The sequence below is a fragment of the Epinephelus fuscoguttatus genome, linkage group LG15 (genome assembly GCF_011397635.1).
Source record: "Epinephelus fuscoguttatus linkage group LG15, E.fuscoguttatus.final_Chr_v1".
NCBI classification, from domain to species: domain Eukaryota; kingdom Metazoa; phylum Chordata; class Actinopteri; order Perciformes; family Serranidae; genus Epinephelus; species Epinephelus fuscoguttatus.
In genome coordinates, this window is record NC_064766.1 from 8,385,638 (window position 1) to 8,962,353 (window position 576,716).

At 40.7% G+C, this 576,716-nt stretch overlaps 16 protein-coding genes across 29 annotated transcripts; 10 read left to right on the forward strand and 6 right to left on the reverse strand.

Annotated features, from left to right (window-relative positions):
- Window positions 1–358: 358 nt before the first annotated feature.
- Window positions 359–1,830, forward strand: LOC125902773 (uncharacterized). The gene is made up of 2 exons (XM_049599360.1): window positions 359–925; window positions 1,172–1,830. The coding sequence occupies exons 1-2, from the start codon at window positions 465–467 to the stop codon at window positions 1,635–1,637; spliced, it is 927 nt and encodes a 308-aa protein (XP_049455317.1). The 5' UTR covers window positions 359–464; the 3' UTR covers window positions 1,638–1,830.
- A 4,741-nt stretch (window positions 1,831–6,571) lies between these two features.
- On the forward strand, window positions 6,572–28,379 carry LOC125901850 (neuropilin and tolloid-like protein 1). The gene is made up of 10 exons (XM_049597804.1): window positions 6,572–6,903; window positions 7,192–7,257; window positions 7,575–7,709; window positions 7,804–8,052; window positions 13,323–13,364; window positions 13,608–13,735; window positions 14,862–15,090; window positions 24,080–24,193; window positions 24,283–24,427; window positions 26,293–28,379. Exons 1-10 carry the CDS (start codon window positions 6,876–6,878, stop codon window positions 26,828–26,830), a joined length of 1,674 nt encoding a protein of 557 aa, XP_049453761.1. The 5' UTR covers window positions 6,572–6,875; the 3' UTR covers window positions 26,831–28,379.
- A 1,781-nt stretch (window positions 28,380–30,160) lies between these two features.
- Window positions 30,161–33,103, forward strand: atpsckmt (fATP synthase c subunit lysine N-methyltransferase). Its single transcript, XM_049597805.1, has 4 exons — window positions 30,161–30,735; window positions 31,590–31,727; window positions 31,873–31,923; window positions 32,294–33,103. Exons 1-4 carry the CDS (start codon window positions 30,451–30,453, stop codon window positions 32,513–32,515), a joined length of 696 nt encoding a protein of 231 aa, XP_049453762.1. The 5' UTR covers window positions 30,161–30,450; the 3' UTR covers window positions 32,516–33,103.
- Window positions 33,104–33,170: 67 nt separating this feature from the next.
- On the forward strand, window positions 33,171–54,812 carry LOC125901849 (E3 ubiquitin-protein ligase MARCHF6-like). 2 transcript variants are annotated; one of them, XM_049597802.1, is made up of 26 exons: window positions 33,171–33,412; window positions 34,478–34,577; window positions 34,716–34,789; window positions 34,938–35,081; window positions 35,769–35,841; window positions 36,100–36,280; window positions 38,645–38,882; window positions 39,219–39,280; window positions 39,637–39,669; window positions 41,251–41,302; window positions 41,460–41,518; window positions 41,640–41,720; window positions 42,058–42,126; window positions 42,285–42,359; window positions 42,475–42,609; window positions 42,714–42,833; window positions 44,481–44,581; window positions 44,761–44,898; window positions 45,065–45,260; window positions 45,369–45,438; window positions 45,529–45,710; window positions 45,818–45,952; window positions 46,296–46,385; window positions 47,453–47,585; window positions 48,737–48,872; window positions 51,345–54,812. In XM_049597802.1, exons 1-26 carry the CDS (start codon window positions 33,394–33,396, stop codon window positions 51,427–51,429), a joined length of 2,781 nt encoding a protein of 926 aa, XP_049453759.1. In that variant the 5' UTR covers window positions 33,171–33,393; the 3' UTR covers window positions 51,430–54,812. The 2 variants fall into 2 exon arrangements, with proteins under 2 accessions (XP_049453759.1, XP_049453760.1); XM_049597803.1 differs by having other exon boundaries at window positions 34,481–34,577.
- Window positions 54,813–64,512: 9,700 nt separating this feature from the next.
- Window positions 64,513–82,370, forward strand: ankrd33bb (ankyrin repeat domain 33Bb). The gene is made up of 5 exons (XM_049597997.1): window positions 64,513–64,941; window positions 70,087–70,216; window positions 81,155–81,295; window positions 81,468–81,631; window positions 81,726–82,370. The coding sequence occupies exons 1-5, from the start codon at window positions 64,513–64,515 to the stop codon at window positions 82,368–82,370; spliced, it is 1,509 nt and encodes a 502-aa protein (XP_049453954.1).
- A 10,822-nt stretch (window positions 82,371–93,192) lies between these two features.
- Window positions 93,193–301,408, reverse strand: ctnnd2b (catenin (cadherin-associated protein), delta 2b). 10 transcript variants are annotated; one of them, XM_049598395.1, is made up of 25 exons: window positions 301,111–301,408; window positions 260,231–260,367; window positions 236,629–236,741; window positions 198,866–198,900; window positions 194,777–194,893; window positions 183,128–183,279; window positions 182,682–182,855; window positions 177,948–178,093; window positions 175,846–176,090; window positions 174,850–174,981; window positions 168,354–168,666; window positions 164,973–165,029; window positions 146,953–147,085; window positions 141,957–142,170; window positions 124,651–124,837; window positions 116,523–116,640; window positions 114,800–114,982; window positions 109,759–109,932; window positions 107,350–107,500; window positions 104,109–104,364; window positions 101,634–101,718; window positions 101,363–101,489; window positions 97,439–97,567; window positions 95,607–95,683; window positions 93,193–93,709 (listed from the first exon to the last, which is right to left on the reverse strand). In XM_049598395.1, the coding sequence occupies exons 2-25, from the start codon at window positions 260,360–260,362 to the stop codon at window positions 93,446–93,448; spliced, it is 3,714 nt and encodes a 1,237-aa protein (XP_049454352.1). In that variant the 5' UTR covers window positions 260,363–260,367; window positions 301,111–301,408; the 3' UTR covers window positions 93,193–93,445. The 10 variants fall into 10 exon arrangements, with proteins under 10 accessions (XP_049454352.1, XP_049454344.1, XP_049454345.1 ...); XM_049598387.1 differs by having other exon boundaries at window positions 101,634–101,727; window positions 301,111–301,407; XM_049598388.1 differs by having other exon boundaries at window positions 175,840–176,090; window positions 301,111–301,407.
- A 13,303-nt stretch (window positions 301,409–314,711) lies between these two features.
- LOC125902695 (cAMP-dependent protein kinase inhibitor alpha-like) lies at window positions 314,712–322,295 on the forward strand. The gene is made up of 3 exons (XM_049599234.1): window positions 314,712–315,162; window positions 315,692–315,882; window positions 319,339–322,295. Exons 2-3 carry the CDS (start codon window positions 315,720–315,722, stop codon window positions 319,410–319,412), a joined length of 237 nt encoding a protein of 78 aa, XP_049455191.1. The 5' UTR covers window positions 314,712–315,162; window positions 315,692–315,719; the 3' UTR covers window positions 319,413–322,295.
- Window positions 322,296–322,879: 584 nt separating this feature from the next.
- lyn (LYN proto-oncogene, Src family tyrosine kinase) lies at window positions 322,880–345,889 on the forward strand. 2 transcript variants are annotated; one of them, XM_049598397.1, is made up of 13 exons: window positions 322,880–323,059; window positions 329,236–329,384; window positions 329,797–329,839; window positions 330,541–330,643; window positions 332,811–332,909; window positions 333,196–333,299; window positions 333,414–333,563; window positions 333,672–333,824; window positions 339,996–340,178; window positions 340,420–340,496; window positions 341,049–341,202; window positions 342,520–342,651; window positions 344,382–345,889. In XM_049598397.1, the coding sequence occupies exons 2-13, from the start codon at window positions 329,241–329,243 to the stop codon at window positions 344,582–344,584; spliced, it is 1,545 nt and encodes a 514-aa protein (XP_049454354.1). In that variant the 5' UTR covers window positions 322,880–323,059; window positions 329,236–329,240; the 3' UTR covers window positions 344,585–345,889. The 2 variants fall into 2 exon arrangements, with proteins under 2 accessions (XP_049454354.1, XP_049454355.1); XM_049598398.1 differs by having other exon boundaries at window positions 329,236–329,324.
- A 186-nt stretch (window positions 345,890–346,075) lies between these two features.
- On the forward strand, window positions 346,076–358,254 carry urod (uroporphyrinogen decarboxylase). The gene is made up of 9 exons (XM_049597998.1): window positions 346,076–346,094; window positions 349,441–349,520; window positions 349,845–349,907; window positions 350,425–350,622; window positions 350,726–350,887; window positions 353,799–353,933; window positions 354,422–354,522; window positions 355,181–355,247; window positions 357,037–358,254. Exons 1-9 carry the CDS (start codon window positions 346,076–346,078, stop codon window positions 357,199–357,201), a joined length of 990 nt encoding a protein of 329 aa, XP_049453955.1. The 3' UTR covers window positions 357,202–358,254.
- Window positions 358,255–371,793: 13,539 nt separating this feature from the next.
- Window positions 371,794–446,606, reverse strand: zswim5 (zinc finger, SWIM-type containing 5). Of its 2 annotated transcripts, none has more exons than XM_049598122.1 (16): window positions 446,037–446,606; window positions 392,506–392,693; window positions 391,520–391,688; window positions 389,881–390,029; window positions 388,058–388,208; window positions 386,336–386,512; window positions 386,010–386,186; window positions 384,990–385,136; window positions 384,634–384,771; window positions 381,459–381,607; window positions 380,394–380,496; window positions 380,164–380,299; window positions 379,720–379,877; window positions 379,453–379,616; window positions 378,695–378,776; window positions 371,794–377,401 (listed from the first exon to the last, which is right to left on the reverse strand). In XM_049598122.1, the coding sequence occupies exons 1-16, from the start codon at window positions 446,563–446,565 to the stop codon at window positions 376,539–376,541; spliced, it is 3,480 nt and encodes a 1,159-aa protein (XP_049454079.1). In that variant the 5' UTR covers window positions 446,566–446,606; the 3' UTR covers window positions 371,794–376,538. The 2 variants fall into 2 exon arrangements, with proteins under 2 accessions (XP_049454079.1, XP_049454078.1); XM_049598121.1 differs by having other exon boundaries at window positions 381,459–381,610.
- A 60,603-nt stretch (window positions 446,607–507,209) lies between these two features.
- On the reverse strand, window positions 507,210–508,658 carry LOC125902053 (gastrotropin-like). Its single transcript, XM_049598150.1, has 4 exons — window positions 508,423–508,658; window positions 508,116–508,291; window positions 507,857–507,946; window positions 507,210–507,345 (listed from the first exon to the last, which is right to left on the reverse strand). Exons 1-4 carry the CDS (start codon window positions 508,619–508,621, stop codon window positions 507,295–507,297), a joined length of 516 nt encoding a protein of 171 aa, XP_049454107.1. The 5' UTR covers window positions 508,622–508,658; the 3' UTR covers window positions 507,210–507,294.
- Window positions 508,659–525,858: 17,200 nt separating this feature from the next.
- On the reverse strand, window positions 525,859–535,146 carry elovl8a (ELOVL fatty acid elongase 8a). The gene is made up of 8 exons (XM_049598001.1): window positions 535,141–535,146; window positions 533,107–533,173; window positions 532,808–532,995; window positions 531,306–531,386; window positions 531,047–531,103; window positions 530,723–530,837; window positions 530,462–530,589; window positions 525,859–526,029 (listed from the first exon to the last, which is right to left on the reverse strand). Exons 1-8 carry the CDS (start codon window positions 535,144–535,146, stop codon window positions 525,859–525,861), a joined length of 813 nt encoding a protein of 270 aa, XP_049453958.1.
- Window positions 535,147–536,570: 1,424 nt separating this feature from the next.
- selenop2 (selenoprotein P2) lies at window positions 536,571–540,471 on the reverse strand. Its single transcript, XM_049599233.1, has 5 exons — window positions 540,393–540,471; window positions 539,216–539,475; window positions 538,668–538,880; window positions 538,241–538,349; window positions 536,571–537,686 (listed from the first exon to the last, which is right to left on the reverse strand). Exons 2-5 carry the CDS (start codon window positions 539,440–539,442, stop codon window positions 537,345–537,347), a joined length of 891 nt encoding a protein of 296 aa, XP_049455190.1. The 5' UTR covers window positions 539,443–539,475; window positions 540,393–540,471; the 3' UTR covers window positions 536,571–537,344.
- A 1,760-nt stretch (window positions 540,472–542,231) lies between these two features.
- Window positions 542,232–546,221, reverse strand: si:ch73-382f3.1 (uncharacterized protein LOC100151273 homolog). The gene is made up of 4 exons (XM_049598706.1): window positions 545,686–546,221; window positions 545,225–545,384; window positions 544,854–545,029; window positions 542,232–544,666 (listed from the first exon to the last, which is right to left on the reverse strand). Exons 1-4 carry the CDS (start codon window positions 545,833–545,835, stop codon window positions 544,283–544,285), a joined length of 870 nt encoding a protein of 289 aa, XP_049454663.1. The 5' UTR covers window positions 545,836–546,221; the 3' UTR covers window positions 542,232–544,282.
- A 120-nt stretch (window positions 546,222–546,341) lies between these two features.
- Window positions 546,342–553,534, forward strand: toe1 (target of EGR1, exonuclease). Of its 2 annotated transcripts, XM_049598705.1 has the most exons (9): window positions 546,359–546,469; window positions 546,644–546,738; window positions 547,591–547,631; window positions 547,823–547,919; window positions 548,595–548,753; window positions 549,007–549,120; window positions 550,167–550,315; window positions 551,677–551,839; window positions 552,034–553,534. In XM_049598705.1, exons 2-9 carry the CDS (start codon window positions 546,694–546,696, stop codon window positions 552,787–552,789), a joined length of 1,524 nt encoding a protein of 507 aa, XP_049454662.1. In that variant the 5' UTR covers window positions 546,359–546,469; window positions 546,644–546,693; the 3' UTR covers window positions 552,790–553,534. The 2 variants fall into 2 exon arrangements, with proteins under 2 accessions (XP_049454661.1, XP_049454662.1); XM_049598704.1 differs by having other exon boundaries at window positions 546,342–546,738.
- A 3,232-nt stretch (window positions 553,535–556,766) lies between these two features.
- On the forward strand, window positions 556,767–558,927 carry tmem53 (transmembrane protein 53). Its single transcript, XM_049597941.1, has 3 exons — window positions 556,767–556,980; window positions 557,168–557,271; window positions 557,409–558,927. Exons 1-3 carry the CDS (start codon window positions 556,926–556,928, stop codon window positions 558,108–558,110), a joined length of 861 nt encoding a protein of 286 aa, XP_049453898.1. The 5' UTR covers window positions 556,767–556,925; the 3' UTR covers window positions 558,111–558,927.
- The last annotated feature ends 17,789 nt before the right edge of the window (window positions 558,928–576,716 follow it).

Sequence of the window (576,716 nt, forward strand, 5' to 3'; positions counted from 1 at the left end):
ACCCATCCACCACCCCAATCTGCCTCCTTACTGGACCTCTCGAGACCGCTTCTTTGTTTACAGCTGTCACCCATCAACATTTTACCTGGAGCTGGAGCTGGAAATGAACTATAAATGTAATACACACAATGGTCCTGGATAAGTGCTTGTTTTTCCCTTTTTCCCTGCTTTTTCTGTCCCTCTTTCTCATAGAGTTCCAAAAAAAATCAATGTGCATGTCAATGTGCTTTGGCAGGATATCAGACACATCAAATGGTAGTGCCAGACACAGAGTCAGACACAGTCACGTATGGGGGGAATCAGGTGAATAATTAATTACAGATTCTACATCATGATTGCACTGTGACTTTATTTGCGCTGTCCAGGGACAGCCTGTCAAACACACAGAGCTAGCAGTGCTGTATAGTTGGAACTTTTTTTTTAAGAGACTGTTAATAATCAAATCCCTGACTGACAAATTCAAGATGGGGAACATGCAATGCCCTGCTGAGGACGCAGCCCTCCTGGCCTCTGTTGCTCGAGACATCTGCCCTTTTCCAGACTTCCACCCCAATCCTCTTTTCGTCAACATGCTGTCCGTCAAGTATTCACTTCATGTGAGGAACCACTACACAACAGTGCAGTCCTCCCTGACACCCAAGCAGTTGGAGGACTTCACCCAGAACCTGAGGACCACTTTTGGCAGGGAGGGCAAGGTCACTCTCGGTGGGGTAGGGGTAGTGGCTCTGTCACTGGCTATGCTGTTTGACACTCTTGCCAGACAGGCCAGAGGAGAGTGGGTGCCAGACTCAGGGCCGATTCCTGGTTTATTTCTCAAAAATGTGAGAGGGTACTACCCACCACATGTCTACACAGTCAGTGAGTACCTGAGGCTCGTACCCTATATTGCAAACAACCCCACCAGGATGAAAAAGGAATCACAGAGGTAGGTTGTGTAATGTGTAATGCATATTTATGGGTGGCTGTAGCTCAGCGGTAAAGTGGGATGTCTATGTCAGTAGATCAGTGGTTCAATCCCCAACTCCTCTGGGGATGTATCCTTGGGCTAGATACTGAATTCCAAATTGCCCATTTATTCATTTTTTTACATGCACTCTATACCATCAGTTTGTAATATTGAATATATTTAAACTACATCAGGTTGTGTGATTTTATTGTCTGTTGCACCCAGGTACCTCAAGCAGTTAAAAATTGATGACCAATTGTTGGACAAAATTTTTGGAGAAAACAACACATTTCCAGAAATGGATGAAACAACAGCACTCAATGTGGTTCTGGGAAAGTTTTTTGCAGGCAGTTTGAAGCTTCACCTCCACCGCATCAGAAACACTACAGCTAAAGAGGTGTTCAGATCTGATAGGCTACCATCAGCTGATATTATCTATAATCTCAACTGTGACTCAGAAACAGCCAACAACAATTTTTTAGACAAAATGCAAAAATCTGTAATTCGTACCCGAGAAGCTTTTAAAAGCTGCAAGTCAAGAAGTGACCTGCTCTACATTGCCAGGCTAGAATTCATAGATGCCAGTTTCCTCCCCTTCCATGCAGGTGAATATAGGAGTACTGCTTCAATGATTGCCCATAGAGAAGATTTTGACCTGAAGGCCGATGCACTCAGAAAATGGGTAATGTAGATCATTGTCCTATTAAAAGAAAAATTCAAAGTATATGTTCAAAGGAAAACAAAAGGAAAACAAAATAAAAGAAAGTGATCAAAATCAAGATCAGATACATAAAGTGGAACATGAAACTGGTGGAATCCATAAAGCCAGATTAGTCGTTGGTAAAATGTGTATGGACATTATGCAGGGATAACCAGGAATGTGAACAGGCATATATTCTGATATTGATGATACTAATGAAGTGTTCTTTTGTTCTTACTTGCTTGTGAATTTAAGTTCCTCTTTTATCATGAATTTCTATTTTGTGAGTAGCAGTGTTGCAACTCCAGCTACTTACTATCTGGATGTAATCAGTGTTGTAAATTTCTGGATATGACTAGTGTAGTTGATGTATGTGATATGTGTATGCTGGTATACACTGTATGCCCTGCAGGATTTTAAATGTGTCAATAAATTTACGTTTTCAACATGACTCTGTGTTCAGAAAGTTACTAATAAATAATGAATGTCATATTTTGGCTCCAAAAATTTTTATTTTAAATAAGTTTAAACATAATCTGTTCAAATGAATTTTAACACAACCCATGTAGCTTAACAACATAGATGTGATATTTTGTTCATTAGCAGTGCTTACTCGGGTGACAGGCCAACATTACTGTAAAATGCAGATGTATTTTCCCATGGTTGAACATTTGTTTGAATTTTGAATCAAAATGTAGTCTTGTAGTATACACTAGTGATATTTAAATTACGTCAGGCGTAAGATGAGTGCCAGGTGGCCATCGACCATTTTCTTATTTACAATGTAAGAGATCCGGGCTGAGCACTGAATATGCGGGCTGAGCACTGAATATGCTCAAATGTTTGTCCGTTAACTCTACCATATTTATATCACATTATTCTTTCAGATGAGTGCATTTATATCTATGGATAATTAAGCGTGTGAATCTGTGTGTGTGAGTGTATGTATGGTTTAGATTTTTTCCCCCTTGAAATATGTGAAATGTATTTATGCATTTAATCTAAGACTGTAATTACACTGAACCAAAATTTAAACGTAACAATTTGTTTTTATTTTTAGTGTGTTTGTTTATTTGTTTGTTTGATTGTTTTCTGTGTTAGTGAGCACTTTTGAGCACATCTTCACAGAGGTAACATCCACCTGATACGTGTAGCATGTCAGGATGCTGTTTAGCACGATAACTACACAGGTGTGCCTTAAGATGGTCTTACTCACTTACTTACGCCAGGGCCGGTTGCCAGGGCCACACCGCCCGCGGAAGCACCGCGAATAGCCTCGAAGCGCCGAGAAGTGAAGGCAGTTTCCTTTCGGCGCCCATGTTAACCGACTGTGTCATCCACACTGGCCGCGCCGCGCCGGGAAGCTCTGCGGCAGGCTCTTGATTTGCAGCGATCAGTTCAGCGTCTGGTCTATTTTCTGTGCGAGCCGCAAGCGAATGTGTCAAACCAGGCAGTGAAAAACAACAGCTGGGAGCAGAATCGCTTGTCGACGGCGTGGAGAAATGCGTGTCTGATGTGAACGGAGGTTCTCCGGTGCGCACGAGAATTTCGGTGCGCTGCGCTTCTCAGGCAGTGCGGCCCTGGCGTTAGGCTTTTGTACTCCTTTCCGAACATAGGCCACTGATGGATAGTTTCCAACCTAGATAACAATGGGGTGTCTTTTATTTCATCAATGTTTCTGAATTAATTTTTATCCACTTTACAGTTTACTAGTTTTACCAGAGCCCTGTTGGTTAGCTTTACCTGCTTCTATCTCTCACATCGGGGACATAGGGATGGGTTTTGAGATGGAATGGTCAAAGCTAGCCGACTGTCATGATGACATGATCTAAACATTCTATTTCACTTCCTCTATCAGACTAGTCTCTGTGTCCCCGCCTCGTATACAGAAATTAAAATTAGATAGGGGCCAATAAGTGACCCACACCATAGTTGACAGTGTAAGCAGCCAATCAGAAAATGTGTTGTTGTTGTTGTTGTTGTTGTTGTTGTTGAACCCAGACGTTACCCCTTAAGTCACGCGTTCGGAACCATGTCGACTTTGAATGAACTTTGAGTCATTTTAAGGTATGTCCTCACCATGTTTCTTTTCCTAACCCTGACCACAGTAACTTTACTTGCCCGAACCTAACCTCCATACCTTGATAATAATTATGTAACTGTATGTTAAGAACATGATGTCATTCCTGGGGCGCTAATTTGTAGGATATTATACGAGCAGTTCTATGGGAATACATTGTGCATACATCAAAAAATACATCAAGTTTTTTAGTTTCTAGGTTTACTCCCACTGCATATGCACAGTAGTGTTTCTCCCGCTGGCCCCACCCATGAGTTCCTGCTTGGCTCATAGACTTTACATTGTGATGACGTCACAGATTTTAAATCACTCCTCTTGGCTTGAGGAAAGTTTTACACACATTAAACCACCATGGCTCAAAAATTCAGAATACAAAGTTTCATTATTGACCTTGTTTGCAGTTCAAGGTGTCCCTGTCAACAGTTTAACAGACTTTTCTTATACAATAGTAGTCCAGGGGGTAAATGCTTTTTGGGCTGTAGAGGATTTTTCGGTGCAATACCATGAGTGGCCACTGGGACATATTTGCCACTACTTTTCTTGGGGCCTGAAGAGGACCTACTTCATACCTATAAACAGCTCATTCTAAGGTTTTGAAAAGAGCAATTATTTTTATTTTCCAGTAATTCTATACTCATGAAAACATAATTAAGATTATTATTTACCATTTCTGCTAATAGACGCCCCAACGTTCAGGTTAATTTTCCCACGATGGAGCACAACCTGCGTACAGTCCAAGTAGTGATGGGTGGACCGATTCCTTTTACATCATTGGTTCCTTCAAGTTGATACATGTAAATGTATTTAAACTTGTGATACTTTTTCAAAATGTAGTGTACATTTTTTGTGGTATTCTGTTATAGTAGCCTACATGCGTTCAGCTAATACTGCCCGTCCCACAAAGCTTCTCTTCAATGCATTACCAGTCATCATGTATATGTCTACGTTATCAGTGATTAATCATTTATTTTAATGTATTGATTCAACATCCCACCTGTATGTAGGTAGGCTATGTAAGTCTGATATGACAATACATAATGATACTGACCATTTATCTGTTGCTCTGTGAGGGACAAGCAGCAGACATCCCACTTGAGAGGAATGGTTTATTCTAGGGATGCACGATAGAATTGGCATGTCATCAGTTTTCTTCTTTCGGCTGTTCCCTTTAGGGGTCGCCACAGCGAATCATTTGCCTCCATCTAACCCTATCCTCTGCATCCCTTTCCTTCACACAAACTGACTTCATGTCCTCTTTCACCCGTATGGGCTGATATTCGCTTTCAGATGAAATATTGGAAACAGCCAACATGCTGATAATATCAGTACATCATTGATTGAGTCAATATCCACTTTAAAATGTACAGCCAACATGCTTTTTCTTATTTTGCACAATGAATGAATATAACATGCAATGAAAAGTATTATATTTCATAGTTCAATGGTGTTCATTATGTCTTTAGTTTCTGATAATGACTTTAGTTGTTCTTTTATCTCAGACATGTTAGGATGTTACATACCTTGACATGTTTCGGCAGAAACTTCGCCTTCCTCAGAAATGTCACTGACAGGACGGTCACGCCACCTGCTGACACAACAAGAAACCTACAAATAGCCATAACAGATCACTACAAAAGGGAAAATCATCTTATGGACTGGGACAAGGCCAGAGTCATACACACCAAGGACAACAAATATCGGTGCTGGATCAGGGAGGCTATGAAATAAGGAAGCGGGGTCCAGGGATGATGAACAGGGACGAGGGGGCATACATGCTCTCCCACACTTGGCGCAGTGTCATGGAGAGGCGGCAGATGGACAGCAGGTGGCGTGTCACAACCACCACCAAGTGACACTTCTGAGGAAGGCAGAAGTTTCCTCCGAAACATGTCAAGGTATGTAACATTCTAACATGTCTTAGATAAAAGAACAACTAAAGTCATTGTATTTCATGTTGGGTGGCACGGTGGTGTGGTGGTTAGCACTGTCGCCTCACAGCAGGAGGGTTGCCGGTTCGATCCCGGGCGTGGGAGCCCTTCTGTGCGGAGTTTGCATGTTCTCCCTGTGTCAGCGTGGGTTCTCTCCGGGCACTCCGGCTTCCTCCCACAGTCCAAAGACATGCAGATTGGGGACTAGGTTAATTGGTGACTCTAAATTGTCCATAGGTGTGAATGTGAGTGTGAATGGTTGTTTGTCTCTATGTGTCAGCCCTGTGATAGTCTGGCGACCTGTCCAGGGTGTACCCTGCCTCTCACCCGATGTAGCTGGGATAGGCTCCAAACCCCCCCCCCCCCCCCCCATGTCTCCATCTGCTGGTCTCCATCTGCTGGTGGGCCATCACGATGTAGTATGCATGCATTTTATGATGTCAATTCCACTATAGAAGAGACTTGATCATGAAAATTACATAGGGAAATAAGTGGATACACTGATATCGGTGAAATGCATTATGTATCAGCATATTGTGTCTGTCTGGACTCAAGTCTGATACAATCGCTTCTTGTTCTCTCAGTGAGCACTCTGACATTTGACATACTGACCCAGTACAAACTGGACACTGAAAAGAGTAGTTCAAAAAGATTTGATCGTTCCTTTTTGCCCATCATGAAGTCCAAGAGGATTCAAATTCTAAATAAATAAAGTAGCCTTGAATGATTAAAAACTTTAATTGTAAAAATAGTAAACTAGTAAATGAAACTGTATTTCTAAACCATTAGATTTTATTTGTATCTTGATGCTGCTGCTGATTGTGTTCATCTCAGGAGGGGGAACACTCCTACACTAATTCACCGAATGATTACGCACACGTACACACGCGCGCGCACACATACGCAGGACAGTTTTCAGTTGCCTCGGCCCACTTTAAACGGGCGCAGCTTTGTCAATGAGCGTCTATCTTCTGAGAGGATTAATGCAGTCCAAAGGTGGAGGAAAAATATTGAAGGTTTGTGGCGGACGGGAGAGTAATCCTTTGAGCTCCTGGGGAGACAGAGAGAGAGGGATGAACATGTCGAACTCTTTGCTCTCGGATTTGGCGCATTTTGTGAGGAACCGATGGGCTGAAGGACATTTCCCAATAAACGGACATTTGGTCAAGACTATTTAATGGCAATATCTGAGACAGAGCTGCCCAGCCTCAGGGAACAGAAATGGTGCACAAACTTCTGCTGCCCATCGGTAAGTTAACAGTTGTAAACCTGTTTTGTAGCCTGTTTGTAACCTTTAATAAAAAATATTATAAGACGGTTATTAATAATCCTATAGCTCATGTGGTGTGTTCATGGTGTGCTTCTTCCTAGTATAAGTAGCTGATCTAATCATATTCTTTGTTGTTGTCGTTTTTCTTCTGTAATATCACCAGTTTATGGTTTTAAGACTTTGGTTTTTTTTCAAATAGGTTTAAGAAGATTTCTGACAAATTGAAAAAGAAAACACAATCTTTAATCTTTTTTTTTTTTCTCTCAGCTTTAGCAGCAAGCCTCATCTCACCTGAGCTGCCAGGTGCCTCAGCCACCAAAACAAAAGCTCAAGGTATCACATCACGTCCTGAGTCACTGTCACATTCTTCGCCATTAACCATTTTAAGACTAAAGTTTTTTTCTGTTATAACACATCAGTAGAGAGCAGTGCTTAAAAGTTGTTTTGGCTACTAATAATTTAGATGTGAATAAAAAAGTTGGAGTACTAGATGACTGAAATGTGGGTCAGATTAGTGCAAAAACAAGACCAAACAACAAAATAATTTATGCATTAGTTTGACCTGCAAAAAATTAGTCGGAAATAAAAAAGCTCAACACTTTGATCTACATGTCTATCTGTCTGTTCACTATCTGCCTGTGATTTTACAGTGAAGAATAACTCAGGTGTGACACCAGCTGGGCAGTGTGGGACCTGGGTGAAGGAGCCTGATGGAGGATTTTTCACCTCACCCAACTACCCTGAGAAATACCCGCCAGAGAGGGAATGTGTCTACATTATAGAAGGTGAGGCTCTCATCCTTTTCCTCTTAGCCTCTCATTCACTTTCCACCTCTCCTGCTTTTATCTCACCTGTTCTCAATCTCTCTTCATTCTCCAGCCTCCCCTCGACAGTGCATCGACTTGTTCTTCGATGAAAAGTATTCCATCGAGCCTTCCTGGGAGTGCAAGTTTGACCACATTGAGGTCCGCGATGGGCCCTTTGGTTTCTCGCCCATCATTGGTCGCTTCTGTGGGCAGGAAAGCCCAGCATATGTCCGCTCCAGTGGGAGGTACCTGTACATCAAGTTTGTTGCTGATGGTGAACTGGAGGCCATTGGTTTCTCTGCCCGGTATAACTTCACACAAGGTGAGAGATGGGTGATAAGGCATCACCCATAGGGTGGCCGTTCATGCTACAAAGGTATCTACCATGAACGCATGCTTATATATATTTAATGTGTTAATACACTGTTGTCAGGTGATGTATTGCACTGCGACAAAAGTTGAGCCAGGTTTATCTTTTTGTTGTGGACGCAGCCATGCTGTTTCAACCCTAGGCTGTATGAAGATAATGGACCTTTTACAGTTGTCATGAACAGGTAAATTAGCCATAGAGCCCCAGAACGTATTTTGGACCAGGCTGTAAACATGTGAATTTATGCTATAAAGTTGGACATTTTAACAGGGGTTCTATGATTTTGGAGCCAGCCTCAAGTGGCCATTAGAGGAACTGCAGCTTTTGGCACTTCTTTATTTTTTTTAGCCCCAGGTTGCCGTTTGGTTTCAGCACACTTGCTGAGAAGTGGAAACTCAAAATGTTAACTGCACCAGTATTACTAATTGATTAGTCTATTAATTAGTCATTTTAACTTTAAAACATTTTAAAATAAGAAACCAAAGTATATCAGTATGTGATTCCTTAACTCTTCATAGTGACAGTTTTCAATTAGCCTGTGCTACAATGGGAAACAAACAGCAGTCTGTTGTAAAAGTCAGATGTTTTGTTGACTCAGCCATCCACCCCTACCTCTTCCCCACATGGGCTTTGTCACTGTGCAATGCCACATAAACATATGACGTTTTGGGGCAGTTGAGCAAATGACAGATTTTTTTTTTTGGGAGGACAGTCTCCATACATAGTCAGTTCCTTTAGGGAGTGTGGCAAAAAAGCTAAAAATATCATAATTTATCCATGTCATTTTGCATTTCTGCTATACTAGTGTTCTTCTATCACACCAGCTGGCGTTCTGTCTGGCTGGCAGGGGCTGATGTTTAGAGTATTACTACAACTCTAAGCCTTCGACTTCTTTCCTTGGCCCTTTCTCCCGGTTCAACACCCTGCTGTGAGTTTGACTTTGTTAGTTGCCATATGCCAAAACTGGCTACCTCTTTTACACAGATTCTCCCTCTCTGTCTTTGCTCTATTTGGCTGGTTATATAGTCCAATTAAAACGCACATTTACATGCACACTGGACATTTTCCAGCGCCACTAGATCAAAACCACAAAGAAACCCAGTAATCTTTATACTGCATTAAAGGATGTTATAATATATGCTAGTTTTTAATTGTGCATATGAGGTCAAAAAGTTGCATAGTGCAACTTTAATAGTGATCCTGTGGCATGCTGCTGGGAACATACTCTCATTTCCATTTGTAGTGCAGGGACACCAGCTGCAGCTGACGAAGGATGAGGAGGGGAGCAGTTATTCAAACACACGCATATACACACAGGCATGTACACACACAAGCACTTGTTCCCTCAGTCACACACACACACACACACACACACACATACACACACAAGTTAATGAAAGCTTGTCTTCAGGGGAATACAGCTTGTCAGTGCTGAGCCGCAGTAGCAGCTTAAGGGAGTCCGAGGCAGAGGCTTCATTAGCAGCAGATTTTATAGGCCACCTACACTGACGGGGGGCAAAGATTAATCTGCATCCCTCTGTCCATCCAGCCATCCCACTATCTTTCTTTCTCTCTTTCTTGACACAATTGAGCATCTTTACATTATATTTTTATTCCACAAGGGATGTTCCACTTTTAGCCCTACAGTCCTGTGAGTCTGTCCCACACACTCTAGTTTTGTTGTTGCTGGGGGGCTGATGTTGTTTGCATGTGCATGTCAGGGCTTGGTGCTATTTTTCTGCAAATATCAGAGACAATTTTTCTTTTTTTTTCAATTTTACAGCACGGTTACTTTACCTTCCTCATGGTAATCACTTACTAAGCTTACTTATACATTTATATTTTCAGAAACTGACCTTTAAAAAGCAGGCTCCTAAAAGCATGAACTATCCCTTTAAGTAGATAATTTTCATTATTGGCAGATCAGGAGAAGCTTTTTTCTGTTTACATGAAATGTACTGAGTCTCACATGCCAAATGCTAATCTCCTGTCTAATTCCACTTATCACTGGGGGCAGGAGATAATTAATTCACCCTTGTGAGCACATGCTTACACACATTTTAAAAAACTGCAATATTTTGCACCATATGTTGGCCCAAGACTTGACCTTTAATGTTGTCTCTATTTAGGCATGTTATAGCCATGTAAGGAGGATTTAGAATTTACTTATACATTATTTCATGCAGTTGCGATTAATGTGAAAGAGCATGGGCACATTCAGTTTTCATACTCCAGAACTTGTTCTTATGTAAATATGAAAGTTAACATGTTGTGTGCTTAAGATTAAAAAAAAAAAAAAAGAATATGTGAGGGGTTTGGGGCCTCTGCAAGGCAACACTTGCCCCCCTTGGGAGTGCTACTGTTTGGCAGGGACTCTATTGTTATGACATGTTTCCTCTAGTTTATGCTGACTTTTGTAAGTGGGCAAGTAATTTCCCAGAACATAAAGGCGCCCTATGGAGCAGTTATGAAAACAAGTTACGTTTACATTCACTGCATGTGTATAAGGCAGATAAAACTTTAAAGCATGCAGCCTTATTCTTGCCACTTGAACTGTACCTCATCCTAAAGCGGCTATGGTTAGTGTTTTATAATAACAGTGGATCGCATGACTACTTGTAGTGCTGAAACTCACATAAAATTAACACCTGACTCTGTAGTTCCCTTCAGCAATGGAGCATTTTTGCTTCTGTCAGCTCATTGTTTCGGTTCTGGTACTGCAACTGTATTGATCTGAGTCAGCCGCACTGCTCTCATGACAGACATTTTTAGCCACAGCAGGCAGCTGTTTTCAGTGGCTGTTCATCAGGTGGACACAAAAGTTACGATGAATGAATGCAAATGATGCTCGTATCTGCTGGATGTGCATATAGGAAATTATTTGCAAACAAATTAGCCATATAGAGGTAATATTATATAACTTTTTTGTTTATGGCTTGTTTCTGCAGCCCCCAAGTAGCCACATTAATCTGTTGTTGCTGGTTTAAATTAACTGTCATACATAGTCCAGATGCACTAAAAACTCATCCTTTATCAGAGTGTACAGAAATTCTGGGACAAGACCGTAAATTCACCTTTTTGCTCTTACAATCAGATTGGTCAGGTTAAAACGGAAAATTAACACACACACACACACACACACACACACACACACACACACACACACACACACACACACAGCATTAATCTTTGTTCAATCAATGTTCTTGTTACCAACACACCTTTAAGCTGAATAGGAGAGGATTTACATAAACCATCCTATATGTTGCCTTCATCTCATCTTACATTTGTTTCCTCATATTGGGTATAAAACCTCTGGGATCTCTCTCTCTCTCTCTCTCTCTCTCTCTCTCTCTCTCTCACACACACACACACACACACACACACACAAACATGCAGAGGAATGAATGTGAATAATCTGGACAAGCCTGAAGCAGCAGGGTTAAGAAACATGAGAGGATTAATAAGTCATTGTTGATTTGAGCCTCCGTGCAGTCCATCACCTGCTCTCCTTACATCATAGCTACTGACCAATGTGCTTCATTACCAGTAACAGAAACATTTTAACATGAGGTAGTATGGTTGTAAAATAAATGTACCCTCCACTCCGTACTCCTTTAAAACACCTTCTTTCCTGTATCTGATTTTGAGTCAGCTGTATATGTTGTATTATGTAGTATTTTATTGAAGGCTTTCTAACACAATATAAAACTGGGAACTTTGGCAGAATTTAGAAAACAAGAAAGTAAAATTTTTATCACCAGGTTGTCACTGCTGGTGGGGCCTAATCTGTCTCAAACTAAGCCGGTACATCAGGATTTATAATCCACCTAGCAAGTAGATTCATCAGCACAAAGGTTTAGAGCACAATTTCTCCTCCCATTCTAATGTGAAGTGTGTGTTTTTCTTTTTTGATGAAGGGCAAGAGGGTTTCAGGGGAGTTTAAATGAGGGCAGCAGGAATTTGCTGGCACAAAGATTATGTAAACATTGGCCAGCTGTGCCTTTTTTTCATTTGGCAATATGTCTTTAATATTATCATTTCTGCGATTTAGTCTTTGTCCTAAATTGTTTTCTCTATTCCTAGTAAAAAAATGTTGCAATGAATGTTGCATGCACACATTTTGAATTCTTCAGATGAAGTTTGAATATGTTTAAAAATCTGGGGCACAGAAAACTGGCAGCAGATTGAATGAATGGACTGTATACTATCTACTTCTTACCCTGGTGTACTTGTACTAGAGGGTATATAGAAGGATTTGCAAGAAAAATATGTCCAGATATGTGCATTCACAACAGTAAATCAACAGTAAAATATTGTCTGGCTCTTTATCCATCTTTTCTCCACTCCACCTCCAACTTGCTGCGCTGCTGCTCAATGTTTTTTCACCTTTGGCTCTTTTGAGATGATCCTAAGTTACACAGCGCTAATGAGTTTCTCTTTTGATCAGCACTTATCGCAGGTCCTCTCAGATCTGCTCATTACACATAATGATAAACAGACCAAGGACCTACAGTGACCCAAACTGGACCCAGACCCAATTGACCGTAATAAAACATGGACCTGAGCCCGTGTAGGTACTGGATTGGTTGCCCGGACCAACCCGGTACCTACATGGGCTCAGGTCCATGTTTTATTATGGTCCATGAAGACCTCTACTCTCTACTTAAAGGGCACACTATTTTGGCACTCAAAGTTGGCACTGGATGGAAATCATGAGTTGGTGGCTGGTGAAGACTGGTTTGCAGGTGACCAGAACAGTCAAAGTCAGCAGCCAAAAGTGATGATAAATGGCTGAAACAACCAGCTCCTGTCACTTAAAGGTAGTAGTGCACAACTACTGAAATATGTCTCTATAAAAAAACGCATTGTTGCTTAAGCTCATCTTGTGATGGGATCGCACCAGCTGTGATACAGTGATCTGCGACCAAGAACTAATGTGTCCCAGGGACATATGGTGAGGGGGGTCAATGGCCCCTTCCCTAATTCCGAAAAGCTTCCTCAAATCAATTTTAAAAAGAAAACATTTAAAACTTCTGTTTATTATTTACAATTCTAAATGCAATTTGTGTTAAATATAATGTATGTGGAGTACAAGTTAAAAATTGTTTCATCGTGGTACCGAAACTTGTCCTGTAACACTTTTTGAAATTTGTCCCCATGACTGTGGAAAGACTTGTTCCAAAGATATGTTTCCAACAACATTATATTTATGCTTTTAGATCCAGAGTTCCAAGGGCTTGGGGAACTGCCAGCTCTGCCATGTGAGTATTCAGCTTATGTTTTATGTGTCGCATCATATCAGATCTACTGCTGGTGCAGTTGTGTTTCAATGTAGATACTGCAAATTGTATGTAACATGTTCATACAACTACCTACATTTATTTACATATTTGAGTCCTCCTTTTTGCTGAAGAGATAATATTGCACAGTCTACTTTAACAATTTCACAGTCACTAAGATTTTAGGGTCTGAAAACTTTAACACAAAAATATTGTTATTCACAGTTTGTGAGTTTGAGCTGAGCGGTCCAGAAGGCTTTGTGGAGTCCACCCAGATAAGTGGAGAGGGCCGGGCGCTGCTGACTGAGGCTGTAGACTGCAGGTGGTACATCAAGGCTCCACCAAGAAGTAGGGTCTGTATATGTCAAACTGTTGTTGGTCTTATGTGTTGGTGGTGGTGGTGTTACATGTGTTTATTATTTGTGGCTGTGACGGTGTGGAATGTTGAAACAGACAAGAGGGCATTAAGTATTATGTGCACTTTCACTTATTAAGTCAAAGTGCTGATAGCAGAGTGTGGAAATACTCCACTACAAGTAGGCTAAAAGCCATATGATCAGCAGATTGTATATACATGTATATAGCATAAGTGTGTTTGCATGAAATGGTGAAAAAAATTGATTTAGTGTCTCCTGCTTTGTGTACCATGGTGCCCTCTGGCGTATGCCAGTGTGTCCTGCTCTGCGTATCCCTGTGACATATGCCATTTTTTTCACCTTCTCTCAGAGCCCTCTGGCATATGCCAGTTATGTGTATGTGTGTGTATATATATGGCAAGACAAGGCACAGAGACAGACACAGGAGGACAAATATACATATATACATATATATATATATATATATATATATATATATATATATATATATATATATATATATATATATATATGTGCGTATATGAAATTTGGCTACGGCAAGTGGTGGGGATAATGTTATGGGGCAAGTAAAAAAGTAAAATGCCTATGCCCCTGTTTGAGAATATTTCCACATATAACTTTATTTTATCATGACTTCATCCAAATACAAAAGCAGCTCATCAGCCACAAGATTTTATTGGTCACATCATGTCCGTTCAGCTCAGTGATGTGTCTGTGTACGCCGCAGCAACGTCATTGAGTCCTCCAGCAAGAATGCTGTCCATCTATATATGTTATTGTATGGGCCACAAGTCTGTTTACCTGCCTCTGCCAACACTATACCTTTAGCATATATTATATACCTACATTTTTACAATCTCTTACTCAAAATGACAGATTTTTTTGAAATTACTTATTCAGTTTTACTACCTCTGAAAGTCCTCATTTTCATTTTGAGGCATTGCTAATGTTAGCTAAAATGCTCAAGTGTTAAAACATGACACCAATGATTTAAACCTGGATAATTTTGGTGTCACTGTCCATTGGCTGTTGTAAAAAAAGTGATATATTTTCTTTAAAAACCATCAGAACAAAAATGTCCTTCCCTATCTTTTACCCACAGATCTACATGCGTTTTCTGGAGTACGAGATGCACAACTCAAATGAGTGCAAGCGCAACTTTGTTGCTATCTATGACGGCAGCAGTTCGGTTGAGCACCTGAAGAATAAATTCTGCTCCACGGTGGCCAACGATGTCATGCTGGTGTCCTCCGTGGGTGTTGTGAGACTGTGGGCAGACGAGGGAAGCAGAAAGAGCAAATTTAGGATCCTCTTCACAACCTTCCATGAACGTGAGTTTTACCTGCAAGCTCTCTCTTACACGTGTGCCCCATCTATATGTGAGAGTCAAAAATTAAATAACAGCTTCTTGGTTACATCTTTACATATTAACAGGGGGTGCCTCCAACATTGAAAATGTCACTTATGACATTCTTGAAAAGGATTATTTGGAAAAGGTGTATTAGTCAAAAAAAAGAAAGACATTACCTTCACAGGGCATGTCTAGCAACATATTGGAGGGCACATTCACATCAGGGACCTGGGCCTGGCACTAGGTACACTTGACCCCAAAATCCAGTTCCTTTGGTTAGCGCAAACTAGAGGTTGACCAATAGCAGATTTTTAAAGACTGATATAATAACAGTAGTTTTGAACAGGAAAAAGGCTATAGCCAATAATTCGACCGATATCACCTTTTTCTGGAGCTGTAGCCAATGATTATTTTACACAACCCTCCTCCCTTTCTCAGCTCTTCACCGCGTGACTGGATGCTGCACAGACCTCAGCCGAAGTTCCGCCGATAACGATAGTTTGTAAAATATCCTCAGTGGCAACTAATGGGCCAAACTGGGAAATCTGTTCTCCTCTTGTGTGAACACTCTGTACCGTATCAAACCGTCGTCCTGAGTATGGTTCAAATGCATTTGGTACAGTTTGCATCAAATGTGAAACCTAACTGTACCAAAACACTGAACTGGGCTGCTATTAAATGTAAGAGGCAGTTAGTGTGTCAAATACTTATTAAACCATTTCAAAATGTATCTTTTAAATAATACTTTGATGCTTCTATAATCAATATTCGATACAAAACAATGTATCAAATGACTAATTGCAATGTGAAAAGGGTTGTTATAGTTAATTGTAGACAACAGTGTGGTTGGATGTAGTCTGGCTGTGCACAACTGGCCTAATTTTCCAGTCAGAGAAAACACAGCAGCTTCTCTCCTTCAGATGAACTGTTTATTGCAAACATAATAAGCCTGCATATGTGTGGTTTGTGATCTGCAACAGAATAACAATAATAATAATCACCAAACAGTGCCATTAAATTGGGACTTACATGGTCTCAATTACATAAAAGAAATGACATGTCAGTAAGTAACCACAAGGGGTCAGGGCAGGCACATAGATAAACATAAAAATGGCACTTGCTTTAACAAGAAGTAGGTCACGTGACCGAGCTAGAGTGTCGGAGTTTCTTCGGTCCGCTACTGAGTTAGGGAGTATGCTATACATAGCAGTCATAGCAGTATAACAGTAATACAACTTAACAGCACAGGTGATTAGATAAACACGCTGCAGCTTAGGGCTAACAATTAGTAGCATATAGACTGGATTACATCTACTCATTTCCCCAGGCGAGCACCATGAGCTGTTGACTCAGTCGAAAAGTTTTTAATTGCACAAGTTGCGTGCGCACACACGTCTCTCAGGCAGAGTAGGAGTGGCGTGCAGTGACGTCGATCATCATCTAACAGGTGATTTTACACAGCCCATTCATAATCATGAATGGGTAGAAATCCAAGTCCCTGCTGTCATTAGGAAGGGTTCTAGTTACCATCATCGTCATCTGGCATTTTGGGGAGCAGTACCAGCTTGGTGACCGGACGGGTTTAGACCATCCCTTTAATGTCAATGTCTGCCGACCGAATTGTTCCGTCATTGCTGGGATGAACGGCGGAAACCTTTCCGATAGGCCACAGAGCCCTGGGGAGCTGTGGATCGACCAGCATGACCACTTGGCTTACAGTTAGGTCAGCAGTTGAGCTCCGCCATTTCTGACGATGCTGAAGGTTGGGAAGGTACTGATGAGTGAATTGTTTCCAAAATTGGTCTGCCAGCACCTGGCTGTACCTCCATCGGCGACAGCCCAGCAGATCACTGGAGCCGTATGCAGCTTGGGGCAGAGATGCATCCCGCCGCCCCATGAGCAGAAGGTTAGGTGTTATGGGGTCGGGGTCAGCGAGGTCCGAGGAGGTATATCCCAGCGGCTTAGAGTTAAGCATGCCCTCTACTTCTGTGAGGACGGTTGACAGCAGTTCTTCTGATACTACTTGATCTCGCAGCACAACTTGAAGGGAGGCCTTAACAGATTTAATTTCCCTCTCCCATGCCCCACCAAAGTGAGGTGCAAGAGGTGGGTTGAATCTGAATGTGATGCTTTGCGCTGCCAGCTGCTGCCTCAATGATGGCTCAAGAGCTTCTCTGAGCTCTCTTTCTCCTCCCCGAAAATTGGTACCTCTGTCACACAAGAGCTCATATGGCCTGCCTCTCCTTGCTATAAACCGACATAGAGCCAGCAAAAAGGAGTCTGTATCCATGTTTGGCAATAGATCAAGGTGGACGCATCTTGTGGTGAGGCATTTAAAAATAATTCCCCACCGTTTCTTGTGTCTTCTTCCAATCTTAACTGTGTAGGGCCCAAAACAGTCAACGCCAGTGGACCAAAACGGAGATTTGTTAATGCGAAGTCTTGCAGCAGGCAAGTCAGCCATCTTAGGTGTCACTGGAGTTTTGCACCATTTGCAGCAATCAAGGCAGTGCCTCTGGTGCTTCTTGACTAACTGTTGCCCCCAGAGTATCCAGTAGTTCCTCCTGATTTCAGCAAAGATGCATTCAGGGCCAGCATGGAGTAGGCGGTCGTTGTACTCCTTCACCAAGAGCTCTGTTATACGGTGTTCAGGGCTTAGGACAATAGGGTGAAGGCTGTCTTCTGGCAGGCTCTCCGCTTTGCGTAGTCGGCCGCCGACTCGAATGAGGCCCAAGGACTGGTCATACTCAGGACTGAGTGCACTTAAGCGGCTGCATGGACGGACTGGTTTACCCTGTTGTAGTGCCTTTAACTCCTCGGGGAAGCTGTCCACCAGTATCCTCCTCAGGAGAGCAGTCTCCATCTCTATGCGGGTGGACGCTGACATTGCAGGTGCGGCCGCCCCGTGCAAGGACTGGTAGGTAGCCTGTATTAAGTCAGTCCATGTTTGGCAATTCTGTGGGTCAGGCTCATCACCACTGCTGGTGATGATGTTACCACAGAAGGTAGTTTTCCTCCGTTCATCTGATTCGTCTGTATGCACTGTAGGGCTCACTGGCCAGTGAGCTGAGGACTGGTGCAGGAATGAGGGCCCTTGACTCCAACAGGTTGGCTGGGATAGCTCGGCAAGAGTCTTCCCACGAGTGATGTCATCAGCGGGGTTCTGATCCGAGTTGACATATCTCCATGATTCGACTTTGGTCAGTTCTTGTATTTCAGCAACTCGCGTCCCAACGAATACCTTGTATTGGTGGGACTCGGATTGTATCCAGCACAGCACAGTTGTCGAGTCTCACCACATGACCACAGACTGGATAGGCAAGGTTAACTGTCTGCAGTACCTTGGCAAGCTGGGCACCCGTAAGCGCAGCACATAGTTCCAAGCGGGGCATTGACAGCTGCCGCTTCGGGGCAACACGTGACCTGGCCATTATGAACGACACATGTATGTGTCCCTCAGGGGTTTGAACTCTCAGGTAGGCTACGGATCCGTAAGCCCTCTCAGACACGTCACAAAAAATGTGAACATCCATCACAGAAGCCTCATTGTCTGTGTCGGCTGGTACATAACACCTGGGCATGGTGATGTCTTGCAGCTTAGGAAGCTCATCTTCCCAAGCCTGCCATACTGGAAGAAGGTCATCAGTAAAAGGTTCATCCCAGTGTCTTTCTTTGGTCCACAAGGCCTGGACCAGGACTTTTGCAAGGGTGGTGAAGGGAATAATGTACCCGAGTGGATCGTACTGGGAGGCAAGCACTCTGTACTCATTCCTCATGGTTGGCTGGTCAGGTGATACAGGCCGATTTTTATAGCCTAATGTGTCCAGACCAAGGGTGGACTCTTGAGGGTCGGCCCTTTCAGCGGTTAACCACAGCTCACAGGTGGTTGACTGAGCTTCCACCGGGAGGTGAGAAATTACCTGTGGTAAATTCGAGGCCCACTGCCTAATCTCGAATCCGCCCTTTGCTAGGAGAGCTCTCATTCGGTCAATGAGATCCTTTGCTTGCTGGGGTGAGCGGAAGGATATGAGGCGGTTGTCAACATAGAAGGAGGTGAGAACTGTCTCCACAAGATCCTCATGGGTGCTTTGGTGGTCCCTGATGTGACACTGGACGGCATAGATGGCACAACAGGGGCTATATACTGTACCAAAGGGTAGTACTCGCCACTCATAAATATCAGGTTGTCTGTTTCGGTCCATGTCATGCCAGAGGAAGCGGAGAAGTGGGCGATCTTCCGGCAGAAGTCTGATCTGGTGAAACATACCACGTATGTCTCCACTGATTGCGATGGCATGCTCCCGAAATCTAAACAGGACCCCCATTAGTGATGGACCAAGAGAGGGCCCTGGTAGCAGATTATCATTCAGGGCAGTCTGCTGATGACGAAAGAAACAGTTGAACACCACCCTTGCCTTTCCATTGTGGTACACAACGTGGTGGGGTATGTACCAGGATTCAGTAGACCTGCTTGCTTCATCACTGGTGATCTTCTCCACATATCCTGATTCCTCCAATTTGCGTAGTTCCTGATTATAGACACTGGCAAGCTCAGGGTTGCTAGTTAGTCGGCATTCAGTAGCTCGGAGGAGAGGTATCACTGCAGCAGGAGTTGCATGAAGTGGAGCTGGAGGTTTCTTCCGGAGGAGCGGCGTAGCATATCTTGATACTCCGTTTACTGTGACACGGGTGCTCCTCCAGCATGGAAATAGCTGCTTGATCTTGTTTAGATTGCGTCACCTCCTTTTCATTGCGGTAGGGTAATGTATCAAGCTGCCACAGTCTTTCAACATCCTGGTGTAAGTCAGAGTTGGATGTACTAAATGACAAGTGAAGGCAGGAACTCTCACTGGAGGGATGCTGCAGAAAGTTGGCGGGTCCTTGTACTGCCCAGCCTAGTCGTGTACGTACTGCAACTGGCCCCCCTGTAGGTCCATAGACTACTGGTTGGGTAGGAGTTATTAGGTGAGGATGGTCGCATCCGATCAGTAGTGTTGGCTGCACTTCAGTGAAGGTGTGTAGGGGAACTCCTCTCAGATGGCTGTATTTCTTCACTAATGTGTTTCCTGTACAAGACTGTTCAGCTAAGTGGAGTTCTGCTGCAGTGAATGCTTGACTGATGGGGTGGTAAGTTCATGGCTGTGTGTTGGCAGACACCTCGAAAGACACCACCATTCCCTGAAGCTTCACTACGTCCTGCCTGATGGTCTTGAGGTTAAGCAGCTCCCTTTCTCCCCGCAAACCAAGGTGCTGGGCAGCAGTAGCCAGTATTATGGTTCGCTGCGACCCGTCATCCAAAACAGCATGAGTGTTTAGTGTTCTTTTTCCATGGCAGAGCTGGACTGGTACAACTTTCAGCATAACACGCCCTGAGTGACTGGCATGATCCAGATACACCGCAGTACTAGGTGTACTGACGGTAAGGATGCTTGGATTTGCAATGTATGTCACATCATGGAGCACTACCAGGTGTTGTTCATTGCAGGTAGAGCAGAGCCTCTTTAGAGTACAGTTCTCTGGGGTATGGCCACGCCCACATTTGCGACACTTCCCTTTATCATTAATCCAGGAAGCCTTCTCTTCAGTGGTGAGCTTTGTGAACTCAGGGCAGGCATTAAGGTAGTGATCCTGCGTAGTTGAGCAGTATGGGCAGTAAGGCTTGAAGCGTTCCCTCCTCTTGCTTGTGGACTGTTTTCTCTCATCACAGCACGAGGAGACTCTGTCTGGTTGGACTCTGCTGCACGTTGGGAGACCTGGATTGCTTGAGCCTTTCAATCTAGCCATTCTGCAAGGTCTGGCAGTGTGTAAGTCTGATCGCTCCCACTGTGGATAATGCCTCTTGTCAGACAATATTCGGCAAAACTATCCCTATAACCGCTAGGGAGCTTGCTGAGGAGAGTGTCTACATGGGATCCACATCTCAGTTCAAACTGGGCAGGACCATCCATGTGGCTCAACATCCCCACCAGAGTGTTAACTGCAGATGAGAACTCTTGTAAGGCATGGGCATCACCTTGTTTCACTGGAGATGAGTCTAAGATGGCTTTCAGCTCCCCTTGGACCAGCTGTCTTGGCTGACCATACCGTTGCTGCAAAGCATGCATTGCACTGGTGTACAGTGTGAGGTCATTCACGTACCTCTTTGCCACCTGATACGCACTGGGCAACTTAAGGTGATCAAGCAGTATTTGGTATTTATAGTCTTCAGTTAGGTGCCTGTGTGGACCAAGTAAACTATCTAGTCCCCTCTGCAACATAATGAAGTCACTCTCCCTACCAGAACTGAATAGGGGCATTTTGGGTTTTGGAATGCCGTATGAGGCTGCAATAGCCATTTGCATCATGTTGAGTGTTGCAGGATTGTTGGAAATGAAACTCTGTCCAGGGACCAACGGTTGTGGGTACATTGAAGTAGTAAGCTGTGAATAGTACGCTTCCATTTGAGGCCCAGGCTGGGGTAATGGTGTTTGAGCCACGGGGAGCTGTCCAGTATGTGGTGCTGGATAAGCTGCTCCATACGATGTTGGTGGCTGTGAAGTAGCAACAGACAGAGAATCTAGTCTGGGCCCAAACTGGCTGAAGGGAGCAGGTGCGAAAGCTGGTTGTTGCCGTGTTTGTGCCGCCGCCTGGTGAGCATGCTGACTGAAAGTCAACTGTTGTGGCATTGAACGAACCGACTGTGCTGTGACTTGCATAGGTTGAGGTGCAGGCTGAACCACAGGCAGAGGCGCATGCTGGACCGGTGGAGCAGGCTGGACAGGCTGGAGTGCAGGCAGGACCAGCTGAGGTGCTGGCTGGACCACAGGTGCATAGTGGACTGGCGGAGGCGCGGGCTGGACAGGCTGGAGAGCAGGTGGGACCAGCTGAGGCGCCAGCTGGACCACAGGTGCATAGTGGACTGGAGGAGGCGCGGGCTGGATGGGCTGGAGAGCAGGCGGAACCAGGTGAGGTGCTGGCTGGACCACAGGAGCAAGATGGACTGGCAGAGATGCAGGCTGGACAAGCTGGACTGCAGTGCTAGTGGTTGCTCTATGCAGCCTGGTAGGCTGTGCCAAGGGTGACAGTTCAGGATAGAGCTGTGGTCCCAGCAGGGAGGCTGATCTAGCAGGCTGAGCTATGTGCTGCTGATAATACTCTCTATCAGTAGATTTCCAGTCTATCAGGATCTCCGGAAGAGAAGACCTTTGGGGCATTTAAACGCCGCTGTCTGGGATATAAGGGAGACTTGAATAACGTGGAGGATATGGTAGGTCATAGAAATGCTGCTGGGGATAGGACATACGTTTGGCACTGTCCGTGGCGGTCTGCAGTTCTTTCATCTGCCGTGTTACTTCTTTAATATAGGCCTCCATGCGTTCTATTCGCTCCTCTTCCATACCTGGAGATGTAGCCTGAAAGGGTGTAGAATAGTACTGCTGTTCTCCCTCACTTTGCGGTATGGTCTCTGTTCCTGCTGTACCCCACTCATCAGCTGCAATGATTGGCGAATGCTGTTTGAATGGATGGCTAATTATAAAGTCCTCCAGATACCTCGGGACACGATGAATACGGCTTGGGCAGGGACTTGCTGTAGGCTGTTCATCATTGAAGTCTCTAGAAGTAGCCATAGCGCAGTTGAACACAATCTGGCTCGAAGGACCACTTGTAGACAACAGTGTGGTTGGATGTAGTCTGGCTGTGCACAACTGGCCTAATTTTCCAGTCAGAGAAAATGCAGCAGCTTCTCTCCTTCAGATGAACTGTTTATTGCAAACATAACAAGCCTGCATATGTGTGGTTTGTGATCTGCAACAGAATAACAATAATAATAATCACCAAACAGTGCCATTAAATTGGGACTTACATGGTCTCAATTACATAAAAGAAATAACATGTCAGTAAATAACCACAAAGGGTCAGGGCAGGCACATAGATAAACATAAACATGGCACTTGCCTTAACAGGAAGTAGGTCACGTGACTGAGCTAGAGTGTCGGAGTTTCTTCGGTCCGCTACTGAGTTAGGGAGTACGCTATACATAGCAGTCATAGCAGTAAAACAGTAATACAACTTAACAGCACAGGTGATTAGATAAACACGCTGCAGCTTAGGGCTAACAATTAGTAGCATATAGACTGGATTACATCTACTCATTTCCCCAGACGAGCACCTCTTCAGGTAAGCTAATAGCATGCTAATTATCGTTAGCATCTACCCTGCGGTACATCAACACCCTAGCGCCATGAACTTTCACATCTATGATAACTTACATTGTCACCAACGCACACTGCTGCAACAAAGGAACAATCATTGCAGAACTGAGAAGCCGAGTGAGGGTGATGAGCTGTTGACTCAGTCGAAAAGTTTTTAATTGCACAAGTTGCGTGCACACACACGTCTCTCAGGCAGAGTAGGAGTGGCGTGCAGTGACATCGATCATCATCTAGCAGGAGATTTTACACATTAATTGTTTTGGTTTTACAGCCTCCAAACTCCACCCTCATCAGCCAAAGCTTGAGCAGAAATGCTTTAATGAACCCATTGTATGTTACCTGACCAGCATTAAATGGCGGACAGACAAAGTTACCAACTAGCTGGTGAATCTAATGGAATGTTCAGTTGCCAATGTGCCATTATTTATTATTTCTCTCAGGAGATGGTGGAGACCAAAGCAGAGTTAAAAAAATAGCAACATTGGACCCACATTCGTTAAGTGGTCAGAAACCACCATGATTCCAAATAGATGTGGCTCAGTTCAGAAAATAAATAAATAAATAAATAAAAATAATAAAGAATAAAAACCAAAACGCTATGATTCTTACTTTGGCGCCCTCTGGCGGTGATATTAACAATGACAGTTTGGTAAAACAGGAATGTTGAATTCTGCACATGTGATATGTTATATCACAGAATATAATCTCAGAACTGACTATAATTCAGTCTACTGTGTACAGCTGCTATTTGCTTTTTTTTTTTTTTTTTTTTTTTAGCTCCATGTGAAGGAGAAACTTTCTTTTGCCATAGCAACATGTGCATCAACCATACCCTGGTCTGCAACGGTATCCAGAACTGTGTTTACCCATGGGATGAGAATCACTGCAAAGGTACCCTGACACAAATGCTGAGAAACCAGCCATATGTTGGCTGTGGCTTGACATAAGGTCATTCTTCTACATGTTGTCTCCCTAACTAGAGAAGAGGAAAGCCAGTATCCTGGACACACTGGATAACACAAACCTCACTATCATTGGAGTGACCTGCGGCCTGGTTGTCATCCTGCTCATCATCTCTGTCATCATCCAGATCAAACAGCCACGCAAGAAATACATCATCCGCAGGTGAAATTTCATTCTTACACAACATGTGCTCCAACCCATATGACCACATAGGCCATGTTTCTACCATCTACTATGACACACAGAGGCGTTTAGGGTTTAGGTTAGCCCCAACCGGTGAACATAATGGATCGTATATGACTGTTAGCTGTAACAGTTTTAAACACATGGTTAATGTTGTGAAACAGTCGCAGTTGCACCAAAACTATGCGGTTATGTTCAGCAGTAGCCAGGCAGTTTGTGCCAGAGTGCGCTCTGGCACTTGGAGTGTGTGTTTCCAAACGCACCCTTGGTTTCACACAGGACACAAACAGCATTCTCCTGGATGAAAGTCCCTTGTTTGTTTGACCCATCCACCTCTCCTCCACCTCGACCTGAGCGTACTTTGTTGCTCTTTATACCACTTTGCCTGGCTTCCTCTTTTGCTCCTGTCATAATTACTGTGGCCACCAGAGGTTGCCACCAACAATAAACGTAAATATGGGTCGTTATTGCTGCTTGTGCTAATGAGCTTTGTTGTCGTATTTTGGAGGGCAGTCTCTTTCGACACCGTATGGCCACAGTCACACGTGAGTGAAAATACCAGCAGCAAATATTTGTTTCACATTTACTTTCATTCAGTGTGAGTGAGGTTAAACAAAAAAAAAACAAAAAACATTTGCTTCTGGTGGTAAAGCAATTTTTGCATCTTGTGGAGTTCAACTTTGGTGAACCAATAGCAAAGAAGTATGTCTGAGGAAGACATTGATTGTTGTCATGTTTAACCAGCCGATATTGTATGATATTGGCCATGAAAAAACCAAACCACCACACATGAGAGGTGCTGCCTCACGGCAGTGAGTCAGAAGGCAGGCATAGCATATAGAAAAAATGGAAAACGTACCGTAACATTATATCTAGCGGTATTTACTAACAAGCTCGCTAACACTAACTGGCAAGCTAGCTTTCTCACAACCGGCACTGCCCACATTCAGCACAAACGCGACCTCCCTGTCATACATCCTTGTGTCAGCATGGTGGACACGGAGCCTCCAAGCATTCCTATGAGACAGCGCTGAGCAGGTTTTTTCATGCAGCAAAGCGAGACGGTCATTGGATAAATGCGACAAAATCGTCACTTCCAGGGAGGCTCAGCTTCCCTGGGACCTAATGGAGCGGTGGGCGGGAGAGGACGCTCGGTGTATGCATGATGATTGGAGGAATTGTCTAAAAGGCTGAACCCCTTTGTGATTGACAGCGCTTGGCATTTTGAGCTCAGTCCTATGTGGATATTTGTGAGTGGAGTTTTCTGTCAGAGTGCCGTCCGGAGTTCCTTATTTCCATAAGTGATATAGCTTATTTTCACTGTTTGTAAAGTACAGTTCAGGTGTTTAAACCTATCTGAAAATCTTTGAGGTGTGTTTTGCTGTGGTTTGATGGCATGAGTGTGGTTGAAAAACGGCTTCAATTAAATGTTCCTTTTATAGGTTACTGCCTCGCTACAATATGATAAATTTTATGATGTAAATTTAAAGTGAGCTTCCCCTGTTTGTAAGACCAGCAGCCGCCACTGGTGTAGGTCATGTCAATGTTACAATGTTGTTTTCAAATTGTTTTACTGCCCCCAAGTGGCAAAAAACATATAAAACAAAATGCAGCTTTAAAAATTTATCAAAAACTTAACCTACTCAACCTACTGGTGTCAGTGTAACCACTTTAATTTGGCTAAGATACAACATGTTGCTACTTAGCTAACGGGCCAATTCCTTTACTTAATAATGTACAAATGAGCCAACTCAGTATCATTGTGAAGATGTCTATTTAAAAATATCAGTGAATGTCACAGAACAAAAAATATTTGTTCTCTTCTTTCCTCTACTTATCCACAGAGATGACTTTGACCCTGCCCTCCTCCACCCTGGTTTTGAGCCTCCTCACTATGAGCTCTGCACTCTCCGCCGCGCCCCCTCAGGTGACCTGACTGATGCCGCCCTGGCTGAGGACTTTGAGAAGTTCCACAAGCTCCAGCGTTCCTCCTCCAAATGCATTCGCGACCACCACTGTGGCTCTTACCAGGGGAGCGTGCATGGCAGTGTCCACGGTAGCCGCAGCAATCTGAGCATGAGGGACGCTACCATCGCGGCTGATGGAGGGGCTCTTGTGCCGCCCCTGCCGCCGGTCATGGTGAGCCAGCAGTCACCGCGCCTTTCCCACCACACCACACCAGCAGGTCGAAGGAGCATCCTGGTGATGAAGCATAGCTACTCTCAGGACGGGGCAGAGGGGTACAGGGCGGAGGAGGAGGATGATTTGATGAGAGATGATGGTCCCACCACCAGCCAGCACCACATGCACCACCATCAGATCCACCATGGCACGCCAGGGCTGGACCATGCTGTCCACCGTACACTGTCTAATGACTTCTGATATATGGCGACATGGAAATAAAGAAAAGAGACCAACACTTAAGTTATTTATATGATCAGGTTAATAAATCCTTGACAATTAAACTCCTTTTTAGATAAGATTTCAGTTTCACTAATAGGAATTAAAGGTCCAGTGTGCAGGATTTAGGGGGATATATATTTACAGAAGTATGTTTTCTTTAGTGTATAAACAGCTGAACACCTTAGAATTAGCCTGTTACATCTAGGAGCAGGTCCTCATCCACGAATACCACCATGTTGCACCGCCATGTTCCGACAGTATCTGAGAATGAACAAACCAAACACTGGCTCCTCTGCGATGAGATTTTTTTTTTTTTTGACATGAAAGTCATTTATTTATTTATTTTCAACCAGTTTAAATCTCCAGGTTTATTTGTTTAGGAGAGGAAGAGATCTCTGCAAACAATTTGGCATCTCTCAAAAGTCTGAATCTTAAGTTATCAGAGAAAAAAGTGAGCACACATTAGCAGGTGTTAATACCAGTTTTAATCACAAGGTCCATTTGTTTCGGAGAGGAAAAGAACTCTGAGTAATTTGGCTACCGGTAAAAAGCTCCTGAACAATAAACACTAAAGGAATTGGGGAATGGGAGAAGTTTCAGCTGGTTGCAACCGCCCATCCTCACCACTAGATGTCACTAAATGTCCTTAAATCTTACACACTGCTTCGTTAATGCTGACTTTTACAGCTCCTCTCAGCGTTTCTTGGTCTCATACTCCAAATTCAATTGGATTTTTACATTGTATGCATCACGAATAGTGTGGACTCGAGCTTGTGAAACACACACTAGTAATTATAATAAAAATACCTGTCTGCCAAAGAATTTATAGGAGCAACTGTTGTACATCTTGCGTAGTTGATTGCTGTGGTAGTGCTACTGTGCATGGGAGTTGCAGGGAAATAAACTGTCAGGATTTGAGAGCAATGGATCAACAAAGGATTTATATCCACAGATAGTGAGATAATTTAATTCCCACTTATTCTAATGCATCAGATTTTATCCATTTTTGTTCCTTATTTGGCTTTTCCAACTCGGGTGTAGAATGTATTTATGACTGCAACCTATTTGTGATTATTTTATGAATGAACTATGTGTTGTAGTGTTTCCTATATGTTTGGACATTATTGCACCACCAAAGGGTTAAGCTGTTCCTTTTCCTCCAACATGCAAGATGTTTTGTGTTAAACACATGTCCAGAATCTGACAGGACAAGACATTAACACAGATAATATCAAGGACAGCATATGAAAACATACAAGTCAAACCAGTGAATTCAGCACACAAACATGTTTCATTCAAGTACTCGCGAACTCCTTTTGGATAGTCCACCTACAAATAGTTTACAGGGTATTTGTAACATTTCATGAGCTTCTTAGTTGTGTTTCAACAATTCAGCTGTTTTGCTTTTTTGTAGTGTTCACCAGATTATCTATAGAGTGTATAACAATTCATGAAAATGCCTTCTTATCATCAGAATAATTCAGTTGAACTTGAATTTTTCAGTAAACCCATAGGCTGAGTGAATATTTCAAGTTCAGTTAAATTATTCTGAGAATATGTAGACATGTAAACATCTACAGACAAAGTGAAACAGTTGAATTATTGAATCTCAGCTAATGAACTGTTTAAACGTTTCACATACTCCATAAACTATCGATAGGCGGACTATCCAAATAAAGTGTTACCAAATACTGTTCTGCAATTACAGTGGGGTGAAAAACGTACATGTTCTGTTGCTGTGTAAATAGATAGGCCTTTATATTCTTTAGATATAATTTGTTTTTGCTTGTTTGGGAGTATTTATTGATGTTTATTCATGTGCATCAGTTTTTCAATTTGATTAGTCCTGTTTATTTTCTGTATGATGTGTTTCTGTTGATCATTTGGCTATTTATTTCTTTCATTAAACATCGTCTGTTTTTCCTTTACTCTGCATGGCACCATGGCTCTGACATTTGATGTGTGTTTTTATTTGTACCTCATTTTAAAGTTATTTGCATTCATGGCACTAAGGGGCTGTTCTTTACTTGTCAGAGCAGGAGGGTGGCTAGGGTGTGACTTCTCCATTTTATTTTTTATTTTGACCCTCCCTGAACCTACAAATAATTTTCCTTGAACCTCTCTGAGTGACTGGCAGAAAATGCATGACCCTTCCTCCAACATAACTTAGTTATTAGATTTTCAAACATACCCTTTGATGTTTGAAAGTTACAAGTTAGAAGTTGAAGACAAATGGCATCAAAAAAGCCTCGGTTTTTCACTCTCATCATGCAGGCTGGTTAGTTAGAGCAGACAGTTTAGTTTTAAAAAGTAGTTTTGATGAAATATCAGTATTTTAAAGGGATAGTGCACCCAAAAATGAAAATTCAGCCATTATCTACTCACCCGTATGCCGAGGGAGGCTCAGGTGAAGTTTTAGAGTCCTCACATCACTTGCTGAGATCCAAGGGGAGAGGAGGTAGCAACACAACTCCACCTGATGGAGGCTTACGGCGTCCCCAGATTCTTGTGCGCGAGACCAGCGAAAGCACGTGAACACACATGAACGCGGTGCCCATGTCTCACTGTCTTGCGCAAGCGCGCACACATGATCGCGGTACACAGAGAGGCAGTTAGAGCTGCAGGCTACAATGAGGCTAAAAACAGAGTTCAAATGACGTTTTTCCAAACAACTTTTTATGTCAGGGCTTCAGGACACTTGGATCACTACAGACGAGCAGTATGGAGATATTTTGTGGTTTCAATTATGTGTTTTTGGATTGTGTTTTGAATCTGGGGCGCCGTCAGCCTGCATTAGGTGAAGTTGTTTTGCTAACCCCTCTCCCCTTGGATCGAAAGGACTCTAAAACTTCACCTGAGCCTCCCTCAGCATATGGGTGAGTAGATGGCTGAATTTTAATTTTTGGGTGCACTATCCCCTTTTAAGCTTAGATTGGGTTATGTTTTTTTTTTTTTCTGAAGCAAGTGTTTGTTATACATGATGTATCCAAGGGCTGTCAGAAATTTGAAAATCCAATGATAATTTCTTTTCTCGTGGTTTCTGGCCATGATAAAAGGTGTAACTTTGGTGATTAAAAATTGGCAGTAAAATACATACAAAATACAACCATTTAGATTTGTAAGTCCCCACCCCCCCTTAGCCAAAAACAAAAAACACACGCGCCCCTCACCAGTGCTTAGACAGTTATTTCACAGGCCTCCCTCTTTTGCACCACCTCTTCCCCCTTATATGTAACGAACGGTCCCTAAACCGGAAACCAAGGCAGGGCGGAACCTTCGTTCGCTTATCTTTGTCGTCACTCCGGGCTTGTCACAGCGCTGCACAGGTCATGTCAATGCATGAATGGTGGAGTAACAGGACCTTTACTTTCTTAGAATTTTTTTTGGTTTCTATTCGTTTGTTTTGCGCCTTTGACTCAGCACAATGAGCAGGTGCGGTTTAAATAACATCTGGTTTAATTCATGACATTTACTTCAGGTAGCTAGCTTGTTAAGCTAACCTAACGTTATAGCATAGTCTCAGCTGTCATTCATGCACTTCAAGTTCAGCTGAAGTTAGCTAAAGTTACCCATTGTAACGCGTCCGATAAGCTGGTATCATGTCACAGGAGGAGCTTTATCTCGACTCAGCACCGGCAGGAGAGTTAAAGAGCGATGTAACGGAGAAAAAGAGCCGAAGTCGACTCGGTCTCGTCGTCACGGGGGTGCTGGGAGGGTCGCTGGTCGCCCTGTACGCAGTGGCTGCACCGTTTGTCGCTCCTGCCCTGAGAAAAGTCTGTCTCCCGTTTGTCCCAGCGACCACAGCTCAGGTGGAGAATGTCCTCAGGGTGCTGCGAGCCAGATCAGGGACCCTGGTTGACATTGGGAGTGGAGATGGAAGGATAGTAAGTCCTGTGTCGTACTCTGTAGGTATAGAGGCATGAAAATAATTAACCCTAACAACAAGATGGGCAGAGCCACTGCCACAGAACTAAACTATAATGTTGGTGACATGCTCATTGTACCGACTAGTCTCAGTTTGCCTGTGGAGTGTCACATATCCACTGCATCTGCAATGTATCACACACTATTCTACTCAACAGTATGCATTTCTAAAATGGTAATCTGAGGTTTACATCCTTTTGGAGTAAAGATTGATTAAGTTCTCAAATGATTTCAACCAAAGGGGTAGATTTTAGGTGGGACGCAGGGGACCCAACTTCCTGAAAGTAGCAGAGGATGTCTGATAAAATTAATGGCATTTAAATCCTTAATTGATGCAGAAAATGCATTGATTGGTGCATAGACTCTCTCTAAAATGCAGAAAATTTAGTGTTTGACATGTAAACTTTTTTGATGGAGGACCCCGAAACCTTGTTTCATATGCGTCCCCCTCATGTTGAAATCTATGCTCTCGATGTCAACAGAGGGGCCTTGTTTCAAATCTGCAATCTAAGCAGTATCCTCGAGCAAGACCCTGAATTCCTATCAGCTCCTGCTCCAGTGTTTCAGTCTGAACCTCTGATCTCCTTTGGAAACAATGAAGCTATAATACTTGCTGTTACTAGAGTTAAGGTTGCAGAAGCATGTCTTTACATTATACAATAGACTGCTGGTTAATGTCACTTTAGTTGAACCTTGAACTAATGAACCTGTGTTTAGAATGTGACGACATCTTTTTCATCTCACCAATTGCTGCTACAGTTGCTACATTGTTGCTGATACATTGGATTTCACTCTGTTCTCCTTCCTCTTGCAGGTGATAGCTGCAGCCAAGCATGGCTTTCAGGCATCAGGCTTTGAGCTGAACCCCTGGCTGGTGTGGTATTCTCGCTATAAGGCCTTGAGAGAGGGAGTCCACCGCTCCACCTCCTTCCACATCTCCGACTTGTGGAAGGTCAGTGATGCATTGATTTTACAGTAGCAGTTAATATATTTTTCGTATTAAGATATAAGGCATCACTTTGTGAGGGAATGGAAACATAAAACATAGAGGGTGTCTTTTCACTATGTCATTCCCAATATTTCTGATTCTTTTGCAGGTCAGTTTTGCACAATATTCAAATGTCGTCATTTTTGGAGTCCCTCAAATGGTGAGTTCTCTTGTTTGTCCATCAGTAATTTTATCAACATTGTAATTATTGCATTTTCCGAGTTCATCTATGCTGTGTTTGCTAATGTCAGTCATTGAAACAGTAAAGCATATAGTCAGTGGGCTGGCACTCTGGTTGGGTAGCTCCTTAAGTAACTGAGCGTCAAATCATACAGTGGATGTGTGAAATAATCCATTCTTGGTGAGAAATTGCACCATCCAGCTCACTGTAGACAGCTATTAAATATAATCTAACATAATCTGCCATTCAGCCCTGTTGTATCACAGCATTGCTATTTAATTTTTCCAAGTAAGTTTCAGAATTCCACTATTCCCATTGTTAAATTGATTGTTGCTGTCTGTATCTGCAGATGGAACAGCTGGAGCTGAAGCTGGCAAACGAGTTACCGAGTACAGCCAAGGTGGTGGCCTGCCGCTTTCCCTTTCCCACTTGGGTCCCTGAACATATCGCCGGGGAGGGCATAGACACTGTGTGGGTGTACGATGCCAAGACATTTAAAACACACATACAACATGGAATGACAAAGAGGACGACACCAGAGCATGAAGACACACCAGAGTCACACACATAAATGCCAACTCTCAGATGTTGCTTTTAAGTTGTCATCATGCTTTGCAACCCTGGGACAGTCCTTTATTTATGTTTTTTTTAATCCATAAAATTTCTACTCTGAAGTGGACCTGAAATGGCTGGAAAAGACTGATGTTCATTTTTTTCATGTGCTAGTAGGGAAAATAACCTGATTGGCACTGACTTGATGAGTGGCTACACTTATGTTAAAGTCATAGGATTATCAGCCTCCATGTCTGCATTCCTGCACACTCATGCTTAAAGCATGACAATTATCAAATAGGCATTTCATGTTTGATACATTTGTGATGCTCAAAACCAGACCAGGGGTTAAAGAGAGCTTAAATGGTAATGACTTTAGAAAGTAGGAAGAAGTGCACCTTCCATGAATTGTTGCATAAATTATTCCTAGAAAGTTGCAGTACATGTTGAATTGTTTATCCTTTACAAACAGGCAAAGCATTTGATAAATGACTTGCAAATGTGGCAAGCCTGTCTCACAGAAGACTGTCCACCACGTTGTTTTGTATACTATCTGCAGAAAACTACTGCACTGTGTGCTATTTTTAGACTTGTGTATTTATAAATAAACTCATCGTGTAATTGTCCAACTGGTTGATTGCGCTTTGCTGCCATCTAGTGGTGAAACACAACCACACGTTGTTACTTGGAGCACGTCCTGACCGCTAGCTGATGCACTATGAAGTGAAAAGGCTTTAGTGTTTTCGAAACGCACGATCACGTCAAAGATGATCGCTGCTTGAGTTTAACACTAAATTGAAATGTTTGCATGTAGATAGCCAGCGGTCTTTATTTGTAAACTGACTGACTAGCCTGCCTGACTGTTGTGGAGCAGGGCTGCCTTAGTAGCCAGTCAAGATGGACACCGCTGAGGAAGGTAGCTAATGTTAAAACTTGATATCCCCATTTGTTAGCGTTAACTGGTACAAACAGATACTAACTATGTCTGGGTCACATTCCGACTTACTCATAGCCACTGTCCGCAGTAATGACCTATTCTTCATGTTGTTAGGCTTTTGTCAAAGGTTTACCAGAATTAAAAGGAACCGCTAGCCAATTAGCATTAGCTAGTGAGCTAACTAGCATTAGCTCATGCCCGTTAGCTATCAGCTGTTGTAATTAAAGTCAGCGTAGGGTTTCTGTTGCCTGCTTCCATAAACACCAAATCTACTACAAGTGGGATGTGGTGGTTGAAGATGAGCATTTTACATTAAAGTCTAACTTAGCTAATTATCTAATTAGTTTCACGCTAACTGTTGACGTTTAATAAGTTTTACGCAACCGTTATCATAATATTACGTGCAGTATGACAACTAACTTGGCTAACATTACGTCGACAGACCGGCGGTCCTGCAAATGGACGTTATGCTTAAAAAGAAATATCATTCATTTGTTAATTTGTCATATTCTTGGACTAGTGTAACGTTGGACAGCAGTTTTTTTCCAAGCGTTATTAAAGCTACGGTATATACAATGGTCATTTGCTTGAGAAAGTAATAAAGCTTAACGTTACTCGTTCATATTTTGAATTTAGCCAATTGTTTACATATATCATTAACTCTAGGTGTCCCAGCTGACAGTATGCTCTTGCATCCCGGGCTAATTATAGCTATTTTATTTTGGTCATCCAGTGACACAGGTAATCCAAGGATTACAGTTTGTATATATATGACATGTCCTTTTCTATTCACTGTAGACACATACTCATGCTATCCCAAATGTTTTTTAAATTCTGAAAGTACTGAAAGTACATATGTTTTTCTTTAATTTTTCAACATTCAGCACTATATGAAAGGTGTGTCATGAGTTTGGATCAAGGTCGGTTACTGATCTTTTGATGGCATGGATGGAAATGCATCATGCCATATTAATAAAATGAAATATTCCAGGAGTGGGATCTCATGGTAGGCCAAGTTATGTTACTGTGTGCCTTTTTGTACAGCAGACATCTGTCGGGTATGTCGGTCTGAGGGCACCCAGGACAAGCCGCTCTACCACCCCTGTGTCTGCACGGGCAGCATCAAGTTTATCCACCAGGAATGGTATGTTCAATGACTCAGGTTGTTAGAAATTAAAATGTATTTGGTTATTTTCACTTGCAGAATTAATGGAAAATAGTGATGTAAAGTTACCATACCCTTAAAAGAATAAACTCACAGTGTGTCCTTTTGTTTCCACAGCTTGCTGCAGTGGTTGAAACACAGCAGAAAAGAATACTGTGAATTATGCAAACACAGGTTTGCATTTACACCAAGTAAGTTGTCAGTAAATTGGATCAGTACACTAAAAATGCATTTATTTGTTGCTAGCTTCTCAAAGTGCCTCATTTTGTCTGCCTTTTTTCCTCCTTTCCACTATCCTGATTCTCTCCTTGTTACATCCCTCTTGTTTCTTTTCTCCAGTCTACTCTCCAGACATGCCATCCCGCTTGCCTGTCCAGGACATCTTTGCAGGGCTTGTCACCAGTATTGGAACAGCCATCAGATACTGGTTCCACTACACACTGGTGGCCTTTGCTTGGCTAGGCGTGGTGCCTCTCACAGCATGTAAGTTACACCATTTCATTGTTGAAACAAAATGAAAGGAGATTTTATCAGCAGTCATATATTGTTTCAGCATATTGTATACCTCTCCTAACATTCAACAAAGCATAGGGTAACATCCAGGAACTTGTCTTGCTGCTCTGTCGCTATGATCTCTCACCACTTCCTGCCTGCTTTAGCTCTGGCTGATTGACATAAAACACATCACTTAAAAGTGCGCCAGGGAGGGAAAGTCACTCACAGACACCACAACTCTGGTATCAACAAAACACAGAGAGCTTCCCTTGGCGGCAGTAGACTTAATCAGCATTATGTGACCTCATTTGGCAGGGGCTTGAATGTAATGGATGTTCATTTATATGTAAAAGTCCCACACTCCAGCTTTAAGCAGTTTAAATTTTAGAAGAACTTAAACTGGATATAACGAACAAAATCATATATAACCATTTAACCCACGCTGCAGTAACAAGTGAACTCAACTGTTTCAAGCCACAAATGACTGCTTTTATTTAGGGAATGGAATGCAGCTAAAGTAAAGTAATGCAATACAGCTCAAAGAGGATTTAGGAATTTGCAGTATACTTTTTGGTTTTAGTTTCACGCCAGCTGTCGCTTTAGAAAATCATTCTCAGATTGTTTTTTTTTTTTTTTTCTTTGTGTGTGTTTATATTTTTGTCTGCTGTCATGCAGGTCGCATCTACAAGTGTTTATTTACCGGCTCTGTGAGCTCTCTCCTTACTCTGCCATTAGATATGCTTTCAACGTAAGTATGAATGACTCTCTGGTCTGTTTTTGCCCCATGTCTCTCACACTGTCATGCTCCTATGTATTGTACATCTGTAAGTTCTCCATATTTTATACCCTGGAGTCTGGTTGGTGACCAAAGTTCAGTTATTCTTCATAATAGCTCTTTCCATCCATCACATCATCTTTTCTCTCCCATTCTCCAGCTCTCGTAGTAATATGCGAAATTGTCGTGCCATATCTGATAAAACCATAATGTTTCAACTCTTCCACGCAGACAAAATCTCCTTGCAGACTGCCTCCAAGGCTGTTTTGTGGTCACTTGCACACTGTGCGCCTTCATCAGCCTGGTGTGGCTTAGAGAGCAGATTGTCCATGGTGGCGCCCCGCAGTGGTTGGAGCAGAATCAACCCCCTCTAGTTCCTAACCAGCCTAATGGTCCTGCACCAGCTAATGAGGTGAGATCAGTTTATGGTGTCAACCAACATCTTTTATCTACCTGCACACAGAGCTGATGGGTGTGCCATGATAGCGGGGTTTGTTGAGCCTAAAGCCAGAGTTTTCCGTGTTGGAAAGGTGTTTATTTTATAACCTGGCTAGATCACCCTAGCAACTTACGCTGCATGGATGACCTGGTTGGGACCAGTTTGTGATGCGTGTTTGGCTTGAAATTGGCTAAAAACGCATTTCACTAACAAACTCATTTTGAAATAGCTTCACTCTATAATCAGTTGTCAAAGTCAAAGTCAGTCGAAGTGACACAGACTCTCACCTGAGGGAATATGTTATAAATGCACTTATCCAGCATGTTGAGACATAACATTATATCAGTAATGTCACCAAACCAAGCTGTGCAATTACACCAGGCGTGTCCAGAGTTTGGCACAGAGGCCAAATAATTAACACGATATTGGTTAATCAAGCAAGATCACTTTGCATTATTTCTGATCACTTTATGATGGCAGGACTGTCATACAGTTTGTTGACATACACCAGGTAGGAACTACACAGGTAGAACGATCGGTTTTCATAAACAGACCATAAACATTCAAGAGTGAGGGCTGCTGCTTTTAGGAGCACTGCAAAATTGAATACTTACTCCCTGAAAGATGAAACATTTGCATTTGTGCCATTTGTATGTGATTTTTATAACCCATGTGATGCAAGAAGCAGCTTGCCACTGGGTATTTTCACATTATCTAATCTGGTCCCTTTTCAATTTAGTTTGCACATCCCTGAATTACGTTAGCCCTTACTGTATGTGTCGTGTTTTATTTATCATGGGACCCCACAGTTTATCAGTGATGCAGAAAAATCTGAGCAAGAATATTGTTTTATTTTATTAAAAAGGTTGGTCTTGCTCTCACTGAAGTACTGAATGCATTTCTAGTGTTCCCTGGTCCATTTGCCCACACTGGCTCTGAAAGAAGCCTACTATAAAATTGCAGGTAGCATTATACATTAATGGTTTACTGTATTATTAATCAGGATGATGTTTACTTGCATATGAAATGTGGTATAATTCCTTTAGCCCATACCATAATGGTACCACTTTGAAATATGTTTTTGTGTTCGGTCCTCATTTGCTGAAGTTACAGCTAATAGAACACAGATTAGAAAATGTGTTAGTCTATTGGTATTTATCACAGATAATATTCAATCAGTAAAATTCATTTTACTTTGATTTGCTCAAAAAATGATTTGCATGTGTCCTTTATGATGAGACAGTGTCCTTATGCGTAAATGCAGTTCTTGAGTAAATACTTAAACCTGCTGCATCAAGTTAAAAGTTTTAAAGCGGTAGTAGAGCGTGCAGCTGTCACATTAGAAATAAACTGATAAATAAATATATGAACTTGTGAATTTATTAGCATTCATTTGAAGTTCTCTGCCAGCATGGCTCTCTCACCTTAATTGAAACAACAGTATTGCTTTTTTACTGTAATATTCTACAAAGGTGTATGACCTGGTGTATGATCATGTGTGACCCATTTATGGAAACGTGCACAGAGTCTGAAGAAGAAAGCCTGGGTTATCAGAGAAAATTGATAATCACCTTCGTGGTACCCGATATCTCTGACTAGGGCTTCAGGGTTTGTCGCGCAAGCTCAGGCAAAGAGAGCCTGGCTTTATTGAACTTGCTTCCCATTCCACCCCTCTGGGCAGATATTAGGTGTATTGGCTTCCTTGTATATCACACCACTAACAATGACAGGTTTGTATCTGTAAATTATAAGCCAGTGGAGTTTGTGAATACCTAAGGCATTCATTCTTAGCTTGATATGGTTTATTTAAGATTAGGCATTTTATTTACATAAAGTTAGATTTAAATACACTTTTTATATTTAGTCAAAAATAATTACTGCAAGTTTAACTTTCTCCCACACTTTGCCAGTTTTCTGTGTGGGTCACATTTGTTTTCTGCCTGCTGAGTCTGGCCAACTCTTGGTCTCAGAGGAACATTCAGGACAGTGATCTTTTCTAACAGAGAATGTGCTTGCCAAGCTAACCGTGACATTTGTCCACCAAATGAGTGCAAACAGTGCTTGCCAGATTATTTCAATCCTCTTCTGTCATTGTTAGTAATGAATAATACAGTTTAAGACTGAAATATTGTAGTTAAAAGTGACAGAACAGTTGCTAGAGCTGTTTTCCGCTTATTTTTTAAATTTAAGGAATTCAGCTCCAAGTACTGTCAAACTGTCCTTTGTAATGGCCAAATCCTGTGGGTGTGGTTTATTAACATGCAAGCCATATTATCTCATTTAACTGTGTGCAGACTGTACTGTAGGTGGGAACTTAGATATTTTATGATTCCACAGGTTCCAGGTGGTAACATTGGCGTCAACGCCCAGGCTGCTGCAGAAGCCCAGCACCCTGCAGACGCTGTCCCAGACGGGCAGGCACCTGTCAACCCACATGAAGCCGGAAACCATGGAGATGAGGCTGAACTTGACGATGAGGAGGAAGACGACGATGGGGAGGAAGATGAAGAGGAGGAGGATGACGATGAAGAGGGCAGGGAAGAGGATGCTGCTGATGCGAATAATGGAGGACAAGGTCAGTGTGAGCATATGTGATGCACTTTAAAGGTTTTTAACCTTTATACATATCATTGTTAAATGCACACAGCTCTACAGTGCAGTGGAAATTGATGCTTTGTGGTAAATAAAATTATTAATTTTTTATGGTATGTGGTTATATGGCCAGTTTTCTTAAACAAGTTTGATATAAAAATGAATTTAGCTCTTGTGAACGGATGTTTTCATTCCTCTATAAAGAAATAAATAGGCCTAAATCATGGTGAGGAAAGGCAGCCTACATGGTCATGCAGCCACAGTCACTGCACACTGTAGGTGTTGCTGACATCAGTTGTTTTCTGATTGTGTTTTGCAGAAGATTTGAACTGGAACGCCCTGGAGTGGGACCGTGCAGCAGAGGAGCTGACCTGGGAAAGGGTGGGAATCTATGTTTTGTCTGTCTGTCTCCTACTCCATGAAGTGGTGTGATGTAGTTATAACACAATGATAGCAAAGCAAAATGTACACAGGGTAGCAGTCAGTTGGCAGATGTATTTGGGATAAAAGGTTCTGTGACAGGAAATATCCGTCTTGGTATAGTGTGTTCAAGCAGCATTTGGATTCTTGGCACTTCCAGGGATGCTGTTTGTAGCCGGCCTGTCAATAAATGCCACCTTTGTTGTATTAGTAGAGGTTGTGGATGTTTTAATAGTAACAGCAGTTAGTAAAACTAGCAGTATTTTTCATTTACTGTATATGCATTATTATGACATTGGTTTTTGTTTATGTTCCAGATGCTAGGCCTGGATGGCTCCTTAGTTTTCTTGGTAAGTGCACACCCTCTCCTACTCTTACACACAGTATTCAGTGTGCCGTAAAGGGAGATTCTGGTATATTTAACCCAGCATATATCCTATAAATGTGGCCACTGTGATTCCATGGATGCTAACTTTGCGCTCACAACTCCCCTTGTAGAGACTCAGGGCAGAAAGGGTTAATGCAAAACAACATGTATTGGGGGGATGCCTCCTACACCTTCCCAAATTAACGTGTTTTTTTTCCCCATGAATCATTTTTAGGGTTTTACTTGTAATAGCTTTGTGTTATAGTTTGGAGAGTTGACTGTGTTGTCTGGCCGGCATCTGTCTTTTCTTCCAGTTGATTTTCAGGTGATACAAAATGAATTTGTGGTAACATAGTGATACAAATGGGTTCAGCCTCATCTATGGACACATCTAGATTATACTAGTATGGCAGTGAAATGATCCTTAGCTGGATCCTGAGAAGACAGTATAACTGCAGTGAAAGTAAGCCTCACTCATGTACACAAACCACCGTAAGTGGATGAGTATGCGTTTGCTACGGATATAGGTCCCTATGCAGTTAGCCATAATGGCTTTTCCAGGGTGTGAGTCTGTCCGACTCAGAGAGTTGCCACATTTACTGGGACTATCCTAGGTTGAGACACCATATACTGGAATTTCCCTTAAAAGTAGCACTTAACAATTGATCTTTTGTATGTCAATTTCTCAGTCTGTGTTAAATTAAATTTAGGAAGAAAACTTTTTTCTCGCATGCCCCAATGCAGTGGTGTAGCAGAGGGTACACACAGGTATCCGGGGTATACCCATCTCTTTTTCTGGCTGTTTATAGTATACCCACCCATCAGCCAAAAAGTAATTGAAATATATAGGAGTGTATATTCCTTCTCTCCTCGGTAACCTACCCTTCTACCTAGGAGTTGTACAACCACCTCATCAACTAACACTACACCTCTGCCTTCATGGTGAATGAATAATCCAAAGTTGGACAATATTCGTATTAAGTTTCAATCATTGGGGTCTGCGCTTAACAATAACAAAACTATATCAAACATCCGTTTCCAAACTCTCACTCAAGTATATTGCAGTAAGATCCAAGTCTCTCATTTATTAGTTCCTCAAGGTTTGGCAGGATGTTTTTTTGGGGGGGATTGTTGCAGCCTTAAATGTAGATTTTAGGACCGCTTTTCAAAAGATAATGCAATGCATGTTGTGATGTTTTTAGGTGTTTTTTTTGTTGTTGTTGTTTTTTTTACAATGAAATTACGGGAGCAAGTAAAACTTGCAAACAGTTGTTTTTCTGTCGTTAAACTTGGACCCCTACTACTTCAGTTCATCAACAGTGCTCATTTTTTTAGTCTTTCCTCACTGTGAAGACATGCAAGAAAAACATGTTTCCTTCTTAAATTCAGCTCAACAGGGGGGAGTAAATGATATACAGTGATCATTTTGAGGGTGAAGTATTCCTCTAACAACCTCAGTGGAATTATATGTTGATATAAGGTGTGTAACTTTCTTCATTGTTTTACAGATAGAAATTGTTTAACATTGACAGAGGCCCTTGTTGTGTGTTTGTGTATTCTCTAGGAGCATGTGTTCTGGGTGGTGTCTCTCAACACACTCTTCATCCTGGTCTTTGGTGAGTTAAACTTGCAATGGAGCGATGGTGTACAGCACATACATTGTTCTCTGAGAATCAGTCAAGTCTTTGGACTGTTGTTACAGGGGGATATTCCCTTATTTTAGTCACTCTACTAAACTCTGAATTCTAACCTAGCCTTTGTGTTTCCATCCAGCTTTTTGCCCGTATCACATCGGACATTTCTCAGTAGTTGGACTGGGCTTTGAAGACTATGTAAGTGCACAGCAATGCATGAGGAGGGGCATTTGTGCAGTTTAAATTCCTTACTAGTGTCTGGGTTTGTCATGCAGTGATGGAATTTGTTTTATGATGGTGACATTATATCTGGTTACAGATCAAAGCTTCACACTTTGATGGCCTTGTCACCACCATACTTGGGTACATCCTTTTGGCTGGAGCTCTCATAGTCTGCCATGTATCCTTTGTACACAACAATCTGTTTTGGGTTTGAAATGACCTTCAGTATGTCTCATACTCCTAGTTGCTTGTCATGGCTGTGTACAACATTAGTTGTATCAGGTGATTAATGTGCACGTTGGGGGGGGGGGGGCATATTTATTCTAAAAAATTGTAACATATACATCCTACATCAAGGCCACCACATGTAGTTCCTCACCTATACATTTCATATCTCAGCGAAAAGTTTGATTGAAATGTGGTCATGAGTGAAACTACATTTTGATGCTTAAAATACTGACTGGATGTTATTTATTTCACATTTTGGTGTTTGTCCTTAACTGTTCCTCCTTCAGGCATTGGCTTCATTTGTTAAGTTCCAGCGGTCCAGACGCCTCTTGGGTGTCTGCTACATTGTTGTGAAGGTAAATTAGAGATGCAAGATTGGAATGTTTTCAAAAGTCTGTTTTGTTTTTATCAAACTAGGAAAGCTTTCAAGTGAAACTGTAATTAGGTAAATTATGATTACAGGAACAAATGATGAAAATAGGAACTAAATTGCATTTGTATTTACATATCGCAGGTGTCCCTGCTTGTTGTCATGGAGATAGGCTTGTTTCCGCTGATTTGTGGTTGGTGGCTCGACATTTGCTCTCTGGTATGACAATCGTTCAGAATAAACTCAATTAAATGCAATCATGATGATGAACACATTTTGTTTTTGTCATTGGTGTTAAACACACATGATAAAACACGTCCTCTGTTCATTGCAGGAGATGTTTGATGCTACTCTGAAAGACAGGGAACAGAGTTTTGATTCAGCCCCCGGTACCACCATGTTCCTCCACTGGCTGGTTGGCATGGTCTACGTCTTCTACTTTGCCTCCTTCATCCTTCTGCTCAGAGAGGCAAGTGGAGCAGCCGGTCACTGTCATGTATTGCAGTTTATGTAAAAATTCAAGTCATCAAAAGCTTTTAAAACTGTAAGCTTTTACACGTTTTGTGGTTGCAGGTGCTCCGGCCAGGCGTACTGTGGTTCCTGAGGAACCTGAACGATCCAGACTTCAACCCAGTCCAGGAGATGATCCACCTGCCCATTTACAGACACCTGCGGAGGTTTATACTCTCTGTGGTCAGTCAAGTGTTTTTCTCTGTTCTCTCCCACACGTAGTCTTCAGTGGCATAAAAACACCCAGATGTCTGTTTACACTAATGCTAAATACCTAGAAATATGCTGTTGTCAAGTCAAGTACATCGTGTAGTATTTCAGAGAAAAGAATTTCCATTTCAGAGAAAAGAATTTCCATAAAACATAGTTTAATTTCAAGGCATTGAAGGGAAACGAAGACAGGTGAATTCAGAAGGTGTTAAGGATAGGAGTTTAGTAATTCAGTTTGTCCGTGAGGGAGAGAAATACAGAAGGGATAAGTTAGTGAGGAGGCAAAGGTGTGGCCGCCTAGAAGGTGCTTGTGATTGGGAAATGCAAGTAGATTTAGGGGGAAAGCTTGTTGTTCCTCAGGAAATAGTCTGTACCAGGCAGAGGCCTGACTTAGTGTTGTGGTCAGTGAGTCAACAGATAGTTTATTTCATCGAGCTGACAGTTCCTTGGGAAGACTCAGTGGAAGAAGCATATGAAAGAAAAAAGCTTAGATATGCAGACTTAGGAGCAGAAGCTGAGCAGCGAGGATGGAAGACTAGGATTTGTCCAGTGGAAGTGGGGTGTAGGGGATTCATAGCAAGATCAACTGTCTCACTCCTGGGAACTCGGAGTGGGACAGAGTTTGAGGAAGACAGTGAGGGAAATGTCAGATGAAGCAATTAAATGTAGCCAGTTTATCTATTACAGAAGAAATAATGTCAGCTGGGGGCCAGCAAGGTAAACTACTAAGCAGGGCACATAACTCCTTGAGATCAGGTGGAGAGATCCACTTCCTGTCAGGAGAAATCCAGGAAGAGGAAGTATTTAAGTGGGAGTGGCCTATTGGAATCCATTTTGTTTGAGGCCATGCGGCAAGGTGAGTGTGCTGATCCTGTAAGTCCAGTTAGCTCCTTTAACTTTAGCTTATATTGTAGTTATGCTATGTAGTGTGTGAAATAGAGTATGGTGAATGTGACAGGAAAGCTAGTATCAGCATTGCTTCTGCCTGGAGCTCGCATGTATGGAGCCTGGGTTTGGTTGAAGATGGCAGTGCTGTTTGGGCTGAGAAAGCCATGTGTATGTAAGGAGGAAATCCAGGAAGAGGAAGGTTATTTAAGTGTGGGAGTGGCCTATCTGAATCCATTTTGTTTGAGACCATGCTGCAAAGTGAGTGTGTTTGCTGATCCTGTGAGTTCATTTATCTCCTTTAACTTTAGCTTACATTGTAGTTATGCTATGTAGCGTGTGAAATAGAGTATGGTGAATGTGCTAGTAAAGGTAGTATCAGCATTGCTTCTGCCTGGAGCTCGCATAAACGGAGCCTGGGTTTGGTTGAAGGTGGCAGTGCTGTTCTGTTTGGGCTGAGATCACTGTCTAGCCTCCTGGAGGTGTCATTGTTGTGAGGGCTCGTCTTGGGAGGTAGACTGTACAGCCTAACCCGGCGGGGGAGTGTGATAGCCTAACAAGGCTTCCTTCCCTGGGTCTACCTCCTCTGTGGTAGTATAGGTAAGGTAAAGGAGGTTGTTCGGTTAGTGTGGGGAGCAGTGAGACCTGGCATTAGGGGAGTGTCTCTGGGACGCCAGAGATCACTGTCTAGCCTCCTGGAGGTGTCGGTGTTGTTTTGTGTGTGTGTGTTTCCAGGTGGTGTTTGGCTCCATAGTTCTGCTGATGCTCTGGCTCCCTATCAGAATCATTAAACTGCTCTTTCCAACCTTCCTGCCCTACAATGTCATGCTGTACAGGTACACACGACAACACTACTTTCAGTATGTCAAACTTTAAATTGACATTGTGCGTTCTTTCTTCAGTCATAACCAAAATAGGAAGCTGCTAGAGAAAATGAGCTGCCATTTCTCATTACATTGACAGTATATTATAAATGGAATGTAAATTGAGTTTGTTTTATGTCTTGTCTCCGCAGTGACGCCCCGGTCAGCGAGCTGTCTCTGGAGCTGCTGTTGCTTCAGGTTGTTCTGCCGGCATTGCTGGAGCAGGGTCACACTCGCCAGTGGCTCAAACGGCTTGTCCACGCCTGGACGTTCACAGCTGGATACATGCTGTAGGCCTAAGACACACACACACACACACACACACACACACAAAAGAAGGACTACTGTGTTGATATGATGTAGCTAGAATAAGCTCAAATTATAGTTTGCCCTTTTTGTGCTTTGTCATGTCACTTCTCAGTCCAAGTAATCAGACAAAATACTTACTCACCACAGTGACCTTCACTCTTACCTGCTGGGGGACCACGAAGATGATGACAATCAACCAAACAACAACCCACCTGGTCGCCATAACAACAACAGGATTCCTGGCCTGGGGGAGGGGCTTCACGCTGCCCATCAGGCCATTCTGCAGCAGGGCGGTCCTGTGGGTTTCCAGGCATATCACCGACCCATCAACTTCCCCCTCAAGGTTTGTCCCAACATTTAGTCATATATTCAGACATCCTGTCACTGTTGAAGCCTGTGCTGCAGTTAACGTTTCCTGTACAGTTGATTTTTTTTCTTCTTTTTGGTTAAGATCGTTCTGCTGGTTGTCTTTATGTGCGTGACGCTGTTACTGGCTAGCCTGATCTGCCTTACTCTGCCAGGTAAGTTCGGACTCTACCACCCTTCCTCCCCTACTCTCAGTCATTCTTTACACCTTCATTCTTACCTGTCTTCCTCATCCCCTCTCCCAGTGTGTGCTGGTCGCTGGCTGATGTCTTTCTGGATGGGCAGTGCCATGGTTCACGAGCTGTACACAGCGGCCAGCGGTCTGTATGTCTGCTGGCTGTCCATTCGAGCCGCCACCGTGATGCTGTCTTGGATGCCACAGGGGCGGACCATCATCATGCTCAAAGTCCACGAGTGGACGCTCATGGTAATGTGGATGTCTCTGAAGTCTTTAAAGCCAGTGGCAAAATTGAAGCTTGCCATGTGTTAAGTGGGTAATTGTTGTAGTTTGATGTAATGTCTTGTCAAAAACAGATTCTAAAGACCTTTGTGGTGGCTGCGCTGTTAGCCGGGGCAATTCCTCTGCTGCTGGGTCTGCTGTTTGAGCTGGTCATTGTTGCTCCACTCAGAGTCCCACTGGACCAGACACCTCTCTTCTACCCCTGGCAGGTAGGACTATAGAGTTTTTATATGTGTGAGAATGAGTGGTGAAATCATACACACCAAGTGATTGTTTACCTCTGAGAAAACATGGATTGTTGTTTACACTGATCAGAAATTATTAGACTGTTTTAGTGTGTACACATGTTGTCAAAAGGGCAGGGTATCAAACCTTAATACTGAAAGTACTTTTTATTGGACAAAAAAGTATGAATACCAGCTGGCATTCAGTGTCCTGCTCAAGGACACAAAAACAGCTTGAGACTTGACCTTGATACTGAGCAGATGTTAAACGTTTGAGACAACCCTGATTGTGTCTTGGTTGTTATTATGTTGTTTGTCTGTGTGGCAGGACTGGGCCCTGGGCGTGCTCCATGCTAAAATCATTGCTGCCATCACACTGATGGGCCCTCAGTGGTGGCTCAAAACCGTCATCGAACAGGTCAGTCTTACATCCCTCTAGCCTTATTTAATCCAGAACAAAATGGGATCACTGATATTTAAATACCAAGTAAATATTGCATTTAAATACACTGTAAAGATGTCAAAATGTGTGGAAACATTTCGTTATGATCCAAGTGGAACATATTGTCAACAAATCTGTCCATAGAAAATTAGACAAGAAAAACTTGTTCAAATTTAGTAAGGGTAATTCACTGTGAAAGACAAAAAGAATTAGGGATGTCCCAATCTAATCTCAAAGATCGGAACTGGGACCGATGAGGGCATTTTCTCTTCTCTTCAGGATCGCTTATATTGAGCTATGTAGGGTTCACTTTCATCTTTTGTTTAATGTCAGCTGTCATGCAGGTGCTTTGTCTTGCAAAGCTTTAATGCACATCAACACAGAGTGCAGTTGTCATCAACCCCTCAACTCTCCCTGTGTGTGTTTAAGAAAAGGGGCTGAACCCTGTCCGCAGCAAAACACCACACACCACAAACAACGGCAAAATGCAATATGAGACTGTTTATATACGTTATTCACCTAAATTATGTGAATTTGTTTCATCTCAGTGTGAAAGAGTCTCTTGCGTTTTCCCAGTTCATCATCCACGGCACAGGCCCTGTGAGCATAAAGATGTACAGACGACAAATATTAACACTCAGCGAAATATAGTTTGTTTAGGTAACAGCAAAGGGTGCAGCGATGCAACAAACACTGGAGAATACTCTACTTTGAGATGGTGACAAGGCCAAAGAGGTTTTTAGAGTTTGTCCTTTTATCCTTTTTTAATCCAGCTTAGATTCCAGGTATTTTTTTCCTAATGCACTGCAGAGCTATTTAGTTGGCAAGCATATAAATTGGATTTATTTAAATAACTTAAACGTACATGAATTGTATACTATGCAGTGGTATTATTCAGGAAAACAGTATCAGGAGGGACTTGGTATTGGAAGATAGTAAATATTAAAAAAAAATAGGATTGGGATCAAGGATAAAAATTGAATTGACATTTAAATAAAGTGAAACAAACCTTTAAGTATCCTCCCTCTTTCTCTCTCCTGTAGGTGTATGCTAACGGTATCCGAAACATTGACCTCCATTTCATCGTGCGAGGGCTGGCCGCCCCAGTTATCTGCGTCCTGCTGCTTTCTCTCAGTGTGCCCTACACTATCTCTAAAGGCATTACACCACTGCTGGGTGAGTTTCTGTTCATGCCCATGTGTCTGGTTTGTGCATTAATTTTTTGGTACCGTCATGTACCCTGACAAGCTTACGTTTTAAGGTAATGGAGTAAGACAGAACGGGCTTTAGCTTCCTCCATCTCTCCTGCTTTTTCCATTGTCTTCCTCGCTGCTCCAGTTTTCTCTTTCATCACCAGCTCTCTGTGATCGGGGTCAAAGATGGCCTCATGAAGAAGAAGACCTCTCAGTTTTTATTCTCCCTGCTTTAGAAATTTTCATGTTCACTGGTCATTCACATTAATCTTGAAACATTAGGTAGCCTAACAGCTTAGAATTGAATTCGATTAACTGTGTAAATAATACACAGTTGCTTTCCAGTTGGCACTGCCTTTCATTGAAAGCTATTATAAGTTCTTATTACTCAGTGAAGTGGTTGCTTAATGGCAACAAGCAGTGATTTCTGGAAAAAATAAAATAAAAGCTTCAGTACATGTATCTCATTTAACTTCCATATACTTTTAAAATAAGTGGAATAATTCAAGGGGAATTATGTGAATAATAATTATGATAATGAGTTACTGCAAAATCAGTGTGGATTAGAAATGGGAATTTTGCTTAATTTTTTAACAATATTAATAAAGCTGACAACACAACAGGTTGTGGTGTAAGGAAGCAAAGCTAAAATGAAACTTAACTTAATTTGGTCCTTGTATTGTTTTGGGTACTGACTAAATTAGAAATTGCAGCAGATAAAATTCAGGCCCAAAGGTAGCAGACTGCTCAGATGTCATCAGGCCACAGCACAGGCAAATCCTTACTAATTTGGACATGGGGCTCATTTAGGAAGTGCTTTTTATTCAAAGCCTACCCAAGGCACCAATTTTAGTTTAGACAAGGGCTTTTGATGTTGACTCAGACAACACTTGCATTTAAACAACTAGTCAATCAAGAATTCCCAGCTCTGGTGGTAATCAGGAGTTTAGCCATTGTGCAAGCCAAAGTGCAATTGATTGTTTTTGTCTCGACTTTAAGTCCATCAGTTCCCAGAGATAAGACATCACAGACATGCACACTTGTTAAAAGGAGATTCTGTTCCACTGTTTACTCTGTCTTCTCTTTCTTTCTTTTTTCCCCACCTCCTCCATCCCTCCTTCCCTGCCTTTATAGGTGTGCAGCCAGAGATGCAGACGCTGGTGGAGAGAAGGATCTATCCCTTCCTGCTGATGGTGGTCATACTGTTGGCCATCTTGTCCTTCCAGATACGACAGTTCAAACGCCTCTACGAACACATCAAAAACGACAAGTCAGTAGACCCCTCCGCCACCCCCTCCACCAAAAAAATGTGAACTAACACATGGAGGCAAAGAAGCTTAGTGTTTTATTCCGATTGTGCTGTTTTACTGATCCAGAGACATTTCAGTCAGTGGTCAGTAGGGCTGTGTGATATGGAAAAAAATGTTCAGATAATTGTTTTCATATCACAGTCAGTGTTTATATACCTTCTATCACCCAGCTGTAGAGGGCAGGCTTCATGATGATAAAGAAGGAAGACAGATTCTTGCCCAGCTTTATGCTATGCATCTAAAAGATTAATAGGGCACACTGTTTTTTAGGATTTTGAGTTACACATGGGCAACATTAAATTTAATGCAATGACGAGAATAAAGATTGAAGCACCTCATAAACAAGGCTCAGACTACAGGAGTTCTGGGCTGATTTATCCCTGATCTGCCCCTCCCAACAGTCGAAGGACAACACTGATCTGGGACTTTGATTGGAACCAGTGTTCAGCCCAGAATATCTGTAAATTTGTTCACAGATCTAGTCTTAAACCTCCCAAACTGCTTGCAGACTTTCCTAGTAGCTCTGAGTTTCTCTGTTTGTTGTTGTGTATAGATGGTCTGGCTGCGGGTGCATGTTGGTTTATGGTAGTCACTATGTATGTATCCTACTGGCTAGCTCATAGCTGCGCTCTGCACTTTGGTTATACAGTGGTCACTGCTGATAATGCCATTCCAACCCACAGTGTCATCACTGAAGTGCCTACATGAATACAGGAAAGGTTTAGAAATATTAATATTTTTCTCATGTGTGTGACAGATAAAGACATAAGCCCCTTTTCCACCAACATTTCCAGGAACTTTTATTACCAGGAATTTATTTACCTGGGTAAAAGAATTCCTGGTAATCTGTGTGATTTGCGTTTCCACCACACTTCAAAGTTCCGGATAATTTATTCAAATTAGCGTGATGACGTAGATAATTTGGCGTGTGCCCTGTATTTGGCACCGCCAGCTTGGCTGGTTACCTGCTGGTAAAGAGTTGGGGCTGTTTGTCTCAGCCAGCAGCTAAGTTTAAAAGTATTTTAAGGTAAGTGTCAAATTAAGTTAGTCTACATACAGACAGCTGTCACTTGAGCTTATTAGTAACAATTCGCTATCGCTATCAGCTGAACTAGCGTGCTGTCCTTGTGTAAGACAGAACGTTAGTGTCGGTGGATGAGAGACTGTGGACGGAGCATATTGAATATCACTGTCTACATGTTTACATGTTCATGCATGTTTAATGTCACTTACAGTAATAAGTCTAGCTGTGGTCAACTCGAGTCATTTTGAAGTTATCTTCACTTTTTTTCCACCACGGCCGCTCAGCTGTTCACTGGTTAACGTGTCGTGTCGGTGTATGTGTGGATGTGTGTGTGGAGGAGTTCATAGCCGGCACAAAAGATCCGATACCGTTAGTGCTTATCAATACTAGGGTCTTTAATAATATAGCTCCGGGGCTAATTTAGTTCCGGGTTTCGGTGCCCATCTTTAATCAAAACACAAACGAAGTGAAGCTTGTAGAAAGGAAATAAAGTTTTCAGTGGCTGCCCATGCCAGGAAGTGCGGAACGCTGCAAGTGTGAGTCCACTAATCACTGTTCTTCGGCAAACAGCCCTGCCCCTCAAGAATTCCGGGTAATGTGAAAAGTCCTACCCCCCTACTAGGTACTTTTTCCAGGGTAAATTTGGGGGTGAGGGAAAGTTTTTTTTACCCAAGTAATTTTGGTGGAAACACACAGAGGTTTTTCAAAATTCTGGGTAATTGATAAAAGTTCCTGTGGTGGAAAAGGGGCTATAGAAACTGTTGTGGAAGGTGGTTTAATGTCAATGTGATTATCAAAAGACCATTTTCATTGTCTATTTTTGCTGAAACCGCATGCATCACGCAAAAGAATTGGTGAGACACTGGCTCTCTAGATGTTCTGCAGCTGAGCAGAAGCCTGAGCAGTGCTGCTCATGTGGGCAGTGTGGCTGCTCTAATCCTTTTAACATGGGAGCCAAAAAAAAGAAGTTCTGCAATGCACATGCACTGCTCACGCAGGCAGTGTGGCCCAGGAAGACCGTAATTGCCACTGATGTTGTGTATGATCTGGAAAATGCAGGGATGCACTCTGTATGGCTTTGGTGGACAAATAGATCTGTCCATAATAAAAATGTTAAAATCTACTCTTTATAAGTTTACATTTAAGTTGTCTTAGCATCATATCTTATAAGTCACAAAATATTAGGGTATTTAACATGCTGATAATGAATGTATTTATTTGGAATATTTCTCACTGGACATTTTGGTCATTGATATTTTCATCTGCCGGACAATTACACATGATCTTGGCCAAAAGAACCCAACTGAGGAGTGATGAGTGAAATGTCAAAATAAAGTGTATTAAAGTAGAGTGAATTTATGTTAAAACTCTTTTGTAATCAACGCTGTTCTTCACGTTTCTCCTCCAGATACCTGGTTGGACAGCGACTGGTGAACTACGAACGTAAGACAGGCAGGAACACGTCCACCTCCACATACAGCACCTCCTCATAGACCTGACAGTGCTGTGGGATCAGTGGGGCTGACTCACTCTGCTATCATCAGCTCCTGTGGTGAAACCTTTTTTTGTTTCCGCCGCGCTGTCAAATGCCAACCTCTTAACTTTTGACTGCAGCTTCTTATTCAACAACATCTACCGCTGTCACAGGTTGGGGAGACAGAGACATTGAAGAGTGAGGACAAAACAGTCCCAGAACTTCTTCATGGAAAAGTTGAATTTCTCAACAAGGTTGTTAATCAACCTGCAAAAGCAGTCAGCATAATTGAAACTCAGCAGAACCACAAAGTCTTTGACTGTCTGATGTGTCCATTATTGTCTTGAATGCAGCTGACATTTTAAGTTGTAATTATATTATTTTAAAAAAGGTTTGAGTTGAAGTCAAATCAGGTGAGCATAGCTTTTACCTCAGATTGTGCTTCCCTTTGAATGTTTGTTGTGAAATATTATCTAGCTCACACTGAGTGTCTCTTAATGGGATGTTGTTGACATTTCAGAGCTGGAGAGGCGATACTTTGATTATCACGGGAACGCCTCCGCGGTTCTGTTCCAGTTGTTGATTTGTCTCAAATGACACCCTTCATCAAATCGAGGTTGTCAGTGAGAAGGAGGGACATACATGATGTAGCAATGTGATTGTATTCTGTATTTTTTTTTCTTTACAGATGTTTTTTATTAGATGTATTTTCATTGATTTTTAGTGTTACATTTCTGGGGTGAGCTGTTAGATAGTCCTCTGAGGAGTCCTTTAAAGTTAAAATGTAGAAAGAGACAGACAAAAAGAGGAAAATAATATTTTTTGACAATCTGTTCTGTGAATTTTAAAAACTGGGTTGTGTAGTAAGTTCCTGAGCAAACCACCTTCAGGAGAGGAGAGGTCATTAAGTGAGGTTACAACTATAAATATTAAAACTGGAAAAACAGCCTCAGAATGCACCCATGTTACATCCTTAGAGTGACACTGATCTTACAGAAATATTTGTTCTGGTAGAATTTAAAAAAAAAAGGTCATGCTTCTAATCAGCTCTTGAGACTTGTAGCTGTCTGCACTCTGTTAACGGTCAGGAGACAAGCGCTAAACATAACTGTAAGAACAACAAAACACTGATTTACAGTGAGGAAGAGTGATCTATACTGACAGACCTAATAGACCTTTACTGAAAACCAGAATGAACTCATCTCAGTTAGGGCATGGTTACAGTTACAGAGTACAAACTAGATAAAATGTAGGAAATTGATTGGCTGAGCAGGCTGCCACCGAAATTATCATTTAGGTTTCTCAATTTATTAAATATTAGCAATAAAGTTAAAACCAAGTCATACCTATAGTTACAAACAACTGGCAGTTTAATATAGATCTAACAGCTTTTCCACTTTGGTTACAGTGACCTCCTGTTTACATAGTTGATTGTTTATAATTGGGTGGAGCCTCAGTTGTTCCCTAGCAATTGGTTTTCAACCAAGCAACCTCCAGGGCTGACAAATGAAGCCAACGCAAAAGTGCCAAAAACTGCAGTTTATCTAACGGCCACTTGTCAGTCACTGTAGACCTCCCCATGTTAAAATGTCCAACGTTACAGCAGAAATAAATGTGTTTACAGCCTGGTGGAAATCAGATTTGGTCTCTGTAGCTAATTTCCCTCGTCATGACAACTACAGGGTGTGCATTTTTATATAACTCACCTGTTTATATTAAGGATTAAAGTTAGGCATAATTAAGGGCGTGGCCACCTTGAGTGACTGCAGGGCTTTCAGTAAGAGCCACGTCTCGCTTCACCGCAGCTCCGCCCTCTCGTCCAAATATTTTCAGTTCTGGCTCGAAACAATCCAAGATGGTCACGGCCAAAATGCCAAACTCGTGGCTTCAAAATGCAAGCCCACAAACCAATGGATGACATCATGGTGGCTGCGTCCATCATTTTTATACAGTCCACGGTTTTCACACTACTGAAGTCTTTACTAGCTAAGACATTCCTTACGTTTTAATGGTGCAACTTAATTTAGTGAATTAACAGGGTTGAAACTAACTAGTTCGTACTAACAACTTATAAAGGACTTTACATACAAACCTATTAAATGATTTGTCTGGTGCAACCCAGTCCTGCTCCTTTTCCCTCAAGGTTAGTTATATTTCATAAAAGTAATGATTTCTTAACGCTTGCACACCTCCTCTAAAACACACTACTCAGATATTTACCAGCCTGAAGAACATGACAGCTAGTTTTATTTGTAAAGTTAATGGAGTGCCCCTTTGAAGCAAGCCCAAAATAAAAAGATAGCAAGAAAACCAATTTTCTTAACAAAACAAAACGCCATCACATTGCATGGGCGCTGACCTTGCATACATTTAAAATGTAAGATATCTGTCCACAGAAACTTGACACAAATTGTCTTCAGCAGTTTAGATTCAGTGGTGTTTCTTTGCATCACTTACAGCCTTAAAAAGACTCGTGTTGCAGATCCAGTAATTTTGCCATCCAGCGTGGTTTTGTTAGAGAGTCTGTAGTTTTATGTCTGATCAGCAATCAGATCTGGTTCTGTTAGATTCTGTGAGGACAACAGCAGGAGCTGACGTACTACCGTCTGTGTTCCTCCTCTTGTCCACCAGATGCTTCGCCTCCTGTGTCTCAGCTCATTTATATTATTGAATTCCCTTCTTGTGGCACTCTGATCTGCTGTGAGTCTTTTTACCTTTCAGTACTCCAGCTGAGTTAGTAGAGTCACTCTCACATTGATCTACCTGTCTGTGTAATACTGGACCAGTTTGTTGCTCCCAGTCAGGTCAACTACTGGCGATGTCTTTAAAGCAACTAACTGAAGAGAATTTGGGGAAAGGGGGGAAATCTAATGTGCCATTAACCTGTAATTACCACTTGTGTCCACAGTGGCCACTGTGCACAGGTTACAGTCTCCCTTTAAAACAGGGCTCTGTTTGTCATACTGGTGCATGTCTCCTTGGCAGGAGCATTCCAGGTGCTCACACTGATGAGTTGCAGCTCGCTCAAAGAGATCCTTTAAAATCAACTCTCTACTTTACCTCTTCACAGCTGGTGCTCTGATTTGACTGAAGGTTGACATTGACACAGTGATTGGAAGAATCAGGGTCAGCTCAGCTCAGTACAGGGAGTCATGTTTCAGGATCCTACATGTCTTAGAGGGTTTATCTGGTGTGAGAGAGCGCCCTACACACAGTGCATTCACAAATACGATATTAAAATCACAGTATTCACAGCAGCCACTATATAAGTGCTTTAAAAGCAACAAGAGCGGATAGGAGAAGAAGAAATCTGAGGTGGCTGGTGCTGCTGGTGAGAGTTGACAGCTAACTGAAGAGCACCGTGCAAGCTCAATCTTTACTGTAAACTCAGAACAATATACAATATTTGTGTCCCTAAACTCTGAAAAATATTTCTGTGAGCCATGAACATAATGCATAGCAACAAAGGCTGCACTAATAATATGATGTAATGATATGCGGTACATTTTATTAAATGTTGGTTCTTATCTTACAATCAAAAATATGTTTAACCGATGCTAACATTCATTGCCCTCTGGCTGATTTGTTAGTGCGGGCGCTCCAGTGTGAACCTGGTGTTAGATGAAAAGATCAATACCACAACTGGGCTGTTAATACTGGACACACCGTAGTGCCAGTCTCTGTGACAAACTTGCAATCTACAGCAATATTTTCGGCTTCTGCTCTGTTTTCTGCGAGCCATGAACAAATCTGGCGAGAAAACACACTAATAATATGATATGAATGATATAAACGGTACATTTTATATAAAATGAACAAAGCGATTCTTATCTTAAAAGATAAAATATGCATCCGATGCTAACTTATTCCACATATTTGTTAGTGCTTTCGCCTCCAGTGTGAACCTGGTGTTAGATGAAAAGATCAATACCACAACAGTATCTGCGCACTAGATATAAATCTAGAGCTTGGCTAGCTTAGCTTAGCTTAGCATAAAGACTGGAAACAAGCAAACCGCTGGCCTTGCTCTGTTCAAATGTAACAAAATCTACACACCACCTCTAAAGCTCACTAATTAACATTTTAGATCTCCTCTGTTTTATATGTACAAAAATGAATTGTAAAAACGTCAGTGTCTGGTTTCACAATGGGTTACATACTGGAACTGTTAAATGGACAGGGGCAGTGACGCCCTGGAATCTTTGCTGGTTGCCTGGCAACCTCAAGTCTCTAGGAAGTATAATCATCTAACTCTTGACAAGGTAGTGAGTGTATTTCCCAAAATGTCGAACTATTCCTTTAAGGTTCCAAATGTTTTAGTGTCTAGAACCACTTATACTCCCAAAAGCACTTTTGCATGGGGATGTGAAGTCAGTGTCTAGGTGTTGTACTCTCAGCGTCTCACTTGTTTGACAGCAGTGTCTCCTCTGCTCCCCTACCCCGGAGAAAATGCCTGAATGTTACATCTTTTGTTTCAAATCAAATTTTGGATTTTTTAGTTAGAAATCTTAGACCCACTTCAGAACAAACCCATTACAATCAAAGAATTTGAAAGGCTAAATGGTGTTTCAGCCTCTCATATTTTCAGTGACGGTAGCGAGCCCCAGCCATTTTTAAAGCTGTTTTTTGCTGCCAACTAAAACTGAATCCAGTTCTCTGATGGGTTCTTGCTCCTGAACTCCTGAGAGAAATATTTGAGATGTTTTAGATTTTTTTAAGTTCCTTTTTTGAGGGGACAGTACTGGTTAAGTAGTAATTAACTTTTTTTTCATGCAAATGTTTAAATGTGTTGCACTTTATACCACAATTTGCAATCATTTCAGAATCCACTGTAACACAGTCAACACTTTTTATTTCCCTCCCACTAAGACTGAACGATGTCAGTATTTCACTGTGGTTACTCTGCACAATGGGTTTTACTTACAAGGTGAATTTAAGTTTTTCTTTTTTTTTCTTTTTTTTTTGACACTGCATCGTGTGAGAAATGTTTCATTAGGAGTTTGATAAACATAAACTGCTTTTGTATTGATATGGATTGTGACTCACATTAACTTTAGTGCTGACAGCTGTAGTGCTGCTGTGTGGAATGCTCACATTATATATGTATGATGCTATAAAGTGACCTTTAAGTATCTTCTTGAACTGAGCTGGACACTTCAAATTTTGGTCTTGAATTTCAATTTCTAGAAGCAAATGATTTCTATTTTTATATGTGCAAAACGGCAGTGGCATGTACTGTAATACAAAGGTATATACACTAAGGTCTATTAATTGTTGGTTCAGTAATATGAAACAATAATAAATAGTTGAAATGATTTCTCAGAGTGTACAGTTTCTTCTTCACACTACAGCTACTGTGCTGTATGATCCACAAACCTAAAAGGAATGCAAGGTAAATCTTACAAGTAACAGGAAATGAAAAAATTAATTCCAATACCAAATTACGTCGTTTTTTTTTTCTGACTTTGCTTTCGCTCTCTTTGTGAATTACTGGATATTTATCCCTCCACAGGATTCTAAAAATAATAACAATAAATGAATCTGAGAAGGAAAATGACTAATTGACATATGCAGCCTAGTTTTGTGTGATCATAAGCCCAAAACTGTGGAATAGTTTAATACCAATCCCTAAATGCCTTGTTTTTGTGTGTGAGTTGATTTCCTCTTTTACACAGGTTGAGTACACCAAGGACTCCATAGGTTGAACACTCTCTGAGGAAAAAACACAGTACCTGCCAGCTTGTAACAACCAGGGTTTCTGCAGATCCCTAAAAAGTCCTAAAATGCACTAAATACCTAAAAAGGAAAAAAAAAAAAATATATATATATATATAAATTTCCCCTTATTGGTATGGTGTTTGTAAATCAATCTTTTAAGGTCTTCATAATGCAAAGACTTGGGAAGTAGAATATTGTGAGCCAGTATCTTCTGATGGGCATTGTAAAATCTCAAAATAATTGGTAATATGTTTTTTCTTAGATAATAATCTACACGAATGTCTTTTACGAGTATGTCACAAATCAGGACAGTAGACATCCTGTCACATCCAATCAAATGACAAAATAACAAGCTTTTTTCAGGTCAAACTTTTGTGTTCATTGTTTCCCTTATGTTCCACTCTAAAAAGCTTAACATTTTATTTAGCATTTGAAGTAATTCATGTAACTTTTAAATTTGGCCGAAAAAGTCATGTTTTATGTTACAATAAACTATTAGAGCAAAGTTGTCCCTAACTTTAAGTAATAGTTCATGTTTTTTTCCTTCAGTTTTGGTTGTTGTAAGATTGGTCCTAAATTTCATTGCGACGGGTATTTAAAAGTCTTAAAACGTTCTTGAAGATGACAGTGCAAGTTTGTATGTTTTAATGTGTGCCCCTGAATTATGAAAATAAAAAATGTGTTAAAAAAAAAGGAACCAATATATTCACAAAATAGAGTTCTATAAAGGCTCTAATCCAGTGTTTTTTTGCTCTTACATAGCAGAACAACTCTCTAATATGTTTCAATAATGCTTTTAATTCAAACAAATGTAACAAATTAAGTTGCTTTATGTCAGTTATTTTACAGTATGTTGATGCTGAAGCTTGTTTAACCTCTTGCCTCAGTGTTACAGATCAAGTAATCTTTCGACTCACAACCTTTAGAAAGTCGCTTTTCTGATAATGTCTTACTATTAAGACACTATTAAGACACTCAGAGGGAAAAACACAGAAACTGGGTATTTTAAACCTTCCCTCAACAAAGAACAAAGAATTTTATAACTCTGATTTGAATGTGTTACAAAAGTCAAATCCCTCAGTCTCAAGTTAAGGACTAAATTTTTATGAATGGTGTGTTTAAGAGGTCAAGAGGAGCTTTGCTTGTGCTGGGATCCCATCACCAGCCACAAAACAAACAAAGATGTTTTGTCTTTACGAATCAGTTGTTATTCCTATATGCTTGTTTGTTTTTACCTCACAGTTGCATGTTATTTAAAGAAACAAGATTGGGCTTGAATATGAAATGTATAATTTTATCTAGAAAACCTCCACATGACAAGAATATTTTAACTATTATAACTTTTAACTTTTAACTCTCCAAGTGGCGTAAAATCCATCTCCCCACCAACGGGAGAGTCGGTGAAACTGTGACATTAACTCAGACAGCTGACTGTGTTAAAAGTAAGACAGTAATGTAGTAGACTGTCAGCTGTGACCTTATTTCACACCTTTAATCTGTTGCTCATCATCAGTGGGATGAGTCCAGGAGCAGGAAGGATGGGATAGTCTTCCTCTCACTTCCTGTAACTGTGTGTGATTATGGTTTACCATCCAACTGGAAGATTTCTATCCATCACAAGAGCATCAGAACATATTAGAAAGCATTCATGCAAATTCAACACTGATATAAAACAGTGTTTTAGCTTGTTTCTGTTGCTAAAATCGGTCAAATCTGTATGCAATATAAAACCATAAATGTTATTAAGCATAAACAAACGAGTTTAAATCATAACATTTGTCCACTTTTGTGTCAGGACCGGCTGAAGACTGACTCCTTGTTTTCAGATGGATTAGTGAATTGCGATCTTACTGCCACTAGATGGCGCATAAGGGTGTCCACAGACGAGGACAGCAGATCTAAGTTATGCAGAATGAAATATAGACCAAATCACAATGTTTATTTACAATAATTTCCGGGTGGAAAATCCTCATTTCAGATAGATGAAAATCTAAAGGCGATAAGCAGCCTCAATTAGTTAGTTTTTAACTACCTTTAAAAAGCCCACCAATAAAAAAAAAAACAATACCAGTTTAATGCCTGTGGATATTCTCATTTATCCAGGTCAGTTATCTCAAGGCAATTGAATCGAATGCAACTGGACTTCGTTTTGTCTTAGAAGACGTTTTACCTCTTATCCAAGAGGCTTCATCAGTTCATGCTTGTCTGACTAGGCTGGAACTAGTCTGACAAACTGGTGTGGAAGCACCCAGGTATTTAACCTCTGGGGAGGTCCTGATAACACCTAGTTTGTGTTCCAGTGGGTGGTGAGAATCGAACACTAAGTATTGGTCTGTGTGAGTGGGTTTCCTGTATACCCCAATGTGGAGGCCTCTGTCCTCTGTAATGTGCAAGTCACAATCCAAGAATGGCAAACTGTTCTCCTTAACATCTTCCCTTGTGAACTTGATGTTTCTGTCCACTGAATTGATGTGTTCAGTGAAAGCTTGCACCTCTTGAGTTTTGATTTTAACCCATGTGTCGTCCACATATCTGAACCAGTGGCTCGGTGTTGTTCCCTTAAAGGAGTTCAAGGCTCTGAGCAGTGAGGAATGTCCAGACTGCAGTGAGGAATGTCCAGACTTGTACATTGGTGAAACAAAACAACCACTAAACAAACGCATGGCCCAACACAGAAGGGCTAACTCGTCAGGGCAAGATTCAGCTGTCTCCGCTGCTTACTGCTATACTGAGGTATTGAGGGATTGTATAGCTCCTTGTAATTATAAACAATCAGGATGAGCTGTTCGTCATCCCACTGCGCCATTTTGTTTACGCAATTTACCTCAGCAACAACAAAACATGAATGAAGTTGACGTGATAGCAAAGCCCTCCTCTTGCTTGATTCCATGGATTTGATTGGCTGCCTGGGCCAAGTACGACGATGACGAAATGGTGTTACTAGCGCCTGACACCCAAAAGTTGAGATTATTTCAACTTTCAGCATCTACAAACGTGCGTCTTAAAAGACGCCAGAAAGATGCTCGTCATAAAAAATGCTTTAAAACCAGTCCGACGCGCCTTATCATAGGGACCTTATTGTATGTCTTAAGTAAAGTGACGTACATATGAATATATTTATAATAAGGTATGCTTCATAATAATGTTTCGTTGTTGGTACAATGTAAAGTGGGATGCATTATCATGTATTTCAAAAACTATCTATGCTGCTTCAGAAGTGATTAATGTCTATCATACACTAGAATACTTTGAAGGCTTTTAAAAGACTAAAATCTGACACCCTCTCACATCTGATTTTTTTTACAGTCTATGATGGGGGTTGTGATAAGAAGGTACTTTTACATTATCTGGTTCATGGTGTTCACCCACCACTTATGAAGAATGTTATTGGTTCACCTACACCCATGTGTGTTAATCGCGAGTTCGCCATGTCCCAGAAGCTCTTAGCTTTTGTAGTCTAATAAACAACTCTTACATACCACAATCATTTTAACACAAACAAAATGGCCATCATAAGGTACTTTTTCCAATGCCAGTCTGAACCTGCTATCGTTCTCTGGGGAACTGAGAGTGCTTTGTTGTACAGGGTTAGCTTGCTGAACAAGAGTGTGTCACTGAGCAGCAGTTCTCATGCGTTCTTCGGCTCATTGGGTGTGTGCTCATGAACAGCTCGTTCTTTCGGCTCAGGGGGTGCACACTCAACATGAACGGAGCTGAACAAGAGTCTAGAGCAGCAGCTCTCTGGGGTTAACCCGGCTTTAAAGCAAATCTGACATCACTTTAAAGGGGTGAGTTCGCTTTAACAGAAGTGCTTGTCATATGGTCATAGAGCCTCTAAGCCCTCCCACTGCATTTGAGAATTTCTTTAACCCTTAACATCTCTTTTTTCAATCTTCACACAACTATTCCCATCTTGTTTGAGGTTCAAGAAAGAGTGCACTATGAACAGCTTTAAGGTGAGACTGTCTGCAAGTGTGCACTGTTATTCTACCCTGGAAATCCAGAGTTCCCGTGGGAACACAATTTGAATTTGCTCAGCGAGTCACTCTGGCAATCAGTAATGATGCTCATTACCCATACCGTTGGAGCCGAGCTTCACCAATCACATCGGTGTATCTGATATAGGCAGGTCAGAGGCGAGCTAAACAGATGATGACAGCACTGCGACGACGAAGTCCGGAATCAGTCAGTAAACATTACAAGATGGCTACGGATTAACACCAGTTGTTTGAAACGGCTTTGGCCGCTACAATGAACGAGTTAGACTTGGCTTTTTCTCTAAAAGAGGAACAGAAGACGGCGCTCGAATTTTTCCTTTGCAAGAAGGACGTTTTTGCTGTTTTGCCGACCGGATATGGCAAGAGTCTAATCTATCAGTTAGCTCCACTGGTAGCGTTCTGGATACGTCACCCCTGATTGGTCGTAGTGTTATCCAATTGTGTGCAGTCATATTTACAAATGCATGCTTGGTGCCGCCCCTCGAGTTGGGCCATTTGCATTACTCATAGCCAGACCCTAACCCTTTCTAGATTTGGGTCTGGATTTCCGGGCTACTGTTATTCCCCTTTTGTCACTAAACACAGGCCATGAATTTATCAAAAATATCACCAATTTTATATCCATGTGTCAAATTAATTTATCCTTCATCTGACATCCACCATCAGCAGTTTATAACAGCCGCATTCTGATTTGAGATGCGTGGTATTACTGGAAAGCACAGCTCTAGGAAACAGGCCATGGGGTTATTTCTGCTGAATCCAATTACCTTTTCTGCTAATGCAGTCTTAACAGTTGTGGAAGCCAAGTGCAGATTAGGAGCGTATGCAGCTGAAACAAGATTTCTACTGTCAAGCTGAGTCTGATTTTTCCAACATGTGCTTCATTTTTCACAAGCACAATGAGATCAACCTTTTCATGGCGATCAAATCATGGGCTAAGTGCCTGTGATTTGTCCCTCCTTAAAGAGCTCTGAAGAGATTAGAGCTAAAACCAGACTTCAGGCAAAGAACTAGTGTGAAATGTACACTCTCTGACACAGATGACTACTTTGCACAAGGCATTTCAGACCCGGGTCAAAGAGAACTTGTAAATAATTATTTTACCTCCTTATAAATATGAGTGAAGGGTAGTTCATTACTCAGAATAATGTAATGTGTGTCAGGAAAGGCAGGATTTATCCGCGAGAGATTAGTGATTCCTTGTCTAAAAACACGTTGGCTCAGAGAGGACTGTGTCCTCATGTGAAAAACCTTACCTGCCCTAGGCAGTTGGCACAAAGCACTTGGAATCCCAAACTGTCTGACACAGATACTGAAGTCAGATGAGCGGTTCATTGCCATGTGAACTAGACTGATATACGAGCTAAACCAGTCACTAGAATCCAAAATTCTTTACCATTACTGAATGATAGATTGTATCAATGCAAACTTGTCATGTTTGTGTTCACAATTTATTTCTGCTGCCCCCAAGTGGCCACAAAATCAGTTATTGCAGAGTTAAAATTTTATATAAGAATTGGACTAATTGAAGTTGAGCAACTTCATAATTGTTCAGAATATTGGAGTCTTGATATTTTTATCTGAATTTGTAAACTTTAAAACTAAAACATGAAATATAAGTATTGATATTCCATCAGTTGAAAGTAATTGATGTATTAAAGATGGGGATCCAAACCAAATGAATTCAGATTCTTAGAGTAAAGTGTTTAAATTTTACAAATCAGTGGTATTAATGTCAAGTTAAAAGTAACGGGTACATTTCATAATTGAGTCGTCATTTGTCTTTTGCTCAATTCAAATTACTGTAGGTTGCCTCCATAGGTATGCAGCATTCTTTCTGTTTCATTCTGTTTAATTTACAGTCTGTTATGCTATTCTGTTAAGCACTTTCTGTAGAGTTCTTTACATTGACTTAACTGATTCCGAAATAAATTTATTAATCAAAAGGGACTCCAAGTCATGTTGGGGATTTGAAGGAATGCCAATGCTCTCAACAAAACATATACCTTAGACACTATAGGTGACATTAAGGCCTGAACTGTCTGGGTTTAAAGGTGATCCTAGTCCTTCCACCGAACCCTGTACACAAATTAAGTCATGTGGTTGTTAAATCCAATTTAAGCTGGCAGTGTTAAATGCAGCAGAAGAGAGGGGTGGGGTCGGCCTGACCTGTTGAACTGATGACACTCTATAATGAGAATATCTTGATTGGAACAAAGGCAGCAAATGAATGTTGCTGTAAACGTTGGATGTTTAGGTATTTGTTGCATTTATTTTGCATATTGTCTGTGTTTAGTGCTTTAGTCTTGTGAAAAGAACTCACTGGTTCACTTGCTTACTTTCTTCAGCTGTCCCTGTGTAAAACATCTACAGATATGTAGAGAGAAGATTTTCAAAAGTTAAGACATTCCCTCTGTGCTTGTACCATTCAATTTTACACTTTATTGTATTCCAACAGAAAACATTCAAACTGTCTTGACACAGGGGAGGGGAACACAACGGAACAGCTAACGCTAGAGAGAGAGCGACTAAAGGGATTATCATGCGTCAGTTCAAGAGAATATCTCTCCTCCCTTTGCCGGCCAGCATCAAAGGGAGCTCAATGTTTCTCCACAGGGAAACACGATTAGTTGCTGTCGGTGGTGGATGTTACAGTTTCCAACCAAGATGACTGCCTGTTCTACTTTCCAGAGGACAACTTCAGCATCAAGACTTCAAGAATTCAAACTACCTGTCTGGGTTCTGATGCCGTGATTAAAAGATTTGACGGACAAGGCTTTTGGTGCAATCATGGAGAGTCACATGGAAACGGGCAATGGCTTTTTAACAATTCGTAACTGATGGAAACTCATGGGCTTACCAAACTCTGTTTATTTGGAAATGCAACCTTGACAGACTCATTAAAGAGCAAAACTTGTGACTCTTCATTTTTATTGACTCTCTTTGGTCACCTCACCAATCCAGAGAATCTACCTCAGATCATGCATATGATCACACCTTTCTTGATGACATTGTCTTGTGGAGTTCGAGGGAATCCTCAACTCTATGATATCCTGAGAAGATTAATTTGATGATGACGAAGGATTGGGAGCATGTGTGATGATCTCAGGCCTCCTCTGTGAACTCTGGTGCCCCTTATCTCTTGGGAAGCCTGACTGAGACAGAAACAGATAGAGGTCAATAGCCTATATTGGATCTTCTATATGATAGCATGAGACAACATACTGCAGCAAGCCAGTGGACATCTAGGTTCTCCTAGAGTTGTCCTGGCACCCCACAAGAATTTAAAAAAAAGTGTGTGGGGGCAGGGGAGGGTTTAAATGGTGTTAATAACTGAAGAACAAGGTGACAGTTCAAAGGTTCGGGAGAATGGAGTTACTGGAGGCATGGGACTGGGTGAGATACCATATAGGACTAGTACAGTGGCTATGGACACACCTGTCATGTCCATCACAAGTTTTGACAAAGATGGGGATGAGTGTGAGGAGTTGGGAGAGGACAATAATGAGGAGATTGAAGTTGATTATAGGCACAACTATTGGGAGGACGAAGACGAAGTCTATCAGGAGTTCGAGGAGTTGGACTTCGACTCCCTGCCGGATCACCCGGACACACACAGCATTGCCTCGGACGATTCTTTCTATCCCCCAGACAATTCTGTTTTGCCTGACTTGTACCGCCCGCCGAGCCCCGACAGCCCTGAGCCCATTTCCTTCTTTAAAGCCTGCTGCAACAACAATGCCATCATTGTCAAGATTATGATCAGACAAGGAGTGACTGAAGAGGAAGTGAAAGAGACGGATCGAAACAGAAGAGTAGGTGTCTAGGCTCAACGTTTTTTAATGAAATCTTCTGGCTTTGTTTCACTGGTAACACAAGGGTTATCATACTATAGATGGAAATACATCATGTCCCATGAGTATCAATCTTCAAGGACTGTACCAGTATTTATATAAGTTTTAGCTATCTAAATCATATAAACTCTGCAGAGTGTGAGGTTTTTAAATGTGTTTTACAATTTACAGGCAGCCATTGGTTTCCATTGATTTTTCCAATATCAGGTAAAGTGCAGATTGATTTTAATTGTCTGCACTGTGTCACTTTGAAACAGTAATATAAGTTTGATCAAAGTTTATGCAGACTTATGTTTACCATGATAAATTACACAACTCAAGCAAGTTTTGAGTCAGCCAGTTGATGGTCATACTGTATTGAAATGGATGGATATCAATGGCTGCTTCAAAGCTTCAAAGGTAGTAAAATTACATTTAGATCATAGATCTTGAGAAGGGTATCATCAGGTGCATCAGATCCAGGGTCTGAAATTAACTTTTTTCAATACCTGCTCCTGTGGCAAACGTTTTTTCTTTTTGTCTGCCACTCAGAAATTTTATCCACCACTTTTGAAATTTATCCAGTAAATGAAGAAATGACATTTGAATCACTTAGACATGATTTAATGTAAAGAATTATGTCACTCAATGTTCAACAGAATTACACAAAAAAAATGTATACGAAAACACACAGTGTCCAACTACACTATAGCTTTCTGGGGAGCCCCATTTTTCAAGGGTCAAAGGGTGCTGTGCACATGCACAGACATTCTTGATTGCTACCAAATCATTTTAAACCATACAGAGAATATTCAGCCTGGCCCATTGAAGAAACTTCTCCATTGCAAAGTCTTTTTAACTGATTGTTGTTGGTTAGGATTCAGTTAACTTCAACTGAGAATCATAACAAATATGGTTATGTGACCTACAGCATTGATTCCATATAGCAATTATGAGCTACTTTTAAATATGTAGCTCTGTGCAATCATACACTAACCTAACTAAATGTGTGTTTTTTCATATCTGCCAAAGTGGCGGGTTGCATGACGGTGTCAGTTACTTGTACTCACTTCATATGCAACATTTTGTTCCTTAGAACTTCATCAGGTAAAATAATTACTACCTGATGAAGGTCAACTGAACCAACCAGTGCACAGGGTTTTTTTTCTCACACTAAAAATACATTCAAACATATGTCACACAAGGCCATGGTCTGCAAAATATTCAGCAGTAATGCAACATACTTATGATCTGAAGAAAACAGGTTAAAATGTGTGAAACCACTGGTATGGTCCTTTGAACTTTGGTTATATATTGTGATAACATCAGTAGTAGCAGCATCCCACCTTCCATAGAGTTCATGTAAAGCTATTTGACTGATGCGTATGTGCAGGCTCAGCATCAGTGTAACAGCATGGCCTGCAGTGTTGTTCATGATGTAAGCCACCCACTGCCTCTTAAAAAAGGTGAGATTATGACACTTTACTTTAAAGCCTGGTTCAAAAACAGTTCTGTAGAGGGAAATACTAACACCTGCGGTTCACTGTAGGGAGCTGCTGCGGCACCTAGGAATATCGTATCATTTAAAATCATAATGACAGTATATAAGGCAGCTCTTGCTGTTTCACAGCATGCATATGATCTGTTATAAGTACATGTGCCTGCAATGTTGATTGGCCACTCAGCACCATTTTAGCCTTTTAAATGTTCGCCTTTGTAAGCTGTTAAGGTCCACAGTTTACAAGTATCACTCAGAACACTTGAGATTTGGTGGCTGTGAGCTTAGTAAACAAAAATTGTAGTCTTAAAAAAAACGTCAGTTTATGGCACATATACTTCTATGATTCATCACTTTAAAGTCAGTAACTAAGAGGTGTTGTGGTATGTAACACAAAGATGCAGTGAAGGATAAAAAGCCTGCTCACCCTGTGTGAACTTGGCTGTTCCTCTCAGCAGCATTCACATCAGGTTTTGCGGTCAGGCCAGCTGACCCCGGTGCAGCTCCTGAACACCAGCGAGCCACTGAGGGTCAAATCCTGAAGGAGGGTTCAGAGCAGTTGGTTAAGCCTCCGATGACAGATGGGGAGCGCAAACTGCACAGTGACAGTGTCAAGAAGCAGCTTGCTGTCTGGGCTCAGCCTCTAAAAGGCTCGCTAAGACATTGACCTGAGAACTTGGTAAGAGATACTGCATGCTTACAGAGCTGGAACAAACAGAGAAGGATTGTCCTGGAGTACTGTGACAGTAATGTCTTTCAGGAAACCTTGAAGGGTGTTGACACAGCATATGCTGCAATGAAAATGAGCAAGGGCTGACATTTGCTAATGGGATAATGAACTAAACAATAACTTTATCATTAATACGCTTTCTTTTTTCCACCTGTTTCAGTAATAATACACGATTCTGTCCAATTCGACTGCCCTTTATAGTGTAATGCTGTCACTGTAGGAAACGTTTTATTGGCTCCGAGCACTGCTGAATGAATCTTCTCACTTTTTGCAGTGTGATCCAGCAAAAAAAAAAACCTTTCACGCAAAGGATTTAACTTTGACTGGGTGTCATCTTCAATATGTGTAACATTAGAACCAGGCTGGCAGCACTAACCTTATGTCTTGTAACACTGTTCACCTGCCAGCTTTAGCTCATGTTTTTTGTACAAATGCACATCATGTCATTCATGACTTTCCTTTTTTTTCAACTCTCCTGACTGCAAGAAAATTCATCTTTCTGCACCCTGACCAGTGATTTGAGTTGCTCTATGTTCACGACAGTCACATTCACAGGACATGATTGTAACACTGTCTGTGATGTTTTAAAGGTCTCCTGACATTACATGCAGCTCACATACTGTATGTAGTTAATGCCAAGTCATCTTGGTCACAGTTATTTCAATTATTAAAACACATTCTTATTTGTCACCTTCAAGACACAACTTGGAAATACTCCCCTTGAATTCATGACATTGCTATTGTCTCATGTTCCCAATTATCCCCTTGGTCTGCGTTGAAATTAAGTTCTCGTCTTATCCCATAAATATTTAATTTAACCAGCTCTGTAGCAGTACCTTTTGATGTGCTTTATTACCACCCAGAAGTGGGTCGTGGGAAAGGCATAATTTATTACTTGTCATACCTCATTTGGGAAGATTGGCACTACAGTGGGAACTACAACAAAATGCTGCTAAATTGGTGGGATGAAAGAAAAATGTGGATCATGAAACTTTTCGTATCACAACTACAGACATTTATGAGTGTTTTTCTTATGGAGTCCGGAGGCAGAAGGGATGTCTTTACTCAATCTGTCTGTTGTAATCGTCCATTTGGTTTTGCATCCATTTGATTTTGACTGTCTAATTTAACTTTGACATACTGTGCTTACCACAGGCCCCAGCTGATGTTAACATGTGATTCGCATCTAAATGATGACATCTGACCTCCAGATGTGGTGTGGCTGATCTGATCACATTATGATTGCAATGTGTTCTGCTTGCATGCACACTTGGAATTAACATTTCTCTTTTCTTATCCAGGCTGTATATCCACATACAGACTGCATGTTAATGGCAGGTGAATATGGGGTCAGAATTGAAGATGTACACCTTTTTTGTTTGAAATAGAGAGGTACGGTGAGAGGAGGGATAGGTCAGAATTTTTGAAGTGGGAATGTATGAGGTACTTATCTATAGTTAATGTATTATATACAGTAGATGGAGGTCGGTATGCCCCCCAGAAGCAGCAGGAGTGCTGACATGAAAGCTAAACAATGTACTGCTGTGGACGAACGCAGCACCAATTTGTATTTTAGCCACATGGAAGATTCCACTACAACAACAGTTTGGGTATATTGAGAGTATTTCCACGACTTAACCCTTTTAAATGCCAAAGGTACACGGTGACACAAACAAAATAGCTAATTGAGGCAGCAGTAAACCAGCAGCTCCTGTGGTCAAAAATGGTAAATCACTGTTTTTCTCTGGGAGAGAAGAGAGCGATAACTTTATTTCAGCTGTCTAACGGAGAGGTAAAAGTAAGTTTTGTTGCTGACCCCTCCACAGCAGTCCGTTGCTTAGTTTCTATGTTGGACTCCGGTCTACCTCACTTGCCTGGGGGCGTGCCAGCTAATCTGTACTGTATGTAATACACTGACTATGGATGAGTATCATACAAACCAACTTCAAATAATCCAAATTATCCCTTTCAGCACAAATAAGTGGTTTAGATAATGTGGTTAAAGTGGTGGTTTACCTATAAAGTATGTGATTGGCTGTCTGACCACTTTGGCCTTACTGGTCTTATTCTTTTCAGCAATATTAAAGTGAGGACACATCAACAATTAAGTTGGTGAGAAACTGTTGTCATAACTGTTTGGACACATTTTCCAGATTTCCACCTCCAACATGGACTAGAAAGTGTGCACCACTTCATCCAGTTCAGTTTGGGTTGTGTCCTAAGTGATGCCTGAGGACCTCAACATCGCACAGACTAACTGCTCAATACACATTTATTTTTACTGTTCTTTATCTGTACTTGCTCCAGAGACTGCATACTGCAGTGTGGCTAACTTGCTGATTTTATGTCTTTCCTCACATTCTGTTAAACCACCAGCTAGGTAGTTTCTTCATGCTTTTTTAATTACCACTAAGGTTGGTAACAGTATTAACCATCTCAAAAGCTTGAAAATGCAACCCCTGTCCACTTTGTTAATGTGTCTTTATGAGAATTTTATTTTATTTTTTTAGCCCTAATCCAAACACTAACTCTGATTTAACAGCTTTTAAATAAGAGCAAACCAGCCAGTAGCAATTTGGACAATTAGGTTCTTGGCAAGTGAGAACTACAGTTGGAAACCATGTTTAGCCTGAGTTAAGAGTCTATTACAGATTCACTATCTGTCTGTTACACATTGGAAAACAGCCTTTTACTTTGCTCGTAGGCACTACGACTGATAAGCATTATTTCTTTTTATGATAATCACTGCAGTGATTTTCTCCTGTGAGAAAATATGGCTTTATTTTATAAATAAGCTTCCCTGTAGCCCCAAGAAACCATTTTAGTGTTTTCAGGAACCAAAGAAATCGCAGATAATGAGAGAAGAAGAAACTCAAGCACTTTTGTTTTTGTGTTTCAGTCTGGTCTGATTGTGGCGTGCTACCATGGCTACGTGGACGTGGTCATTGCCCTTTCTCATTGCCCGTATGTTGATGTTAACTGGCAGGACAACGAGGGCAACACCGCTCTCATCACTGCAGCACAAGCAGGTAAACACACCTTGGGCCATTAAAGGATTGTTATTGCTAGTATTTATTAAAAAAGCCCTTCCCAGTCAGTCAGGATCCACCAACAGGTGTCTTGACTTACTAGACCTCTCTGTCAGACCGTAGGGGCGTGTACCGACTGTGCTTGATTGAGATTGGCCAAACTGTCCTGTTTTTAATTTAGTTAAAGAAATCATTTCAACATTTTGGGAAACACACATAGGCGTATTTGCTTTCTTGCTGAGAGCTGTGAAGAGATGCGAAGATTGAGAGCACTGTCAGGTCTATAAGGTAACATGAAGCTACTACCAGCAACAGGCTAATTTAGCTTAGCACAAAGACTGGAAACACAGGGAAATGGCTAGCCTTACACTGTCAGAGGCAGTGACAGTATATAAAGATGGATGACATGACAGCTCCCTAAAAGTGAAGCCAAAGCATCTAGACTGCACCCTAGCTGCATTCAAGATCATAACCCCACACCCTCTCTATATTAGCAGTGGGACATACTAAAAAAATGTCACAAGATAGGAACTGTCTAAACTAAACAATCACAGTATGTCAAATTAATTTTTTTTTTAATTTTTCTGAGTTTGGTTTTTATTAGCTATTTGATACTAAGGTCCCGTTTATACGACAACAATTTCACCTGAAAACGGTAAACTTAAGTTGCGTTTTGGCTAATCGTTTACACGACAGCGGCGTTTTGGGTGCCTGAAAATGCAGCGTCTAGGAAACAGGTCCCAGAGTGCAATTTTTTTGGAAACGGCACCGTCTCCGTTGTCATGTAAACTTGCAATATGTAGTTTCTCTGAAAACTGAGACTTTTCGCACATGCACATTATGGTTCCAGTCACTAGGCATGCACAAGAAACTCGACCATCACAATGACAATGGTGGACTCCCGAGCTCTGTTTGTGCTGCTCTGTCTATTGAATTTATCAACACTTCTCCAGCCAAGTGTTGATTTACTATAGCAACTCCACCTCGTCGTCCGTCCAGACAAATGTTTGTGCAGTTGCCCTTTTGTTTGTTTATACCTCACCGCTCTGTAGAAGGAAAAGCATGTGCACAGGCGCGTGTTGTTTAATTGCGAAGTCACATCGCCAACTTCTGGCCTGGCATGTATACTACAGCATTTTTGGTCATATTTGCGGATCCGTGTGCACGGCAAGTGTAAAAACGTTGAAATGAAAAATGAGATACGATTCTGTTTTCAGTGGATCATTGTCGTGTAAACATGGCCTAAAAAAAGGGTGTGCAATATCATGACTGACAGCTATGTGTGCTAATTGCTGTGACTGTGATCAATGGTGCTGCTTGCAGTTAGGTCAGACGGGTGTATGAGTGAGAGTGTGATACCGTGGCATCACTTCCTGATCACTACTGCACAGACTGGCTTCAAATGTCACCAACACAAGATGGCTGCCCACCAGTGCCTCTAAAATTAACATACTGCATCTTGGTTGTTTAAAAGTCAAGCGTAAAAATATCAATTCATAGTTTTATGTTATGTACCAAACTTTTTCTTGGCCAGGCTAGCTGTTTAGCCTTGATATGTATAGTTGCAGCCACATTCTGTTTGGAGCCTACACGACTCCCCCTGCAAACCATACCTATCACCTAGTCTGGGGCCGTTAGTGGTCGTTTTGGTAAGGAACCGGAACCAGGGCGAGTGAGACAGGATCCGGAATTCGATGGATGTGCTTTTCCGTCAAAATAAAAGCACCAAGCTAATAAAACTTTAATTTAAAGAATATAATTTACAAGAAAAGCCCCAAGCCATTAAGTTAATTGATTTTCTTACGCCCCTCTTCACCCCAAATCGATGGTGTGCCAGAATTTAAAGTTTTACTTTGGTGAACACTTTTACTTTGTTGAATTTGGTGAATTCTGCATCCGCTCTCTAGACCAGAACCAGAATCCAGACAAAATTCAGAGTGAATAAAAACCAGGCTCTTCACTTTATGTGAAGAACCTGGTGACGCGAGGCTACCTATCACCAGTACAAGATAAACCCACCCAGGCAACAGTTATTTAAACCCTGCTACAGTGTGACATTGTAGGCTAGTGCATAAATATGAGGCCAAAGAAGCAATAATCCAATCTACAGCTTACCTTTTAAGTAACAAGAGGACCCTTACCCTTATTCTAACCTTGACCACCTCTCTTTTAATCACTTTCTCATTATCACAAAATGAATCTCATTCAGACATACTTTGCTCATTCTAACATGATAAGTCTATTTTTATAACAGGATACTTCTATGTAGTAGAAGAAGAAAAGTACCCAGTAATGGCTTATGAAGGGTGATTGTGGCCTTCCTTGGCTTGAAATTTCAACAATGACTGGTTTACATGTTTTGATTAACTTTTATTCAAATGCTTGGGATGATAAATGGTGAAAGAATCATCCATCTAGAGAATCAATCAATTAACCAATCAATCATTTATTTGTCACATGGAAATCATACAAGGCACAACTCCAGTGAAATGTGATCCTGTCAGCTCCTTTAACCTGTGCACTGTGGTTTAGTTAGTTCATCCAACTGATTTTTTGACACCACATTCACACATGATAATTACACAAAGTGCGCTGAGCAATATGAAAGCAGCCCACAGCCATAACCTTATATATTAAAACACCCTGCCACATTGATCAGTCATGGTATATTATTAGTCAGCCATGCTATATGATTAATCAGTCATGTCATATGGTTGCTCAGGGCTACAATGTCTAAAAGAATTGACTGGATCATTATTACAACAAACCAATCATGTTATAACAAGAAAACTTTCCAAGCGATACGCTGCAGTAAATATTACAGTCATTTGTCATTATTTGTTAAATTGCTACACTGATCAGTATTCAGTGAATTTTCTCTCCAATACAGAATCAAGCCTGTAAAGGCAGGCTATGTAACTTTTGAAAGAAATAGAACAATCTTCCTCTGCCAAATGAAAATCTTTATTTGCAATAGAATTTACTCTTGCTCAAGCCAACATACTGAGAGGTTTTACTGCTACAGCTGTATTTGGCTTTTGGTTGCTAATGTTCGCTAAGGTTGACTGTATAGCTGATTCTCTAGCCCCTTTTACACTGCCAGATTTTCTGCGAATCTTGGGCCGTTTTGTCGGCAAGCTGCGAGTATTTAGACACAGAGGCGTATTGGCGAGTTGATCTGAGGTGCCCAATTTTTCCCCTCGTAGGGTAGTCATATAGGCGAAACCTTTTTGGTTTAAACCGAGGCGGCCTTCCACAACGGGAGGGGCTGTTGAAGACTTGTGGGAGGAGCTGTTGATGACGCCGCATGTGTGAGCCACTGGCAGTGGATAAACAGGAAACAGCTGATAGCAGGAATTAGCGAGCAGTTAGTAGCAAGAGGGAAATGCAAACCTGACAGACACTGTAAAGATGAGCAGCTGGGGAGACAAGAAATTGTGCACCCTCCTTGTCCTCACAAACGAAGAGGCCATTAACTGTCAGATGACAGGAACGGCAAAGAATGGGCCAACTTACGAGAGAATCGCTGAAGGACTGACCAGCCACGGCTTCCCTCCCACGTCACTGTTTACGTAGCCTCACCACCAGACAATCAGAGATCTCCGCCTTCTGATAGTCTGGGGACACTCCTTTCTAAAGTGTGTTTAACACACCGGCGAAAACGGCCGGCAACAAATCAATGCCTCTTGCATTTTTGAAAAGGACACGCCCTCCCGGAAATGTGCGCTCCCCCTTTTCTCATCTGCAAGGCAACAAACACACAGAGAGCTTGAAAATGGATGCCGAGAGATTTAACTCCGTTTTATCAAACGTGTGCTCAGTCCACAAGATTGTGGAAATGAAGGACTTACAGCGACTTGAGCCATTTTGTACCGCTACACGTGTTTCTAGTCGGACTATGTTTACGAGCACAAGAGTTCAGCGAGCCACCGAAGGACCGCCCTGCAGATTTACTATTGGTTCTGTAACGTAGGGAGTTTTTTTAAACTCTGAAATTGTATCCGCCCATCTAAACACAAAATCAGGGAGAAAGTCATCAGTCTTTAGTTAAGCAAAGCATCTAAAGACTGTGAGTCTACTGTTTACGTCACACGCTGAGCTACACTTTTTGTTACATTTGCAGCATTTTGCCACACTCCCCAATTTTGTTTTTATACTGCCAATGCTGAAAAAAAGACTGATTAGGCTTTCCTGCAATTTTGCACAACTCCTTTCTAAAAAGGGCTGTTGTTACATTATGTTTTAGCATCACAGACAAACATTTTAATTTTTATCTAAAAAAGTGAATATAAACTATGATGTTTTTTTTTACAACTTGAGTTGTTCTTGTTTTATTTTTCAGAGCTCCAGCCATCAGATCTAACACTGTGCACAACAAAATAATTGCTGAGATCTTAACCCACTTGCCAGAAAAAATGTTGGCATCGTACATTTCTGCAATCCATGGATATGTTACATTTGAATGTTATTTTGTAGTGGATACATTGAAACTCTTACTTGCTTACAGTCAGGAAAACATCATGTTTTGGCTAAAAATACACGGTTTAGGGTTTGGGGGGTCACAATCCCATCAGGAAAAGCAGCAATGTCTCTGGGAAAAAAAACCCCAAAAAACAAAAAACAAAACACTTTCCATGCCTGATAAGCTGCTAGTAACAGAGCAATGAGTCACTAAATTCAAACCAGTTTTGTTATTTGTTGTGGTTTGTTGGTCAAGGTGCCATTCACCATCCCCTCCACCTCCAGATGACAAAGAAAGCTCCTATGCTATGTCACTTTATAAACGATGATATGAAATGTATAAATCATGCAAATGTAACATGTTTATGGTTTGCGAAAACATACAACGGCAACATTTTCCTCTTGCGACTGGGATGAAGATCTTTGACCATGGCAGTTGCGCTAAAACTATGAGCAGTCAGAGGGGGGACTTACCATTAGGCAAAACTAGGTGGCTGCCTGGGGCCCCAAGTTTCTGAGGGCCCCATAAAACTCCTCATACACTTATGGTTAGAGTTTTTACTTGAGAAAAGAGGTAGTGGTGTGCTCAAGGACCCATATTGTCCAAAAACTCAAAGAAAAATGCAGGTGCTCTTGAAGAAGAGGGCTCAAAATCTTACCAAGGACGAAAAAACAAACAAAGCAGGGAAAGAAAAAGGGTAGCTTGATTACTTCATTTAAAGCCTTTATTTTATTATGGCTTTTACAAAGACACTTAAAAACACCTTTTTAAGTGTCTTTGTACAATAAGGATTGAAAATAGGGATGAATAAAAGGATCTGGAGGGCCCCATGCCTGTCTTTGCCTTGGGCCCCAAAATGACTAAATCCACCCCTGAGTCAGACACTTGTTCAGATTGTAAACTAGCCATGTTTGGCCAGATTAGCTACCGCTTTTGTCGAGGTAGAAGCAACCAGGTCCAGATCAAAGTTAAACTTTGGCTGTAAACTGTGATGGATGTTAACGCTTAACCTTTTGTGAACAGTAGTAATTTTACTGTTTGCTTTTCTTTCACTTCCCAATATATCTTTCTAAACTGTAAGCTTGTTTACAACCTGTTTGATCCTCTGAATGCTTGTGTTCCTCGACCCACTCTATTTTTAGTCATATTGTTGCGTTCCAAGATCATATCTGATAGAGCTGACGATCAGAGCCACAAAAACCAAGCAGTAACAAACAGTTTTCCTTTATTTAACAGATGAATTTGCAATGATCCTGTATTTGCCACCTGTTGACATGAACTTGGTTTAAAAGCATTTTTTAAAAGGGAAAAAGCTGCTACAGACAAGCATAAACTTAGACCAGCCTCATTCAGATCAATTTACTACTTAAGCATTGACTGGTTAAAATTTCTAGGTCTGAGCACCAACCCAGTTAAAGCTAATGGAATCATCATTGTATCTATTTGAGTGAAACATAATCATGACATGCTCACTTTGACAGGGATCCATAAAAAGATTCTGTCGAGATGGTAGGGAGCTTATTGAGTTTGACTTCCCAATCTTTCTCCTCCATTTACCTCAGTGTGGAACAGTTATATTGTTAGCATTCCTTGGTAACTGCAGGACTAAAAACCTCTGGATATGACTCTCCAGCCACAGATTACATGACCAAACATCAATAATTATAACCCCAGATACTCACACAACTTTCAGGATGTCTCCTTTCATCTCATTTCACTACTTTGAGGCATAATTTACAGTGGTAAAATTTTTATTGCAGAGAACTGAGTTTCCAAATTTGGTCCAAATTAAAGCACAGATTATATAATATTATGGTCTGGTGATTCCAGTTGCAAGGATCACTGTTATTTTCTGGCATTAGAAAGTACCATGGTAAGTAATTTCATAGTGATGCAGCCGCATGTATCAGACACAGCGCCCAGGCCTCTCATCTGCTAACGATGATGAATGGCTCTCTGTGTCCTGTGATGAATAGCTGCAGAATACTCTTCATTTTCTGCTTCATTAAAAGAAGTATCGATCCCCTTTCATGACAAAGTACTCTGCAACACCTCAGGGGAACAGGTGACCAAGACTGTGAGTCCACATGGCTGCTGCAGAGTGGCCGAATACATAAGGAGAAAAACTTTCCATAAAACCCTTGTGCTAAAACTCTGCACTGTGCTGACTTCAGGGGCCGTAGACATTCAGCGTCTTTCACGGCCTGGAAAACGCTAGGCTGGACGCTGGGTGCCACTCCTATCTTGTGTCATGTGCCAGCTTTCAATAGTTCAGTGGCAGGTTGCATCTGAGGTTGCTAAGCACCCTTAACAAGCACTGTATTATAGCCTATTTACCTGAAATCCTGAGTGGAGACCTGATCTTCTTCCAGGCACAGTTTGTGTGTGGGTTATTGTCCGTGGGACAGATGTAAAGCTCTGGCAGCCCTGCACTAAAATGATCAACCTCTCCATATTTTTCACAGACTGATATTCACAGAAGAAGGGCGAATTTCAAGAGACCAACCTTTACACATTTGTCTGGATGTAGAGTGGATTTATTCGATTAGGAACTCAGGTTGTAAAGGTTCAATCAATCAGTCAGTCAGTCAGTCAATCAATCAATCAACTTGTAACATGTAATCACAACATTACTCCGATGAAAAAAGTAACCCAGTCAGTTTCTTTAATTTGTGCATAAAAAGTGTATATATATATATACAGTACAGGCCAAAAGTTTGGACACACCTTCTCATTCAATGCGTTTTCTTTATTTTCATGACTATTTACATTGTAGATTCTCACTGAAGGCATCAAAACTATGAATGAACACATGTGGAGTTATGTACTTAACAAAAAAAGGTGAAATAACTGAAAACATATTTTATATTCTAGTTTCTTCAAAATAGCCACCCTTTGCTCTGATTACTGCTTTGCACACTCTTGGCATTCTCTCCATGAGCTTCAAGAGGTAGTCACCTGAAATGGTTTCCACTTCACAGGTGTGCCTTATCAGGGTTAATTAGTGGAATTTCTTGCTTTATCAATGGGGTTGGGCCATCATTACTTTAAGAACTGAAGGTCAGTCAGTCCGGAAAATTGCAAAAACTTTAACTGTGTCCCCAAGTGGAGTCGCAAAAACCATCAAGCGCTACAACGAAACTGGCACACATGAGGACCGACCCAGGAAAGGAAGACCAAGAGTCACCTCTGCTTCTGAGGATAAGTTCATCCGAGTCACCAGCCTCAGAAATGGCAAGTTAACAGCAGCTCAGATCAGAGACCAGATGAATGCCACACAGAGTTCTAGCAGCAGACCCATCTCTAGAACAACTGTTAAGAGGAGACTGCGCGAATCAGGCCTTCATGGTCAAATAGCTGCTAGGAAACCACTGCTAAGGAGAGGCAACAAGCAGAAGAGATGGCACTGTGAAGCATGGAGGTGTGGTGACACTGTTGGGGATTTAGTCAAAATTGAAGGCCCACTGAACCAGCATGGCTACCACAGCATCCTGCAGCGACATGCCATCCCATCCGGTTTGCGTTTAGTTGGACGATCATTTATTTTTCAACAGGACAATGACCCCAAACACACCTCCAGGCTGTGTAAGGGCTATTTGACCAAGAAGGAGAGTGATGGAGTGCTGCGGCAGATGACCTGGCCTCCACAGTCACCGGACCTGAACCCAATCGAGATGGTTTGGGGTGAGCTGGACCGCAGAGTGAAGGCAAAGGGGCCAACAAGTGCTAAACACCTCTGGGAACTCCTTCAAGACTGTTGGAAAACCATTTCAGGTGACTACCTCTTGAAGCTCATGGAGAGAATGCCAAGAGTGTACAAAGCAGTAATCAGAGCAAAGGGTGGCTATTTTGAAGAAACTAGAATATAAAACATGTTTTCAGTTATTTCACCTTTTTTGTTAAGTACATAACTCCACATGTGTTCATTCATAGTTTTGATGCCTTCAGTGAGAATCTACAATGTAAATAGTCATGAAAATAAAGAAAACGCATTGAATGAGAAGGTGTGTCCAAACTTTTGGCCTGTACTGTATATATATTTATTACACGGCTCTATTAAATGGATTTGAATACACACTCGGCAGTCATGCTTAATGACATTTTATGCGAGTTTTGTTCAGTCCACTAAGCCTGGGTGAGTTCTATTCCCCTGTCGGGAGTTATTTTCCCAGTATTCACCGGCTCATTATACATTATCCATATATATATATATATATATATATATACATATATATATATATATATATATATATATATATATATATATATATATATATATATATATATATATGTATGATTGGGCATTCAGTGTCCTCATTGGCCTGTGGGTAGAAGCTTGTTGCTGAAGAGTTAAACGGCTGCACTTTGACTTAAGATCCTATCAGCAACTGTGAAGTGACTTCAAACCCCAGAGTGGCTGACAAAATATGAGCATTGTTGACAAGCGTTGACATGACTAGATCAGATGCATGGGTGCTGGGCATCATTTAAATCCCATTTTTCCGAAAAGATATAAAAAGTTACAACATTAATCTAAGACATTTGATTGTATGCATACTTACATGAGTCTTCAATTATAATAAGCTCCTCAATAAATAAGACAATATTGTTTAAAGGCAAAAAATAAGGAGTACATCAACAAATTTACCTACAAAATTAAAGCTGTAAGCAGTGTTGGGCGGGACCTCGGATTCAGGCTGTTTTGGCCTCCAGCTAATGTAGACAGTTAAAGACAAAAGTTGTAGATGATTTTAGACCCCTCTAGCTCACAGCTGACAATTTCTCCACATTTGCTTATGTTATTTTCAGAGGCACTAGCTCACTTCCTGTTGGATTTAGGTCAGGGGTGTCAGCATGTGATGTGTCTTGATGAGACGAACAAGCCAGTTTTGGTTTAATCTTTCTACGACATTCCCATGGACCGCAGCAGCCATTTTAGTGTGTCTAGGTGGCGCTAGAGAGCCCATTTTGGCACTTTTGGGGTTAATTTTTTCATTTCATCAAATTTTTCACCAGTCCTGACATGTGTGCCAATTTTGATGAGTTTTTGAGCATGTTTAGGGGGTCTGCCTTTGGCCAAGGTCCCTAAAAAATACTGTATTAAGCCCAAGTGGCTCATTCCGTCTGGATCATTAGGCTGTAGTAATAGTATTATCTCCATTCATTCAGTGCAGATGTTGGGGACAAGTCTAATGAACGTGATGATTTACATGACGGAACCAGTCCAACTAGAAGAAACAGTTTCTGAAGAAACTGCAGTGTGAATGCTGGATGCAGAAGCTAAACTATATTGCTGGCCTAAATGTTAAAGAATAAAGGGAAGTAGTAGCAATAGTTGGAAAAGTGGCAATAGGTTTAAATCATATGAATGTCATTGGAAAGTTGAATAATACAAATAATGTGAAAAAGGATGTGAAATATTTTGAGTTTATTTTTTTTTAAGTTGATGCAGACTAATTTGCTGGCTTCAACAGTTGAATAATACCACAAATGTAAACAAATGTGGAATATCTTAGGGTATGTTGAAAAGCTCATACTATACTGCATTGATGCATGAATGTGTACAAATAACGTGAGGAAGTAGGAAGAGGTGGAAAAGTGGACATGGATTAAATGAATGTAAATGTCATTGAAAAGTTGAATAATAGTTTAATAATAACAATAATAATAATAATAATGGTAATAATACCTTTTTTTTTGAAAAGCTGACACCAAAGTAAATTACTAGCTTTAAAAGTTGAATGCCCATAATATATGGGAGATGTGAAACATTGTAAGGTTTGATCAAAGTGTCTAGCTGAAAGTATAGACAGAGGAGGATCTTGAAAAATACTTTTAAGTCTCCCAGCATTCACACCCAATTCTCTGTAAGTATAGGCCACCAAGACATTGCTGGCCTACCACTAACCTATCTTGGCGCTCCTCCCTCACTGACCAGAGCCACAACAACCGGACACTGATTCTTTAGCATGAATTAAGCAAAGCAGTGCTTTGAGCTAAATGCCAATGTCAGCATGCTAACATGCTCATACTAACGTGCTGTGGTTTAAAGCCTAGAATGTTCACCACATCACCATCAGGCACTGTTTTGCAAATTAACACAATATTTGCTCTTTGGCACTAAACACCATACATACATGTATGTACCAAATTTCATCATCATCCAATGTTGATATTTCAGTCTAGACCAAAATGGTGGTACTTTGTTTTGAAATGATGGTTGAACATTGCCATCCCTGGAGCCACCACACTGACATGCTTAAAAATTCACTCCTGAACCTGCCTTATAGTCCTGAGTCTACAGGAGGGAGAATAACTGTAATTTTTTGTATTGATTAGTGTTGAAAAAGAAATGCTGAAAAGTAGAAAAGCAAAGACAATATGAGAGATACAGTGTATCAGAGGAAGCCTTCCAAGTGCCAAACTGGAGAAACTAGCCAGCTGAACACACGTCTGTGTTTCTCTCTGGCCTGCAGGTCATGTGTACATCTCAAACTACCTGCTCAACTACTTCCCTGGGATGGACATCGAGAGGAGGAATTGTCATGGCTTCACAGCTCTGATGAAGGCTGCCATGCAGGGCCGGGCTGAGTGTGTCAGGGCTCTCATGCTGTCTGGTAAAACATACATTTAATAATTAAGATCAATGAAATCATTAAATCGTGAATGAAAACCTTTATTGTTCTTGCAATCTATTAGATGTATGAAGGTAGAAATCAGGGCAAATTACAGTACTGCTCACAGATTCTCTCTAGCACTGACCACTTCTATAATGCCTCATGTTTCCAGGAGGTGATATTCAGGCACGGGACAGCAGCCGCAGTATGACACCCAGGGAGTGGGCTCTCTTCACTGGTCGATACGAGACGGCTGATCTGATGCTTCGGCTGATGTCAAAGCCCTGTGCTGAGCAGTTTTGTGACTCCTTTTCCCTGGAGTGGCCCATGTTGGAGGTTAATAAGTTCACCATTGTTACTATTGAATGCACCACAAAATGCTTTCAACTAATGATTCTTTTAAACTAAAATGTTGGATCTTCTTGTGCAGGAGCTGGTGGCCAAGGCCCAAGAGCCAAAGTCTTGCTGGAGGCGTTTGATCAACTACCTTTCCTGCTGCCCTTATGGGCTTAACAACAACAAGGTAAACCCTGTGGATGATGGCGTTCTTGACCACATGGTACGGGTCACCACCAGCATCTGCAATCCAGTCATTGCCACAGCTTGCCGCACGGTGTGTCCAGGCAGCCCACCGTGCATTGGAAAGCGTCGTCAGGCCGTGCAGGAGATCCTAAGGAGGCAAAGGATATCTGAGCTGAAGCGTCTGGGCCCGGACAGATTGAACAACTACAAGAGATTTTTCCAGAACTCGCGGGTCCTCCTTATCCCCAAGGCAAGGGACCGGAGAGCCAGCCTGCAGCCTCAGCTGCTGAACAACGTGGCTGCAGTGGCCATTAGACGAGCAAGCCTCCTGCCTCTGAATATGCTGAGGAGAAGCAGCGTGCGGCCAGGCATGGTGGTGCCCAAAGTGAGGCTTTGCAAAGCCCCAGCTCCAAGCTTCATACCAGAAAAACTAAGACGGAGCAGAAACCGTAACCAGCTCCAGATCCCCAAGTGGGACTACAAGATGAAGAGAATAGAGAAGAGGCAAGAGGAGGAGAGGCGACGACTGTTACCTCTGATAAGGAGGAGATGAAGGGAAAGGGGAGTACTACTATATGTTCACTTTATCTCAGAAAGCAGGACAAGCCTTGACCATGCACAGTGTTGTAGTCCCAGATAAATTAACCGGAAGAATTGACTCTGTTAATATAAATATTTTTCATTGTGTTTGCTGAGATTGCCGACATTGTTGGATTTGTTGCCTTGTTTCTACTTGAGTTCACATGCTTCCTTTGTGAGGCATATTTTGGGGTGCAATTAGGAGATACAGGAGTTCCGGAAAAAAAGTCCTCATACAATACAGTAGCTATATTGGTTATTTCTGCTAGGATGCTGACAACATACACATTTCCATGTCGACAGCTTATATTTATGGTAAATTCAGTGACACGTGGCAAAAGAACAAAAGAAGATTATATGTAAGGGTTTTAGTATGCTTCAACAGAAGTGCTTGTGAAGGTTCCCAGTTCAGAATATTCCCTTCTGGACAGCAAAAAAAAGAGGCAGAAATAGGAAAGATTCAGTAAGGGTAACTGGGAGACAACAGAAGCTAAGGAGCCGAGATTACTCAAAGGAAAAGAGTTAAGAGAGAGAAAGACAAAAAACTGCAAGAGGATGAGAGGCCATGCTGACTTGGAAAGAACAAGCACAGGATACATGATTCAGGACACAAAAGTATGGAAGCTTAAAGCATTCACCTGAGAAAAACAAAAGAATTTGTCTAGTTTTTCTGAATTAATAAATCTTTTTAAGCATTATTATTAAAATTATTTATCTATTATTTATTCATGAAATATTATGACTTTTTTCTCTTAAAGGGATAGTGCACCCACACATGAAAATTCAGCCATCATCTACTCACCCATATGCCGATGGAGGATCAGTTGAAGTTTTAGAGTCCTCACAACACTTCCGGAGATCCCAGGGGAGAGGAGGTAGCAACACAACTCCACCTAATGGAGGCTTACGGCGCCCCAGATTCAAACGTCCAAAAACAATTGAAACCTAATTGAAACCACAAAATATCTCCATACTGCTTGACTGTAGTGATCCAAGTGTCCTGAATCCCCGACATAAAAAGTTGTTTGGAAAAACATCATTTGAACTCTGTTTTTAGCCTCATTCAAAAAGTTCTGCTCTTGGTTTTCTGAAATAACAAGACAATAATCTTGGAAATTCTCATCTCTGATTTAACATTATTATTTTCTCATTAATTCAGAAAAACAAGAGCAGAATTTTTTTTTTCTCCTGTTAATGCATGATGCTTTCATACAAGAGGAGGAGAAACGTGACTTGAAAATGTGGGAAGGTGACAGCCAGTCAGATGGATTTTACAGGATGGAGAGAGGAGCTCTGACATGGCCAAATGAAGATTGGTGGCTGGCTTCTGCAGCAGATTGCTACAGGGAAGGATCACTGAGCATGCAGGGGGAAGCCAAGAAGCCATTTTACACTGGTGCATAGTCCAACAGGTATTTCCAAGGAAGGGGGGAGCTTGTGAGCAGCTGAGCTGAGGAGCCAGCTCACACAGGCTTTGTAAGGGCTTTGTGGAGAAGTGGAGAGGCAGAGCCAAAAATAAACAGCTTAGTGCTAGACTATGACTTGTTGACTTCCAAAATAATCTCACGTGATAGTCCACTGCTACTGTTTGGTACGAGGGTATCTCCTTCTCTGTGAGAAATGGAGGCCCACCAGTAGCACATGTGTACTTGGATTTTGCATTGGAATGGTAGTATTTAAAAAAGTACTTTGAAGAGCTTTTACAGAATAAAATACATTAAAAATAGTGTTTTAAAACGGCAGTAAGGAAAAAGTATTAAAATGGCACTTTTCGTAGGTAAATACACTACTGTATGGCGTATTACATTTATCACTGTCTGGTGACAACCACTGGGAATTGCAACAAAATTGATTTTTTTTTTTTTTTTTTTAAATGGTAAATCATGCAACACCATGAACTCTGTACTCTTTACTTTGACCTGTTTGTCTCTGGAACTGAACTGGTCTGGACTCTGGACCACAGTGAACTGTATGTGAGTGGACTGGAGACTGCTACGGTCTTCCTCTGAGGATCTCTTTACTTTCTGCCAAAACCTGAAATTCTTAGGTAGTAAAACACAAGACAAAGTACCGAGCAACAGCTAATTTCTACCACGTTAAACCGTTACTCATTTCATCACGCATCACGTTCTAAGGCAGGAGAAACAACACCGAAGTGGGATTTATAGCATTGGTTACCTACATGGTTGACTTGAAGCTGTAACGCAAAGGAAAAGGAAAACCATGCCGAATTCATTGAGTTGAAACTGCTGATGGCCTGGGATCTGCCATAGTCTGCGCTGTAGTGATCTGAGAGTGAGGGTGCAGTATCAAGTCCCCCCCTCCCCACCCCCAGCCCACTCAGCGCCATTGGCCCGACTCAATCACGACTGGTCCATGGCCCATGTCCCATCTGCTAACATGGAGGGGGTGGGGTTTATGACCAGCACTGCAGCCAGCCACCAGGGGGCGATCAAGATGTTTTGGGTTCAGTTTTGGGGAGCCGTCATGCCAATATCTTTATATATAGTCTATGTGTCACACCATCACTGGCATACGAGGAAATACTGTGATTTATACTTGAAATGTTGATAGGGATTATTTTGTACTTTCATTTTTCATTGATTGTGTATAATTACATGTACCTTTCCTTTAATGTATCTAAAAAGTACTGATGTATTTTTGAGCATGCCCAGTTGGCACCAGACCTCAGTATCAAATCAGTGACATTGGACTCTTATGTCGCACAGTTTTGGTTGCAATGAAAATCAGATGATATTTCAAATGTCTAACAAGGAAAGAATTTCATGTTGTGTGGATGTTAACATTACAATGTTTTGTAGACTTTGGGTTTTGTTTTTTGTGGTTTGGGTTTTGTTCTTACAGCCACAGGTTGTTATTCTACGTCAAGTTGACGTCGGCATGAGATGTTTGGAAGACATTGGATTTTAGTTACATCTACATCATTTATCTATGGTCTGTATTCTATGTCAAAATGATGTTGGCATTAGACATAGTCTTGACATGGAATTTTGGTCACAACCTAAATCAAACCAAATATCAACTTCTAACAGTGTTGGTGGCCAACTGGGGGGATATTCAAAGCTCTGCCTTCAATAATGGACTTAATGGTCAATTTCATGCACCTCTTTGTCATTCAGGGAACAACTGTAGAGGGACATTTTGTATTAAATTGTAATGAAGTCTCTACACACAGAGATAATCCAGATTACTGTTGGCTGAAATAAATTTGTCTATGATGCTCAGTCATTTTCATGTTACTACAGCCATAATATTAATATATATATATATATACCCCACAAACCATCACCTTCACCTTGTTCTTCTTTGCGCCAAAGATTATGTATTTATGTCTGACTGTATGTTTGGGGTCGTTGTCAAGCTGCAGAATTAATTAATGTATTGCATAATGGATAAGAATCTGTTTGTACCTCAGTGTTGAGGACACCGTTTATACTGACCAAATCCCAAACTGCATTTGTTCTGAGCAAATTTCAGTTTTGAGCTGATGCCGCAGTTGGACATCTTCCGACTGTGGAGGAAAGTCAGCTTGATATGTCTTTCATTCCCTGCTCTCACTTTCCTTGGCTGACCATGTTGTTTTTGTCCCTCAGTCTGTTTCTTTTCTGCCATGCAAAAGAGCTTGGACAGCACATCTGGAAACACCTGTTTGCCTAAAAATGCCTGCCTGTGAGAGATGTTACTGATGCAGGATGACCACTTTGTGTCTTCTTGCTATGCTCACTCTTAACATTAGCATGTTGTATTTGTTTAAAAAACGTGTTTGCATAAGACAGTTGTTTTGTCTGTGAATGCTGCGAGTTGTAGTGAAGCCAATTTGTGTAATTGTGTTTGAAATCATCTCTATTAAAGCTATAGTGCGTAACTTCTACAGGTCCGTAAATGTCCGTTTCACCCAAGCCACTACTAGAGGAGATGACACAATGCTGATTAAGCCAATCGGCTCCTCTAACATCTCACGGTATTTTTCAATATATGTCATTTTTAGTTTGTGTGTCAACCGGCGACATTCCCGCGCTGGCGCACAGGAAATGCTTCCTCACAACAACAAGGGAGGGGGAGGAAGAGCGGAGAGGTAGAGCTCAGGTAGAAAGAGAAAGCAACATGGCGGAGAACCCAAAGAAGTGGCCGAGACACGGTTCAGAAGTGGATCCTACCACAAAGAAAAAGCCTGGACGTTCGGCTGAAGGTCTATTAGCAAAGAAGGAAAGTGCCCGACGGAGAAGGCAAACAAGGATTTGTACTGGCGTCGCTTTTCCTCAGTGGAGAGCCCTGAAGGAAGAAATTGGGCTGAGGGCAGACGCGGATGTTGCCTTGCTGCTGTTGGATAAGTAAGTGACTTGGTTCATAATTATATTATGAGTAGTATGTGTTGCTGTTACATGTACTGGACCTAGTACTTTATTATTTTCTTGGAAATGGTGCTATGAACATAATGTAATGTTAGAAGCCTGGTGTTCGCCACGTTGTGTAGCATTGTGTACACGGTGTGTGGCGAGTGTTACTCTGTGTACACGGCGTGTGGCGACTGGCGAGTGTTACTCGCTTATTAGTTGTAATAACGCATAATCCGCTGGGAGGCGATAGAAGTTACACACTATAGCTTTAAGCCATGTTTAATGTGTGTTTTAAGTCAACTAACCTTTACAGCACTTCACAGAAACCTCTGCCGCTGACTAGTGTTTAGGAGGTGTAACTGCAGAGTGACACAGACACACCACCACAGAAGTAAAAATGCTCACACCAGCATAGGTGACGTGCATAAGCTACATGCGTAGGGTCAACGCACGACCATAAATCCAATTTCAGTGATAAAAACACTGAATAAAGCCGTTTCAGGTTAAAGAATATCAGTGTTGTTCTTATGCTGCCTGTCACAAAGGGGCTGCTAACTTTCGTGGCTAACACAAAAATGAAAATAGCCCAGTGTTTGGTTTGTCCACTCTTGGCTAGAAACATGGCGGGTCAACATGGCGGACTCCATAGATGAGGACCCACTCCCTATGTAGATTTAAATGGCTCATTTTAAGGTAACGAACATACAACAATTCTTATTTTCAGATGATTATAGATGAAAGAAAACTTATGTTCCATTTCTGCCAATATAGCACCCTAAATCCTACACACTGGACCTTGAACAGCATAGGCTATATCTCACCAGAATATTTCACTTTTCACAGAAGGAATATATATTTTCTATTGACACGCTAATGCGGAAAATATATAAAAATTGTCTAAGACAAACATTTTAGCACACTATTGTATATTTCTTTTGAAGTGCTAATGATGTTCTGAAAAATACTTAATTTTACCACTTGATGATGCAGTGACAGTTTAAGAGACAGAAATAAAACAAAAAATATTCAGTTCACACCTGTTCTGTGATCTGAAATATGTGTTTTGGTAGGAAAACTGTCAGAAAAGTACAAAATGAACTGAAAGAGAGTCAGTGAAATTCTGGGGGGAGTTTTGCAGACTCACTGTTCAGACTCACAGCACTGAATCACTACAGGGATCTATTACATGAACAAAAAATTTTGGTTGTTGCCAACAGAAACATTTAGAAATATCTGTCCTGGGAAATACTGGAACAATATTTAACAACGATACTGAGTAAGTTGGTGGTGGATAATTCCACAATCCTCTTCTGCTTGGTTACACCAGAGAAATACTGTATGTTGGTAGAAAGGCAACTTGAGGTAGAATTTATAAAACCAGCCCCCAGAGTCTGCAGCACATTGTTTTTAATGACATGTGCCCTGAAAAAAAAAAACAGTTGTGGTGTTCGTTAGATAAGGAAATAAAATGCACTCCAGCCTAGCTCTCATTTCTGCAGCTGTGACTTGACTCCTTGTCCGTGCTTTGTTCTGAGCTCCAACAGTGCATATGTAATGAAAAAAGACCTGAGCTAACCCCAGCCCTCAGAGATAAAATCTGTGCCTGTGGCGTGCTGATCTATCTGCAGAGAGTCATGCAGAACAGGCCTCTGAGACTAAAATGGCCGCCACCCTGACCTGTGGTGCAGTTTCTCTAATGACCACTAGAGAGCAGCCACAACCCTTTAGATGTTAATACACTTGCACGTTAAGATCAACAGTGCACTCACAGGGATGTACAAGCATGCACATGGCCCTGGGCATTCACCTGCACACATTAATGTGCAACACACACACACACACACACACACACACACACACACACACGAGATTATCTCATAAGTGGCCTGCCTTGTTGTCTTTCTGTGGCTGCTGTATGAGAGGCTGCATCATCTAGTATTTCCATCTGTGAAGATGAGGGCTGAATCTGAAGTGTGCTGAAATGACCAGTTCATGGAGTATACAAAGCAGTTTACAATGCCCTCTGTGTTCAGACCCAAAGAGGACAGGACTGTAATATTTTTGAGCCAATTTTCCCAACATTTCTATTATCTTCATCTTTGTCTCGTGTTTTGTCTTTTTTTTACTTGGCTCAGTCTTGGTCTTTGGACACTAGTAAACCCAGTTGCCTTTTTTTTCCCTTGCCTATCTTTCCCAGCATCACTTGTTGTCTCGTAGCACACAGGTGATGTTTTTCTGCTGCAAGTCCGCTGCCAACAGGATGCACAATTCTTTCAATAACAAGCCCAGCTAATGCTTATTTTTCAGAATTTGTCTATCATAACAGCCAAGCGTCCTCATTTAAACTCGTACTTCTATGCAGGAATGTATGAACCGAATCAGACTTTTGGTGTTGTAACCATAATTTTAAGCAAAGAATGCAATGTTCAGGGGTAACATTGGTATTTTTCATCCTGGACCTTATTTTTGTTTTTGTGACTCAGTGACTAATGAGAATAACACTTTTTGAAATTGGTTCAGTATTGAGCAAGAGGGCTGCAGCTGGCAGCCATGAAACAGGCTGGAATGCGACCACTCAAGGTCTGTTCACATTGTCAGTATACATCCACTAAAAGTGTTTGCTTTTGCCACTGACAGGCTCAGATTATAATTAATTAGATTAGATTAGATTAATAGTGTCTGAAAACAGTATGGAAAGGATCCCTTTTTGTTAAAAAATAAGATCCTTTACGTTTAACCTGAAATGACCTAAAATCACCGTTGCCAAACCCACCAGATTCCTTTTAAATAAACAGTAATTTTAGTGTGTATGGAGCCGGCATACTTTCACATCTAACTGGGTGAATTAAGGGTTTATTTCAACCAAACCAGAGTTTGTGATTGTTGGAACAATCGAAAGATGAACTAAGACATTTTTTGTGAGTTTCATTTTGTTTTTGTTGACTTTGAATGAAGTGGGCTTTGTGATAATAATATTACTGCTTATTTAAATGGAGTCTGGTGGCTTTGGAGATAGTGATTTTAGGGCTGGTTAAAGGTTTACTATGTGGGGTTTTACTAGAAAAATGTATAGACTCAGACAGAAATGATCACTTATGACCCAGTAGAAGTTTCTGCAGGGACGCCGTGCTCTGCCTGTATTTGCTTTTTTACTTCTTATTTTCTGTTTGGCACGTTCATTGGAGTGTGTCACCACAGCACTCAGGTGAGGGCGGGGCTTTATAAAAGGTGGAGACCAGGTGCCAGACTTTAAGCAGCAGACATCCAAGAGACACAGCACAGAAAAAAAAGCAAAAATAGTAAAGCAAAAATGCTGAGCGAGAGTGAATCTGAGGTTGGCTTTTACTTACACTGGCAAGCGTGTTTACTAACAGTAACTGACAATCCTGCATAGTATACCTTTAAACAAAAAGGATCCTACACTTCAACAAAAAAGTCTGTCTCTGTGGGGATTCTTTCCATTATGTTGTCAGACGCCTAGAATAATTAATATGATTCTGTCAGTGGCAAAAATAAACACTTTTAGTGAACGTAGATAGTGTGCACATGCCAGAGTGGTTACACTGCAGCCTGTTTGCGGGCTGTTGGAAGATTGTTGTTCCCATTAGTCACTTACACAAAAACATGGAAAAAATCGGGTCCAGGTTAAAAAATAAATTACTCATTAAGGCTAATTTACTTTGTTTTCTGCTCCTATCTCATTTCTAGCTTTTCTTGTTTTTTGGTCTCAGTCTTGACTTGGTCTCAAGCCCATTGGTTTCTCCTTCTTACATTCGCCCAAATAAGGGTCCTTCCTTTGAACGACAGCATCACACAATAACTGACTGAAACACTGAAGCAACATGTTGACTGGGATTGATTAGTTGTCTCAAGCAAGTTTACTGAAGGAGAGGACAGTAAAGGCTGCATGGAAAGTAGGATTTCAAGCTAAAATCTGATGGGATGTTTTAGAAATACTGCAAAATAAATCCCTACATCTACACTGATAATGGAAAAACAGAACACCAGCAGTACTACTGTCCTTTAACAAACTGAAAAACACCACACAGACACTTCTTTTGGCAACAGAACAAACAACTCCCAACATCAGAGGTTCTTCGATGGTCCGTTTATATTTTTTGGAGCAGTTGCAATCTGTTTGAGGCAATAGAAAGATTCACAATTCTCTTTTTAAAACACGTTTGGTCTAGCAACAAAAAGGTTACCGACGTTATATCTCCATACAGGTCTTATAGTCAGGTTCTTCTGCCTAAGGATCACAAGGACATACATAACGTTGTCAGTTTCCAGATGCTTACAAACAAATACAGTACGTCAGTTTTTCATCCAGTGTTTTCGTGGGGACAGTTGCATTATGAGTCATTTTTCAAGCATTGGAAGATGACCTCTAGGACTTCTAAACAGTAGTGGGTAGGGAGAACCAGGGTCTGTTGTCACGTTTTTCAATTTAGCCTTCCTCACATAAAAAAAAAGAAAGAAAGAAAATCACCATTTAGTTTCTGATTTACTGACAACAAATTCTCATGCATTCATGGGCACAATTTTTGCTATTTAGCAAGAGACCAATTAATCTGAACTGGGGGTTTTCATGCATGGGGAGTGCAAGAATCCAACTTTTGATTGATCTCAGTTATGTGGCTGATAATCAATAGTTATCAATGTATAAGGGGGACAAACATTTTGTGCACAGTTAAAATACAGACATGTTGGAAATACTTCTCATGGACGTAGCACCTTTTTGGACTGCTTTAGTGACAACATGGATCCCTGGGCCCTGGTCTACTCTACTCCACATAGCAACAACATTACTACACAAAGTCGACAATTTAGTGTGTTGACCAGAAAATAAAATGTGAACAAAATTCCTACATGTAGCTGTTTTTTTTACAAGTCTTTTTCCATAATGTTGCTGCTATAAGTGACATCCACATCTGCACATAAAAAGTATATATTTATATTTATATAATATATATCCGTACTCTATTAACAGTTTTGTCTACCATGAAGTTAGAATTGCCACCCATCTCTCAGAAAAGTTTTTTTTTTTTTTGTACTTCAAACATTGATTATTTTACAACACAGAAATCAACTAATTTTGTACAACTTTGGAGGAAGCGATGCTCCGCCCGGTCACAGTCCCTCCGTGATTTTCTTCTTCTTTTTTTTCTTTTTTTTTTTTTTTTTAAAGTTTTCTTTTTATGCTTTCTCCCCAGTCCTGGTGCAGTTAGACAGGTTTCATCCCAGTAAAACACAGTTTAGAAAAACCAAAGCATTTACAAACTGGCATCGTTAGAACCGCAAGAATGTTCAGCTTCTGCTGAACTTGGACCCTTTAACACGCCCCTAAACCTTCCCCCCTGCCTTCTTCAGCTGAGGGGAAGTAACCCCTGTTTGGCACGGTTATATACACAATGAGCACAGTTCACTCACAGGAGGGGCTCATGGGAACAAAAATGGGGATTTGAGGTGTTAATGTGGAAAGATAGCCGCCAAAAAAACCAAAGCTTGCCTCAAAAAAATGAGAAGTTTTGTCACGGAAAAGGCTGCTCCTGAGTCAGCTATTCTGTGAGAACTATCTGTAGGGCAGTTAAAGGAGCACCGTGACCTATCAGAATTGACGCTTTAATACTCAATTCATATCCAATATTTCACAATAGCAACGCGCTGACATCTGGCTGTAGCTGTGATATGAATTTTGAAAGTCTGAGTACAGATACTGTGTGTGTATTATTTTGTGTGTTTAAAGGGGGGGTAGTTAGTGAAGGAAGTGAGGTTGACCCAATGGCGAAAGGCCTGACATGACACAGAAAATAGTGCAATGTACAGTACACAATGCATCTCCGTAAATGTACAGTGTACATCAAATACTATACAACCAGAATCGAGAATTAAAAAAGTAGAAACACAACAAAAGAAAAAAAAAACTGTTACAAATGACAGAGTCCAGAAGCGTTCTTTGCTCAGAGGAGGATACATCACGCTGAAGCCATAGAGAGAGAAACAAAGGTTTGTGTGACAGACGTCCTACATGTCCTACAGCTCTGCTTCTTGTGCTTCACATTACTAAAAGCCATGTTGCTATACCACATATTTACAGGTTTCTCCTGGGTATCTCTCACACGTTCCACTCGCAATCCAAAACCTTCCATCAAGTCCACTGATTCATTTTTCTCTTTCATTGCCCCTCTTCATCGCCTTATATTCCCCACTTTTTCCCATGTTTTCCTTCATGTTCTCTTTCATCATGTCCATCCCTCTTACGTTCTGTATCCAGAGGCCTTCTGGTGCAGGAGGTCTTTCTGTCTGCTGAACCTTCTCGCAGTAGTTGATCACAAACTAAACACAGAAAGAAAATGTGTCTGTCAGTTTTGTTGGTGGTGTGCATGCACATGCATGGCTGCTCCTCCGTTCGTTTCTGTTCTTCCTTCGTCCGTCCGTCCCCCCCCCCCTCAGATGTCTCAGAAAGGAGTGTAATGTCTTAGGTTTTCTCCTCATGTCTCTTTTCCTACACTCCATCCTCCCCCATCTGTCGTCCTGCTATCTATGATGCTACTCAGGAACTACAGGGGAGGATGGGGAGGGAGGGAAACTGTCCTCTCATCTTCTTTCCTCCACTTGTTAAACTAACCCCTTCACCATCCTTCCTTTCCTCCTCCTCCTCCTCTTCCTAATCCACCAGCCTCATCTCCCCTTAGACCCAGGAGTCTGGTGAGGCTGGATAGTGGCTGGTCTCATAGTTGAGCTCGCTGTAGGGCCGCGAGGCTGAGTAGAAGTCTACATAGTTGCCGGTGGACTTGAGGCCCTGCAGGTGCATGTTGAGGTCACCCTGTGGGGGGCGCCCTCCCGCATGAACCTGGTTCTCATAGAAGGCCTGGTCCTCGTAGTTGACGCTGTCGGGCGGGGGAGGGTTTTGGAAAGGAGGGTAGGGCTCTGAAGGCAGGCCTTGAGAAGAGATCTGTAAAAAGAACAAGAACATTATTGAGAGAAGGTAATGATGATTATGATCTTGCATCGTTGATGGCTAGGTCCAAAACATCATGACACGAGGCTTTGCACAAGAGTTCTACACTAAAACTAGAATTACCATCTTGCAGTTAAATGCCTCTGCCAACCAGTCAAGTTACAGTTCACATCCATGTCTGTCCAGACTCGTATGCAGCCATGACAGTTGACAATGCTTAAAATATGGGTGTTGCTGCAAAGAAGCTACAAATTATAAAACGTTGAGGCTTCAGACATGAAGATGGGCACCCAAGAACCGCTGATTTTGGTATTGTGCAAAGTGTTTAGCCACGTGGTTTAAGGCCCTGACACAGCAACCCGACTGTTGACCATTGGTGAGTGTCTGTCACCCTAGTTTTTGAGGTGCGTCCTGCATCATTAGCACAAGGTGGCCCTTGTCTGTGGCTTTTGGACTGATCCTGTATGTTGAATTGGTGCACAAGAATGTCCATGTTCTAATGTACCAGAAAAAGAAAAGATTTAATTTAGGTCTGTTACTTTTATTGTTTATATTGCTGTCTTTTATTTATGATGGTTTTATTGACTGAAAAATATATTTTGGAACTCTGTTTTTGAATTACTGACAGAGCCAGACAGCCTACTGAAAGAGGCCAAGACAGAGAAATACATTAAGTAGAAAGAGGAGAGAGACAGAGAGAGAGCAATATGCCGACTGATGATGTCATGTTATTGGAGGACATGTTCAACAGTTACAAAGTCTTCAAAAAAAAAAAAAAGAAAAGAAAGGAAGAAAGTTTTGACTTAAGTCTATTATTTTATAATAAACAGTTCAACTGAATATTTTTCACCTGTCTATTTGTTTGGCTGACAGTTTTTCTGATCACTGAGATAACGCTGATTCGACAAAGTAAAAAAAATAACAGTAGCTTTGTAAGTAGCAGCTTTTGCCCTTTTTTCATAGCTTAGCATGCTACATTTTTCTGGGGATAGCTTCAGAGCAGTGAGAATTTTGACATAAAGTACCTGGTAGCTTAGTTCACTACATTTTCCAAGTAGCTTGCCCAACACTGTCATTGAGTTAGCTATCATGCTAGTATCTTCACACAAAATGAATTAGATTGTTGTGCACTGCTGTGAGACTGCCAAGTCATATGTTTAGAAACAGCCTAGGATATTGCTGCCAAAGGGTGTGATGGGTAATATGAAAGGCATTTACTGGCAACAAAGCAGAATTGAATGCCACACCCTGAAGGCAGTTCACTGCACTATTACGATAATGCATAAATGGGACTCTATAAGTTTATAGTGACCCTCATAGTATTTTATCCCCCTTGGTGTCACTATTAAATTCCCATACTATAAAGTGACTAGTTTTGCTGTCATATTTCGTCTCCATTTATAACTTACTAAGGGGTTACTATACAGCAGTTTATCCTCTTAATCTGTCATGAAGAGGTAAGAAGAGTTTGCGATGCAAAAACACCAACACTGAGAGAGTGAGTGAGAGAGAGAGAGAGAGAGAGATGCAAAGACGTCTCCTAGTCTATCAAACGTTGAGTGTTGTGATTCTTCAAATGTTTTTTTCAGAGAACCTGGGACACCTAAAAGTCCTGAGTTGAAATGTAATAATATATTTGCCTTGGGTGTTTCCATTTCCTCCCCTTGTGAACATCTCTCTTAGTTATTTCCATGACTAATGCATTCTTTGCAAATTGCTGGCTTATTTAAATGACAGCTTGAAGTAGTAATTCATCACATAAAGGGAGTGAATACTTTGAGGTATTGGTGCTAGCAGCACTTGTCTCAATACAGAGACTGAGTGCTTTGTGATCACATTGTTAGGGGCACAACAGCGATCACATTTAACACAGAGAAGTGACTTGTCACACCTGATTATACTTCAGGTCATCAGTAGGCGACACATATGCTCCTCTGTGCAGCGTTGAAGAGCCACTGGAGAGCTGACCTGCAGAGACAGAGAGGATGAGGACTTCAGATGAAGGCTTGCTCTGAAGCATTTGTTCAGGTATTACTATGAAGGCAGAGGAGTGTGGGTAGGCTGTCAGTGTTATCAGGTGGACGTGACACATTTCTCATTAAGAGTAAGAATTAAAATGACAATGAATGATGATGATTAAGGAGAGCTTGGAACTCAATGTTTCCCACACAGCTGCTGTCAGCGTGCAAAAAATGTCTGCAAATATTAATTAATGAAACACTGAAACCTTATGGTCGTCTCATTTTAGCTTACAAACATATGCAGTGGCAAGTATCGTATGTTCATGAATCATCTCACCGACAAAAGTTCACATAAAAAGAATACATTTGACATTTTGGTAAACATGCTTCTTTGCTTTCTTGCTGACAGTTATATGAGAAGATTGAGGAGCTAAGTGGCTACGTGTATGTGACTGTGTGACTTGCTCAACCTAATGGTGTAACATGATCATCTTATCATTATCAGCTGTGTGACAAAGGTTAGGTTAGGTTAGGTTAGGTTAGGTGTAGCCTATATAACAGATCAGTGTACCCATGTGTCAGTGTTACTGTTGATTGTCCAGAAGGCCCAAAGGCTGAAACGCCATCACAGTAAAAGAAATGCATATGGTGCCAGACACTTGTTTTCTAAAATCTGTTTAGCTTACAAACACTTACAGTGGCAACTACTGTATGTTCATAAATCATCTCACTGACAAAAGCTGATATAAAAAGAATACGTTTGACATTTTGGGAAACATGCTTCTTTACTTTCTTGCTGACAGTTAGACAAGAATATCAATACCACTCTCAGGTCTGTACCCTGAATATGGAGCGACTGCCAGCAGTTGATTAACTTAGCTTAGCACAAATACTGGGAGCTAGGGCAAACAGGTAGTCCTTGCTCCATCCAAAGATAGCGAAATCTACCTATCAGCACCCCTAACATTCGCTAATAAAATGGTGCAAAAATGAGTCCTAAAAGCTGGAATGAGTCAGCATTTTTGCATTTCCAGTTCTGTTGTCTTGAAGTCAATGGATTTTTTGAGTGGGTATTTGGTAAGACACCTGTGGTGGCTGAATGAGACTACAGAGGTTGGCAAACACTGAATCTACTTAGTGGTTCGCCTTCCAAGCCTTGCTGTGTTTATACTCATGCTTTTTGCAAACTATTTGTATTCAAACTTTTCAACTTTTACATTTATCAATTCATTTTTTTTACTTTTTACTTTGGGCGATTGTGTTTATGCTTCAGTTTATGTGTGAGAATTATCTTGCTGAGTATCATAACACTAATGGAGACACTGTGCCCGGCCAAGTATTAGTCAAACACAAAATCTACCCCCAAAAAAACACAATTTGGCATTTTAACACCTTAATTTCTCTGTGTATTAAACAAATCAGGTATAAAGTGTTAAGAGGTGAGTTTAGAGGTGCTGGTAGGTGGATTTTGGTAGCTGAACAGGGCCAAGCTAGCTGTTTCCCCCTCTTTCCAGTCTTTGTGCTAAACTAAGCTAACTCTCTCCTTCCTTTTCATTTTCTGCACAGATACTCTATGTAACGCTCTGCAAAAAAATAAATAAATTAGCGCTTCCCAAAATATTGAACTATTCCTTTAATATTGTAAAACCTACACAAGCACATGTGGTTGGTATTCATTCTAACGCAACACACTGAGCTGAAAACACTCAGGCTTCATGGGAGAATGTGTCTTCGTGTTAGACACGCAGTATGGAATTCCTACCCATCATGGCGTCCTTCCGGGATGTGTGTTCGCCCTTGTTGCCATGGTAACTGGCATTGCCAGTCGACTCGTAGTCTGCCTTCCTCTCCTTCAACGCCATCATCTCCCTGGGGGAAGCAGGGGCGCTTGCTACACACAAGCACACACACACAGCACAGGGAATATCTTTAACCTTCAATCCATCATGAACACATTATCAATACACTTTTAAATTCATGAGGAGGAGACTACAGCAGGCACAACACTATTCATATCACACTGGAGTCCCTTCACGGCAGAAAGACCAGAATGATTTGTACTTTTCCAAGCATCTCAGGTTTTGTATTTACCTCAACAAAGGCACAGCACTCTGAGGCTTCACTGTGTGTATTATTTCCTCTACCCATCACCCTGAAATGAGTCAAAAACGGGGGCACTGGGTGCTGTTTGTATTGCAACTCTGTGGGTATTGTGCCATTCTTCACAAATCTAGCTTTTTGACCAGGGTGTGATTTCAAAGAGGTAAATATTGAGTCATCCCTCCTCCCTGCTTCTGCTTTACTCTTGCCTCTGTCTTCTCTATTCTTCTTTCTGTCTGGCTGCAGGCCGATCTCTCTCCAACTGTATTTACTACGTGTACACATTTTCATCTTAAACTCCCACTGGCCTATTAATCCATCTCTGTCTTGGCATTACTCACCCAAAAATCCACTTGTACCAAACTGAAAAAGTATCATATACACCAACAGTTGGGAGAAAATAAGAAATGCTGGACTGACAGGGGGAGCGGTGGGATCAGATGCAAAGATAATGAGTTAGATCTGGTTAGCCATGTTGGAGGAAACCTGGCTATTGATTCAGTGCCATATGGTTCGGTAGCATTTCCTCTAATATTCAAATCATTATCAACAGCCTTTCACATAGAAGCTGCTGGCTATGATGGAGCCCGCCAGCCTGTTTGTGTAGCTGCATCTGTCGCTTTGTCTCTCTTCTGTATAACACATTTAGCATTGATCCATACACTCATTAATGCTAATATCACAAGTCCTATTGTAATATCTGCACCTACACGGCCAATTATTCTCTGCCTGCTGCTGTGCTAAGCAACTGTTGTAGGAAACTACACATTCCTGAGGCTTTTTATAAAATAAGGTTTCTCTTGTTTGTGAAGAATTGCCACAGCAGTGAAATTAAACAAATGGCTTGACAGACCATCTGCTTGCACAATTGTAAACTGAGAAACAAAATAAAAAAAATTAGTTTCCAAACCAAAGTGTTTATGATTTTGCCATTGTCAGTTGACAGCGTCATAAATCCACTTCTGGTGATTTTTTAAAATGCAGTCCAATGAGACCCATTCAAATGCTCTAACATATAATAATTTCAAATTGGTTTGAATTATGTATTGGTCAGCAGAAACCAGAACAATATATCTCCCCAGTGGAGGCTTTTTAAAAATCATATCAGACTTTCAGTGTCATGAAATATGACAGAGACAATGCAACTTGTCTGAAAATACATTTATTGCAGAACTGACGCTATAGCCCAGTGAGACTCAACTTTCGGTCCACGGGCCAAATCTGGCCTGTGATAGGGTGCTGGGTGGCCCACCGACCATTTTGTAATTCACAGTGAGAATGAATTAATTCACACTGCAAATTAGTTTGTACTTTGAATGGAAATAAGGTGCCAGAGTGCATGAGAAAGCATCAGATGGAGGTTGTTTATCTAGGGATGTCCTGATTTAATCGCAAAGATCAGTATCGGGGCAGATAAAGGCATTTTATAACTAATGGGCCTCAGCTATATTTATGCTTTGTTTGACGTCTACTGTCACACAGGTGTTTTCACTGGCGAAGGTTTCTTACACAGCGACGCAACGAGCGCAGCTGTCGTTAACCCTCATCTGTTGTCTGCCCCCCATTCCGCTACTCCAGCCGCATAACACCACACGCCATAAGCAACAGAAAAATGCAGTTTGTGACTGTTTATTTTTGTCATTTAATAAAGTTATGAGCATTTATTCCAGCTCAGTGTGAGAGTCTCTTGCATTTTGCTGTTGTCTCTGGCAGCGTCGTGTTTCACCACGGGCGGAGGAGAGAAAGACAACAATTGAGAGCCAGAGACAACCACACTCACCACGCCACTGCAAGTGTGACAAAAAGCGCAAGCAAAAGCCAAAATTAGTAATTTATTGCAAAAGATGCAGAGATGCTTCATGGAATGCAGTTTACTCAGGTAGGCTACTTCATGACTGAAGCAACAGACACTGGAGAACACTCTCGTAAAGAAACAGAGGAATTCCCTCGAGACAGCACCAAGGCCAAAAAGACTGATGAGAGGATTTCACATTTTATACTTTGCTATTATGTGAAAAATAAATAAATTAAAAACAAAATAAAAAAAAATAACAACAACATATTCATTGGATTGATTTAATACTCTTAATGCACTTGCAGTGTGCGCTATGCAGCTATTATCTAGGAAAATATAAGTATTGGATCAGGGCTCAGTATCTGCAGATACTCAATATCAAATGACTCAATTCAGTATGGAGGGCAGCAAAAAAAAAAAAAGCTTGATCGGAACATCCCTCTGTTTATCATAAAGAAGTGCTAGGAGAGGATCCCCTGACAGAGGTTTGGACTGAGCCCTGAATATCCTGAAATCCTGGAGATGCCCCTGCATCCACCTGACCTGTGCAGGGCTACTGTGACTGGATTTGCCTCTTTGAAAAGATGAGTAAGGACAGCAAATGACAAAAGGTTAAATACAGGAAATTAATTTATTACATATACGGATACATATTATTAATATTTTGTTTATTAACGGCACCCTTGGCCTCCTGTTATTTTGCAAAACTGGCCCCCTGACAAAGCAAGTCAAGTATCTCTGCTATGGCAGCTTTCAGACATGCACCACGTTACATGATGTGATGCCAATTTTACATCCTGGCTTCATGTCTGAGTGAGTGTCAGAGTCTCTTTCTACAGTATGTGTTGTGAGGCAAACGTCACAACATATAAGTACATCCACTCTTATAGTACATCTACCATATATTTTGAATATGAGCCATCTTACTAGGTTGGACCTGGTAATTCAAGTCTGAATTGAATGTTGTCATGTTTGAATAGAAGCTAAAGCAGTGCAGAATAAAACATGCAGATAGAGAAGTTCAATGCATGTTGGGTACGCCTTATTAAGAGGAATATAATAACTACTATATTTTATCATCATGTCTAGTGCACAGAAAAAAAGTCCAAGTAAAACCTCAAATGAGTTAGTGTTAAGTTTTTAAAAAGATTCCTCTCATGTTGGAAGGGTCTATAAAAATGAGAAAGTTAATTAGTGGAGAAGAGGGGACAAGCTTCCCTTGCACTCATGACTGTTATTAATGAGGGATGATGCGGCAAAATACTGCATGAGTTTAAAAATCCATCACTGATGCAGCCTGTGAGATAATGTAAAAATGCTCTGCTTCCTGCATTGTTGCCTCTCTCCATAACAGCTCTGTTATGTCTGAGTAAAGGAACATTTGAAACATTTTGATTACATTCCACATATGAAATTGATAGCTGGCTTTGGTTTCACTTGACATTTTTATTGTCCTGCCGTCAGTGTCAGAGACTTTTAGGCCCACTAAGAAAACACTGATAACATTTTTATTCCAATTTTTTTAGTTGGGATGTTGTCCTGAACCCTGGAAAGCTCATATTAGTCAAACCCTAATTTCGACAACGCAAGGGCGGAAAACCTTTTTAGGAGGCACTGTGCAAGGATTTCACTTGACAGCAGATTCATTTGTCAGTGGCCGCCATAGTGTGAAGGTTAAAGTAGACTTGTGCTAGTTTGGAGCAGGGTTTGTTTGACTGGACTATACTGATGGAAAGATTGATAGAGGACAAAAGGGAAGACAGGAGAGTGGGGGTGGGCGGGTAGACGCACCTGATCGATTGTTGGGTGAGGTCCGTACGGGAGAGATGGACGGAGTACGAGAGGAAGAATAAGGTCGCTGTCTGTCCCTCTCTATCGTGGAGGAAGAGCCGACAAAATGGTACTGGGAATAACCATCCTGAGGAAAAGAAGAGACGAAAAAGAAATGATGAAAGGAGGATAAGAGAAGTGATGAGACAGTGTACGAATTCATGCATCTACATGCTTTGCAATGGTGTCATCAGTACTCAGTTTCCAGTGTTAAAACACATTAAGACTCTACCTTTTTGTAGAGGCTGCGGAGGTCTCTGTATTGCCACATGCTGTTCAGGACTTGAGATGCTGCTTTCACCACTTTAGGACTATGTCTGGGAATTCAGCAGAGGAAAAAACATGCAGTATAAAGCTTGACTGTCTTTCATTTTTGTTTGTGCTGATGGGAGTTATAAAAACATCAAAATGCAAGAGAATCAAGAAACAGACACAACGCAGAGGCACTAAACCAGTATATAAAGCATCGTCTCACTGCTGTCTCCAAAGAAGAGACAACCAGAGATGCAAAATGAAAAAGTCTTCTTTATCTCCTGAAATATGGCACTTAAATTGTACTGAGGCCAAATTGCATAATTGCTCGGCTGATTGATTGATTGGCCAATATTTCATTCTGCGTCCTCCAGGGTTTGACTCAGCTGACTAATGGCTACAGGTTTAATTGGCTCATATGGCCTTATCAGCGGCTAACAAATTAAACTTTATTTCTTCAAGTCATTTTGGTGAATGTTATTGTTTTGGATTCTGTGATTGCATATCATGCCCTTGCAGAAATGCAAAGTAGGAACTTTAAAAAAAAAAACTTTCTTTGAAAAACAAGATTTTAAAAGAGAAAGACGTGTTTATCTATGTATTTATACCTTCAGTCATGGACAGATTATGACACAATGGGCCCCTGGGCCTGGGCATGTAGAAGCCCCCAGAAATAAGTTTTAGCCTGTGATTACTCGCAGAGCACTGGAGAAAAATAATAATAAAAAATAAAATAATCCAATTCTTGGACATAAAAGTATGAGGCAAAACACAGTTACATTGTGTCAAAATTCCCTCTAAGACCCGCTGGGCCACCGGTGATCCAAGCTGACATTCCTGTCTTTAAGAGGCTGAGTTTTGAAGCTAGAATGGAGACACTGTTGTCACATAAAACTAGACAACCCAAGGAATCCAGTGGTACCAACCATGTCATGCCTCTCAGGAAGGTGGCTGAATAACCCTCCAAAGTAAGGCTAAGTGTTGGAAAGGGAATAATGGCATGGCCATTTCACAGAGGTCCCTTGACCTCTCACCCCAAAATATCTGAAGGAAAACGGGTTCTATGGGTACCCACGAGTCTCCCCTTTACAGACAAGCTCACTTTATGATAATTCCATGCAGTTTAGGGCACAACTTGTTCAGGTTTTTGCATGCAGTATAAGTGTGTTATTTTCACCTACTGTATATGAATATTTCTGCATACTGGGGTCCCTGAACAGTGTTGGAATTGCCTGAATTGGTTATGTCTGGAAAGCTGATGCTCTTATGGATTCTTTGAGCCAAATTTTATTCATGTGTGATGATGTTAGTAGCCATTTCATTGCAGTGAGATCATTTTTGTATGTATAAAATTAGCTATTGTGACCTCTAAGATAATCACAGCCACAAATTAAAGACCTCGGACGAGACCTCGACAGTATTCTTAAAGGTCTTTGTGTCTCAATGTGGTAGTTGTGAGGGATTTTTGACTATTTTTATCAAGTCTCAAGTGGCGAAACATGCTTCAACAAAGCACCAAAACTGTGTGACAAATGGTATCGACCCAGAAATTGCTACAACGACTAATGAGAGCCAAAACACAATGTTTAGACATATCTATGACTAGACTTGACATGCATTACTGGCCAAACTTTGCTTCAGACCTTATTGTCTATTGACTGATTTGACTGCTGACTCATAGCTCTAAAACAAGCACACAGCCTCTCTAAACCTCTACCACCTCCTCCTGCTTCACCCCTGTGTCTCTGCTGCATGATCTCTCTCTTTCTCTACCTATCTCCGCCACAGTCATGTTCCAGCCCTTTCTTATTCCACCTACTTGTCCTCTTGGCTGATGAATTTTTCTACATCCACCTCTTGGCCTACTTCACCAATCAACCTCCTTATCCTCATGCCTAAGTATCTCTTTCTTCGCGCCCCCCCCCACCCCCCCACAGAGCATCTCTGTTCTACCTGCTTGCTATGTACTTTGTTAATGAGCAAATAACCAATGTATGCTTCTTACAGAACAGCAGGCTGCCTGATTAGCATTAATATGTGTGCATCCCACAATCAACATTTGGAAATATGGAGACAATTAAACAGATTATCTCCAGTCCAGCAGCTGTCTGAGACGTGGCGACTGTGATTTGTGTGCTGATGTGTGATGTTTTTCACAACATAGAATTATGCTTAATAATATCACAGAGCTACAAATTGAAGTGGTTGCAATTTGAATAAATTCAGTTTCTGATTATGGACACACTGATGAATTGCCAACTCAGAGTCGTGTTTTGTTTTTGATTGTAACTACGAGGCAATATCACGATGCACTTGTGGTTGTTGTCTGCTGATGAACACTGCCCAATGATGGTAGCCTACTTCTACCTACAACCACATCTTTTCATCCTTCTGTACTACCTTCTTCTTTCTTTAGACCTCCTTCCACCTGACATCATCTTCCCATTCGGCTTACTTGTCTCCTTTGCTGCGGGCAATGCCGATGAGCTTCTCGATGCCGCCGGCGTCCCTCAGGGCCTTGGTGTTCTCCATGTTCTTGGTGATGACCTCATGCAGCGCGCAGCAGATAGCCGTGATGGTGTCATCCGACATGGTCTTCCCCACCAGGACGCTGCTGTTGGTGCTTCCTCCGCCTCCTCCCCCGCCACTGCTGTTGTTGTTGTTGCTGCCTCCAGGCAAACGGTGCACCAGGTCCCTCATGGCGTATTTACCTGTGGGCATGGTGGGTAAGAGTGACAGGGTGGGGGTGGGGTTGATGTGGAATAAAGGGTTTGGAAGTGGAAGGAGACTGTAAGCTTAAGAAAAATAACTCTAAAGAGAGAAGGATTAGTAATGAACATCTAAAGATTAATGTCAATTCTATCCTCACAACTTTGTTGATCTGATCTATAAAATAATACCAATACATCTGGAATGAGAAACAGCTGAAGGACTTTTCTCTGCACCTCCCCAAAATTTGATTACATTTACTCAATCATTTCTGGACAGTCCCTAAATCAACTGTGGTTTCTGCTCCTTTCCTTTTCTTACCTGAAAAACGTATGAGAGCTAAACCAGCTACAACTCACAGCTATGAAAATACAGCCTGTGGGGCTGTCATACAATAACGATGACTTGACCACGTGATCCATCACCAACTGACTACATTTCCCATGACAGCCCAGCACTGCTGTCAGGCAATGCTGTCCAGGCTGACCTCTGCCCCTCATTCTGATTGGGTCATCACCCTGTGTGATGGGGGTGGGGGCAGTGCTATGACCCACTGACAGCTCACATCCACACTACATGTTTTTTTTTTTCCCGCTGTAGAAGTCCTGCTGGTGCATGAAGCCTATATACTCCAGATTCATTTTGATTAATACGTTTATAAATCACGAAATAATACCAAATACTTAACAAGTAAAATTGCAGTAATGAACTGTGTATACAGGCAACAAGGTCCTTTTCAACTCCACATGTGTGCAGCTGAAGAAAATATGGTCTTTAGCGGTTGCACCATTACAACAGTCAGCGGAAGTTATGTTCAACTGGTTGCGAGAAAAACATATATTCAGCCTAGTCACCAGAAAAAAAATGTTGCCGTTGTACATTTCTCCAAACCACAGATACATTCCATTTGTACATTTCATACACATCATTTTAACGTACCTAAAGGGACGTTGTATATGAGCTGACTTTGTCATTGAGAGATGGAGGGGACAGTGCAAACCACTGCAGACCACAAACAATCACTTTTGTGCTTAAAGCCACAACAAGACCTTTTCTTAACTATAGCCAAGTGGTTTTTGTGCCTAAACATGTACATTTTTCGCAGCATTGTCAGAAACCTACAATTTCAATGTATCCACCTACATAATAACGTTCAAATGTAACATATCTGTGGTTTGCTGAAATGTACAATGCCAATAATTTTTCTGGTCATTGGTTTGACATATATGTAGTGTGAGCACTGCGACGGTAAAATTTACAGACAAAAGACAGGAAAAGCTGTGCTGAAAAACACTGAACACAGTAGACTGAGCTAAAACTAGACCAGCTGCTTCATGTCAATAATGTTGCTGAATATCATGGTGATGGTATTACTTCCGACAAATACACAGATGCTAATGTGCAGTCAGTTCTGCCTTTCTGCTGCTTTCAGTAAACTGCTAAAATACAACAAAATACTTGCTAAATTAAAACAAGAGAGGAAATTCTTTCCAACATTCTGATAATGAACAAATTGAACATTGAAGGAACTAAAAAAAAAAAGAGACGGTTACAGCTTTCTACTGATACTCATTAGTCTTGTCACAACAGTGGAATTTATAACTTTGATACAATACCTTTAAAAATACCAATATTCAATACCATTTTCGATACCACGGGGGCAGAGATGGCATAACATTTAAAATATTTATTAAAAGATAAATACAACAGTTCTAAAACATGAAATAACAGCTTTCTTTTCCTGGTTGCAAAGAAACAGCAGAATGACTTTTGCAAACATTAACAATAACTGAGAGTAAGAAAGCATAGCTGGTCGCTGTGTATTGATACTGCAGAGTATTAAAACCGTTTCAGAATTTCATTCAGAATAGGTATGTATCAGTAAATCTATATTGTTGACAACATTGCAATGACGATGAAAAACTACATACTGTGCAGCCCTAGTTTTAACAATAAAAAATGTAGTTCTCTCCAAGTGAGAAGTAATTAACAACTGTCTTTTTACAGTAAGTTATTATAGACATAATTGAACCATTATACTTGCAGGCAATATTCACATTACTACAGACATACAAATGCTCAAAGGAAAGCACTCTATCGTAACACTGCAGCAATAAATCAACAGTTGTCTCACAGCGGACCTGTCTGTGCAGACAGTATTGATATCTACTGCTGAAAGCTCTGAGGATGCAACGACACAATATGTTGCGTCTCTAATGCAATTTTATCATGTTAACACAACACGAGCGAGGGCATGACTATATGTCCTATCAGAATGCATGCCCCCTGGCAGTGGGATATAAGATTAACGTGACAACCTACATACACTTCACACATGAATAGCTGCATTCACATATGTAGACAGCACACACAGACACAGACAGCTCAGCTCAGAGCCTCAAGCATCAGGCAGAGTAAGAGGAAGGAGGTATGTGGTTGTTGCTATGGGGACCAGCAGAAAAGCCAAGTTTATTGCAGACATCACTTGGTCTCCAAAGAAGGATCAAGCATCAAACAATCAGTCAGAGCAACACTACTATCTGCTTCAAGGAAACTATCTTTATGTGTGCATAAATACAGACAAACACTACAAAGACATGTATCTCAATTTCGATCAAAGAGATACCCACAAGCCTACTGTCAGTCAGCCATCCCTAACAGCAATAACCCTCTACACAAGTGACATTTTAACAGCTCATTTTAAAAACATTACTGTGAAACACGTCTACTTAAACAGGTATTGAAGCAAGTGAGTAATACTACAAGTGGGCGAAGATGACTGCACTTGTTTTCAGTGCAATTATCTTCAGTTAAGGCAGAAATCATCACTTTGCTCCACTACTATAAAAAAAATCTTGAATAACGTAGGTTTGCTTTGGAAATTACGCTATGTGTTAATTACTTTTTTGTCGCCTTCATGACCTTCCGTATTGTATGTGTCCCTTTGTAAAATGTCACTCTTTGTTCACTGTGATTGAACGACTCACCAATGAGCTCCTTGTTCCTGATGTCCAGAGCCATGTTTCTCAGTGCGGTGGCCACGGCACAAACCACTCGGTCGTTGTCTATCCTCAGTAACTCCACCAGGATAGGGAGGCCCTTCTCCTTACGCACTGCAGCCCGGATATACACCGACCACTGGGCAGGACAGAGGGATGGGTGGGTTTGTAGGTGGACGGAGAGAACATTAGAGACAAAACCTTTTAAGGTCCTCTCACAGTACTTGGTGTTTCTGAGGCTTTCAGCTACATCTCGTGGCCTTCAGCAGCGAATGGAGGTGTTCAGTTGTCATGGAGATGAGTAATCATTACATATAGTTTATGTTTACTTTGTTATGTAATCTGCAAATTAGGGATGGGAATATCTAGGCACCTCACAAATAAATTAGACCCTGATTCAGAGGGCTATGATGTGATTATAAGACAATAATAATATACGACTGTATAATATTATGGAGGTAGCCACAGTGATATCACTCATTGCTTTGTGGATTCTCATTTTGAAGCTGTGAGTTTGGCATTTTGGCCGTCGCCATCTTATTCTCTTGGAGCCAGAAGTAACCATATTACGATAAAGGGTGGAGCAGTGGAGGAGCGAGGGGGAGAATTTCTTAGTTCCCAGTCCAAAGTTTTAACTGGAACACCCCCTGAAGTCGGAATTCTAACTTGAAACGTCAATGGAACCTCAACCCTGACCTCAAATTCCAGTATGACTGCTCCGCACGTCAATGGTAGTGGAAACTGTCGTAATATACAGTTTATTAACACTTCTGTCTAAAGCAGTGATACACATACACTCAATCTCATCCAACTTCTATCTGTGGACATGTTGCTACAGTGTTTGCATTCTCAAATACAGCGTAATGCTTTGTTATCAACTGAAATGGCCAACAATGGCTAACCTTTCTTGAACTGGTACTGCTAACAACATCTTACTTGTACTGGAACAAGATCCACTTGGGTGTGATGTCATTCCCGACCCCGACTTCCAAGGTAAAAAAACACAGCAATAGACTGCGGTGACGCTAGCAGAGAACCTGTCACTCGAAGTGGCCCTGCCCTTAAATATGCGTAACTTTGGGCCTTAATAAAATGGGCACAGGTGTGTTAAAAAATAAATTCACTCACACAGTTGCCATGAATGTTGAAATTAGTTATAAAAACCAAAACCATTTGCTTATACCACCTTGTAAAAATGTTTATTTCTGCTGTAATTTTAACATGGGATCCCTATAGGGATTGACTTGCTTCTTGATCTGGCCTCAAGTGGCCATTTAAGGAACTGTAGTTGTTGGCACTTCCGCATTGGCTTCACTTTTTATCCCTAAAGGTTGCTGCTTGCTTGCTGCAATTATTTTTATTTCTAAACATAATGTATTTTTTCTCACTGTGTGACTACCTGCTACTTTTAAAACATAATGTATTTGTAATGATCCACTATTAAAATAAACAGATGAATTTACAGTGTGGCTCATGTCCAGGTCCCTTTTCCCTTCAGCTTTATAGAAGCCAAATGCTTCCATACACTGACTTTTAAGACAGGAGTTGCCATTCAGATTGTGTCCATCATGGATTGTTCATGCTAGTGAACACAACGCACATGTTTACATCTGTTATGTTTCACTATCCAGTTGGTTCAACCATGAAGAGTGTACAGCCCAGTCTTACAAAAATGTTCACAGGCAGTCATAATCTTGAGAACTGGGTTTAAAATTTCTGATATTGTCCTTTCACATATCAAGAAATAATCTTTCAAGAGAGAATCACAATGCATCAATATTATATATGCCACCCCTACTATATATGCTGAGGAAGGCCATGTGATGTGGCTGAAAGCTCTGGAATCACCAAGCATGATACCTTTTTGTCAAATAGATGGTACTGTGTTTACTAGCATTTCTATCTAATGACAAAATGGAACTGTTACGTGCAGGATTATTGTTAGAAAGCATGATGCTGTTCACATGCTGTTTTGAGAAAGTACTGATTAACTAACTGATCAATGAGGTCAAAAATCAATGAGGCTAACAACAAATACACACTGTACATCTAGGCAGTCATCAGATAGTCCTCTGTATAATGCATGTTATTATCTGTAATATATTGATGAAAATATGATACTTTTCTTATGAGGATGTGCATTTTTTCTGACTTGTCTGTTGATTTCAGAGAGAAGTGCATCAAATGGAGTCATGCATGAGGGAATTTCAAAGAGCCAGTAAGTAAGATTTGCTATCTAGGTACAGCACAAAATGACCGGAATATAGGGTGGCTATTAGGGTTGTTATTTTGCCGTGAGAGATTTCTCACTTTCAGAGCACTCTGGCACCCACTGGAATTTGAAAACCCTTCTGCAGATGCCCTTTAGTATCACAGTGATATAGGCACAGTCCTCACCTTCCAGCTGCCAGCAGCTAGGTTCTGTAGAGCCCCAGCTGCTCCCTCCAGGGTGTCTGGGTTGGAGCACTCAGACAGCAGTGTGAGGTAGGGCTTGACGATGGTGGGGTGCCATAACATCTGGATGCCTTTCGGGGGCTCCGCCAAGTCTGGAAATGGGCCGACGCCATCCCACTGCGGAAGATGAGACATAATTCAGAATAGAAAAGCATTTTGAATTCCGTGTGAGGCGAGGTTTGACAGTGGTAGGGTGCCAGCATGGTTCCCTCGGGCAAAAACAGGGGAAGAGAAGGGAGGGAGAGAGAGCAAGAGAGAGGGAGGGAGATTTACTATTCATAAGCAGTGTATAAATAGGGTGGCATTCATCTATTTGTGCATTTGTTTTTTCTATCTCGTCTGTAATTGAAATCTGACATTTCCGCATTGATGATGCATTTTGAAAAATACACACACATACTGTATATCAATAATAGCTGTGGAAGCTTTGGCTCCTGAATACAGATTTCTCAGCAACACCGTAATATAATTCACACAGATTAGTGCTACTGACATTTGACTGACGTGTGTTGATGAGTAGGCACATTGTGGAAAAACAGAGTAATTTGCACCAAAAAGTAATCATTAGTTGCTGCTCTGGACGACATATTGGACTTGTTGTTATATGCACCCCCCTTTTGGAAATACACAGAGCAGTGCTTAACTAGCTAGCTACAACTGTTAAAATCTGCAAGCAGAAAAAAATGACACAACTGGCTAGAAATAAGAAGCCCGTTTTTTTCTACCATCACCTGAAATCAAGGACTCATTGTTTCAAATATAACTAAGAATCATTAGTGGTAAATCTGCCACCATTATGACTGTAAACTGTACATGTGCCATATGAAAACGAAAGGCTTGGCAGATGTAGGAACAATAACTGAGGGCTATGGGACTAAGACAGATATAGATAAAGATACAGATTTTTTTGAAATCTTATATTTTCCTCTCTTTTATGGCCTCTCATTCACACGCAAACAAAGCTTTCGCTCAAAACCATTTCCCCCTGTATACACAAATTTTTTACTTACTTTTATTTCACAGATAAGAAACCAAAATTGTAAAGCAAAATAGCATTTAAAGTCCTGTATGTGATTTATCCTGGTTTCATATGAGTAGAGGAAAAGTCTGCTAGCTGCTAGGTTAATTTATGCAGAGTAAAGCTCATGCTAACAGCTTTAGCATGTTGTATATGTGGGGAATGTGTCTTGTATCTTGTTTTGTGAGTTTTAACAGAGCTGAATTTTATAATATTACCTGTGGTAAATGGCGCTGTTGTTCCTGACCTCATATGAGTAGAACAAAACTCTGCTAGCCACTAGGCTCATTTATGCAATTTAAATTGTCATACATTTATGCTAAAAACATTAACATGTAATTGTGGGAAAAGTGTGTCTAGTATTGACAAGTGTTTTGTTGATGAACCTTGTGAGTTATAATGGAGCTGAATTTTGCACTTTTGTTTGATGTTGTCACTATTAAGCTGTGGTTTATGGCGACGTTTTTGGTGTGTTAGTTCACACTCAAACTTATACTGAGGTTTGATGACTCCTTTTCATCTTCTCTCAGTATTGTTGCACCACACCATAGATGAATGCAGGCCTCTGCTTTGCCCAGTATTATATGGTCCACCTCAGCATGCACCAATTAAAGTCCACCAGGAACAACTGTTCACTTTCTCTGCTATTTGACGAACTATTGACTAAGCCTTTAATGCCCACTACTGGCTTGCTGAGCGTATGGAGTCATTTTTGCGTTCTCATGTGGATGAAGATATTTTGTAAAACAAATGTTGTATGGACAGATTTTTTTTTAAAACAGAGAGGAAAATATTCATTTTCAAAAATATCTGTATACATCTGGACTGGGCATTAAATTAGCAAAACTGTCAGCTGACACATATGAGCCACCTTCTACATGTATACAAAGTAAGTTACTATACCAACCATACAAAAAATGTTGAGAGCTACTAAAAACTGGACCAAAAGTATTGTATGTGTAAATGTGTAGCTGGTACAGTTGAATCTTTATCTTAATCTGATTTGTGGGTGTACTGCATTGTATTAATAAAACTGGGACGTCCTGTACGCTTCCTTGTTGTCATTATATAATATCTGACCACACATTTGTTTTGTATAGAAAATGATATCATCTTCCTTCCATCTGCAATGACGTAATCTCACATGTCGTCTTTTAAAGCTCTGTTACATTGCCAACAGACTGCATTGAAAAAAAATCCTGTTGTCTTCCTTTGCCTCCCTTTTTTATCTTTGACCTCATTATTTTACTACTTCCTCTTTCCCCTCTCTCCTCTCTCATCCTTTTGTATTTTCTAGCCCCTACTGAACTTTCTTCACTCTCCCTTTGTATCGCCTCTCCATCAACATATCCTTTCCTCCTCTCATCTCCTCTCCTCATTCTCTCTTCTAATTACCCCACAGTTGATGGAGTTTTGCCCTCTCCAACAAGCTCCCCAATCGCTACTTCATGGTAATCACCCACAGCTGCACTGGAGTGGAGGCAGACAGATAGAGGGAAGAGAGGGGGTGGTTTGGGGGGTGGGGGGGGCTACGTATTATTACCATTATGGAAAGGTTATGATTTGTCCCTTTACAATCTGATCCCAGGGTTAGTTTTAAGATCCCTCATCTCTCTGCTATCTGCCTGGATACACAAAAAAATTCCTTGAGGGCTCGCTTGGCAAATGGAAGTTAAAGGCCTGCCTCATCACCAACATCTCCTTTCTCTGTCTTTTCTAGAAATGAAAGAGGGGAAAAAAAGCATGCAAGCTAATGAGCAATTCACCCGTCCCTGATCCACCGGAAGTGTTGGGTTTTTCATTCCCCACAGCTTCACTAGAAGTTGTAAAAGACGTCTCCCACTCAACGAGAATGTGATGCTGATTGCTTATTAACATGACAAGAGGTTAGAGCCTACTCCAAGGCAGCCGTTTGGTTTCTGCCAATTCTACAGCTAAAAGAGCACTAATTTTTTAACTAACCGGAGGATGACACTCTTCCTGTTGGCAACAGATGGACAGACCCAGAAAATCCAGAGTGAAATACTAAATCGACTTGGTGGTTTTGATTCTGGGCACAAGCAGTAAGTCCATCTGTAGGTAAAGCTGTGATCTCCCGATCCTGCTGTAAGAAAACCTTGTGGCTTATTTTGTTGATATTGCATAGAACAACAACAAGCATTAAATTAAGAAGACACATATTTACATCACATCAAGCTCTTCCACATGTAGCTGTGAGTCACCTTATTCCGCAGACGTGACCCTAAATAATCCAGGTGGTAGGTGAAAACCGGTGGTTGATGTGGAAAAACAACTCCGGCTCAAACATCATGAATATCAAAGAAAGCTACATTCATAAATATTCATTTGAGACTCGAGATAGTGTGTGAACCAAGGATGAACTGAGCAAATGTTCCTGAACTAGAAACAGCACAAGGCTGAATTACAAAATGAGATACTGAATCCTCAATTTGGAAAAGAAGGGAAAGAAACAAACAAGCAGTGGCACCTGCTCTGACACTAGACAGATAACAAAATGATATAAATGAAAACATATAATGGTAGGGATAGTATCCCACAAAACACACACTGGATGCTCTTTAATAAAGGCTCAAGATGACAACCTATCTGTATTACTGTTCCTATGACTTATTGTTTAGCTTTTATCATCCTGATGTGGATATTTGACAGAAAATACCAACCAATAAACAGTATTAAACAAACAAGGGTATTGCATCATGTAGTCTGTGTGTGAATGTAGATTTTTATATGGTCATTAAAATTCTATATATAGTTGTGAAGTAAGAGGGAAACTAAAAGGAACCACCAGGACACCACAAAGACGAGGCCAAGGTGCTGTGGGTGTCATATTAGATGCAAAAACTGATTACCACGTTAATCACCTGCACACAAAAAATACATGACACAGCAACTTTATGACCCATATAACTGGTTAATGTCAAGCTAACGATGTACGAGCAATAGTTTATTATATTCCACAGAGACAATGTCTATCTGCCAGCTTTGTTTCTAGCTGCCATGTTTCTGCTTGTTGATGCCTCCACTGATACAGCAGCGTTCACATATAGGGAGTCAAAGTTACTTTCTTGTCTCTCACGAGAGCTTTTGGGTCTGTCAAGCACCAAGCTAGTAATTTGTATACTCATCCTTGATTGAGCAGTTATTTTCTGCCATTGCGACTATACTCATGGACACTTAAGTGGTTCACTTCCTGAGAGATCTGTTCCCATGCATCAATTTCTCATCCAAGCCCTGGTATTATGACAGTGTTATATCATGAGAGCCAGGAAGCCTGATTTAATGTAAACTACACTGGCATCCCGTCGCTTCTGCTACTTATCAGCGACCTGATAATGTTGTAATCGTATGTAAAAAATAATCCATGAGCAAAAAGCTCGGTCTTAAGACTGTTCTGAATACTTTGTTTCCAACATTGTTTTCTACTTTGGCTACAAGCTGACATCAGTTCATGATGGATTTGTTGATATCATCTGGTCCGGGCACGCTGCTGCAAGTTTTTAAATTAGATAGCCTATATGGCTACATGTTGCTACATGCTAACATCAGGGGAAAAGTAATCTTGGTCGTTGGTGTCATTAATTTCTCCCAGATTTTGGATCATGGACTTGCTGAATCATGTCCAAATGTGTTTAGAGCTTTTTATTGGTGATTTTTATGAGGAGAAAGAGCACACAGTTATTTCCTGGCTGCAAATGCGCCGCTACATGTAGCTACATGCTAATGTCAGGGAAACTTGTAATCTTCTATGCTGATGTCGCTAATTTCTCCCCATTTTCGGATCATATTCCTGCTGGAACAACAATCTTCAGCTATGGCTGCTAACCAGTTTTATCTCACATGTGGCTCCAGCAGTATTTTACCAACTTAAGTCCAAAAAGAAAAAACAAAACAAAAAAGAAAGAACTGAAACAAATATTTATTTCTTCCAACTTCCTGTTTTCCCACCTGGTCGTGTCCCTTCTTTTTCTTCTTCTTCTTGCCCCAGCATCCAGAACTCTCTGCATCCTTCCCGCCGGTGTCACATAACAGACCGTCCAGCTCCTCCGACCCCCCCTGCTGGCTGTGAGATGTCTCTGCAGCCAGACGGTATGACAAGTTCCTCAGGATGCACACACAGTTCTCTACAGTCTGGTGGTAGGAAAAAAAGAAAGAAGGAGGGATGGGGAAGAAGTGTGGAGAGAGAAAAAGAGATAGACATGAAGGAGGGACAGATGGCAATCAGATGAACACACACTCAAAATTATTCTGTAGACACATATTCCCACAGGCGCACACACACACACACACACACACTTCTATGAACATACTGTGCAATGCTGACTGTACAATATACAATACACAGACATGGACACACACACACACACACACACACTAATCCTATTGTTGTGAGTGGCTATGCAGTCAACAGTCACAGACTTTGATCTTGTGAAGGATTTCTAAGGATTAAAAACTTCACATCTCCTTGTGAAGAGCCTCCACTCAACACACACACGCACACATGCACACACTGGCCACAAAGCGAGCCACTCTTTACACTTTAAATACACATCGGCTGTATGCATGTAGCACATATGCAAGTGCATGCACACAAACAGATACACATGGTTGCTCACATAAAAGCACAGACAGATACACACTCTCACTAGTGATGTTTCTGTGTCACTGGCCATCTGGGTTGGGTAGTGTATAGTGCACTATAAAAAATGAGCTCTGCCAGTTTGGGATTTTATACCGTATTTTTGTATATAACAAAGACACACATATGAAACAGGGGGATTCAGGCTCCTCTGCCAGTAAATTCTGAGCATCAAACACTTAATATTCTGCATTGTGGTGATTTTTATGCAACAATTTGTGTATGTCTTTCATCAACATTTGGTGTAAATGTTGTTACTTCTGTCAAAAATAAAAATCCTGTACTACTTTTATGTTTTTTTAGGGCTGCCCCATGAAAGCTGGAGATTTGAATCATCAGTTAGAGACCCCTCAATCAACTTAAATTGCTTTAAGTCAAGCTTTTTTTATCAGTTAATGTGCAGCGGGGACATTTAGTTTCCAGATTTTGCTGCAGAGAGAGGGTTCTTCACTGTTATGCTGCTCTTTGGCACAGGCAGCTGCGGACATGGAGGCAGCTGTCTGAATAGCTTTATTTATTTATATTTCTGATGGTTGTAGTTTAAAGATACAATTCATTTAAAGGTGATATTTTTCTAAATTGATTCGTTGCACTAAATGCTACAATTCTAAATACAAAACAAAACTATGTTTTTTAATCTGTGTTACAGTGAGTGGTTTCTGGCCTGCGAGCCTTGGACATTAGCATACAAACCACAGGCAAACAACTTATACAGATTAATATGCATATACAGTGTATGCATATGGCCTGCAACGACACAGACAAAACTCATTTGCATGTAACCCATGTCAGCTCATGTAAATGATAAATATTCTTTACATAATAATCATCACAAAACATGTTTACAAAGCATGAATAACCATCTATGTTTGAGTTCTTTGATAGCAATAAACACACAGAGAGACAGACACACACTCACACATACAGAACTTTGCAGCAAATCATTTTCTATCATTGTGTGTGTTTGTTTGTGTACTTTTTATTCAGGTGCTTTTCTGTGTGCAGTTGGTGATTTGTGTGTGAGACAGTCACCTTGCTGTCGATCTCACTGCTCCCCAGAGCAGTCTGGATGACGTAGAGCAGAGCGTCTGTCAGGCCCTCACACTCCCTCATCCTCCTCCGAGCCTCCTCACCTGCAGAACTCACATTCCTGTTACGCACACAAACACAGACACGTACACATACACCTCATCAATAAACAGTCCAACTACTGTAAAAACTGAGCAAGTAGCACAGCGTCAGAATATCCTACACACGTCTGCAAAGTAATACACACAACTTGAATTGTCCACACAACTTTACGTGATACTGCACATGTATTCGTGTCTGAGTGACATACAGGAGAGAGTCTGAGTGTAATGCCCTTTAAATGTCAGCCTATTAAAGATGGCTCGGAGATGCTTGTGCCCTCAGTGTCAGTGAGAAATGGCACCGAGTTTCCAAAACTCCATTAGCCGGATTTGTTTTCCCAGGTTCTTAATAACAATCTTAACCACTTTAGTCCCAAACTAATCTGTGGTTTAAAGGCAGAGGGTGTGTTGTTACACAGCTGTGGTGTCATACATTATGCATTTACTTATCTTAACTGTGTTAATGCTTAAATACCCAATTTAGCCTTAAATTGGCTTTACTGTCATTAGGATTGTAGAACACCAGTGATGTCAGTAAGCTTTCATAAATGAAAGAACAGCAAGGATTAATGTCAGACAAAAGTCCATTTAGTATGTTATTAGTGGCTTCAATGATGCTTGTATTGCTTATTTTCATGGCCAGAATCATGACTGCAAATGAATGTTAATGTTGCTCCCTGTCCATCTCTAAGGGTAAATATGGTCATTTTAAATCTGGCTCCTATTTTCCCATGGTTTTTTGCCTAAGTGACTAATGGGAACAACAAGGTTTAGTTGCAGCCTCGAAACAGGCTGCAATGTAACCACTCGGGGTATGTACACTGTCAATTTAAATCCACTAAGAGTGCTTGTTTTTGTTAATGACTCAGTTCAGGCGCAGATAAAATGTCTGTTCATTTATGGGAAGGATCCCGTCAGAGATAAACCTTTTCTGTTAAAAAGTGAAATCCCTTTTGTTTAACCAGAAACAGCCCTGAAATCCCCATCGACAAACCCACCAGACTCCATTTAAATGAACAGTATTGTCTTATTGTAAGGCACACTTCATTTAACATTTGCAAAACAAAATGAAACTCACATAATCTTGGTTTGTCTTTTCACTGTTCAAAACCCTCAGTTCACCCAGTTAGATGTGAAATTACGCTGGCTCTATCAACTTTAAGATTACTGCTTATTTAAATGGAGTCTGGTATGTTTGGCGATGGCGATACCGGGGCTGTTTCTGCTTGGACAAAAAGGTCTATCTCTGTAGGGATCCCTTCCATAATATCTTCAGACATTTGAAGTAACAATGTGAGACTGTCAGTAGCAAAAACAAGTACTTTCAGTCGACATAAATGACAGTGCTTTATTGCCCGCAGGGATTACATTGCAGCCTGTTTTGCCGCTGCTGCTGCAGCAGTCTCACTCAATATTGGACTTATTTTAAAAAGAAAACTGTCCCCATCAGTCACTCAGAAACAAAAACATTGAAATGTAGGGCTCAGGTTGAAAGATACCTAAGTTACCCTTTTCATATGTAAATAGGCAACTTTTTGCTAACCTAGCCATATCAATTTTATGAGGCCACATGTCAAGTTTATGTGTGTGATATTCAGCATGTTGTGGACATGGCATATGGCAAAAAGAGATAAACACCAAAATTAAAGCACTTAAATTGTACTTTTTAAACCACTTTATATACTTTTTTCTCTCACACATCTCCTTTATTTTAGATACCACCTGTTAATGGATTCAATTCAATTAACCTCAGTCAATTTGGCATAATTAATCCCTCTGAAGCATTCCCTTGCAAGGCAACAGGGCTGCAGATTATCTCTCATTATGATCTTTTAGTGTGAAGAATCTTAATAATGAGAGAAAAAAACCACACTGCTGGAAAAAAGGTTGTGCGTCTACTAGGGAGCTCTCAGACAGAACAGAATCCTCATTAAACCATAGTGTGCTGCTGCTGTGAGAGAAACTGCACTGACAAATATGTCACTGTTTTGGTAACGACAGGGAGAGACTGACTCTTTGGCTTTAATTCTGTAATCAAATACAGGGTTCTGCAGAATGTCCCTGCATGAGTGTTTGAATTGTTTTGGTTTGATGAAATCTGGGAAATTTTATTTCTTATATTAAAAAAGGACCAATCTAGCTGTTTTCAATTAAAACACATTTTGCAAATCAATTTTCTTTTAAGACCAATTGGTAACTCATCTATTTAACCAGTGAGTCTAGTGGCATCTAAATTCTTCACACAATAGCAAAAATGATGATTTATGTTATATAGTAACATAAGTTTTAGTATGTTCAGTGTTGGTACAAAAATGTAGTACATCATCAAGCTGCAACCTCTGAGGCTGAAAAATAAAGCCAACGTGGAAGTGCTAAACATTGCAGTTCCTCTAATGGCCTCTTGGGGCAGGTTCCAAAAGCGAGCCATTCCCCATAGACTTCCATGTGAAAATGTCTTATTTTACAGAAGGAATAAACATGTTTACAGCCTTGTAGAAAAAACAGTTTTGGTCTTTACAGTAATTTCTCTGTTCATGACAAGTGTACAGGGGGTGATTTTTTATGGAACTCACCCACTTGCATTTTATAAAGGCTTAAAGTTATACATAATTAAGGGCATAACTTTAGAAACACTGAATCGTAAAGAAAAGAACCTTTGGACCCATTTACACCATGTCAGTTCTCTTCCCATAGTGTTACTGCACAGCAATGCATTACTATGGGATATTCAATGCCTTTATATTTGGCTGACCTGGCACTGCATGTAATTTGATAACCTCTTCTCGCTTCAAAAGCCAAGATATTCTTTAACGGATGTCAAAGCTAACTAGCTAAACTGCCCTCAGCTCAGAGCAGAAACTTCAGTTGCTGGGGATACTTGTCGGACTGCCTCTATCATAGGCATTTTTCTCACTCTCTGCTGGCCTGTCTCCAAATAGTGGAGTACTGCAGCTTCTCTAAGCACTAGCTAGCCTGACAATTATCCCTCCAGATAATCTCTTTCCTTCAGCACACCTGCTAATGGATACAGCTATAGGAGATTCCTGTGCACCTGTGGGAATAAAATACAAAGCACAGACATACACCTGGGGCCTCATTCATAAAACTAAATGTTTGCAAATGTACAAATGATGGAATATACAAGTGCGAAAAATATTTTGGTTTATAAAATGTTGTGTATGCCTGTCAGTGTATAATTTCCTTTTTAGAAATCCTGAATCGAATTGGTATTATCTGCATGTGGCTCAGCCTCATATTCTGACCTCAACACACCCACATTTAACCATAAATGGTCAATGCAAAGCACCTCATGAATGCTGATGCACAGAAATTAGCCTGTTCAGCGGTTATTTGGAGTGAATCATGGCACTGATCGAGTGTCACTGCAGTATTTATATGTTCACAACAATCAGGCTGTTTGCTTCACACCTTGCCAAAATGATAACGACAACCAGTGGTATCCCCCACTCTGGGATATTATCTGAAAATGGGAGCTTGATAGTAAAACTATTTTGTCATGGTAATGGCCTGTATTACAAGAACTCATAATGAGAATATGGAGTGTAGTAATTGTGTGAGATCTGTCACTGGCTTTTTTTTTTATAGACTTCTCAGTGACTTACACACAAAAACTATAAAAACTAAAAACTATATTAACTATTATACATATCAATTTGAAATCAATTCACCACCTCACCATGAGCATTGCAAATTTTCCTCTGTCTCTAAAATGTTAGTACACATGGGTCAAAGTTAGATCACATACATTCCCTCATCAAGTTTTTTTTATTAAATAGATCCCAATTTATGTGAAGAATGTGGCACATGCACTCTAAAGCCCCTTTTAGTGTGTTTGCAATGGTCTCAAATTATAACATTTACAAATACACAACATGACATGACACTTGAAACTTAGATATCAAAGGGGCCTCTAGATCAGTTAATAAGCAGAATATATAGAACATTTTACTTTAGTAGTGCGTAATCTCAAACAAAATTTGAACTAAATTAGCACAAACTAGGTGGCTGGAGCTCACAGGCCCTTGTATTAACTGTGCTCTCTCCCTCAAACACAGCATTCAATACAGGTGTTGAGAATGGATCAGACAAATGCTACAACATCTGCTGCCTTACTATGTATGATTGAAAGAGTTGCAGAAGCCGCTTTCTTTTTGTCATTTAAGCGAGGCAGAGAGAACGATTGGTGATTCAGTGTGGATTCAGCTACTATGATCACAAGACAAGTCCCTCTAAGTAGACTGCAATACTGATGTAGCTACATGTTGGGGGTGTAAAGATTACTTTTGCGTCTTGGAGACATCTTTTACACGTCTGGGTGGTATTAATGTTTCTGATCAGCTTGTAAGTACAGTAAATAACAAACATGCTCTCCATTAGTTACTGCGGAATTTGTGTCACATCTGCAAATTCGACGCACCTAATTCATATTCAGCTTTCTAGCAGCACAAGTTTCAGCAGTTCCCGTTAGTTGGCACAACAGCATATGCACACACAGGGAGTGAAACAAGCAGTGAGTAAGCAGAGGGAGTATATGTGTGTGTTTGTGAAAGCGAGAGACAGCGAGGCAGAGACAGGGCGAGACAGAAGAAGAAAGGGATAAGGAGAGGGATAATATGATGGAGAGAGGAGAAATGGAGTAATAAAGCGAGATGGAGATGGAACGAGGGAGGGAGAGAAAATGAGAAAGCGAGGAGGATAATGGGAGATGGGGGAAGAAAGAGAGAGAGTGAGAGAGAGAGAGAGAGAGAGCGGGAGAGAGCAGGTGGCCGGCGATATACCAAACCCGCCATGAAATATTCAATCTTTAATCAGACTCCCAGCATTCCCTAACGAGGCGTGAGAAAGATGAATTAGCCCTTCGAGTTTAGGGAGCTGATCCACACAAAGCTATCTCCTGCAACACTCACACACTCCCACACACACACACACACACACACACACACACACACCGGCAGACTTGAAAAACCCGCACAGTGCCAGATGTGTGCGTTTTCACACACGTACAGCATTAGGAGTGACCCAAGCACCCAATATGTGTAGTTTATTTTCACTGACATGCAGGTGAGCAGACATATTGCAGTTGAGATTAATGGACCACACATGTCGTTAGACAGAGAGACAAACAGTGACACACACACACACACACACACACACACACACACATAAACAGGAAGCCAGATAACCTTGCAGACAGAGATGCAAATGTAGTCATGGCAGCAGTCCCATTCTGCTCTTGCTCAACTTTTGCCACATCCTCAAGAGGAAATCATTATAATACGACGTACAGACATACGTATAACACTGTTTTAGAGTTTTAAAGTTATAGTAAATTGTCACATAATTAAAGTGTACTTATTTGTTCTATTGTACAACATATATGTCTGCAGAAATATAATATGCAAGATAACTATGCAATGAGAGACAAGTAAAAAGACAATTACACACACAGTTTGTGAATGTTTCAGGCTACGTTGTCATTATTCTGTCTGCAAGATGTGTTTTTTTTTTTTCTTTTGATGCTTTTGATGGAGGGGAACCAGTAGCACATCAAAAAATGTCTGGTACACAGCTGACATGTCTCTGTGAGAAATATTTATGAGCTCAGTCTAAGCCACAGAAATTTCATCATGCATGCCTGCGTAGCTTTGAAAAGCATCACACCAATACAAGTTTAATGTGTATAAATATCTAATGATTAGCTATATCTACTTTAAAGTCTTTAAAGTCTTCTAAACTCTAAGAAACACGCAGAACTGACGGCAATCTTGACCTACATCAGTGTCACGTCAGTTACTGGTATTGTGTGAGACAAGACAACCTAAGGAATCCATCTGTACCAACCATGCCATGTTGGATTGTCAGGGAGGGGGCAAAAAAATGCTCCAAAAATAGACAAAATTTTGGGGAGGGAACAACTGCCATGGCCATTTTCAAAGGGGTCCCTTAAACTGGGAAAATGGGGTCTATGGGTGAGCTCAAGTCTCCCCTTTACATGGCTAATACCATGCAGTTTTGGCAAAAAACATGCATTTCTTGCAACATTTCTGCATACTGGGGTCCCTTAACGGTCTTAGAATTGCATAAATTGGGTATGACTGGAAAGCTGAGGTGCTTGTGGATTAAATGAGCCCAGTTGTATTCATGTGTGATGATATTAGTCCCCATAGTAGCCATTTCATTGTAGCGACACCATTTTTTAAAGTTGGCCTCACTGTGTAAGATGACCTATTGTGACCTCTAGGAATCACAGCCTTGTGAAACTTTACAATCATGAAGTAGAGACCTGAAGTCTTTAGAGGATGTAGTGTTGTCACGATACCAAAATCTTTGTTTCGGTACCAATACCAATATGAATTTCGATACTTTTCGATACTCTTCGGTACTTTTCCTAAGGAAAAGTCTTTTTGGATACAAACCTTTAGAACAATAAATAGTAGGGGTGTAACGGTACCAAAAAAATCATGGTTCGGTAAGTACCTTGGTACGGACGTCACGGTTTGGTAACTCAAATGTTCCACCAAGTTTGTGTTGTCTCGGGTTGTCTCCCTTTGCGAGGCAGACTTTCTCTTGTCTTTTTTCACGTGCGCCAGCTGCGAATGTTGATACAGGTGTTGTCATACACACCACTTGTGTAATCTGTGCTCCAATAGGAACAAGAAAGGCGTTTGCGTGCATAAATGAGTAAAATAAATGAACAAAATTAATGAATTGAATCAATTTCAAAGTACCGGTATTTTCCAAATGCAGTATAGTACCGTTTGGAATACTCTAGTACTGCGGTACTATTTTAGTACCGGTATACCGTGCAACACTAAGAGGATGTATGCCTTTTATAGGAATATTGACAATGATAGGGTTTCTCACCACTTTCAAGAATAGTAGTGCTCGTCATCCAATTGCCAAACACTGCAGTTCTTACAGAAATCTCAAAATGTCTAAAAGTTTTTGACCAAATTATATATATATATATATATATATAGAGAGAGAGAGAGAGAGAGAGAGAGAGAGAGATAGTTGTCACAATTTCAGTGTGTTTTCACTTTATGATTTCCTAAATCATAAAGCGATTTCCTAAAAATGCCTTGTTCAGCACAAATTTTAAGCACATTTTGTTTCTCAGAACAGAAATCCACAAACCAATGGGTGACGCCACGATGGCTACAGCCATTGTTTTTATACACTCTGCAGTTTACAGCTTGTCGCACTGCCCATAAGTAGCAAAGAAAATGGTTATCAGTAAGAAGTATTACATGAGGTGAAGAAACAGCACTTTTTTCCATACCCGAATTGTTTTAAGAATAGGTCAGGTATTCCCCAATGGGGGACAAACCAAATGATGAAAAACACAGCCAATAACATCTAATGCTATATTGCTAAAAGTGTAGAGGCACTGATAAAAATCTGTAATTCCAAACAAAAAATAAAAACTACAATCCAGTACCGTATTGACCACATGTAAGATCAAGACCCTGACCCTGACGTACATTTGAGTAATATATGTATGAATGAATGAATAATATAAAGTAGAAATGAATTGAAAACAAAAAAGGCGACACTTAATTTTTTTTTTATCACTATTTTTCTTTTAAAATATCCAATGGGCTTTAGGACAGAGCTAAAACAACAAACAATATGTGTCACAGTCCTACTACTTCCAGACTGCACTGTATGACTAGCATCATGTCTCAAGTGTAAAAAACGAAAAGCCACAGCAGCTCTAAAGCCAAGTGGTGAGTCATCTTAAATGCAGCTAAGTCTGACAGTTCTCTGTGTGTACAGTGGTAAAAATAACACACACTACTATCTAAAAATACCAGACTGTTGTGAACTAAGAGAGACTTTTTTTCTCTGTTTGAATGTGGTTGGTAATAGGACCCTGTGAACAGCAATACACTGCACAAAGTGAGTGAATCTGTCATTTCTCTGTGGCAATAAATACTTCATATAAAGACCACACAATAAGCAAGACAAAACATACAAAAAAATATCTCTGTGACAGTGACACTGACCGGAGGCAGCCTGTGGCATTGCGGAGGACCTGGGAGGAATGTAGGTGCAGCTTGCGGTCCTCCTGTGTATGCGGGGAGGTGTCCCAGCCTGAGTGGGGTATGATCACAGCGTTGGTCAGCACGGCAAGGGCATCCTGGATGATGGGCATCTTCAGTGCGTCACATGACGACAGGTTCCACAAAACACCTGAAGAGGACAGCAGGGAGACAGGACGTCAAAACCAATCCACAGAAGAACGAAAAAACAGTGGAGGCAGACAGGAGGAGAGACAGACAGACAACTCCAGGGTAGAAAGCACTGAAATATTTAGTAGGTTTTTAGTGAGCAGCTTGATCAAACACACACAGCAACACAGACAGTTACTGCAGTCTTGACTTACTTGCTTTACAGCAGTCTGGAAGCCTGCTTTCAAACATGTGCTCTCAAAACTAGCACAACAGCCCTTTGACATGAACGTCATTTTGACGTGCCACAGTAAGGAATATGAAGCGTCATGTTAGTTCATGCAGGACGTGGAAGTCACACGCCCCATCTGTAATCAGCTGACAGCCAGCTGATTGGATCATTGTTTCTAATCAGTCACACACCAATCACAGCCCATTCCCACACAAGGCGGTCCATTTAAATATGGCTTCCTACTCAGTGATCCCTGCTACACCAGTGCTGCTACACACTGCTGCTGGTGGCAAAGCTTTACCTCTACCACCCCAGCTTCCACCTTTCTTAGTCAGAGTCCTAACATGGCTCTAAGGTCAAAATGGTATTTAATGTCTTGCTTGGGCCCACTCTTGTAAACCCAGGGGGTTTCTTGCATTGCGTCCCCTGTTTTGGCATAGCATGCTGCTTGTCTAATCAAGGGAGCACCTCAAGAGCAGAGCCCTTCTCGCCAAACATAACTGCATTTTCATTTGTTACAAAAAATGGTTAAGTCTTTGACGAGAGTGTTCCTGACAGAACAAACGTTGGTTTGAGATGATGTAATTTCAACACTTGCTGCATCAACGTCAGCTCCTGTACACTCATACCCCTTTTCCACTAACATGGATGGGGTAGTGTTCCAGTTCCTACACCTAATTTTGAGCCATTTGGAGCATTTCCACCAAAACTAAATTGGTTCGGAAACCGAAAAGTTGGTTCCCAGCTGAGTAAAATAGTATCATATTTTAAATGCTAGAAAGAGAGGATGGAGTCTTGCAAGTAAAAGTAACACAACATAGTCATATTAGTTGGTCTGTACTGTTTTTTAAGATTAAGACAAATATCTGTAATGACAGAACAATAGCCTGTAGGTAATCAATGCAATCTGCCATCTTGCTACAACTGTACAATACCCTCCATTGATTACACATCCTTGATTTCAATGGCTCTGCTCAAATCTGGTGGAAAAGCAGACTGGTTTGCTAGATAGCACCAAGATTCCGAGTGTCCTGAACTGAACAGGTTAGAAAACCAGATCTAATTTGGTGGAAGAGATATCAGTGCTGTGTTTATCCCACATTATTATAAGGGTTGAGTTACCATTAGATGTCTCTATTTTCTGGGTGTATGGTGATGGCAGTTGACCTGACTGTCAGAACTCACAGCAATGTGTAGTCCTATAAACACAACTCACTTTTTGTCCCAAGGCTTATCTGGCCCTGATTAACAACTGTTTTTAACAGTTTTACTATTATTATCCATGGGCTACTACAGACCATCATACACTATATATTTTTTTAAATTGAATCACTGCTCATATAAATCATTCTTTGGTGATTTTGAATGAATGGTTGAAATACACATGTACAGATCTGACTGTGTCATAATGCTAAAATAATTACAAGAAAAGGCAGAAATACACACATCACAATTATGCAGACACACACACACACACACACACACACACACACACACACAACCCCCACTTAGCATCCTGCATCTTTAATTATTAACACGAGTGATGCATTTCAAATGTTGTTCTAATATTTCAAAACATAACCTTTAATTTATTGTACCGCTGTGCTGCTGTAATTAATTGAGAACAGTGGAAAAAAAACTCAGAAGAAATACCGGAGGCAGTAAATCACTTCCACAAAATTCCGCTGCACCTTTCTGCTGCTCTTAATCCTCGCCTGAATTCAACATACAGTGACCAGCCAACCAAGGAAATGGAGTGAGTTTTCTCCTGTCTGCCGATTACTGTTCACTCTTTTTGCCAGTTGCTGCAAACACACACATACTGGCCACTGAATAGACAAAAGCTGTCCCTCTCTAGAGAGATTCGCTCTCCCCCACACATACGTGCATCCGTTTGAGCCTTTCAAGAAAAGGACAGAGAGGGTAAGAGGCAAATCAGCACATTTTACTGCAATAGACTTGATTTCTTGAGTGGTTCGTACACACACACACACACACACACATACAAACACTTACACATTGCGATAACCTTGAGGATCTATGCAACACATCATAATCATTGTTGACCTTTGTCTTGCAGAGTGTCTATGTCCTAATCTATGTACTCAGATAATTATATGTGTGCATTTGAGAGTGATCCACCTCTAGTCATATCTGCACTTATCTACCCTTCTCCTTTATGGTTGTAATTATAGCTGTAATAGAGGTAAAACGTCCTATCCTTAGATCTGTGTGTCTGTGTTTGGAATAAGGCGTCCTCTCTTAAGTGCCGTGTTGTTCACCCCCGGCTGAACAGCAACTGTGTAATTACAGCTTCTGTTATCTGTCTTTGTGGGTTTGTATGAATTTGTGTGCATGTGCATGTGTTTGTGTGCATCTAAGCCCCCTCGACAAATCAGTCTTAACTCCATCAGCCATTTGGACGCGGTGTGTTTGTGCGGGGCAATGTCTGTTTGTGGTCAGAAGGAGTTTCTAAATGACTAGCTTCTGGCTTCATGGCGGTAATTAGCTGGGCCTGTCACGTTAGCAAAAGTGTCCTCTCTTCGTCTCATCTTATCTGCTGCTTAAGAGGGCAAAGAAGGCACGCTGGATTTTTGATAACCTTGACATATGATGTGACATGTAATAATTCTAGCTAACCTTGAGTTCCACATCAGCGAATGTTGCTGATAAAGACTTGTCGTACTGTTTTCTCTGTTTAGATTCTCAGGTCATGGTAATCATAGGTGCTATATTGTAGCCTACAACACAGCTTCCAGGCAGCATTCTTTATGTATTCAAATCCACACATTCAAATTCTGGTCAAAGTACATATGTTTTAATGTTAGAATGCTATTTTACAAAGCCCTTCTAAACACATTTTCCCACGTGACCTGACGTAGGTTTCTGCATGATGACGTTGCTATACGTAAAAAAAACCTAGCCCGGCTTTGATGTGCTGCTATGTGACTGAGGCAAGCCTTTTTTGATCAGTGTGTTATCAAACCAAATTAGCTATTTCTTGTAACCCCCAAACCAGCACTGGAGCTAAACAAAGTGTTGTGGGTGCCACAATAGTCCCACAATAACACAAACAAACCGATCGATTCGGGCAGCAGGAGACGAGCAACTCCAGTGTTCAGCCAGGTGAAATTATTGCGCCTGTCAAAGGAGTCTTGTGGCTTTTAAGAAAATATTCCTAAAATAGCATACACTGAAACTGATATAGATTTTTTTGGGTGATCTTTTCAGTTACTAATATCAGTGCTCTTATCTATGTCACTGCTTTTTGCTAACGGCTGAGTGGGCGTTTCCATTTAAAAAACCTAGAGCAGAATGCATGGAATCGACCTTTAAATTTTTAGGACAAAAATAAATAAATAAAAAAAAGACAATCTGACTATCTGACAAGCTGGCTACAATCACAAACACTGGTTTATTTTTAAATAACACTAAGTCTGCTTATTGGGATAGAAATAATGAATCTCATTAACATGTTCTAACTCCCAGTTCATCAAATACGGCAACAATCAGTCAATAATGAGAAATCAGCCATTCAGCCTGTCTCTTTATTATATTTTGCTTCTCTCATATTGCTTTTGTTTTTTATACTGTTTGCTTTTTTATACTGCTCTTTGCGTTGTACAGTTTACTTACACCAACCTGTGTTTGTCTTCTTACCAATACCTTCTTATTTGTGCTTTGTGTTTGTTTTTTTTTTACTGATACTTCCTGTTTGCATTATTCCTCTGCTACTGTCATGTTGGAGATTTCCCTGTTATGGTAAGAAAAAAGGATTATCTTATCTTATCTTATCTTATCTTATCTTACCTCACTTGGTCAGTGGCCCTATGTTGCAAATACGATGCTCTACTGTAGGTACCCTCCCTTGTCAGTTTTGGACATGTCAGTTTTCTTGTCAATTTCCCCTCAATAAACACAAAATAAACTTCTGTCTTCAAGGGAAATGTAGGTCTCATTACCAAAACAACTTTAGCTTTATGGAACAAGAGGGTTTTGCCATCTATGTTTGGTACAGTAACTTGACGAGTATTGTACTTGGTGACTTTGTTACGTAGTTGAAAAAAAAAAAACAGTCAGTCACTGGTCTCCTGGGTGAAAGTCTGGTGTGGGTTAGACCTATCTACGACCCTTTCCTCCATCCCTCCAAATTCCGACTCTCACACTCTTTCTACTATGTAATTGCCACGAGAGGGATTACATTAGAGTTAGTTAAAAGCAGAGGTGTAGTGGTAGCTGATGAGGTGGGTGTACTACTAAGTAGACGGGTAGGTTACAGAAGAGGAAGTGGATACACTCTCCTACATATTCCAATGGCTTTTTGTCTGATAGGTGGGTAAACTGTAGGAGCCATAGAAAGAGGTTAATATGCTGTGTATACCCTCTGCTACACCATTGGTGAAAAGCCCAGTGCATCTCATTCAGACATTATAAGGTACCTTGTGTGTCAGTAACAATAGCCAAGGGACACTGACCAGGCTGTTGTATTTGCTGCTCTGGAAATGAGAATGGGTTGCATCCTGCAAAATGGGAATACATTTACTGAATATAATGCATTTGATGTCCTGTGGAAAATTATTGAGGCACAGCATTCAAAATCCTATTGTTATGAAAGTCTTTGTCACATATTAGCTTTATCCTGTAAACGTGAATGCTAATGCTACTCTGACTTTTCTAAATGGTTTATTAATCAGAAATAATGCATTAAAAATGGATGGCTTTTGCAATCAAATAGTATAATTATCTATTTTTATCTCCTGTAACTAAGTGGCATCTAAAAACAGTTTTTTGTTGTTGTTATCAATGGTGGTCCCCATGGTAAACTTGCTCTAAACAAACTAAAATATGTATGTAATTAACCAAAACAATTCTCATATTAATAATGAAATCTCCCACTGAGGAGGATGTGCCCAGTATGCATCAGTTGCATCAATTTTAAGCAATTAATAAGCATATTATTATATGAGGAGAAATGTAACGCATGACACATGATGTCATGCTGCAGCAGCTGCAAGAAGAAGATGATTTTTTTCTCTTTTTTTTTATTATTGTGAGTAAAGTCAGCTGTTTGCCAGAATCACTTCTTGCTGTGCAGAGAATGACATCATCTCCCTGAGGTGAAAGGCAGTGGGATTTTATCTTTGATCTGAAACACACCCTCACAAACACACAAACTGGCTCACACACACAGAATAAACACTACATGTACCCTCACATTAATGCATGCTAATACACATGAGCGTGGAGGCACACACACACAGACATACACAAACACACAACAAAGCCATGAGAGTATGACAGATGAAGGAGGTTAATTGCCTCAGCCTTACATCATGAGTGGCAGCAGGAGGTTATGAATGCACTGTTCTATGGAGGGAGGGGAAATGAATATGTTGGCTATCTCTCTTTGTCTCTGAAGCCATTCCCCATCTCTCATTTGCACCGTATCTTCATTCCCCTGTCACATTTCTCTCTTCTGCAACACCGTGGCACTTCTCTTTGTTCACCACTTGATCTCTTTTTTGCCTTTTGTTCCCCAGTTCTCCTGATGTCTTTTTGAGTTCTTTTGTGGACTCCTGTCCTTGTGTGAAATACTTTGTTTATGAGACCTTTAGAGAGAGGACATTTTTACAAAATGGTTGTTTTTTTGTTGTTGTTTGTTTGTTTGCCTTTTCCAAAGGCATTAAAGTTAGGAGGGTACTGGCTGTGGGTTCGATAATAAATGTAGTCACCAGAGGGTTTTGACATCTATAACAAAACAGATGTGAGTAAGGCTGGATCTCTGAGAATACATCTCTGCTGGTCTACACATACACACACAGCTGACTGATTGACCCAACTCCTGCCAAGCGGTTAGTGAGCAACAGAGAAGAAAAAACCTGTGACCATTTTGCCTAAAATCTGTGCGTCTATAAAAGTAGCCTGTTGCTTGGTCTCTTAACAAAACTGGTGCAAGTTCACCTGTACATGCAGCCTGGAAAAGCATCTTCCAGCTTTCTGTGTGTGTGTGTGTCTGTTTGTGCCAAAATTCTCAAACCTAACAAACAATAAAACAAAAATACTATGGGTCTGAACAAGCAACCCATAGTGTAAGCACCTTATGGGGCTGCTTGTATTATAGGTTATGTATGCAGCATCTCTAAAGAGCCCACACTGATGGTTTGACCTCGAAGATAGCAGGGTGCCTTTGTCATAAGAAAGAGACAGGCATGTGTAAACTACATGCCATTTGAATGGGTTTGTAGAAGGCTTGATGACTCCCTTTTAACAACTCAATGGATGAATCAGCTGTCACCTTTTTTGACTGCTGCCATTTTCAGAAGCACAGTAGAGGGAGCCCTCAAGATCGCTAGTGTCATGCTGAGCCAGCTGCCTGGCAGCTAAAGAAAAAAATCCAAGCTCAATTTTTTATTCCTTACATGACACAAATTCCCTGGTGGATATGCCTTTAAATTCAGATTCATGCAGCCTACATGCAGGTTCATTGTATAATAAACCTGAACTAATCAAACCGAGGTTTTATTGACGAATAATTATATTCTGAAACCTACTGGTTTGTACTTTTGTACCTGGGACATGAGGAGAAAAAGAAAAATGTTATTAATTTGTGAAATATCAAAAACTTTTAACACTTTAGTAGTTTAAGGCCTGTATAGTATTCTGCAGGGGGCTCACAGTGACTTTAATGTTTTCTAAATAGGGCTATCCCTAGATAGAGCATGTCCGTCACTATAGTTAGCTGCCCCTCACCCTGCATGATGATAATGTTAAACTGTTTTATTCAGTGTTTTTACAAGTTTAAATCACTGGATCTGCTTATTTTGGAGAGGGAGAGACCTCTGTGGATAATTTGGCCCCTGACAAAAACCTCCTGAACGTCTGGATCTTAACTTAGAGAAAAAAGGTGAGCACACATCAGCAGCTGCTGGGCTAGCGGCCCATCTCAGATGAGCCAAACAGTATTGTAGAAAAAGTGATTTGTAACGGTCCCCATCCTGACCAAATATGGAGCGTGGACTGGTAGCTGGAGAGGTGCCAGTCGCCTCCTGGGCACTGTTGAGGTGCCCTTGAGCAAAGCACTGAATCCCAACTGCTCAGGGGGCCTGTCCATGGACAGCCCCCTTGCTCTGACATCTCTTCATTTAATGCATGTATAGATCCTCTTTGTGCATGTTTGTGTATTTCGGGCCTGTGTGTATAAAACAAAAGATTGAAAAAAATGTTCCCCTAAGAGATTAATAAATCATATCTTCCTCTTCTTGAATTGCTTTATTTAGTGTTTTTTACTGGCCTTAATCACCTGGTCTGTTCGTTTTGGGGAGGAAGAAACCTCTGCAGATTATTTGGCTCCCGGTAAAATCCTCCTAGTGATGAACACTTAGGAGGAATTCTAACCAGGAGAACTTTCTGATGGTTGTAATCTGTAATCCTCGCTGCTAGATGCCTCTAGGTAGTGTGGAGCATGGTGTTTTTGACAGAGTCTGCAGTTCAGTGTGCCAAGATGCCACCAAAACATAAGAAAGCATGACTACTCTAAAACCCTGTGGCATCTAGTGACATTTTACACAAGTTAACGCTTCAATTCACATGATGGGTATCAAATGATATATTGGTATTCCTTTGAGGCTACTGGTATTGAAACCAGTGATTTTTTTAATGATACCGAGCCCTAGTGTCATATTATATGTCAGCTGGATATGTCTGTCACATGGAAAAGCATTGCATATTGCAACGACTGACACTGCCACATGGCAACTGTATCATGCCTCAGAGTGTCAGCACTTTGGATATTTTTGTAAGCATCCGACAAAGAAAAGCTTTATTTGGTAGCTATCAATATTTGCACACATTAATTGTCCTCAAACTAGAAGCCTAAAAGGCTTCACTCTTTGTTTTCATAATGAGGTGAACATCGATCACTGCTAATCACTGGGTCCACACAGGCCTACAGCTTTGTGTTAATGAGCCTTGGCCAAAGTGTGGAATCATGTTTACTCAGTTTGGGTCCTTTAATGACATTGTCATTAAAATCAGGAAACAGTGTAGCTAAGCAGTATACTGTAGGTCACATCAAGGTCAACCACAGGAAAAAAAGCTGTCTCCTCTGCTACTGTACTGTTATGTGTTAACTTGTTCAGCTTATCCACACTGAGTTTCAGTCTGGTGTTTATGGATGAAAATATTATTTACCTGCAATTATTACACAGATTGAGCCTTCAAAGCTTTTACTGAGAAATGGCATGTACTGCTGTTCCCCCTTATAATCTGTATTTCCTATACTCTTTCTAATACGTCGTTCTCCACCTCTTTGCTTTGCCTAAACTGGGTAAGCATTGTGAATGGATTGCATCCAGACTGCGGAGAGTTCCCATCACAGTGTGAGTCTGACAACTTCCATATCTGCTTCTGAAGAGCTGACACCAACGTGAGCTATCCAGACCTGTCACTTACGATGAAGTGTGCTGCTGTGACTGGATGAAAAAGTTGCATTGTAATGACAAGTGGAACTACAGCTACTGATGACATGCAGATTTTAAAAGGGAATAAAGAATGTGAAGAAAGCGCAGCGCTCTGTGAGTCAGAGTGTGAACATATCACCATGTTGGCATTTCTCTATAAGTTTCTTTGAGGTTAGAAAAGTATATCAGTAATAACTCCTTTCAGAATTGTAGTGCATTTAAACTAATTAATCAATAGATCATAAATCAGTTTCTAGTTCAAGTCAGGATCAATAACGAGATCAAAACTGAGACACACAAAGATTTGCCTGCTGTAGGTGAGCTACATGCTCACTGTAAAAACAGTTTCTCCTAAAATAATTGTCTTTGACATCTTCATGTTGTTGCTTTATAAAGCAATAGTGGCGCAAATTATATTCTGAGCCTTCCAGGAAAAGCCTGCCACAGAATACTTGGATCATTTTTCCTCTAGTGGCCATAGTAATTATGATGGGAACAAAAGAGGAAGTCAGGTGATATAGTACAAAGTCAAAGTCCATGTACAGAGGAGGTTGGGGTGATGGATGGGTCAAACAAGTATAGGACTTTCACCCAGAAGATCACTGTTCATGTCCTGTGTAAACAAAGGTCAACGTTGAGTTATATTATGTTCTTAAGTTAACTTACTAAACGTACTTATGGTACCATATTTATGTTATGTACATGATTATCTTGCGTTATATGGCTCTGTGGTTACATACTAATTTTTAATTACTACATACATAAGTTACGTAACAAACATACTTATTTTAACCCAAACCACAATGTTTTCCTAAACCTAACCAAACTGTGACCACTTCACAACATTAATTAGCGCCTGTCTGTGGTACTCTCCAACGGTCACATATGTTATTAGCAAATGACCTACTCTGTATTTCGATATGAGTACATGTTGAAATCCTTGTCATCCATATGTTTACTCACACAGCATATGGCCCTTTCAATTGCAGAAATGATTTGATACAATTATTAACAAAGATATTTCAGATATACATCATTAAAAAAGTGGCAGTGGAACCAACCACTGCAAAATTTCTGTGTGCTGCTTGGTAGGCAGGTGAAGTAAGCAGAGACAAAAATGGACTAAATTGAATTTTTGGAGAAACACTGGGTCCAGGGCACTGCTGGGTCCAGCACAAGCCTGTCTGTTGCTTAAAATTGCATTTGCAACAACAGATTTTTTTCGGTTTGCTACACTACATGCATTATGATCCTTTATTTTTATGCAATCATATTCATGCATTTATTTGCTTTCCTGCACTGTTTGGCTGTATGTTGTACTCTGATTTTTTTTTTCACCTTTTAGTTTCTCCTTCTGATTGGCTTCTTCTCCTTGAATATTTATAAAGGCAAAGACATCTTTAAGTGGTCCATCAAGTGCAATCCATCATTCTTTTATAACCATGTTAGCTGCGTGGGTCTAGGGATGCTAATGTCAGTCATTTCACCACTTTGGTCCAGACTGAAATATCCCAAAATTTACTAGAAAGATTTTATATAGAAATAAGAAATATAAGAAATTTTATATAGTTCATGGTCCCCAGAGGATGAGACCTTCTGATTATGGCTATACTCTGGATTTTACTGCAGCAGCACCACCACCAGGTAGATATTTGTGATTCCTTGAGCTTGCATTTAGTATCACCTCATGGTCAGTGGAACAGTGGAAACAAAAGCAGAATTTGTAAAAATAGCTAGGTGTTACATTATTTTCCATTGAGTTCCTGTATTGGAAAAGGTAGATACATATTCACTGGAGGAGACATGCACTTGCAATGCAAATGAATACATACAAGCAAATACACACACTGCTCTGCTAAATGCTGCATCTTATCTGCAGAGGAAGAGCTAATATCTGCTCTTTTAAAGCAGCTTTAGTCCCTTCAAATAATCATTTTCAGTTCTGAACAGGGAAAATACAAAACAGAGAGAGCAAAAATTAAACCAAAAAGAGGGAGAGAGACTTAAGAGCACAGGGCAGCAACCCTGTTTGTGAGTCTTTGTGCCATCAAGCAAACTGTAGTAGAGCGAGAGAGACAGACAGAGTGAGAAACTTGTTTGTGTGTGCGTATTTGTGTGTGTAGCTGAATCTGTAGCTAGCAAGGCAGGCAGCTTGACTTCCCACTGCGATCCTGATTCAAAATGCTCACCAGAGAGAGAGGGAGAGGCAGAGAGGGTAGGCGACACAGAGAAAGAGTGAAAAAGTGGAGACAGAGAAAGGCAAAGAGGACAGGAGAGAGACAGGAAGAGAAGGGGAGACCAATTACGAAAACCCAACCACAGAGGGATAAAAGAACGAGTGAGGGATAAAAGAACGAGTGAGAGAGGCTGGGAAACAGAGAGTGAGAGAGAGAGAGAGAGAGAGAGAGAGAGAGAGAGAGAGAGAGAGTTATTTCCTCTGGGTCTTGGAGAGAGAGAGAGAGAGAGAGAGAGAGGAGAGCACGGTCTGTCTACGTCCGGTCGGTCGTTCAGCTGATTAATTTGTGACAGGAGGGATTTCTGTGCTCCGTGCCTTGAATTGCTGCTCTAATTTATATGGTAATCTTCTTTAAGACTCTACCAGCATACAAAAAACCTTTTATTTCCATCTCTGCTAAGCCTAAACCCTTTTCTATACTCAATACACACATATAAATATACATACATGTGCAAGGCACGTGTGGGTTATACTCCACACCAAACATGATTGTATGTGGGAAATGCTCGAACAGCTCTCAATTTCACTTTCCTGATGAGGTTTCCCTGTGCTTGGTTTAGGTTGTTAGTATTCATGACTGTCTCTTATTACAACGAAAAATGCTTAAAATGTTTGTCCCTCACCAGAATCTCATGTCACCCTGATTTGAAGTACTGCTGTAATTAATTAGCAGAGTGGATAAAGGCTCAAGGGCAGGCTTTGTGGGACACAGGGACAATTCGGTTTAGGAGACTTTGCAAGGACGGGACATAAGTATGGATGTAACAGCTAAGTTGGACACTTGGTGGGCTAACATTGCATTTCCACTTCATGGTATGGCACAACTTTACTCAACTCAGCTCTCTCCTCTTTGGTTTTCCATTGGCAAAAGTTTTGGATAATACTTGGCACTTATTTTGGAATCACCTCAGTCGAGGTTCCAAGTGAACTGAAACTATGCTAGAAGGTGAAGTTAAAACGCTGCAGACCACTGACTGACCAGAGAGAATTGTCACTTACATTACATGGGACATCCTGCACAATCCCACCATTCTGAAAAGCCAAGCTACCATCGTTAACGACCACATAATGTTAATGTCATTGACAAAAACTATGACGAAAAATGATAGTGACCTTTTATTCACAACTAAGCCGAGACGTCGATGAGCTAACAGAAATCTTCAATTAGAAAAACTACAACGAAATGCCTGTTTTGTTTACAGATGTGACAGATCTAAAATATTAGTGTTGAACTATCACACATTGAAAATGCAAGATATTTCACCCAATTGTGTGTCTTGTCCAGGGTTCAGTAACCTTCATTATCAAAACCTGCCTGAAGCTGCAAAACATGTTTGCCTTTTAATAAAGGTAACACAGCCTATTAAGTCTACACCAGCCTATCAACATTATAAATTTGGAGTCCATAGCTAGCCTGGATAGGGAGACTCAAAACTAGCCACTACTATTGATGTCTGACACAAATTTTAGTTTGAGTTTTTAATTCTGTGTATAGGCTACACATTTTTACAGCTGGAGAGTGCAACAATCACTTTAGGACTACACGGTGGTGAATGAAAACAAATCTGTCAAATTCTAAGCAATGTCATTGTTTGAATCAGCTGTAGTCAGGTGTGCAGATTCCCAGAAACCCAGCCATACAGGTGATAATGTCTCTAACCAACACCAAATTCATGACAACAACACAATGACTTCAATGCAATTCTTCAAAAAGGGTTTTGTCAGAAAAAATGGACAGCCTGTGGCTACAAATTAGGTGGGAGAGAACAGGACCCAACCAGAAAAGACACTTAAAGCTATACCATCTTGTTATTTTTGCCATGGTAACTTATCTAACTGCAATGTTCATGAAAAGTCTTAATGTTAACTCAGCATAAACTTTTGCTAACCTTAATTCAATGTTACTGGGCAGTCATAGCCCAGCAGCATCGCATCAATAGGAGAGTCTAGGCAAAAGATATACCACTAAGGTAGGAAATCTGGATATTACACAAGTAAAAGTGTTGAGAGTAAAATGTTGCTTAACGAATTTCAACCCTCGACGCAATCTGTCACCTTGATTCCAATTTCCAATACCAGTATTAGTTTAAGGAGAGAAAACATTTTGACAACAAATCAATCAATTCAATCAATCAGTTTTATTTATAAAGCCCAATATCACAAATAACAATTTGCCTCAGAGGGCTTTTCCCTCACAGCGGATGAGGAGAACCCCCTCCAAAAAAGTAATGACTAAAAGTTTATTAAAATGCAATGACTTTCATCCACTAAAACTGGACCTAAACATTTTAAATTTGTCATCGACTAAAACTATGAAGAAAATTATGAAGGCTAAAATGACCAATGTATGACTAAGATTAATATGCATTTTCATCAAAAGACTAAATCTAAAATAGCAGCCAAAATGAACTCTGCAACCAAAATTGTTTTATTCATTAAACCCAGATTTTAAAAAATGGCTGCTCCCAAAATTTTGCTGTAAACTGTGAAAATGTACAGTTGTCGAAGAACAGATGCTCCTCTGGTTCCCTATGAAAATGTACAGTGAGGGTCACATTGAAGATGATATCACAGCAGCTTCACACAGTGTCACTATGGCGACTAACTGAGAATCCCGCTTCCACTGAGGGGGTACTAATGGCAGTGGAAAATGAAACAGAGTAGAGCATCATGTACCAAATGTGAGTCAAGTCAAGTTGAGCCGAAACATGCAGTGGAAATGAGGCATAAGCCTGCGTTCCATCCCATCATGTGGGATGGAAGGTAATTACAGGAAAGATTCCCATGTTTACAAGTTGCAGGTGTTCACATCATTGAACCAGTCAAGACTGTTGTATGATTGCAGAGTTGGTCGTGTGAGGACGAAAAATTCAGTGAACTGGAAATGCAGCACTAAATCCATTAAATTTGGCTTTAATTATCTTAAATGATGGACTGACAAGATAATCTCTAATGATCTGTGGCTCTGCACTGAAAGCCAAAGAAGTGGATAGAAAAATAACACTCACTTGGCAGACATCTTTGTTTGGTTGTCTGTATCACACAGTCTTCATTTCACTGATTGCTTAGTTGTCGTAGAAAAGAATCGTTAATATGCACTCTCAGTACGTTATCATTTCATTTCATTTCACTTTTATGACTTTCATGACTTAACATGAGAAGCAGCTCAGCTACTGAGCTTGCATGTCAACAGACTCATCTCAATGACCTCCAAACTCCTTACACTGTATGATTTTATCTACCAACTGTCAGCACTAACTGGCCCAGAATGGAACAGACTTTGTCCAACCTGGTCTGATAAGTCCTGATGCTAAATCATATTTATAATTGGTAGATGCTTCAGGCTTCACTTTCTTAACATCAACGTCAAACACACTGGTTAAAACTGTTCTAGAAAGCAGAAATAACTAAAATCTTGCTTTATGTCATGTCTTGAAATATCATGCTCCTGACAGGCCTACAGCAGAGATGTTTCCATGAGCGTGGGTGCTGGTTAGAGAAATCCATTTTTCTCATTTGGCTCCAGGATTGGAATAACTCCCCCCCAAGGATTCTGGATGTAGATCAGTTTGAAAATTGAGTTGTATTCCTCTTATAGCTCCGTCGCCTCCCCATGCACCTCCAGAGGTAAAAGTCCTTTTACCGTGGCCATCCGTGTGAATGCCAATTAGAAAGGAATTGCCGGGATATATAAAGTAAAAGCTGTCAAAAATGCTGGTAGAAGCACCGCTGGTAATCCTTTAATCCTTTTGGTGGCAAGTTTACACCCAAGATCTCAGTGGGTTTAGAATCTCAAATTAATCAATCCTGACTTTTTTACATTGTGGATGATATTTGTGTTTACTGACAGGGAATACAAACCTGCTGTGGATACAAGTGCAGTGCAGCCCTTTACACAGAATCTCAGTTTGACAAGTCAACAGTACTTGATGAGTGCTGGGAAGCAGGCAGGTGGTAAACAATTCTCTCCTGTGTGTGTGTGTGTGTGTGTGTGTGTGTGTTCATCTCTGTATTTGTGCTCGAGTGTAACTGTGGGAGTCCTGTACAGTGTGTTTTGTGTGTTGTATAACAAGATATTCAGTACATGTTCCTCATCTGAGTGTGTGTGGTTGTACCTAACAGGCAACATAGTATCAGTCTATATGTGTGCATCTATGTGACTGCATATGAAGTGGATCATGTCTGTGCATCTGAACATTTCTATGTAAGAATGTAGGTGCACATTAGTGCTCAAGGTTTTCCTGTAATTTTAGATCATTACTTTGAGACTGTTCTCCCCAAAAATAATAACCCAATCTGTGTTTGCACAAGCAGCTCATCACAACAATACGCTGTATATCAAGAGGGACAATGTGTCTCCACTTACCCCCACTGTACAAAAATAAAGCCAAAATATTCCTGATATGGCCCCTGCCATCTTGCCCTGGTGATGTAATTTGGAGCCAGAGTTTGCACAGTAGTGATCTCCGCGGTGCCGAGTTCCCACCCAAACACCCGCCCGAACAATCACGAGCAGCACCATTGATAGTGAGCACACCGATTGGCAAACATAGCTGTCAATCATGACGTTAAAACCCCTTTTTATAGCATCAAATAACTAATAAAAACCAAACACTTGAACATACAGCAGTGTGACAAGAACTGCCTAAAATGACATAAACCATCGTACACTTTGAGTTAGCAGTCTGGCCCATGTCTCCTTGGCTAACATGGCAGGGGTGGAGTTTAAGACCTATATCAACGCCACCGAGATGTTTTGACTCCACTTTTGGGAAGTTGTCATGTAGATCATCTTTCTTATACAGTCTATGATCACGACCCATATTAACATTTATTGTTAGGCAGCGACCTCTAGTGGCCATGGTAATTATGATGGGAGCAAAGGAGGAAGTCAGGTGACATAGCATAAAGAGAAACAAAGTCTGCTAAGGAAGGAGGTAGGGGTGAATGAACTGGTCAAACAAACACATGACTTGCACACAGGAGACCTCACTTCATGTCCCATGTGAAACCAAAGCTGATGTTTGAGTTATTTTAACTTACATATTTTAGTTAACTGATGTAACACACTTAACTTATGTCAAGTACGTAAAGGAAGTTAACTTACTTATTACCTTATTACCTGCTTGGCGGAGGTCTGTGATCTCCGAGTGCTCTAGTTTTAATTCAAACCATGATTTTCTCCGAATGTTGCCTAAACCTAAACAAACTGACCATTTCACAAAGGTAACCATGTGTTTTAAAAACTGTAACTGATAATGGTCATATGTACTGTTTTTGTGTTCCTGCCACCAGGTAGGGGCGCTAATTTAGGAAATGCTCGTGTGGGACGTATTAGAGTGTAGAAACAAACGACCTAACCGGTCGTTTGGGATGGAGAATTCATTGCACTTACTAGGAATATTTTAACTGAAACAGATTTCTCACCATAAATAAAGTTCTATTTCAAACACATAACTGTAAAGTGAATGTTTCCTGTGGAATGCACTTATAAACTCAGCACAACTAAAAAAGTCTAACCAAAATAAATGTCTTCTTTTTTTGTATGATTATCATAAAATGATATAGTTCTTGCCAAAAAACGTCCAAGGAAATCATTAAGACATAACAAATATTGCACAAATTTACTGTTTCAAAGCCCCTTCCACACTGCCAGGAATGTTCAGGAAAGTTCTGGTGGGAAAATACTAAATCCTAATACTAAATAATATTCAGTTATTTTGTCATCTTAAAAGTAGTCTAATTTAAATATTTAGAATCTGAAAATACTGGAATCTGCCTAAAAGATTTCTGAAAAGATTCAAACTGTAGACTGTAGTCCTCAATGTAGCCCTGGCCATATGGGAGTGTATGTGAGTTTTCATTTATAGACTTTGCACTTGGCTTCATTCACTCTTGTTATAAAATGTAGTTTCTCAAGCAGCTGAACATTAAGCTGCCATTTCAGCATGAGAAGTAATCGCAAGAAACTTCTGCACCTGAAAAGGTGATTTCAAGGTCGTCCTTTCAGTATTATCAGCTGCATAGTAGTGTAAATGAGGTTTGGAAAAAGGTGTCTTTGTCTTAATGCATATGAAAATCTTCAGTATGTGAACACACAGTTGCACACAGACACATGAGCAAATGCAAGCCAGAAAAATTCCTGGTATTTTACCAAGGAGAAAAGGCAGTAGATTATCGAAAGAAGAACAAAGTATTTTTTAACTGTTTTTACCTGTGAGCAGCTCTCGGATCTCCACATCTGTGGTCTTCCGGAGCAGTCGCACCAGAGCTGGTATGCCTCCACAGTTCTTCAGGGCAATCTTGTTGTCATCATTGGCTTTGCCGTACACCAGGTTTCTCAGGGCTCCACAGGCGCTGCGGTGCACGTCGGTCATCCGGTGGTCCAACAAGTCCACCAGCAGCTGGATGCCACCCTGCCGCCGGATCTGAGGACAGAGGAGGGAGGGAGGGAGGGAGGAAAGCTGTGGTAAATACACAAATAACAGAATGTTTTCATGCATTTGTGCCAATTCCCCCCTTAATATAACAATAAATGTTGGTGTCTAAACAATATCACATGACATTAGGGCTTGTTCATGTCAACTTGAGAAAATAATTCCCCACTTTTGATGCTGTTGTTGGAGAAAATGTTATGTAAATATTGTTTTCTAGTTTTACAACACGTGTAAATAAACAGTGGCTACTCTGGCACTGATGCAAGATTTATTAAAATGCCAGCCACCGCACTTTCTGTCCCATCACCCCTCTAAGTGTCTGCAGCCCTCCCTGCTTTCCTCTGTCTAGACAAAGAGAAAATGTAGGGCAGACTGCCTGCTTTCTATAACAACAAGACACAGTTCAGAAAAGGAGATTGCACAGAGGAAAAGCAGTTGTGCTTGTACATTGTGTCTCTTGTGCTCCAGATAAAGATGCCTATTACAGATGATTCACTTTGGGGTGAAAATATCTAATCAGGTATTTATTGTTTAGAAACTAGATGTTATATCCTCATGTAATAGATCTCATAATGTTGAAAAAATATTGCTGCAATTACAATTATATCAAAACACAGAAACAACACAGTCTTACTCCCAACTCGTCAAATTCTCACCCTAAATGTCAAACTAGTGCTCTAGGTACCCCTCCAGTGTCAGTTTTGGACCATCAGAGACGGCATCTTGACTTCCACATGTTACATGCACTGTGTGTTTTCAAAATAAACTTATGTTTTCACAGGAGATGTAGTGTACAGTCTCTTTTCAAAAGAAAACTAAAAATGTTGGTGAAAACATGCCTTAGGTTTAGGCAACAAAAGCATGAGGTTAAGTTTAGAAAAAAAAAAGATTTTGATTAAAATAAGTGCATTAAGTGTGACACATGTCACAAGCATAGTAGCTCTACATACTAGCACACTTTGTTGTTGTGAAAATAACTTGATTGACTTTTGGTTTCAAATGGGAAATAAACCACGGTCTCCTGGATCAAAGTTCGGGGTTTGTTTGACCTCCTGCCCACCCACAGAAGGTTTTTTTCACTCTTTACTATGGTAAGTGCTTGGAGTGTCGGCTCTCATACAGCTGCTTAAACGTGCCTCAGTGCATCAGAGTCTGACGCCAAGGGCCACTGACCAAGCATTGGTATTTGACAAGTTGAGAGTGAGACCAAGTTGCCCAGACATTACAATGAGCAAAATATTGATTGCTTTACCTCACTTGACAAGGAAACAATTGAACACGTATTTATGTCAGCAAGGGCTGTAAATAATGACTATTTTAATATTGATTATTCTATTGATTAGGTATCATTGTTTTGAATGAATGAATGAAAACTTTGTAAAATGTTGGAAAGTGCTCATCACAAGGTCCAAGAGATTGTCTTCCCAATTGCTTCTTCTGTCTAGAAAACATAAAAATCCCAAAGGAAATGACTTAATAATGATATAAATTAGAGGAGAACAGAACAGAAATGTATTAAAACTATAAATCAATAACCAAAATTATTGTCAGGTAATTGTCTGTCAGTCCTGACTTAGTGACACAGAAGCAGTGATTAACAGAATAAATCAAGCAGACAATAACACATCTTTACAGTGCATTGGGTGCTAGGAGACTGAACAGGCAGCAGGCCATATGCATATCCCTCAGCATCCTGTATTTCACCATCCAGGCATCTCTCTCAAGGGCAAAAAACAATCTGGCCCGTGGGTTGAAGTTTTGGCAGCCCTGCTCTAAATACTACCATACTTCATTCTTCAACACAATTTCAACATCAGTCATCTTCCTAATCTGCCTCTCTCTCTCTCCGTCTCTCTTACTCTATCTTTAATGCCTGTTGGCTGATTGCTGTTTGAAGAACTTTGTTTGCCCTCAAATCCATCGTCTCCATGGGGATTAATAAAGTGGAATTGAGCTGAATTGAGTTGACATTGAAGAGACAGACGGCAGTGGTTTTCTCAGAGACACTGAGTGATGCCGGCTTGAAAGGACAGAAGGACAGACTGCAGGAACAGGGCTGTGCTCAGTGTTGGGTTAAGAGTGTGTAATGAGGAGTTAATGCCGCCTAATGTGGAGTTTGGTGGAGCTCAGACAGCTGAATGCGTGGGACAGAGTTTCCCCCTCAACAAAGATGTGTGTCAAAGCTTTCACTCTCAGGTGATGGCACAGAAATGACACTCCTTACATTCTACAACAAAGTGAGTTAAAATTGGCCATTTTTACAACCTGCCTGTCTAGTATTTGGTCATTCTCAGTGCATGAAGCTAATTATGTGTTGGTTTTCCACATGTGCCTTCTTGATATTGCCACAGGCTAAACTAGTCAAACTAATATAAAGGGTAACTTTGGTATTTTTCAACCTGGAGCCAATTTTGCTATGATGTTGTGTCTAAGTGACTAATGGGAACAACAATTTTTAAAATTGGTCCTGTTTTTGAACAAGAGGGCCGCAGCCGGCAGCCTTGATTGCAATGTAACCACTTGAGGCATGTTCAAACTGTAAATGTGCGTCCACTAAAAGTGCATTATTGAAAAGATCCCTGCAGAGATAGACCTTTTTTTCAAAAGAGTAAGATCATTTTTGCTTACACCACAACAGCCCTGAAATCCCCATCGCCAAACACACCAGACTCCATTTTCATTGACAGTATTGTTATCATTGTAAAACACACCAAATTGCATTGGTTCATCTTTCCACTGTTCCAACCATCACCAACTCTGGTTTGGTTAAAACAAATACACTCAGTTAGATGTGAAAATGTACTGGCTCTGCACACACTAAAATTAATACTTATTTAAACTGAACCTGGTGGGTTTGGTGATAGCAATTCTGGTGCTGTTTCTGGTTAAAACAAAAAGGATCTTGGTCAGCAGCCCTCTCACTGAATTTTGCACCAATTTCAAATAATGTTCCCAATGTGTGTACTTCATATTACACAACTTTATCGCTGATCTTCTGCCTGCCAGCAGTTTTTGGAGCTCCCTGACAAAAGCTCCAGATCAGAGGCAAATTGGCGTTGGCTCCACACTTGCTATATGGCACTTGAGTGTCAACTGTTCAATGACGCAAGCCAAGAGGCTTGCTGATGCATTGAAGACACTCCCCAGAAATCTAGCATGCTAAATATCTTGAGCTGCTAGGGACTTTGCTGGCAAGCTACAGCCAATGACAGCACATTGGCAGCACATTGACAGACAAGCTGCACTGTAGCATTTTACCAGGTGTGTTGGTGTTTGCGAGGAAGACAGAGACAATGACAGAGAGAGGCGAAGAGAAGGTGGAAGGTGGACTATTGCAGGCAATGACTGTGTAAAGTTATCAACTTTATAACTTATTCAAATTGCTGCTTTGTCACGTCTGCTATTTTTGAGTTAGCACCCCCAGGTTTTGGTTCAACCCACACTAGGGATGGGCAAATGAATAATTTGATCATCAAAAAAATGAACTATCAATTATCGATTAATTGATAAGCGAGTATTTCAAAAGAGAGAAAACAAAGGAGTGCAGTGTAGACTGTCGCCGCAAGAGAGTGCAGCTGCTCCAGTTTTGAGCTTTAACCCCCCAGGTCAAAGAGGAAGAATGGCGCGCATGCCCAGTTCACTCCTGGGTGTTTACAACCGTTACCAGCCAGGGGGTTACATTCTTCAGTTTTCAGTGAAACCTCCATCTTTCAATGGCGTAATGTTTTCAGAGGCCTCAAGGGAAGCCACCGAGGCTTTGAAGAGCGATGAGAGCCTCCGTCTCAGTCTTGTAGGCACGGCGGCTCGCCGGGCCTGTAGCATTGTAGGGGAAACACTGCGACTATCGAACAAAATTATTTGTGATTGATCAAAATCCTTAACAATCAGTCCTTGATAATTGAAAATTGATGCCGAGCCCTAACTCACACATCACATGACATACTCATCTGGGATTTCTCCTGGTGACCAACCCTAGTGTTTAACCCCCCTGTCGCTGGTCAGTCATGCAATGTGAAAACTACAACACCTTTTTTGGGTTATGTAGTGTGAACAGTATACTGATCTGATTACTTTGAAAGTCGTGCAGTGTGAACTAAGCTTTAGTCACTTTGACACAGAAACATGGGAAAACAGGGTCCAGGTTAAAAAATACTCAAGTTATATGCAGTATTTTTCATTTATGTTACATAAAATACATTTTACACATTGCAGGATTTATATTGCCAGATAAATAATGAGAAGGACCTGCCGCAACCCTCTGTCATTATATAATGGTGACCCGGCGGCATAAAGCACTGTGGAAATGTTGTTGTATTATTCTTCCATTGGTCTGTTGTGTGACCATCAAACATATTTTCAGGCGAGCAAACACACTCACCCACTCACTCTTTGTTAAGCACCCTGGTCCCCTGGAATCTTGCCTGTGGTACTCAAAGCACTGAAAAATCCCACTTGAAAAACTCAACAACAGCGCACCTCTCCAGAAACAATGTTTAGCTGAACTTTTAAAACTTCAGCAGAAAAATCAAACAATGCACTATCTGCATTCCTATCTGCTCACTAGAGGAAAGAGTGGGGATGTATGTTTTTGTGTGCGTGTGATTTGACTAAACTCATTCTTTACTGGAAGTCACCAGTAAGAGCCAAAGTATGCCCTTGTGCGTATGTGTCTGTATGTATATATAAGAAACAGTGTATGATAGGGCCAAGCAGAGTTTTAGAAATGTCTGGAAGTCCTCTCTCTTGGTATTGTTTCTCCCCAGTGATCAATACCTCAGATTTGATCTTGTTGTCTCCAAAGCAGAGGTGCTGGAGGTAGGCAGCAGCGTTGGACTGGACTGATGGGAACTGATGCTGCAACATCTGGATCACTTCCGGCAGCTCTGGATCCCTCCAGCCAAACTCCCTACAGAGACAAACACACAGAGAAAAACAATATGTTTTCATGTGTGCAGAGAAAGAGCTGTGTGTATGTGACTGTGTAGCTAAACCAGTTACTAGACAACTTGTTTCCCTACCATAATCATGATTTAAAATGCTCACCACAGAAAAAGAAAGAGAGAGACAGAAATTGAGGTTAATGAAGATGAATCAAAATAAAGAGCGAAAAAAAGACACAATCAACATTTATGCTGAGTTTGAATGAATTAAAATCACGGTTCATTTGGGGTGACAGCTCTGATCTAGACCCCATTCAACTCCTTTCTAAGTTTGACTGTGAGCAAGGTCTTATCACCCAACATCACAGTCCGACCTCAGTAATGCTCTTACCAAGGTTCTAAAACCTCATGAAAAGCCTTTCCTGGAAATGGAGTCTGTTATAGAAAGCCAAAATGAAAACTGAACTCCCAGGTTCTGCTCGAGAAGTAGAAACCTCATTCAAAGTCCCACCGACATTTGTAACTATTCTAATAACCAAATATACAGCCTTGGGAGAGAGCTTTTCTCAACAAGTGTTGTGTGACTTGTTTCATATGTGTAGATAAGGATGATGGGTTTTTGAGAAAAAGATAATATCAAAGTTTCTGTTTCTAGCGGCCTTTAACAAACCATTTCCCATAAGCCCTAAGCCTTCTCTGGCTCATTGTCATGGCTCAACAAAAGAGGCAAGTCCATGAGCGAGTTGGGAGGTCGGGTTTTTACTTTATATTCCACTATTCTGGTGTACATTGTAGTTGGTGGTATCATAGTACATAGTACTCGCTTGAGAGAGTATTTCAATAATAGTTCAAGTACAGCTCTGCCCGTGGGTACTGTTTGCATACTGCTTTAAATGTAATGACTAATTGCTCCTTAATAGATTCTGTTTTTATTCCATTGTTATTTTTGCCTGGACCGCAGTATGCAAGGTCACCCCTATAAACACTTAAGTCTTTCCGTGAGTAAGTGAGCGGATGATAAAGTTACACCATTGGTCGGAGAGAGGGATGACACGAGTGTTGGTGTTTCCCCGTTGGCCGTTGCTCTGTCAAAATAAATAGGTGCTGACAGAGCTGTTGACAACAGTCCTGCATTACTGCAACCAGTGTAGAAGCATGATAGCATGGTGGAATTAGCATGCTAACTACTAACCGCTAACATGTATTGTTGGGCTGGACGTCAACAAAGGGGCCAGTGCTGTAGGCTGTAACAGCATAAGTCCATGACTGACTGCCCCCACTTCTTGTTTCAAATTAAAAGTCATTGCTACAATTTAAATGCCCTCTAGCATTTCATACACAGTCCAGACATACACTAGGTTTTGACCTTGTCTTGTTATTGTATATATAGCTGTTTTTCCATCAAGTCACACTGTGCTACAATGCTGGCAGACTACATTGATGCATGCTGTAAGCAGTAGCTGAAACGCACAAACCAAAATGTCCATGAGTATGTAGCATTCCTCTTTGCCACTACATTTATCACTTACAAATATTTACAACATTTCTTGTATCCAGCTAGAACATTGTCAATCCCACAGCTTAATGACCTAACCAAAATTAGTTACTGCCATGCTACCTGCAGACCCCATGGCCACTGTCAAAAAAACGGCATGCTCCCATTGGTATGCAAAATATGTCGCTGCAATTACCTTTCCTGCATAAATGCCTTCTGATTAAAGGTAAGGTTCCAAAGGCAAACAAATGAATAAATGCTCTTAGAGTGTATACTTCTAATTATTTATTTATCAATTTATTTATTACCTTTCTTTATGTGTCTGAACTTATTTCTGTCCTTGTGCTGTGGCAACATCCTACTTTCCCCATGAGGATCAGTAAAGGCTTATCCTCTCTTATCTTATCTCAATTTACAATCATGAACTTTGAGACAGTCCATTCCTCTCCATTATTTTCTAGTAGGAGTTGGCACATATGATTCATGGCTTATGTGCCTGATGCTCAACATATAGGATGGCCTCTCTATACATTGCAATAGGAAGGTGTTCAACAAACAGCAGATATCTTGGGTGAACTGTAAGAGCTTCCTCCTGCTGTGATGAATCCTTTATCTAACTGCCCCAGCTGCTTTGGTTTTAGTGTGTTACCAGGGTCTTCCAGTGCTTTAGCCTAAAGGCATGCTTTAGGCATAGACACACACACACACATACATACACACAAACTAAGCTAACTAACCCGTTACATGTGTGTAAGAGTGTGTATGAAAGAAGAAACTCAGTTGATTAACGTGAGAAAGGTGTGATGTGAGAGAATGAAGTCACAGTGAGGGATCAGAGAGAGGGGCGAAGGGAGGAGAGGGAGGTGGGGCTTATCGATGTAGATTATCTGTCGCCAGCAGCAACAAAATATCCCGTTTCCTTGACAGCAACGGTTTCTAGGGACCAACTGAAACTGGGGCTAGATATTTTTTTCTTCTTGTTTGGGGCATGGTTTTATTCCCACATGTGATTTACATTATTATTTTACTAAAATTCAGTTTTACTGTGCTCTACTACTTTTGATTCATGCTGTTTCTACTTTTAAATACATACAATTTCATTAGATTTTTCTGACAGCTGTGAAAAGTTTAGGCTGCATATAGAGGCCTTGTTTGCTCTGCTCAAATGTAGAACCCATTTCTCTTTGATGTATCTTATTCTTGATGCAGCAACAGCCCCATGTCCCTGTGGAGATAATTTCAGTTCAGTCTAATCTAACATAAACACATACACACACACAAACAATCACAGGTTTGTGCAGATACAAACACACATACACACCACTGAGGGCTGTAGGACAACTCAGTATGCAGCTTAGAGCATACACAGAAGCACAATCCAGCACACTTATATGGTAGTCAAACACACACACACAAATACACACATACATACACACTCACTGACTTGCATACACACCAAGCCATCAAAGGCAGTGCAGAAGAGCCAGGATTAGAAAGCTTTTGTCTCTGAGTTTCATAATGGGCCAATGGGATAAACCCAGTGTTTGAAAAATGGGGAAATTGAAGAGAGAAGGAAAGAGAGAATTATTTCAAAGGTTATTTTTTCTCTCTCTTTGAAATCCTCCCTCTCTTAAACAATTTTCTTTTCTTTTTTCTCATGTTTTTTTTTTTTAACTCTCTTGCCTCAGCGTCCCTCTCTCTGTTTCTGCTTTGCTGTGGGCAGATTCTTACACAAACACACATGAACAGCCACAGCATTAACATATATAATGTTGTTATGCTTATACAGTAGCATGCGCCTCAATAAATATTATCAGAGATGACATAACCTTGTTTAGGTCACCCTGTGGGTTAATTAGCTGATAAGACATCTAACGTTATGGCTGAGCGAGCTGTCAGATGTGTGTGTGTGTGTGTGTGTGGGTGTGTGGGTGTGTGGGTGGGTGTGTGTGCATGGATTTTTCCTACATTGTAATTAGAGAGTGGAACACCAGCGATAACAATGCCTTTGGACATGAAGCTTCTTTAATAACTGGTAAACCAGATGGCTTAACTTATCAGAGATCCAGCTGCTTATGTAATCATCTGGTAAATTAAACGGGTTAAACCGATCAATGAGAAGGCAAACATATAATGGTATCAATTATATCTTCAATCTGTCAAGTTGCAGTTACCGTTTACATCCACATCTGTAAAATCATGGATGCTTCACACACACCTTCCCCATGGCAGCAGAGAAGGTCTATATAATCAGCAGTTTCAAAATGGACACCCAAGATCAGTGTCACTAATTTAGTATCTGACCAAATGTTTCCCCTTCTGCTCCTGAGTTATGGCGTTGAAAAATTGCAAGAAAAATGTTTTGGCAGAACATTATGATGTTACACTGAAGTTGATCTTTGATCTAATGGATATAAAATGTCATCATTTCACACATTTGTGTGCAATTCAAATGTGTGTGAAATATGAATTTCTGAGTTATAGCCTACACGTTTTGTGAGGTCACACTGACCTTGACCTTTGACCTTCAAACACAAAATTGTTATCAGTTCACTCTTGAGTCCAAGTGGATGTTTGTGTCAAATTCAAAGATATTCAAAGGGGTGGGATACCACGTTCACAAGAATGCAACAGACAAGGTCACAGTGACCTCTGACCATCAATTTCTTATCAGTTTATCCTTGACCCAGGTTAGATGTTTGTGCCAAATTTAAAAAAATTTCCTTGAGGTGTTCTTGAGATATTATGTTCACATAAATTAGACAGATGTAAGGTAATGGTGACCTTGACCTTTAACAACCAAATTCTACTCAGTTCATCCTTAAATCCGAATAGATGTTTGTGCCAAATTTTAAAGACTTCCCTCAAGATGTTCTTGGGATATCGCATTCATGAGAATAAGACTGATGAGGTCACAATGACCTTGACCTTTGACTACTAAAATCTAATCAGTTCATCGTTAAGTCCAAGTGGTCATTTGTGCCAAAATTGAAGAACTTCCCTTGAAATATCACATTCATGAAAACTGGATGGACAGACAGAAAGACAGCCTGAGAACATAATGTCCCCGGCCATGGCTATCACCAGTGCAAAGTCATAAAAAGGCTAATGGAGACTAGGTGTGAGAGATGTGCAACAAGAGATTACATCACTTTTTAGGCTAGTGCCGTACTTAAAATCTTTAATTTTATACTTCTCCATACCTAGACTTCAAACATGTTAAGGGAAGACGTTGCATTTTTTGTGGTTACTTTACAGATGGATGTTTTACATACAAAACATAGAGTGCAGTACTTTTACTCAAGCAAAATTTAGCGTGTATTTGTTAAAAAACTATTCACTGCAACGTTGTGTAGTAGCAGAGTTCAAGTAACTGTAGCTTTGGTGGTTTTGTCTTGTATTGTTGGTGGGTGCGGTCTCTATGGGTGTGTCATATAGGCTCTAAGTAGAATGTGGCTGCAGCTAGACATGTCTTGCTGGGGGTCTCTCAATCAAAATTATAACAAAAGACGAACTTTCATGACATCAAAAAAAAACAAAACCCTGGGGTCATGGGAGCTGTTGTCTTCATTATTCAACACCCACCATTGTCGATGAGACCTATCTGAATGACCCAATGAAACTTTCTGTTGCTGCTGTTACACCACCAGTCCGCTGTGATAACCAGCTAAGCTGAAGGTTTGTGTCTGGAGCTACAGCCCACTCACAATGTAGTTTCCTGGGTGGGTAGTGAGGCAGAGGGGCCGCTGGTTGTGCTAGTCATCTGGCTCATCTCATTTAGCTTGTCTCATAGCTTGTTTCATTTCTTGTCACTCAAACCGTGAGAGAAGGGCAAGGAGGGGCAGAAAATAGAAAATCAATTTGTATCAGTGCTGATATTGTGACTGGCTGCAACAAATAAATCAATATATGGAAAACATGTAACATTATAACGCCACCTTAAACATTAGTTTGGTGGCTGGCATGAACCACTTGTCATAGTAGCACACTGTAGTAAATTAGTTTACTTCTGAAATATCACATCAATCTACTAATCTACTGAATTAGTGTGTTGCAAAACAGCATTAATGAAAATAATGAGGCTGTGGCAGAAAAAGTGCTGTATTACTGTCACTGAGAATAACTCAGAAACCGTCTCTGTGACATTGTTTGATTTCTTCCTCACTCTCTGATGGATCATCTGGTGCTTCCTGTGTTTCCTCGGAAATAGAGCAACTGATAAAGGTGAAATGACATAATCGACATCAAGTTGAGTTCAACTAGCTGACCATGTCATGGTGCAGTAAACATATCTCTGGGTACTGAATAATCAGTGATATCCACTCAGCTCATTCTCTTTGTAATTGTTACAGTTTCAGCTACAAGAAAACACATTCAACAGCCGTCAGGAAGCTTCCATATGAGTCCATCAACACTGATGTCTTCTAAACTGTTTATCCATCCTTTTTCTTGAAAGGCCCATCTACTGAAATGGTGAAATGAGGTTGCAGAAGTGCTTTTCAGGTCCATTACTCATCAAAACAGCTCACAGTGATGTTACTGGCACATCAGTGGCCACAGAATAAACACTACTTGAAGGCTAAAGTGGCACTTTTGGCGGCACTCTACAATAATTTTTATAAAAACACTCTTATTTCTCATTTCGTCTTTTCTGCTACCTTTCCGTCTTTTCATTTCTGTCTCACATTTTTCTCAGAGTGCGAGGTCAAAGTGGGTGCGCGCACACACACACACACACACACACACACACACACACACACACACACACACACCAACAAGAGAACACACAGAAACCAACAAGTGGCACTTTATGCATATAATAGAGTGGACGGTTAACACTTGAATCAATGAAGGGACACAGTCTACTTCCTGCCAGCCTGCAGGCACAGAATAGATTACGCACCCACACACACTCACAAAACAAACACACAAGTATGCTTCAGACAGCCCAATCACCAGAAAATATTCCCATTAAATGTTTTTGCAAACCATATGTTTCATACATATCATGTCAATGTTTCTGAAGTGACATAATATAAAAGCTGACTTTGGCGTTATGCTACGGTGAGACGATGGCCAGCTGCGGAACACTGTTCAAGACCCACCAACAACACAGACTGTTTATTGGCGACCCTTCGCAGTGTTTACCAATGATGTTTGTGACACCGAACCTGGGTGTTTTAGCTAGACATTGCTGCATTTCCCAGCAGTGTTTGTGGCACAAGAACCTGGGTGATTTTCCCCGACCATCCCTGCTCCTCCAGCAGCTTTTGTGCCAACAAACATGCCAACACAGCCAAAACATTATATTTTCCTAACCATAACCAAGTGGTTTATGTGCCTAACCCTAACCACACCTTCACCACAGCATTGTTGAAAAACCTCAAATTTCAGTGCATCTCCAATCTCAAATAACATACAAATGTAACGTACCTGTGGTTTGTAGAAAAATACACTGGTAACTCTTTTTCTGCCAACTAGGTTGCTTCAGAACACCAGGACAAGAGAAAACACTATGCGCTCACATTTTGAGATAACAGAAGCCACGAATGGGTGAGAAATAAACACAAACATGAAAAAAGAGCGCACACACACACACACACACACCATGACAGAACAACGGCCTAGAATAGTTGCGGCTCTGGAGAGAAAGTGGCACATCACAGCGGATCTAACTCATCCTGAGGCCTCGGGCAGTGGTGCTTCAAGGGCTTACACATACACACACACACACACACACACACACACATACAGAAAGAGAGAGAGAAAGAGAAAACAAATGCACAAATTCACCACAGATCTGATGCATGACTCCAACACGCTGAGATAAACCGAACACAAAGTTGACATGTTGTGCAATATGTTGCTGTTCTGGGATAAAACAAAACTAGATTCCAAAGCAGACTAACACTCTAAAAGAATTTACCTACAGTCGCAGTGAAACTAAATTAAATGGAGAGACTGTCTGTCTTCTCTCCTGTGTGCGTTCTGCCCCAGAAAGCTGTACTATAATGGTTCATTCATTCACTAACTCTAGCCTGGAGCTGTACTACTTTTCACTCAGCATCTCTCTCTCTTTCTGTAGTTGTGTGTGTGTGTGAGTTTCTCTCCCTCCAGAGAGAAGGGAACACAGGAGGATATGGTGCTTCCAGTCCCAAACACTGTGCGACAACATCACAGCAGGATGAGCAAATACTACTGAGCCATCTGTGAACTTCAGGCTAAAGTGTTCACTCGGGCAATGTTTGCACTGTTTTAGTGTTGGAGTTACAACAACAGTATGCAACATATTTGGATAGCACTGCTGTTCTGGAAAACAGAGAAATGACTTCTGTGTGCGTAACAGTGATTTTCATGGCCCTCGGAATTAAAAAGTAGTATATTGTAAGATAATTACAGAGGATGTTTAGCTTCATAACTCTTTAAAGTGAGTCCATTTTTAGATATTTTTTATGTAGGTATATTAACCCTCCACCACATCTTTTTAATATTCAGAGGTGAGTTAAGGTTATGTCTTACGCAGCAAATAACACATTATAATAAAACTGATATTACATGACTACATTTAAAATGTGGCCCAACTTCTCTATTAATAATTCACTGACCCAAGTCATTTAATTTCATTGATTGAAAAGTAAGATAAAGCTGTATTTATATCTCTACCATAAAAAATAGAAGACAAGAACAAATCTCAAATGTGAGTCAGTCTGGAACCTCTCAGTTCATTTATGATTTCCATGGGGTGTTATGAACAGGCGTAGACCCAAATGCCTCTGTACTCAATTCAATAGACCTTTAACCAATTAAAGCAACAAAACAGTGAAGTAGTGCTTGGAAATGAACAAATGTAACCAGACGTCAGCATGCAGAGATGAACTGTGATGGGGTGGCATCAATAAGCCAGGAAATTTTGTCACAGTTCAGGAACCCCCCTTTTATTGTGTCCACATCGCAAGAACTAGAAGCAACTGTAGTTCCTTTTAACGCCATTTTGAGGACATTTTATAGCTCCTATTTCAAAGTAGGTATCTTGAGTTATGCAAGTGTGTGGTAATTGGGGTGACCTCTAGCTTGCTGGGTACAGCAAGCACCCAATGTAGGCTGAGTCCCTGGCAATGGCCCAGGTTCGAGTCCAACCTGCAGCCCTTTGTTGTGTGTCATGCTCCTTCTCTCACCCCCTTTCCAGTCACTCTAGCTGCCCTGTAATAAAGGCAAAACCTTTAAAAAATAATCGTAAAGTGTATGGTGATTGGTCGAACACAGCCACCATCAAAGTCCATTTGTAAAAAACTGTTTGCAGTATAAACAATACGTAGCACAAAAAACAGCTTGTAACATAAAAATGGAAGACAACACGAACAAACAGAATGACACTGAAGTCCTTGCTTTACTGAGCATATATAAGACTAGGGAAAATACAAAGCGATTTTGACTCATCAAAGTAGAATAGGCATAGGCTGGCTTACATCATTTCAGTGTTTCTATTGGCCATGTGACAACTAACAGAAAAGAAGTCCTTGCAGGTATGTAGTTCATGGGGAGCCTCACAGTGGGCAATTCCACTCACGGAGTCCCCAGGAATCTTTGGTCAGAAAACGCAAAATGTGTCTGCCGTGAGAGGTGATTTTACACACTCTATTCAAATATTTGAAACAGCAGGAAAGGCAAAAACTGTTTTTGACTGACTAACTGATCTTTGAAATACAAAATGCCTTAACAGCGCACCTTAATAGGTCATTGTCTCAAAACACACCCCATATCAGATGAACGGTTGTGATTGGCTAGTCAGATCTCAAGTTCCTGGAAATCTGTCCAAAGCAGAGGGGACCAGATGCATCTGCCGGAGCAAATGAAACATGAGCTCGCAGGTTCATTTGGCAGGCAAGTCCCTCCCATCCCCAGTGGAAATTATGCAATAGCATGTTGTCTTGCAGTAATTTAGTCAGCCTTTGTTATTAAGTTAGTTAGGTTGGGTACTTGGACCCCAGTATTTTTTTTTTTCCAGGCCCGCTGTTATTTTCGACGAATATAAATAATGAATATTAACCTATCTTGAGGCTGAGGTCAGTCTTTGCAAAAACATGTCAATCATAACATCATCTCTGCTGAAAATGTGATCCAATTTTAGATCACAATTTAGATCCAATTTTTTAAACACAGTTTAACTTGTTTTGAAATAAAGCAGATTACATGACATCACAAATTTTTCAAAACAATTTTTGACAGCAAGTTTAATTGCCTCACCTCAGTTGCAGATACTTTCACTGCAAGGCACCAAATGTTTTTATACTATCCCAGTTTCTTTCTTGACTTCGTCTTTCTGCCACTTTTGTGCTTTCTATAAATTAGCCAGGTTTTTGTTTGAAACTTGTGTGTGAGAAACTTATTCACTGACATATTTCCTCTCACAAAAATATGCATATATGCAAGTGCCTGTGTGTATATGTGTGTGTGTGTGTGTGTGTGCGCGCGCGCGCGTGTGTGTGCATGTGTGTGTGCATGTGTGTATCTGTGTGTGACTCTGAAATCCCCCACGAGAGCCTAACGTTTCATTTGGCGACTCAGTGGACTGGGACAAAGTACTGACAAACTGTCAATCCACTCTTTGTTCCCAACCAGCCAGGTGGGCTATCTCGCATCACCACTTGTCTAGGTGTGCGACTTTGTGTGTGTGTCTGTGCGTGTGCGATCGTGTCACCCACAGCCAAAACATTTACACCACAATAAGCGATGCAGGCAAACCGACAATTAAATCTGGTAAATGAATAAACTATCTATGAATTATGTATTCAGAGAGCAGGGCGAGGCACTGTAATGTGAGGACTGCAGGCAGATGATGCTCACTGCTATATTGGGCTGAAAGGATTTCCTGTGAGTCAGGGTTTTTGGGGAATAGAGCGATTTGAAACCAGAGAGCGAACTATGCGATTTGTGTCGGGTATATTTGTGTGTATGTGTGTGCGCGTATGTGTGTGTTGCCAACACAGAGAACTGTCAGGGGGGGAAATGGAGATGCGTCTGATGACTCATTCCCCGATAGACGTACAGAAATACAGAAAGACACAGAGACAGACAGGTAGGGTAAACCTGCAGAGTAAACTGACAGAAGAAGAAGAAAGGAGGCAGGAATAAAGGAAGTCAAAAATAAATTGATGAGGTTGCTGACTCACTGCATTCATTCTTCAGCGGGATATCTCACAACTTCAGGTGGCTGATTAACAACAAAACATTACAGTGTATTTATAGCAGACTGGAATAGAACAGAACACAAAAGAGCCCAGTGTTGTATTGGTTACTTTCACTAAACAAACTGATCTCAGACCAGCAGCAACAGACCACCAGGGATCTGTCTACAATAAGTTCAGCTGATGGATACAGTAATTAGCACAGTAGCTGATTAATGATGGACAACACTGGTTAAACTCAACAGTCCATGTAATTGTCCTTGCAATGATGTTGTAGCATGAGCTCTCTCTGTTTGTCTTTATCAGCCCTCATTTGTCTCTCTCTGTCTAGACCGACACCTGTCATCTGTTCTTCACTGAACAGCACTTACTTCACAGGCGTTTACTGCATTAGTTAAGTATGTACTGCTGTGATATAGCAATGTATGAGGTTGGTAGTATACTGCCTAATCAAACTGTTCAGTACACACACTATAATCCAACACTGTATAAAGAAGAAGCAGGGCCTCATGTAAAAGCCCCCCAAAGTTGAGGGAAAAAGTCCAGATTTAAGTAGAAAGTCATTACGTTATGAAAAAAAGATGAAGACAAAAATATGTTTGAACACAAGCAAACAGGAGTGTGCAATGTGTCATCTTCTGTGCCAAAATGAGGCATCAGAAGTGAAAAAGTATAAGTCAAAGTAAAAAACTATTCTGACATTTTAGCACATCATCTTACTATATAATGATGAAAACTCTGTCTGTGGGTGTGTCTGTGTGTCTGTTCAATGTTTTTCTCCTCACTGACTTGGTCGATCCACGTGAAATTTGGCACAGTGGTAGAGGGTCATGGGAGGATGCGAATGAAGCAATATTACATCAATTGGCCAAAGGGGGGCGCTATAGCAGCTGATTGAAATTGCAAACTTTGAATGGGCATATCTCATGCCCCGTATGTAGTAGAGACATGAAACTTTGCACAGAGATGCCTCTCCTCACGAGGAACACATTTGCCTCAAGAACCCATAACTTCCAGTTATATAGATTTTCCACCATTTTGAATTTTTTGAAAAACACTTAAAATCGATCTCTTCCTAGGAAGTTCGACCGATCTGCATGAAACTGGGTGAAAATAATCTAGGGACCAATATCTAAAGTTCCCTCTTGGCAAAAGTTGGAAAACTTACTAAAACTGAGCTTCTATAAGGCAATGAATATTGCAGAGGGCATGGCTCATCACATAAAAGTGTATAACATCTCAAGGGTTTCACCGATCACCACGCAACTTTGTAGGCATATGACCACACATAATCTGAGAGGACCCCTCCACTATTGACCTGATCAAACAAAATGGGGGCGCTAGAGAGCTAATTTCTTATCTAGGCCTAACCACCATATCAATGTTTACTAAACTTGGTAGATATGTAGAACTGGATGCCTCAAGGTGACTGGAAAAATTTAATTCTAATAGGCATCTGGGTGGCGCTGTAACAACAGAAAAATGCTTAAAAAGGGTTAAAATGCGACTGATCGCTGTGGCTCCCCCTGTGGCCCAGTGTTTTGGGGGTTTTTTTCAAATTTTTGGTATGACTAAGTCATGGTATGGTATGCTGTACATAATCACGGAAACTGTCAGTGAGGCATTCGGTCAGTCAGGCATTCTGTCTGTCCCACATTTTTCTACTCACTGATGTGGTCGGCATTGAGGATTGGTATAGGTAGAAGGTGACAAAGCTACCAATAGGTATGGACTAGTAATATAATATGTTTTAGGATTGGGTATGATCACCCCCAATATTTTTTTCAAGATGTGACCCAGTGTCCTACTACTAAATATAATAAACAGACCTGACTACATGATTCCTAAATAGCATAACCAGACATGTTTTGAAGCACTGGTTGGAGGCACAGAGGAGTCAGACTAGGCTCCCAGGAAGTGCGCTGGGTTTTGAAGCCAACTGTCGCAGTAATCAAACAGTGGTACTGCAATTTCTGGGGTCTGTATAGTGATGCCCTGCAATCCAAGAAGACTGTTTCCCATAGACTTACATTGGGAAATAGACGTGAAATAACTCATTTCACTGTCAGGATTTGATCCATTTGGTCTGATATCATTTGGAAAGTCTAGAAGAGCTGCAAAATCAAATCATTTCATCCCCATTCAAGTTAGCCAGGCACAAAACTGTAAGTTAGCCAGTCAGCTGGTGGAAATAAGACACTCGGCCAATCTTGGTCACGCTCAGCTGCTGTAAGTTCCTTGTGCACATGCTCTGTGGGCTGCACAGTGCTAAAGTAGTGCTGATCATCCCTGGATCATCCTGGTAATTTTATATGCAGCAGTTGAAACCTTTTGGGTTCATGCGCCACTGAGCAACTGTCATAGGAATGAATGGGCCCCTGCCTTCAGTGCTGTATCCAGTTTTCCCAATACATCCATGAGTTCAACACACAGTATGTAATTTTTGCTGCTAGGTGTCTCTCAATCAAATCAATGACAAAAGATAGACTTCAATGCTTCAATGACATCATGAAGCAGCGTGGGATCGTGGGCATTGTTGTCTTTATTGTTAAACTACCGTTGCCAATAAAAATCTATGCGACATGACGAGTTTATGTGTAAGTTTTATTCAGGTTACATTAATTCACATTATGTCATATCATTCTTATGAAATCACTGCAAGTAATGCAAGCTAACGTAACTTTAACTCGTTAACTTAGCATCAGGTTGATGGCTGGCATGAGCCACTTGTCACAGCAGGCCCAGCACACTGTAGCAAACTGGATTGATATTGAAATATCATATCAATCTACTAATCTAATGCATGTTGCAGCGTGTTGCAAATGGCATCCAATTAAAAGGAAACTGTTGCTATGTGGTAGAAAAATGCTGTATTACTGTTAGTGAGAATAATACTATGACAATGATTTCTTCCTCACTCTCTGACAGATCATCTTAAGTTAGAGCAGCTAGAAAAGGTAAAGGGAATATGATGCCATTGACAGGCAACAAAAAGAAATGGCCCATTACCTTGAATAATATTACAGATTTCTCTGGTTTAAACATTGCTGGAAACATTTGGGATACTATAAACACACAACTTAAGAAAATGTATAACATAGGCCTAGTTGCTTTTAGACATTGTACCTTTGATGGCATTATAAAAGGGTTGAAACCTGAACTGCATAATGCTTTGTCTCAACTCCACTGTCGGATTCTTATTGATAAATTGTTTTAGAAATAGCTCTACATTAAAACTTTATTCATGAAATATAATATTCTATAATATATAATATAGTTATAACTCTGGACTTGAGATGGCGACCCTCCGGTTCCCAACCCAACCCAACCCTGAACTACTGCATGAACTACTGTTCAGAATATGATCTTAAGGGAAAAGTATTGATTATAGCGTGCTGGCAACTGAGGTTTTTGTTATATATTCTGTTGTCAAAATATAAAGTTGCATTTTCAGAGCAACCCTCAGTTTTAATTCTTTTGTAGACTTTCTATACAGGCAGACTGCCTCAAGGCAACTGAATCTTACAGAATAAAAGGTTTGCAAACTTGTAGACCCAGAATTTCTGTTTTAAACTCTGTTGCTTTAACTCTTAACTTCTACTCTGTAAGTAGTCCAGTCTTTCATTTTCACAGGAAACTTGATTGCCCTGGAAAAGCACCAGTGAAATAGTGGTTTACATTCATAGATTGGTGTTAGATAGGTCACTGCTACAAAGTGCTGACAAATAGAAATGTTAGAGAAACATATTACTGTATGAGATCAACAAGCATTTCACATGTTCATACGCTGAAATATAAAACTGAACAATGAACTCAATCAACACAAATGAAATGAGTAACACTATGACCCACCTTGGCCTCAATGTGGGAAGGAGGTTAAGGTGAGAAAAGTAGGGAGAAAATTAGGGGAAAAATAGACTGTGTAGAGAAAATTTGAGAAATATAAAGAAAAGCGTGTGTGTGTGTTCATGTTTGTGTTACCCAGACAGTGTATGTGTGTGTGTTGGAGGATGTGTGTGTGTTGGAGGGTGTGATGGCATGGCTGACTGACTGGCCCACTGAGGCTGGAAGAGATGAACGAAAGGTCAGGAGATGTCAGGCAGAGCTGAGAAACACACACACCATGCGGAGTCCATCTCAACCCTGTGACTGAATATGGATCAGAGATTCGCGCTGTGCTTATGAGCATGAAATAAAATGAGGCACTTTTATTATCGGGTCGGATCCTGTCTAGCACAAATCTTTCTACGTGTTAGTGGGCACGTTTCCATAAATTATTGGCAGCCTGAAGGAGGAAATGTGTTGGAGTACATAAGAGGTTGTCTCCACAGTAACGTGTCTTCATTTGCCAGACTGTGCCACTGTGTGGCTTGATAAAATCAGGTAAATGATGTTTGTTTGAGGCTTTTACAGGATAAAGGTATCATTTGGGAGCCAGCTGCAGACGGTGGAAATGACCACACTTCTTCAGTTATCATCTGTTTACTATGCTGATGCAGACAGCGTTGGTGCAATAAATGATTTCATTTATTTAATTTTATTTCTATCTCCACACAAAGTCTGTAGTCATTCCATTTCATCAAAGGCATTGAGTGTTACTGTAGGTCACTTTGTCGTGGATGAGACAAGCCCAGTATTCATTTTGAAAACAATGCCAAAAACATTTACAAACGATCTTCTTTGCAAAATGACAGCAAGACTGAAACTAAATAAAAAGAAAACAGTATCAGATGACACAATGCACCTCCCTCGGGTGAAATACGTATGTTAGCCTATGTTATGTTTCTGCAAATGCTTTTAGCTAATGTAATGTATCTGCCAGTATTTATTTTTAGCATATCTCTGTCAGAAAAGACATTGTGAGATGATTGTTATATCTCTACTAATGTTGTACGTTAATGCTGTGTTTCTGTTGGTACTAATATTAGCAGGAACCACAGACTGTATAAAATAATGGATATAGCCACCGTAATGTGTCCTATGGGATTCTGTGGGTTTGTGTACTCCTATTCTAAAGCCTCAAGTTTAGCATTTTGACCGTTGCCATCTTGGATTTTTGGATCCAGAAGCATCCACATTGAGACCAGATGGTGGAGAGATAAGCCTAACGCTCACTGGAAGCTTGGTTAGCACTGTGATTATGCTAATCCTAATTTTTGCCAGGTCTTAAACCATTAAAACAATATGTACTTAATGAAAAATTGAGGAACTTTTGGTACAACCAAACACTGAAGTAGACTTAATTAGGCATCCAAAACTTTACAATTAACTTTCATAAACTGAAAGCACACTGAAATAGCGATAGCTACAGCTACACCAATACGTTACCTAGCCAAAGTTGCAAACATGGCAGCAACTTGTGAATGAACAGCATCCATCTGTCACTTGAAGCAGCCACGCCCCAAATTTAAGCCTTAATAAAATATAAATCAATTAGTTATATAAAATTCAACTCCCATACAGTTGTCATGAATTAGCTATAGATACTTTTTTTTGTACTGGACTGTAAAAATGTTTATTTCTTCTGTTAAATTGGGCATTTTCACATGGGGCTCCATGGGGATTGACTCGTGTATGGAGCCAGCCTCAAATGGCCATTTGAGGAACTACAATTTTTGGCACTTTTGTGTTGGCAGAAAAACACATTATTACACACACAGATAATAATACTGGCACAAACATAGGGGTCTTTCCTATGTTCCCAGAGTCCTATAGCCCCCTGATTTATATGCTGCATAACTGGAACCTGAAAAGGATGTTCCCTACCTCATGGGTTCGGTTAGGGGATTATAATCATGACACTGAGAGTCATGAAATTGCACTAGCAGAGGTCTCAGTCTAGATAACAGTTACTCTCTTGTATTGAGAACAACAACCAAAATATTTCAGCCCTTAATGTAAAACAGTAGATATTAGTAGACAAATCAATTAATCAATTAAAAATAAAGGGGGAAAAAAATAAAGATGAAAAAAGGAAGACTAGCATTTGTTAAACATTTTAGGGTTAAAAATTCAATGGCAGATGACAATTGTTATTTCCAAACAGGTAAAGATGAGGAAAAGGGTCTACAGTGAGGCTAGTCAGAGAGCTCCGACAATCAACTGTCATCTCCAGAATTTAGGGACAATTAGATCAAATTGATCAAATATCTGACCTGAAATCAATAGAAGGGTTAATGTGCGTTAACAGAATATTGAACTGGGGAACATACAGTAGGACCCTGGCAACATGAAACCCTGGGAACACAGGACATGGGAACATGGGACCTTGGGAACGTAAGCACCTAGAAACATCGGACCTTGGGAACTGAGGACCAAGGGAACATGGGATTTGGGGAATTTAGGACCCTGGGGCATAGATAGGTTCCTGCTGCCAGTATTGTTATCTAATGTTATGTTTCTGCCAGTGCTGTGTGTCTGCCAGTTTTGTTGGCTAATCTTATGCATCTTTCTACTATTCTTAGCAAATGTAACAGGTTATTGGATAGAAAATATGAATGATTTATGGACTAAACACAACAACACTTCCACTAAAATTAAACAAGGAGCAGAGACAAACTACCAAAATATGCATACTATTTTTTGGCCGAGACCTGAAAATCAATACCACTAAGTCTCTGATCAAAATCCGGTGCCAAAATGAACACAAGCTACATGAATACAACCGCCACAAAGCACGTTCAGAAATCACCAGACATACAGACAATGGAGACAAATGAATGACTGAATAAATCAACAGATAGATAAATGGATGGAGGGATGGGTGGATAGCCAAAGGAGAGAATGAGGAATATTTACACTCTAAAAACAGAGGCTCTGATAAGCCATATTGCTACGAATTGCAAATAAACAATCAGTAATTGGAAAATACTTACTTAAATGCGTCTTTTAACTTAGAATCTTTTAAAGATTTCAACTTCTTAGTCTTTTCAAGTCAAAGCGGATGCCATTCTGATGTTATGTATGACGTAATTAAATGCAAAGTGCTTTTGAAAGCCAGTGCTCTGATCTAGTCTCCAATTTAGAATCCATATAATGCTAAAATAAAAGTGATCCCTGTTTAATAGAGCACTAAATGAGTGACAATACAAATGGGAAATGTCATGTGGCCATTAACATTAACATCTGTGTCTGATATTGGTGTCATATAGAGAAGATGGAAAGATTCAGTGAATGAGACAAAGGTAAGATAGATAGACAGAATGTGTGAGTATAAATAAATAGTTGGATTACTTTGTCATTCTTTGCTCGGCTTGATTTTGATTCCACACAAGGAATTCAGGGTCGTACCTATCAAGGGGGGACAGGCAGAGAGAAACAAGAGAGAGGTATTTGTTTGCTGTCTGGCAACAAATTATTCAATAACTGTCATAGTAGTGATGATTAGTAAATAAAAATCAATATGTAGCCCTCCAGACTTGTCTTTCTCTCTCAACATTTGGTTATCAGGCAATGGTGGAGAAGGTGGGCAGGGTGAAGGACATGCACATAGAGCGGGTGGTGAGGAGATGGTTGATATGTTGGGTAAAGAGAGGGTCTTCGGATAAAACAAACTGGGTACAGCCTTGTTCTGTGCATATTCATACACCAAACAGGATGTCCAGGTCATGGCTGGTGCTGCATAGTAGAGCATTTTTTCCAAACATTCAGATCTAAATTGCAGAGCCAATTATCAGAGTACTTTCAGACAGCAAGCGAAAGGTTGGCCTAGCTGTTGAATATAGATGGCAAAATCCTTCATGCGTAATTTATTTTAATTTGTTTTGTGTGATTGAAAATGACTAGCTTTATCTCTGGAAAGCAGGACTTGTACCAGTAAAGCTAAATGGTGAGTAAATGACAGGCTAAGCTGCTAAGCCTGTTATGTGTTGGGTAAATTTAACCAAGATACAAAATATCTACATATACTGCATATTTTAAGCAACTACTTTTTCTCACATTAACTGAGGAGGTTGTAGATGATGATAAATGGTTGCTAAACTGAAATAGTTTTAATAAAAAAATGGAACCAAAGCTTATCTTTTAGATTACACATAGAGTATGCCTGAGTAAGGCTTGTAGGTATAGAGTAATGTGAATAATTGTGGTGTTGGTGCTTAAAGGTCCAGTGTGTAGGATTTAGTGGCAACTAGCGGTGAGATTGCAAACCTGGAACTTTACAAAGCATGTTGAAAAACTACAGTTGTGGATGTGAAAACACAAATGGCCCTATCTGGATCCAGTGTTTGGTTTGACTGTTCTAGGCTACTGTAAAAACATGGCGGACTCTGTGGAAGAGGACCCACTCTGTATGTTGATATAAACGGCCCATTCCAAGATAACGAAAACACAACAATTCTTATTTTGAGGTGATTATAAGCTAATAAATATATAGTTTGAACATTTCACACCATTTCTACCAATAGATGCCCCTAAATCCTACACGCTGGACCTTTAACAGCTACGTTGACCAACTGGCCAAAATCAGAAAAACTGGGTATGTTTGTTTAAAGAATAATGCTGGTGATAGTCTTTAATTTCTCTCATTGTTAACAAATCCCAAGAAAAGACCAAAACCAACAATGAATCAATCTTATTAAAAAGTATTTCATGTAGATTTCCTCTGTAGCCAAAACCTGATATACCTTGTTCCTATGTGCCATAGACTTCTATGAGCTCTGTAGTTTATCTCAGTGTTTCTCTAATGGGAGTAAGGGTACCCCAAATAATACTTTGAATTACTGCAGGGGGCACCTGAGATTTTTACTTAATGTTAAGTTTAAAAAAAAAACTCTCTTAAAACTCTCGCATAATTCCTTAAATAATTACACTAAAATAAGTGAAATAAAAAATAATAAATGTAAGTTTGATTGACCACATTTAACATTTAATATTCCTATTTTCAGTGCAAACATAAACTGCAACAAACACAATCACATTTGTTTGTTCACTGTGTGTTTCCACCAAGAATGATATGTGCTGGTCAGGGGTATTTGGCTGACACAATACCTCAATTGGGCTACATTGTTGAAAAAAGTTTGAGAACCACTGGTTGATCTTAATATCACATTCACCATCCTGATGCCCACTAGATCACAAAGTGTGGATTAATCCGCAACTGAAAATAGTCTGCAACAAATACACTGTGAATATGATTTCAGTATGAACAAATGAGCTTAGGGTTGAGTGCCAAAGACAAAGTAGGGAAGCCAGAAAGTATTGAGAGATCGACTAGTACATTGCTGGTTTTGGTCTCTTTGCGGGATTTGTTTACACAAATCTGAGATATTAACATGCTTTTTTTAAACAACTTTTTTAGCTGCAGTGCAGCAAGCTTTTAACCAGTTAAACATGACAACTGCAGGTTCAGAATGTTCCTGTATAATTATAATCTTGGCAGACCCTCGCTTTAACACAGTGTGGACAATAAGCTACTCAGATAGCACTGACTGTGCATGGTGTGAAGGTAAAGCAAAATGCCATGCATCACAGGTCAGTCCTTCAAATGTAGCAGTGCAAATGTGTGGATGCTGGAAGCCAGACACACCAATGATGCCAAGGCTCAGGAATTGAACAAACAGACAATGTGAGTGCAATGTGCACAGAGAAATAAACACTTGGACAATGGGTGGAGGAAAGAGCAATGGCAACAACAACCAAAGTCACCTATTCTAATGATACAGACAGATATTCTTGTGTTTCCAAATGTTACCATATAATAAGCACTTCAGCACAAAGTGACTTCCTCATTAGAAATATTACAAAAAAATATATCTCCTGCTTACACCTGAGCTGAAATGTCACAAAGAGAGACACTTCAACTTTAATTAGGCTGCTTCTATCTGTGACAGTGTGTCTGTGCAGTCATTAGTCAGAGGCTAAGAAAGAAAAATCCAAGACACAATTGGAATAGTATTTCAAACTTGATTGTAACTAGGACAAAAGAATGATTAAAAACAGCTATTATGCTGTCTCTGTATGTGTCTCTCTCTTACTCTTTTCTCATCTGTCTGTCACTGTCTCTCTGTCCCTCATTCTCACACACCCACACTCATACGCAGAGCTCTCTTAGTCTAAAAGCAGACTTCATGCACTTTCCGCACTAACTGTGTCTACCTGCTGCACAGAATGTGACTGATTGTCACTGACAGAGCGGCACTCCACTCCTAACAGCAATAGCAAACTTTTAAATCGGACCGAGAGGTGTGCGCAGGCAATTCATACGGCAGTGTGAACAAGCCCCAACACCAGGCAAACTAGAGAGGACAGTGAAAGATGTGGCGTGATGTGTGTCTCATACTAAAGCCCAGATTCAACCAGCCTTTTATTGCACTGGACCATCAAATCCTGACAGTCAATAATCTGTTGAGATGCTACAAACTGTTTGGTGTTGTCATGTTACACTTTGAAACTTTGACACTCTTTTGAAGATTGCAATTAAACTTTTTCTTATTGATGGGGATTGATGTCTCCAGGTTATTGACATTATCTATACTTAATCAATGATGTTAATAATTATGTTTAATTTGGTGAATCTGGCCCTCAGTAAGTTCAGTGAAAGTGGAAAGGGAGCGGAACAAAGGGCTTCATCAACAAGCCAGAGCTGATTCAACATGTTTTTGTTTTTTTTCTTACCTTGGGTCCTTCTGGATACTGTCCACTGATGGAGACCGGCCCAGGGCGGCCTCAGGGGGGAGGGCGGGGCCTGACTTGCTGTAAGGCGACTCGGTGGACGGGCAGAACTGCAGAGTGCGGTACGGGTTGGCGTAGTCAGCCGCCCCGCCTCCTGTGGCGAAGCTGCCTCTCTGAAAGGTGCCCGCGGCGCTCTGGCTTCCCGTTCGCTGCAAGGGGATTGGGTCGACACCAGGGGAAGGCGGGGCTAAAGCAGGAAGAGGAGCGTAGGGATAGAGCAGATAGTTCAGGACCTCTTGGTACAACTGGTTCACCACTGGGTTTGATGTAGCCGAGGAGGACAGGGGAACGGGGGACGGAGAAATTGGAACCAAACACGAGTGCCAACACAAGAGCGCACAGAGACACGATGAGAAAAAAGCAAAAACAACACCAGCACCAATGGAACAACACAGCACAGAAGAAAAAGCAGAAAGGGAGGAAGAAAAAAACAAAAAACACTCATACGTAAATAAATATGGCAAACTGCAGTGATAACTTACAGCTCAACACGTGGGGGGACTTCAGGTGAAAAGGTGAACTCACCAAATGATCTTATTTTTCATTCGAAAAATATAATCACAAAAACAGACAGAAGCAGTCAAGTCAAATAGACATGCAAAAAAGAGCAAAGCAAAATAAAAATGTCACAGTGTAAAGCTCTCAGGCACCTGTAATAGTTAATAGTGATGAAAATTAATATTATCCTCTTAAGCACAGCTGAATTACCCCGATCACCACATTAACAAATAAGCTGTGAGCTTCCTGACCTTCCACTCTCTGTGCTGACAATTGTCTTTAAAGTAATATTTCACCCACAAAAATTATTATTTATATATCAATTACTTGACTGTGTTACGTTAAATCTGCAAAGAAACTTTGTTTTTCTTGCATGCCCCCACATTGAACAAAGAATCGGAAAATGGAGAAAATTCTTGTTGAACTGAAGTCATGGGCTATCACATTTAGCAACAACAAAAGTACATCAAAACGTCCATTTACACACTACTTATGCAGGATAATCCAAGTCTCATTTATCTAGCTGTATGGTCAGTGCTTCCCAAACACATGCATTTTCGCTAAAACCTTGAATCCTGCTCGTGTATTCCATCGAGTTACAGAGGCGCCCTACTTGTCGTTGATTATCTGTTTATGCAGAAATGTTTTAAATAGTAATGTTTTAGCGAAAATGCGTGTGTGGGAATAACAGCACATGACTTGATAAATGAGACTTGGATTATGGACTGTTTCACTGGAATTGCATTACTGGGCAACAGCTTGGGTGCATTTTTACGTCCCCTTAGCTGATGTCATTCACATAAGCTGTGTCTCAATTCGGAGGCTGCAGCCATAAGACTGATGGTGCCACAGTCGCGCAACCAAAGCTGTTCCATTTCCAAGGCTCCTTCATATGTGGCTGAGAAAGTGGCCCGCTTTGTCTGAATTAGGAGGATGCAATGGATAAATCCTTTGGGGCCTAATCTATCTAAGCATTCATTGCCTGCCAGTGAGGACTTGGTTATATCAAAGAATATGGCATCCTGTTTTTCTATTAGCTAAAAGAACACAGGGTACAATCTTAATTAATGAAGCAACTTTTATTTTTTTAATTCTGGCTTTATTTTAACTAACTTGTAGTCTATTTGCTTCTCTTGTCAAGCTCAGCTGGTTGCTATGTGACAGGAACGTCACCAGGTAGGGGCGGGAACAGCTGGTGACGCAAACAGAAAATCCTCTGTCGACCATACTGTCCTATTTAACAGATTCCTTGGTTTAGCCAATGCAGTCTTCACACGGCCGAAAGTCTCCGTCCTACGAAAGCTGCAACCCCTGATTTGATTTATATACTAAAAAACATTCCAACCAGGAATACAGAGACCCATTTAGTATGTTTATGTTGTCAAGTTTAAAACATATATACTGCATGAGTTGTATTAGAGTTTGAGTTTTCTGTTGTGGAACGCGACCCCCTATGAGGTCAATTTATCAAGAATTTTCTCAGTTTTTGGACTCATTGTTTACTGTGGAAACAAGCAAGAAAAATAAAGTTTTCTTCACAAATTTAATGTAACGTGGGGTGAGCAACTGATACAGAAATCATCATTTGGGGGTTGAAATATTCCTTTAAAGCCTTTTTTTCCTTTTTTATTTTGTTTATATTCTGTTTTAAAAGTGGCAGGTGTATACGACATACTTACAGTTAATCTAATTACTTGAACTATTTGCCACACAGAGAGGTTGTGGTCCCATTTTGCCCAGTTGGCATTCCAGCCTTGTCATAAAGACATGGACATCATAACACACAGCCCAGTCAACCTCCTTTGTCAGTGTCAAACAAAGAGAGGAATTGTCTTCCTATTAAACAGCAGCTCAGAAACCATTTGGGCATGATAGTCAACATGGTTACACCGGCTCGCTCTGAGGGAGGTGAGCTGGGTCAGTCAGTCTGTGTGTGTATCTGTGTGTGTGTAACTGCATCACTGCAGGGACACTGACAAGGCCTGAGGAAATTCACCTGTGATGTGAAGTCGGGTGTAAAGTGTTGTCTGCTTGTTTCCAACTCTGTTCATTATCTTGAAAAACTATTTGACCTTGAAACAAAGTCAGGCTTCAACAACTACTTTGTGTTGCACGGAGAAAAAAAATGAAAAACAGAGTGAAGTCAATGTAAAGAAAGAGAAGGATTTGACAGTCAGAGTGCTGTTGTCGTGACTTACATTCACTGACACAATGCTGGCAATGATGATCGAGTTATTTAGATGCATCAATGTGACCTAACAGTGTGCACGGGGAGTCAGCATGACCTCAAATCTTTTAATTAATAAAGTGAATCTCTCCTTTTTGGAACAAAACCATGTTGACAAAGTGGATTTTCTTTAATTTTTCTCTCTGTGTGCACTTCTCTTCAGAGCAACATTCATGGTTTAGGAGACCAAACTGGCAGCACTGCGTCTACAACATTTTAGGACACGGTTGATTTGCTTTGATTTCAAAGCACCCAAGCTAACGCCCATGGGATTAATTGAGATTAATTTTCAGCCTTGAAACTAATTAGTTAACAGACTGTGACTGAGAGACAAATTGCCATTGAGACCCCAATTGGATTTGCCTACCTGATCTGGTAAATAGCGCTACATGATCAGATGGGACGAGGAAATCTCTTACGTACAGCAGCGCCATTAAAAAAAACTCCATCTTCTAAACTGGACCTGACTATGTCTTTTTCAGTTTTACCTGGCAGTGTGTTGTACAGTATGTCTTTGATCCATCACTTATTCAGTGTATCATGTGATGTCTTCTTCTACTCACTGAGTTTTATATTTAGAAGGTTCAGTGGGTGAATTACAGCTTGCTGCAGCTATTTATAATATCTGGACTAAGTGAGGAACATTTCTGTGTTTACAGTCTCACTTTAATCTACTCCAAGTGTTACTGCAGGACCCTTCCCCCTGCTGTTCCCTCTACCTCTCTGCCAATACTTATTAAGAGGTAATCTTTATAAAGTGTTTTTGTAAGTTAAAACTAATGACCTTATTATAGTTAGTAAGACATTTACTAATGCTTTTTAGATCAGTTATTAGCAATGACGAACAACTTTTAGACTGTCAAGTGAGAAACTGCTTCTGGCTGGTAGTTATCCCTCCCCTTCCTGTGCACCACCATGGGACCTTACACAGATAGGCAAGGTTGTTCAAAGCGAGAGACTAATATTTTTTTTCTTCCCCTTTTTTATTTTGCCATGAATTTTACATGTGATGTAAGATAATTTTGGGGAAAGTCGCAGTTTGTTGTAAACTGTTTAAATATAAGACTGAAAATCCGTAATTAAAAAGACTATACAGTACATACAAAAGTCGCATGAGAGAAATCATAACTTTCTTTTTTGCTGAAGCTACAATGCCTGTGTGTTTGATACCAAGATATACACAGGGAGTCTACAGATATCAGAAGCTTAAAGGCACTATGTGTAACAATTTCAGTTGTTCTTTGAGACAAACAAATTTTGCAGTCAAAAGTGTTTCCTAGCACATGTGTATTTACCTCCATCAGCATATCTAAGTATGTCCGTAAGCTCCGAAATTCTCATTTACATATACATTGCGACCGGTGTCTCATCATGTACACGCGCCATCTTGAAAATACAGGTACGCCTTTCGCGTTTTCACTTGTCGGTTTCCGGTTTCCGCCTGCAGGTGAAGTGACGAAAAGCAGCAGCAAGCAGGCTAGTCACAAGTGCCGGTGCATTTGAAAAAATGCAAAAAGGCAACGTGACAGGCGATTTAAAAAAACGGGGGTCAACATCTGGGTAGCCTTTCCCAGGTGGAGAGAGCTGCTGAAGGAGAATCACAGTTAACAGCGGCTAACGGCTGTTAGCCGTTAGTGCTGTTAGCGGCGCTGGTCGCTAACAGATGTTAGCGACGCAGTGTTGCGAGGAGAGGGATGAGGTGTGTGAGGTTGAGCCACAGTTGTCAAAAGACAAGACGTGATCAGTTTGTTTCGATTTACACGTGCCCCAACCGTCCTACATTGTAAACACAGCCAGCATGGTGAGGAGGGGGATTGTCAACTCGCATCGCATGTGTCTGTGTAGGAACCCGAATGAATACTCCATGAAGTATCGGATGACATGGTTTCATCAATGTTATCATAGCTTTTTGGTACACAGCAGCTACTGTTGTTGCAATAGTGAGGTGCTAGAGTGCGCTATCCGTTTGAATGCAATATACAATCTCAACACTAGATGGGAGAAACAGTACACAGTACATAGTACCCATTTAAGCTTAAAGCTCAAGATGATTTTATACTAAATTTAAGACTGATTTTTGGACAAAACATCTTTTTCTTATTTAAGCATTGCAGGTAAGTATACAGGTTAGTATATATGTGTTCCCTTGCAGAGGTAGCTTTTATGTACTAATATGGTTATCAGAGTGAGTTAGGTTAATCTACATTTTGCCAACAGGTAAGTGTAAGTAAAAAATCTGAGAAAAGTATTAGCTTCAGTAGTAGGTTTAACATCAGAAATGTGGACTCTCACACATAGGAGTTTGCCTTATATTTACAAAAAGAAATTAAAAGAAGGCTATGACACCACGGTAGCAACTAACTCTCTTTTTGCATAGCTGCAGCTCTGAACATGGCCAGACTTTTAATACTTTGTCCAATGTTGTGGAAGAATGGAGCAAAATGTGCCACAGTAACAGCCATGTTGGTGTTGGTGACGTATATCGTGCAAGACGAGAGATGTAGTTCACTGTGCAGTTTCACAGACAACTAAATGATACTATGACAAATCTGCATCAACCTGCGACTTTCTTGACTTGCAAAATTATCTTTTAAAACATACATTTATAACATATGTATATGTATTAATAACACACTACAAATGGGATCAACAAATTAAGCTCTAGCGAAAGTTAGGAAGATAATACTTTTAATGCTCAGGCTGTAAGATTCTTCTCACCCTGCCATTCACTCCTTGCACGCATCCTCACTCACTATCTCTAGGTGCCACTGTCTAGGTAGGTCTATTTAGTCATCAGCTGATTCACAATCAACCAACAGCACAGCGACGCACCTTCTCCGTCAGCCTATCATCTTACTGCTCCTCATTTTAAATATGGTTCTTTCTCTGCTGCCGTTTTCTCTTGCTGCAGTCATGCGTGCCCTCCATCTCCCCATCACCACCTAGTCTTTACAGATTCATCAGCCTCATCTGCCTCAGCAGTCAGCAGCCTCAGAGTCAGCAGCCACCACCACCTGTCTAGACTCCATGGGGGGGATTTATCTTGCTGCCACTCAGACGTCCCTCCATTACAAAAATATCTCCCTCTGGTGTCCAAGCACCAAAGACGTCTTTTAAATCTTAATCAGCACAAATCTTCTGTTAATCTGCACACTCATATTGCGTATTAAATATTATCTTTCATTCAGTCATCTCTCTGTCCTCATTGAAATGACTTGTCTCTCTTGCCACTGACTACCGTACGTATTTTTTCCAAGATAAGGTCCCATGATGGACACCAGAAGAGGAGGTACTATGCCTCTCTATCTCTTAAATAGGCACTACAGTGATTTAGTAAAGCAATTCCACAATGTTAGAAAGCTCGGAAGAGATGCATTAAAAAAGGTCAAAACTGAAGCTCCAAAAATGCTGGGTCCCACGTTTCTCACAAAGGTTGACTTACTTAAGAGCTCATCTCTTTCCTCTCTTACCACTTCTCCTCCTCTTTCCTCATTTTCTTCCATCTCCCCCTCACATTTCATCTTTTACATTTTCCTAAATACCTTAGTCTCGAAGCTCTTCCCGTGCTACTCTCACCCTCAACCTCCTTTCTACTCCCTTTGCCTTCTAGGATACAGTTTTGCAGACTCTGTATTTGTACATAGTCATTTACAACCTAAATAAATAACCCATGTCTTCATTTTCCTCAGCCTGTATATCCACATCTCCGCTTACCTTGTCCTCTAAGGTTGGGTTTGGTGTAGACTCTGTCTTCATAGATGGGGTCGATGTGGTGTTCAGGAGACTGCAAAGGTCGTAGCTCAGAGCCCAGGTGACTGTGCTGGCTGCTGTAGGAACCTCTGGAGCCTGGAAAACAGAGGGAGTATGGAGGTTAGATGTACAGTCAGTACTGTTTTTTGAGTCACTCCTTTAAATATCTGTTACAGTACATCACAAAATATCTGGAACATTACTGATCAAAAGCAGTCATAAGTTATTGTCCATTAGTTTTTAAATGAATCACTTCCTATTAAACATGGGCTCATTTCAAATTGAACTAAATGTAATCAATTGAATGTAATTAATTTTGGAAAACTGAAAACAAAGCCAAAACTTTTTATAAGGGTCGCCAGCAGAGACGATTAATCACATTCATGAATTGTTCAGAAATTCATGAGTACATTTACAGTCTAATACGTTTTAGAGAAAACCTCGAGCCAATTTAATGAAATATTTGGTAGTATGTGTTTTTTGAATCCTTGTGCTCATGCTGATGAATACAAATTAGACATAAAAGGAAAGTGGGTGCGTGTGAGCTTAACCATCACAAACTGCCTCAGATATGCCCCAAAGAAAACCTACAAATAATAATCCCACAGACCAAAATGCTGAAAAAAGAAAACTAAAAATGAAGTTGGAATTTCAATTTCAGGAATTTGAGAATAAATCCAAAAGTAATGCAATTTTAAAAAAAAAAGAAAAGGTCATTAAGGCATCAATATTAAGTGTTTCTGTGGCAGGTTTGTCCTAGTACAAGAACAAACTTAAAAAATGTTTATAAATGACCATCTATTGAAATTCAAATACAATGAATAAAATGGACTATTTACATATATTTCAAATACAGTGAAAGTGAACAATTCCCACAAATAAAAATGTGGAAAAAAAATACAGAACGTTTTCACACATCCACACACAGAGAAGTAATAATGAAATTGTCTTGACCTCTACCTGCCAGGCTACCAGGCCTTTGCAGGGTTGCGTTCGCGTACAGCTCGTGAGAAATCTTGTAGCCGTCTGCTCCGATGTGATGCAGCATACGCTTGGTGGGCGACAGAGTGGCATAGCTGCCCACCACTGAGCTGAGCTGGTGGATGGGCGACGAGGTGTGGTTTCCTCCTGGGGACGCTGCCATGGGGAGGGGTGAGGAGGAGCCAGCGGCACCCGATGCTACCATGTTGATGGGCGACGAGGTGCTGCAGAAGGAGGAAATGGAACCAGTCGGTTGGTACTTTGACACATTATAATTTTTCCCCACATGACAACTTAAAGTTCATGACCACACTGAAGTCAGAAGAATGACCATCTGGGCCTTGGCTGGTGGAGGTCTTGACTTTAGTCTGGTTTAATCAATCCTAGCTTGTTCGTTCAGTGCCGTTGCTGCACTTTTCTCCTGACTTTATTTATTCTATTTTGAGGACACTTTAATCAAATACTGCTAAAACTGTGTGCAGAACTGAAATAGTGCAAAGAGTATATAGCTGTTAACTCTCGGTTTTCCAGTCATATCTGACTTACACAATTCTGAAACTATTTAGGGACTTGGGCCTGCAAAAAGGCAATGTTCTTTTTTACCCTTGCCAAAATTTAGTGTAACTTTGGAGCATTTGGGCCCCTTTTTGACAAGATAGCGTAACATAGTTGATATGGATCAATCGATGGATGCCTTAGGTCCTTAGGTTAATTTAATGTGATCCCCCTGTGTCCTTACTGTAGCTTTAAAAGTGAGCCTGATACACAAGGTTCTTTTACTAAAAAATAGTCTGCCTCACTTCACACCATCAGCTCTGCCTGTCATGCCTGCTGCTTCTTTACATTTTTTTTTGCCAGATATTTGGCCATTTCCCCTCCGCTGCTTTCATTTTCCTGTACTCCCTGTACTCACTTTTCTTTTAGCAAGCACCTGCTTTTTTGTGAGGCATTCTGATCAGGTAGCATTATCAGTGATTTAAGTCAGTGAGTAAATTGTTGTACTTGATCCCATTTAAGGGTCAACCATAGACCTTTTCATGGACCCCCGTTGGCATTGGGCCAGGGTCATCTGTGCCCTTTGACCCCCCCCCCCCCCCCCGCCGCGCGACAGTGTGCCCTTGTAGTCAAAGCCCTTATAGTCATTGTGAAAAAGTGCAGGAACTGTAAATTTGACTTCATTTGACACCTTCTGACAGCATATATCTTATACATCAGTGTGTTCCAGCTCTTTATTGAAACTGTACAATATTAGACTTAGTGTAATATTCAAATCCCAAGACTTTAGTAGGCTGCACCTTTCCATCAAATAGATGTATTTTATACACATTCTGCCTGAAGTCAGCCTGACACATGATGCTTGGTATCTTTGGAAATACTGGGATCTCCACAAGAATTTTAAATAAAGTTCTGTGGGTTTGGACATTTGGCTACACAGCATGAGCTTGTAAAGACCGGCCCACCAGCAATCTGCGACTTCATTAGTTGTTTAACACTGTATGTTGTTTTGAATGTAAGGATAGTGCTTCAGGAGCTTCATCAGAAATGTACTGGCTGTAAGTTGTGCACTAAACCCCTCATTCAATGCATATAGTTCTTAAGACTGGTACAAAAGGTGTCTTTAACTGTCTGTCACAGTAAAACTTTAGGTAGACCGGCTGCAGAAAAGACCAGTATTGATACCAAATAACATGTGAGCCCAGTACATTCAGAGTGTGTATCGGGCCACAAAACTGTACATAGACCAAACTTGTGTTCTACATCTTTGATCGTTTAACCCTGTTTGTACTATATGCAGTCAAACATTTGCAGTACATCTGTTGCACTGCTTGTTGAAGCACTACTTACATTGGTTTCAGCATTTTATTTCATGCGGATGCAGGCTACAGACTACATGCTGGAAAGTGTGATCTCAGCACCAAATGAAGTAATTATTGAGTCATTTGGCATTGATCAACATCTGTATTGACCCTCTGCAGATATTTATTCTTTTGTGCTTTGGGACCAGTAAAAATTCTTAGGTAATGTGCTACTACCAATAAGCCCCTTACTAAATCAACTGGTCAGACTGAAGCTGAACCAACCTGTAGGACTTGGCGAGTCGGCTGGGTGACTGTTTGGGCGAGGACACCCTCTGTAGCGTGGCGTAGCTGGGCATGTCAGAGGAGGCTGATCCCAGGCGCTGCAGCTTGGTAGGGGATCCCACCGCCTGCAGAGGGGAGCTCACACGCTGTAATAGAGAAGTTGTACTTCATTAAAGAGGAATGTCACTCACTTTAAATATTCATCTACTCTTCTTGTTCATATCATTATTTTCAGAGAGATGAACAACTCCCCCCGGAGCTGGAAAACCAGCGAGCAGAGACTCTAATCTGTGATAACATCCTGATGAAGAGGCTTGGAGTTATCAGACCAAACATGAAGGGATGACTCTGAACTTTTATAACCAAATGAACACGAAATCCGGCTGCAAGCAATGGGCTGCCAAATGGAGTTCCCTCACAATTTTGAACATGCATTTTCATTTTGCACTAACTGGGGAAATACATTGAAGAAATATTCCAAAGTTTCACCGTTACAGAGCTCAAGGTACCATTTTAAACACCCCATTAGATGAGCACGGTCAGGATGTGCCAGAGTGATGATGCTGAGGATACAGTGACGGCAGATCTGTTTAAATTAATTCAAAGACATGATAAAGATGGTGTTCTTAAAATCCAACACTCTGAACCCAGAATTCATCGCAGTGCAGCAAAAGAAGCAATAAAAGAGTAAATCACCACTTTGCAGGGGCCAGAATTTAATACAGGTTTGGTGCACTGTGGCTGCACTGCTGACCGACCTTACAAGAGAAACTGCCTGCAGATCTCATAAACCCATTGTACTAATTACAAGAAAGATGCAGGATAAGCTATTTCTTCAATTGCTACCACGATAGCAGTAATGTCGCTTCGATTAAGAGTCAGCACAGTCTGGCTATCACAGCAGTAAACACTCAGGTACCATGTGTTTGTGGTGTATAAAGCACTAACCTGCCACAAATTTAACTGATACTGAAAAAAATCTTCTACAAGTCAAGACTTATGTGTGTGGGCAAGTTCACTCTTCTAAATCAGCGTACAGTTATGCCACAGTATTTGTTTAGTGGTTCAGAGGTAATAAACAGCCCACTTTCATTCCAAGGTCATCAAAAACCGCTTTGGCAAATCCCTTGTCCTGTGATACCAATGCCAAAGTCACCCTTTGGTGTCTTTATAAGACTCTCTGGGCTTTTAACTACAGTAATCTCAGTTTAAACCCATCCTTGGAAAGATTTGATGCTTAAAGAGATAGTGCACCCAAAAATGAAAATTCAGCCATTATCTACTCACCCATATGCCGATGGAAGCTCAGGTGAGGTTTTTAGAGTCCTCACATCCCTTGCATAGATCGGCGGGGGAGAGGCTAGCACACCTAATGGCTGACAGGGCCCCAGACTAACGTCCAAGAACACGTGTGCGCGCTCAGGGTGATCGGTAATGCACGGTCTCTGAAGAACAGCAGTCTCATCAGTACTGATGTCCAGATTCTCAAGTGCAGGCATCGCCAATTCCCAGTCTGAGCAGCAAAGACTTTCCTCATCCGTTGGCATTGCTTTGCATTTGAACCAACTACACCACCGGGTTTCCAGTGCTCGACTCTGGTATTCTGCGGCTGACTGAGGTTCATGAGCTGCGGCGGCTGCTTCGTCCAGTAGCCTGAATTTCGTCCGTATACTCGGGCTCAAACAAATACGGCTCAACAAAGAAATGCTTCCTCCTCAGTTTCAAAGTCTTCAGACATGTTGGGCTGTCCTTTGCTAAAAGACCGCAGTGCAAATTATCTTTTAGCTCTGTACTTACCGTTGTCTCTCCCTGCGGTGCAAGTGTCACGTGAGGTAAACACGGGTGAGCAAAGCTCACGCTTTCACAGGTCTCGCGCATGCGCGCACACGCAAGTGCGGAGCACAGAGAGGCAGTCATAGCTACAGGCTACAGTGAGGCTACAAACAGAGTTCATATGACGTTTTTTGAAACAACTTTTTATGTCGCAACTTCAGGACACTTGGATCACTACGGATGAGCATGTTGGAGATATTTTGTGGTTTCAGTTTTGTGTTCTTGGACGTTAGTCTGGGGCGCCGTAAGCCATTAAGTGTGCTAGCCGCTCCCCCCGCCGATCTCCGCAAGGGATGTGAGGACTCTAAAACTTCATCTGAGCCTCCCTCGGCATGAGGGTGAGTAGATAATGGCTGAATTTTCATTTTTGGGTGCACTATCCCTTTAAAGTAACTGACGTAGTATAGGGAGCAAGAAGGTCCACATAGGACAGGTGGGAGGGGTGGTGAATGAACAATTTTACCATGCATTACAACTAGTTTCACCCAGGAGACAGCTGTGCATCCAACATGGAAGGATTACTGAGCAGGCCTTCTGGGCACAGGCACAGGGGCCCACAGTGTAAGGGGGGGTCCCCTGGCCTTTAACTGCAAAATGTCACTCACATTAACATGTACTGATCAAAAAGAGATTCAAAATGACCACATAGAAATGCTATGGACCTGCAAAGAGACACAAAATAACTACAAAAAGGGCAAAACACATGAGGGGTGTGAGAAAGCATAGAAAGTTGAAATCTGAAAGCACAAAAGACCGTTTTTTTTCTCCTTCATTCTCTGATGAGAATGTGATGAGAAACTACAAGAAAAAAAAACAGTGTACAGATTCTGCACCTTTGCAAGATGGGGGCTATTTTGTAGTATTCTTAAATAAATATGCCATCAAAACTCTATTGAATGACCACTGCCTTTGAATTTTTGAAAGGTAAAAATGCTGTAGCTTGCTAATTTCAGAGGATGGCAGCTGTGTGGTTAGATTCACCACACCTTAAGACTGATCTCACCTGCTTCTTTCTGTTTTCTCTGTAACAGACTGTCTACTCCCTGCTGGCATTTTGTTTTCGGGGTTGTAAACAATTTTATTTATTTAATGTTACCGAAGGTCAATAATGTAAGTTCTCTGAGCTAGCTAGCATTCTGACAGTTAGCAAGCTTGTTAGCTGAGTCAAAAAAAAAAATCCTTATTTCCATGAATGCTTTCTAGCTCTGAATCTCTGCTAGAAGTAGGAGAAAATCATTGTTGAAAAGGTAAGGGGTTTATTTTGCAGGTGAAATTAGAGAAGATTCTATGGATGTTTTGATGTTTTGTTACCATGACTTTGGTTCACCACTGGACTCCACTGTACCTGAATCCAAGATGACTACAGCTGCCTTCCCCTGCAAAGAAGCAGAGTACAGACCTGACACCTTTCACACCTACAGGGGCGAGCTGGGGCGCCGAAAAGGGGAGAAAAAGGAGAAGGATTCTAGGGGCCTATGATTAAGAGGGGCCCAGATAGGCCACTAATAAAATTATAATACTGACAAAAATAAAATGACACTAAGTTATTAACTAACTTATAATCACAAATATTTTTTATTTACAATGTACTGGTAACAATAACTTTATTTGTTTTGGAAACATTAACGTCCCCCTCTCTATTTACGTAAAATGGTTCAGTCCGACTGGATCAGCTGCAGTGCGCCATAATTTGTCACAGACAGCGGGTAAGGAGGCGGAGACGGCAATATGCCTCAAAAATCAGGTAGCCAAAAACGGAAAGAAAGGAAGCTAAGAGAGGAGAAAGAAGCAAAGGGTCGACAGTATGTCACCCAGTATTTCAAAAAGCAAGGTGGGTTTGTTAGTGGTTCATGTGGTGGAAAGTTATGGAATATTAACTTTGTCCCTGGTCTATAAGCAGCTTATAGACCAGGGACAAAGTTAATATTGATGATCATTGATTCAGTGATCATTTTAGTTAGGGATGAGCAAGCAAACAACTTTTGTTTTTTTTTTTTTTGCTGAGCGAAAACTAACTAATAACGAAACTAACTAATAGCGAAAAGGTAGTTTCTTGCAACCCTAGAATTAAGATAAAAATATTCACAAACAAAAAACACTTCTGGTTGCTGATAAGTAGTGTTTAACTTTTGATTTAAGACTAAAAATTAAAACCCTTGGCGTGCACTGCAGCGCAAGCAGACAGATGCGCGACTCAGAGCAGCATATGTCACTGACACCAGACTCAGAGCACAGCGGACCGTTGGAAAATGTCACCATCAGCATATTATTTTACATCAATAAAATCTATTTTATCATTATTTTGAGTCACATTGTTGAAAGAATTTAGTTAGCAGGATAATAGGTCTCCATTCATTGCACGTCTGGCTTTCTATTTCCTTGTCGGAGATGGTGCTTCGTTCAAGGTCCCCCCAAAAAAATGTGAGAAAAAAAAAAGGCTGAATATTCAATTTTTTTTCACAGTCGAATCCCGTGCCATCAAACGAAGCTTCAAAGCTTCGAAATTTTTGGGTCAGCCCTATAACGTACACTCTACAGAGCCAGGTCCAGGATCCTCTTCAAGTTTGTCAGGGAGGAATGTGGAAGTGGAGGAAGAGATTGTTCTTTTATGTAAAATAGCATCAAAATGTATAGGACCCAGTAAAAATTCTTTTCATGGGGCCCAAAATCCCTGGCGGTGCCCCTGGGGGCGAGTGTTTGATGCTAGAGATTTTCAGTAAAGCATTCCCTCAATGTATAAAGAATGATACCAATAAAACAGTCCCATAGTACCTTGGTACCACTAGTTCTAGCAGGGTTGTAGAAGCGTTAAGCATTCCGCCAATAGTGTGCTACTGAGAGGAGAAAACATCCGTCAGACAACAACAAAAGCATCACAGTAATCTCCTCGGGGATTTGTACCTGTGCAGGCAAAGTGGCGCAAGAGTAATACATGGGTGGTCCAGCAGGTGCAGTTCCGCCCTCAGTGGGCATGTGGAAGGCGCTGCCATGGGCCTGCTGGGCAAATGAGTCTCTCTGGGACTGGGAGGGAGAGTCGGTTCCCGTTAAGTGGGCAGCAGCACGGCTGGATGTCACCTAAAGAGGGCGGAGTGTGGAGATATATGAGCGAGGGGAGGAAGAGAAGGGGACAGGCAGCACGTGTGGAGAAGGAGGAGAGGATAGATGTAAATAGGGGAAGATGGGGGAGAAGGAGAGAGGATGAGGAGAAAGATGAGAGTGGACAAATTAAGTGAGGTAGGAAACAAAGGCATGACGAAGAGGAGGAGCTGTGAGGAAGCAGCAGTTATGAAAAAAATAAACAAAAGAAGCTGAGTCTGACTAATTGTACCAAAGCTCTATGTATGTACCTGGTTGTAGCTGTGAACAGCCCCTCCAACCTGCCCACTGCGGCCCGTGATTGATTCCCCAAGTGCGAGCCCTTGGTTACTATGGTAACCAGCTGCTGCATAGGCATCCTGGTGGTTGAGCTGCAAAGCACTTTGGGACAGAAGTCCTTGTCCTGATGGGAAAAAGAAAAGGAAGAGGGAAATTAAGGAAGTATTAAAGGGCAGTGATCATTCAGCCTGTGCACTGAAGAAATACTTGTGACACACAAGCTGTATTTTTTATGTAAATTTAAGACGAGAAATTTTGGTTTGGGGCAGGAGAGATGTCAAGTGAGGTTATGTCATGGTTTGAAACAAACTTTTGATCCCTGTCAAGCCACCTTAAAACTTGGTTTCACTTCTGTCGAGCTGCTTTTATGTAACTGTTTTCGGACGACTTTTACTTCTGTAACAGTCCGTCTTTGTGTAAAGATTTATTCTGTTCGTGGCCTTGAAGGCGTTTTGTAACCCAGTTTACATCCCACATGTTATACAATATATTTCTTTTTTTATGGGAAAAGAATGAATGTGAATACAACAAATATAACTGCCTTGGTTTGCAACAGACCTTGAAATGAAGAGAAGAAAAGGGAAGGGGAGAAGAAAGAGAGGACTGAACAGATGAAATAGAATAAAATAGAATGCCTTGTCCTCTTTTATGAGACACCCATTTGCTTTTTACCTACCATGTTATTCCAGCCTCTCTACACTATTTTTCCTCTCATGCTCTGTGACCCTTAAATCTCACTGTTCCTGACCTCCATTTAAATCACACTGCTTCTCTGTCTTCCTTCCTCACCGTTTCTGTCTCTATCACTTCCTTTACCACTCTCTCCTACCCGTCCATCTCTGTCTCTCCTCCGTGTTACTCTGTATTATTCAGTACGAGGAGCAAAGAGTGACATCAAAGGGTTAGAATGAGGCTAATAATACACAAACTCACTCACCAATCTAATAATATTTGTCTGTTAAGTGTGATCCGGTTAAGGTTTGAATTTTTCTTCAGTAAAGTTTTCTTGCCAAGAGTTAGGTAAGAAGATCAATAACACTTGTATACATATGAGTCTACAGCTGATTAGCTTAGCATAAAGATTGGAAGAAGATGAGAAAAAATACCTAACCTGGCGCACTCGTAAGTTCAAAAATACACATTTAAATGGCACTGATTAACATGTTATATCTTTCCTGTTTAATCCCTATACAAAGAGAAATGTGTGAATTTACGTAAAGTTACATACTTGAACTACCGGTGGCCAATCGCAGTGCTATCTTATTTCCCAAAATATCAAACTATTCCTTTAAGCCACCCGTGTATTCTTGGTGAACTTTCAAGGTGTATTTTTCTTCCTTTGAGCAGAGCTGCTACTGATCCCTTAAGTCTTTTTTCACCTGTGAACCAGAAGAATGTGCAAGCTCATCTTTTCTTGGCTCTGGCAGATGCATCTGGTCTCTCTCCGCTTTGGAAACGTTCCCAGCTGCCCGAGACATGTCGGGCCAATTAGAACTATTTATCTACAATGGGGTGTGTTTGAGACAAAGGATGTAAAAAGGAGCACCGTTGAGACATTTCCTAAAACAACCAAGATGGTTGCAGCTGAGGTGGGACTTTGTATTGAAGCTGCTATCACATCAGTATGGAACGAACAGGATGGTATATATTCCCTAGTTCTGACGAGATTCGGCAAAAGTTCAATATACCAACTCATACCAGCTAATCTCTGCATGTTTTCTCATCATTCAGGGGTGGCTGTTTTTCCCACCTGCCCTAACTTGCTGTGATTGGCCATCTACACAAGGCAAACCTGGTCATTGGTAGCTCAGCTCTATATCACATGCTGCTAATACCCCCATTTATAATGCCCCCTGGAAACTTTAGATGAACTGGGAGGTTCCAGATTAATTCGCTTTTGTGATTTAGTCTGGTGATGTCATGCAAAGGATTTTTAGCAGCTGACAGTTATTTTTAATGTGATTATTAGATTGCTTGGGATATCAAAGTGATTATCACAATGCTTTTATAGACTAAGACTTCATCTTTGCCAAACTTTGACATGCAAATTTCCATCATACAACTGGAGGGTCAAAACAGGGAGCAACATATTAGAATGTTATTTGCCACAAACATAAGGAACCAATCCTATCAACATGCTGGGTGTCAGAGGAGAAGCCAGGTGTAGCTGTGTTTTGCTTTTACTTTCACTTCAATTTGTCAGAGCCATCAGTCAATCAGGAACACGGTTTATCGAACATTAGCAACACATTATTAGCAGTTTGATAACATAGTCAAGCAAAAGGCTTATGTTTTCTAGTTATATTGCTAACATAGAGAGCAATGAATGAATAGAGTTCAAGGTGAGCAGGTAGGCTCAAACTATAGGCAAGCAGCTAAGGTGTGGGTGGAGCTAAAGGCTGGACTAATTTGCATATTCCCAGGTCGACACATGCTAAGTTAGCCCAAGGTGTACAGTTAAATCTAAAAGCCCTGACACACCAAGACAACGGTTGGCCGTTGGTCAATGTCGAGCCATCGGTAAGTTTCTGTCACCCTAGTTTTGTGGGCGGTTTTTTCCCAAACCATTGGCACTAGTCAGCCCTTGTTGGCTTTATAGTATGTTGAAAACAATGGATCCCGTCAGTGAGAGAAATCGCTCTGACTGACAGTTCAACTCAGTGCACAAAAAGAGAAAGGGAAGTGAGGGAAGCAAACAAAGGGCTAAAGTCAAGAGGGTGTGACATCAAAACAAACTTGTCATATAAGGTAAGATTATGTGTTTAGCCATTGAGTTCTTCAGTTACTGATACTGTTCGATGCTGCACAGTAAATATCATTGTGCTTTAAACACTGGGTTGTGCTATCAATGTGCTACCTGGCTAACAATTGTCTTGAATCCATCTTGTCGTACCACAGAGGGTACGTGCTAGTTGGACATTGGCTGTAGTCTTTGCAATGTGTTCAGGTGCAACTTTCTGGCCAAGATACAGGCAAAGTGGGGCAACACAACAGTCGGCTTAGGGCCACTAGTTCTTTAACGCCACTTTAGTGTGTCTGGGCTTAAGCCATTTTAAGGCAAGAAAGGGTGTTTTTTCATGGAACAACTTTTAAATTTGTCATTTCGATGAACAGAGATCAGATCTTTTGGGTTTACTCAATGACAGGAGAGGAACTTTAAATTGCATAGAGACATAAAGCTGGTGTTCATCTCAGTTTGGGTGAGTAATGAAGAAAGAAAAAATAAACTATTCTTTTAAAGGTAAATGCATTTATCATGTATTTCCTCATTTTGAGAAACTTACCTAATGAGCGAGCTTAGTCCCTAGCTTATTACACATCTTCTACACTTTGTAATGTCATCCGTCAGCTGTAGTAAAAATTTAAGTGTGAGAATCACTGATACACTGCTGTGTAACACCTTCCAGTGGAGCTGTTTTTTTTACTACCACAACACTGCGACTTTCACATTCAGGCTTTCATCCAAAATTTACCAAAGATCAGTCAGCCAGACTCCAGCTGGCCATTTCTACAATGAGTTACCATTGAGCTAGCAGCTGGTCAGCCATCAAATCAGTCAGTTAGTCAATGGTAACTTTTCAGTGAACTCTTTTTTAATTAAAAGCCTTTGCTTCAGAGTCAATGTGTGGAAGAGGACCTATTGTATCCTCTCTGGGTGCACTCTGTCATTTTGTAATAATGTATATAGTTATTTTATGCATGACACTAACAGTTTAACAGCAGATTCACAGTAGAGGCTGACTAGGATGACACATACATACTCACAATGTGATAAAAAGCCTCATTGCTAATTTTACACGCAGCCTCAGTCATGTTTCTGAGGCATTTGCAGTCTGCTGATTTGCACATGGATCATTTCATTTGTTGCGTAAACCTGCAAACATGCATAGACTGTGACACATAACACAAACAGGCTGTATGTAGATGACAGCACGCATGCATGGAACATAATGACAAAGCATTTATAGAATGTTTTGTAGACTATAAACTGAGTTTGCCTGGATGGCCCATAAAGTTTGAAGTGAATTTAATTGAATCATTTGAGGAGGACAGGAGGACTGAGCCTCTCCCTTTTCCATCCCTCTTATTGAATTCCTGTAAAATGTTTGATGCACCCTTGATTAATTTGGTGATGATAGCAATGATGCGCCTCATCAAAGACTTTAATTACAGAAATAAAACTCATTTTTATACAAAATGTTAGTTAAAGGATGATGATGTTGTCCCCCAAGCAGCAGTTTGCTGCAGTGACACATGAATATGCTCCAGCCACTTTTACAACCGCTACATCTGTTTGCCTTTCTGTCAAACAACTCACTGCGCTGGAAAATAACTTTACTGCATTATATCAGCCTCTAAATAGACCTATAAATTCCTAATGCTCAGTATTTGTAGTCTCAAAGGAGTTCTTGAGCTGTCCTCCATCAGCAGTGGCTGTCCCTTTAATCTCCACTGATGTCACTTTTTTGCCAGCAGTCTAAGAATCAAAGCAAGAGACAAGCAGAAACTTTGCTTGTTTGCTGATGATTAAACAAGAAAGAATGAGAAACCACAGTGTGCCAGCGGTCAGTATCAACTGCATGGGAGAGATAAAGTCAGCAGCTAACGGCAAATGGAGTCACTCTGGATAAGCGCGTCGGAAAATAAAGCTCGACCAAAGTGAAAAGTCACTTGAAAGTACGGCAAGTGGCTCCTGTAGGCAGTGTAGCTGGTGATTGTGCATTATTTAAAATGTGATATTAAGCTTAGGGTGCCAAGCGAGTTTACTAGGTCAGGGCCTCTCGTGTCCAATATAGGCTTGTCTTGGGTGAGTATACAAGCATGCATGGGCGTACAAAAACACATAATGCAATGAAAGAATTTGTACTCCACGTCTGTTTCAGAGGGCTGCACACACTCTCGCACACATGCATACAAACCCAGATGTGTGCACAAAGCCAGGGGATGTTTTCCACAGTTTTTGTTTGCCACTTTGGCTGTGTTTCATGTGGGTATTGGAGCCTTTAGGGCAGCGAAGGGGCCTCATAAATTCATTATCACTCAAATGGCAAACACTGAGGGCTCCACTGAACCATATGAGGTGAGAGAGTGGGGGGATGAGTGTGTGTGAGTGTAGAAAGAGGAAGGGGTGTATTAGAAGGACAGTAATGGGGTGCCACAAGAGGGTCTCTACCTGTGAATTATAATATTCTTTCAGGCACACACACATCCCAATCACTCCTGCTCCGTGATAGCATGCATGACCACACCTCCATATATCTGCATGTATGTATCATGGACAGTCTCACATTGGTAGACCTGCTCTGGGCTCATCACTATCTTCTTCAGTCACGCACACACAAACTAAAAGTTGTTGAGTGGCTTTTCTTCCGCATCATGACCAGCGTTCTCTATTGACACATTTTAATATTTCATCAGTTGTCTATTTTTAGATACCCATTGGAGGCATGTGCAGTCTGGAACACACACACAAACACACACACACACAAGTTGCATGCACAGTCCCAAATAGCTCCGTGCAACATGGTCACATACACACAGATTAACATGCACAGTGGCAAGCATGACCAGCATGAAGCGTGAAGACACTCGGTGTACTCTGTTGCTGTGTCGCACTAATCTGCACAGCAGCTTGCGTAAAGGAGTGGATCTGCTGCTGCTGATGCTGCTGCTGCTGTGTGTGTGTGTCTTGCAGGTGTGTGTATCTTGTTATATGTGCTATAAGGCTTCTTTTCGTGCCTCTATGCATTTCGGGGGCATGTTAAGTAATGTCAATATGATTCTGTGCCAAATGGAAATTCTCAACCAAGTGCTACATTTTGCCTTTCTTTTGGACCACAGTGAGACAAAAACCAACTGACCCTTCCACTGATTTATCATCAAAATTTTCAGTGATTTCCAAACAATAGGTCCTTGATTTCAGACAGCGGTAGACAAAAGCAAGCTTCTTAACTCCAGCCAGCAACCGTCAATTTTTCCATCTGAAATGACAACAGCAACTGACAGCTGTTGTCAGCTGTGGTAAGCTAGCTAATTAAGCTAATGTTAGCTTCATGAGTTGGTCAGAAAACATTGTCTCTAGTTGACTTTTAAATGTTTCCATGCACTTGATGGTTACATACATACTATTGTGCTAAAGCTAAAGATGTGTGATGGCTCTGGCAAAAAGTCAGCATTCATGAACAGCAGCAGACATGAAAAGAAACAAGATTGTTTGTGTATGACAACAATAAAAATGTAAAATCAGACTATTATTTCTTTGCAACATTATGTTTGACTTTTGATGCTACAAGTGAAAAGCTTTCGGGATGAGGGCTAACCAAGCAGCGACCTCTGGGGCTTGAAAATGAAGTCCAAGTGAAAGTGCCAAAAACTGTAGTTCCTCTAATGGCTGCTTGAGGCTGGCTCCAAGAACGAGTCAATCCCCACAGACCCCCATGTAAAAATTTTCAAATTTACAGCAGAAATAAGCATATTTACAGCCTGGTACTATAAACTTTAAGTAGGATCCACCCCTCGCTCCCCCACAGCTCCACCCTCTCGTCCAAAAATGATCACCTTTGGTCGCCTCTGGCTTAAAATATTCAAGATGGTGACGGCGAAATTGCTGAACTTGACATTTTAAATGGGAGTCCACAAATCAATGGGTGAAATCAGGGTCCAATACTTTATACAGTCTATGGGACTAACCTAGGTGTTGGACAAATGTAATGCTATCTTGGGCAGGGGTCGCGTTAACCGGATATTCTCGGTCATTGACCATTTTTTTTTACAACAATGACCGGAAAATCTGAAGGCCGTCGGTCATTTTGACCGGTTGCAATTACCACCCCTGCCCACTTGGTGGTGGAGTGCACAGTACTGCAGAGAAAAAGTCATTCATCTGCTTCACGTAGCGTTGTTGACATAACGCCCTGGACACACCGGATGCGGAACCGAGGCACGGCGCCCAGCAGCGGAGGCAGTTTTCAGTCAGCGCCCATGTTAACCTATCTGATTGTCCACACAGGCCGCTGACCAGAGCAGAGTGCCCGCGGAGTAGAAGCAGCGCTTCAGTTCGGCGTCTGGTCTATTTTTCATGGGATCCGCGAGTGCTTCTCTCAACCTGGATTGAGCGGATCGTACCAAACAGGAAGTCGGACACAGAAAAGAGAGAATCCAGCCACTTTTCAAAATAAAATAACAACAGCATGCACTGAGGAACATGAGGAGAAAATACCGTGTTTATAATTTAAAATAACACAACAGTGCATAACTGAACACATTTTTCAATACCGTAATCACTTCATTACAATTTTAATTTTGTGTCACCGAGCCTACAGGCATAACTACATAACGCCCTGGACACACCGGACGCGTTAGTGCCGTCCAGTGTGTCCAGGGCAAAGCCTAATGGCACAGGTGTGTGGATGTCTGTTCATCTTTTCGTTCATGTCCTTATTAATGCACACTTTATAACTTGCTTGTTGGATTTATTAAAAACGAACAAATGAAAACTAAATGTCTTTACTAAATATCTTTATTATCATTTAAAAACGAAAATTAAAATGACAGGCAAAAATAGATTATGACCGGATTTTTATGACCCAGACGGTTAAAATGACCGGCGACAACAAAGTCTAGCACAACATCTGATCTTGGGTAGCAATGGCTGGGGTTGATGAAGTGTAAAACTCCCCAAATTTAATTAAGAGCAGAACGGAGCGACTAACATTAGCCAAAACTAACATGGAGGGCCCACCCCAAAACAGTGAGGAAATGCTATCCCACGCATTGGATGTGCTGTTCATGAACTTAATTTTTCTTAACATAACCTGTAATTCCACAAACTATTGACGTGCATCTTGGATTTGGCAGAAAGGTAGTGAGCCTAGTTAGCCAGACATGCTAACGTCTGCAGTTTATATTTAGTTAACTCTTGGCATTTTTTGCTTTTGGTTTTGAAATTGCAAAAAAGCCACCACCCTTCATACTCTTTAAATACAGAGTGTAACGTGGAGAAATCCAATAGAGTGGTGCAGGGATGATGTGTGTTTGTAGACCAACCTGGAAGTTAGCATCGACCTAGCCTCCCTCGACAAAAAGCTGGATTTTGGATTGTTGCAGAAAATAAGCTCTATGGCAAAAGTTTATGATACTAACACATTCGTTTTTTAGCAAAACAATCTTCACAAATGAACACCACCATGATTATGAAGCTTATATGCAACTTCCAGAAGTAAAAAGCTAATGTTAGGCTATAAACATATTACACTACAGTATCATGACTTCAACATCGCTACCAAAATGAGACTGTAAAGCCATGTTTGGTATTATAATGCTCTGTAGTCTCATTTAGCTACTTGTTAGCCAATGCCGTTTTAAGTAATCTAAAAGCTTTAAAATTCACCATTGAGGTATTTACTTATGTATTTATGTTGCAGAACAAAATGTAAAAGTCTCTTGAGCCTATCTTAACCCGTATTTAAAAAACAAAAAAAAAAAAACATGCTGACTTTGAGATAAGAACGTCAGAAATGCTAAAGTGCTGATTCATTTCGGGGATTTAGGACTCATTCCTGCAGCACTCTATGTTATACCTAGTTATGGTTGCTAAGACAAGATTGGACTGTCAGTGTTTAGGGGAGTGGTTCAGTGGAGAGTTATTTTAAAGCTAAATTTTTTGGGTTTTTGCTCTCTCTTCCTAATTTTCCTTTTATCTCTCCCTGCCTCTTGCTTTAACATTTGCCCTTTTTTCTACTCATCCGATGGTCTGTTACATAACTGTTATTTAAACATCAAACAAAATAACTGTTCCTAGTTTTGCATGCCTGTGTGTGTGTGTGTGTGTGTGTGTGTGTGTGTGTGTGTGCATAAACAGTCTATGCATGAAGGCCTGTATAGGCTACTTATGTGTTTTTTTCATGCCTGGTGATGATTCATGCCTCATGTGTGATTATATATGCATGCCTGTCTATGTGTGCACATTTATGATTTTATGTGCCTGCGCTGTATAATTGTGTGTGTGTGTGTGTGTGTGTGTGTGTGTGTGTGTGTGTGTGGTGTGTGTGTGTGTGTGGGCCTCCCCTATCTGCACTGTGAACAGCAGGCCAGCTGACACCTCAGCGAGGTTGGATTAGCATATCAAACCACTGGCACGACTCCGCATGTCTCCTGACAGCCACTTCTCTCCCATGGGGTCGCCTATACAAGAGACATGGGTATCATCCCTGGGACCAAATGAAAAAAGATGAGAGTGGAGCAGAGAGGCACGGGGAGTTGTTCAGATTCTCACTGAGAGCTGTTATAAACAACTGCTCTGTCCTCTGAAACTCTGTCAAACTCTCTTCGTCAAGTAGCCATTCTGTCTAGGCTTTTTAAAACTGCACTGATCATATGAACAATGGATCAAATGACTACAAGTAATGTGACAGGAGTCATTCATAGTGATGAACTCTCAGAAAATTGTAGCCCAACTCTGAAGTTCCCCTCAGCTGTAGAGAGTGTTTTAGCATCTTTTAGCCCTTTGTTTTGATTTTTTGGTCTGCAACTACTGGTTGGTTCAGTGTCAACACTCTCACCAGGCTTGTATCAGCAGGCAGCTGTTTAAGTAAAAACCTACCTACCCAGCAAAAAATGGCACACAAAATTGGTGTCTAGGTGATAAAGATAGTGGAGCATTTAGCTACTAAAAAGCCAAATATTTCTGTCAGAAGTCAGCAGAGACTAAAAGAGAGCACCAGACTAATATCCATAATATAGATGAACACATAAGGAAATGAATGCCACGGTTGCTCCAAGTCTGCTTGATGTGTTAATAGGCAACTTTTTGCTAGCACATGTCCTGTATGAACCTTTTAAGGCGATAATATGTCCTTGTTGTGTTTACAGCTTTTTGCGCTGCCCTCAAGTGGCTAAAAATCAGTTAGTGTAGGTTTACATTAAAGCTTTAACTTATAGCCCAGGCTTTGATTTAATTCAATTGCTGAACTCAACTAACACTAAACAGAGAAAGGTGGGCACACTTTTGTTTCGTAGCCAGCAAAGTAGCAAAAGCAAGCATAACCAATGCCAGTTTGAATTTCCTATGATAACAAAGGCATGACCCTCCCTACCCTCTGATTGGCTTGGACTTGTTGCCTTTGTTGGATGAATTGGTGAGATTTAGACAAGAGGAGTGAGATATAGGGTTAGGTAATAATTACAGGGTAAGCCAAACAGAGGTAGAGTAAGGCGGGGCATACCGCTGCTATCCTCGGAAGCGTAAATTCACATACCCAACAACAAGTTGCAGGAGGATGAGAAAAATGTGTTGTCAGTTAAAGTAGGGTCTTCATTTAACGAACGAAGTTAGCAGATGGTGAGCAATGTACCTCATACCACAATATTCGCAACTTTGGATTAATTTTTATCAAAAGCCCTTTTGATTATTTTCATCAGTTAGGGACCCATCCACCCCAACCTGCCTCCTTACTTTGTTTTCTTTACTCCTGTCATTGCATTGGTCATGTGGTCACAAGCTTCATGATTACGTGGGATATACATGACTTACTGGCTCATGATTATGTGGGTTATAAACGAATTGTGGTGCATTACTTTTGTAGATATGTGTAGTAACAGTGCATGAGAACAGCCTGGTTTATTTGTAGCCACACCTGGCTAGTAAAATGGACGCAGCGTTTAATGGGGGCTTAGCTTTTAATTGACGTTTTATGGTAATATAAATCAAGTTCAGTTTTGCTTTTGTATTGCCCACTATTGGTTCAGACTACGTAAATCCAGGTTGTGAAAGCCTCTGCATGTAGTCTTCAACACTCTGTGTCTGGTAGCAGAACCTGGGAAAAATCTTGTGGAGTACAGAAAAGGAGGATTTGTTTTTTAAAGACTATTTTGAGGGCTTTTAACCTTTAACATAGGACAGCTTGAGAATGACTACCCAGTGAGCTAGAGGTCACCCCAAGCATTTATCTGTTTGAAGATTTAAAGAGCCTTTGGTATTAACTTACGTATGGTAGTTAGTAGGGGCATAAATATTCAGCATGGGTAAACAGACAAAGAGAAATAAAATCTCATCAACAGAAAATCCAAGACAGGGTGCAATCATGCTGGACACACTTTTAGACAAGTGGTATAGATCACAACTCTTGTACATTATACTTGTATTTAAAATTATTTCATATTGTCAAGTAGCACTTCTGGAAAATGTGATGAAATCTAATGAAAGACAACCTCTTATTCAGCCTTTGGGCAGAGCATGCTAATTAGAGCAAGTACTTGAGTGAAAGAATTTATCTCACAGGCATGATTAAGTTTAAAGAAAAAAAGGTGTAATTGTCTTCTTTTTACTATTTATTCTAGGAAGGACTGAGGACACTCTTTTCAATGCTGCATTGCTCACTAGTTCTTCGGTGCAGACTGGCTTTGTGAACAGCATTGTGAATTCACACATATTCAACAGGTTAATCAGCAAAAACCTGGAGACCCCAGCTCTGCAGAATATCCATCCCCGCTAGTCTTTGATTGCATTTCAACTATTCTCTTCCAAGCTATCCTTCTCGTCTGTCCCAGTAAAGAAAACTAGCAAGAAACTTTTTTTCATTCTCCTTTAAAGAAAGCCCTCTTAATCATGACATTGGCCTTACTGTCTCCTGTAGCAGTGTCCTGCGAGTCCAAGATGCCTGATTCCTGAAGCGATCGGATGCAGGAGTCCACCAGCTCCAGGCCTGTCGTCAGCTCCTCCTCTATGTCCTTCTGTCCATCTACATGAGCACAATCAAGAAAGAAAAAAAATACTAGTTAAAGCAAAGACACAGCTTCTTCTGGTCTCTCTTTACTTCTACACTGTAGCATTAGGACCTAAACCACATTTAGTAGTTGGTCCTGCAAAAACAAATATGTGTGGGTTCCACCTGACATCCCCACCCACCACCACCACAACCCATTCCTCCTGTTCTCCATCCATTGTGTGCACTCATTCACCTATGATGGGCACCCACAGACCCATCATGTACAGAAGCCTGTACACAGCATGGAAGCTTCATTACATATTGCCTGGAACTTCAGATACCAACCAGGGATGATGGGATTCCATCCTGCCCTATGTTTGCAGTGTAACTAGAATATATGCCTTGTAAATACTACATCAACTGAACCATGTGAAGCTATTATTATGCAGATATTTTCTTTGTTTTAAAAATATGTGAACAAAAACAACAACAAAAAAAATCCAAACAATTTAAAGAACACGTAAGGCACCACCAGTGTGCTGAGTGATGGCATTTCTGTGTCAGCCTCACTTATTTTTAATATCACAACATATTGCATGCTAGCTAGCACTTGTGGTGACACTACCATAAGCACATAAATACAGAGTGAAAAACAAGCAAAACAACAACAGGTTGAAAGAGTTAAACTATATATTTCACACAGGTAATAATCTGTGCCTAAAAGGAGCTGTATGTGACATTCAGAGCATGTCTTTGATCCAGAGTCTGTGGTGCGATAGTCTGAACACAGTTCTCAACTTGGCGGTGGCTAAGCCAGCAGCTAGTAGCTAATGGTGCCAATAAACAGTGCTTACAATAGCAACAGTGCTGACAGAGCCAATTATGTTAACCTAGGTTGAAACTGGAAGGTGGGTACTATGCTTTAATGATGCCACTTACAATAGGCTATCCAACATGACTCATCCCTATTATTCAAACTGCATTTAAAACACACATTAAACATGGCTTAATAGCAGCAATATAAAATAAAAATTGGCTTCACTATAACTCTCAAATTTCACAGACAAAACACTTGTCTTGACACATTTTTCCCACAAATACAAAATGCTAACATTATTAGCACAAGCCTATGGCACTTTGCATTGTAAACATTAGCCTAGTGGCTAGCAGATTCTATTATCTCTGCTCATATGAAACCACAAACAACAGCAACATTTACCAAACGTAACCTTACAAATTCGGCTCAATTACAACTCACAGTGTTCACTGACAAATTAACTGACTTATACTAGACACCTGTTCGACACAAATACAACATGCTAACGTTATTGACACAAGCCTATGGCATTTTGCATTGCTTAAATTAGCCTAGCGTCTAGCGGACTTCTGTACTCACATAAGGCCAGGATAAATCACACACAGGACTTAAAATGCGGGTCTGTAGTCGGTTTCCACCCACTTAGCAAGCGCTGTAGTTAACTAAGGATTTTGTTTCATCCACAGTACTATGGAGATTCCCACACTCCCACACAGCTCTAAACTGGAGGCACTTCCTAATATTTTAATTCACTTTGACACAAGGTGAATATTAGCCTACTTTTGACTTATAAACTGAACCTACTGGGAGATTTTTTAAGTGAAAGGAGCCATTCAAAAGCGCAGTGGTGTCTTATTTTCCATCACTATGGCAGCAGGAAGCAGGGGGCTTGACAAAGAGCAAGTGTGCATCAAAGCTACAAAATAGCAGCACACTATTAATGCAATTTAAAAAAAATAAGGTGTTATGTACCTTAATCCCATTGCAATTAATGCATGAAGGTGACCAGTCCTAGTTTATGTTAGAGTTGGTTGAAAACCCTGTGCCTCTCATACAGACGCTAAAGGACATCCCCACTGCAGTGTCCAAGCGGTTTATTTTGATGCCTCGGGAATGAGACCAGGCTGCAACATTAGTGGTCAGGCTGTTCCAATGCACTGTTTGTACATATACCTACAAAAGGTGATGCACCACAATTTGTATATAACCCACATAATCATGAGCCAGTAATCCAAGCATAATCTATGTGATCAGGGCTATGATCACATGACCAATGCACTGACAGGAGTAGAAGCAAGTACATTGGCAGGTCAGGGTGGTGGATGCATCACACACACAGGACTTTTCCCCTGTGTTAAGAAACATGTGAAACCAAAATGTATCCTACGTAACTTTACTTACCTAAACCTTAAGATGCCCACCCATGTTTCTTTACCTAAACCTAACCTACACTACCAGCTTTTTGTTAAGTACATAACATCATTTGTGCTGTACTAACTTGATAGATATGATTCAAACTGTTGTGTGTGCATTTTTGTAGGATATCATACGAAGCGTTGAATTAGGATACGCTGCAGTGGTAACTGCCGTATGAGCACAGTGCAGAGTGGGGACAATTACCTAGCCTGCAGGACAGGGACTCAGATGTGCTAAAGTGTACGTGCTGCCGCACCCTCTAACATAAAACTGGACTCTTAAAATTGGCTCTGATCATTTGAACTATGGTAATTCGTGGCACATATTCTATGCGACTTCTTGTTTGCCTTCACCACAAACCAACGGACACAGTAAACCTATGGCTTTTCAATGCTTCCCCCCACTTTGTCTTATCATTCCACATCCCACCCATCAAAATACATTTAGACCTAAACCATGTAAGATAGAATTCATTCTCATTCAGCTGCTGATTAGCAACTAAAGAAGTGGCCTCACTCATGTCTCATCACAGAGCTGTGTGTAAGGATAAATCTCAGGTCAAGGTTAAAACCTAGCTGATAATCCAGCAACAAATCTTGGGAATGGTGGGATCTAGGTCTTTTGGGCGGCGCCTTGTACTTAGATACCAGGTCGTTTGTCTGTCAGAGCGAGGCTGATAACATGCCCAGTGTCTTCAAGTTAGAGAGGGCTGCCAAGGGGGATAAAACTTACAAATGAGTCTGAGGAGCAACATTAATCTCTTACCGAGAGAGAGATGGTAATAGTGGAGGCCTTTTGAGTGGATTTAGGAGGCTGATTTTATTGACTTCTACTGACGCAATTGCAGACTGATGATGTTGATGCTGTTGGTGAAACATTTCCAGTGCTGTCTGCGGCATTACGCTGGATTTACTCTCACCCTCACACACACAAGCCAAAACTCATTTTTAAACCTGCTTGATCCAGAAGTGATGGGTTTTTAATGATTTGTGAGTGATGACAAGATCAAGAAGCCTGATTGGAGTGAGCTGGGGTTTTCCTTTTTCGTGACAGAGTAAATTTAGTTTCTCTGAGGCCCAAGCAGCCGGCCTTCAGTGCAACAGATGGATGAAGACCACAGCAGAAACTGCAAGCCTTTGCTATGAAACATTTGGACCGCAAACCTTTAGTCACCGCTTTGTTGGCAGAGGTCGCCAACCCTGCACTCAGACAATCAATCTGCCCACAACACCCTATACATCTCAACATGACTGACAAAGAGGCAGAGAGGGAGACCTAAGTGTCATGCCTGGGCGGCGTTTTTCAACTAAAATGCTGTCAAAGAAGTTGTCAAGCCCTGAGAGGTGTCTTCATTTGACTTTCAAATCATCATACTCATTGACTCTTGTTATCTCCTTTATGGAAAACACTTCCCATCTGGCTGTTCAAACAAGTTAAACTAAATACTGAGAATTATTTACAAATGCTGTTTGACCTTTACTCAACTGTCAGACGGGGTGAGGGAATTTTTTTTGGAAGAAGCCTTTTTTATCTGCGTCTCAGTGCAGAGAATGAGTTTGATTGAGCATTTTAACTGCTGCAGCCACCATAGTTAATGTACAGGATTGCAGCAATATATTGTTTGTGCACAATGGGGGATTTTATTTATTTTATTTTTTTTTACAATGGCTACCATAACACAAAGCACAGTCAGCAATGTGCAGTGCTGGAATGCAAACAATAAAGTGTCAGCCAAAATGTACAGTTAGAGAGCATTTTAGAAGAAATATTACCTTGGTTGTTCCAGCGAAATTTCTCATCTGCTGAGCTGCAAGAGACAAACGACACAAAGCAAACAGGGTTAGAAATATGAGCAGCAATTGACATTTTACATGAACTTTTGTTCTTGTTTGTTGGTGCATTTGCAATGTAACAGCATTTTCATCAGCCTTGCATGCTACAAACCGTCTCATTTTCCCATCAAGATCCACTTTATAGTAAAATAAGAATACAATGAAAAAATACCGGTCTGAGTAGCTTTAGATCACTGCTTATATATTATACAGCTACTATATTATTTCATGACTGAAAGCGAAGATGAATCACTAACTTTTAGGAACATTACATTAACATAGTCTCCTTTGCTAGACAGAAAGTCACAAAACTCCCATTTGAATGTCTTGCAGTTTAATTTAACCTTGCTTAGGGCAATCATTATGTACTTTGTAAAGTTTTCAACAATTCATTCTTAATTTTCAGTGGATTCTCATAAATTTGACAGTAAGGGTACATCATAAATCTCAGGTACTTCAATTAACAACCATTTTTAACTGCTATGTGATAACGTCATTGCTCACCACCTGTTTCTTGCCTTCCTTATGCCTTTAGACTAATACCTGTTGTCGGCAGCTGTCTGCATGGGCAGACCCTGAGTGACTAGATCCTGTTCCCCAAGCCCTGTATGCTGCTGCTTTACTGTCTGAGATCAGCTCTTTTACTGAGACTGCCTATGACTGAAGCAATAATTAAAAATAATTTTGTTTCAAAGTTACTCAATAATTGTCAATAACTGCCATCTAAATGTGTAACATTTTGGTATTAAAGCACTCATTAACAAACCCCAACACATACTGACAACTTTTTGTAAACAGAATCAATTGCGCTACGGTGCATAATTATCTTTTGGATTGCTGCCATGTGTTGCAGTTTTCAGCTTGTGCTTTGATACATTATTTACATCGATATCAGAAGATAACTGAGACATCTGACCTGTAATGACTACTTTAAAGCTGAGATGAGCACAGTTTTACAGAGACTAGCTGTCATTTAAGGGGACATGTAACCCAGGTTAAAAAACCAACAACCATTTAGCTAATCCAAGAACGCTCCCAAGGTATTATTATGCAGGTTAGGTGAGGTCACTTCCTCTTCTCCACACTCCAATCTGCCAATCTGGCTATTCAGTGAGCTGAACTGATCTGAATAGAGCATTTCTAAACACATTATGCTCCTTTACTCCTCTGCATTTAGCAGTGACTTGTGTCTATATGGTTTGTTATTAATCAGCTTCAACTAGCATATTGGTAAGCACGCTATTGTGTTTGTATGTGTTAATTAGTCCCCGCTAGCTTAGCGGGTAGTACTTTATTGTGCATGTGTGCACATGACTCAAGGCAATTAGCGATTTAAAAGAAAAAGGTTGAACATTAAAACTGCATGTGATGTGATTAACTTGTACCTGTTCAGGTAAAAATGTTAGCCTTAACTCAAAGGTATCTTTGATTTGAACATGATCTTGAGATGATCTTTGATGGCGAGCTACCCACAACACCTGGATTCCCCTCCTTCTTCAGTGTGTGTGGTAGGATTGACTGAATGAACTGAACTTTGGTCTAAAGCTGAGGACACTTTATTTAATTTAAAGGCCTATATTTGTGTTTTGTGTTCTTTATTTCAGAAAGAAATATTACGACATCTCATTTAGAATTTACCCTTGTGTCCTGTCTGTGGTGTTCATACACTTGGCACCCAACCAAACCTACAGTCTTCTGTATATTTAGTCCATAATCGTTTTCTTTAAATCTAGCTTATCCCATTTGTTTACGCCAAATTCAAAAATACATGTTTTCCTTCTTAGTGCTATTTATACATCTAAATTGTTTTGGTGTGAGCTGCCAAGTGTTGGAGATATCAGCCATAGAGACGTCTGCCTTCTCTCAAATATAATGGTACTCGATGGCACTTGCCTTGTGGTGCTCAGAGCGCCAAAAAAATACATTTGAAAAACTCAACAGCAATGTCTCTTTCCAGAAATCATGACCCGTTTACTCATGGTCAGAGCAGTTCCATGTACTGTAGGAACTATTTTCTTTCTACCCACTACACTACACTACACTACACCCACCAACCGTATTACTGCGCAGAAGGAAGTGTGCATCTACTCATGGGGGAAAGGCTTGTGACAGCACAAGATGCAAATATTAATGGCATCATCCTTGGCTGAGCTGTAACATTAACTAGCAGTAGATGCATGCTTCTTCCACACTACGTCGGGTGCATTTCGGTAGAAAGAAAATAGTTCCTACATAATATAGGTCTGTGGATTATCTTGAGAAACTGGGTCATTATTTCTGGAAAGAGACATTGCTGTTAATGCAAATCTACACTGTGAAATAGAACTTTTAACAGCCAGTATTTATATATTTAAGAGAAAGGGAAGAGAAATGGCATCCTTCCAGCCTAACCATGAATTGTTAATTGTTAGTCTGGGTGTTTCCTCCAGATGGAGCTTCTCTGACATATGTCCAATACGGTTTACTGCCATAGATCCACATCTTATTATTCCTGGGCTGCAGGGTTTACCTCTCACCCTGTGTATAGAGGAGGAGTTTTAATTTAAATGTCTGTCAAATCATTTGACAGGCGATGCACTGCTGTAAAAACTTCCTGATTGGATTTCTAAAAAATGTAACAGCCCAGTCAGTTAGCCTCATCATGCCTCAGACTTATTTTGTCTTTTTAGTGAATGTAACACACACAGAAAATTAAAGGATCACCAGTAAATCTTTACTAATACGTTCACTATGAATCCATGTCAGCAAGATTTACTTAAAAACAGCCTCAAAGACTAATAGGCTACAGTACAAACTATAAGTAAAACCTGCTGTCTGCAGGTTAGATGGTCTGTTATTTTTTAACAGGTTAACCATCACACCACCTCAGTTCAACTGGCTAAAGCTACGAGCAGGAGAATCAATACAAGCTTACATTACCCACCCAATTACAACCCAAGCCATGTAAGTTCACCTCAGGCACAATCCAGTACAGATATCTGATTGCCAGCTCATATAGCAGATCAGTGCAGTGTGACACAATCTAAAGATCTACACACTGTATATATATATCATACACTCTTAGTTAATAGTTTGAGACACTTTACATAAAAGCCTCACAGCTAAGTTGTGTTTGGTGCTCCTCTGATGAGCACTTGATTTGAGATTTCCTAGGAAGCGATGCATCCACTTCTGAAACCTGTTAAATCCAACAGCTTTAAGTGCGTCAAGCGCCACATTTAAATGCAATTCATATCCACTATATAAATAATGATGGGGTTTTCATGCATGATTAACATGCTGCTATCTACAGGCTGAAAGAAAACCCAAGTTTTCAGTCACAAGAGTAAAGCATAGGATGAAGCAACCTTTCATAGGAATAGTGTGGAAAATTTGCTTTCTCATCAAGAGCTACATGACAAAATTGATACCACTCTAATGTCCGTATGGTAGGCTATATGAAGCTAATTAGCTTAGCCTAAAGACTGGAAGGAAAGAAACAGCCTGGCTCTGTCCAAAGTTAGGAAATACTACCAACTAGCAATTTACAATTAAAGGAGCTGTATAAGACATTCAGAACATTGATATGGCAGGAAACAGCTATTTGCTATGTAAAGATAATGTGGAGTAATGGCGTCCTGAGCAAAGAATTAAGTCACGCTCACTTTGTGTTTGTTGTCAGCCTAACCCCATAATAGTATAGTATGAAATAAATAGTAAGTAAGATATTAGGGCCGCTCAAAAGATTCCTTGAGAAAGTCACTGATGCATATGGCACAATGAGCTTATGCTGTGAATATGTGACATGAATAAGGCACCTCATAATCATACATCCATGGTTAAAATAGAATCTGTGATTTGATAGCACGTATTACAAAATGACAAAGAGAGAAAACATAGTGAGGGGCGACAAGAGAAGACAGGCAGAGAAAACAACAGAAAGTGTCCAGAGTTTGAGATTATTTCAAGATGAAACAAAATGAAATCTGTCCAGTGTATCTATTGTAAAACCAAACTAAATCAGTACTTCAGCATCTCAAGCCACAACAGGACAGACTGAACAAATACAAAAACTCAGCTGTAGCTGAATAGTGCTTTTTGCTTAGCAAGGTTCCTGACTGAGTAAAATGACACAGAAGTATCTGCCATGAGAAGAGCTGTTCGAATTCTCTTAATATTAAAGAAAGGTGCTTCAGTGCTTCCTTCATAGTCTCCTTTAGCATAGACCATCCTTTATGAAAGGAAAGGAGATAATGGTGTCCCAGAGTTACTTGCAGCAGCAGCATTTAAAGCAACGTGCCATATCCACCGTTCTTTGGGCAGTCAACTATGTTGTCAAGTTAAACATCCACAGCCTGTATAAGCAATTACATCAACATGACAGGTGTTTACTTAGTTGTGTGGTGGTTCTTAAGCTATTACATGTTGGTCTGTAGATCAAATATATCACATTTATATTTGTATTGATTATTATGTGCTCATTCTGTTGTTATATTTTATTATATTTAATATGTATCCAATGTTACTATTCACTGTTTTCTTTAATGGAGCCACTCAATGAAAATAACATATTTCATGAGTCTTAAAACCAAGAAATGAGTTCGTATTTTACTATTCACAGTTGTCTTGTCTTAAAGTCAATGGGTTTTTGAATGAGTTTTTGGTTAGATGCCTGAAATAAGGTATGTGGTTAATGCAAGCCTTAGAGACTTTTATGTTTTGTTCTATGACATAAAATACATTAGTAAATACCCCACTTGTGAACTTTAAAACTTCTATGTGTCTTAAAAAAGATGGTTGCTAACAACCTTAACAGGAAACATGTGTTCCAGATGTCAAGGTAAAACCTTGATCTCAAGAGGGGGGGGTGTGACGTGACTGTCTTGGGGGTTGTTCCAGCCAGCCTCATCAGGCAGCTGGCTGACATGGGAGGGTTGTTGCCTTTATTAGGCTCGTTCTGGGTCTTCCAGGCTATAAAAGCTGCACTCTCCCCACCTACAGCAGACGTCCACCCTGCATCACTACTTTTTGGTTTGCACCTTCAACATCTCCACAGCAGACCTGACACACATCCATGCGTGGCTTTTTTTACTGGCTTTGCTGACCTACACACTCCATTGGTAAGTTGGGGTTACATCAGATTTAGCAAGCATGGTGAAGCTTGTGAACTGGTTGTAATACAGGGAAATGTGAAATAAAGTACATTGTATATAGTCTGATTGAGTAGAGCCATTTTGTACTGTATTTAGTAAAGTTGCTCTAGGTTTTCTTTTTGTTTTCCACACACACACTGCCTTGCACCCACATGCGCATTTCATTACTGACTATACACATTCTTGTTTGATTTAACTTGTGTTTTTGTCAGTAAATTATCATTATTGTCAGCCAGCTTGTTTGTCCCACATTTTTGTCTTTTGAGCCCGGCTGAGACTGCAGAACATCATCCTGCCAAGTCGCGCTGTTGACCTGCAGAAAAACATTATCCCTGGGGCACTCTGTGGATTGTTTTGTACCTTTTTGAGCAAGTGATTCTGACACACCGTTCAACTCAGAAACCAACACCAAAGTGCAGAAGGTGAGGCTAATGCACCTAGTCTGCTACAATTGCTGCCGTGTTAAAAGCTACAGGAAGATCCAAGAGATAATAAAACATTTATTAAGAAAATTATCTCAAGTGCAACTCAGTCTTACACAATATGTGTAGTAGGGGGGTCCCTGCTCCATCTCTCTTTAAGCTAAGGAGTTTCTTGGCATGAACAGTAAAGACCCTTGGTTTAAGGGTCTTATCACCAGGTTTTTTTCAAATATTGATCAGTGAATGCCATGTAGCAATAATCTCTCTTGTCAGCATTGGCGCATGTCTCAAAATGAAAAGCATTTTGATATGAAATCCTCTATATCTGTAACCCAAAGCCTTCGCAGCTAAACCTAGCAATGAATGCTATTCAGTCCCTGCGGACACAGAACAGATGCTATTAAATCATCCCATTGATTACCTCCATTCTGTGTGTGTATGTGGTGTGTGACGGATTGCGAGGGGGAGCCAAGCGCTACATGTTAATGGGACCCTCTGTCAGCAAAGCAGACTCCTCATTCATCAGGCGTTATTATACCAAACAATACACCCCCACATGTGCACACACACACACACACACACAAGCTATAAAACAGCACACATTTGCTACGCAAAGGGGGCAAATACATCCTACAAAGCCAGGGAGCGGAGAGAGACTGAACCCGGGTGTCTTGGAGGATGGAGTTTGTTTATATCCGACACACACCTTGGATGGAGCAGAATGATGAGGATTATTGTCTGGGTTCAGACAGCCAGTACTGATGACAGAGGCTGAGTCAATGTTTTCTTAAAGGGCAGGACAGACTGGTCCTCATGCTCTTTTCCTGCATTTGGTGGTGTCAAAATGTTGCCTCGGTGCTCTTGAAAATACCTGGGCAAAAGGCAAATTTGTGTTATTTATCAATGCCCAGGATTTGATGTAGGTAAAACTAAATGTAAGCTGAGTGCTCACATAGAAACCTCGTTGGAAACTGCAAGGAAACAGGCCAAGTGGTGTTATCATCAAGTGGTTGCATCAACAGGGGCTAGAGCTGGAATATAAAACAGTCCGGAGGGTTTCAGATTTCTGTCGGAGCTGGGGGGAAATACAGGAATGTGCTCACATTATCAGTGAGATCAAAACAGACCAGAACAGACTAGACAAACCTAGATAAGACTGGAGGAAAGCAGAAGAGAAGATATAACACAATATCTTGGAGGAGAAAAGGCTAAACTAGACTACACTATAAGCAGAACAATTCTCAGTCTAACACAGTTGGATTGGATCATGACTCAGAGTCAGGGTGCAAACCCTGGGGGGAAAGAGACAACCTGGGGCCATGTTCACAAATATTCTTAGAATACTTTCAGAGTGCTTCTAACCTAGCCTAAACAAATAGTAAGGAGTCCTAGCTCAGAAGTGATTTAGGAAAGTTCTCAGAACAACTCTGAGCAAGGAAGGGACAGAAACTTTGACCTTAATGAGGGGGTGTAGCTGACCCTGTTGTCAGGCATGATGTATTCCTTTAACAGATGTGATTGGTTTTTGTAGACATACACTTTTGTGAGCCTGCAAGGTGTAGACACCCAGTCGAAATGAACTGGGATCATTTTATTTCTGACATTATATCATTATTGTGTTCAGTGGGAAATGTGTGTGTCCCTAAAGAGATCAACCACAAACATTATCACTGCACCATCTAATCATATAGCATTTCAATTACTCCCTACTTTCATGTACTCACATTGACGTAGTCTTAACAAACCATCAACATTTTGAGCTAGTTCGGTAGATATCATATGAACTTTTGTATGTGCATTTTAATGAGCTATATGCACTACTGTATGTGTATTTTCAGAAGATATATGAACTGTTACATGTGAATTTTTAAAAGATATATAAACCGTTGTATGAGAATATGTTGTCTATGTTAATATGCTGACACTGACATGCCTATACCTCAGCAGATAGAGCGGGCTTTCCATGTATAAGGAAATGTCCTTGCTGCATTGGCTACAGTTTCGATTCCAGCCTGCGGCCCTTTGCTGCATGTCATCCACTCTTTCACACCTATAACTGTCCTATCAAATAAAGTCAGATAAGTCAAAATAATAAGAATATTTTTAAAAAAAAAACATGCTGATGTTTAGCAGGTATAATACCATTATAAAATTTACCATCTTAGTTTAGCATGTTGGTATGCTAAAGTTGGCAGGGAATAGCATTAGTTATGCAATATTTGGTATAAACCAAAGTGTTGGACCAACTGAAATGTTGACCTGGTAATGGTACCAAAGTTATCAAAATCCATTGTGGGAGGGACAAGAGTGCATGTATCAAATTTCATGGCAGTCCATCCAGTAGTTGTTGAGTTGTTTCACTCAGAGCCACAAATGTCACCCTCATGGTTCCGCGAGATGAAAAGTCAGGGGATCATTAAAGTCCTTCAGTCATCCTCTGGGGAACGTGGATGTCTTTACAAAATGTCATGAAAATCTATCCAATAGTTGTTGGATTATTTTTCTCAAAACCACAAATGTCAACTTCATGGTGTGGTGCTAGATAAAAAATCAGGGGGATCACAAAAGACATTGGGATTCATCCTCTGGGGATCATGAATGTCTGTACAGCAATTCATAGAAATCCATCCAACAGTAAGATATTTCAGTCTGGACCAAAGTGGTGGACCAACTTCATGTAATTACTGACTCACCACTTGCAATCATTTGATGCTTTTTCTGTTTTATATTATTATAGGATCAGGATGAATAGCTTGCGGTTCTCTGAAATGCAGATTTGGACTGCTAGCTGAGCCGCAGCCTTCCTCTTCCTCTCTTCTTTCTCTCCCCTTCCTCTGTGCAAACACACTACTCCTCCTCCTCCTGGCAACCAGGTACATCTAATCAGACCTCAGTGTCCAAAACAGCTCATTGACCTCTTGGCCCAGGAAACACAGCGAGTTTGTGTTTTTTCCAGTTGAATCTCCATGGCGCGTCAATGGGATGTGACAGTATAATTAGTGGACCGAGAGAAAGGACTAATTGACAGCGTGATCAACTCGCCTGCTGCAGGTCACGCCATGGCATGGCACTTCATCACCGCTAATGATATAATGTTGTGTGCATGTGCATGCAGTTATAAGTGTGGCTTAGTTTGTGTGTACAGCCTATGGGTCTTGCATGCGCACACATCAACTCTGGTTTTTGCGTTTGAATGTGTAAAGCTCAAACATAAGAGTTAAATCAGTAGCTGGAGACCAGCACTAGGCTTTAGATATGATTTCTGTATCAAAAACAGCTTCAGTGCTGTCTAACACGTTATTGTACTCATTCTCTGCTGCTTTTGTATTCATAAAATCCAAACATGTTACATTATCTTGTGTAACATTATCCTAAGTAAAAGACAGTGTTGTTTACTGAAACTGGGGCTAGGGTGCATGTTCCCTAAACCCTGTTTCCTCAACCGTGTCTTTCCTCAATCCTATGCTTCCTCAATCCTATGTTCCAACAGCCATATGTTCCCTCAACTGCATATTCCCTTAGTCTGATGGAACCTCAGCCCCATGTTCCCACAACTCTATGTTCCCTCATCCCTATGTTTCATCAGCCATATGTTCCCTCAACCCTATTTTCCCACAGCCCAATGTTCCCTGGACCTCATTTTCCCCTCAACTATATGTTCCCTCAAACCGTATGTTCCCCCAATCCTTTGTTTCTTCAGCCATATCTTCCCTCAGCCCTATGTTCCCTGGACCCCATGTTCCCTCAAACATATGCTCCCTTAGACCTATGTTCTCTCAGCTCTATGTTCCCTCAGCAATGTGTTCTGTCAGCCCTTTGTTTCCTCCACCTTATGTTCCCTCAGCCCTATGTTGCCTCAACCCTGTGTTCCCTAAGCCCTCTGTTCTCCCAGATCAGTACCTCTGCCAATGAGGTAACGTTTTCAACTGTGTAATAACATGGGCAACCCTTACGGAAGGGCCGTAAAATTAAAAATTAAAAATTCATAGGTGCCAAGGGAACATATAGGGCTGACCCGTCCCTGACATTTGTCCACATAGGACCTTCATTAGTACCTTTGTCCTGTCTTTACTGTTGTGCTCCTGCCCCAGACACATCTAGCCAATCAGTGGAGTGAACATTCTCACATTCTCTTTATTGTAATGCCTTTTGGTTTGGGATTTGAAAATCCCCCTTGCAACCAAAACCACACGCTCCTGACTATTAATGCTTGGTGAACCACTTTTATTTTCATACACATATTGACAATGTTGTAAAAAATATGAATAGACTTTGCAGCAACACACAGACTTTGTTCACACACATTTCATGTACTGTTAAATGCTAAGATGGATTCAGAGTGGCTATCTGATGACTGATCCGACTGACCTACTATACTTAAAAATCTGTATATTATTATAGTGTGGAGAAATGTGGAACAACTGGACCAAGTTCAAGATAATAACCGTAAAATTAGCCTATAATTGGCTATAAAGAGATCCTATTGTTCCTCATGGTCTCATAGCAAGTGTTCTGAGGCCGACTGGTCCGCATGGGACGCAGGACACAAACTCTGCTCTCTGGTGTCAAAGTCAAAGTGCTCTGTACACTCAACTATCAACCAACCTCTTCTTTATGACCTTTATAACTGGACTGTAAAACACATAAACTACATTGGTGAATATACCTCAGGAAGCAATTACATCTCCTCCAAAACAATACAGCATTAGCAGCATATAAATGTATTCACTATATATGATTATGTTGAGGGTCCACACTCCGGTAGGGATTGAACAAGGTAAGGTAGTGGTATATTTTTCAGAAAAAACAGCAAAAGACACAAATAGTCACAAACAGCAGACCCTGCGGAAAACTATTATGGTACCCTGTAATGGCTCACCTAATGTTAATCCCCCAAAATGAGATCACCTGAAAGCTTATACTTAAAATATGAAAAGAAAGACACTCAGTTTGCGAGTCTGCCAAAGTTCCTGGAGCTCCATCAAGCAAAGGTGTCTGAAATAAAAACCTGATGCTATGTAACTAAAAATGGGGTCCATTAGACTTTATGACACCTTGGCATCTGCCATTTTTGGACTTTAATATAAATCTTTAAAAGTGGGAATATACATGTCAAGATAAGGTTACAATTTGAGCTGTAATCCAAATCAGGCAAATAGCAAGTTTGGTAAAAGCTCTCGATTGCAATACTTGAGCCCAGTTCTGACAATTTTTAGTTAAAAGCACCACTTGTTACAGCTTGTTATTTTCAGTTAGATAAAAGAACAGATGGGATGCGTGATGCTCTGTAATTTCAAATAATGATCAACTCCAGTTGTTCAGTCTGACCCGATATTTTCGGCTGCTTTGAAGAGCGCATTTTTGGCTATTTGGTGCTATTCCTAGAGAAAAACAGGTAATGTTACAAATCAAAGAGCTACTCTCTGACCACCTCATCTAACTGACTGGTCTGCTGCATTAAGGGACCGGAAAATGAAAAGAATAGGAGAGAAGAGGAAGAGAGGGAATATGATACACGGACAGAGAAAGGGAGAATAATAGAGATGCAAAGAGAGGTAGAAAATCAAAGTGGGGATAGAATACAAAGAGAGACAGAACAGAAAGAAAAGGGGAAACAGAAGAGGAGAGTGAGAATATGACACAGAGAGGGAGAGCTCAACTAAATCCAATGAAGGAGGGGGGGAGCTTAAAAGAGCGATTGCCAGAGATAGCAATGAAAATCCTGTCATTTTATCCACCCAATAAACACATTCTGAACCCAGTCCATATAATCCATCTATTTCCATGCCCTGCATATTATCTGTTATCTGTTCTGACCACAATGGCCAGCCCTCTTGTAGACAGAGCTGTTAGATAATAGAGCCACCCATAAAGGAGGGAAAAAACAAAGAAAGGAAAGCAAAGGCCTTTTTAGCTCTTGGAAACCATCGGACAATAATGCAGCTTGTGTCAACCTTAATTTGGATTCAGAAGCTAAAGCCACAGTGTGGTTGTTAATTTACTCAGAAGCATTTTACATAAAAACAACTCAAACCCATATAGGCTTTCATAATACAGATACAGATCTTATTTTATGTATTAATTTAGACATTAATCATGGGCTGACAGCGACAATCTTCACCGTTACCTTTCGCTCCTTTATTCACATCTCACGCAATTTGATTCACACTCACAACACATCATGACCACTGACGCTGCAGTTTTTTGAAAAGCTTATAGTCATCTAAATAAAGTCGAAATTAGCATTAAAATGTGTCACATCAAAGTTTTTCTTTACCACTCAAAGAGAACTAGACTTGCTTTATTCCCCAAAGCCTCATCGATATTCATTCTCTACATTTCTTTGACCATCAATCACTGCTGCTTGACTTTGCTTCACACATAATCATGAATTTTGGGAGTGCTGCCTCCTCTTTCTGCTGTCTACTCAGACAACAGTCTGATACTGAAATTCGTTCGTAATACCAAATGAGGTAGACCGTTGGGATATTGTGATGGCTTACATTTTAGTTCAAAACAGGGTAAGAAATTAACAGTCACACCTGAATAAAGAGAGTCAGTAAAAAGATGCAACAGATGCATTTGCTTCCATATGGGCCATGAGGGCTTCCTGGATGGTTTGACTAATATGAAAATGATGCAAATCATATTCTGTGATTTTCACAGTCACCTATGGAAGATTTTGGATCAACAAGCTCGGAATCAGCAAGATAAAAAATACCTTCCTGCTGCCTCTGGGAGATTGATAAGAGCAGTAAGAATGAACCACATTGTTTATTGGAGTGAGGTAAATTTTTGGTTTAGCTGATCTGGTGTAAGAGTTTAAAACTGTTTGATTTAATGTAAATAATACGGTGAACTGACATTTGTCATTGTGACAGGTTGCGTCAAAAACAGCCTGCATCAGCAACCTGTGCTGACGCATCACAGTACTAAATCCAAAATGTTTTGCGTTAGTAATAAGCAATATGATAACTTGATTAACATAACATGTTGGTCTATAAACAGACTAACTGAACCTCTAATGTCTGACTGGCTGTGTGTCGAGCTCTGCAACATGAAAACGATCAAATTCCATTTAGACATGGAGGGGGGATGTACCTGACGGGACATGGTAGAATTTGTCTCTCAAGGAAAGTACAACTGCCCTGATATGGCAACAGATTTAGATTTTAAGATGACGAAAGAGGTGTGCTAACTGGCTGCAATGACGCAGGGAACAATTTTGACCTGAAATTTGTCAGACACCCTGTTTCTGTTTACTGCTGTCGCTCTCTTTGAAAGCGCTTCTATAGACAAGGAACAGATGATTCATGAAGCTGAAATAAGGAACTATGTCCAACACCTCCTTATTTCACTCCAAACTGGCTGGAGGGAGATCAATAGGGAGCTAAAATTTCTGGAAACTGATCATCTCTAAGGGCGGCATGGTGGTGTGGTGGTTAGCACTGTTGCCTCACAGCAAGAGGGTTCCTGGTTCAATCTCGGGTGGGGGAGCCCTTCTGTGCGGAGTTTGCATGTTCTCCCCGTGTCAGCGTGGGTTTTCTCCGGGTACTCTGGCTTCCCCCCACAGTCCAAAGACATGCAGGTTGGGGATAGGTTACTTATTGACTCTAAATTGTCCGTAGGTGTGAATGGTTGTCTGTCTCTATGTGTCAGCCCTGTGATAGTCTGGCGACCTGTCAAGGGTGTACCCTGCCTCTCACCCAATAGGGTAGGCTCCATGATAGGCTCCAGCCCCCCCGCGACCCTCAAGAGGATAAGCTGTTAGTGGATGGATGGATGGATGGATGGATGTTCATCTCGAGTAACAAGCTAGGCTATATTTGGTGACCTTTACAGCATTAGGAGCATATAGATGTTTACCTTCACAGCATGTCTCCCAATATCCATTAGCCTCTGCATTACCAAACATTCAGCATTATTTTGGATTTGTGTTCACTTTGTTTCCGCATGTAGGCTACTTGGCACATTAAATTTACAATAACTCAGGTAAGCCCGGATCCTGTTTATGGGAAACATGAATATGATAGCTAAGTAGCTGATAACAGCAGGAATCCTGAGACATGGAAAACATCCGTTATATAAAGTCTGTTGCTATGGTAATATCCTCGATATTCTGTTTCTACTAGTGTAGATGACAAACATGAGCAGGATATGATCTTAGATATGACCTTAACTAGGGCAGGAGAGCTGGAGTTTTACCAGTTCTGAATATACAAAGATCCAGTTTGCTGCAGAGAGCAGTGTCTAAATATCACAACTTGTTTTTTGCCTACAATGGGAATGATAGCACTGTGCCTGTCAGAAGCTCCAGGAAAACTGCCGGATAATGCAACACAAGACAGGCAGTATCGCAAGCTGAAATGACTTCAAAGAGACCCGTAATTCACTGGCTGATCCCAGTGGGAGCAGGAACTGTATCAAATGGCTTGGCTGTAAGCCACATAAACAATAAGTCATACGGCTGATATTAGCTGGCTTCAAGTGCTCTAAAATGATAGAAACCTTTGTCAGCTTCTCCATCCAACATATATTCACTTAAGATCCTGCAGAGGATAAAACTGGTAAACCTGGAATAACTGACTGTTAGGCCACAAAGACAAGCTGTGAACTCAACATTGACACATGATTAGGTTTCAAGTTTAATGGTGAACTTGCTAGCAATCAGTTGCCTTTTTGATATCCAGCAAACATGGAGCAACATAAGCGTTCATTTAGAGCCATGTTTCCGGCCACCTGATGAGTGTGAGTCCATTTCTGACTGTCTTTTAGCTCTGTTTTTGGTCTCTACCAGCCTGTGAAGGAAACATCTGTCCCTTTGTCTGTAGGGCTGAAACAATTCCTTGAGAAACTTGAGTAACTCAATTACTAAACGCTTTGTCTAATCCATATAACTATAAACATTGCACTGTGTTAAGCACAGATGATTATTACTGTCACACAACACACTTAAGTTGTGGACAGGTAACTTGATTATATGGCACAGCATTGCAAAATAGTGCAACACAAGACAAAGTGAAAACTTTTGTACAGACAGTGTCTACTGTAAAACCAAATTAGCCTACCACTATAGCACAGCGTCAGTGCTTCAGGCCCTCAGGAGAAAGCATGCTGTCAATGCAACTAGTCCACGCAGCGAACCCGACACAAGGTAACCGGCAGTATTGAGGTAAAGTTCCATTTTTTCATTCTGTTGTTAGTTACATGTAACATACACACAGGCCCAAAATACACACACACGCACAAACAAAACCTATTCACATGCATTAAATAGAGAGATGTCAAAGCCAGAGTGCTCCACATAGACAGATGCCCTGAGCAGTTTGGTGCCTTGCTCAAGGGCACCTTGGCAGTGCCCAGAAGGCGCTACTTTGGTTCGTAGAGGGACTTGACCCGGTAACCCTCCGGTTCCCAAGCCAAGTCCCTGAGGGCTTGAGCTACTGCTGCCCATTTAACGTAAATCAATGTGATTGCTAGTTGAGATGTAGGCCCACAGTGCTGCGGCTTGTGCTGACTGACTGCAAGTTGCTACAGCTGCTTACTGAAGGTCCATCTCCTGAGATGGCATCTGCTCTCCTTCCAACAAAGTGGTCTCCAAGCGGCCAGGAGTCAGGTGCCATGCCATTATCATAATATTCTCTCTTTCTCACACACACAAGCACACACACACAAGACCTGTCTTATTTTCTCTTTTGTATATTTCCTCTTGCTCTTTAGTTAAGCAAAATTATTTTTTTTCTTTTAAAGTAATCAATAGCTGCAGTTCTGTTTAGAAGCTAAATACTCCACTATGTTCACCAGCTCTCCATGTGTGTGTGTCTGTTGTTTGATGCTGAGCAGGTAGCGTACAGTGGGTTTTATCAGAGCTCTCTCATCTAAAAACAGCTTCCTGCTGTGGCCGAGAATGGTGCTTTGAAGGTGGTGAGAATGAACCAAAGCAGTAAAGTTGTGGGCCGCACAGCTAAACAATGAGCTGAAACTATAAAGGTCCATAAAGGCCAGAGGGTCTGCAGATTCAGGTGATAATTATAGGTTCATCACTACAAGCTATCCCTTTCACATTGTCACATTGATTTCTCATTATCATAAAATTATTGATTGCAGCTGCTTGCAGCTTCAACCCACTCCATTAGCTACATGATGAAATTAGAGTAGGTTGACAGCGGCAGCTTGTAGTCAGTGCTACAGTTTGTTGGTAAAACTGGATGTAGCTGTTGATGGAGCTGCTGTAATGTTTTCTATTTAAGATACAGGACACTTACATTGCCGGCTGTAAATGCAAGCATCTCTAGAACAGGTAAAACGATGCAGTAAAAGCCTCTTACAGCACAGAAAGCCAGTAATTATACACAAGACTCACAGTCTCTTAATGTAAGAGTGCTGATTTAAGACCTGCTCAGAAACATAAATTAGTCCATGTGGAGCATGTGATATTAAAGGTGAACCTTGAACTGTATGTGGAAGCTTGACACTGTACAGGACTAGTGAGAGTTACAATACAGCCTGAAACATTTCACATTGTAGATCCTGAGAGAATACAGATAAGCACACACTACAGAGGAAGATAGACACTGAGTCCAGGGATGCTGACATTATTGAAATGGGACTCCGGCATGAATTTCCTGCTGCATTGGTGGCAGTGAGACAGCCCTTCAGCCAGCCATGGGAAAAAGCCCAGGCACATCCCAGAACAGCTATTGTGGACCTTTAATTACAGTCTGAGTCGGAAGATGGAAGACCCCAGTGCGCTCTGTAACTACGTGCTTTATCTTGCCCGGTCACCTGAGTTTTACCTAATTGCGCATTATGTTGGAACAATAGCAAACTGTTGCTGCTTTGTACAGGTAATATCTAACTCTGCTGTATCTCGTATCTCAAGAGAGAAGGGAATTCAACGGGTTGAAAATGTCAACAGCCTCAGGAGACTGAGAACATTGCTACTCGGAGAAGGGCCATGTAGTGCATAATGCATGGCTGGATGGTGTAATGAGATGGTAGGAAATTCTTCAACCCAAGGTTTACACCTCAGTGTAAGCTGGTTGGCCCTGTTGAGGGGTCCTTGAACAAGACAATGAATCCCAAGGCTGCTGTAGCTGACCCTGACCTTTGACCTCCCTGTAGAAGCACAAAGCGAAGGGGGGCTTTCACTGCAGTCGTGCTGTCATTAGATCTGACCACAAAGTGAGTTCAGCTTGCTCTTGAGGTTTTCCCCAACTGAAAATGACTGCACTGGTCCTTTGGACCAACCATTGAAAAGACCTATGCTTACACTTTCTTGACAAGGACCTCTCGTGGCCATATGAAAGTACTGTCTCTTAGAAGCAAAGGCATATGTAGCATGACATTTTAATGCAGTAGCACCACCTTAAGGAGGTGGTTTAGGTGGCTGGTTGGGTGTGCAAAGCTTTGACTATTTGCATCCCATCTCCTACCAAAGGTCTACATTGTCTCTTTTTAAGAAAGACCACAATCTTTTCATAACTTTAGCCAAGTCAAACTGCTTAACTTAACCAAACCTTAAGGGGACAGTTCATCCCACAATAAAACATATGTATTTTTTCCTCTTACCTCTGGTGCTGTCTATTGATTTAAATTGTTTTGGTATAAGTAACCTGTTCATGATTTCTGGAAAGAGACACTGCTGTTGAGGGTGTTTTTTTTTGGCACTCTGAGCACCACAAGCCAAGTGCTATCTAGTTCCATTATACTGGAAAGAATGCAGACATTTCTATAGCTGACATCTCCAACACTTGGCAACTCACACCAAAACAATCTAGACTGATGAAATAGCACTACAGGTAAGATGAAAAATTTATTGTATTTTTGATTTTTGGCTGACCCGTCCCTTTAATGACACCCTGTGGAGTTTCGGTGTAAACATAAATAGTCGTCAAAATGCTACATTTACATTCACTGTTTCTTACAAAATGTGTCCTTGAGGTCTAATTAACATGTTTAATGCACAGCCTTCATCATGAAACATTGTGTGCTTCCAGTGTTTGCTAGCTGGCAGTCTTCTTTTTCACCGCCTTTGTCGGTACCTTTCATGGCATGATATGGCCACCAGCTATTGATGGATCAGTGTGGTCTTGTTTGTGCATATGCTTCCTCATGTGTGCTACAAACAAAATGTAACACAGTTGTAAATATAACTGCTCCATAGTGTTACCAGTCAAAGACTCCGCAGGGCTCCATTAAAGATCCAGCGTGTAGGATTTAGGGGGGATATATTAGTAGTAATATTCATAACCATGTTTTCATTAGTTTAAAACAATTGTTTGTTTGTTTTTTGTAGTTTCTTAGAATAAGCTACTTATATCTACATATCCAACGGGTCCTTGGAGTCTGCCATGTTGTTTCTACAGTAGCCCAGAATGAATAACCCAAACACTGGTTTTAGAAAGGTCCATTCATGTTCTTGTGTTGGCCATCGTAGTTATGCATACTTGGCAAAAGGAGAAGTTTAAGTTGGTTGCAATCTACAACCTCACCACAATATGCAAATAAATCCTACACACTAGACCTGATATCTGTATAATAACCATGCATGAAAACATCAAAACAATGTGACAGTGTGAAAGGGGTCACCAGCAGTGAGGAAACAACAAAGAATAATTCCCTGAATCTGCAGCTTTAGTCAGTTTCAGCTCACTGTTCAACGGCCTGCACCTTTACTCTTATTTTACCATAAACAGTCATGTGGGTCCTTTTTGTACGTATCACATCCGTTTTAGAAGGCACTAAGACACACTGTCATCTTGGCTTCTTTCGAAGGAATTAATAAACCTATTTCATCACTGAGGCTCCAGGACACTGAAGGCAAAAACTTGAAAACAAGTTTTCTCCCAAGTTTGCTCAGAGTGGCAAAGAGGTCCTGGTGAGAGAGGAGGAACACATATGGGGTGAGATGTCTGTACTTGACGTTTGTGTGTGTTAGCATGAATGTCACAAGTCAGACTCCTTGTACATCATGAGCTTGTCTGTTAGAGTACATACGTCATTACCAAGGTAAGGGAGAAAAAGAAAAAATGGATTCAACTTGCACATGCAAATAAAATAATGCTGGTTCCTAGCAGTGCTGCAGCAGATTGCAATCACATAAGAAAACAACATTAAATGAATGCTGAGCTCTGTGTCTGGCTGCGACTGATAATATTTTTTAGGGAAATTCTGTGGCTTTTTAATAAAAAGCTCAGCGTGAGCTGCCAAACTGGAGCTAGGACAGTGAAGGTGAAGGGAGATATCAGTCTCGTCTGGGTCTGATGTACAGGAATTCAGCCGTGGTAGAGTAGAGCTTCATTTTCCTCCCCTCTGCCATCTAGACTGAGAGAAACACGAGAGCCTTTGAAGCGAGTGATTAAAGCGCAGCAGGACGAGGCGCAGCTCGCCATTTCTGTTACCCCGTCCACATGCTCCAAACAAATGGTTAGAGAGAGAGGCAGAGAGAGAGAAGCAGAAGTCTCCTGTGACCCACTAAATTGGTCAGATTGACTTCCTAGACTGCCAGTGTGGGAGGCAGCCATTTTGACTTGGGGCCAGAAGTTAAATGAGAAGACATGTTGCTTCTCTGTGTGAGATCAGCCTGTCTTTCCAGAACTGCCCAGAGACATACATCTCAGAGGTATCTGTATTTCTCCAAGCAGATAAATAATCCACGTGTGCAAACTCTCCAACGCTGCCGATTACAGGTATAGAAATATTTCTTGACAAGCATGATGTCAAAAATGATCAGCTGTGATACATCTCTCTTATGTTGCTGTGCAGGCGTTCAAGCTTTTCTTTGGAAAAAAAAAGAGCCTTTTGCATGACAACAAAGAGTCTAAGAGAGCAGAGCTTCAGGACTTCACAGAGTGGCATGATCAGTCAACTTTTTCAGCTGAGCACCGTAGAAACAAAAGCTGATGTGTACTGACTTCAGTAGGCCAATGCTCTGCACATCTCCTCCCCCCTTTTTCCAGTTATCAAGGGGCTGAAATATTGAGCCTGTCAAAAGCTATAAATAAGTCTTACTGTCAATAGACAAAACCTTCCTTTGGGATATCTGCTCAGAGGCCATTTATTAAAAACACAGCAGTGCTTTTCTTTCAGCAGGAATTGAGGTTTTGTCCTACAGTGGACAGAGTGGTTAAACTGACATCTGAAGACACTGTGCTGCACTTTTCATGAATCTATCTATAGCCTTTGACTTATTTGATCATGGTATTTTATTGGAAAAACCGCACTTAATTGGAGTAGATGAACAGTCCATTAAATAGTTTTGTGACTGTCTCTCAGACAGAACTCAGGCAGTAGTTTCCAGCAGCTCCAAATAAAGTCCCCTTGACGTCAGTATAGGTGTGCCACACATGTCAACAATTGGTTCTCTATTATTCACCAAATATATATAAACAGCATCACCTCTGCCACCCCAAATTGTAATGTACATTTTTATGCAGATAGCACTGTTTTATATGCCATGTGTTCTTCTCTTAATCAGGGCTCTTTCATCAAACATAAGCTTGATTTAAATTCTGGTGAAACTAGGTGTATGCTGTTCTCAAGGTCAACCAAGAGTATCCAGCCTACTGCCTATATCCAAACCTTTCAGGGTTCTCCAATTGAAATTGTTGAATGTTAGAAGTATTTGTGACTCTGGCTTGATACCAGACTCGTTTTTAAGACTCATGTTGAATACCTATCAAGTAAACTGAAGGTCAAATTGGAATTTTTGTGTAGAAATAATTGTGTTTTTCTTTTGCTAGTCAAGAGACCCTTGTGCAGTCTACAAGTAAGTCTGCACTTGATTATGGTGATACTGCGTATATGTATGCTTCTCCTTCCACCTTAAAGCCCTTATGACTCAGTGCATCACAGTGCACTAGGCTTCATAATGGGTGATACCTGACTCAGGAACGAATGTATCTTATATGAAAAGGTAGGATGGTCCTCCTGAACAAACTTATCACATTTAAGCATAGTACTTACAATGTCAGGTCTCATGACATCTTAACATTAGCTAGACCTCATGTTCATGCTTAACTTTGAAAGCATGGCTTCAAACACTATGCTATAGTATTTGAAGTATAATACAAATGGAATGAGCTCCAAATTTCTTTAAGTTACATTCTCTTATGTCATTTAAACATTTTGAAAAGTTGGGTACTTGCAATCACTTTGCTTATGTGCAAATAGACCTATGTATCATGTGTGTCTGTCTATGTTCGAATTATGTTACTTTTGTACACATTCATTCTTGAAAAAGAGATTCCCATTTCATCCAGACAACCTGTTTAAAAAAAGATGAAATAAAAGGGAAAATGATTCCAAGGTTGATGCAATGAAGCACAAACTCTATTGGGAATTTGTGTCCCGATGCTACTGCCTGGGCAAGTTCTCCTCGATACCCAATATGTGACACACCTTGGTGCCAAAGCACTGTGTTTAGCCCAACTGTTAGGGCTGTAGTAACAGTGTACTGTGTGTTTTTTTTTCTCTCTCTCCAGATCGACAAGCCAAAGCTGTGGCCATCTATTCTCTAGCTAGCTAGATGTCGAATCAATTTGCTGGCTTTGGACTTGGCCTGTTGCACACACCTACTGTACACACATACACACACTATCAGAAGCCGCGTGCCAGGTCTCCTTATCAGCATCGATCGGTCCCAGCCAAGCCACTTTACTGGATGGCAGACTTCCAGAGCTAAATTAAGGAAAACATCAGTTTGTAGCCAAAATGGCCGACGATCTGTTCCCAGTCCCTTTGTGCCACTGCAGCCGACTCCCAGGTGTGTGCTCTGCTTTGAAGCTGTTGCGATTGCGTTTGAGGAATTGAGTTAATTAAGTTTTGCTATCAACAGTTCATCTCAGAGTGTGGTGTATGATTTTCTCCTTTACTCCCGTTGTCCAAATGTGTGACTGAGGCAGTTTGAATTGGCAGGAGTCTGTTAATGAACGAATGAATGAATACTGTGCTTGCAAGGTTTGATTCAAAATTATTCACCCTGTCTGTGAGGCTGCTGGAGGACCAGTGTGTGATCACACAGTGCATGATTTGATCAAACGGAGATCAGTTCAGTCACACCAGTCAAAACATATTGTAGATTTCACAGCTTGTCTTTTTAATGAGGCTGAAGCTCCTTTGCTTTGGAGAGAATTGGACTTTTCCTGTTGCAGCTCTTTTTGCCTTAGGCTGATGAAATTTGACATACAAATATATCAGCTAGATGACATCATGTGCGTGTGTCCGCCAAAACAGTTACAAATCACACAAATGAAAACATATATCTGTTTTATGAGGTGATGCTATACTGTAGTTAGTGTTGATAAGGTTAAGGCACAAAAATAGTCTTGAGTGAGATTCCTCTGTTACCTTTCCTCTGTGTCATGCACTCTGTAACACATATTACCATAGCAACCTAAGCCGTGTGGATTTATTGTTATGTGGGGCCTTGAGGTTGTTTGCATTATTCACAGGATCTCTTGATTCTATTTAATTTAGAAGAAATGTTCCTCCTGGCAAGACATGTCTGTGAAAAGCTACATGGAATTATTATAGTAAATTGACATTTTTTTAACTGTAGATGCTTTGCACAGTACATCACATGTACACTGGGAAAATAATGATTCCAAATCAGGTCCCTAACTACAAGTTTAATCAGCACCTCTCTGACACAATGTTTAGTGCAGTGAGGCACATTAACTTCTTGAAAAACATGATTTATAGACATATAATGCCAATAGTATGGCTTGTAAAACAAATCAAAATGCCCCAACCAAATTTAAAAATGCAAAATTGTCCTTTCAAAAAAACAAAATTTACTAAATATGTCCAAAACATTACAGCAGCTTTGCACTGCCTTTCTTCCAGTCTACCCAAATATTGTATTTAAGCTTGTGTGCTTCAGATCAGGCTTCTTTCAAGTCAGCATGAATATGTATTTGTGTTTTTAAGTGCATGCTGGTGTGTCTACTACACACAGTGTATGTGTGTGTGTGTGTGTGTGTGTGTGTGTGTGTGTGTGTGTGTGTGTGTGTGTGTGTGTGTGTTTGTGGACTAAGAAGGTTTTCATCGGGGCTTAACTGTGACAGTTCTGTCTTCGTTCTGCTGGTGGATCAATAATATAGTCGCAGATGACTGTACTAACACTGGGAGCCACACACACACACACGCAAACACACATACAGCCGAGTGTGCGAGTGTGACAGACAGAGCCTGTCTGTGACTGTGGAGGATATTAGGCTTATTAAGAGTGTCTGGGTCTCCGAGTGACTCATGCTAACTCAGTGTGTGTTTGCGTGTGTTTGCAGGGTAGCAGGTTAAAAGGGCTTAACATGAGAATGCAGCCTCCCCCCTACCCCTCCCTGCCTTCCTTGCCTCCTGGCTCATCTTGTTATTCCCTCACTCCCTCCCTCTCTCAACCTCCCTTCTTGCTCAGTATCCATGTTGACTCCCTATTTCCTTCTCTGTCCTCTTTTCAACCCTGTGTCCTCCTTTCCTCTGTGTTTCTCCTCCACTGTACTGTCTCATTTTTTGATTTCAAAAAGACAGACTTTCTCCAACTTCAGTTTTGTTACAGCTTTGGATTCAAATTACTTACTGTGAAAATATGGATAAGAGGACAAGATGACATCACACTGTGGCTCAAAATAATGCCTCAATATAAGTGATAAAAGACAGGAGGAGCTAAGGGGCGCCTGCTCCAGTGCCAAAAAAGGAAAAAAACAAAAACAAAACACACACACACACATATTCATTATGTTAAAAATTCTATGTTGAATATTCTAGCAAGAAAACACACACACACACACACACACACACACACACATTAATGAATTCGAGGGAAAACTGTAATAAAAGAACTTTAAAAGACAAACTGAAAAGTAATTGAAAGGATCCTTGTATGTGGTTTGAAAAATCTGATGGACACACTAAATAAACACTAATTAGTTTATCAAGGACACTTCATCACTGTTCACCTTCTTACTACACTGTAAACAAGCTAGCAAGGCTAAAAAAAACTAGCCAACTCATGCAGTCCGCCGTCTCTCTCACGTGGCCCTTGCCTTGCAGGCTGTAGTGCTCCCTTGAGGGTCCCCCAACCTAGTTACATCTATGAAAAATAGCTATGGAAAAATGGCCACAGAAATTGGGACAAGATCACCACAGCTGTAGAGGTTGTTGTACAGTTGACTTAAATAATAACCCTGGGGGCGCCGTAGTAGCTCACCTGGAAGAGCATATGTCCCATGTAAGCTGAGTCCTCAGCAGCAGCCTGGGTGCTACTACTACTCACAGCCCCTCTGTCTTTATCTGCTCTATAACAAAGGCAAAAAAGACAAATAAATCTCTAAAATCTGCATATTTCTTCAAAAGTCGTGAAAAAACTTTAACTGCTCACAGCAGATGCCAAGTTCCATGATGACTGAAAATGAAGTCAGCAGGACGAAGAAGTCACTGACAGCTCATTACTTGGGTAAAAACAACAGAAACTGACAAACATGAAGTCAGTGTAAGGCTAAATGAATGAAGCTAAAGCTCAGATTATCAGGTTACTACTGAGATTAAACACAAATATATTTAGGAAGGGTTGATTTACAAGACAGATTGACAAGAGAGGTGATGATATGTTGTGTTTTAGTGGTGCAGATTTCCAAAATGTGTAATAAACCAAATTACTATATACAACAAACTAACAATGTTTCTCCATTTTTGCCAGTAACATTAAAAGAATAGGTGCAATAAACTCCATTACAGACAAACAGTAAAAAATAATTTTCTACTTCCACTCTTGCGAATGAAGTCACAGTGTGTGAAATTGCATTGAGTCTACTGCTAGATAAAAGCTGGCGTCATATTATTGTACATGAGTCTGAAACAAACAGCAATGCATTTTTGAACAAAACCAATACTTTTAAAAACCTGGAAACGATCAACCTGATTCATTTTCAGCTACATCCCAGCATCCTCTGTGTCCCCCCTGATTTCCCATCTGGATTCGCTCTTGTCTCCATTCACCGATCAAAAGGGAGAACAATATATAGATCAGTGACCCTTCCTCCTCTGCTCCCGTCTCTTTGCTCCACACTCACTCCCAAAGATCAATACATAGAGTTCAGTATGGATCCCAACAAATGCTTGTGTTTAAAATGTGACTCGCAGCCATCCTCCCATTTCCTCTTAGATCAATAACAAGAACACACTCATGATTCCACCACCACTGTCATCATCAAGCAGTCAGCCTTCTTTAACTTCATTAACATCCTCATCATCAAAAGCAGTACCATCATCATCATTATACTCATTGTATTATCCATATTTCTGAGCTCATAAAGCATTTAAATCCAAATGGTGAAGAAAGGGAGAAAGTTGCCGAGTGTAAATGAGAGCATTGATGTTATTCAATATCAAAGCCCTCTAATGTCAGCGAGGAATAAAGAAATCTAAAGATCACAGATTATTCATTGACACATGAGTGCACCGCTCTGATGTTACACCAGGATTTGCTTAGCCAATATCAAGATATTTCTTTTTTTTTTTTTTCCTTTTATTCAATCAAAACTTTAAGAGTCTTTTCAACTTTTCAAAATACCAGATGGTTCATCCGAGCTGTGCTCAGCATTCAGGGACATTGGCTGAGAGGTAGTGGCCTTTAACTAAAAGTCTGCGCGCGTTTTCACCCAGGCACAATGACGACAACATAACCATTCAGAGCACTGGCATTTAGAGAGGAGCATGTAATGTGATTCCAGCTGATACAGTTTATGGGATGATGCCGTTTATGATAGATGATAGAGAGAGAAAATAGAAAACACAAACAAACACATTGGTGATGCTGAGTAGAATAAAGCTTTCATCAGGTCGACAAGGAAATAACCACAAATCAGTATTTTACACCTAGTTAGTGAATGTTCTGAATTGCATAGACTGTGTTTTGAGTTCTACCTCCCTGTTATTACTCTTCCCTAAATTATTTTTTAAGCACAAGTAAAAAAGACTAATTAAGGATTGGTGCAGGCGCTGCAACTGCATGCATGTAAGGCAAAGCTGGTCCTGATGGGATCCCACATGCAAATGTGTTACCATCAACTGCTACAGTTTTGCACGTTGGACTTTTGCAAGTCTTTTGCACAAGCGTAATATACTCAATTGTTATACAGTGGTTAGCTACATTACAAATGTACTGCAAATTACAGTGAATAATGATGCAGCAGGTGCAGTAGCCTCTTACAGAAGTTGAATGAACTAATTAAGCAACATGTGGCTCAGTTCTAACCGACAACATTTGCCTGATAAATTAATTGATAATGTTCATAAATACTGTGCATGACCTGCTGCATGTTGTCCCCTCTCTCCCCCTTTAATGTTTATCTGTACTGTCTAATAAAGGCAGAATAGGCCAGAAATTATATATGATTTTACTCTGTAATAAGCCTATAGGGGGTTCCTACAGCTGAACAATGCAATGACAGAAGAAAAGGATTCATAGAATCCTACTCTCCATGTCCCAAATGATTTGAAGACATTTTAATACCAATAAAGGCCTTAATTTTAGACCGATTAATTCATTGCCTTTTAAGCCTGGTTATACCTTCCTAAAATCTCTGCAGAGATTTGGATAATGGTACAGGTCCACAGGTACCATCATTGTTCATCCCATTCCTCGTGCAATGCATTCTGGGGGCAGAGGTCTGGCTACTTTTGCATATCAGGATCATCCAGCAGAACTCTTGAAATTCTTGCAAAAGTTTTAAGCTGACTATCATCGATCAAAAATAAATACAGATTCAGCAGCTGCATGGACTCTTTCTTGCCTCAAATAAGACAGTTTCCAATCAAGCTGCCATGTTGTTCTGGTTTGAAATCCAGGAGCAGACAACAAGTGGCATGCCCATCAAGCATCCAATGCTGGGAACAAGTGTGACCCCTCGCATCCAAAAACGCCCCTGTGGACCCGTACCACGAGAGTATAATTAGCTGCATGATATATATGTAATTCAGTCAGGAACACTTCAGTCAAACAAAACTATTTCCATTTGCAGTATTATATTTGGTGGTATGGCTCTGTTCTGGGGCCTCTCTGCCTGTCCTCGGGCCTGCACAGAAAGCCCTTTCCACGCGCCTAAGTGGAAAGCATCAGGCGGAGAGAGCACACCTCTCCGCCCTTCCATGCGTGGAAAGCCTTAAGGGAGAGAGAGTACACCTCTCTGCCCTCCATGTACAAAAATGAGGAAAGCCTGAGGCACAGAGAGCAAACCTCCCTGCCCTTCCATGCACCTACATGGAAAGCCTAAAGCAGGGAAACCACTGTCCGAGAGTGATCCATAGCAGCTGCTTTCTATGCAGCTACATGTGTTGGCTACAGTACCACAATGGATGACTGGTACACATGAATGTGGACTATAATATGAATGTATCGTGTTTCTACAATTAGATATGTTTTGTCACTATTGAACTTTAAAGCTACCTACTAGATTTGAAAATCTATAGCATTTGTTCCACCAAGGTCAAATACCCTTTCTCACAATTCTAACCAAAGTGAACATTGAGTTGGATCCACTCCAAAATTTAATGGGTTCTTCCTCACCCCATGCATTACCATTCGACCAAGTTTCATGAAAATTGGACCAGTAGTTTTTCTGTAATCCTGCTGACAAACAGACAAATAAACCACCAAACAAACTGAACTGAAAGCATAACCTCCTTGGCGGAGATAATCACTTTACAGCCACACATTAAACCAAATTTTAATATCCCCACATTCTGCAATAATCTACTAAATGACAGCCTCTCTATAAAACATGGCCTGTGTATAATTACAGCAGTCACATAAACTACAATGAGAGTGACTACAATTCTCAGTCATGGCAAAGCTACTGCACAAATTCAATCACACAGTCACCAGACTGACTCTGTTTTCCCCTTCCGTCAGACTGTCTCTCTCTCTCTCCGTCTTTCTCTCTCTGATCCTCTGTTCTCACCACCTCTATGATGCTTCGAAAAAAAATCCACAATCATATCTAGACATTCAGCTCAAACGTAGCTCAAGTGACTACAGCTTTATATTACGATGAAAAAGACATTAATGCTATTGCTTCGCACAGGTAGCAGCCACAGTTTGCATCCTTTATGACTCAGCCAAATGCAGCAGAGTGCAGGCTCGTCATCCTGACTTTGAAATTCTCTTTTCTGGGTCTTGTTTGAAAACATCAGTAGCTAAACATAAAGTATGCAAAATGAATTAGTCTGTTACATAATTGACCTACTTTATAAGTAACTGTGACTGTGTCGAGATGGGATGGGTAAACTGCATAGTATGTTTCCTAATTTACAATATCACAGCTGTATTTATATGATCATTGTGATTATGCGTATGTGGCATCAGATGTTTTTTCTTGATTGTTTCTTGATGGGTCTATGGAACTTGTAGTAAAGAAATAAATAATTAAGCCTAGATGCAGACATGTGGCATTTAAAAGCCAATTTTGAGAAACGCATGCCTACAACAAACTTGAATCCCTAATGAATCAGAATGCTAAACACTGGCAGTGACAGTCACAGGTTTTTATGCTAAGAAATAGCATTCAGGACTGTGACAGGACAGATTGGACCTGCATGACAGAGGGCAGGTAGATGCAGAAACAAACAACATAGAAATGCAAAAACTGACTGAAAATGAAAGGCAGAATGATAGGGTGTCACTTTACCTGAAACCTAAGCCCTTAACCCTATCCAGTTGTCATCCCCAATGTTTAAAGTCACCCTAACCTTACCCAAACCCCAAACAATTTTCTCATAACTTGTAATCATAACTATACCTACATCCTACCCCAAACTCAGAGGGCAAAGCTACAAGATAAACACTTCAAAGGAGGACTCGAGCTCCACACGAGTCTAAATTTTAACATCACTAACAGCTCTGGCAGGAGTGAATAGCACCTGAGGAGCTGCTGAAGCTGTCTCCAACTGCCGGCATCATCTTAACTGTTCTCTGGTTCCTCTTAGCAAGGTCTTTTGATGCTGAAAAGATGCATTTTCATCACACTGCTAGCATGCCAAAGCAAACTATACATCAGTTAGAGCTTAGATTCTCTGCCGGAGCCCGAGCCTGGCCCGACCCGGCCCGCGGGCCCAAGCCGGGTCCACAAACATATCTAGACGGTGGTAGAGATAAGTGGGAGGGACAGCTTTCCGTGCCTCCAAAAAATATGCCCTATTCATTCAGTGTTTACCCAACACGCTCAATACATGGACATGCAATGACAAATTGTCATTAACTTATTACGTTATAAAAAACGATGAAACAGACGAGTGGAGTCGATGTTTAACCGGTGCAGAGAGTGCAGGAGAAATGCGCTGCCTGTGTGGACAGTCAAGCGCCTGCGAATACATTCGCAGGACGTCCACGGCACTAACGCGCTCGGTGTGTCCTTAGCGTTCATTAGCCTATAACAGCCAACTTAATGAAAAATGTCGGGTTTAAATCAAGCTCGGGCCCATAATTACAGTTAATTGGACGGGCCGGGCCGGTCCCGGACATAATGTGCATGGGCTCGGGCCGGGTCGGGCCGAATTTTTTTGGCCCGATCTAAGCTCTAACATCAGTTTACTTCTAAGTCAATACATCTTGTGTGACATGAGCGACAGATGACTCTAGGGTATAGGCGGCTGACAAGGCAACTGCAGACTGGGAGGAACAGCAGCTGAGTAAGGGAAATCAAATCAGTTTGGTAAAACATGACAGTTCAGATCAGTCTAATCTCCATCCCTTCTTCAATTAGCTGTCTTACTGACTGTTACAGTAGCTGTCATTCACCACCTTAATTTTGTAGCTTCTTTACTTTGGACAAAGTAAGTAAGTAAGGACAAATACATTGTTAACCTACGGCAGGAAGGTTTAACTGTTGACCTATAGTTCTAACAAAGTTATTCTGCAGGAACAGTTTATTTTCAAGGATGATCTCTTGTCATTTATGAGTTAAAGGAAAATATCCTACTTTTAGGTGTTGTTTTTGTAGTTTTAGTTCTGATTTCTTTTAGCTATCAAAAAATATTTGACTCACCTGCAAGACCTGGATTGTAAAATGTTTTGTCTGACTGGCCTGATATTGGCTGTTTGACTTCTAGAAATGTTCTACCCAGTACTATAATGCATTCTTCAGATTACCTCAGTGGGAAAACAGTCCTTCAAAGGACTATTAGGGACCTTTCTTTGAAAAGAGTTTTTCAATTCAATAACAACAAGTAATAGTTCTCAGTAAAGCTGCACCTCTCTGCAAACATGTCCGTTAGTCGGTGTTTGCTGAGGAGAAGCAGAGGGAGAGCCAGGGTGCTGTGAGTCTAAACTGGCAGCTGAGCGCCCCGACAGCTTCTGGGTAATGGCCCCTCGGTAGACGGGTCGCATTTTCCCGCCAGACGAGCGGCAGTGGGTCTCGCTGGGTGCTGTGGTTACAGCCAATGGTTATGCACACACACACGCTCACCACTCAGCAGCCAGACGAGCACAGAGCTGTGCATCCGATTACCGGACAAATGTTGCAAATGTGCACAGCCAGAAGAGGCAGACAAATAGCCCACCCCAGGAGGAGGCTACTTCTCGGCCAGCAGAGTGGAGAGGCCACCACGGTGCCACCGCAGCTCAGATATCTGTATCTACTCGGTGTGTGCTTGCTGTCGGAGCTCCACTTGGGTGATTAGATAAATCGACTGTAGCCAGGGAGCAGGTAAACACTAGCCAAAGTGAGGCAGTCCAACAGAGCCAACAGAGAAAGAGATACTACTCTTGTTAGCTGGGGTGTTTCCTCCCTTGTCAAATTTATTCAGTCAAAATCAAAGATGGGTTACTTTGTGTCAGAGATTGTAAACCCATAATGTAGCTGGTTAAGATCAGAATCAGCGTTAAGCTTCAGGGTCAGTTTGAAAATGCGCCAAAACTTTGCTCTAAGCAAGACACCTAGCCTGACTGGAACAAACAAAGCCAACTGAAACCACAACAGGGCTCAAAATAATCACTCTTAACTGCAATATTGGAGACCAGCCCTCATCTCAACACTAGTCCCAAGACCACCTTTAAAGGTCTCGGCCTTGTCTCGGACTCGACTGCATTTTTACTCAGTCTTGTCTCTGACTTGGATAAACAAGAGAAGAGAGTGTTTAATAAACATGGTTGAGTTGATTTCAGCTCCTGAGTGACACACATCCATATAGTATGGAAATTAAATAAGTGAATAAAAATAAATCTTAATTTGTTTTTTTGTGGGTTTCTTCTGATCATTTTCACGAGTACTTATGGTTTGTATGCTCCATATTTTACTGTCCCTGTGTCATGCTGTGTGGGACTCGCACTGGTCTGGTCTTGGTCTTGACTTGGCCTCAGCGCCTCAAAGTCTGGGTCTTGTCTCGTTCGTGATACACCCTGGTCTTAGTCATGACTTTGTCTTGTTTAAGGTGAACTTGATTACAACGTCTCTTAACTGTTCTGCCCTGGGAACCTGACCTCCTGTTTGGATCAGAAGGACCGTTGAAAACTTTGGAAGAGGTCAGATACAGATGGAGAAGACAAATAAAAAAGACAGATTTTTTTTAAGTTAAAGATGAGAGAGTGAGCTAATAAGACAAAAGCCTTCAAAAGTGAATAGCAGGGAAACTGAATGACAAAAGAAGCTGGGGATGGGTAGAGGGGGAAGGTGAAACTTCAGTGATAGCTGACAAGACTAAAAGATTGGCTAATGTCATAACAGCTCAGAAATTAGGCATTTTATCTACTTTATTTGGGTAATGTCACATAAATATGTGGTATACTTATCACACACACACACACACACACACACATTGCTCTGAACAGTACGATTAAAGATACTGACTAAAGCAACATTAAGACCATTGATTCTAACTGCTGAAGAGACTGGAGTGAGAGGGTGTGGTTGATAATTGAGGGTGAGAAATTACATGTATAACACAACTATAATCACAGTAATGTCCATTTCCTCTGCTCATTTCCACATCCTGTATTGTCTAAACAAAGAAGAAGTACCTAAGTATCACTTGCAACCTTGACATTTGAGGCGACTCTTCTCTTCTTTCAGCAGACAAAAACATTGTCTCTGTTTGACTGATAAAGCAACACACACACACACACACACACACACACACACATTTGCAGTGGATTTGTGCTTTTTGAAGTGTTAAAGCCGCAGCATATGCCGTAGCAGACACTGTGACCTGTGGTGACTGATTAAAACTGGAAACAAAGGCAGAGCTGAAGATCTCATTAGCACCTCTGAAAGTCTTTATCTTGCACAACACAACGGGAGCAGATTCCCGAACTGCCGGCCCCCTCACAGTCACACAGCTGTACTTAACACTCATTCTTTACTCAACTTTTCTTTCTGTCTGACTATCTGGGGACAAATTTTTATCTTTTCAGGTATTTTATTGCCTACTTTTTAAAAGAACCGTCAAATCATAATTTTAAATAGAAAGAAAGTCAACTGAAAGACTTCTAACTAAAAAACATAAGTTTTGGTTTTGGGGATTCCCTTCTTGTAACACAAGAAAACCTGTGTTTTCAGTAGTTGCAAGATGTCTGTATTTTCCTTCCTCAACTTACTTCTCAAGTTACATCAGGACAAGCCACACTGAACACAGTTACACAGTTCCATCCTCTATTGTTCTGCTTTTTTTTAATCTACTGCAGGCATCAGCCAAGGTGTCTGAAAACCCCACACAGCCACTGTATTGTCCCTGGACATAAAAACACTGGTTATATTATATCTACTGTGCCTCGGTCTATGAACCAGTGGTTTGTCTGGAAACAGAAACCAGAGCTGCTCCTTTAGGAAAGCCAAGAAGAAGGCTGACGGCCTGTGGAGGAGTTTATTTAAAGAAACACAAAGACATGTTTTCATTCAAGAGCAGTTTCAGATAGTAGGCTATATTAATAAAGTATTATACTATCAATAATTACAAATTTAATGTTCTGTTTAATGTAGTGATTAACGGACTTTGGAGAGAGAAGTGACTGAGTTGATCATTCTTGACCATTTGGATTAAACAGATAATATACAGAAGCAAACTAATCTCAGTTCAGGAATAAAGCTAGTTTGTGGATTTGGTGTTAATTTTTTTTTTTTTTTTTTCAAAATTTAGTTTCCAATGCTCAGTGAATACTGTTCTCTGGGAAGCAAAAGTGCCTGGAATATAGGTAATAATAATAGGTATTTGGGTATTTTCAAGTACTTGCCCTACTACTTATTATCTACTTTTTTATGTTACACAACTGACGGTGCTAGCTAGCTATGACACACAGACGCACTGAATTTACGTGAGACAGGCTGCTCTCATGCACTGTTTGTTTGTACAACTACAAAAAGTAATGCACCACATTTTTGTAAATAATCCATGTAATCATAAGCCAAAAATTTATCCCAAGTAATCGGGAAGGCTAGGATAACATGACCAATGCGCTTTGGGGAGTAAAGAAAGACCAAAAGTCTGTGTAGGAGGAAGGTTGGTGGATGGGTCATACAACACAGGACACTCCCCCAGGAGACTGGTTTTTGGAACTGTGTGTTATTTTAAGGTGTTGTCACCAAGTTTGTCTTTCTTGATTAAACTTAAACACGTCCAACCATGTTTCTTTTCTGACACCTAACCCATGTAACCAGTCTTACATTTTCATAAGATACCGTACGAACCGTTGAGTGAATAATGGTAGCTAGCAGCAGTAATGCTAACCTGGACAACACCAATAAACTAGCTTCTGCTAGGGGTGAGAAATGACCTTTACCTGCAGATACTGAACATGGTGAGCCAGACAGCTAACAAAAAACACATCTTTTTATCATCTGTGTCACCTTGCTAATGAAGAAAATACTGTACAGTGCATTTCAGCCATGCTACGTACTAGGGATGCACGATAATATCGACACATCATCGGGATCGGCTGATATTAGCCTTAAAATGAAATACTGGAATCTGCCAACATGCTGATAATATCAGTACATCATCGGTATCGGCCAATATTGGCTTTAACATGAACTATCAGAATCAGCCAACACGCTTTTTCTTAATTTGAAAATGAATAAATGCTGAAATAAATATTACATACATTGAGAAGTATTGTTTTTCATGTCACCATCTGCTGGTGAGCCATCATGATAAGAGTATGCATGTATTATATGATGTTAATTCCACCACAGATCGGTCAAATGAGTTATTACCGTCCATCCCTATTTCATACTATGCTAACCTAGCTACAGAAAAACAGGGGAAATATAAGGAACATACAAAAATAACCTTTATAACTTTCTACAGCCAAAGTGCATTATACAACAAAAAAGCAAAAGGAATAAACTCAAAGCACTGCAACAATTGAAATTTTGTTTTCCTTTCACCAAGCAGGGTGAAGGAAGGAAGTTCCCAGCTTAATTGCTGTGCAGTGCCAATACATCTCACCACAAATGTTACCAAGATAAATTCCTGTACGTGTCTTGTAGCTGTCAATAAAATGTTGCGCCTTCTGTTTGCCGGGACAAGCAGTGAAGACTAAAACTATTCAGAGCAGCAACAATGCTAATGTTTCAGAAGTAATTGAACAATAAATCCTACACGCTTTAGGCAATACAAACTTCTAACATATTGCTTTGTTTGGCAAACCATTTGTCCATTTGGTAATTACCTCCAAGTCAAACAAAGTGGACGGCCTATAAAAAGCAATGGAACACAGTGTAATCCACAAGACGCTCTGCTCCTCACTAAATAATAAACCCATCTAATCGAGTTAGCAAGATGGCAGCCTTTATTCCATCTGTGTGCAGCTGTGTGATGAAGTGGAAGACGGGTGTTTTTGGACTCCACACCTCTTCCATCTCCCATGTTGCTGCTGTTTTAAATGGGGGCTCTCAATACAGCCCTGTGACAGCGTTGAAGAGCTAAATGCATGCACCAGTTAATTAGACTGGTGAATGAATCGGTTTTTAGACCATCTTTCTGCTCTTTGTTGGTCCGCCCCTCAAATTGAAACGAGAATTACAATGCCAGCAGATGAGTAATTAGTTTGAGACGGATGGAATCCCCGCTCGCTTAACGGAATCAAAGACGGGAAAAGATGATGGACTGTGTGCGTCTATTTGTGTGTGTGTGTGTGTGTGTGTGTGTGTGTGTGTGTGTGTGTGTTAGAGAGAGTGGGACAGAGAAACAGAGACAGAGGCTTTAATCGTGTTACATTGTCCTGAGAGGCAGGCTAAGTGCGTTACCACTATTGTGTCAGCAGTGTTGTTTTCACATTGGGACTGGTATGGAATGTGTAGAATCTGCTCTTTGAGCTCAGAGCAGACACAGAGCTCGGGTCCAAACTCAATCAGCAGCAGATAATATGACAGTCTCTTCACATTGTGAACAGTTTACTTCCTCTCATCACAAGAAAAAAGAGGGGGGGCCCTGAGCAAAACAGCGGACTCCTGAGACAGCTGCACATTGTTTGTTTCTTTGTGAGAAGCAACTGCTGTTTTTAATGGACAATTAATAGTGTGTCATGTTTGCAAAGCTGAGGATTTGCTTTGTGCCATTTAGACCACAGCCAACATTCATTTAAACTACTAAAAGCAGCCAATTTGATCAACCTGGAGTGTTATACTGACGGGTTTGGTCCGATTTTGCCAGTAAAGAATGTAATTTTGCTCTCCACCGCACAAGGTCATATCTGTTTCTGGCCAATGCAACATGCAATTATTAATCAAGACACTTTAGCTCCAACATTCAACTTTAAATTGTCGTATTCTATCTTTATTTGAAACACCCTCAGAACCCCAAAACCCACACATGGGTTTGAAAGTCATGTTTTCTTTAAAAACAAAATCACCAAAATCAGACCATTTATCATCGTCAGGAACTGTGAAAAACAATTTGAAAACAGATTTTTACATTTCTGATGGTCCATGAACACATTATCTCCAGCAAACATCATGAAATGTAATCTGATCTAAGTTTAAAATACTGATATTTCAACTCAATCATCTTATTCTTTGTCACACCCTAGCCACCCCCGTACTCTGATAAATACAGCCCCTTATACTGAATATATATCTGTGTATATAAGTCCATATTAAAGCATTATCTATATGAGAAATGATTTGATCATTATTCAGTCACATGATCATTAAATCCCAATGAACTCTGTGAGAATCAAAGTGTCAGTCGGAGATCAGATTGCTTTCAAGTTCAAATCCCTCAGCCTCAAAGTGATCTCACTTTATTCCTCATGCGCCTCTGAGTCTGAGCTTAAAGGTGCTACAGTACGTATAGTCAATATGCAGTTAAGAGCTTCAGGATTGCAACTTGATCCCGTCAATAAACTTAACTCTGCCAGTGAGATTTTGACAGATCTAACTCCTTTCCAGCAGCACACATTACACATACAATCAGGGTTATAAGAGGCCTCAAGCTGTCATCTTTGAGTTTTTCTTGTACTGTTTTCTGAAGATGACTGTGGACTGAGCAGCATATTTTAAAAAGTAATTACAAATAATTGCTTCGTGTCCCCTTCACCTCCCTGTTGTTACTCTGCATGTTTATTTTAAAAAGCAAGAAGTGGAATAAAAATAATGAGAGCTGATAATGGCTAATATGTGTTCTTAAAATGAGGTCGGCTAAAATGAACATAATTACTGGAATGCTGCTGGATAAAAAACTTGATAGGTAAAAAAATGTTTGTATGAATTGTAAAACATTTAATCCCAGTGGCCGAATTAGTGGGTAGAAAGCTCCAGTAAGAAGCTCCAAAATATAAAAAAAAATGTAAAGCAATGATTTATTTTTTCATTACCTATTGATCATCTACAGTGTTGCATGGTCACAAGCCTAATTAACTAGCTAGTTAGTAGCTTATCTAAGAATATTTTTAAGCTACACTAATGAATATCTTAAAATACCAGTGGCTCAAATAACGATGGGTAATATGAGAGGGGTCGCTCTTATTTACAAACCCACAAAGAACTACAACCCAGGTCTTAGGGTCCCCTCAGCTCTACGGAGCATTTTAGCATCTTTAAGCTCATTGTTTTGGTTTAAGGACAACTGCAACTTTACTGTTTGGTTCACTCTGATTGGTCTGTCAGTCTTGTTTCAAGACGTAGGCAGTTGTTTTCATAAATAAAGCTCTGATAAACCTACTGCACACAACCTATCCAATACAAAACAGCACACAGACACAGTTAGAAAATAGCTGGTGGAACATTTAGCAGCTTAAGATTCAGGTATTTGCCTTCAAGCCCCAACACACCAAGCCAATGGTTGGCCATTAGTCAGTGTCAGGCCATTGGGGAGTGTTTGTCACCATAGTTTTGGTGGTGAATCTGTTTGTTCTAGGCTTTTTTGGGCCAATTCAGCATGTTGAATCGGTGTCAGAGACAGCAGAACCCATAGGTGAATGAAATCAGGTGTTCAGGTGCAGTGTTTTGGTCAAGACATGAGGCAACGCAACATTCGGCTTAAGTTGCCACAAGTTCTTTGATGTCATTTTGGTGTGTCTCAGCCTTTAGGAGTTGGTGAACTAAAACAGAGCTAAAAGAATAGTGAGCTTTTTAACATGTTGCCAACTTGATAAGATGATAATATGTCAACATTGTGCTAACAGATTGTACACAGGTAGCCAAAAAAAAATCAATGAATGCTGCCTTAAATTGAACACTCAGGTAATCTAACTAGTGAGATAGCTCTGTCTGAATGAACTGTGATGAAATGTATAATGAAAATACTAGTCCTTCTATCATTTTATTTTACTTGAGGGCCCTGAGGTTCTCCCACAGCTTTAGGTTTTAAAAAGCATCTTTGAGTAGCTACCTGTTATTATACATGTTGCAGCTCTGTCAAGTAACTACTGTAGAAGATGTGAGTACAAGAGAAGGAATAAGATCTGGTGCACCAGAGGAATGCAGGAAGATTCTTTCTGTGGCCTACAAAGCAAACCAGCAGAGCTTTTGAACTGTGGTTTGAATCACAAGGATGAATTTTGGACACAAATCAAGGAGTGTACCTCTAATGTGACCAGCTGTAAAGCCAGTCACCTGCAAGAGCACAGCTGAAACACACAGGTAGAGTGTACAGAAGAGGATCTGACAGGTGTGAGACAAACACACACAACACACGCACACACACACACACACACGCACACCTGATGCTAGTCATGCTTCCAGTCTCAGAGCCAAGCTTGCATCTCTCCAGCTGACTGGCAACGATCTGTCGTTCGGCTTCCAGCTCCCTGGTCAGACGTTCAAACTGCAACTCCTGGAGAGGGGAGGGGAGAGAGAGAGAGAGAATGTGTCAGCGCATTCTGTCTGTTTATTTACTGCCACATTTACAGTCATCCTGAACATTATTTTGGCCCCGATGTCTCTGACACATTTTTAATTGTTGCGAAATGGACTCTGCAGTCTGTGGTGGGAAAACAGGCCAGATCTCACTGTGTCTGCCAGTTTCACGCTGCCAGATATTCACGGAGAAGAGTTTGATATGTCGCAAAACTGTGACACCAAACTAAAGCCATCACAAATGTGACATTTGTTATTCTGTGAGGAGGAGACTCATAAAACAGAAGTTTTAGGATGAGGATTTTTGTTATTTAGATTCACATGTAAGCTTAAGTCTAATGCCTGCCTCTAACTCTCTAACTCTACACTCTAAGTGTATGGATCTGCATCCTGCTGTTACCATGTGGTGGCTGATATGAAGAGATGAGATATGGGAGGCTGTCAATCACATCGCCACAGTTGAAGAATCTATAGCTGTAGTGTAGCGCCCCCTAAAGAAACATCATCCCCATACTGCTGGATTTTAATACACTCCTTTCTTTAAAATGTTTGGCCTAAATCCGATTCTATATATATCTACATACACATAAAACTGATGAATGGAAATGCACTTAGGTGGAATTTTTTTTTCTTACCCTAAATCTCTCTTACTTATTCCCCTGTGAGTCTCACTCGGACAATCGTTCCAAGTCTGAGTCACCAAACTCTCTGAACTGTACAAACTAAATTTCTCATTTCAACTTGATTAATTCATGAGGAGATGTGCGTCCGAGAGATTTGGTCATTAGTGAAGTGCTATATTTAAAGGCTGTTTTGCTCCAGGCAGATTTCATTCACAAAAGTGCAATGTTACACTATCAGGTGTTATAAGAGAGGGCGAGCACCTGGACAGCGATCTGAAGGAAGACCCTGAAGCAGCTGTCGAAGCATGACGATTTTCCTAATGTATACTGAGTTGTAAACTAACACCCACCACCCAACAACAGGGGTGTAGTACAAAATTCTGCACCCAATGCATAAGCTGTCCATGTAGGATCATGCCCTTTCTCTTTTCCACCACACTGTCATGCACCTTTTGATTTTTTTCTACAAAGTCGGTTTGCTTTCCCTCCCTTTTCTTTTGGAACCCCTAAGCAGTCAGTCATTCAAGAGCCTCAGAGAACTTTCACCGTTTTTTTTTAAACAGGTTCAGTCTTTCGATCGATTTATTCAGCCATTTGTTAGTTAGTTAGTTATGGCACTAATTAATGAGAAATCAAAAACTGCAAACAAAACCCAACTTTTTATTTCAAGCTTTTCAAGGGTCCTCTTCCCACTGGGCTGCTGGGTAATCAGTCCCATGTTTCCCCCACTACGACGCCCCTGCTGTTTACTGTACAGGACATCAGCTACTCCACTAAACAATCATTTGTTACTGGTCAGGATTCTGTCAGGTGCTGGAGGAAGAAGGTGACAGCAGTAGAGAGTGAGGAGTCTGATGAGGAGGTTTGAGTTGATTCAAATGATGAAGCAAACCCTCAAATGTTTGATCCTAATGTACATTTAACACTGAATACTTCAAGGCATGAGTTGTATTCAGGTTTGATTTGTTTCACAGTTCATCAGTAAGTCAAAATAATTTTGCTTTAAATTCTGCTCTGGCCTCCTCTTTAAGTTTGTATTCAACACAATACCATAGTATCCCAATAAAATGCACTAAAACAAATGTATATGCAAAATAAAAAGGCAATTTATTATTTTGGCTGGGAAAAAAATATGCTTGGCTGTTGGATTTTTTCATCTGACAGTCCCCTTGGCCAGTGAGTCAAAAACTTAATTTTGGACACTGGCTGCAAAAGTTGCCACACCAAAAACACTCCTGCCAAAAACACTCCTGCCAAAAACAAAAACAAACAAAAAGTAAAGACATGTTGTAAAGGCACAGGTAAATTGATAAGCTATGATGCACATCTTGTTTATGTAGTGAAGAGTTTTGGGGTTTGGTGATTATAATTTCTCAGTAAAATAAGTGCAGAAAGGCAGACTGTCTGTAAATAAAAAAATAAATATCAGAACATTGGCAATTGCAACAAGATCTTTTAAATCATTTGCATGTGCTATTTAGGAGCAAATCTCTTCCTATGAGTGGTTCTTCCATGAGACCCATTGTTTTTATGCCTAATTTATGCTCTTCAATGGGCGATGAATAACCACCAATTAACAGATATGCAAACAAACCAACTGCTAATTATAGTATTCGTGTCTGCTGCTGTGATCATTACAGCTGATTAAACATAACTGATTTTACTAATTTGTAAAAACAAAACAAAAAAACTCCCACATACAAATTAATGCATTTGGATTGTAGATTGTTTCATCAAGTGAAGAGCACATGGTGCCTATACACTGGAGCACTGGTAGTGGAATTATGATTTAGATCTTAAATTGATATCTGGCAGTTTTCTGGTGGGGTTCCAGATAGTAAAAACGATGGGATTATAATAAATCATGTCAGAATGGGAGTCATAATGGATCAATGTTTCCCGGTCGGCATTTGGCTACAAAGGAGCGATTCTGAAAGAGATCTGAGCTCATCGAAAAGCTATAAAATTTAGACTTTAAATCTGATGGATTTTCATATATCCATTTGGTTTGATGGTCAGTTTCTAAAGTCTGAAGTGGAACTGCACACCACAATAATTCTATGTGTGAGGGCCTTTGAAGTGACACAAGCACATAGACAGTGAATGCATATGTAATCCCTTTTTACTAATCTGTTTCATGTTTTCTGTAATCTGACACCTTGAAAAAACATTAAACTGTGTGCATGACAAATAAGCCTGTTGCATATCTAACACAGAGCCCTTGTGTAGTTTCCAACCAAATTAAGCTCCATACATTCATAAAGCAATTACATGTCATTACAAGTGAATACAAAATTGGAGTGCTCTTTCTGCACAGACACGAAACAACTCAGCTTTATAATAGTTTTAACATTTGAAATGCCCTGAAAATAAAATACATTTCCCAGTAGGAGAGAACATTAATTTTATTTATAGTGATTACACGGTGTGTATTTTCAGTTTAAGAATACTGACGGAGAGCAGAGTGCTGGTCCGTGGGAGCTTAAACGCTGATGATGCCTGAGGCACCTTCAGGCTTCCCACCATAATGATGCAATTTGATTAAAATGAATCATTAATGTAATAAGTTAACAAATCAAATTGCGAATTTCACTGTAATTATGCACCGTCTCCTTGTTATTAATGGTAACTGGACATACATGCAGGCACATGCGCGTGCATACAAAACATGTCCGCTATACTATTGGCTAACATGCACGCATGCACAGAAGCATGCACAGACGTAAATGCATTTGCATGGATTCTGCAGCTTTGAAACTGATTGGAGAACACACGACTTGTTGCTGTGACACTGAATGAATATAGAGACCCACTAACAGTGTCAGGGTTATAGGAAATTTCCCACTGACTTCATGACACAGATAAGTGCTTTGTGCAACTGCTAAACGGCATACACACACACACACACACACACACGGCTGTGAAACCTCTCAAGTGTGAATACTGCGAGAGCAACATGCGATCTCTTCCTAACTTCAACATGATGATACATACATGTGTTTACACTGTACTGCAGATGAAAACAGAGCTGCTCAACAGAAATAGTGACAAAATAAATTTAAATAAATCACCTGGCTACATCGTCTGTGCTGAGTTGGCCGTATTCCCTGAGCTGATAATAAATCATTTTTGAAATGGATGAAAATAACCCCTTTCTAGCGCTTAGTGGCCTCAGATCAATCATCACGGTGTCAAAGTTTTAGCACGAAGCTAATCACGTGCAAGAAACACATGGATGATTTCAGAATCTATGATCTCATCCCTTAAAGGCTCATTTGAAGATAAAAGCTGCAGGTAATCCATTGATGCAAACACAAACCAGCCACTCGCTACAAAGCTACTAGAAAGCTGCAAGAAATTCTGTCACACAGAGTTCAGAAACTGCACTCAAACAACTCTGCATGCAAAAAAAAAACAACAAAAAAAAAACCTGCAGGCTTTTCCCTGTGTGATCTCACTTTTTGCAGTCAAATCAATCTAAACACCCTCATCAGCTGCGAAAAAAAAAGATGGGGAAAAACAACCTACTTCGAGGCAACATCTCCACAGCAGATGAAGGCAAAGATGAAACGCTTGTGTTTTCCTTTGTTTGTTTGCTTGTTTGGCGCTGCTACAGCTGAGAGCATAGAGGCTGAGTGGCTAAGCGAGCTGACTAACTAGCTGGATGGCGAGCCGTGAGAATTCAGTTGTAAGGCTTCTTGAAAACATCCAAACAAAAGCGATTGCGCCCTCCTCCACCCCCCCTCCACCTCCTGCCCCTCCGATCTCTTCTCCCTCCAATTCAGGGCTGTCAGGCAGACACCTGTTACTGCAGAGGAACAGGCAGACACCATGATGGAATTTGTTCTGAAAAATCAGGAGCCAAAAAGCCGCCAAAAAAGAATAAAAAGAGAAGGAAAGGAATGGAAGTTGTGAGAACACATACCTTCACATGGACCATACTTCACAGAGAGACATCAAATCACAAAGTATCCCGCTTTTCTTTGCTCCCCTCTGGTCAAAAAGCAACAACAACAGTCCCTCTCCCTCCTCCACACACACTCATCTGTCCTGGGTCAAACACAGCAAGTGATAGAGAGAGAGAGACAGAGAGAAAGACAGAGAGGGAGACTCTAGTGTCACTTGAGCTGACTGCAACTCAGCCCCTCTCTCTCTCTCTCTCTCTCTCTCTATGTCTATGTCTCTTTATCTCTTCTTCCTCAGGGGCCATGAAACACACACACTCACACACACACATACGCTGTTCACTGAGGCACAAAGGTCCCCATGGCAACGGAGCATTTAGAAGCCCTGTGGCATTATTTATGCAACGTTGCATCACAATGGGCCCTCCCACCGGCCGACCCTGCCAAAAAAGCCCGCCGCTCGCCACTCACTCTCTGCCTCTCTCACTCTACCTCTCTCCCTCTCTCTCTCTCTCTCTCTCTCTGACCAGACCATCTGCACTCCTCCCTCTCCTCCCGCCTCTTCCCCCCCTCCAGCCACCATCACTGAAAAGCAAAGGGAGGATATTAAGACAAGGGGGGAGCCAGGAGAGACAGAAGATGGATGGGAGGCGAGATGGAGGGAGGCACGCACACTCAAAACAGTGGACTCATACCTACACACAAACACACACATGCCCACACACACTCAGGCTATATCCTCATGCCTTCACACACACTATGATCTGCCATGGTGGAATTCAGCAGGTTGATGTAGGGAGTGTATAAGGACGAAATAAAACACATTAGCTGGACTAACTTCAGAGATAAATGCCTGATCTCCTGTCAAGACTTTTTTTGGGACTATTGGCTGCTTTTATTTGCACAGACTGAGAATGTGAGAGTATCCATCCATCCATCCATCCATTTTCATCTGTTCTACTTTAGTAAGAAACAAATTACACCATGTATGTGTTTAGGGTACAGTCACACCTAAGCGAACTTAACGTAGGCAGATATTCGCTTCCCATTCTCTTCCAGCTTGGCCAAATAAAACATTCCCTTTTAGTGACAAAGCAAATTTGCATCTTCACATCATGTGGAGTTTCACCATTGATGTATGGAAAGAACTGGCTTACAGCTTTGGAGCAGGACCCTGGTTATTCCTATGGAAGATGCTCAGTGGCACATGAAGCCAAAAAGTTCAGCTGCAGTGTATAAAATGACCTGGATGATATAGGCACTGCTTCCGCATTATTGGGCACATACAGTAGGAATACTAGAGACTTCCACCGGCCATGCTGGCTACTTCCAGTTTAGCGCTAATTTGGATGGAGATAAAATAATTTAATTGTGCAGCTCTTCTAGACTTTCCAAATGTAACTGGACCGAATGGATCGAGTTCTGATGGTAAAGTGAGTCATTTTGCGGGGTAAATCAATTTGTATTGATTTACAGACATCCATTTTACATGTATGTCTGTGGTATCATGTGGTAAAAGGTCTTTTTGTGCCCTATGGCGTTACATGATGGACTCTGCAGTTTTTATACCACTGTTTGGACCCTACAACAATTGGCTTCAAAGCTCGGTGCAAGTTCAATTTTGGTGAACTTTGACAGGCGAAGACACAGCCTCAGCGGATAGCAAAGAAGTATGTGTGGAGGAGACACTGATTGTGGAAGATTATGGAAAACAGTTGTGTCAAAATTCAACTTTTGTGAACTTTGACACAAAAAGTTGACCCACTGACCAAAATCAAGCCGTCTTAACAGCAGAGGGAATGGAGAGCCACAGAGGCTAAAAGAGACAAAATCATCATATTAGCTCTTTCACCATCAACCTGTTATAACATTCCTCTGCCAAAAATCTAAACTGTGTTTTTGTCCAGCTGATGAAGGAAGAATCTCAGTTGCAAACTATCACTTCCCCAGTCAGCTAACGTGGTGCACTATGGTGGCTGGCTAGTGCTGGCAAGTCCCTGGCTCGCTAACATGTTACCAGTTAGCTCAACAGCTACAGGGGTTCACCAACCAAGAGAACTATGAAAGGTTCCAACTAGCCCCCAAGATGGCACTGAGAACTATGCTTACTTGTTTTTAATATTCAAATTAACATCTACACAGGAGCAAGTGAATCATTAAACAAACAACCATGAGAGAAGCTTCACATAAAAAACAAGCATGCAGAGCCGTCTCTTACCCAGATGCAATCTGACTCCATATTTGAACCCATGGCTTCCCAACAGGTGCCACAGTCACTTCCTAAAGCACCAAGAAGTCCAGTGGAAAAATGTCCCCAGCCTGTTTGAAATCTTTTCTTTGTGTTTGCTTTCTTTAATCTGACGTGTCCACTTCCCACTCCCTTGATCCCACAGTCCAACTAAACCAATAACGACAGCCTGGCAAATACATGCTGCACATGCAAAGCTCCAGCCTCCAGTCATTTCTTTATTCAAATTTGGATTGGTTGAGTTTACACAGCTGTTTGGCTGCAGACTGACTGAACGCAGGTTTAATCACAGAGATAAATGGGCCATCAACTGAGTGTTTGGCTTAAACTAGACAGATCAGCTTGATCAACTCAACGTTTTAGTCTGCGAGCTTAAAAGCACAGGATGTAAATACACAGCAGCTCTGAGCATGCACATTCCCGTGTGTGTGTGTGTGTGTGTGTGTGTGTACTATAAAGTATGTTAGACTAAGACCATTTGGATTGTAGAAAGCTGATATGGGGGAGGCTTCATCAGATCTGAGAGAATAACCCTGATAATTTCATCATCATCTCAGTTTAGGCCCAAAATTTATAAATCCATAACAGAAAGCCTTTGTAATAAACTGGAGGCATGGAAAAGTTTGAAAAATGTGGATGTTTACTGATCAGAAAATGATATTAGTTGCACTGTGTGTAAGGATCCAGTATTTTAGGACTTTAACCCATACTAGGGACTAAAAATTAAGGACAGTATAAAAGAAGGAATGATCATGACAACAGTGACAGTGTGGTGGTGTCAGTTCTGTTGGAGCCAATAGGGCGGGCACTGCAAACAACTCTTTAAACCATCATATCTTTGTTGTTTTAACTTTGAAAAATCCTTCCACCAGATTAAAAAACCAAATTACGTAAAGCTTACTGACATTTTTTAAATCTAAATATACATGTTTGTTTTCCTTGTAATTGGTCTCTAAACAGATCATGACTCTTACCAGTAACTGCATCTAAGCCTCTGCTGGACATGATAAAAACATATAAAAGCTGTGTTTCATTGTAATTGAACTTATAATACTCTCAGTTTATATGTAGAGTGATGATATGACATATATATGACATTAGAAACAGGACAGGTTAAACGATTAAAGTGTTTACAATCATGCATGCCTCACAACTTCGCTATTTTCAAATGCATGGTATGTAATTTGGTATGGATTTTTAATTTATTTGCCCCCCACAGTTTGAAGCAGCCATTGATCTCCATTCTTTCCATGTAGCAATGAAATCAATTATAGGACTTTGGAAATATCCTGCTGTGTAGTCCATCACAATGATGTAATAGCATTACCTCATCAGTGTGTGGTAATGCCGTTTAAAGGAGTATTACAGCAATTAAATGGTGGACATCAGATAAATTGTGCCACTCACAAAAGATAGATTTGAACAAGCTCCAAATAGCCCCCAGATTGTAATGGCACCTTTCTGTTACAAATTTGAAGTCCAGGCAGAGATAAACCTGATGACATCACCATGGGTTATTCTGTCAGACTTAACAACACCCCTCTGGAGCAGGAGAAGTCATTATACAAATGACTGAGTATTTTTTGTATAAAATCGAGTTTCCTTTGAAATTATATTTTATCCAAGGGTCCAGACTGTCATCATTTAGTCACATTTTCTGACCATTTTTGGAGGCAATGGCAATAAATTTTAAAGGGAGCACCAGTGCAACTTGCAAATATACTCAGTCTTTTGTTGTTGTTGGTGTTGTTGTTGATTTTAAATCTTCACTGTAAATCATGTGAAACACCAGAAGGGAGTGGTGTGAGTGTGTTTTTTTTTCACAAGGGTTACATCTGCTCTACACACCCTTTGCTCTGCTCTGCCCGTGTCTGTCTCCAACTTTAGCAGCGGCTGGTTTGACCACACAGATGTGAGTGACAGGTAGCTTGACCACAGTCTTTATCTCTGTCAGCCAAGCTGGATCAAATCCTGTCCTCCTATTCTTCAGGGTGGCCAAAAGGGCAGCAGCTGACGTTTCTGCATCAAGCTAGCCATCACCTGCATCTCCGAGGTCATATCAGCCGCTGTTAAAGTAGTGCCCAGTAATCTGAACTTTATGGTAAATGCATTGAAGTGGCCCAGGATACGCATGTGACTATGTCCGCATTCCCAAAATCAGATGTTAACACAAACATCACAAACAAATATATATAACAAAACATATATATGGAACTAACATTGACTTGATCATAATAAGGAAGTATAAAATATATTTTCATGTGTCATTTACAAATAAATAAATCCAACTACCTTGTGAGGGAAAATCACTTCTTGATTTGATTTAAATTAAGGGCAATTTTGACAACGTAAGGCAAAATCATGCATTTTTACTGTATGACTTTTAAAATATTCCCTAAAATTTAAGTCCCAAATTTGTGCACCTTGAAATCTCTACATTTCTAAATACTTGAGGTGTTAACATTGTTAAGTTCAGCTATACTTCCAGAGAGCACAAGCAAAACTCAGAGCTAGGTAGTTAAGAATTTCTGACTTTTTCCTTTAAAATATCACATCACATCATGATTTCAGTGAAAAGCATATATTAGTAATACACTTAAGATTAAAAAAATATGATGTTGCGCTGCCTGTCAAAAATTGACAAGCAGCGCAACTGTTGGAAATGACTTGAATGCTAAGAAAGTAGTTTATTAAAATTACAAAAGAAATGAGTACTGCTCAACGTCAGCACGTCCATCATACTGGTAGAAAGACACACTCGCTGGTCAATAACAGATTGCTGTGCATGAGTGTGTGTGTGTGTGTGTGTGTGAGTAATCATAGCTCGATAAGCAATTAAAGGAAAAGGACAACAATTAACTACATCTTAATGAGCAGGTTCTACAATCAAGTGCTTGTCAACTGATTGCATTACCAAAGATTCAGCTCCAATCTGAGCCCATTAATGGAGACAGAGGAGAAGACAGATAGAGAGTTAGTGTGCAGCCACTAGCTTACAGGAACAGGCTGGCCCCTGAAAACCCCATTAAAGCAATTAGTAAAGTAAAATAAATGACTGTAGGACAGTGGTGGGCTGCATGGGGAGCAAAGTTGCAGTATGTGTGTGTGTGTGTGTGTGTGTGTTCTAGCTGTAACTGTCTCCCCCTCTCTCTCCAGTGTAAAGCGGTCTAATTGTGCCCCGTGGTGTCCGCCTGGCATTTAGTTGTTTCAGAGGAGGCCCTGTTCGATGAGAAAATGTCACGGTGGCTGTATAGCTAAGACCACTGCTGTCTAGAGCTATTGTTTCAGGCCGGAAAATTACTAGGTACATCCAGTTGGTAACAAAGTTGTCCCGGAGGCAGAGGGAAACAAGTCAACACGAGAAGGTGGGGTGTGATAGAACGATAGACACCAGGGGAGCAGGGAGAGAGAAGTGAAACGAGATAAAGGAGAGGAAAACTTCAGCCGACTGAAAAGCAGCACGGGGGAAGACAGATTCAAGGAGATTTAACGCTCTCCAGATACCAAAACTACTTAAATGTTCATCCCAAACCAGACAGATTTGTCTTGTTTCCCGATAACTGCGGCTGTAGATCCGAGGTTTAATTCCTCTCCTCACTACGGTCTGTGTTTCCACCCCCCCTGTGCTACAGCACTGAAACTGGTCTTAAGCACAGGGTTAGAGACATGATTTATGAGCAACTGTAAAATATTCAGTGTTTTTGTTGAGCTTATTGTGCCGCAAAATTAAAAAAAAAAATCCTGTTCACCCAGCATCAAGGTAAAATTGTTTATTCAAACTGCAGGGAGAATGAAAACCTCGAGGATGTTTAACGCTCAGGGCCGTGACACATGAAGTAAACATCTAAAGGGTAAGCGTTCTCTGGAGTTTTCTTGACATTGTTGCTTTAATCACATTGAAACACCTTGTGGCCTTGTTATTTTTGTCTCAGTTTATTGCCTGTTGCTGGGAGGATCGCCAATTGACGTTCTACTCCCCAAAAACCACATTGATATCTGTAGGTGCTTTTTGGAAAAGAGGGAAAATGAGCAGCCCAATAAAAGCTTACTGTCCTCAGTCTCACTGACTGCAATCAAGAACAAATATAAGCATAGGACATGTACAGGAGCTGAACCACTGTAACTCTCTGTACTTGTGGACTTCTAAAAATTATGAGACATGGCCCATGTGTTCCGATTCATAAGTCCAGCTCTTATCAAGTACAGCACGGTCCAAGTGACCAGAGGTTCTTGCTCCACTTGTTTTATTGTGGATGCTTTGCGAACTTACTTGATTGGTCTTGGGGGTAAACAAGAATCAATGTGTGTAGAGCTGAAAGAATTTATCGTCAACTGACAGACAATGAACAGACGACTATTTTGATCATGGATTCATCATGTGAATCATTTTGTGGGCTAAAGTGGCAAATATTTGTTTCAGTTTTTCAAATGGGAGAATTTGCTGCATTTCCAGCTCCTTAAATGTCCATGCAAAACTTTGATTAAAAAAATAATAAACATATAGAAACTGAAACAAATTCACTGTCATGTGAAACTGTGCACATAAAATACATTAGGCATAACAATAACAAGTGTATCCCTTGGTCACTGCACTTAAAAGTGTGTAAATGGATTGACCTGCATTTGTATAGCAGCTTTATAGTCATCTGATCACACAAAGCGCTTTTTACGCTACGAGTCACATTCACCCATTCACACACACTTTCATACACTGGTGGCAGAGGCTACCATACAAGGTCTGGAGCAATTTGGGATTCAGTATCTTGCTCAAGGATACTTCGACATGCAGACTGGAGGAGGCGGGGATCGAACCGCTCATCTTTTTATTGATGGATAACCCGCTCTACCTCTGAGCCACAGCCGTGTGGCTGAGCTGATGACATCAGCAAGAACTCTCTTGACCAGATCGTAAAATAGGTGTGCTGAACACTCCCATGATTTGGAGTCCTGTGTTAAACAAGCCAAACCTGAATAGAGTAATGTTATCAATTACATACTCATTAATCAAAGTAATAACATGACAAATGACTCAGCAGCAAAATTAATTAGTTTCATTACTTGTTACTAGGGCTGGACTATAAAACAGTCTCAAAACAGAATGTATGTTGATAATGATGATAAGCTTTGGATATTCTTACTTGCTACGAATAAATCTAACAGCCTAGCAGAAATAAATGTGACAACAGCCAATCAGTCTGCAGCTTTTGGCTTGCACATCAAAGTACACACCCATTTCCTACTGCAAAGCATAGTTTGAGCTAAAAAGCTCTAGAAATAAGAGAAGAAATAAAAAACGGTGAAGGGCGCAAAAAGTACAGTGAAAGTAAACTCAACTCCTCTAAAGCTGAGGAAATAGTTGACAAAATAGGTAACATGACAATGGAAGTGGTTTGGATATCTCAAAAGTGACAAAGCGAAAATATATCTCAAAACAACATGCTCTTATCTCACTGACTTTTGATTTCACACGGGATATGAACAGCGGGCTCCAGGGTGAAACTTGACCCCACCTTATACAAACTACAATAGTTGCCAGCAGCTTCAGAAATTGCCGTCGGTCGGTGTGCATCATACCACAACAAAGAATGTCTCTCAGCGCATTGGTGTCTGATGCTGACATCCACTGAAAAAGCAGCAGTATTTGACAAGTCTGGTTATGGCTGGTGGCGTCAGAAATAGCCGCCAAACGGTGCTTATCACACTGCCGCGAAAGTCTCTGTACATCAGTATCTGACGACACATTATTGACAAAGCGGTGGTATTTAACGAGTTGGGACTGAGAACAGATGGATAAAATATGTCGCCAGTTAATGCCAACTAAGATGGGAAAAACAAAAACTGTTTTCCATTCCAAAAATGGACCAGTGCGGGACTAAACTCCAGTTCCTGCTCCGAACAAACGCATCCAACAAAGAGAGGCCAAACTGGTTTCAGTCCTCAATCAAACTTCCAGTGAGATGACGAACAGGACAACCCCTGATTTGTCAAAGTAATAGAGCAATATTGAAAAAAGTATTCACATGACTGCAAGTCTTTAAAAATCTGATGATTTGACAATGTGTGCCCAACACTGGTAAAAAGTATTTTAAAGTCTATCCATAGCAGTAACTGTTCTCAAACTAAAATAATACTGTACAGTGATGACATTTGCAGAATATGACATGCTCAAACCCAATACAATATGCTACTTTGAAGGATCCACAAAAAAGGTTCACATCAAATTATTCATGCTGGAACCTTATTTGCACACATCTTTTTCAAAAACGTCAAAGAAATGAGTCTCCCACAGAAGCTACACTTTGATCACAGATGACTATTAATATGCAATTTTGTAAATGTATAAGAGATAAGCTTTTACTTTTGACAGACTTCAGAGATAAGAGAGAGGACCAAGAGTCAGGCTGCTGATTTAGCTCTGCAGAAACTTTGCATTGTTGTTCTGGGCTCCTACAGTAAGCTCCTAACTTACATGCCCTCTGCTCTGTTGCCGCGGCGTTCTGCACTGTCATGATCCACGTATATGATTGACTGTCTAATAAACTGTTTCAGTTTGTGATTGGTTGCCAAATACCATGATCAAATCCAAATCAAGCTGCGCTGTTTAAACATGTAAAGTGTGTTTTTGGTGATGGTTAATTTGTTTGATGTGAGTCATCTTGAGACCTTGTTATAAGAACTAGAGACTGAAATCTGTGAGTGTTGCCTTAATCATACAACAACTACATCTTCAGAGTTTAAATGTTCTGTATGTGTGGAAGGAGGGGCTGAAGAAAGGAGGAAAAGAGTGGAAATAAAACTGATCCTCGGTGTTCACTCATGCATGAGCTGAAATCCTGGCTCAGGCTACATTGCAGCATCTGTCTCTTTCTTCGTTTGCCTCTAATAAAATAATCAACATCTCATCAGATAAAAAGTATGGCATCTTTTCCTCTGCAGAGTCAACCGTCTGCTCAGCTCGCTGCATAATATAACTCGCAGAGCTGAACTCTTAAAGTCAAGTCTGGAGTGCTGGACTCAACTCTGCTACCCAACGGAGCCTGTACACACACACACACACACACACACACACACACACACACACACACAATCTCACTTGCCTGTCAGTCCCCAGTCAACCATTTTTCCCTTGCTGTGGCAGGTAGCAGAGAGAGAGAGAGCTGACAGTAAGACTGAGCTGCCAAATGTAAGAAACCACTGGCCCTTTCCGAGCCCTACTGCCCCTGTCACTGCTTTCCAGTTTGAGCAAGACAGCTTACAGCCCCAAATGTGACACTCTGAAAAGGGCAAAACACACACATGCATGCAAATACATATGCACTCAAATGCAATATCAAAATTGATGGTTAAAGGTGGAGTCTGCAGTTCTGGAGAAAGACTGTTGGTATTTGAGCTCAACACCCAAACAAATACACCCCCTCCCCTCTCACTCCCACCGCATTTCTTTTTATACATCCATGGCCTTTCCCCTGTCCTGTGCACAAGCATGAACGCCCCCTGTTGATAGGTTGGAATGGTGTTGTGTAGTTTAGTCTGAGCCTCTTTGTTTGTTTCCCACTTTACAGAGCTGGGGCTGTCTATGAGGATTTTTTTTTTTTTTTTTTTTTTGCAGCACACACAGAGAACTGACACGTAGTGAACCATGAGTAGATATTTTATGGAATTTAATAGAAAGCGTATTGGGTTAGAATCGTTTAGTGCATCTTTAACCTAACCACCCCTCCGTACAGTCCAATCATAGCTTTGCAAACAGTGGAAAAATGGTGGAGCAAAAACTACTCTGGACAGATGCAAAAGCAGAAAATTACACAAATTTACATAATACATGATTTCAACCTGTCCACACAATTTAACACGGGTGATAATCTGATTGAACACATACCTGTTCTCCTAAACTCTCTGTTGCTTGCACTGTCAATTTGAGCAAGCCTGGTTTTACAGTGTTGTCTTGTTGTTTTTATGTTTGGTAACCCTCTCAGAAAGACCCCTGAGATCCTGAAAGCCTTTTCTTGACCAGGTACCATGCCCTTTGAAACACAAATAAGAAGCAAAAAAATATGTGCTGTAGAAGATAATCTACATTGTTCATGGGGACTGCAGTTTGGGGCTGGACAATATTTTCATTTAATGTCAATATCATGTTATGAGATTAAATATCTTACTATATAATGACGAAAACTGTCTGTCCGTGGGTGTTCATGGGAGGATGCAAATGAAGCAATACTACATCAATTGGCCAAAGGGGGGCGCTATGGCAACCAATTGAAATTGCAAACTTTGAATGGGCATATCTCATGCCCTGTATTTCGTAGAGACATGAAACTTTGCTCAGAGATGCCTCTCCTCATGAGGAACAAATTTGCCTCAAGAACCCATAACTTCCAGTTATATAGATTTTCCGCCATTTTGAATTTTTTGAAAAACACTTAAAATCCTTCCATCCTAGGAAGTTTGACTGATCGGCATGAAACTCGGTGAACATAATCTAAGGACCAATATCTAAAGTTCCCTCTTGGCAAAAGTTGGAAAACTTACTAAAACTGAGCTTCTATAAGGCAATGACTTTAACTCTCTGCCTTTCAACGTGCTACCTCAACTACTAATGGACAGTTTTAGCCCACTAACTATCCCACTATTGGCAATGGTACTACTGTACTTTCAATAAAGCAATGGTACTATCAAATTCACAAAAACGCTGTCTGAATACATTGCTCTTCTTAATGGGTTCAGTTGACTATTTAATCTGCAATTTCCTATGACCTGTATCCCAAACACACACCATGTGAAACTGTACGTGGGCAACTGTGCACTCAATGGCTATGGACTAGTCATCTTAGATTTTGGTAACTGTAAGTAAGTGTTGTGTTTCCTTGGTTTTGAAGCCTGCATTATAATAAAGTGATGTATTTTTCAGAACCTACCACCTGTTCTAGTTGTTCTATTATTTGCCTTTACTCATGTCGTTTATTTCATAGTGATGATGTGAAGGTGATGAAGGAGACTCTGCTGACACCATCTTGCTTGTATATAGAAAGGTTTATTACAAGAAGTACAGCATCAAATCAAGCACCTAGGATGCCTGAGAGAGGGTTCGAAGCCAGTATGAACTGCTCTGAATATCAGCTCCAAATACTCTGCCTATAGGGCGGTTGTTTTTGTGAACTTTGAGACAAAATGTGACAGGTGACAGAGAGACAATTTAGATGGAATCCAACCTTACAACCTAGCTTATCTATCCTTGACCTAGGCCATAATAAAGTCTCGACCTGGGCCCCTAACTGATCATAACAAACCCTGTCATCACATAACATGGCATGTCAGATACTACACTCACTTAGTCATATACCCCCATTTTTATCAACAGTCTCATAGTGTAAATATTAGTCAACACTGCAATACTGTCACAACATCGATACTGAGGTATCTGGTCAAAAATACCGCGATATATGATTTTCTCCATATCATCCAGATCTACTGCCGTTGCTAGGTTATCTTCTTTAAAAGAAAGTCAGACCTCTGCCAAATCAAGCAGATGATGACAACTGTGTTTGGAAAATAGCCAATCAAACTGTAGCAAGGCGGCTTTAGGCATGAGCATTCTACACCCACATTGCAAATGTCAAGTGCCTCCCTTTCCAAACATACAAGGGCGCAATTTTCATTTCAACAATGGGTGGGAACACATAAAATGCGGGTTTGGGGTCCTCAACCAGAAAAAAATGAGCAACATAATTTTCTGTATTCTGGTGAATTCTCTACATCAATTTGTACCTTTTCTGCATTGATTCATGGTGTAAATGTCTTTAATGTTGTCAGTATAAAGGTCCTCTGCTAGTTTCATGTTTTTATGGAGGGGACAAATGCACAGATTCTTAAGTCCCCACTGAAATCCACCGCAATGCAAGTGTATGGGAAAACCTACAGTGGCCTTCACTCGAGTGTTAGAGCCAATGTTTGGTTTGTCCAATCTGTAGAAACATGATGATGCAACATGGCAAGCTTAATTGCAGGTGATTATACACTAATGAAAACATAATTATATATTATATGCCATTTGCGCCAGTACATCCCCTTTAAGTCCTGCACACTGCTCCTTTAAGTGGTGGAATAATGATAAATAACAGAATTTTTTCTTTCATGCGAATTACATTATTTTCTTAATGGCTCAGCACCTCTAAAACCACACTTCTCTCGACTGCCAGCAGGTGGGGCTTGGCCTTTTTGCCATTTCTGTGAGAATAAAGCTTGATAGGGCAGCAACAGTAGATAAAAGAGGCGGTTCTTAGCAAATGGTCTATTCAGTATGAACACATATACACACAAATAAACAAACATATTCATAGCCACATTGCATCGGTGAATAAGACACACTGTCCAATTCCTCCTATGGTGCTCTGTCTTCCTCCAGCTGGAAGACGAAACATGAGCACACATAATTCCTCAAAAAAAAACCTCCTCCCTCCCCAACCCTTAAATGTTCTACTTTTTCTTTTTTTTTCCTCCACATGCCCTCTTGCATAAGCAGTAAAACAAAATAAATATTTGATCCACTTTGAAACCACTTCTTATGAATATCTAACTGTGTTGTGAACTTTGAAGAGAACTATATTTGGTAATTTAATGAGGTAGCCGATGCTAAACAAATCTTAATTAATCCTTAATAAACAAATGAAGAGAGCAGCGGTGAGAGGGGGAGGAAAGGCTGATAGCATCCATTATTATCATCACATCATTGCTGTAAGAAAACACTATAAAAGAAGTTAATGAATCATCCAAGAGTGGGTACAATTACCATAAGGCCGATTGTTTTTAAAAAGCTATTAATATCATATCATATCATATCATATCATATCATATCATATCATATCACATCATATCACATATCAGAACTCCAATCATAAATGGAATGAGTGTGTGTGCTTTGATACTAGTGTGTTAAAAATTGAGTGTGCACAGCCACCAAATATGTGACTAAAATGTGATCAGTTAAAGGAATGACAGGTAACACTTCAACGGTATTTGTATAGTGATGTGTTGGGAGGTGCGGAGAAGGACTGAGACGAGTTTAATTAGGCTTACAGGGAAAATAAAGGAATTTCAGTTACCTCAGGATAAACTGTTTGGAGTCATACGAGTTGTAGGTCAGACCAGAGAAAAGCTGTTTCCTGCTGCACTGTCAATTAGACTGCACACTGTGATTCACGTTAATAATCAGGCCACAGAAACACCACGTTCAGATTTGATAGCCAATGGAAAGGTTCCTTGATAGATTTTTCCTCTTTGTGTTTTTTGTCCCCCGTTAGTTATCCTATGCTGCACATTTTTCCTGATTTTTATCCTTGAAGGCATTGTCATGTTTTCTTCTCTTGTGAGGCAGCAAATGCTCTTTTCTGTCCAACGTTACTTATGTTACCCCATTGTTGTTGTTAGTGAGAACACAGCGGGAGGTCATGTTGCAAACATGATGAAAATGAAGGCTGAAGCAGTAACATAATGTGCTTCCCAGTTCTGGAATAAACAGAACAAGCACACATGGTTGGTCTCTTTAATGAGGACCACGATAAGCTTTTACCTTCATTGTGTTTGAAAACTGTAATTGTATTTCAGGTTTGGCTGACTGCAATCTGGTAGTTGTGAGCAGTGAAAATCACACTGGGGGATATTTGCCAAGAGGTACACAATTTTGCAACACCCCCACTCCTCAGTTTTTCTGGGTATTTAATGATCCCAGCTGCACCTCATCTGATTTGTATGAGCCAATACCAGTATTTAAATTTTTAAAAAAAAAAACCTCCTTTGACTGGGTTTATTGATTAGATATTGGTTCAAAAACCACATCGCATAATCAGACTGATCTGCAGATCAACGTCAGACATTTCTAAACAGAGGTTCTGTACCCAAGTAAGACTGGGCCTGCATAAAGCATTTATAGCCAAAGGCCACTATGTGGAACACTTTGGGAACTACAGGCTCCTACATTGCTAGTCTTTTGTCTCATGTATTTTGTGGTGCTGAATGGAGAACGATATTTAAATTACATTCAGAAGGATAAGTCTTGAGTTAATATATGTTTGTCTTATTGCCATCAAATCCCCAGAAAAGACCAAAACCAACAATCTGTTAGTCTTTCTCTAAACTCCACTAGCATAGATAAAGACAAATGGATGGCAAATAAGAGTTAAGAGTCTACAGCCATGCTAGCAGCTCTGTGAGGCTGCACTTGCTTTAAGCTAAATGCTAGTGTCAGCACAGGGATGCACTGGATCAGCAGACCTTCTAGTTTTTCTTTTGTTTTTTTGGCCCTTCGTAATCAGTCTCCTCTCAGAATTTTAGTTTTTGTGGGTCCATGAACGCAGCGCAGGTGGAACTATTTTTCCAGTAGCAGTTTTTTTAGTTTGATTCACGGGGTGGAGAAGTAAGGAACGCTCAAGACTTCCTTTAAGTCAGTTTTTGGTCAGATAGATCAGGGCTGATCAGATCAGCAGCTGCTGCAAAGGTGAGCAAAAGCAAACTTTCTGTTGCTGCTGTTACACATGTTAGATCTCGCACTGGAACCTGGGGTGCATGGTTTTTCATTGGAACACAGTTGCTTTCCAGGGTATGCTCTGCATTGTTTTTTAGTTGTTTTTTTGTGTAATGCAGCTTTTGCAGAACAGTTTTTGGGCTGTGCCAAACATTTGGTAGAAGGCACATGTCAGAGATCGTGACATCATGTCTTTATGTGCTGGTGAGTATTTACGACAATGTATGTGACTTCAACTTAAAATATACTACTAAAATTATCTGAATAATGAATGTTACCTTTGCTGTCTTTTTATTCCTGCTTTTCACAGACCTTAAATTTCAGACACAGTTTACTCGTCTGCAGTGGTTCATCAGTGATTTTACATGGGCTGCTGTGGCTATTTGTATACGTTTGTATTCCCTTCTCTTGTATGTATGCCTCTAAATGAGAACACCATACATACTGCAAAAGTCAAAACATGCACTATTAAGCTATGCTGTCTTTCTTTTATTTTGCCGGCACAAAACTTTGGTATGGTCCCTTAGTAAATATGATTGAGTGCAACTGGAATATTTAGCATCAAAAAGGGTGGAAGCACCAGAAAATTATTATGTTTATTTAAATTAATATTTTAAAACCAAATGAAGAAATGAAGAATTTTGTTTTGAACTGCTGTAGGTCCTGCACATTCAACATCTTGATATTTCAAAACCGACTGGATTGTCAAATGTTACCAGGCTGCAAGCAGAAAGACAGCTAATCAATACCCTGTGCCACTTTCACTTTATCTGTCATTCAACGAGACAATATGTCAGATTTTCCAAATAGGCACATCTCACATTGGAATGAAACTCTTTCAGAGCTGCCACTTCACACTGTGCTGCCCCAATAGCAGATGTGTTGACAGCAGAGATGATGAACGATACGAGGACAAAAGCTGACAGATGTGATAAATACAACGTCGAATGGCTAATCAATCTCATGTGGGTAGAAGGAAACGGAGGAAAAACAGCAGCGGGGATCTCCTGGTGTGAGTCAGCAGAGGCAAAAGAGTCTGATTGGCAGCATGTGCATGAGTGTGTGTGTGTCTGCAGACCGCATGTGTGCACGTCTGTGTATCCAAGTGTGTGTGAGGCCTTTCTCTGTCTCTCATGCCTGACCTTGTCTTTATGAACCAAAATGAACAGGGGGCTGTGTGTATAAGTGTGTGTGCACTGCCTGAAAAACACATCCCTGCTTCCTGGATACAAACACTGGCAAAAGCCCAAACACTGAAAAATTATACCCTGCAAAAACAAGTATAGAAGGAAGTGACAAACGAGTGGCTTAAAAAATAATAATAACTTCACCGTGGCGCAGAAGCATGAAATATAACGACTCCAGGAAGAAGGGCGGTTGAAGAGAGAGCAACCAACTACCCATTCGTCTTCACTTTCTTCAAGCAGCTGACACTCCTTCCATTTCTGTCTTCTCCTCTCCAGCCTTTTTTCTTTTCACACATTCTCATCAGAAGGCCATTATCATGCCCTAGATCATCTGTGTGTGAGCACATGACCTGTGTGTGTGTGTCTGTGTAAATATATGTCCTAGTCATGTGACCTACTTAGACTAGGAGTGGACCTCGAGAACATTGTAGTAACTCACAGTGAGGTTTCAGTCTAAAACATGAAGAATCCATTATTTTTCTACTCTCAGTGTTTTCACCAGCTATCTTTAGCATCTGCATTTCAGAGTACATTTCATAGTACTCAAGGACACACACAGTGTCCACAGTATCAAGTACCCACTCGAACTGTGCACCCACACACACTGCATGTAAAGATACACTGCCACATTCACTCTTTTTAGACCAGACAGAGTCAACATTCATAGCACTGCTATCTTCTGTCATTAAAACAGTATCAAGTGTGCATAATGTTGTACAAATATCAAAGACGCCCCTACATGGTGGGCGGGAAGGGTCGTGATTGCGTCAAACAGACACACTTTCACCCTGGAGACCGATGTTCACGTCCCAAAGTCAATGTTGACTTCTTTTAATAACAATGTAGCCTACTATGCTAATGTGTTTAGCATCCTACGCTAGTGATGTATGTGTCAACTCATGCACAGTATGTCATGTGACGTAAGTAACATTACATTTGGCAAAAGCACTTATTTAATGCCAAACTATGACGGTTTTTTTCCAAACCCAACCAGGTAGTTTTTAGCGGTCTGCAACCATTTCAGGATATTAAGAACGTGGTTAAAGTTGTAGCTGTACAGTAATATATATTGTTTTGGTGCTAGTTGTGTAAGTGAGTGAACCGAGATCTGGTAAACTCACTTTTTTTTACTCCAGATCTCCAGATGTTTTTTCTTGTAGTCTTCAGATCCAACAGACACTGAGTGACATCACTTCAGGCAATTTATCAGAATTCACCATGGATGTATAAATGGAACTGGATACAGCATTGGAGACAGTGTCCCGTTCATTCCTATGAAAGCTGCTCTGTGGCCCATGAAGTTAAAACAGGTTGAATTCCAGGGTATTGTGGGTGCAGTGTGGGTTACAAGACTTACGAAATGTTATCAATGACATTCTGACAGTAAAACAAGTCACTGGGGCTATGCTCAAAAAAAATATCCACTGATTTACAGATGCCTCCTTCACAATGTAAGTCTACAGGAAAAAGTCTTTTTGGGCACAAAGGCATCACATGACAGAAGTTGTAAATTCATGTTTGACCACAATGTAAAACTCAAAGCTGGGCACTTTTCCTGGGGGCTTGGATTTCATGCAGCTCCCTTTAGAGCAACAAAGGCCTTCACTGAACTCTATTACATGTGCAGTAGTACTCCCCAAAACATATAAACACACTTTGATGTGTAAAATCTGTGCACTTCCCCCTCAAGTTTTAATACAGAACAAGATCTCACACCAGCATCACGTTTAATCTGTTCTGTATTTACTGTGTGTTGATTGGTACTTATCCTATGGGAGACTAAGCTGATTGGGTGTTGTTTGAAATACACTGATAGTGTAACTCTGGGTGTGGCCATGGCGTCCAAACAGTACATCTGCTCAACATTTTGGTCCAGATTTAAATATCTGGACAACTTCTGGCTGGATTACCATTAAATTTGCATAAATGGTCCTCAGAGGCTAAACCCTAATGACTCTGGTGATCCCCTTACTTTTCTATCTAGCACCACCAGCAGCAGGTCAAAATTTCACTTTTCATTTCATGACAGGAATCCTCTAAGATGAATGATGAATCTCATCAGAAAAGTCATCTCTCCAGTTTTCATCCAAATAAATAAACAATTTTGTTTCCTTTTATGAGATGTGGCATTAAGCTGCTAGCATTGCTTTAGACTTTAAATCTTGCTAAGTCTTGGATTTGAGTATACAAGATTTAATCATCTGCAAAACTAGTGAGTCCAATACTAAACATAATGCAGCACTGATGACATTGTGACTGTGAAATGTAAGCATACAATTTGTTGTGCCGATCATCCCCAAGGTTTTGTCAACGACTCAGTGGGATGTGGAGAATCTGCCACTCTCCAGTGAAATATAATAAAAATGCCGTATTATAAATGTCAAAACATAGCCTGTAAGAGGACAGAGCTCCTTATGAACATTAGCAACAATCTAAAAGTCAGTAAAAGTCTAAGCAGTAAAGTAATCAAAGACACTAACAGACAAAAATGAAAGAGAAGTTTTAACAGATGGACACATCAAGAAACATTCTGGCAGAGTCATGAATATTCTAACCTTTATAAATATGTAATAGGCACAAAAGACAAAATCTACCTCTAAAGCTTCATGTTAGCGTTACTGAAGAAGAAAAATCAAGGCGTGGGCTTTGTCTTGTCCCTTTACTGCTTCGTCATGCACAGTATCTCCAACAAAGCTGCTCCGACTTTGATGAAATGTAGCGAAATGATGCATCCCACCACATTAGAGCAGTTTCAAAATTACACTGAGCGGCTGTAGCCTGAGGCTTTCAGCTAACAGATCAAAATGTGGTGACATATTTGTGACACATTAGCTCAGATGGGCATTCCATCATTCGTGTTTACTGTTTACTGTCGCCCTGTCTCACCCTGAAAGGAATGGAGGAATTACCCCCACTACTTTCTGGTATTCATATTTCATTAATCGTGACATGTTGCATGCACACACACACGCACAGTTCTAACCTGTTCTTTGACGGAGGCAAGGATGGCGGAGGTGGTTTCAGACTCGGATCCGTCTCCATTGGAGGCGTTGAGGACGGGGCTCAACATGGTGGCAGCGCTGGCAGTGTCAGACGCCACCTCAGGCACTGGCATACCTCCTGGAAAACAAGAGAACATGCAACTCTTTTACTATTATTAAAGACACTGTGACATGCCAGCACTTGGGCTGAGTAGCTGTCACACCTACACTCTTGTACTCAGGGACAACCACATACAGATATGGACTTATAGACAGAGGTGAGGAGAGACACACATTCAATATTGACATAGTGGGGTAATAGCTAAAAGATACCCTGATAAACCAGACAGCTATTAAACTTCTAATAAAATCTGGATACCAGCCAGCCAGCATTGTCAATGTGCAATGCATTACAATGGCTATAGTGCATTTTGATTGCATGTTAGTGAGTCCACTGCAAAATTTTAAACAGTATTGATTCATGAGTGACTTATTCATGTTCAGGGTCATGTGGAGCTGGAGCTCATCCCAGCATGCATTTGGCAAAGGGCAGTGACAGATCCTGGACAGGTGCACTGGTACATCTTTGGAACAGAATCTAGGCCAGTGAGAAGAAAGTGTGCAGACTCCACAGAGGTAATGGTAACAGGTCTACTGGGTAGTCTGGCAATAAAAGCAATAGCAGAAGTAGAACTAGCAGAGAATATAGTTGTAGTAACAGACATATATTTATGACAAAAGGTGCTACCAGTGTTGTAGTACTCGAGATCAGTCTTGGTCTCAAGACCAGCCACAAGACCACTATTTGAAGGTCTGGGCATTTTTATTCAGCCTTTCCTCTCTCCTCTGCCTTTCTTGTATCTCTTTGACTGTCAAATTTCACAGAAATGCTGAAAAAAGAGTTTTGAGTATGGTTAAGGTTCCTTGGGGCGTCTGTAGCGTAGTGGATAGTGCTGGCGCTCCATGCACAAAGGCAATGCTTTGCTGCAGCGGTCGCAGGTTCGATTCCAGCTTGCAACCCTTTGCTGCATGTCATCCCCACACTCTCTCTCCCCATTTCACACTGTCCTGGCAATTAAAGGCAAAAAAGCCCAAAAAATAATCTTAAAAAAATTATAAGGGATCCCCTGCATGCCCCCCAAAGTCAACACCTTCGTTATTCTATCTCCCTACTCTAATCTCCCATGGGCTGCTACTGAAAAAAACATAGCACGACTATATACCTTCATTTTTTTAGGGCTACTAACTTCCTCCAACAGCTAGTCACTGTAGTTTTTAGGAAATATTACTCAAACAGGAGTTAACACTGCATTTGTTGGGAACTATCTTCATGTGAATTAATCCACATTTGGTAAGTTAATGAGTATTCCAGCCACAGGATGATGGCTATTCAGATAAACTACAGTTTGTGTGTGTTCATGGTAATGAAGGAACATGTAACCCAGCGCAAAAGTGTGGCTCACTGATGTGTTTTTAATATTTCTGGACAACATTGGAGCTCTACGACACAGAGGAAGAAGATAAACCGAGCTTTGAAAACACACACAGTATTGTCAGTATGACATTCATTATTTTGTTTTGATTTTTTCCAGGGGATCTGTTGAAGGTATAAAGCAAAAGAAAAAGAACATCACCAGCCTTATCCATTAAGGACAGATGTCTAATGGCAATTTTGCATTAAAATGATCATTTGTATATCAATTCCTCACCCGTGCGACATTTAATTTGTAAATGAAACTTTTCATTTTCTTGTATGCCTCCACAATGAACAAAGAATCCAAAACTGAGTTATATAGTTACTTTTTTATTTCATTTTGTATTGTTTTCAATTCAATTCCTCATTTCAGTTTAGTTTTTATTGTTTTTTGGATTCCAATACCAGTGAATATTTAATAATAATAATATTTTGATGAATTGGAGCAAAAGGAGGACACATTTAACAACACCAAACATCTGTTTACAAACTCTCACACAACTCATGCAGTATAATCCGAGCCTCGTTTATCCAGTCATATGCTCAGTTCTTCCCAAACACATGCACTTTCCCTAAAACCTTCTTTTTAAAACACTTATGCGTACGTTTGAACTCTGCTCAGTGGGCTGTGTTTTAGTTTTGCTGTTGTTAAACAGTCCCACTTTACTTTAATTCATCAAGACTTTTTCATTTTTGGATTCTTTGTTCGCCATGGAAGCATGCAAGAAGATCTAGGTTTTCTTCATGAGTTCAAGGTAACATGGGGTGAGTAATATATGTACAAATGATCATTTTTTGGGTAAAGTACTCCTTTAAAATAAGACCATAAGCTCAGTAGCCAGTTAAGACTTCATATGCAAATATTTCATTTAACTATATAACCTCCACAAACCAATATTCTTTTTACCATATGTGGGCTACAGGTGATTTTCACATCACAGAGCTAAATATGACATATTTTTAAGCATGTTACTGCAAACAGTAACCCTGAGAGCACTTAGGTACTAGTTGTAGTGTTAGTATAGTCAAGTCAGTTGCAGTAGTAGCAACAGTAGTAAGAGTAACACTTGCGGCAGTGGCCATACTATTTTATGGCATTAGTGAACCACTTTATTTCAAAAAGCCAAAAGCTAGTGTCAGAAACAAAGTGTCAGAGTCCTAGCATCAGAGTGACTGCCATACACAGGCAACCACGCACACTTGCATGCTTGATGCCATGTGTCATCCTGAATTTGACCAAGCGTTGGAGGACACGGGCTTCACATGTGCCATGTAATCCTGATGCAGCACAGAGCTGGTGTAACAGCTGCATCAGCCAGCTTTACACACTGATGAAAGGCTTGTCATGAAGAATCGGCCACACACACACACACACACACACACACACACACACACATACACACACACACACACACACAAAGGGTGGCTGTCGGCATGAGGCAGCACCAGCCTAGTAGTGAGGTATAAAAAAAAATATAGAAAGTGGAGCCTGTGAGCAGAGTGGAGGGATAAGTGCGGAAAGGAGAGGGTTGATGGAGAGGTGAAAGGAAAAGAGGAATGGAAAGAGAGTGAGAATAACAGAGGGGAGAAGAGGAGGTGAGGTGAGGAGAAAAAGAGAGAGGAGTAGGAGGGTGAGGACAAGCGAAGAGGAAAAAAACTATTCTTGCATGCTGCTAGGCAACAATCTCTGGTCACTGAAGGCTGCTAATATGGCTGACCTGGCTTTACTTGTCTTCCATTTTGGAGAGTGGTCCTCTTCTTCTCTACCTATCCACCCCTCATCACTGTTTCTGAACTTAAATATTTCATTATCACCCACCTTCCTACATACACTACATCCCTTTCTCCTCATGCTTCTCCCCATTGCATCCTCCCCCTCCTTGTTGCCTCTAAACTTTCTCTCCCCCTCCTTCCCTCTATCTCCCTGCCCACTTCTCTTCACTTGACCTATTTCAGTGTCTTCCTCATCGTTTCAGCACATTTCTGCTTTATTAGGCAGCATGCAGCAGAGGGTGACAGGAGGATGGCCCGAAAGGTTGCCAGTTGGATTTGAACCTGCAACGCTGCAGTGCACCTGAGCCCGCCCTACTCTGAGTGTGCACTGTCCCTCATAAATACTCGACTGCTTATCTGGCCTCTGGACCCCAAGACATGCTTCACAGTCTTCATGCCATCCCCCTTTTCTCTCCTCTTTTTATGGATTTTTTACTCTCAGGCTGTGCGGTCACAACTGCATCGCATTATGCTGGCACGTGTCTTCCATCCTCTCTCTTATATCTACCTCCCTGCCTACTCACCTCCTTCCTCTGTGCCTTCAACTTGTCCTCCCTTTCCCTCTTCGCTTTTCCATAGTCACATCACACACAATGTCATCACTCTCATTATCACCTCAACTCATCCTAATCTGTCTCCATCCCTCTCTTGCTCTATAGGCTAATCCCAAATCCCTCTCTTACATTCTTTTTCTTTTTACTCTCAGAGCTAATGTGACTGACCTCTGTTAGCATGTTCCTGGCTGGCTAGAATATTAGTCGGTAGCTATTCAAAATGTGGGGGCAACAGCAACATATCCATTTACAAAGCCTCTTTAAGAACTGACATTTTAGTTTTAGATTCCCAGTATATGGGGCTGAGCAATGACATATGTCATATTATGACACAACATGACACAACACGTCATGCTGAAATGATAATGTTTGCGTAGCTACTTTTCATTTTGTGTATTTTGTCCTCAGTTCAGACTGCCTTATTTTAGGATTTTCAATATAAGACAAGCAATCAGTATGTCACTCGAACAGCTCAGCCACAAATACCTCCACAGATAGAAAAAACAAGTTCTAGCACTTTAACATTACTAGTAAATACATAGACACAGCAATAGAGGGTGTGCTAGCGCTTCATTACAATCCACTACCCTTTAGGTACTCTAGCATGGGCTCCAAATTCTGAAACATATTTGAATCTTATTCTTATTAGAGAACCTTAACTTTTCAAAGTACTGTGCATTCATCAACTCTTTTATCCACATATCATACTGTATGTTGGTGCACAGTCGGACTTCCACGTCTGCAGAATACTTTTCCTTACCACAACCACACCAATCCTGAGTTTCATACTTGTTTGCCAAAGGTAACCCACTCATGGCACCTAGGACAGCAACTAGTGGGTTAGGTTTCCAGTTCTTCTTAATGGCTTCAGAGAAACCTTCAGTTTCCGACATGTCCAAGGAAAATGTGTTCATGTCCCGTCTGCCTCTTTACACCGGTTACAGAGAGGAGAATCATCAGGGAAAATCTTGTGCAATCTGTCTTCGGAATAGTATTGCTGATGCACTATTTTACATTGTATCAGATTGTATTTAGAGTTAACTGGACATGTATGCACACTTTCAAGACTCTCCTCCCAAATCTTATTGTTTATCTCTTTGCCCAACTCAGACTGCTTTCTTTCTTTTATTCTAGAAGGTAGTTTTCTGTAGCAGGAACCCAACCTCACATTGAGATTAGACCTCGGTAGTAGGAGTCCTTGAAAAACTCGGAGCATTCAATCACAGGCCGTTCTCACTACAACACGTTGGAGGCATTTTAAAATGCATCCATTCCAGTCCAGAGCATGTCTTTAAAATATACTATTTTTGTATGTGAAAAACGGTGGCTTAGTGTGAATGAATACTGGAACAGAGCCCCCTAAAAACTCTGCCTCAGTCAGTCGGTTGACTGATTGATTCACCACTTTGGTCCTGACTTAAGTATCTCAACAACTGTTGGATTCATTGCCTTGAAATTTTGTACAGACATTCATGGTTCTCAGTGGATGAATACTAATGACTTTGGTATCCCTTTATTTCTCCTCTAGTGCCATCAACAGATTGACTGTTATGGTCTTAATAATAAATTAGGTCAATAACTATTGACCGGATTGCTGTGAAAGCTGATAGGGATTTACATCCAACATGCATAGGCCCAAGAGGATGACATTTTATTTTATACATTCAGCTTTGGCTGTACTTTGTGTTTAGCACTAATTAGCACATTATAGCAAACTAAACAAAATGGTGAACATGGTACAAATTATACCTGCTAATCAGCAGTGACCATGTTAACATGCTGATATTAGCATTTAGCTTAAGTATAGCCTTACAGAGCTGGCATGGCTTTTGACTCCTGTTTGTATGTGATTTCTGTTTTTCCCATCCAGTAGGCTATATATGACCATGTCAGTTGTCAATACATTGTTGCACCAGTATTACAAATTCCTCCACATGATGTTGAATGTAGTTCTGATTCTGTACTGTATATGAATGTTTTATTCCGTGGGAGGATCCGTAAGCATGAAACACTTCACATGACAGCACATTCAAGCTTGAACTTGATCAGAGAACCGGATCAGAGAGCGGAGGAGAATGCCCGGTGGCCCAATTTGCCTATAGAACAAAACAAGTGAGAAGCTCCGGTTTTGACTGTGCAGACAGGGCAGGCAGCCAAATATAGGTCAGCTCAACAGACCGTGTCCAAGCCCTCATCACACAACTGACCAGTACAAAGCTGCTTTCCCCAATAACAGCCATCAGAACTAGGTTATAGAGGCCCACAGCCCAGCTAGAGACAAGACTTTGAATATGGATTAGGCCTAAAGGCTTTATTTCACTGAAGTATAATCTTGGATTTTTAGGTCTATATTTCAGCGCCGTAATGCAGGGGTATTTAGCCCCGCATTTCAAAGCGGTAATCTCTGATATTGCTGTAACATTGTAAATGCAGCTCACCATGCTATGATTGACATGGCTGACATGGGGAGTATTGAGCTTAATCTTTTGACCCTTTAAGCTCATCAGTCAGGTCTGAGACAGGCGTGTTTTGGTGAAGATGGGATTCATAATAGATCAGCAGCAAATCAGCTAAATGTCCATGTGGAAGTGCTATTTTCCTGTGCTCAAAAGTGCGTGTGTTGTTTATTTGCATGCACAACTGTGTTCTTGTACATGTGTGTGTACATGGAGCACCAGAGCAAACTTGTGTGTGTGTAGATTTGTGCGTGTGTCCCTTCTGGGATGTGATTGTTTGTTATGTGTTTGACGGGCAGTCCCCTGTTGCCTCATTAAAACTTGCTGCAGTGCTTTGTTTGGGCTTCACCAGTCATCTGTCCCTTTGTCTAGACCCTGTGCCCACAACTCGGCTTTCAAATTAACAACACTTTAACACTTACGTTAACAATGTAATTAGCGCTGTCTGTGTCTCATTGTGTATTTATTAAGAGTACAGCGGAGGTATGTCGTTAATTTTTTGTGTTACCCTTATGAGTTCTGTGATGCGCACATGATTTTCTTTCAACCTTGTTTTCTAAAGCAGCACAGTGAATTAGAAAAACTAAATTAAACATGGGGTAGCGGGGATTGAAGTTTGCATGTAAGTCTTCTGATCTGTGTTCTACATTCAGTGCTGAATACAACACAAGCGCAACTTTCACTGCAAAGAACTTGACCAAGCGTGTAATGGTACCTTTTATGATGATCATTAAATTGAGCAAATTTTGATGTCTGTTTTTTTTTTCAAACAGCAACTCGCTTACAAAGTATATTTATTACTAATTTGCTTTCCAAATACATTTAGGGAGAAAATAGGCAGCCTGAATTAAGCTCACTGGGAATGTCTGTATTAATCCACTAAATGTGACATCCTTAAAGCAACAAGTCCATCAACCCAGTTTTTCTCAACCCAGGGTCCTTGGGGGAGTTCCCCAGAAAAATGGGGAATAGTTTATTTTCACGGTTTCATTTAATTGAACCCAATGTGAGTAAGAGTCACAGTGACTATTCTGATCATTGGATTCACTTCCTCCATTATTATCTCCTAAATTGTAGTTGATAGAAATCTGGTCCTAATTATATCTTCAGATGGAGGTCCTTGAAGCAAAATCTTATCTTATCAGGAATCCGTGAACTAACATGTAGAGGTGCTTTTGACAAAAAGTCTCCTCAGTCAAAGTCTCATGTTTGTTTTCATGTATACATACTTAACACAACGTTACACACTTAACATGACATTACATATCTAGCTTAAAGTGATGTGGCAATGTGACGTTAAGTATGTAATGTGAGGTTACCTACATATGTAACTCAACTCAACATTGACTTTTGGTTTCGCACAGGACACAAACAGTGGTCACCTGGGACAAAGTCCTGTGGTTTTTTTTACCATCTCCCTATGCAGACTTTGTTGCTCTTCACACTACATCACCTGACTTCCTCCTTTGCTAGAGGTCAACGCTTGCACCTACTGTAATGAGTTGCAATAAGCTGCTTGTGCAAATAACCTATAGTGTGGGACAGTTTCCCTTATGGCCTTAGTATTTTTATATTGCCATATAGTGATGAACCCACAGATGCTGGCTCCACACTCTGCAATTCCCCTCCGATCTACAAATTATTTAGTGTCTCTCAGCTCCTTGTTTTGGTTTTACAGTCTGCAAACTTACTGTTTTGCTTTACTCTCACCACTCTTGTTTTCTTTTTCAGCAGGAAGCTGGTTTTAGCTCTGCCCAGCACCACACAGTAGACAAAGACAATGACCAGCTGGTGAACATATTGCTATGCATTGTGGTATACTTTAAGTCCACTGTATGGGGTTTAAAAATCCTCACTATACATTTGGACGGCACTGCAAAATGGCAAACACACTGGACCTTATAGTGAGTAGCGAGTGACTTCACACAGCCCATGTACCGTTAAGGGTGATTACTTCAATTTGTCCACCCTAGCAGATGTTACAAAGCAAATAGGAGAGTGAGGGAGATGTCAATCAAATGCAGTCTGTACAGCTCAACACAGTTCTGAGAAGAGGTCTAATCAGCCAAGTGAAATCACCTGTCTGTGTGTGTGTGTGTGTGTGTGTGTGTGTGTGTGTGTGTGTGTGTGGCCTTTAAACCGAATGACTTTTCACTATAGAACTGTCACCGGCAGACAATGGCAGATGGCCTTCTGAGCATCATTGAGGGTTAATCACCCATCAGCCAGATCTATCCATAGTAAAAGTCCAGATGCTAATGGACATTTATATTCAGCACACACACTAATTCACACACAAACACATGCCTACTGTACTGCTGTGATACAGTGTGCATCCCTCTGAGTGCCACTTAAGGATAGCAGCTCTGATGACAAACCATTAAGAGGCGATTGGTCACAATAAAAATCTATCATTTATTAAACAATGTATTATCAAAAGCATTAAAATACAAAGCCAGTTACACCCCAAGGAAAACTATTGCCAAACCACTTCAGAGAGCTGCTGCTGCGTTGTTATTTTGGATGCCTGGCTCACTGAATATGGATCACAATCCAATTGAGTCTGAATGATTGTGTTCTCATTTCAAATGGCTATATCTATTTTGGGCTTAAATGCTAATGATGCTCACTGATGTTTGTTGGTGTGATAGAAAGCACTGCTGATTATATAATCAAAATACCTTTAGTGTAAAGTTCCAAGGACAACTAATAACTTCAATAACAACCCACTTTGATTTCTTTTCTTTTCTTTCCAGCACAGTCAGGCTTCACACACACGTGGTTTATTACCCAGAAGTGAGAACGAGTATTATTCAACCAACATAGTGTAAATATGGTGGAAGTGTGTGAAGAACGTGAACTAGAATGTGACTAATAAAAGAAGCTGTAAATAGTAGTCTGACAGCAGCGTCATGGCAGAACTCAGGTGTTGAGGGATGACAGGAGCTTGATGATGGTGTTTAAGGTTTAACAAGCCTTCAGGCTCTTGACAAAACAAACATTGCAGCTAATGTGGCTGATTAGACCTGTGACAACCATGTGATAAGCACACAGCAACACAGAACTGAGCTATATTTAAAGCTGAGGGTAGGGTAAAATCTGAGAAAAAAAAATGATGATTCACTCAGCCCCCCCACCCCCACCCCCTTCACCTGCTCTTTCCATCTCTGTTTATCGGACCACAAATGAGACAAGAATAAGCTAGCTAGCCACCCCATGGTCTCTCCGCCATACTGACTGAATTGGCTCCTGCCACAGCCTAAATTTCCTAATGCCTAAAAACAGAGCTAAGAGGTGCAGCAGCCTAGAGTTCTCTCAGTCCACTTGAATTACAATATGCTCAAAGTTTATTTATAGCATTTTTGCCTAATGAAGCCAAAACTAAACTGCCTATCCCAGCTTTAATCTAAAAAATGCATACAGTTTAACCTAGCGGAATATCTCTCAAAAAAACTACAAGTGAACAGGTGAGAGAGAAAGCTCTGTCATCAACATGGCTCACCCTGCATCCCAGTTGTAGACACCTGGCAGCAAACCAGGACAGTTCCCTCCCCAGTTTGAGTGTCTCAAAGGAAGCCACAGGGCCCCAACATAGACTAGCCTTGTTTCAGACCACTGAATCACCTCCCATACCTCTCAACCCAAATGAGGATGTCATTTTCTCATACACCTAGGCAGCTACCAAGCCACAAGTGTGTAAAATAGAGACAAAAAATGGCTACAGAAAATGGTGACAAATGTGGATAAGATTAAAGGAATAAAAATGATCATGTGTATATAAGTAACTCACCCTGTGTTACCTTGAATTCGAGACCCGTTTTTTCTTGCATGCCTCCAATGTGAATGAGGAATCCAAAAATGGAGATAATTCTTGCTGAATTCAAAAAGAACAACAACAGCAGTAATATATGAAAATACCTGTTTACAAACTTTCACACAACTCACACAGCATGATTTATTTATCTCATTGATCCAGTTGTATGTTCAGTACTTCCCAAACGTGTGCATTTTGCTAAAACCTTACTATTTAAAACACTTCTGCATAAGTAGTCTCACAGACTGACAAGTAGCACAAACGCACAAGCAGTTTAAATGCACATGCATGCCACTCATATACGAAAGTGTACAATTTTGTGAAAATGCATGTGTTTGGGAATTACTGAGCATAGTACAAGATGAAGGAGACTTGGATTATACTCCATGAGTTATGTGACAGTTTGTAAACCAATGTTTTGATTTAGTTTTGCTGTTGTTAAATGAGTCCCCCTTTTGCTCCTTTCATCAAGTATTTCTTCATTTTTTTGGATTTTTCATTCACTGTTGAGGCATGCGAGAAATAAAATGTTTTCTTCACAAATTCAAGATAACAGGGTGAGTAACTGATTTACAAATGGCCATTTTGTGGGTGAAGTATTCCTTTAACAGATGTACGGGCTGTTGTCAGATGACTTACAGAAATAACTCTTTAACTCTAACTGTTTTTTTTGTTTGTTTGTGGCCACTGTTTGTAATGGCTCCAAGCAACGGCCACCACAGTCTGATTATTAAGCTAGATATAGAGAAGATATCAAAGCAGAGTTTTGTTCAGTCCAAAACTTTGGTACTGTGCCCTGTGGGGCATTAGAAGCTTTGCAGTCTCTACAGGGTACAGCAGGGCTTTCGGTTTTTACTGCTTGTCTTTTCACCTTGTGCTCGATGTTAACTATTTTTTTCAATTTACAGAATGTATTCTGGTGTGAATTCCCATGTAGTGATACTAACAACACTGATTACAAGGAAACTGTTAGCAGAGGGAGGAAGAAGGATTAGTAGTGAATCAGAGGGATTTGGTGGACCTATTTAAAAGCAAGAGATGCATACACAAGTAGTGGCATGATTAAAAAAGTGAGAGTGTTAGAGTTGCATATTCAGGGCACTGGGATATATGGAAGAAGTGAATTTCACATTATTTCTGGCTGCTGTCTATCAAGTAAGTAGAAAAAGAGTCACACCAAAGAGAAAACAATAGAAGTCTCACAGAAGTACCATCTTGCTCTGAGCAAGTCACGTTGGACCAAAGCTGCAAATGTAGAATCAGATCAGCTGTGATTTCAGTGGCTTTCATCTGACTTCTCTGGAACTAACCAATGACGCACACACACAGTCGAAACATCCAGTCAGTGTATACATAGCAAGTCTTTTTATAGCAAACCGCTTTTAAGGTTTTTTTTCAAACATGTCCTCAGATCTTTTTAACACAACATGGAAAAGAACAGATAGTAGAATAAAATTTTTCATCCAGTGCAAAACGAGATCTACTTTCCTACCTAAAATGGAGCCATAACAAATGCCTGCTCTCTCAAACTCTACCTGCTGCAGCACAGGGGTTAGTGATAGGCTGACCAGTTCTTTTCACAGTACCAATTCTTTTGACTTAATGCATGTAAATGTATCAAATCTTTCTTGTTTTTATACTTTTTGCGATGGTGTCAGTCTGTCTGTTATAGTACATGCACATTGAACAGTTAGTGCTGCCTGCCTCACAATATGTATCTCAATGCATTACTTGTCATCATGTATAAGTTTACATTAATAAAGATGAAATATTCATTCATTCATACATGCATATAGGCTATGTAAGCTCAATATGTTACAGAAAGAGGTAGCAGACATACCACTTCAAGAGAACTGTTAATTTGGTCTTGCTCAGTGAGTGTAGCTGCCAAGCCGTCTGGACTCAAGTCTAATTCAACTGTTTCTCATTCACTCAACGTAACAGGCAGAATGAGCAGTACCCTACGATAACATCAAGTGGATGAGTGGAAAAAGTCGGGGATTCATGAGCACTCAGACATTCGACAGGCTGATCCAGTGCATACTGGACACTACAAAGAGCTGTTCAAAAAGATCTGTTGGTTCATTTTTGCCCATCGCTAACAGGGGTATAAAACTCATCACAATGCTATGATAGCATATATACAGACAGTTACTGCAAACCTGATGAAGCCTTGGGCGAAATGCATTGTTTGTAACATTTCAAATGAAGACTAAACTAAAAGGATAAGCCATTCAGTCCTCTTGTATGCGGTGTATCTGTTTATTTACTCAATCTGATTTCCTGCCATCACCTGCAGCAAGTTATAAGGACTGACAGCGCTGTGTGTGGGGCATGTGCTCTTGAATGAGACATTTACTGTATTTGGAAATAAAGCCACTTAATGGAAACCAGTGAAATTACAATTTAGAGGTAAATTTGTACATGGCACTCATCCTACATGACACAAATGTAACCCCCAATTTCCACATACTCTGTCTGCGCAGCACAGCGCAGCACAACGCAGCGCAGTGCATAGCAGATATGTTCCCATTCTAGTGAACAGCTTCACTTCCACAGCGAGCACCACCCAGCGTCCCTGGAACGTCCCAGAAGTGCCACGGCACTCCGCTTCATTGGAGATACGTGCCAGGTCTATTTTTCAGTGACTTCGCATCCATTGCACATCAAGCCACGAAGCTCAGATCGCACCAAACCAGAAACAAAATGCACACTGCATCCGGTAAATTTCAAAATACAACACAATGCGCGGACTACGGATTGTAAACTCTCAATTTTTTAAAAAATCACGTTACATCCTGTCGCACAAGTTGTCAGTCAGTGTAAGAGTCCAAGGAAAGGTAGACGAGGAGAAACTCATAGTTGAACTGGAAAACCATAGTATATTGTATGACACAACACATCCTTTCTACAAGGATACAAACCGAAAGGAGAAGACCTGGTTTGGAATTGCAGTCCGAGTTTTGGGAGTGAATGGTGCTTTTTATTGCGTGATTTCGCAGTTTCCACGTGTGAGCTTGTAGCTCCACGGTGCGACGCTACAGAAACCCATCCTGTAAGCGAGGGTAGGGGCCGTCGGTCGCTCCAGATCCACGGTGCTGCATAGCGTGCCACAGACGGAGTATATGGAAATTGGGGGTAAGAAACAGCTGCTGTACAAGCAGCAATAATGCTACACTAGACTACACAATGTTAGCTCTTGCAGGTGAGAAATCAGCTGTGCGTCTAAAACCACAAAAAAGCTTACAAGTATAGAAGCTCCTCTGGCACAAATTATATAACAAAAACTGAACATTTAAAACCAATAACTTTTATAATTCATGCAGTTTTTGGTAACAAAACATCCTATGATGATCTCCAATAAGCTCTCTACCATCTGCATACACGCCCATCTCATGATGATGTCGCTCAGTCACCCGACTATTTACTTCAGCACCAAAACTCAGTTCAAACAAACTTTACATAATGCAAGGCACAGTTCATCCCAAAATTAAAAATAATATATATATATACATATATAACAAACATTTTATCCTTCTACTTGTAGTGCTTCTGATCAATCTAGATTGTACTGCTATCTCTTCTAGCATCGCTGAGTTATCTTAGCGGAGTAGGGCGCCAAGGTCTGTGGATTGCTTCAGTAACCAGGTCATGATTTTTAGAAAGAGACTTTGCTACTGAGTTTTTCCAAATGTGTTTTTTCCTTTGGCACTTTCAGCAGAACAAGCCAAGAGCCATCTAGTTCCATTAAAGTTGAGAGACGGCAGACATCTCTACAGCTGATATCTCCATCACTCACACCAAAACAATCTAGACTGCTAAAAAGCACCACAGGTAAGAGGGGATTGTTTTGATCACTATATCATGACATTACACGGCTAATTAATCGCAGCTTAAATTCCAACTACAGTACTATCCCACAATTCCATAAAGACTAAGTCAGTTTTGCTGCCTTATTTTGCTGATCAGTATTACATAATGATGCAACACACAGTACAAGCAGGCACACAGCATATGTACAGATATAGAAAAATACACACTTATGTCCACACAGATACCCCTCACTTGTCACTCTTTAGCCTCTCTGTCAATATGCTTAAGTATCAGTTTACACACACATGCCATATGTTGCTCTGCCGTAGCGACTGTGTCATTACAGCCAACCAAGCTTCACCTCGGCACATTGACTCAGTCTGTTGGGGACTGACTCAAACGAAATCGGAAAAACCTTGTCACAACAGTGCTAGCCTTAATCCGTGATCTGTGTGCAGGAGTGTAAAATGTTTTTTAATAGTGTCCATGTTTCTTTCATGTCTCCTTGGTGATAGTTAAAGTTGAATTAGCACAATCACAATGACAGCTATAGTGCTTAGTTGAATTGTATTATTACATACTTACAGATAGACTGTAATTCTGTAAATGGTTTTTCCATCATTTCAATGCTGTACGGTCGGCTTTTAAAGTAATCAGTGATGTCTCCAGGTACAACTATTTACCGTACGACTGGTATCTTCTCCCTGCACCAGCACTGCAGTTTATATCATGTGAAGTTGGGTCTGACTTAGCAGGAAAGCTGCTGGAAGGCAGTAGTGTTCATCACGTGCCAATGCAGTAAGAGGTTTGTCCAGACTCATATGTAGCCATGACAGTTGCTAATGCTTCAAATATGGATGTTGCTACAAAGATGCTACGTGTCCTAAATGATATATGATTCGCACAACTTCAACACAACAGCACAAACGACCTAAACAATCACCACAATATGAAGATGCATTAGTGTCACCAAATCAGTATCTGGCCAAATGTCTCACCTTCTGTTCCTGAGTTACAGACAGAACAATGGCCAGAAAAGAGTTTTTGCATAACATTATGATGTCACAGTGAACTTGACCTTTGACCCTCTAGATATAGAATGTTGGCCTTTGACCACCAAAATCGAATCAGTTCATTCATGAGGCAAAGTGGACGTTTGTGCCAAATTTGCAGAACTTTCTTTAAGGCATTCTTGAGATATTACATTCACAAGAATGGGATGGACAGATGGACAGGTGGACAATTAGAAAACAATACCTCCAGCCATTGTTGTCGCTGGTGCAGAGGCATAAAAATCAATAAATGCAGACTGAAGAAAAACAAAGCAACAACAAAGAATTTCATCTTAAACCAACTTACTTTGACCATATAAAACGCAAATGCAGACCTTGGAACAGTTCTGAAGCTTTGCGTATGTATGGGCAACATGAAAAAATAGACACCAAGAAATGAATTACTAAATACTCATACGGTACAAGATAAGTCAGATGGGAGAAGACAGTGTGTCTGTATTTGTCGTCTTGTTTTATTTTCTGTGCTTCTGGTGAGGAGATGTTTTTATCAGCCCACCTGAATACTTTTATTTGTTTCCTCATTCAGTATACAAAGAAATAAAGCTGAATAAAGTCAATTCCCTCTCTTGCTTTTCCTCCACATTTCTCTTAATCTCTGTCACACACACACACACACACACACACACACACACACAGCAAGCCTCTCCCTGTGTTGTTATACTTGTGAGGACATACTGTTGGTGAGAAGGCTTTCCACACTCGGAAATGAAATTCATGAGGCTTTTTTAATCTTTCATTTGGTGGAATTCAAGTCATCATTCAGCTGAAAAGTCTGCATATTTAGAGTGTAAGACATGAAACTGGCCAAAAATTATGATCACACAGGCCTCATCTTTTACTCATGATCTTGTCAAGTGAAGAAATCCAGAGGAAATCATTTTCAAACTGCTGCCATATCAATGCAAATCTCCATCGCAGGTTTATCCTCAGGATGTGTGTTGATCCCAGGTCGGAGAGAGCGGGGGCATATTGATGAATCTGGGTGTAATATTTCACTAAAGTTCTTTCAAGGTCGTTCTTTTAGTGTGGGAAACTTGTAAGAAGTTATTTTGTTATTTGTGTCAGATCAAAAAAAAAAAAAAAAAAAAGGGGAGACCTGGATGTTTAATGAACAATCATCTACCATATATTAGTGGCATTAGAGTTAATGACTGAGAGAACCTCCTGCAGTTTATCTAATCATCACTCTCTGACTGCTCTCTGTTCATTTAGCTGATTAACAAATCTCATTACAGAATACTTCAGCATAATACACATCAGCAAGAGCTGACTGACATAAATTAAATGAGCATGCAAGAACAATCAGTAACTGGTAATGGATATATAAGCTTTTTGGCCAAAAGTATGTGGACAATGCATTTGTGTTTTGGAATGGAGCTGTTTTTTATGGTAAGGTTTAGGCCCCTTACTTCAAACTAAGGGAATCATACTGCTGCAGCTAACAACAGTGTTTCAGATTAGACCAGTGGTTTTCAAGCAGGGGTCCAGAGACCCAAGGGGTCCTTGAGGGAGTTTCAGGGGTCCCCGGAAAAATGGGGAATGGTTCAAGTCACTATTTAATTCACTATAGAAGTGAGCACAATGGGATTAAGAGTTGTAAGAGTGACTGTTCTGATCATAGGTTTCATCTCCTCCCCTGTTTTCTCCTCAACTGTAGCTGACAACTATAAAATGTTGATCTTAATCATATCTAACAACCCAAATATTTTCAGATGGAGGTCCCTGAAGCCTAATCTTATCCAATTGGGGTCTGTGACCTAATGTCTATCACTTGACACGATAAGAGTTGGGAACCTCTGGATTAGACAATAGCGTGCTTCCAACTTTGCAGCACCAGTTTGGGGTAGCAGCGCTCCTGTTATAACATGACGATGCCCCCATGCACTAGAGCATCAACAATTAATTGATTGTCAATATGGCTGGGTATCAAGTGAAACAAAGCAGCACAAAGTAGTATCCAAACCTCTTCAGTCAAATGATACCTGCATTTAATTCTTTTTTTACCCAGATCCAGAAAAAAGAAAACGACTATATGTATGGTTTTACTTGCAGAGTGTCACTGCCAGGGTCTTTCAGTTAAATGCAACATGTGTTCAGCCAAAGCATTCTCACTCCAACTCATCACATATTGCCGTTTGGTCATTGGGCTTTCATGTCAACATATAACACAATAGGTATCATAGGTGCGTCTGATGTTGTACGTCTGTTACATGCATTGTGTCTTTTTGATATACACTTCAATTTTCACAGGAAATGTACAGTTTCTGCTCATTAGATGCATATGCTAGATGCATGTCGGTAAAACAGCAAATTTACCCTTATTTCACTGTGCAATAAATGCACATGGAAAAAAAACATCATGGTTTAGCTCTACATTCATACAGGAAGTGGACACCGGCCTCCGGTGATGTTGGACCGATCCACTACCCCTCCAATCTGCCCTCTAGGGACACTCCAGCTCCTTAAATTACGTTGTTGTCTGGTGGCGTTTTAAACTGCCTGTTTTTTGTCCGTGTCTGACTGGAAATCAATGACCAAGAGGCAGTATTTGATGACTTCAGAGTGAGAAAGGGTTGGTTTGGCCCACTACTGCAGCAGCTACAACCCAATAGCTGTTGGAAAAGTGGTTTAAAAATATTTTAAAAAATTTTAGGCAGCTGAATGGTTTTATTCAAATGATGAGTACTGAATGAAGTATAAAAAAGAAATCAAATAAAGTACTGTATTCATATCTGTATCACTTCAAGGACACCAGTGTTGGTTCTGGTATTGTAATTTTTCTAATGAAACCCACTCCCAGTTGTCTAGTATTAAATTAATCAGCAACTAATTTGATTATCAATTCATGGATTTAAGTAAAATCTTTTTTAAAAAAGTCAAAATTCTCTCATTCCAGCTTCTTAAATGTGAATATTTTCTAGTTTCTTTACTCCTCTGTGACAGCAAACTTAATATCTCTGGGTTGTGGACAAAACAGGACATTTGATGAAGTCATCCTGGGCTTTGGGAAACACTCCAAAACTTTTTTCACCATTTTCTGATATTTATCATCCAAACAACTAATCCATCAACAATGAAACTAATCGTTAGTTGCAGCCCAGAATGTAGCTGTATTCCAGCTTGGTCACACCTTTTTTTCTCCAATCAATTTGGGATGATTCATTTTGTCTCATCAAGCAGATCCTCTGATCACACCAATTCCATTGGAATCAATTGAAATTGAATTCTCACTATTTTAAATCCTGATGTGATGAAGTTTGTAGGAGGTAGGAGCTTACACAACTTTTAGAGCTTTAGATTTGAAGTTAAAGAATCTTGTCAAAGTTCATGGACTGTTATCAAAAATGATACTGGCCCTGCTGTGCAGTAACCCTAACCCCTAGTTTAAGAAACAAGTCATGGACAGTGTCCAGAGAGCTGCACTGTGATTGGCCGAGAGTGTTGAGTTTCCATGGGAGACCCCTGCTGGCTAGTTGATAGGACAACAACAGGGAAGAACCTCAGGATAACCTCAGGCCAGGGAGCGAGATATGGAGAGAGACCTTCACACAGGCAACACAACTGACCTCCACATATTGCAGGCCACTGCTAATGTGCTCTTATTGATGAGCACACACACATACACACTGAGTGGGAGGCACAGATACAGAGAGGTCACCATGTTTCCCACTGTGTTCGATAAAATGATGAAATCACATTCAGAAACACTCACACACACGCTGCTATCCACCTTTCACTGGAACAAAGTCTTCAACAGCAAAGTGAATCACTTTGCATACACTGAGCAGACTTCTGATTTGTGCTCATAAGGATCTGCTTCTCCTGACTCAAACATCATGTAGTCAGTCGTCTCCAATTTAAAATGAAAGAAAGCTCTTCTAGCTTTCTTATATAAATTATGCCACTCTAACGAACAGGGAAATGTGGGCAATTCAGAGCTTAAGACATTAAATTTTTTATGTAGTATAATGGCACTCACTGAAATGGCACTGCTTTCAATGTACTGCAGCTCAGGGTTTTAGCTTGAAAGAATAATATCAGTTAAATAAGAATAAAGAATGACATTAACTCAGGCGCTGATGTTGATTTTTCTTACCTTTGAAAATACAGATGGGGGAACCTGAGTGGAAAAAAAAAAAAAAACCTGAAAGGCTCCACCTCTTTGAGCACAACCTCCCAGCGGGCAGCAGGCGAAAGTTAAAAGAGGAGGAAAACAAACTGTTCACTCAAGGAGTAGATCCTCATCTTCATTACAAAGTAGCCCTTGTTTAACGCTACATCCCTGTCTCCAAACAACAAGCCGGAGCAGCTAAAAATATGATCAACATCATGAATTATACATATTTTCCACAGATCCTCTGGGTGAGCTACACTCGCGAGCGGCTTCACCACATGCTATAATTACAGAGGTTACAACGGTGGTGATAAACACAGTGCAAAGACAAATTAAAACTCGCACTGCCCTCCTCCACCCACAGAGGAATTCAAACTGCTCAATGACAGAAGACTGTGCATCGTGACAAAGCTGTTTGTGAACAGGAGGATTCAGGAATGAAAGTTACAAGCTGAGACACTTCAAAGTTAACTGCTTTGTACAAACTGTGGCGTTTTGTCGGAAAAAAGCTGCCAGAGTGTCTTTTAGAACTAAACTCCTGAGGGTTTACATGCTCATCAGTGAAGTAAATAAGTGGGGCAGAGTTGTATTTGTAGAGGGGGTCTACTTATTGTAAAAGCACCGGTTCACTTCCAGAGTTTCAAGGACAATATACTCAAGATACATCCCCACAGTAAAACCCACACTGATGCACTAAACTCCCTCAATAATGGCTGAGACGTGCGCTTTAGCCACACAGCATGCTACACTGCTGTTCAAACTGTCTTTGAAGACAGAAACGATTGGTATCTCCATGTATGATAAAACTGTTGCATACATGTCCTCCCTGAAGCAAAAAACCACTACATTTCTCCGCTCCACTTTTATTTCCCACACCTTTGATACATCAGGCTAGATAATCTAGCCAGCTAAATCGTTTTAAAGTCGATTTATGTTGCATGGTAACCCCCTGAACTCTTGCACAACTGTTAACATAATGATCTATCTATTAGCTGCTGCTGCTAATGACCTTGTGTTAGATCCTCTTTACAACCTTCACAAAAAAGACACTATGAATCGAACTTATGATGTTATTCAGTTCCAGTAAGCCAATGGCCACAGATAGAACAAGACAAAAGGCTGTAGCTTACTCCAGGCACAAGGTGACACACAGCACGATGCAGCTGCATTGTTAGTTTCAGACCAGCACAGTTGTCATGTTCAAGGCCAGAGCTCACGTTGTGTAAGAGAAAATGTATATGCGTCCATCTGTGTCCATGGGCGTGTAGGTCTGAAAAGGAGGTGCGGTCAGGTGCATTGTTAGCAACTGCTAACAACCAACCAGCAGAAACCTGGTCTAGAGTCAGAGTATTTTCCTGCTATTTAAAGGAAACATTATTGAGTAAGTATGATGTGCCTGCATATGGTAGGCAGGTTTACAACATGTGTACATTCTGTTTGTTATACACGCACAGATGTGTGGATGGGTTACGGGTGGGTGAAATCATTTATGAGGAAAATGTAAACTACATTTACGAAAATGTAAACATGGCAGCGAACAGAGCAGAGCTGCTGTCCAACCCCCCACTGATCATTTCAGAAACTGAAAGTCTAGTTTTGTTTCTTCTGTCAAGTTTATAACTACAGTTTTTTAATTTTGCTGCTTATATGTCCCACAATATTTGCTGCTGTGACATTACTGCTCTCTCCTCATTTCTCATAGCAAGAAACCACCAGATTCTCCAATTTAAATGAATACATTTAATAAATGAATAATTAAGGAAAGAAAAACAACCCACTTTTTTGCCCCTTGCACCTTACTTTGCAAGCAGATTATGCACTATTTAACTAGCAAAAATGGATTTGGACATGCCCTTAATGCACTTGCACCATGTGCTTCATCCCATGCAATATTGATAATTTGAATAAGGCCCTAAGACTTTACAGTTATGCTAGAAGCTCTGTTACACTGTACTTAGGCATAGCTATGCTATATGCTAATGTCAGTATGCTAATATACTTAAAATGACAATGTTAATATGCTAATGTTTTGCAAGTAATGTTTACCCTGTTAGCATGCTTAACTTTAATTTGCAATTAGCAATAAACACAACGTACAGCTGAGGCTAATGACAATGTCAGTAGTTCTGCAAATAGTTCATCATAAACCAATGATTATGAATCAAAGGTGGGACTAAATATCAGAACTTTGACCCAGTGAAAAGTCAGTGGAACATGAATGTCTGCAATTTCATGGAAATTATGTAAAAAGTTGTTGAGATATTTCAGTGTGGACCAAAGTGGTGGATCGACGGATTTAATGACTGACATTCCCATCCCCTGCCAGTTTGTTTGTTTGGTTTTTTGTTTTCATAGCCACAGAAAACTTTAGTTGTTAACAATTTTAACCTATCTGACTTTGGTGGTTTCATATATAGGCGACATCAAGAGCATGTGGAGATGAAAATTTGCATTCTCACAACAACAATTAGTAAATGCTACAAATCTGTGTAAAGGATTGGTGTTAAAGACCAAAAGACTTCAGTTACTGCTACAATTAGCTGTCCTCTCTGTTCTAACTGTATAGAAGCACACTATGTTGTTCTTTATGAGCCCCACTACTCACTCAAATTCAGTGAGCTCATTAGCATGTGAAAAGTGATATATTGCTTGATGTTTCACTTCCATAAAGTTTCACAAACATCTGCATTTCAATCTCTGAGCATCTGGTTAATTGTACATGCAAAGCATTAGTAAAATGGAGCCAAAATATAAAAAGCTTCCTTAAATACGATCGATTGATCATTGATTATATTTCTTGCTTCTTTCGCCAGTACACAATATCAGTAAGTTTTAGACCTTTTTTTCAAATATATGTATATATTTTTGTTTCATTTGTTTCTTTATTATAATTCTACAAATTATCTATATAACACATATTACTATTTTATTATCTTGACATGGCAAATAATTATTTTAAAATATTGACATAATAATTATTTTCATTTGAAAAACAAAACTTCTTGTATTGAGATCGCAAAACAAATAAAATATTATTTTCTGTATCTCCCGCAGCCTTCCATACATTATCAAAACTTGGAATATAGAAAACAGGAACTTTTAAATGTGGACTGCATCTTGTGTATGAAATACCTTTTGGTAGTTGCTCTCAAAATGCATTTTTATTGTGGTGATTGTGACTTCATCTCTACAGCTACACCTAAAAGTCCACTGATATCTGTACTGTGTTTGCACAATGATAACACATATTAGAATTACATTGAGGGAGGGAAATGTTGACCATAGAGTGAAGCACAAAGGCTTTCCATTGCTATTCTCAGCACTGCGAGCATCACCATCACCACCCCAGAGCACTACTAGCACACTGGCTAGCTACTGTAGCGCCATGCATAATACATCAGCCAAGCTTTGAAGGGCTTTTCTCAGAAGAAATGACATCACTGAAGAAATCGCTTATGGAAGGAGGCATCAAAGAGGTGTGACTGCCCTGGGCTTCGACTCCCAAGCATGAGAACAGCAGCATCAAACAGCTGAGCTCACTGTGGTTTGGACAGCATGATGCAAGTCAGGACACTGCGAGAATAAATGAAATGTCAAGAAGCAAAGAGCTGTCCAAAAGCACTCAGCATTTTTTAAACTGCAGAAGTGGTACTTTTTAAATCTTGGAAAAACAAATACGAGAGATGGATCTCGTATATTTCATTGTGAAGGTAAAAGTGGTAGTTTAGGCTATTTCTTCATCCAGCATCACAAATCAAAGTCTTCCTCCAACCAAATGCTTGGCAGCATTGACATGTGCAATTCTTAATCTATTTTACATCAAAAACAACATGCTCTAATGGATGATGTCTACACATGAGTATTCCCCAAATTTTCATCTATCTAAACATAATCAAAGATGCCCTTTTTTACCTAGTATTTCCAGTGAGAACCAAATTTGGATTTCCAGCCTCTTTTGATTCTTACTCACAGGCCAAAGCTTCATCTAAACACAACACCACATATCTGGAATGATTCTTAAAGCTGCACACCCACTTTGACTCTGCTCCTTTTTGGCTTCTTTTTATCATTATCTCCAGCAGAACAGGACGTGCCGTTGCACTCCCAGCAGCACTGATACATTTATAGCAGTTTGTACAAAAACAGTGCTGAGCTGCAGATGGGATTGAATCGTCACAAAGTGACAACAAAAAGCCAGGACCAGCACTTCCCCCCGAGCATCTGTTTAGCTCTGTGAGTTAAAAAAGAAAACTGATGGCCAGAGACTTATTTAGCTTCTCACTACGGAAGGAACTTGTATACGCTCACGAATACGGACTGGCCTGTCCGATGCCATTGCCCTGACATATGTGCATTGTGAAAAAAAGGGGGGCGCAATTCCTCTTTAGCGAATAAAAAAATGATGCCAACTCTGCCCTGAAGTGTATGTGGTGTGGCCGCTTTCTCTATCTTTCTCTTTCTCTCTTGCAGTGCTATAAATAGTGGAGAGTGCTGCTGTCTCTCATATTTCATGTGTCACTGGCTCCCACAGTCACTGGTGAAGAATGTTCACTGCGTACATAAGGCCTCTTCTTGCCTCCTTTTGCGCGTGTATCCACTTTCTTACTCTCCTTACTGCTGTCTAATATTCTCTCCTCTCCATGCTTTAACCTAAGTGGCCAGGCCTATGCCACATATTTCAAGTGGCGGGGGACGAGATCCTCGTGTGGGGGAATATAAGTAGAAAAGAAGAGTCACGCATGTTCAGCCACATCAAGTATTTTTAAAGGACAAACAATACAATACTTACAGTGACCCTATATGTCCTTTTTAAATTCAATATAATAAATAACTTGCGCAACATGGGAGTAAAAACAAATGCACCCTCCATGCTGAAGCTCACAGGCTAAAACCCTAGCTAGAGCTGCTTTTATGAGGCAGACAACTGGATGTGAGTTCAGAAGGTTGACATATGACATTATTTGAAGCATTTGTTGCATCAAATAATAATAAGTCATTCTGTGTGCTCTGTCAGACTTTTAAAATGGGGGCTTTTAGAAGAAAGGGATAAGGGGAAAGGAGAGACAGACAAGGGAGAAACATGGGGAGAGTAAAAGAAAGGTGGAACTGAGACAAAATTTGAAGAAAAAGACATGAGAGGAAAGGAGAGAAACTGATCCAGAGGCAGCCCTGGAGTCAAGTGATGGAGAAATGTGCAAATTCTGAGAAGGCAGAAAAACGGTTAAGGTCTAAGTTTGAGCTGTGCCAAATGAATTCCGGCTTTGGTAAAGGCTTTAAAAACGCAACATTAAATAGAAAAAAACAACAACAACACAAGGTTAAAGAGTTGCATATATCAGTAAAAAAAAAGAAACATAACTATTGTATGATAAGTTGGAACACAAAACGTTGATGGATCACATCTTAATAATGAACAACTGTTGCATGGATTACCCCAAAATCTTGTACATACTTTCATGGTGCCCAGAGGCACTTGCATTTTGGGATTTAAAATCCATAGCCAACTTAATTAGGGACACTCAAGACTAGCCATCGCTATTGAGGTTCAGTAAAAGTATGACACACATTTTAGTTCACGAAAAGTTCAAACTTTTTTTAAAATTTGGTGTATGGGCCACCCATTTTTGCAGTTGGAGAATGTATGATTCACTTAAGGTCTACAACAATGATAAATAAAAATGTGAATGTTGAAAAAAACAAAACTTTATCCAGTTGCATAAAATGTTTGTCAAAGCCACAGGGAGCCACTGGAGAGGGCCACAGGTTGCTTACTCCCTCATTGAAGTGAAATGTCTCAACAACTAAAGGATGGATTGTCATCAAATGTGGTATTGTTGTTGCATGCTGTTGTGACTTATTGGTCCAATACGGATAGACACGGTGGCAAATAAAACATTAAAATGTGTTCTTAACATGCATCCTTTATTGCTTGCCCCTTCTGTGTTGCTGTAGTTGTGGACTGTAGACTGTATACTCTGTAGCTGTGTTAGTAATTGTGTAATAGTTATCTCATTTTTCTGTGCAAATGAATTGTTTTAGTCTCTATTTTACAATTTTGCAGTAAGAACCAATGGACCAGAACCAGACAGTTGTCATGAACAGGGAAATTAGCTATAGGGACCAAAACTGTAGACCGTTTACTGTTTATTTCTACTGTAAAGTGGAGCAATTTAACATGCCGGCCTATGGGGATTGACTGGCTTTACTATAACAAGGCAGGTCAAAGAACTGCAGTTTTTGACACCTCATTTTTCAGCCCTGGAGATTACCACTTGGGATGTGACCCATCACCAACATGTTAACTGCCCTCCTGTGGTATAGCATACTAATACCCACAAAATATTATCTAGTTTTTTAAAAAAGGACATAAAAAAACACCGATATTGGCTCCATGTACTTAAAACCATGCTAAGTGCGAATGAGTAAATATTAGCATGCTGATACTACGCTAAGATGGTTGACACGTCATCATTACACATTAGCATTGTCATTCTGAGCACGTCAGCGCTCACCTCAAAGCACTGCTCTGCCAACGTAAGTAAACACTTAAATGGCTGTAAATGCAACATGACTGCTGGTATAATCATGAGTTGTTTGATCATGAGTTGCAATCAAATGTAATGAATATTAATGTAAGAGGCAGGAAAAGTCACACATATCCAGGCCTAAAACACTGCAGATACATACATCCAGCTTATCACTGTCTGATCAATGTCTTCCATTAATTAAGCTGAGTGCGAGTTAAATGAGGATAATGTTCTTTCACTGCAACAAATCAATGAGATTCATTAACTTAGCCTGAAGGCTAAGATAAGTAAGAACACACTGATATTTTACTATAGCTGCTCAGTGCAAATAAGGAATTCCCAGCTCTAACTTGAGCACATGGAGTGCAGTATGTTAGCCAGCTGAGTGAAAATCTCTGAGGGATTTGACCCTTAGCCAATAAACTGGAAAGTCTCTTCATCTCTCAGTCAGACACAATGCTTAGTCATCAGTGAGACGCTAAGCTCAACCTGACAAATCCTTATTAGTCAAAGTTTAAAGGTCTGAGAGAAAATATTTCCTTTGAGCTATGTTCAGAAGCTCATTCTGGGTTCCAGGCCTGTCTTTAAGGAGTGTGAGACATTTTCAATCAGCAGCTGCCAAATGCTGGAGCTGTTTTTGCCTGACTGGGTCTGGTGATAAAACACCCGAAAAAAAAGTTCAACTTAGTCGGCAGAGAGTGTCCGATAGCTGATTCACACCAGTTATAAAAAGTACAAGCATCTTTGATTTCATTTTATTTTCATCCAGTTCTATTTCCCAAGCGTAAATGTCCTGTTTTCCTTCTGACATCAAAGCTGATTAAAATACCTCAATCTTTTCTATGTCCCAGATGAACTGATGGAAAAAAAACTTCAAGTTCAATCTGTATTCTAATAAGTTTCCTAATGCGCAAGGATTAAATACGTCACATGGTGTGACCGTAAATGTAAAGATGACAAAACACCACTGATATGAAAAGATGAATTAGGGATTTTTAGAAAAGCAGTCATATGCTCATTCACTAATAAGTGAGTTTCAGGTGGGTTTCTATTGATTGCATCAGTGTGTGTAGCCCCAGCCTGAGGCAGATCAATGACCGCACTCCTTTCAACTAATCCTAAATCCAGAGCGGGGCACAAACAGCATGGGCGTGGCCCTGTGAGCCAGGGTAATTTCACACGCGGTGACTGGAAACGGCATCCTCATTATTTGCTCTGCGTATTTTGGATCTTAATATCTCATAACAAGACCTTTCCAGCTAATTAGTCCTGTTAATGTTTTTGCATATGACTAATTTTCAGGGGGGGAAAAAACAAACAAAAACAAAACAAAAACCACATGTAGTTTTCTCTTTATGAAAGGGTTGTTCATTGTGAGCAGGGAAAGCATTGGCAGGTCATTTATTGCTGGGGCAGTTTGGTAGATCAACAAATCTGATGACTCATATCTTCTTCAAGCACAAAAGGTCCCAATGTTTGCACACACATGACCTCATCCTGGCTGTTGTGGTGACAAAATGTGAATAAAAGCTGAGTCTGCTGTTAAGGGTTAATGGACACACACAAGTAAAGATAACACATTTCATTTTCTAGACGTGTGGAACAATAAAGCGCAGTGACCCTTTACTGGCAAAAGGGACCACCTTTTTGTCTAGACATGAGTCTACAGCCATGCTAGCAGCTCTGTGACTTCAGCACAGCAGTGCTTTGAGCTAAATGCTGACATCATCATGCTAACATACTCATATGCTGATATGCTGAAGTTTAATGTTAGCCATGTTCACCATATTAGTTTTAGCTTTACAGCATGCTAAACATTTGCAGATTAGTAATAAACACAATGTACATCAGAGGCTAATGAGAATGCCATTAGTTTTGCAGGCATTTAGTCATAAACCAAAGTACTGGAGAAATGCAAAATTTGACCTGATGGTGGCGCTAGATGAAAAGTTGAAAGATCGCAAAAGTTATTACAATCTATTCTAAAAGGGGACATACATTTCTGCAGCAAATTTCATGACAATCCATCCTATGGCCTTTGAGATATTTTGCCCCAAACCATAAAAGTAATTAGGAGCCATCACCTAAATACCATGAATGTCTGTAAAAGAAATTGTGCCAGTCCGTGAGGAAGATGTTGAGATATTTCACTGGAACTGGAAATTTGACCCTCTGATGTTGCTAGATATAGAATTTAGGGGATGACCAAAGTCATTTAGGATTCACTAACTATTTTCAGTGTATAGCAGCTAAAGCCTTTTAGGTGACATCACATGCTAATTTGTATATCAGTCTTGTCAGTGTCTGAATTGGACAAGAAAAGGTGCCAGTGCCCTTATTCAGGACTTGCATCAGGTGTCTTGGATATATTTATATTTATACGCATATCTTGGTAACATATTCCACTTTAAATGTATGCTTGTTTGCATTTCTTTACATATGTTACAGACAATGCACATTTCCACAGTTGCACATAAATTGGTTAATAAAAACTTTATGAAACGTTGGTGTCTGACACCGGAAGTCACTGCCCAAGTGCCAGATTTTGACGACTTTGGGGTGAGAGTGGGTTGTTAATACCATAGGAGCTATCTGGGGCAGGCTCTGTAGCAAAAGGCTTGATTCTCACATAATCTTGTCATTCTCGCATGATTGCATGAATCCAGCTGATTTGCCAGGTAACATGACTTGGGCAGATGTAGAGGAGGAGAGTGAAGTTGTAAATACATACAATACTTGTAATACTTGAAATTACTGTTCCCAGGAACCTTAAAGCTGACATTTGAAAAGAATTTTAGCTTTACTGTTTTGAGTCTTTTGTTTTTAACTCGTGCTGTCTCAGGTGAGGCAGTTGTTTCTTGTTTTTATTTGTATGGAAGTTTCAGATAAAAGAAGAAAATAATCAAATGGGATGAAGTATTGACCTGTTGTTTTAAACCATTTATTAACTAATATCTAATATTTATGTCTTTGACTTTCTCTATTTATCTGTATTATTGCTGTCATTGTGCTGCTGCAACAACTGCCTTTCCCTGCAGTGGATAAATAAAGGTTTATCTTATCTTATCTTAAACTTTGCATATTTTGAGGCCAAATAAAACTTTAACCAGTCATCATAGGAGTCCCATGAACAAAAAAAATGAAGATCTGTGACTGAAAAAAAGTTGCTAATGTAATCTTGGCAATCTTGGATTCCTCCTTTGTGCACCATGAATATCTTTAGCAAATATCATGACAATCTATCAAATGGTTATCGTCTCATTTTGACATTCTTACCTTTCATTGGTAAAAGTGACAATCTGATGTCTGGACATGTCTTAAAATTCTACCACAACTATGTCAGAGCTAGGTTAGCGCTAAACCAACCTCACTATTCCAAAGTACAATGACAAAGAATGGACATAGTCAACTAGGAGTGCTGCTTTGCTGCCTGAAATCTTTGGTTTGCACCCATCTGAATGGGACACCAAAGTGCTGAGCAAACCTTTAAGATAAAGAGGAGATTAGTTGCCGTCAGGGCGCTGGCTGGATGTGAGTACAGTGAATGAAGAGGCATTAAAGCCAGACAAAGCTGGGCTGCACTGGCCTTACGCCACTTCCTCTGCTGCACGCGTACACACACACATACACACGCACAGACTCACTCATACAAAAACCTGCAAGCAAGCAAATGCTTGCACAGGGTTAGAAATTAATGAGAGCTCAGGGCACCAAAATGCCCTTTAAAGTTTAAAAAATGCTTACGAAATAAAAACTGTCGCAGAAAAAGAAAAGATAGCATCCCAACCCATTTTTTGGTTGTGCTATTTTTTTTATTTTTTTTAATTTTCACCATCTTCATATTTAATTGGTTGAGCGGTCATTTCCTCCCATGTAATGTCCACTTCAGGTTATCTTTGGGGTTAGAAAAATGGAAGTGTTTCTGGTCAGAACACAATCAAGGACACAGCCTGGAGCAAAAGATTACACTGACACCATGCAGTCTGCAACAGACCCCACACAAACCACCATGTCAGCAAAAGCGAAGCAACCAACAGGGTTGAAAACTAAACAATGGCGCCCAGGAGGGTGTGGTGGTTGGGGACAAAGAAGAAAATAACATTTTCACAAACTTCCAACACTGGTAAAAGTTAAAAGAAATCTTAGACATGCAATTTTAGCATTTAATTGGCAATATAAAGTGCAGACACTAAAAAGACCAAAGCTTGAAACAAAAATCACAAGGGGGCAAAACATGCCCTCAGCAAAACCATTCATTTCACACCCAGATGAAAATTCTCTTTCTGCCACCATCTGTGAAAAATCTGTATGAATTCATCGTCTGCCAAAGAACACAGGCAGTAAAATAAAGCAGAGTGAGAACTGTTCTCATCAAGGTGGTAAGTGATGAATGGGTGTTTGACCAACACAATCTGTCATTTTTTTAACTTCACAGCTCCAAAAAGCTCTGCGGGACATAATGGCTTTCTCTCAGCAGTATTATGGATAAGAAGCTCATTTGTAATTATGTAAGGCCCACTTACACGTAAGAGTTCATAAACGCTAAAGGCATGTGAGAACAAAGAGCGGCCATCAGGCTGCAGCCAGTCCTCCAACGCCCACCCAGTCCAACACACACACACACACACACACACACAGCACACACATGCAAAAAGACAAGGGCATGCAAAGTCACATTTATATTTGAGCATACAAGATAAAAGGACAACCAGCTTTTTCAGTGAAATAGATTGAGTGAGCAGGTAAATAGGTCTGAAAGCTCTGCCACCTAATGTGTTTGTCCTGTTCCGTCCAATGAAATCATGATGGGCAAATAAAGAGCAGAACATGAGCATATGAGAGTTTATATACCCTAAAACAAATGAGGCATTTGTTGGGGAGAATAGAAGGTAGTTCTAATATTTGGCATGTTCATTCTGCATTCATTTAAGTGCTTTGAGAGCTCGCCTTGATGGCCGATGTGAACACTTGTTAAACCATCATGTCTTTTCTACACATGTGAAATAAAGAATATATGATGTACAGGTGTAGAGGACTTGCTAGGCCCTTTTTCAGAGGTGTACTGAGTAACCAAAGTAATGCAATGAGTCATATAGGAAATTACTTTTGCTATACTGTGATAGTTACTTTTTGTTTATGTGATGAGTTATTTTTCAATTAGTATAGTTTTAGTACTGGAACTTGGGTATCATATGGACAGTAGTATGAGAAAATGGAACAATTTGCAGCCCTTCCTAGTTTTCTTACTTTGATTAGTTTTCTACAAATCTACAAATGTTTTAAACTGGCAATAAAGCTAGAAAAAAAACATGTAAGCGCAGGAGTGTTGCACTCAAATTCATCGAGTGAAGTATGCTAAAAGAAGACATTTATGCACAGCAAAAAGATGAATGTTATATTCTACCTAAGCTTTTTACTAAAAGGATATATATTCAGATGTAACTCCTTTGTGATCGGTCACATTTTGATTAGTAACTGCAATTTAATTAGCCTGAGTGTCAGACTGAAGCTCCCAGAACCTTCAGTCTGACATGGCCTGCATTGAAGGCGATTTACAAGGGGGAGGAATTTGATTTTTCCCTAACCAATCAGTAGAGATCAACCACTCACCCAGAATCTGACGTCATTAGTATCCATGCCTCGGGGGTGCCGAAAACAAGCGAGCATTGCCCGTTTAAAATGTCTCCGTCGTCGTGCACGCCCAGCTGCATCGCCGTTAAAACCAGTTTAGCAGCTTCCTTAATTTGGTCCTCCATTAACGCGAGTAGTGGCGAAATACGTTGGCATCGTTAATGTGGTCTGTAGGATCTGTAGTGGTCGCCATTGTTGCTATCCTCACCAGTTACCCACCGGCGTATAGCTTGACATCAGCGTGGCACTGATTGGCTAATCGCTAGACCCCCGGCGTTCATTGGTCCGTCCATCGTTTGGACGAGATAAATCGCAAATTCACTGAAGTATGCCAGACCAGTAATGCAAGCCTACTCAGTTGAGTGGACGGGGTCTATGGTCTGGAACCAGGCTACAATTTAATGACATTTTTCTGTTACTGTAAAATTACTTTAATGTAGTAACTGCACTACACATAACTAATTAGTCACTTGCCAACACTTGCCGCTAGCGACATATGTTGAGGTTAGCACAACAAGCTGATTAGTGTACAAGTCAGTCATACTATGTCAGGTGCAAATGGTAAATAGTGAACAGACTTGCAGTTGTATAGTGCCTTTCTAGTCTTAAGAGTGGTCTGTCACACACTCACCCTTTTACACAGTGGTGGCTGAGGCTACTGTACAAGCTCACACACCGATGATGACACAGCCATCGGGAGCAATTTAGGGATCGGTATCTTGCCCAAGGATACTTTCACACACAGACAGGAGGAGCTGGGGATCAAACTGCTGATCTTCCGTTTAGTGGATGACCCTCTCTACTTTCTGAGCCACAGCTGCCCAAAATTCAATGCTGGAGCTGGAAGCTACAACAGCAACAGAGAGACAGCTGTGTATAAGACAAGGATGGCATCTACCGCTGTAATCAGCGTGAATGGAAACATATCCAACATGCCCTCGCACCTTTGACAGCATCACCAAAATGTGCTGATCACCAGAAGGATAAAAGTTGGGTGCTCTGAATGTTTAGCCAAAGCATCTTGTGTATATAGGTATTTTCAGTTTCATAGAACAAGTGATGCTTTACAGTTTAGATAAGTGTTTAGTGTTCATATGCTGTAATAAGTGTATGAAATAGTGAGTTTCCAAAATAACTAGTGGGCAAAATATTAGCTCAGTCTCCAGTAACAGGAATGCGTCCATCTTTTACACTTGCACTTTTTTCTGCTGTATCGAACTTGCACCCAACAGTGACTCCGACACCGTGCTGCACATGCTGCAAATGTAAATGTGTTTTCAATATTTGTCACACATGTTGCAGAAACAAGATTTGTCCACACACAAACATACAGTAACAAAACAGACGGGGAGACCTTTCCTGCCCCCCACCCGACTAACCACCCACTCACCCACCCACCCACTCTCTCCCTTACTACAAGCTAATTGGGAGTCGCCCCTCGCTGACCTCCTCTCATGCACAGAAAGAGTCATCGCCATGACAGCAGAGTCTTGCTCATTATCCCCAACAAGGGTCGGCCTTGTTAGAGCCCAAACTGCCACACCGCACCTGGCTGACATCACAGCAAACCCGAGTCCCTGTTGCCACGGCAACCACAACTTGGCAACCGCAACTTGGCAACGTCCCACTCCACGGGGGATTGATTGGGTGAGCAATGCAGTGAGAGGTGGATTAGGAGGAGTATTATTGTCTCCCTCGGTGCAGAGGGACACGCGGGGTCTGAGCTTTGCCAGACACTGAGAGGACGGTGGACTCAATGAAACAATGATGACAGCCCTGGCCCGAACTTGGTTTAACACAGAGATGAAAGATGCCTCTCATGTATCCATTGCTCATTAATTTGCTAATGTGCTGCAGTGATTAAAAAAAAATACTGTGGTGCACTTCTGGCTGAGCTGACTGAGCCTTATTCCATGTATTTTTTGATTAGTAAACTGAGCTAAATGGCACAATTCAACTGAGAAGAGTGGGACAGACATGGTTGCATTTTCACTCAAGTGTCTGTTTAATACACAACCAAATAGGTGCTGTAGTAAATATAGGTCCAGAACGATTTTGCAAGGACACTTTTCCGGCTGTAAAGTGCACACTCAACCATGGAGTGAAATGAACAAAACTCAAGTGACAAAATGATGTGTCCGCCAAACAACCATTACCCTCTCTATAGCTCCCGCTCTGCTCCTCTCTCCTCTTCGGGCAGCAGAGAAGAGGGAAAACCACTCAGTGCCTTAGACAGGGAAGCAAAGTGCAGCTGTTATTTGTCATCATCCATTAGTGAACCAGCCGGACCCACAAGTGGAAGCTGCAGAGATGGGAAATGGTTGGTGGTCACTCTATCACACGATTTTTGCACCTGATCAGGGCTATATGTAATTTTAATATACTGTGTATACAATGTGGGTCAACACTGGCACTGTTAGACCTCCACATCTGACTTAATTCATATACACTCAGGATTTAATTCCTCACCTGGTTAGTCAAGCAACCTGGTCACTCTCTGTGTTGTAAATGCAGGAAGTAGTGTGCTCTTTAAGGGTCGAGTCTGGATGGTAACTTCAGATGTGCAAAAACTCCTGCAAGTTCCATGTTCCATGTTTCAAGTGATCATTTTAACCCAAACCATTATCTTTCCCTAACCAAGTGCTTTTTGTGCCTAAACCTAATCAGACCTTAACCACAGTGTTGTCACGTCATACAACAGTGAGACAAGAATCTTTTGAAGTGACTCGCGTAAGCTTTGCAAATCTAGGGTTACCATCTACTGTGGCCATGACCCTCTTTAAGTAATGAGGGTGTGTGGAGGTTGGATTGGTGGACAGGTGTGTCATACACCTGAGTTTGATGCAGGAGAATGCAGTTTGCATCCTATTATAGACCCACACTTAACATTTGCCTTAACCCTAACTGTAGCCACAATCCTAACTTGAACCATGCCTAACCTTAACCAAACTTTAACCATGATTTATTTACCATAACCAGCATCTTTCCCTAACTTTAACCATACTATAGTTGCCATACGCAAAAAAAGTGAAACTTTTAAAATAGCTGTCATTGAATGTAATCCAGGGTTTTGTGGAATCATCCATTATTCACATTCATGTCTGGCAGCAGGGGTGGTTATGAGGTCAGCACACTGTAGTGGTTCTGCTACTTCATGACTTCATAAATGCACTGAAAAATCTGCAAAGCCGTCATATACTTGATGCCTCACCCAAAAGATGCACAGCCACCACACAGTACATAAAGACAGATCATTCTTTGATATGGAGTTTCACAGAGATGACACTAGTTAATTACAACAAAGCATAAAATGCCAGGTAAAAATATAGTTGCACACAAATATTCTGAGCAAACTGCATTAACTTTCAGTAAGTACATCTCTATTTTGTGGACATTCTGACAAAAACCCCAAGTCTTTTCAATAAAAAATAATGGGACAGTTCTTTCATTCATTATTCATTTCATGAATTAATGAGGCACTGACCTGTATAAACCTGCCACCCAGTTGAACCCTGAAAAAGATAAGCAGGTATGATTTGTGTAGTATACACAGAGGAAACTATGTGATCTCCTTAAACCACCGCCTCGTAAATATTTCCAGTGGGAATCTCTCTCATCATGCAGAGCTTTCTGTCGAATGAATTCAGTCAAACTTTTGAACCTTCAGCTGTTTTTGCTTGTTATATTTTTACTCCATCTATTGACAAACTCATAGCAATAGTCATTATATGTCTTAGCTCTGATATGCTTTTAGTTGATGTGTCAGTGGTATTGTACATGATCTGTTGTTTGTATGAACCACAAGCTCCAGACTTTAACTGTTGAGTCACTGGTTTCAGCTCCACACTGGCTTATGCTCAGACGTTTCCTCATCTTTGGGATGTATTTAGTTTCACACATATTCCACAAATGTGGGAGCAAGCTAAATGTAAGTTATAGATTTTTAAAAGCTACGCTATTGGACTGGCAAAACAGTAGATTATCATTAGCAAATATATAAATTTGCAATTGTGATTGATGAGGAAATGTAATTAAAAACTGGAGTGGAAATAAACCAAACCTTAAGGAACTTCCACATTAACACTCAAAATATCAGCATTTTGAATACCACACATAACCACACACCATAAAGCTATACAGTCGGATCTAACAGTGGAGCAATAATATAAGAGGACAGAGAGATCGACTATATCTTAAGGCCAATCAGAGTTGTACAAAGTTGATGCGGTTATACGGCATCATTAATCACTATGGTGGTAGCAGTAAATGTGCAGTGACCTTGCTCTCAACCCCACTTACACGAGACTGCACTGAAATGACTGAAGAGAAAGGCCTTAAACTATATGTTAAAACTGAAGACAGTGTAGATAACTGAATTAAGAGAGCAATAATAACACCACTAGATTCCATACTGGTTGAAAATGTGTTTTTTTTTCTGGTTTGTCATTTTTGTTCATTGCTTTTTGTTTTCAAAATAACTTAATTAATTTAACATTAGTCTGTGATCCTAATAAAGGCTGTCAGCTACAACATATTGGTCTATTTGTGTTGCTAAATTACTGCCTTTTGTCTTACTACTCAATTTAATTTAATTCTTTTACTAATACCATTATTTTAGTTTTTTCTTTTAGTATTTTACTGCTATCTTTAGCTATGCTTAGTTTTTTTTAAATAATAGTTATAATGTGTTTAACAGTGCTAGATGATGTGATTTTATTTTTATTATGCCTTGCAAGTAAATGTGGGCAATGATGTTGGCAACTCATCCTGCTTTTTGCATCTCCCACTGTGTTTCTGCTCTGAACGGTTCAAGGAATAAAGAGGTTGTTGACCAGGCAACCTATCTTCCCCATCTACTCACTGAAGGAGGGGGGGCGCCAGCTGCGATATGAATCAGATGCAGCTATGATTGGAATACAATGACCTGGCAACACACGGTCTCTCTTTCTCTCTCTCTTGCCATGTGTCTCTCTTTCTGAACAAGGTTATCAGCCGAGATTATCAGGTTAGGACAATAGATGGCTGATTCGCATAGTGAATGGTTTTGGCACAAAGCATATCTCTGTTTGTGATTGCCAATTCTTCTCACATAGAACTGTGGTTGTTTTAAAAGTAAAACAAGGGCAAATTGTGACAGATATCATCTCTGGTATTTTACTATTATTAATTGTAGCAGTAGTAGAGCAACTTTGAGCCATTGAAATTATCATGTTACATATGATTTTTTTTTTTTCACAAATGTGTTAAGTATTTACAAAATTCGAATTATTAGCAGCACCACTCATACTACCATCTCCACCAAGAACCCCCCAGTTAAATACTGCTGCTTCTTCTATATAATCTTACATAAAATCTACAGGGGGTTGATGAAATAACATAACCACTCATGAAAAACAACTTTAACTTTGAAGTTACTAAAGCATGCTAATGCTGCTATAAAAGTGGGTCATATGATGTCTCATACTAATTAAGTATTTGTCAACCCCCCTATATGCTTTATACAGTATCTGTAGTGTCCCCAGTGACTAGTCTCAACTGGTGGAGGCTGTTCTTCTTTCTCACAGCAGTTCTTGATTTTTAACACTGTACTCCTTGAGGTATTGCATAATTTAGCAGTTTTTGGACTGATGCGCCTGCAGTTTAAGCACAGATGATCTAACAGCTTCCGATTTTGTGTCAGTTGTCACATTACACCCTGAATGCTCACACGTTAAAGTGCTGATTGCTACGCCTTTTTATCAATGACAAATACTGCCAACTGGCATGAAACCTAATTAGGATTCACCTTTGAGGCAGTTGTTGTAATTAGGTTACGACAAGGCTAGAGGACAGCTTGGGTCTATTTATTATAGTTTGGCCACCATTTCTATTGGTAATAATAGCACTGTACACACTAAGCTAATTGATGAGATTTGGGAATATGGTATCACTGAAAAGTCCTTCATCATGTCTGATGAAGGGCAGGAGCCCGAAACGTAACATGTGAATACATTTTCAAGGAGCAGCTTCTGGTGTGCGGACTTTATCTTTTATTTCATCACTGAAAAGAATCTCAACGGACAAGAAAGAAAAGCAGAAAGATCCTGGCTCAGCTTTGGCCTACTCTTGCTGCCATAGCTCTGCATGCGTACAGTTTTTCATGCACAATAATGAATTAATACCAACATTCCAGGTAATTGTACAAATTTCTGACCACTCATGTTTCTTGTCCCAGGGTTTCCAAGTCTCATCAAATAATTTGACAGTGAGATGTTATCGTAGCCATAACCTTAGAAATGATGGCTAAACCTACGAATTCAAATACTAATGCACCTGAGAAATCCTTAAAAGACTATTGTCATTGTTTTCATCACCTTGTCCATCCCATCTTTCTCATAGCCATGTAAGCTGATTTAAAAGACTTTACCAAATCAATTGCATCAGTCTAGACCGAGAAAGCAACAGAAACAACATATCTTGACTACAGATGTTGTGAAGGCGCAGTAATTCACGTCTCGGATTTGTCTCAGCGAGAGGTTATTAAGAGTTTGTCCACATCTCATGTATCATCTTCTTAATATAAAAACTTAATGAAGCCTGTTGAGGCTGCAGCAGCCGAGGCGAGTCTTTGGAAAAGGATGATAACACGCTCTTAACACCTCTCTGAACCGTGGCGGAGTGCATCACTTTTCACAATTTTCACCCGGGACGTTACTATAGGGTCACTCCACCATCCACCATGAATCTTCGGCAATTAGGCAGAGAAATGAAGAGAAGGTTGGGAGAGAGGTGGGGGGTACTTTGTTATACCCCAGGGTAGCAGGTGAATGGACTCTGAAGATTTCTGTAATGCTGCTTAGCGTGTTTCAGAAATGTGTGCGGCAACATTTGGGAAGAGAAGCTCTTTGATCAGTTAAATGTTGTGTGACGAGAACACTGGCTGGCAGTTTCACCTGTGTGTGTTGATGTAAGTGTTTAGAGCTCCGCTTTGAGATGTTGCTAATCTAGCTTGTAGCAGTCAGTTAAGTCAAGCTGTTAGTGTGCACTCTGGCAGACCAAATGAATACTGGAAACAAGTAGATGAAATTGTGATTATGTTTGTGCCACAGGAAAAGAGCTTGTTTAAAAATACTGCTATTGAGATCTTTTTTGGATTACGAGGCCAGATAGTCAGAAATCAGTGGTTCCCAACATGAAGGTCGGGATCCCAGAAGGGGGTCACAGGATTAATTTAAGCTCTTATGACGTGTATATTTGGACTTTTTTTCTTATCTTTACTTTTTGTTATTGTAAATAACAGGATAGTTTTATGTCTTTAGGTCTTAAATTAATGAAGCTGGGAAGAGAGGTCAAGAGGTCGTGGGTATACATTATTTAGTTTTAAAGCTTTCAAAGTTTCAAAGTTTGCTATTTTGGTAAATTTGTTTTCATGCTGTGAGTTAGATGAGAAGTATGAAACCACTTACTGGTCCTTTAAATATGAAGCTGTCATCATGTTGATGTTGCCATGCAACCATTTATAAGTTAGTGTACCCAACCCATGGCCGTATAAAGAGATACAGTGTTGGGGGCAGGGCCCCGTTCATACCTATGAAAGTTGCTCAGTGGTGAAAGAAGGCAAAGAGGTTTGACTTTCTGATCATAAAATTAACTTGATTTTCTGCATCATTGGGCCCATAGCAGAAGCACACTACTATACAGGAAGCACACTCTGCAGGCTAAGTGGCTAACTCCCAGTTTACCCCTCCATCAGCTCAAATGGGGCTAAAATGATTTAATCATGTCGCTTTCGAAGACTTTTCGAAATGCTATCAAACTGAATGGATCAAGTCCCCATAGTGAAACAAGGTATTTCTCGGGGTTGCAATGCTAAAAAAAATTATCCACTGATCAACAGAGTTTCCTTTTAATATAAGTTCATTTGACAGACAAGGAAATGTAATTCCATTGTTTGACCACTATTTCAAATGGCTTCAGAACCTGGTCTGTTAATGGGGGCTGGTCTTGATGAAGAAATAATCCTTCACAAACCCCCCTTGTTGAACCTCAATTTGTCATTGTTACACTTTGGTGTTTGCAAAGATTAAACAAGTTATGAAGTGTTGAATTTGTTAGTTGTGGATGACACTAAGTCTTTATGTTAAGCTAAGCTAGCTGGCTGCCTGCTGTAGCTTCATCTTTAGCATACAAATATGGGAATGGAATCAATCTTCTTCTGAGGAAAGTGAAGAGTCAGTGCAAATACTAGAACCACAGTCTTAAAACACAACAGCTAAAAAATAAGAAGAACAAATTGCTACCCTTTGATCAAGTGATCCATTTGTTTTGATTGGTTCTAGTGTTATGTATGAGCTGTGACTCTCCATTGGTCTGGTGGGCGGTTGCATATTTCACCCACAGGATACAGAGATTAAAAGGCAGGGGAACTTGCATCAGTTCTCTACCAGTTGCCTCAATGAATATGAACACATCATCATGATTACTAAGCTCATTTTTACGCTGCCATATCCACTGATCTTTGTCATGTTTTTCCTCTCAAACCTGATGGAAAACATCTGCTACAACATGCTGTACGTGCCTAAATACAATGGTCAATGTGAAACAAGCAGCCTGTTGATAACCCATTTAATGAGATATCTCACTGCCAGACAATCTGCTCTCGGAAGCCTCTCTCTGGCTTCCCCCAACCCCCCAATGTCCATCACATTAAACTTCTTATTAAGGCTGGGTAGCTCCTCCATCTTGGGAGTGATCTGTGATCTACAACACGATAGCCCCTAAGAGAGAACACAGGAATTAACTTTTAAATGAGGCATCATAAACTGCCACGCAACCCACAGTGACTGGAGATCCTGTTAGGCTATATGAGGGCTAATTCAGTAGGCACGAGCAGGCCCCAATTTCTGCCAGGTCACAGAGCAGAAATCCACACACAATTAACATGAGCAAACATCATGATGCTCTCTGCTGAAACACAGTATAATCTTGGCAATGTGATGAATGAGATGAATTACTCTACAGTGGGGAGGAGAAACAGCCTGGAGCTGATCAGAAACACACTGTGATGTTTTTAGTGATCAACATGGAGCGATTCAAGCAGGCAGGCCGGAGCTGGAGCACACAGGCAGCAAGGTGCTCTTCATCCAGTTCACATGCCTGCTGATGATGATGGCTGAGGGAAACAAATATTCTGATCGTCCCAGCATCGCCCTGCAAAGGCAACACAAAGGCGGTGCAGCCGGTCACGATGAGCCGCTGTCACCTGTGATAATCGTGCGAATATCGCTCACATTTAGGTCAATCTGAAAGTAATACGGTTATCGCATCAGCCAACCCCCCTCCTCATCATCCGACCCCCACACACCCTCCTATGGATGGATGGATAGATGGCGAGTCTAGCTGAAATGGGGGGGTTTCCATTTTCAGTCCACGACCAATGCAAGCGCACCACAGCCCTTTAGCGCATCATAATAAAAAGCACAATCCATACCACGCCTCGGAATAAACTGACACATAATAGCAAAAAAACATCTGGCACACACTTCGAACATAATACAGCAGCCAGCCATATTCCCAGCAGGCTGACACATTCTAGCATTTTTCAAGCATTTGCACAGATGGGAGGTGTGAGACGAGCGGAATGAGGAAACTGGAATGACATTGCGCCTGCTTACTGTAAAATAAATTCCCTCGGGGGATGGAGAGCCTCCTTTTTCCCTCTTGACTCCCCTCCTTTCCGACGTGCGAATTTCCCGAAATTCAGACCATGCAAAACAGGTAGTCAGTCATTCCGCCCTCCTAAGTATTTGGTCCAGCGCGGTGGGCGAGAGGAGAAGGCAAGAGGCAGCATCCGAGAGGAGAGCGCCAGCTGTGGGGAGGAAATGAGGAAGGAAGGAAGGAGCGGCCGGGCCGGAGCGCTGCGCACAGGAGAGGAGGCAGGAAGAGAAGCAGAGGTGCTCTCTCTCTCTCTCTCTCTCTCTCTCTCTCTCTCTCTCTCTCTCCCCCCTCTAGTTCTCAATACAAGATCCCCCCATCCCTGCCAGACAGACTGACAGACGACTTGGGTACCAGTGTCAGCAGCGACACCCACCGGGGATGAGAGGAACTACTGTATGGGGGGTGATTAATGCCGCAAGAGTGTCAGCAGCTGGAAAAGGAAAGCACCGATAAATGCTGGTGCAGGTGCGTCAATAAACATTTAAAACCAACTAAATTCATAATTACTTATCCCCTGTTTCAAAAAGTAATCATGTCATTGTGATTTTTACGTTTATTTTCAACATTTTGTTATTATTTAACAGATGAAAAAGGTCTTTAAGGGTACCGTAAAACCTCAATTAATAACCTGGGCTATTATTTGCTTAAATCCCTGAAATCAACAGGCCTGTTCTTTCACACGAAGCTTTATCAGCAAAGATTGTGAGTAAAATCAAATTGTTTATCTAAACCAGTATAAATATACTCATTCAAAAATTAGTCTTCAGATAATATATAAATTATGAATCATTCATTTGATCTAGCTCTGACAGACAGCGCATCAGAGAGATATAAAGTCACACTTGAGGACACCATTTTATCCTGTTAAAACAATACTCACCACTTGGATTAATTTTTATGAAAAACCCTTTTGATTCTTTCGATCTGAGGACCCTAACGGACTAAAGGAAAATGAATGACTTACAGGGTAATCGAGGAATGGACACATAATTTGAGGTAGCCAACAACCTGGTTTAATACATCTGAAGAACTTCTATTAAAAAAAAATGTAACTGCTTGGCAACCAGACCAGGCATCTAATTGAGACAGGCGTTGATTTGTCAAAATGTGTAGCCATACCGGGCTAGTAAAAGTGACTAGACATTAAATTGGGACAGAGCTTTTAATGTAAGTTTTACGGTATATTAATGCAGCCATAAGACGTTTTTTAACTGGTAACAAAACAATCTTAAATACTTATTCCTCTATATGAGAAACATGTAGGACTGCCTCTAAATTGCGTTTGAAGCCTAAAGGACACAACCCTACAAACTGTGCCCACCAACGGTACAAGACAAACCCACCAATGTGAGGCACATTGTTATAAATAAATGAGGCCAAACGTAGCAATAATCCTCTTTATTAATTTACTTGATTAATCATTCCTGAAGATGTGACTCACCTTGTAAGTTATGAGACGTAAGCCGTACTCTAACCTTAACCCCCTATCTTTTAACCAAACACTTGATAGCTAGCTAAATGCTATCTTAGATTTTTCTTCGGGGCTTCTGCTTCTGGACCAACGAGCAAAGTGGTGAGTTATGTAGCTGGCGGGTGGGTCATGTAACTGTTCCAGCTGCAACTACCCCCTATGCTATATGACCTAAGCAAATGAGACCACCACCAAGAAGAATGACTATGGGTTTATCTGTCTGAGATCCCGTGTCCTCATATGAGGACATTGCATTTTGGGTTTACTTGACCTTATATTTCATTCTGCTGAACTCATGCCTGTTGTCCTCATTCATGGATACTTGTTTGTGCCATCTAGTGGTAGTGAAACCACAAGACACTAATCCATGTTAAAAAAAGATGTCAGCCATCTCTGCCCAGTCAGTCTGCAGCCGACCCCGAAACAAAGTGGACAAGGTACAAAACCTGATCAGATTTAATGGTTGAAACTTATTTATTTATGATTAATAACATTTGTAGTTTGATATGCCAACAAATTTTACCAATTGTATCAACAGTTACAAGCTAGGATGCTCGTACTCATTTGAAGACATTGGAAACCTTTCATTGTGACACTGGGACTTAGTTGTGTTTAGTTTAGTTTTTTTATACATATCAGGTCCTACTAATCCCAAATAGCTAGGAGAAATTAAAAATGCATACCACACAAAAGTTCAGATCTCAGGAGGATATAGTTATGCCTGTCCAATCCCTGTGAAATTAGCCCAAACGGTTTATGGGGTGTAGAGTGGAAGAGCCTGTATTTACATTTTCTGAGGCAAAGTTTCCCAGTGGGTAGATCTTTAACCAGTTAAAAAGAAGAAGGAGAAGATTTTTCTTTGAAGTTTTTTATTTTTGGCGTTGTATTCTGTGGTCGTGGCTGATACTGGAGCAGGATCAGCAAGAATTTGAAAAAGAAAAAAAGAATGGACAGAAGAACAAACAGTCAGCTCAAAGATACAGTGATAGAGCACGGGTGAAAACACGAGTCAACCATGGTCAGTCATTCAACAGATGGAGAGAATTATAGGATTTGAGAGGATTCAAAACCGATCCTGAATTGGCCCTTTTCCTCCCTAAACAGCAATGTGATATGTTTATTTTATTATGAAATACATTGTGTTTTTCTTTCACTTGTTGTCAAAGCAAACGCACACACTAGCAAGATCAAGATCTTTATGACAGGAGGCAGTGGTGCTTATAGGAAATGCAGTCTTCATTCCGGAAACACTATTGGTTTTGTCCCCGGGGGTCACCAAAATCAGCACCAAATGAAAGTGCTGTAACAATGCTCCCTTAGCCTTCAAGTCTCTGCCTGGGCAGGCCAGTGTACCTGCACTGCATCGCGCCAACAAAGGGGCTACAATAAGCTTGTCCACTTGGGTGTTTTATTTCCATAACTGCCAATCAAAGCTGATTGAGCTGGAGCTGATAAATACCCGTGGCCACTGCACAGTCATTTGACCTGGGAATGAATGCCGATTGTAGCAGTTCCCATTAAATGAAAAAGCCAGATGTGAGCGGGTATTAGTGGGTTTTTTATGCAGTGGGAAAGGGGCTTATGTTACATAGAGCTGTGGTTTTACTGCTTTGTATAAATACACAATAAATAATCATTATCATTATTGAATTATTGCTGCCATTTTGAGACACTTTCTATTATTAGTCTACATAAACAAAAGAAACAAAACAACACCATGGTTGGGTATTTGTAAGGTTGAGGTTAGGTATCCTAACATGCTAATGTGTTTTTTGCCAAAATTAAACATGTTGACTTCACTATTGAAGGGTTGGCTCACCTAAACAAAAACAGTTAAATGTTCGTGATGTAAACTGGCATGTACTGTGTTAAAATTATGTGCCAGCACTGCAGAAACGAAGCCAGTGGAAAGTCAGTTAGGATCCTTTGTCTTGGTAAACACACAAATTCCTTGGTTCAACGATGTCACAAAGTGTACAGTGGTTACTGGTATGAGGAGCAAGGAAGTCCATGTTTAGGAAGTCAGTTAAGTTGATGGGTCAAAACAAATACAAGACTTTCACCCTGTAGACAGCTGTTCATGGCCAGTGTGAAATTGGAAGTTGATGCTGACTTTTGTTTTTACTTCACCAACTTGCATTCTTTCGTCATTATGTTATGTGACATTCTTACTTAGTTCTCTACGTAACAAATGTAGTTATTCAGCCTGTTCTCTCTCCCAACTTCTCAAATCCTGCTGCTTTGTCAGTGATTTTGGTGTCAGATACTGACGCACAAAGGCACCTTTTGCGATATGCACCAGCCGGCAGCTATTCTGACAACGCCAACAACAACCGAACTTGCCAAATGGCGATGCTTTGTCAATGGATGTCAACGCCAGACACCAATTCACAGAGACACTGTTCACAGTGGTATGATACACTCTGAGCGGGAGCTAATTCTAATGCCACAAGCAAACAAAGAGTGAGAAAGTCCATATTGGGCGGGTGGGTCAAACAAACACTGGACTTTCACCCAAGAGCCTACTGTTCCTTTCCTGTGAGAACCAAAAGTCAACGTAGTGTGCCAGTATGTCTAGCATGCTACACTAGTGATGTAGGTCACATGATGTTTGTCATGTGACATTACGTTAGTCAGAACCATTCTTGGCAAGGCTAAACAGTGATGTTTTTTTCTAACCCTAACCAGAGACTTTTTCTGCCTAATCTTGAGGGAATAAAAATAAAAACAAAGTGTTTTACCTACAAACAGAACCGTACATTTCCTGTGGAAATGGAAATCAGTGCAATCAGCATCAGTTGAGACGTAGGAGGCTACTTAGTGTGTCATATTTTAACACTGAGAGCCATTGACAAAGTGGCGGTATTTGATGAGATAGGATGCAAATAGGTTGAGTTATTTAGGTTTTTTTTTTTTTTTTTTTTGCTAAACCTAGCCAAGCAGTTTAGGTGCCTTAACCCAACTGTTCCAACATCATGTAATTTTTTAACACATTATGTGCCATCACCACATAATGTGGTGTTAAGAAGACGTGGTCATTTCACGCATTTCTGTGAGATCACATTGTTGTGATGCCCGCAGATTGAAAGCCTCAGAAATGCTATTTCTGGAGTGTGCTTTTATTAGAGGAAACAATATTTTAGAGAGCCTCTTTTAACCAGTGTGCTTCAAACCAAAGGTTAATGTGCTAACATGGGCTACGACAATCTGGCTGGATACCTTTTGGTTGACTGGTACTCTTGCCACTGTAACAGTGTTTGTCAGTTTTGTAGCTTTGCAAATGTCAACTTTTACCAGTAAACCGTTCCTCTTTTAACAGTTTCAACAAGAAGGTTCATTGTTTTTCTTAAATAACTATATCATAAAATCTGTTTTTTCTGCCGCCTTAACATATTCCACCCCATTCTGTGTCCCATCAGCTTTAAAACCAAACCCTCCCCCTTGGTTAAATAAGCAAGAATAGAATATACAATATGAACAGACAGACATGCCAAATCAGGACAAAGCCTTTACTAGAGGGAGTTACAACACAAATGGAGACTGGGAAAAGTTTGTAACCCAGTTGAACTGAGCTCTGTATATCCTCTGACTCTTTTCTATCTCTGGCTTTATCTATATTTGTCTCCCTCTCTTTCTGCCTCTCCCTTTCTTTCACTTCCTCTTTGTCTAACATTTCTTTGTTCAGTCAACTGTAAGCTATTTCCAAATGCCACAGTCAGTGGCATCAATGGCAAACTAAATCTTGCACACATTGTTCTCGCATGCAGTGTTTGCTTCATTGCACAAGAAATGACTTTGGATGCTCAGATTATCTACACACATTGCAGCCCAAATGTCATACTTTAACAGTGGAAGAATCAGTGCTTTGTTGATGCAAAACCTTGAAATATGACAATAAGCATTTTCATGGGCATATGATGCAACAATGCACATTCCTGTAAATCTATATTAATTTATTCGTTGTATCATCCCCAGTATGCTCTCCTCACAGTTTCATGCAGTATACTTCATTTGAGCTATTCTTATCTGTAGCCTATCCTCTGCTGCTCTAATGACCTGACATCTCCACAGGGATCATTAAAGTTTCATCTGACCTAATCTAAAAATTGAAGTCCCCTTAAGCAAGGCACTTGTCTGCTCCACTGAAGCTGCTCAGTGTCCATCAGTAGGGAATGTGGCTATACTGAGAAGCTGCTCGCAGGTGTCAGTATGTGTGCGTGCGTGTGTGTGAAGCATAATGCTGCAGGGAGGAACACATGCTCATTTAAACCTATGTTAACACAAAAGAATATGTGAGCCTGTGGTATTAGACTCAAAGTGGTGTTGAGACAGTGTGCTGATTATGCAGCAGTGGTAATCTGCACAATGCTATGTCTGGCTTTTGGAAATTGGCAACGAAAACAAACAAAGCACCCACCTACCACAGTGGTACACGGTGATGTCATGCGAGAGAGACAGGGAGAAAAAGAGAGGCAGTGAAGTCAAGATCTACAGCCTATCAGTCTGAGCCTGAGTGACTCACTTTGTCCTTCATTTGTCTACCCATCATTTATTCATCTAACCATTAACATCCATACAGTGTTACCTAAGGAGGTGAGAAGCAAGGTTGTAAAGATGTGTGAACATTTTCACCCAATCTGTAATTTTATAAACTTATACTCAGTCATTATAAAATTTGGAATTGCCTGCCACAAAAGCTTGACTGGGTCTAGTGAGATGTTTGAGAGGATTAATCTATATGTTGGAGTGGTCTTCATTGCTTTTAGTTTGTAGAAATTCCAGTTTGATGTTATTTTGTATGAAGGGTTTGTTTTTTTATATGGAGAACAAAACACTGTTCAACAGAATAACCAGACTGACAACTGAAAGGGCAGAAAGAGACAAAAATCCCTGAGTCACAGTTCAACAGGAATAGAAGAATCACCGATCACTGGCAAAAGAAACTGGAAGTTCAGCATCTGTGCAGATTAAAATAGAGACATGTTCCTGTTTCAGTGTCAAATGTACAATAATCAGCCCAGTTGCCAAAATAAAATGTTGGCCTTGCATGTTCCTGCAAACACCGGATATGTTACATTTTTTATGTTTCATATAAATGACATAGTTCACATTACATGTGTATGAGCTGAGTTTCTCAACAGGTGGAGGAGGGGATGGTGGTCGGTGTGACGCCAGATGGCTGTCAAGCAGCAGACCACTGTTCAAGACCAACCGCATGTATTTTTAAATGACAGGTCAGGACATTTCAATTCCTGTTCAAACTGTTCTCATAAACTGTTTGTATGTTTTCCTACAAAAAGTAATGCACCCAAATTCATACATATCCCATGTAATCATGAGCCAGTAATTCATGAATAGCCCTTGCATTTTGGAAGGCTGCGATCATGTGACCAATGTGCTGATGGGAGTAAACACAGAAGAGGTCCTGAGCTGTCTGTAAGGAGGTAGGTTGGGGCGGTGGATGGGTCACATAACATAGGACTTTCCCTTGGAGGCGGCTGTTTGGAACCGTGTGAACTTTGAGTGAATTTTAGGTCATTTTATGGTACGTCCTCACCATGTTTCTGTTCCTAAACTTAACCTCCATAACTTAACATTAATTACATGAATTTACATCAGGGACTTGACATCATTCCTGGGGTGCTAATTTGTTCTGAACTGGCGTTTGTGCATTTGCGCATGCAGGATATGTTGCCTTGTTTGTAGCGACAAAACTAGGTATGTTGAAGGTTCAGGGTGTAAGATTTAGTTGCATCTAGCAGTGAGGCTGCAGAACTTGAACTTCTCCCATGTGCCAAGTGTGTAGAAAAATGTGATAGCATGAAAGGCCCCGTGGAACCAGTGTTTGGTTTGGCCATTCTGGGCTACTGTAGAACAACAACATACAGAGCAGGTCATGGCTCACTCTAAGGCAATGAAAAAACACATTTCTTCTCTTTTCAGAGAATTATAGACAAATAAAAACATAGCTATAAATATTATATTCCATTTCTGCCAATAGATGCCCAGACTATCACAGGGCTGACACATAGAAACAGACAACCATTCAGGTTCACATTCACACCTGCGGGCAATTTAGAGTCACCAATTAACCTGCATGTTTTTGGACTGTGGGAGGAAGCTGGAGTACCTGGAGAAAGGCCATGCTGACATAGGAAAACATGCAAACTCTTCCAACTGTATTCTCCCATCATGCAATGCAAATGGAGGTTTGAATCATTTGTTATTCTTCTTTTCATGCCAAAACTATTTCAAATGTACAAACATATGGTGTATAAAATTCACTGTCTTTTTTACAATAGCCATTATTGAAAGGAAGAAGGAAAACTATATTATAATAGGTCATTCCAAACGTTTAAATGGCATTATGAATGTTCCCAAACATGATTTAAGGTTGGTCTATAGACCCCATTTGCACGTGGTATTAATGTCTGAACCTTATCTGGGTAGGGTATCTGGGTCATGACATCTGATTACAGGCTTTTGCATTTACCTGGTATTAATATGCATGCTTGTTATCTCGTTTTTGGCCGCACTATAATTGGATCTCAATATGCAAATTAAGTGAAGCGGGTGGACTTCCAGGTCAAGGGAGGAGATTCAGTTAGCTCCATTTATTGTTCCTTTTTTTGTCATGCAGCATGGCTCTATGGTTGGCGATGGGGTCATTCGACCAAGGAATCTCAGAAATACAATATATATATTATATATATATATCTTACATACAATGAGATTTTTGCTCATGGTCTCCAGGCGATGAATCATACTGACTTTGCTGACCCTTACTTTTCCTTCAGTGCCACCACGAGGTTCACGTGTGGTTGGTGTAAAATGTCTCAACAACTGTTGGACGGGCTGCCATCATTCATTTGGCATGCATTTACACCTGGATGGGAAATCAGCATTTTGTTTGTTTGTGTTTGACTCAAAGATTGCGTCTGGTTTTATTGCATTTAACCCATTCCATCTTTACCATTCAAATTTCACAGTCAACTAACAGATGCTATGAAAAGTATTGCTCTTGGTCTTAATTAAAACCTAACAGGGTCAGATTAATGCTAAGATGTCTTATCTCCAGAGCAGCTTTTTCTCTGATAAATTCTCATGTAGACTCAGGGCTGCTCAGGTTATGGCTAACTACGTCTTCTGTAGTGAATAAAACATGAAACTGCCTTTGCTGAGGTCTGAATCATGTCCTTTTCTGTAGAGGCAGCCTGTAAAGAAATTCCTCCCACTGAAGGTTAACCTTCATCTTAAAATCAAAGAAACAGGTAGAAGCTGTGGGCAGAGACAGTCTTTGTCAGCTAGGGATGTGTCTTTCGCAAAAGTTTCGTTCAAAAGAACAAATCTTTTGGGTGAGCAGGTTGAATCACTTCCTGAAACAATCCGTTCATTTCTCAGTTCAGTTGAGTTCTCAGTCAGTGGCGAGCAAACATGCAGGGACTCACTGAGTGAGTGATTGGATGTTCAGTGATTTGTTCACTGAACATACTACACAGTGAACGTTAGCCCTGAGTGACAGACCTTTCCCTCTCCCTCCCTCTCATGTCTTGAAGTCTCAAAGTAGGATGTAGTTCCAATATTTAATTTCATAATTATGTTGCAAAATGTACAAGCTGTACATAATAGGGTGGGACTTCAGATTTCAGTTTTCAAACTGTATCAAACTAAATGATCTGTTTTTATTTTGCTAGTTAGTGAGCTAAACCAAACATCCAGCTGTGTTTCAGTTCAGAGAGTGGCACTATGCACAGTCAGAGTTCTCATCAAGCACTGAACAATATGGCGAACAAATCTTTTTAAAAGAATCATTTTAGTGAGAAGAATTCTGTGATATAGTACACTGCAGAGAACTGTTCACCAGTCAGCTTGAGAGGGAAAACTCTAACGTTTATACACTGGAGGAGGACACTGCAGGTTTTATTGATCCACTCCGAGCTGCCATAAACCATACAGCTATAATGGGATGAACACAGCTGTGAGCACAGGAACTAGAGCTCATCTTTAAACCAGTGCATCCATACAGCTACTTATTTTTTCTGTCAGATAAACATCCCATGTCTCTTGCTGTCTTGAGCACCATGTGCTTTGTCCACTGTTTGGGCATCATCAACCCAAACCGGTCAGATTTTCTTCAGTTCACAGAGGAGTGTGCAATCCTTACTGTTACAACATGAAAACCTGTGGTGAGAAAAGTATTCAGCACCTTTAATTAAGGAAAAGTACTGATACAACCATGAAAAAATACTCTCTTTCAAGTAAACGTCCTGCATTCAAATTCCCACTTACAGCAAAATGAACCTAGAGTAAGTTCAGGGAAGTAAGTCTACTGTACATCTCATCATTAACCCACATGTGTAAGGAACCAGAGACAATTAATTAATGTCCACTCATCTTTCTGGCAAACTTAAACAACTGTGATCTTTGATTGCTTCATCCTTACATTGGTGGAGTGTACCTAGGTGCCCTGATTTTTCCTACAAAATGACAGTACCCGCAGATTAGCCAATTACCAGATTGTAGATAATGAACTCCCCTATTACTAGTGTGCGTCTGAAGTGCCTGTAATATCTGTAGATTGCGTTAGCAGAGATGAGCTATTGTAATTGACAGGCATGATGTCATTGCTATGTTCCCAGGGTCCTATAGGCTATCTCTTGATATAAGTGGACATTGTAAGAGATTGGTAAGGGCTAGCTTTGCTGTTCAAAATGCAAAGAACAACAGAATGTAAACGTTTCAAATGCAGTTTCGATGGTAAAAATCAGCTCAGCCACTGTGGAGATATCAATGTCTAGAAAATTATCTTGCCCATAAATTTTAGGTTACCATCAGTAGGCAATAAACTGTAGGTGGATGATTTCAACATTTTGACCCAGGGAACCATAACAGCTGACCTTAGGAAAAACATTTCTGAGAACATAAAACAGTCCCTCCAGGATTTTGTTGGCTGTTTTTGTGATTGTTGCAGCCTCAAGTGTCTGATTCCATGGCAGCTTTTCTATAAACAATTTTTTATTGTAGTAAAATTGGGGCGCAAGGGAAAACTGTAAAAAATAGTTGTAATGCTGTCATGGATTCACAGCTCATTATTATGAGCATTAACTGTTTCCCACAGAGTTAGAATCTGCAACAGCTCATTGCCGACTGTTGTTGTTGCTGTTCGATGCAGTGCTGAAGGATGGTGTCTCCTGCTCTTTCCGCCCAGTTAGCACCATTAGCATGAGCTAACACAGCGTAACATGATCTCATCCTAACTGTGTATATTTTGCTGCCTAGACAGAAGCCTTGCAGCAGTGGTTAACAATTGACACCAACACCCAAATCGCTCGACTCTGTTGTTAAACCTTTTAAAGAATGTTGGGTAACATTAGCCGTTTGATGCTAATGGCTAGCCCTGTCACTGTGTGTGTGAGTGAGTGTGTGTGTGTGAGCACTGGTTCCCCCTGCAGTCGTCTCATGACAAAGAGAGGCTAAGTGAATCAGTATGCTGCACATAGCTCTACAATGAAATTTTACTCGTTTTAAATAGTCATATTTGATGTAAACTTGGGTGATTGGACAAAATTGCAAGGTCGTGCAGAATTCACAGGGATTGGCTGTATTTGCAATAATTGTTGCCATCTCTAGTTTTATCAATCCCTGGAGGGACTGGTGAAACTCAAATGAGTTATATTAAGATGATATGGAGCTGGGGAACATAGGACCTACAAACATAAATAAGCTCAAGACACCATGTCTGCAAAGGTGGAAGAGTCACGAGCCATCGTAACACAACTAGCAAGACTGTATCAACTGCAGGTTTTTAAAGGCTGGTAAAATAGGCTAAGCTTAAAGTTAAGCTAACAGGGAAGCAACAAAGGCAACCCTGTAACACTAAGACTGTTTTTAAAATGAAAGGTAGTAAGTGTAACATGATGTGGATTTAGCACAGAGAGAATAACAGAGTAGATAAGTAAAATCTTAATCTGAAAATTAACTAGTTATTAATGCTGTCAAATAACAGTGGAGGAAACAGAACAATATTTCCTACTGAAATGTGTTGCTGTAGAAGTATAAAGCACAGTAGTGGAGAGGGAAGGAGGGGGGGTCCCTTGAAACTGCTCTTTAACAACCTGATATGATATTAGATTTTCTCTGACTGTACAGTACATTTTAATTATGACTAATAGTTGTTTAATTTCATAATTCTGCAGATTTCATGGACTGGTGGCCTGTCAGCTGATAGAGCAGCAGCCATTGTGAAGACATCAGTCACAGAGAGACAAGGTGCAGCTGGAATAATATATAAAGGCAGATGACAGCGAGGTAAAGCGCAGCAGTGCAGACAGCCAGTGAATAAGCGAGCTGTGTCTCTGTGGGTCCTGTCACCAGCACAGATCTGAAGGTAAAGCTTCTGAAGCTGGTGGGAGTGAACTCATCTCAACTCTTTGCCACTAATCAGATTCCTTTTTTTTTTTAAAACTTCCCAAATGCGTCCTGCTGCTGAAACCCTGCGCCACAAGTACAAAGAGGAGAAGATGTTTCCACAGCAACAAGATGCTCATACTGTTCATTGTGTGAGCTGGAGTCATGGGTGTGGCAATGTCAACATTTATTTTTTGTGTGTGTATTGCAGCTGTTAGTTTTGTATGTTTTATCTTTAACTCATCAGGACGAAACTTAAATCATCCATATTTTGTCTTTACAATACAGATAGAACTATAAAGAAAATGAATGTGGTAAATACAGACATTGGATGTTGGTTCCCCACAGAGGGAAATGATACAATCCTGTAATATGTCACTTGGTGCAGCACAGCAGGATGAACTTGGTACAGAAAAACGGCTTTACAAAATGTATGGATACTGGTATCAGTGAGCAAGACAGTGAATCCTTAGCATCTTCAGAGGATTACTAATGCTTAATTTAAGGGTATTTCAATATAAGATTTAAAAATTATATCTAAAATATATCAGAAATGGCCCTTTAGTCCACATATAAGGTACCCTCACATTGTTATTTCATATAAAGTATACTTTCATATAACGATTGTTGACTGACTCAACAGTAAAATAACAACTGGAGTAATGTCACTTACCCAAGGCAGTTTTTGTTTATATAGGCTGTATGTGTTTTTTTTATTTGTGGTGGTGATTGCAGGTAGATTGCAGGGAGCTGTGTTTATACCTTCTGGCAGCAGCGCCATCCTGTGGTATAAAAAGTATCGCACACAATGATCTCCTGGCATTATCTTGTTTCAATCGAATTTCACATCATCATAGCAGAGCAAATATCCTCCACACTAATGTATTCTGTGTCACTGAGCACACAGCATGTCTTCTTTTGTGTAATAATTTGATTTAGAGTGGGTATTTTCAGAGAGATATAGTCAACACTGGATCCAAATGTGACCTAACCCTCAATCTCATGAGAGGGCAAACATCAAGACAAAAAAAAAAAACAACAACAAGGTTTTCATGAACCATTTTGCCTGTCTTTGTTTGATCCCTGGATGATGAGTAATTTTAACAAAGAAAGAAGGCATTTAAAGATGAATTAACTATTCTGAAATGTGAGCTGCATTTTAGATGGCTACACCAGTGCTGCATCAAATGACAGTGTAAGCTGTAGATTCATTAGCTGTGGTAAGAATAAAAACATGCATTTAATGTAAAAAATAAAAAAAAAATGCTGTGGTTACATAGCTTTTTGCTGCTTTCGAGGCCTGTGGGAAATGAAGTCCAAGGAGTTCAGGGCACATGAAAAATGTAGTAGTTTGTAATATCATTTTTTCCTCGTTATTCCACTACAATTATTGTAAATTCATTTTTCATTTTATCTTTGCAATCTTGGATTTTACCTGTATTTTTATCTATATGTTAGTCTCCATTGTCAATAATTTTAAATATCCTAGGCCAACGCAAACACTTCTCTATTAATTAATAAACATGGACTTTTCCTCTTCATGTTTTATCAGCTAAAACCATGCTAATCTGCAAAAACATTTGAATATTTCTATTATAAGTAAAGAACTGCTTCGTTAACGATTAGTTCTAAACTGTTTTGTAAAAGCAACATCCAAAAAGCAATATCATAGATATACAAAGAAATATTTTAGCCTGGTAACTAAGGTTTACGAGGTGACATTGAACGCATCATAAGCCTGGTGCTGCTCAGAGCTCTCTCCTCTCATCCTTTTGTGTCTCCTGTCCAATCAGCGCGCAGATGCGGTTTGCTGGCTGCTGATTGGTCGCGAAGGAGGAAGATGCGACGGCTATGGAGGAGAATTAGACTAGGGACTTTGCAAAGCATCCTACTGATGTGATTAATAACGTTAAATGACTGCCATGCATTGACTCGCGGCGGTATGTAGTGTAAGGCCTTTGGGATTATTATCTTCTGGTCGCGGGTCGGATTCGGTATTTTTTTTATTTTGTGTTGTTTGTTTTGTTGGATGGTTTGATGTGATGTCGGGCCCGTGGCGCTGCGTTGTATGTGAAGTCACTCCCTAGATGTGTAGCTTGTGGTTACAACACTGGTAGAGCTGTCACTGAAGGTAAGAAACGGCCGAAACAGAACTGAGACATAATGTAATTACGTCATGAGTTATTTCGGGAATCTAACTTGACTTGTGGGCCCGGGTTTATATCTAATTCTTGACTTGTGGGCCTAACCATGGATGGGCTGCCTGGGTTAGCATGAGATGCTGCAAATACTGGGAAGCTGTAAAGCTGTGAACATTTATGAAAAGCACAACTAGTGAGTAGTGATTCAAATGAAAATGTCCTGAAACTGCTGTTTTGTGTCAGTCAGGTGTGTCCTACCAATATTTGTGGAGTGACATAACGTTATAGCATAATAAATATGCATAGGAATAGTAGGCTATATCGTTTATACTACTACCATAAATATGCAGTCTTTCAAGCAAATTTACCCAAGTATTAACCATTGTAAAGCACACTGAGTTTACCTGACATAAAATGTGCTGCATAAATAAAATAGCCTTGCCCATAAGAGCATCATGCACTATGACCACACACACACTGTGCTAGATGGGGCTGAACCTCCAGCTGCTCCTCTTGTAGGTGTTGCTGTGTGAACAATGCACGAGCGATGTCTGATGTTGAGGCCACGTACGCAGACTTCATCGCCTCCGGCAGGACAGGACGCAGGAACGCCATGCACGACATTCTGCAGAGTCCCACCGACCCCGAGGGACGAGAAATGCCCCTCACCCTGTCCCTGTCCCAGCTGCACATCAACGCAGGAGGGGGAGGTAAACTACTGCATCACAGTAGAGTGGATTATTCTGAACTGATTTTGTGTGTACTAATGCATTTTATTTACCTGATTTGTTCTATGTCAGAGGTGAAACTATAAGAGTTTTTTTAAAGGTACAAAAATGCTCGATCCGCAGAGAAATGCACACAGTCCATTTTCAGAAACTGTGTCTTTAAACTCAAACTTGAAACATAAATAGTCTAAATGGGTCCCTTTGTATTATTTGTTGGAATGTTTTGCAGTGTTTGTGAATGACATCAGCTGACAGGAAGTAAACATGGACCCAAGCTGTTACCTAGCAATGCATTTCCAGTATAACAGTCTATAAAGATAGAAAGTGCCGCTATGGTGCCGTTACCGTTATTCCTCCGGCTGCAATGATGGTACAGAGATGCTAAAAGCACAGATTTGGTTGACCCTGAAACACTGACCAATCACAGCCGACTGGGCTTTTTCAGGAGGGGAACTTAAAGAGACAGGCACTAAATCAGAGAAAAATAATGTGGTTTTAGCCAACTGCCTTAAAAAGCATATAGTAACTTTTTGTCACCCCAAATCATTGCAGGTACATACTATGTTAATAAAACACAGGTTTTGACACAAATCTCCACTTAAGCTTTCATCTTAATATATTCCACAAGCTGCAGATAAAGCAAGGTTTCCAAGATTGTTATTCACAACCATACCAAATTACTTTGTTTGAGAAAATGTGTCACGATGGTATCAATATAAAAGTCAGTAAATCACAAGAGTGTACTGTGAACAAAACTGTGCTCTAACAGTCTAATCCCATTATCCTTCAGGTTTACTGTGTGTAGTTTTAGAGGATGCCACTGATAACGTATAACACATCTGTATAGAAAATTGAGGAAAATGTTACTTATATAAATTTAAAGATTCTATTGTTTATCCTCTGTTCCTTTTACTGTTCTAAACTTCATCTTCACTCTCGTGATAGCATCATTTTTCACTAGTTTAGAAACAGCTCTGCTGGGTCTCTGTGTGTAGCAGGCCTGGAGCCAGGTGTGGAGGCCATGAATGAAGGTGCCCTGCAGTTTAGGGATGGTGTATTTTAAGAAAAGAGAGGCACTGTTGAAGAAAAAAAGACTTTAAAATGATGTTTTCCAACTTGCATCAGCCATGCTTTTTGAAATGACCCTGCTCTTTGGATCTACCATAGCAATAAAAGCTTTTTTTTTTTTAATTATTTCTGTATGTTATCAGAAGTTTTATGTGCTCCGAAAGTTAAACCGTAACTTAACACTTATATGTGCAGTCACTTTATTACTACTATCTATGGATCCTGGTTATGTTTGAAAGTGTTCATGAAGCAGAAGTTAAATGTTCACTTTTAAGAGAAAATCTATGAATTCTGTCTTTTCCTCAAGTTCAAGTTCTTATTATCATGTGCTGAACAGTTACAGAAAGGCATTCATTGCCTATACAAATCTAAGATCTCAGCCTCCAACAATGGCCATTGAATATGTATTCAAAAAAAGAAAGACAATCAGGCAACAGAAAGCAAAATAAAAACCCAAGAAATACAATAGTTAAAATATAAGCATAAAATAGAAACATAAATAAACATAAAATAATTTAAATTTGTGGTAGACAATATTGCAAATGAATAGAATGTAAACAGGAATGTAGTAAATGTGTATGCATAATGCAAAGTAATATCATACATACACAGAGGTGTACAGTTTTTTAGTAAGTAAAGTTGTAAAGGGTTCAGAATTGTATTTATTTATTTGTTTATTGAGTTTGTGAAGGGGGTGTGTTCCAGCTAAAATGGGGATACTTTTGCTCTTTCAGCGTTTAGAGAGAGCAGCAGATTGTGAAAGCTAACAGTCTTTTCTTGGTTGTACGTCACTTATTTGTGACCTGTAACATCTGTGTAACATCAGCTTTGGCTTTTTAGCTCTGTACCATATGCCAAATCTCACTGCACAAAGTCTAGCAGGCTGGTAAATGATATTCGTGCAAATACCTAGTGTTGTTGTGCACTTTGCTTTTTTTAGGGGCAGCTACAAAGCTGGCTTGGAGAACAAATGTTTGATTCAGAGAGGGAGTTATCTTCTGTGAGTTGACTTTTGTACAACATTGTTGTGCATTCCTTCCTGAATGGCAGGAGAAAAGGCTGTCAGTGCACTGTTAAAAGTCTACATGCTATAGTAATTTTGTCAGTCTCCACTTAGGCACAGTGATGCTTTTAGCTAAATACTAATATCAAGTAGGTCTGGGCGATATGGACAGAAATTCATATCTCGGTATTTATAGGCTGACTGGCGATACATGTATCTCTGTATTTTCTACGAAATGGGCTACATGTTTTCATTTGCAAGTCAAAGACACATTTGAGATGTCACAAGCAGTTTTATAAAAACAGACTGATCAAAATAGATTTTATTCTCCTGTTTGAAAATATGCAGCTGCACAGTAGTTACACCTCTGAAACACTAGTCGGTGGGTGGATTTCTGTGAAGTGCTGTGAAGTGTAGTTGAATAAAAACACACCTAAAACATACATTAAACATGGCTGAATAGATACAATTTCAAACACAAGTACACAAATCATCTTCATTATAACTTACAGCATTCACAGACAAACACTTTTTTGTGTTTATGTGTCTTTATCTGGACACATTTTCCCCACAGAAACAACATGCTAATATTTTTAGCACAAGCTTATGGCCTTTTACATTGTATATTTAGCCTAGCGGCTAGGATACATTTCGCCTACTCATACGAAGTCAGGGACAGCAGCAACATTTAACAAAGGTAACGTTACAAAATTCGGCTCCATTACAGCTCACAAGGTTCACTGACAAAATAATTGTCTTATACTAAACACTTTTTCCAAACAAATATAACTTGCTAACGTTATTAGCACAAGCGCTAGCGAAAAGCCGTGATTTCATGTCATGTAACGTAACTTGATCCTATATCAATATAAACGGTGTTGTCTAAATTTATATCTTACTTGAAAATATATCGGTATATATTATGTAGTTGTTATATTGCCCAGCCCTACTACCAAGAAACATGCTCATAATGTCAAGGATGACATGCTGATGTTCAGTAGGTAATGTTTATTAAATTTGTCTTCTTAGTTAGCATATTAGCATGCTAAGATTTGCTAATTAGCACTAAAGAAATTAAGCTGATGCTGGTGGGAATGTCATTAGTCTGGGGATCACCAAAGTTATTACAATTCATCCTCTGTGGACCTTAAATATCCAATTTATCTTGAGATGAGTCTCATCTAAAGCTGTGCACCGCCGGGCCAGTATACTGATATTGCTATCCCTAGAGTCATGCCACCAGCTTGGCTGAAAAGTTAAAGATGATTGGGGACCAGGAATATAGCCTGAAACATTCAAAAATACTGATATAGTCCTGCTAATATTTATATCCTGTAAATTTCCTCCCTCTCCTCATTCTTCTGCAGATGGAAACGACACTGAGGACAGCCAGAGCTCTTCTTCCTCGACCCACAGGGAGGTGGAGCAGAGGAACAGCTAACCTGCCACACACTCCTGCCAGTGGTCACAGAGCTGCAAGATGGATTTCAGCTGCCATTGTGATGAAGCCGATGGTCCACAGTGGTCTGGTAGCCGGAGGGTAGCACCACCACTGCTGAGGTGCCTATAAACAGGGCACTGACCCCCCTAAATCCACTGTAGAGGCGCTGTGCTGTGCTGCGATGTGATCACCCAGTGCTCTCATGTCCCTGTGGCTCTGCTGTGCACTAGAATAACAGACTGTTGGCAGGGGTGTATTTCAGAGTTGGAGTAAGCAGAGTCAAATCTGTAGCTCATGTACAGCTGATTTTACTTTCAGTCTTAGTTACTAAACACACAGGCTGGATGGATGGAATGAAAAAAGAAAATAGATGTGAATTTGTAGTTGTGCAGGCAATTTGTAAGACCGCTGAGACGTGCTGATGTAATGGGTCACAGTGGGAGTAGCATGTTTGTAGTGATGCTGATAGAGATTATATTGCCAGTTAATGGCTTGTGCTTCCTTTGAATTGACAATACTTCAGAGGGAATTGGACTACTCAACTGTAGTGAAACACCATGAATAAAAACACTGGGGTTTGGTTACTTTATCTGTTGAAAGGTGTGTTCACTAAATCTGTTGTGTTTGATGGACAAAATCCAGTCAAGTGTGAAACTGGTTTGTACTGTAGAAAGCAGCAGACTGGTTGGTAATGTGACATTGTTATGTTGACCAACAGCACTTAATAATGCCATACATTTACAGTGAGTACAGTAGGAACAACATATTTCAATGGTTCAGTGGTTAAAAGAATGATGATGGTGTACTATCTTTTAAAATGTTGATACTTTTTAAAAAACAAAACACTTTTCTAATGATGCCATTATGTATAATCACAACCTTAAAGGAGCAGTTTGAAATTTTGGGAAATACTCTTGCTTTCTTGCCAAGAGTTTTGAGAAGACTGATGCCACAGGTTCCCACGGGTCCTTGAAATCCAATTAAGGCCTTTAAAGTTTTTAAAATTAGACATAAATAGACTTGGATCATTTAAAGTGTTCAAATTTAGATATTTTGCAAAGAATAAATGTCGAATTTCTTTTGGTATGGTCTGCCATTACTGTTAGGCGGGATTTATACTCGTGCGGCAGAACTACGCACGTGGCCAACACTGTTGTGAGCATTTATACCTCTGTGGTGGTGTGTCTGTGTCTGCAGTTACACCTCAAAAACACTGGTCGGCGGTGCTGTAAAGTTTAGTTGATTTAAAACACACCCAAAACACAGGTTAAACATAGCTTAATAGAGATAATTTCAAACACAAGTACACAAATCAGCTTCACTATAACTCGCAGCATTCCCAGACATAGCACTTGTGTTAATCCAGACACATTTTCCCCACAAATACAACATGCTATACATGTTTTTAGCACAAGCCTATGGCATTTTACATTGTATAAATTAGCCTTGCAGCTAGGGAACTTTTCCTCTTCTCGTAGGAATCCAGGGACAACAGCAGCATTTAACAAAGGTAACATGACAAAATTCAGCTCCATTACAACTCACAAGGTTCACTGACAAAACAACTGTCTTATATTAAACTCATTTTCCAAACAAATATAAAATGCTCACATTATTAGCACAAGCCTATGGCATTTTACATTGTATAAATTAGCCTAGCAACGAGCAGAGATTACCCGTGCTCATATGAAGCCAGGATAAATCCAGAAGTATAAATCACACACAAGACTTTAAATGCTATTTTTGGGGAGGCTTTGTTGTCTTCACAATTCATTGTTTCTTATCCGTGAAATTAAAATAATAAGCTTTATTTCCACTGAGGGAAATGGTTTCAACTTACAAAAATAGACAAGAGGTCTGCGTCGCTGCAACATGTAGTTAGTTTCTGGGGAGGCTGCACATCAAGCTACGGCGTAGGGGGTGGCGTTGATTCAACGCACGAGTATAAATTCGGCCTTACACAGCACAATTCAAGCCTCTATCTTTTAATTTGTTATCTGTGTGCTTCTGTAAAGCCTGCTATAAACTTGGCAATGCTGTAACAGTAATCTTGATCCATGTCTCTAACCATACCTTGTGGGGTCCTTGAATTTGAGAGAACTGGGCCTTGAAAGTCCTTGAAAAGACCTTTAATTTGGTGTTGGAGAAGGTGTGGCAACCCTGATAACTTGTACGCAAACTCTTGACCTCTGACCTACTATTTGTTGTAGATTTGCTGATGTTTTGAAGAGCATTTATCAGCCCACAGAATAACTGTGTTCTGTGTTTTTTTTTCATGTACTTTGGTTTCCTGGCAAAGAGGGGGCAGTGTTGCTCTTCTTGTTTTAGAAAACAAGTGTCAATTTATGCCCAACCGTAGAAAAGATAGTTAAGCCAGTTAGCTAAACTTAGCTAAACAACTGCTTGCTTCAGCTACATATTTAGCGTACAGGCATCAGGATGGTATCAATCTTCTCAACTTCTCATCAGTAAAGTCAGTAAGTGTATTTCCCACAATGTCAAACTACTCCGTAAATGTAGATATGCAATACTCAGTGGAGCTTCCAGTAAATGTAACATGTTTGTGTGAAAGTTTCTATCCCTGAAACTGAGGCTGAACTACATTCCTGCTTCTTTGTGTAATAATGGATACATCCCATACTCACCATCTTGTAGAGACCATCATGCATGCACTGATCAAACTGTGTACTCTGTTATTTTGTCCCCAGTTTTGCTTAGTATAATCTCACTGTAACACTGCAGCTTGACTGCGTCTCATTCCTATTCATGCTGACAGTAATATGGAAAATATAACTCTTTTTTATATTACTCATTCAATCAGGTTTTCAAGTTGTAAACTGCCATGTGACTGTGTAGTGACTCCCACCCACTTCAACAATACTGTATAAACCCAGCTGTTCATAATTCAGCATGTAGAAATATAGCAGGTGCATGATTCTGCTAAATGTGTAGGTGTTTGTCTGACTGTCTATAACCATATTTTCTACTCTATGTGTCAAAAAAATAAATCACTGAGGACAGTAAATGAAGTTTCTTGTCTTGTACTTCTGCAGTTTGGCCAACAGGTAGCACTGTTGGAGAATTTATGACAAAAACGGGATGACACTCAAACTAAGGTAAAAACTAAACTTTTTATATTATGTTCAGCATACATAAACATTAGTAACAAAAAGAAGAAGTAGTTGATGAATAAGTTAAAATCTTTATTCCTAAAGGGATTCTGTTTGCTTATGTATTTTATGACATATTGGAAAACTCTTCTTTACTTTAACATTGACAAATGTAGTGTTTCTGTGTATTAAGATCTAAAAGATTATCTCTCTGCTGTGCCCCAGTATGTGTGGGTATGTGGGTGTGTCTGTGTGTGTTGCTGATTATGCAAATAATCATTAGACAATTGTACCAGGAAGTTTCAGTAAGAAAAAAAATCCCCCACCAGTTTCTCCAAGTTCCTCATTCTGTCACAGTCCATGTCAACCGGCTGACCCACTTGTCGAGCCAGATACCATCAGTCTGTGCGTCCACCAGCCTGTCTGTCCACCAGTCTGTCAGTTATTTGGATGAAAGTCAAAGAGAAGAAATTTGAGGACTAAAAAACTTCACAGTGGATGAACTTTTGCCTTAACCAGGGACACACACTGAGAGAGGTAAGCACAAGTGAGGTGTGAATGACATCAGTCAGAGATGTGCATCAGGTCATTGTGTGCTGGCAGAGTCTGTTCATAATCACTCAAACTGTCACATCAGAAGAGTTAAAAAGATGCGTTGTTGAGTTAAATTTTTGTTTTGTTAAAGTAAATTTTGAATCACTAGACTGATAATTAAAGGTTTAACCATGGTTTTTTTAATGTATCAAAGTATTTCACAGTTACATAAAATATGTTTGTCATAGTTTTAATATTTAGATTAAAAGAATAGTTTGTAAACCGTAATAAATCAGTGGTTTAACTTACTTTAATGTGGGTTTTATTATGTGCAGTATATGCCATCATTATTTATCAGTTAGTTGCATCAGATTCTGTAGTGGAATATGTCCCCTCCTGTGGTTTCATTTCTTCACCACTCCAGCCTTTGGCTCAGTCCATTGCTAAAGGAGGAAGTTTGCATGTTGGTCATAGTGGTGCACACTGAGTGTGTGTGTGTGCTCCTAATCTGTTCCGACCCTTGGTTTCCGGCTGTTTGCTGACTGTCAAGTTAAAAATACAACAGAGGCACTGAACCAATAAATCACAAAACCAGTGCCAAACTGCCAAACTGTTGGTTACAACACTTTTTATTCACCTACATATACACATGTACTGTCATCATGATTCATAAACCTCTATTTAGACAAGTTAACAACACGCTGAGCATCAATTCTCACTTCCAGGTGTGCCCCTCTTGTGTTTGCCCATGTGTTGATGGTGCTTCAACATTTTCCCCCTAACTCTTGTCCAAACAATCTGTCAGGGGCTGACCCGAATCTGTCATCTGAATATCTCTGGGCACATTTTTATTTGCATACCATTACTCAGAAACATTCCCTTTCCTTAGGAACTAAAAGGGTAAGGTGTATAATGCTTTTAGTATTGAATGTACTTAAGTAGGTTTTAGCTAGCAGCATTACTCTAGGAACAGCAGTACCGACTGGTCAACCAATTTCGTCCAGACTGATATATCTCAACGGACATTCATGTTACCATCAGGATGAATCCTACTGTCCTTGGTCATCTCCTTATTTCTGTTATAGTGTCACCAGCAGGTCAAAGTTTTCACTTGGATGTCGCTAGCCACTAAAATTTGTGGTTCCAAACGTTGAATCCTAATGACTTTGGTAATCTCTTGACCGTTACTCTAGAGCCACAGTGAGTATTCCTTTGTGGTTTTATTAAGTAAAATGTCTCGACAACTATTGGATGGAGTACCCTGAAATTTGGTGTAGACATCCATGTCCCAGTCAAAATGACTTTTAATACAAGGCAATGGAAATTGCTGTTTCATCTTAGGCTATCATCAGGTCCAATCTTGAGTTTTTCCAATACTAACTAATGACATTCCCCTCAGCTCCAGCCAATGGTAGACTAGGGTCAGCGCAAAAGTGTGCTATCAAAGTGTCTTTTTTCTCCATGACAATGGATTATATGTAAACAATAGATGGTTGTTCCTAGATGATTCCTCTTGACCTTTGACATGTGACTTATTTTATTTTCTGACCATTTTCTGACCATTTACTGTCAGATCTATTGTCAACTTTTAACAGTGGTTCCCCCTAAAATTTCATATGGGTGGCATGATGGGACCACTTGAAATTTTTGGGGTGGGACACCAAAACCAAAACCCATAACTGAATTTCAGGAATTCCATCATACTTTGGTAAAATGAAGGCTAGTTGAAAACTGTCAATATGGAGAATTAAAGAAACACACACTGATTTACTTTGGTATCTTATTTAACAGTTCAGATTACTAATTATGTGATGTGCATAGACTAGTACTGGTACGGTTTATATTTTGAGTTCCACAACAATCCCATGTTAACGTGTATCTGTATATACATGTGTTAGGCAATTTATTGCTTTTCAAACAGCCTTGTTGTCCTTTCCTTAAAAAGGCAAATGCTATGCAGCTTTAATTTGATGGAATACATTGATTGTAAGGAACAAAACATTTATGAGGAGCAAGCCTTCTCAAGTTCAGCAGAGACTCATGGGTACACATAGAACCCATTTCATTCAGATATCTTGAGGTAAGAGTTTAAGGGACCCCTTTAAAAATGGCCATGCCAATTTTTCCCTCACCAAAATTTTGCCTAACTTCAGAGCATTATTTAGCCTGCTTCCTCACATGCTGTACCAACATGCTGTTTTAAAGAGCTTTGACCGGCCAACAAGAAACCCAAAGTGTGTTCTTCCTGTCTCTGTTTGTGTTCACTCATGCACTTCAGCTTCCTGGAGAAAGAGCAACTGTTGTTTTTCTTCTAGACAACAGGTGTTATTTATGACCAACATGTACTACTGCTGCTGTGATGCCTCAATTTCTTTGCATCATTTCAATAAAGTTGATCTTATAGTCTCTAATCTTATTTTACAGTACATCTTCACCTTATTTAGTTGTGTGTCTTTGGCCATAATATCAATATAACAGTTGTATTGTGATTCATAGTGTCAGCAAGGCATCCAAACATCAGTCCAGCATATAATCATAGAAGTATGGATCACATAGTAATAATCTCTCGGATTCATACAATCAATATTCCTGTGTGTGTGTGTGTGTGTGTGTGTGTGTGTGTGTGTGTGTGTGTGTGTTATCTCTACTGTATTATCCTTTTTCACAACCTCTCAGAAATATATATCTGTGGACGAGCACTTCCCTACTCTGTTTCAATAGAAGCCTATGTAATGATTTGCATTTGAAGACATTTTAATAATCAACCACCACAAGCACTTTATGTTTCATTATCTGGACTAACCTGGACTCTTGGATTAAATGCAAGACATCTGCAACATCTACACGCATGCACTCACACACACACACACAAGTAAAACTGGTAGGAGCGATTATTTCAGTGTTCTGTGAGTTAGTTTAAACACTACCAAACACCACAAATAACTAACTTTAGCATAAGTGGAATAGACCAAAAATAGGAACTCAATAAAATAAGGAAAGAAGAGAGCAAAGCTTTAGTAACTGAAAAAACACTGAGAAACAAACACTGAGCTTTCAACCAACAGTATACTGTACTTGGTTAATTAAGCTCAATTTAATGACGCCAGCAACGTAGTTAAATATTCTCCACTGGGTCCAAAGTTTGAGTAAATACAGTATGCTAGGTCTCACCAGGAAAGAAAACACAAGCTAACTTTGACCAAAATCAATTTTTACTTGTGTTAATGTGTTTACTTGTGTTAGTGTGAGTAAGCTTAAAACCAAACCAAAATTCCTTACAGCATATAAACATCTACTGTTTGTAAAGACTGCATTGCTATGGGGAAATCTGCAAAATACTCTGTTTCATAAAGTTAGTTTATAACTTTAACCTTTCGCAAGGTGAATGTGTAGATGTGTGTTTCCCTAGAACTATAAGGTGTGCTGACAATTGTTGTTTCTTCCTCTTTTATGCCCTTTGAAAGTTACTGAACACTGGTAATGTAAAAATACAAAGTCAGATGCTTTTCTGTGAAAGACTTCAAAGTGCTGACATACTCATCTCCTCTGCAAACTCTGACATTGCCATCGCAGGGTTAAGCTTCCAGTGTGGCTAAACACAAAGGGTGTGAAACTGATCTAAACATAAAAGGCAGCTATACAGACCATCACAGATACACTCTATATACAAAATGACATCGAGCTGAAAGCCAGATCCAGGGACGGTAACTTTTGGGGACTTGTCAGCAGAGAGAAGTTTCCTCTCCTCACTGCATGTGCACTAAGAGTGAGTGCCTACTTTGGATCCATGTACCTATGTGAAATGGCATTTTCACAGATGAAAATAATCAAATCAAAGTACAGGAGCTGCCTTATTGACAGACACCTCACAGACTGTCTCAGACTGGCTGTCTGTAGCTATGAGCCAAACTACAAAGCACTCACAGACAGTATCCAGTCACAGCCATCACATTAACTTGATTGAGTAACATGACTGCCTTCTGATGTGAAAAGTGATGCTGCGTAAGATGACGGCATGTAGCACTGAGAAAAAATAGCCAGATCTACTTTATAAAATGCTTATATTTGTAAATGACAATAAATAAGAATAAGTCAGACAAGTGTCACAATGAAGGGTGATAGGCTACATATGAAACCTAGAAGTGATGCTGCATAAGGTAATGTGCTTAGCACTGACTGAGAAAGCAAACATTACAGTTCCACTTTATAAAAAATGTTTGTCAGTGATAAATATGAATAATAATAAGTCCAAGTGTCAAAATGTGAAGAATATCAATTTGTTGTTAGCTGGTATGAACAAAATAATTCCCTCATACATTCCTCATGCCTTTATTTTTGCGTTATGAAACTACATGACTCTGAAGTGAATGTTATTTTGTACAATTCTTTAAGCAAGACAGCTGTTTGATATGCCAGTTAATTAGTCTTTTCTTGGTTGCATCAGTTTGAATGTTGCAGCAAAGTGCATGTAATTCAAATACAGGCAAATTAAAGGCCTCAAGTAGGAAGGACACAGTGTTAGCTGTCTTTTTCTATCAACACTTCAGTAGGTAGATCTTGCCTTTCACCGAGGCCGAGGTCAGGGATCTTGGATTTAAAAAGGATGGTGACCACTGCTTTAAGGTATAGGGCAGTGACACTCAACTTAAGGCCCATGGGCCAAATCTGGAATCATTTCGGGGAACCATTTCAAAAAAGCATCAAAATAAAGATTGTTTCTCAAAAGAAGTGCCAGGGAAGGATTTTCCAGACCCCTGACAAGGGTCTGGGTTAAGCCTTGAGCATCCTCAAATTGTAGAAATGCCCCTGCATACACCCGACCTATGCAACTGGCCCCTGGCCTCCTGTCATTTTGCAAAAGTGGCCCCTAAGCATAGCAAGTTGGGGATCCCTGGTGTAGGGCCCACATCTTAAAGGGATAGGTTGGATTTTTTGAAGTGGGACTGTATGAGGTACTTATCCATAGTCAGTGCATTGCCCACAGTAGATAGTGGTTGGCACACCCCCAGTTTGTTGAAACAGTGTACTGCTGTAGCCGGAGCAGCAGCAGAACATGTTTTAGTCACCTGATTAAAAAAAATAAGTGTAATGTTTACACCACCTTACCTTGCTGTCAGACAGCCTTTTTCCATGGGGAACTGAAGCCATTATCTATGCTCTCTTCAAAGCCGCCAGACTCCACTGACAATAACAGTAATTATACCTTGCTGAACATGAGAGCTGCTACTGCTGCATCAGTCATTTCGTTTGTTTATGGTATTGTGAGACTTTGGTGTTTTAAAATGTTTAATGTTAAAAGGGTTTTGTCACACAATGACAAAAAAAAACCCAACTTGATTAAGGCAGCGGTAGGCCAGCAACTCCTGTGTTCTGTGAGGTAAAATTACAGTTTCTGTCAAAGGAGTCTGGTGACTTTGAAGAGAGCATAGATAAGCTTCAGTATCAGTTCAAAAGCTGTCTGACGGCAAGGTAAATGATGAAAATATTCTTAATATAGTGTACACTTAAAATGATATGGATTTTCTTGGGTGGCTAAAATACATTGTTTAGCGTCCATGATGGCACTCCTGCATACTGGTGTAAACTGGGAGTGTACCAGCTGCCATCTACTGTAGCTAGTACATTGACTGTGGATAAATATGTAATACAACCTCACTTCAAAAATCCAAACAATCCCCTTAACCAACAGTATTTGGTTACCAAAATATGGCCATAAAAATTGGCTATGTATATTTCAGTGCAACACTAGTCACTAGTGGTCTCAAAAGACCAGCTTGTTAATTTCTATTTCTCTGTATTTGGAAAAAACTGATTAGTATAATCTATACAATGGACTGCATCTTACAGGCTCTACTCCTCATGTATTATATGCCATGATGAAAGCACTGACCAAGCAGCAAAAGAGACTCATTTGGACCTCAAGGCCTACAAACACAGCTGTTAGGTTCACGCTACACGTGTTCCTGCATGTTAGTTTCGAAGTGTTGACTTGATGTGATATAAAAAGGAAAAGATGAACATGTCGCTGTTTTGGTCCTGTGTTAATTTTACATGTGAGAACTGAAAAGTCACAGGTGTTTGGTTCCAAACCTTTTTAAGTGTTGTTTATTCCAGCAGCTGTAAATGGTAAATGTGTTACAACCCAGTTCACTCTTCCTTTTTCTCACTTCCTCCTGCAGGCAGTATGGGCTGTATGAAGTCCACGCTGAGTGGAGGTCTGAGCGCAGGTCTGAGCGGAGGTGTGGAGGGGAAGAACAGCCAGCAGACTGTACGTACCGACAACACGCACTATGTCAGAGACCCCACCTCCAATACAAAAAGAAACATAGTAAGTAGTCAGACAGCCGGGCTGAGTAAAACCCAGAATTTCAGTTGTAGTCAAGAAGACACTGATATCAGCTCTCTGAGAAAAGTAAAGTGTTGTGCTGCTGATTTTAGCCCAAAGTGAAAACCATGCCCCGGTGAATTAAAAATTTAACAAATGGGGAATATTTGTGACCATGAAACACTTCAGATACACCCTTTCCTAATGTTTTGGAAAAATAGTGACTCAGATATTTCCTAATGAACTGAACTTCCCTGTGCCACACAATCACATCTGTGAGGAGGAAATGAGCACACTGTGAAAGTCTGTAGTCTACAAGTGGTAACTGTGTCAGACAGACAGACAGACAGACAGCTGATGTGCACATGTAACATTTATTTTCTGACTATGAAAACTTTTGGTCTATCCTTTGCAGAATAACTCCCTGCTACCTGGTCAGGTGTTCCAAAAAATGGAAGGTACGCCACATCACTTCATTCTTTGTGTTTCATTCTCACTTTCTTAATTTCCTTTGTAAAAGCATGTAAAAACATACTGTTGAATAGCTTTCACATTTGGGAAAAAATACAGGGAAGGTGAGTCAGTCAGTCAGACACTGCAACCCTCACATCCCCTGACACTCGAGCAGTAAACATACACAGTTAGCATGTATCTGTTACAGAGTGTGCTAGCATATCTTAGCCAATACTAAGATTGTGGTTTTGAAAACATTGTTACAATTAAATGATTAACTTCAAAAACTACACAAAAGTAGCCAGGTATGTGCAACTAACTTAGAATTCAAAGAATATTATTAACACAACAGCTGGTAAGTGAAGTTGTATTGCGGGTATATGCTGAGCCTTGCTTTTCCAGACAGATTTAAATACATTTTTGTGAGCCAATTTAAACATTTGTAGAGGAAGATGGTTCTTTGATAACCTCAGTGATTCCTCCACACTCACACACTAATATAGCTGAGGTTGCTAGAAAATGGTATGGCCAGTCAGTTTCCTTATGCAGTCACTCTTTGTGGGTTTGGTCATCATCAGGTTAACTGTTGTCTGATGTAAATGCTTGCCCTGCTTTGGATCACGTTGCAGGATTAAAATAAGATGTGTGCCTATTGCTATTGTACAGTATCTAACATGTCTGTATCTTTCTCTGTTCCCTCTCTTAGAGCAAAGTTTGGGTAAAATTGTGATCAGCCTTTTCCCATATGAAGCTGTGCATCCCGATGACTTAGGATTCAAGAAGGGAGAAAGGATGAAAATCTTAGAGGAGTGAGTGTCTGATACTGATGGTAGACCAATTCAACTTCAGTAAATGTTATTCATCATGAACGTATATACTGCATCATGACCGCTTACACATGCTACAAAATGGAGCACTGTTTGCACTGCATACCTTGAGGAGACTGTCAGAGTCATGTACAGTTCACCGTAACCTCTTCAACCCTGATAGATCCACTTAACAGCTTCATCTGTTATTACAGACTCTTGCGTCACCAGAAAATATTCAAGCTCACAGAGCATACTTAAAATTTCAGAGAGGGTCCCAAAGTTCAATATATTTCAGAAGACATGCTCATGAAATCATGTTTAAGACATTAGACAGATTTTAATTTGGTGTAGTGGGGAATCCATGAAAGTGCATAGTTATTCTCACTGTGCCCTCCATATAATTACATTGAAGTGTTGGAATAGGCTGATAAATGGATATGTGATATTCTTATGTGTGTAAAATGATTTGTTTTTTCATTGTAAGCCACTTAGGATGGGACTTAATGTGAAAATAAGGGCTCAGGTTGTGGACCAAATCACAATGTTTGTTAACAGTAACTTCCAGGTGTCATGCACATACAACCTATTAGTGCTGAGCAAATGGGGATGAGGAATGGCTGAGAAAATAGTTAAAGGTCCAGTGTGAAGGATTTAGGGGAATTGGCAAAAATGGAATACAATATAATATGTATATTTTCTTTAGTGTATAATCATCTGAAAAAAGAATTGTGTTTTCCTCACCTTAGAATAAGCCGCATAGGGAGCAGGTCCTCATTTATGGAGATCACCATGTTTCTACAGTAGCCCAGAACGGACAAACCAAACTCTGGCTCTAGATAGGGCAATTTGCATTTTCCCAGTGGCAACCAAAGTTAGAAGCAAACACTGATTTGTAACATGACATTGCTTTACTCAGTGTTTTTGCCGGGTTTAATCACCTGGTCCATTTGTTTTTGAAAGGGAGAGACCTCTGTGGATAATTTGGCGCAAATAAAAACATCCTGAGCAACGAACACTGGAGAAATCCTAACCGAAAGAAGTCTCAGCTGGTTGCAATGTGCAGTCCTCACTGCTATATGCTACTAAGTCCTCCTAAATCTTTCACACTGAACCTTTAAGCCTTATTCTGTATGGGGGTGCTGGGTAAGAATGCGATGCGTCTTCGTAGAACGGTTCCAATAAGATCCTACAAAAATGCACACACAACAGTGTGTATGATATCTTACAAATAAGCTCTCCACGAATGACATTACATCCTTACTGTAAAGTTTCGGAGGTTAGGTTTAGGCAAGTGAAGCTGCTGTGGTTAGGTTTGGGAAAAAGAAACATAGTGAGTGAGGACGTACCTTCAAATGACTCAAAGTTCCCACGGTTCAGAACAGTCTCCTTGGGAAAATCCCAGGGAAAAATCCTGTGTTCTGCCTCCATTCAGACAGCTCAGGAACCCCGTCCTTGTATACTCCCGTCAGCAAACATGTGATCGCAGCCTTTCAAAATACATAGGTCATGCACAAATTACTGACTAACTGTTACATGGAAAATGTATGAATTTGATTGCATTACTTTTCATGGGAAAACATTCAAACAGTTTATGAGAACAGACTGAACAACAAAAAGTGGAGAAGGGTCCAGGTTTCCATCTGCAAACAGCAAACGTGATAAATGACAATGCAACGTATTAAATGAATTCTTTTTCACAATTCTTTCATCTCATTCATCAAGAGTAAATTGCATGTTTGATGCTTTCATAACTCATTAATACCAACACTTTAATTTAGGTTGCAACCTAATTTTCCTATTGGGCAACAGACTAAAGAAAAAGACAGCTTATGTTTATCCAAAACTAGCAATCTACATTAGTCTGACCGGCAGTGAGATGTCACTATTGGGTAATGGTAGATGTGGTATCTCAAAGACACTAGCAAAGCATCACAGTACTCAGAGTAAGTATAGCTGAAACATCAGATAAGACAGTTTAAACATATAATAATTTCACATATCTCTGCAATTCAAATCAAGTGCCAGATGTCTGTCCAGAAGCGGTAGTTGTTGTTAGTGTGACATCATGGTGATTTGGTCTATTCTAACACTTTAGGACACCACAGAAGGTACTCACTGACATTCAAAGAAAAACAATAACTGTGCTAAAATAGATTATCTCCTGCAGACATGGGGAGTGGTGGAAAGCAAAGTCACTGACAACCAAGAAAGAAGGATTCATCCCGTGCAATTATGTTGCCCAAGCTGACACCATGGAAACAGAAGAGTGAGTAGCTGCATCTAAATAAATGACTTTTTCTCTTTAAATAAACAGCTTTTAAAAAAGGGATGTTTGATTTGACATTTTGTGTCATGCTGATTACTTACATAGGGGATCCTATTGAAAGCTATTATGCTTTATGAACTTTCCATATTTAATCTGCACTGATAACAAAGGAGGATTTCTGAGCTTCAAGACAACTGGTGCCATTCATTAAAATGGGTGGGAAGTCAATATAAATATAAAAAATACATCCATTTGTATATTCAGTTCAATTTCCTGTTCATTGTAGGTGGTTTTTCAAGGACATCACGAGGAAGGACGCAGAAAGGCAGCTGCTGGCGCCTGCAAACAAACCAGGCTCTTATCTTATCAGGGAAAGTGAAACTTCAAAAGGTATGGAAATCTCAGCAGCCCTGAGAGACACAGATATATTCCGTTTCAATATACCGAGTTCCCCCTGCTTCATTTCGAATCACTAGTCACTTTCATTTGATGATTTTCCCACAGGAAGTTTCTCATTGTCCATCAGAGACGTGGACGCCCAGGGGACAGATTCTGTCAAACACTATAAGATCAGGATGATGGATAATGGCGGCTATTACATTTCTCCAAAAATCTCTTTCCAAGACATCGGCAGCATGATCAAACACTACCACAGTGAGTACAGCTCTGAAATGGAGGCACTTAATATCCTTTATTCAAAACTGATTTCATAACCAATGTTTTATTCATAAAATTGAACACTAAAGCAAGCGCTCCTTCCAGACAAAGCAGATGGCCTGTGTCGTAAACTGGACCGTCCATGTGTGAAACCCAAAGCTCAGAAGCCGTGGGATAAAGATGCCTGGGAGATTTCCAAAGATTCTATTAAGATGGTGAAGAAACTTGGAGCAGGGCAGTTTGGAGAAGTCTGGATGGGTGAGTAAAGAGAAGCATTTTGGCTTAATTTAGTCAATGACATTGACTAGGAACAGCTTCTTATGTCCTCTTCACCACCTGTGGGACACCAGGCCACAGTGAGCTCCCTGAGGTGCTCCATGTGCTGAACCTTATCGTAGTGGAGAGGCCTGTGTGCCTCAAAGACCCTGAGAGATAGGCTGGTGGGAGTTTTAGCTCCCAACAGTTCAACAAAGCCGCGCTCATCTCAGTTAGGGCACATGATAGCAGACTGCACACTGGGCCCTGAGGTTAGGGGGTTGGGTATGATGACAACAACACCTCATGTAAAAAATGTTCTGAAAGTACATAAAAGAGCACGTCTCATGGAATATGTGTGTGGTTGTCCAGACAAGTGCAACCATAGTCTTCAGGTTTTGGCCATGAGTAAATCATTAACTCATTTGTTCTAACACGGTATGGCTACCAAGAAGACAACTGTTTCCATTCAAGTGTCAAGCAAAGTTGGTGGTATGTGGTACGCATTACACATGGCTGTAATCCACCAGTAGAAAAAGAAGAGATTGAGCCCCAGAAACAAAACAAGTCCCCTTTTACATCTAACCATCTACTAAAGAAAAATCGAGAGAAGTCTAAAGGAGTTAGTTTCAATTGGGCACATTTGACTTGTTCTTTTATGTCAGCTAGTACTGGACATATTTCATGACATTGATGCTACTGATTTTATTGCTATTGATTCTAATGCATCCATTATGTTATGGGGATGTGTGAAAAGACACCAACGGCGGAAAGCAACCCATTCTCACTCCCAATTTGTTACGTATCAATGCAAAGAGGCAGCCTGTAGTGGTGGTATGAGACACACCAGGCAGTGACATTTTTTGGAGTTCTGAGCAACTGCCGTGGCATAAAGAGCGAGAATGTCTGCATAGGACATGAACCAGGGGAGATGGATGGATCGAACAGACTCTCAGGAGGCCCCTGTTTGTGTCCCATGTGAAACCCACAGTAAAACAAGTTATTTTATTAACGTTTTAATAAAGTTTTTATTCATGTTTATTTAAAAAAAAAGGCTGCATGCATGTAATGGGTGGAAACTGTACATTTCCTGAGTTTATTTCGAAAAGACACAATGCTTGTAACAAGTGTAACTTGACACGCCATCCCCAAATGTCTAAAACACTAAGGGAGTACCTAGAGCATAGTTTAACGTGTAAGGCCACTGACAAAGCGTATGTATTTAACAAGTTGGGAGTAAGATTGTGTTGCGGAAACAGCTGACCTGTCTTGTGAGTTAAATGTTCAATATGTCTGAATTTATTCAGCAAAGGAATTTCATATCCCATTTATCACATCAACTCATTTTTCAACGAGGCAAAAACCAACTCAAGTGAGTGTATAAACTTTTTTTGTGCAATGGAGAAAGTTTAATCGAATTCTGCCATCTCTATGGATCTTTCCTAAAGCGATACCTTAAAATGGACATAAAAATGCATTCAAGGAGACGCGGCTGCTGTGGCTGAGTCAGATTTCACTGACATTTCATAACATACATAAAAAGAAAAAACTGAAAGAGGGGAAAGAATTAAATCCACGCAACGCTGATGTCTAAACAAATGAAAGGCTCATTTATCACAGCCCCTCGAAATACCCTGCAAACGGCACCTTGGTTTTGGTGGTTGAGTGAACAGGCCTGTGCCTTGTTCAGTTTTGCAGGTCTGAGGATTTCCAATTCCTTTGTCTCATTTCTGTAAATTCAGAGCTGCAGAAGTGAACATTACAGGGAAGTTCCATTTCCCTCTTATTAAAACAAAAACGACTTCCTTCTTTTGTTACTCACTACGTGTATTACATAGTTTTGATCAGCACTGAATGCTTTCTCTGAAGATGTGCTCAAATGTGTCCACACATGCCTCTGCAGTAAAAGTGGCTGCATTCATGTGTGCATCAGTGTTTTATCATCTATGTAGGAAATGTTTGAGTCTGAAGGGAGATTTGCATCGGAAGTTTGGGAGTGGAGATATCACACACACACACACACACACACACACACACACACACACACAAACCTTTTTGTGGCCTGATACGTACTCATAATTCAGGAATTATAGACTCAAATTTATTATTCATTTAAAAAAAAAAACATGTTCCTAAAATTGCCTTTTGAGCACGTGCACAACTGTGACTGCAATTCTTTGAAACAAGAGGGAAGTATATGACAACATAGTGGTGAAAAGGGCTTAGATTTTTGTGTTACCTCTGTGGGTGGGTAATGGTGAGGAAGTCTGGGTTCAAGTTCCAGATTACTGATTTATTTGAGATAATGACATTGCATAAAACATAATGAAAACCTACTGAATACAAAAATGTGTGCTTATGGTTGTTAAAATGATCTTTTTAGCTACTGCATATATGAGAATGTCACGGAGTGATTGTGGTGTAGTGCTATGCTTGGAGGCTTTGCATTCATGGCCAGCATGAAAAAACAAATGGTGTTAATTTAGCTGACAGCATGTCATAAATGTCTCTAACACTAAAGACAATAGCACACTATGAAAATAGGACATGGCGCCATATGAACTTACAGTATGAGGAGGGAGGAGAGGTTGTTACCATCACATTTGCCCAAAATAAGAGCGAGAGTCTTAACTAACCACAATTTACCTGCAAATGCACGGTTAGGTTGTGTCTGGTTCACAAAAGGAAACAGTCAGTGTCATAAACATCCCACTAATCCCACCAACAGCCCAAACTCATACTAACCCCTGCTGAACTCCTCCATCTCATCTCTCTCTCTCTGTGACCTCACAGCTATTTCTTTATAGCACAATGTTTGTTTTGTTTCGTGCGTTTCATGCTAATTACAAGCAGGCTCATACAGTGACGTGTTACTGTATTGTACATACCTGCAAATATCTGATGCTTTGTTAATACAATCTTTCGTTAGCCTATAAATCTGCAACATGCAATATCATGAAAGGTCTGCTGTGTAGGATTTAGGGGGTTATATTGGTAGAAACAAAATATTACCTAAGTATGTCATCTTTAGTGTTGAAACATGTGAAAATAAGAAGTCATGTTTTTGTTACCTTAGAATGAGCCATTTATATCAACATAGGGAGCAGGTCCTCATCTATGGGACTCACCATGTTGCACCGCTATGTTTCAACAGCAGATAGGGCCATTCATGTGTTTGTGTTAGCCACCGTAGTTAGCAGCCCCTCTGCAACAAACTTTTTTAATGTGAAACTATTTTCTTCAGTGTTTTTACCGGTTCAAATCACTGGGTCTGTTTGTTGCGGAGACGAAGAGACCTCTGCAGATACTTCAACTTTCCAAAAGTTCCAGATGGTCTTTTGGAAAAAATGTGAACACACGTCAGCAGGTGCTGGGCTAGCGGTCTGTCTCTGATGTGCCAAACAGTGTAGGAGAAGCACTGATTTGTAATGTGAAACTGCTAATCACCTGGTCTGTTTGTTGTGGAGAAGAAGAGACATCTGGGAATAATCCAACTCCCGGTAAAAACCTCTTGAACAATGAACACGGAATGAATCCTAACCAGTTTCAGCTGGTTGCAGTCTACAATCCTCACTGCTAGAGGACACTAAATCACCCTAAATCTTACACAGTGGACCACTAAAATTAAGCAATGTGCACTTGAGACCCTCTCTTCACAGATATTCCATGTGAGGATAGTTTGAATAGTTTTCAGCTGTTAATTGCTTTAATATTTCATAATAAAAAGCAACAATTAGAGAAAAATCTGATTTTTGTAATGAACTATGTGAAAGAGAAAGTACGTTAATAATCTCTGGAAAACTGAAATGTCACAACAGTCACACATGAATCACAAAAGTAAATGAAAAAGGACAATCATAGAGGCAGATGATAAAATAAAATAATTACATAAATGACTAAAACTCACTAGAAACTAAACTACAATCACAAAAATATGACGATGCTCTAAAGTAACAACAGTGCCTGGTCTAATAAATACTATGCTGTACATTTATCTTCTTGTGCTTCATTAGAAATGCATGGATTTGATTGTGAGAGTGAAAGCACTTATGTGGTCAGACGGCAGCTTCATGACGATACCTGTGACTGTGTATTTGGCCCAGTACGCTAAATTTAAAGATGAAAAGTGAAAAAACAAGCACTTTTACTACATATCTTTGTTCACTGAACTGTTACCAAAGCAGTCACATCTCCTTGCACAATTTTGTCACCCACCCTTTTCCAGCTGCTCTGTGAAGAAGTGTGTATCTGCAGGGCCTTTAAAGGGACACTTCGCTGATTTTCAACCAGCTTTGTATCAAAACAAAGTGGGCAATATGTGTACGTGAATTGTAGTAAACTTTCCTCCATCTAACCAGTATCCCTTTGTTACTGGCTGTTGATGGAACTACAGGCTCTACTTCGGCATTTTTGTACTGCCCGTCACTCAGCACGGACATGTGGAATATAAAAGTAGACATGTTCTCATCTCAACTTGTCAAATATCGCTGTTTGGTCTGTGGACTGCATCTGTTTTTGACGTTCTGGGATGCCATGTCAATTTATGCTTATTACATGCATTGTGTCACAACACACTTCCATTTTCACTGGAAATGTGCAGTTTCTATTTGTTAGATGCACACAGTCTTTTTCAAAATAAAATTACATTAAACTTATTAAATAAACTTATTGTTAGGCTCAACATTCATACAGGAAGCAAACAGCGGCCTCCTGTGTGAAATTTCGGGGTTTGTCTGCCATATAGTGACTTTCCAGCTCCAGTGCTACCTTGCTATCGGCGGCATTTCTAACTGACGCTATCCGGTGGCATTATAAACTGAAAACAAGGTGCCTCACTGACCAAGCAGCGGTATTGTTGAGAATGAGAACGGGCTGGAGCAGATTAAGTAACAGACCAGCCCCTCTCTTTCACTCTCTCAGACCAAAATCCGATCAAATGTTAAAACTGGCAGTGCTGATTGAAAATAAATCTGGATTATGTTACTTCACTGCCTATTTCTCACCTAAAATGCTTTTTGAAACGTATTTTAATGCTCTATTTAGCTGTAATAGCAAGAGCTTGTGAACAGGAACTGGGCCCCATACTGTTTCCTGCATAGTAAACACAGAGACTGAAAAAACTGAGATCAAATGGTAAAACTAAGCAACCAAGATTCTGTTACAGAGTTGCCTGTTTCTCACCTCAAATATTTTCATAAACAAGTTTTTGCTTACTATTTAACTGTAATGCAAGATTGTTTGTCACTAGCCAACATTGCCTCAAGTGGCTGAATTCTCATTACATCATCTACCACTGGGACCGTGTATTGGTCTGGTTTCGACGCAGTGCTTTCCGGTTGTTGTAGGTTTTTTTTTCCTTTTGAGCAAGAGTGAATGCCACAGTCCTTTTTCTCTGTTTTCTCTGGTCATATAGCACTCATTTCAAAAGTAGTTATGTCTTTCTGTCGTATAGACAGTCTACTTTTATAAAAAAGACCATCACATACATTTCCACTGACTGATTGATTTACAGTATTGTGGCAGTCCATCTGATGCCCGTTTTGTTTATGTTTTTTGCCATTGCATAACCAATACAAATGCAACTGTAGCCAGTATCTCACTATTACTATTGTTGTTCATATTTTAAGAAGCTACAAATTATATTCGGCCACAACATAAGCCTGAAAAGCAACATCACTCAATATTTCAGTGTCAACTTTATTAAACCTCCAATTATCTAAATGTAACACACATTTTCTACTTTAGTGTCATGTGTCATTGGTTGTGATGTGTGATGTTTTTCTTTAACAGTAAATTAAGTGTGTTACTTCATGGGCTCTCATGTTTATCACTACAATTTCTGTGGAAACGTGGAGTAAAAATTGATATACACAATGTAATCTTCCACTTAAAAAAGACTATATATATACTATATACTATATATCATCTGTTTTAGTTTGACACATTACTGTTATATCAATAACTGTTCAAAAAGTTACAGCAGAATAAAAATGTCCTTTTTCAAGAGTTATAGCCTGTTTGAAATTGTCCTGTCGTCACTGTAGCGCACTGAAACACCCTGAAGCCAAGCAGCGTGTCAAGCAGATGGTTTCACACTTTCACAGATTTATATTAATGTTCTCCATTTCACTAAATCTCTCTATCGCCCTCTGGCTTCACTCTCTGCACAATCAGCTTACTACAACAACACAACCACAGTGGCAGTGAAGACCCTGAAGCCAGGCACCATGACGGTTGAAGCTTTTATGGAGGAAGCCAACGTCATGAAGACGCTGCAGCACGACAGGCTGGTGCGGCTCTACGCTGTTGTCACCAAGACACAACCCATCTATATCATCACTGAATTTATGGCAAATGGTAAATGAGCTTTATTTTTAACACTTGCTGCTGATATTCCCATTCGGAACAGCTTCAAATGGATGCAGCAGTATAATAAATTTCAGTATTAGATATTTAAAATAAGCATCCATTAATAAGAAATGTCAGCAGTGTAGTATTGTGACATACAGTGTTCATGTGACCACATGTTGATCTCTGGATCTTGTCTGGACACAGACATACAAGACACTGACACTTTTTCCTGTTGTGTCTCGTGCAGGGAGCCTACTAGACTTCTTAAAGAGCGACGCAGGATTCAAACTGCAACTCCCCAAGCTCATCGATTTCTCAGCACAGGTGATTTTCACACTGACCACAACGTGCTGCCTTTTCTCACAACTCTTGGCCATGATTGTGAAACAGATGTAACGTCACTGTTTCCATTGCTGAACTGAAAAGAAGAACCATAACCAAAAGTAAAAAAAAAAACACTTCACTGATAAAGATTCCAAAAATAAAGAAACATTGTATGACTGATTTGACTTAGGTGACTTACATGTAAATCTAGCATTTCTTTCAAGGAAATGTTCTGCTATAATCAGTGGAAAATGATATAATTCTTTGCAGGAAACCTCTTAGAAAATTATTAGGAAATGAACAGAGTGGTTAAATAAAGCTTTACTGTGACTTTTCTTCCTTTTTCTGTTCGTCTTTCTTTTAAAAACCCACATGAAAAGGCAACTCCCACGTCTTGAGTGTGTTTTACAGAGTGTAACTAAGAGTTAAATGAATAATGAATCAATTCCACTTATTTTCCTTTTCTTAGTTGTTTCATTCCTTGTCGTTTGTTTCAATGAAAATTTGCAATGATCATACAGTGTAAACCATACTTCCCTTGTGCTGTTGCAGATAGCAGAAGGCATGGCATACATAGAGAAGAAGAATTACATCCACAGAGACCTGAGAGCAGCTAACGTCCTGGTGTCAGAGAGTCTGCTCTGTAAAATAGCTGATTTTGGACTGGCAAGAGTCATAGAGGATGACGAATACTCTGCAAGAGAGGGTAAACTCTATGTGTATATGTGTGTGTGTCCAGTGTTGTCTTGTGTAGGAGTTTTTTCCCATCAGAATTGAGCTGACTTATGAAACATCACAATAAAAATCCCCTTTTGAGAGCCGACAGCAGAATTGACAACTTCTGTTGTACTGACCAATGTGTTTTGTAACAAACTTGACTTTTGGTTTCATTTACCAGCTGCTTCACTTTTTCAAGCTCAAATCATGTACACCGCAGTGACCAACACATTTCATGGCCTTGAACCACACACTAGGTCTATTTCCCTTCATACTGACACTGGTACCCATGATACAGTCTAGTAAACAACACTGTAGAGAGAGACAAGTGGGAGAGAATGTGTGTATCTCTGTGTCATAACATGAAACCTGATTGATCACTGATCTGGAACCAGGAGACACTGAAACTACTAATAGGAAAATTACAAATAAATGCGAGTACATAAATAGAATATGAATCTTCCATGACATACAGCTTGGACAGTATGGGGTGAGATGTTTGGGAATGTGGAGGAGTATGACCTATTCACACACAGCAGGTGAATTCCACTTGTCATTTGCAGACTTTATGTAGCTTACTTTAGCTTGTACCAAACGTAATAACATTTCAACACCAGAGTAATGATATATGAAGTTTACAAAAATCATGAAGTTTGAAGTTTGTATATATAAGTTTTTTAAAAAGTTACTCAGCGTTTACGCAAAGGTGAGCTAAGAATTAGCCCGCTAACTTTGTTAATATTAGCCTTGACTTACTGTTGTTTGTGCGACTTCAAATGTCAGACAAAGTTGAAACTTGTGTCTTTGTAATTTTTTACCTTAATGTTTCGCATACTGCAATTAGTTTTTGTACGCGAATGAAATTATCTATGTTTTTTTCAGTCACATAACATCAGTTCTTCACGGCTCAAGTTCAAACAAAGTGGATTATCTAGGGAATTAAGTGTTGACTTGCTGGGAATGAACTGCTTTAATATTAGTTGATTCAGGAAATGAAGGGAAATGATTTGTGGCACACTTTACATACCATACTTTTTAATCTCTGGGTTTGGGGAAAGGTATCAAGTATCTCCACATCAAAAGGCTCAAGTCCAAATGAAGTCACAAGCCATTGGTATGAAATCCAAGACAAGCTGCAAGTCTTTTTTGAATTCATCAAGTCAAGTCTGAAGTCATCAACTTTGTGACTCGTTTGAATCTTGCACAAACAATTTGACCCCAGTCTACATCTCTGATTTCAGTATAACCTTGCGTTAATGGTAACATGACCTGTGTTTGTGTGTAACTGTGTGCGTGTCCTCCTCAGGAGCCAAATTCCCCATTAAGTGGACCGCTCCAGAGGCCATCAACTACGGCTCCTTCACCATCAAGTCAGACATGTGGTCCTTTGGAGTTCTGCTCTACGAGATTATAACCTACGGGAAAATCCCATACCCAGGTAAACACTATGGGTCTTATTCATGAAACGTGAGCAGAAGGAAATTTACGTGCATGTCCGCATTCATCAATATTTTAGTAGCTCCTATCTTTTCGTAGCTACTAACAAAATCTACTCCTGCTCCTGACCACTCATAGTGCTTGTGTAAATTTAGTAAAGCACATAAATATTGCTTGTCACTATTGGAAATTACAATTTTAATTCGTATTGCGCTCTGTTATGTACACAATACACAGATGCCTTTGAAACACGTAATCTAAACATGACAAAAATATTAAAAATATAACACATTTAGTTACATTAGTTGGCAGTTAGCAGGTTTAAGATCCAGATTAGGTTTATGATTGAGAATTATTTATGTAAATCGACTCAATAGATTACATTCTTACATTCTTTCTACATGTTGAATGATGATAATAAAAATATCCATAAGGACAGCTGGATCACAGCCTCTTCGGCCTCGGTGCCTGGGTTCAACAGGGGCAGCAGGAGCAGCAGGTGGTGGAGCCACGAAGGAGCACGCGCCAGCTGAAAGAATTATTTGAGACAACACATTTTTGTTGTTGTTGTTGCTTTTTTGTGGCTTTTTGATCATTTGAATGAATAAATCTGATTTGAAAAATGTTTAATTTACGTTGTATAAAACAGAGCTTTAGGCTATTAAGATTCAAATAATTTGAAGACGATGCATACAAAACTGCTGTAGGGTATATGTTATCCATATCATTTGTTAAAATAAATGTTAAATAGCTCTACATTCCGACAGCCATCACTGATTTAGAGTTTATCCATTACGCACAAAACATCTCTGGTTTCCTGTTCCCACTTCATTCAAAACCCCACAAATGAATCTTCTGTTTGTTTGGTGACCGCTGTATTTTGTGTGTGTGCTTATGCGTTTCTTTGCCTCCAGTTTCATATCAAACCATTTACGCTTCACCTCTGACATGGTTCTTTGTACCACAGAGACAACATTAACAGCATCTGTTACCTCCCTCCAGGCCTTCGCTTTGCCTGTCCCTGTCACACCACTACTAACTGAAGAAAATAAAATGTTTTTTCTTCAGTCCACTTCACCCAAAATTATTTCGATCTCCGCTTCGGAAAAAAAATTCTTTTTTCTTTCACTCTCTGTTTCTTTGTTTGCGCCATGACTGACAGGTCGACAGGATGCACCTACACCTCCTTATATGGTGGTCATTGGCTATTCATGGGCAGGGATTTATGCTAATTGATGCTGTCACTTTACGATGGATTGGCATTCATGATCATACACATGTGTTTACGATCAAATCTGAGTTTCCTGCAGCGTTCCTGAATCCGGAGTAGGTTTTTAGTAGCGTAGGTTTTTATGTGCAAATCTACACACAGATTTACTCACTTTTCATGAATGAGACCCTATATGTTTCCATTCAACTACGTGCTATGCTCATGTGTCATTATTATTACAAGCATTACCATAACATAGTTTCCCCAAGTAAACCTGGGGCTTTTGTGGGCCCAGGGGGCTTTTGGGATCTTTTGCCCCAGAGGTAGTTACCAACTTTGCTTGATTAGTAAGCACTGGTAACCAAAATGAAACATTGGGCTCTTAGAGTTATGAAGCTTGACTGCCCTCTACTGGTGATTGTTATGCTCAAAATGATGAACTTGAGTGCTTTCACCAGTGTGTTGCCTCTCTTTAAACATGTCAGTATTCACACCTCCTTCTCTGCCTGTATTGTCCTCAGGTATGACTAAAGGCGAGGTGATCTCCTCTGTGCAGCGCGGCTACAGGATGCCTCAGCCCGACAACTGTCCTGATGAGCTCTACAGGATCTTGATGTCCTGCTGGAAAAGCAAACCTGAGGACAGGCCCACCTTTGACTACATGCAGAGCGTCCTGGATGACTTCTACACCGCCACAGAGGGACAGTACCAGCAACAACCATAGAGAGGGACACTTTCAGCTTTGACACATAAAGACATTTCACTTTCACTCCAGATTATGTTTGGAGCTCATTAAGTTTTAGGTTTGTAATGTTTTGTACATATGCCACATTCTATACATCTATACAATGTATTTCCTTAATAGTCACAGTTGAGAAGATGCAGGTTCCAGTATATACTGCTACTGCAGCCACTCACAGTGCTTCCTGTCTGTTCATTTATTATACATGTGCAGTTTAATCTCACCTGTAAGCATATTCTGGGGTATACAGGAGATGGCTTTTGCACAGATTAGCATTATATATAACAGATACAGATAGTTAATCGTGTCATTTTCTTTTTACATTTGACACTGGTGTCTTGTGTTTAGGTGTTTAAATATTTGGACCAAATAAATTTCAATATAGGTTTGTGTACAGAGGGACTGAACAAACAGCTGACATTATACAAACAGTTTGCTAAGGTAGGACATGATACAGGAGGTTTAGTGTCTTGATTTCAGTACAAACAGCTGCCTCATAGTGTCTGTGTAAATAATGATGCAAAATGGGAAAAAGGACATGCTGCCTGTAGGGATAGCTGTTAAATGTACACTTCTGGTCACTTTTTCATACTGAGTAAACATTTCACAATCATATCTTTGACTTCAAACGCATAATGTGCCATTTTATTGCTCTGATATTTACAGTAAATGACTGAATTGTTCTTTGAACAAATGTATTCACAATGTTTCCATCTCAGAGGCTGTCATTAGTGAAACTTACATCTTCTATCTGCCTGATGTGTAAAAAGCAGCATTATATGTTATGATGTTCCATAATAACATTTCAATTTGGGTAGATACGATAGTTAAGAGCAAATTATGCTCTACAAAAAATATATTCATATGGTTATGTCTATCCGTTTTACATTTCATGATTTCATAAGCTGCTCCAACAATGGGACCCCCATTTTGGAAGACATACTGTTTATGTTTGAGTTGTTTCTGTTTGCTTGCTGTTTCATTGGCCAGTGAAGGGTCGATCACCTTTAAGTCCACTTCATATTGAAGTGCTGTAGCTCTTGCTTGTTTTGTTTGTTTGTTCAAATGTGTATTGTGTAATCAGAATTGTGATCTGGATGTTGCATTGAAACTATACCTTAAATGTGCAAAGAAACAATATCCACATACTGTATGGGCTTTTGTGAACATTGGAACTGTGAGCTGTTTGTGTGAGCATTTTGTGTTGTATAGTCGTCGCTATCTGAAAAGAGAGTGTGTACATTTTGTGTGGACTGAGGGTGTATGCAATAAATTTTATTCTGTGTTCCATGTGGTTGTACATTCAGGTCATATTTCGATGCTTACGCTTACACTGAGAAACCCATCCTGAGTGATTTTGTTGATTTTCTCAAAAACTAACTGATCATAAAATTTGAATTCAATTGTCAGTACCTTATTGCATCCATGTTAATGGCAGTGACCTGAGAGAACTATAAAGACACATGTAGCACCATGTCCTTTGTATCAAAAGGTACACCCAAAAGAAAGAATTGTCAGATTTACATTTCTGTATTTCTAATCACCTTTATTTATTCCAAACCAGCAAATTAAAGACAATTGTTTAACCCAGCTACCCCCACCCCCTCCGCCAACCAACAGCATAGTAATATTTACACAGACAGAGCCTCCTTATTAAGACAGAGGATCTTTTAAGTTAGAGATCATATTTGTCCTCATTAAAATCGTGCTTGGTAGTGCATCACTGCCTACTTAGTGATAGCTCCAGGTCAGAAATCCAAAAGTCCAAAAAGCTCTGAAGCCATTAATTATTATAAGCAGATTTCTGACACAAGACGTCAGTTTTCTTAGCTGCAGCCAGGCTTGCTAGCCAGACTTTGCATGTTCTTTTTTCTTGTAATTGTACCCCTGTTAATTCTGCAAGGGGTACTAATACCCTTCCTCCCAGAGCCTAAACCCTGCACATTCCTACATATAAAAGAGCCAATGGTTGTTTAATAGCAAAATGTGCATAATAGTCAGGTTCCAGTCCCATTTGATGTCTATGTCTCAGTGTTAGATGACATGATAAAATATAATGCAGGCCTATCTTGCCTATGGATGATTTGGGTTTTTCTAAGTACCAGTGACATTATTCCAAATTACATCTCAGTCTAACTACTGTCCTAGTTCAAATATCTTTCCCTCCCAAGCTTTTAGTCCTGGTACAATATAGGCTACTTCTAGAGGTTTAATATATCATAGATATTGATGTATAAAATTTAAACTGTACGACAAAGATCAAAGTTCAGACGCTCTACACAGACCTTGATTTAAAATTTATATTTTAAGGTAATTCAGAGAAAACACAATAATGGAGGAGTATTTAAAAACTAAATCTTTTTTTTTTCACAATATAACATTGTTTATCTTGTGAAGAAAAAGAAACCCGTTTTTTGGTGTGTTTAATTAATAATATTTTACCAATTTTATTATTCATGAGTTACAAACAATAGAAAAACAAACACAAACAAATCCATTTTATTAAAGAAAAGGGCAAAGTATTTTATTTTGAAGGCGCGGCTCGTTTCCTGGTTTGCTCACATGGTCTTCCAATATGGCCGCGCCCTGGAGAGAAGGGGGGTCTGAGCTGAAACAGTAGTGCAAGCAGGTTTAATGACAGTTGAGGAGCTGCAGGTCGCAACCGACTTCTTCACAGAGAGACAGAGGAGCGTCTGAGAAAACCTGACACCTCCTCAGCCCTGCCGACATGAGCAAGGACGGTTTAATCCTGTAAGTTCTTCTGTTGTTAGCCTAAACATACTGAAGTACACTGAGGTTAACGCGAGCATTTCGGCTGCTAGCTTAGTGACGTTATGATATATGCCAGTGTCATTCTTATGAAAGCATCTCTACACGCAATGTGCAATGAGTTTAGCATCATGTCCACAGTTTATAACCCCGTCTTCACTGTTGTAGAGTAACATTTACCGCTCATTACCACTAACGTTACATACTTACCTCTGGTAAGCACTGATCATTATCTCATAGAGGAATCTCATTCACAAAACCAACATTTTAACTTTCTCTCTCTCACATGGAAAGGTGAGTTTCCTTTGCAACACAAGTTATTAGCTTTAAAGAATCATTTGGATCCTCTGATAAACTCGGCATAGAGAAAATGCATCATAGGGTAGTTAGTTCTTTTTAAATCGTAACATTATTGTCATTATTATTACTAGTATTGTTATTCCTGTTTGTTTAGTTTAGTTTTACTTAGCTTAATCTCCTTAGTGCTGTTTAGTGAGAAGTATTGTGGGAATAACTCTATTGTTAGCAATGGAATTGGTACTGGATGAAAGCAGAATTAATAGAAGATCACAACTCTTCTTGAGTTATCCTGTTTAACACCAACAGCCATTATTTCTACATCATTTAGACTTAGAGACTTAGACTTAGACTTAGACATGACTTTATTAATCCCTTTGGGAGGTTCCCTCAGGGAAATTGAAGTTCTATATCACACACGGCACTATTAAATATACATATACATATACATAAATAATATAAAATAAAATAACACTGGAAGAATAGAGAGAAAAAAAAAAATATATATATACACTTGTGTCTATATAATATATATAAACTGTACATAGTATTCAGTATTCACAGTATAAACAGAACACAGTACTTGTATGGTTGTGTTATTATTGCACATGTATTGTATTGTACATGGTTATTGTACATCTGTTCATCTGTTCGCCCTCCTCCCCCCCAGTGAACAGTTGAACAGTTTGATGACATCTGAGTAAAATCTAAGCAATTCTGCATTTGTGAAAGTGTTACAGGATAGTTAACATAATTTGTTTTGTTTAGAGGCTTTAGTAGTCTCTATTTTAAGTTACTGGAAAAGCAGGATCAAGTCAAAGTTTGAATTTCAGTCAGGCTGTGATGCATCACGGAGACAGCCACAGCGGCCTTTCATTCAACCGTTTTTCTCCTGCTGCTGGAGGATGATAAGAGGACAGACGAGTGTTATCTCTCATCTCAGTCATTGACAGCTCTACAGCTGGATGCCTGTATGACTGCTGGGGAAAGGGAGGGGTTTGCCTGTATATTAGATAACTGAAGCTTAGCATTGTATTGTAGCTCTCTCTTAGGACACTGCCATCCAAACCTCACTCTCATAAAGGGCAATTCATTTTTGAAATTTTAACTTTGTCAGATTTGCATTAGTTTGTCCTACAGTAAAGCTCAGTAAAATTGATGTGAATAACATAAGAAATGGGAGTCTATAGGAGCAATGAATGTGGCTTACCAAAAGAAGAGTCACATCCTGTGTCTTTGAATTAACATTTTGTGTACCTTCAGAGCTGCATTTGTTCTGTTACAAAGCTAAATGTTCTCAGCATCGTTGTTTTGTTTTTCTATCAACTTCAAATAAATGTCTTTAAAAAGTACAGTTTTAGTACAAATGACATTAAAACATTTAAATCAGTCATCTCTTGCTCTGCTGTGAGCTCACTCTGCAGGTAAAGCAGTGCTTTTACAGATTGCTATCAAAGGCCTAATATGTAATTTTTAAAAAATTCTTTTCAGAATGTTACATTCCAAGACAGCAGTGTTAGTATAACAACACTTTAGGCCAGGGGTGTCGAACATGCAGCCCTGGGGGCCAGAACCAGCCTGCCAAAGGGTCCAGACTGGCCCACTGGATGACCTTGCGCACCTTCTTCATGTAAAATGGTGCCTTTGCATCATCATCATTTTTCTTACAACCTGAAAGAAATGTCTTTAAACAGTACAGTTTTGGGACAAATGAGGTTGAGACCCTGAAGAGATCATAAAGACATTAATATTTTGTTGAATCTAATTTGCAGAGTTTCGTGAGTTCAGAGCAGGGAAGGACTTCTTTGACACATGTCGGTCACCAGAGGCCTGCTGCGAGCTCACTCTGCAGGTAAAGCAGTGCTTCTGGTAAACCATCAGTGAGATAAAACCAAACAATATTCTGATGTACATTTACTTATGTTTTATTTTGTCCAAAACACATTGTCATCACAGTTATCTACTTTTCCATAATGTATTGTATAATGAATGTATTTATTACTTAATATCAGCTTGAAAGAAGAAGCTCTAGTGGTGCTGTAGTAGTGACATGATGATGAGATAATAGATATCTTATCTAAATATCACTAGAAGAAAATAAACAACAAACCAAAACCACATTCTTATGTTGTTGTTTCTTCTTTTTCCAATGTCCTCCTTTTTTCCCCACTTTCAGCCTCTGAGACGTTTTCCCTTTGATGCTGCCATCATCTTCTCTGACATCCTGGTTATCCCACAGGTAAAGCCATCAGGGTCAGCTTTCTTAATTTACATGTTGACTGCACATCCTTTACTGTTGTGTCTTTGGACATGTGTAAGTGCCATAATAACATTGAACCAAATTGCTGTGTGTAATTTTAAAAGGGTTTGCCTATGAGGAGTTTTAGCCTCTTTTAGCTCCTTGTTTTAGTTTCACTGCCCACAAATTTACCACAGTTTAGTGTTCGTTATGTCATCAGGCACAAGGTTAATGTGAAAGTAATGCTGCTTCATGCAACTGCTGGCTAACATTTTAGTCATTGGTAGTTTATTAGTGAGTGATGTGTTGTGATTGTCAGCTTGTTTTGACGTTCAATGTAATGTTTTGTTGTGAGCTACCAGGCACCAATTTGCATGGAGATGAGAGTGGTAGGTGTTTAGAGACTCTGAACAGTTAAAAATCAATCAAATATAAGCTATAAGATTTACATATTTCTATTGTTTATTGAAAAAACTATGGGCGATATGATTTCTTTTATTCATCTTCCTCTCTCCAGGCCATGGGGATGGATGTTGAGATGGTGGCAGGTAAAGGTCCTACATTCCCAGAGCCCCTGAAAGAGCCAGAAGACCTGCAGCGTCTGCAGACCAAAGTGGACGTGGGGAAAGAGCTGGGCTATGTCTTCAAAGCCATCACACTGACCAGACACAAGATAGAGGGCAAAGTGCCGCTCATAGGATTCACTGGAGCTCCGGTTAGACACATTTACAGACATGTTTCACAATGTATAGAAAAATGCAAATGAAATCAGCGTATTGTAAATCTTACCCTCCCCTCTTTGCTGTGTCCTTCCACAGTGGACGCTAATGTCCTACATGATAGAAGGCGGAGGCTCAAAGACCTTCTCTAAGTCGAAGCACTGGCTGTTCAGACACCCTGAGGCCAGCCACATGCTGCTCAGGATGCTGACAGATGTGATAGTGGAGTATCTGCTGGGACAGGTGGCAGCTGGAGCTCAGGTTACACCCTCTGCTTTCTAATCTCTGGACACGTGTATACAGTTTTGATTATGTTGCACCACCGCCATGACACATGAAAATTAGAATATTTCTGCTTTTGTATCTTAATCAAGTTAAAAGATAGAGTCTGCAGTTTTTCCTGATATGTGGAAAGCTGACTGTTAACAACAATAGGATTCAAAAAATTTGAAAACCTCTGCGACTGAGTATAAGGCATATTGTGTAGAGTATTTCGGAGTTTGGACATAAATACTATTTGCTGATTGCGGCAGCTCCTACACACACTCCGTATGGAAACAAACCTGCCTCTCAGTATCAGCAGAAAATGTGATTGGGGCAGCATTTTCTCCCCAAAATAAGTTGAGCGCAGCCTGAGAGCACAAACCTAATCTTTACAGAAAGTCTAGACAATGTCATACCAGCAGAGTGCACTGCCCTGTTTACTGCAGATATCAGTATTTGGGGTAGCAGGGTAGAGAGAGTCCTTTCACATGGATCAACCTTGTCTTGAAATGGCAAGCATCCTCTCTGCTGGTGTGTCCATGACCTCTGACCTTCTGGCAGAACAGTGTGAGAAAAGGGAGAATATTGTTTTGCACTCTACAGCATTTTTTAGATTATTTGTAAGCCTGTGATGACAACACAGTCATTCGGGTATCTTGATTGGGTGACCCTTTGACAAATACTTAACTGTGTTCATTTAGGTGAACTTCAAGCTGCTATCAATAATATTTTTATATTAACAAGTAGGAATGTCAGTTTTGGTAAAGTTGGCTTTCGAAAGACCAACACCCATTAACTGGTAACTAACCGGTCAATTTTAAGATAAAAAGACATGAAATACAAAAGGCCTTTCCTTTTAGTCCTGCGCTCCATTGACGTGGCCAACTGTTGCACTGCATTTCAAGGTGCTATCCATTTAGAGGTGGTGACCTTTTTATGCTCTGTGTTGTAAATGTTTGACTTTTATTTTCTTATGGCTTTGCTAACAGACTGTCGGCCAGCAGTGTTAACATTTGAAAACATCTCCACTGCCCCAACTCCAGTCACCTCTGGTTTCTTTGCCACTCTGCACGGGTCCAGTTTTCAAGATCCACCACGACCCGACCCGGCGACGTACAAACCCGCACCCGAACTGCAAAACCGCGCATCAGGGCAATTAGTACCGCAACCCGGTCCGACCTGTTGAAACACGACCCACAGCCCGACCCGCAACCCGGATTTAAAGTAATCGTTTTGGGTCAAATTGGCTGAATATTGAACAGCATATCGCCACAATTAAGGTGCCAGTAAGTAAACAACGACCTGAATGAAGCAGCTCTCACAATAAAATAACAGACTTACTTTCTGTCCAGAGCGACGTTCAGCAGTTACGAGCCGTCACATGTTTTTAGAATCCATCGAGGAGAGAAGTAATCCATCAGAGAAACACTTCAGAAACATTATAAAGTGATAGTTGTACGTTTTATCCACTTATTTCTCAAATAACTAAATAATTATTTACTGTTTTGGAAGCGGCGCTTGTTAGAGGGTGGCAGCCATGTTGATTCTGTCGTCCAATCACAAATTGTGTTATTAGATGGTGAAACACGTGTAAACAGCTGAACCAATGACCGTTGCGAAATAGCGGAGGCGATCCTCAGAGAGTAAATAATGACCAAGATAGTTATCTGTAGTTTGCCGAACTAATGACTGATGTATTTATCTAAAACCCGCGATCCGTTTTTCCACCCAGATCCGAACCCGGGAAAAATTGATTTTTAAAAAAACACCCGCAAATCAGCTGTTTTTGCGGGTACCCGACCCAGTGCAGGACTCTGCTCTGCACCACCCAGGTCAGGAGTGAACTAACTTAAGCTAGCTAGAAGCACTGCTCGTTTGGTGATTACAGCTGGTAACACCACCCTGATGGCAGACCAAAATGCACTGCTGCGGAAACACTGTGCCCATCCTCCAGTCTCTCCCCAAGTCTCTCCAATGAGTAACTGGCTTTATTTTGAATCACATAACCCTTGTAGCATTGCTTACTATGTTAACACCACTAGCTGTGTTGACATTGCTAACAGTGGTTACATAGCCAGCAATGCTAAAAGCTTACTCACTGGGGCAAGCTGGTGCGAGACCGGAGGGTGGGCACAATATTTCCACAACAACATTGTTGGTTCGTGGCCATGGATGTATTAAGGGACGGCGTTAATGACCAAGCTTGCTACCACGCTTGGATGGTGCACATTGCAGTAAACTGAAGAGTAGCAAAATTAACCTAAAGGTGTAAATGGTCAAAAGTTTCTCTGGAAGTTAACCAATTGACAGTTAACCACTGACATCTCTATTAATCACTATGTGTATTAGGAAAGGACTGGCTTGTAGTGACAAGCATGCAGAGAATTATCAGATTCTGTTGTTCCTCTCCACTCTATGGAGTGTTTCAGCATCTTTTACCGTTTTATTGTTTTGGTTTCCTGGCCAATATACTGTTTTGGTTCTATCTCTTGAAGTTGAATCAGCATTGTTTCAAAATGCAGCAAGCCATTTTTTTCAGCAAGGAAACTCTGATAAACTCATTGACATGACTTACCCAGCACCAAACAACAGACAGACAGAGTTAGTGACTAGCTGGTGGACACAGTGGAGCATTTAGCAGTTAAAAAGCCAGATATTTCCCTCAAGAGTTGGTGGAGACCAAACTAGAGCTAAAAGAGAGTGAGTATTGGACTGAATTTCATTGAAAGGAGGCAAACACAACTCTAAGCAAATACTAATGTTGCTCCCAGTCTACTGAATATTTAAATTGGCAACTGTTTGCTAACTTGCTTGCCATATTAACTTAATAAGTTGATGATATGTATAATCAGTTATTGTAGGTTTTAAAAAGAAATTCTTTATCCTCTGCTCTGTGTGTGTTGTTCAGGCTCTGCAGGTGTTTGAGTCCCACGCCGGCATTCTGGCTCCAGATGAGTTTAAAGAGTTCTCTTTGCCTTACCTTCGAGACATAGCACGCCGCGTCAAAGATAAACTCAAGGAGTCAGGACAGGACGTACCCATGGTGAGAGACAGCTGCACCCAAGCTTAACTGTGCTTCTTCAAATATAAATATATATGCCTAAAGACTGCCTGTGGTAACACTGTGCATGTGTTTTGTTTTTTTTTAATTTGTCACGTTTCTGCATGTGCTCTTCTTGACAATGTCAGTGGCTAATGATGTACAGCTGCACATCATCCAAACAGCAAACGAGTCAACTGTGACAGCTCTTTATATTTATTTATTTATCTATCCGCTGTGTTTTCTGTGTGTTCCGTTGTTATAATTACTTACTATATTAGTTTCAAGACTCTGGTCTATTCTTATCACTCTGTTGCTTCAACAACACAGTTTCCCCAGGAGGGATCATTAAGGATTCATCTGGTCTCAGAGAAATAGCTGTTATATTTTATTACCACAAGATGGCAGCATTTTACCAAAAATGGTTCATGAAGCTTCCCGCTTGCTTTGAAAATCAACTCTTTACTTCTCTGTGGCTGTGTGTCTGCCAGATTGTGTTTGCAAAGGACGCTCACTACGGTCTAGAGGACCTGTCTCAGTCTAATTATGAGGTGGTTGGGCTGGACTGGACCATTGACCCACGATCAGCACGGTAACACACACACACACACACACACACACACACACACACACACACACACACATGTACACCTATAGAGAGCTGCCCTTACTTTACTGCTGATACATTTTCAGTAATTCCTTAAAATGCTGTTTTGGTTATAAAAGGACAACGTGACACAAAAAAAGTAAATCATTTAAAAATCTAAATCTGAACTGCACCTTCTAGAATATCTTCTCTGCATCAAGCTTTGTGTTAAATATGCTACATCAGCCCATGGGCTATTTGTGAAAAAGTAATAGAAATCTGAATTTCAACCAGAGCTGGCACCTCCGGTGGTAGTTTGTAAGATTTACGATGTTGAGACATCTCTGGAATGTGAGCAGGAATAGAAAAGGATCAATACACAAAATCCAAAATCCACTGTCATGGTCAAACTGCAGAAATAGCTTGAAGGTGAATACATCTCAGAGACGGAGGCAGTCGGTAGCACTGGTCATGAACCGCACTGTCGTGCTCCTGAGGAGCAGGTTAACCATTAGTGACCTGTCCCTCGTCCCTGGTATGTCACTGGGTGCAGGATTTAAGTCAGCAAACATTTGTGTTTCCTGCTCCGCTCATCAAATGCTTAACCTGTTGGTTAAAGGATTACGCTGTGTGTCCTGTGTTGTGTGTGTCTGTGTGTATTCAGGGAGCGCACAGGAGGGAAGGTCAGCCTGCAGGGAAACATGGACCCCTGTGCACTCTACGCTACAAAGGTAACCTCCAATCTCTCTTTGGTTTAGGCTCCCAAACAATGACGCAAACATTTTTTTTCCCTGTTCTTGTCCTGATGTTTATGCCTTCACGCCAGCGACATTCATGGCTGGAGTGTTATGTTTTGTCCGGCTGTCTGTCTGTATGTGCATCCATCCCATTCTAGTCAATGCAATATTCTAAGAATGCTTTAAGGAAATGTCTTCAAATTTGGCACAAATGACTTCACATGGACTTATGAACTGATTAGAATTTGATGGTTGAAGGTCAAAGGTCACTGTGACCTCACATATAATGTTTTTTGACCATAACTCAAGAATTCATGGGCTAACTAGGACAAATTATTACACAAATGTCTAATAGGATAAAATGAGGAAGTGACAACATTTTATATCCAAAAAGGCAAAGGCCAAATTCACTGTGACATAATAATGTTCTGCAAAAACACTTTCCTGGCCATTCCGCAACGTCATATCTCAGGAACAGAAAGGGAGACATTTGGTCAGATACTGAATTGGTGACACTAATCTTTGGTGTCAATTTTGAAACTGCGCTGATTGTATAGATTTTCTGTGCTGCTGGGGGGAAGATGTGTGTGAAGCACTCATGTTTTCACGGACATGGATGTAAACTGTAACTGAGACTTGACTCGTTCACAGAGGCATACAACCGCAAAGTGCTAATTCTAGTTTCAAAACTATCTTTACTGATTTTGAAAAGACGAACACCTTAAAACATTTCCAAAGTAAGAAAAGAAAAAGAAAAAACCCCATCTCAGCAAATTGGCCAGTCATAATGACATAAAAAATTTTATTAATTTTGCTTTCTTCTCATATTTTATTATAATTAATTTCTGTATCATTTTCAGATTTAAGTCATTCAGATTAAGGTATTTTGATTTCAGGACAAACAAGTGTTTCCCCAGTGGAGAGAGGCATTAAATTCTACATACAAGAAAATCGGTGAATGCCACAAATGACTTCTATAAACCACTTACAGACAATTCTTGCTTGAAGCCCCTTGTCTGATCACAGACACCAACACAGTCAGGTGTGACATGTAATGTAAGAAAGGTACCCATATCCACAATTTACCTTGTTACTTACTGTGTAAGTGTGTTTTTGTAATGCCAGGCTGCAAGACATCTCCTGAATCCACGGAGTAGATCTTCAAATGTCCTCCGTTGTTAAAGCAATGACACACCTGTCCTGTTACACACAGAAATGGATTAGCTTGTTTCCTTACATTTACTGGAAAATCTTCAGTGTATAAACTGTTTGCAATGAACTTACATTCTAATACAGCTGTTAATTTAGAAATGAGCCACCAGCGACCTCTGTTAAGTAAACTGTTTAGTGTGAGTTGAATGTGGATTCCAGAGAAGAATTTAGTATTATTTTCTCATGAAATAAACTACTGCTACTCTTCACTTTTCTCAAGTGCTGCTGCTGCTGTTTTCAGCACTCGCATATACACTGTTAATCCTATTTTTATTCCGCATTATTTCAATTCATACATTTCAACATAATACGGTGAAGTGCTATTATTCATTCTGACAAACTTTTGTTTACACACAGTATGGCAATTTATAACTCCTCACTACAAGTTCCTATAAATGTTCCTCTCTGACCCAGTTTGAGCAAAGTATGTCTCACTCAGATACTCTTATGGACTTATTGTAAATATTCTAAAGCCCTCGTTGAACCATGACTAATCTAAAAGGTCTGCCAGTTGATCTCTACCTTTAATTCTCTCCCTCTTTCTCTTTCTCTTTCTCCTCCTCTTCATCAGGAGCGCATTTCGGACATCGTAAAGAAGATGCTGGAGGGTTTTGGCACCAGGGGCTACATTGCCAACCTGGGCCACGGCCTTTACCCCGACATGGACCCGGAGAATGTGGGCGCCTTCGTCGAAGCTGTGCACCAACACTCTAAACAGATGATCAAACAAATGTGAAGATAGGTGTGTCTGTGTGAGGGAGTGTATAAAACCAAAAATGCTGATGATAGTGATGGAAAAAATGTACATTAATGCATTATTTTATTAAAAACCAAAACATTTACAGCTTTGTGTCTGTTTTCAGCAGTTAAATTATCCATTCCCAGAGATTTGAGGAGGAAAAAACAAAACAATGATCTCACGTGAATTTAAAAAACCAAAACATACATTTACTACATTTTTGTCCAGTGCAGATTTTCAGATAAACAAGATTTTGGTTTTCTAAGACAAGATTTTCTGTTCATCTATAATATGTTGAACTGACCATGAGTGGATTATGTGTCTCCACTGAACATCATTTTTGCAAGTACATGTACGTTACAAACGCATTTGAATTGTATGGGATTTGTATTAATTTTGGATCTATTCAGAAATGCTGAAAACAGCTTTGACTTGTAGATGAAAACTATTGTTTTTAGATATTTGTCATCCAATCAAACTCAGCGTAATGTCACTCCAGCACATACAAATACAAATAGAGACAAACCTTTCTAACCTCTTATAAAGCGCTTCAATCAAATCTGAGCTCTTCATCAGTACAAGTAGCTTCTTTGTCCTTGAAGAGAAAAACAAAAAGGGAAACAAAAGCTGGTGATTTGGAAAAAGAGTTCCAGCAATAGATGCACTACTGCAGTTCTAAAATCAATTTTTAAGGAAAAATGTCAGCAGTTGATCATTTCACCGCCTCACATCTTAACGGTGAACAAAATCCCCCGCTGGATCTCAGCATGAAGAGTTTTATTTTTACTCCTGCAGATAGAAAATCTTCTAAGAAGTGCACATTCTACAAGAAGATGCCTTATGCTGTATTTGTCTTTTACTCTAAATCTGTTTTTATCTTTTTTTATTTCAACTCAACAACAGTGGCTCATGATTTGAATTACATGTTAAGCATCCTGAGAGGTTTCATGTGATTGCTGTTTTCCAGAATATTAAATCCTAAATGTGTGTATCTGGCTGTTTTTTTCTGCCCAGTTAAATAAAGATTGATTAAATTTTTAGTAAAATTAAGGTTGCTTTGTATTTTATATTAAATTATTAGATAATCTTTCCACCTGACACTCAAACTAGAGGCTCACTTCTTTCACCCACAGATGTCCTTTTCTTCAGCTCCTTTTCCTGTCTTCAGCACCAACCAACACTGACTCAGCTGCATAGGTGTCTGAATATTTCTTTGTGCCCTGAGCTGTAGATGTTGGAAGGTCTTCTCTCCTTCCGTCAATGGACAGTGACAAATACTAAATAAAGTGTTCTAGTAATTAGTAAACAGAAAATAAAATGAATCAATATAAGACAATACATAAACGGTAAGTAAAGCCAAAGCTAGGTTTTCAGCCGAGTTGGTATGTGTGCACAGTGATGACAGCAGAAGATGAGTCTTTCTTTAGCCCTCTTCACGCAGTGATTGCACTTTGGAGCTGCTACAAAGTCCCGTCTTCATGCTGCCTTTGCATTACTAAACCAAACAGTTGTGGAATGATGCTGCTCTCGTGTGTGATTATAGACTGCTTCATGTCATCATGGAATCAAAAGAAGGGTGACGGGCGTGACATGCAGCACAACAGTGTCAGACTCTAGTGTGACATGTAACACACATTAGCAACATCATAACAGTCATTTACCATCTCCGTTACATGGTGGCTGATCTTGTCCTCTGCTCGGAGGGGAAGGAGCTCCTGGACCTCATTATTTTCCCAGTTTGTTGACATTTTCAGCTGCTGTTCTTTTTTCTTTTTTTTTTGAGTTAGCTGCTAGCTGCTACCAGCTACTTTTTAAATTTTCCGTGGTGACACTTAACACATTGTCAAAACATCACACCAAGGTCCCGTCCTGCTGGCTGTCCCACAGAGACATTGTTTCGGTGGTTACTACCTCCATTTCCAACTGCGAAGCGAGACAACTCTGTTCCCTAATTCCGTCATCGTACCTTATATAACGAACGGCAAGGCATGATTTTCCCGCCTTGAGCTGACAGTGTGACCAGTTTGTTCTGCACTACAGTGAGCTGATCACCATAGCTATTGCACAGGAAACCTCTGTGACTTCCGTGGCCCAATATTGTTTGTAGCAGTGGAGAAAAAGTACATTGTAATTCATGTATATATATATATATATATATATATATATATTTATTTAAACATTTTTTTAAGCATGTCTGGAGAGGCCCTGGGTACTCCTGGGGCCCGGGACTTGAGCCCCTTGACATTTTTTCCAGCTCCATGTTGCGTTTAGTACTAATTAGAGCTCCCACTTAGCTCATAGCATCCCTGTGCCTAAGAACAGCCTTACTAGCTCCGCTGTAGGCTTGTAGTCTGTTAATATTTGGCCTCTAATCCACTTAAAGTTCTTTCTAGCCTCCATTTCTCTCCCTCTTTCCTTTTTCTGTCTCCTTTTCTAGCACCTGCCTCATATGTGACTGGTGTAATTCATCAGAGGTAGCAAATCTTACTGAACTATGCTATTCCTGTTCACGATTATTTGCACCTCAAATCATTTAGGAACTGAAGCTTTTCTAAGTATCATCAGATAAAGGTAGATATTAGTCAGCCAAGTGTGGGACTGACTCGATGGGGCCTGGCCCAGAAAATGGGACAGAGACGTGACAGTGACTGGGGCTTAAACTAGGACAGAAGTGAGACGGTGTCCTGCCTGAAGGTGCATCAACACGATTTTATCATCTAGTCTGAAGTCCTTTGAGACTGCTTTGTAATGAAGGTCTATATAAATAAACAGCACAGTGTGGCTTCTGGAACAACATTAAGTAATAACAGTGTAACTTGAGTTTGTCTAAAAGAATAAGTATTCAAAAGCAAGAATAGAGGAGTTTGTTACCAACAACAATTAAATGATGAAGAAAAATATGTGAAAACATATCTGTGATTTAATAGGATTTATGTAACATTGATTTGTACCTGCCTGATCTTGGAGTATTTTCCAGTCACTGTCTTCCCTCCACCCCCTGACCTTGTCTTAGTGCTGAGGAGTTTGCAGTGTTCTGACAACATGTTACATAATTTGCAGGCACTTCAGAATTGTCAAAGTTCTTCAGAATTCACAGTTATGTGCTGCTGCCACTTGGGATCACCAAACTGTGCTTGTAAAATCCAAGTGATAACCATCCGAGCTAAATGCGAGGAACTGTTTCTGTCATGACTGTTGGAGGCTGGCTCAAAGACACATAAGACTGGTTGTATTGAAGTCAATAGCAAAAGGCCCTACAGATATACAAAGCCTTAAAAATCCTCCAAATATGTGAAGTCAGTCATATTTTTCCACAAGTTAAGGTCACAAATCCCAAACCCAAGTCAAGGTTATAAAATGTCCATTAAAAATTTTTTTTGGTGATGTCACAGATGGTAAGTCCATGTGCTATGGTTACATTGTCAAAGAATTTAAGGTGGTGCTCAGGCGTGCATGATGGAATCCAAACGTTAACAGCACAATACCTTGTTTAAAGTTTATGACATGCTGTCACAATTTAATATAATCAAGAATTTTAGGTGACTAAAACTCCTCCTGTTTTAGCCCATAGATAGCATTCTTTGTTTTTAGTTCTTGTACATCCAACCATCAATCTCAGTGTTTATGTGGTGGAGAGGATGTAATTATTCACAAAATTGCAAGAGATCATTTAAAGGGAACTCCACCATTTTGCTCATCAAACTGTGTTTACAGGTGTTGAAATTACAACTACATATGTGGGGGAAAAAATGCCTTTTGTGGCTCCGGAGGGAATTGAATGAAGTCTGATAAATTAATAATTTAAACATGTGATGTCACCTGAGTTAGTGTTGGTTGGGTCTGGTATGGGTTTGAAAATTAAAAAAAATGTCAGGGTGTGGAGTTAGATGGAAGTGAGCTTAGTGGACACTCAACGCTACAACTGCCACGACTAGCACATCACACTGAATCTCCCGGCTGAACTGTCAGCATTTGAGTAGCATTGTGGATAATGTAGGCGCCAGGTTTTGACGAGGAAGAAAAATGCATGGAATCTAAAAGACAGTATCTCTGGTTCTCAATATCTCTGCATCCATTTTGATCCTTTTTGTTATAAAACTGTCCATTGTAAATCCGACAATATATTCTTGATGGAGTACTCTTTTTCAAGAAAACATAAACATAGGACGTCTTGTGCTGTCATTTCTTTGGTGAGGTCTCTACAAAATGGGTGTCTGTCCATTTAAAGATATATTTATGCAAAATTTTAAAAGTAGTGACTACCATAATTTATCTAGGCTTATTAAAATCATGGTCAAACACATCTTTGGTAGCACTGTGTCAGTTCAGATTCTATTTAAATAAAATGCATTTTGCTAGCACTTACAAAGGTTTTGCATTCAGTCTCATCTAAGTGGTTTTAATGAGCTGTGGTGTGTCTGTGTAACTCTAGTGAGGATACATTTTACCTGTTAAAAAAAAAAGTTCTCTCTGTTTTGGCCCTCTGTCTACACTAAGCCACCATTCCCAATTCCAAAAACTGTCTTTTTTATCTTCTGCAGCATGAGTGGGGAAAACAGAGCTTTTTGAAAACTTTACCATCGGATTATCGACCTGATCAGAGGTGGTGTGGTACTAATGTGTAGCCATTACTTTATACTGTTTGGAAGCACTTGTAAATCCTCACAGGTTGTTTCAGAACAGCCAGAGGTAATAAAGTCAGGCATCAACTTACTACACCATCACTGCCAACACAACCACCAATGAGATGCAGACACAACCAATCACAGCAAAATCTTTTGCCACAATGTAGTGAATTTGTGGTAAATACAAAGCTACATTTTATTACACAGAATTTGGCTTAAAAATAAAATGATGTGCATCATTACTGTAATCATCACGGAAGCTCTTTACATGAGGAATTGAGAGAAAGAGATCAGTTAATGCCAAATTGTGTTTTTCTCTGTGAGGCGGCTCAGAACGTCAGATAAGCAGATTCTAGTAAATCCGGTTGTTGTTGTTGCTGCTGCTGTGGATGTTGTTGTTGTTGTGAAGGATTCCAGCAGAAATCATAACATCATGCGACCAGATTGGATTTCAGGGCATCCCTCCTCACCACCATATTATGGATGTTGTTGTCACTGGGGTTTTGAACAATGCTGACAGTCAATGTCAGTGTTTTAAACTGACTTCATTCATTTCTCCTGCTGTTACTGAGCTCTTGGTTTTACCTTATTTGTGACAAATGTGTTTTTCTTAAGACTGATTTTTTTTTTCATTTCAATATTTTTACTTCAAACTGCATTACATCCATTATGATCTGAATACTGCTAGAGAATCTCTTCAAAATATTATAGAATTTGCACCAAAAAAATGGATAGCAACCAGTCTAAAAACCCATTGGAAGTTGTACATAATGAATTTGTCAAATTTTTCATGTTTCAAAGTGAGAAATAGATGGTGTTGGCTTCAATAACTGTTCAACATAATATTAGCCTTGTAAAATTAGATGCTTTTTTGAAGCCAGAGTGCCACTTTTGGGATCTCATATTTGATAGTTATGTTTTTAGGCCCAATTTTTACCCTTATGTCCTTCCATATTCTTCCTTTTGTCAACAAATCCTATGAAAAGACTGAAACCGACAATATCCTTCAATACTGTGTGATTTCCCTACCCTGTCTGAGGCAATCAGCCTATATGTTTGTGTTTAAGACATAAATCTTTTAAATCAGTTTACAAATACAGTGAAAAAAAGGCTAAGTAACTTGCTGAAACAGCTGGGCACTATAGTTTTTAGTAAAAGTCACTCAAACGATAGTAGATTGTGCACTTGTTTGGGACTATTTTCTTCCGTGGATTAATGCACAGTTCGTGCTCTAGTGAGAATTTACAGCAGCAGGACAGCATCAGTCTCACACTCATCTTGTCAAACACTAATGCTTTGTCACTTTTGCCATCAGCATCAGACACTGACGTACAAAGGCACCCTTTAGTGGCAGTATGAGACTCACCGGGTGGCAGCATTTTTTACACACTGAGCAACTGCCATAATATAAAGAGTGAGAAAGTCTACATAGGGTGGGTGGGAGTGGAGGTGGATGGATCAAACAAACTCTGGACTTTCACTTGTGAGACTGCTCTTAGTTTCCCATGTGAAACCAAAAGTCAATCAAGTTATTTTAATAGCAATGTAGTGTGTTAGTATGTATAGCATACAATGCTATTGACATATGTCATGTTACATATGTGAGATATGTCACATGATGTAACGCTGCATTAGAAACAGCGTGCTTATTCTAAGTCAAACCATGATTTTTTTCTAAACCTTCTAAACCTTCTAAGCCTAGACTTATGAAAGTAAACCTGAAAGAAAGGTGTTTTTTTTTTTGTACTACCATTCTAAGTGTGCTTTGAAAATAGTCTGTATGCATTAAACAAGCAGAAACTGTAAAAACAGAAGTTTATTTTGAAAAGAGCGTAATGTCCCTGAATGTCCAAAGCTGATACAGAGCATCATAGCTGGATGTGTAGGGCCACTGACCAAGCACGGTATTTGACGAGTTGGTAGTGAGAATGTGTTGTGCAGGACCAGCACTGCAGCACCAAATTCTGGGCCCTATGCAAAAGCAGTCTCTGTGGGTCCCCCACCCTTCCTCTCTTAATTCATGTCTTTCTTAAGTACCTTTTGAATTTTTTTTTTTTTTTTTTTTTTTTTTTAACGAGGTCATTTTGCTTTCTTTCCCCTTCCTTTTTGCGTCTTGGCGAAAGACATGATATTGTACTAAGCAGCATAAGCAGTCACTCACTTGGGTCTAGAGGTTTAGAGACAACTTTTAGTGGAGGGGCGAACTACACCATTTTGCACCTTTAAAGGGTGAGTGGGGCCCTCAGAGAGCTTCCACTATTTTTTATACAAAGTTAAGTCTTTAACCATATGGCACTAATTACTTAAAAAGCACAAATTGCAAACAAAACCAAACTTTTAATGACAGGCTTTTCATGGGCCCCCCTTTTATTGGGGCCCCTGAGAAGACAACACCCCTGAGAAGAATGGTGTATCTTGGACTGACTTTGTATAAACGACAGTGTGTATGTTCATGGTCATGAAGGCTCATTAATGTGTTTGAATAGTTTCAGGACAACGATGGAGATTGGCAAAGGGGAATAAGATATATCAGGATGTGGATACACACGATACTAAGCAATAATTTGTTATTAGGGGCCGGGCAGCCTAAGCTGCCAGGACCCTATTGTTTTGATGCATGTTTTTCTTCTTCTTCATCTTCTTCTTCTTCTTCCGAGGAAATCATACTTCCCATGCGCGAAAAATCACCAAACTTTGCACAAAGGTCCAATCCCATGCCAGATTGCCTCAGCTGCAAAAACAGGCCAATAGTCCTGATGGTGGTGCTACAGCAAGCCTCTAAAGTTCAAAATTTTGAAAATTCACAACAAATCAACCATATGTGCTACAGATTTGCAACTTTCACCAAAATGTAGCCCCAATACTGAATAAACTTTTGTACATTTAAACCTATTGCAAATTATGAAGTCCATCAAAACTTCTTAAACCTATCTCCTCCCACAATTTTTGCTCAATTGACACCAAACTTGCTACAGAGCATCTTCAGGCTGTCCACACAGATTTTTGATTTATCAAAAATTGAGCCTACAGCGCATCAAAATGTTTGACTGTAAATGGTATTGTAAACATATATACAGTATATGTATTTAGCAAATTCTTGTTAAATACATTTTCAATGTTCATTAAAAAAAGACAAAATTTTGGAGTCATGGTAGATGATGTTTGGAAAATATCAGAATTTTATCTCAAAAACTGAATTTTTTACAGCATTCTGAATTTCGCTCTCATGCGAACAATTGGAGTCAATGTAAAAATGTCATTTTTAAACATCAGTTTTTCACTTATGGACCAATAAATCATTGTTAAAAACAAATTACCAACTTCTCCATGCTGTCTAGATGCAATTTGTGTATTTTCATATTTTGGTCTTAATAACTGAATTTTTGACAGCCGTTTGAAATCTGCCTTTACACACTAACAGCTGCTGTCTTGCACACAGGTGACTGGCTTAGTCAATTTGTGAAGCTACATGTGACATTTCTGTTTGCCAATTAGCTCAGTGAGATAGAGGATGGTTCTTGTTGTTGAAGATTGTGAGTTCAAGCCTCAGCTCGTGCAACATTTCCATATGAGAAACCTACCCAAACTTTTCATAAAGGTCCAGTCCCATGCCAGATGTCCTCAACTGGAAACACAAGACAATAGTCCTGATGGTGGCGCTACAGCAAGCCTCTAAATTTCAAAACTTTGAAAATTCGTAACAAATCAACCATATGTGCTACAGCTTTGGAACTTTCACTTTGAAATTTGCTTTTCCATGGCATGGATGGCTACTGTCTGGCACCCTGATGCTTGGCTTAGTCAATTTGTGAAGCCACACAGGAACTGTCACTTGCCAATTAGCTCAGCGAGATAGAAGACAGACCTCAATCTCAGAAGTTGTGAATTCAAGCCTCAGCTAAGGCAGAACGGACATTCTAATGTGAGAGTCCTATGTTCAGGCATCATGCTATGTGGATTAGAGACTACCAAGGTTAAAATAATTATGATCCAGGCAGTTTTGCGGAGAGACAAATACTCTTTATCAACACTTTTCCCTGTTATCCCTTGTCTCTTTTCCCTGTTTATTTGGCTTAGCTATCAGTCAATATGCAGAGTCTATCCAATAGCTACTTTTACAGTTTAAAACATGTTTTCATCTTTGTCACCATGGATAATGTTTCGCTTTACGCTAGATCAGGCCAGTTTGTTCATAATTGCTAGCAGTTAATGTTATTCTTACTTTCTTGTTCTTGAGTTTTTTCTTTCCTTTGTATATTATGAGTCTGATCACTTCAGCCACTCATCCACAATTTGAAGGGCATGCCATAATTATATGATGTAACTTCTATGTTGTGATATGCTTTGTTTTAGTGTGTGTGTTGCTCAGAATTGCCTAGTTTTGCCTAAAATTGCCCGGCCCCGACCATTGCTGCGCAGCAGCTATAATTCTTTGTTGGTTTTGGTCTTTTCATGGGATTTGTTGAGAGTAAGAAACATTCTGCGTACTGCCAGCCTGACAACACTACACACTAAAAAAGTACAAGGTTAAGGTCACCTGAGCTGTTCCACAACAGCTGAATGTTTCAGATCCTTCATTGATTTGCCTGCTAAACACTTCAGTGGAAGGAGGAAATGAAATGTTGGATTCAAGCCTCCAAATAATTAAGACTGGACAGAAGCAAGTGAGCCTCAGTGTTATTAATAAATACAAAAATACACAAAGCTCAAAGCAGCTGAATTAATGTTGATGATGATGGGAAAAGCAATTCTTCCTCAAATGAAAGCGGGCTTTCATTCATCTCTGTCCTTTGTGTTGTTGGAGTTCCATAAACATGGACGCACACACCGCCCGCCCACACACACACATGCATGCACACACACACACACACGCACGCACACACACACACACACACACACACACACACACACACAAAGGCTTTTGTTGTGGCCCCCCTATTGCGTAAATAGCGGAGACAAATGAACAAAAATCACCGCTGATTGTCGACAGGTAAGACTGAAGAGGCTGGGGCTGTGTGTCAGTGGGCCATCTGGGAACAAAGTGACAGGCTGTGTGTGTGTGTGTGTGTGTGTGTGTGTATGAGAGAGAGAGAGAGAGAGGGAGAGAGAGAGGTTGTAACAATGAATCTATGCTCTTTAGAAATGGAGATCAATTTCCACACGGTCGCCTTTAAAGGCTTTGGCAGGAGAACAATATATAAATGTGTGTGCATGGGTGCGTGTTTGCCTGCCTGTGTACATGTGTGTGTACCTGCTTGAGTCAATTCATTGTGTGTTGTGTGTGTGTCTGGGCTTTTATGTGCTTATTTTGTGCACAGAAATTGAACAGGTGGACGTGTGTGTGTGTGTGTGTGTGTGTGTGTGTGTGTGTGTGTGTGTGTGTGTGTTTGAAGGAGGTCCAGGCTCCATCTCTCAGCAAATCAGCAGGCCTGAAAATCCAATCTGCCTGGAGAGACAGCAGGCTGTACATCATCTGCCATGGATGGACACTATCAGCGCTTTATCAGTGACCGCCCCCCACCAAATACACACACACACACACACACACACACACAAACTTTATCTTTCAATGACCACATGCATGACTGAACACACACATCCACACACGCCCACTGTGACAGAGACTGATAGACATTATTACCATGGTGGTTATGGAGGGAGGTGGAAGGAGGAACTAAAACTCTGGCTTTAGTCTGAAGACCTTGAGATGCTTCATACTAACACAGATGCTGACAGCTGTGACTGTCCCTCTCTGCTGATGATAACTTCCTACCCCACCATATTCAGCCTGTTGATGTGGACCCCCACTCTGACACACGTGCCTGCAAAAAGTAACATCCTGCAGTCAATGTCTGACTCATCGCATCACCTCGGACTGGTAGTGTAAAAAATACTCTTATGTCAAACTACGCAGGCAAACTCGTAGGAGATTGCTTTTAATGGACTTGTAAATTATTTAGACAGTTCCCTGCTCAAATGTTGATGAATTCATTTGTTTGTTTACTGACACACTCACTGTTAGCCTGCCTGCCCTCTAGTGGCTGTTAAAAGGTACGGTAACATCTAAACAAACAACTGTGAGGCAGGCTACACAGATGTAACTGGGTTTCCGTGTTAACTCTTAGTTTTGATCTGAACTTTTGAGATACATCCATCCATTTTCTAAAACTTGGCAGAATCAAAGTTGCAGTGGCAGCAGGCTAAAGCCTGGTTTATGCTTTCTGTCGTCTCACCGGTGCAAGGTTTCACGTCGGGCGCAAAGGCTCCAAAAGTTGTCTCAGATCGTGGTCGTGCACCTCTGTTTTTTTGTAAATAAGCACCTACTGTGCTTTTCATTTAAACATAGACGCTTCAAGGCATGGATGGATTACTGAACGGACCGACCAGGCTCAAAACATCAGGTGCCCTCTGTCCTTCGCCTGCAAAATGTCACTAGAATTAATATGTGCTGACCAAGAAGAGACACAAAAAGACCACAAAGAGCTGCAAAGGAACTGCAAAGACACACTCATTAACTACAAAAGGGGCAAAACAATCACAAAACAGCCACAAAAGAGTCACAAAGGAGCCTCAATCAGACACAAAATGACCACAAAGAGACATAAAACCACAAAAAGATGCCTAACAACAACAAAGGACACAAAACAACAACAAAATGCACAAACCTGAAATAGCTGCAACCATGTACACCCACGCTTCCATGCCCTGCCCTTTTTTGCCAACTGGCTTGACAGTGAATCAGCTGTCCTTTAACTCATGACCAATCTTTCCATAAAATGGTGGGAAAGTCTGTGAATCCTAGGGCAAAAACTGAGGTCCAACCAACCAACAGAGAGAGTTATAGAGCTGCTGGTCACGGTTAAAAACAGGGCTAAACAACTGCTTAACTGTTGGTTAGAGCTGTAGAACGTTCTTCTGGTAACACTCGTTGCTCCAAACAACGTGATGAGCATTAACGCCTCTGTGCACAGATGTAGCTCGCACTCCATTTGAGGAGACCTGCCCCACAGTGTCTCGCGCAAGTATAAAGAATGCTTAAGCAAGGAAACCTGGACACTTCTCTTCCTAGACCACATCCTCCAAATCTTCCTGAGGGATCCAAAGTGTTCCAAAACTATTCCACCATCTGAGTGGGAGTTCTGACAGAGTATACTGGAGCCATTTCAGCAGTGCCCCAACACACAATCACTGCAGCTATGGCCATAACTAGAAGAAGAAAATAGACTTAAATAATAAAAATACTCTTGGGGATAACATGCATACGGTGCAAGTAAAACATGACGCATTATGTGGCCTGTGTAGACTGCTGGATTGATTAAGAGAGAGAGAGAGTGAGATTGGGGGACGCAGTGCAAACTGAGGAGAAAAAGATTGAGCATATAGCAATCACTTCTCCATCTATCTGTCTGGATAATTAATATAAATCTGTTCATTTACCATCAGCCAATCAATCTAGATTTACAGCCACATACACGCACAGTGTCACGGGCACACTTAGCACTCCTTGATGGCCTGATTGTCTGCTTATATGGCTCTGCAGAAATCTCTAATGAATGAGAATGAAGCGGCGAAGGAGGGATAGAAGAAAAATATTCTGATTAGAGACAAATGAGCAAAAGATTGATGGAACTATATCAGCTTCCGTGTGCTTCATTTATCACTAATGCTGGGTGGCTGGACGGTGAAAATGCAGGATTTTGACACACCAGCTGGGATACAGACTTCTTTGTGAAATCTTTTATCCATAAATCGTTGAGCGAGAGGGTCAGTTACTGTTTCAGAGTGTAGAGCATCAAAGCACTCCTCAGATATTACTTATCTAGCACTTAAACAGCTGCTGATAATTTCATTATATGTTTACACATGCTCTCTGGAGGACTAATTTGAATGCCACATTACAAAAATCATCCTGCATACAATGTTTTACTCAAGTACAGAAGCATTAACAATAAAAGTACTTAACTCAAGTGCAGGATGGCTCCTTCCAGTATGTTATATATATTTTATTATTGAATTATTATTTATCAGGCAGGATCTGACAGAATCATCGCAGTTAATGGTCCAGTATGTGGGATTCAGTGGCATCCGGCTGTGAGGTTGCAGAACTAAAATTCTCCCATGTGCATGTAGGAGAACTGCGTTGGCTGGCACAAAAACACAAATGGCCCTATCTAGAGCCAGTGTTTGGTTTGTCCGTACTTGGTTACTGTAGAAACATGATAGACTCTGTGGAAGAGGACCCACTCTGTTTGTAGATATAAATGGCTCATTCTTAGGTAAAAAAAACAAACAAAAAAAACCCAGATTCTTATTTTCAGGTGATCACAAACAAATAATAACATAGTCATAGAATATACTATATCATTTCTGCTCACAGATTGCCCCTAATCCCACACACTTGACCTTTAATGAGAACTCAGGTCTTGTTTCCATAGTTTTTGGAATCATTTTTGGGATGGTATGAAAACGTTTTACTTAAAAGTCATTGCTGAAATCACATATACTTTACCACTTGCCATGCAACAAGGATGGAATGGACCTAAGGGCACATTCACACCAGGATAGTCCAGGGGACTCGATTTGATTGGGCGTGGAATGCTGAAAAATTTCACACCTTCATTTGGTTCAGTTCGCTTTCACGCTGCACTTTTTAAAGTGGACCAAACCGCCTGTACAATGTCACACAGTTCCAATATCACGCAGTTCCAACGTCACACAGTTCCAACGTCACGCAGTTCCAACAGCTGCTCATCTGGGGGCAGTATTGCCCGAAACGACTACTGACCAAGGAGAAAAAAAAGCATGAGGGAGAAGAAAACCCAACTCATTGATTGGCCAGGACCGAAAAAGGATATCTATCCCCTTCAGCCGGCTTGGTCATCACAAAAACACCAAAATGCATTGCGCTCTACATCATTTCCTCTCTTTGGTTCACTGGATAGGCCGTTTGCATTTCCCACGTAAGCGAACCGCACCAGGGTTCACTTGCAAGTGAACCGAGACCCCCAGTTTTCAAGTGGACCAGAGATCACTTGTTTGGTCCACACCAGAGTTCGAATGAGCGTTCACACCACTCCAAACAAACCAAACTATCCGTGGAAGTGGACCAGGGTTTGTTTAAAGCGGACCAAATAGCGCCACTATGAATGCATCCTATGAGCTCATTGGTTGTAGCTGCCATTGGCTGTTTAAATAACATAATGATCTTTATATTGTCTTTATTGTTTATCATTTGTGTGATGGTTGTTTGGTTACTGCTGGCTGTATGACAAATTGCCTTTCTGGGATAGGTATCCTTGATCCGCTTTATTTGGAGATAAAACCGAACTTAAGTGCACTCAATATGTCAGCAATTAGCAAGTAATAACTCCATAGGAAAACCGTCCGTGCACAACTGTGGAAAGGAGAGTAAAGTCAGTTTATTTGTGCCCTATCTGACTGTTTTAGAAATATTACTACGTTCCAAGGATCCCAGCACTTGACTTGAAGAGAACAAATGGAATAATGGCTGGAATTCTAAAAAAAAAAGAGAAAAAAGAAAAGAAAAAGGAGGACTATAAGTTAAAATAAGCCTGAATTTTAAAATGTAAAAAATAAATAAAAAACACAGTAATAAAATAAAAAAATGACAGCTACAGTTTAGGCTATGTGTTACGTACTATTTTGATTTTGACATTTTAAAAAAAAAGTGAAAGCCCTTTAATAAAGTGGAATTAAAAGCACAAATGTCCCCTCTAAAATGTAGTTTGTAGGTTTTAGCATAAATTAATGAAACACATAAATTTAAATACTCATGTAAAGCACCACAACATTATAGTTAAATACAGTACTTATAATTTCTTATAAAACAGTACAAATAATTTTCACTGTTTGGGAGTCCCAGACCTCACACAAAGAAAGTCATTCCCACACCACTGCATCTTGGTTCAACACAAATATAAAAAAGAAGTCCTTGTAACGTGTTTCACACTTTATTCATAGAAAAGCACTGAGATTCCAACACAAATCAATATAAAATGGTAGTAGCGTTACATAAATAGTAATAAATTCTCGCTTTATAGACAGTAGCTCAAGAAGTTGCACAAAAAAAATTACAAATTAAAAAAAAAAACAAGTGTTGATGATAAGCTATCATACTTCTGTGGCAACAAATACTGGAAATACCTTTTCATAATCAGTAGCACAAAGAGGCAACAAACACTTTCAATTTTCCCTTAAGTTAGAAAGAATCCAAAAACAAAACATAGAGGGAAACAGTGGGTGAACTAGATCTCTACCAGCAAATAGTACTCTCCTACAAAATAAAGGGAAACAATAAGAACTGGCTGATACAGTTACTACAGACTGAAAAACAGAGATCAAGTCAGAGGGAGGAACGTCTTAGTTGTAATGCTGTCAGGTAATGCATCACATAAAGGCAGCTGGCCGGAGCCTCCGAGTTAGGAAAGTGGTAAAATAATATCCCTCTTTCATTTAAGATTTAGGAAAACAGCCTCATCATGCCAACGGTGTAGCCAAGAAATTAAAAAATATATTTTTATCCTCATTATGTAAAAACCTTGCAGCAACAAAAGAAGAAAATGTTTTTCGTCAAACGCTGTGCAGATACAAGGCTGCTGCAGTGCACTGATGTCTCAAAGCTTTAATTAAGGTAGGACAACAGACGAAGTGGCTGCACTGAAAGCTGGTCACTGACACATGGATGCACTGCTCCTCCCTCTGTGAGAGGGGGTGAGGTGATGAACAACTGAAGATTAGATAAAGAAAGTATGGTAATGAGATAGAAGAGGTGAACGCTGAAGGGAGTTGAGAAAGCAATAAAAAAAAACAAGTAACAACGAGGAATGAACACAAGGTCATCCACAGGCTGCCTCCTTTGTTCACACAGTTGCTGTTTCTGACTCTGACATTTTGTGTATTGTTCTGTCTCACTTGCGGCGCTGCCACACGACACCTCTGAGAAGACACTAAAGGCTTGAGTCCTGATTAAATAAAACCAACAAAGAAGTAAAGCAAAAATAAACTTTGTACATTGATCGGTCACAAAGGCATTTTCCACCATTTACTCTTTTTTTTTCTCTAAATGTTGCAGCGTATGCAGGCTGGCTACTGCGCATTGTCCAAATACAAGCATGCTGGGTCTTGTCTTTGTCCACAACCTCCCCCTCTTTTTAATAGTGGTACAGTCCAACGAGTCTCTTCTTCCACACTTTTAAGTTTTTAGGGGGCATCTTTAAGAGGTGACAAGACCATCAAAGTGGTTCTGCATAGTCAGGTTTAGTTTACAAGTGAATGCCTTCCTCATTTTTCTCAACTCCGAATAACATGCTTCCTTTTGGAAAACAGACTTTTTTTTGTCTTTGCAAATGAAATAAAAAAAAAAATCAAAGAGATACAAATAATAATAGTTATAGCAAAAACAAACTGAAGGAAATGTACACAGGAGCACCTGAGAAATGCCTTGAAGTCTTTGCTCTTACAAAAAACGCTGTCAAATTCCCCGTCCAAAACAATTCAAGTACACCCCCGCCGAAAAAACAACATAAAAATAAAGTAAAAACAAACACATAACATACTTATCATAAATAATTATAACTTTACAATTTTCTGAATTGACACTTTAATATTTACAATATCTTAAATGCTTAATGCTACTACTTTTTGTTTTGTTTCTTTAAGTGATGTCCCTGAGAACTGAGTTTAGCCTCTCTTTTCTTTCTTTTGCTCAGTTTTCCTTTTTTTTTTATCTCCATTCTTCTATCTGCATTTCTTCAGATCGAAAAGGCCCAGAGTTGTGACTGACTACCTGGGTAGTGGGTGAAGGTAGCTCTCATGGAATGTTAAAGCAGACAAGAAAATGTTCCTCCATTCAAAAACCCTTTTCTTTTATTCTCCCGCCATCGACAGGCCGACTCGCTCGCCATGTCCTGTTAATGTGTCTGCGATTCCTACTCAGTCATACAAAGTTACTAAACAATCAATAAATAAATGCTGAAGCAGGCAGGAACGTACTGAAGAGGTATTTGTGTGAAGTGCTTGTACGATGACGTTTAAGTCCGACCGGTAAAAATTCAAGCTCTTGCTGTACTGTATACCGCCAATAACAACAACACTTTGCCACTGGGTTACATAAGGGAGCATGAACATCCCTCATACAGAACAAATAACTTCCTGTGCCAAGGCATGTGGTCTCAATTTTACATGATTAAGTCATCAAGTCATAAAACATACAGTATTTGATGTATTTGCACTGTGAATCTATAACCCTTTGAGAAAGACAAGGCCTCTTGTCTTCACAGTCCACAATGATCACAACCAGTAGCATTCACAGGTAAGTGGCTTTAGTAACTATAGACTCTTTTCCATCACGAGACCAAGGAACTAGAGAAATATAATAATTCAGGATGTTTAAGCATGTTTGTTTTGCTTTAGCCATGAAGGGAACAAATGTGATTACTGCAGTTGGTGTGGGTTTGTATGTTTCAGATATTGCCTTTCTTTTTTTGTTTTAGTTTTTCAAAACAACGCTTAAACCACTGTTAACTGATTTTGGGGGCAGTGATCAAGCTAAGAACACAACATTGACATATTATCACCTTCCAAAGTTGCTATGGCTAACATGTTAGCAAGCAGTTGCTAATTTACATATTTAGCAGAGATGGAGCAACATTAGCATTCGTATGGCTTCATGTTTCTGGCTGACTAACAAATGTGAGTCCAATATTCACTCTCTTTTTAGCAGCTAAATGTGACATTTTGTGCACCAGCTAGCTGCTAACTTTGTCTTTCTGCTTTTTGGTGCGAGGCCAGTGCTCAGTTGGTTAGCTTCTTTGCTAACAGTTAGCTGCTGCAGCTGGAAAAGAGGATGATGAGCAGAGCGAGACTTAACCAAACGGTAACTTTTCAGGCTGTAAAAATCAAACTAATTAGCTAAATGATGCTAACAAGCTTCATAGAGCCAAGGGGAACAGCAGAGTTAGGTGATGCATGTTTGTGGGTCAGTCACTACAAGCACCCTTTATACATTACACATAAAAAATATCAATTAGTGTGGATTTATCTATGGTTTAAACCTTCTTCTACAATAAATTCCCAAAAAATATTTTATCAGGCTTTTCAATTGTTGATATATAATATATAGTGATATTTATATACAAGGCAGAGCTTCTACCTTGGTATCAGTCCAAAAATACTTAATTGTGTAGCACTTGTTACCTCCTGCTGCTATTTAATTTTAGACAATTCTGGCTATTAAACTGAAACAGTGCTTGTTTGACAAATCAGCAGTGGTAAGTACTACTGATTTCACCCCAAGAACTCAAAACAATTGGAATAAGTACTATCTGGGCTGCTAGGGCTTTAGGGGTAGAAACAGTAACCAAAAGAATTAACAATGAAACCTGATCTCTGCCCTTCTAACGGGGTAATATTCTGGGTTCATAAAAAAGTTCCTAAAAAAAAAAGAAATAAATTTACGAAAGTTCCACCAAACGTTCTTGAGATGGAAAAGGGCCTCTAGCTACAGGCAGAGTTAACAAACAGTCACTGAAATCAACAAGGTCCCAATATGTTCCAAAGCTTCCAAAAACAATGCAAGTAGGTGAAATTAATGCTGCTAAGAGATAAAAAATGAAGCGCAGACTTGACTTATATTGCTTATTGACTAAATCTTGATCTAGCGAGTGAAAGGTGACCACTGGAGTCTTATAGATTTCAAAGGTTTTGGCCACAAATAGCTGTACAGCAGTGCAGTGGTAGCTCTAGGGATGGGAATACTGTGACCCCCATCATTTGTCACAGTTGTGTATTGTCACTGTTAATAAGCTTATAGGAGGACATACGAGATATACTGAATACATATGTGCATGTGGAGCCTCAACTACTCTACCTTAGCGAGAATAGCCTGAACAATGTCACTCTCAGGCTTCTGGATTTGAAAGCATGCACTCTGTGAAGCAACATGGTTCTTCCTCTTAGGATATTCTTAAGGAAAAGCACTGACCAGCAGGTGTAGAAGGTAGGAGCTAGTCTAGAGTGGCTTTAGTCAAGTTTATACCTGTTGGTGCTGACGTCTTTCACAAAGAGACCACACATGTGTAGTTCTGTATTCTGCCCTCTCTACTCTAAGATGCCCTGAATGAAACAAGAGGCCATTTCTGATAGAGAAGTTAAAGCTGACAAATAATACAGTCGAGGTATGACAGTAACACTATGTGTGTTTATGACCTCAGTGGGTTGTTTGTTTTTTCCTTTTGGAATGACATGTTCCTTCCACTTTGAAATCCACTTCCTCCTCTTCTCCTCCTCCTCTGGCTCAAAGTAAGTACCCCATCCAACAAAATCTTTTGGTTTTAACTCGTCATGTGCCACAGAAAAACAAAAGTTCCTTTTGTCTTTTTCATCACAATCTTGACTTTTTCATACTAGATTTAACATAAGTCATATGGGGAAAATGCTTTGCTTTTGTTTCTTTGACATTTCAAGCCGTTTCCCCTTTTGCAGTCTCAATGAAGTAGAGCAATGTACTGCGAACACTTCCTGGTTCACATTCAAGAAACAAAACAACAAAACTGGACAAAAACTTAAGACTTAGTCAACAAATGGCTCAACATAAGAAGTAAAAATACAAGGAATCCAAAAAAACTTAAATAGAAACAAATAAATTTAACTACTTCCCAAGAAAAAGGTCCCTGTAAGGGAGGGGTAAGGTCAGCCGAAGCGCTCCCTGACCAACATCATCAGTTTCTTCTTGCCCTTGTAGATCTGTTTCAGGTTGTCTATGAACTGGGCGAACTGAATGTGGCCGTCCTGTGCCAGCAGGAAAGTCTCCCGTGCTTTGCTCAGGAATTCTATGAACTCTCCATAGTGCCGTGGACTGATGTGCGTCAGTCGAGAGTGCGTGGTGTTGATGTACGCCGAGATTGTGGCGTCTAAGAGCTGCCGCAACGGCGCCTTGTCTGTTGACATTAGCTTCCCAGAGTTCCTTCTCCCAGGAATGCCTGCAAGACCCGGTGCCGTCATGGTGCACCGCCGCAGGATGTCAGACAGCACCGTGGCACAGTGCACGCTCTTCACCACCAGGGGGATAATGGCTGCAAGCTCATTTTTACCCAGAGAGTGGCTAAGCGCACAGGCCCAGAGCACGTCATTAATGGCCGGGTGTGTGTCCTGGTTGTAAGCCAGGTTAAGGTGGGTCATGGCTAGGGAGGCCAACTTGAAGGACCGCAGCGGGTATCCTCTGTGTTCCATGTACCTCGCAATGGTAAACAGCTGGGAGTAAGTCATACCCGTGGATGCTGCGTCGATCACAATCTGGTAGGCCGTCTCGAAGGCGATATGGTCCTTCTCGCAGAGCGTCAGAGCTGACAGGGCGCAGTTCTGGGGGTCCTTCATGGCGCACTGCAGGGCCAGGGTCCTTGCACAGCTAGCCAGCTCCTCTCGCTGAGGGTAGTCGAGGCTGAGACGCAGTATGGTATTGTGGGACATGACAGTGGCTGCCACGATGCTGGTGGCCTCAGTCGGTGTGAAGAGAGTGTACCAGCTCTGTAAGATGCTCACCAATGCCCGCAGACCTGAGGAAGAGAGACAAAGATTTAACACTAATTGTGGTCACGATGTAAATCATACGATATTGGTATGAGTCGACAACGATTTCTTATTTAGTTAATTCCACTGTTAAAAGGAAGAATCTAACAAGGGAGGAGACTTGACTTGCATAACCTCTCCAAAAATTTCCACCTTTTCTAAAATGTCTTTGCTGTGTCCTGCTTTCGTGTCTCACTTGAACTATTGGCTACACTGCCCCAACATTTTCTCGTGGTACTGCTTCATTATGTCTGTATGTGTAAACTTTCAGAAAACACGCATAAATATGGACCAACTGAATGCAGAGTTGGGACAGAGAGCTCCATCCATGTTGGTATACGTATCTAATGATGAGCATAAGCCTGAAGGAATACTTCAACACTGAGGCCTTGTGTGTCCTGTTGAAGATTATCCATGCATGTATTTCCTTTAGTTTACAGGAGTGTAGCCACTTATGTACCAAAACCCCTTTTCCACCAAAAAAGCTCTAGGTCGGTTCCATTCAGGATTCTTGGAACCTTGTACCACCAAGCAAACCAGCCCGCATTTCCACCAGTGTTGAGCAGAACTGTGGTTATCAGGTGAGTGTCATCAATGAAGAGGGGAGCGACGGAAGATTTTCCCCAGTGATTTCTTACTTGACTTCTCCATTGTTGCCATCTTCATCCTTTCTTTCCAACTTGTAGAATATGACATGTCCTTTGACATTGTCAAAATTTGCACTACAGATTAAGGACATCTGATTTTTTTTTTTGTTTTTTGGTTCCAGCTGGGGACAAACTTTTTGGATTCTGAACAAATCATTTTTGGTTGAAATGCACTGAATGGTTCAGAACCCGACAGAACCCGTTACAAGTTGGTGGAAAAGGGGTACAAGTTGTCTCTGTAACTTCCACAAGTTGTTCAGAATGCTGCTGCTATGTTGCTTTATCACCAGGTCTAGTCTCACAACCCACTGTTGTGTGTCTTGCACTGTACCTTTCAATGCCATTTTGGTTTTCTGTCAGAGGTAATTTGAATCTCTGTACTTGAAAGGCTCAACCTAAGTAAATCTACCCTTTTAATTGAAACAGTTGATTTGGTTTGGACAGCCATAAACTGTACTGTTTCGCACTATGCCACCAGACGTCAACTATTCAGCAGTGAGACAAGTATGCTTTAACCATTGAAGCCTTCATGGTGCCAGTGTATCAGCCAATTACAAATAGCAACGCACTGTGAAGGCTATAATTGGACCATGAATCCTGTTTTACTGGTGTGTGTGAAAAGGCATCACGTACCAACTTCAGTGGCACAGGTAACCAGCCATCGAACCATCTCTCTCCTCCTCCAGTTCAGTGTGGACAGCGTCATCCTCATCACCTGCAGAGCACACACATGTAGAACATAATGTTTTCTGATCCTGCTACTTTGTACAAAGGGAATACTTATTTCAGCCAGTATTTTCTTGGCAGTCACACAGTTTTTGTTTGAATGTTGATAAAGAAATTCTAACATATCTGTCCGTACCTTGAGCAAACAAGCGAACGTGAAATGTGTGATTTTCATAATTGAACAGTTAGCACAACACCACACGTCTCCAGTGATGACAGATGTATCCAAAATGTGTTCATAATTACACAGATGACTAATTGTGACCCTTTCATTTTGAGCACTTTATTAGCAGTTTTGCTGACAGGAATTCAGCAGATACTCTAAATACCAGGAGGAAGAGGCGGGCGGTGAAGCCACAGCGACACTGCTGCCTTGATGATCTGAAGAGTTTTTTCTGTGTTTACTGTGGGACCCAAAAGGCTTAATTATGTGGTTTCTTCTCATCAGCAGCGGCAAGACGCTGTGTGATGTTTTCTCTGTTAATTTGTAGTGAGGCTGTGGAGGCCTACACAAATTATAAGTTCAAGGAAACTGTTGCATGTTTTGACTGGTGACCAGTGCTCTGATTTTTTTTGTGGTGAAATGATTTATGAAAATTGCTGACTCGCCTTCATACTTTGCCTGCTCGCTTTCTCTCACACACACAAACACACACAGTCAGTACCTGTAGTCCTAGCTCCAGTGCCACATTGAGCAGGGTTATATCAGGTGGGTTGTCTGCAGGTGTGGCTATCTTAAAGGCGTCCTGGGCCAGCTTGAAGATTAAGGAAGAGGAGTGGATGTTTTTCTGAATAGCCTCCAGCACTGTCCGCAACCTCAACATGTCACCTGAAGGCAAAAAACTTTGTTAACTAAGTGTGCATTGTTGGAGAAGCATCTCAAGGGACATTTTTGACTTTTTGACTACAGCTGTGGATATGCAAATATGTACCTTTAGCAGCAGTCAGCATGGTGGAGGCCAGCTCACACTGCTGTGACTCCAGGTGTCCCAGTGTAAACCAGCGCGGGTATCTACTTGGTACTATGGAGATGCCATGATGAGGGTGGCCCACGTCCCCGGAGCCTGCTGATGACTCCAGCACCGGCAGCCTGACAGAAACATAAAACAACATATTTGTTAACAGCTGTTTAACTGACGTACATCAGTTAGGGTGAACAACCTCTCAGGATAATGCAATACAAGTCAGTAGCACCAATACCAACATCTAATGCCACAGATTAAAAAATGATCACAAAACTGAAACAACTCCTGTATTAAACAACTGATTACAACCTTAATGAGGGATTTATAGCAACATGTGGACCTCATAAACTGATTCGTATTCTGTATACTTCGCAGTGTTTGCCAGATTTTGCACTGAGTTGTGAAACTGACCTCATGGCGCGGAGAGCCACCTTGTATGCCAGGTCTGTGTCATGTGGTAGCAGCGCAGAGAAGAGGTACTTGGCGAAGGTGTGCATGGGAACGCTCTCCCTGTGGATGACCTCACCGAGACCGCTGAACGGACCAGCTGCACCAAGAGAAGTACAATTTTGTGTTATGTTTATTTTGCTTCTCAACGATGTGAAAGCCAGACGGGACCATCATGTGCGATGTTGTTGTACCTTCTAGTAGCTGTATGGCCTGTTTCCGAAGAGTCTGAACCAGGAGGTCATCCAGCTCCAGTTCTTGGAGTTTTGCAACAATCTGCTCCTCGTTACGACACACCTATAACATAATCACAATGCACATTTTTGTCACCGTGATCATGCATTAAATGTTTAACGTCAATGGAAAATGACAAAAATGTGCCAAAATGATCTACAGATGCTAAAAACTTTACTTTTGGAATAACTGTTTTATAATTTCCAAGTTTAATACCAATAGTGACAGTGTGATTATGTAAGAATGTGTTCAAGGATACACAGTTTAGATCCATGATTTATAACTTCTAGTGAGAGAAAATTACCTAACACTTTGAAGTTTAAATACCTTTTTAAGAAGGGATTTTAGGAATCTGAGGTATTTAAGCACTAGCAGGGTGCTTTAATACCTCACATTGTCACATCTGTGCATATCTTCCGTTAACAGCACACAGAACACAGATTCTATTTCACCATTTAGAGGTCCTTTTGGAAACTTGATTTGTTTTAAATGCAATTCTTATTCAAAACATTTCTTTTTTCTAATTTGTGTCATCCTATAATACCAATCTGTCCTTAATGCCTTGTTGTTAATAGGCGCCTAAAACATTAATATTTTTGCCAATTCCTCTGACATTAAAAAAGGTCTATAGCAGCCATGTGAAGCACTCTGCAGAAGACTGCTATTCACATAAAGAAATGTTTCTTGGATTTATTCTAATTCAAAGTGAACTTCAGTATGGTGACTGTAGCGCTTGTTTTTCAGGAAACAAAATGCTGTGACCTTTTCTCTTTTTTTGCTTTGCAATTACTTCACACAGACATTTAATTATAGTGATTTTCTATCGTGGCAACATTGTCTACACCAGGCGAATTCACACCGCATGTTTTAATATGCAAAATGCAGTTTGGTTACCCACTGCAAGCAGCCTAGCATTACTGTATTCTCTACAAGGGGGTGGAATCTGTTCACTGGATTATGTTACATTGTCTGTCATATTAATACAACGGCATTATGTGACAGTGTGTATTGCTGGACCATCATACCTTATCCTGAGCGTATAGGCCCTCAGGCATTATTCTCTGCTGGCCCATACCCATCAGAGCCACCTCTAAGGCCAGCGTCAGGTAGGATTCCCCTCCATCAGAACTGCCCCACACTGGTACGTGATGGTAGACTGGAGGCCTGGGATCACCTTCTGAGAGGTAGGTAGTAAGGAAGGACACAAGGAAAGCCATTTAGAGAATCAAGCAAAGATGTGTTCAACACTATCAAAGGCCAGGGATTGTTACAGTAAAATTTTTCACTAATATGGACAAACTGAATAATAATATGTGTAAGAACAAAAGTTTAGATTTAATGCACCAGCATGACATTTGCTTATTTGTCAACAGTTATCAGTCACAATATTCAGAATAATAGCCCAGTCTAAATAAAAATGCCTCCTGTAACCCCCTCAATGGAAAGAGCCTGGCCTGATTGAAAGGAGTTGTTAATTGGGTTGAGAGGGGTGGTGTTAACCTTTGATAATCCATTCAGCAGAAAAATATGAGTGGCTACTAACCACCTAATCCTATTGTTTCCCTCTGGTTGAAATAAATATATATTTTTTCAGTGTATGTTTTCCCTTGTGGGGGTAACATTAGGTGACGATGCTTCAGGGAAGAACAGGCACATGAGGATAGCAAAACAAAACCGGTTTATGGCTGATGCAACTTTTTTGTTGGAGACTTTAAAAGATTTAAGGGTTTTTTAACACCTTGAAGACTGAAAAGCTCAAAACAAGATGTACAAACAAGTGTATGAAAAGATGAACAGTTGGAAAAGTTTCAATAATGTTATACTTACACTAAGTTATGTAAATGCTTTGGGGCATGTAAACACACATTTTATTGGATCACTTTATTTAGTGCCCATGTTAATAGTTAGGTTGGGAACTCTAATCAAATAATTTCAATCAGATTGAGAAAATATTACACTGGTATCTGTGTAACTATTGTGTGTCAAGCTGAGCCCACTGTCAATCTCAAGCATACCACTTGGATGGAGGAGGAGGGGCTGAGTCATTGGGCCTAACTCTTCATTTCAGGAAACCAACCAAGCAGTACAAAAAGCAGCCCAAATGATCACAGTACCCCCAGAACTATTTTTACCAGCCCAATTAAACAAAAAGCAACCGAGCTTGGTGCAAAACCACCGTATCTAAAGACCTAATTTACTGGAGCTAATATAAGGCTTATGTTAGTCAGAGACTGTTTCAGGGCCAGGCATACAGTGTGTATCGTATTAAGAGAGCCTTGAAAAAACCCAAACCTATCCGTTTGTGCATACTGAAGCTGACATGTCTGAAAAAGCTTAAATTCTCTGAGAAAATTAAACTTGGTATGATTTATGTATATATAACATTAAAGCTGTGTAACATTATATAAATGTGGCACTGATGTTAGATAGTGATCACTAATCTAAAATGGCCGCTAACCCTACACCAATGCTCGACAGCTATAAGTGAGAACAGATGCCGTGAGAGTCTCAGCTGTTGATTGGTGCCCATTTGTTCTCTCTTGCTCCCCCATCCCATCATTCTGCTTAAATCCCGTCTGAGCAATAGATCCCCTCAATCCTGTTTATTCCATGGATATGTGTGTGAGTGTGTGTGTGTGTCTGTGTGTGTAGGAGTGTGTGTGTGAGTGTGTAAATCTAGGGAAAAGTGGAAACTGATTTTGCAGGCTTAACCCTGGTGCTAACTCAATTTTGTTTTTCTTCTGTCCATGGGCTGCTGTTTGATTGGTTGATTCGAAAAGATCAGAGAGAAGACTGCATTTCGATTGGTCGAGACACAGTCCGGGGCCCGCCCCCTGTTTTAACAGATGTTCCCAGCTGTCTTCTGGAGGGAAATAAAGCATGGCGACCAGGCTATACACATACACACACACACACACACATGCAAAATAGTCATACCACTCTCCTCAAATTCCCAAAACACAAGACAATCATTGACTCTATCGCCAACACGCACTCGCAAACACACTCGCACCAATGAGTGTGCCAGTGGTCAGTATTGTTTGAATTGACAATAGTTCCCTGTAGCCTGGTAACAATGGGAAAACCCAACCCCTATTCTGCTCTGCTGCAATAGCCACTGGTGAAAAAAAGGCCCTGGGCAGGGTGAGATGCAAATGGTGATGAATTCTATACATACCACACACACACACACACACACACACACACACACCAGGAGTGTGGTCTAAATGAGCAGGGTGTTCCAGCATGATCCATTCATGCTCTGCTAGTTTATGGCTGTCTGCAGCACAATAGTGCCCGGCCCTGATATAAGAACATGGGAGTCTGTTGTCTAATGAGTCACTGCTGGTGTGCCCAATCACCTCTGCTCAGGATTACACTGCATCAGCTGGTGAAGTGTGCAAGGAATTATACCTTGTGTTTGGCAAATAAGCTCTTTGACCCATGTATTGTGCGACAGGAGAATGGTGGTTAGTAGATGCTAAGGCTTTAGCTTACGTTACAGGTTTAGTGGACAGTAGGTCACCTTAAAACCACACTAATTTCAGTGCAACAAGGCACAGGCAGACGTAGAAGGATTTTGATTTTAATATATGCATTAGTCTGGCTGCAACTAACAATATACGTGTAACATAATAAGTCATTCAACATGTTGACATGTCATGAATGATATGTTTCTGTGAAAATATCACTACCTCTACCTCTTATTCCCAGTCTCTATGAATTGTTAGGTTGCTGCAGCTCTGACCAGCATTCTTCGCTAATGGCTGCTCATAATGGAGGCAACATAAAAGGTAAAGCTTATTCTCAGTTTCACTCACCATGGTAAAGAGCAGTGTCAAAGTGCCTATAAATTCAATGCTAAAAAAAGCATTAAGTGAAAGATACACTATACATTTTAGTGACTCGGTTCTAGAGCTTATAAAAAAATAAAGTGAACCTACGATACTGAAAACTTTCCATGCCTGAACCTCAACTCATGAACAGCCTTTTCATAATCCTCTATTAAGACCAGAGGCACGCTGTAAAACTAGACAGTTTGTTGGTGCAGTGGCACAACATTCCCTGTGAAAGAAAGATCTTTCAGTGCTAAATGATGGAACAAAACATGAGCAGTCATGGGAATGGCACTGATTTCTCATGATGATATTCATAGAGAAAAAATTCTTGGAAATGACAGACAGAACCCTATCGTCATACCTCCGGTGTCCATGGTGTTGTCATCATCCACACGACAGGTTTCAGTGAGCGTAGTGAACAGACAGCCAATCGGGTCTAAGGGATGACCCACCCAGCCTTCCAGGTTGGTGGTGGAAGTCACTCCCCTCTGGAGTAGCTCTGAGACAGGAAAACAAAATGATACCACCCTCACTTCAGAAGGCAGTTCTTTCAAGTCTCTGTATGGTGCTTTAGAGGTTATCTACTGGTTCTTCGGCACCTTTAAGAGATGGGTCCATATAGCACCGAAACAGGTTCTCCTATGACTAAAAGCCAAAGAACCGTGTTCGGCTACTGTTTTGCATTATTTTGTTTAGAGTGGTGTGTGTATGTTTTACCTTTCTTTTGGTGTTTGTAGATATCCATCTGTCTCTGCTGTTGGAGGCGGAGTGTGTTGATGATGGCGACAGCCAATCGCAATGCTTCCCTCGAATAACCGTGGGAACGCAGGGCGTCGACTCGAGCACAGGCCGTCGGGACGTGGTCTGTGTGGTCGACAGAGTGATAAGGTGGAGTCAGGACAGCTTCACACACACACATACACAAACTAAATTAAATTAAATAAACATGTACACATACACACACTGACACACACAAACATGCTTTGCTGTACACAGTCACACACGTGTATTCCTCTTCCAAACGCACACTGTGGGACATAGGATATAGTCAGTAATGGCACAAAAACACACACACACACACACACACACACACACACACACACACACACACACACACACACACACACTTTCTGTAAAGCAAAACTTAATTTTCAGGATGTTTCTGTGGCACTTCCACACATACACAATCTCTAATTCCACTGAAAGCCGACCCAATACTAACACACACACACACACACACACACACACACACACACACACAGAGTAATTCTGCTGATATTGAGGCCAGTATCTGCAGTAAGCAGCTTCCAGCTAAGATCTGTCAGATTCTGCAACTTAAGCCAGCTATCAGACGCACACTGGCGTTCTGCTGAGACTGCACTGTGCGTGTCTGTGTTTGTGAGTGAGTGTGTGTGCGTGTGTATGTGTGTGTGTGTGTGTTGCTCAATGCATGTTTGCATTTCAAATAAACTCATTATTTGACTAAATAAACCACAATAGATGTGTGGACATACGTTGCTGAGTGCAAATGATGCAATAGGCAAATGCAATTACTTTTCCTGGAAATCAGTCATGAATTGCTGCTTCAATTTTGGTGACATTAAAGTGTTCTTACACATAAATAGACCACATGGGGAAGCTGATTTTCTGAGGAATAAAATAATCCCTCTATGACTTCAGCAAGTGTGTGTGTGTGTGTGTGTGTGTGTATATATGTGTGTGTCTGTGTGTGCTCACCTAGCCAGAGTGGCAGGCCCTGAGGGTTGAACAGCAGGCTCTCCCCTTCTCTCTGGTAGGATGGAGACATGTAGTGGTCGCTGCTGATGATCCTCTGAAGGTGGCTGTCCTGCCAGTGGAGGTCGCAGGCCTCGATGGCCCGGCTGAACACCGACCTCCTCGGCCTGGACAGAGAGTCTGAGAAAAACAACACACACAGGGTCAGTGATGGCGTCATGTTGTTGCATCTTATCTGCTCGGGAGTCACAACGTTCAAGTTCAGATTGATTACACAGTATGTATGTGTGTGCGTGTGTGTGTGTGTGTGAGTGTGTGTTGGTGCTGACCCTGCGCTAGGTTGCTCTGCGGCAGAGCGTTGGTGATGTTTGGAAGCTCGCTCCCGTAGTTGCCGTCCTCCAGCGGGCAGACGTCCATGTCGCCCCACTTCTTCAGCTGCTTAAGCCAGCCGCTCTTCTCCTCACTTTTGCAGTGGGGGTTGAGTACCACGCACACCCACAATGCACCTGGGGAAAGGATTGCAGGCAGAGGTCAGGATACAAAGGAAGCAGAGGCTCTGGGGGGGGGGCATTTAAGGGAATTTACTGGACCTGTAAAGAGTTAGCCATGATGGGAGCTGGTTGAGTTCTCTAAACGCTACAAAAATAATTCAGGGTTTCCTCTAACCTCGGAAACTAGGGGCCTTTTTGAGTAATTCTATTTAAAAGAAAGCAAATATTGCCATTCCACTATTTCTTGCTCGAAACCTCACAGTGCTGTCACTCCTGATTAACTGATTTCAGTCAACATGAAGACAAAATACTAACGCTTCATACATATACAGTTTTGTACATAAAAGAACTCAAACAATATAGCATAAAGTAAATCCTATGATCCATACAATCAACATATTGTAGCAAAAATGTTGGGAATTGGCACCTTTAGACCCCTCCAAAACAAACAGCACACCAACAAACAGGCCAGACCTGGATTGATTATGTGATTAACTGGTTTGTTAAATGACTTGATGTTGATAATTTAATCATTTATTAAGAACACTGTCTTCTTCCTGCTTCTCAAATGTGAGGAATTAATGGTTTTCTCTGTTATATATGATAGTAAATTGAATATCTTTGGGTTTTGTAACACTGATTTAACAAAATTAAGCAAACTGAAGATGCATCTTGTGATCTGGAAACATTTCATAGTCATTTTTTTTTTTATATTTTTCTGATATTTCATTGACTAAACAACTAATCTATTACTCAAGAAAGCCCACCACGGCTGAATGATAATCCCTATAAAGAATAATATAGCAGAAAAGCAACACTAAATCTAGTAAAGACATGCATTCAGTCAAGTTGTATGTCAGAAAAGCTAAAGAATGTGTTGCTTTTTTTTTTTTTTTAACACTTGATCTAGAAAGACAAAGTCAGCCAACAACTATTATGAATTTCATAACAGAAATATTGTGCATGTGCTCCAGAGTTGCTGTGTTATATGAATCTGAGTACTATCTGTGACACCAACAGGCAGCTTGGTCTCAGCTAACCTCTGCATGAGACTCACCTGTTCGACAGACACAGACCTCAAATGGGGTCAACTGTCAGATGTCTGCATATCTGAGGAAAATTATCAGGCAACAAACGCCGACTGTCTGGCTGTTATTTCTGTCTGTGTCTGTGTCATGATCTCCCTCGCTCACCCAGGAAATGTTCTCATTGACCTCCTAAATGCTGAGATTGATTGCAGAGAAGCTGAGCAGCCGTATTGATCGACAGCCTTTATCATTCACTCTGTGTAGGGAGCGAGAGCAGAGGAGAGGCCCGAGCAGGAGGAGAAGCTGCTGACTGGATGACCTAATAGCTTACTGACTAGATGAACGTTTACCCGACAAGGTGACTGCTGATTTGTCTGAGCAACTGACAGGCTGGACAGTTCTCTCGGCCTTGCTGTCTGACCTACAGTGACTGATGGATGAACTTGTGGGCTGATTGGCCAAATCATAAACAAATACATCATTTTTATTGCGTGTTTCTGTTGCCGGTGGCCATTACTCTGACTGTTCTTACCTAGCTCATCCCAGAGCTGCCGACACTTGTCTGTCATGCCTGTGCCCTGCTGTCTCCACAGCGACAGCCGGGGATCTGCCATGAACTGTTCCGTTATGAGCGTCAGCATTCGGGCGCCATTGGAGTCTCGCATTCGCAGCATCTCCCTCACCTGGAAAGACCCAGACAGTGCAGGCTTAGTCACTGTATGTAAGACTCTGACCTTCTTCCATTTGGTATTGACATGCATAAGAATGAATTACAGGAGGGAAAGAAACACTTTCAATAGCTGTGTAATCGTATCCAAGATGTACTGAGTGTCCAGCCTCAAAAGCTTAAACATAAACACACAGATGCAACCAGGAAGTGCAGGTGAATCAAAAAGAAGGCCTGCAGCTGGGGTTAAATGACTGAGAATACAACTGTTGTTGCAGCCAGGGGTGGTTAGCTTAGCTTAGCATTTAGACTGTAAACAAGGGAGAACAGCTAGCCTACAAGAAACACTGTCCAACAAACACTTCTAAAGCTCCACCTGTTTCCAGTCTTTATGCTAAGCTAAGCTAACTGCCTCCTGTCCGTGCCTCATAAAACGGACAGGAAAGAGAGTTGTATTGATCTTCTAAGTAGTTCGTAAAAAAAGTATATTTCCTATAATAAGTATATTATAATCCAGATATGACACGTGAAAATCTTATTTGAAACCAGTGCAAATGGAAAAGATTAAGCATGATTTCTGGCAACACACATTTCACCTTGTATATGTAAGGTTCAGCATAAGGGCACCTTTAAATGGTATACAATCTTGTGAAGGCCACTAACTGAAAGAAACCGCTCAGAGCTCAGACTTATCACATTATAGGTCTGTATTAAGGGAGCAGTGTGTATGATTTGGTGGCATCTTGCAGTGACATCCAACTGAATATCCCTCCCCTCATCACTCCCTTTCCAAAAGGGTAGAACAACTACAGTGGCCTTCAGGTAAAAACACAAAAAGCTCTCTCTGGAGCCAGTGTTTGGTTTGTCTGCTCTGGTTTACTGTAGAAACACAGCGGTGCAACATGAAGGGCCCCATAGAAGAAGACCTGCTCCCTATTTAGATATGAAGAGATCTTTCTATGCTAGCTAGCTTCCTTTCTAAGCAAACAAGTTTCAGGTGATTATACATCAATGAAAACGTAATTATGAGTATTATATTCCATTTCTGCCAATAGATCCCCCTAAATCCCACAGACTGCTCCTTTAAATGGGCTTGTTTGACTCAGACAAAGAGCACGAAGAAAAGTGCATTTATAAATCCTCCGCATTAACTTTAAAAGATTGAGATTTTGAGAGAAAGACCTGTTAATGCCTTGAGTTTGAATAATACTGCTTAAAAAATCTTCAGATGTTCTCTGGACCTGCGGGGTGCCCTGGTTCTTTGTGCCATTTTCTCAGTGGGAAACCACACCTTTACACAGAGACAAGAGATTGACTGCAGAATGGACGGAAAGGGCAGACTGTGTCAGTTTAAATGTGAGTGGGTTGTTGTAATCTTGGACAGTACAGAATAAGCTGTGGGTTCAATATGAAGTAGGGAAGAAGGGAGAAGATACTATGACTATGTTCATAATTTTAAGAGGGCATTTCACAAATTTTACATATTTAGACCAGTATACTAATGCTTTACTGATGACATCATAAAGCAGCACAGAAGTGGAGCATAACACATTTCTCATTACAAGTTTATGTGTTCGGAGAGGTGGCAAAAGATTCATGTAGGGATGACAACTAAACTGATTATTATGATACTGTTAATCAAATCCAAGCCATATAATGGAGTGGAAACAGGAAGTGGTGATGTATACCTTTGCAAACATGGAGTTGAGTTGCTTCCCAGAACCGTAGTATCCTCCCTGTGACAGAAACTGTTTGACCTGCTCCCTGACTTGATCCTCGTCCAGATGCCAGCAGTTGTCATCGTCGATGCTGGCGCCTGCAGTCGGGTCCGGAGCACCTGGAAAATGCACACATGCACACATTAGATGACTGGCACACAACAGTGCAACAATGATAGAAACCTGAGCAGACAGAACTCAAAGAAACACATGAAAAACAGAAGAAAGCTGAGTCTAAAAAGCACGGTCAGTCCAACATTAACATCCTTCTCTCCACATCAAAGCTGGTGGAAACTGAGTTAAGTCTGTGTATTCACCTCAGTCACTCCGTTCCTTCCTGATTTCAGTTCACACTTGAACAAAAAATAAACAGACCATGGGAAATGGAGTTTACGTTAAAACAACCCTGCTCGTAAAAAAACCTTGTTTCCTTTCCTTGATCCTAACATGTCATTCAAACCGTCCTCAGATGTTACGGCTGGTAGAAAAACAGTGAATCTCTGCTAACTGTTACACTGATGCTGCGCTCATACCTATTTGTTTCACATTTAACGTACAGCGCACCTACGTGACACTTGAGAAAAGCGGCTCGATTTATGCTAATTGTGCGCTGAGGGAACATAAGGGCAACTTTATTTTTCTTCTGCTCTGCACTGAGTGTGTCTCAGTAATACTACGGGGAAATGTAGATATGCTCAGAAGGGGGAAGCCGCTTTGATCTAGCAGGAAGCGAGGCTGAGGAAAGCCCAGAGATGTGTTTCCAACTGGCTGCGAGTGCGCAACAGCAAACAAGCAACATTCCTCCATCAAAGAAAGCCTCGCTCCTGGATCGACTGAACTTCAACCCCCATGATCCCCCTTGTCAAACGCAGACAGGAAACACAGTGCGGGGCTTCCTGGACAGGAGAGCTGGAGGATGTCAACATTTAGCGAGGAGCATGAAATGGAGAAACAGAAAAAGAGGTTTGTTTGGTGAAAGGATGTGTCTGGTTTGTCGTTTCCCTGATGCGGGTCTGTTGTGGTTCTCCTCTCCTTTTTCATCTCAGTACATTCTCCACTCCTTTCATCTTTCCTCTCCTTTCCGTCTCCCCAAGTGTTATTCCTCCTGTCTCTTCCTCTCAGTGTCCCTTTCCTTTCCACACATCTCTCTCTAACTTCTCCTGCATCCATTTCATCATTCACCTCTTTCTTTCTGCTTTCTTCAACACACTCCTGCCACTGGAAGGAGGCAGTCACTGGAGAGAGGGAACTAAGAAATCAAACGAGCCATTTGAAGCCTGCCTTGCTGCTCCGCTGGAGTAATCAGGGCTGTGACGTATGACAGCCTGTAGGCTAGCGTGTGGCATGTTTTAAGTCTTGAAGCTTTTAAGTCTGGCCTGTTGCTGTGAAGATATCAGTGCAGAGGGATGGACAGCACCTCAACAGAGCCAACTTTTCAACAGCTAAGAAAGGTGCGGTGCCTGCCTTTTGACTGCCATGCATTGATAACATTAAACATCAGTTCTATGTGGATTTGGTGGATAAGTGAGACATGAAAGTTGTTTATCATGTGCATTTTCACTTCAATCAAACATGAACTCCAAGTTTGCCACAAAGGTTGTCCTCTCACCGTGGACCTGGTTGATCTCAGAGTTGGAGGAGAGGATCTCGTCGGCCAGTTTCTGAGCAGTCGGCAGCACCTCAGTGTGGTGGGCTGTGATCAGGTACTGGACCAGCTTCTGCAGCTGATCTCTGTTCATCTGGAACAACGTCTCTGAGATGGGCAGCCGCAGCTTCACCTGGATTAGACACACACGCAGAAATGTTGGTGTATGTCAATTACATACTTTTAATTACTGCAAGTTAGTCAGTGACTTTTTGGTGCCACTGATTCCACCTGTATTTGTATGACACCTAAGAGACTTTACATAGACAAAGACAGGGCTCCCACGTGTATTTACAAATCCAGATCCATGATATTTCACCCCATTTCCATGACTTTATTTAAGTATAGATTCGTCTGATGATTGTCCGATAACCTTGCCTGAACCTGAGTGTTTGCAATTCCTTAAAAAATTACGGTTGATCACCATCATGTCCCTTCAGTCTTCTGCCATCCAAGTGGATCAATGATCCGACTCACTGGCCGGATTTTGTTTACACAGACATCTATACATGTTTAGATCTGTGAATCATGATACCTTGTGATTCCATCAAGTATGTATATGTTATTCTATTGCCAGGTATTGTTAGCAAGCAACCTATTAAAAGCCGACTGTTTGATCTTGGTGGAGAATTATGTAGTTGGGAACAGCAGTCTGATGCTGCTATACTGTATGACAGTGCTGCAGCAGCCTCCCACTCAAGACAGCTATAATTTGGTATTAATGGTCACTGGCACGTATTACATAAGGAGCATGTTTTGATAATGATAGACACATTTTGGGATTAATATGAACATATTTTAAACGATAGCCAAAAATAAATAATAAATGTTCACATTCATAATATTCAGTCAATTCCTAGTAATCCTCAGGTCTGGAAAACATTTTTTCTAATTTCATAATTTTTCCAGGAATTTGATGACCATGGGAACCTTTACATTATGGTTATTACCTGTTCGGGCTTGCGAATCCGGTAAAGAGAGAGTGCCACCACATGGGCGCAATAGAAGATGTCTCTGTTCCCGCAGCCACAGGTGACGGAGGTGATCTTGCATCGGTCGAAGCTGATGGCCACCTTGTGGGTGACCTCTGGCTCTGACGATGTGGCGGGTTCAGTTACTGTGCCACTGAGGTGAAACCCTGCAAAGACACAAGGAAGAAGGGAGGAGGAGTGAGCTTCATCATTATTTCATACTGTGATGAAGAAGAAAAAAAAACACATAAAAACAAATGTTCTGTTAAATGCACATTTAACTATCTTGACTGACATTTTAATGCCTGCCTGATGATAACTGCGACAGCTAACTGCCAATTTAATGGAAACATCAGAGGTTTTCATTATTTTTAAAGCTACATTTGCAAAAGCTAACATTGGAGAAACGGCTACCATGACCTACACATATATCATTTTCCCAGGTTCCCTAAATTTAAGTAGTTCAGCATCATCATAATCTTTCCTGTTTCCTTTGTTTTAGCTTCCACCCAGATCTTGTGTGCAGACTGCCAAGGAGAAAAGAAGCAGCAGAGAAGGAGCATCTGTGGTAATCTGAGCCTCTACAAACATACAGAATGAACCTTCAGTACAAAACACACACATCTTAATGAGACGTCTCCAGCAGGGCACTGTGCCATCTGATACTCCCTCTACCTCTCTCTCCTTATGTCTCTATGCATTTGTGTGTGTGCAGTGAAAAGAGGGTTGCTAGGGTGTGATGATTTCCGGCCCACACACACACACATACACATTCAGCCCCCAGGATAGTAAGGGTAGTAGCCTGTAGAGATATACTCAGCTTTGCATAGTTAATCTTAAGGGCCCTGTTGGCAGATGTCATTGAGCATCTGTGGGCAACCATTGCTTGTGCTTTTAGTGGTACGTCAGGCATCATTGGATCTAGCTGGCCCTTACAATCAGCCGTTTGGCTGATTTGGCATGTTAAATTGGCTGGATGGATTTGAACATTGACTACTGCCTTGTTATTTCCACTTATACATGAGCATGTTGGCCATCAGCAGTCCAACAGCTGTGGTCTTTAGAGTCAGAAAAGGTAGTCCTATTGAAAAGGCAATAAAGCCTTTTTAATGGTTGTCAAAAATTCTGTGTAACATCAGGCGACATCAAGTTATTGGGCTAGATACAAGTGAATGAATGAATGAATAAATGAATGAAAGAAAAATCCAACTGTATGGAATACCTCAAGGCTCTATCCTAAGGCCCCACTGTTATGCTGATGACATGACAACTTGATCTCTCTGTAAAGTCAAAAACCAGCAGCAGTTTGGTGTCCTAAAAGAACTGTCTGACGAGCATCAAATGGTGGATGTCTAATAACTCCTTAAACTCAGTTAAAAAAAGCAAAAACACATCGAGCAATAAATCTGTTTGTGCTAAACTTATCAGAATTGGGCAAATTTGATAACCCGGTACCCTCCATTAAATTTGTGTGGTGGGCCTATCTTTGATTCTCATCTTAAGTAGTGCAATTCTGCTTTTTATAATGTTCATTTAAACATTTACTAATTAAATGAAAGCATAAAAAATAAAGGAAGCCCTTTCTTTGCAATGCCATCAACTGCAGGGATCCTATATAGCCCACATAATAAAAAAATATGTGATGAGAAAAGAAAAACTGAAATGAAGTAAAGGTAAAGGTGGAACAAAAAAATAGGCTGAGTAAAGAATGGTAAGTGAGGAAACGGGATAAAGGGGATGGGATAGGAGGAGAAATGTGAGAGGAGAACAGAGAATAGAGGAGGGGAGAGTGTATCTGGTCTACCCTGTCGTCTCACTGTGACAGGTCAATTATTTATAAGGTGAGGTGTGTGTGTGTGTGTGTGTACACATTGGATTACTGTATCTCACCAAACCATAGCAACCCCACTGCTGCTTTCAAGCTAGAAAGACAGGAGAGAGAGACATAAAGGGAGGATGGGCAAGCTAACTGGAAAGCAATGATATGGCTATTCTGGACATGGGCTGAAAAAAAGTACATGTCTAAAGCTCAAATTAACAAACACCAGTGCAAACACACACACACACACACACACACACACACAGCGATACACATGAACAATTAAATTCTGGGGTGTGGGCCAGCACGGTAGAGCAGCCTAATAAGCGAGTGTTAAGCCATCTCCCTGGCAAAATCCCACAATAGGCTTTTCCAAACCAAATGTTGCACGCACATACACACAAGGAAACAGACACACACATAAACACACATACACACACGCTGAGATCCTATCAACTGCAAACTGCTTTCACTATGACAAAGAAAGGGCAGCAACGGGAGAATAAGGGAGGAAACTGAGGACCACACGAAGGGCTGAAAATCACTGATGCACGGTGTTGTTGCACCAACTGATTGCTGACCAAAGTACATTCTGAACCAAGACCAAACTTGTCAGCTCGACACTTCCCACCAGCATAATAGCTGCCCACTGTTCAGATCGTCATCTACCTCCCAGACTGCCAACATACAAGTACCAAAACATCGACCTACAGTACAGACACAACAACTAGGACTGAGTTTGGACGAAAAATAGCAGTGCCTTGAAAAAATGAAATAGCCTATGATGATGTGGGTGTGCTGCTACAGGTATGGAAGAAAATATGACACAGGATATCTGCTGATACAGAGTACCAATTTCATTCCTGTAAAACTCACTGTTTGGAGGTCATGGGGTTATTTTTGTGTAAGGCAGAGGTGAAGGACTTGAGTAACATGACTTGACGCGAGTCAGACTGAAGTTGCGACTTCCAGGATTTCAAACTTGCTTGAGTAAATGCTCAGACACACCAAACCTTCGAGGAACTAGTGGCATTGAAAGCAGATTGTTACATCACTTCACGTCGAATGTGTTTCGGCCAAAAAGTTGCACTTGAACACACTGCTATGACTACAGCCGATGGTCAGTCAGCATGTACGTCCTGCTCTTGCATGACAGGAAATAACTGTGCGCACCAGCAGATGGAGGTAGTCTGTATTCATCATTCAAAAAGGGAAACCAAAAGACTGACTTGACACAAGTTAGCCAGTTAGCACATTAACAACACAATTCAATGTTGAAAGAACAGAGCATATTTAGCATGCACCGGTGAACAATAATGCAAACCATCGTGAAAATCTTATCTTATGTAAGAAGTTTGTTTTGGTCTCTTTCCCTCTTAACTTAAGCTGTGTGTTTACATCATCACTTCAGTTTCTCCACGCTGAGCTAAATTCCCAATCAGGGAGATTTCATTCACTGACAGGCTCCACCGTCACCAATGCAGACACCAATTCAACATGCTTGAGTCAGCCAAAAAAGAAAAAATACAACAGGAACTGCCAAGGGGCAATGGTATGACTTACATTGCACCAATTAGGGCAACAGATGCTCACCAGTGGCCCATAATTGACCATCAGCTGACCACTGGCTCCTTGTATCACTGCCTTTACATTGATAAAAGAGTCTGAGACCTGGTATTCATGATCTGAGACTAACTTAGACTTGAGACAGATGACTCAAAAAGACTTGAGTATTTTCATTAAATATTTTCATTTTTTAGTTAAGTTTTGTTTTTGAAACATGATAGGATGTTATCCAGTGGGATGCCCACAAACCTGGCAAGCTACAATGATGCAGCAGACCAGTAAAGGCCAACACACAAGGTAGCTATCATTGAGGGGTTAGTCCAAAATTAATACATTTGGATTGAAGGATTATGTTGTTGATTACGGCAGTAAAAAGAAAACAGCAGCATGCAGGGTCTGTAACTCAGAAATCAGTGACACAACCATCACAACATCCAACTTCATCCATCCAACTTAATTCATGGACTTGCTTGAGACTTGAAGGTTAATATCTGAGACTTTCTTCTTGGTGTCATGGACATAGTTGATAATGTTTCGTTTACTCACTGGTACCTGTAGTAACACACCCATCCCATAGTAGCCCCCTGTGGTTTATGTGACACAGTGCTATTTTCGGTCCATACATGACCACATGGCCAAACCATCTGAACTACCCACCAACAGACTAATACACCCACGCTCCAAATGACCTAACTGTCATCAAAGCCACATGTATACCATTGAGTGAGCTACTGGCCAACATACTGACATACTGGCCTAGCTGGCTTCATGCCAACCAACACATCAACTTACTAACATACTGAGTAACCCAAGGACCTGCTGACATACCTATACTTAAACATATCAACCTAACACTTTACAGGCAACTAACCAAACCATTGATTCCTGAAAGGACATGACTGACCAACGCAAACGGTCCACTGAGCCAAACAGGGCATCTGACTATGACAGGAAGGATGATAGAGACACTGAGAGTGAACAGACTGCAGAGAGAGAGAGAGAGGCTGATGCATCTGCCAGTGATAGACATAAAGAGTCCTCCGAAATTGTTGAAATCTCTCCCTCCCACTGAGTCCGCCTGTCAAACCGAGCTTTGTGTCTTGCTGTGCATGGTAATATCAGAAATGTCAGAATAAAGGCTTTCCATTCCTTCCCTCTGTCTTTATAATGGATATACCTGTAGAGCCAATTTACACTAACCACAGCTTAGTGTACGGGAGTCCAAATTTGATCTTCCAGTGCTGAAATCATCACAGCGGAGAGCAAAGGATCAAGCAAAAAATCTGGGGAGTGCATGTCTTAAAAGCATCGGGGGAACATTTGAGAGCTATCTTCCCTCCAAGCTGTCTAAATAATGTCTTGTCAGTCATCACTCATCGCTACACTAGTCTCCAGAAATCCAGTCTAGCATCTCAGATGAGTGCAGAAGTTTTGATGGCAGATGATATTAGGTATAACGACTTTCCCACAGCTGGGAGTGCTGCTTTCTCTTGCTGTCTTGGCTTCGGACGTAGTCCCCCCCCCTTTCCTCTCCGTCTGTGTCTGTTAGGTTAAAGCTTATTGTTGCTCAGACCACAGGGATGAATGTGATGGTGACACCACTGCTCTTTTCACTTTCAATCAAGTCTAAAATGGCTCAGACACAGTTCACAGTCCATCTGTCTGGCACCCCTCCCCTCTATCTTTTTCCAGTTTCACACTTACCCACGCCATGGCTGAGTCTAATTATCCATAAGTTAGCAGTTTTTGGAATTTATACCTCAGTCAAGTATTTTCCCACACAAAATGGCCATTCCTTAAAGATTAGGTAACACTCATGTGAGACCTGATATCCGGCTTGTGAGGCTAGGTATTGCGTTATGTTAGATTTAACAACACCTTTTAAGTCTTTTCTGAATGTTTTATTTCTTTAATGTTGAAGAGATAGCTTGACATTTCAGGAAATAAACTTTTCACCTTATGGCCAAGAAGATGAGCCAACAAGATAGTGGGCATTACACAAGTGCTGCGTGTATCTTCACAATAAGAATCATCAATACGAATAGAAGGGGACCTAGGACAGAACATTGGCATACTCCACAGCTAAGTGTATTTCTTTTCCTTGTTTAATCACATTTGTATCTAATACCAAAGCTTGGTGATTTAGCATTCATCGTCTAGGTTTAAAACTGTACCCCTTCTTATTCTTGTGTTGCTCTCACATACAGAGTGCTTCTGTGTATGTAAAGGCTGAGGGAGACAGTGTGTCCTCAGCAGATGGGGATGCAATGACACTTGATAAAAAGACGCTGCATCAGACAGTCTGCAAGAGCGCGCGCACACACACACACACACACACACACACACACACACACGGGTAAACAAAGTGAAGAAACAACCTTTTCAGAGCCTGTCTGCTTTTGTTCTTAATGCCACAGCGACAAAGCGACACAAACGACTCAGTGATATTCACAGTAGATATCACTAATCTCTCTCTTTTTGTCATAGACACTCACACACACACTTACACACACCCACACCCACACACACTCCTTGTGTTGTTCTATACCAGGCTATTGGACTGGTTCGGCAGAAACGATGAATTTTTAACAAAGGTGAATTAGGAGTGTGATGTGTGTAAACTGGGAGTCTTGCCAAGTACAATGATCCGGCCTATTCCTTGGGGAAAATCACACGGCCCTGTGTGTGTCGTGTCTTTTTGTCTGTTCTGACGCAGGTATGCATGCTTGCCCTGAAAACACACACAAACACACAAACACACACACACACACATCTTTCACGCCAAAGAGAGTGTTTATGTGCGTGTCCTTTAACAACGGCACTTTCATTGTGCGTGCTGCACATTATTCAGAGCTACATATAGAGCAGTGCACATTCAAACCCCAGCTATAATCCTCATTCTGATTCTGTTTAGCGAAAGAGGACACAACATGAAGCAAAGAGGCTTCCCCACTTCTCATGTCAAATAAGAGAATTCAGATTTTACACGAGGATTTGTTTTTTAATCTGGATTATTTTCCTTTCAATCAATATATGAGAATGCATGTGGGTAGGACTTGACAAGGTATGATGTCTATGGATGCAGCAGGTGAAATCCTGCTGCACGACTGTATCGAAGTGTTTGAGAAAACTACAGTAAGTGTGAAGAAACAGAGGAGAAACCATGAGTGCAGAGACCACCACTGCACATCACGCTATTGTAATTAGAGGTCCCCCCCTCGCTACGATGTATATATATATATATACACAACACACATACACACTCCGCCCTGCCTCCCTCCCTCCCCGTTGTACGCCATCTGTCACTCGATGGCAACTCCACCCACACAATCCAGTCAGCCAATCAGGAGGCCGAGAGCTCCCCACGCTCATATGCCATTAACCCCTAATCAGCTGGGGAAATGGAGCCAGGCAGTGAGCCAAAATGTGTACACACACACACACACACACACACACACACACACACACACAACCGTAAACCATAGTCTTATTCAACCAAAGCCTAACCACAGTGACAGAGACAAGCCCCGCCCACTCCTTTGAGTGTATTTTAAGTTAAGTAAGAGATCTTTGATTCTATTCATCTATCTATGTGCTGCGCCTACATTACACACACTTTGCCAAAAGCCACTCCTTCATATTGCTGCCAACACGAGATCACAGCATCCCCTGTTTTGTGAAGCAACACGAATGGATGGCAAATTTCAGAAAAAAGGCCTTAAGAACAGTTTTTTCCAAAGATGTTCCATCACTTGGTCTTTGATGATGATGGTTAAGATCAAATTAAAAAAAAACACATACTTCAAGTATGCTGAAGTTCAATTGTCTAGAGATGTGGTAACTATGACGGCCAAAGCATATGATCACTCTTATACTCACTGAACTCAGTGGCCCCTCATGCATTCATTATGTGTCTCCACTCATTCATTCAAGTTGTTCATTGAATTGGTCTCTATCTCCAGCTACAAAGGCTCACCTCCTTGACCTGTACAACCCAAACATTACAGTCTAAATGGAACAACAAAACCCTGAACCTACGCTGGCAGGCTGACTTCATGTGGTATTGTTAATCTAAATCATGAAGCGAGGCTGCAAAAGAGAAAACATCTGCATTTATAAAACAAAAAGAGCTGATTAACCAAGACAGACAGTGACGTCGGATACAGTCAGTGGTGGTAATTGGTCTATGCTGACCAGACCTGACAAAGAAAAAGCCAAACACAGTGATTGTTTTCCCTTTTTTGTGGGTTTTATCATAGATGCCAAGTAAAACACAATGACACATCGATCTGGGAGATATTATCAGACAATCAGCGTAGATATTTCTGTGCATACATCAGCAAGTGACTAATACCAAATTGCAGAGAGACAAAGATATGTTCTGAGTAATTTATGTTTCACTTAGCTTTAGGCTCAATCCCGATACACTCCTTGCTCCTTCCACTTAGCTCATATTCCCCTTTGAAGTGTTCATGAATAGGGGTAGGGTGTACCAGTTCTTGTTGGGACAGAGGGGTAAGGTGAAGTATTTGGGCTACACGGCTCTCCACGTGGAGGTTTTCAGAGACACACTCTAAAGCAAGTGTCATGAGAAATCATTAGCAAGATGGCTGCATAAGCACCAAATGAAACCCACAAAAGTATTTCTTCAATAATAAAGATTTAGAAATTACAGTAACTATCACATTGTCTTATGTCATTACAATGTATTATGGTCCTTTTCTTTATGAAAAGCATAACGATAACAAAAGAAATTGCCAGTATACCAATGCCTCGGTACCTAACTAGTTAGCGAGCTAACCATATATTGTTTTTGCTGATTTATGCATGGCAAACCTACATATTGACATATTTCCCCTCCTTTGATCGCGTGTGAAGCCACAAGTGAAGCAGCTGCACTTGTTACCACTTCTCTAACAGCGGTGCAGTCTGGCAGGGTAGGAGCACGGTTTGCTAATGCAAGCCTACAGAACACTGCTAGTGGCCTGGTAATATAGCAGTGTTCTTTTTATTTAATGTCTTGTTTGATCGGCTGATAGCATGAAACTTAATTTGGGAACGAATAGTGACCATCCATGCTTTTCCATCTCCATCAGATTAATGCCAAGTGTCATTGTGATAATACCATAGAGTGCTGCGGGGATGATGTTTTTTGTAGGCCAACATGGAAGTTAGCATTGCCCAGTTCTCTCGTCAGAAAGCCAAGGGGATTTTTCCCCATTGCATTTTGGATTATTGCTTTGTGGCAAACAAATGTTTCTGATACTTGCATGTTTTGTTCAGCAAGATGAAGTTCACAAATGAATGTCACTTTTATGATTTTTGAAACTTAAATGCAATCGTCAGGCATAAAGAGCTAATAAAAATGAGGGGGTATTTACTGACATATTCCATGTGGAAGAACAAAACAAGAAAGTCTCTTACGTTCGTGTTAACCACAGATGTCATTTTAGTGATCTAACCAAAAACCTATTTAAAAAATCCATTGACATTAAGACAAGGAGACGAGGAGTACTAAAATGCTAACTCATTTCTATGCTTTAAAGCTCATTTTGCACCACTCTATTATGACTGCATGTGTTTACATAAATGCCATCAATTACCATGATGATGTATGAAGGTCTTGAAGGTTTCCCATTTTTATAGGGGTGGATTCCAACTGCTAGCCCTTGTAACTCTGTTTCAAGGGGCAAAGGGGAACTCGAAAATGAGGGGTAGGGGTAAATATATATGTTCACCAGTGAACACTTAACTTTATATTTTATTTGTTAAATGTTAGGCTCGGTACACAGGCTATCTTGCTTTTTATGGCGGAGTTGAGCCACCTAACCTGAAACAAAGACTGTCCTTCACTTTCATCATTTTATCAAATAAAATCTTCAGGGATATGGGCATAGATGCTTTTGTCTTACAGCAACATACATGTATTTAATAACTGGGTCTATTATTAAGGCTGTCCACTTTCTAAATTGATCACAGGGTATGAGAGTTAGGATCTGAGAGGCTTACCACCTCAACAACACAACAACTTAACACACACTTTGCTTGTCAAATACACTGGCTCATCCTCATCCTGTTCAGAAAAGCTGACTGAGTCTCTGAACCCTTCTCTTACTCTGTATGCTTGTGCTGTCTACGTCAATGACACATTACTATTTACTTTTTATCAAGAAACTGCTTCTTCAGCAGAAACACATCCCTCTCCGACACACACACACACACACACACACACACACACATAAACACAGCCACCTTTTTTCTCCTCTAATCTCACTTCCCCTTTCCAAAAGTAGCCTACCGCAGGATTCATCCTCCTCCAGCAGCCAACACATCCCTCGCAGCCTGCGGCCCTTCCCATCTCCCATCTGTTCTGACAGCTCCAAGGTTTACAGCACCCCCCTGCTTGCTCTCATTCACACACACAGACACCCACATGGCCCTGTATTCAATCAGCCATCTATCTCTGCACAACAGACGTGCAAATGCACACACACACACACATTGAGTACACTGAATCTTCTCCACCCCTCTGCCTATCCATCCATCTATCTATCCATCATCCATCCATCCATCCTTCCATCCCTCCCTCCCGCAGTGTTTGCTGATGCGATAACAGCTGATTGATTCATTTGTGATTTCCCAGCAGCCCTGTCCCAAACACACACACGCACAAAAAATCCTTGCTAACCACCGGGACTCATTTGTCATGATTACATTGAATTGATTCCCTGATTTGCTCCTTTCTGCTGCGACGGGGGGGAGGAGAGAATGGGAAGACAGGGAAGAGGGGGGAGAAAGAAGGAGAAAGACGAAAAAAGATGGGCAAGACAGGTTTAATCAAGTCCCTTTCAGCTGATGTGTCACTGTGAAAACAACGAGAACGGGAAAAACTGCAGATCTGACAGAGCTGACACGGGTGGAAATCAGCAAAAGGCTGACGTGTTGGCCCGAGTTCCCGACTTGATCGAGCAATAGGCAAAAAAAAAAAAGAAAGAAAGAAAAATGGAGGAAGTGGAGAGAAGAAATTGAAAGGGAGGGAAGGTAACACTTGACGTAAACCAGATTACTCTGAAAGGAAGATCGTGTTCAGCAAAATACTCATCAAAGAGATAAAGAGACGGACAAAGATCAATCAAAATCATCAGAATAAGAAAGAACACATGAGGGCTCGTAAGTCCTGTTTTGTAACGCACACACACTCACACACAGGTATACTGCTTGAGATAAAAGCTGTAGCCTGTGAACAGTAGCGAGGGATGGAGAGATAGATGGAGGTAGGGGCGGCGTCCTTTTGCTTGATGGCGTCTGAAATTGAAAGCAAGCTATACAACCTGAAAGCCAAAGTGGTCCAATTCAAGACTCGCATACACTCAGCTGTTAATGGAGAGTCACTTGGTCGATTCATGCTTTTGTGAGCGTGTGCGACACTAGAACGAAGGTTGCTTGCTGAGGAGAAAAGCCATAAATGTTGCTTTCAGCTCTGCAGGAGAATACAGGACCAAAAAAACCTGAGAGCAGAAATGCTCGCACACAAGCACGAGAAATACATTATGTGGAATACAAAGCTGAAGCTGGGCTGAGGTGAAGCAGGAGTTAAAGGGCCTTGGCATGCATGTGTGTGTGTGTCATACACAGAAGCTGTTCCTTCTCCACTGTGTGTAAACCCTGTTCACTCAAGGCTAAATTAGAGATAAGGAGGCCATGTTTTTGTGTTCCGGCCTGTTGTTTGCGGTGTAGAGGCATTATTGTGCTGCGGCCTTGTCTGGCCACATTTACAAAGAGACGAGCAGAAGCAATTTATCAAGCTGCAAACACTCGAAGACAGACTTGTGTCAATCCCCTGCAGGTGATAAAGCCGGCATTCACTGTCTGCTAGAAAACTTGGACTTCCAGTTTTGACTTTGCTTAAGACTGTGCTTAAGACTTGGCATTATCTCTTATGCATAACCTCTGGCACAAGCAATGTAATAGTGAAAAGAAAAATGTATTTTGGAGTTGGTTTAACTCTGAATTTTGATGGGAGAAAATTCACATTATTTTAGTTTTTGGGAGGCATTTTATGACTGGTCATTAGAAATACTGGGGGGGCAACTGTCAAGTTTCCATATAGGCATATTGTATGTGCTCACATTATCCCCCAGGACTAGCTTTCATTATCAGGAGACAACCACTTAGCTTTTCTAAATGTGCATCCTGTCATTAATATGTGCAACTTGTTTACTTGTCAGATGACTGTATAAATAAGAGACATAAAAGAGCAAATTACACAGCCTGGAATGACGTCAAAGACAAAACTGTATCAAACAATCTAAACTTTATAAACAGATATCTGCAAATGAAAGCGAAATCTGTGGGCAGCGGGAAAGATTTTGGTTTCAGAAGCACTCCGGTTTTCATTTGTAGTCTGAGTAGTATTGACCCAATAATGTTTGAGCAAGCTTTGGTTGCGTGCAAATAAACAGTCCTTGTGGAGAGCAAAAGAGGCCAATCGCATTAGCCGAAATGCAATGTCGGAACACAGTGGCTATCGTCTGGCAACAATTTTGCAGTTGTTTTTTTTAGCTTTTTAAAACATTGTCTGCAGTCATATGCAAGATATCGGTTTTTAGTGTCATGACTTAGTGTCTCAAGTTGCTACCTGGACTGTAAACTATAACTAGCAGAGTGAAAAGGAAGTCATGGCCCAGATATTCCTTTTCCAGGTACATTAAGATATACATGGCTGCAGCCACATTCTGTTTGGAGTCTACATGACACGTCCTTAGAAACCGCTCACACCACCAGTACAAGAGAGACCCACCAATGCAACAGTTATTTGAGCCAAGTTATAGCTAGCTAAATGCTATCTCAGCATTTTCTTCAGGGCTTCTGGACCAAGGGGTGAAGGGGGCTGATTGTGGAAGTACATGTAGGTATTGTGGGCAAGTCATGTAGCTGCTCCCGCCGCAGGCATACCTTTACCTCTGAAATATTGGCCATACCCCCCAGAGGCTAAATTGTCATCAGACCAATAACTGATGGGTAAGCCGAGATTGCCAACGTGACTATCTAGTCAAACATTTTTCCAAATTCTATTGTAAGGGCAGCTAATTAACAAAGAATGTCTGCCTTTGTACACTTTTTTTTTTTTTTTTTAACAAATGAATGAATGTGAGAAGAATACACGCTCACACCATCACACGCAACTATTTTCAATTAGCAGGCAACAACCAGTTAGCTTTCAGGCTTAGTTCAAAATAATTTACTGTCTGACAGCTGTGACTGGACAGACATTACACCACACGGCTAAAAAGACAAAACTGTAACTAATAAGCCAACAACAGTGCCCCGTACCATTTAAATTCCGACACATAACAGTGCCGGAAAAATCATATTACATCATAACACTGTAGCTGAGGAGGTTCAGGACAAGTGAATGTTAATGGTGAAACCTGAAATCTAAGGGACAAAAGTTTGGTGTTCAAGTGTCTTGTATTCTTCTCCACCTCTTCTCATGGCTGACAAAGATATATGATGAGAACTGGCTGCCATAACAGTATGAGCTTGATGTTACCATAGCAAAGGTGATGACTGGCTAAGATAAACACTGCAAGACTTCGTATGGTTATCATCTCAAACATTAGTTGGCAGTACTGTTTGTCATTTTTACTTCACCATTTTTTACAATATATCTTTATTATTTGGAGATAATGTCACTGTCCTTGTCAGATCAGACGCATAACTGGGTCTAAAAGTGTAGAAGACAGTGACGAGACAAAACCATAATATGATATGGACACACACGCACACAAACCAGACACACACCAATATGTAAGCATATGAGACGACAGCTGTAAAAGTTTATCGCACTGGATTTACCCTCCAATTACCAACACAACAGCTTACCAAAGACATGCAAACGCATTTACACATGCAACACCATTTTTTCTCACTTAGTGTCACCGACAATATGCATGAAAACACACACACACATGCACAACATATGATTTTTGCTAAATGTATAGATTCTTCCCTGCAGCAAACCATTCATCTGGAATGTGTGCGAGTGTCCGTCTGTGCAGGCAATGCATGCAGCGTTAATGTGGTTATGCGCACACACACACGCACATTTACACACATGGATATCCTGCTTGTGTTTACGTATGCCAAGCCTGTTGTCTCCGTCTCTCCCTCTGCTGCTCTTTTGTCTCGTCTTTCTCTGTCTCTCTCGCACTTTGCCCTTTTCCTAAACCAGCCGTGGCCTTAGCCATGGTTTTTGTTTAATATGGCGGCATGCAAGGCAAAGGAACAACCATCTGCCACATGCATGCAGCCGCCGTCTTAGGAACAACAAGGGGCTGGCATCACAATGCCTCTTTAGTTAGTGTGTATGTGTGCGTGCAGGCATGTGTGTGTTTGTTCTTCAAGCGCAGTCTGCAGGGCAAGATAAGTATGCATTTAAGAGGCTTATATTTCATTTCAGGAACTGAAAGAGACAAAATGGCTCCATTCTGAGTTGGCGGACACAACACAAGGAACGGTGAGGTAGTGAGAAAAGCATAAAGAAAAGAAAAAAGCTCACTCTGACGCTGTTTGTGTACACACACACAGAGGAAGGAGGCACAAAGCCGAGCATTTGTAGTTTGTGCACAAACACAATTTAGCACAAAGCTGAACATTTGAAATACAAATCCAGCTTTATTAATCAGCGGTTTGTTTACTGTACAGCTAAAAGCACATATCTGATGAAAGCAGCCAAATCAATGTCTGAGGACGGAACAAAAGTAACTTCAGAGACATTTTGGAACAAGTGAATATTGACCTGGGCTTGTCAAGCAGATGACACATTCTCGTGGAGCCTCTGAAGGCAGACATGCTGCACAACCACACAAAAATTAGCAAAAAATACACACGGAATGAATAATTAAGCAACTTTTTGATGTTTTGCAGTGACTGAAAGTGGCCTACGTACAATATGTCAACGATATTTCATGGCGTTAGCTGGTGTGCTTCAGCTTTTTGTGACAAACAAAGCTGCAAAATAACTTTGACTTGCAACTCATTTAAAGACAATAACCTCAGTTAATTTTAGACCACCATTTGGATTCTGAGCGTAACCAGGGACGTGGAAATTGTTCATATCAAATAAAAGAAGCAGAAATTTCAGACATGGACTCAGTTCAATCCCTGCTGGCACTGTGCTTCTCTGCATATCTGAAAATAAATCCCGACTGCAGGATTCATGTGATGTTTTGGTTTCGCTTCCACAAGATATTTTCTTCTTTCTGGGAAATGTTTCGTCTAATGCAAAAGGTCGTGACATTTGTGGTTTTGTTGGACCGTCTGCATGTCTGAGTTTAGAAACCTTTCCACCCCCTGATTAGCCTCCACCCCTGCAGAGCTGATCGCTGCTCGCCTTGCACAATCATGCATGAAACATGAATAATGAAATATAATGAAAACAGCTTGCAAGCCAATATACAAGCTGACGATCCACACATGCCCCTTCTTTTTCTCTCTCTCTCTCTCACACACACACACACACACACACACACACACACACACAATAGCTCTGCAAGGGTGAAACTCTCATTTATCCATTAGCTGAAAAGCAATCACAGATTTGCGCGCACACACACTCACAGAGGGGTGGGGGGGGGGACTTCTGGTTGACTTCATCAAGCTCTCATCAAGCCAAGCCACCATATGGGGATGGGGCCCAAAACAGAGGGGATTGGATTGTGTGTGTGTGCATGTGTGTATTACAGAGACCCCCCCCCCCCAAAATGCAACACCAACACAAAGGAAGCATGCATCACCAAATCAGCTTTGTCTTGCATGCATTATGACGCTACTGCTGCCCCATTAAGAAGAACACCCCCCCCCCCCTCCTCCCAACTCACACACACACACCCCGAAGGTGTGCTGAGCTCAAAGCAGCTGAAGTAAAGCATGAAGAGGGCCAGACACTCTGATTACTACCTCCTCCTTTTTCCTGCACATTTCTCCTCACACCCCCATTGTGTCTTCATTCCTGTCTCTCTAATTTCTAGCTTTGTCTTCTTCCCCTTCCTCCCTCTCACTATGTTAACTGGCGAGCCAGCAAGGCACCCTGACAATCCGAAGAATCCCCACCGCCGGCTCGCACACACACCACGTACCAAGGCCAGCCTGCTGACGTAGGCAGACAGTCGTACGTGGGGCATACATTGAATTTTAATCTGGGCGTGACCTGCTTTTTTCTTGGCTTCCACTTCAGCTTGCCTCCCCTACTGGCTGCCCCCATAGAGTCAGCTTTTCACCGGCAAGCACACCCCCCTTCTCACCAAGCACCGCCCACCACGACACCCCCCTCAGACCCAGGCTGTAGGCCTCGAGGCTGGGGCCTCGCCTGCCATTGTTAGCCCACAATGGGTGAGAGGCGGCTGGCGGGCAGGCAGCAGCCAGGAGGCCTTGTGGAGGAAGCCAGGGGAGAGGGAGAAGAGCTGCTACTGGGAGGGGGAGGATGGCAAGAGGGGGTCTTTCCTGCATAGGCAAACATACATGATAAACCTGTTAGGCGAAAGGAACATAAAATAAAAAGACATAAGACAACAGTGGAGATCTGGTATCATATACTCGACTCACCGTATCGAGAAATGGAAAAACAACTGAGCACAAGAGGGAAAGCTCAACGATCTTAAACACGCTGCAAGCTCCGTTCACAAAGCCACCACAGCATAATACTGGACGCAGGCTGTCTACTCTGTTGAATCAGTTGTCTAAAGCTGGGATCAAGCTTAACAAAGTGAGCTTTCTTCTCCAAATGGAGGTTCATTTATTTATGTCAAATGAGAACATCTGTCACTGCAGCCCGTCTGCACAGATTCACTGTCAAGTCGTGTTCACACCAGCATTTCAGGGATGAACGGGAAACAAAGTTGAGGCTGGTTCAACTTCCGCTAAAAGCCCACATTTCAGATAGATTACTTTATAACGTTAACAGTGTGTTCTACTGTTCAACCTACAGTTGTCATGATGGGGAATAAAACCATTGCTGATTTTACAACTCAGCAATGATTGACAGCTGAGTTGTAAAATCCTGCTCAGTGTTTTAGATTCTGATATGCCATCAAACTCATGGATGTAATACTATTCTATCAAATGGAAGTATTATACATAACTGCTGCATCATTTTAAACACATTACCCCAGTATTTAGTTGGTCAGATTTGCTATATTTCAGAAAGTTGGGGATCTCTGCAATGTTTTCCAATAATGTGTGCACTTAAGCTGAGTTTTGAACCTTGGCTGCTTATTGAGAAGAATTTAAAAACTACAAATAAAATGTTTTTGCTATGCTTCGACAGGCAGCACCGTCCAAAATAATCATAATTAAAATTAAAAATTATCATTACTACTAGTTTTACGGTGCACTACAGTTCTGTGTGTGGTCTGTTCAAGTGGTTTTGGTGTTTCCCAGCAGAAGCTGTTGCTTGACTGCTGTAGGAAGGTACAGTCAAAATCACTGTACTCTCAATTTCATAGTAATAGTATGTCATGAAATGTCTTAAGAAAAGACAGTGTGAGTTCTCTTCTTGTGTGACCCTCAATCATATGCTGGCTTCCTAAAACTTTGAGAAACCCCGATCTAAAAGTTTTGTTTCAAAATGTTCTAAAATGGTCAGTTTCTAAAAATTCCTTTGGGGGGAAATACCCCCTGACCCTATTCAACAGTTTGGTCGCTGAAAGAGTAGATTGAAAAGGGTCTCCCCCAGGGTTAAATAGGTGATTATGGCCCTGGTTTGAACCAAGCTGGGCTGTGCAGCAAGAGTTTATGAAGACTTCAGCACAGGTGGGATTGCAGAGGTGAAATAGATTGTTGAATGAGGCATGATTATGCAGCTGCCTAACCTGTTTGTCACTTCTACTGCAGAGGCTGACTCTGGTGAATAGTTAAGTAGAAATATGATGTTTCCAGGACAGCCACATTGTTTTTTTCATGCAACAACCACATCAAGAAAAACTTCCACTGAGGTTTCACATGTTAACTGTAAAACTAAACCATATTGATTTGCAGTATGAGAACACACGGGTAAGAGTTTGTTTAACTCTGACACATGAAGTAAGTCTTAGTACAGGAGGCAACACTGCAGTTCTGATTTAAGCACATCGGAGCATGCTGTTGTGAAACCACAGGCCACATCTGAATGGAAAATAATCAAGTGCGCGCACACACACACACACACACACACACACACACAATCAATCATCCAATAATGTCAATTGTCCACACACACACACACACAAGCATGCAGACATACATAGAAACACACACACACCAGTGGCGATCCAATAATGTCAGTTGTCATGTACATAACCACACACACACACACACACACACACACACAGAGCGACGAGTCGTGGGAGCAATCATCTGATAATGTCAACTGTCACACAAGGACACACATAATGCGTGCACACACAAACACACACACACAGGCAGAACAAAGGCGGGGAGGCTGGTAAACAATGCTCCACAATGCTCTCTGGCAGAGACTTGAGTTTACAAAAGAAAAGGTTTCCAATCGCTAGACATTCATTCAGTCTCTCTCTCCCTCACACACACACACACACACACACACACACACACACACACACACACACGGCTGGGGTGAGCGAGAGGGAGAGAGACCTTTACGACGTGCGCTAGGGGACACACAATGCCAGGCAGACCATTCTCTCACTTACTCTATTCACTCATTCAATTGCTCTTTTTCCCCCCTTCTCCCTCTCTCCGCTCATCTTTAATGCACTCTAAAATAAACCACTTTTTTTTCCTGGATGTGTTTTTCTTTCTGTCCTCTGCTTTCTTCATTATGAGGATCTCAGTCATTTATCACTGAGTTGGTAATATAGGACAGATAGGAGGGATCGAGCTGCACTCGTTGCCCCGGCTCGGTGCGGCACCACACACTAACGCACACACAAATTCGCACACACATCACATCCCATCACAATAGCCTGGATTCACACAGGGCAGGGACGGCTTGAGATTGAACCAACAGTGATGCAAGCCTCCCAATCCCCTCTGTATGGACAATGAAGGGCTAGTAACAACAACCCTGGGGCTACAGTTGTATGTGTATGTATGTGTGTATGTGTTTGTGTACTGTATGTATATATATGTGTGAAAATATGTGCTGCTGGTGTGGTGGGCTTTTAATTCAAACGCAAAGCTCTACCAAATGATACTCATACTTCCCCGAAAGAATGTTTTGAGGAGGATGATTTGCGCTGCACAAATCAATATTTGTATTTGTAATAGGATGACATTGTAACTACCACAGATGTTAACAGAACCAGTAAAACTCAAGAAAATGGCATCCAAACAAGTTTCTCTTTGCTTCAAACAAGTATAATAAAGACATGATACAACTCAAATCCTTGACCTGCTTATTTGACCCCAAACCAGCCACCTTTAAAAGTGTTCAGTTTTCAAGAGGATGAAGAGCCAGTATCTGTTGGCCGTTCCCTATTTCCTGGTATTTTCCCCCTGGCATTGAAAACTGCTATTGTGAAACCTTACTTCAAGAGGAGCAACATAGACCTGCATTCTTTTACGCTTCATCGATTTCTTTCAGCAAAATCACTGAAAAACTAGTCTTTAAGACCAAATAAGCCATGGCTTAATTCTACCTGTGCTTTGCAGAAATTGTATACCCTCACAACAAGACAACCTGAGTTAAAAGATATACAATAAATTATCTGAGAGTGAAATTAATGATATGAGAAGTTAGTTTAGTTCTTAAAAAAGACTACCATTGAAAAAGTTACTGCAAGACACCGCCCTACAGAAAGACTACAAAGACACAAACATAAAGACTATGTGCTTCTCTGCCATCCTTCTAAATTCTCTCCTTTGGTGACCATTCGTTTGACAGTGTGTAATGCGGGGTCCTTCAGGGCTCCATTCTGGATCCTTCATTGTTCAAGGGGTCACCGTTTGTTGGATTGTCTAATAGCATCTGAAACCCCATGCCTTCACTTTTTCTAGCATTGGAACTAGGGGTGAACTGCATCCACCCTTTGTTTGAAACTTTAGAAACCCACAATTCACACCAACTTAACACAAAGATAGGCCTGGTGTGTGGAAGTGAGAAAGTATTTGAACTTTTTTTTCAAGCTCTCTTCTTCATTCTTTAAACAAGTACTTAAGTCACTTTTTGTACATACAAACAAAACAAACTCTATGCCTTTGAGGAGAGATTGTTTGAAAGCTGGCACTGCTATCCCTGTTTAAGCAATTATTGTGTCTCTGCCTTGGGTCTCTACGTTCGCAATACACGCTTGATTACATGAAAAGGTGCCATTGTTGACAGTTTGATTTGACTGGACATGATTTCTATTTGACTTCCATGCACTTCATTTAATTCACTACTGTTGGTGAATTTAGTCTGATGAGGGTGTATTCGGATCCTCTGAAGGCTTCCAGTGGAGCTGTTGGATGACCTCAACCCAGACCTTCATCTCATTAACACATTTCTATTGATTGGGCTGCAAAAACATAAACACTTTTAAAAAAAAAATGCAACTTAAAAATGAATGCAACATTGGCACCATGAAGTTAACCATTAAGATCTGATCAGCCATAGCACAAATTTGATGGAGGGGACGATAAGAATGGGATCACTATGGAAACATTATATCAGGGAGTCATATGTTCAAGATTTTTCATTCTGGCAAGAAAAGAGCAAACCTATCCCAATATGATAGTGGAGACTCATTTAATGCCAGATGGTACATTCATCTGTATGGCAATGTTAATGGCACTGATAGTGGTTCTAAACTGGAGAATAATCTTATAGTCTCTCCTTGTTGCCTACAGTTGGGTGCAGGGGTGACATTTTTTGTAAGCCAGCCCAGAAGTTAGCTTTGCCCTGGTTCCCTTGACAAAAAGCCAATGAGATTTTTTCCAGTAGATTTTGGATTATTGCAGAAAATAAAGTTGGTGGCAAACAAAAGTTTTTGATAATTCCACGATTTGCTCTGCAAATTAATCTTCACAAATAAATACAATTTTTTAAATCATTTTTAATGTGTAAATGCTATTGCCAAAAGTTAAAAGCTAAGTTAGGCTATAAATCAACTACACCACAGTCACATGACTTCAACCTCACCCCCACAATAAGGCTGTGAAGCCATGTTCGGCATGATAATGTTCTGTAGTTTCACTTAGCCACTTGTTAACAGCCACCTTTTTAAGAGACTGTAAAGCTTCAAATTCCCACTCCGACTTAATTTACACTGCAGAACAAAACGGGAAAATCTCTTCAGCTTGTGTTAACCACAAACTTTATTTTAGGCATCTAACCAAAACCTAATTCAAAAATCCTATTGACTTCTAGACAAGGAAACCAAAGATGTTAAAATGCCAACTCATTCTCAGGTTTTGGGACTCATTCCTGCACCACTCTATTCCAGAGCAGGTAAAGCTGTTAAGACATGATTGAGAGTGCTTTTATTGGCTGTAAATGAACTCATTGAACATCTTGTTTTTCAGAACCAAAGTGGTAGTTATCCGTTGTGGTTGACCAGCATCTCACTATGTCAACTGGTTTTGCTTATCTATGCCACAATGTGAATGCAGCGTGACTCCTCCATCACATTTCATCTGCTTTAACCTCACATACACCTCCTCTGTATGACTTTCTCTTCTCTTTTCCCATCTCCTGTCTCTTTTCTACAATGGGTTTTCCTCTGCAGCCATCTATCTCTGTTTGTCTGTCTCAGTCACACACACACACTCAGACACACTATCCTACACACAATGAGAGCCTGATTAATAAGTGTGTCTCTCTCTTGTTTCCGGAAAGTGTCAGAACAGGGAAGGCCATTTCAAAGGCACTTCAACCCAAATTATGTAGATTTAAAAACAGCTTTGGACACATGAGGCAGCAGGAGGTGGGAGGGTGAAGGGGGGCTGAAGGGTTGGACTTTGTTCATGAATATTCATGATTAGACACTTTAAACATATCCTCTCATGGGTCACCACAGGCAGAGAACCAGCCAATCAACTTCTTTTGAGACCGTCTCTTTCTGCCACTGCACTTCAAGTCAGTCAAGTCGGTTTGTTTCATTGGCACGAATGTTGAAACAGCGCTGTCAAAGCATTTAAATACAGTTGAATGAAAAGGATTTCCAAAATATGACTATTACATAACAGTTTAGATCTGCCTGTCTATCACATGCAACAGTCAACAAAGGACCAGTTTCTTTTCATAAACTACCCCTGGCATGTGTAGCACAAAATTGATATTTATCTTCACAGCAAGATAATTGGTCCTGACGTCGTCAGTGCTGGCAGTTTTAGGGCCTGGTCACACCAGCATACAGTCACACATTTCTGAGGCAGATCAATGCATTCCAGTGGAATCACCGCCATCATTAGATTTTATTTACTGCACTGAGTTCAACATCAATGAACACTGACGTGCAAATTTGTGCTATTAAACAATAGCATGCCATCTTGACGGGTCTGACATTTAAGGGAAACCCAGAGAAATGGAGGAAGTTCTCATTGCTTCTAGATGTGCATCACATTCCAATTGTTATAGAGGAAATAATTTGTGTATTTACGAGCCAGGAGTCAATGGTACAAATTCCTAGCTTGGAGAGAATTTTCCCCTACTTCTTGTTTGAATTAAATTATGTGGCACTGAAAACAAAAGACAAGCCCAGAGAGCTATTGCAACTGACAAATGCTAGAATGTTTCTGGGCTGGCTAGTGAGTGAGTGTATAAAGAGAGCTGGAAATAGTGTCTGAGGCGGGACTCTGTTCAATCCTATGAAAGTTGCTCAGTGGCGCATAAAGCCAAAAAAGTTCGACTTAATTGGTGTAAAATTACCCACATCTTTTGTACCGTTGGGCCCATTAAGCCAAGTTGCTAACTTTTGGTATAGTCCTATAGAACTTTAATGGGTATAAAATGGTATAATTGTACAGCTCTTCTGGATCTTCAAAAATTGGACTGAATAGATCAATTGCTGATAGTGAAACGTGCCATTTCACTGAGGTTGTGACCCTCATATAAATGTATACTGATTGACAGACATCTCTGTTATTTTGTAGATCTATTGAAGAAGGTCTTTTTGGGCCCCATTGCATTAAATGATGGATCCATAAGTTGTAATTCCCATGTTTGGCCACTACCTGGCACACTTCCTGGGTGCCTGGTTAACTTACCAGCAACAGCAGTTTACTAGCCCTGCAATTAGTCCGTACGTCACAAAGCTTCTAAAACCATATACTTCTTGAGGATGGACCTTTGCTGTGTGATGCTCTGGTGCAAACAGGCCTTAAGGGCACAGTGTGCTTCAAACAAACCAGAAGGCAAAAATGTTCATGCAAGTTCCACAAGGTAGGGCAAAAAGACTGCTGTCAAGAAGCAATAAATTGTACAAAAGGGCCATAATACCAAAATCTTTTGGACAGTCTCTCTTCACAGGCTTTTATGGTGCACTCATTTGTATTCAGAAAAGTTCTAGATTTTGTTGTGCGAAGGGTTAAAACAAGAGAACTTTAGAGAGAGGTTCTAATCCTGCATACTTTCTTGCTGCCACACATTTGTCCAAACAATTGTTCGATGAATGGTGAGTTTCAGAAAACAACAAAAATAGTTGTATGCAGCCCTCTCTTATATAGCATAGCATAGCATTCAGACACTGTCCGACTATCCAAAGGGCTTCCAACTTGCCTGCTGAAATATAAATATGCTAACTGATCACTGTGTGAATATTTCCTGCTCCTTTCTGTATTCCTGAAGAGCACACAGTAGAGAGTCACATATGGGATGCCAGGCAACAATAGTCATGAACAGGATCTGACCACAAAGCCAAGCAGGGCCCCTTCACCTCTTTGGTGTAACAACAGAAGAAAACCACAGTTACGGTACGTCCAAAGTCAAACACCAGTGAATATTAAGTAGGTAATTAGATGCAGCAGCATTTAATTTCTAATTTTCTCTATTGCTCTCTATTGGCCCACTCGTGTTTCTAGTTTTCTCCACATATCAAGGTCACTGCCATAAAAGACACACACACACACACACACACACACACATGAGGGAGGGAGAGCGAGTGAAAGGCTCTTCACAACAATGTGTGTCGTGGGCTGAATACAGAGCATAGCACAAAACAAAAGCATGAGCGACAGCCAGCTGGCTTGGCACCACTTGGCACGGGACAAGCCCGCTTGTCCTTGGCATGACAATGAAACACACACATACACATGCAGACGTAAAGACACACACCGATATCCACACACACTATTTCTCCCTCTCTTCTCAGGGTGTAATGAAAAGCGTAGCTACAGAGAGGCTCAGCACTTAAAACAAGTTCTGTTCATCAGATCCCAGTGAAAAGAGGCAGTGCTGGGCTACACCACAGAAACACAACAGGATCCTCTTTTCATCTTGGAAACAAGAGTGGGAAAAGAAACACAGAGGGACTTGAACGAGACTCAGCTGGCATCTTTGGAGGGAGCTGGACGAATATTTGGGACAGGCTTATACCTAAAGTGTAGTGCCGGGCAGTTAAGTGTTTATGGGCTCCGAAAAGTGATTTGAACTCGTGAGTCAAGGCCTGGCAAGTTCTAGATGGATGAAAGATAAACACCACTCAATAATGCAAAACTCTTTCTATTATCCCAATCCATTATCTAAGAAGTCTCACATGGATCCCTATGAAAATGAGTTTAATGAGTATCCCAGGCTGTGTAACTATACAGACACATGTCAGTTTCACTTGCTGTCATCATTTCTTTCAGACTGCGGTATCCATCCAGTGTATCAGTATTAGGAGTTCAGCATGGTTTCTGCATCTCTGTGGACAAATCTACAGCAACCACATCAGAGAGCCATTTGGAAGGTTGATTAGAAATAGGGCTGGGTATTGAAACTTCACACCTCTTAAGGTATCGACACAAATAAATTATCATCTATAGAATCAAGACTTACCCCATCAAACAATAACCTGCTTTTGATCCTTTTTGTCCTTGATTTAATGCTACGTGATTGGCTCAATACTGCAGCAGCTACAACCCATCCAGTCTGTGGTGTGTTGAAGTCAAGTGCGGTTCATTTGACGGAGCTGACAGTTCAGAGTGCCGAGATGCTATTAAAACTTTTTGAAATTATGGCTTTACTACTCTGGCGTCATGTGGCATGTTACACAATTGAATGCTTCCATTCACATAATGGTTATGGAGTGCAAAAAAAAGGTATCAAAAGAAGTACTCTATTGGTATTTGTATCACTTTAGGGGTACTGGTATTGGTGCTGGTACTGTCATTTCTTTAAACAATAACCCTAACATGAAACTAGGTATACCTGCGGATTTCTTTTGTACGATGCTCATCAGCTGGCACGGTTAAATATACAAACTTATTTCCACAACAATAGCTTTATTTTTAAATATAGGCTATTGCCAGCATGGCATTCCAAGGAATTGAAAATTGCGACACAGCTGTCATAACTTAAATGTCAAGATGTACAGTATTCTGGTTGTTTTACTTATTTCCCACAGTGGAGCTCTAAACTGCTACCCACTGAGAAGCCGATAAAGCATTATCAGGGACATTGTTCCCTGAACAAAAGACCATTGTTCTGTGTGATCAGCAGCTGATTAAAACTGTTTGCCACACAGATCAGAAGCCGAGGAGTCACGGACAATCAGTGCAACTGCAGACTGAATGGTCTCAGCGATGGTACCAGCTGAAATTGCAGATGTGTGTGGCTTTGTGGGCGAGAGCACGTAAACCAGTGCAAAGAGCAGGCAGAGTCCACTGTTACTGCACTGGTAACTGTAAAGGAAATAGTTTAATTTTAGGAATGAGACCTTGATAAGGTAAAGTAGAGAATTGGTTCTAGCTGATGTCTATTTCCAAAGCACATGTATTTGGGCAATGCACAGCAACATCCATACACTAAAGATACACTGGGAGTTGGCTTTGCTAGCATCACCAGAACTCACCTCGAAGCATGAAGAAGTATTCACACAAAGGCCAAACATACAGGTTTCTTGAGGGACAGCAAGGTAATCAAAGTATTAATTAGACCCAAAATGTATGAAATACTTCCCCTCCCTACTCCCTCCCCCTTCATTCCAAAGTCTGTGTTCAAGAATGAGCCGGAGGGAGTTTAACCATATTTCTCATACCAGGACCAACTTCTCAAGAAGTATATGCAATCATCTCAGACAGGACAGGGTGGTAGTAAAGACATTACTTGCCCTTGTTTTTCACTAGGCCCTAAATACTGTTTTTATCTATATGGCTTACAGAACAGGGTTTCAGTCAGCAAACAACTTAACACTTAACACTTGTTCCAGTGACTCAGGTGTCATTCAATGTACATATCCTTTAATCAACAGCCAGCATGCTTAGTGCATATGAGTTTGAACAACGGTCAAAGGTCAAAGACTCTTACACGGTAACCAAGGTGTTGCTAAATCTAATGCTCAAGTAGTCTCTGTAGGTTTCACCATGGTTTATAGAAAAGATATACTCATCTGTAATTACCATGAGTCACTGTGAGGGGATTGGGCAAACATGGTTATACACTACCCGGTATTGTGAAACATCGTCTATATCTTTAGGCTAAATGTTGCTGCCTGAATCCCCAATGCCCCACCTCTAATTCTTAGCTGTTGAGACATTACTGCCAGCAGGAGAATAAAGACATGACTAATGGCCAAAGTTAAATCTTCACATCCAGTTACAACGTGTCAACTCAAAAGCATGCAATGCGGCTTAGCCATGCTGCAATACGGCTGACAGTAAAACCTTTTGAAGGATTGGATAGGACTGGGGATAGGCGTCAGGGAAAACGGGAGAAAATGGGAGTGCCTTGGGTTTCCTTAGTCTCTGCAGGTTGAGGACGTGTTAAATACATGGGAAGAGATGAAATGAGACTACTGTGTGGACATAAAGGGAACACAGACGGAGAGAAGGCCAGTCTGAAAAGAAACTGGAGGTACAAAAAGAGAGAGTGAGCGAGAAAAAAAGAAAGAGAGCAAGGGCCTCCTTACTCAGCAGGAGCTGTCTGCCAAGGCAGGAGTCAGGCAAGGGGCGAGTGTGTGTTTTGTGTGTGTGTGTGTGTGTGTCTGTGCAACATAGGGGAGATAGTGGCCACGTGCCAAATACAATGACCCGCAAAGCTGGCAGGGCACCGGGTGGTTGTGAGTGTGCGTGTGTGTGTGTGTGTGTGTGTGTGTGTGTGTAGGAATGTGTGTGTGCGCTTGCATTCCTGGGACGCATGCTGCCGGTTTCTCCACAGTAACAGTGAGAGGAGGCAATAGACTCCGTCTCAACAGAGGGAGGGTGGGAGGGAATGGAGGACGAGTAAGAAGGGGAGGAGGCGCTGCTGTAAAAGCGATAGAGAGCGAAGCAAATATCAAAACGGGGGACAGAGTAGTGCTTTAATGCGATGACCTATCCACCATTCTCTACACTCACTTTATTGTGTTTCATTGTGCTGTATTTTACATGAAATTAGCTTCAGCTTTGCAGTACCTGAGAGGAAACGGACAAGGTTCTAAGAGATGGAGATGTGGCTGAGCAGGTAGAGTGGGCTGTTTGCTAATCGCAGTGTTGGCAGTTCAGTCACTAGTGTCAGTTGAAGTGTCCTTGGACAAGACATCTAACCCCAAACCGATTTCGATGGTAACGTCAGAACCTTGCATGGTAGCTCACTACCATTACACTAGAACCGAAACTATGGGCTGATTAATTATTTGTCGATTGACAAATAGGTCCAGTTTGTAGGATTAGGGGGATATATTGGCAGAAATTAAATACAAAACAATAAGTAACTTTTCTTTAGTGTACAATCACCTAAAAATAAAATGCGTTGTGTTTTTGTTATCTTAGAAAGAGTCGCTTTTATCCACACACGGAGCAGGTCCTTGTCTACGGATTCTGTCATGTTGTACCGCCATGTTTCTACAGTAGTCCCGAACAGACAAACCAAACGGTGGCTCTACATAGGGCCATTTGCTTTTCACATCAGCCACCATAGTTAGAGAGGAAAACACTGATTTTTTTTTTTTTTTTTTTTTTTTTTTAAACATGAAACTGCTTTATTTAGTGTTTTTACCAGTTGAAATCACCTAATACACATTTGTTTTGGAGTGGTGGAGACCTCTGCAGAAAATTCGGCTCCAGTAAAAAAATCCTGGTTGTCTGGATCTTGAGTTATCAGGGGAAAAGGTGAGCACACATTAGCAGGTGCTGGGCTAGTGACCCATCTGCGATGAACCGAACAGCATCAGAGAAACACTGATTTGAAACATAAAGCTGCTTTGTTCAGTGTGTTTACCAGTTTTAATCACCAGGTCGGTATGTTTTGGAGATGAAGAGACCTCTGGGGATAATTTGGCTCCCAGTAAAATGAAGACTGAAGGAATCCGAACCAGGAGTTCACACTTGGCACATGGGAGAAGTGTGAACTCGCAGTCTTCAATCCTAACCGCTACATGCCACTAAATCTTCACTTTTGCTAGTTTCATGCTTTTGAAATGTGAAAATGTTATGCTTTTTATTGTCACACATGATAATCAACTAAAGCACTTTGGATTTTAGGACTGTTGGTCAGATAAAAGATATAATATATAACATAACGGTTGGAAGACGTCACCCTGAGGCCTGGGTTATTACACAAGGCATGTTTCACGATTTTCTGACATTTGATTAGATAAATCATTAATTGATTAATCAAGAAATTAATGCTCAAATTAATGTAAAATAAAAAATACTGATTAGTTGAAGCCCAACAATATACTTATTAATATTTGGCTTTGTCACACAGCCCTGCTTGAAGCCAGTAGACAACAGAGTGAAGTAGACGATTGGACACAAACCAGAAGGAGGTTGAGAGCTGGAGAATGTGGTGTGTGTTTCTATGTGAGTGTTGCTGATTTTCTTAGTTGGAAGAAGCACTGGTCCCATCTGGCAAGGACACAAACACACACCCACCCAATCACAAAGTCACACAATCATGCACGCGCACACACACAGCCATTGTCTGCAGGAGGGACGAGGGTTAAAGGGTCCCCCTCCCTCCCTGCTGACTCCTGGATGCTTGGAGCACTAATCCTGTTATCTCCGTCCCAATAAGAAATGAATTAATGAATAGAGCTTGGAAAGACAGTGCAGAGTGCTCGGCGACAGCCCTGCATGGAGGCCAGTGAGCTCACAGGCTCAGGCGTAAATAGGCAGAAAACCACTGGGAGGATTCTCCATACGTAGATATGTAGTTTCTCTCCTCATTTCAGTAGGATATATGACCATGTGAACGCTGTGCTTTCTAAAACCGAAAAAAAAACTTGACAGTGACAAACTAGAAACGCTGTTATGTGTCTCCCTGGATAAGAGCTTCAACTAAATGTTAAATGTAATGTAATGTACAGTGAAGCGTAGGGTAAATCTGTGATCAGACGCACTTTCCCCACAGGGGACATTAAAGTTTCATCCTTTCAGACTCCCAGTGGAAATTATGGAGAGAACATAGAAAGGCAATCTGCAGAGTACTGGTCTTTTAGAGCATATAGATATTGCACAGTTCAACATCCTGCTTTAGTTATGTGCTTTTATTACCTTATTGAAAACCTACTGGTTCAAGGGGCTGTCTACTTCCCACAGTTTATATGAATGTAATCAGATCAAACCAATATAGGCCTTATGCAACCCTTCTTAAGTCATGTTTAGAATAACTTTAGCATGGGAATAAAAGAACCCAGTGTTATCCTCAAAAAAAGTGACCTGATTCAAATGTTATCATCCCATTAAATGGCAGTTATCTGAGGTTTTTAGCCTTATAGATATGGGTTATTCAGGGCCACACGTCATACGTCAGTTGAAACAACCGTCTGTGGCTGAAATTAGTTAATACTGACCTCTGGTTTCACATGGGACATGACCCTGCTCTTCTGTGTGAAAGTCCTGTGTTTGACCCATCCACCACTCCTTTCTCCCACCCACTGGCCCGATATCAGCCGAACAAGCTAAAAAAATGGACTGAACTCTTGCCGTACCACAGTGCAACATCACTATGCAGCAACCTGTGTTGGCCAACAAAATACATGCAAGCACATACGAGTACAACGCACGCACCACATGGCCTGTGCTTACTGCACAACTACTTCCGTCATGCTTTATATTGTTTAAAAACCTGACTCTGAGCATTTAAATCCGCAAAGTGGCGTCTCTGTGTCTGATACGCCTTAAAAACTGGTATTTCTGGTGCATATTACTTTTTCTCACCAGTACTTTGTGAGAACTCACACCAACCCTGTGGGCCTTTTTCTGGCACCTCGAAACCTTAAAAAACTTCTCTTGTCTGTCTTTTGTGTACCCTTAAAACCAGGTACACAAAAGACAGACAAGAGAAGTTTTACACACAATCACTCAAATACAGATTGGAGAAGACCTCCACATGAAAACAATACATGATACATACACTCCAACATACCTGGATACAAAAGCGTCACTTCTACACACACTGACAGGTGGGAAGAATCAGAAGAGAGGATAAATGAAAATGAGGGTGGTGAGTAAGCCCTTGACCAGCACTGCAGATATTAAGAGAAGGATTTGATGATGGGGTGATTTTTTTCCTTTCTCGTACAATCATCAAAGAGGATGCACACGATAACACACACACACACTGACAGGACTTCAGTGTGTGTTCATACAATCCTGCTCCTGCCCCTGTATGAATGAAAATACCTTTCCTTTGACACCAAAATAGCCTGGTCTCACTTTAATCCCACAGGGAACAAACGTCTGATCACGTAGTGCTGAGAACACATGCTCAGTGTTGTCTGAATGCGTGTGTGTGCATGGGTAATATGCAGCTCAAATATCCTCTGTTGTATTTCTTATAGAAAAGAAGCCCATTGACTGTGTTTCTGTGATAGGAAGTCAATGCAGCGATCATTAGCTTGGAATGAAATACCAGACAATGGCCGACCAGCAAGATGGGCCACAAAGGGAGGCTCTAAGTTTTCAAGCTCGGGGGTGAGGCAGGTTCATAGAGAGTGTGTGTGTGTGTGTGTGTGTGTGTGTGTGTGTGTGTGTGTGTAAGAGTGACAGATTCAGACACTGAGATCTTACAGTTGCTTTCTAGTGTCATAAACACTCCCTCTCTGCGCTTTGAACTCAATAGAAATGTCACAGCAGCCTGTCCTTGCACCAATGCACACACACACGCACAGACACACACACAAATACAGAATTCATGACAAAAGAAGAGGTCCTTTCAGTGTGAGGACCTGAGGGAGAAGAGACAGACGAATGGGGGGAACTCCCCCTGAAGTTCGCAGACAGCCATGACACAATACTGCAGGGAGCAGAGAGGCAGACGGGACTACAAAGACAGAAAGAGGCCAACAGAGGGATACATGAACATTTAACAGTCTGGATAACTTTTACATTAGAGCTGAAACAATTAATTGACTGGTTATCAACTACTACATCACTGACTAATTCTATAATTGATCAATCTGTTTGAGTAATTTTTTTAAAGAAAAAAAAAAAGTCAAAATTATCTGATTCCAGCTTCTTAAAAATGAATATTTTCTGGTTTCTTTCCTCTTTTATGACACTTATCGAAATATCTTTAGGTTGTGGACAAAACAAGATATTTGAGAGCATCATCTTGGGCTTTGGGAAACACTGATCGACATTTTTTTTTTTTATATTTTCTGAAATTTCATGGACCAAACAACTCATTGATTAATCTACAAAATGATCAACTGATTAATCCATAATGAAAATAACAGCTAGTTGCAGCCTGATTTTACATAGACACACTTTTGCTAAATTCGCATTCAAGCTACACTAAGATTACTGAGAATAAGATTAGTTTCATAGTTTGATTTGAGTTTTTACAGTCTTAACAGTAAAAACATTTGTTTGATCCAGTGGTTTCACTCAATGATCAAAACTGTCGCAATTTCATTTTCACCTATAAGACCCAACTGAGTGATTGGTATTTAGTGAGCATAAATCTAGGTGTGCTAATCAGGTTATGTTATTGCAGATCATGAGATTAAGAATCTAATCCAACTGAAACCCTGACAGAACAATTCCCACAGTTGGAGTGTTGCCTTAAATCTGATTAAAATTATTAAAGTGAATGCCAATGTACTAAACTTGAGCTTTCTTACATGTAGAACTTTTTAAACAAAAGAGTCAAAAAGTTGAAACAAAATATGCATGCAATCTGACTCAAAATGAATCAGAGCAAAGCTTTATATCAGTATTTCTCATCACAACATGATGTCAGCCTTTGCCCTTTTGCCTGAATGGCCAGGGGGGCCACACCTACAGATTTCCAAAGATTTTGCATCATTTACGGGATTCATCTCTGTATCTTGTTGCCACGGGAAATGTAGCTTCCCATAATAATAAAGTAACAGGTTTTCACTGAGTGCCAGCAGCATTTAGAGCTGGTCCTGGCAAGCCCTGTGCGGCCTTTCTCAGCTTTTGGAAAAAATGACTCTTTCCTGGCTTTGTGGTGTTTGATATCAACTGCATTCATCAGCCTTCTCCTCACCAGACGGCCACCATTTGTGCTGCCGTCTATTGAGCCAGCTGAATCACTCACCTGGCAACACACTAAGACCAGTGCCCGGTTTCACTTTGGAGATTCAATACACCGAGTCAAACTACCAAAGGTTCTCCTAACTAGCATGCATAGCAACCCCATTTCAAGATGCCACAGTGGGTTGCTTTTTATCTCTATTTGCTGATGCGCATAAATTCAGGTGACAGTAAAACCTCAGCTTTGAGGGAGACGAGCTGGACGCTGCAACAGGCAAAGCACTTTGGCTGGAATTAGTTTAAAAGGTGGAGAGAAGGAGGAGAAAAAGAAAGAAAAGAGCAGGAACTGGACAATTGAGGAGAGTCTGATCATAGTCTTTTGGTTTTCCCACCATCGGACACACACACGCACACACACGCACACACTCGTGCACACACACACACACAGAGTAACCCCAGGCCTCAGTAACCACTGGCTTCCAACTGAAATGGGCTTTGTAAGTTAAAAGGTGTGCCAGGCTTGGCTATAGACCCCTGCAACAAAAGCAGTGGTTAAATAGCATGGGAACCCCCCGAGGGATGTAGGCCAGGGTCAGTTGGTATATGCAGTGTGTGTGTGTGTGTCTTTGCAGTCAAATACTGTTGGTTCAGTGTGTATGGGAACAACACTGTGACTGTATCAGATCCACAGTGTAGTGTGTGAGTGCATGTTGTGTGCATGTGTTGTGTGTATGAGCTGATATCTGGATTGCGTGGCAGCCACAGGGGAAGCAGCTAGTAGTCATGAATGTGAACAGGCATCTGTTACTCTGGGGCCTCTGCTGTTTTCTACCTCATGACCCCAAAAACAAGGGAGAGCTTGCTCTCTGCATCCATTGTACAAACTCTATACATTTATTCACAACAATTGTACATATCTGTTTCTAATTTCACATTATAGTTCCATTGTCTTTTCAATTCAATATTCCTACAGTAACAATCTGCAGCTAAACTGAGCTATGTGAATCATCATCATCAATCACAGCTGTTCTGTTTGGCATTCAAGAAACAGATCGTGATGACTAATAAACAATGAAGACACCTAGCAAGTGATGAATGCATAAATAATAACATAAAGCTTGCCACATTTGTAAAGACAATTTAAAAAAGAAAAGAAAGCACTCAGATACTGCCGTAGTCAAAACAGCTTCTCTTCTCCAAAGATCCAAAAGGCAAAAACAGCTGGACTCAGATTTGAGTTAATAACATCTTTCACCAAAAGCCCATCAGCTGAAGAGCAGCCAGGTCAGGTCAGTGAAACGCAATCTGCACGGCCCCTGGGAGACGCTCCAACTGCAAAAAAGGCCCGTGCTGAAAACAGACTGCAATCAGCTGCTGGATGCAGGCGGCCTCTGTTCCTCCAGTTAGCTCAGTCATCACATTCAATCTGACGGAAAATTCTCTCCAAAACACCTTATGTATGAGGAGCTTCGCTGATTACAAATGATTCATTATTTAACCTGAACTTATTCCTAAATCTAATCAAATCATAAGAAGCAAAAAGTGGGATGATGCCACCTTTTTTTTGCTCAGTCATAGACACCATCACCCTGGGAGAGCTGTGTTCATGCTCGCTCTTTTATCGGACCTCGATGGGACAGAAGCGGGGAAGGAGAGAGAGGACAAAGAGGCCACGTCAAGGGTAAGTAGCAGCTCTGACGCTCACCAAGACAGAGAGAGGAGACGGAGACTCTAATCAGAGAGAATTATCCTGACAAACCCTCTTCAATCACACAGCCCTCCCCCTACCGCTACATCTCTTTGCTTTTCTCTCATCCATCTTCTTCTCAATCCGACCACTCTGAATGAAGAGATGAAAGATGATTAAAGGGAACAGCCTTGAATACGCCTGTTAGCTACTTTTTTCATTGCAAACGGGAAAAGACAGAGGGGAGGAGAGAACAGAATGTGGAGTATTGTCCATTTATTGTTGCTGATGACAAATGCGGCATTACAGAGCCCTGAGATCAGCTCGTTTGTTGTCTCTCCATCGGAACATGTCCTGTATTTATTTATTTATATTTATTTATTAAATCAAGCCACAAAACAAGCAACATTACAAGTTATGTGTTAGGTCCTTATCGCAGGTGTTACATTTGTTTGATTTTTGTTCCGAACATTTCCCAGCATTTAGCCCCACCTGTCAATAGAAAAGTGCAGCACGGACTAAAATGTCTTTTCTATTTGTGTTCAGAAAAAGAAACTGGAGTTAGCTGAATATGAGTCCTTTTTTACATTACATTTTACATTACAAGTTTAGCCCCCCCTTAAGTTGCCCATTGACCAACTTAGTAAACACAAGGAACGGCAAAGAACAGCAAGATTGTTCTTAAATTACAGCAATGCAGGTGCTGCAAAATATGTAGTAATCGCAGCAAAAGGATTAAAAGGAGTAAAAAGTTGTGTTAGCACATCCACACTGAATAAATCCAGCTAACCAATCAGGTGAAAGGACAATTTGGCTGTAAACCAATCAGCAGTGTCTGCTGGGAACCTGCGGACGCCTCCAGAGAAGAGGAAGAGGAAAAAACTTGAAACTATGAAAGTGCTTTTTGGTGTTAGAAGCAGATGAGATAAGATACCATTTAATTGCTTCTTTCATAGGCGCAGCTTTAATCCTATTGTTACAGCCGTGGTGTTTCATCCCACTGATAACTCACAACACTTTGAACAGTGGTTTTCACACACACACACACACACACACACACACACACACACACACACACACACAGTATATATACACACAAAGATTTCCTTTCTGCTGCCATGGCAGAAAAAGTGCTTAGCGTGCCACATGCTCTCTTTTTTGAGGCAAAATTTAACTAGGTGAAAATTAGACTTTAAAATCAAAAAAGACGGAAATACACAGATCATGCATGGTGTGTATGTGTATGTGTGTGTGTGTGTGTTTGAAAAACGACAGTTAAGGAGGGGAAGGCTCGTACTAAGAAAGGTTGTTAGATCTTTTTCTGCAATCAAAGCCATCTCTGCCGACGTCAGGACAGACAGGAGAACCGATAAACAAATAAAAAACACACAGCTTTAACTTTATGCAATAACACACAGATATACATTCAATTCCAGTAAACAACATATGGAGAAAAAGAAAACATGCCGTGCAACTGATTTCTGCAGTAAAATAGTTGTTTCTGAAAAGTTTTCACGCTCTATAAAGCTATGCTGAACAGACACACACACACACACACACACACACACACACACACAGGGCCCCCCTTGGTTTACAGCACTGAGCAAGACCCCTGGAGACAAAGCTCCACCAATGGACCCCAGCACACACACATACACACCCACAAACAACAATGGTCCTGTGGTTTAACAGTAGAGGAGGCACCTAATCCTGTTAAAGCATGACAACTACTAGAAGCCCTGTATTCACTGATATATGCCCACCCTGGACACACACACACCCACACACACTGTGGCACGCAGCAAAGGAACAGGAAATAATTCACAGCCTTAAAGTGGACATTTAGTAACCTATTATGTGCTTCCAGTGATGGACAGTTTACTGGCCTCATCTCCACTGACAGTTTAAGTGGTTTGGGTTCAAACGTCTTGAGGCCATCTTACAAAGGTAATGTTTCAAACAGCTGCATTAGCAAGAGGGTTTTTACCCAGGATCCATTTGTTCATTATGTTATCTGTAGAAATTTATTTACAGCTGTACACAGCGGTGATTCTGTCTGTCTGCTAATGTGCATGCTGGTCTGCTCCCTGGATAGCAGAGTCCAGGAACTTGTGTTTTTGAGGTGGGCACTGTCAAATACAGGAAGTTCTCTGAAGACAATTCCCTCAACGACGATGGATGAATGCATCTGTAGGTAAGTCAACCTACTTTCTCTATTCTTGGGGTTTCTACCAATTTTACATTTGAATATTTCAGTACATTTTGTTTCCAGAGGCATCAATTGCAATTTTCTTGGCCAATTCCGATTTCAGGTTTTTTAAAAGTCTCACTTGCCGCTTCCAATTTTGGCGAATTCCAATTTTCTTTCAGTCTAACAACTGTAATTGACAGCATACACAAACTTACTTGGAATTTGTCTTTAAAGCTACTGGAAACTTGGCTTGAAATAGTAAAAATGCATATATGTTGATGACTGTCTCATTAAGCATCCATAAAAATAAATGTTTATCAATATTAGAAAACTGAGTTCAGAATCAGTTCATTTGGCTGCTCAAACCATTTCTCAGGTGTGATCAGGTCATGCTTGATTGACAGCTCCCTGTCATCTCAAGGATCCTTACAATTTCAGTTACTTTTACATTTTATTTAAAATGTTCTGCTGGTACAGAATAAACTACCAAATCTATTACAGGGACTTAATAACAAAGCTAATTAGTAGGGTTGGGAATCTCTCTGTGATAGACGATTCGAGATGTATCTAGATACACGGGTTACGATAAGATTCAAAAACGATATATTTTTAATACAGAACGATTCGATATGATTCGATACAGTGTAGGAACGATACGATTCGATTCGATACGATTCTACGGTTAACATTTGTTGAGTGACATTCTTACAGTATTTTCAAATTTGTAAAAGACCACATCCCCAAGCATTGTTGCTGTATGGCACTGGCAAAAATAAAATAAAAAGACAAACAACAACAAAATCACATGTCAAATGTCTGTATTTTTAGACATGGACCAAAAAAACAGACATGCTGAATGAACATCATTTTGTTGGATGGGATCAATATAAAAATAAGAAGTTTTAAACTTTAAGTGAAGTGAATGTTAAGTAAAATTTAAGTGTTTTAAACCTACTTGTTGTGTTGTTTTTATGGTATTGTCTGTGTTTTTGTATGTATCTTATATGGACTTGAGTCTGAAATAAAATTTATTCTAACGCTGTACAATATAAACATAAAGCAGAATAAAATAATAACATGCAATGTAGGGGCAGAATCTGACATCTCCTGTTAATAGTTGATATCATGGACTGTGACGACTAGCAGCTTATCACTGACAGCATGTCAGACTATTTCTGTGTTTGTGCATTTTTTAGCCTTTATTTGACAGGACAGACAGGTGTGAAGGGGGGAGAGAGAGAGGGAGTGACATGCAGCAAAGGGCCACAGGCTGGAGTCGAACCCGGGCCGCTGCGGCAATAGCCTTGTACATGGTGTACATTTCTGTGTTTGCTACACTCTGTCATTTATAAAAAGATACATCACTTTTCTATAATACATTAATGATATTTCAATGGAATAAATTACTTATTTACTTCAAAAACAGCATCAATAAGTGATTAACATAGGGGGGATCAAAATAAAATAATTAAATAAAATAAAAATCAACCAGCCACCCTCCTCCCCTGACAAGTAAAGAACAGTCCTTAAAATGCAATGAGGTTTGTAGAAATGTGAACGGCTCGTTTCTCCTCTGACATGTCACATACCTGTGTGCTGCCACGGCTCGGCTGTTCAGGTATTTCTGGACAGTCATGACACCGACGAAGACTTCTTGGACCTGGAGTCGGGCTTGTCGGTCGCCAGTAAGCCATTATCTTACACTGCGGAGCACTATGGCCACCGTAGTTGACAGGAATACGTATTTCTGTCTGTGTCTGTGACCCCCGTTCAACCCACAACCGGCAGGATTCGCCTTTAGTTTCTGCTGCGGCTTGGCTGCTCCCTGGTTAATCCAACCAGCATTAGCTTCTGTTCCTCAGCTCCACCAGTCAAGCTGGCGCTGATGTTTACATCCATTATCGTTGTCAGTAATGCCTGCCACGGAGCATGCCGCCGGCTCTCGCGTTGTTTTAGAGATGCAAACTGTTAAAGCCAGTCAACCGATTGCTAGTCTCGCAATACCCGATCCATGACTCTACAATCGATTCATCTAAGGATTCATGGCTGATTCGTATCGACTGAGGAGGCTGCTACCGACGCAGCCGTAACTCTCGCTTGTCAAACTGGATATCCTGTGCTGCTGTTTGCAACATGAACCACTGTGCAGCGCATGCATGTAGAATTAATCAGAAACGGAACGGCTATATTTAAGACTGACCAGCAGGTCACCCACCGAACAACCTAAGAATCGTCCGATTCTGGTCACCAGCCAACTGATCTGTGCGTCTCAACTTTTGTCATTAAAGACCTCAAGTTTTATGAGTAAAACTAAACATTTAGGTATGGAAATCAACTCTGGGTAACATGACAAAGTTAAATCTTTCTACAGTTAATAATGTCTTTTTTTTTTAATCGAATGGGATGGATGCCAAGCTTATGACATCCACGGTGTCTGTCTCCTTCATCTTTGTTTGGGTGCGCGGAGGGTGAGGAGGGTGTGTGAACAGACGAGCCAGAAAAGGGCATAAAGACACTTAAAGAGGACAAGGCAACATTTTCGTGTGTGCGTTTGTGTGCGTGTGTGTTAAAGGGTGAGAGGTCTCGACCAGACTGATCCTCACGGCTGTTGACCACATTAATCATATTGCATAGAGAGATGTGGTGTGTATGTGTGTGTGTGTGTGCATGGTGGGAGTTTGTCCTCAGCTGTTCCCTGAGTGAGTGAGTGAGTGAGTGTGAGTGTGAGTGTGAGTGCATGTTGCTGCACTTGACTGCTCCTATCAATTCAATTTCATTCCTCCCTCTGCTCCCTTCTTTTCTCCGGGCATCCCCATCCCCCCACCATAGAGCTCAGTAGTCTCTCTTTCCCTCTCTCTCTCCCTGTGTGTGATGGACTGCTGAGAGCCTAATGAGGTCCCTCCCTCCCCTTTGGCTTTTTTGTGACTGCAGAGTGTGTGTGTATGCGTGTGTATGTGTGTGTGAAGGGGGAAGGGAGAGCCAGAGGTGACAGGTTGGTTATGTACTTCCACATTTGCCTTTTAGCTCTCCTCATCCCTCCTTCCTTGCTTCACACCTCCCCTTGCTTTCCCCCCTTTTCCTCCATTCCTCCTTCCTTCATACCCTCTTCTCCCTCTCTTCCATCACCTTCCCTCTGCCCCCCGACACCATCATCCTTTTTCTCACCCACCCCATACCCTGTCCCGGCCCTTTTTTATCCTCGCCTCCTGTCCTCCTCCTCCTCCTCCTCCTCCTCCTCTCCCTGCACTCAGTCTTACCGTTCATTTGTCGGTGAGACTGCAGCCTAATGGGCCATGGCAGGCCTTCCACTAAAGAAACCCACACAGAGTGCTGTTATTAGCAGGCAGGGAGATAAAGAGGAGAGGGAGGCAGGCGGACAGGCAGAGAAAGGAGGAGGGGAAATTGTGGAAAATACAGCATAATGATGTACGAAGGTAAAATGGGGTGATTCATATTAACGCAGCATTCAATTAACAAGTGCTGAGGAGGCATCTTCCACACTCCAGCCCCGATACGGTGATGTATCTGTGCTACCAGTTAGCAGCCTGGCTTGTTCACGGAGGAAGAGGCCATCAATAGATCAGCATGACCCAACAGCCTCTTACAGAACTGAGAGGTGAGTCACAGCGAGGGAACGGCTGCAGAGATACAACATGTATCAAAACACTTTCTCAGAATAGTAAAAAAGCACTGGATGTTTGTTAGATTTTAAAAAAATATTTCCATACGGTTTTTGATAAAATAAAAAACTTTCTAAAAAACTCCTACTTTTAATCCTGTGTCCCAAAGAGTTGCAACTGATCCTTTATCTCTTGTTATATGCCTAATATATGTTAAAAAATCTGTATCAGAGTATTTTTACATCAAAATCACTGTCTTTGCTCTTTGTGTACAACCAGGTAAAATGGTTTCAAATGTTTGATGACTCATCCTGCATTCAGGGGCCTTTACAAAAGATCATCCTGTCAAATAAGACCAGGTGACTAGCTAGACACTCCAGCCATATAAAACCGCACTTCCCTGCTTGTGGGTTGTAGTAGCCACCAGCTAACAGAGCAATATGGAATGAGATGGGAAGATATGCATGTTTGCACTTTCGTTGCCAAAATAATGTGACTGAGGTCTTATTAATCTCTCCCTCATCCTCCTCTTTATCGACTGGTGAGAGGTGTGTGTGGAGCCAACAGTCCACTCAGCACATGGATGTATTAGGAGACCTGGATACAGCACTGGAGGCAAGGCCCCTTTCATTCCTATGAAAGTTGCTCAGCGGCACATGGGGCCAAAAAAGCTTTGTCTGTCCACATTGTGGGGCCAAGAGCAAGCGCACTAGAGACTTATAGCAGCCAAGCGCTGCTCGGCTGACTTCTGATGTTCCGCTAACTTTAATGGGGATAAAACGATTTAATCTTGCGGCTTTTATTTCCAAATCGGACTGAATGCACCAAATCCCGTTTGTGAAATGAGTAATTTTGGGGGGGTTGTGACTCTCAAAAATGTATCCACTGATATACAAATGGCTCTTCCTCAATATATGTTTATGAAATAAGTCTTTTTGGAGCCCTATGGCATGACGGACCCAGTCATTGTAATTCCACTTCTTGCCACTATGTAAAATTGGCTTCAAAGCCCAGCGACTCCACGGTAGCTGTGTATCGCGCTTCACTCTAAACCTGCCCATTTTTAAACAGTCCAATCAAATGCAAAGGATCTGATTTAAATCCCTCTTAACTGTATTAATGCAACTATATTTAGCATGAAATGGCCAGACAGGTTGTATACAAGCTAACAGCTTAGCAGCAGTTTAGCTAACCACTTCACTTGAAGGAACTCTAAACATTGGCGTACCCATATTGTCAGTTACAACATTTCACACAAAACGGATCAACTTGAACTACCTAGTGAGTTTAGCAACTAAAGAACGTTGTGGAGACCAAAGCAGAGCAAGAAGGAGAGTGAATACAGGACTAACTATTTGACTGCTTGTCACGTGGCCAGATGCATCTTCAAATTATTGCTGATGTTGCTATAGGCGTAACTAAGTGTATGCAGACATGTTAGCCATAACAAGATTGTACAACTACTGCCTGTGTTCAAAGCTTCTTCCGCTGCCCCCAGTAGCTTTTGTTTGGTAATCGTCTATTAAAAACCTGTAGAATTTGGTGGTTAGACAAGCCTTATGATGATGTTATTTGGTTTGAGGATTAGATGTGACTATCTGTCTGACTCATTAGAAAGCACAGAATTGGGACATTTTGATAATGTGAGGACCATTTTAGCTTTTATTTCCATGATTACAATCAGAATTAGCGGAATGTAGTACTAATTGTTTGAGGTTGTTTTATTGTATTATCATTCTAATTTTGCACATAGCTCAGGTTTGTTGGACACTTGCAGCTGTATGTAAACATAGCTATAGAGTCACACAAAGTGGGACTGACTACTTGCACAAAAGGGAAATGGGAGTGGTACAGACTTTTTAGGACCTTTGGGGGGTTACAGAGTGGTGTGTGCTGGTCACATTTTGGATTCACACAGCGCACATCTCAGAATAATTCAGCCACACAGGAGGCCCTGGCCCATTTGCTAATGCACACTGACAGACTGAATCACCATAATAGGGGACTTGGTCTCTAAGTGATATAATTATTCGTAGTTTTAGCACTAAGTGCTTCCTTTAAAACCTTATCCACACATTTGGGGAGAGAAGGAGAGCGATGAAAAGCACAAGATGACCAGGGAGAGGCAAACCTTGGCAATCAGAAAAGATCAAATCACTTGAAGAGGTCAGTGCTGATGAATCACATATTAACTGTTAAATACAGCAGGCAGAAAATGTTTTCATCTGGGAGGAACATGACAGAGCTATAGAGAAGGAGCACATCTGAAAGCCATGACAATACTGAGCTGCACACAAGAAAAAAACGACGTAGCATGGCTGTTGATTCCCATTTCCTCGCATCAAAGTCGACCAAATGTATGGAAATAGTTTCTAATCCAGCTATAATGGATGTCTCGCACACAATGGACTCCTATGGGCCCTCGTCTGTCTTGTTGGCAGTAATAGCACTGTTGTGAGGGGCTTTGAGTGCTGCAGAGATTGGAAAAAGCACATAGGATAAAGGCACTCGCTGCAATACACAACTGCATGCGTATTCAAAAGAAGAGTGGAAAAAGGGAGAGATGACTATCTGTGCCTGATATCTATGATCTACAACTGCCCACTGCAAGCTGAGATGGGCAACACAATAAAGCACCAAATTCACTGCGTTCAAAGGAAAGATGGAAAGCATCAGCTCATGGGCTGGCTAACACAAAGCGGGGCATTATGGGACGGGCGCTGGAGTGCTGTGCTCAAAATGCTGCAGATGTGGAACTCAGAAAAAGATAATTGCATTACTTTAAGATTCTTTCCATTTGTTTCCATACATTGTTTTGTGTTTGTCTCTAACACAGGGCTCTGCATTCATAATGCAGTATCCCCAAAACTGGTTCCATTGGTATTTCCTCTGCCACGCAGATCGAACCCAGAAACCCACAGCTGATCATCATGTGTGGTGTAAAAAGGTCAGATCTAATCTAATTGGCTCAGAGAATCCCTGATCTTTTCTGTATCTGCTCTATGACTGCTCTTTTAGCATACAAAGAAAGAAAGAAAGATGGAAAGTGTGCGACGCATAGAAAAAATTAGCATATATATAAAGAACAGTTTGACATTTTTGGAAATATGTCTTTTTACTTGCCAAACGTTAGATGAGAAGATTGATACCACTCTCTTGCCCTGTGTTCTCTTTAGCCTGTCCACAAACTCCACATCCGCAACATGGCAGGAATGATTTAAATACAACATAACTTTAAAAAAAAAAAAAAGAGAGAGAGAAAAAATACGTTGGATTTCGGACAATCACTCTGTAGAAAAAACATTCAGTTGAAGTGTTTTGCTCGCTGGCCCCATGCTGCTCTTCTTTCTGTCTGAAAAGCTGCACACTAGCTCCAGAGTCCATACCACTTCATGCCAAAAAACTTTTAACTATCCCTTTAAGCTCTCCGGGCGCCTCGAAATTGCCTGCAGGCAATAAAAAGAGTGAATAGGAAGCACGCACACATCGAGACGCACACCTTGAACGGGAGTTCTGCTTGAATGAGTTCTATCCAACCATCAAGTAATCAATAGCACCACACAGATGAAGAGAGTAATGCTGCCCCCCCCCCCCACCCCCCACCCCCCACCCCCCACCAAGTTAAATAAGGAGGAAGGAAAAGAGGTTTGGGGTCAATAAAATGAAAACTGGTTTTAAGTTTTAATTTGGGGTAAAAAAAAAAAAAAAAAACTCTGTGGCAAGACTGTTGAGGCCTGAACTTCTTTCATGTGACTAGTGAAGGGTCCAAATATAAAAAGTCCCCACGAAGAATCACATCCTCTACAAATAGGTCTACCCCCGAGAGATTAAGCATTTTGTTTTTTTAAACAATGCTACCTGTCACTGCTTTCCTCCCCCACTTAAATCATCCTGGATTTCCCCTCCTGTTGTGCCACAGGCATTGCTTTTATTTCTATGGAAATGCGTCAGTTAATCTCATGTGGGATGAGTTATGGGATTATATTACATGACAAAGTATTACAGAGAATATAGTATTTCCCCCAAGTCATAGAATTCTGGTGCCTACGACCTGATCACAAGACTGAGTTTGATTTGGGTCTGTTTTGCATTTCAAATACCCCCTTCCCCATCATGTCCGTCTATTTCTCTCCCTTCTCCCCAACATTTGTTAGGCAATTACAACCAAACGGCATAATGGTCCAGTCTGTGAGCCCCGGCCCTCTCTTTCAAGTCCAGCCTCTCTCTGAGACATGGACAGAGGCCAAATGTGTACAACAAGCATGGTAAACACACACTTGTACACACACAGAAAGCCAATAAAAGACAGGTGTGGAGCAGTGCAATAACAGAATACAGCAGGCTGTCTACTTCAAAAGCTAAAAGGACAAGGCCACCATTGATCCTGGCTGATAATTGCACGCCCACCACCCAAGGTAAAAGCACTAAAGGTGGAGGAAAACACACAGACCTACACACGGGACAGGGAGGTATGAAAACAGGACAGGAGTAGTAAAAATGTGTTTGCTCCGTGTTTTTTATCTCATCACATGTGCAGATACACACAACCTCCATCCACGCATGTTGTGCTGACAAGCGTAAGAAAGGGAGCTCTTGTTGAGGGACGGGGGCTGAGCAAACAGTACCAACGGCAAAGAATGCCTCTTTTTTTTTTTTTTTTTTTTTTTTTTTTTGCTTGCTGCTGCAAACAAGTCCGGAGTGGAAATGGCATAGCTGGAAATCGCTGCAAAAATGTGGCTGAAACACCTGAGGCCAGGTTTAAACAGAAAGCACATAAGGGAAATACACACAGGGAGAAAATGGGAACGATGCTGGAAATACTGAAGAATACAGCAAGAAAAGAGCTATGATTCATTTTACAGGAGGGAGTGCTGTGAGGGTAATACTTCCATTTTACAGCTTCTTTGGTTTTACAGTAATAATCCAGGTAGTTTTTTTATTAATTCAATGGTATTTTGAATTGGTTTCAGTAACACAGTGCTGACATTTGATCTACAATCCACACCCAGTTAACGAAACCTTTCCCATTTGCTTCTCTGCTAATTGTTAAAATGTATCTTTCCCAGGGCATTTTCTTTTGCTGGGAAACGATGCTATTAACTTCAAGAGTTTAGGCAAGAGCACAGCATAAGCTTCCAAAAACATGGATGAGGGTAGGCTGACGGCCAAGGTTAGGCTTGCAACATACTAGTTTTTGATAAGGGTGTCCAGCCATGTCTACAGGCAAAAGTGTTGGGCTGCTCCGAATGGCCACACTCATAGGCGGAGGGAGCAGCCAGATGCAATAATTATTCAAGTATTCAAGGTGTTGCACTTGGCTGAACACATACACACTAAACTGACAGCAGTACTGGTGTGATGAAGTTAAAGAAAGAATATACCTCCACACACCTAGTCAAGCTCTACATAAAGTGAGTGTGAGTAAAAATTGTCAGACACAAGTGAGTATGTACATGTTAATGGTTGCTAGAGCTGTCGTGATAACCACAATATTGTAATATTGAGAAGCCAACCGCAGGGAATGGCAAACAACCACCACTACCACTATGTCCATGTTTTTTCTTTTTCTAACTAGAGCTCGTATTTACACTCCGCTATAAACGCCAGCAGTGTGACGAGGCTCTGAGTATCTTTTCTGCACTGAGCATTGCACATTTGCAGTTTGTTTTTTGGTCAGCGAGAGTTGAAAAAGGTTCAACTTTAGCAGCCACTCATCACTTTCACTTTTAACCCAGCCGTCCAATCACAGTGAAGGAGATGTAGGACGAATAGGCTACCACAAAGATGAACCGTCTAATTGCTAAACAACAACAATGAGGAAAAATGAAAACTGAACCCACATAGACTGGGGGGTCTCTCTAACTGTTTCTGCCTTCCCTTCATCCAGGTACTAAGACAACTGTGCTATTTTTTTTTTTCAAAAAACAAAAATATATTTAATATTAGCCTAAAAATAAAGCTTATTCATAAACCACTAAACTTGTGATAAATAAGTAATTTGCTGAGCCCTACTGCTGACAGTGAACACAGTTATAGAGGAGATGCCGTATAGACCGTGTTGAACCCTTTAACAGGTAAAAAAAAAAAATATGAATTTAAAAATAATTTTAAAGGAAGAAATTTTCAAGAAAAACTAGTGCTGTATCATGGTTACGTTAGGACTGTTCCTGTTTTGTTTCTTTTTGTTGCAGTCTTAAGAGCAGTTGCTCAAAAGTGGTGCATTTCTGACGTCTACCAAACTGTCATTTTTTGTTGTTACTTGGTGGTTTTGATGTGCTGCCTTGACAACAGATCAGGTGTGAACAGCATGAGTGTCTGGACACTCAAAACAAGTCACAACTTGGTGTTATTAATCAAAAACCTAAAGGGACATCACAGTGCTGTACCCACTGTTTAACTAACAAATGTAAAGCAATAAAACTGAGACAAAACAAAAGTCTCTAGATTAACACTATGCATCATGCTTTTTGTGTATAATAAATAAGGAACAAATGGTTGCCTCGCTGTCAGGTGGAGGAAGCCCTCAAACAACAAGCTTTGATTAATGATTTTAGATAATCAGCCCTCGTGTGCTCTCACACACACGCATGTACAGGTGCCTCTTCCTTTGATGAATACAACAACAGAGCATCTTCCAAATGGCCTCATCTTTCACGAGCCTCTCCGAGAGCTAATAAGAGTGCGGGGACGATTTGTTTTACCGATTTTCTCTTTTCGAGTGTGGCGGGCATGGAATTAATTACACTGATTAAATATTGTCTGTCTGCATTGTGCGCTGGGGAAGGGTTGAAGACGGACTGTGAGCGCATGTACTAAGTGGTTTAAGTTGCGACTCAGAATGGGCTCTGCCGTGAATATACATGGATAAATAGATATACAAGAAGAAATGCACTTAAGGAGGAAAAAAAGATGTGCATTTGCAAATTAATGTTCAAGCATTCAACTACAATTACCAGCGCAGTGAAGGTTAAAGCACTTACAGGTTGAAAATGTACCATTTCTTTAAATGAAAGTAATGATGAGCATTAAAATTATATGTAGCACTTTTCTAAACAAAGTTGCAAAGGGCTTTACGACAAAAACAGCAAGACGAAAGCATTAAATTATACCGATATGCATAAACAAGATCATAGAAAGACAGAGAACATACTACAGTATAATTAGGAAATTTGTGTAAATAAAATGTGACCTGAAGCAACAGCGCAACAAAAAAAAAGTTTAAAGCTGAAATGAATCGGAACAAGAGCAATAGTTTGCAAGGAATTGCCCAACATAGACAAGTACACAGTATTATGAGTGTACATGCAAATAAGGGCTGTGTATTGGCAAGAATCTGATGATAGGATACAAATCAAGATATGGGATATCAAAATCAGGATATCAAAATCTATTGGCAGGTAAGATGACATTCACTGATGGCAGCGGCCAATATTTTTCTATTCTGTCACATCAAATTTTTACTGTCCGCTTAAAATAAAAATGTGCTTGTGATGAACAGAGATCTAACCTGGGACACCTTTGGGACAAAGGGACGCAGTCAACTCTCATGTCAGGGGATAGACATTATTGTTTCCCTGATAATGCTACACTTTAAACAACAAATCTGTGCCGAAATCGGCATGAGTAGAGCTTGTTAATGTTAGCTGTTAGCAGGCAGTGGCGGGAACTAACAGCTAACTGAGGTTGCATCTATTTACAATGCGATGTGTTCAAGCTCTGTTCAGTAAAAATGAGTATTGGGCGAAGGTAAATTTGAACATTCTCATCATGTTCAAATGTAATCCTGTAAAATTTTGTTTTTGGCATGAAACTTGAATAAATACAATTGTTTGAGGAGAAATTTTTTGATTTTTTTTTTTTACAGCAGTATAAAATAGATATTAGAGAGAGAATTATGATATATCATATACAGTAAAAGGCAGGACTGTGTGCGATTGAATGTGTGCTCATCCATAGATAGTGTAATGAATCACCTTAAAACAGTTCAGTCATTTTTATAATTAAGATTTTTTTGTATCCCTGGCACAAAGTGGGGTAAATTGCAACAAAATCCAACTAAACAACAACAAAAAACATCGGTATTGGCTGAGAATTTCACAAATGGTGCATCCCCCTTAATTAAAAATCGGTAGCGCTTTTGAGAATCGGTTGAGTGTCACAAAACCTAACATTGTGATACACAAGTGCATTAATAGTTTCTACACCCTGATGCAAATTAGATCTTAAATTTCCTGCCTATAGACTGAACCAAGAAGCAAACAGTGTACAGGAAAAATTGAGCCCTCCAACACATACGTGTTTTCCTGTCTTCGTTTCACACACACACACACACATATATATAAATATATATGTATAATACATACATACATACACACCATCAGCTAAGTCATACGGGGGTCTGTCGTCTGTTAAGTTACTGATGATTGCCCAGACGAACACGAGCCAACATCCCGATAGTCTGACCTCCTTCTCACTCAACAGAGTCATGACTGACTCTTTCCAGCTTCCCCCAGTCCTTCTGTCCAAACCACCAACACTTCCCCAACCAGCAGCCTCACATGTGAGCAGTTAAAGAGAAGGTGGGAGTAAGGAAAGAAAAATAACTTTAAGATCTTGCCATGGCCGACAAACAGCCTTTTACTATGTGGAAGCCTTCAGAGAGAATATGATTAAAGTGCGAGTCATCTTTCACTGATGTAAGTTACAGAAACGGAGAGGGAGAGCGTGTGAAGAACATAAAAGAGCATGAAAGACAGAACGCAGGCGTGGAGTTACATATAGTTTCATTGAGTGAGAAGCAGATAGAGAAATTAGAAAAGAAAACAGAGAGATTAAAACTGAGCGGTGTCAGTAGACTCGGTCCTGAGAGTCGAGTCAGGAAGAAAGATTGGGAGATGAGGCAAGCGAGATGAGCTCACCGCCTCCTTGTGTCTTTTATCGCAACACTCTTGAGCAACCAAAGAGCGGATTTACACCAGAGGCTCACGAGCTTTTCCACAACAGGGAACCCCGCGGCCATTCTGCCAGGAAATTACATCTGAGGAAAATACTGGCAAGACCAACCACCAACACCTCCCTCCACACACACATTGAGTGAACTGAAAACTGAAAAATCATACAAGAACTTACACTGACTAAACACAGTGGTAACAAGTAGGAACCCCATAGGAACGCCACACAAAAAAAACCTTTGAAAGTGATGGGAAATAAAGACAAAACATTCTGATGCAAACAGCTGCTCTTTTACATACTTGAATGTGGAGTTGCTGGCTAGCTTTTTTCACAGGCGATCTTGATTGCCTAAATCAACAATCACTTATAAGTTTCTTGAAATGGGCGATATGTGTATGGACTGATTACTGAACAGGCCAAGGGGCCCAAAGTGTCAGGAGGCCCTCTGGCCTGCAAAACGTCACTCAAATGAACAAGTACTGACCATGAAGAGACTCAAAAAGGCCAGAAAAAGATGAAAAGGAACAGCAAAGAGACACAAAAATAAGTACAAAAACGTACGAAACAACCACAAGGAGACGCAAAATGAAAACAAAGATACAAAAATAACCAAAAGAGACACAAACTTACAACAAAGACACTCTAAATTGCGTCCAAGAGACACTAAACGAACACCGGGAGACAAAAATTGACCTCAGAGAGACGAAACTACAAAAAGATGCACAACGACTTCAGAGCGATGCAAAACCACCTCAAAGTCTGTGTGTCTTACTCACACAGGAGAGGTGGTAGGGTCTTTTACATATCTGTGCCCGGGGGCTCGTTGTCTCATAATCCACCCATGAATGTGGCATGTATTATATATCAAACACGCTGTCAAACATTCAGTGTTTTCAGCCTTTTAAATGTGAGGATTTGCTGCGTTTCTCTGTTTTACAACTGCAAACTGAATTTATGAGGGTTCTGAACTCTTGGACAAATTTGGAGACGTCACTTTGGATACCAAGAAGTAAAAGCTTTCCAATCAAAGTATGAAACTGACCAGATATTTTAATATGCCAACTTCTGGCATTAAGTAGCTCTCGATACCCAGTCTGTGCCAATAAAGTGCTGCTGTTCAGTACCCAGCCCTAATTAAAGGACCAGTTTGAGGAGCTTTCACAGATTTCGGGACCTGAAATGTTTGGAGTTAAGCAGCCCCGCAGTGTTTTCAGCCCACTGACTGACTCTCCCATACAGTTTAATCCTGTTCAACTTTGCTGCCTCGCTTTGTCAGAGTCACCGGTGCTTCAAAAGGCGTCAGGGACCCATTACAGCTTTATGTAACGTTGTGGAGACAGGGACGTGCACACACACATACACACAGACCCCCCCCCCCAAACCCCACACCCACCACCACCACCCCTTTCTGTGAACAAGGGGTTTTTCTACAGCTGGGTAACAAAGCATGACCCAATAATCCCAAAGCTTGACTCAAAGCTTAAGAACCCCCCCCATTCCCTCCCTCCTCTTATATCCCTTCCTCCCGCTCTCTGAGGACTTTATAAGGCTCTGGCAAAGGGGCTTCTGGTCGCACATGTGTGTGTATGTGCCGCGAATGAGGGGGGTTTTACAAATACAAGCACGCTTAGCTTTGATTATTCTAATTATGACTTGGAGCGAGGAGTAGATTATTATGAACACATGGGCCGATGAGTTGTTGATGAGCTCACGTCTCTTCAATCTGTCAGTATTACAGTTAAAAGAGGGCTGACAGACAAAGGCCTTTACTCATAATGTACGTGGGTGGAGGGCATCTAAGGGACATACCAGGCAGACAACTCATTTTTTTATTGTTGATGCATACACAGATGTCTTCAATGGTAAACATGATCAAGTCCTTCTGAAATGATTCTCATTTTATTATTACTAAGCTGGCTGGAGGTGCAGTTACATATGCAAACTTTTAGGCCATTACGATCAGCAGCCAGAGGCAAACAAGCGGCGAGACATCGTGTCCAATATATATTCACGGTGGACATATTTTACACTGTGAAAATAATATGACACCACCCATGCAGCTCCCAGACAACTGCAAAAAATCAGATTTGTGTTCTTTCAACTTTTTCATTGTGGCAAGCAACAGTTTTCCTCCTATTCTCACACACTCTTAGTCTGGTCTTAAACTTTCCATGACCTGCACACTGAATTTGTCAAGTCCTGCTCAGCTGAAAAGCAGATCACAGATTTCGCCCCCACCCACCCTTGCACCAGATCCCATTAGTAATTACCTGAAAAAACAAGAGCAATTCCAGATCTGGCTCTAGGCGCACCGATTCTAAGAAACCAGGACAAAAACAAGTCTAAAGATGAGAATGAGTTTATAGGAACAGGAACTCCTGCTGTGCTTGTGATAGCTGTGAGGAATAATGAAAAAATGCTATATCTCATGATAGCCTAGCTTGTGAGCTCATCGCCTCAGTGTTTTCAGTGCTCCTTGTTGTGTGCTTGGTAGATGTCTTGAAACCTTGAGGACGCCAGTGGTAAACAGCTGGTTGAGCTCCCCTAAAGTCACAAAGACAGACGAGAGCAGCGTCGCCCACCACAGCTTGGGACCAATGATAGATGATGACTCTGTTTTGACTTAGAGCAAACTAAACTTAATAAAAAGGGTTAAATACAGCAGGAAATGTATTTGATTTTGATGTGTAAATGAAGCTTGCATACCTGTCTTAACTATTCCTATGCAAATCATGTGATGCAAAAGTTAAATACAGGTTTTCCAGGCTGCATTTCTCTGAGATGCCATATTTTCAACCACACACCATCAACATGCATGTGTCAGCACGTAGCCTTGTCTCATTCCTAATCGCTCCCCCCCAGCAAGTTCCTATTACAAAGTACATGAAGCACGTCCATCTCGCTCTCTCAAAAACAAGCACTGCCACTATTTTAAGTGGCTACTACATTATGCCATGTCAGGTGAAAGCAACCTTAAGACTGTCATTTACAGGTGTGTAACACGATCCTTAATGAGTGCATTGTGTGTGAGCGTGTTCAGTTGCCCAACCTATCTAAATCCAGCTGTGAACAAACAAAACAATTGTTCCCCTGCTTAGTCAATCAGCAAACCGTCCACAGTAACTGGTTCCCATGGTCTGTAAAGTGAAGAACAAGCCAAATCTTATCTTGATGTCACACAGCTATTTTTTGTTGACAGAAAGACAAAACCATGTGCCTGCCTGCTATGACTGACCTTGGGGGAGATTGGAAACGATTCGCTGGTGAGGCAGGTAAGACTGGAAGTGTTTGCTTACGGGTGTATGCTTTGTTTTGACCGTTTAAATATCAACTTAAGTTAATAACCAATGGAATACAGGTTTGTTAAATCTCCAAATGTAAATTCGGGCATTTGTGTGCTGCAAACATTTCTATTTATTTTTAATGAAAGTCTGTACAACACTTGAATTAACAGACTGAGCCCCTAGTTTTGCTCACACACACCTTTGGGGGAGCTGCACATTGATATGTTTGTGATGACAGGAAGTGTTTAAAGTAGGTCATCAACTTGCTCAAGCACCCTTCACCAAAGTTATGGTTTTAAAGAATCCCTGCATATGGTACAAATGTGAAGCCTTGAAGCAATCGACAGAACTAAAGCCAGAACAAATCTGACTTCAGTAACTAAGATGTCAACTCTCTCTCACACAGACGCAGACTTGCAAAACTTATCAAGCCAGACGGCAACAAATCTCACTGAGGGTAAATCTCACTTTCATATTCATAAGTCTCCAATTTCATTTAATTATGGGGTGGAATCGATGAGCATTTATAAGATGCAATTAGATACAGCAGTCACAGAGAAACGCAGCAGCCACAGTTTGCAGCTTCCCCCCCAAGATACCTTGGAGCAACATGAAACCCCAGACAAGCTCCAGTGGCTCTCACACCATATGGCCTCAGAAAAATCCTCCGGGTAACCATAAAAGGCTGTTTTTTTTTTCTTTTTGGACAATCTATCGGTTTCATCTCATCAATTTCCCTGATGTCTGAGCTCATTTTGTGGCTGTGTAGAGCCGGAGGTATGAAGCTAATGAGAATGTGAGTGGAGATGGAGCTTTGCGGAATGGCCCTTTGTTTGGAAACTGCCTCTCTGCAGCGCTGGAAATGCGAGACGCTTATCGATCATTTCAACTGGAAGCCTTTTGTGTTGCAAGCGACTGAGAGGCTGCGGGCAAACGCACCAATAAAGGCAGTTTAACGTTATACGCAGCTATGAGGGGGTTAACTTTAATAATAAAAACAACACAAACAGCCACAGCGTGTATTTTCCACGCTGGTGGCGACTGCGCTCTTTGTCCGGTCCGACCAGCAGCGGCAAATAAACAAAAAGCTGTGGGGGGATTTTTTTCGGATTAACGTTGGATTAATCATCATAAGAGACCCAATAACCGCCTTTGTTCCTTGCCTAAGCCACCTTCAACCGATGGTGAGTTGAGAAAAAACGACTTTTGCAACGAGGAATTCGCACAAACAAAAATAAAGCCCCGACGCTATAACGCTGGGTCCTTTTGTATCCGCGTCTGTCAGCCCTTCTCCTCCGCGCCTCCCACTGCCTCTGCCGGGGTTACGGCTCCAGTCAGCTCCGGCCGTCGACGAGGAGCTCCAGAGAGGTAGAAAAGTGCTGATAGTTGCCAAAACACAGCTTCTCTTGATTGAAAACCTCTCATACACAGCGGGGCAAGGCTTTACCGTGAAGGCAGAGCTGCAGTAGCCAGCGGCAAGCTACGAAGTAATGAGAAGCCACAATAGGAAGCCCTTTAATTTTTTAACAGCAGCTGGTCGGCTAAGCTAGCAAGCGACCGTGTCTTCGCTTCCCCTTTTCACAGTCGGCCCATCAAAGATCGAAATTTGACTATAAATGTTTCCCTGTATGCCTACCAAATTAAAAACACACACAGAGACATGTGTGGGTATATATGCGGGGGAAAGAGACGCTTTGCATACTTTCCACGATAGCAGGGAAAACTTCCATCAATCATCCCCAGTAAAGATCCAGCAGCACAGACTTGGAAACGGTCCACAGTGTTTGAGCCAGAAAGCTTCGCCTCGGTGAGAGTGAAATATTCCACTTACCGACTTGTAAAACGTTTTCCACACAGCCGGTCTCTAGCAGCCTGATACCCCGGCGGAAAGGGAGTCCGTCTCCCGTTCCCACTGCTCCGGCTGCCCCCACGGTAGCCGCCGTACCGGCGGTAGATCCTCCGCCACCGCCGGCGGTGGTGGCTCCGGACCCAGCACCCCCAGCCCCGCCGGTAGCCGCCGACGGACCCTCCTCGCCGGCGACTCGGCACTGAAACGAAGAGTACATGCATATCTCCTTTTCGTTGCGGGGGAAAGACCAGTAGACGATGCGGCGCTGGACGGGCTCAGGGATCCGCTCGAAGCGCTCCTCTACTCTCTCGAAGGCCCACTTTTCCGCTACTGCCTTCGCGGCGCAGTCCAGAAGAGACTCCGGGGAACGATACCGGGAGCTGGGCAACCCGCTGCCGTGGCCGGGCCCCGGGCCGGGACCTCGGGGAGCAGGGCGCAGGCAGGGTCGCTTGCTGGCCGGTGGTAAGGAGAGGAGAGGATGGGGCGGCTGCTCTCTGCGTCCTTCCGCCATGGTGAGCCGATCAACACTGACGAGACGGACGGTGTGCGGACACCAAGCAGCAGCAGCAGGAAGCCGAGTATACACACACACACACACACACACACACACACACACACACACACATAGACACGCGAGTGTCAAAGCAGACAGGATCTCAGACAAGGCTTCCGATCACAGCTTTCAAAATAAAATTTACTGAATATTTAACAGAAAAGTGTGCCAGATGAATAAGGTTTTCATTTCTGCTAGGGTCGTTTGTATGGTGTATAGATAATTATTGTTGTATTGCACACACCATATTGCTCTAATTTATATTTCTCCACAACCCTTTTTGTATAATACAACATAGTATACCTAAGACTGATGTAGGCTATAGTACTTTGCTACAGGTTCAGGTATATTCTCAATATCTTATTCCAATCAATAATCTCATCACTTTTATTGTGCTTCTAAATATCTCTGGGGGTTTTAATAAATCTTTTATCAATCCTGTTCACTCTATCACCCCATTTGCATCCATTTTCTTCTCATACATGCATGCTAAATTTCAGATTGTAATAGACTCTTGGATCAAAAACTTATTCCAAAATAAAGCAAGTGAACAGTGTTACCATGGCTGGAGTGAAGGGGCTTTGTCCAGCTGCAAACAGAGGTCTTCCTAAAGTTGAACAACTTCTACCTGTCCCCTAACTAGTCTGATATAAAAATAAGTGAGACCACTTTTAAGTGACAACTTCTCCTTAACTAGAATAGTAGGTGATAATGCTGGGAATAAATTCAAGCCACAATTACTTGAATAATTAGGACTGAAATAATCAATCAAAAGTCAATCAGACAAGAATAAATGATAATTTTGTGATATACCGATCTCTTCCCAAACCTATACTGAAATAGCTGAACTTATGACCTCTGAAGGGATGCAGAAGCCCAGTACTTTATGGGAAATTCACCACAAAGGAGGAAAACTGTCGAAATTTAACCTATTCTCTATATTTTAGTTAATACCTGACCCAGTTTCAACATTGACTCATCAGATGATTACAAAGTCAGCAAGTGATTCAAAGTAGCAGGGATGTGGACAAGTGTTTTGGACACTGAAGATAGAAGATCAGGTTTTGGAGATGACATGCAGTGTGAAAATGTCAACAGTAAGGTCTGATTCAGGTTTGTCTAGATGTCACTTCTCAGCGTCTGTGGCTACTTTGGTCCTCAAGGTTGCTGCCGGTTGTTCTCCCAAGGCCTGTAAGCTCTCAACTGTTGCTGTTATTCATCATCCTATACTGTGGACCTGCTCTGTCTCATGTCCCTCTGGCTTCATCTTCCTGCATCCACACAGCTGCAGAAACTACGCTATAGCTGCCAATGTGTGATGCAGTTAGTTTGTTGGAAATACATCATCCTCTGATAAGAGTCTTTTATTTTAAAAGCCCAATCTCTTAATTTCCTGTCTGTTAAGCTGTATGTCTGTGTGACTTGATGCAGCTGAGCAGGCAGAGAGAGCAGAGAGAGAAAGAGAGAGAGAAGGGGAGGGGGTCAATAGATTGATGGGAGGTGGAGGATGTTACACGTCACTAACCAACACAATAACAAAACACTCCAGTCTCCTATCAGCATGGCATGCCAGCTACAGCTTCCAGATCTGCTCTCTAATATTTAAATATACTTTATTATTTATATGAATGGGTGGTAGCTATAGATGCAAAAGCAAGCACCTGATGCATTATAAACAACATACTGAAATGCTAGTTCGCCTAATAATAAATAATCAATTCAAATGAAATATTTAACATATACATACATACAATAATTCTATTGCAGCTGTTTATGTCTGTGAAATGATTATTAACTTCACTTATCACATCTGTGCTCCTTCTTCAATAAAACAGTTAAGTCCCTGACGTGCGCATTTTACATTGAAGCAGATAACGATCCCAACTTCTCCTTATGAATAACAAAGTTACTGTTTTGCAAATTAAATTCACACTATTATGTGTCCTATACATATCAATGATCCCGAGTCAGCAAATACACATTCATTTGAATGGGTGTTTCTCACAGCAGGACACAAAAGGTTTGGAGCTAACTGCCAACTTAATATACTGCTTATTTCACAAGAAAATGGATTATTCTGAGACTATACCTCCATGGTAAAGACTTTCAGAGCTTTCCCAGTAATTTGTCTTTAAAGCCGCTACAAGGAACTTTTAACTGGATATGCAAAAGTCTCTCGTTTCTGCTGATGTCTGTGCCTGACCTACAACAGCAAATGAGACCATCAGTGTGAAGATAAGCTATTTCTATATAGTGTATATCCATACCTTTAGGAAACTGTGTCCGGGTCCGCCGCAGCTCGCTTCCAGGATGAAGCAATTTACGGCACTCAGACGACACACGTCATCTTACCTTGCTGCTTACATTTATAGTGACTCTTATAAATAGTCGCTATTCCTCCTCCTCAACCCGACGTCCGCGGGGAGTTAAAATAGCAGCAATCATCGGGTAAAAGTTCTGTGAAAGCACTGGACTCACCAACAGTCAGCCACGTCTCAGTCACACAGAGAAAATCCAATCCTCGGGTCAGTCAGGAAATCCTTCAGGATAAACGTTTTGTTTGCTAGCGATCTAGCATTTACCAGCCCAATCCTGGCAGGAGCCGGCGGGTCCACGGCATTAGCTGTCCGGGTAGCCATACACAGAGGCCGCAGGTTGCCCAGATTCACCCCGCGCCAGCGGGGACGAGGAGAGCAGGGGCCGCGGGGCTGGAACACCTCATCCGGGCCGACAACAGGTACCAGCCAGGGGTCGACAGGGTCCAGCGAGTGTCGAGAAATAAAGAGGCGAGGCACCGCTCCATACTCAATCCAAGAAGCCGTGGAAGTGCTCACCAAACAGGCCTTCAGCCTTACCAGCCGACCGCTGCGTTTACCCCGGTGGCAATGGCGCTTACGCCGGAGAGGTGGAGCTGGGGCGTGGCAGAGGTGAGCTGGGATCCCCGATAGGAGCGGGGGCAAAGTTTTCCTGTCTTGTTGTTTCATTCATCCCCAAAACAAACACATGCACGAGCCAGGTAAGTGTCTTTACGACAATACGCTAGAGCATGTATAGAGCACTCTATGCTAGAGCTCATGGGAAATGTAGGCTTCATTCCAGCAAAACACTAGCCTACCGCTTTTGTCCACAGGGTCGCCAAAATCAACTCAAAATGAAAGTTCCTTGTAGGGGCTTTAATTTTTATTTCCTTGTAATATGTTTAGTGATTGCAACAAACACCAAGACAAATTCCCTGTAAGTAAAAGCCTACTTGGAAATTAATCTTATTCCACTTCTGATTCAGATTCTTATAGAAAGACATACAATGTGCCCACAGTTGATGGTAACATTATTGATCTTTATGACATTTTGTAACTATCTCGATGTTGTAAAAAAATATGGCAGAGAGTGTATGTTCAAAAGTGACCTAATTTTACTTCAGTTTTTAGGTACTTTTAAATTTCTGTTGATTTACATACACTTTTTTATCCCCCCAAAATTGTGAAATTGGTCCGAAGTCCCTGTATGTCAGCTGTTTCACATAGATACAAAAATACAAAACAACATTTAAAAACTAGAATTTCTGCCTTGCAGTTGTATGCCTCCGCGCACCAGTCAAGGTTCCCTTACAGTTTACATCAATGTCTATAAAACCTTGGATGCTTCACAAACATCCGACAGCACAGACGATCTATACAATCACCACAGTTTCAAGGTGGACACCCAAGATTAGTGTCACCAGTTCAGTATCTGACCAAATGTCTCCCCTTCTGGTCCTGAGATATGATGTTGGGTAATGGCCAGAAAAGAAAATCACAAGTGAAGTGAAAGGTGAAGTTGCTCCTTGACCTTTTGGATATACAATGTCATCATTTGATTATATCCTATTCGACATTTGTGTGAAATTTTGTGATAATTAACGTATGCATTCTTGTGTTATGGTCAAAAACATAGGTCACACTGACCTTGACGTTTGACCACTAAAATCTAATCAGTTCATTGTTGAGTCCAAGTGGACACTTTCGAAGAAATTCCTCCAAGGCATTCTTGAGATATCACATTCACGAGAATAACATGTACAGAAGTACGGATGGGCGGCTCGGCGGATGGAGTACGCAGTACCTACATATAGACGGACAAATGGACAGACAGCCTGAAAACGTAATGCCCACCACTACAAACTCTACAAATCGCACCAGCAAGTACGAAAAATGGGTGCAGTGCAACAAATTAATCATTCCTATTATAGTCAGGGTTTGACCCAGGTACTCTGAGGCTACTTAGAAGCCAAAAAAAAGCTGATATTCTTCAAATAAGGTGTGAGAGGACTCGGCTTCAAGTGTTTGACCCAAACTCTTTGAGCAGATTCGTAGCAGTCTAGCTAGTCCCTCTTTAAGCTGAACAGAGAGATAACTGTACAATGCATGATTCCAGTGTTTGCTCTCTATGACCTCAGTCTCCTAAAAGGCGTCTGTGTTGTTGTGTTTGTGGGTTTGCCTGTGCATGTGTGTTTGTGTGCGTGTGTGTGGTGGTATCCTTTTGTGAATGTAGCCGTCCACTGGTGAAAAATATAAAGAACTGTGACAGGTTGACAAACTCCTGTGGAGCAGACAACATCAGACTTATTTGTGTTTGAGTGTGTCTGTGTTGGTGTGTGTGTGTGAGAGTGAGAGTAAATTAGCTTGAGTTTGCTAAACTGAATATGCATCTATGATAAATCAATATTTGCATACAGACATACAGTGGTAGCACTCAGAAGACTTAATAAGACTTGGTGTTTCTTTGCCTCTAACTTTAAAAGAATACACTTTTTTGTATGACTATCTAATTGGTCAAATATTTAGGCTACCACATTGCGCATACATTTTGTATGAATGAAAACACACAATTCTGATGATAATTGGCCATTAGCTTGTTTTAAAGATTTTTTAGATAAAGTCAGAAGGCAAGCCAATGTACAGTTGAACAATAAACGTTTTTTTAACAGACCCTGCACTATTTTGCCAACTCATGAACTGTGGATTATTGTAAACAGTAAACTACAGTGTGCTGCTCAAAAACTATATAATAATGGCACAATTCCTGAGGCCACAAAATGGAAATCACATGAAATCACATCTTTTTCTCTCTTTTCGGGCTTTCAGGATGCAGGATGACAGTCTCTCAATACTTTATGATAAACACTGTCAATAGAACGATTTGACTTGTCTAGTTTAGTACAAAAATTTAATAATGTCCATGTATTTTTTTGTTAGTCCAAGTAATCAAGGTTATATTGTTTTATTGACTTTGTGACAAAGACAGGCAACAATCACAGCAGCCCACAGAAGCTTTCCATTTGAAATTGCTTTGCTCTGTTACAATGTACAGTATCTGATGGTGATGAATATTATTGGGGCTTTCTTCATCATGCTTTAAGTCTTCACTATCAGTAAATTCCACTTGCACTGGAAACTTGTAGGAGGTAAAAGAAGCAGACCAAGCTGGCCAATCACAGTTCTTGGGATCTCCACGTTGTGTCTCCAAAGCCCGAGCCCCAACTTGCCCCAGAAATGCTTCAAAGAACGTTGGTAGTGTAGACTGCAGATTAGAGAGTTTACTTTCACTGTGAAGTTGGTGGATCAAATTTAACTGGCATGAACATTAAAGTTATTGCAGGATAAAACAAGACAAAACATACGCAATAAACAGTACAGTCCATTAGAGCATACATTAACACATTCAGCAAAATCATTCACACTGGAAGCTGAATGGATGTGTTTCAGCTGCTTAGCATAGCTCAAGTCATGCTGGCCTCTGTGACTAGTGTTTAGGAGCTCATTATGCTTAAAGATTCTTGTGAGAATGGCAAAACGCCGCGCCAGACACCTTTCTGACTTTGATACGAGTGTGCTGTGTCCGACAGGTTTTGTATTCTTCCAAAACAGACAGTCTGAGTCACGCCCTCATTATGCAGACCCTCTCATTTTTCATTCTTGACACAATAATGACATTGCTTTTGGTGCACATAACCATGGGACACACTATTAATGCCTTGGAGGAGAGACTATTCCCATCTTTATAATTAATCTGTAGAGACTACAAAGGATTGCCTTCAAGGGAAGCCTTTAAGGGTGCATTCACACCAGGAGAGTCCAGGGAACTCAGTTCGTTTGGGTGGGTAATGCCGAAAAATTTCACACCTTCATTTGGTCCGGTTCACTTTCACATTGCACTTTTTAAAGTGGACCAAACAGCCTGGACAACGTCACACAGTTACAACAGCTGCTTGTTTGGGGGTGATATTGCCCGAAACGACCACTGACCAGGCAGAAAAAAAGCATGAGGAAGAAGAAAACCCGGCTCATTGATTGGCCAGGGTGAATGCATCTAATCTCTATAAACAGGTATCTGCATATGAATGCAGAATCTGTCAGCAACAGTACAAGATTTTGGCATTGGAAGTGTTCTGGTTTCTGTTTGTTGTACATTTGTAGTCCAAGTAGTATTGACCAGTCACATTCTCGGAACCCATCGGCTGTATTCGGCATCTGACTTCCGGCAGACGGCGATACAGCCTCTGGGGGCAGACCCCCAATTTTTTGGCATTCTGGTTTGATGGGGAGGCGAATTTCTGTTTCCGACTTCCGTTTATATATAAGTAAATATGCTGAAACATTGCCAGCTCCAGAAATAGAAAATCAGAAATGGTTTTAATTGTGGCACATAAATGAATGTGCATAATATAATACTGCATTTGCACAGTATGAACCCATTTAAAGATCCATAGTCAGTGTATTACCTACAGTAGATGGCAGTCAGCACACTTACAGTTTGGAGAAGCAGACAGGAGGATGTTTCTGGAGCACAAAACCTGAGCAATGCAGTCTACTGCTTTGGATGGCATATTAGTTCGGTTCAAAAAGTCAAACAATAACACAAACAAATAATAACACAAACAAATAACCAGTCAGAGGCAGCAGTGAACCAGCACCTCCGGTATTCTGTGAAATTACTGTTTCTGTCAGTGGAGTCTGGTGGCTGTGGGCAGGGCAGAGGATGGGAAACTGAAGCTGTTACATCACCCTCTTCAATACACACACTGACAGAAATGGTGATTTTTCCTAAAAGCACAGCTGCTGGTCTTGTGCCAACTCCCATTTTTAGTTTGTTAGTGTTTTTGTGTGACCTTCAGAACTGAACTTACATGTCGTCCACAGCAGAACATGGGCTTATGTGTAGCAACGACATCATGCAGAAACCTACGTCAGGTCATGTGGGAAAACGTTTTTAGAAGGGCTTAGGAAAATAGCATTGTGACGTTAAAACATACGCACTTTGACCAAAATCGAATTTTTAGATTTGAATACATAAGGAAAACCAATGGGAAGCGACAGAATTGTATAAAAACTTAAAAATAAGGCAAAAAATAATGGACCCGCCCTTCAAGTTTGACACTAAAAGATCTGTTTCCTTACTTTGGATGATACACTTTATATCACACAATGTATTGGTGACACATGAATAATTTTGGTGCTGATGTCAGTAGACTAATCATATTGCCTTACAGGCCGGGTGGGGTTTGGGTGAAAAACATTCTTTTGATAGACCCGAGGCACTCTTAAAATGTGTGTTCATTAATTTAGAATTAAGACAAACCAAATAAATAAAACAACCTTAATAAATGTTTCGAGACACTGGCTCCCATTCCATTCGCACAAATACATATCGGTTTTGTTCTACACTGATATTGTATGGGCAGTTCTACTTTCTTGTTTTCACAATAAGTGACAGTTGCGTGGGCACAAAAGATGTTTCATCAGCCTGGTATAAAGCCAATCTTCACATAATGGCTAATAAAATGTCTGATGAATGGACAGCATGGTTGAAATTAAGCAGACGATCTCCTCTGAAGTGAACTCTTTGGAGACGCGCGAGAGACATTAGTCGCCGAGCACAGAGACAATATCCAGATCTGTGTCTGTCTGTGTATCCCCTTCCCTCTTCTAAAGACTGCTTTTTGGCGTGCAATTATATTGAACAATAGGCCAAAGCCAATGGAGGATGCAACCCGTTACCATGGAAATGATTATGATGGATTTGTGGATAGACAGAGCAGGTAATTGGAAAAAGATTGATGGGTGACAGGGCGAAAGGGAGAGATAGAAAAGGATGGAAAGAGAGAGGGATAAATTACCAAAGCAGCAGTGGGAGGAGAGAAAGCCCTATTACACCCTATCTTTCTGGGATTTACAATTATATAATGATGCATCCTCTCTCTCATCAAGTCAATAGGCAATCACTCTCTCTGGCTTTTGCAGTAACGCCCTCTTCTCTCTTTCTTCCCCCTGTATTAAGCTTTCTTTTTCCCATATCTCGTTTTCTGTCTGTCTCCCCCTCTCTCTCCTGCCTCCGACAAGAAAAGTGGATCCATTGTGTATATTCCCCACCATTATCACTCAGAACTGGCAGGCTAAAGGGTAGAGATATCCCAGTGTGAAGTGCTCATACAGATACATGCACAGGCAGTGTCCAGGGGATGTCAACATGTGGTGTGTCTGTATTGTCGTGTTCTCAGGTTGTTGAGGAGCCTTGAGGGTAGAGAGGCTGGTTTATGATTGGAAGGTCACAGGTGAGGAGCCACAGATTACAAATTTTAGGGGAGGAAGATGAAAATGTAATTCTTCTCTTGGACAACTGCTATCAACCTGCCCTTGAGCAAGGCAATGAACTCCCCAGTGCAGCAGTGAGTCAGCTCAGTGGGCAAAAATTGGACACTGTGCTTGTGCTGGCCACTCACAGAGGAAACAAAGGAAACAATTGAATGTGAAAACATGGCAGTGCTGCTCTGTATGAAATGTTCATATTAGCGCATATGTACACTAAACCAGTGTTACTGTTAATATGAAGCATCTTGCACTGAATAAAGTTCTGCCTCCATCAGTCGTGTTTTCTGATGTACCGGTTTGTAAAAGAAGTATATGGTGGCTGACACGGGCAAATGCATGACAATGACCCAAATCATTTCCATTTGAAGAAATGTGCCAAAGGTTCAGAAACAACCGTAGTGTAAAAAATAATGAACATCACCCTCTGGTTTGTGGACTCCCGTTTTGAAGCCTTGACTTCAGCACTTTGGCTGTTCCCATCCTGTTTTTTTTTTGGAGCCAGAAGTGCCCATATTTGGGCAGAAGGCTGGCGCTGTGAAGTAGTGAGGGGTGGGTCTGACCGAGAAGCCAGCAGACAGCCTGTCACTCAAAGCAGCCCGCCCTTAATTATGGGTAACTTTAAGCCTTAATAAAATGTAAACAGATGAGTTATATAAAAATTCACCTCCCGTACAGTTGTCATGAACCGGGAAATTGGCTATAGAGGCCAAAACCATTTTTTGCACCAGGCTGTAAACATGTTTATTTCTGCTGTAAATTTGGGTACTTTAACATGGGGGTCTATGGAGACTGACTTGCTTCTGGAGCCAGCCTCAAGTGGCCATTCAAAGAACTGCAGTTATTTGTACTTCCATGCCGGCTTCATTTTTTAGAACTGAGGTTGCTGCTTAGAAACAATTCAAATTTAAAAACACATAAACTAATCCAATACAAGTGAAACAACAGAAAGGTGAAGTTAATGAAAAAACATGCCACAGAAAGCCAAAACAAGTAGGCTACATCAACATTAACTCACAGGTTAATATTGATGTAGTGTGGGGCGTACCACAAGCCAGTCCGCGACACCGCTGCTCTTTCGTGTCGAAAGGGGTCAGTTGAGGTGGCTCGGGCATCTGATCATGATGCCTCCTGGGCGCCTCCCGCTGGAGGTGTTCTGGGCACGTCCCACTGGTAGGAGGCCCCTGGGCAGACCCAGAACACGCTGGGGGGTTACATATCTCGTCTGGCCTGGGAACGCCTTGGGGTCCCCCAGGAGGAGCTGGAAAGTGTTGCCGGGGAGAGGGATGTCTGGGGTGCTTTGCTTGGCCTGCTGCCACCACGACCCGGCCCCGGATAAGCGGATGAAAATGGATGGATGTATGGATGTAGGGCGTCTGTGGCTTAGTGGATAGAGCAGGCGCCCCATGTATAAGGCTGCTGCCGCGGTGGCCCGTGTTCAGGTCCAGCCTGTGGCCCTTTGCTGCGTGTCATTACCCCTCTCTCTCTCTCCCCCTTTCACACAGGCAAAATGCCCCAAAAAATATCTTTAATATTAATGTAGTGTACTAGTATGTGTCACATGCTACACTAGTGATATATGTCACATTACATGACATAACTTTAGGAAGAACTATACTTCTTTTAACCCAAACCATGACCTTTTTTTCCTAAACCTAACCATGTGCTTTTGTTGCCTAAACTTGAGGGTTTGTATTACTGCAGAGCTGATTCACATGGACACTGTATGTGTGGACAAATAAATAACCTCTTTTCCACTACCCTACGATAGAGGAGAACAACACCTCATCAATAACCAAAGCAACTGCAACAAAACTGGCGATAACTGGAGCCTCAAAATGCTTAGAAGACAAAATAATTAAAAATTCATGACAAAAATGAAACTAAATTGTCTCTTGTCTTTGTTGACTAGACCAAACAAAATCAGTTTGTTAAAATGACACTAAAACGAAAACACAAAAGACTAAAACAGGACTAAAACTGGAGGAAATGTCACACCAGGGACGGATTAATCTGCTTTGAGGTAAAAAACTAAGCGCGGGCCCCCATTAAGCCTCCCAAATTCCCCGACTAAATTTGGTTTGAAATTGATTAAACACAAATCTATTCAAGAATATGCACCATATATCAACATAAACTGTAATATTAAAGGTATTAAATCCAGATTGTGACACAAGGACATAAGGGAGATTAGATAAAAATGCAGAAGCCACATTTAAGCTCTTTCCATTTCAGTTAATATTAATCAGTTAATCAAATTACCACACAGTAATTGCCACACAGTGAACCTGGGGCTTTTGGGGCCCCTGAGGGTCTGGGGCCCTGGGGCAGGTGCCTGCTTTGCACAGTTGGTAATCTTGACTTGTGTCACTGTAGGCAGCAGAAACTGAAAAAAAAAGTGTTAACTAAAAATGTTTCAACAAATTTTACAACAGTAACAGCAACAGCCAGTTAGTTCAGCTGGTGTCAGTGGTGTCTTTGCTGAATGTATTGTTAATATCTTAATTTGTATGGTGGAGAATGTAAAACACAAAGACTGGTCTGGTTTCCACGACTGGAGATGGTGACTGTTTTCTTACTGTGGGTGTTGTGTGAGATTTTTCAACACCTCTGCTGGTAAAATATCTGAGTTTTGGTACCACATTTATATTGCTTTGATGGGTTTTGACAGATTTTTGTTATGTTTCACGGACGTTTAAAAAAAGTGTACATATCCATGTATCTAAGCCCTACTCTCACACATTCCCACCCACATTCCATGCACACACACATTCAGCAATCCAGCCACCCACACACATACACCGACATGTTTTCAATTAAATCCTCAAATAATACTCAGGTATACACTTGGTTTCATAGATAATTCCAGCAGGCGTCTGCTGCTCTGAGACCAGTGCAGTTTACTAAGAGTGGTACAAACACACTCCTGAGGGGACAAGAGTCATGTCCTGAAGAGTGAAAGAAAAATAGAAATAGATCTCTGTTTAGCCAGTGAGAAAGAAACCATAGCTTCACCACGGTGCAAAGACATTCAGTAGACAAACAATGTGTGTGTTCGCTGGCCTTGACACATGCACGCACACCTTTTGTCTTCCAGAATCTTGCGAACCAAGATGCTGACAGCTCCGGAGCATGCTTTCCTCACCATAACACTCCACTTGAGCACTTCATCACTGTGGGACAATAGAGCAAAATATCCGCCTTGCTCTCTCTCCCTCTGACCGTCTTTTCTTTCTCTCTCTGCATTGATGGCTCTAATCATTTCAGTTTATTTTCTACTGCAGTTTTGTCCTTCTGCGCTCCAATGCTTCATTGTACACTGATATAAAGGCTTCAAATGAAGAGGCAAGAGGGAGAATGGATTTATGTCTTCACGTTACTGTGTTTGGTCACATGCAAGGTCTCATAGACTATTGACCTGATTTTAAATTAAAGCTCAGTAAATTGTAGACTACGCTGCTGAGCACTGGTTTTAGACCTGCATCGAAACAATTACCAGAGATTGTGAACAATCCTATCATTACTCTGCTCTTGTATGAAGCACATTCTGCACGCTCTTTATTCGGGTTCAGCTGAGAAGGATCCAGTGGAGAAAATCAATCAATCAATCAATCAATCAATCAATCAATTTTATTTATAAAGCCCAATATCACAAATCACAATTTGCCTCACAGGGCTTTACAGCATACGACATCCCTCTGTCCTTATGACCCTCGCAGCGGATAAGGAAAAACTCCCCCAAAAAAACCCTTTAACGGGGGAAAAAAATGGTAGAAACCTCAGGAAGAGCAACTGAGGAGGGATCCCTCTTCCAGGACGGACAGACGTGCAACAGATGTCGTACAGAACAGATCAGCATAACAAATTAACAGTAATCCACATGACACAATGAGACAGAAAGAGAGAGAGAGATGCAGGTAATGACAGTAGCTTACAACAACATTATTGAAAGTAATAATATTATAGTTATAGTTCTGGCTACTGCGGTACAATATGTTGAAAGTATGTATTAATATCTGGCAGTATACATGTGTGACAATAGTCATATGTGTATAATAACAGTAGAAGTATGACTAATGACTAATGATGGCAGCAGCAGCAGGAGGCATCTGGCAGGACCACGGCAGCAGCACCACCACACACGTCACACTATCCAGGCACCGCTGCGATATGAGTTAATCTGAGAGACAGTGGAGCACAAAGGCTCCGGAGAAGAAGCCGAGTTAGTGACATCCAGAATGGCCGAGTTAGCAAGATGCAGTAATAGAATACGAGAGAGAGAGAGAGAGAGAGAGAGAGAGAGAGAGAGAGAGAAGGAGAGAAGGTGCCCGGTGTATTATAGGGGGGTCCTCCGGCAGACTAGGCCTAAGTCCACCTAACTAGGGGCTGGTACAGGGCAAGCCTGAGCCAGCCCAAACTATAAGCTTTATCAAAGAGGAAAGTCTTAAGTTTAGTCTTAAATGTGGAGACGGTGTCTGCCTCCCGGACCGTAACAGGAAGATGATTCCACAGGAGAGGAGCCTGATAGCTGAAGGCTCTGGCTCCTGATCTACTTTTGGAGACTTTAGGGACCACAAGTAACCCTGCGTTCTCGGAGCGCAGTGTTCTGGTGGGATAATATGGCACTATGAGCTCTCTAAGATATGACGGAGCTTGACCATTTAGAGCTTTATAAGTTAACAGTAGGATTTTAAATTCAATTCTGGATTTTACAGGAAGCCAGTGCAGAGAAGCTAAAACAGGAGAAATATGATCTCGTTTCTTAGTTCCTGTTAGTACACGTGCTGCTGCATTCTGAATTAGCTGGAGAGTTTTTAAGGACTTACTAGAGCTACCTGATAATAGAGAGTTACAGTAATCCAGCCTAGAGGTAACAAAAGAGTGGACCAATTTTTCGGCATCTTTTCGGGTCAGGATAGGCCTAATTTTCGCAATATTACGCAGATGAAAAAATGCAGTCCGTGAGGTTTGTTTTAAATGAGAATTAAAAGACAAATCTTGATCAAATATTACTCCGAGGTTTCTTACGGTAGTGCTAGAGGCCAGAGCAATGCCATCTAGAGAAACTATGTCATCAGATAAAGAGTCTCTGAGTTGTTTGGGGCCAAGAACAATAACTTCAGTTTTGTCTGAATTTAACATCAGGAAATTGGTGCTCATCCAGGTTTTTATGTCTTTAAGGCAGTTATGGAGTTTAGTTAATTGATTACTTTCTTCTGGCTTCATCGATATATACAACTGAGTATCATCCGCATAACAATGGAAATTTACAGAGTGATTTCTAATGATGTTACCTAAAGGAAGCATATATAGAGTAAATAGGATTGGTCCGAGCACAGAACCTTGCGGAACTCCAAAACAAACTTTGGTACGTAAGGACGATTCATTATGAACATGAACAAACTGAAAACGATCAGATAAATAAGATTTAAACCAGCTCAGTACAGAACCTTTTAGGCCAATTAAGTGATCCAGTCTCTGCAATAGAATTTGATGGTCAATTGTGTCAAACGCCGCACTAAGATCTAATAAAACAAGTACAGAGAGGAGTCCTTTCTCTGAAGCAATCAGAAGGTCATTTGTAATTTTAACTAGCGCTGTCTCAGTGCTATGATGCACTCTAAATCCTGACTGAAATTCCTCAAATAAATTATTATCATGGAGAAAATCACACAGCTGGTCTGCGACTACTTTCTCAAGGATCTTTGACATAAAGGGAAGATTAGATATTGGTCTATAGTTGGCTAACACCTCTGGATCCAGGGTGGGCTTTTTAGTAGAGGTTTAATTACAGCTACCTTAAAAGACTGTGGTACATAGCCTGTTAATAAGGATATATTGATCATATCTAATATATGAGTGTTAACTAAAGGAAACACCTCCTTAAGTAGCCTAGTTGGGATGGGGTCTAAGAGACACGTTGATGATTTCGATGAAGAAATCACTGCGGTCAATTCTTGAAGAGAAACTGGGGAGAAGCAATCTAAATATATATTAGGTTTTACAGCTGTGTTAGAGGTTAGACACGTACTATCTGAGGACAGGAGGTCATGAATTTTGCCTCTAATAGTTAGAATTTTGTCATTAAAAAAGCTCATAAAATCATTACTGCTAAGGGCTAAAGGAATACAAGGCTCAATAGAGCGCTGACTCTCAGTCAGCCTGGCTACAGTGCTGAAAAGAAACCTGGGGTTATTTTTGTTTTCTTCTATTAATGCTGAGTAATAGTTTGCTCTGGCATTGCGGAGGCCCCTCTTATAAGTGTTGAGACTGTCTGTCCAGATTAAACGAGATTCTTCCAGTTTGGTTAATCGCCAATTCCTTTCAAACTTTCGCGATATTTGTTTTAACTTACGGGTTTGAGAGTTATACCAAGGAGCCAACTTTCTTTGCTTTTTTAACTTCTTTTTAAGAGGTGCTACAGAGTCAAGTGTTGTTCGCAGCGAGCCTACGGCGCTATCGACAAAATGATCAAAGTCAGTACAGGAAACCTCTGTTACTGAGGGACTTGGTATTGAATTTAACGACGGAGTAATCTTTTCCTTAAATTTTGCGACAGCACTATCTGATACTATCTAGTATAGTAACTGTTGCTGAGTGGCGTGTAATCAAGTAAAAAGAAATCAAAAGTAATCAGATAATGATCCGATAGCGAGGGATTCTGTGGAAAGACTTTTAGATTATCAATTTCAATTCCATATGTCAGAACTAGATCGAGGGTATGGTTAAAACAGTGAGTGGGTTCATGTACACCCTGACTGAAGCCAATGGAGTCTAATAATGAGATAAACGCGGTAGCCAGGGAGTCATTATCAACGTCGACATGAATGTTAAAATCGCCTACAAGAATAACTTTATCTGATTTAAGAACTAAACTGGATAAAAACTCTGAGAATTCAGATACAAATTCAGAATACGGGCCAGGAGCACGGTATACTATAACAAATAAAAGTGGCTGCGAGGTTTTCCAGGTCGGATGTAAAAGACTAAGAACAAGGCTTTCAAATGAATTATAATCTAGTTTAGGTTTAGGACTGATTAACAGACTGGAGTTAAAAATGGCTGCAACTCCCCCTCCTTGGCCGCTGCCTCAAGGAATGTGGGTATTATTATGACTGGGAGGAGTGGACTCATTTAGACTAACATATTCATCTGGACACAGCCAGGTTTCAGTGAGACTGAGTAAATCAATATGATTATCTGATATTAATTCGTTTACTAACACTGCTTTAGACGATAGAGACCTGATATTTAACAGTCCGCATTTAATTCTCCTGTTTTGTCTTTCTGTCACAGAAGAGGTTTTAATTTTTATGAGGTTGTTATGCACAACTCCTCTTTGTTTAATTTTAGATTTAGATAATTTAGGTGGTCGGGGGACAGACACCGTTTGTATAAAACTATGAAAACTATGGCTGGGTAACTGAACTAGAAGCTCAGAGAAGCGTGTAGGACTGCATCTCCGAGTCCTGGTCTCAACTCTGGGTTGTCAGGGATTTAAATTACTAATAAAGTTTGCCAGGTTCCTAGAAATGAGAGCAGCTCCATCCAAAGTGGGATGAATGCCGTCTCTCCTAATAAGACCAGGTTTTCCCCAGAAAGTTTGCCAATTATTAACGAAACCCACATCGTTTGCTGGACACCACCTGGACAGCCAGCGATTAAATGATGACATGCGGCTAAACATGTCATCACTGGTCAGATTTGGGAGGGGTCCAGAGAAAACTACGGAGTCCGACATCGTTTTTGCATATTCACACACCGAGGCAATATTAATTTTAGTGACCTCCGATTGGCGTAACTGGGTGTCATTGCCGCCGACGTGAATAACAATCTTACTGAATCTACGTTTAGCTTTAGCCAGCAGTTTTAAATTTGATTCTATGTCGCCCGCTCTGGCCCCAGGGATACATTTGACTATGGTCGCTGGTGTTGCTAACTTCACGTTTCTCAGAATAGAGCTGCCAATAACCAGAGTTTTATCCTCAGCGGGTGTGTCGCTGAGTGGGGAAAAGCGGTTGGAAACGTGAACAGGCTGGTGGTGAACCGTGGGCTTCGGCTTAGAGCTGTGCTTCTGGCGAACCGTAACCCAACCTCCCGGCTGAACGGGAGTTACCGGAGGACAGTTAGCAGAGGCTAAGGCTATGCTATGTGGCTCCGCACCGGCTACAGGGGGCTGGCTAACTACCGCAGCTACTGAATGATTTTCCATGGTGCGGAGCTGCGCTTCTAATTCACTAAGCCTCGCCTCCAACGCAGCAAATAAGCTACACTTGTTACAATTACCACTGTCGCTAAAGGAGGCAGAGGCATAACTGAACATTTGGCTAACAACATTAAAGCAACATTAAAGCTTAACATTAAAGCTAATGTCGCTACCAAGGCTAGTAACGTGCAAACAACAGCTAAGAGATTAGCGAGAAAGTCGTAGAAAGGAGGAGAGCTATAAGTGCTTAAACATAACCAGTGTGGGTTAAGACTTGAAGTAGACGTTAAAGCAACGTTAAAGCAACTGAAATGAGAAAGCAGGCTACTAGAATTCACCAGAGCAGTACAGAGACGCTGTCACAGAAATACCGGAAATGACACAACTCGCTTACCGCAATACGTCAGCACGCACCAGCTAGATTCTGGTTTCCCATAATTCCCACTGGAATACATAATACATAACAGCATGTATAATATTTCCCAAAATGTCAAATTCTTTCTTTATCACTGCCCAATTGCTATCTGGCACTCAGCCAAATACCAGTACAGTATCTCTGTTTTAAACATTTAGGGCGTTGAGTTTTCAAACAATGCCACCTATTTACCATTTTCTTGATGTTTTTAAATGTCATGCTCAATTTAAACTTGCGGCGACAAATGGAAATAATCCAAAGTTTCAAGTGGAACTTATAAAGACTATTAAGGACAAGAGGTCAACGTCTCAAAATGACTTAGAAATAAGTGCATCAGAAAAATCACAAAGGCTACATCTTTCTGTTTTGCCTATGTCCAGAATACTGCTAGATTTTGGGGAACAGTATAAGCACCAAGGTCTCCAAATAATTCACAGTTGATTGGTAAAGTCAGTGAATGACAACAGATGTATCTAAAGTTGTCAAGTGTGGGTAGACGGAGGAAGGGATTATGTGCAAACTAATTTGCAGGAAAAAAGTTGATATTGTACGTTTCTGCAAACCACATAGGTTACATTTGTACGTTATTAGCAGATACGTGGGAACTTTACATTGAAACTTTATGTTTCAACAATGCTGCCATTAGCTTTAAAGTTAGGGCCATTTCATAGTCGACGCAAAGGCACGCAGACAGGAATGCATTTGGATGCATCAAGACACATTGGCCGCCATGATGCGTGCTTGCGTCTCAGAATGTGTGTGTGCGACGCAGCAATGTGTCTAATACCATGCGTTGCCAGCAGGGGTGATAATGCAAGTGACGTACTTGAAATTAACCACTTTTTGTTATTCACACAAGGAGCAGGTATGAAATATGGTGGGCGAGGAGGAAAAACTTTGCAAACTAGTATGGGCACACCCCCATTCATATGACAGTCCTAGTGCCCTGCACTCTAATAAAATAGCAGTACTAGCTAGCTACAGCAGTACTAGCTAGCCGGAATGTACCGGTGACTCTGCTACCCCCTGTTGTGCGAGCGATGTATTGTATTTCAAGCGTCGCCTGCGTCGCTTGCATTCAATGTGTTGACTATGAAAGGAAGTACGTTGCTTGCGTCGCTTGCTCGCGTTGCGTGCGTCGACTATGAAACGGCCCTTACAGTTAGAAAAGATCATGATTTACTTTTGAAAACCTGGGAGCACAACCTCGCTGGAAAAAGAGCCACAGGTTGCTAAAAAATACCCACATTTGGTGTCTAAGTAGCTGCTGGAAACACAGCAATGACTGGTTAAAAGAGAGAGTGATTTTGTTGTTTGTTGGTTTCAAGCATTGGTCTGCAGATTGCCAGGCATCTCACTCAAGTGTCACACCATCCACCACCCCCTTCTTGATGACAAAATCCACTCATATACTATGACACTTTAGAAATGTATGAAACATGCACATGTAACAAATTTGTCATTTGCAGAAATGTACCATGTCAACATTTTCTTCTGGCGACTGGGCTGTAATATAAGAATTCACTGATGTTTTGGGTTTTATTTCAATGCCCTCTGATTTTGAAAAATGTTTCATTGTCTCTTTTGTCAGGGATGTCTATTTTCTTTCTACCAAACTACACCTGACAACGTATCGCCACGCAGAAGGAATTGTAGATCCACTGTTAGCTCACCTAGCACCACTCAGCTAGCTAACATAACAACAAGCTGAGAGGGACTCCATTAATGTTTAATCTTGCACTGTCATGACCATAAGCCTCTCATCCATGAGTAGATGCACGCTTCCTTCTGCATGGTGATACAGTTGACTGGTGTAGTACTGCAGAAAGAAAATAGTTCCCACATGAAACTGCTCACAACAAGGTCTGCAGATTATTTTGAGTAAACAAAAGTCATGATTTCTGGAAAGAGACATTGCTGTTCAGTTTTTCAAATATTTTTTTGGCTTTGAGTACCACAAGCTGAGTGACATCTAGTTTAGTTATATTAGAGAGAAGGCAAATATCGCTATAGCTTAGGGCATTAACGTCTTTGAATTTTCGTCAATAAAGTCGAGTCAAGAAGTCATTTGATGACGACATCACATTGACACGGCGGAGGAAAGTGAAGTATCTCCACACATGTGATGTGTGTCTGTCAAGGCCCGAACATACTCGGGCGGAACGTACACAGAACGGACTCTGCGGAGGTCTGCGCGGACTCAAAGCGGACGTCCGCAAGCCCTGTGCGCGCAAAGCTCAGATTTTACGACTGCGCGGACTCCGCTCTGCGCACCAGTGACTGCTCGGCATGTATTTTTCACATCGCAGGGATTTTTCACGGACATTTTTACAGGAAACTACAACACGGAAGTGCACTCAACTATGAAAGCCCAAATGACTGCGGACATTCCTCGCGGAGTCTGCTCCGCTTATAGTACGCCGTCAAGGATAAAGTATCAGCGTAATCAGAGGCAGCGATTGCATTCCGTACACAAGTACACAGAGAGAGAGAGAGAGGGAAAAAACACACGACTTGTCCACTCCTCCCGGGGGGTATCGACTTGTGCCACTGATGTCGACACGTCGACAAATCGACTTTTCTGTTAATGCCCTACTATAGCTGATACCTCCAACACTCTGCAACTCCCACCAAAACAATCTAGATTGATAAATAACACTACACATAAGAGGGAAAATATGTGATTTTGATATGGGTTGAACTGTCCCTTAAAACATCTACTTTTCCTTTAGCTGTAGATTTGCTGTCACTAAATGAAGTGGTCACATGTATGACGGACATTGTCTTATCTGTAGTAGACTTTTCTTTTTTCAGAGGGAATCCTGTCTTGCCTTGCTGAGAAAACAGCGATACACAGATTTTCACCCAACACCCAGTTCTGTTGGGAACTGCCCATTAGTTCGACATCCCATTTGTTCGACATCCCATTGTTGCGACCATATTAAACCCATTGTTCCGAAGTCCGTTCCGAAATCATCATGATGCCCTGTGGTTAAGGTCTGGTTAGGTTTAGGCACAAAAAACACTTGGTTAGGGTCAGGAAAAGATCATGGTGTGGGTTAAAATGAAAAAGAAAGTGACAAACACATAAGCCGTGAGCCTGCTCCGCCTCAAGCCTTTCCCAGCTGACCCAGAGCCGGTCGCGGCGCACCATACGCCCGCCACGAGCCGTTCAGCACCACGGACAGTTGGACTAATGGGATGTCGAACCAATGGGCTGTCGGACCACTGACATGGACCCATTGTGTCAACAATTCCCACCAGGGTTTCTTTTTCATGTCACCTTGGCTCCTTACATCCCTCTGTGTTACTGGCATTGATTTATTTCAACACATTCCTGTTGAAGTCAACACTGTCTTTGTCCATTTCCTCAGACTGGACAAAGGCCTCAGAAACAATGCTGATATAACATCAAACACTCGCCTCCTCACTTTACCTCTTATTGATAAATACATATGGCTCAGTGCTTCAGCTGGTTTGACAGTATGGCATCAGTGTGATGCACAGGTAAGTATTTCATACTCAGAAACATGAGAGCTGAGTATATGAAGCAAAGACACACAAAAAATTAAGTTATGTCACAGAGAAGCACCGTCGATGTTTTATGGAGCTGACAATTAGATCACCACAGTTAACACAAGTGTTGGGAGCAAAGTCTACAACAGTAGCATAGTATTGGATGGGCTGACAAAACCATGTTGGGGACAGACATGTTTTTCAGAACCAGCCTGACAGACGGATCACTATGGAGTCCGTTTGCCTCTTGTTGTGAGGGTGTCACCTGCCACTGTTTAATTACTCTGCTATGTTCCTGAAAACGGTGTTCAGTGTGTTCCTGAATTCATAGCGTTCAGGTAAATCAGACTGTCCCTCATAATTTGAGCACAGGAGTACATCTTTCTCAAGTGTAAAAGCTATGAACCTTACTCATAAAAGCAGCAAATTATGCATTCCATTAAAATACATTTTCTGTCTTTTAATAGGAAATTAAATCTTCTTCAAGACATTCTAACTGGAGCCAAACTGCACCTTGTCAACGTGCTGACAAGAGAGTGACTGTGTTTACATGCACACATGGAACCAGATTACTAGAACAATCTGGGATTTTGTTATTTTGGACACAGGGGCAGAGAAACGTCAAACGTTCATGTATGACTTCCTGCACTGCTGCCACATTCCCTGAGGTGAATCTTTGTAACCGAGCCTGACAGGTATCACAGGTACACCTTTGAATTCTTTTGTCCTCAAACTAATAACTTATGTGCAAAAATGACTCATTCTTACTCTAAAATGACTTCAGTTATTCCACAGCAGTAGGACATATATGCAAGAATCAGAACAGAAACTATTTCTGAATTATGTTTAAAGCCACAGTGTGTAGGAATTTCTCCCATCTAATGTTGAAATCATATATTGCATTCAAACAGATGGTGCACTCTAGCGCCTCACTGTTTCAAACACGTATTGCAACAACTGTAGCCGCTGTATACCAAAAAGCTATGACAACACTGATGAAACCATGTCATCCGATACTACATGGAGAATTCATTCAGGCTCCTACACAGACACATGCGACGCGAGTTGACAAACCCCCTCCTCTCCATGCTGGCTGTGTTTACAACGTAGGACTGTTGGGGCGGGTGTAAATCGAAACAAACCAATCACGTCTTGTCCTGACAAGCGGCTCAACCTCACACACCTCATCCCTCTCCTCACATTACTGCGCCGGTAACAGCTGTTAGTGGCCACCGGCACTACTGCCGCATAACAAAGTCCCACTCTTTGAACATAATGCAGGATCATGTATCATGCAGCATCACGGGAGACGGAATCCTCGTCGCCAAGAAAGTGCAAAAGGGAATCAAAAAGGCAGCGTGACCGGCGAATTAAAAAAACAAGGGTCAGCATTGGGGTTGCCTTTCCCAGGTGGAGAGAGCTGCTGAAGGAAGGTAATACAATCACAGGCCAGCGCTAACAGCGGCTAACAGCGGCTAACAGCTAACAACGGTGCAGTGATGCGAGGAGAGGGATGAGGCTGTTAGCAACTGGCCGCTAACAGTGGCTAACAGCGGCTAACAGCCAACAGCGGCGCAGTGATGCGAGGAGAGGGATGAGGCTGTTAGCGACTGGCCTGGCCTGTGATTGCATTACCATTCTCCCTCAGCAGCTCTCTCCACCTGGGAAAGGCTACCCCAATGTGGGCCTTCGTTTTTTTAATTCGCCGGTCACGCTGCCTTTTCTATTCCCTTTTGCACTTTCTTGGCGACAAGGATTCCGTCTCCCATGATGCTGCATATGCATGATCCTGCATTATGCTCAGAGAGTGGGACTTTGTTATGCTGCAGTAGTGCCAGGGTAGTAGCGAAGCGCCTCTTGCTCCTCTCCTTTGGCTCCTCAGTCACGCAGTGCTGGCCTGGCTCTCAACGAAAACGCCGAAGGCGATGCTGTATGTCCCTTGCTGGCGGGTGTATTCTCAAGATGGCGAAATGTAATGGAACCCCACAGACGACTTACCCGCACAATGTACAAACAAATCCGAAATTCTCCTTTTATGAGAATAAGTCAGATTATTGGTGGAGGTAATAGTACACCAGTGATGACATATTTATGAATGCAGACATCAATTTTTGCCAATAAACAACTGAAAATGTTACACAATGTCCCTTTAAAGGATAACTTTGGTATTTTTCAACCTGGGCCCTATTTTCCCATGTGTATGTGTGTGTATGATTCATGGGTACAACTCGTTCTAAAATTGGTTCAGTATTGAGGGAGGCGGATGCAGCCGGCGATCTGAACCGGTCAGTGGCGAAAAAAAGCACTTTTAATGCGCAAACTTATACGGGACGCATTTGCCCCCGTTACCATTTTAGTTCGTTTCGCAGCTCCCGGCTGCATCCACCTCCCTCAATACTGAACCAATTTTAGAACAAGTTGTACCTATGAATCATACGCACACATACACATGGGGAAATAGGGCCCAGGTTGAAAAATACCGAAGTTATCCTTTAAGGAGCATGTAAAGGATAAAAGTTGTGTACTGGTATTTCCTTATACCTCCATCCAACAGAAAACAAAACAAAACTGTGGTTTATTTAGGTTCTTAGAGCCCTCAGTTCTCAATCAGTCACGTTGGGACCAAATGTTTGGCCATAATCCATGTTATTATATCAACAATGGATCAAATGATGTATAATGTAAAACGGATCACTCGTTGTGATGCAGCCACAGAGAATTATCACCCCAGCTATGTAGGGATTTTTAGCATTTTTCAGCTCAGTGTTTTGGTTTAATGGCCCACAACTTTACTCTCACCACTCTCATTGTGTCATTGTTAGCCACAGCAGGCAGCTGATTTCAGTGAAAGAGCTCTAAACCCGTCTGTACACTACCTGTTCAGCAAACAGACACAGTTAGAGACTGGTTGGTGAACATAGTAGAGCATTTAGCAGCTAAAGAGCCAGACATATCCACCAGGAGTCTGTGACGACCAAAACATTTGCCAGATTTAAAGTTAAATTAATTACATATTAAATTGGTTCCACATTATTTTCTGTTGATTGACTCATTCATACATCTATTTATTGTTTCAGCACTAAATCTGAGAGAATGAATTCAGAGATTTGAGGGGATAGCTGCTAATTGGCTGCTGGGTGCTCCTTCCTTACTGAAACCTTCCTTACAAGAACTTCAGTTCCTATTGCAACAGTAACTTGATACTATTTAAAGGCATGCACACAAAAACCGTGAGGGTACAATCTAAAAATCATTTGCATGTGCAAGTGATTTATTTAAATTGATGAATTATCAGGAATATCACCTTTAATACCTGCCAGACTACCCATATTGTAACACGGATGTACAAATAAAAAACAACAACAGCTTAAGATATAAGTGGACAAATAACCAGATCCCTCCAGAAGAAATCATTCACCTTAATCAGGTTTTTCTTTATCCCTTTACTTTGTTAAGGAAACAAGGTTTCCAATTTACACAACATCACCGAAATGAGGTTGCTGCCAAAAGCTGGGAATATTCTGATTTCCTAAGAGCATGTGAAGGCAGCAAGTGTGTGACAGACACAGATCAGAGCTGAACATTTTGTCAGCCTGACACAGAGGTGATGATGAAGACTGAGGTGTCAACAGGCTGCGGATTGGCCAGACAGTGTATGTGTGGACAGTGTCTATGTGTGCGTGTCAAGGGGGAGGGGAATTGTGCAATCACCTAACCTGTGGCGAACTCATGAGTGCGCTGTTTGCACCCGAAAACACTTCCTCTCCAAATTGCACGCTGACACACACACACACACACACACACACACACACCCACACCCACACATTAAGCTGATGAGATGTTTTCTGAAGGGCTTCTCCTCAGCAGAGGTGGCACAAGCCTTTTAGCAGCTACTTATGACCCTCCATCCCCTACAATACACTCTCACACAGGGCCTCCAGGCAACCAACTCTCTCCCTCCCTCTTTATTCAAAGCTTGATTTCTTTTCATCAAGTCTGTCTCTTCCCCTTTTCTCATCTCCACCTTTCTACTCTGCTGGATACTCTTGTTTGTGTCAAATACAATCCCTCCTTCCCTACTGGCCTCTATCTCTCTCTTTCTGTTCCTCCTCGCATCTTTGTCTCCTTTCCATTATCCTCTCCCCTGCCTCTTTTCTCCTCCTCTTGTTGTACCTCTTTCACCGTTGACTATCTCTCCCTCTCCCCCTTTCATTTGCCTCCTTTTCTCACTATCCTTCTCCTTCTTAAGTCTACCCCTCACTCTTTCTCTGCTCTCTATTCTATGCTCTCTTTACAGCTCTCTTCTGTGCTTGCTCTCTTCTTCTTCTCCTCTGCGACCTCTCACCCTCTATTTTCCCCTTGCCTTTCTCTCTCCCCTTTTCTCTTTTCGCTGCCCTTTTCTCCTTCACTCTGGGTGTCGGGGCTTTGTGGAGGCTCTCAGCCCCCAGTGGGATATCCAGTGGGAGAAAGAGCTGAAAAACAAACTGTGGGGCATGGGAGGGAGGGGAAAAGAAGGAAAGGAAAGAGATAAGGGGGGGGGACAAGGAAAGGAGAGAAGGAAGGTGGGAATAAAGGAAAGATGGTAGGGTCCATGTAAAGGAAACAGAACAAATGCTCACATGATCCCGTTGGCTGCTTGATTATCTGCTCGACAACTGGCCTCATATAAACTTGATTAGTCGCCAATAAGCTATTGGTGATTAGCCCGATTTAATGCAGTGGACACTTTGGCTGACTTTCCCATAAGGATCTCTTAAGGGGCCCATATATTCAGCCTACATCTACATGCCATGTGGGACCCATTGGACCCATATGGACATCACACTGTGAATCTAGTTTAAGCCCGTTCGTGGGCCTCATTCACCCCTTATAGAGCTCAACATGATAACTGGAAATGTGCCAGGTGTTAACACAATTGATTTGGTTTTATTCTGTGATTATAACAATATACACTTTAGAAAAGTAAAATATAAAATAAATCAGTGAACAACGTGAAACATCAGTGTGGTTAGATTTATTTCAGCACTAGAAAGGAATTACGTACATGTTGTGTCTCCTTCATGTTGCAAGGCGGAACATAATGGAGTGGAGGTCAGACTGCATGAAGGAGACCAGAGTCTGGTCCCCTTACAAAGTGACAGTTAAGGTTTGCATTTTTTTGCAACTGTAACCACGATGAATCTAAACCTGAACCTTAATCCTTTAGTCGCCAATCACTAAAACTCTGAAAATCAATATTAATATTTTAAATGACTATGTGAAATGTGCTTGTAGTGAGGAATCATTTTAGTGTCTTTAAACTTAGTAAAAAGCTCAGATAAACCCACTGTATGACACCTGCCCTGCACCAAATTACAGCAGGACAGTTTGCTGCTATAGCCAAAGAAGCAGGTATCCTCTAGTTGGTGGAGACCAAAATAGAGCTAAAAAATAGGGTGTATTTTGGGTTTTCATTCATTAGGTTGCGAGAAACTCAACTCCTAATGTTTGCTATTGTTCCTCCATGTCTACTGGATGTGTAAACTTCTTACTGAGATGTTCTGAAGTGCTGATAATACATCAATGTTGTGTTTAAGTTCTGCTGCCAGTGCTGCCAGTGCTGCCAAGTGGCCCAAAAGCCATTTACCCATACCTAACCATAGTTTATTTGCCATTTTTACCATCTCTACTTGCCATAACCATTAACCACTCTGTAGCTGCTGTGCATTGATGTGTTAATATAAATGATTTAGAAAATGTTAACAAAGGGGCACCAAGGCAGCCTTGAGGTTTAAGGCACCTACCATGAACTGCAGCGTCCTTGGTTTTAGCTGGTCTGGCAGGGGTCCTTTAGCCCCGTTTTCATCAAGCAGCCCAGTCCAGTTCAGTTCAGTGCCCATTAGAACAATTATTTTTCCATTTCCAATGTGAAAAGTTGTGGATGGCACTAATAGAGCAGTCCCAATGCAGTCTGTTGGTTCATCAACAGAGAATCATGAGGGGGGAGTTGTGGCTGGTTTTGCAGCTTATGTAACAACCATTCATATCATGGCAGGTTTTTCATACATTAGTAAACTATTACTATAAAAAGAAAGGATGTTTTGCTGCTTTTAGCAGCGGCTGCAGACTGAGCAGAACTTGTAATGTTACTCAATGCATGAGTTGACAATGTGTATCAATAAACACACTTTAAATGTCAGTATGACAACTCTGACTATTCCATTTGTTTTTGTTGTCTCTCTTTTTGAATATTTAAGCATTTAAAAAATGTTATGTGAATTTTATATATATATATATATATATATTCTAATCCTCACTTGAAGAAAAAATGTGGCGGAGCGTTGCTCCAGTGCGCTCTGGCAGCACTACACCCCTGCTCTTGCTCAACAAGGAGTCAATGCACAAACCCCTTATTTTTAAATATCCCATCAAGAGAGACTCTCACTTAAGCATGTTCATTTTTGTTCCAAAAATGTTGGCGTGCAACCCTGTTTCATGGATGATAAACAAGGAACAGACTTCCCTCTACATAACCGGTAAAAAGGAAATACAGTGAATGTTGGACAGAGCACTGAGTGACAACAAGCCTGTCTACATTTAAGAGTACTGTTTGCAGTCGAAATGCTAGGTTCATTTTCGCAGGGGTTACTTTTGGTTCTAAAGGTACTATACCAAAGGTTTTTATAAATAAAGGCATAAAAATGCCCAAAATGACCCACTATGAAACAAAATTGGTTGCATGGTCACATAGTCAATGCCTTAAAAATAGTCTACTCTATCTTGACTCAAGAAACAACAAAACTCTTAAAACAAGTTGCTTCAAACTTAATCCAAGTGGAAACCTGTTTACAACCTTTAACTTTTAAATGAAAAATAACACTTGAAGAACAAATTCATGATTTAAAAAGGAGTAGTATTTGTTGTGCTAGATGTATTTTTAAATTGATTTCTTAAAGGTCTGCTGTGTAGGATTTAGTGGCAGTGGTAAGGTTGAAGATTGCAACCAACTACAACTTCCCCTGTGTGCCAAACGTGTGGGAGAACTACAGTGGCCAACACGAAAATGCAAAAACACAACTGGCCCTGTCTAGAGCCGGTGTTTGGCTGTCTGTTCTGGGCTACCATAGAAACAACATGGCAGACTCTGTGAGACAGGACCCACTCTGTGCACAGATAAAAACTATTTATCTACTATTTCTCCCAATATGTCCCCCTGAATCCTACTCACTGGACCTTAAAAACTTTGTTAATCAGATGCCCAGAGGACCTCAACTGGCTCCCTTTAAAGTGAAGAAACAGCAGTTTTCCAATGAACTCTGAGCTCCTCACCTTGCCCAGACACCCTCCACACAAATCTTATTTATACGCCTGTAACAGCAATTTCTTTCTTCTCACTAGTGACCAACCAAGTGATATCATAGACAGAAGTGGCCAAAAATGTGTAGCTGAGATGACAGAAAAGAGTCATGGTGTCAGCTCACTAGACAATACTGTGGAGACAAAAAGGAAAAAGTAAAACTAAAGGTAAAATTCAAAACGCAACATTAAATGAAACGGCAGGCATGTTTTCACCTCTGATTTCAGCCCTTCTCCTGGCTCCTTTCACTCCAACTAAATGGACTCCCATCAGATGAGAGGGAGTTATATCTTAAATTGCTGACATTACTTCAAAGCTACAGAAATCAGTGTGTCTTCTATCCTGTCTTTCTTTCTCTCAACCCCCCCAACTCTCACTTTTCTGCCCATTTCTCTCTCTGTATGGGCTCATTGGGCCCTGATTGGAGTGTGTGTGTGTGTGTGTGTGTGTGTGTGTGTGTGTGTGTGTGTGTGTGTGTTTCTCTGATGTCTCTAATGGTGATAGGGGTGATTTGAAGTGTGTGTGTGTGTGTGTGTGTGTGTGTGTGTGTGTGTGTGTTAGGATGTGATTTCACACCCAACAGCCTTATGGTCTCATCAGCCACCATATCAGCCAAATGGCTTGTGTGAGTCGAAGAAATTGCTTGCCTGGTGTGTGTGTGTGTGTGTGTGTGTGTGTGTGTGTGTGTGTGTGTGTGTATGCTACGGTGCTCGCATTAGCCGAAGCGGTGCTTGCTTGAATGCATCCTTCTGTTTGTGTGTGTTTGTCATTATTTGTATGCATATGTGTGTGAGTGTGTGTGTGAGGGTGAGTGTGTGTGTTGTTCCTCACTCCCTCATTTGCATGTTCAAACAGGATTAAGTGTATTGAGAGAATCAGCAATAAACAGTTCTTTGACAGGAGACAAATACGGCAGATTAGCATTGCAGATCAGATAACGCCAAGAGGGGAAGCTAGCTCTCACCCTGTTAACGTCTTTGTTGTGTGTGTGTGTGTGTGTGTGTGTGTGTGTGTGTGAGAGAGAGAGAGAGAGAAATGTTTGAAGGTGACCGGAGGTGTCTTGAATCTCCTAAATATTATAACTAAAGTTGACTACAGTCTATTGACTACATCAGCCACAGAAATATTGTGTGTTGAGCACTTGAACTGTGATTGGCCAGTTTTTACAGTTTTCCTTTATGTTTCTGATAGTAGTGATTGTTGATAGTATAGACATAGATATGTTGATCGTTTAAATATGGGAAAATCCACTAAAAATAGACTGTAGACTTCTTTCCAATTGTCAGTAGATCAGAAATGTGTGATTTCTTTTTAATTCATTTATTTATTACTGGTATGTCATGTTTTATGTCACCAACAGGCCAGAAAACAGGTTAGTAAACAGTAGAATGCAGCATGGAAGCCATTGAAAATGTGACGGTATTCTTTTTATGTAGTCTATCTCTTACATATTCAGTCTCTCTTTCAAACTGGTCAATGTTTGAGTGCTGCTTGGGTGGAGAAAGGTGGTATTTGTGGTGGCGGGTCATTGCATCTTGCCAGTAAGGGGGCTATTGTATTTCCATCAATGCTTATCGCAGCCACAGCTGATAAATACCCATGCAACTGCAGAGTCTCTTGACTGGGATGCGAATGCCGATTGTAACCTTGTCCGTTACATACATAAGTCAGATGTTAGCAGTTGTTAGTGTTTTTTGTTTTGTGCAATGGGAAAGGGAAAGGGGCTTAATGTTCTCCTTTCCAGTAATGCAAAATGAATCTCTACCAAGCAATACCATTTCCTCTGCAAATCTTCTCATTGTTGCACTAAATCATCAAGTGAGATGAAAGAATGAACACAATAAATTTAAAAAATCAGAGACCTTTAAAATTAAAACCTTTTAAATTAAAGACCTTTTTCAAAATTTCTTTTCATTCCTGATGATCTGAATGTATTTTAATGCAGTTTGGAGGGTAGATAAAGCAACAGAGATTGGCTATTTAAGTTTTGTAGGGTTTTTTTTGTTAGTTTTTGTTTTTAGCATTTTGTGTTTTCACTGTAAAGCTGACAGAAAGAATGCAATCAACACACTGAAGGTCACGATATCCTGACGATTCGTCCGAAAGCTTTGCTTGTACTTCTGTGTTAAATTGACTCTGTACCTACAACCTAAGTTCTGCGTTGATGTGTACCCTACACCATAGCCTGAATGTGCACCTTCCCAGAAATGTAACTACACATCATGGCGACAGAGACCCCTGTTGATGTTTTTAAAAACCAAAAACCATTTCTCTCTGTGGGAACAAAACTTTTATTTACTTTTATTTTACAGATAAGAAACAAAAAAAAAATGCAAAGACAATAGAGCCCCCACAAAATAGCAAATTAAGTTTGTGCATGAGTTATCCTGGCTTCATATGAGTAGAGGTAAGTCTACTAGCCTAGGCTTATGCTTATTTATATCAGCATGTTGTATATGTGGGGAAAATGTGTAAAGTATAGGACAATTGTTTTGTTCGTGAAACTTGTCAGTTTTAATGGAGCTGAATTTGTAACAATACATGGCTTCATATGAGAAGGATTAAGAAAGTTAGCAGCTAGGCTCAGTTATTCAATGTAAAATATCATAGGCTGATGCTAACAATGTTAGCATGTTGAATTTGCAGGTGAAACGTGTATTGCAAACGATAATTGTTTTGTCTGGGAATTTTGCGAGTTATAATTGAGCCAAATTTTGCACTTTTGTTCAATAATGTCATGATTATGCCATGTTTTATGTGTTTTATTTGTGTTTTGGAGGCCCATGAATACATAGTGGTGTAGGCAACTTGCGTAGCCTACAGTGTAGGCTTTGTGTAGAGCCTATGCACAACGATAAATAAGGTTTCAAGCTCCATAAACACATAACCCTACAATTCCCATGATGTGCTTCAGTGGTGTATATCATCTAGGGTCATTTTGTTAGACTTTGAAAAGCTGCATCCAGAGCCGCAGAACACACTGTACAATTGCTTCCACAGGCTGAGTAGCACTCCTCCAGACACGTTAAATTGGTTGAGTGCCCTTTTAATCATTTTTAGCCATTACTATGAAACTGGCAGAAGACAGGTATTGTGACATCTCATTGCTGTCAGTCTATAAACCCCTCTGCCACAAGACAATGTGGACTTTCTAAAGACAGACAAGTGACCACATACAAACAAAGAGTAATTAACCAATCAGAGCTGTGAAATTAATTCTCTCTGTTTGGTCATCTGGATAATGAAATCTGACAAGCAGTGAAATTGTGTGAGTGCTTCTGTTTGCAATGTATATACACTGATACACGGGTAGCTGCCTCTGCTTGCATGAGAGGATGTCCACATGTATGTGTACGCAAATGTCTCAGTGTTTGTGTGTTTGTGAGGGGAGTTTTCTCAGGCCCACCTGAGGTGATGTTTCATCATCATGAAGCCCTGCTATAAATTAATGATCATACTCATCATACAATATTTATGAACAGAAGGGGCTCACACACCTTACTACCTACTCGTTCTCTTGCTTTATGACACCCCTTACACGTTCTTCAAAATATACATTTAAACAGTGAATGCTTGACAGAACTCTCTTCACCTTCATTTAAAAATGCCAAACTCCTCCTCTCTACGACTTGACTGAACCTTAACCCAATTGTCCATATTGAAACCATTTAGATATAATTTCAAAAGGCTTACAGCCAATAAGCAGGTCTGTTTTGTTTATAATGCATAAAGCATTACGAAAGCATAACATACATTGCATTAAAGATAAAGAATTACAAGAAGTCAAAAAGTCTGTAGTCCGCAATCAAAATCAAAAAAACATAATGTATTGATGTAATGTTTACCTCATACACACAGATAGTTACACTGTTTCCTCTCCTGCAGGTCAAACATAAACTGAGCATTTTCAGTAGTGATTCATAAGGGGCTGTCCACACATAAATGTATATGCTCAAAAGCAGGCACAAAGATACGCTGCTATTTATTGTGAATGGGACAGGGCGTTGCAGGCCGGCGCCGCCTGCTGAGCTGCAGAGAAAAAAGCTCAACTTTATGCAAATGTATTTTGACACAACGCAAGCGACAACCAGGCGACAACCAATCACACTCATTTTGATTCCCACAGAAGCAGAAGCATGGAGTTGTTTGCTACTTCCTTTAACTCGTAGACTGGGGATAGCTTCCAGCACAGATGCTTCTATTCTGCACTGGGACCAGAAACTGTGCAGCAAGAAAATAACAACTTTCTCATGTGTAGTATGGCGACTACATCAGGAAACAACTGTCCAGCTGGAGCAGAGAATGTAAATTACATTTTCAATGCATCACATCCACAGAACTACAACGAACATTTGCCACTTTGTGAGTTGAAGACATTTTTATGGTTAGTGTATGTGACAAAGGGCTCATATTAGTGGTTTTTCATGTACTATCTTGAATGTATCCCTCCGATTGTTAAAAATTTTAGTTTGAAGAAACATCAATATATTGTCGGGTCACTAGGGGGCGGCGGTACAAGCTGTGTACATGGCATCTCACATATTATTTTATTGTGAAGTTAACAAATGTGTTTGGAAGCAGTTGCTCGTTGAAACATCTAGCAGATACATAATACAGTTTTAGCATCTAGAGACATGATTCTGACTTGACTGATATACTGTAAGTCCAATATACACCCATCAGTTGTGTTTTGGTCTTCAAATATCTGGCTTTTTAGCTGCTTACGGGGACAATTTACCACAAAATCAAAAATACACATTGTTTCATCTTACTTGTAGTGCTATTTATCAATCTAACAGAGTGTTGAAGATATCGGTTGTAGAGATGTCTACCTTCTGTTGAATATAATGGAAATAGATCACACTTGAATTGTGGTGCTCAAAGCACCAAAAAAAAAACATCTGAAGAACACAAAAGCAATGTCTCCATTCAGAAATCATGACCCTGTTACGAAAGATAATCCACAGACCTACGCCTACCAACCATATCACTGCACAGCCAGAAGCTTGGATCTGCTAGCTCACCTAGCACTACTGAGTTAGCTAACATATAGCTCAGCTGAGGAGGGTGCTCTCAATGTTTGCATATCATGCCATCGTGAGCAAAAGCCTCTCATCCATGAATAGATGCACGCTTCTCTCTGCACAGTGCTACGGTTGGTGGGTGTAGTTCAGTTTGAAAGAGATTAGTTTCTACATGAAACTGCTCACAACAAGGTATGTGGATTAACTTGAGTAGGGTAATGGGGTCATGATTTCTTGAAAGAGACATTACTGTTGAGATTTTCAAGTTTATTTTTTTGACACTTTGAGCACCACAGATTGAGTGCCATCTAGTTCCATTATACTGGAGAGAAGACAAACATCTCTATAGCGAATATCTCCAACAACTCAGCAAGTCACACAACAATCTAGACTGATAAATAACACTGCAGGTAAGAGGAAAAATAGGTATTTTGGAATTTGGGGTGAACTGTCCCTTTAACACTCAACAATATTCATCAGCAAATCAATAACATTGTCTGTTTGCCAACTACAGCCAGACGGATACAGGCACATGTGTTGATAGGAGTGATTTCACCCAAAAAAAACAGCTGCCCATTGCAGCTGGAAGGGTTACTGGAACAAGAGTTATGAGACTGGAGTTTGCAAGCTCCAGTCAAACCAAAACAATGAGCTGGAAGATGCTATAATGCACTGTAGACCTGAGGTGACAATTTTCTTTGGGTTCATGACCACAAGTGACGCCATTCATGTTACACATAATCATTTGATCCATCGTCCATTTATCATCCAATATGAAGATATCGAGTGCAGCTTTTAATACACCATGGAAATATCCTTGGGGTAGGTTGTCCTGTTCCGCTGGATTGCTGTTAGTACCCACAGCTGTCAGTAACAGGATTTTCACAATTGATTTTTATTTTCTCTTTTCACATGCATGGGTTCACTGGCAGGGTGGGTCCCTGAGTACTCAGAGTGTAGATTATTATTGATTTGTGAAAGGATTTAAAGGAAACAAAATCACATATTCCATGAAAACGCACCCAATTTTACATAATGATGCAAGAAATAAACACAAACTGTCCTTTCTAAAACCTGCCTTCCTTTTCTGCTTTTAGGACTTTTCCAATGAGTAAGTCATCACAAGCAGCAGGGAGCCAAATGAAATGATTTTAATTGGTGGGACAAAACTCACGTTTCACAGGTTAAGCATATCATAAGGATGCACGGGACAAAATCCAGCTTGAAACCCTGTACCATCGCCTTGCTGCACTCTTCACCTCAGCCACCTCTTCATTGCCCTGAGCCATCATTTTACCCTCAGTCACCCTCCTCTCTTTGCTCCATCTCATCACTGCACTCTATCATCTCCACCCATCATCCTCCCATTCAACCCCCACGCCCCTCACCATCCTCTTAACGCAGCTAACCATCACACACTCTAAAAGGGATCTCCAGTTGTCGCTCAGGAGTGTGTGTGTGTGTGTGTATGTGTGTGTGTTTGACGGTGTGTGTCTGTGGGGGTGCGGTGATCCATAGGTTCCAGACCACTGCACGCAATGAAGGTACCCTGGGTGGGGCCACATGCTCTATAGTCCCCCCTACTACACAAACCCATACACACGCACACATGCACGAACCCACACTCCATATGAGTCCATGGCGTGGTGAATGTAGCACCAGATGGCAAGCACTCGATCTGAGGAGGTATCTCTGTGACCCTAAACAAACCCAAGTGGGAGATTTTGTGTGTGTGGACCTACAGCAGTGTCACCACACACACACACAAAAAAATGAGCGATGTGTAGCAAAGCATAAATTTTGTGTGGTGCTGCGTTCATTGGAGTGTCAGTAAACATTTTAACTGGGAATGATTGGAACACTTAAAAGAAATGTTGGATGTTTCTCTGGGTTGAAAGGTGGAATCAAAAGACAAAAAAATGCTTTTAGTGAAGAAAACTGTGTTCAAAAGGAAACTGCAACCTGATATAACACTGTCAGTTGCTGTTCTAACCTACTATTATACTATTTTAAGTCACACTATTAGGGTGGCTCAAAGGATGGCAATGTCTGTTGGTCTGCCATTTTGTTCAGGCTAAAATATCTCAACAACTATCAGATGGATTGCCATGAAGTTTGGTACAGACATTTGTGGTTCAAAGGGGGTGAGTCTCAAAGACTCTGTTGATCATCAGACCTTTAGATTAGTGCAGTCAGCAAGTCAGAGTTTTCACGTACCTTCAGGGGTGGGTAGTAGCTAAAGTGTTACAAGTAACACACATGGGTAACAGAAGTGTATTTTTAAAAAACAAGTACTTTTTATGTTCCTTTTTAAAAATGTGCTTCAGCTCTTTACTTGAGTATATTTTTGGGCCAGTTATTTATTTTTTCATTCATTTGCCATTTATACCTTTGCTACAACAAGTGTAAGCCACTATGAAATTGAGTGTAGGGGGAAGAGCATGTGAGGAGCACCTCGATTACAAACCAGACTGCCTAAATTGAACCCCCACCTGACCTAAGGCATCGTGGATTTTTCAAAAAATTTCAAAAAACGGTGATGAAAATGAAACTGGCTGCACACACACATAAGCACAGAGCTGCCAACAGGGAATTCAACCAAAGTCAGCCAGGTGAGCTTGCTAGTATTAATGTTAACTTTACCAGTTAGCTAACGCTAGACTGTTGTAATTTTAACGTTATGGGTAATGTGTCAGCAGCTGACGTTTGGATTTACAGTGAGTGAGCTGACGTCACTGTTACAAGAACTATGAGGGGTCAAAACTCTGCAACAAATCACTTAAGTAACCTTAACCGATTGAGCGAGATTTATACTTCTGCGACAAATCGATGCTGTACCTACAGCGCAGAACCCACAATGTACTCTGCACTATAGCCTGTCATGTACCTCTCCAGATATGTAACTACACGTTGTGGCGATGCAGACCTCCTAGCTATTTTTGTAAGCTGAAACCATTTCCCTCAGTGGAAATTAAGCTTATTTACTTTTATTTCACAGATAAGAAACCATAAACTGTGAAGACCATAAAGCCTCCACAAAATAGAGTTTTATTTTATTTTAGTTTAATTTTATGTCTTGTGCGTGATGTATCCTACGTTTCATATGGGAAAGGAAACCTCAGCTAGTTGCTAGGCTAATTTATACAATGTTAAATGCCATAGGCTTGTGTTAATAATGTTAGCATGGTATAGCCTACTTAGTTGGAAAATGTGTTTAATATAAGACAGTTGTTTTGTCGGTGAACCCTGTGAGCTATGATGGAGTTGAACTTTGTAACGTTACCGTTGTTAAATGTTGCTGTTGTCCCTGGCTTCATATGAGTATAGGAAATTGTCTGCTAGCCGCGAGGCTAATTCAGACAAAGGAAAATGCCATAGGCTCATGCTAATGATACTAGCATGTTGTATTTGTGGGGAAAATGCGTCCAGCAAAAGACAAGTGCTTTGTCTGTGAATGCTGCGAGTTATAATGAAGCCTTACCTGTGTTTGAAACAGTCGCTATACTGTAAAGCCATGTTGAATGTGTGTTTTGGGTGTAACTCAGCTTTACAGCACTTCACAGAAACCCCACCGCCAAGTAGTGTTTTGGAGGTGTAACTGCAGAGTGACACAGACACACCACCGCACAAGTATAAATGCTCAAAACCACTTGGCTACGTGCGTAGGCTACGGCGTAGGGTCTACATAGAGCTGACGCAAAAGTATAAATCCGCCTTTACTAACTTACCGACTCATCTTCATCCCCCGCGACTGAAGGCTGCAATGAGATCACTCCATCGTATTTTATCCTTGTCCACATGCTGCTCCTCTCCCCGTGACAGCTGCATCTTTTCCAGCAGACACACCAGTGAGCAGGGCTGTTTCTAGCTTTTAGGGGGCCCATGTAAAATCTTGTTTTGTCCCCCTATTTCAATCACTCATGAATACACACCACTTAAGCATCATATTTCATATGCATATCAGTCCAAACACTACATTTTATACATAAAAAACATAGTTTAATTAAACATAGCTGCATTGTTAACATTAAAATCAAAGCTAAGTGTCGTTGGCCCCCATAAAAAGACACTTGTCCAGCGGCATGTGCCAGACCCTATCAAAAAGTAATTGCCACCTGGCCTAACAACATTTTCGGGGGATATCCTGCATTGTATTGTAGGTGAAAATGAATTAACTAGCTAATGTTAGTGATGTTACTTTTTCACGTGCAATGTTTATCTATGATGTTATGATAAAGAAGAGAGGGGTTAAGAGGCAGAGATGGAGAGAGGGTGAGAGATAATTCCTATTCAAAAGGCTATCCTGTGTTTGATTAGCCGACCTTCTTATCAAAACAAATGCTGATTTTCATTATTTCCCACACAGAAAGTAACTTTTACTTTGAGTAATTTATTAACCAGGTACTTTTTTACTTGAATAGATTTTTCAAAGGGTCATTTCCCATTTCCCACACAGAAAGTAACTTTTACTTTGAGTAATTTATTAACCAGGTACTTTTTTACTTGAATAGATTTTTCAAAGGGTCATTTCCAATTTTATTTGAGTAATTTTTTATGGGAGTACTTGTACTTTCAATTTTCAGTACTCTACCCACCACTTACTACCGTGTAAAATATCAACAAAACGTTGGAGACACTCGTGGTTCTCTGAAAACAAATCAGAACATTTTGGTGATGATCCCAACAATTTGTCTATAGTGCCACAGTGAGGTTCACATTTGTGGTTTTAAGAAAAATGTCTCAACAAATGTCAAAATGAATTGGTAGAAATGTATTTCCCCTGATGATGATTCCAGTGAATTTTAACAATTTTTTTTAAAAATTGCTTTTGTTGATTTTGTATCAACGTTTTTGTGACTTGCCACGTATGTTGATCAGTAACATTCCCTCATTATGTTAATAGTAAACATAATTCTCTTGCCATCATATTTCCCTCAAACATTTGCTGTTTCAAATTAGCGGTATACAAACATAATTTCTAGAATACAGGGATGCACAGGGAGAACATGCAAACTCCACACAGAAGGGCCCAAACAGATTGGTGTGTTTGGACATAGACCGCTCTTACTGTGTGACCGCAATGCTAATGATTGAACCACCATGCTGCCCAGTGTCAGTCTCTATCACACCCTTCTCTCATTTCTCAGTTTGCCCATCCTCGATTTCTTTCCCTTTTCTTTCTTTTCCTTTCCCTCACATCTTAAACAGGCATTTAATAAAATGAGACATCCATGCTTCAGAGCCCTCATTTTAAAGTGACATCAATTAAGTATGACGTGTAGCACAGCTGCATCATCTGTCCATTGTTTTGTTCTAGGCTGCCGCTGTATTTTATGATCTCTGTTAGATGAGCATAACAGTGTTCATGACAACTTATAAATTCACTTTTAATCCAGTTCACAGTGTGACATAATGTGACATGAATGCAAATGTCATGCAAATGTTCTTTTAAACAGATGCAGGTACAACAAATGGTGCTTGTAGTGTTGCATAAGGTGGTGTTTTTGTACTGAATATCAGTGCAGCTGTCATCCCAATATATATATTTTTTCAAGATAAAATTGCATATATAGGAGTGGCCTTTTATTGTGACCAGTCTAAGGCACACCTGTGTAGTGATGATGCTGTTTAATCGGCATCTTGACATGTCACACCTGTCAGGTGGATGGATCATCTTAGAAAAGATGAAGCGCTCTCAAACACAGATTTAAACAAATTTGTGACCAATATTTAAGAGAAATAAGTCTCTTGTGTGCATTACAAAAATCTTCTTCAAAAGCAAAAGTGTTGTGTTTACATGTTTGTTCAGCGTTTGTAGATATGACATGATTGATCTATTTCTCACTGCTCTAAATGCAATACACCTACAATTCACATCCAGACAGTAGCTTAGCACTTAACAAATCATCAAGGACCTGACAGTATATAAGGTGCAGGTACACCTCCCTTTTTCATCACATCAACTACAAATGGTTGTGGCTACAGACAGAGAGACCAAAAATTCAAACTAAATGAAGAAAGCTAGAGCATGCGCCCCATTGCAGTGGCATCAGCTGCAGCATGACATGCTTCAGCCAGACAAATGCCATTCGCAGCGCTGGAAAGTAAAAATGCGTCATGCCATCCTGCTCCACCATAAGGTATTATGACTGCTTCTTTTTAATGTTGTTTTAAAGGAGGAAGCTTATTTACTTGGCAAATATACCAACCAAAGGTAGCAGGAGGATAAAGCACACATGGACACATACTTCTATCAGGGTCTTTCACATACAACATGTTTTTTCGTAAGGGATGGACAATTTTCTTTTTAATTTTGACAACACATTTACTTTGCAAAGTCTGCTTGCTCAAGGGTTAACCCATGTACACTTTAACAGCTTTTATTCTTCCTGTGGGCTGAAAATCCACCAGCACCCAATTATAAATGCCTCAATAGCACTGCTCCCATGCTACAAATTTATTCTGATGGGGAAAAAGACATCCTGCTTTACCAACGCCTCAGCCGTGACTCCTTTGAGGTTTTGAGGTGGTGACTTTCACCTGAAAGGAGACGGGCCTAGGCACACCACATAACTGTACTGATAACTGTGTACTGGCTGGAAAATGGTTTATCATACAATGTGGTGTCTCAGGCCTTTCAAGTTTCCAGAGCCAACTGTCACAATGCGGTTGTTCCTGTAGTCATCATTGCTTGTAGTGTCTTCCACAATACTTGACTGCAGGAGACAATATCAAGCCCACTGAGGAGGCTGAAGAGATGGAAGTGCCTCTACATAGTCGAGTTACAGAGGAGCAAAGGGGACATGGCTGGCGAGACAGACTGTAGGACCAACTCTCTGCTCCTGACCATGACCATGTGGTGTTGAATGAACATGCTTATTTATTCTGTTAATTTCTCTGATCCTTTGGTTCATTAATTTAAATTCCCATTTAACATTGCTCAAGTTTATTAGAACCCCTATGTGCGGTACGTGTCCACAAGGGAGTTTTTGGATGTAAGGGGTCTCGCTGTTTCCCAGCTTGATGGGATGCTTGATGGATGTACCACCAGACATGTGGGCTGCTTGCTCCTGGATTTCAAAGTGGACCAAAATGGCGGCTCGTTCGTAAGCGTTGAGGTGAGAAATACGCCATGCAGTTGCTGAATCTGTCTTCATTTTAGGTCAATAACAAATAGCCTAGATTCAGGGCGTCGGTGGCTTAGTGGTAGAGCAGGCGCCCCATGTACAAGGCTGTTGCCGCAGCGGCCCGGGTTCAACTCCAGCCTGTTGCCCTTTGCTGCATGTCACTCCCCCTCTCTGGGGGATGATAATACCTGCAGGCACCTTCTTCTGAAGAATTTTCCTGACTGATAAAAGAGTTACTGACTAACTCATGTGTTAGCAAGTAATTAGGTCAACAGTTACAACAGGTGTCAACTCACATTAAATAGCAGTTGTTATTGAATTAATAAGTTTTATAGGACTTCACTGAAGAATACTTCATCCACAAAAAGATAACTGTATAGCAATTACTCGTTTTGTGCTAGTTGAATTCCGGAAGAAAAATTCTCACATGCTTCCACGGTGAACAAAGAATCTAAAAACTGAGAACATTTTTGATGAACTGAAGTCACAGGTAACTGCAAAACTATATAACTCAGAACATCTGTTTTAAGAGAGTAGCCGAGGAGGCACAAAATACAGAAATGGTAAGAGTCCAATGTTAGAGGATGTTGGTGACCCCCTGATCTTTCAACTGGCACCACCATCAGGTTAGTGTTTAAACTTGTGCGTATGACATGTTACAACCTGATGGGTATGGGATTGCTCCCCAAAAAAAGGAAGGAATGAACTAGGGATGAAAAATATTGTCCCCCATTTTTTCCCCATAACTTCCCTTCCCTAATTTCCCTCTCTTTGCGTATGTGCACATACACTTCTGTTTAAGCCTGTCTGTGTGTTAACAGCCATGCAATATGCAAAACCAAACTAATAAACAAACAATATCCAATCAGGCCCAGCTGTGAAATTGGGTTTAAATGTGTCCCTTTCTCTTGTCAACAATGGATGAATGAATGAAATGTGACAGGCTGGGATGGATTTTCTGTTCGTGTGTCTGTGTGTGTGTTTGGGTGGGGGTGTTACAGTGCTCATAATGCTCTGCACTCTCACTAATGACTGATAACATGAAAGTGCAAGGTGTCAGCTCCAATCGCTCAATGCAATTACAGGATTGGTTCACTAAACGCACAGACGTGTGCACGTGCATGTACAGAAGAGTACTGACTTATGATTACATCATTATATACATGTGTATCTCTGCACATACATAGCAGCATGTATTACATATGTACACACTACTAGTGATAGGAGCGAGTGTGTGTGTGATACTGTGAGTGTGTGTATTTTAGTCTGATACATTGACAATGATGTCATATCTATATCAAGTCTATAGGTCTCACAAACTGACACGTCACAGCCTTAGCAACCTACATGCAGTGTGTGTAAATGCACTGCAGTAAGGATATTTTAATGGGGTATTTGTAATCTATTGTAAAAGGATTGCACCTTTAAAGACCAGAAGTGGCTTGCCAGATTTTAGCTCCTTTTCAGTTCTGGTGTCTACTGACCCAGCAGCAAATACTTGTTGTTTGTGTTGTTGAGTGTAATTTCTCACATCCCCCAGTCCTCACCTTGTTGTAACCTCGACTCTTTTATGCTGCTACTGATCTCTGCTGTGGCAATAATTCCTCACAATAGGACTTATTCAGCACCTGTGTTGTTATTTATCACTATCTGAACAAGTTAGGAAAGTCACCAAATAAGAGAGGAGAGTTCAAGAGCTGAGTCAAGTTCAGGCTGCTTTAAAAAACATGGTCTGAGTAGCAGTTTTCATGTGACACTGCTTTATTCTGACCACTCTATCACTCCCACACGTACCAGCCAGCAGCACATCATCGTAGGGCTTTGTGTTGCTAACATGCAGGGTTGGACTGGGAACAAAATCTGGCTCTGGCAATTTTTGTCTAGATAACTTTATGTATTATGTTTGCCAAATTCACAAAATGGCATGACTAAAGGATCCATTTTTTTTTTTTTTTTTTTTTGGATACGTTTTTTTAAAATCCGCAATCCACAAAAAATGATTACGCACAGAAACTTTGCACACCGATTCCAATGTGTTTAATTGTTCTGTTCATTATGAACATTCGCAATATGTGACAAAATGAAAAGATAGTTCCTCCTTTGCCTCTCTCCACTGGAGGTACCTATCTGGCTATCATCACTTCCTCCCTGTCTTACATTTGGCACCATAGCTGCATGAAAGGGCAGCGCTGTTACCACATTCAGTGAGTGATCCACATCCTCCTCCTCTTCTTCATCATCCACCTGAGTATTACTATCTGACCTGTTGAAAGTGAGCTATCTGAGTTATGAAATCATTCTGTGTGCCTAATTCCTCTGTCTTGTCACGGCTGTGTTCCACCGCCACGTTTTCTTCACTGACTCTTGGTCAACATGACATGGTAACAGACAAACATGATTGACACAGCGTGAGGTCGTATTTATTTTAAGACATGCAACAATTTTGGATAAAAAAATGGATTCAGTTTCCAAAGGCTTTAACTATGAATTTGTCAGAGACAGAATAGTCCCATTAGTTACTAAATTACATTGGCTATTTTGTGTTATGATAAGTATGAAACATACTAATGTAACATATTTGTGGTTTGCAGAAGTGTACAATGCCAGCATTTTCTCCTGGCGACTAAGTCCAGCTAGCACGTCCTCACTCACAAACCATAACATACAGTAGTCTAATTCAGAGACTGAATAGACATTGTTTTGTTTCCTGCTGTTATTGATTAGCTGATGATGTCAGCATTTTATTTCACTGCATCTATTAGCACAATAGCAATACCTCAGAGAATCCTTTAATAGAATTTCAAAAGAATGCATTTACAGGTCATGAGCTGTGCTGTATTGATTTTTTTTTTTTTTTTTTTTTTTGTCAGCCCACACAAACAACACTTTTATTTAGAGATTAACTGAGCACAGAACCACTGAAACACACACATTACTTGCTAGGACATGATCATGCCTCTGGTTTTTAACAATGTTTTTTTAGGGTCCTCTTTCTATATTCTATCACACTGTTTTTCCTAATCCCTTTACATTATTAAGTATGTGGTTGACAGATAAATGTGTACTTGGATCCATGTTTCTATGTGGAAATGTGTGGTGTTTACAGGTTCGTGTGCATGTGTGTGTGTTTGCCCACATTTGGAATATATTACAGAGGTGTTTGTTTGTGGGTGCGTGTAAGTGTGTTTTTCCATGCTGTTGTTCTAGGTATTAGAATGAAATGATGTGTGAAATAAGCTTTTCTGTCTCTGGAGTGTAGCTGTGGGAAGTCCCCCCTCTACACATCATCACACATGTTTACCACATATCCCTCCATCTATATACCCTCCCACCTTGGCTATTAGGCCTCCACTAAAGCTAACATTTGATAGTAACAAGGTTGGCAAAACATGATGGATCTACTGCTGATGAATAGGCACACTGAAGAGAACGTGGGGGTATTATAGAGTGCATAAACCCTCTTATTTTTAATGGTAATCTGCTTATAGATATCAAGGACATTACAAACAAATGATACTCAAGACTGTATGTTAAGAAAAACGCAGTGTTAATATGGGGTACTTTATTATTAATAGCATGTTTTGGCCAAATGGCTACATCGGCCGTTGGAAGTAGCAGCATCACAATGGCAAGCTGAAGGAGACAATAGAAAGGGTGATCAGCTTCATACCATGAGCTGTCACTCATAATGCATTCTGTTAATGCAGTTTTGCCCTCAGAAATTATGCCTTAGCATTTCGCCCTTAAGTGTATTTCATTCCTTTCCTTCAGCCAAGTTGTGACCTTCTCATTGTTGCAATGCATACTGTGGTAAATGCTGCAAGAATTCACGAATGCAAGATGTCCTGCAACTTACCTGACTTGAATCTACATGAGCTCCAAAATCACGGAGGAACCACACAGTATGTTTACATAAAGGTTTTATTTTCTTGAACTAGCTCTGTCACTTACATTTAGCCTTCAGTAAATGAGAACTTTGCAACATTCAAACTTCAATGCACAACACATTCTCACCCCAACCTCATCACATATCACCCCGATGGGTCGTGGACTTTCCTTATCTACATATGACATGTAAGGTAGCCATGGTACATCTGTTGTTGACGACCAGGAATGCCGTAAACTTCAGCCAGTTTTATGGATTGCTTCATTTCAAAATACACTTCCGTTTTCACAGGAAATGTGCAGTTTACACACAGTCTCTTTCAACATTTTTTCCCGTCAACAACAAACGCATTAGGTGAGGTTTAGCCAACGCACACACATGGTTAGGTTTAGGCAACAAAAGCACGTGGTTGGGTTTAGAAAAAACAACAGGGTTTGGTTTCACATTCATACGGGAAGCAAACACCAGTCTCCTGGGTGAAAGTCGGTGATTGCAGGACCCATCCGCCACCCCTCCTTCCCACCCTGCTTGTACTTTTCTCCTCCTTAACTTTCGTTGTGGTCTGGCCATGTTTCCACCTGACACCATCTGGCACCATTACACTTTCATGGAGCCTGGCTGCGTATCATGCCGATGTGAAAGAACGGCTTTTTACATCTGCAATTAACATGGAAGTCACTGCCCAGGTGGCAGTAGCCAACAACTTCGAAATGAGACCAGGTTGTTCAAGGAGCTGACACCTACTGGGGAAAAGAGGCTGGTTTAGTGCTGCAAGGCTAATGAGAGAATGAGATGCAGGTGAGGGGATGAGTGGGAAGGCCAGGTAACAACAGTGCTGATGAGAGAAGTGGGAATAGGTGTGTAGATGGACAGGGCATTCAGGTGATAGGGAAAGGAGGGTAACTCTGAGGGCATTTGCTGGATGGATGGCAAATGGCAATGAAGGGGCCTGGGGAGTATGGAATGTGGCTCTAGAGGAGGGACAGACAGACAATGCATGTGACAGGGTCTCTCCCAAACCAAGCTCCTACACCATCTCCCTGCCCACTTCCACTGGGTTTCTTCCATTCCTGCTATTATCTGGCTTTTTAACGTGATGAGAAAGGCTACAATTGGCATTCACACCCGTGACAAATGACTCTGCAGTAGTCACAGGTATTTATTGATCAGCATTGGTGGAGACACAACACCTGGTTATGAACATGTTAATTTTAGCCCTTTAACTGGCGAGATGCAATGATGCCCCACAGTTTCCCTTTCCTTGACATCCAACATGACACACCAAAAAACCCCACAAACCCACCAAAAAGATGTACCTGTCAGCTGCAGAGCTGTGTGTTTAAAAAATCTGCATACACTTGCTAATTTTGGTGGCAAAGAGGTATTAGACAGACTTTATATGGTTCAGTTTGTTGTGAAGTTCTGCCCATAAGTGGTAAAAAAAAACATTTCCACTCCTCTAAGTTGTTATTGTGGTTTATTTGCTGTATTATGAGTTGTGTTTAAGAGCAGTGAACACTGAGTGCACTCTAAATTCCATCAATTACTGATAAACCCACAATATTAAAGTATTTTCTCCCAATTTTAGAGGAAATTTTTATTTCAACAGCATGATTTGCCTTGAAAAATCAGTCAACTCTGCCTGTAATCAACTCTGCCAACTTGAGTTGACTGTCTATTGTGTATGCTTTGCATTTGACTGTTGGGCTGAATAAGATGTACTGTAACTAATTATGATTCATTTTGTAATAGTTAAAGCGTCTGTTGTGGCACTGAGAGGTTTAGTGCTTGTTTCTCTGTTTAATCACACTAGGGATGTAAAATGTTCTTGGCATTCAAATAAAATAAATGAGATGAATGGAAAATAAGACCCCACACTGACTGGAGCTCAGCAAAGATATGTGTATGTGTAGATTTTAAGCATTATGACTGCCACATTATTAATACCAGTGTCATTTCATTCGGCTTTAAACGTGGATGCAACAGTTTCTTCCCAGGGTGTCAAAGCTGTATTTTTCTTTAAGATTAGTTTTTGGGCTTTTTGCCTTTAATTGATGGGATAGGCTGGTATTAAGTCTGAAAGGGGAAGAGAGAGAGAGAGAGGGGAAGACATGCAGCAAAGGGCTGCAAGCTGAAATCAACCTTACGGCCGCTACAGCAAGGATATTGCCTTTGTACATGGGATGCTCACCCCACCCATTGAGCTAGTGGGCGCCCCATCATAGCTCTGTCTTGAGGAAAATATGTGACAACATGGTCCTACTCATAATGTCAATGGATGATGGCATTGTTGGAAATGTTTTCTTTTGAAAATAGGTCCTTAAAAGAATACTTTACCCTTCACATGACCATATATCAATTGACATGACCGTATATCAATTACTCACATCTTGTTTTGTTGAATGTGTGAAGAAAACTTCTCGCATGCTTCCACAGTCAACAAAAAGTACAAAAACTGTGATAATTCTTAAAGGATTGGATATATCAAAACAACTGTATAATGAACTCTTACGCAACATACAGTATGTAGTATGATCCAAGTCTCAACTATCTAGTCATATGCGTAGTACTTCCCAAACACATTGCATTACCTTCCCATCCACAGTCCTTTCAGATGAGTTTCTGTGCTGCACAACCCTGCAGCTAATCATTGCAACACATGAATGTGAGAAAAACAAAGTTTTCTTCACCAATTCAACGCAACACAGGGTGAGTAACCGTTATAAGAAAGATCATTTGGGGGTGAAGTATTCCTTTAAATCAGCAATAGTTTAAAATACGATCCCACAATTTTTCCAGCGATTAAAACATAAAATCAAATCTGCACGAATGCTCCAGTAACAACACTGGGGTGGATGCAAAATGACGGGGTAGCAGAAGTACAGAACTGTGGCCACTTACACCCCTGATTGCAATTTCCAGCCTGTACGTGGTAATGTGTGCAGTGGATTACATTTTTAATCTCCAACCGTGCCCCCAAGGGCCGGTCCCCAGACCCAACAGTAGATCTCCATTAGTTGAATCCTCCAGAGGAACGTCGTGGCCTCACCTTGCCCCAAGGCTCTGCTCCAGTTTTCATTTATTGGCAGAGGACAGACAAAGACACTTGTCAGCATCCACATTCACCAAAGCACACACACACATACACACAGACACATTACAGAGCCATTCAAAACACTCACACACACACAGCTTCACAAGTGGGTGGAAGGTACTGTATGTTTCCAAAAATCCCCCAAAACAAAAAAGGCACTGCCTCTCTCTACTTAATCTTGGTGTATTTTTGAAAATAATAATAATACCCACGATGCTGCAGGGAAAGTGTTACCTGCCAACGAATTGGATGCTAACAAACACAGTGTGCAGATGCGAGGTGACAGGCCTGCAAATCATTAATTTCCACTCTGATGCACAATATCACAAGTCAGTCTGCCACTGACAAATTTATCAACATCAGACACAACAAATTTAAAATCCCGGTGACTCACACTTTTCTTCCACGTCTTTGTTTCCTCCCCCAACCTCCCCACCCCTCCTCTCCAGCTGTTAAACCAATTAAATGCTCACAGAGGGTAGACTGCCCACTCTCCTGTTGAGAAAAATACATGCAATAAAAGCCTTCTCTGTGCAGAGCCATTGTGCGACGGCAAGGACGCCATCTTTAATTATGGCCTACGCCCCCACCCTTCTCCTCACTGAATAGAAGTGGGCTGTAGGTACAGACAGCCACTGGCGCTGGATCAGGTTTTTGTGTTTTGTGTTGAGCGAGCGGCTGAAAGGAGGTGAGCTGGTGGATGATGCTGAGGTTGCATTACAGGATGGTTCGGAAAAGCTTACTTCAAGTTGAAAATTTGAGTATTAGAATGTTTCGAAGAACGAGAAAAAGTTCAAAAGGAGTCAGAGAGAATGAGGGAAATAATATAGGTAATATATAGTATTTTTGATAAACTAAATTAGGGAAGAGAGGATTTTGAGGAAAAACGGACACAGAGTGTGTGGGAGTGGAAGAGAGAGAACGGATGAAAGCGATTCAGAGAGGAGACACAAGGTTGTTAACTGTCAGTTTTATGGCTAAGTGAAAAAAAGACAGAACAAGAAAGGGCATCAGTAGAAAACCTTCATGAAAAAAAGAGGTGTGGTGGTGTGATGGGGAGGTGGTCTAAAAGAGCGATAATATCTGAAAGAGAAAGAGAAATGGGGGCGTAGAGAGGCCCGTGCCCCTCCCAGTGCCCTGTGCCTTGAGGGGGGACCCAGGGCAGATCTGGGGAATGTGAGGCATGAAGGGGGGGAACAAAGCCGACTACTGTCCCCTAGAGAGAAGCCTTGTTCTGGGCCAGGGGGGTACAAGAAGTCAGCCGTTCAAATGTATGAATGGATGGATGGATGGCTGACCGGCTGTCTGGATGGATGCTGGTTCCCCCGACTGGCAGGCTGGTTGTCCTGCTTGCCCACAGAGCAGGCATGTAAGGGTACCACGGCAAGTCTGGGGAATTCGAGGCATGATAGGGGAACAAAGCCGGCTACTGTCCCCTGGAGAGAGGCCCTGTCCTGGGCCACAGGGCCCAAGGAGTCAGCCTCTCTGGATGGATGGACAGACAGATGAATAAATGACTGGCTGGCCAAAAAAGCAGACCAGCAGTTTGAGTGAATATTATGAACATACAGGGGCCTGTTAGTCATGTCTTGCAGAATCTTGTACAAAAATAATTAATATTTTACCGAATTTAGAATGTGCACAGGAGGATACATGTGTTTGCATTGCAACAGTTACCCCATACAATTTAGGTGTTTAGATTTTACCAGCTGTAGCATCAATTCCATAAGATAGAAAAAAATTAAAGGTATAGTTTGGGATTTTCTGAAGTGGGGTTGTATGAGATATTTATCCATAGTCACTGTATTACCTAAAGTAGATGGTGGTTTGCACGTCCCTGATTTGAGAGGCAGACAGGAGTATGTACTGCTGCGGATGGGGGCCATTAGCAAAACAATGTTTAGATGCCTAGAAAAGGCCCACCTAAAAAATCAGTCAGTCAGTCAGTTTAAGGGCCAATTCCTAGTTTCCATGTCCCTGTGTCTGCACAGAGCCCCATGAAGATGTCTGTGTGCAGCGTGCTATGCCCTCCCAGCCCTCATGTTTACTGCGGGGGAAATCCTAAATTGTACTAAAAGTGAAACCACCTATGATGCAAAGTATGTCTGACCTTTAAGTGAATGCTACGCTATATTTAGAATATTTTTACCACTTTACCGTGCTGTCAAACAGCCCTTGGTTACAGGGAACTGAAGCCATTACCTATGCTCTCTTGTCTGCTTCTCCAAAATGGGGTTGTGCAAACTGCAATCTACTGTATGTAGTACACTGACTACAGATAAGTAGGTCATACAATCCCACTTCAAAAAAATCCAAACTAACCCTTCAAATTGTTGGCTGTTTTCTTGTAGATGGGCATTTCAAGTCAGTATCTGTTTGCATCGCCAAAGACAAACTGTTACAGAAGGAAATGCTCTATAATTTTGTTATGTAAAAGATTTTTAGATGTCTTTTAAAGGCCTTTTACAGGTTTTTAATCAATACTCTTCTAAGACCAGCATTTTGAGTATTTCAGGGATTCAAACTCAGCTCAGTAACATATGTAGTCAAAAGCATTTTTATAACATTCAGTGAAGAAACGTAGGCCTATTATGCACACATGCTTACCCACATACACAGAAATGTTATTAATTATGGCAAAGTTCCAAAGCTGTTTACTGCAACTACTCCCTCCAACTTCTTGTCTCATACCCTCTCTAGCTCTGTTACAGCTCTGTGATGGACTGAATGCTTGACTGTATGCAAAAGATTAGTGTAGGGCTATACTGTATGTAGGACTGACTGTAGTGAATGCAGGACTGAAAGCAAGTGTGAATGTAGAACTCAATGTAAAGTTGAATAATGTAGAAGTAAGTGAAAGACTGAATAGCACAGTTGTGCCAGCAAACTACAGTCATCTTGACAGTACACTCCTCTGTTCTAAAAGCACGCCTATGTCTATGACCAACCCACTGTAAACCACACTGCTGCATTTAATTATTGAAAATAGCATTAGAATATTATTATTATTAAACTATAAAATATGGATGAAGAAAGTGTATAGCACAAGAAATAACTCTACTTTGTTTAACCAGGTCTCAATCCATGTGTCCATCCATTCACTAAAAGGCTTTTCCCATTCAGGGTTGCACTGAGCTGACTGGACCCTATCCAATACACTGGGTTAAAGGCAGGCTACAGTTGGCACAGGTCATCAATCCATTTTTGGACAACGTCAAATCGAGCCAGTTTACTTAAAAAGTCAATTTAAAAGCAACACAAGCTGACAAAAGTGTTCTACCAATTTCCAAAGGAAGGTTATAATATCAGATGTGCAAGACCGAACATCACAGGTACAGAAAACATTGTGGGACATATGAGGAAATTGTAGAGCTCCCAAAGTAGGCACATTTTAACTCAGGTTTAAACTGTGGGGGCTTCTCTATTATTAGGGGGGTAATAGTTGCACAGTCCAGGGGCCAAGACAGTAACACTCTATGCTGCCAACAGCTTCAGGTCAGATCACCTCAGAGATGTAGAGGAGGCGATGGTGTGGAGGATGGGTGGAGAGGTTGGGGGGCTTGTACTGACCCATGCTCACAATAATGTGGGTAAACTTTAAAAAAGAATCTTTTTTTTTTTTTTTTTACTTTGGCTTTTCCATTTGCATGGAATGGAAGAGCCTTTCAGAGACAGACATAGAGTATTATTCTCTTGTAAAAAACTTGCACAAGTATGGCCGACTTAAGTCTGCTTTCCCACAATGTTATGAAACTAACATTGTGTTCAAAATGGTGAAAAATCTCTCTTAAAAGTGGACATGAATATTCACATTTCTGGTCAGTTGTGACAGAACAGTCACAATGAAACACTGGAAGCATGGTGAAAGAAAAGCAGGGGGCTCTTTGTCACAGACTATAGCTATAGGCTAAAAATGCATGTCATTATTACTAAACTGAGCCGTGCACACACAACTTTTTCTTCTCTATCCAGTTGCATCAACCACCTATCACCAAGACGGGAGAACTTCAAGCAAACTGCTCATGTTACCATGGTTATCCCAGGTAATTCCAGGTCATTAATGCCTAATGTGCCGTCACCCCTTCATTATCCTATCCAGTGTATTTTCTCTCTTTTTCTATTTCTAGTTTTACTATTGTCTCAGTCCCCACTAAATCACTTTACTTTTTCTCTTTCTATATCTCATTATTCAGTGTGTTCTGCAAAGCATTGTGATTTGAGCTGCTGTGATTGAAATTGGAGCTGGGGGGAGAAGAGCTACTTTGCTGATAGGAAACAGAAAATCAAGTTTGTCTTTTTGTTTAAAGGAGCTATATGTAAGAAATCTAAAGCAAATAGTCGTAAAATCCTCCTAATATGTCACAGAGACTGAGGAATAATGTTCATATAACATACTGATCTCACTGACAACAATAGTGCAGCCAGAATATTCGCATTTAAAAAAATATTTTACAGTCCGCAAATCATGTTTATGTTTTGAATTTGTGTTTTGGCCTGTTGCGCCACCCACCGCCGTCTACCAGTCACGCAGTCAGTAGAGTCTCAGCATCAGTTAAAGTTACGACTAAGCTACAGCAGCACAGCAAGCAGCATTAGCAGTGTCCCAGTACATAGCATTAGCAGTCTCCTCAGCTGTATCCCGGCAGCAGCGTTAGCAGCAGAGAAGATGGACTTGCTCGAATGGTCCGCTGGAAAACCAAAGATCAAGGACGCGGCAACACGGCCCTGCCACGGCAGCCGCCCGTGGGCAAACAAATCCATCTGCAGCGTGCTGTGTTCACTTCATTAAATATTTCCAAAGAGCGCTTTTTCCTTTATCATTTTTGACCAAAACTGACTGCTCTGATCCTCCTGCAGCCGCACTGGCCATATTACAGCAACAGAAATGTGTGCATGTGCACGCGTGCACAGCGACGACAACAAGCCGGGTTGCATCGAGGGCTCTGTGCCTGCCAGACGCTGCCTGCACAGTGCGTGTCCGTCGGACCTGTCGTGCACACCCGACAGGCGCTGAGGTGGCGTGTACTGTTAGTATAGATACTTTTGTAAATTAGTATTGTATCCGGATACAGCGTTTAAGTAATAATAGGGTTTTCAAAAGTATCGATACTCTGAAAAGTATCGATTCTTTTGAAAACCCTATTATGTTATTATGTAGCCGATATGTTGAAACTTTACGTTTCAACAACACTTGTGCATGTGGTTAGGATTAAGCATAGAAACCAATTGGTTATGGTTAGGAAAAGATCATGTTTTGGCTGAAAATACTTGGTTTTCGCACAGTCCTTACTGGAAACGCAGCAATGTCTCTGTAAAAAAACAAGCACTTTTTGTGGCACTATCCCAGCATGAAAAGCAGTAATGTCTCAGCAAAAAGCAAATGCTTATCATGGAACTACCCCAGCAAAAAACACAGCCATGTCTTAAGAACTGCTTTTTGGGGCACTATCCTAACACGAATGCAATGATGCTCTGTTAATGCTGGAAATGCAGCTTATCTCAGTAAAAAACAACCCCTTTTCATGGCACTATCCTGGCTGGAAATGCAGCAATGTTGCTGTAAAACAAAAACAACTGCTTTTTATTATCCCCAGTGGAAAGTAAGCAAGTGGAAAAACACCTATGTTTGGTGGCTAAAAAGTTGCTGGAAACCCAGCCATGATTTCCTAAAACACAACTGGTTTTGTTTGTTGGTCTCAAATGATGGTCTGCAGCTTGGCAGGCATCGTTCCCAGGAGTCAAGCTATCCACCACATCCCTCTCCTCTGCAGAACTAAGTCAGCTTATATACTACGTCACTTTAGAAACATTGATGTGATAGGTATGTAACATATTTGTGGCACATGTACAATGCCAACATTTTCTTCTGGCAACTGGTCTGCTGCAAAACTGTGAAAAATATTTTGTGAAAGGAACAAAACTCTGAGCACGTTACATTTTGTGTGATCCAGTTACAGACGGGCAACTATTTTGGGAGAGGTAAGTAATTTACAGCCACGAGACTAAACATTAAGTAAGACCAACCAGTATTTTTAATTAGTATGGACAATTAATTTACACTTGTCTTTCATTTGGGGAAGGTTGAAATGTTTTTCCTGTCATGCTGGCCATTGTTACCAAAAGATTTTGAGCTAATAGCAGAAAATTGCGTTACGTCGCAATGTCCAAAAATGGACGCAAATATTAAATGTTATGTGTGCAGTGAGCCTTTATAAGAATAAATGTCTCTTCTTGATGGCTGTGCACAAGAAACTGAGATTCATAACAGCAGAGTCGAGCGGAAACAAACCAAAGCTGTTGCTTCACTTGTGAAATTAGAAATCCATTGTTATGTAGACAATAAACAATGTCATGTCAGAATGATTGTGACCACAGGTGCACGCCTTACTAGAGTAGAAGTCAGTGTAGTGACGATATTTGGCTGAGAACTGTGCTTAGTATGACTATCAGGAAGTGTTGTTTCGTTTTGGCAGTGTCTTAGGGAGGAAGTTGAGGTGAATGGCTGTGCATATAACTCTAACCACATGCTCTCTGAAAACCGAAGAGTTGTGTGGTCCTAAACGCAACTGTAACTTAACTATAGCTGCAAAACAGACAGTGCTCATACACATGTTTTCTGCAGTACTCATATGGATCATTTTGGAAAGAGTTTGTCATTTGGTACCGGGGATTTGTTGTTGTGTTTGAGTCTTAGAGGGACAAATCTACTCTATTTATTGATCTTACCATAGAAGGAGTAAATAAATCAAATGTGAAACCGCTTCGAAGAGAGTAATGGTGGGTTGTATGAAACACTGATGGGTTATTTATTTCCGGTGCTGGTAGAACTGCATAATGCTCTTGGATAAGTTTAATGAACACCTACAGTGTGAATGAGATTGCCGACCAACATAAGAAACCAATGGCCCAACAGAAGTCATTGAATGGAGTACTGGCTTGCAAGCTTGGCAAAATCAAGTCAGTCCCTTGATTGTATTCTGAAAAAATAATCCAGCCATATAAAAGTATGATTGTGAACAAGGACATACAACCTGCTAACTTGGGCAGAATGTAACCATTTACATTTACTCAAGTACTGTGAGTTAAGTACAAATTTGAGGTATTTATACTCTACTTGTACTTTGACTTCTTTCTAAAGTGAAATATACTTTCCTCTCTTACTTGACAGGTGATCTCACCTAATTTATGACACCTCACAAAGGACATAACGGCATACACTCTACATGTCAATACTGGTAACAAAGTTTTACATAAGGTACATTTTCAGTGACCTAAAATGCAGTTTGTGTCTGGAGAAAAGACCAAAGTGTATAGTAGTAGTATAATTGATTATGTAAGCATCCAGATCTCCAGTTGAAAAGATTTTTCAAATAACTGAGTAAAACTTTAACCCATCTTTTGTCTGTAACCTTTTATCCTGTGCAGGTTTGCATAGGCTCACTATCCCCGAAACCTCCCAATGAAGAAGCCAGCTCATTAATCACTTTAGAAACGCTGGTATGATACATATAAAATGTGCAAAGGTAACATATCCATGGTTTGCATACATGTACAATGCCAACATTTTCTTCTATCAACTGGGCTGGGCAAGAGGCCCTGGACAGATTGCCTTGTCTACCACAGGGCTACACACAGACAACCATTTATTGTAACAATCGTACCTATAATCATTTTAGAGTCTCTATTTATCCAAAGCTGCATCTCTTTGGACTGATATGAGGGAAGTGGTCATCCTAAGGGAAAACCAGCAGGCAAGGTCACATAATGGATTTGACCCAGGTGAGGTGTTTAGCTGTGAGGTGACAGTGCTAACCACTGCACCCTTGAATGGAATGTTTGACAATTTGATGTATTAAGGAAGTAAAATTACTAACAAACAAAATGTGGAAGTACTTTTGTACACCAGAAATAACAAGTTGCTAAAGTAGGTGGACTACAAAAATGCTGTAACTGAAAAAGTCATTTCTGGGAATGCAAGTTCATACTGTGGCTTGGCTTGAAGGTGCATGATCACAAAAACACAACATGGAGATGTTAACAAGCCATTTTCTCTCTACTTCTGGTTGCTTAGATGGAGACCAATCAGAAAGAGGCAGAATGGCCAATCAGGAACAGTAGCCTTGGAAATAGCCAATTAGGCCTGTTTGTCTGTGAGGACAAAGGAAGTGATATTGCAGAGTGATTGCACCAGCGCCGGGCTACACAAACATGCTCAAATGACACCTTGCTTGTTGCCTTCCAACCCTAATTTTCCAGGAGTGTAAGATCTTGATTGCATCGGTGCCGGCAAGAGAGGACGTCTCATTATTACACCAAAACAATCGCCACCTCAGAGGCAAGAAACAGAGATTTTGTTTTCATTAGGGAGCTATTGAGTCACTAGCTCTCAAGTCAAGGCCAGTACACACACACACACACACACACACACACACACACATACACACACACATGCACCAAGGCTCTATAGTCTGGCAATTTTATTCAAAAGATTTGTACCTTACTCCAGTCCACTTAATGAAGCTGTAAATTTAGAGACATGAGAGCCTTTACAGTGCTCCTCTGAGAGCTGCTACAATGATCCTGGGACTGAGCTGGTTAATTAACTGATTATTTGCTTGGCTGGAAGCCACGGAGAAATAGGGTAGATGTGGAGAGAGACAAGGAGAGGAGAAGAGAGGACATGTGGGGAGAGGACAGAAGAGAATGTGAGTGAAAAGGAAAAGAGACTATGAGGAACACTGGGCTGGCAAAAGGAAAGCACTGAAGAGGGAAAGGGGGATATGGACGGGAGTAGAGAGGATAACAAAACACAATAGTAGGAATGAGGAAAAGAGATGATGCATGAACAAGAGAGAATGACGTGGCCGTTGATATACAGAGCAGTAGAGAGAAAAAGGCTGGTTAACTTCAAAACCAGTGTCAATTGAATGCTCTCAGTAAGGTAAAGATCAGGAATCAACATGTCTCAGTGATAGTATTGCTGCAGTTAAGCTTCCATCCACCAGTGGCAGCACTGAGCACACTGCAGCAGAGCAGCAGTCAGATTTAGGAGGACACTACGTTACACACTAACACAAAAATATAATCACTTTGAATTCATAACTTGAAAAAATTTTGTTTTGTTTACCTCTGTGTAAGACGTCTTATGTTTGGTTACCACTTCTAACAAGACTTGTATGCCAATAGTACAACAACATTAGTACCATCATTGGTATCTCGGCGTCATGTTAGTAGCTGCTATTAAGTGTGGAAAAAGCTGAAAAATGGCTGAGTTTGATCATAAGCTTCCGCTTTCACTTCAGTACCAATCCCAAGTGCTCAGCGACAAATAGAGGATCAAGACCAGGGTGAACACTGATTCAGCTTTTGCTTGCTGGAATCAGCTGGAGGAGTTTCAAGGACTGAAATGCCACGCCAAGGTCGCCACTTTTTGTCCTGACTGTAAAGCCAAGGCTAAGGTTTTTAGCTAAGGTCCAGCCCTGGGGATCTGATCCCGGACAGTCCCGATTTCTCACCAGATCAGCAAACTTTGTGTTGCTGTTGGTGTTACACATGTTAGACTTAGACCTGAAGGACTGTGTCTTGGGCCGCTCTCCTCCCGGACGAAAGGTCACTTCAGCAGCAGCTAACATCAGACACCAAGCTGTTAAATGGTCCCAGACATTTCAGATACTGTGGGTTTCATTTAATTACAGGAAGAATGTTGAAAATACAACTCCTTCTTCTTAGCAACTTTGCAGTTGTGGAAAGTGTTTTCATGTTGGTGATTTACTCTGACCAAGAAAGGTCTTTTCCATTAAAGCTGCTATTGATAACATTAACCACTGCCCCTCCTCCCTTTCACTGTTTTCAAGTCATAACGTCCTCGTTGCACCAAGCACAAGTGGTTATCAGTTTGTTGCACAACCTGCATATTTCATGGTCAAGTGGAGTGAGACTTAAACAGATTTAGTCATGCCAAATGATGAACTTTTCACGGTGGATTAGGCCAACAAATTCATTTTCAACATGTAGCTATACATTAGATATAGATTTAACACTAGGTTACTTTGTGCGGTGGTTTTTCAAGATTTACATAATCTATGGTAATCTTATGGTATGGCTAGGTAGCTTTAGATACACTGTGCAATGACAAAAAAGTTCCACCCTTCTTGGTTTTATGTCTCATCATATTTGGAAGGGAGGCCACTCATTTAAATTGCAGGCAATGAAAGAAAATGCTGTTTTACATCAATAGGCTACATCCTTTTCTTTTTTCACCCTTGATTACTGGTACCGGCCCATAGTAACGTTATTTTCATGACATGTCCCACCACAAACAGGAGGGGGCGGAGTTTATGACCTATACTGCAGCCAGCCACCAGGAGGTGATCAAGATGTCTTAGCTTCATTTTGAGGAGCTGTCATGTCATCAGTCTTTATTATACTGTCATTTGCCTGAACACATACTCTGTAGACAGACAGAGCACTGAAGCTGCTGCTCCTCTGCTAACGTGCTGCTTAAGCTACGCCTCCTGTGTAGACATGCTTTTATACTTCCTGCAAAGTTATGTGACTCACATGAGGTCTAAGCTTTTCTATCACACATGGACACATTGAGGTGTTTCAGACAGCTCAGAGCTTGTCAAGTGTTCCAATGAATCAAAGTCATGAAAGATCTGGGCACTGATCACCCTGTCAGACAGACCCCTGAAGAGAGTTCAACCCAGTCAGCTATTGTACATAATGTAACTGTAATTACTGCAGCTGTAAAGTGACACTTATGTAGAGGCCATTTGTGCAATGGGATATGTGAATAGGTCTGATTATAAAATAGATCTAGAGAGAGAGAGAAAGAGAGAGAGTATACATTTGCACAGAAGTAGTTACAGGAAACAGAAACTCTCTTTGATGATAAAGCTGAATGTAACTCTATTAATTGTCAGGTTTATCACTGAAATGTATAAACTACAATGCAGACTAGAGTCTGACAGTGACAGACAGTGAGTCTCATATGAATGTGTCCAAGATCCGCAGATACACCTGTCTGCTGTAAGAAACATCTCCTGCGTGCGTGCACATGCGGTCTCACTCCATCTTCATCTTTCTGCCGGTTTCAGTTCTGACTTCAGTATTCTTGACTGTAGCTGCTGTGGTTGCTTTGACAAACAGTATGTTGGTGTTCAAGTTTGCTGTCTGTAAAACCTCTTAAAATCAGTGTAAAATATTGTTCATAACTATCATATATAAATGATCTTGCCTTTTGAAATTCATGCAAAAATAATGAATGTTGTGCAGCATTTAGTTTGACATCATTATGTTGACTGACTTCATCTCAGCACCACGAACTCTGTGTGACTTTCTCCATCCCTGCCACCCAGGAACCTGATATGTTGTATATCTATGATCAGGCTTAATTTAAACATGATATTGTATCTCCAGTAGGCCTGTAGACTAATCTAACAGCTGAGTTATGTGTTGCGCTGTTTAGCGATGCAGCCATTACCATGTCAACAGAACTGAACTGAAAGCACTGACAGTGAGAGAGTGGATGACTGGGCTGATAATGTACAGCAGTCACCCTCCAACAGATAAGGGTAGTCTAAATGAATGTGGAATTTACAACCCAGTCTTTACAATAAATGTTGGCATTGTACGTAGCCACAGATATGTCACATATGTGCATTTCCGATGAAGCAGATAGATTGAAACATGACATTTCTTAACATTTCAATGGGGCTGTTCTTAACATGCTTATGTTTAGGCACAAAAACTACTTCATTATGGTAAGAAAAACATGTTTTGGCTAAAATACCTGGTATGGTGGTGCAATCATGGCTGGAAATGCCACCTCTTGTCTTGTTAAAAAAACAACCAGTGTTGTTGAATGTTAGTCTCGAACAGAAAAGAAATGTACAGTGCTAACATGACCTTCTGGTGACTGGATAGAAATTTATGTTTCAAAACTGGTTATTACACTGAGGGAAAAAAGAACCTTAGCTTACCGCTTTTGACAACCTCCACAATATAAATGTCAAAATGATCCAGAAAACCTGCTAGCCAACACATTCTAACTCCAGCCTGGTCACATACTGAGATTTTGGTCATGGACTTTCCATGTCCACATACGATGTGCAAGGTACCCTGGGTGTGTTGATTTTTGACGTTCTGGGACACCCTGTCAAGTTCTCTTCTTTCAAGATAGGCCTACATTTCCGTTTTTATTTAACATTTACATACAGCCTTCAAAATAAACGCACTATGTCGGTACAACACGGCAAATTGACCTTTTTTTCCTTCAGCGACAAACTCAAAAGGTTCAGGTTCAGGCAACAAAAGCAAGTGATAAGGTTAAGGCAACAACAATGTGATTAGGTTTAGGCAGCAAAAGGAAGTGGTTAGAGTTAGGAAAAAAGAACAGGGTTTGGCTTTAGAATCTTACGGGACATGAACACCACTCTCTCAAGTGAAAGTTGGTGTTTATTAGACCCATCCACCAACCCTCCTGCCTTCCCAACTTGGACTTTCACCGCCTTAACTGTCATCCTTGTCCCACCGCGCTTCCCCCCTGATGCCACCACTAAATCGTAACAGTTAAACTTTAACAGCAACAGGCCGTGTATCCTGCCAACGTTAAAGAACATCTTTTTCGCTGGTTTCTTACATTGCATGTCACTGCCTAAGCACCAGATTTCGACGACTTCAGACTGAGACCGTGCTCTGCTAGCTCATTATTATTATTTCTTACTTTCTTACACACAGGTGCAAGTTCAGTAAAAAAAAGCTTATTGTTGAAGCTAATGGCTATTGCTACTTCTATGGTAATTTGTGATTTTGGTGCTAAGGTGGCCTAAATACTGGCTAGGGAACCTTTGCAATCCTATTCATAGGGCGCAAATTTGCATTTCCTATGAAAGCAAAAGCATGACCCACCCTGCTTTGCCTTACTCTGCATCTGATGAGATTACAGTGACATTCTTACTCTAACCCTAATCAATTTCAGTTCTCTTGCCTAAACCTATCCATCCAAAGATGGAAAAAAGTACTAGCCAATCAAAGGGAGAGTAGGGCGGGTCATGGAAATGCAAATTTGCTCATAGGACCCGTAGATTAACTTATTTTAGTTAAGCATGTTTCTAAGAGTCAAAAACATTTTAATAGAAGTCTTATGCTGCTCCTTCTGCTGCCAATCCCTGCAAAGCTAAATCCATTGACTCCCTTTAAGCTGTAGCATTAATCAAAAGCCTTTTCCTGACTTCTGCATAAACTCTTATATTTCAAAAGAAGCAGTGACTGAACCTGTCATGTCCAAATAGCACACATTATCCTGAAAAGTACTGTTCTACAATGATACATACAAACACACACAGTAGAAAGTATAGATGGAAACACAGGTGCATGTTTGTTCTTTCTTTATTAATTGCAGTAGTAGCTCAGGTCTCCATTGTAACTGTTTAAGAGGTCAAAGATCAGTCAACAGTTAGATCTTCTTGCTGGTTCTCTTCAGCACTACAGAGCCGGCTTTGGAGGTCTAAAGAGAGACAGGAAGAGTGGTAAATTATAAAAGCAAGGAAAATATTAATGCAGTGTCTTGTTTGCTTCAATATATATCATCAAAAGAGACTGTTGTGCTTCTACAAATGTAAATGGTGACTGTAATAGTTCCTCAGCAATTTTACCAGTAATAATATGCATTTCAGCTAGCGTCTCATTTCCCAGAATTTACAAATTAATTCTTTAAAATTTCCGAAAAAGCAGGAATTGGAATTGAAAAACATGGAGCTGCAAATGTGGAAACAAATTGGAGGGTTCTCCCACTGACTCAGTTTTTAAAGGTTAAATGTGAGTCAGAATTGCGTGTTAATGTGAACTCATTTGCAGGACCCTGTGTTTGAGACAGTTTTACTTGTTAGCAAATGCCCATCGCTGTCTGCAGAAATATAACATTAATGACTCTAATGATCCCTGCGGGGTGTTAAGTGTAATAACTGCTGTCATCACGCTAGCCTCTCAGCTCTAAAAGCCTCAGCAAATGTGTTTACCTCGACCATCTTGCCTCCGCAGATCTCAGTGGTGTGGTGGTAGTTGGGGAAGGTCGTGCTCAGCTTGCCTCCCTCCATGTGCACTGTGGCCTGAAAACACACAGGTTAGAATCAGTCAGGGAACCAGGGTACATTCATCCTCCTTCTCTTTCTGCTGGGTTTATAATCACCTTCATACTTGCATATTTCTGTGATGCACAGCTGGAGCTTTAAGACTAAATTAGATGAAAGAACAAACTCTGGATTCTTTGCCTCCTACCTTGAATTTCTTTCCTCCAATGGTCTCCATGTCGCACTCCTTGCCAATGGTGAATGTGTTGGTGACCTTGGCATTTGCTGGGTAGAGCTGGGTCCAGGAGAAGTTATCGCCATCCTGAGTGACCTCTGTGATCAGCTTGTAGTCACGGCCTTTCTCAATGATGTCATCTGGGATACCTGTGGAGTGGAGAAATAAGAGTGTGAGGATGTAATAGCCCAGATTAGTCCAGATAATCAGAGAGGACAGAAGTAGGGAAGTAAAATGCATGTGTTTGCCTGAGAAGGATCTTAGATTCAGACTATCTCACCAAGCAGCTTGCAGAATGCCTCGTATCCCTCCTGGGTCTCAGTTTCCCATCTTCCAGCAAAGGCCATTTTGTTGGTGGTGGTGTGTGGAGGCGTGAGAGCAGAGATGCTGAGACAAGCTGAGGGGAAAGCAAGGTACTGAAACCTAGACTGTTCCCTGTTTATATACTGTACATCTCTCGCCACCTCCCTCATCTGCATGTGATGACACAAGAGTGCAATTACAGCACAAGATGATGACTACAATGGGCTACAAGGGAGAGGGCATTAACCTGCATAAATGTGCGTTTATGGAGTTCCAAAGCAGTGAGTAAAATGCTGACTGCTCATCAGCGTGAGCTTGTAGCTCACCTCCAGGTCAATGAACTCTCATGTGATGGCTTTATGGTTGCACCCTCCACTTTTACTGCTGCAGAGTCTAAAATCAAATAAAAAGCTTTGTTTGAAAATATTATCCCTGTATTTGAAGTAGTTTATTATCCGTTATTGTGAATGGTCTGATCTGTAAAAAGATCATCATAAACTTGTTCAAGGTGCTTATTTATAGACTGGCATTGAAAACTCCAGAATATGATGAAACCAGTACTTCAGTTCAGTAGTACTTCAGTACTTAAACATTTATGTAAGGGTTACAAATCATTATTTTGTTGGTATAAAAAGTAAAACCAAGGCTGGATTTTAAACTGGGCAATTGCCCAAGACCCACTAAATACCCAACACCCAAAAGCCCTGGTTCACCCTGTGTCAAGGTTTTTTTTCAGTTGATCAATTGCAAATCTTTTACAGAATTTGCAACACTAAAGCACAATATTAACCAGGTCCTGCATTATTATAAAATCTTGTTGCCTTGTGTGGCAGAGGGGCCGAATGAATTAATGTACTTTCAGAACCTTAAAAATGCATGTTGTGCTCATATGATATGGTATGGTATGGTAAATACCAAGAAAAGACCAAACCAACAATGTGTCAGTCTAAATACTTCCTGACTTCCCTCTGCCTGTGGCTCTGGTCTCATGTCTATTTCTTTCTACTAAAGACAAAAATCTTTGAATAGATAAATGAAACTTCTTAACATAGCTGGGCTCTGTAGCTTTTAGCCAACACCACTCAAACAGGAATAAGCAGTATGTTTGTTGAGGACTATCTGGTTTGCTGGCAAGTATTAAAGCAACCAAGACGCTGTATGTGGAACAGACTCAGAATAACTACTATGCCCGTGTTCATCACAATAAAAAAAAAGGTCGCCCAGTGTAAGCATGTGGCGTAAATGTGTTGTTAATCAGTTTGACAGCAATGGAGCTCTGTGGCACAAAGGAATTAGAAATATCAGGCTTTGGCTACACAGACGATATGTGCCAATGCAGTCTTTTAATTGCTGATTTTGGTCTTTATATGAAATTTATTGAACACAAACTGATTGACACAGAAAACTTGGGGCCAGGTTGTATTATTCCAACATAGGTGTACTGGTTGCAGTGTTTGGGCAAAATACAATGAAGCTGCTTTTCATTGTGCACTGTATGCTCCATATGAATAAGAGATGAATTGGTTACAAATCCAACATGACTTTTTTCCTGTAGTATCTATGAATTGTGGGCAAACACATGCATACAGAGTGTCAAGACAGCATTCTGAAAATACCGTATTAACCCAAATAGCAGGCAACATTTTTTCTGGAGATAATATTTGAGGAGATAACTTGATAATTGCATTATTTTCAGTGCATCAGATATTTGTTCTGAATGGAAAGGGATTCCTACAGAGTGTTGCATTAATGTTGCAAGCATGTATCCACAATTCTGTGTATTGTGTATTTTGTAGAGTTAGTCAGCCTCTGAAGGCTCACGTAACATGTTTTACCACCATAGAGTGACAAATGAAAACAAGTCAAAGGTTCTTCTGACAAATTTACTATAGAAACGGACTGGGTTCAGAATCATCTGGCATGCATTGCAAAAATTGCTAGTCACAGATGATGAGAGGCTCAAAAAATTAAAGTCTTAGAAAATCATTTTAAATTGTTACAAAGTTAGATTTGTACATTGAATCCTAGTTTGAAAAACAATACCGAAAAATATAGAACATAGTGAGGAGGTTGAGGTGGTGGAGGAAGCTGTGGTAGTAGTGACAGGCTGGATGTTAGTCAGCTGGTAGCCAAGCAGCTGGTGAATGAGCAGTTGTTTTTGAGGCATGACTGAAGCAGCTAATGTCAATCAAATAATGCAAGTGCAGCTTCAGTGCCCTGTCGTAACTAACGTTATGTCTCGTGTGTCGGGGGTGTGTAGGGGTTAATAGGGGCCCAACAGAATATTTTCACCCCACAGCCCCCAGCTTTGTTATTCCGGCCATGAATAGTGAATGTGTTTATGTTTTACTACCACATATATCTCTAATTTTATGACATTATACTGAGATTTATCTGTTTTTGTATGTTTTTATCATTCCGAGTCCTTTTATCTAGCAATCATATTTTGCTTTTATGCAATCCAGTCTTATTTGTGCCAATCTGTGTGAACAATCCGAAAAAAAAACAAATAAAAAGTTGTTCTTGAAAATATTACTAATGATGATAAAACTGATAAAACCTTGGAATGTTCCTGATATTAATGTCATTAAAGCTAAAGTTTTTTTTTTTTCGTACATAATTAACCAAAATCGATACCACAAAATATACAGAGTCATTTTATACCCTACAGAGTCCTGACAGTAGATGTCTGGACACAGAGTGCATAAAAACAACAAACTAGAAACAAAAACATTCACTTCTTAAATCTTCCTTTAAGAAAAACACAGCCCACAGTGGACTGTGAAAATGGCTGCACTGTGTGAGACTGAAGTTAAGTGCAGCATCAAAAGCTTCTACCTATTCACACTTTGTCAGAATTGAAAGCAAAGCCTGAGGTGCTTCAGGCATGTTGTCACCTCATAGACGATTTTCAGCCACTAGTGTGTTGAAGCAACATTATCCTGTAATTCTGTTAACGGTGTTTCTAAACCATGAAAAGTCAACATGACCTTGAAGCTCTTTATAGAGAGATAAAACATCATATTGGCCAACGTCCTATAAAAGACACCCACTATCTCTCTCTCTCTTTTAACTGTCTCTTTCTCATTCTCACACACACTGACACAAGAGGCCAGTGTGCTGAAGTGCACAAATGCAGTTTAAAAAACCCACTTCTCATCACATTTAACATGCTATCCTCGCTCCTGCAGCATCATTATTCTTTTACAGCTGGGTGAATAGTGTTCTGAAATTTGACATGGCTCAGGTTGACCTTTAACGCTCTTGCATTTGACTTTTAAGAAGATACTTGATTCAACATTTTTCACATAATATTCAAGCTACTGTATGAATTTGTTATGCACATTTCCACAGGTATGGATCTCTTTTGAGGCAACTTGGTGGTCTTAAGTTTAGTTGAATCAGCTTTCACAAAGAAGCATCTCCAGTATGTTGAGTTTGAGGTAGAAAGTGGTGGAAAGTGGCTGGCAAGTATTAAGATACTTGTATTTTTACTGGAGTATTTCCAGTATTTCATGTTACTTTATACTTCTATTCGACTAAAGTGACCTTTTCACTACATTTATTTGAGGCATTTAGTCACTAGTTACTTTGCAGATCGCACTTACAGTACGTAAAGTAGTTTAAATTACACCCTTACAAACTTTTTAACAGTACACTAAAATATGAGTGTGAAAATACTTACAGAATTACAGTTACAGAATCTTGATTAATATTTCATCAGCACTGCGTAGTTTGACAATTTGACCACGGTTCACGAGCAGTGATTGACATGGTTGACAGCTGTAGCGACTTCTGGGCTCTGATTGGTTGTCTTCATTTACATGTGGTCATGCCATTATAAGTAATACTCAGATATTTTTTCACAGATTATCTGTTTCATGTAATACTGAGTGCATATAGTGACGGTCTCAGCAAACATGACAAAAAGGTATTTTCTTTATAGAAAATTACCAACTGTAGCTTTAAACCAAGTAAATGCTGCCTGCCTCCACATCATTATATCTTATTAAATCATGCCATTGTTTGATGTCAAAGAGATGCAGCTTGTAGCTCTTATGTTTTGAAATATATTGTATGGCTTCACAAGTACAATATATTAAAAACAATTGTTGATATGAAACTTAGTTCTCAGGTTTAGAGGAAAACTGGTTAGTTTAATATCAGATGCCAGGATCCCCACCCTTACAACATTTATTTGCATACTATTCCACTAAACTTCACTTTCTCCAACTTGCAATGCAAATATAAACCATGATGAAAAATATTAAACAATGTACGTCACATTGGGTAGCGTTAATGCTTTTCAGAGAATGCTACTGACTTTCGATTTGTAGTAATTGCTGGGTTTGCAATAAAATGATCACCACCTGGTAGTTATATTTACTACTACACCACAACTTATCACATATACATTTAGATCATATTGTATCTGTTGCATGTGTGCAGAAATACACTCTAGTAGATACATAAACCACGATGTGTAATTCCAATTCTCTGAGAGTCATGTCAATGGTTTACAGAGTGGTGTAGTGTTTGGCTCAAGTAAGTAAAAAGGTAAGTGTGATAAGATCTTGTTAAAGGCTATGCCTTAGCATTGTCCATATGCTAAAATGATGATGCCATTGCCATGTGCCTGATTCTCCTGCAAGCAAAATATGATTGTATGCAGGATGTCCTGTACTAAATTAAAATTTAACAACAATCATTCTCTTTATTTATTTTTTGTCTCAATGTCAAACCAGATTTGAACCACTTACAGTAGTGCATAGTGCAGTTGTAGAAGTTTATTGTTGATGTTGTAACCTTGTGGTTACACTTTAATGGAAGGTTGTAATTTCAAATTTTGCTGAAACATTTCCTTTCTTCCAGGGTGTGAATCCTACTGGACAATAAGTAACCAGGATTACCTAATATTCAATCACATCTCAATGAAGTCATGCTTTACTCTTGCCTCTCCTCTTGTTTTATGATGGGTATCTTTTCATATATGTGGAGAGAAGTAGAGAAATAACAACGACTACGCTGAGCTGGTGATGACTACAAAAAAAAGACATGAAAAACAAGAATATGAACAAATGAACAGGGAGTTAATGAAGAACAAAAGAAGAGAAGAGGGGGAAGGAAGAAAAGATTCTAAAGAAAGATACATATAGATAGATTCCTTTTATCTACAGCTATAAAGAGGGGATTTGCGATGGAGGAATTAAAGGAGGGGAGGCCTTGATATGCAAATGAAGCTGCTGCTAATCAAAGCAATAAGATTAGCCTTCCAAATTGAGATGAAGAAAGGCTCCATTATCTGGGCCGAGTGTCATGTTTAATAACGCGGAACGGCATGGTAATTCACTCGTGATGCAACTGTAGCCCATGTGGGTGTGTGTGAGTGTGTGTGTTTATGTGTGTGTTACAGAGGCATGTGTATGTGTCTGTGTGAGTGGGTGTGAGAGAAAGAAAGAGAACAAAATTATATATAGAGAATTAAACATGTGAAAGACAAATTGTGACCTTGTCTGTGTGTGCTCATGGTGTCACCCAGCATGAGTGTGTGACTGTGTGTGTGACTGTGCGTGTGTGTGTAAGAGAGAGAGATAGTGAAAGAGAGGGAAAAGAGGGCGCAAAAAGCTGGTTCCCATGGGAAAATAGTATTTCTGTGTGTGTGTGTGTGTGTGTGTGTGTGTGTGTGTGCGTGCCTGCATATGCTTGGCTTTGATGCAAAAGTTTTGAGCAACATTGAGAACAGTTAGCTTTAGAAAGACATTCCTGTATGCTCATACAGCAATATGTCTTACTTTATTCAATGAGGTACATTATAATTCCTCAAATTACTCACTCAAAGAGGTGCGAGAGGTGACGGTGTAACTGAAACAACTGCAGGTGACAGCGCGAGACGCAAAAATACGCCTTGACAAGCACACATTCCAACAAGTGATAGTGAGATAGTGTGTCCTTGTTCAACAAGCTAGTTTTGGCTGCTTTTGTAGAAGCTTGTCAGCCAGTATAGTTTGTGAAAAGACAGCTAAATTTGTGGCTGAATGTACTGACTGTTAATGTATTACCCATAGCTGACCCACAGACAAGCAAAGTTAGCAACTTGCTGCACAGGAGTTGGTGGAGATTAAAAAAGATAAAAGAGAGTGGATATAGGACTTAGATTTGTCAGGTTGCCAGTAACATGACACTGATGCAGTGATTTCAGTATCCTTATGTTTTAACTGTAGCATTTGCCGATTCCATTCAGCTGCAGAGCTTATGGCTGTACTGATGCTGAGGCTCAGATCAGTGACGGTATCCGCTGTCACCCGCCTTCTCTCCACCATGCATATCAACTTAAAGTACAGCCCCATCACCACCTCTGGAGGGTGCACATATTACAAACACAAATAGAGAACAATCAGTAAATTATGTGAATACAAATAAACATAAATACGGCTCCCACAACAGCTTTCTAAGGTAATAGATCAGTGTTGTGTTTACAACTTGCTACACTGCTTAAGCATCAAAAATAAAAGTGCTCCTTATGCAAAATGCCCCCTTGCAGAGAGATAGAACAATATATAGATTATTTTTAAAGATCCATACATTTCAAAGCAGTGTTTTAATGTTATGGGTGGTCAAGGTTGTGTGACAATGGATCAGATTTTATAAAATGACTATAATATTTTGTATGATAAATGTGTATCTGCCATGTAACAAGGAACACACCTGTCAAATCAACCCATCCTCCCCTCTCGTCAAATGCCAATGCTTGGTCAATTGCCCTCAGAGTCCAGTGTTGGGAAGGTTACTTTTGAAATGTTCTAGGTTAAAGATAACCAGTTATCCTGTTAAAATGTAAAAAGTAATGCCACTTTTTAATCACTACATCAAAGTAATGTAACTTATTATATTTGATTACTTTTTGATTGTTTTTCTAACAAATGTTTTAAACAGGGCAATAAAGCTGAAAAATGTCTGGAAATAGACTATGTCAAAATTCATGCAAGGTGAAAAGATGGAAAGCAACAGAACGAATGTTTTACTCTACATATAAACTTTTTACTGAAAAGAACATATTTAGATGCAGCCCCTTTGTAATTGCCAACATTTGGATTAGTAACTGTAATTTAATTACATATTTTTTTCCCCAGTAGCTGATTACAACTAGTTACTTCCCAAAACTGTCAACATAGTAGTATAAAGAGCAGGAAAGTCCGAGTAGGGTGGCTGGGAGTGGTTTTGGATGGGTCAAACACCAACAGAATTTTCAACCAAGAGACATTTGTTGGTGTCCTGTATGAAACCCAGTGTTATTAGTGAGTTATTTTACAACAAAGTGTAGTACCTCACATATGTGGTGTATTTTATCTGACATACATGACCTTACATTATGTTAAGAAAACATAGTTCTTTTAAGCCAAACATGATCTGTAAACCTAACCACATAGCCTTATTTTGTTGCCTAAACCTAAAGAGGTAAACCTAAGAATGATGTAAACCTAAATTGGAGGTTTATTTTGAAATAAGACTGTATGTATTTAATAAGCAGAATGGCACATTGCCCACGAAAACGGAACTTTATTTTGAAAAGATAGGGAGCAGGCAATGAGACATTGGCGTTCAAAAGTGGCGCTTGCAAGGTATTTACAGAGCATCATAGTTTGACATGCAGGGCCACAGACCAAGCATCGGTATTTGAGGAGTTGGAGAATGTGTGGATCAGATGTAAAAACACTTAATTTGAGCCCAGGTTCTTCAAAGTAGTGCTTAAGTACAGCACAATATTACATGTGCTTAGTTACCTTCCACCATTACTAGCCTTTGGATTTTTGTGCTCTCTCATTACAAAACTAGGAGTGTTAGGGATCATTTACATTTATCACCGCTTGTAAAACACGAGGTCAGGGGCTGGGAACTACCTTTGTGCCAACTTTCAGGGGCATGGAGGAAGGTTGAACCTGATGTTGCTACACGACTATAACCAGCACCAAATCATACTTACTAGAAATCGCAAGTTTGGAGCTGATTATCCTCCAAGCCAAAAAGAAATCAAGTGGAGCTAAGGCTGGGGAAGGAAGAACAAGTAGAAACATCATTGCAGCAAAGTGGTTTATGACAAATATGAGACGTAGGTAAAGAGATTAAAAGCACTGATGTGCAAGAGAGGCTACCAATTGTTTATGGTAATTATATCAGTCTATCACAACTAATTTGACCATGACAGTTGATGGTTGAAAAATGCTGCACATAGCACCTTTCACTTTAAAGAGCCTGACAGGGAGAGCTGCCTCACTAACTCGGGCAATGAGCCAATATAACCATTAAACACCACGACAGAAATAGGCCACGGTAGTCGCCAACAGTAAGCATTCTGTTATTGTTATCTTTACTGTTTCTCAATCCATCCTGACAGCCTTACCATCCTTTGGGGAAGGAAACGGCAGTCACTGGTGATTATAAAGCCCCCACCACTCCCACTTCATCCAGGGAGCCAAATTATGCCTACATTAATATTTCATATTACACAGGACTTGCAGAGAAACCGCATGTGTACTCAGCCCTTTGTCTTCATGTCAAATGAAATGTGCTCGGCAATCATCAGAGGGTGAGGTGAGGTGGTGAGAGGAGGGGTCGACGGCATGAGGAGAGGAGGAGAAAGGAAGGGGTGGAGGGAGATGAGAGGAGCGGATGGGGGGAAGGAGACAAGGGAGGAAAAGGAGGATAAGAAGGGAAGCCAGGAAAAGAGTGGAGAGGTGAGGGGGAAGAAGAAGAAAGATCAGGTGGGATGAATAAAGGGAAGAGAATATATGGGTGAGAGGAAGGATGAGGCAAGAAGAGGAGAGGAGTGAGGAGATATGAAAGCTTTGGAAAGTTAAGATGAAAGGCAGCTAGAGCAAAGAAAAAGTAAAGGGGAGGAGGAGAAGGGAGGAAAAGAAATACCTTGGTGCTTTAAATAATGTAAAGAGGTGAAGGCGTATGCTGGGCTGAACAAAGGACAAAGAGGTTTGTAATACGTGTGAGAGCAAGTCAGAGAACAGTGGTGATATTTTTAGTTTGCTTTTAATTATCAGATAATTTAAATAATTATATATTCAAGAGACAATGCAGTAACACATTGATGGTCCTATAGATCTACTTGAGTAACAAAGGTGAGTTCCCATCAAAGAAAACATAACGATAACCACGATATAGCTTCAGGAGGACCATAAAACAAATGTCCTGTGAGAAATCCCCATAAGCTAATGAAATAGAGGCCAGCTAGAAGAGCAGGTGGGACTTTGGCTTATTATAGCTGCAATGTGTAAGCTTACTGTGTGTTAATTACCATGTCTCCATTTCTGTTTCTTCATATGTAAATACAGAAGCTACAATGTGTTAGTATGACAGCTTTTACGCATTTGTTCTAAGCTGGACTAAAACACATCTTGAAGGTACTGTCACTGAACGCATAGCAATGAAACTAACTCTTGCTCAGACAAAGTTCTCAAAATGTTGTCAATGAAAATGGTTATTTTACATAAAATGCATATACTATGCAGGATTTTCCTGAAAAAAAAAAACAACCAAAAAAAAGACATATAGACTCATACAAAGGTAATTACTACAAAACTTTTTAAAAGGTAGTGACCACATGCCAGATTGCCAGAAGCATTCATCCAAGAGGAAGCTAAGAATATCGCACACACAGTGCCAAAAAATGCAAATATAGTGAGGATGAAATGCCAAGCAGCAACCCAGTCTCATACTGAAATCGTCAAAATCAGGTGCTTGGTCAGTGACTTCCGGCATCAAACGCTGGCGGAAAAAAACATCCTTTCATTTTGGCATGATATGTGGCAGGTTGCCGACGACATCAAGGGGAAACGTGGCAGGACAACAACGAAAGTTAAGGTGGCAGAAGTCCAACTGAGGCGGGTGGGAGGGATGGTGGATGGGTACAAAACCACCGACACCAACCACGTGTGTGTGTTGGCAAAATGTAACCATGTGCATTTGTTGTTGAAGGGAAAAATATGTCAATTTGCGGTGGTGTGCTAAGGTAGTGCATTTATTTTGAGAGACTGAATGCAAACTATACATTTCCTGTGAAAATGGAAGTGTCTTTTGAAGACTAACAATGCATGCAACAGGCACAAGTTGACAAAGCATCCCAGAACGTCAACAACCAATGCACCCAGGGTACCTCGCACATCATATGTGGACTTGAAAAGTCCATGACTAAACGTTGATATGTGACCAGATCGGAGTGAGAATGTGTTGCCAGTGGACGCTGGGGTTGGCGTTTACTTTTGCTGGTGATAGTGCTAACAAACAGTATTCCAAAATTCTTGCTTAGTGAAGCGTACCATTAAGGCTGAGTGATTACCGCAGTGGTGTGCGTCTGCGAGTCTGGCAGGCACTTTGTCACAGGTTTTTGCCCCTCTTGAGCCCTTTTTTTTTAAAATGTTTGCTCTTTAAATAAAGCATAAAAAAATTGTCTATGTCTGAATGGAGGTCGCTAAACTGGCAGTGGATTATAACTGGACTTGACTAACACCCTAACTGTTCCTATGGGCAGAGGAAATATGCAAAAACACTTATTCAGAAAAAGAAAAAAAAAACACCACCATCCTTTGAGGCCTCCATACTCTCCTTCCTCTTTTGTCCTTGACGAGTGTCCCTCCCGCTCTGTCCCAGACAATGTCTGTGCTGTTATGGACTTTGTCAATGTGACCTACCAAGTCTCACTGAAGACTGAGAACAAGAAGGTCGGCAAACAACACTGTTGCACCAGAGACAAGTAAAAAGGGGCCATGCAGTTGTCATACTGACCTTAAAGTGGTCTTAACTAGGTCTTCAAAGCTCGCAGTGCAAAATGCATGGCATGCTTAAGGTGTGAAAGAGGCCAGGGTTACTGTACTGTAGGTAGACCAGCTCCTGATGGTAATGGCTGTCTTTCACCCATATTATTTTTGTACAAAACAGCTTAATCTATCACTGTGGATATGCAAATGTAGTTAAATGTATCTCAAAGGTCGATCTGTCTAGTCTTCTCGGTCGCTGATCATAATGCATCTGATTCCATCATTTATTTCTTATCAGCAGAATTTTGATTTGTATGGATCAGTCTGAGTTCGATATAAGTTTAGAGTCACTATCGATTGGACCATGGTTAAACTGAGTTAGAGAAAAGTTCAAGGCTAAGTTTGCCTAAATGTGGCAGATTATGTGTGCCATTCACCTCCTGGTGATCTTAAAATGTACGGAATAAAAAGAAGGAGAAAATCATGTACTTTTAAGTTGTGAATGTGAATAGATGTGATTAGAAAAGTGCATCACAGTTTAGGCACCGTGATTGGTTCAGTGATTGGTTGGAGGCTTTGAAGTGTCTTGTAATGTTGGGTTTGTGGTGCCAAAGATAGTAATTTTCATTTTGAAGTCTGTTATTTGACCTTCTTTATATGCTGGAAATACACACATAAAGAAAGTACTAGTATTGTTGTAAGGAATGTCTTAGAGGATTTATATCCTGGCTGCTGGTGTCCATGCAAGATGTCTGATTCTGCAACAATGAAATATAATTTTTACTGGTACATACACTTACCACATCAGCAACCACAAGTACCAGTGAGAGATTTTTGTGAATTTTCAAGTAACAGAAAACTGCTGACACCTCTGGCCCAAATGTCCTCTTTCTGGCTCTTAGGAGAGGTGAAGAGGACTGAAAAATCACAAATTATTTTATCCTTCAGTAAAAGGAGCACTTGCTTTGTGATGATTATTTTTCAGAGTTTCATGGCAATCCATCCAATTGTTTTTGAGTCATTTCAGTCTGGACTGGATATAAGTGGTTGACCAAACTGGGTCATATGTTCCCAGGGTCCTAGCCTTATGTTGAGGTTTGAGTGTGTGTCTCTTGATATAAATCAGCACTGCAAGAGACTTGAACCCCGGGCTCCAGTGGGAAAGCCAGTGTTGAATTTTTGCATACATGTTATTCTCATAAACTTGCATTAATAAATTAAATATAAATAGTTGACATATATGGTTGCAATGATACATTATAAAAAATGACCATATAGATATTTTTAATGTATGTACATACACAATTTTTAATTTGGCTATTTCTATATAATGTTATAAACTTATAACTTCATATATTCAGAGGATGTATGCATGTGATGATAATATATTGCCTTATAAGTAACATATATGGCAATATCACTCTTGACATAGAGCCATAATATTTCTGTATGGGTCCAAATGCAACCCATTCAGCCACCATGGACATATCAATTTCTAAAGTCAAGAAAACTGTCTTGCCTGCAAATCTGAGGGCATGGTTTTCAAAGAGAAGGACATCAGCAGGCTTCAAGCTGTAGGTGGGTTATTTCAACATTTTGATCAAAGGAAAAATACAATGAACGTTTGACCAAGGGAGGAACCTTGCTGAGAACATAAAACCATTTGAAAGGTCTCCGTAATGTGTCATGTTAAGAGGACATTGAGCTGGAGAACACAGGACCATGGAAACATAGGATTCTGGGAACACAGATACACTCCAACCAATCCACCCACTGCACTGCTATCCTTGGAGCCACACAGCTAGCGTCACTAAAAAGTGACAGGTGTGGCAGAAATCTATTTGCGCTAACAGGGCAAATTTACAGAATCCGGCTCATGCAAATATGAATCAAATCAAGTAATACCCTGTGGGCCTTAGCCCCGCTGAAACAAATCCCTTTATGTCCGAGATTGTGGGACCCACAGCAAACAATGAAAGCCATAAATCAAGCCTGTCAAGACAAATGGCACATCCCCCATATAACTTTGATAACATACAGGTGGCACTGGGTTCATCCCATTGTCCATAAATGGGGATGATGTCACCAACAGATGGGACTTCTCTCATTGAGGACAAAGAAACACATGGATATGCACATACGCACACACAAGTGATGACAAAGTGACTGATAGATGTTTTTAAACAAATGTGATTTATGCTTGAGGTACAAAACTGTAGGCATTGGGAAAAAAGACCTTTTCCTTTCCGCGAGTCTGTATTGGCGACCACTTAGAGCTTCATGCTTGTTAATTACACAGACACACACACACTTGACAGGGAGATACTAGCTGATTGGTTGGCTGATTAACACTAGCTTGCCTGCTGGTTGAGTGTGCTCCCATCACGGGGAGATTGCTGCAGCCTCTTGTTAACCCTCATTGTATGAAACAACCCAGTGGCTCACCTTCAAGCACACTTACCAGCCTCTTATTCCCAAACCTCTCTCACTATCAACAATTATGTGTGTGTGTGTGTGTGTGTGTGTGTGTGCTTCTGTGCCCTTGCGTGTGAGTGTGTATCCCTGTCCCTCTCACTAGCTAGGAAGTTAGCAGCAGCAGCTTCGAGAGCGCTTCAATATCCTCTCCCCCTAACCTGATTATTAATTACAGTCTGCCTCTAGCTGACCGCAGCCCAAACACTGTCTAACACTGTTACCAAGGAAACCGACACAAAGTCATTCACAAACAAGATTCAGGAAACACAGATTTAAGCACACTCACAGCACAGCAGTTGCTCAGATTTCTTAGTATATTCGTGTCTGTGTTAGTCATTGTGCTCAAAGTATTTTAATCAACGTGCATGCCGATCAAAAGTTCTTCACATGGTGAAAAGTGCTGATGTGTAAGTGACACCTGTAACGTGCTTGGCATCATCTCAAAAGCACCATAACTCACTAAACACTCAAGATGAAACCCATCATCTGGTTGCAAAATCATAAGTTGATCTAAGTGACTGAGTGCCAGAAAGTCAGTCATGCCTGAGCTGTGCGGCACTCAGCAGTAATCAACCTGGAGCTGTGCCTGCAGTGAGGCTGAGGGACATCACTCTTTAAATGGGCTTCTGGCAATCAGCTGTGTGTGTGTGTGTGTGTGTGTGTGTGTGTGTGTGTGTGTGTGTGTGTGTGTGTGTGTGTGTGTGTGCTTGTATCACACTTGTGTTGAAATGGAGAGCGGATTAAGTACTTGCCAGCAGCAAAATATGGCTTATAATGCTACACAAGTGTGTCCTGTGTTATTTTAGTACTGGCCATACGGTGCTGTGTTGCACTCAGTGACACACACGCACTCACACACACAGTCTGCAAAATGCTTACTGTGTGATGTCAGCCAAGTGTCAGACATCACACAGCTTTCAGAGGAGCCTCTCATCTGCCAATAACAAACATGAGCTCAATCTGTAGTAATAAATTCAAAGACATATTAAAGTTACCCTGTGGAAAGTGTTTTGTGTGTATCCTTGTGTTAACCCCCCTTTCTTTTTTAAAACCTGCATTATCCTCATGTACATGCACTGGATACAAACTACACTGGTACCACCGTCATACAAACATTGCTCCATACCACTCCTAGTGGTCAAAAACTCCCATTTTGAGATACGGGACTACGCCATATTCACATCAACCAGTGCACACATAGGATACGACAATTGCCACTGTGGCAATTTACCAGAAATTATAAACCACTCTGTATTGTGCAGGCCTTCAGAGTCGCTCAAACTGGGCTAGTATTCAGAGTCTCATCATGATGCTGTTTTCCACTTAAATTCCCCTTGTGCAGCTCTGTAGCAGTTTCGTATTCATTCACCATTATACAACTAAAAAACCAGCTGTTATAATGGCTCACTTCATCCGACTTTAGAAAAGGGAGTGAGAATATCTCAGCAGACAATAATATTTAGTTCACTGCTCCATGTTCTGTGCTCTTTATGCCAGACTGTGCATAATTGTGTTACCTTGGTGCCAATAGGTCTTAATTTCAGTCCTGCTACAGGATACCTACTCAAGATAGAGCCTTTTTTCATGTCAGACATTTGTCATAACAGGAAATCAGAGGTGTACCTAAAAGCATTAAGTGTGGCCCCGTTGCATTTAAGTGTCTAGTAAGCCATGCCTGTGAGCAAGCATAGGGGAGACCGGGGTAAGATGAGTCACTTTTCATATTCAGGATCACTTCATCAAGGCTATTATAGTTTTGTTGCAAACTAATATACTATGTGCATATATTTCAGGATGTTGTGCATCCCTACAAACAAACAGAATGAGTGTAAACATAACTGTTTTGATAATATAACATGTCCAAAAAAAGTGGTCTTGTGGCACAACTTACCCCGTGTCTGGGGTAAGTTGAGCCATCTCCCTCCTTCCCTCCCCCTGCCCTCCCTCTTCCCCCCTCTTCCCCCCACCTCACCTTCCCTCCTCCCCCTCTCTCCCTCCCTCCCTGGGTTAAGATATTCCAGTTATACATGTCTGTACTGAATTAAATAAGACGCTTATTCAAATCCATGTGAATTTTTATTTATAATACACAATTCAACAGGTACAAATCTTTTTTTTAATTATTATTGCATATAGCAACATTTTAACATAGGCCTGAGAATGCCTTAAAGTGTGCTTAGCAAGAGAACCATAACAGCTGTGTTTTTGGAAAGAAAACACAGAACTAAATCCGTAAACGTGAATCCTAGTTTGGTGTCCTTGCTGACAGGAGGGCCTCCTTCATCCTCTCTAAACTCCTCCCTCCATCTTACTCTCGTTCCATCCACCACCCTCCCTCCTTCCATCCATATCCCACCTGCCCCTTTACTCAATATTCCACCTGTCCAGGTTGCAGGGGAATACAAACTGCTGGGACTCTGCGGTTTGCAGAGTTTTGCAATTACATCGCTTCTTGGGAAGAATCCCTCATCTTTCTCATTGAAAGTAAAGTTTGGTTTACCATATCCAGCTTTGCCTCTTCTCAGAAACTTACGGCTCAACTTACCCCTGTTCAGATTGCTCAACTTACCCCATAGCTACCATATTGACTTTATTAGCCCCCACAGCTAAAATGGTGCACTTTCATGCTAGCTGTACTACCTCATTTTGTAGTAGATACCACAATTGATGTATAAAACAAATTAAAAATGATCTATTTTGGTCTAAACACAGTCCCCATGAAACTTATGACAGACTAAATTCACTTTCATGAGTGAAAAATGCTTTTTTGGACATAAATCTCTAACCACTTAACCCATGTGGTTCTTACCTTCACAGACTCCATAAAATGATGCCTTCCTCCTAAATATTTGGTCACATGCTCAATTTTATTTACGGTTTCCTAGCAACAAGGGGTGGCTCAACTTACCCATTGGCTCAGCTTACCCCAGTCTCCCTACAGAGCCCTAGAAGTGAAATACATCAATGCCACACTGACATCATTAATGCTATTAGTTACACCTGTGCTTTTCCTGCTGTGACATTTGGTGTATGTATCCTTAAGTGTCAAAGGAGTTGTGATTTAATTCTGTGGTCAGTTCTAAATGCACTATTGTCCTGGCATGTATGCTCTACCACCTACTTTGCCACAGTGTTTTCATTTTACCAAGTGATAAAATGTCCCTTTTTGAAACCTCTAGTTCAGCTCCTGTTTTCTTTGTAAGTTGTTTCATTTTGCTTTGAAAAAGTCACATGTAAAGGGTTGATTCTCTGAAATTCATCAAGCTGCCACATTGTGCTGATTGCTATTAAAATGACTTGCCTGAGTAGCTGCCTCTGAAACTTTGATTTAGTCACTTCAAAGTGCTTCTTCATGTGGTGTTCTATTATTTTGTCCGCCCCCCTGTTGAGTTTGGAACAGAGCACAGTCAAAGCCAATATGCTGCTGGAGATAAAAGAATAGATATATAGATAGTGAACAGATTGGGGAATAAGTGATGATGGCAGGGGAAATGTAAAGTAAAGAAAGCAGATACAGTTAATTCAGTCACTCCTTTCATTTCTGTCCACAAGGGGGAGTGAATGGGACTGCTGGACTCAGGCAATTATGCCTTCACATCATGACAGATGGAACCAGGGGGTTTGTAGGGTGGGCTGCGGTTTCCTCATTGGTAAGAGGGATTAAATGCTAGAAACAGGGGAGGGGAACCTTCATCTTAAAAGGGGAGGGATATATGGTGAGTGCGGGACACAGAGCTAATGGCAAGACAGTTGATTGGCTGTGAGTGCCGGCCAATGAGTGTAAGAGAAGAATAAAGCGACTTGAATGGCAATTAGAAAGTCTCGTCTATTAGCAGCTGGGGGAAGGGAGTGATGAAACAAGGGTTAATATGAGTTGAGTTTGTGGTTTGGTACTGAATGAATGAATGAACAGATGGAATGAATGAATGTGTTAAATGAAGGCCCTCATGAGTACAGTAAAAATCTCTATGTGTGTGTTCAGGGAACAAATATGCAAAGTACATAAAAGTAGTTTTCATATATACAATGTATGTAAATGTATTTTGTACTTATAAGAAATCAAATAATTACCATGACATCATTAACACAAAGCCATTAACAAAACAAACAACCTTCCTACTTCCAGATTATTGCATTTCAGCTTCTTTCTGTCATATACACCTCTCTGTCTCTCACTATGCCTCCTTGCTCCTTTTCTTGGTGAGGTAGCTCTGGTAGTAGAAGTTACTGAAGAGAGCGATGAGGCTGAAAGAGTAGGCACACACAACCATGTTCATGGAGTCAGGGAAGTCACAGTCGGCAAACAGGTTGTAGGTGGTGTGGATGGTTACGATGAAAAACTGGACCTGTATGGGAGACAGACAGACAGACAGACAGACAGACAGACGAGAGAGAGTGTGACAAATCAAGTGGGAGACTGTCTGGGCTCTCTTGGTACAAGTGGACACAGACAAACCTGGCAATGTAGAGAAAACAGATCAACACCTACTCCTACACAACAGCCTGTGTAAAGACATAAAAAGTTCCTCACCAAAAAGAAAGGAAAAACAAGCTCCCAGATCGAAACAAAATTTAATATACAAAAAACATCATGACATTCCCAAGGAAGGAGCAAAATATATAATATACTAAAGTATGTAGCCTCATGCAGTTGCATGTGTTTATTGTATAGTAAATATAGTACATATGTTCAAACACTTTGTCGCCCTTTTTTTAAATTTGGAATACTTGCACATTCAAAATATTACACAAAATGCTCTAACAATACTTAATGATGTTCATGCCAGTAAAGCAGATTTGAGTGTGAGTTTGAGACAGGAACAAAGAACCTACAAGGCAATGGTCACATGACAGACAGAGATGGTCGAAGCCATCAGTACAAAGAGTGCTCAAGTGATGAGGTTTTTCTGTAGGCCGACATTGAAGTTAGCATCACTCTGGTTGGGCTGTGGAAATACATATCTGATTGGCTTATGAAAAAAAACACAATTGTAACTAAGTTATGTATAAACTGATGGCATTACACTGTGAAATACACAATGATGTAGTAATAGTTACCAGAACCAATGGCAGACAGCTGGCAGTAATAAGCTAGACAGTTAGCTTTTGAACATGTTGGTCTTGCAGGCTGTAGCGGTTCATCAAGTGCCTCTCAAAGAAAGTGGCATTTAGTGTCAGCACTTGTGTTAAAGTAACACACTTGTATGGAGTAAATATTGATTTTATATTATTGAGCACTAACTAATGAAAGAGTGATTCTGTTGCTAGTTCATGCTAGCTTTCCACAGCAAAAACATGTTGAGCTAGCATGAGCACATGAGAGGAGCAGGTGTGACTACTAAAATGACAAGTGTCACGACTGTTTAGCTGTCAGTGCCTAACATACGCTGTAGAATAATCGATATCCATATGTCTTGTAGAGCCACTATGGTGTTCAGTTGGGTTGAGTGTTCAGGGCATAAGCAGGAACCATGTGTATGAACGAACATGATGGACGTTGTGCATCTATCAACCCCACTCCACACACACCTCCCCTTCCAATGTAGTTAATAATTACCTCTGAAAGAAACAAAAGAAACGACCTCATAAGTACAGAGAGAAATACAATCTCCAATCAGCTCAACTATCTCTGCTTCAGTTCATCAAATTGTGAAGCCAACTGTTAATGAAGGCTTAGGGGTCATCTCCAAGGTCAGCACAATTATTGTTACATAATGGCGGTCAGCCACCGTACTGACCTATATATACTGCAGACACATAGAAGCAAAGAAAACCCTACAGGATGCATTGTTTCATCATCAACCCTAAGTAGAAAACAGATGGTCCAGTAGTTAGCTGGGGAGCATCAGTGCTGCTAATCTGTCTAGCTGTGCTAGCAGCCAATCAGAACAATGACGGACCAAGCAGGAGGCCTCATGTTAGGCTTGTCAAATTTGAATACTTAGAGCTCATGGAACATGCTTTTTGGACATACACCAGTCTGAATAGAAGTTTATATACAGAAGGAAAGACTTGCCAACACAGGGGCGATTCTAGGATCAGAGGTTTAGGGGTGCTGAGCACCCAGAGAGCTGCCCGGCCAGGCAAGATGAATTTCACTGTTGTGTACATTTTAACGCAATTTCATTCCCACATTTGTGAAAGACAAGCACAACACTTTTTGGGAAAGTCTGTGACTAAACCATCAAATCTGATAAAGGTTATTTAAATGCTGAGCCACAGCAAAAGAGGAATGGATTGGAATCATAAAAGAAACATATTGTAACCCTAATTTCTGGGGGAGGATAACTCATTGTGATACAGCAGCTCCTCAACATATACATAAACAGTACGTATGTTTCCGTATGGAGTAAACCAGTCCCCTATAGTGAGTACCAAAAATACCAAAAATGGACCTTGGACTTATTTTTTGGACTTTTATTTGAAATGCAATGCACAACATGTAACATTAACACATTAACAGTAATTGACTTTTTCAATGTTTGTCTCTGCCTTTTTCCTTCTTGTCTGTATTATATAATACAAATACATAAATAAAAATACACTTCAAAAAAGAAAAGTGCTTGAAATCTACAAAATAATAATAATAAATACACACAATAGGAATTATAATGTTAATGGGCATCCAGTCAGTTAGCTGGTCAGTAGCACCTTGGCTTTAATATTAACACATGCACATGACACAACAGCTAGCTTCTCTCATTCCAATTCAAACAGAGGACAGTGATACTGACCACCTGTAACGTCTCCTAGCTAGAAAAAAGGTCAGCTAACTCCTACCTAACAACATAAACAGTGACCTACGATTAAATGCAGCAAAAATGAGGACTGGTAATGATAATAATGTGTTGGTATTGAGTGGTAGAAGTTAAGAAATGTTCCACATATCCTGGTTTAAGCCAGGTACTTACACCACTACTGCAAATCATCCACTCTGGAAGGCAGCGCATTGCTCTGTGCAGATAAAGCGCTCAGAGTCTGAGTCGGTGAAAGGTGGGAGGGATGAGGTGCTGCTGTGTTTTTGTTGTTAAAATAGTATGTTGCAACCAGGTACTGTATGGTTTTGACACTTTTCTAGCTTGTTAACCCTATGGGCCCTAGGCGTTTTTAGGGTATTTTTACTGCCTTTACTTTTAAGCTCATATCACAGTCATTATAAAGGCTACATACACATGCTATATCTTGTTTTGTTTTTTTTCAGGACAATCTGGGCTAACCAGATTTGCCATCATTTCATGTCCTACTATGTGCCTGTATTTTATATTAATTTTTATATCAATGAAAAAAAACAAATCTGTGTGACTAAATTCTTACATTTTTACATGTATCTCACCATAGCAAGTTGGAAAATTACATATTCTGCCATATATGAAGAGGGGAGACTCTCTGGAATCTGGCAATATAAGAACCATGATGGTGGGACATTCTGTCACTTCACAGCTGTCCAAAACATGTGGTTTGTGCCAGGCGGACATGATTGCCAGCATTTTTTCACTATTGCAAGAAATTCCATTGACTCATTCACAAGTCAAAAATGTGTTTTATCTGAAAGAAACATGCAATATTTACATCTAAGATCATAGAAAAATAGTCAACCAAGTGCAATGATGTCCTCCAAGATAATATTTGCCACTTCGTTTGCAGTAAACAAAGTTTATTGTTGTTTCTCAGTTTCGGTTATATACTGGTGGGGGTCACATGGTGACTACGGCCCTGTCAGCATGCATAATTAGGCTGCAGTTGTCTGGGTGCTCAAAGGTGAAGTGGCTGGTCTTGTCATACAAAGTTTGATGGAGTGTCAACTGGACAATATGGAGATATTTGCATCTTGAAAGCCGGACTACAAATGTGGATAGACAGGGAGAAACACACGCAAGCCTAAGACGTGGTAAGATACGATATTCCTCACTATATGAAGTGACTGATAACAAGATGGATTGTAAAGAAATTCGTCAGGTTTTTATTTTGTAGACAATTAATCTGGATTTAAAGCATGATGAGATGACAGTACAGTGATGTGTGTGGTATCATTGGAAAGCTCTGCTCCAGTGCTTTCATGTGATATGTGTGGCATTTCGTTGCATTCGCGAGTAATCCATCCAACAGTACTGTGTGTGCAAAGCTATAAAGCTCTGTTATTCATGATTTTAGTGTAAATTTATCATTTTTTCCGCTGTGAAAACACTGGACTACCGACAAGTGCTTGGCCTTGTCAGAAAGCTACAATTCAGCTGTTTCGCGTGATATGCGTGGCTTCTAGCTATAACGCACGGTCTCGGAGAAAATCAATAGAGAAGAACAGGTGTGAATTTGGACGCACTATGCGTCGTTCGGGCCCATAAAAGGGACATCCAGTAAAAAAAGAATTTAAAAAAATCTCTCAAATTTTAGGGGTGCTGGGATTCAATTTAAGGGTGCTTCAGCACCCCCAAAAATGGGCTAGAAACGCCTATGTGCCAACATCATAATTTTTTACAAACAGGATGCTGAAAGTGATATATTTTATTCAAATGTGCCTAATTATCTTTATGCTACAGGTGGAACTAAAGACTGTTGCTTAACAAGCAAACATAATGCTGAATTATGTTAAAACATAAAAGAGAACTTATCACCAAAATGCATTTTGCTACATTTACATATTAAAGTGCCTCATTTATAGAGACAATGACAGGAATATGATAAGTGATAACATCCTAAAAACAGAAGGAAAGAACTAAGGCCAGTGAGGTACTCACACACACTTGTACTCACACAAACACACAGAGGCGAAATACTGACCAGCTGCAGGGAGGTGAGGTAACGCTTCCACCAGAGGTATTTGGACATGCTTGGTCCCAAAGCCGCCAGGCCGTAGTACAGATACATCACTACATGGACCAGGGAGTTGATCAGACCAATCAGGAAAGCTATGGACAGACACACAAGAAGAGTGTGACACATTATGCCCTTGAGAATTCGTGTCTAAACGTGTGTGTTCTCCAGTAAAAAGACTTCATCTGCACATTCTGTTCAATTTTGGGTGGGTTGGCGTGCACTCACACTGGCCACCAGCCACATATTTAACCCCAGCCCACCAGTTGAAGATCATGGTGGCGTGATGGTAGACGTGAAGGAAGGTCAGCTGACTGTTTTTCTTCCTCAGGATGAAAAATATCTGAAACGCAAAAACACACACGCAGGCACACGGTGAGATCTTGCAGCCATGTCTTCACAGCACTGCAGACACAGAAATGCAGTACATGCATAGGTAAGCATGTTCAAAAAGAAGATATGCCACTTTACTTGAGAGTTGCGGTAAATACTTTAAGTTTTAAATAACAATTCTTACAAATCTAAATAACTTTTTACTCATTTCATACTCACAGTGTCACTGAGCTCTATAACTTTGGAGAAGTAGAACCACCAGCAAACTCTGGCCATCTGTCCAACACGGTGAAAAATATCTTATTAGTCTTTTAAACTGTAATTTAAGGACACACATAGATTTCGTGAGGCACCTTTACAGAATATCACCAAGGTCAAGGCCAATGGAACCTGTTTGTATGGACACATAATGCAAATTCCAGAGTGGATCTTTTTCAAGACATTATTGCATGAAGTACAGTGTAATAAAAAGAGTTACCCTCATGGCCAGTGGGCTGTCACTGTAGTCGACTGGCTGGCACAGCAAACTGTATCTGGCCAACCAGGAAGAGGCTGTGAACTGGAAAGACAAAAGCTGCATTTCACCTCTGCTGTCTCTCAATTAGCACAGGGATCTTTCATCCCATTTTTGTCACACACAAATTGGCTGTAAATGAGTGAAATAAATTCCTGTTTCACTCACAACTCCCACAATGGACAGGGCACATAAATACTGTGGTATCGCCTGAGACTCACATCTGTCTGACCTCCATGCTAAGGAGGATTTTTGTCCTGTTAAAACAGATAATTAATGCCACTTGGGGGCAGTGACCAAAAGCTGACATAGTAACACCTTTGAAGTCGATATTGTTAGTCAACGGTTGCCTGTTTATACATCCAGAAGATATACAGTAACATTAACATTCTTCTGGAATTGTGTTTTGGCCACCTGTAAAATGTAAGTCCAATTCTCTATAGCGAGCTCTATGGCTGCTAAATGTTCTACCACGTTCACCAGCTATGCTAACTTTGTCTGCTGTTTGGTGCTGAGCTGCGGGCAAAGACGGCACGATACAAGAGCTGTGAGACTGAACCAAAAGTGTAAAGTGTCAGTACGCAAACATACAGTACTTTTCAACCTTGAGACCTCAAAAGTAGGAAAATAAAGAGGATAGCCTATCAAAGCCAAAGCGGGAGGTCTGGGTGTCCTGCCTCAGAAAAAAATCAAGATTCAGAGTCTTTGTTTCCTGCAAATCTGGTGACTATTAAAGAATAAAAATGACAAAGTAATAACTACACTGCAGTAGCATTTTTATGTCAAAGACTTTTAATTTTACTTTTAATTCCCAGAAAAGTAAACAGAATAATTCGTCCTTCTGGCATGAATGTATGTAAAATCACTGGCATGAATTAATTCTAATCAGTTTTCATTCAATAATTTCATTGCATCTTACAAAATGCATGCTCCTTTCCTTTAAAGCTCTAAGAAATGGCAATTCTTGTCAGAACAGGAGATGCCAGGAAACATCTGGTGTAGCTGTCTTGTTGTTGTGATGGAAACAGTAGACTTTTAGGGTCATTGCGCTTATACGAGCTGTACACACTGTCAGAAACACAGTGTGATAATGAAAGGGGGAAAAAAGGTGTGAAAATTTGTCATAAATCTGGAGGAATATGGAAGAATTGTGACCTCAGGAGGAAAGCGGAGATGGCAGTGACAATCAAGAGTCTCAAGCCAAGACAATGTGCTAACAGATGCTATATAGCTCTGTAGAGCTAAGCTGAACTGCAGAGTCAAGGTGGTTATTCTCAGTAGGTTTGTCACCGTGAACAACAGCTTTCACATTACACATAGTCAATTGATACATTGTGATTAAAAATAAAGACTTGACATCTTTTTGCACTTGTTTTCATACCAGCTTGGATGATTTATGTCACAGCATCCAGCTTCCCATCTACACCCATCCCTTACAAAGGTTCCCACGTACAGTACAGTCGTACCTCATAGAACATGTATGCAGACAGGCAGACCATGGCAAAGTTGTAAACTATCAGGACGAGTTTAAGGTTAATTGGCTGCCTTTTCTCCATCAGCTTTGGCCCCAACCATACAATGACCAGGTAGCACAGAAAGATACAGCTGATTGGCACAGGAGAGTAGACCAGCGGCCAATTGTCTGTCCTCTTGTCTATATGGAGAGAGATCAAGAGAGATCAAGCAAAGATTGTGCTAATGTGCTAACAGTATATCATCGAACTACATCAGTCATTAGATTAATAACGTGAAAATAAAGACCTGCCTCCATTTTCCAGAATCCCCAGGTAGAACAATTGTATTTTTTGCCACATGGTGAGAGCCTGAAAACCCTGAGCAGGAGCAGGAGAAACTTATATTAGCTCGCAAGTACAAAACTGTTGAAAATGTCATTTGGGCAAGGTGCATTTACACAAATGGCTCTCAAGGCCAAAAATGGAAAATGTATTGATTAAATGTCTCTGACAGGGGAAAAAAGTTTTTCATGCACAATGCAAGCAGAATTTTAAACATAAGATTTTACTGTATTGACTTTATTTTACTTTCCCTGCTCTTTCTTATCTTAGCTGGTACTACTAACGTTCATATCAATTGCAGTTTAATGTTGTATTCTGCAAAGGTGTAGTCAAAGTTGAATCTCCATTTCAGTGGACATTAAAGTTGTACTCTATTGTATTGTACTGTAACAAGGCTTCGGTCCTGCAAACTTAATCACAGCCATGTAATTAGGAAGATAAGTAGTGAAGTAGTGATACAAATTGTAGCAGTTTATAAAAGGATGAAAACAATCGAGCAGAAAATAGTAGAAAAGTATTTCAAAACAGCAGACTTTTTGCATCTTACGTAAAGAATAACACCACTGTGCAAATTTGATTAAACCACTCAGAGATGATCTGGATTATAATTCAAGGATTATGTTCACTAATCCAAACGTATCTCTTGATCATGGATAATAACTAATAATCCCCTTGATGAAGGCTGCCTAATGTGGACGACAGGAGGATGAATTGCCATGTATGATTACCATGTGAAAGTGCTGCCATCTAGTGTTTGCAGATGAACACTTCACACACAACAGGTCAGTTACCCCTCTCCCTCATCTTCCTGTACAGTGTATTTCAGATAGAGCTGAGTTTGCATGTGTTTTTTTGAGGAGCTGAGTGCCCTCTTGTGGTATTGGTCGATTAATCAGCTGGGTTTTGGTCTTCAGTATTGGTTTATGAATGTAGAAATTCCTACACAGTTTTTGGTAATGTCTCTGGGATTTGGGGGGGTATTAATGACCAGCTTTAAATTCTAAAATTATGCACAAATTATGCTTAATGTGCCCTGAAGGTTATTTTTGCCTTTTTTGAATTACATTGGAATTAAATTAATTTATAGGCAAAGAAACATTCTAATAAATGCTGCACGAATAAAGGGATCTAGTTTTTCTACACCAGCACCACATCCTGGCAGTGTGGAGGATGATTTAAACAGCATTTAGGAAGACAAGGTTTACAAGATATGGTGAACGGTTAGATTAATTAATCTTAATGGTAACAATATGATGTAAGAGGCTTCTTTGTGATGGTTGCACGAGGGGAAAGAACTGTAAAAGGTGGATCATCTCTGCCTCAGTAGACGTCTCTTCCTAAACATCTCACAGTGGATCAATGTCTTGAAGCTTCGAGGAACAAAGTCTTTTCAAAAGGGGAAGCTCCTACAGATATTTTTCCATCAATGTTTTATACTCCACCACTGACTATAAGTGAAAGCACTATTTACTATATTGGTAGGAGCAGCGGGCTGTGTGGACAGGGATAAGCAGTTTAGCCTCTCCAGGAGCTTCCTCACTGGGATTTACAAAGGAAAATCCCCAACATGGCCAGGCTTCTAGAACCTGCTGAGTTTTATCCACAAGGTTTAAGAACTACAGTGTTGCTAATTGGAAATCTAAAAGAAAATTTTCAAGACAAATATAGATAGATAGATAGATAGATAGATAGATAGATAGATAGATAGATAGATAGATAGATAGATAGAAATTATTGGTAACTTTAGCAACAAAGACAATAGCCATCTTTGCATTCTGCAGTACTCTACAAGAATCACAGTATACAAAGCTGTTACTGTTCATTCAGTCTGGTGTTTAGACAGAGACCCTACATGCAGATAATCCTGGGAAATTATGACAGCCAATGAGCTTTCAGTTGTATTACCTAGGTTTAACTGAACTGCAACAATCAACATATACTTAAATATTTCATGTTAAATATTCTTTCTTTAGGACCTGACATCTTTAGGAAAGTGACCTTACCTTCATCCTGATGGTGGCTGTTAAGATTTTTTTCTCCTCAGCTCTCCTCAGTCAAAGCATGCTGCATCTCAGTCGTGTGTTAAGCAGCACTGAGGTAATCCACCTGTTCTCTGGAGGGAAGGGTGTGTGTGTCCAGCATGACATATGGCACTGTGTTCCTTTATTCTAGCATAGCAGGTCAAGTGCCTGCCATCTAAATCCCAGTTCCAGTGTTATTCAGAGTACACGATTGTAACTATAAGGCTGGCTCATTTCCAGGATGCTTCTTGTCATAGCAACATCATATTTAATTACTTTATTATGATATTCAGACCATTTGCTGTTTTCTGAATTTCTTTTTCTGCTGTCCAGTGGCAAGTAATTTCTTCTGCTTTTGTTATTTTGAACTGATCAAACCCATGAGATGCAACTTGTTCAACACTGATGGTCGGCAGATTTTGTTACTGTTGGATAGAACCAGACTAAGTTGTGTGACTGATGTGAGAGTGGTGACAATCGTTTTACCCAGCTCTTTTGAAGAAACTAAATAAGCCCATTTCCCAAAATGTTTGACTTGTCTTTTAATGTATCTTTGTTGTGAAAAGGGATTACTTTTTATATTTGCTGGTTTGTTTGTTTAGTCATAAGGACTTTCTAGTTGGTCTGTTGGTTGTTTTGTCTGACCTGGCTCTCTGTCCCTGTCTTAACTTCCCCGTGTCCCTGTGCTCACTTCACCCAGGCCATTCGATCTTCTCTTAATTCCCAGACCTGCCATCCTCAGACCATCCACTAGATGCCCTCAGACTCTCTTGGTCACCTAACAGCCCCTCCTGCCAACACACCTATTCCCACTCTCCTTCATCAGCCTTGTGCTTTTTAACACTATGGAAGCCCATTTCCGCCTGTGTGATGATAAAAAAAAGCATTATGTTTATCATTTTAATGAAAACTTTGCTCAAAATAATGAGTTGGTATCTCAGAATATTGAGAAACTTTCTTAAAATAATGACTTTCTTAGAATAATGCCTTGGCATAATTATGATATACTACTTTTTTTTAATTTATCACTATTTTGAGATACTAACTCATTATTTTGAGAAAGTTCTAACATTTTAAGATATTATGTAATTATTTTGAGATATTAACTCATTATTGTGAGAAAGTTTCTGATTATTTAATTTATATTGTATTTTATTTTACTGAAATCAAATTTAGGATTTCATGTAACAATTAAATTGAATTGAACTGAATTAAGACTATGACATATTTTTGAAAAGGTTTTTGATTAGAATAAATAATACAATCTTTTTTTTTCTTTTTCTTTTTTTGTCATCACACTGGAGGAATGGGCTTAGATAATAACTGGTCCTTTCCCACACCCTGCTTGCCAGGTCATGAAAGTCACACAAGAAGATATATTGCAACTTTTTAGGACACCTAGAAGCAAACAATTTACATATCTATTTTCTTTTTATTGCAGATCAACAACCTGAAGGTTAATTCCTGTGTAAGTAATTAATTGGAAGCAAAGTAACAAATCCACAGCAAATATGCAAAGTTGGTTAAATGGAGCAATGAACAAAATGTTAATCCAGTAATACTGTATGTAATACAAGTACAGCATAGGTGAGCAATACTGTTTTTGCTGGTGTGATTTATAATATCTAATGTTTTTTTTTTTATTAGTACTCATCTATTTTATTAAACCACTCCCCCGGTTGCTTGCAAATATTCAAATGAATAAAGCACAGCACTTGTTAAATGTACATAGTGATGTAGTAGCACAGCATATCACTTCCAGATCCTGCACGAGGCAGGATTAACAGATCTAGAAACTGAACTAGAAGGAAAATGTTTGGACAGTAATCTGACTAAAGTTGTCTCCGCAGCAGTGTACAACATCCTCAGAATCTGTCTGGATGACAGTAACCATCAGTCTACCCAGACTCTCCACACACATCCATCTACAGCTTCCTGCACGCAGGTTTCACACTGTAGACTTCATTAATGGGAGAAGACAAGGTAGCATGGCTACGTTATCCAAACAGATGAGTGAGGTGTGGAGATGCTAGCAGAGAAACTACAATCTGATTACTGCTTAAACAGATTGGACTGCTCAGTGAACTGCTGCCATCAAAGTAAAAACACTGTAACAAAAGCGAAACATGAAGTAAACGCATTGTAAAGAAGTAGCAAGGAAAAACACTAGTAATTTAACCGGCATCCTAATTGTCACCATGATCACTGTGGTTGCCAGGCTGCTGATGATGATGATGACGGGGGTGATGATGGTGAGAATGAGAGTGATGGTGCTGAGGATGCGAGTGGTGATGATGACTCAGATGAAGATTCTGAGTTTTATTCTGACTTGTTTCATGCTGATGTTGGGACTGATTGCGGTGAGTGGTGTGGTGTTGCTGGTGGGGATGATGATGATTATGGCGATGATCGTGGTGTCTGTGGTGATGAGTCTCTCCAGGAGCTGTGCCTTCCACCTCTGGCTCCTCAATTTCTGTCTGATTTGCAGTTGCATCTGTGAAGTTGCCACTTGATGAAGTGGAGTTAGCCTGGGGAAGATTAAATACGTTTTGATTACATTTTCTTTTTTAAGCTTAAAGGTGCAGTAATTGTCTTCATTCGGCCACTCAGGCAGCAGAACAAGCTAAAAACACACTGAAATGTTATTATGCCATCCAATCGCTATTACATTTTAAACATCCAGCAGACATAATGTTATTATCATTTATTTGGAGCTGTGTTTTTGAACAATATTCAGTAAGCTATGTTTTGATGAACAACTCCTGAGAAAAATATCTTCCTCTTGAACTGCTATGCTCCACTTTGTTCACCAGGCAGCTGCTAACCTTGTCTGCCTTCTAGATGGTGTTGGTTGGATAGTGTACAGTGGGTTTATCAGAGTTAAACAACAGCAACAACATCAATAGAGATGGGGTGAAAAGCAGAGTTGGGTGAAAATTCTGAGTAGGTTTGTCACTGTGAGTGAACACTTTCACATTACACACAGTAATTTGATCCATTGTTAATGTAAAAACATTTATAAGTGAGGGTGAAAGCCATTTGTGTGTTTGCAAGCATTTGCATGTGTTTTGTGAATACTCACAGTGCAGTTGCAGATGTTTTTATGATAAGTGGCTCTGATTGCAGCCTCTACATAGACGTAATGCAAGAAACTGTAAGGTAGCACTATGTGGAAGGTGAGCAGACCGCACCTAGAGAAAACGGAGAAAGAGAGAGGGAGAGAATCAAAAATTAGATGAAAATCAGTTTGGCCCCTTCAAAGCACATTCTGTTTTGTATTCCCTACTGTCCATGCTCACATCATGAGATAGTTGTATTCATAGTGATCTCATTATTATAATCAGGAATTTGGTGATTGGAGATATCTACTATTGAAGCAGAGAAAAAACTGGCAAGCCAAGCGCACCAGTGACTAATATTTTATGCATTTTATATTTACACTGATCAAAGAGCTGAACCTTACTGGGGTTGTGAAATAACGTAATAACAATTTGATCCCTAGGCTTTACCTATCATAGACCAAGAAGTCATCTTTGTCACCATCCAGAGCCTCCCACACGTCATCTTGAAAGGGTTCCTGCTGGTAGACAGGAACATCAGGGGGTGCTCTTCTCTTCAGCTCCCAGAACATCGCTCTGGACACAGCCTCGCGCTCATTTACTATCATAAAAGACACCTCTGTCAGGTTGCTGCGGTTCAGCTTGTCACGCAGGCCTCCAATTCTACGGAGAGAAAGAAAGTAAAAAGTGAAGTAAGTAAGAGTCCGATGAAGTGACTGAATGTGCTGCAAATTAAATTGAAATTCAAGATACTTGACATTTGTGTGATACAAGGTCGATGTTCAAGCCATGCAGATAAAAAGCATTATATTTTATAAGATAAATGGCACCTTCATTTTTGTATTTTTGATACTGAAACATCTTCAAGACTTTTGGAACATGTAATATCCCAACATGTTCCAGTATTTTTTAACCTTGTTACACATTTTGAATAATTTTCTTAATAATTTAATCTTCCCTTTACATTTTTCACCTTGTCTATAAGTGTGTTTTCTTACTTGGAGGCCTGAGTGAGACAGAACTGTCAGCTAGCCTTCAGTAGCGCCACCACGACCACATTTCCTAGCAGCTTTTGCATGGGTGCATGTCCCTTTATCGCCCAGTGGGGGGCAGGTTTGCAGATCCTGGAGGCATCATTATCTCCCTCTACAATTAGAGTGACATGTGAGGCCAACAGCAGACCTGGCAGGGCCGCGTACAGCCACAGTGATGAGAGACAGCGCATTGTCTCCCCCCTGGCTGGCTGGACTGAGTCTACCTGATGAGGAAGACATACATTCATTATTACATTGTCACACAGCTGCTACATGTAGCACTTTAAACATCATTTTGAGACGTGCATGTAATTCAGCAAAAATCAAAAGAAATAAAAGTCATGAATTCAGTGACTGTGAGTCATCATCAATCTGACATCTTCACCAAACTTTTGCCAAAGCTTCTACAGTCTATATAATTGCAATCATGAGGACATAAATGCAGACTGCAGACTAGAGCAGGGCAGCACACGCACAGTCTGGGATGAAAAGCAGATTCAGTCTTTGGCAGGTTTCCCCAGCCCTGAACCAAATGTCCCGTCAGTCTGATCCCTAAATAATTAAAAGAGTAAACCCTCATTGTCTCTCTCATCGCATGTGGAGATAATCTGCAAAAACAGTTTATTATGGGGTAAACAGCCAACAGACAGAAGAATGTCAGGGCTAATGGGACAGACAGGCTGGGACAGAGAGACAAAGAGAGGCTGGGACAGACATATTTACAGTCACAGTGACGTCCAAAATGTCTGCACAAACACATAAATGTGCCCTTTTTGGACCTCAATATAAAATGATTCAAAGATAAGTCATTAAATTGCAAATCTGATCTAAATGAATATGTCTGTGTTTGGAAATAGCACAGCTCCAGTTTAACCAACATGATGGAATTGCAATTGTGTGTAACATGTGCTGTGGCTACCTGCTGAATTCAGATTAAGTGACTAAAATTGCAATCAAAAAATTAATGAACTATTTTGAAGAAGCGTAGTTATAGAAAAAGGAAAAAAAGAAACCTACCCATCAAATGCAAAAATGTAAAATCATATATAACTGGGTAACATATTTATATTTGCCTCTCAAAATAAAAGACTGACAGTTAGTAACTCACATGAGCCCAAGAAGAAACGCTGTCCAAACTTACCTCTGTCCACTCTCTGTCCTGTGACCCACATAAACACGGGCAGTGAACCCCTGTTGTTTTTAAAGCCTGTGGGGTTGACTAAGCACTTCCCCCAAATTAAACAGAGAGAGAGGCAGACACAGTAAGAGAGAGAGATAAAGGGAGAGAGAATAGCGTAAAGACCCTTGTTGTTGCTGTTCCTTGTTGGACTTCAATTTGAAAGTGTCTTAATCACCAGTGTATTTTATAATATATATTTATTAAGATATATGCACAGGAATTTTGGCATACAAACAGGAAAAGCAGGTAAAATTTATAACATTAGATTTCATTCAGGTTTACCATCCCCCAGCCCTGTCATCGCACACACTGTGTATATGCATGCTATACTGTATATACATCAGCCAGAACATTAAAACCACTGGCAGGTGAGGTGAATAACGTTCATCATCTCGTTTCAATGGAATGTTCTGCAGGGAAACCTTGGGTCCTGGCATTCATTTGGACACCAGTTGACATGCTCCACCCAATCCAAACACAGACCAAGTGCCCCCCCTCATAGCGATGACTACCCCCTATGGCAGTAGCCCCTCGGCAGAACAATGCACCATGCCACACTACAAGAACTGCTCAGAAATGGCCCAAGGAATGTGACAAAGTGCTCAAGGTGTCAACCAGGCCTCCTAATTGCCCAGATCCCAATCTGAACGAGCATTTGTGAGAGGGGCCGGTCCCCCAGAGGTACCCCTGATCCACAGTGGGGCCTCCTTGGATCAGACTTGGCTTTGACTTGTTGTAGCACGAACATAGGACCTTTGGGGGGTGTCCTGTGGTGCCTGGTACCAGGGTGTTGGCAGGGGATCCTGTGAGTCCTGTGGGTTGTGAGGTAGGGTGCCAGCAAATCCCACAGATGCTCTATCAGATTGGGATCTGGGGAATTCGCAGGCCAGATTGACGTCTTGAGCTCTTGGTCTTGGTCTGCAACAGTGTTTGGGTGGGTGGAGTGGCATGAATGCTACCTGAAACCCAAGGTTACCAAGCAGAACATTACACTGAAACAAGACGATCAATGTTATTTACTTCACCAGCCAGTGGTGTTAATGTTTTGGCTGATTATATATGTATATATATATATATGGTTAAGGTTGATTCATGGTCAACACCTTAAGCTTCTAGACCACACCATCTCCTCCTTTTCCATTGTACTTTCTTTTTTAAAAAAAAAAATCAAGCATTTTATTTAAGCATACCGACTTATTTTCAAGTATTAGTATTAGTCTTCCCCGTTGTACGTCTGTCATGGGCTCATATTTAGTAAGCTATGAACCTTATTATTTGGAGATTCACTTTATTTATACTCACTGTTTATACTCAGAGGACTATCAGAAGGATTTTCCTTTTGAGACACTTTTAATCCTCAATCAGATCATACTCAACCTGACTTTGCAATGTCAACTTCTATAAAGTAATCAGTGTAACTCGTCTCCAGTCTGATTGATCCCATCCCAGCACTGTCTCCACCAGAGCAGATGTACTGTAGTTACACTTCCATATGACTTTTCATGTTTTGAGCCATGTTTGCAGCTGGTTCTACAGTTGGTCATTCAGCCTTTCTGTCATTTGGTTCACCAAAGTGGTGAAATATCACAACAACTACTGGATGGATTGCCTTGAACTTCTGTACAGATGTCTCTTGTGCCCAGAGGATGAAGCCATATGACTTTGGTGATCCTGTTACTTGTTATTGCATCACAGGCAGTTTTTACTTATCCAGTGAAATATCTCAACATCTACTTGATGGATTGGCACAGATGTATTTACAGACATTCATGGTCCCCAGAGAATGAACCCTAATGAACTATGAGCCTCTGACTTTTCATCTAGCACCATCAGGTCCAAATTTTAGTTGGCCTACTGTTTAGTTTATGAGAAATATCTGCACTAATGATACGCCCATCCACCTCGACTGTACTTACTGTGTTAACTGGCAAATGTTAGCATGCTGACATGCAAAACTAAAATGTAAAAATACCCATTACACATCAGCACGGTAGCATTGTCATTAGTAGGTCACGCTCATTTTCTGTTTAGTTCAAAGCACCTGCATCCCTACAGAGCCCCAAGCGTGACTGTAGACTCTTATTTACCATCAAAAGAACTTCTTGTACATGATATTGATCTAATTACTGAGCATATTTACTTTACTATGCATGACTCATGCTTCAAACTGTGTAGAGGTGAATGCCACATGTGCCAAACTAAACCATGGTTGCACTTTTGTAAGAGGCAAAGGGTCAAAATCAATCAACAAATAGCACGCCATAGTCAGAGTGACATACTCACAGAGGAGAGATGTATTGTCGGTCAAAAAGGCTGATGTAAACTTTACTGTATAGACATGCACTGTAAAGCTGCACTTGTCAGTCTTCACAACTCTCTATGCAACAATTATAACCTGCCGTATGAATGTTGCAACCTAAACGTTACTAGACCTCATTTTGCAGTTCAGCTCAGGTAACGAGTCCACTGCAAAACAAATATCTAATCTCCCATGTGAGTTATTTGGTCAAAGTCTAATGTGAGCCAAAGTAAAGTGTCATTCTTTGTTTTAATGAGGGTAAAGATAACCTGGAAAGAAGATACATACATCACCTGATAGGCCAGTGTGAGTATTTAGTTACTTCAGTGGTATTTAAGGAGACTTGTGGTTAGTTATTTTTCCATGAGCTTTCATGTCAGTTATAATGTAACCAGTGTGGTGATGGCAACAATACAGTTTATCTGTTACTGATATGCAATGAAAAATACAGATAATTCTTTACAGTCACTTTATTTACTCACAGTCCCAGTGTGGTTTTGGATATTGAATGTTACGTGACTAACTGTGACTCGCCTGAGCTTTTTTTTGTACCCTTTGTGGGTAACTACAACTGCACTGCAACACTTCAAGCCAGAAATTTACACTCTCTCTAGTGTTGAATCAAACTACTGATAGTTTTTTTGTTTTACCAAGGGGGGGGTTTACTTATAATTCCTTGTTGACTGTACACAGCTCTAAGGGTGTGCTCCCTGACACATTCTATAATTTGTCATTGAAAAACAGCAAAGATTTCAATTTGGCGATATGATCAATATAGGTGACAGGGTAGGATATCAACTCAAATGTTGTTGACAGCATTTGGATGACTTGTAGAGACTAGACCCCATTGATTATAAATGCAAACACTCTCCTAGACACTCACTTGTATCCCACTTCTGCACTATTGCTTTACACACACACCACCAGATGATAAATACTTTGGGTGAATTATAACAAAAAATAAAGCTTGCATAATGTACAGGACCTGTTTATAGTGTCAAATATTTACATGCCATATGCCTCATAATATCGGAATACTCAGGCTACCTAACCCAGGATATAGGTTTATCTGCTCCCAGTACATCGGAGTATCCTGAACATTATTAGGGTGTTGTGCATGTAAACACCGTCAGTGAAACACGTTAAATTAGTTGTACACACAAGCAGCAAAGTCAACAACCTTTGTGAAAATTGTGTTTTCACTTTCCACACTCCATTGCAGTCTTCTTAGTCACAGATTACATCTCCTCATGTTGCAGCACAGACCGGAGCTCAGCATCTTTGTGGTAAGAAACACCATAAGCATTACCCTAGGCTAACTGCAAGCCCCAGCATTTCACATCAGTTGAGCAAAGCCGTGTCTTCATGTTGTAGATCACAAGCACAACTCAAATGAGTCAACTCACAATCTGTCAAGCGATGCATACATTCATATTAATGCTTAAGTCTTTCGTAGATGAAATATAGGACACATAGTGTGCTCATGTTCCGCCAGCAAATTCTGCACATTCCTGCCTTGGTTAGAGTCTTAAAGTCACGCAAAACGCTATAATCAGGATAAAACACCAATCAGTTCCTCCTCATCATTGTCCACAACACCTTCTGTGGGACTGTCACAGGTGGCCATGAGCCCCAGGCCCAGCTCTGCCAGCTCCTCACAGCTCATGTCAGTCGTTACCATGATTTTAGTTTCCAGGCGGTTACACAGAGTCCTGTAGGAAGGCAAAGGGTATCCCAGCTCCCGTAAGTACTCATAGCCTTTTGTGCCAACTGCACAGCGGATTTTTCGTGCTTTCATGATGGTCTCTGGAGACCAGACGGCACGTCTGGAGCGCTTGGTGAGGGACAGGGCACGAATCTGGTCCTCGTACAAAAAGTTCTGGAGACCCTTCTCGATCCGGTCCAGCCGATACAGACGCTTCTTCATCTCCTCTGCCTGACAGAGAAGAAAACAGGTTATTAGGGATATTTATGGAACATTAACACATATGGTTCCCTCACTGATTTCTTGGCTCAATCTGATTTATCTGTGTTAAAATACTGCACAGTGCCCTTTCACAGAAAAAAAAACAACAAAAACTAGGAGAGTAATTTGTTGCAAGAGACACTGGGAGCCATCCTACCTCCTTCTGAAGCCTTGCCGTGTGCTGCATCTCCTGCTCCAGCTGTTTCTTGAGGAGATGACACTGTGTACAAGGCTGCTGGTCCTCAGCGGTCCTGTCTGCATCCTCCTCCTCGAGGCCAGGCAGTGGAGTCCGTCTGGCATAGCCATGGTCCCCGAAATTCAGCTCCTTCTCCACTACACACACACACACACACACACACACACACACACACACACAAAGCAATGTCTAACTGGTATTGTGCTTCCTGGCATTTTATATACAGCTCAACTAACAGGCATACATGCTTTGGCACTGTTTGGCTGCATTCTTCCTGTTTAAATATGGATCAAATGAACTGATATTTTCATCCCTTTTCTTTGCACATTTACCTGGTTCAGGTTTCATGGGCAGCAAGATGTATGGAATAGTGACTGCAGGGTAAGGAGGGTCTCCAATACTGAACAGAGTGGGGATGGCATTGGGCTTCAGCTTCTTTCCCCCAGCTGGAGACCTCGCTATCTCCTCAAACTGGCTCTGCTCAAAATGGTCCTTGGGGGAACAGGACAGGAATGCAAAAACACATTATTCAAACTAGCGATGCACCCAAACACAGTGAGTACCAAGTTTAAATGTGGCAGAGGGAAAGTAATGTAAGAGTGACAATCAACTGAACCCAGAAAATTATTTACCATAATAAATTCATATAATCCTACACTCTTTTGATGCATTGTCATATCAAATTTAACTTTGGGTCTTCCTCTGAGCGTATGCATTGTCTCTGTAACAGTGCTTTAATAGATTAGTGCTAGGTCACAAGCATACATCTACGCCTCTGTGTAACCGTAGCTACCTGACAGAGTCTGGAGTGAGGAGTTGGCTCGAAGTCACGGCGACAGTTCACCACCCATTTCTTCTTACGAACAGGGTCTTTGGGGAACCTGAAGAGCTGTTTCCCTATGCTGGTTGAATTGGAGCAGTTTGGCGCGGAGCAGCCCCCCATTGCGGAGGTTCAAACAAACAGTAAAGCTAAATTTAGCAAACGTCAGGATAGCTTGACTGCCACTAAAGCTCAGCTGGGAATTTTAGTCATTACTTTTAGCTAACTACATACGCGATGTAAAGACAAGAAAAAGTTACAGTAGCATTAAACGTTAACTCGTGGAAACCGGAGTCCCGTCCAGCACACTTTTACACGGTATTTCATAGATAAAATTTAAAATAATTTATCGTGGATAAAATGTTTCTGACTTTGTTTGAGCCAAAATGGCGCACTTCACCTCGACAGTTGATTACGGTGACGTATTGTTTATGTGTGTCTGTCGTAAACGCCTGCTTGAAATGTTTCTTTAAAAGCAAAAAGTCAAACGGAGAAGTAAATTTAAAACATAAAATAGACAATTACCGATGTAAAATTTGTATTTATTAATTTTAAAAACTTCGCGCCCGCATTTATCGGCAAAAGCTTTTTATTTGCGTTCAGGTAACAGTCCGACTACTATGGATATTTTGTCACAAGACCCCAAAGCACGTTGAAATGTTTACGGTGGAAGTGATGTTAGTTGTCGACTCGAATAAGTGCCAATAAATTAGTAACAGCTAAAATAATTATCGAACGTGTGAAGATAATATAACAAGTAAGCAACAAACAATAGCTCTGCACAGAGCATCTGATAATGAAAGCGTTTGCTGGGTAGTTAGCTAAACTAGCTAATATACCGGGTAGCCGTTGGGAACTGCTGAAAACGTTTCAGGCGCGAATAAGAGCTGTTTGCTTTCTATACAATAAAACATGGTGTCTTCACTGATAGTCCCAGTTATCGATGTCCAGAATGATAACTTCAAAGAGCTTTGGCCTGCCATGGTGGTCGCCATTAAGACGTCGTCTTTCGTTGCACTGGACACGGTAAGTGCAAGTGTGTGTGAGAGAGCGTCTACCCGACCAGCATGCACCAGAGTTTAATCACTGTTAGCATTTCAAGTATTGCGAGAAGTGTCGAAGAGAGGTGTGATCCAACATGTGAAACACTGAAGGCAAACACACACTTCCTACCTTAGATTTCATTATCAGAAACACACCTTTTAACATTTCACTTACAGAATTACAATCAAACACTAAATCAACAATTCATCCTTATTTGGCATAACTTTAATTTCCAGCTCATATACACCCCTCTCCATCCACTGCTTTACATTGGCTTTAAAAGAGATTACAGATCTTCGTCACCTCTTTCATGACAATCAGTTCATATCCCTCAAAGACAGGCCCCTTTCCTAAGTGTCTGCAAGTGGTTCAAGATGGGAAGAGGCACAATGGGCCAGTGCCTTCATCTGGGTGGCTGAAAGCAAGAGCACTCTAATAAAAAGATGCGCTATAGACGTAAAGGAGAGGGGAGAGAAAGAAAAAGAAAACAGATATTTAAAAAAGAGGAAGGCTGACTGTAACTATTGTATTTTAATTGTTGTAGTTGTGGCAGATATTTATTATTATTATACTGTTAATACTGTTTCCCCTTCCTTCTCCTCCCCACCCATTCCATATTCCTTACTCCATACACCAACCTATCCAGTTCATATATAAATATGCTGACAGATATCACTGATTCTCATACACGCATGCACACAACTCAGCCTGTCCTTCAACAATACTCGAACCTCGTCTTTCAGAGTCTGAACATTTGTCACCACAGGCATCATCGTTACTGCTTTCTCACACTCTGTGTATTTGTTCATTTTTCTGTTCCCTGTGTTGTGTTAGGAGCTGAGTGGTCTTGGAAACAGGAAGTCCCTACTGGCTGAGTAAGTAAAAACATCAGCTGTTCTCTCTGCACTTTTTTTCCAACACACACTCACCTGAAAGAGGTTGTTGTGTAAGAAGCCATGGATGCAAATTATGCGGTTTTCAGTCAGTGTCATGCCATCTGACCAACATATTACATTAGTGTTTATGTTTCTGTCCATTCACCCTGACCCTCGCTGTCATGTTTCAGATCTATAGAGGACAGATACAAAGCCATATGCCATGCAGCTCGCTCTCGCTCCATTCTCTCCCTGGGAATCTCCTGTTACAAGAAACTGAATGACAAGGTACAACAAGATTCTCCAAATGTATATAATGTGGATACAGCTGTCCAATAGGCTTGGGTGGTATTACGGTTTACAAGGGTATTTAGAAATCCTGACAATATGTTTTCCAATACCATCATAAATACAGGTGCTCTTCTCTCTAACAGACTCATAGTATGTACTGCAAATCTCACACCACCAGAGGTGAGTGTCTAGTCTCTACTGGTGGAACAGGCAGCTGAGCTGACAGACACCATGACTTTGAGTGGTGGAGGAATAAGTTACAGAACTGTATCCAGCCAGCAATGGCATAGAGAGATGCCGTGGGGGAAAACAGCATGCTCTTTTACATCTAACTCAGTGAATTAATTAGCACCACACACTCAAACTGTCATATACCCTGGTAAAATTTCAGGAAGGTATGAAACACTAGATACTGTCCAAGCCTACTGTCCATATACTGTATATCAAGTTGTTATTTTATATTTCTGATGAGCATGACATTTACACGAAGAGGAATGCTAATGAGATGGTTCTTACACATAAGTAATTTATGGGGTATTTATGATCTGTCTCCGACACCATCATCAATTCGCGTATCTTGTGCATGTCAGATAAAAGAATTTGCCACAGCAGACGTCTGTGTTATATCCGTGAAGTTTCATCCTATGTCTCCTTATTTGATCTCTTCCCCAGGCTGCAGACACGTACCTGGTCCAGGTGTATAACCTCACCCTGCTGTGTTCAGAGGAGTACATCATAGAGCCTCAGTCAGTCCAGTTCCTGGTTCAGCATGGCTTTGACTTTAACAAGCAGTACGCCTATGGAATCCCATACAACAAGGGCAATAATAAGGTGATGATACTTACATGCTGATCTGTACTGTGCTGTGTGTTCTGAGCCCACTCTGCTCTCTGTTGTACACGTCTGTTACATGTGTGGATCCACTGAAGACTTTCTAGTTCTAGACTTTCTATATTGAAGTGTTATATTACATCACCAGTATAACATAGAACAGGACGTTGCAAAGGATAATTGACCTCCCTCTTGTTATTTGTTTCATGTTATTTGGTTTGATTGTCGTTTCTCTCTCTACCGTATATGTTAGGGAGCATCAGACGACCAGGGCGTCCACATCCGGGCCTTATTCACTGAACTGCTGCGTGCCAGGAAGCCTCTGGTGCTCCACAACGGCCTCATTGACATGGCCTTCCTTTACCAGGTACCATCAAGTTATTGAGTTCATTCATTCATTCATCTTCTAACCGCTTCATCCTCTTGAGGGTCGCAGGGGGGCTGGAGCCTATCCCAGCTGACATCGGGCGAGAGGCAGGGTACACCCTGGACAGGTCGCCAGACTATCACAGGGCTCACACATAGCTCACACATATCACACATAGAGACAGATAACCATTCACGCTCACATTCACACCTACGGACAATTTAGAGTTACCAATTAACCTAGTCCCCAGTCTGCATGTCTTTGGACTGTGGGAGGAAGCCGGAGTGCCCGGAGAGAACCCACGCTGACACGGGGAGAACATGCAAACTCCACACAGAAGGGCTCCCCCACCCGGGATCGAACCTGCTGTGAGGCGAGAGTGCTAACCACCACACCACCGTGCCGCTCAGTTATTGAGTTATTTTACTGTTTAGGTTCATTTTTTCTGATCTGTAAATGGCATGTATTTTATTTGCAGAAGTTGAATACCAAATAGATTTTTTTTTAGGTAAGTGATAAATGCTGACTGAATAGTTAAAATCTGTAAATTTGTTGCTACAGCAAAACTTTCTGCACTTGTTACACTGTGTTACCAAGTCATTGTTGGTGTTACAGCTGCAATAATTGGTCAGTTCCACCATTGGTTTGCTGCTGAACTTCATTTTCTATAATTGTAAACTGAATATCTTTAGGCTTTGGACTGTTTCTTGGACAAACTAACATTTGATTGTGTCATCAAGGTCTGGGGGGAACTGATAGACATTTTAAAAAACATTTTCTTACATTTTATAGATAAAATATGAATCCAAAAAATATTTGCAGATAAATCACTGATGAAATGTCAAACAAAATATGGACAGACATTGCATATTAAATCTTTTAAAATGATCTTTGTCAAGTGTTCAAGTGTTACCATCAGCTGGTTAAAAACAAGAAAGTGCACACGTGTCAGAGTTTCCATATCGTATTTTAAATCTCATGTCTTTCTCACAGCACACTGCACTTGTGTTTTTTAACATAATGGATTTTGTCTTTTTCTCTCCCAGAGTTTCTATGCACATCTGCCCGAGCGCTTGGCCACCTTCACAGCCGACCTGTCTGAGATGTTTCCTGCTGGTATCTATGACACCAAATATGTCACTGAATTTGAGCTCCGGCTCACTGCATCCTATCTGGAGTACGCCTATAAGAAATGGTGAGTATACGCATACAGTATCAACACTAGAAATATATATATGTGTGTGTGTGTGTGTGTGTGTGTGTGTGTGTGTGTGTACACATATATAAAGCTCTGCTGCATCTGGACTATCTACATTAGGCATGTCCAAAGTCCAGTCCAGGGTCAGTTGTGGCCCGTGGACCGATTTTAAGCAGCTTGTGTCTTGTCTCTCAATATATACCATATGTAGCCCATCACACAATATTAGTTAATAATGCAATTTCACTTTCCGTTCACCTCACAATGGCAGTACTACTATACAGTTAATAAACACGCATCAAGTAGGAACAACTCAGGTGGAATGAACGTGTTTTAATCAGTAAACAGTAAACAAGCAAACAAATGGTTACGTAGCAACAGACATTTCTTGCGAGGTAGCAGACCATAGCAGAGATGTATAATGTTGACAGTGAGGGCTGCTGCTTTCAGGAGGGGTAGAAGGTTGAATACTTTTTCACTGAAAGGTGAAACAGTTGCATTTGTCTCATTTGTATGTTTTTTTTTGTTTTTGCTTTGTTTTTAATAACCCATATGATGTGGGAAGCAGCTGCCACCAGGAAATTTCACATTGTTTATTCTGGCCCCCATTCAGAAAAATTTGATCACCCCTCGGCTAAACAAACCGAATTTATTTGGCGTAAAAAATATTAGTGTTTTATTCTTCTTTCATTGATACTACTTAAGGTTTTCCATGTATTTGCTGGTTTATATCCCTTTGCCAATAGGACAAGAACTGATTGGAATGTGTTATTAACCTGAACTCTAAAATTATGAATTAAAACGCAGAGGTCCCCAGTGCATCTAAATACTGGGCAAGCCACCATATAAGCATACAAGATTATCAACGACCCTACATGTCCTCTTTGACCACTGTAATCTAAGATGTCCGGTCTGTAAAACAAATGGAAGGAAATTGGGTTTTATTTGAAAAGGCAGCAGTACAAGAGATGGACAATTTACCTTGCATATAGATTGGTAAATGTGCCTGCACTTTTTCCAACATTTGGCATGTTTTGCCTTTTTAAATAGTATGGCTTCATGCTTTTGGATATTGTTGGTCAGTTCCAGATTGGCCACTGCCATTGAAACCCTTTTTTCCTACGTGATCATATTTTTTATTTTTGGTTTGTTTTGGTCAGAATTTCCCTGGAGGGACAAATTAAGTGTTTGGAATTTAATTACATATAATTGTATCTACATCAAACATAATTCACAAATTGTCACAAGTGGACTGATATTATTACCGATAAAAGGAAGTGTCAAAGTTTTAAACTATCAGTTCTAATCGATGTTAATGTCACTCTTTATTCCCTCATTTTCTCTCTTCCTCCTTCCAGTAAGCTGGATAACAGTCGCAGTGTGACCTCTGGAGGGGCCGGGCCTCACGTTCATGTAGAGTTCTGTCAGTATGCCGGCCACATGTCCAGCTATGTGGACTACAGAGTATGTCCAGCTGTGGCCTCTGCTGAGGGACACACTGACATCTGCCAGCGCTTCTCTGTGAGTTTCAACCTGTCTTTACCCAAAAGAGTCTTTCACTTTTTCTGAAATTCTCCAAGTGAAGTAAAACAAATAAGGTTTTTTCCTTCCTGTGTCTTTCCCTGTGTCTATCACAACCTGTGAGCCAAATAGACTGTATGTTTTTATGTGTAAATATATTCATTAACTATCCTGTCTTTGTGTTTGTCTGACAGGCGTTTGGCTGGTGTCCTAATGGCACCCAGTGTCCATTATCCCACGACACAGACTTGATCGTCCTCCAGGATGAGAAAGGCGCAGGGGACAAGAGAAGAAAAAGGAAGAGACATAGAGAGAAGAAGAAAGGTAAAGGCGGGGCGGCAGAGGGATCTTCCATCTGTGACGATGGCCCTGGAAGCAAAGTACCCCACATGGAGGTGGATCCCACAGAAACAGCAGATGACCATCACGGGGCTGAGCAGTGCCCAGACAGAGGGCTTATAATGGACAGTGATGGAAACACGCAACTGAATGAAGGAGGGGACATGAAGTCAAGCAGTAAGGGGAACGGAGTGTGTGAAGACAACCCAGACTTTGGAGACACTGCAACAACAGCCACAACTGATGATGACACAACCACAAAACCCAACGCAATCGATGGTGCAGACAATGGAGGGAGAGAAAACATTAGTGACCACCCACCTAAGACAGACGATCAGAAGAAGAAGAACGACGCAGGAACACACCGAGCAGGATTTGATGCCTTCATGACGGGATACATTTTTGCCCACTCGTGTGTCCTCATCAAGAAGGAAGGAACGGGAGCTGTGGAGACAGAGAAGGGGGAGGAGCAATCGTGGCTTCCTACGTGTCTCAATAAGGTCTACCTCAGCGGCAAGGCGGCTCCTCTCAATATAGTTAAAAGCACCTTCTCTAAATCGTCTAAGGCCCATGTGCAGAAGATGGAGATGGTTTGGGGAGGGAAAATGTAGTATGCACACTTGTATACAGAATTTATGGTGTATACATATGCAGGTTTACAATTTTATTTTCTTCTACATGCATAGCGATGTTGGTCCAACACTTTGGTCTAGACTGAAATATCGCAACAGGTATTCACTGGATTGCTGAGAATTTTTGTACAGACATTAATGATCCTCAGAGGATGAATTTTGCTGACTTCAGTGATCCCCTGACTTTTCTATCATCATGAGGTGTACACTTTTGGTTTTTAGTCAGATATTTTGATAATTATTAAATAGATTGCCATGAAATTTGGCAGAGAAATCATACCTTCCTCTCGCTTTTTTGGTTATGTCTGTTTTAAGAATAGGAGACAAAATCGGGGGTAATGGTCAATTTATGTTCATGGCAGAAACGTTCAATCTGACATCTAGGGAGATAAAATGTCATATTTTTCATCCATGTCGGTCTGTTTCTCCTGCTCCCGTATTGTTTTTATTTCTGTACATTTTTCACCCACTAATTATCCTTTAAATACTCAGATGTTTTCATTCATAGATAACGACATTAGTGACTTGAAAATTGTAAAAGCAGCAGTACGTTGCATTGCAGAGGCACCTATTTTAATTTAGTATTCAGCCAGTATTTGTAGGGTTTCTCTGAAAACAGCCAAAGTGAGATAATGATTGATATGCATTTATCCCACATTTCAGATTTTCTATACTTGTTTCTGAAATAAGTTGTGGAAAATAAACTGATGTTCTCAAACAATGATTATTTTGTTGTTATTTCATGTGATAGGTTTATCTGCAGGGATGACAAACTGTCAAGAACTAGACACACTTAATTTAACCAGTGCATAAATGAATAACTCGGCACACGGTGTGAATGGACAATCCGAGGTACAGTATGACCTGCAAGTAATGCTGTGGAATCACCACAAGTCTTCAGGCTGTACAGGTTACATTGTACATAGTTAATATAAATCAGGAGTAGAACACCAATGGCACCACAATCACAAATTGAATCCCCACACACAAGATCAGGTCCCATGGTGCGGTATACAATATAACAAGACCAAGGGTCAGCAGCCAGTGGCTAGTGGCTCTGTAAGGCTGCTCAGGCACAATGATGCTAAATGCTAATGTCAACATGTTAATATACTTTTGTTTTGCAGGTATAATGTGGACCACCAGTTAGTTTCAGTTAAAATTTCGCACTAGTTTTTACTGAGTTCCTGAAAATTTGGCAAAGTGATGTTAGAGAGGTAGAAGTTGGGGCGAGTCTGAGCAGACCTGAGGCCTGGTACTCATTTAGTTCCCCATACAGAGGATTAAACATTTGATCTTGGTAACAAATGGCCCTATTTCTGGTTTACTATACCTGCCCCCGGTGATAAAGTTTTTCTGTAAGCAGTTCAGCTGCTAAACATTGAGCGTAACCTTTAACTAATTAACCGTAACCTTTAACTAATTATTTTCTTAAGAAGCTTGACATTAACCCAACATCAGTGAGGGTAAAGGTTCTCACATAGCACAGGATCATTTTACATGCCTGGGGTTTTTATATTTTTTTCATTTTAGTGAAGTTATCATCAAGGAGCCAAGTTTAGGAAGTGTGGTGCTGAAGGTGGTTCAGTGTGTTCAGAGGACTGCAGTGGTGCTGGAGCTTCCTTGCATTGCATTGGTTGTGCGATGCTGACTTTGTGTAGTTTGTTTGACGTCCACTCTCGGGGCTCCAGGGCAGGGAAAAGCACAGAAAGATAAATAATTATTAATAAAACAGGCAATCTTTGAATAACAAATTAAGTGACATTTTATGGATAAATGTGTTGCAAGGCTACTCTACCCAGTGAGGTAGGCTCCATTAATTTCTCTGTCTTCACAGCCTTTTCTAAAACTGTATGATGCAGATGTAGGTCTCCACACTCACAATGTCCCAGGTTTACCACACAGACACATCATCTGAAATTCCTTTGTTATGTTTGATCTTTAATTTTCACCTGAATCTGAGTATAAATTCCTTTCATCCAACATTTGAATTATTTATATCTACTAAACATGTTGGAGTACAGCATACACAAGCCTATGGGACTGACATTGTTAGTTTATATTGGCGTGTAATTTACTACCAAAACCTGATCTTAGTGGACTTTAATGAGTCACAATTTCCTCTGCAGGTTAACAAATTACTGTAACCTTTAACAATACAACAACTATTCTTTGCATATATAATTTTATGGGACATATATATGTTTAAACATGGTCAACATGGCCGAAACTGGGGATTCAACTTATTTTTGTCAAACTACTTACTTTTCCACTCAACAGTACTAGCTATATTTTGTGGAATATGATGCAGATTCACCAGTTTGACTAACGTAAATGGGACTGTATATTGTGAGTCAAAAGTAGATAGAGTACAAAACAAAGCCCTGAAACTTCGTATCTGTGCAATAAGCACAACTCCAAGTATTGCTGTACTGGTAGAATTGGGAGAAGTCCCACTAGAGCAGCCAAGACAAACTTTCATTTTCTTAAAATGGATTCATCTTAGAGGATTTGGGAATGAAAACACAGCTACAAGTGTCCTTACGTATAACAAATTTAAGGGAAGTTGTTTTCGCTTGAATATAAAAGATAAATCAGAAGAATACAATATAATGAAACACATTTTAATTCCTCCTCTCCAATAAGCAATGTTTCCCCGTGGTTATTTCCTAAGGCTAAAGCTGGTTGACCATGAGGTCATGGAGCTAAAGAAAGTTTGAATGACAACGAAATAGGACGTGATACAAACCAGTATACAACAAATCATTTTTACAATTTCCTACAGATATTTACTGATGACACAAAAGACCAAAATGATCTTGTGAGCAAGAGTCTACATCCCACAATTTCAGATTCAGATAGGGAACAGAATAACAGATAAACTTACGGCATACACAGCAGAGATGATGCCAGTGATCACTGGTCTTTGGTGGGTGGAAGAAGTGAGGCCAGACAGGGTAGTGTTGTAAACTGGCTCTGCAGGCAATTAGGGAAGATCTAATGTTTGTCAGAATGGATAAAACATCACTAAACATGAGGCATATAATGGACATTCCATTTGGGAAAGTGGAAAGGTAAAGCACTAATCAAACAGAAAATATCAGAACTTTTGCAAACAGTATGGGCAGAACATACCATAAAATTCAGAGGACAGTTAGAGCACAGAGTGTCAAAGGAAGATGTAGAAGGGAGGAGGCAGTTATATCCAGATTAAGGTTTAATCTCACTGGTTTAAACAATACACTATTGTTGTTGGGAAAAGTTAATTCACACCCAGCTGGCACCAGACATCAATTTGATGTCAGAAAGATTGGACTTAAGCAGGACAGAGACAAAAATTTGGGCTGGAATGAAAATCGGATCAATGACATTCTAAGTATCTAAGGATGTTAGAATTTCACGTTGTGTGGACATAACATTATCACATTTTGCAGACACTGGGTTCTGTTCTCCATACTTTGCAACAAAGGTCATTATTCTAAATCAAGATGATGTTGGGATGAGATTGTTTGGAGGAAAATGGATTTTAGTTACACAACAACACAACTAAAAACCAACAATATCAGCATCATCTGTCCTCAGTATTCCACGTCAAATGATGTTGGCATTAGACCTTGAATTTTTGTCATCAGACATCACAACTTAAATTCAAACAAATATCAGTGTCTAAAGATGTTGGTGGCCAGCTGGGCAAGTATGTGTGCATTGCAATAGAGTGATCGATTTCCTAATAAACATTGGATTGTTTGATAGAATTAATTTATATATTATTATTAATTTTTAATAATAATAATAATAATTATTATTATTATTATTATTATTATCCACCTTTATTGCATGTAATTTAAAGAGTTATGTAAATCAGGTCCTGTGTTACATACTCCGGTACGATAGGTGGCGGTATGTACCAAAAAAGCTTGTATTATAATCTACCAGAACCGCATTGAAGAAGAAGAACCGTGACAGTCCACCGACCTGTCTGCAGTGTGTTATTTGTCACAAGCTGGTAGTGCTAAATTTAACGCTGTGTATCTTGTCTTTAATCCTTTTCATAACCACCAAATGAATGAAACGTTAACGTCAGTGAACAGCAGTTGATACTCTCGCATACAGAAATGGCAGACGATGAAATAGACTACAATATCGTGTTTCCAGATGCGGGGACATCGGGTGAGCATCATTTCATTGTACTGTGTTCATGCCTCAGTTAGCTTAGCGTGCATGCTAACGTTTATCTTACAAGGATGTCGTGAAAATGTAGCTCTGCTGACTGTTAGCTTTAGCCTTTTAGCTTAGTTTAGCCAACCTTGCCTTGACAGCTTTGCTAACGCGCTGTATTATTGTGTCTTGTTTTCAGAGAGGCACTGGCAGGGGACAAAGGAGCCAGTTGTGATCCTGCTGGGCTGGGCTGGATGCAAAGACAAACACCTCTCCAAGTACAGCTCCATCTACAATGAACAGGTGAATAGTAAATATCTCACAAGACATTCTGCTTACTGTTGTACTGTCATTTAGCAGCATTGTGGCATTATAGAAGCAAAACTATCAACAACTCATGAATATTTCTTTCTTTCTTTTTCTGTTTTCCTCAATTTTAGGGATGTGTCACCATACGCTACACAGCTCCCTTGAAGACAGTCTTCATCTCTGAGTCATTTGGCTACAAGGAGCTGAGCAGTACAGCCCTTAAATTGCTGGAGATCCTCTATGATTACGAGGTGGAGAACAGCCCTGTTTTCTTTCACATATTCAGTAATGGTGGCTTCATGCTGTACCGTTACATCATAGAGTTGTTGTACAATGATAAACAGTTCAGTTCCTTGTGTGTGATTGGGGCCGTAGTGGACAGTGCTCCAGGTGTTGGGAATGTTCCTGGGGCTCTGCGTGCACTGGGGGCCACCCTGGGGCCCAAAATAAGTCCTGTTTTAAGGTACGTTCTCTTAGCCCTTTTCGCTGTGACTGTTTTCCTGTTGCGAATCGTGCTGTACCCGTTGACCAAGTATATCCACAAGAACCATTATGACGCAGTGCTGGAGAGGCCGCCCGCCTGGCCTCATATCTACCTGTACTCCAGAGCTGACCAGGTGATCAGGCACAGGGACATCGAGCACTTTGTGGAGACACTGAAGCAGAAAGGCGTCACGGTGGACAGTTTTGATTTTGTTTCCAGTCCCCACGTCGGTCATTTCCGGGATTTTCCTGAGCAGTATGCTCTTAAGTGCCGCGATTTCCTGGTCGCTTGCATGAAGGACTTGGAAGGGACTGAGATAAAGAAGAGACAGAGGATTCAGAATCAATGAGACCTGGAGAGAAGCTGACAAGATTTTGCTAACCCTCTGTTAAGCAGTCTTGTGAGGAAAATCAGACAGCTCTTACTCAGTGGTCTGAGAAATCGGTTAGAAAATGAGGTCAACATTTTTTTTGCAAGGCGGCTGGAATTTGAGCGGAGCTAGTACAAGATGTTGGTGATGTTTTTCCCGTCCCAATGCACATAATGGCAAGGTTCCACAAATGTTGTTTTAGGTGTGCTAATCTATATCTGGAAAACTAGCCATATGAAACACTGTAATTCACATACTCCTAAAGTGTGTGGCACAAAACTGCCCACTAAAATGTTTCTGCAACAGTCATAAACCATATGTAATAATAACAATACAAACAATTTCTATACACTGGAAAATAAATCCTTTAAGATAATTTAACTGGTATTTAATATTGCTGTGAAGTGTGATGCATTGTACATTAGTAGTAGTGATTCTAAAAGTGAGGCTGGGTATTGGAAAATAATAATTTGTAGCTTCTATTTATAAAATTTACAATGTATTTATGGTTTTAATCACGCAATTTGACATTAAAATTAGATCATGAGGGTGCTTACATTAAAGGCAACTGTCAAAAATTAATACTTTTTCTTTAATGAATAAAAAAAAATCTCAAATTGTTGCCTTAAACGGTAAATGCCTTTTGATTGTTTTTGGTCCAGAAATTGTAGAAAACCCAGTCCTGACATGTAATACACAATTGATTTAGTTTAAGGAAAAGGTGATTGACTATGAATGTATATGTCCAGCACAGCTATTGTGTTCTTTCTAACTGATGTGCCTTCAATAAATTAGAATGCTCATAGAAAAGTTTGTCAGCCCATTCATTTCTAATGAGACCAAATGCTTTGGATTTGCCTCATAAATGATTTCAAACAGGTTTGGCTGTGTCAGTTCCAATGGGTTTCTTGAAGAATCAGGAAATGTACTGTTTCTCCAGACACAGTAGGAACGTGGTTAAAAAAGCCCTAGTTCCATATTAAAAATACTGCTGTTCTTTACTGTACAATGTTGGGGAAAGGGAATTAGGATGGCTGAGAGTTTGCAGATTATTCCTTATTGGTGTCATAGTGGAAATTGATTGGCGTGAGTTTGACCTTTGATCATTTGTCATGTGTCCTGTGTGTGTCTGTAGAAATGTGATGACTTTTGTTTCATTTAAATGGGTGTGCTTGTCTTCAGGGTTATGGAGATGCAGTGACTGTTCCAAAATCAGATAAAAATAAATTTTAGAAGGATGTCAGCCTCTGATCAATGGGTCAGTGAGTTGGTTTACTGATTGGGAATCTCCAAAAATCATGAATGAATGATTGCTTTCAAACAAAATGAAGTTTAGTTCAAACTGCAGTATTATTCTCACTCTGAAATGCTTGGTGCAGCAAACATTTAATTAGCTATTTTTTTTTTTATTTTCTATTTGTTTAAATACATATATAGAATGCTTAATGTTCAAAGACAGTATTTTCACTGATCTGTGTGAATGATTTGTGATAGTAAAATCCTTTTATAAAGCCATATTGCAATATCAAAATAATAGCCATATTGACTAGCTCTATCATTTGCTGCACGACACTAAATATGCACCATGTAATGTGGCCCTGGATCATTTTCATACTTCTCTTCTCCCGTCCAGCAGGGGCATGAAAAGCTTGTTTCTAACATCTGTATCCCACACAAAATACTGTCATGCTGGTCTACAAATGTAAGTTGCTATTTTAGTTTAAAATGTAAAGTGAAAGTTGGTGAATCCTGCTTGTATTGTTCATTTACATGGTGAACAGGCTGTAGCCAAAACAAAAGCCTAAAGCATTGCTAACATTTTAATGAGGGAAAGTTTATGGCAACTGTTTTTTTATTGGTTACGAGGGCTGTTTTAACTTCAGTTGATCTTTTGACTGTCCTCCTTTGCTGACGACCCAAAGGACTCAGTTTGTGTACGTCATCCTTAGAGGGCTCACTGAAGGGAAGACATCAAGACAAGGTGTCTGTGTGATCTCATACCCGGAGGCAGATAAAATCCAGCCATTTCCCCTCCACTCTCGTCATGAGACATCAGGGACTGTTTGAAGAGCGTGGCTCTGAATTGGTCCAGCAGGGATGGTTATCGAATGTCTACGACATGTCAGATTTGACATTTGGAAGAGCGAGTGGTTGGCATTTGTCTCTGCGCCAGGCCTGGCCCTGGCACTTCATGTATCATGTAGAGCTGCTCTGAGGAAAGGGAGAAAGAGGAAAGTTTACATATCGGCACAGACAGATGAACATCGCTTACTGGAGTGCATATGAGACAGGCTGCTCTCATCGTGCCGGTGGTCTCCTGCATTGTTCTAATGATGTAGGACGTCCTCAGTAGTTGCCCTGTTACTCTGAATCAAAGTGCTACACAAATGCTGTTAGCTGTGTTTTGGCTTTCTTTTTATTGGTTTACAGAAAGGAAACATGTCACTGACTATCTGCAAAATAGGAAAATTTCATGTTTTTGTTACTAAGAAAAACAGAATCACAATTAGAAATTAGTGGAAAACGTATTGAGATCCTTTCCTTGAGTGAAATTACAACTAAATGTGGCATTAAAAAAATCCCACTTAGACAAAATTACACATGTATTAGCAGCAAAGTACTTATTTAAAATTGTCCCTTTATTATGTACATATCATATTTATCATACAATGGAATTATTATTTAAACAGTATTTTTATGTAATACTCAGCCCAAGTAGAGGATACTGTTGTACAAGATTTATAGTGTAGTTACAATACATCACAATGCAATAATAGACAATAAATGGTTTGAACATTACCACATGAAATAGACTTACAACATACATTATACTAAACAATATAACTGTGTTACTACACTGCAAAGTACTGTTATGAAAGAAAAACAAATCCTTACAAACAAATCATAGGATTTCATACATAAAGTTGGAATCAGTGAAGTATAGTTGGTGAAAGTTGTATCAGTTATAGAGTGAAAAGTACAATATATCCCTCTGCAATTAAATATCAGTTACCATTACGTTAAAATATTTAAGTTAACTACAATTCAGGTGGGGTTTTTTAGTAACTGTACTTAGTTTTCACCACACATCTACTGTAGGTTACTGCATTGTATCATAGTCTTGCAAGACACAAAAGCACAGATGAAACTAATAGCCTAACTGGTGAACCATATCTTTCTTTTTTTGCTACCTGGGGTCAGTGTGTACAGGTTACAAACATAGTTTTACGCTGACACAACAAACTTGTAAGCAAACATTTACACATCCAGCAGTTACAGAGCAACATTATCCATCCATCTTCTAACCGCTTCATCCTCTTGAGGGTTGCGGGGGGGCTGGAGCCTATCCCAGCTGACATTGGGCGAGAGGCGGGGTACACCCTGGACAGGTCGCCAGACTATCGCAGGGCTGACACATAGAGACAGATAACCATTCACATTGACACCTATGGACAATTTAGAGTTATCAATTAACCTAATCCCCAGTCTGCATGTCTTTGGACTGTGGGAGGAAGCCGGATCGAACCGGGAACCCTCTTGCTGTGAGGTGACAGTGCAAACCACCACTCCACCGTGCCGCCCCAGAGCAACATTATCATTTATTTGAAATCATGTTTCTGGTCACTTGATAAATGTAAGTCCAAGGTTCACTCTCATTTAGCTCTGTTTTTGGTCTCCACCAACTTCTGAGGGAAATACAGGTCTTTAACCTTTAAATTCCCTGATATGTTCACCCAGTCTCTGTGTCTGTCTGCTGTGTGGTGCTGAGCAGGTGTCCACTGGGTCTGGAAAGCTTTTTCTCTGAAGACAGCTGCTTGCTGTGCCAGAAAATGATAGAGTGGTGAGTGTGAACCAAAACAGTAAAGTTGAGGGCCGGACAGTTAAATGATGAGCTGTTACTCTTAAAGCTTTGTAAAAGGAGGGAAGCTGCTGATTCAGTTGATCGTTCTCTTTAGGTTCATCGCTACAAGTGTCCCCTTTAAAGATGGCTGCTTTAGAGAGAGAAAACGATTAGTTACAGGAGATTGTCTCTGGGATCATTAGAAGACTTTTGAGTAACTAATACAGTCATACAATACACTAATACAGTCATACAATACAAGTAATGTTGGTGGATCAAGGTGAGTGTTGGCTCACTGACTAATGACTCAGTTGTAGAAAGTAACTTAGAACATTAACTAAAGCTCTTTGCCTAAGTACAATTTTCAGATACTTGTACTTCACGTGAGTATTTTCATTTCCTGCTACTTTCTCTGCTCTACTACATCTCAGAGGGAAATATTTTACTTTTTACTCTACTACATTTATCTGATAACTCAAATTACTTTGCAAACTGGAATTATTAATACATAACATAATCTATAAGCAATTTATTATAGTAGTGTATTATTACAGGTTAAAATAAGATAATACTTTATTATATTATAATTATAATATTAATTAATAATTAATTAAAGTACTGAACACATGAATGCATCAGTTATAATCCAGTAATGTACATTATTCTGAAATGGACCATTCAGCATTATGAATACTTTTACTTTTGGGATTTACTTTGATGCCAAGACATTTGTACTTAAGTAAACCTTAAAATGCATGACTTTTGCTTCTAACAGATTATTTCTACTCTGTGGTATTAGTACTTTTGTTGAATTAAAAGATCTGAAGGTGTCCTCCTCCACTGCAAGGGGTTAGAACAGGTACAACTTAAACTAAAACACTCACACAACTTACTTAAGTACCATCATAGCAACTATCATATTACATGTACAGTGATTTAGTCAAATCAAGAAACAGAGTTCGGTAGTTTGGTAGGTTGTATCCGACTGCCGCCTGACTCTGAGACCCAAAACATCCATGAGGCAAATCCAAATATCTCCATGACCTTTCATCCATACAGTGACATTAATATTCCTAAAGAGGGCAGCATTGACTCACAGTTGCCATAATGCAACATCTCACTGAGGCCTCAACTGAGCATCAGCCGGACTACGATCAGGTTCAGCAGTAGGTGTTTTATTCTGGGCTCCTGAGGAATAAAGACTGTGAAACATTACCTTCAGAAGCTATTCCTGTGCATGTTTGCACTGCTTTGAATCAGGAGAAAGTGAAAGGTTGTGGTGGATTATTTGTGCACAAAGAAATACCATCTTCACATTCAAAATGTTGGGGTTATTCAGGTAGCAACATTACTTTCCTGAAATCTTACCTTCTTACTCGTGATTTTATTTGACATCAGTGCAAAGTAAGATTCAAAGACAGAATGAGTCTTTTCAGTTAAGGGTGGGAGATAAAGGCAGGAAAAGAGAATAGCCGAGAATGGATGGATGGGAAGTAAACGTCATAACACCCCCACTCTCAGAAACGCACTGAGAGAAGAAATTACCCCATGGAAGTTAATGAAGTCTCACAAGTTGATGAGGGGAAAATTGCGGCGAAGAGGGGTCAGCGCTTTCTCTTTAGCCTTTCCCTCTTCCACGGAAAATGGCTGCGGTCAAGATCCATACTTTTAGAGGACGCCAAGCACTCCAACGCAGAGATGAAGTGAGAGAGGGGGGAGGGGAGGGCATCAAGATTAATGGTATTAAGTGGTAGCACTTGGCAATGCGGTAACATATCGTCTATGTTCTCTATTCCACGCTGATAGTTTCATAGACCTTGGCTTTACACATTGACTTTTAGCTGTGATTTACAGGATTCAAATAATCCGGGTGGCTTTTCATCATTGCAAGACCCACGACCATCTTCAGTATGGAGTAACATCAGTAGCAGATTTATCAGGGAATGCAATCAAAACCTTAAAACACACCAGTGTTTGCTGGTTATCATGCAAAGCCCCAAAAATGAACTTTCTTTCTGAGATTTGTTTATTCTGGGCAACAGTTTTTGCTTGGTTTAATGTCACTCCGAATCGAAAAAGAAATATTTGTATTTATGTACGTGATGACATTTTGGATGCTTCCCTGTGAACCCCCCTTCTAGATCATTGCATGGGGAAGTGCAGTATTTTATCTGACAGGCGCACACACAGAAGCAGATAGGATCTAGTGGCAAATCTCTGTGCTTCCTCCTCTGGTGATTTGAAGTGATTTTGTATAATGTTTGACATTTTGATTTTTAGGTCTGACATACTGTGATTTTATGGCCCTTGATGACAATGATTTCATGTTGTGTATTTATTTATTTTTGAATTTCTGTTTACACGCTGGTCTGCATTACTACAATAAGAAAGGATGGTTCTTAACATAATGTGTCATAATGTGATTTTTTTTTATACTGGGATTTGTATTAATTTGTTAGATAGATAATCCACTTTTTTCATTACTGTGTCCCTCCTTGTAATCTTTTTAGTCCTCCCATTCTTATCACTTCTCACACACACACACCCAGTTGTGTCACGCTGTATTTTCCAGACGACACAGGGCGTCGAAACCTCGACTTTCTCTCTGGCTCCGCGGGACCGGCCTTGTGATCAAGTTGAGCGGGGAGCCGACGAGAAGTCACTCAAGTCACCCTCTCTTCCCTCTAATGAGCAAAGTGTCTCGTGGAAGCCGAGTCCGAGACAGCATGGGAGCTCCCACACACACACACACACACACACACAAGTACGCTCACACAAAGAGGAACAAATGCATCACCAGTGCACACAAACACACACCTTCAATGAGATGAAATCCAGAGGATCAGGACCAAAGTCCCATCCGCCTTTGAGTAACTTTAAAAGGTCTCCTGGTGTTTTGGATTGAAGAGTGAAGAGAAAATTGATGCGTGTGTCTGTATGTGTGTGTGAGCGTGCGTTTTGAGAGGGGAATCGGCTTGTTGGACCAGACAGGAAGCCGTCATCAAAATCTCCCCTGGTCTATCTCAGCCCCTCAGCCCTCTACTTAAGACCAAAAGAGGCAAAAAAAGCGATGGAATGTTAGATAAAGGAGGAAAAAAGACAGAGAGACATAGAGGGAGAGGAAGATGGAGAGTGAGAGGAACAGCAGTGTAGAAACCCCTCAGCATGTGTGCAGCCTCTCTCCCATCGTGTGGTGCAGCAGGCTGCCTCTCTCAGCCTATTCAAAGCGAGTGTGTGTTAGTGGAGGAGTGTGTGTGTGTTTTTTCACAGATGTCCTTGAACAGAACCCCCTCGGCTCTGCGGATCCCTGCTGCCACTGGAGAACATTTGACAAGCAGCAGGCTCTTGTTAGAGCGCTGTCAAATTAAAGGTAGGTGTGTGTGTGTGTAGGTCTGAGGAAGTATGTATGTGTGTGTGTGTGTGTGTGTGTGTGTGAACGTGTGTGTATCAGAAGCTCTATTCAGAGCCCTGTCAAATTAAAACTACCAAACAAACTGTGCGTGTCACACAGACAGGCCAAGTCGCGTGTATGATGGCAGTGGTAGGCCCTGGGCTGCTTTGTCTGTGTTTGTTTGTGGGTGAATCTCTCGGTGTGTGTGTGTGTGTGTGTGTGTGTGTCCTTGTGTATGTGTGTGTGAGAGAGAGAAAGAGAGACTTGGATTTTGTGGCATGCATTTTTTTTTTACATGCATCTTTCACTTGGTTGCAATAAACAAATACACACATTGGTGTGGAGGCAGAATCTAATGAGGTGTGTCTAAAAGTAAAACATATACTGTAGTAAGTGTCACACTTACACACACATTCAACCTCGGCATACTGAAGACTCCATTCAGATGATATTACATGATTATACAGGGGTTTGAAGGTCTAGAAAGCCAGCAGTATGAGAATACAAGCTCTTGAAAAACAAGCAATTATTACTTTTCACAATTTAAAACAACTACTGTCTGAGTGACAGTATCAGTTATTATATTCATTTCATTTTAAACTGAAATAAAAAATGTTAATAACTCTTAATGTTGCTCAGGAAAGAAGACGACATTAATTTGTACCTGCATTTACACAAATGTATCAAAGCAACAAAATGACAAACCATTTTCTGGTGAAACACTGAGGTGGGTGAGATAATATAATGAACATGAGGTGATAAATGATCATTAAAAACAAAAGGAAAGCTGTAGGTCTCCTGCAGGTACTGAGGATACTCACAGATGGAAATACAGGCAAGCTTTATGTCAGGGCTCTGTATCATCTACATGATATCCCACTGTGTGTGTGCTAAGCGTGTGTGTGTGTGTTCATGTTTGTACAGGGACTAAAAACTGTATGTACTAAACAATGTTAAAGAAACGTTACATATGTACCTTAGTATGTAGCGAATATGTTGAAACGTAATGTTTCTTTAGGTTACAAAAAGGCTGTGGTTAAAGTGTGGTTGTGTTTAGGCACAAAAATTTCTAGGATTTGAGGACATTGGGGGCGTAGCTTCGACTGGGGGGATCCTTCCCCAGGATTTTTTTGATGAACGTGCTCTATTTTGATGCTTTTTATGCACTCTGGCACCTTTGTTACCCCTAAAACTTTTTTAAGTCTTATTATGAATTTGGATTTTAAAAATATTAGTAGCGGTTAGTAATTAGTATGGGTTGGGGAAAAAAATCAATACAGCAAAGTATCGCAATATTTTTGTGGGGTAGTATTGTATCGTCACACAGTGTCGAGTGTCGATTTTTTATTATATAGATTATAAATATTACAAATACAAATTAAACTGTGGGTAGCCTACTAGAATTATATAATCAGTTGTTTTTTCAGTCCACATTTTGCTGCAAAAATTAGCTTAAGTGAGATGAACAAACTGAAAACTTCATCTTATGAGATAAAACAGATGTCGACAAAGTTTTCCTTTGGGGGCATAATTTACAGTTGATAAAAGGTAATAAATCGTAATATATCACAATATATTTTATTGCAATACTCAGCATATTGCAACATTTTTAAAATTGCAGTAATATTAAATCGTGACTTAAGTATCTTTTTAATATCGAATCGTGGATCCTCTGGTGATTCCCACCCATAGTAATTAGTATTAAGTAGAAACACAATACTCCACAACTGCTACTAAAAATGTATTGACTAGAGTTGGAAAAATAGTTAAAAGTGGTAGAATGTTACTAAGTACATTTATTCAAGTACAAGGTACTTTAGAGAGATGCTGATTTTTTCACCTTTTGGACAATGTTGCACTGTCTTTATACTAATATTAGTGCCTACTGGCTGTAGCGTCATAGTCAGCCAACAGATATTGGAGTGGTATTGTTCTTCTCATCTAACTTGTTGCAAGAAAGTACATTTATAAGTAAAATATTTATCAAAATGTCGAGCTATTCCGCTAGAATTAGGATTACGAGTAAAGTTAGCCATTAAATGAAGTTTAATTTCAGAGAATATATACTTTTTTAGAATAGTAATAATAGTATGCATGTGTATGTTTGCTTATCCAAGTGTGTATGTGTGCATATTGTAGTGTCGGCACACTACACAGGCTGTGTTAGTGTTTTAACTTTGCCTCCATTAGCAAAATGTTATGATTTATGCAGTTGCTGGCAGACTAATATCTTTAGAATTTTTTTTTTTCCTTTATCTTGTAGCTGGGAAGCCGATTCATCTTAAAGAGTGATGAGGGGAGGTTGCTCTCTATGCAAAACGCATTAAAGCTAAATGAGGAGTCTATTACTCAAATCTGGCTGATAATCCGTTAGCTAAAGACCCCTGGCCGCTAACTAAGCAGATTAAGATATGTCATTGCCACCGCGACCAGGATGACAATAGTACACTGCTTACGTTCTCACACACAGGCGCACACACACACACACACACACACACACACACAGAGTAACACATTGCTGAATACAACACTTCTGCTTGGCATTCTGCACACACACTCACACACACACATTGTCTCACATATGCACATAATATGGTCAGTTAATCCTATACTTTCTCACACAGTCAAACACACACACACACACACACACACACAGACATGTAGAGTCTCATACACATTGTCCACACCCCCACCACTTATCTACATACAGTGTCTCCTTGCCAACTCACTTCATAGAATTAATTCTCTCCTCTCCGCCCACTCTGTTGTGCTGTTTGGTGTGTGTGTGTATGTGTGTGTGTGCGTGTGTGTGCATGTGAGTGTGTAAGAAATGCACAGGGGACTCATGAAGAGGCCGTGTTTGTATGAGCATGGACAATTCATCATGGCTTGATTAACATACAAGATTTTTATCTCCCTTTCTCTCCCTCTCTCTCCCTGTGCTTTGGTCCTGTGGTGATAATTACAAATAATTTATTCCTACTGGTTAATTAACTGATATCCTCTGCACAGACTCCTAAAAATACAGGAAACATTTTGAGTAGCTCCAGAGTAAAGCCGAGTCGGTTTATCTTGCTGTAATTACTCAAAACAAAACTATTAATCATGGCACATGAAATGATGGTGATGTTGACATCTTTGTAACCTACTGAAATTCTGATGTTAACAAATATTAGCAGTTCAGATAATCCTGAGGACATCAAACAAGGCCTTAGTTGTTATTTTAGGTTACAATCCTTAAGATTTTGGTCCTAGTTGATTCAGCAACATCCGTACCGTGGTAACAAGTGTGAAGCAGGTTGTATAAAGTATTCATCCTAGTCAGTGCATTACGATATATGACAGTTTGGAGAAGCAGGCAGGAGTACTGGCAAGGAAGCTAGGCAATGTACTGCTGTGGATGGGGTCAGCAGCAAAATGTATTTTAGCCATCTTTTAAAAGAGGCCGACTTAATTGTACACTATATTCAGAATATTTCACCACATTATCTTGCCATCAGACAGACGTGCTCTCTTCAAAGCCACCAGAATCCATTCACAAAAACAGTAATTCAGTAATTTTACCTCACAGAACACAGAAGCTGTGCATTTACAGCTGCTTAGATCAGTTTGTTTGTGTTATTAGGTTCATTGGTGTTTTAATGGTAAGTAGCTTCCATGACAGCACTCTTGCCTGCTTCTCAAAACTGGGGGCATGCCAACCGCCATCTTCTATAGGTATTACACTGATGATGGATAAGTACCTCATACAACCCCACATCAAAAATGGCAGACTCCAGCATTTAATAATATATATTAGAATATAAATAGTATAGAAAATGGAGGTTGACTTCAAGAATATCTTATCCTTATTGAAGCAGGAAAGCCCTGATATTATTTTGTACTTGGTGTGTCCTAGGGATTTAAGGGTTCAAGTCTAGGAATGGACCATTGTTACATGTCATCCCCCTTCTCATCTAATTTCCATGTTCCACAGAAATTATATTATTTTAAAGATAAACAAAGCATGATTTTCCTAAAAAAAAAAAAAAAAAAGATTCATAGAGAAGTAATTCCTCTTAATCATCACTTATGACTCACTAGAAATATGTGGCAATGTATTTTTCTGCAGAGACTTTGCCCTCTGCCTAAATTTTCTAAAATCTTTTATAAAATCTTCTTATTTTCTGTTTTTGGGACATTTGTGGGCATGTACCCCCACAGTGCTCAGGTGAGGTTGGGACTTTATAAAAGACTGGCAAACTGTAAGCAGCAGGAAAAAAGTGAACCTGTCCCCCACCACCACACACACACAAATATAGTGAGGTGAAATGCCAAGCTGAGTGAATCTGCATTTTACTTTTACTTTCACTTTCACTGGTAAGTATGTTTAGTTAACAACAACCCCGCACAGTAAACCTTTAACTAAAAACAAACTGAAACTTTGTGTGTATACTGAACCTTTTGCAGTCATTCTGTCCTTTTCTTTTTCAACCATCCACTATGGCGAACGTGGGCGTTTGTATGCACAAGCAGCCACCAGTATTGGCATCCCAAATAAGTAATTCAGAGCAGAATGTGCCCGGTGTTGTACACATTGTGTCTCCGTTAAGAGGTGGTGTGGAGCCCAGCTGCAGACTGTAGATGGCCCAGGGCAGACATCAGTGTCCACATCACTCCAGACCTTGGAGCTGGTTGACCTGTGCTGGGCCTGTCTTGTTTCCAACGACCGTTTGTTACTAATTAATGGACTGGAGCCCATTCTCCAGCGCTGAGTGCAACACAAACCACATGCATTAAACATGACCATGCCTCCCTCTGCTGCCAGAGCTGGGAAGACAGAAAGATGGAGAGAGAGAGAGAGGGAGAGACAGAAAGAGGCATCAACAGAGAACAACACGCACCTGTAACACCTCACATGACTTAAAAATACACAAATAAGGACAAACGTGCCAATGATTTCATTGCAAAGTCAGAGATATGCTTTAGCGTAACACTTGAAGTAACAGGACAATTGTAAAGTCTTTTAAAGTAATATCAAGAAGATATTTAAGTCATAGTGTCAACCTAAATGCAACCTTACTTTTTCAAATTGTTGATTTTTATGAATAAACAAGTACATAACAAGTATTGTATTTAGATTTGCTTGCATAAAAACATTTTCGGTATCTGAGAAAGGCCTTTCAAAAAGCTTGCCCTTTAAGACTGAAAGTGTCCTCGGCGGCCATCATCACACACGCGCACATACACACACAAACCGAAACACACACACACACACACACACTGTAACACACGTTAATGCATAAATTGCCATTATCTGAGCTGCCGCCGGTGACAGAGGCGCCCCCACCAAGATCACCTCAGCTGACAAAAGTTAATTTGCACTAATGATGTTTTACTCCTCTCATTACCTTAAATCATCTCCTTCCCTTCCCCTCCCTCCCTTCACCGCAGAGAGGGAGGGAGGGATGCAAATAGAAAGGTGCAGAAAGAGAAGCACAGAGCCAAAGTGAGACACAGTGAGATACGCAGTGGCCGAGAGAGGAGCAAGCAGTTTGTAATTGTTATTGTTCTGGATGAAGTTGATGTTCGTTCACACTGCTCTAAACAGCTCTCTCTCCACTCGCTGTTAAATATTTTACACCACCGTATAATTATCAAAGCTACTCAAGTTAATTTTTGATGGAAGGCATGTGCACTCTCAAGTGTTTTTACTGTACAGCCTGCTGCAGTCTTGTATTTATGTTGTAGGCTTAAGTGGTGGACTTTGTAATGATAACAGAGTCCAAGCTTAACAAGTGTAGAGTGTTTAATGTGTAAATTAGTTTTTTTATAATGCAAGTTTCAGTATTATACTTTTATGACTAGGGTAATGAGTATTTTGTTGTGTTTTGCCAAACTTTTTCAGCCTCACAGCTTCCATTCCTGTTCTGGCTTTGTGGGTGTCTGTGGAGATGTCCAGTTTTTGTTTCATTGCTCTATTAGGGTGCAGCTTACACCTTTATTATCATAACTCCTGGAGTTTGGTAACCTGTCACACTCCCAGCATTGCTCTTTCCAGCTCATACCTGAGAAGAGGCCTTATCAGCCAGAATAATTGAAAACACCTAAAAAAGGTCTGTGCAAGGTCTTTAAAGGTCAAGTGTTTAGGATTTAGCAGCATCTGGCGGTGAGTTTGCAGAGCTGAAACTTCTTCATGTGCCAAGAGTGTACAAAAACCTGTGTGGCCCTGTCTAGAGCCAATATTTGATTTGTCCATTCTGAGCTACTGTAGAACAACATGGAGACTCCATATGTAGATAGAAACAACTCGTTCTAAGGTAACAAAAGCACAACTCTTATTATCAAGTGATTATACGCCAATGAAAACATAGTTAAGAAAATTATATACCATTTCTGCCAATAAATGCTCCTAAGTCCTACAAGGTTGGCATTTTTGTTATACTGAAAATATCTGTTCCACTAAAGAACTGTACATGACATAACGACATCCTGTTGTCATCACCTAGAGGAGCTACATCTCCTTATACTTGCAAGTGACTGGTTTGTAGACAGGCTCTCTTGTCCTCTCGTATTCTCTCTCTAATCCTCATGGAAAATAGCCTAATTAAAAAGTGTCTGAATTTTTATTTTGGTTTTTTTTTTTTTTTTCCAGTTGACTCTTCATGAGGTCGCCAGACCAAATGTCAGTTAAACATTTGGTCTCCTCCTCTCCCAGTGTGCTACCTTGGCTTGTATTGACCGTCCAGGCCGTGGTCTGGAAGCTGAAGCACGGGGACGACTTTGTTTTACCTCTAAGGTTAGTGTCGCATAGCCAGAGCTGTCTTTACACTTCATTTTAGTGCTGTGCCAGTGCTGGGCAAAGGTCTGGTTAAATCCATCATACTTCTGCACTAAGGGAAAAAAAACACCCAGGTTTGTATATCTTTCTTTAAACTGATTACCACTGTTTTGGGCAGCACTAAGCCCAGGATGCAGTGACGGTGCTCTTGCAAAATAGTGTCAGGAGGAAACTTGTTTTGGTGGAACATTTGCACATGAGGAGGTAAGGCCTGGCATTTAAGTGACGAAATCCCTGCCAAAGAAAACACCACATAAAACATTAAAAGATGTTTTAGCATGTTGGTTGCTAGCTTGGAGGTTGTTGTTGATAGGTCTGGTTATGCAAGACTAGTTTCACGTAGCAATGGGGATTCTGAAAATGGTTACACGCACATAGCAGAAAGGGAGGAGAATTCCTTCTAAAATTAGCCAGCTAATGGCAGACTTATTAGCACAGTCTACATCCTGTGAATCACACTACTAAGCTTTGGGTCTAACAACCTTCACTTTAGCCAGCACTTGGAATGTAAGATTCTGGGACTTTACTTGAGAACTTGAGGAAAAATTCTTCTCAGCTTCAATTTTAAACACCGGTCAGCTTTGAACTCATACACCATCACTCTCTTTGTTTGACCGCACACTCACTGTGCCCACACTACACACTGAGCTCTTTCTTAAGGAGCTATGCTACTGACAATTGCCTGCCAGAGCCTTCTGTAAGTGATCTGATAATCTGAACTGTCCAAAAACACATTGGAAACTAAATGAACCATGGTTCAATTTGATCCAGATTGAGACCACTTTGTTACGTTGGAACAAAGTCTGGACCAAACGAGATAGGTGTGATGGTTGAATTTTCTTTTGGTGTATCGGTTTCAGGGTCCTATTGTGCTCACTGTCACACTATCATGGCTTACTGGGAACGTTGAATAGAACAGAAACATGGTTATGGTTATTAGTTACACCTGTGCTTTTCTTCTATGACAAAGACATCTGTAGTGGAGGGTGTTGTGATGGTTCCCACTGCACCTCAGTGAGGTTTCATCTGCTCTCTGAAGACTAAATTAGATCTACTCTCTGAAGATTGTTTGACTAGATTAGGCTTTTGTCCATTTTAAACACCTTCATAAAATTAGCTACGAGTTCTCCTTTTCTCATAAAAGTTGCAAAATCAGCCTGGAAGTTCACAAAGTCCACAGCAGTTTATTATGAATGTCCCCACCTCTCGATAACATCACAAATTATGATCTTGGCTCTCTGTTCACAAGCTCAGATAGAAAGTTAGTCGATACTGATTAAAGAGTCCCGGATCATATGAATCACATATGTAAACTGTGTGGACTTCACCTTTACTGTAAAGCATCGCTCCCCCCGAGTTTTCAGACAATGTTCTCCAGACAAAGTTATGTGCCACCGACCCTTCCCTCACATCAACTCTGAAACCTTGCAGTCATTAGCAGCCGATTGATGAGGGAAATGGTATTAGTCTGAAAACATTTGCAGCTCATCCAGAGAAGGGGCCATTTTTACAATTGGTTTAGGGGGTTATGAATGTGCGCATGTTCTGTTTGAAATAGGCAATGTTCATTTTTTATCTGTAATTGTTTCTGGAGGAGGCTTTTAGTGAGAGATGAGTTAAGATTCTATTAGAATCCACGGCTTGCCTTCATTCCTTCTTTCTTTCTTCCTTTTTATACAGAACTCCTTGTTTTTTATCCATGTTATGAAGGGTAAAGTGCATGAAGTTTGGAGGTGACTTTTGAATAACATATAAGATAAAAATGTATGTTAAGTATTACCACTGTGTATAAAGTAGCCCAAATAGGAAAGAATGTTACTTTACAGCCACAGTTAAATAAGAGATTGAACATGGGGGTAACGATTTTCAGGATAACTGTTGTCTTTGGTAACGTTCCTCACCGTCTGCCCTGTTTGATGATGCTCACGGTGCATAAAAGGCCTTGAAGACGTTTTCTCTTTGTTGTCTGCACATATCAGTTTCATCTCCATCATCATTCTTTTAGTAGCCAGGAGCACGACTGATGTCAACCCGGATACGGCAGCCTTCCTGTCCGTTAGTGACACAAACATGTATTCAGTACCACACGCACACACACACACACGCCCAGTGTGATGCAGGGAGTGTGTCATGTGAGTGATGATCAGTAGGTATGAAGGGGTGAGGGATCAGGAAGTGGCTTGCGTGATGGATCAAAGGGTTACATGACAACCAGGCGAGGACTTCCTGCTTGACGGGAACATTCCTCAAATGGACAGCACTGCGTATTGAAGATGGTGTGTGTGTGTGTGTGTGTGTGTGTGTGTGTGAAAGAGAAAGAGATCAGCCACTGAAATAGACAGCGTCCAGTATCCAGGATGATGTGTTTTCTTCATCTCAGGTCATTCTGTCTGTCTGTGTCTTTATCTTCATCACTTGTCCCTGATCTCTCCCTCTCTTACATGCACATACATACAAGCACAAACGTATTTATCCAAGTGAATATGTGACTGTTTCTTCTACATACCATAATGCAGCTTGTTGTCAATGTAAAGATTTACTGTAAGTATTAGCTGCAGAAAGTTGTGATAAACTAGGATTAACAATTGATTTCTTTTGAAAACTGTGAAAAACTATCAGGCATACTTTAATGGTTTATAAAACAAATACATTCATTAATAATCAAAAATTATCTTATTAATGCTTTAGTGTTTTAAATTATAGTGTATAGATTGAAGACAAGTTTTGGACAGACTTTGACTCTTTACTGATGACTTAGTGGGCGTTCAGACCCAAAATATAATACTGTCTTAAAGGTCTAGTGTGTAGGATTTATCAGCATCTAGTGGTGAGGTTGCAGATCGCAACCAACTGAAATTTCACCCATGTGCTTCTGCAGAAAATGAACACCAAAGGAGCTGAGTATACTTAGAAACGTCAGGAGTGGATATAAAATCATACAAAAAGATCAACCACGGAAACCACAAATTGTATGCAGTATGTATTACAGTAGCACAACTGCCAAGACTGAGGACAAAGATGACCACCACAGCACTCGCTAAAGAGTACATGTGTGTGTTCAGAGTGAGAAAGCAAGAGGAGGAGAGAAGGTGAAGGTGGACAATTTCATGCAATGCTTCTGTAAGTTGTTCATAATTTACTCCAAACGTTGCTTCGTCACTTTTTGTCCCGCCTTCCCGGACTGCCAGTGATATTTTCTAACATGATCCATCACTAATTATTAGATAGCATAGTTACTATTAACATAACTGATGTGAATTGAAGTGTTAGTGTAGTGTGTGTAGAGTGTTGTGGAGAAACTGCCAATAATCAATTATCCTACATAAACAAGAGTGCACTGAGGCCCAATAATTCCTAGTATTCATAAACTAATGGAAACTTAGTTGTGAATATTATATTCCATTTCTGCCAATAGATCCCTCCTAAATCCAACACACTGGACCTCTGAAAAATGCAATGGGAGGCATTCAGTAATATATGATCCAAAAAGTCCAGTTTGAGTAAGAGACTCATTAATTTGAAAGCTTACCAGAAGCCAAAACACTGCACAGGGTTTTATGATATTATGGCGAAGGACTTTAATGCATTGGAAGTTCATCAGAATCGCAATAATTTCATCACAGCATCAGAAATACACTGTTCACATTACAAACTCATCCACCAGGAATGTATGGTGGCACATATGTATTTGATTGGCCAGCGCAATGCCTTGCAGTTTAATGCCACGTTCTGTCTCAAGCAAAATTTTGCAGGAAGATTCTGTGTTTTGTTTTGTTTTTCCTTTTATTGCCAGAGCCCATTTAAATGAATAAATGGGACGCATTTTTCACACAGGGTTAAAGTCAGTCTGAACATGGGTTTAAAGGAATTTTTCACAACCTGGCAAACCCAAAATTTGCTCTTACAAATGGCTTACTGCTGATCTATAAAGCCTTAATAAATGATTCATAAACCATTAAAAAAGCCATTAGTTACAACTTCTAATCCCCATTAAAAGTGTGCCTGGTTAATAGGTGGTCAGACAGAACATGAAGTGGATTTTAGGTGTGTTGTAATTGCATATAAAGGTGCATGTTACAACCATCCCAGGATCAGATTTGTGGTAAATTCAAGGTGATATGAATCTATTTAATAAACACAAACAAAACACAAGACAAAAAAATAACCAAACTATATTTTATGATGAGTTCTAATTTACTTTTTTTTTAATTTAATTTTACCTGGTAGAAACATCAGGAGAGTGATGGTTGAGACTACCGGTAAATAAAGTGTATATAGTCCTGAACAGTAGCGCAACAACAATAGAAATTCTTTGTCTGAAACATTCGCTCAACTCATACTCTGCCTCTCCTCTCAAGTAATAAATGTCTTCCCTGTCAGGTTCTGTCTCCATCAAATGTTCTTGATACTTAAAAATAAGAGGCACATGATTGATCTTTTACATTCTACACAGAGACAAGTGAGAGTGACGGGACACGCAACACAAAGCAAGAGGTGAAAGAAAGCTCACCGGGTTGCAAGTGCACTGCATTT

Coding starts and splice junctions, on each gene's coding strand:
- LOC125902773 (XM_049599360.1), top strand. CDS start 465: ATGGGGAACATGCAATGCCCTGCTGAGGACGCAGCCCTCCTGGCCTCT. Junction 926..1,171: donor ATGAAAAAGGAATCACAGAG/GTAGGTTGTGTA, acceptor TGTTGCACCCAG/GTACCTCAAGCAGTTAAAAA.
- LOC125901850 (XM_049597804.1), top strand. CDS start 6,876: ATGGTGCACAAACTTCTGCTGCCCATCG. Junction 24,194..24,282: donor GGATGAGAATCACTGCAAAG/GTACCCTGACAC, acceptor CTCCCTAACTAG/AGAAGAGGAAAGCCAGTATC. Junction 24,428..26,292: donor AAGAAATACATCATCCGCAG/GTGAAATTTCAT, acceptor ACTTATCCACAG/AGATGACTTTGACCCTGCCC.
- atpsckmt (XM_049597805.1), top strand. CDS start 30,451: ATGTCACAGGAGGAGCTTTATCTCGACTCAGCACCGGCAGGAGAGTTA. Junction 31,728..31,872: donor ACATCTCCGACTTGTGGAAG/GTCAGTGATGCA, acceptor ATTCTTTTGCAG/GTCAGTTTTGCACAATATTC. Junction 31,924..32,293: donor TTTTTGGAGTCCCTCAAATG/GTGAGTTCTCTT, acceptor CTGTATCTGCAG/ATGGAACAGCTGGAGCTGAA.
- LOC125901849 (XM_049597802.1), top strand. Junction 44,582..44,760: donor TACAATGTCATGCTGTACAG/GTACACACGACA, acceptor TTGTCTCCGCAG/TGACGCCCCGGTCAGCGAGC. Junction 45,439..45,528: donor GATCTGCCTTACTCTGCCAG/GTAAGTTCGGAC, acceptor CCCCTCTCCCAG/TGTGTGCTGGTCGCTGGCTG.
- ankrd33bb (XM_049597997.1), top strand. CDS start 64,513: ATGGGACTGGGTGAGATACCATATAGGACTAGTACAGTGGCTATGGAC. Junction 70,217..81,154: donor CATCACTGCAGCACAAGCAG/GTAAACACACCT, acceptor TCTGGCCTGCAG/GTCATGTGTACATCTCAAAC. Junction 81,632..81,725: donor TGGAGTGGCCCATGTTGGAG/GTTAATAAGTTC, acceptor CTTCTTGTGCAG/GAGCTGGTGGCCAAGGCCCA.
- ctnnd2b (XM_049598386.1), bottom strand. CDS start 260,362: ATGCCAGTGCCTGAGGTGGCGTCTGACACTGCCAGCGCTGCCACCATG. Junction 236,742..260,230: donor TTGCCTCCGTCAAAGAACAG/GTTAGAACTGTG, acceptor TCCCCTCTCCAG/GAGTTGCAGTTTGAACGTCT. Junction 147,086..164,972: donor GCCGAGCAAAGAATGACAAA/GTAATCCAACTA, acceptor TTGTCTCTGTAG/GGAGTTTGGCTGGAGGGATC.
- LOC125902695 (XM_049599234.1), top strand. CDS start 315,720: ATGTCTGATGTTGAGGCCACGTACGCAGACTTCATCGCCTCCGGCAGG. Junction 315,883..319,338: donor CATCAACGCAGGAGGGGGAG/GTAAACTACTGC, acceptor ATTCTTCTGCAG/ATGGAAACGACACTGAGGAC.
- lyn (XM_049598397.1), top strand. CDS start 329,241: ATGGGCTGTATGAAGTCCACGCTGAGTGGAGGTCTGAGCGCAGGTCTG. Junction 330,644..332,810: donor AGGATGAAAATCTTAGAGGA/GTGAGTGTCTGA, acceptor TATCTCCTGCAG/ACATGGGGAGTGGTGGAAAG. Junction 341,203..342,519: donor CGAATACTCTGCAAGAGAGG/GTAAACTCTATG, acceptor TGTCCTCCTCAG/GAGCCAAATTCCCCATTAAG.
- urod (XM_049597998.1), top strand. Junction 354,523..355,180: donor ATTGACCCACGATCAGCACG/GTAACACACACA, acceptor GTGTGTATTCAG/GGAGCGCACAGGAGGGAAGG. Junction 355,248..357,036: donor GTGCACTCTACGCTACAAAG/GTAACCTCCAAT, acceptor CCTCTTCATCAG/GAGCGCATTTCGGACATCGT.
- zswim5 (XM_049598121.1), bottom strand. CDS start 446,565: ATGGCGGAAGGACGCAGAGAGCAGCCGCCCCATCCTCTCCTCTCCTTA. Junction 390,030..391,519: donor TGAGATCAACCAGGTCCACG/GTGAGAGGACAA, acceptor TGCATTTTCCAG/GTGCTCCGGACCCGACTGCA. Junction 380,497..381,458: donor GCCTATACGCTCAGGATAAG/GTATGATGGTCC, acceptor ATTATGTTATAG/GTGTGTCGTAACGAGGAGCA.
- LOC125902053 (XM_049598150.1), bottom strand. CDS start 508,621: ATGCAGATGAGGGAGGTGGCGAGAGATGTACAGTATATAAACAGGGAA. Junction 507,947..508,115: donor TTGGAGGAAAGAAATTCAAG/GTAGGAGGCAAA, acceptor GTGTGTTTTCAG/GCCACAGTGCACATGGAGGG. Junction 507,346..507,856: donor GCGGAGGCAAGATGGTCGAG/GTAAACACATTT, acceptor GTCTCTCTTTAG/ACCTCCAAAGCCGGCTCTGT.
- elovl8a (XM_049598001.1), bottom strand. Junction 531,104..531,305: donor ACAGCCCACTGGCCATGAGG/GTAACTCTTTTT, acceptor CGTGTTGGACAG/ATGGCCAGAGTTTGCTGGTG. Junction 530,590..530,722: donor ATATGTGGCTGGTGGCCAGT/GTGAGTGCACGC, acceptor GTCTGTCCATAG/CTTTCCTGATTGGTCTGATC.
- si:ch73-382f3.1 (XM_049598706.1), bottom strand. CDS start 545,835: ATGGGGGGCTGCTCCGCGCCAAACTGCTCCAATTCAACCAGCATAGGG. Junction 545,385..545,685: donor CTCACTCCAGACTCTGTCAG/GTAGCTACGGTT, acceptor TGTTCCCCCAAG/GACCATTTTGAGCAGAGCCA. Junction 545,030..545,224: donor GCCCATGAAACCTGAACCAG/GTAAATGTGCAA, acceptor GTGTGTGTGTAG/TGGAGAAGGAGCTGAATTTC.
- toe1 (XM_049598704.1), top strand. CDS start 546,625: ATGGTGTCTTCACTGATAGTCCCAGTTATCGATGTCCAGAATGATAAC. Junction 546,739..547,590: donor CTTTCGTTGCACTGGACACG/GTAAGTGCAAGT, acceptor GTGTTGTGTTAG/GAGCTGAGTGGTCTTGGAAA. Junction 551,840..552,033: donor ACATCTGCCAGCGCTTCTCT/GTGAGTTTCAAC, acceptor TTTGTCTGACAG/GCGTTTGGCTGGTGTCCTAA.
- tmem53 (XM_049597941.1), top strand. CDS start 556,926: ATGGCAGACGATGAAATAGACTACAATATCGTGTTTCCAGATGCGGGG. Junction 556,981..557,167: donor TCCAGATGCGGGGACATCGG/GTGAGCATCATT, acceptor TCTTGTTTTCAG/AGAGGCACTGGCAGGGGACA. Junction 557,272..557,408: donor GCTCCATCTACAATGAACAG/GTGAATAGTAAA, acceptor CCTCAATTTTAG/GGATGTGTCACCATACGCTA.